The sequence below is a fragment of the Phyllostomus hastatus genome, unplaced genomic scaffold (assembly GCF_019186645.2).
Source record: "Phyllostomus hastatus isolate PE091 unplaced genomic scaffold, TTU_PhHast_1.1 phas_contig_150, whole genome shotgun sequence".
In the NCBI taxonomy this organism is placed as follows: Eukaryota; Metazoa; Chordata; class Mammalia; order Chiroptera; family Phyllostomidae; genus Phyllostomus; species Phyllostomus hastatus.
The window spans coordinates 26549669-27013128 of record NW_025333611.1 but is presented as its reverse complement, the minus strand read 5'-3'; the positions used below and the strand labels follow the sequence as shown (position 1 = coordinate 27013128).

The 463460-nt window shown below is 48.2% G+C and overlaps 10 protein-coding genes and 3 pseudogenes across 40 annotated transcripts; 7 read left to right on the top strand and 6 right to left on the bottom strand.

The window, feature by feature from the left end:
* The first annotated feature begins 8157 nt into the window (after window positions 1-8157).
* LOC123807960 (protocadherin gamma-C4) lies at window positions 8158-159726 on the top strand. Of its 23 annotated transcripts, none has more exons than XM_045822226.1 (5): window positions 69446-69687; window positions 71764-71903; window positions 146667-146725; window positions 153144-153232; window positions 157748-159726. In XM_045822226.1, exons 1-5 carry the CDS (start codon window positions 69480-69482, stop codon window positions 157972-157974), a joined length of 723 nt encoding a protein of 240 aa, XP_045678182.1. In that variant the 5' UTR covers window positions 69446-69479; the 3' UTR covers window positions 157975-159726. The 23 variants fall into 23 exon arrangements, with proteins under 23 accessions (XP_045678098.1, XP_045678154.1, XP_045678084.1 ...); XM_045822218.1 differs by lacking the exons at window positions 69446-69687; window positions 71764-71903 and adding exons at window positions 84143-84347; window positions 85092-86720; XM_045822142.1 differs by lacking the exons at window positions 69446-69687; window positions 71764-71903 and adding an exon at window positions 8158-10726.
* Window positions 16644-16962, top strand: LOC123807608 (annotated as a pseudogene).
* On the top strand, window positions 30242-32677 carry LOC123808029 (protocadherin gamma-B1-like). The gene has a single exon (XM_045822255.1). It carries the CDS (start codon window positions 30242-30244, stop codon window positions 32675-32677), a length of 2436 nt encoding a protein of 811 aa, XP_045678211.1.
* Window positions 60236-62749, top strand: LOC123807601 (protocadherin gamma-A7-like). Its single transcript, XM_045821575.1, is given in 2 exon segments — window positions 60236-61908; window positions 61910-62749. Coding segments are annotated over 2 exon segments (2469 nt in total). The 5' UTR covers window positions 60236-60279.
* LOC123808034 (protocadherin gamma-B4-like) lies at window positions 64798-67365 on the top strand. The gene has a single exon (XM_045822267.1). The coding sequence runs from the start codon at window positions 64951-64953 to the stop codon at window positions 67363-67365; it is 2415 nt and encodes an 804-aa protein (XP_045678223.1). The 5' UTR covers window positions 64798-64950.
* LOC123808041 (protocadherin gamma-B7-like) lies at window positions 93640-98915 on the top strand. The gene is made up of 2 exons (XM_045822280.1): window positions 93640-95608; window positions 98781-98915. Exons 1-2 carry the CDS (start codon window positions 93677-93679, stop codon window positions 98799-98801), a joined length of 1953 nt encoding a protein of 650 aa, XP_045678236.1. The 5' UTR covers window positions 93640-93676; the 3' UTR covers window positions 98802-98915.
* A 2045-nt stretch (window positions 159727-161771) lies between the features above and the next one.
* DIAPH1 (diaphanous related formin 1) lies at window positions 161772-248013 on the bottom strand. Of its 5 annotated transcripts, none has more exons than XM_045827434.1 (29): window positions 247753-248013; window positions 222377-222403; window positions 221239-221391; window positions 218733-218834; window positions 218252-218382; window positions 217982-218068; window positions 217076-217139; window positions 215831-215970; window positions 214361-214469; window positions 213792-213902; window positions 213500-213618; window positions 212806-212922; window positions 212095-212210; window positions 211510-211574; window positions 210788-210967; window positions 209132-209833; window positions 208200-208314; window positions 207684-207692; window positions 180227-180325; window positions 175286-175380; window positions 174879-174980; window positions 174416-174655; window positions 174170-174299; window positions 173270-173394; window positions 172478-172642; window positions 172193-172328; window positions 170251-170337; window positions 165802-165864; window positions 161772-163750 (listed from the first exon to the last, which is right to left on the bottom strand). In XM_045827434.1, the coding sequence occupies exons 1-29, from the start codon at window positions 247867-247869 to the stop codon at window positions 163593-163595; spliced, it is 3864 nt and encodes a 1287-aa protein (XP_045683390.1). In that variant the 5' UTR covers window positions 247870-248013; the 3' UTR covers window positions 161772-163592. The 5 variants fall into 5 exon arrangements, with proteins under 5 accessions (XP_045683390.1, XP_045683379.1, XP_045683400.1 ...); XM_045827423.1 differs by having other exon boundaries at window positions 165809-165864; window positions 247753-248000; XM_045827444.1 differs by lacking the exon at window positions 165802-165864 and having other exon boundaries at window positions 247753-248012.
* On the bottom strand, window positions 193402-194190 carry LOC123811401 (annotated as a pseudogene).
* Window positions 248014-251428: 3415 nt separating the features above from the next.
* Window positions 251429-264433, bottom strand: HDAC3 (histone deacetylase 3). The gene is made up of 15 exons (XM_045827458.1): window positions 264314-264433; window positions 264124-264206; window positions 262653-262795; window positions 259151-259232; window positions 258965-259021; window positions 258788-258843; window positions 258267-258400; window positions 257659-257739; window positions 257189-257262; window positions 256968-257032; window positions 255666-255755; window positions 255495-255553; window positions 255158-255237; window positions 254707-254864; window positions 251429-252083 (listed from the first exon to the last, which is right to left on the bottom strand). The coding sequence occupies exons 1-15, from the start codon at window positions 264366-264368 to the stop codon at window positions 252014-252016; spliced, it is 1287 nt and encodes a 428-aa protein (XP_045683414.1). The 5' UTR covers window positions 264369-264433; the 3' UTR covers window positions 251429-252013.
* A 116-nt stretch (window positions 264434-264549) lies between these two features.
* RELL2 (RELT like 2) lies at window positions 264550-268467 on the top strand. Of its 2 annotated transcripts, XM_045828133.1 has the most exons (8): window positions 264550-265332; window positions 265766-266005; window positions 266391-266456; window positions 266528-266594; window positions 267027-267212; window positions 267484-267847; window positions 267969-268002; window positions 268334-268467. In XM_045828133.1, exons 2-7 carry the CDS (start codon window positions 265822-265824, stop codon window positions 267999-268001), a joined length of 900 nt encoding a protein of 299 aa, XP_045684089.1. In that variant the 5' UTR covers window positions 264550-265332; window positions 265766-265821; the 3' UTR covers window position 268002; window positions 268334-268467. The 2 variants fall into 2 exon arrangements, with proteins under 2 accessions (XP_045684089.1, XP_045684099.1); XM_045828143.1 differs by having other exon boundaries at window positions 267484-268467.
* Window positions 268468-268609: 142 nt separating this feature from the next.
* FCHSD1 (FCH and double SH3 domains 1) lies at window positions 268610-278193 on the bottom strand. The gene is made up of 20 exons (XM_045828118.1): window positions 278110-278193; window positions 277781-277878; window positions 277129-277174; window positions 276660-276727; window positions 276204-276339; window positions 275983-276119; window positions 275814-275877; window positions 274839-274967; window positions 274262-274384; window positions 273995-274090; window positions 273448-273561; window positions 272937-273041; window positions 272603-272764; window positions 271865-271993; window positions 271701-271784; window positions 271438-271555; window positions 271082-271302; window positions 270210-270297; window positions 269307-269362; window positions 268610-269170 (listed from the first exon to the last, which is right to left on the bottom strand). Exons 1-20 carry the CDS (start codon window positions 278128-278130, stop codon window positions 269105-269107), a joined length of 2061 nt encoding a protein of 686 aa, XP_045684074.1. The 5' UTR covers window positions 278131-278193; the 3' UTR covers window positions 268610-269104.
* Window positions 278194-280663: 2470 nt separating this feature from the next.
* ARAP3 (ArfGAP with RhoGAP domain, ankyrin repeat and PH domain 3) lies at window positions 280664-304305 on the bottom strand. 4 transcript variants are annotated; one of them, XM_045825272.1, is made up of 33 exons: window positions 303481-304305; window positions 301347-301890; window positions 301170-301231; window positions 300956-301067; window positions 297673-297876; window positions 297467-297536; window positions 297116-297236; window positions 296844-297028; window positions 296658-296764; window positions 296210-296409; window positions 296027-296112; window positions 295711-295893; window positions 295424-295559; window positions 294680-294796; window positions 294101-294248; window positions 293892-293994; window positions 291643-291862; window positions 290663-290726; window positions 290250-290413; window positions 288173-288385; window positions 287812-287917; window positions 286778-286925; window positions 286411-286479; window positions 285671-285745; window positions 285458-285572; window positions 283617-283745; window positions 283397-283530; window positions 283099-283181; window positions 282979-283014; window positions 282780-282843; window positions 282542-282679; window positions 282302-282340; window positions 280664-281561 (listed from the first exon to the last, which is right to left on the bottom strand). In XM_045825272.1, the coding sequence occupies exons 2-33, from the start codon at window positions 301871-301873 to the stop codon at window positions 281079-281081; spliced, it is 4641 nt and encodes a 1546-aa protein (XP_045681228.1). In that variant the 5' UTR covers window positions 301874-301890; window positions 303481-304305; the 3' UTR covers window positions 280664-281078. The 4 variants fall into 4 exon arrangements, with proteins under 4 accessions (XP_045681228.1, XP_045681258.1, XP_045681247.1 ...); XM_045825302.1 differs by having other exon boundaries at window positions 301347-301435; window positions 303481-304304; XM_045825291.1 differs by having other exon boundaries at window positions 301347-301858; window positions 303481-303599.
* Window positions 304306-366541: 62236 nt separating this feature from the next.
* Window positions 366542-366919, bottom strand: LOC123811590 (annotated as a pseudogene).
* Window positions 366920-463460: the final 96541 nt, after the last annotated feature.

Genomic DNA, 463460 nt, shown 5'->3' with positions numbered 1-463460 from the left:
CTAGTCCAGGACAGTGCTAATAGTTATGAGCAGAAAGGTTTGCTATGTGAATGTGCTCTCCTTGGTTTTGGTAGACTGTGTATCATAGAAGGAAATTAAAATGGCCTGGCGCCATTTTTTTTTAATGTTAAGTTTGAAGTTGAAATTATGCTCTTTGAGGCAACTGTACATTAGTTCTCTGTGTTCTATAATGTGTTGAAGAGAGCTGATTTATCTATAATTTCCCAGATGATCTAGTTCCTCTTTTGTTTTTCAAGACATTATTTTTATGTTTTCACTTCCCATTTCTATTCTTATTTTTACTTTTTTATTTACTCTTTATTGTATTTTTCATTACCATTTATATTTCTTCTTTTCAAAGAAAAAGTTATTATTGTGCCTCCTCCTTAATATCTGATTTTACTTATTTTATATATATAAGAGTTTTAACATACTACCCTTTGCAGAATGCTTTATTTAATTATATAAGATGTGAGGCTATACTTACACATGAAAATAATCCAAATATTGCTTTGCATTTTACTGGCCTATGAGTTTTATGATGCTCCAATATCCTTGTCACAGAAAATAACCTGAGATAAATTCTATGCCCTTCCTATTTGCCAAAATTATAATGTATTTTAGTTAGTAAACCTTTAAATGGGAGCTTTAAATGGAATAAGAGATCATTAAAAGGATTAACTGAAGTTCTCCTAAAGTATTTACCTCCTTCAATCTTGAAACATATTGTCTGCTTTTCAGTTTAACAAATAGTAGTCTTTTATATCAAGTATGATGTTTTCTACAGAAAAAAAGACCAACCTAATTTACATGGGGTTAAACAATAAGAAAATTAATTATCTCAAAAACCAGGTAGTCTAGAGCAGCTCTATACAATAAAAATGTAATGTGAACCTCTGATGAAAGTCACATATAGCATATTAATTTACTAGTAGTCACATTGAAATGGCAAAAAGAAACAAGTGAAATGCATTTCAATACCATTTTATTTAACCTAAACATCAAAAACAGTATTTCAGCCCTGGCTGGTGTGGCTCAGTGGATTGAGTGCTGGCCTGTGAACCAAAGGGTTGCTGGTTCAATTCCCAGTCAGGGCACATACCTGGGTTGCAGCCCAGGTGCTTGATAGGGAGTGCATGAGAAGCAACCACACGCTGATATTTCTCTCCTCTTTCTTCTTCCCATTCCCTCTCTCTAAAAATGAATAAATAAAATCTTTAAAAAAAATAACATGTCAACATATAATTAATGTAGAGTTATTAATAATATATTTTACTTTCTTATACAAATTTTTCAAAATTTGGTGTGCATTTTATACTTACAATACATCTCAGTTTGGACTAGCCACATTTAAACTGTTCAGTGGCCACATGTGACTGGTAGTTACTGTATTGGACAGTGTAGTTCTAGAAGTATGGTTGCCTCTAAGTATGATAGAACCATGGCCTGGCAAAAATTGTTTCCTCATAAGTTTGAAGAATGACCCCTTATTTATACTTTTTCTATTTGTTTCCAGCTTTCCCTCATCTCTTTGTAAACTTTCAACATTTGTGGTCACAAGAAACCTGCCAGCAGTAACCAGGGAACTTCTTTCCTTGTCCATGGTAAGTTTAGAGAGTGGTTACCCCCAACCAAAGTGTGTCTTTCAATCAGATTGGACTAACTTAGGTCATGTACCTATCTATCCCTGGCTCAATAAGAGTCACCATTTTGATGGTGGGGAAGAGGTGATATTTGGTAATGTCTGAAGACAGTTTTCATTGTTACAACTGTGGGGGTGGTATCTACTGGCATCTAGTGGTTAGAGGCCAGGGATTCTGCTATATACACGTGTCCTATAATACACAGTGTACTGCCCCCACCCAAACACAACAGGAGTTATCTGGCCCAGTAGTATCAGGGCTGAGAAACCTTGCCTTAGCTTATTGTTTAAGCCTATATTTCTAACTAAATACTGACAAGTGGATAGAGCTTACCGTTATTTGGTTTATCTCTCTCAGAACCTACTACAGCTATGAATAGGTTCAACTTTGCCTTAGGTATGCAGAGAGGTGGGCCCCTAAATTAAAAATAAAGTATTAGAAGAAAGGAAAGTGTATAGGCAACTGTCTTAGTCCATTTGGGCTACTGCAACAAAATACCATAAACCAAATGGCTTGTAAACAACAGAAATTTATTTCCCAGTTCTGGAATCCGACAAGTCCAAGGTAAAGACGCTGGCAGATCTTGTATCTGGTGAGGGCAGGCTTCCATATTAATAGACAGTAGTTTTTTTAAGATTTATTTATTTATTTATTTTTAGAGAGGGAAGTCGGGGGAGAGAGAGAGAGAGAAACATCAATGTGCGGTTGCTGGGGGCCATGGCCTGCAACCCAGGCATGTGCCCTGGCTGGGAATCGAACCTGCGATGCTTTGGTTTGCAGCCCGAGCTCACTCCACTGAGCTACGCCAGCCAGGGCTGTTTTTGTTTTTTTACTGTGACCTTACATGGTGGAAGTTGTGTGGGGGCTCTTTGCCACCTCTTTTGCAAATACATTCATACTATTCATGAGGACTCCACTCTCATGACCTAATCACCTCCCAAAAGCTATACCTCCAAATATCATCATATTGGGTATTAGGTTTCAACATAATGAATTTGAAGGGGATACAAATATTAAGTCTATAGATAAAACCAATAGTGTCCATGAAAGAGCTAATTATTTGGAGGATTATAATAGTATATATGTAATTCCATAAATACACAAATGACTGGTAAGCATATGAAAAAAATGATCTTCAACATTGCTAATCATTGGGAAAATGCAAATCATAACAACAATGAAATACCACTTCACACTCACTAGGACGATTACTATTGAAAACCCTGCAGAAAATAACAAATGTTGGCAAGGATGTGGAGTAATTGAAACCCTTGTGTCCCCTATTGGTGGGAATATAAAACCGTACAGCCACTGTGGGAAACAGTATGGTGGTTCCTCAAAGACTTACAAATAGAATTACCTGATGATTCAGTGATTCCACATCTGGGTTTATATCCAAAAGAGTTGAAGTCAGAGTCTTGAAGAGATATTTGTACACCCATGTTCATAGCAGCATTATTCACAATAGCTAAAAGTTTTAAGCAATCCAAATGTTCATCAACAGATGAATGGATAAGCAAAATGTGGTGTATACATACAATGGAATATTGTTTGGTCTTAAAAAGGAAGAAGTCTGACATATGCTCCAACATAGAACCTTGAGGATACTATGCTATGTAAAATCCCAATCACAAAAAGACAAATACTGTATGATTCTACTTATATAAGCTATGTAGAGTGGTCAAAATCATAGACACAGAAAGTAGAATGATGTTTGCCAGGGGTTGGAGAGAAGGGAGAATGAGGAATTATCATTTAATGGATACAGGTTTCAGGTTTACAAGATGAAAAGAATTATGGAAATGGATGATAGAGATGGTCACACATTATGGATATATTTAATACAACTGAAATATACACTTAAAAATGGTTAGATGGTAAATTTTAAGTCAAATATATTTTGCCATAATAAAAAAGAAAAAAGTTTATATGTATTTAAAACTATGGATGGGCATAGAATATAAATTCTTTAAATCAGTAATTATATAATGCAATTTCTAGTGATTTAAAATTTTTATCTATATTTTCTACCTTATAGTGAAAATTTTTCTATATTGTAGAATTTACAGTGAGAATTTTTTTGTAATGTAAAGTTCTTTTTACAATGGACTTTGCTTAGTAAGAAGGTTTTATAAGAAAATGAAGCTTCAATAGTATATCATCTTTTTCAAAAAGAAATGTCAAGAGGGAAAATTCTGTGAGAATTTCGATATGCATTTTAGTCAATTTAAAATGTTTTATTTAAATTTTGTGGGAATACCATTTTGTTGATACTTTGTCAACAAGAAATAATGACTTGCAGGCTGTGTACTAAACCAACTGGTATTCTAAAATAAGTCCTGGAAATAAAGCAAATGCAGCCTCCTGTGAGGACTTTCAGAAATGAGAATAGACATCGGTCTGGGCCTCTGGGTGCCGCTGTCGGCCAATCCGTGGGTGGAGTGAAGCACAGTAATCCACTGGCTGCTGACGCAGCGATTCCCGATTCCCGCAGACTTTGGAGAAAGACCTGCGGAGAGGACTCTGCGTGCCATCTTCCACGCAATGTTTCAAATGAATGTGTAATCATCCAGAGTGAGGCGCTGCCTTTTCTTTCCAGCACAGCTTTGTAATCTGGGATCAACCGTAGGAGGCGTATTCGGATCGGAGAAGCAACATTGAGAAGCGATAGGAAGGAGCCCCCCCGCAGGGAACGCGCGCAGAGTGCAGAAGCACAGTTTGCCTTCTTGCTGTCTTTGTTCAGCCTAGTGACGCACCAGATCCACTTGGAGACCCGGAAGCAATGGCTAACGGTTTAAAAATGGGAAATCTCGTCAAAGATCTTCATCTCAGTGACCAGAACCATGGGTGAGTGCTGAGAAGTCTTCCTTTACTGCCAGCGAGGAGAGCAGGGACAAAATCAGGAATGAGGATAGATACAGTGGATATGCCAAAGGAAGTCCTAAGCCCCTTGAATATCAAACCTTCACTGGAAATCCTAGAAATGCTTTTCATAGAAACGTATTCATCCTGAATATAAATAACATAGGGTTTAGGGCAGACATTTTGTTTTGAAAATTCTAGAAACATATCTTAATAGAAGCAAAGTTTACTCCTAAACCACAGTAAATTTGGATGCTTCAAGTAATTCTCCATGAATGTATTAGATCAATTTCAATAACTATCTCCTCCATCCCAGAAGTAAAAGAGAACATTGGCGCAGGAAATACTCTGGTTACTATTGGAGAATCTCGGACCAGAAGAGCAGAGCTAAGTACCACTTAGTGGTGGGGAGGGGACAGAACAGCTCAGGGCAAAATGCAGGCTTTGAATGCCAAAGCTATTCCTCGCATACTGAGCCACAAGGAATGCAGCAGAGCTTGCCTGCAGGAGAACTGCCCTCCACCTCCCTTCAGCATTTTTTGGGTGATCCCCACTGACCTATATGACACCCTTAGATAGAGTTCTCCTACACGTTCCACACAGTCGCACAGGGCATGCAGAAATATCTGGTGTTCAATAATGACAGCACCATCTTGACTTGAAAGAGTGACATTAAATCATGGTATAGAAGAGACGAGTGGAGGCAGTTTAAGGAAAATTTTAGAATCCTGGCTGAGATAGAGGTTTAGAACTATAATGCAGTGCAGATGACTTTCAGCTGGGTATCTAGTTCTATTAGAGGCAAGAAATGTGGTTGCCCTAACCAAAACAACAGGACTCAGAGACTTTGCTTAATTGGAGAAGTGAAAGATATTTAATTTGGCATTTAAAAAAATCAACATGAAGGGTTGGTTACCTCTCATACACACCCATCCAGGGACCGAACCCACAACCCAGGCATGTGCTCTGACCCAGAATCGAACTGGCAACCTTTTGCTTTGCAGGATGACACTCTACCAACTGAGCCACACTGGTCAGGGTGAGAAGTAAAAGATACTGTGGAGAGTAATAAACACACAGCCAAACAATTAACCTCTAAAAATTACTGTGTAATTTTTTGTAAGCTACTGGCAGAAGAAATTCTAAACCGAGAGCAGACTCCAAAGTACAATGTCACCATCAGAGTCATGGATGAAGACAGGCTATCCTTCTGCTTCAACAACATACCACTCTGCATATAACCTACCTCAACCAAACCTCTCTGGTTTTCCAACAGGCTTCCTATATAGTTCAGGAGACTGGGAACAACTATCCAGAACCTCCATCACACACATTAGTGCTTCCAGTCCACATTGAGGGTCCTGAACATCTCCTTTTTCTTCCTTATGGGTCATCCATCTGCAGTGCTGCTGGCACTGTTGTCTGACATGCGGGCGAACACAGAGCACAATGGTGTTCACTGCAGCCTACCTCTGAGTTGACTCTCTGAGCTCATGACCAGGGTTCGAATGAGCTCAGTGTCATCCTGAGAATATCTGTACTGGTGAACCATCATGGCGAAAATGCACAGAGAACACTATGCCAGGAGATTCAGCTGGAAGTCACAGCCCTCTTCAGTGCAATACCATTCACTGTGGGGCCTGGCTACCTGATCACCAAGGTGTACACTGACTTAGTGCAGTGCTTGGCTGTCTTATTCCATGTTTCAGACCACCAACTCTAACTCTTCAACCTAGGGATGCACAAGAGGGGGGTGTGCACTATGAGTCTATGGGTGCAGAATTCTGCTCTCCAGGTTGCTGTGGGCAATGGTGACAGACATCATGCTGCACCTGGTCTTTACCTACAGTTTGCAGGAGTTGCTGCCAGACCTCAACAACAGCTGGGCACCTGCCTCCAGGCAGGCAGAGCTACAGTTTTACCTGGCTTTGGCTTGATCTCAGTGTCCTCACTCCTCCAGTGACTGGTCATCATCCTGTGCCTACAGTGCTCCTTGAGCCCTGCTTTTGTCCTGGTTCTGATCCAAGCTTGCATTTGGAGTTGGTCCCACTTCAGCAAGAGAGATTTGTCCTATTCCTGTAATCTGCATGTGGCTTTGGATATTGCAAAATCTTAATTTGAAGTTAACTCAAGAAACATGCATCAACTGTATATTTTCTGAACTGCCAACATTGAAGTCTTAAATATTACATTGGATTCAAATATATACATGTGAGTTTTAATGCTTTTATTTCATAAATATCCTGTTATAAATCAATTTTGTTGTTTTTTCTCTTTTTGGTGGGGAAAGAGCTCTACAAGTTTACCTGCTAGTTTTTATGTCTATTTTGATTTGTCTCATTAACCTGGACAATTCATTTAGGGAAAGATTTGTGCCTATAAAGATATGTTCTCAAAAATTCTGTTTCCTACTAAAGAGTTCTTCCCTTTCAACATTGAAGAAGATTCACTGCATCTTTAAGTTTCTGCCCTTGAGTTCCATATACTTGCCTTTGAGAAGCTGAGAAACTATAGATTTTGTTATACAGGACAGAAATTCTTCTTCCAAGAATTATTATTGTGGCTTTTAATTGTTTCCTTTGTTTCCACATTTTCCAAACTCTTCTCAGTCATGGTGTCCAAGGGTGGGCTGCCAACATGTGGCCCAACAACATTCTTCCCTAACTTTTAGTTAAAGATAAATAAATCACTCTAAGCCTGAGATATTTTACTTAGTGATCTTTTACTAATTTTGCAATAAGTAAAAGAAGGAAGACAATCTACTCTAAAATTCCTGCTATTTAAGGAAACCAGCTTCTCTTGGAGAAAGTGAGTGTGTTTATAGGGGAGTATATATTATTTTAATAGCTTGTCTAAAAATAAAGATGCGGCCTTCTTTTCAGTTTTGAAGAATATTACTACCTTTTGTGTTTCTTAAATTTGAAGTTTACATTAGACATTTGTGTGACATTTTCCAGTGAAATTCCAAGAGCCCAGTGTTGTTTTATCCAAAATATATTACCTTTGAGTGAACTAAAGGTCTTTTAAAAACTGATACCCACATAATAAACAGATACTTCAGAAAAAGATGAAAAAATGAGGATGTAGTAAAACATATTCTCCAAAAATGCCAAGGTTTCTGATACATATTCAAAGCACAATGGAGAGTAAATGGGATAGTCCAATCTTTTTTAAAGCCTGACTTACGTTCAGAAGTTTATTTTTCCTTTGATTTTTCTCATCCCCACAGGCAGTTGCTATTCTCTGTTGCCTGAGAAATTATCAAGTGGTCAACATATACAACACAGTGGAGGGATGATTTTTGTCCACTTGGTGATATTCCCTGAGTAGAAAACAGTGATAGCAGGTTTCTACTCCATATTGAAATTTAGCAACATTTAGACATGATTAATTAAGTGAACATAGTAGTTTTTCCTTTTCATATGTACATTGTACAATGCTTAATTATTTGCTTTACGAATAAACTAAGAATTAAGGGAATATAGATTAGGCTAATGAGAAGATAGTTCGTTATATGAGAGTGTAGTAACTGGTTGTGACTCTAGGCGCCGCTGTTCACCAGTCTAGAAGATAACTGGCTTCACGAGCGCGCTACAAACTCCTCCCCGCCATCCCCCCGAAATAAAAGCCTCTTAGAACCTCACCGCCAGATTGAAAACAGTCTCCCTGAGGCTGCCCAGACCTGGACCACTTTCCGATCTGCATTCTCCTGAAAATTCAGTTAATGTAGGCTCAGAAGAGCAGACAAACAATACCCTTGGTACCGGAGTGTGAGAAAACTGTGAAACGAGAAAGCAATGGCGATTTGGGTGAAGCTGTCCGGCTATAGCAGGCAGGTCCTGCTGTTCCTTTTTCTAGAGCTGTTGTTGGAAGTTCAGGCCGGGAAGATCCGCTACTCCGTGCCAGAAGAGGCAGACGAAGGTTTCTTCGTGGGCAACATTGCCAAAGACCTGGGGCTACAACCCCAGGAGCTGGCAGAGAGAGGAGTCCGCATCGTCTCCAGAGGTAGGACGCAGTTTTTTGCTCTGAATACGCAAAGTAGCGGCAGTTTGGTCACAGTGGGTAGGATAGACCGGGAGGAGCTCTGCGCTCAGAGCGAGCAGTGTCTGGTGAATTTTAACATCTTGGTAGAGGATAAAATGAAGCTTTTCCCTGTTGAAGTGGAAATAATTGATGTTAATGATAACGCTCCCCAATTCCAGTTAGAAGAAGTGGAATTTAAAATGAATGAGCTAACCCCTCCAGGTACCAGGATCCCTCTGCCTTTTGGGCAAGACCTTGATGTGGGAATTAATTCACTCCAGAACTACCAGCTCAGCTCCAACTCTCATTTCTCCCTGGACGTGCAACAGGGAGCTGATGGATCCCAACACCCGGGGATGGTGCTGCAGAGTCCACTGGATAGGGAAGAAGAAGCTGTCCACCATCTCCTCCTCACTGCTTCTGATGGGGGTAACCCAGTCCATTCAGGAACCCTTCGTATTCATGTACAGGTAGTGGATGCAAATGACAATCCTCCAGCATTTACTCAAGAACAGTACCACGTAAGTGTCTCGGAGAACGTGCCACTGGGCACTCGGCTGCTCATAGTAAAAGCTACTGACCCAGATGAAGGAGCCAATGGGGAAGTAACATACTCCTTTCATAATATAGACCAAAAAGTAGCCCAAGTATTTCAGTTGGATTCTTACACAGGAGAAATAACAAATAAAGAACCCTTGGATTTTGAGGAATACAAAGTTTATCCAATGGAAATTCAGGCTCAGGATGGTGCAGGCCTTATGTCTCGAGCTAAGGTGCTGATCAAAGTTCTAGACATAAATGATAATGCCCCAGAAGTGACCATCACCTCTGTCACTACTGCAGTCCCAGAAAACTTTCCTCCTGCAACCGTAATTGCTCTTATCAGTGTGCATGACCAGGACTCCGGAGACAATGGTCACACTACATGTTCCATTCCTGGAGATTTACCCTTTAAATTAGAAAAGTTGGTTGATAATTATTACCGTTTAGTGACAGAAAGAGCACTGGACAGAGAACTTACCTCCAGGTACAACATCACAGTAATGGCAGCAGATCAGGGAACTCCGACTCTATCTACTGAAATGCACATTTCATTGCAAGTGACAGATATCAACGACAACCCCCCTGCCTTTACCCAGGACTCCTACTCCACCTACATACTGGAAAACAACCCCAGAGGAGCCTCCATCTTCTCTGTGACAGCCCATGACCCTGACAGCGATGAGAATGCACGAGTCACTTACTCCCTGGTTGAAGACACCATCCAGGGGGCACCTCTGTCCTCCTACATTTCCATCAATTCAGATACTGGCATCTTGTATGCACTCAGATCTTTTGACTATGAGCAGTTTCAGGACCTGCAACTGAGAGTGACTGCACATGACAGCGGGGACCCACCACTCAGCAGTAATGTGTCGCTGAGCATATTCCTGCTGGACCAGAATGACAATGCACCAGAGATCCTGTACCCCATGCTCCCCACTGACGGTTCCACTGGTGTGGAGCTGGCACCTCGCTCTGCAGAACCTGGCTACCTGGTCACTAAGGTCGTGGCAGTGGACAGAGACTCAGGCCAGAATGCCTGGCTGTCCTACCGCCTGCTCAGGGCCAGTGAGCCAGGGCTCTTTGTGGTGGGGCTGCACACAGGTGAGGTGCGTACCGCAAGGGCCCTGCTGGACAGAGATGCACTCAAGCAGAGCCTGGTGGTGGCTGTTCAGGACCACGGCCAGCCCCCTCTCTCAGCCACTGTCACGCTCACGGTGGCTGTAGCTGACAGCATCCCAGATGTTCTAGAAGAGCTGGGCAATCTGGAGCCCTCCACCAATCCTGATGACTCCAGCCTCACACTGTACCTGGTGGTGGCAGTGACCACAGTCTCCTGCATCTTCCTCGCCTTTGTCATTGTGCTGCTGGCACTCAGGCTGAGGCGCTGGCACATGTCACGTCTGCTCCAGGCTTCAGGAAGGGGAGTTTCGGGCATACCTGCCTCACACTTTGTGGGTGTGGAAGGGGTGCAGGCATTCCTGCAGACCTATTCCCACGAGGTCTCCCTCACTGCAGACTCACGGAAGAGTCACCTGATCTTTCCACAGCCCAACTATGCTGACACGCTCATCAGCCAGGAGAGCTGTGAGAAAAATGATCTTCTATCAGCACCTCAGTCTTTACTTGAAGGCAAAAAGGAAATGTTTTCTCAGGTAAACTTTTTGTGGTAAATTTACCTAGTTAAAAATAATCCCTGAATTTACTTACTTGCTTTCTTTCACTCTTTACTACTAACACTTCTATTTCCCAATTATCTTTGTAGATTTCTATTTACAAATCCTGGGAAATCATTATTAAGTATTTATATCGAGTATATTAATAATTGTTCTTTTATTGAAGAGGCAACACTGTAGGAGGTTGGGATGGAGAGTGTGGGTAAGGTGCCACCTCAGTGGTAAAAAGAGCACTTGCTGCCTCAGAAACAAGGAGATCTGGCTTCTAACATTGTTTTGCTTGCCTCTGGCTGAAGAGTGTTATATTTGAGAGGTTTATCTGGCAAGGATAGGGATTGACTAGAAAAGACCCACTGATATTTATGTTACTAATAGTGTTTTAAAATTTATTTTCAGTTACATACACCTCCTAATTTATCCTTAAATGTAATGTAGATGTCATCTATCAGGTGTCAGGGTGCTATTTTATCTGAGGACATTTAAAGAGGTAAAGATTGTCTAATATAATATTTTAGTTGTGTTAGTATAAAATTATGAAAATTTGTGTAAGTTGCAAATTTAAGTTAGTGTTGAACATCTTAGTCCTTTGTTTAATCTTTTATTTTGAGATATTTTATGCAGGCTGAAGAATACATCATATGTTTGTTACCTATAAAATAATGAAATGAATGATAGAAAATTGACCATGCAATTTGAGACTTAATATTGAAGCCTACTGACTTGTAACATTGTTCTTCTAATGGAAGCAACTAACAAAAATCAAGTATGTATCCCATTTTAATGTGTGTGTTAACTCTTCACAAGAAATGCATCATAGGGGAGTAAGTCCATGCTTCAATTTACTTACTCTGCTCCAATAAATTACAGAGTTATATAAAATATAAAAAGAGGAAAGCAAAAGCATAGTAAGGCACAAATAAAAGATAAATATCTAAATGGATGAAAGTAAAAAATAAAGTGGTGAGCCAGGCTAAAGCTGTGGGAGTCCTAGTCTTGGACTTAGATGAAGGCAGTGAAGGTCGGGAGATTGTTCCAGCAGTGTAATAGATACAAAAGTGCTTCAGGCTAAACAAGGGACCTGAGCCAGGCTTGCTACTTAAATGCAAAATAAGCAGTTAGGTCCCTCAGCTAGTTAACAAGGGGAAATCACATAAAAATGGTGCCTACCAATTCCCATGGTCATACCTTGTTGCAAGCCTAAGATCAAGGGAGAGTGGTGGGCACAGATGGTGGGTTTCAGGAAGTAAACTGAAAATATCTGTTGTGAGCTGTAATGTTCAAATCATGGAACCCAGGAGTGAGTAAGAAAGGAAGAGGAAGGTGGGGGGCTCTTCCACTTAAAATAAATGTACAAACCAAAATGTTGAAACACATTGTCTTCTGGAATTTATTGTTGCTAATGAGAAATTTTCTGTCAACAAATTGTCACTAAGTTTTAGGTAATGTCTGTTTTCTCTCTGGTGGCTTTTAAATCTTTCTCTCATTCCTGCACAATGTCTAAGTGTGGAGTTTTAGTTTTCTTTTGTTTGGTACCAAGAACACACTCTCAATTAATAACATAACTTGTTAAAATTTAAACTTTTCTCAGTTCTTAAAATATTCCATATGTATATATATTAACTAAGTTTACCTATTAAAACAAAGAGATTATCAAGTTGGATGATTTTTAAAATCCATCTGTATTCTGTTGACAAGAAACATGCATAAAACAAAGATTTACAGCACACATCTTTATTTTTAATATCTCAGTGTAATTCACACATACAAAACAAGGCAGTTATGTCAATATTAATATAACAACAAAGTAGTGTTTAGGCAACATTAGTAGTGATTGTTTAAAAATAAACTGATCATTCTTATTAAAAGAACAGACAAAAGGATATAAAAATTATGAGCTCCCATCCTGGCTGGTGTGGCTCAGTGGATTGAGTGCTGGCCTGTGAATCAAGGGTTTGCCAGTTCAATTCTTAGTCAGGGTACATGCCTGGATTGTGGGCCAGGTCCCCAGTTGGTGGTGTGCAGCAGGCAACCATACATCAATGTTTTTCTCCCTCTCTTCCTCCCTCCTTTCCCTTCTCTCTAAAAATAACTTAATAAAGTCTTTTTAAAAGATGAGATTTCATCTCTGAACAATATGGCTTCAGAAGCAATACCAGGAGATTTTAACCTAATTCCATAAGAAACGATAGATCCCACAGACAGAAAATTACTAAGCATACAGAAAATGTGAATAACAGAATCTGTAAGAGTGATCTAATAGATCTATATAGAATGCTAACAAACATAAAATAGTCATTCTTTACATGAGCATATGGAAAATGTACAACAGTTTTCTATGTAAATAGCCACCACAAAGAAAGGAACAACAAATTTCCAAGTACCAATAATATGCATGCCTTTATAAATGTGTTTAAACCAGAAAGCTGGGGATGGGAAAAATAGGGAGAGGCTGGTAAAAAGTAAGGTATAAACTTTCAGTTATAAGATGAATAAAGTCTGAGCTCTGATGTATAACATGATAGAGACTATAGTTGATGACACTATTGTATAATTTAAATTTGCTAAGAGAGTAAAATTTAAATTGTCTCATAAAAAAGTAGATATGTAAGGTTATGGATGTGTTAATTAACTTGGGAGGAATCTTTTCACAATATATACATATATCAAATCATTATGCATACTTTAAATATCTTACTATTTTATTTGACAATTGTACCTCAATAAAGCTGGAAAAAGTCAGGAGTCAAACATTTAAAAATAGTAAAAGAAAACAAAAAAGTGTAGATATTTAAATCTACACTAAATTACTCTTGGACTTAAAAAATTACAATGGATTCTCACTGGCGTGGCTCAGAGGATTGAGCACGGGCGGGCCTGTGAACAGAAAGGTCATTGGATCAAAGGACATCCCTGGGCTGTGAGCCAGGTCCCCAGTTGGGGATGTGCGAAATGCGAGAGACAACCGATCTATGTATCTCTTGCGCATTGATGTTTCTCTCCCTCTATTTCTCCCTCCATTCCCCTCTCTCTAAAAGTAAATAAATAAAATCTTTAAAAAATAATAAAATTAAAAATCACAATGAACTGAAAATTATTTAGAAATAAACAATAATTAAAATATTATTTTTTTAAAATTGTGGAATGCATCTAAAATAGTATTTAGTGGTAAATTTGTAGAAAAATCCAATACTTTTTAAAAAACAAATGATTTAAGATAAATAAGTTTAGCTTACCACTTAAGAAACAAAGCAAAAAACATAGCAGCATGAACTGAAAGAAAATAGTAGGAAAAGTAACAAAGATAGAAGTATTAGTTATTGAAATGCAAACAAGGGAGAATTTTGATGATGAAACAATAGAAGCAGACAATAAAGTTCATACAAGTGGGAAGAAAATGAAAATTCTGTCAAGTCCAAGTTGGGACTAACATAATCTAGACAGATGCCATGACTAAAATTCTTTTTAAACATCCTAAAGAAAAATCCAGTATTTTTATCAAAAACAAAGACCTGGAGAAGGAGAAAGAAAAGGAAAAGCAAGGGAGACTGGGAAAAAATTACTTGATATGAATCATGAAGCATGAATTGGGAATTAATATTATACTGAGTAAAACCATATTATTGTCAAAGACAAAGGAAAAAAGAAAGAAATCTAAAAAATTGCATTGATGAATGTTGAGCAGTTATTTAATGAGACTGTAAAGCATTAAAACAATGTTGATGAAAAGGTTTTTACAAATGAACTAGAGGCTCTACCAGGAAGTGTGGTGAGTTGATATCAATTGTTCCCAATAAATACTTCATTCGTGTTCTTGGAGGACTGGGAAAGTGAAAATGAAAAAAGTTCAACAGGGAAGAATCCAAAAGGCAAACAGACTGAAATGAGACTAAAATGGGCAGTCTCACTTAAAAATGTTGATTTGAAATCTCAATTATTATCAAATACTATTTGCTAAATATTTTAAATAATATTTGTAGCTATTTATGATTAAAATACTATTTATAGCTTATAACTTATAGTTATTTGAGGGATGCAAGGATACTTTAATAATATTTGTTGATCTAATAATGTAAAACTCCATATTAAGAGATTAAAGATAAAAAGCCATATATTCACTTCAATATAGGTATAATAAAGTTCTTGAGAACATTCAATACATAATTAAAATCTTTTAGTAAACTGGAAATTGAAGAAAACATTTTAACCTGATAAACAGTATCTATTAAAAACTTATAGACTACACAAAGCAATCTACAGATTCACTTCAATCCCTTTCAAAATCCCAATGCTTTTTTTGCAGAAATATAAAAATATCCATCCTAAAATTCATATGGAGTATCAAGGGACCTTAGATAGCCAAAGAAATCTTGTAAAAGAAGAACAAAGTTGGAGATCTCACTCTTCCTGATTTCAAAACTTACTTTAAAGGTACAATAATCAGAACGATAAGGTATTAGCATAAAGACAAACATATAGACCAGTGGAATAGAAGACAGACAAAAAATAAACTGTTACATGTATGATCAAATGATTTTCAACAATGGTGCCAAAACTGTTCAATGAGGAAAGGACAATTTTTTCAACAAATTATTTTGAGAAAACTGGATGTCTGCATGCAAAAAAAAAATATTTGGAGCCCTTACCTTACACCATATACAAAAATATACTGAAGGGGGAGTCAAAGACCTGCACACAAGAGCTAAAATTATAAAAATCATAGAAGAAAAATAGTGGAAAATCTTCATGACATTGGATTTGGCAATGATTTCTTAGATGTGACACCAAAACACAAGTAACAAAAGAAAAATAGACAAATTGGACTTTATCAAAATTAAAAACAATATCTACAGAGTGAAAAGCCAGCTCACAAAAATGGAAGAAAATATTTGCAAGTCATATCTCTGATAAGGACTGACATCTGGAACATATAAAGGTCCCCTATAATTTGCAACTAAAAACAAACAACTGGATTTTAAAATAGACAATGGACTTGTATAGACATTTCTCCAAATAAGATATACAAATTGCCAATAAGCACATAACATGATGCTCTACATCACTAAACATTAGGGAAATACATATCAAAATCATAATGAGATACTTCAAACCCATTAGGGATGGCTATTATTTAAGAAATATTTAAAATAGAAAACAACAAGTGCTGGTGATATATGAAGTACTGGAATATTTGTGAAATGCTGGTGGGAATATAAAATGATGATGCCACTGCTATGGAAATGGTATGGTGATTCCTCAAAAGAAGTAAACAGAATTATATGATTTAGTAATTCTACTTCTGGATATATGCCAGAAGAAACAAAAGCAGGTAGGTACTTGGGTAGATACTTATATACCCACATTCAAAGCAGCATTATTCACACTAGCCAAAAAGTAGAAGCAAGCCAAGTCCACTCACAGACAAATAGATAAACTATGACTACATAGATATATATTCAGCCTTAAAAAAAGAAAGGACTTTGACACACATTGTAAGATGGATGAACCTTGAAGATAGTATGCTAAGTGAAACAAGCCAGCCAAAAAAGGACAAATACTGTATGATTCCTTTTATCATGAAGTTCTTAGAGTAATTGAATTTATAAAGATCGAAAGGAGAATGGTGGTCGCCAGGGGGAGAAGGGAATCAGGAATGGGGAGTTAATGTTCAATGAGTATAGGGTTTCACTTGGGAAGATGAAAAGTTCTGGAGATCAATTGTGGTGATGGTTGCACAACAATGTGCATACACTTAATGCTACAGAACTGCTCACTTGAAATGGTTAAAATAGTCAATTTTATATTGTGTATATTTTACCACAGTTAAAAAAAAAAAGCCCAGTTACTCTGCTGTTAAGATCATGAGAAAACTTTCCATGCCAATAGCCCCCTCAGAAACATGGTGAATGTTCCTAAAACCTGCTGAACTTTCTGGAAGAAATGTGGCAAACATCAACTCCACAAAGTAACACGGTACAGGAAGGGCAAGGGTTTTCTGTATGCACAGGGAAAGTGGCCTTATGACAGGAAGCCAAGTGGCTGTGTTGGGCAGACTAAGCTGATTTTCCACAAAAAGGCTAAAACTACAAAGACTGTGCTGAGGCTTGAATGAATTGAGCCTAACTGCAGATCTAAGAGAATGCTTGGCTATTAAGAGATGCAAGCATTTTTAACTGGGAGGATATTAGAAGAGAAAGGGCCAAGTGATCCAGTCCTAAGCTTCATATTTTGTGTTACTATGTGATAATAATATCTTGAGGATATGTTCAAAAAAGATCATGAGGGAAAAACAGAAATGGAAAAGCCGTATGAGAAGAGAGAGGCCATGCAACTACCTATAAAGAGTCGCCCAGATGTCTCAGCACACCAACTGAGCCCAGTTCCCAGATGATGTTGCATGGATAACTACCAGCAAGGCCAGCAGAAGAACTGAAATAGATGATCCCAACTCAGATAGAAAATTCTGAACAAATGAAACCATGTCATTTTAAGACACTGGTTTTGGGGTGGTCTGTTATACTCCATGATTACCCAGGTAATATGCACACAGTTTTACCCAGAAATCCCATTTTCAGCTTAATATCCTCATCCTAGTGAGATGTGTATATGAGGAGATATGTCCAGTAAGGTTCATTGCCTCATTATCTGCAATAGTAAAGAAGGAAGGGGAGGGAAACAGAGAGGGATGGAGGTGAGTAGAGGAAAATGGGAGAGAGAGGAAGGAAGAGAAAGAAGCATAAGGAAAAAGTAACCTAATATCCTCCTACAGATAATAGGAAAATAGGTTTTAATATTTTTCACAAAATGCGATAGTATACAACAGTTAAAATGAACATTATCAACATAAATAAATATCAAAGGTGGAATGCTGAGGAAAGTGCATTGCAGAATAAGCATAGCATACTACCATTTGTATGAATTTGAAATAGGCAAAAGTATTTATGGATGCACCCATATGCAGTTACAAAAACATGCATGGGAATAATAACTGCTATATTCTAGATGGTGATTACTTCTACGGAAGGAGGAACAGGACTGTTTGTAAGGCAGGATACTGAAGGGATTTGAATCTTTCTGTGGATTTGTTTTTTAAAAGTCGATCTCCAACAGCCATGGTAATAATTTTTTCAGGCAAGAATAGTCAATGGTGAAAGTTCATTTAGAAACACATGTACATAGTATTAAAGCATCACCTTACAAGATAGTAATTAAAACAAAGGGAGAACAGCGATTTTACTAGAGATATTATTAATAGAAAAAACCCCTGGCTGGCGTAGCTCAGTGGATTGAGCATGGGCTGGGAACCAAAGTGTCCCAGGTTCGATTCCCAGCCAGGGTACATTCCTGGGTTGCAGGCCATAACCCCCAGCAACCACACATTGATGTTTCTCTCTCTCTCTCCCTCCCTTCCCTCTCTAAAAATAAATAAATAAAATCTTAAAAAAAGAAAAAGAAAAACCTAGAAGTCACCATCTTAACCAATGATCAATGTTAACATTAGCAGTAATGGAACAAAGATACCATGTGTCCCATGATAAGATGCACAGAGAAGACTGTGACATCATTTCTGTAGCATTCCTGCCCAAAACACCAAAATCTGAAAGGGAGAAAAAAAATGAATGGATATTCTACTGACTGACTGGCTACTATTGAAGAGTAAAGTCATGAAATATAAATAAAAGGCTGGGGAACTGTCTCAAATTAAATGGAATTAAAGAGAAATTATTAAAATGTAATGTGTACTCCTTGATTAGAGCCTAGACCATACTTTTTTTTTCTTTTTGCTATAAAAAGGTATTGTTGTGGCAACTGGAAAAATTTGACTAACATTTGTAGATAAACTATTACATCAGTGCTAAGTTGCTGACTTTTATCATATTTTGGTAATGAGGGAATGTTACTGCTCTGAAGTACTTAAGAGGTAAAGGAGCATCAAGTCTGCAACATACTCCAATATAGTTCAGAAAGATTAAGAGAGACAGAGACAAAGCATGAAATAAAAATGTTACCCTTTGGGATGATATGGATGACAAGTCTATGGAAATGCCTTTGTACTATATTTGTAACCTTTTTATAACTTTGAAATTGTTCAAAGTGTTTAAAAACTGATCTCAAATATGGCAAAATATTAAGATTTGATTAATATTAAATGGTATGTACACAGACTTTCATTATTTTCTATACTTGTGTATATATTTGAAATGTTTCTGAGTTAATTTTTGAAATAACAAATGCAATATTTATAAGTACATAAAAATGAAACAGGAGTAAAAAGACATCCACTGCATTGTATTTTATATGCCAAAAAACACTAAACATCAAAAAGAGGACTTGGAAAACTGTAAGAACTTTGAGTGCCTTATTCTTCATATGGCAAAATCCCTTCCTTGTTTCTTTGATGTATCATGCTGCCTCTCGCCTCCAAGAATTTGTACTGAGGTTCTAGAACACTATTACTGCCTCTTTCTTGATTCAATCCTACCCTTTAGGATTCAGCTTCAATCATGTCCTGGATAAGGACCCCCAAATCAAGGCTGGATTCTCTTCCTATGTATTCCCCCATTGCCCAGTGTTTCACACCATGACGCCAGTTATATTCTGTTATAATATTCTGTTTACATTCCTCTGCCCTCCCCTATCCTTAAGCTTCCTGAGGGCAGAGACTGTTAATCAAGGTCACCATTTCTATCTCCAGCATCAGTCAGACAGTGTCAGGGACACCACAGTCACCCAGTTAAATTTCTGATAGTTCAGTATTTTAAATACAGGTCTTGAAGTTAAGTGCTAAGCCATCTAACACAGAAATTCAAAAAATATTACCTTAGAAGGTAATGTAGCTAGTGTTTTAAAACTGATCTTATTGTCTCTGCATATAAAATAAGAGGTTGAAGATGTTTGGAGCAAGGGCAGCAGCAACCTTGATGAATGCCTTGAACTTCAGTAATCCTTTCCTAGTAACTACTGTCAAGGTCACATTCGTTTACACCATTCTTACTTATTCTAAGAGAAAGGCTCCTGACTTGAAAGAGCTACTTCTAAGCTATCTTAGAACTGTAAGATTCTTCAAAGAAACTTGAAGTCACAAAGCTAACCTAAACAAATTACCGGAACTTGGATTTGCCTGATAGGGTGCAGATATTACTTAGGCCTCTGAGCGTCGCTGTTGACCACCCAAGACGTAAAAGCCTGCGAGACATCCAATCCTACACTACCGCTGCCACAACACAAAGGGCTGGGCATTTCACCGCAAGCTTCCGGGTAGCTAGGAAATTCAGTCCAGCAGCCCACTAGTTCTCTCAACGGTGAGTTGGGCCCGTGAATGCTGGTCACCCCAGACCCTGAGGAATAAAGATCCCGCACTGGATGCTGGAAGTTGCCTCGGGGAAAAGACTGTGACAGAAAGAATGGCGGTTCTGCAAAAGTTGCCACAGCACAGAAAACTGGTCCTGCTGTATCTCCTTTCGGCGGCTCTGTGGGAGGCTGGAGTTGGGCAGATGCGTTACTCTGTGTCAGAAGAGATCGACAAAGGCTCCTTCGTGGGCAACATTGCCAAGGACTTGGGTTTGGAGCCCCTGGTACTGGCGGAACGCGGAGTCCGCATCGTCTCCAGAGGTAGGACGCAGCTCTTTGCTCTCAATCCGCAAAGCGGCAGCTTGGTCACGGCGGGCAGGATAGATCGGGAGGAGCTCTGCGCTCAGAGTGCACCGTGTCTGGTGAATTTTAACATTCTTTTGGAAGATAAATTGACTATATATTCAGTAGAGGTGGAGATAACAGATATTAATGATAATGCCCCTCGGTTTGGAGTAGAGGAACTGGAGCTGAAAATCAGTGAAACAACTACGCCGGGATTCCGGATTCCTTTGAAGAGTGCTCATGATGCGGACGTAGGAGAGAACACTCTCCAGAAGTACGAACTTAACCCAAATGACCACTTCTTCCTGGATGTGCGAAGCGGAGCGGATGGGAACAAATACCCAGAGCTGGTGCTGGAGCGCTCCCTGGACCGAGAGGAAGAGGCTGTTCACCACCTCGTTCTCATCGCTTTGGACGGGGGTAACCCAACCCGATCTGGCACCTCCCGCATCCGCGTAATGGTCCTGGATGCGAACGACAACGCGCCTGTTTTTACACAGCCTGAGTACCATGTAAGCGTTCCAGAGAATGTACCCGTAGGCACCCGGATACTCACAGTGACCGCCACTGATGCAGATGAGGGATACAATGCTCAAGTGGCGTATTTTCAAGAGAAAACCCCTGCAAAACCCTCAGAGGCATTTGAGCTCAAGTCAGCATCTGGAGATATAACAATCATAAAAAATTTAGATTATGAGGATGCCAAATTCCATGAAATTGATATTGAAGCTCAGGATGGTCCAGGCCTTCTGACAAGAACAAAGGTTATTGTCACAGTTCTGGATGTGAATGACAATGCCCCAGAATTTTACATGACCACTGCTACCAGCTCGATCTCTGAAGACTCTCCTCCAGGAACCATAATTGCACTTTTCAATGTACATGATAGAGACTCTGGGCAGAATGCATTTATCACATGTTCACTTCCAGAGGACATTCCTTTCAAGTTAGAAAGGTCAGTGGACAATTACCACCGATTGGTTACAACCAGAGCCCTTGACAGGGAAGAGTTTTCCTCTTACAACATCACTGTGACCGCTAAAGATGGAGGGAGCCCATCTCTCTCCACAGACGCTCACATTTTGCTGCAGGTGGCAGATATCAATGACAACCCACCCACATTCCTTCACTCTTCCTACTCTGCCTACATTCCTGAAAACAACCCCAGAGGAGCCTCCATCATCTCTGTGAAGGCCCATGACCCTGACAGCGACCACAATGCCCATGTAACTTACTCCTTGACTGAGTACACCTTTCAGGGGGCACCCCTGTCATCCTATATCTCCATCAACTCTGACACCGGTGTCCTATATGCACTACGCTCCTTTGACTATGAGCAATTCCGTGAACTTCAATTGTGGGTGACAGCACAGGACAGCGGGAGCCCACCTCTCAGTAGCAACGTGTCTCTGAGCCTGTTTGTTCTGGACCAGAATGACAACACACCAGAGATCCTGTACCCCATGCTCCCCACTGATGGTTCCACTGGTGTGGAGCTGGCACCTCGCTCTGCAGAACCTGGCTACCTGGTTACCAAGGTCGTGGCAGTGGACAGAGACTCAGGCCAGAATGCCTGGCTATCCTACCGCCTGCTCAAAGCCAGTGAGCCAGGGCTCTTTGTGGTGGGGCTGCACACAGGTGAGGTACGCACTGCACGTGCCCTGCTGGACAGAGATGCGCTCAAGCAGAGTCTGGTGGTGGCTGTTCAGGACCACGGCCAGCCCCCTCTCTCAGCCACTGTCACACTCACAGTGGCCGTGGCTGACAGCATCCCAGACGTTCTGGAAGAGCTGGGCAGCCTGGAGCCCTCCACCAATCCTGATGACTCCAGCCTCACACTGTACCTAGTGGTGGCAGTGACCACAGTCTCCTGCATCTTCCTCGCCTTTGTCATTGTGCTGCTGGCACTCAGGCTGAGGCGCTGGCACATGTCACGTCTGCTCCAGGCTTCAGGAGGGGGGTTGGCAGGCATGCCCACCTCGCACTTTGTGGGCGTGGAAGGGGTGCGGGCGTTCCTGCAGACCTATTCCCATGAGGTCTCCCTCACTGCGGACTCACGGAAGAGTCACCTGATCTTTCCACAGCCCAACTATGCTGACACGCTCATCAGCCAGGAGAGCTGTGAGAAAAATGATCTTCTATCAGCACCCCAGTCTTTACTTGAAGATAAAGGAGAAGAAACAATTCCTCAGGTAAACTCTCTTCACAATATACATATAAGCTATCACTAAAATAAATAAAATTACCTATTTACTTAGCTTTCTCCACTATTTACCATCTCTCTTCTATTTCCCATATTTCCTTGAGAATATGTTCAATTTTTAGGAAATGAGTCCTGGTGAATTATTTCTCACTACTTCTAAGTATTTGCACATTGTAAGGAGGAAGAGGGACCAGAATCCTTGTGTCATAAGTGTAAATCGGGAGTTACTAGGTGAAGATGGTATTTAAGAATTCAAAAGAGCATTGGGAATTGGGATATCTTGCTTCTTATACTTTGTTTCCCATGCTTGTGTGAATCGCCTCATCTACCTGGATCAATAATTCCTTCTCTCTTAAAAATACAAAAGTTGTTTTCTCAAGTGCTTTAAAATTTAAGATTTTTATATTTTATATTTGGTTTTGTACATGAGTAATGAAACATTTGATTTGGTTACTTTCTTCTCACTCAATCTTATTTTTCCTTCAGCTTGGAAGTGAGGTTCTTCATCTTACTTGACTTGTATGGCCTTTCTCATTTAAAAGATGCAAATTTAGAAATACACATGCTTCACCATGTTTCAGGAAGATATGCCGTGGTATCTCTGCTTAGTTAAAAAACCTTATTTACCTCTACTAGTAGCTTTGTGGTTCTTGAAGAAGTTATTGAATTATTGTTTGCTCTATAATAAATTGGTAATATAATAGTGAACATGTTTCTCTTTGATGTTATTTTTCTGGTATCTGATAACTATATTGCCTTCTAGCTTTGGAAATAATATATATTCTCAAGGGATTTAGAGACGATGTCAATAATTGCCCCTAAAGCCTTCTTTATACATGTCTCTGTCTTTTAAAATGTTACTTATTTGTTTTTAGAGAGGGGAAGGGTGGGAGAAAGAGAGGGAGAGAAACATCAATGTGTGGTTGTCTCTTACATGTCCCCTGCTGGGGACTGGACCACAACCAAGGTATGTGTCCTGACCAGGAATTGAACCAACCAGCAACCTTTTAGTTTGCAGTCTGACACTCAATCCACTGAGTCACACCAACCAGGGATGTACATTTCTCATTTCAAATCTTCCTTCTCATACCATTTGAGGTTGAGGATGGTCCCAACCTCAAATAACCCCTCTTCACTTGGAGTCTGTATTTGGGGCCCAGGTAAGACACAGAGGAGGATTCAGTAAATAAAAAGCCCAATAAAAAACCCAAAACATTTCTAATCCCTCACCTAACCTCAGTTCTCACAAACACAGCTTTCCTTCCCCACTCATATTTCCATATTGGCTTTTAGTATGTTAGCCATATACTTAATAACAGAGAACAAAGATATGCTAATATTCTATATAACCGGGATTATTTTTATTTTTATTTAGAAGTAATCATGTACTGAGTCTTGTATTTAATGGTATCATCTTTCACTGTGCTGTGATTATAATATTTAAAGGCATCTCAGGCAAAATTGATCTGAGACAATGTATTCCATTATGTTTATTACTATTATATAATACTCTATAAGATAAGTTGGAGCTCACTGTGGAATAATACCCTACAGCATCTTGGAAGTAATTAATAAATTGTGAATTGAGTAAAATTAAAGACAGTTTCTTTTAATGTGTATAGTAACAAGAATAAATACCTTATGTGTGGGTATATGATGCCTCATAATTTAGGTGACCACTGTATTGCTGTATTCCTCTTTTGTGCTTGGAGAGGAAAACAAATACAAATAAAAGTTTCTGGGACATAAAACAAATGTTTATCTCTACTAGTTTGTTTGGGTCTTAAAAACCCTCCTCGCACTCCAGATTTAAGCAAGGTGAACTACATTCAGTACCCTGAAGTTCTGTGACTTCTTGCTCACACCCAGGCATTGCCATTCTGTTCTCTCACTTCCAGGCCTTTCCCCCAATCCACTCCTCTCAAAGCCTTTGCTAAACTCCAAGGCAGAAATGATAATGCACTGTCATTCCTTGTTTGCATTTATATCTTCTTAATCTCTGTGAGGGTAGTGGCTTGTCCATATTGTTCATCTGAAATCCCCAGATATTGTCTGACATCCAATTACATGTTTGTTTAATGAATTGGTTAAATAAAAATATTAAAACTAAGATGTAAGGCTCTCGGGAACAAACATCAAGAGGGATAATGCATAAATATGGCTGATGTTTCTATGTGGTTCTTAAACTTTGAGTATTTCAAGAGTAACTCCAGCATTTTTTAAGCAATATTGGTGGCATTGAGGTTAGTGCATGGCTTCTCGAGGAAATAACTTGAAGTCACATCTTTTCATATAAAGCATTTCAATTATGTGAAGTAAACACCAATCCCGTTAACTATGATAAAAAGGATTTTGGGTGTTGGGTAACTTTAAAAATACAAACTTGAGTTTGTCTGAAAGGGTGCAGTGAACGGTTAGTCCTCTGAGCGTCGCTGTTGACCACTCAAGGAGAAAAAGGCGACTGGAGAGCTAGTCCACCATTTCCTTGTTCCTAAAAAGCAAGGAGTTAGCAAATCAGACTCAGAAGATCCCGGGCTGCTACACTCACCCTGTCGGTCAACCAGCACTGTGACCTATGAAACTGGCCCAAAAAGGGCTTAGCTCGTTGAGAAAATAAGAGTGGATTCCGTTGTGGGAGATTGGAACCGGGTAAAGAAAAAATAATTCACCGAAAAGGAAATGACGAATTATCTGATCAGAAACGGCGGAGGACTGGCCCTGCTGTGCATGCTCCTGGGGACGCTGTGCAAGACTGGATCCGGGCAGATCCACTACTCAGTGCTGGAGGAGCTGGACAAAGGCTCCTTCGTGGGCAACATCTCCAAGGACCTGGCGCTGAAGCCTCCGGAGCTGACAGAGCGCGGAGTCCGCATCGTCTCCAGAGGTAGGACGCAGCTCTTTGCTCTGAACTTGCGAAGTGGCAGCTTGGTCACCGCGGGCAGGATAGACCGGGAGGAGCTCTGTGCTCAAAGCACACGGTGTCTAGTAAAATTTAACATCCTGGTTGAAGACAAATTGAAAATTTTTGAAGTAGAAATAGAAATTAAAGATATTAATGACAATGCTCCTGATTTTCTAACGGAGGAATTGGAAATAAAAATCGGTGAACTAACGGCTCCTGGAACTCGATTTCCACTTAAGACTGCATTTGACCCAGATGTAGGCATGAACTCGCTGCAGAAGTACCAGCTCACCCCCAATGACTACTTCTCCTTGGCTGTGAAGATTGTGTCTGATGGGGCCAAGTACCCAGAGCTGGTGCTAGAGCGGGCTCTGGACCGTGAGGAAAAGAAAGTTCATCAGCTTGTCCTCACTGCTTCTGATGGTGGGGACCCTGTTCACTCTGGCAACTTGTGCATCCAAGTAATAGTTCTGGATGCGAATGACAACCCACCAGTATTTACTCAGCCTGAGTACCGAGTAAGTGTTCAGGAGAACTTGCCAGTGGGTACCCGGCTGCTCACTGTGAATGCCACTGACCCTGATGAAGGATTCAATGCTCAAGTGTCCTATATGCTAGACAAAATGCCTGGAAAAATTGCTCATATTTTTAATCTCAACTCAGTCACTGGAGACATAACCATATTAAAAAATCTAGATTATGAGGATGCTATATTCCATGAAATTAAAATTGAAGCACAAGATGGACCAGGTCTCCTCTCAAAAGCTAAGGTTCTCGTGACAGTTCTGGATGTGAATGACAATGCTCCAGAAATTACAATCACTTCTTTCACAGGATCAGTCTCAGAAGAGGCAACCACTGGAAAAGAAGTTGCCCTTGTCAATGTCCATGACCGGGATTCTGGGCAAAATGGGCAAGTCACAGTTGTTGTCCTGGGCAATATGCCATTTAATTTGGAAAAATCGATAGACCAATATTACCGATTAGTGACAGCCAGATCCCTGGACAGGGAACAGACTTCTCAATATAACATCACTCTGAGAGCAACAGATGAGGGAAGTCCACCACTGTCTACAGACATTCACATCACGCTGCATGTGGAAGACATCAATGACAACCCACCTGCCTTCACTCACGCCTCCTATTCTGCCTACATTCCAGAAAACAACCCCAGGGGTGCTTCCATCTTCTCTGTTACTGCCCAGGACCCTGACAGCATCGAGAACGCCCATATCACTTACGCACTTACTGAAGATACTGTCCAGGGGGCACCTCTCTCCACTTATATCTCCATCAACTCTGATACAGGAGTCCTCTATGCTCTTCGATCTTTTGACTATGAGCAGGTTAGAGACCTGAAGCTACTGGTGACAGCCAGTGACAGTGGGGACCCTCCTCTCAGCAGCAATGTGTCTCTAAGCTTGTTTGTGTTGGACCAAAACGACAATGCACCTGAAATCCTCTACCCCACCCTCCCCACAGATGGTTCTACTGGTGTGGAGCTGGCACCCCGCTCTGCAGAACCCGGCTACCTGGTGACTAAAGTGGTGGCAGTAGACAGAGACTCAGGCCAGAATGCCTGGCTGTCCTACCGCCTGCTCAAGGCCAGTGAACCAGGGCTCTTTGTGGTGGGGCTGCACACAGGTGAGGTGCGCACTGCACGTGCCCTGCTGGACAGAGATGCACTCAAGCAGAGTCTGGTGGTGGCCGTCCAGGATCATGGACAGCCTCCTCTCTCAGCAACTGTCACACTCACTGTGGCTGTGGCTGACAGCATCCCAGACTTGTTGGCTGATATAGGCAGTCTTGAGATCCCTTCAACCCCAGAGGCCTCGGACCTCACATTGTACCTGGTGGTGGCAGTGGCTGCAGTCTCTTGTCTCTTCCTTGCCTTTGTCATTGTGCTGCTGGCACTCAGGCTGCGGCGCTGGCATAAGTCACGTCTGCTCCAGGCTTCAGGAGGGGGGTTGGCGGGTGTGCCCGCCTCGCACTTTGTGGGCATGGACGGGGTGCAGGCTTTCCTGCAGACCTATTCTCATGAGGTCTCCCTCACTGCGGACTCCCGGAAGAGTCACCTGATCTTCCCCCAGCCCAACTATGCTGACACACTCATCAGCCAGGAGAGCTGTGAGAAAAGTGAGCCTCTCCTGGCAGCTCAAGATTTACTGGAAGCAAAAGGAGACTCCAAGCTACTTCAGGTGAGTTTATTTCATTTTTTGAATATTATAAGACACAATTATGCCAGCATGGTTATTATAAAGCTTAGTCCTGTTGTTTAAATATTTGTTCCTCTCTCCTTTTGGGCCTGTGGTAGGGCTGCACTTCCTGGTCTGGGTAGCTGAGTGGACATAGGTAACTAGGTCTGCCAAGATATTGTAAATGGAAGTAGGTGTGTCTCTTTTTGGAGGAAGCTCCAGGTTCCTTTGTGAGAATTTCCAGATCTCTGATACTCTTTGAAATTGTGGCTGCTCCTCTATCTGAGTCCTTGAAATGCTACGATGAAAAAATAATCCTGTGGTTTACCCAGTATGACCTATATCTGTGACAGATAGACCATGTTAAATCCGTGTGGCTTGAAGTTTGTCACTCCAGCCTACCTAACCTATCCTGTTACAAACAAGTGTATGCATGTGTGTGTATATATGTGTGTGCACCATATATATGTATGTATGTATGTATATGTATAGTTAGTTAGTTATTTTAGGCTCCCATAAAATTATTCTTAACTTCTTCCAAGCCAGGCCACAACCTTCATCTCAAAGACATAACAATTGTGTGGTAAAAAAATGTAGATGGTCAAATCGTTTTCACTTGGCCTGTAGTCCCTATTATGTATAACTAAAATGTGCGTGTATGTGTGTGTTCATGTTGATTTAAGCTGTTTGCCTGAAAGTGAAATCAATCGCCTAAACTGTTAGTAGTCTTGGAGTGGTATGTCTTGTCCTTTGAAAAGAAAAAATATCTAAGGAGATATGTCTAAGGCTTTGTGAGAGATTTCCAGACCATATGCTGCAATACTGAAACAGGAGTCTTCAATTTTCTTGGGCCAGAAATACTTGGTTCATTTTGAAATTTATAAAATTACTTCTACCCATAAAGTCATCTTGGAGAGTCATCCAAAGTTAGACCAAAATATATTTCATTAGATCTCAAACTAAGGAGCAAATGTCTTCCTCAATATGTTAGAAAGAGGCACATTGAAAAGTGTGTGACAACAGGGCCTGAACAAAATAACTGGAAACAGAGAAGGGTGTGTTCTTACTCAAGCATGCAAATGGAAAATGGGAGAAATGGCACATAACCTTTGGAATATCTTTTTAGGAAAAATCTTTATAATATTAACATCACTTTTTTGTAAGGAGAAAAAATTGTTAAATGGCTAGTGCCAGGAGAACTTTGGATGTTCAAAGAGAAATAATTTCTAAGAATCCCATACAAAACATCACCTACATATATGTTGTAAAGATGCAAATAGAAGGAAAGCTCTCAGACATCCTGTTTTCACTACAGAAAGAATTCATTACCAGAGGATGGGAGAAGGGATTCTAATAAAAGGAAGAGAAAATATAAAGGTGTGAAGTAGGGAAAACAAGGGAAAGGATGTCTTAGGAAAACAGGTAGTAGTCTGTTTTGCCTGGAGTGTACGATGCATATGGGTCAGCACTGCCAAATCATAGAACAAATTGTTGAGTTGGTATCTATTTGATGGTGCATTGGTTTGTTTTAGTTACTCAAGACCAGTTCAAGGATTGCAGGTAAGTTCTAAACTGGAGTGTCTAAGGACTCTCAATGCCTCTCTAAGGTTAAAACTAGTAATCAAGTCAAACTCATTTCACTTATCAATGATATACATTGACTGGAGATGAAAATTGGCATTATGGAGCACTACATATACATTCTAATAAGAAAGAAGCACTGGTTTCCTAAAATTAAATATGACTTACACAAGATTCAGCCTCATAGATGCATGTATGTGTGCCCAAATGCTAAATAGGTCCCTTTAACAAAATATCGGTTTCTACTGTACATAACAGGAAGATTATGTTTTAAGACGGTGAGCAATGTGTTAAAAATAAGCCTACAGCATTCTTTGAAAAATATTACTGAATTGATGAAGTGTACATGAGGAGAGTTAAAATACAAAATAGGGGAAGTTATGGATTTACAAAAATGCAAAGATCATAGTTGATCAAAATGTGGATAAAAAGCCAATAACTTATTTCATTATATTCATACTAGTCAAACCAACTTTATAAATACAGTGAAATCATGGAAGATCTTTTTGCCACCCCCTCCCCCACTGAAAAAAAATGCCTATGCTTCATGAAATGTTTTAATAAAAAATAATAACGTACGATGGTGGCAACTCTTATGAGATGGCAAAAAAACCTAGAAAATTTCACATTTAAAGGGAAAATTTAAATGCTTAGTTCTTTCCAACAAATAAAAGGACAATGCGTAAATTCAACAGCTTACACTTTGAGGATAAATAGCTAGGCAAGATGCAGTTTTCCCAGACAACCTCTGGGCGCCGCTGTAGACCAAAGGGAAGAAAGGGATTCTCTGTTCTGCGGAGTTTCCGGCAGAGTGCTTTCCAGCTTTGTCCTGCGCACAGCAGAACACCACCTACTCTGCTCCTGTGCATCCGCAAGCGCCTAGCAAGTCTTAACATCAAGTCCCAAACATCCAGGGTATGTCACTGATTTTTTAAACATCCCAGAGACATCTTGAAAAGAAGCTTCTTCACGTACAAGAAATGCAAAGGAGCTCCAGACAAGCTGAAATGATGAAAAGGCAGGTACTGTTTCTCTTCTTGCTGTCTTTGTTGTGCGGGGCCATCTCCCAGCAGACACAGTACATGATTCCAGAGGAGCTGGCCAAGGGATCCAGGGTGGGAAACCTCGCCAAGGATCTGAGACTCAGTGTCCAGGAGTTGCCAGCCCGAAAGCTGCGGGTTAGTGCAGAAGAATTTTTCAATGTGAATATGGAGAGTGGGGACTTGTTAGTGAGCGGTAGGATAGATAGAGAGAAGATTTGTGGGAGAAAATCTAAGTGTGCACTAGAATTTGAAGTTGTCGCTGAAAACCCAATGAATGTGTTCCATGTGATTGTTGCAATCCAAGATATTAATGACAATGTGCCACATTTCATTGCAAAAGGCATTGACTTAGAAATCTGTGAGTCAGCATTACCAGGAGTAAAATTCCCACTGGATTCTGCACAGGATGCAGATGTAGAAAGTAACTCATTGAAAGTTTACGCCATCAACCCCAATGACTACTTCTCTCTGTCAACAAAAGAAAGTCCCGATGGAAGTAAATACCCAGAATTACTGCTGGAAAAACCTCTGGACAGAGAACAGCAGAGTTTCCACCGCTTAACCCTGACTGCCGTGGATGGCGGGGAGCCCCCTCTCAGTGGTACCACCCAGATCCAGATCCGGGTCATGGATGCCAATGATAATGCTCCAGTGTTCAGCCAGGACACATACAGAGTTAGACTCCAAGAAAACGTGCCCTGGGGAACCTCTGTGCTGTGTGTGAAGGCCACTGACCAGGATGAGGGTGTTAATGCACAGATCACCTATGCCTTCCTCAATGCCCCAACAAGTACCAACTTCCTCTTTAATCTCAATCCAAACACTGGTGATATCACAACCAATGGTACATTGGACTTTGAAGAGACAAGTATATATATGTTGGCTATAGAAGCCAAGGATGGAGGAGTACACACAGCTCACTGCAATGTTCATATTGAAATTGTCGATGAGAATGACAATGCACCGGAGGTGACATTTATGTCCTTTTCTAACAAGATTCCCGAAAACTCAGACCTTGGAACTGTAATAGCCCTCATTAAAGTGCATGACCAAGATTCTGGGCAAAATGGTCTGGTGACATGCTATATTCAGGAAGAAGTTCCCTTCAAATTAGAATCCACCTCCAAGAATTATTACAAGCTGATGATTGAAAGTGCTTTAGACCGGGAGCAGATAGCAGAGTACAATATCACCATCACAGCTGCTGACAAGGGCAAGCCATCCCTCTCCTCCAGCACCACCATCACAGTACACATCGGTGACGTCAATGACAACGCCCCGGTTTTCCAACAGTCCGCCTACCTGGTTCACGTAGCTGAGAACAACACACCTGGAGCCTCCATCGCCCAAGTCAGCGCCTCTGATCCCGACCTGGGACCCAACGGTCAAGTATCCTACTCCATCGTGGCCAGCGATCTGGAGCCTCGGGCGCTGTCATCCTTTGTGTCCGTGAACCCACAGAGCGGCGTGGTGTTCGCTCAGCGCTCCTTCGACCACGAGCAGCTGCGCGCCTTCCAGCTGACGCTGCAGGCTCGCGACCAGGGCTCACCCGTGCTCAGCGCCAATGTCAGCCTGCGGGTGTTGGTGGCCGACCACAACGACAACGCGCCAAGGGTGCTTTACCCGGCGCTGGGGCCCGACGGCTCTGCGCTCTTCGACACAGTGCCGCGCGCCGCGCAGCCGGGCTATCTGGTCACCAAGGTGGTGGCGGTGGACGCCGACTCGGGACACAATGCCTGGCTGTCCTACCACGTGCTGCAGGCCAGCGAACCTGGACTGTTCAGCCTGGGGCTGCGCACGGGTGAGGTGCGCACAGCGCGTGCTTTTGGTGAAAGGGACGCTGTCCGTCAGCGCCTGCTGGTCGCTGTGCGAGACGGGGGACAGCCGCCTCTCTCAGCAACTGCCACGCTGCTCCTAGTCTTCGCTGACAGCCTACAAGAGGCCTTGCCGGACCTCAGCGAACGTCCCACACCCTCTGACCCCCAGGCTGAGTTGCAATTTTATCTGGTGGTGGCCTTGGCCTTGATCTCCGTGCTCTTCCTCCTGGCGGTGATTCTGGCGGTGGCCCTGCGCCTGCGACGCTCCTCCAGTGCTGCTGCTTGGGGCTGCTTTCAGCCTGGTCTCAGTTCCAAGTCTGCACCTGGGGTTCTTCCCAATTACAGTGAGGGGACTTTGCCCTATTCCTACAACCTGTGCGTTGCTTCCCAGTCAGCTAAGACAGAGTTTAATATTCTCAACGTGACCCCGGCAGTGGCTCCCTCTCAGGATCTCCTGTTTGAAGATCCTGTGGATGTATGTGCCAGTAATGAAGACCCCCAAGTGGCATATGACTCCTCTCTTTCCTCACACGTGAGTTTCTGCAAACCTACTTAAATTTAATATCTTGTACTTTATTCTCAGAGTGCATAATTAGCTTTGGTCATTGTTCACTGTTCTAGTAGTGGTAGTAGGAGAGGAAGTGTATTGGGTGGGTGGAGCTGGGCCCCGTGACTGCTCAGTACTCTTGGCAATTACCTAATTACTACTTCTCTGTCTGTATGATTGGCATTTCTGTGTGGTCAGCATATCTTGCTAACGAGAGCTTTTCTTGATTGTCACTGCTTCTAGTAATAGCACAACCATTTCTTAGTTGATGTGTGATACTTTTTTTCCAAGCTTTACTCTTTATAAATGTGCTGGCAGTTCTTTCTGCCTACATTAAATATCAAATACATCTTAGTTGTTATTTTTCATTGCAATGTGTATTTTTAATATAACTTTTGAATTGATAAGTGTCTTAGCACTTTTTGACCTTACCGCATGTAGCAAGACTGTCAGATTTATACATTTGAATCACTACCTTTGGGTCAATTTATTCCCACTTCATAATCTCATTTAAGAGTAATTTTCTTAATCTTCCTTTAATAATTTATTTTCATACCCATTCTATGTTGTCATTATTTTAATAATAAATGTAATGAATATTTTTTTCCTCCCCATCCCTGGCAATTTGTGGATCTTTTGAGAATTGTTAAACCTGCCTTTAATCTACTCTACAAAGTCTGAAGATTTAAAAGCTCTGAATAGTCAATGGACTTTTGCATTTGGTTAAAATTTATGAGTAATTTGTAGAGGTTAATTATTATGTGGGGAATAATCTAAAGAACTGGGTACTTGCTCATTTATCTCAAGTTTTCCCAGGTTAGTAAATTACTCTAAGTTTTCTTGAATAATAAAACTGAGAAACATGCAAAGACAATATATATATAACTATTAAAATGTTTCCTTTTACTCGTTATGTCTGAAATCAAAGCTAAAGTAAACTTAGAAATAATGGTAAAATAGTACCTTCTGGATGTGTCCTTATGTTGAAAAAAGGTGAGTGAAGTACTGTCTGCTCTTAAAGTTCTTCACTCTAACCTTTCTGTCTTTTTTTTTAATTTTTAAGATCAGAGTTATTTATCCATTGTTTTAGGCTTTGCAGTTGCTTTAGTGACTCATTCATTAAACATTGAAAAACTATTTGCATGAGTACTCTATGAAGGGTGGTGTTCTAAAGTCTGAGGATACATTGTGAACCTGATAGTCACAGACATAGCCCTTGGCCTAGAATCTTTTGTATAGAAAATTAATGAGCAAATTCTCTTCCCAAACCAATTACTATATTTGCCAATCCCATTGGCACAGGGATAAAACTAGCTCTTGAACCATTGATATTGTCTTTCTGGAGAACTAAAACGTCACCCTAGATTCTAAAAGATCCATTCCTGTGAAGAAACATGTTTCTGCATAGGTTGGGACTAGAGTCCAGATTTCCAACTTCCCAGACACTGGTGTTTCATGTATTTTTCTGTTCTTCAAGTCCATCCTCATTCCTGGCTGGGACAAATGTGTCTCTCACACAATACACTGTCCTGAAAATAGACTATGAAAATAAATGATGCAAAAACTAAAATTTTCTTAGCAAAAAAAATCACCAGATTTTCTCTGAAAAATTAATTACTTTATAAGGATTATTGCACAGGAAGAATTTGATTGTTTCTGTTTTTATTGCAAATAAAAACAGGAGTTTGACTTTTATTCTTTAGGGAGAGATAGGATACGGAAAAGAAATAGGGTACTCAGGTGAAGTTTTACCAAGAACAGCTTGCAATAACAGGTTAGGACTCTGGGTGTCGCTGCTCACCAATCAGGGAAACAGCAACTGGGAATTTCACGTGAGCCACAAGATTTCTGCATCACAAAGCACTGACCCTGGGGCTTCACTAAAGCTCCAAACTGAACCCCCGAGATCCAGCCGGCGGTGAAAGTACGTTATCTTGGAATACTACGATCCTGAGGCTCCTCAGGCCTCCACCGAGAGGAAACCCAAGCGCAAGCTTCTCTGCGGTGGGGTTACAATGGCGGCTCCTCCTTATCGTCCAGTCTGCAGCAAGCTGAACAGGCTGGTTGGGATTTGCCTTCTCCTGGGGACCCTGTGGGAAATCCGGGCCCAACAGATCCGCTACTCTGTGCCTGAGGAGCTAGAGAAAGGTTCCTTCGTGGGCAACATCGCCAAGGACCTGGAGCTGGAGCCCCGGGAGCTGACGGAGCGCGGAGTCCGCATCGTCTCCAGAGGTAGGACCCCGCTCTTTGCTCTGAACCCAAGAAGCGGCAGCTTGGTCACCGCGGGCAGGATAGACCGGGAGGAGCTCTGTGATAGATCTCCAAAGTGTGTAGTAAGCCTGGAGGTTCTCCTAGAGGACAAAGTGAAGATTGTTGGAGTAGATGTGGAAATAATCGATGTTAATGATAACGCACCCAACTTTGGGACAGAGCAAAGAGAAATAAAAGTCGCTGAACATGAAAGTCCTGGGACAAGATTCCCTCTTCCTGAAGCTTTTGATCCGGATGTAGGGATAAACTCCCTGCAGGGTTACCAGCTCAGCTCCAATGCTCACTTCTCCCTGGACGTGCAGAACGGAGCTGATGGCATAAAGTACCCTGAGCTGGTGTTGGAGCGCGCTCTGGACCGCGAGGAAGAGGCGGTTCACCACCTGGTTCTCACTGCCTTCGATGGAGGCGACCTGGTTCACTCTGTCACTACCCGGATTCGTATAACACTTATGGATACCAATGACAATGCCCCCCTATTCACTCAGCCCGAGTACCACGTGAGCGTTCGGGAGAATGTGCCGGTGGGCTCCCGCATCGTCACCGTAAAAGCCACTGATCCAGATGAAGGAGCCAATGGAGAAGTGACGTATTCTTTCCGGAAAGTAAGAGATAAAATATCACAGCTATTCCAGTTGGATTCTATGACTGGGGATATAACAATACTGGGGGATCTAGATTATGAGGACTCTGGATTCTATGATATAGATATAGAAGCTCATGATGGTCCTGGTCTCCGAGCCAGGAGTAAGGTACTGGTGACAGTCCTGGATGTAAATGACAATGCTCCAGAAGTCATGGTTACATCTCTCACCGGCTCTATCCAAGAAACTTCTTCTCCAGGCACAGTAATTGCACTTTTCAATGTGCATGACAGTGATTCAGGAGAGAATGGCCTTGTCACCTGTTCTATTCCAAATAATCTGCCATTCACACTTGAAAAGGCCTATGGAAATTATTATCGATTGTTGACACACAGAACTCTGGATAGGGAAGAAGTCTCAGAATATAACATCACAGTAACTGCCACTGACCATGGAACTCCACAACTGTCTACAGAAACTCACATTTCACTGAAGCTGACAGACATCAATGACAACCCTCCTGCCTTTTCTCATGCTTCTTACTCTGCCTACATTCCTGAAAACAACCCCAGAGGAGCCTCCATTTTATCCATGACTGCCCAGGACCCTGACAGCATTGAGAATGCCAGAGTCACTTACTCCCTGGCTGAAGGCACGCTCGAAGGGGAGCCTCTCTCCTCCTATGTCTCTATCAACTCTAACACAGGGGTCCTCTATGCGCTGCACTCCTTTGACTATGAGCAGGTTAGAGACCTTCAACTACTGGTGACAGCCAGTGACAACGGGGATCCTCCACTCAGCAGCAATGTGTCTCTAAGCCTATTTGTTCTGGATCAGAATGACAATGCACCAGAGATCTTGTACCCCTCTGTCCCCACAGACGGTTCTACTGGTGTGGAGCTGGCACCTCGCTCTGCAGAACCCGGATACCTGGTGACTAAGGTGGTGGCAGTAGACAGAGACTCAGGCCAGAATGCCTGGCTGTCCTACCGCCTGCTCAAGGCCAGTGAACCAGGGCTCTTTGTGGTGGGGTTGCACACAGGTGAGGTGCGCACTGCACGTGCCCTGCTGGACAGAGATGCACTCAAGCAGAGTCTGGTGGTGGCCGTCCAGGATCATGGACAGCCTCCTCTCTCAGCAACTGTCACACTCACTGTGGCTGTGGCTGACAGCATCCCAGACTTGTTGGCTGATATAGGCAGTCTTGAGATCCCTTCAACCCCAGAGGCCTCAGACCTCACATTGTACCTGGTGGTGGCAGTGGCTGCAGTCTCCTGCCTCTTCCTTGCCTTTGTCATTGTGCTGCTGGCACTCAGACTGCGGCGCTGGCATAAGTCACGTCTGCTCCAGGCTTCAGGAGGGGGATTGGCTAGCTTGCCCACCTCACACTTTGTGGGCATGGACGGGGTGCAGGCTTTCCTGCAGACCTATTCTCATGAGGTCTCCCTCACTGCGGACTCTCGGAAGAGTCACTTGATCTTCCCACAGCCCAACTATGCTGACACACTCATCAGCCAGGGGAGTTGTGAGAAAAGCGAGCCTCTTTTGATAACTCAGGATTTACTTGAAACAAAAGGAGACGCCAGTCTTCAGCAGGTAAGTCAATGTTGCCACACTGAGACATGGGCTGGCAGCAGTGTCTTTAATTGTATAAGCTCCAATTGTACGAGATGTGTACCAAATCACAGAAAGGACTTCTTTTCAGTATTCTATTGCTCTAAAGGGGAGGGGTAGATGACCCTTCAATAGTGATCAAGGAATCTTCAGCATCTAAAAGGTATTTGTTTTTAACTCATTCGTTGTAGTCTTCATCCAGTAATGGTTTCAGCAACAGTTTCTTTAAAAAATTTTTAATCCTCACCTGAGGACATTTTCCAATAGCATTTAGAGAGAAAGGAAGGTAGGGGGAGAAAGAGAAGGGAAAAGGGAGAGGGGAAAGGAGAGGAGGTGAGGGGAGGGGAGAGAGATTTGTTGCTTCCCTTATGTGCCCTGACTGTGAATCAAACCCGCCACCCTTCATTTATGGAACAATGCTTCCCAGGGCTTAGCCACAATTTTTAAATTTTATATCTCTAGCCATATCACTTCTTTAAATGCCATTATCCTTTAAGTGTCACGGAAAGTATCAAAGTGTAAATAGAAGGCAATTGTGAAAATTCATGTTAAAGCATTCTCTGTTATGAAGCTATTGTTGAATCTGGACTGAGTAATTTTTAAATTTCATCTTTTTAAAAATTTCCTCTTTTTATACCCAACATATTGTGCTTGAAGTTTTTTTTTTACTTGAAGGGGTATTTTCCATTATAAATAAACAATGGCAGTTTATAAATACTGGGGGAAATACTTCACATTTAGGTACAACTTTAACAGTGACAGTCTCTCAGTTGAACTGGTATATTGTAAATACTTTGCTGTTGCAGCTTGTGCAATGCACCAGCAATGACTATGCACACATAGTCATTGGTGCCCTTCTTTGGTGCCCTTCTATGGCCATCAGCAATACTGCCCATTTTATTTCACTCATTTCATTAGGTTGTAGGAGTAATTTTAATAGTATCTAAGTTTCCTATTATGGTATCACTATAAGACACTCCTCTATTTCTTAAAAAAACAAAATTTTGAAAAATCTTTCCTTTTTCATCATGAGAACCTCTTATAAAGGTTGGGTAACTTGAATTCTGAACTTATATAATTTGTGCTACTTAGTAAGTAGGCCTTATCCCTGTTCCTGAAAATTGCTCTCAGGTGTCCCTGTGACTGTGTGACTCTGCAATGATCTGATATAGGCAGAAATACTTTGTGTGCAAGGGATATGCAACTTTCATTCCTTATGCCTTCATTTAGTTCTGCTAATTTGGAATTCATGAATGTCTAGGGCTACACACATTAGTGATATTTGGATACCTGGAAATTGTAGCAATAGCTTGAGGGCTATCCCTGAATTCAACTTAGGAAGGAAGGTTTCAGTTTCTAGATGCTTTTGTCTTCACGGGAGGTCATGGAGTCGTGGCACAGTACACAGGGTAAATAAGAATGTGATATGATATGACCAGCTGGCATGGAGAGAAGAGGAAGTAACAAATGAATATTGGGAAAGAAATCACATCTAGGAGAGAGTATATACAATACTGAAGCTTTAAAATATAATTTGGAAATATCCATTGGCCTCAAACTGTGTCAAACATATTTGGATGGTGTACTAGGAATACATTCCAGAATCAGAAAGATACATATTTTAAATGACTAGGAGAGCAATATATGCAATAATAGCACATGGAAAATATAATTTTGTTTGAATGGGTAATGGGTTGCTTTTAGGAAATATTATTCCCAGTTAAATAAATTATTGTACAACCATATGGTGGGCTACTACACAACTAAAAAATAAATGGAAACCCTCTTTATGTACTGACATGAAACGATCTTCAAGATGTAAAGAATGAACAAAGAAGGCTGAAGAGCATGGTGTACATATATATACTTCTATATATGTATAAAAGTAGGGGTGAACATTTATAAAATTCTACTTCACTATACAAAACCTCTCTCTGAAATAGTACACACAAAAAAGGGAAAAGAATTTCTTCTGGGATAAATGTGTTACTGAAAGCGGAGAGGAAAAGTATAGGATATGCTGAACTATGTGAATGTATACCTATTTAAAAACAAATAAATACAACTCCAAAAGAGAGAAAAACGTTCTTTGCAAAACATCTGCAAGCTATTGGAGCAATTTCACGGGAAAACCTCTGGGCGTCGCTGCAGGTCAAAAGAAGAACGAGAGACTGAGACGCATTTGGGAGCCTTTCAGAGGGTAACTTCCTGCTCAAGCCAACCGCTCGGGAGAGGCCGATACAGATTTGGTTACAGAAAACAAAAGCAGAAAAACTACCCCTACCCTGGATTTTGCCACCCACGCAGCGGAGCAGTAGCAGAGGGAGACAGAAGATGAGGCTGAGCGCAGGGAGAAGCAGCCCAGCGCGGTGGCGGCAGGTATTGTTGCCCTTTCTGCTGTCTTTGTTCCGCGGAGCCCTCCTGGACCAAATCCGCTATTCAGTTCCCGAGGAGCTGGCCAAGAACTCGGTGGTAGGTAACCTCGCCAAGGATCTGGGGCTCAGTGTCCGGGACTTGCCCGTCCGGAAGCTGCGGGTTAGCGCGGAGAAGAAATATTTCACTGTAGACCCTGACAGCGGGGACTTACTTGTGAGCGACAGAATAGACCGAGAACAGATTTGCGGGAAGAAGCCTGTGTGTATTCTGGATTTGGATGCTGTCGCTGAAAAACCGCTAAATATTTTCCAAGTAGCAGTAGTCGTGCAGGATATAAATGACAACATTCCATTATTCAAACAGAGGAAAATTGATTTAAAAATTGTGGAATCCACTAAGCCAGGTAAGAGTTTTCCACTAGACCCAGCCCTGGATTCTGATGCTGGTCCTAATTCACTGCAAAGATACCACCTTAACGACAATGAGTACTTTGATCTTGTGGAGAAACAGACTCCGGATGGACATAAATATCCTGAGTTGATTCTGAAACATTCCCTGGACAGAGAGGAGCAGAATTTTCATCAACTGATCCTAACAGCTGTGGACGGTGGAGACCCACCCCAAAGTGGCACCACCCAGATCCAAATTCAAGTCACCGATGCCAACGATAACCCCCCGGTGTTCAGTCAGGACGTGTATAGGGTCAGCCTGCAGGAGGGCGTGCCCCCAGGCTTCTCCGTGCTTACAGTGACAGCCACAGACCAGGACGAGGGCATTAATTCGGAGGTCACCTACTCCTTTCATAATGTGGATGAACAAGTGGAACGATTTTTTAACTTAGATAAAAGAACAGGAGAAATCACGACAAAGGATAATTTTGATTTCGAAATTGCTAATAGTTACACTCTCGGTATAGAAGCAAAAGATCCCGGAGATCTAGCAGCCCACTGCAGTGTCCAAGTGGAAATTCTCGATGAGAACGATTGTGAACCTGAAGTGATTGTGACCTCAGTTTTTACTCCACTTCCAGAGGATTCACCACCAGGAACAGTGATTGCCTTGGTAAAAATAAGAGATAGAGACTCTGGAGAAAATGGAGAAGTTTACTGCAGAATATTGGGAAAGACAGAGTTTACATTGAAATCTTACTCAAAGAACTATTACAAACTGGTGGCGGATGGGGCTCTAGACCGAGAGCGGACTCCAGAATACAACGTCACCATCACAGCCACAGACAGAGGAAAGCCGCCCCTCTCCTCCAGCACCACCATCACTCTGCACATCTCCGACGTTAACGACAACGCCCCGGTTTTCACACAGTCCGCCTACCTGGTCCACGTGCCAGAAAACAACCCGCCAGGGGCCTCCATTGCTCAGGTCAGCGCCTCCGACCCCGACCTGGGACCCAATGGCCTCATCTCCTACTCCATCGTGGCCAGTGATCTAGAGCCACAGGCGCTGTCATCCTACGTGTCCGTGAACCCACAGAGCGGCGTGGTGTTCGCTCAGCGCTCCTTCGACCACGAGCAGCTGCGCGCCTTCCAGCTGACGCTGCAGGCCCGTGACCAGGGCTCGCCAGCGCTCAGCACCAATGTCAGCCTGCGGGTGTTGGTGACCGACCGCAACGACAACGCGCCAAGGGTGCTTTACCCAGCGCTGGGGCCTGACGGCTCTGCGCTCTTCGACACAGTGCCGCGCGCCGCTCAGCCCGGCTACCTGGTCACCAAGGTGGTGGCGGTGGACGCGGACTCGGGACACAATGCCTGGCTATCCTACCACGTGCTGCAGGCCAGCGAGCCTGGACTGTTCAGCCTGGGGCTGCGCACGGGTGAGGTGCGCACAGCGCGTGCTTTGGGCGACAGGGACTCGGCCCGCCAGCGCCTGCTGGTCGCTGTGCGAGACGGGGGACAGCCGCCTCTCTCAGCAACTGCCACGCTGCTCCTGGTCTTCGCTGACAGCCTACAAGAGGCCTTGCCGGACCTCAGCGAACGTCCCACACCCTCTGACCCCCAGGCTGAGTTGCAATTTTATCTGGTGGTGGCCTTGGCCTTGATCTCCGTGCTCTTCCTCCTGGCGGTGATTCTGGCGGTGGCCCTGCGCCTGCGACGCTCCTCCAGTGCTGCTGCTTGGGGGCTGCTTTCAGCCTGGTCTCAGTTCCAAGTCTGCACCTGGGGTTCTTCCCAATTACAGTGAGGGGACTTTGCCCTATTCCTACAACCTGTGCGTTGCTTCCCAGTCAGCTAAGACGGAGTTTAATATTCTCAACCTGACCCCAGAAGTGGCTCCCCTTCAGGATCTCCTCTGTGAAGATGCCTCTTGGGTACCAAATACAAATCATGGAGATGGTGAGGGCCTATTTGACTCAGATACGGGTTTAAAGGTAAGTTTAATTAACTTTTTTTCATTTGGGTTTCAGTGTTTCTTAATAGATCACTTATCTGGAGTAGGAGTCTCCATTTCATATTTGTCTTGTGGGTTGAATTGAGGGAGTCTTCTGCCCTAATTATCTTAATCTTATCTAATCAAATCTTGATGCAGTTTTCTGCCTAATGTGTGAGATTTATGTGTTTATAATTACAAGGCTTTACTACCTGAGATACTTCTTTCCTCATCTTTACAATCCTTCCCTCTGAAGGTTTATGTGTATCACATTCAGGGATTTTATTTCTCAAATTTTTGTTTTACTGACTCTTTAAATCGTAGTACTTCAGAATAAAGAGAACTTCCCATCTTACTAGTTTGGGGAAACTGGGAAGGAAACAAAGAAAGGAAGAATTTTCTCCAATGTCATGGTTGTTGACAGCAGAGCATGAGTAGGACTGACTTGAACACCAGACTTCTAAGTGTCTTTACAAGCTAAGTGCCTTTCTAGATCTATTTTAAAAGGATGGGCAAAGTTTGAGGTCTGCAGTGTCAGCTATTAAGAATGTATTTAATAATGTGAGAAATCTTTCTCTCTCATGCATAGTAGCAAATTACTCTTGTGAAAATTGTACATTGAGAAAAATTTTGAAACCCATGCTCACATTCTGTACTTAACACTTTATTTTTGAAATTTTCTATTTATAGATATAGAATATCTTCATTTTCTTCAATGCCCTATGAGCATATCATTAAGTAAAATTATTTCCTCTCACTTAATGCACTCTCTGAAATGTTCTTTTTTTGGTAGTCATGAGGTTGTTCTTTTTCTGCTACCATCTAAAGGTGATAATATTAAGTATCTGCCTCAATGTAGAAAGTCCACTGGCTGTTCACTGTTAAGTTATGGATATGTTTTTCTGCGTGGGTGATGAACTAAAGCCCTTTCCTCTGCAGTCACTATATGGATTCCCCCCCAAGAGTCTGTCACTGTATAATGTCTAACTCCAATTTAGACATGTTAATAAGAAAATAAAAATAATGTATAGCTAACCCAACTCAAGCGCTCAGTCTAATATAGTATAGCTGCAATATTTCTAGTGTGAAAAACTTTTTCAAAGACCTCACAACTAACAAAGTGGGCCCTTAATTCTTTCTGCATATGACAACTAATGCAATTTAAATGAATTAGTAGGCCTTTTTTGCAAAGGTGCATTGAGAGCTAGACTTCTCTTATTTCCTTGGCATTCTTACGTACAAATGGGCATGTTGTCATAAATATATCCTAATACAAAAATGAAATCTTAAACCTACAAAAGTAAGAATTACAAGGTTCTAATTTAATGGACTCAGCATAGGTAAGAAGCAAATAAGGGACAAAGGCTCAATGGCATATTAAATAAAACTTTTCTAAAGAAGTCAAAAGAATCTAATAATTGATCTCAGGGGTTTGTGGAAGTCTTGCTATTTCAGAATTAAATCTTAATTAAATGTAAACAATGCCACACAGTAATACATGAAGGTTATGGCTAAATTATTAGAAAGAAAATATAATTAAACACTTAGGAAATAAAAACAGAATTGGTGTAGTAACTGGATAGGACTCTGAGCGTCGCTGTTCACCAAAGTGGGGAAGACGCTGCTGATGCAACCCGCCTCTGCTCCTTCCGCACTAAACACAGCACAGACCAGACAAGTTCCAGGGAGAAGCCTTCTACCCGCGTTCCTCTCCCGTGTCCAACAAGGAATATGTACCCTTTAACTTTAAAGAAATAAGGAAACAGCAGGCTGGAACCAGGACTTAGAGAAAGCTGGTCAGAGAGAAGGCAATGGCGGATCCATTGAGGGGCTGGGGCCGCAGGGAGCTGCTCCTGCTCTTTCTGTTCTTGGGGATGCAGCCGGGAGCCAGGGCCGGGCAGATCCGCTACTCAGTGAGGGAGGAACTGGACAAAGGCTCCTTCGTGGGCACCATCGCCAAGGATCTCGGGCTGGAGCCCCAGGAACTGGCGGAGCGCGGAGTCCGGATCATCTCGAGAGGTAGGACGCAGCTTTTTGCTCTAAACCCGGGAAGTGGCACCTTGGTCACTGCGGGCAGGATAGACCGGGAGGAGCTCTGCTCTCAGACGGCGCGGTGTTTGGTGAGTTTTAAGATCTTGGTTGAGAATAAAATGAAAATCTATGGAGTGGAAGTAGAAATCATCGATATTAATGATAACTTCCCACGTTTTCGGGATGAGGAAGTAAAAGTAAAAGTTAATGAAAATGCAGCTACAGGGACACGGTTAGGGCTTCCCTTCGCTAGAGATGCGGATGTCGGTGTGAACTCCCTCCAGAGTTACCAGCTCAGCTCCAATATACACTTCTCTCTGGGCGAGAAAAGTGGAAGCGATGGACAGAAATATCCAGAGCTGGTCCTGGAACAGCCCTTGGATCGAGAGAAAGTGGCTGTTCACAACCTCCTCCTCACAGCTCTAGATGGCGGAGACCCCGTACTCTCTAGCACTACGCACATCTGTGTGATGGTCCTCGATGCAAACGATAACGCACCCCAATTCACTCGATCAGAGTACAGAGTGAGTGTTCTGGAGAACGTACCTGTGGGCACTTGGCTGCTCACAATAACCGCCACGGATCCAGATGAGGGAATAAATGGAAAATTGACCTACTCTTTTCACAATGAAGAAGACAAAATTTCACAGACTTTCCATCTTGATTCTAGCCTGGGTGAAATTTCAACAGTGCAATCACTGGATTATGAGGAATCCAGATTCTACCTCATGGAGGTGGTAGCTCAGGATGGAGGTGCTCTTCTTGCCAGTGCTAAGGTGGTGGTCACAGTACAGGATGTGAATGACAATGTCCCGGAAATGATCCTCACTTCTCTCACCAGTTCAGTCTCTGAAGATTGTCTTCCTGGAACTGTAATTGCGCTGTTTAGTGTACATGATGGTGATTCTGGAGAGAATGGAGAGATTGCATGTTCTGTCTCCAGGAACTTGCCCTTTAAATTGGAAAAGTCAGTAGATAATTACTATCACTTATTGACGACGAGAGCTCTGGACAGAGAAGAGATCTCAGATTATAACATCACAATAACTGTCATTGACCGAGGAAATCCACCCCTGTCTACAGAAAACCACATCTCCCTGAAAGTGGCAGACATCAATGACAATCCTCCAATCTTCCTTCATACCTCATATTCTGCCTACATCCCAGAAAACAATCCCAGAGGCATCTCAATCTTCTCTGTGAATGCCCATGACCCTGACAGTGGCCACAATGCCCAGGTCACTTATTCTCTGGCAAAGGACATGTTTCAGGGAACACCTCTTTCCTCCTATGTCTCCATAAACTCTGACACTGGAGTTCTGTATGCACTGGGCTCTTTTGACTATGAGCAAGTTAGAGACCTGCAGCTGTGGGTGACAGCCAGAGACAGTGGAGATCCTCCACTTAGCAGTAATGTGTCACTGAGCCTGTTCATCTTGGACCAGAATGACAATACTCCTGAAATCCTGTACCCCACACTACCCACTGATGGTTCCACTGGTGTAGAACTGGCACCCCGCTCTGCAGAAACTGGATATTTGGTGACCAAGGTCGTGGCAGTGGACAGAGACTCAGGCCAGAATGCCTGGCTGTCCTACCGCCTGCTCAGGGCCAGTGAGCCAGGGCTCTTTGTGGTGGGGCTGCACACAGGTGAGGTGCGTACCGCAAGGGCCCTGCTGGACAGAGATGCACTCAAGCAGAGCCTGGTGGTGGCTGTTCAGGACCACGGCCAGCCCCCTCTCTCGGCCACTGTCACGCTCACGGTGGCCGTAGCTGACAGCATCCCAGACGTTCTGGAAGAGCTGGGCAACCTGGAGCCCTCCACCAATCCTGATGACTCCAGCCTCACACTGTACCTAGTGGTGGCAGTGACCGTAGTCTCCTGCGTCTTCCTTGCCTTTGTCATTGTGCTGCTGGCACTCAGGCTGAGGCGCTGGCATAAGTCACATCTGCTCCAGGCTTCTGGAGGGGGGTTGGTGGGTGTTCCCGCCTCTCACTTTGTGGGTGTGGATGGGGTGCAGGCTTTCCTGCAGACCTATTCCCATGAGGTCTCCCTCACTGCAGACTCGCGGAAGAGTCACCTGATCTTCCCGCAGCCCAACTATGCTGACACGCTCATCAGCCAGGAGAGCTGTGAGAAAAGCGAGCCTCTTTTGATATCTGAGAAGAAAAATGCAAACGAAGAACTAGACGTTGTTCAGGTGAGTTTCTTTTTTCAATAGGAATGCTTTGAGCATTGTGCTTATTTGTTTTCTTAATTATTTTTCTTTCATGTTCAAATTTAATTATATAAATTGTGAATCATTATTTGCTTCATTTAGAGGCTAGTTTAATTTGAGAACTCATATGTTCTCCATTTATTTTCTAATTATATTTTGGATATAGTGTCTTATTATTTCAATATGTGGAGATTTTAGAAAATCTAGCTGATGTCCATAGACTTAAATGAAATAAGTACTTTATTATTTTTAAACAAGAACTTTAAAAGTGGTAAAGCATAATCACTTTGCCCAAAGACTTTCTTACACTCAAAACAATTATTATCTTAATATTTGAGTTGTTCGATTATTCTAAATTGTTAGATATAATATTTTATTTTGAATATTTGCCTAAACATGAACACCAGATATGTTTTAGGAAGTATATCTGCTGCTTGCATAAGGAAATAATTTACATACTTAGATAAATCACTGGAAGAATACAAAAAAGTTTTGCATGAAGAATATCAGAAAAATAGATTAAATTTATATTGATGATAATGTCTGTGACATTCTGATATCTGGAAAGTTTGGATTAAGCCTTAAAATTATTAGAATGTGTATTAGTTGAGAGAAGAAATCAGTGAGGAGCCTTAGAATTGTGCTTTATTCTGTAGTGCAGTTTAAAACCTCAGAAAATTTAGATACTGCTGCACTCATTGAATTCAAATATGCCACACACCTGGCACCTTCTGGTTACAGGTAACCCTTTCACTTTTCAGAATCAACAGATACCTGAATGTTTGTATACAATTCTGCTGTATTTAAAAAGTCTAAGATTTGTGTTTGGAAAATTACTTAAACTTTAAAATGGTTTCAAATTTTAGTCCTGGCTGGTGTGGTTCAGTGAGTTGAGTGCTGGCCTTCAAACCAAAGGGTCACTGGTTTATTCTTAGGGCACATGCCTAGGTTGCAGGCCAGGTGCTCAGCTGGGGGCACACAAGAGGCAACCACACATTGGTGTTTCTCTCCCTTTCTCCCACCCTTCCCCTCTCTCTAAAAATAAGAAATATATATATTCTTAATTGTAAAAGAATAAAATGGTTTCAAATTTTAAAACTCATTTCTCAGGGGCTGTGCTTATCTTAAATTAATAGATATTTCTTAACAAAATTGTTCATCTATGGGTCTTAAACTTCTTGAGTATATGCTGTGTATACTTTACACAATAAAATGCTTGACTCACATACTGAGTGTATATATTGTATTATATATACTCTATTCTCTTTTAAATGTTTGAATCTTTAGTTGCATACATGTTCTGAAAAGATAGCTTTCCTGTACTAATTTAAATGTTCATAGTGTTGGAAAGGCACTTGTCAGTCATGTTTTAGAACAAAGTCATGCATCATTAGTGTTTTTAATGTTGGAATAGAAATACCAATGAGTTTCTGTCTAGAGTCCTGAATACAATAAGCAGTTTAAGGTGCTCTAATAATGATAGTGAACTATATGAATGAATGAATGAACTATATGAGTTCAATATCACTACACTCCTGTCAAACTTTAGGATGACAATATATTATGTAAGTTTAAAACACAATTTGGTATAAACAAAGTTAAAAATAAATAAAACAATTGCTTTGTGAAGATTTCTAGGGTGGAAATGGAATAGAAACTGTAAGACATCTATCAGAAATGTGGAAATTCGCATGCCTGTTGATGAGGAAAGAGTGTCAATAACAAAGCATTAGACTGATCAGATTATGACCTGTGGACCAAGGAAAGCTGGGTGGCATAGATTACCCTCTTTGGGATATATAATCATAAGGACTTATACTTGATCCCCATAATCCAAATAATTCACCACTGTTAAGCTACTTGAGAAGAAACAATGCAATTAAAAATGATTGCAATGTATTGTGGAAAAATAAAATGAGTAGAATAACTTTTAAGTGATAGTCACTTAATTAAAAGTAGACACTTGGAAACTAAGGAAAATGAGTATCACCCCGGCTGGCGTAGCTCAGTGCATTGAGCATGGGCTGCGAACCAAAGTGTCGCAGGTTCGATTCCCAGTCAGGGTACATGCCTGGGTTGCAAGCCATGACCCCCAGCAATCGCACATTGATGTTTCTCTCTCTCTCTATCTCCCTCCCTTCCCTCTCTAAAAATAAATAAATAAAATCTAAAAAAAGAAAAAATCTAAAAAAAAAAAGGAAAATTAGTATCTTGCTTCCTACCACACTTCTATTTTGTAAGGACAAACAACTTCCTTTATGCCTATCAATTATTTGGAGAAGAGTATGATAAATATAAGATAGAAGAAAGTGAAGCATAGGATAAAACTAAAACCTATGAGATTTATTACTTTTATGCATTAAAATAGAGTGGAATAACAATACGCATCAAATTTTTTAAGAATTTACATATTACACCTTCTGTCACCACCAAAACTTTCATTTGTATTATTTTCTATATATTATTTTATTTGGTACTCAATTCTACTAAGGCAAGCAGGGAAGATGTTATTACGATCATTTTATGGCAATGGAAACTAAAAGCACAACTATGCCAATCAATATCTTCAGCAAGGTATCCCTGCTCTTTGACGAGTAAAACTCACTTGATTTGAGTGAGTAAAGTTCACATTCAAAGAAATGACAGCCAGAAATAAGATGTAGTAAATATTTTAAATGTTATATCCTTGTAAAATGGATACAAAAAGTATCTGTATCAGACACAGTGGAATTGTCTTGTAGGAGGCTTCGTATTTGGAGCATATTTAGTAATCACTACTGCAGTTCTGCAGTCGAGACGCAGGGTGTCGCTGTCGGCTAGTACTAAGGGAAGTGCCAGCTGCTTCTGACGCAAAGGAATCGCCATCAAACTGCAGAACCGGGAGAACCGCGCACTTTCTCTCCGGCTCTCTGCAGAAGAGAGATCTATCAAAGGACCTGCTTGCCAAGACAAATCAAGGAATCGCTATTGCTCAGAGAATTCTTCGGATCGTTTACGATCGCTGTTCTTCGGAATCAGTAAGGCAAAGATTCAGAAAAGGGAATGGGAAACCTCTGCGGACCTCAAGGCCGGGCAGGGTGGAGGAGAATGCCTTTTTTCCTGCTGCTGCCTTTGTTCTGCCCGGCGCTTTCCGAGCCGATCCGCTACACTATTCCGGAGGAGCTGGCTAGGGGCTCCCTAGTGGGGAACCTCGCCAAGGATCTGGGGCTTGGCATTCGAGATTTGCCTACTCGGAACCTGCGGGTTAGTGCTGAGAAGAAATTCTTTACAGTGAGCAGGGAGAATGGGGACTTACTTGTGAGCGATCGTATAGACCGTGAGCAGATTTGTGGCAAAAAGTCGACGTGTGTTTTGGAATTTGAAATGGTTGCTGAAAAGCCTTTGAACTTTTTTCATTTAATTGTGGTAATTCAGGATGTCAACGACAACTCACCAACCTTCAGCCAAAATATCACTGAACTGGAAATTAGTGAGCTGGCCCTAACTGGAGCCACCTTTGTCTTAGAATCTGCACAAGACTCAGATGTAGGAGTCAATTCTCTGCAGCAGTACTACCTCAGCCCTGACCCACACTTCTCTTTGAACCAGAAAGAGAACCCTGATGGCAGTAGGTACCCAGAACTGGTGGTGAAGGCTCCCCTCGACAGAGAAGAGAAGTCCTGCCACTACCTGGTCCTCACCGCTGTGGATGGGGGTGAGCCTGCCAGGAGCTGCACTACCCAGATCAGGGTGGTTGTGGTGGATGCAAACGATAACCCCCCAGTGTTCACCCAGGACATGTACAGGGTCAGCATTCCAGAGAACCTGCCAGTGGGCTCCTCTGTGCTAAGAGTGACAGCCACTGACTTGGATGAGGGCATCAATGCTGAGACCACCTATGCTTTCATCAACATTGGTAAAGCAGTGAGACAACTGTTCAAGTTGAACAGTAAAACAGGAGAACTCTTCATTGGCGGAGAACTGGACTTTGAAGAGAGACAGCAGTACATAATCGGGGTAGAAGCAAAGGATGGTGGACATCACACAGCACATTGTAAAATACAAATAGATATTTTGGATGAAAATGACAATGCTCCTGAGATAACCCTGGATTCTGAGTCTACACTTATACAAGAAGATGTAGAGCTAGGGACTGTGGTTGCCCTGATCAAAACACATGACCTGGATTCTGGATTTAATGGGGAAACTCTGTGCCAACTAAGTCAAAGTTTCCCGTTTAAAATAGTTCAAGAAACAAAAAATACATACAAGCTGGTAACAGATGGAGCCCTAGATCGAGAGCAGACTCCAGAATACAACATTACCATCACAGCCACCGACAAAGGCAAACCTCCCCTCTCCTCCAACAGAAATGTCACCTTGAAGGTAGCTGATGTCAATGACAATGCTCCAGTTTTCCAACAGTCCGCCTACCTAGTTCATGTGGCAGAAAACAACCCGCCTGGTGCCTCCATTGCTCAGGTCAGCGCCTCCGACCCTGACCTGGGACGGAACGGCCAAGTCTCCTACTCCATCATGGCCAGTGACCTGGAGCCACGGGCGCTGTCGACCTACGTGTCCCTGAACCCACAGAGCGGCGTGGTGTTCGCTCAGCGCTCCTTCGACCACGAGCAGCTGCGCGCCTTGCAGTTGACGCTGCAGGCTCGCGACCAGGGCTCGCCCGCGCTCAGCACCAATGTCAGCCTGCGCGTGTTGGTGACCGACCGCAACGACAACCCGCCAAGGGTGCTTTACCCCGTGCTGGGGCCCGACGGCTCTGCGCTCTTTGACACAGTGCCGCGCGCCGCTCAGCCCGGCTACCTGGTCACCAAGGTGGTGGCGGTGGACGCGGACTCGGGACACAATGCCTGGCTATCCTACCACGTGCTGCAGGCCAGCGAGCCTGGACTGTTCAGCCTGGGGCTGCGCACGGGGGAGGTGCGCACAGCGCGGGCTTTGGGTGAAAGGGACGCTGTCCGTCAGCGTCTGCTGGTCTCTGTGCGCGATGGGGGACAGCCGCCCCTCTCGGCCACTGCTACGCTGCACCTGGTCTTCGCTGACAACTTGCAGGATGTACTGCCAGACCTCAGCGAACGTCCTGCACCTTCTGACCCCCAGGCTGAGCTGCAGTTTTATCTGGTGGTGGCCTTGGCCTTGATCTCGGTGCTCTTCCTCCTGGCGGTGATTCTGGCGGTGGCGCTGAGCCTGCGACGCTCCTCTGGCCCCGCTGCTTGGAGTTGCTTTCGAACTGGTGGTGTCTGCTCCAAGACTGGACCTGGGATTTCCCCCAACTACTGCGAATGGACTTTGCCCTATTCCTACAATCTGTGTGCTGCCTCACACTCCTCAAAAACTGAGTTTAAATTTCTCGATATAAACCCTGATAATGCTCCACCACAAGACCTTCTATGTAATGAAGCCTCTTGGTTTGAAAGTACCAGCGATGACAATCCCAAAATGACTTCTGATTCAGTCCATTTGCAACAGGTGAGTTACTTCAAAATCCTTTCCTCCCATGAGCATGATTAGGTTTCTGTTCATTATTTTAGAGGTAAAATGTATATGGGCTAAATATATCCTGATTTTGTGTTTCATTGATTTGGGGAGGGCATGCAATGGGCGTGTTAGAAATTCTTTGTTCACTTATCTGTGTTGCAGTTGATCTTTTATGCAAAGTCATCTTGTGATGGTCTTGAAATTTTTTATTAATCCTAGGGTAATATATCCTGAAACATTTTAACACTTTGGTACCTCATACTCTCATTGTGAGACACGTTATCTATATATAAAATTAAAAGTAAATCTAGACAATTAAGTGGTTTTCTTAATTTCAATGCTGTCAACCCTAAATTTTGTTCTATATACGATACAAATATATTTGCATTGTAGCTCATATATTTAACTACACATGCTTGTTTTAAAAAGAACAAACAGATACTGGCTAAATTAGGGAAGTTCTAATCTATGTGTTAATGAAAATTGATAAGGAAATGTAAAAATGACAATACTTAACTGACACTAAGTGGTTCAAATATGTTTGTGATGGTGCCCTTATTGAAAGTGGGATACCTGGCTGGCATAGCTCAGTGGATTGAGCGCGGGCTGCAAACCAAAGTGTTGCAGGTTCGATTCCCAGTCAGGGCACATGCCTGGGTTGCAGGCCATGGCCCCCAGCAACCACACATTGATCTCTCTCTCTCTCTCTCTCTCTCTCTCTCTCTCTCTCTCTTTCTTTCTCCCTCTCTTCCCTCTCTAAAAATAAATAAATAAAATATTTAAAAAAAGAAAGTGGGATAAACTAAGGCATGGTGGGGTGTGATAATTCAAGATTTACAGAAAAGTGTAATATTTCTGTTCTTCAAGGCTGTAAGAGATAGTGCCACAAAAAAGAACAGTGAAGTTTAGAGAACAGATACAATTATTTAAAAATAAGCTCTTTTATTTTTCCAAATGCTTCTCATTCTTGGGGAGAGGAATTTTATGAGTGTTATCTCTGCAGAGTTGGCAGAATTAAAATCCTCTGTGTGATTTCACAAAACGTTGTAGTACTAAGTTAGGACTCTAAGCGTCGCTGTTCACTAACCTGGGTAAGCAAAGCAAAGAGTACTGGAGTCATACCCTCCAAGCACAGAGCAGGTCAGACACAAAAGCTCTGCAGCTGCGTAAAAATTCTGACCTAAAACGCTTCGCATCTGATTTCTGCTTGTTTATGGACTTTAAACTTTAATTCTGAGAAGCCGGAGAGCGATGTGGCCCCCTACTCATAATACTTCCCGCAGAGAAGTCCGTAAGGAGCCAGTAATGGCTCTGCAAAGGCGCCGGTGCCACAGTGGATTAGTCCTGCTTTTTATGCTGCAGGGGACGCTGTGGGGGGTCCGGGCGCAGGCCGGGCCAATCCACTACTCTATTCCTGAGGAACTTGACAGAGGCTCCTTTGTGGGCAACATCACCAACGATCTCAGGCTGAAGCCTCAGGAACTGGTGGAGCACGGAGTTCGCATCGTCTTCAGAGGTAGGACGCCCCTCTTTGCTCTGAATCCCCAAAGCGGCAGCTTGGTCACTGCGGGCAGAATAGACAGGGAAGAGCTCTGCGATCAAAGCCCACAGTGTGTGGTGAGTTTTAATATCCTTGTTGAGGACAAACTGAATCTTTATCCTGTAGAAGTGGAAATAGTGGACATTAATGATAATGCACCCCGATTCTTAAGGGAAGAAATGGAAGTGAAAATTCTCGAGAATGCAGCCCCATCCTCTCGTTTTCCACTAATGGAGGTCTCTGACCCGGATGTGGGAATGAACTCTCTTCAGGGCTTCAAGCTCAGCGGGGACAGTCACTTCTCAGTGGATGTACCAAGTGAAGCCCCTGGGCCCAAATACCCAGAGCTGGTGCTGGAGCATGCTCTGGACCGGGAGAGAGAGTCCATTCACCATTTGGTTCTTACTGCAATGGATGGCGGTGACCCTGTCCGCTCAGGTGTGGCACGAATTGTGGTAACTGTCCTAGATGCCAATGACAATGCTCCCATGTTTACTCAGCCTGTCTATCTTGTGAGTGTTCCTGAAAATCTGCTGGTAGGTACGCCAGTGTTGTCAGTAAATGCCACCGACCAGGATGAAGGAGTCCACGCTGAAATAACATACTCCTTTGTAAGGATAACAGAAAAGATCTCAAAACTTTTCTCTTTGAATGTGTTCACTGGAGAAATATCAACTTCTGCAAATCTAGACTATGAGGACTCCAGTTTTTATGAGCTAGATGTTCAAGCCCAGGATCGGGCAGGCCTACAAGACAGAGCAAAAGTCTTAATAACAATCTTGGATGTGAATGATAATGTACCAGAAGTAGTAGTCACATTTGGAAGCAAGTCAATTGCTGAGAGTATGCCTCCAGGAACAGTAATTGCTCTTTTTCAAGTATATGATCATGACTCTGGAATGAATGGCCAGGTAACATGTTCCATCTCAAGAAGCCTGCCGTTTGAGCTGGAAAAATTAGTTGACAATTATTATAGATTAGTGACCAATACAGTTCTAGATCGAGAACAGGTATCCGTGTACAACATCACCGTGACAGCCGCAGACAAAGGAGTGCCACCTCTTTCTACAGAAACATTCATTTCCCTAAATGTAGCAGACACCAATGACAACCCACCTTCCTTTCCCCACTCCTCCTACTCTGTCTATGTCCCTGAGAACAACCCCAGAGGGGCCTCCATATTCTCTGTGAATGCTCACGACCCTGACAGCAATGAGAATGCCCACGTCACCTACTCCCTGGAGGAAGACACTATCCATGGTGCACCTCTGTCCTCCTATGTCTCCATCAACTCTGACACTGGTGTCCTGTATGCATTGCACTCCTTCGACTATGAGCACTTCCATGACTTGCAGTTGAGAGTGACTGCACATGACAGTGGGGACCCACCACTCAGCAGCAACGTGTCACTGAGTCTGTTCGTGCTGGACCAGAATGACAATGCTCCAGAGATCCTGTACCCTGCCATCCCCACAGATGGTTCCACGGGCGTGGAGCTGGCTCCTCGCTCTGCAGAACCTGGTTACCTGGTGACCAAAGTGGTGGCAGTAGACCGAGACTCAGGCCAGAATGCCTGGCTGTCCTACCGCCTGCTCAAGGCCAGTGAGCCAGGGCTCTTTGTGGTGGGGGCTGCACACGGGTGAGGTGCGCACTGCACGTGCCCTGCTGGACAGAGATGCACTCAAGCAGAGCCTGGTGGTGGCTGTTCAGGACCATGGCCAGCCCCCTCTCTCGGCCACTGTCACGCTCACAGTGGCCGTGGCTGACAGCATCCCAGACGTTCTGGAAGAGCTGGGCAGCCTGGAGGTCCCACACAACTCTGATACCTCAGGCCTCACGCTGTACCTGGTGGTGGCGGTGGCCGCTGTCTCTTGCATCTTTCTTGCCTTTGTCATCATGCTGCTGGTGCTCAGACTGTGGCGCTGGCAAAAGTCACGCCTGCTCCAGGCTTCTGAAGGAGGGTTAATGGACGTGCCTGCCTCTCACTTTGTGGGTGTGGACGGGGTGCAGGCTTTCCTGCAGACCTATTCCCATGAGGTCTCTCTCACTGCGGACTCTGGGAAGAGTCACTTGATCTTCCCGCAGCCCAACTATGCTGACACCCTCATCAGCCAGGAGAGCTGTGAGAAAAGTGAACCTCTTTTGATTCAGGAAGATTCAGGGTTTTGTAAAGAGGAAGACTCCTTTACTCAGGTGAGATTATTGTTTTTATTGGTTTTATTTGAATAAGAAATTTAAAAATTCTCTTTGATTAGTGCTTAGTTTTCTCAGTGTTTTGCAGTGAATCATAATTTTGAGAAGATTTTTGACAATAAAGTTATATTAAATCTTGGTTTTCTCAAATTTTACCAAAATAATCTTACATATATCTTAGATTTTATGTATTTATTTACTTATTTATTTTTACTTTTCTACTCTTGGCAAGCTCTTTATGCCTGTGGTTACATACATCTCATTTCTTAGGGGTATTTTTCCCATTATGTGACATTTCCGAGATTTTTGTCTTTAATCCTCACTAGAGGACATGCTTAGAAAGGGGGAAGGAGGGAAAGAAACATGGATTGGTTCCTTCTCTTGTGTGCCCTCACCCTGATGGGAGGGGTGCTGGGGGTACCCATCACCTAGTCCTGTGCCCTGACAAAAGTTGAACCAAGACCTTTCAGTTTACTGGACAATGCTCCAACCAACTGAGCTACACCAGCCAGGGGTCTGAGATTATTTTTCTAACATGAAAAAAAACTGAATTACAGTCTCAAAGATCAATATCTTGGTTACCCCCCTCTGTCTCTTTTACTTAATAGCAAGCATTTTTTAAAATTATGGAGATCTGTGAGAGATATTTTCTCTTTCACTACTTCTGAATCAAACATTATTTATATAAAAGATTGAAGTAATTAGGAAGACATAATCACTGGTGTTTGAAAACCTGAGTAATATCCCTGGAACTGTCTGTTACTCATCTTGGGCTGGTCACAACATCTATAGCTCTTAAACTAAAATAAATTTAAAAAGACTTGTCTTATTTACCTCACAGAAATTATGGGGAAATAAAATATAAAAAGTTGCCTAAAGTTTATCAAACTATAAATCAGTATAGTGAACAAATATTTGTTGACCTCACCATTGTTATAACTACTCAATTGCTAACAAATAAATATATGTGTCTGATGCTGTATGCCTACTACAATGCCTTCTTCAATCTTCTGCTGCCTTTTGACACTATTTAAAAATTAAAATTAAACTTTAAAATATGCTCATTAGTGTCTACTTATAGGATGTATCTCTAAAAATAGAGAAGTGACTAGCGAGTGCAAGAATGAAGACTTACTAGTGTCCAAGTAAGGATTTAAACAATTAGCATACTTAACCCAGATAAAATAAGGCTCTGTCACGTAGAAACTCTATTCAAATATTTAAGGAAAGGAGGGTTGTCATTTGAAAAGAATAACTAGTCTAATATATTGTGGCCCAAAGGTGTCATTGAAACTATGGCTTGATGAATAGGCAAATAAAAAAGCAAAGATTTGAGATGTCAAATTTGTTTTATCAGAAAATGGATTGCTAAGGAGGTAAGAGATTCTATTATTGGTGCTCTTCAAAGGTAAGTTGATGCCCATGGAATTAATAGACTACTAGGATAATATAATTTGTTAAGTTGTTGAACTACATGATAGTCAAGTTCTGTTCCAGTTATGAGCTGGAGTATTCTATGATCTGATATATAATCAATTGGTCACTTGTGCATCTAAAATAAACAATTTCACATGTGAAGTAAACAATTGAGAAGATACTTTGAAAATTAGTGAGAACCTCTTCTGTAACCTGAAATTGTCAGTCTTCATACAGACTGATTTAGTTAATGTCCTTAAATTATCTTCTAAGGGTAATATATGTTTTTTCAAATCAATATTGTGGTCATTACATTTCAGCAGTTATAGAATTATTTATCTCAAGAATTCAAATATATATGACTAGCCAAGAGACTCTAGCTATACACATTGTCTAATCTGATTTGCTTAGACATTTTTTATATAATTCTTTGATGATTTTAATCAGAATTTAATAGTAAATGATAATTTTAGAGAACTTGAATCTTGGGTTTTGGTCAAGGGAATCAAATGTTCTTTCATACAAATATTATTATTTATTTTATACATTCTGAAAGTGTAAATGCTATTTGATTATATCACCAGTTCTGGATGATTTAAAGTACCATATTTTGCCATGTATAATGCACTTTTTTGCCTAAATTTTTTAGGGAAAATAAGGATATGCATTATACATGGGTATGATGATTACATGCCATGGGTATAATAATTCTGTGTATAATGTGCAGAAAACATGACATTGTTTTTTGCACATATAAAAAACATGCACATGTAAAGGTGCACATTACCTACAGCAAAATATGGTACATCCTGAACCATCATGTTATAAGCAATGCTCACAAACTAGTTCCATGGATAATATAGTGGTTTATTTTTTTCTCTGCACACTAACTGGGACAGTAGGCTGGTTTCTTTTATTCTCTTACCTGAGTCAGCTGTGACCATTTTGTTTAAACAAAATATTTCACTGACAGAAAAACTACCAGATTCTACTCTCACAATGGGAAATCACTCATGTGGACTGACTAAGTGTTAAATCCTGGCAACCATGTAATTTGCTAAGTTCTAACTAAATGAAGCTCTTTGACCTATGTACATTACAGGTTATATGAATAAGATAGGCAGTCTGAGATTTTGAGCATATACTAAATTTTGAAGCATCAGGGAAAAATATACCAAATAATTGGGCTATTTTATCATCTGTGAAAAGCACCAGTTTCTGATCAAACTTCTGTTGAATTGCCAATTATTAGAGAGGAAGGAGTAAAATCTCAGAGGCAATCATTGGAAAATACATATATCTGCCTGAGAATGACAACTTAAACATAAGTCAAAACAAGTGGTTCTTCAATTTTAAAAAAGTTCTATAAAGAAAGGGGAGAAGATAACTTAATGCCTGGGAAGTCAAATAAATCTTCCATGTAATTTTTTAATGCAAGGAAACAAATGAAGGTCAAAATTCTGCCCCAAAACTTCAATAATAACATACTCCCTTTAAAACTATAAAATTCTAAAAGTAAAACTATAAAATATTTTAACTAGATAGTAGGCTTATATGTAAGCATATTGTGGTGCTCTAGTAGAGATACTTAATATTTAATTTTAGGTTGTAAAATAACTTAGAAAACTTGATACTAGAGATAGTGCAGCCATTTACTCCCTGAAATATGCTTTATGTTCAGAGTACATCTATAATCTCATTTGTCTATATATTATTTATTTATTTAACTCCAAGAAAGGTGCCCAAAGTAATGTTAATTGAGACTTTTAAGAAATAATAGAACAAGAGACAAATATATGATGACACTATGAGTTTTGAAGTATCAGATAGAAAGAGATCATGGCATTGGGAGCCATAGTATCCAGACATGAAAGTTTTGTTTGCAAATGTCTGCAAGTACTCGTGATCTTTGATGACCATATATTTTGCTTACATGAGCAAGAATTTCAAAATTGCTACTAAACAAACAATGTATAACTCTTGTTTATGGAATTAATCTGTAATACTCATATTGGTCCCCTTAATCAAAAAGTTCTTTCATCTACTTGATGAAAACAAACATGACTATTAGTTATTTTAACAGAATGAAACAGCATTTCATTCAAAGTATTCCCTATATTTTGGAGCAATGCCATCAGAGAACACCAACTAGGCTAATCATTTTCAATGTTACCTCTGGTCCCTTCTTCTGGCGCTGCTGGCTGCTCTCCTGGGGCAAACACAATTTACAAACCAGGGCTGTCTTGCTACATCTTCATTCCAAAACACCTTTTTCTTCCTGCAACTATGTGGAAGGAAGATTTATTTAATTCCTGCCAGATAAAAGTAGCCTCAGGTCAATCAACAATTGAGTTTCACTTAATTAACATCAGTGTAGAAATGAGTACTTTTAAGGATCCTCTCAGGGCAGTCCTGCTTGTATGCTCAAAGGCTGTCTGTCTAGAGACACATTTTTCTTCAATTATTCTAGAATAGGGTAGGATGATTATTTGAATTGCATAATGAAAAAAAAGCAGTCAAACCCACTGTCTTATGAATCAACAACCAGTAGAAGCTCTGCTTATTTTGGCCTTTTGCACAAAATGTGTTGCTTCTATAGCTGATTGTTGCCACTTGGATTCTCATCTCTAACAGTACTTTTTGAGCATAAAACAGCAACTAAGGCCAACAGTGATTCCTCTTTTTTCTCAAAAGACTGGGAGTGAAGATACCCATATTCTAACATTGGTTCTACTATTACATAGTCCAGGACAAGGCAATTCCCTCTCATTTTTAAAAATCATAAAAATGAATGTGTTGGACTAAACCATCTCCAAAGTTCCATCCAATCTAAACTTTCTTGAATTATCTCTTCACATTTTAAAGAAAGTTTTTGACTCTCTGAGTTTTATGTGGTGGTGTCTACAGCACAGTGATATTCAATAGCATTGAATTAATTTATTTTACTTCGATGTAAACATTTTCTATGTAACATTTATCTTACATATACACACACCATTTAATAAATCATGCTTTTTAAACCCATAATGGCTGCGTGTAATGAAATGTGAAGCAGTGCCCAAGAGTCATTTCAAAGTTGCAATGCAAGCCAAAGAATTTTGAAAAAACAAAAGGATTAATAAACACAAGTGAACATTGTTACATCAATTCACAGTTTCTTAAAATTGATTTTTAAATGATGGAGCAGATATATGGGTTAAAGAAATATAAACGGAAGAATTTTGAAGAATGAAACAACTTTTCTGAAAAATCAGTTACTGGTATTTTGCTTCAATATGGTGCAGTAACATAGTAAGGACTCTGAGCGCCGCTGTTCACCAACCGGGAGAAAAAGATACGCCGCCGGAACTACCGAGTTTTACAACACAAAGAAACACCAGGCTGAGAAAAACTCTTCCAAGAGGCACCAAACGCAGACCTCTATTCTACTGGATTTGGGGTTCCTTTTCCGAATACAGAGGCTCCACATCGACACACCAGCACCCAGAAACACAGCAGGAGGTAGTCCAGCGTCTAATGATCTGCAGGACAGCAATGGCAGCTCCAAAGAGGGGCGGGGATTATAGAGGATTCATCCTGCTCTCCATCCTCCTGGGGACCCAGAGCAAAGCGTGGGCAGGACACATTCTCTATTCTGTGCTGGAGGAGACAGACACAGGGTCTTTTGTGGGTAATATCGCCAAGAGTCTGGGGCTGGAGGCCCAGGAGCTGGCGGAACGCGGAGTCCGAATCGTCTCCAGAGGTAGGACGCAGCTTTTCTCTCTGAATAAGCGGAGCGGCAGCTTGGTCACCGCGGGCAGGATAGACCGGGAGGAGCTCTGCGCTCAGAGTGCGCGGTGTCTGGTGAGCTTTAATATCCTGATGGAAGATAAAATGAATCTTTACCCTATAGAAGTGGAAATAATGGATATTAATGACAATGCTCCTAGGTTCTTGACTGAAGAAATGAATGTTAAAATAATGGAGAATACAGCTCCTGGGGTGCGGTTTCCGTTAAAAGAGGCTAGGGATCCGGATGTGGGTACAAACTCCCTCCAGAGCTATCAGCTCAACCCCAATCGCCACTTCTCCCTGGCTGTGCAAACTGGAGATGACGGAACTAAGTATCCGGAATTAGTGCTGGAGCAAGTGCTGGACCGGGAGGAAGAGGCAGTTCACCACCTTCTCCTCACAGCCTCTGACGGTGGTGACCCACCCTTATCTGGCACAGCCCGCATCCAAGTAGTGGTGGTGGATGTGAATGACCATGCACCAGTCTTCTCTTTGCCCCTGTACCAAGTAACTGTCCCAGAGAACGTGCCAGTGGGCACAAGACTGCTCACAGTAAGTGCTGTTGACCTAGATGAGGGAATCAATGGGGAAGTGACTTACTCTTTTTGGAAAATTATTCCAAAAATTCTACAGATATTCCAGCTGAACTCCCATACAGGAGAATTATCAACTTTAGAAGGCCTAGATTATGAAGAATCCAGCTACTATGAAATGGAAGTTCAGGCTCAGGATGGTCCTGGTAGTATGACAAGGGCTAAAGTACTGATCACCATTTTAGATATGAATGACAATGCCCCAGAAGTGACTATAACATCTGTAAGCAGCTCAATCCCTGAAAACACGCCTCCTGGAACAGTAATTGCTCTTTTCTACCTTCAAGACCGAGACTCTGGGAAGAATGGTGAGGTGACCTGCACTATTTCAGAAAATCTGCCTTTTAAGTTAGAAAGATCAATAGACAACTATTATAGATTGGTGACAGAAAAAAACCTAGACCGAGAAATACTCTCTGAATACAACATCACATTGAAAACCACAGACAGTGGAACCCCACCCTTGTCCACAGAAACTCACATCTCACTAAGGGTGGCAGACACCAATGACAACCCACCTTCCTTTCCCCACTCCTCCTACTCTGTCTATGTCCCTGAGAACAACCCCAGAGGGGCCTCCATATTCTCTGTGAATGCTCACGACCCTGACAGCAATGAGAATGCCCACGTCACCTACTCCCTGGAGGAAGACACTATCCACGGTGCACCTCTGTCCTCCTATGTCTCCATCAACTCTGACACTGGTGTCCTGTATGCATTGCACTCCTTCGACTATGAGCACTTCCATGACTTGCAGTTGAGAGTGACTGCACATGACAGTGGGGGACCCACCACTCAGCAGCAACGTGTCACTGAGTCTGTTCGTGCTGGACCAGAATGACAATGCTCCAGAGATCCTGTACCCTGCCATCCCCACAGATGGTTCCACGGGCGTGGAGCTGGCTCCTCGCTCTGCAGAACCTGGTTACCTGGTGACCAAAGTGGTGGCAGTAGACCGAGACTCAGGCCAGAATGCCTGGCTGTCCTACCGCCTGCTCAAGGCCAGTGAGCCAGGGCTCTTTGTGGTGGGGCTGCACACGGGTGAGGTGCGCACTGCACGTGCCCTGCTGGACAGAGATGCACTCAAGCAGAGCCTGGTGGTGGCTGTTCAGGACCATGGCCAGCCCCCTCTCTCGGCCACTGTCACGCTCACGGTGGCCGTGGCTGACAGCATCCCAGACGTTCTGGAAGAGCTGGGCAGCCTGGAGGTCCCACACAACTCTGATACTTCAGGCCTCACGCTGTACCTGGTGGTGGTGGTGGCCGCTGTCTCTTGCATCTTTCTTGCCTTTGTCATGGTGCTGCTGGCACTCAGACTGCGGCGCTGGTCCGCCTCGCGCCTGCTCCAGGCTTCTGAAGGCGGGTTAATGGGCGTGCCTGCCTCTCACTTTGTGGGTGTGGACGGGGTGCAGGCTTTCCTGCAGACCTATTCCCACGAGGTCTCCCTCACTGCGGACTCCCGGAAGAGTCACCTGATCTTCCCGCAGCCCAACTATGCTGACACCCTCATCAGTCAAGAGAGCTGTGAGAAAATAGATCCCATGTCAACACCCATAGATTTTCATGAATGTAATCATGAAGCCCAAAGCATTCAGGTGAGTTCAGTCATTCATTTAACTTGATATCCTCGAAAAATGATATTTTGTGTAAATGTCTCCATTGTTTGTGAAGCCAGTGTTTTGAAGATAGCATGGAAAAAAACTTTAAAAAACAAAAGCATGTTAAATGGTTTATTTCAGTAGTGATACTTTAACATGGAACACTTATAAATATAGGATTTGGTGTCATTTCCATAGTGAATGCCTATGGACAAGATTGTGAATAAGTGGACTACTACATTTTTATACCTTCCACCTATTTTCCTCTTAATGTTCTTAATTCATGTAGTTTATAAATGAGAATGAATTATGTCTTTCTCATTGTACCAAGTTAGCAAAAGACTTCTCAGAATTCTCTGTAGATCAGATCTATAAAAGGCTGTTGCTAGTTGTCAGAAGTTTTTTTCTGTCTGGATTCTGCCTCCATGTTCCTCAACTTGATGACCTTGAAATATCTCACTTCATTTCTAACCTATTTAAAGCATAATTGTCTATTAAAGTTGGGTGCTGGTGGAAGATCGGTAAATGTCTGACAAAAAAATGTGTGTCAAGCTTCACTAAGATCTATATCAATGACCAATATGGAGTCTAATGCAACACTGCAGGCCATTGTTCAAAACCAATAAAATATGACAGGAAATGAAATGTCTTTACAACTATTATAAGTGGCATTTGTGAAATAGGCAGTTACATGTTTTACCACAAAATGTCTATGTCTGGTTTTAGCGGTGCAGCCATGTGAGGTGTGGCTCTCCAAGTAGGATAGTGGGGTTCCTGGCTTTATGAAGCAAATATCTCACATGCTCAAGTCCTAGGCCAGTAGTTGGAATTTACTCATTTGGTGTGCTGAGAAATTCAATCCCAGTCAGGGACTAACCTAATCTGGAACTAATGACTACTTCCATATTCTAAGTATAATATTTCAGTATAGCTCATCATACCAGTTGGTTAGCATCTTGTTTGCTGGGACCTTTTGAGTGTTAATTCCAACATTTTTTCTAGTATAGTGTTGTGTTTTCTGGTATTTTACATGTAAATAAAATATGCAATTATGTGAGTATACTTCATGTGTTCTACTATATTCAGATATACCATCACTAGGGGAGCAGACAATGTTACTGACACTTTGTGAGGCAGAAATGTAGTTATTGAGTACTTTTAAAGTATATTTTGTTGATTATGCTACTACAGTTGTTCCAACTTTTTTGAAAAAGAGTATTTCCCTATCCAACTTATTAGACGCTTCAAAAACATTTTTAAACAATCAGAAGAGTCACTAAATTCAGTGAGCTACTGGAAATAAACTTCCTAGGAACTATTTTCTTCATTTCAAGTCATCAGAGGAGGTTATATAAGTACAGGAATGGGAACCATGCCTCAGTGCATAGGCCACAGTGACTTTGTGTTGCAAGGCGAAATATTCTCCTGGTAACTTTGAGGATTGATGTTACATTTGGTAACTAGGAAAATATCGTACAATGGGAAGGAAAAGAAAAGGCTAACTCTTTCCTGGTTATATTATTTCTTTGAGTGAGGAAGAAGAAAGGTATTGGATGGTAATATCCATTGTGCCCTTTTTAAGACAGTGTCAGCATTACTGATACTCTCTGAAAAAATTGAAATGAATCATTATTGAGGTACCCAAAAAGTAAAGGAAAACAAAGAAAGAAGCACAAAACTTTAGTCAGTGTGTTTCTAATTAATAAGAATTCAAAATTACTGTACCATAAGATCGTTCAGACGAAGTCTATGTTACAGTCATCTTTCTATTACTAGTGCGGAATAATTATGTTGACAATTTATGTGCCGAATATATGTGATTTCCCTAAAACCTGGGATAATGAAGTTTCTGGTGGTGCAAATTAAGTATTATTAAATACATAGACATAAAAAATGTTCCAGTCAAGCACAGGATTGTATTCGAAATGCCTGTAGCTGGTTAGACTGAAGAGGCAGAGGCTGCAGTTTCCTACCGCGGGCTCCGGGCGCCGCTGTTGGCCCGAGTGCAGAGCTTGGAGGGCGACCGCCTCGCGCAGCCGCAGCTCACTTTCCTCATCTCAGACTCGCTAGAGCCTGCCTTTCCACCGCTTCCTCCTCTGGAAAAGAAGAACCCTGACCCCCACGCAGGAGGTAAAGCCTGTTCGGAGCTCCGGACATCTGCAACCCGGAGATTACTGGTCATCGGCGTCTTCGGGCCGGTGAGCAAGCCGAGGGGAGCTAGAGGGATGGGGAGCGGCGCTGGGCTCAGGGGCTGGGCTGAGCGGCGGCCGGTGCTCTTTCCCTGGCTGCTGCTGTCTTTGTTGTGCCCGGTGCTGTCGGAGCCGATCCGCTACACGATTCCCGAGGAAATGCCCGAGGGCTCGGTGGTGGGGAACCTCGCCAAGGACCTGGGACTCAGTGTCCGCGAGTTACCGACTCGAAAACTGCGCGTCGGTTCTGAGAAGCCTTACTTCACTGTGAGCGCAGAGCGCGGGGAGTTACTTGTGAGCAGCAGGCTGGACCGGGAGCAGATGTGCGGGAAGAAGCCAGTTTGTGCTTTGGAATTTGAGGCGGTTGCTGAAAATCCGTTGAACTTTTACCACGTGAGCGTGGAGATCGAAGATATTAATGACCACACCCCCAAATTCTTGCAAAGTTCCTTTGAGTTGCAAATTAGTGAGTCCACAAAGCCTGAGGCACGATTTATCTTAGGATCTGCCCAAGATGCAGATATTGGTACCAACTCACTACAGAATTACCAGCTAAGTCCCAATGATCATTTCTTACTCGTGAATAAGGAAAAATTAGATGGTAGTAAATACCCTGAGCTAGTACTGAAGATGCCTTTAGACCGGGAGGAGCAGAAGTCCTACCACTTGACCTTGACTGCCCTGGACTGCGGGGATCCACCCCTAAGCAGCACTGCACAGATACAAGTCCTAGTGACTGATGCCAATGATAACCCTCCAGTGTTCAGCCAAGAGCTCTACAGGGTGAGCCTACTGGAAAACGTGTTCCCAGGCACCACTGTGATTCGAGTGATGGCCACTGACCAGGACGAGGGTGTCAATGCTGAGATCACCTTCTCTTTCACTGAAGCAGGCCAGATCACTCAGTTTGACCTGAATTCTACTACTGGGGAAATTATTACTCGACATATGTTAGATTTTGAGGAAGTCAAAGAGTATTCCATAGTTTTGGAAGCTAGGGATGGTGGTGGAATGATTGCCCAATGTACTGTGGAGATAGAAGTCCTAGACGTAAATGATAATATCCCAGAAGTGTTATTCCAGTCTCTACCAGATCTTATCATGGAGGACACCAGGCTCGGAACATATATTGCTTTACTTAAAATCCATGACAAGGATTCTGGAGATAACGGAGAAGTAACTTGTAAATTAGAAAGTGATGTTCCGTTTAAATTGCTAACTTCTTCAAGAAACACGTATAAATTAGTGACAGATGAAGTTCTAGACCGGGAGCAGATCCCTGAATACAATGTTACCATCACAGCCACCGACAAAGGCAAGCCACCCCTCTCCTCCAGGACCACCATCACAGTACACATTGGAGATGTCAATGACAACGCCCCGGTTTTCCAACAGTCCGCCTACCTGGTTCACGTGCCAGAAAACAACCCTCCAGGGGCCTCCATAGCACAGGTCAGCGCCTCCGACCCCGACCTGGGACCCAACAGCCAGGTCTCCTACTCCATCGTGGCCAGCGACCTGGAGACACAGGCGCTGTCGTCCTACGTGTCCGTGAACCCACAGAGCGGCGTGGTGTTCGCGCAGCGCGCCTTCGACCACGAGCAGCTGCGCACCTTTCAGTTGACCCTGCAGGCTCGCGACCAGGGCTCGCCCGCGCTCAGCGCCAATGTCAGCCTGCGCGTGTTGGTGACCGACCGCAACGACAACCCGCCAAGAGTGCTTTACCCGGCGCTGGGGCCCGACGGCTCTGCGCTCTTCGACACAGTGCCGCGCGCCGCTCAGCCCGGCTACCTGGTCACCAAGGTGGTGGCGGTGGACGCGGACTCGGGACACAATGCCTGGCTATCCTACCACGTGCTGCAGGCCAGCGAGCCTGGACTGTTCAGCCTGGGGCTGCGCACGGGGGAGGTGCGCACAGCGCGGGCTTTGGGTGAAAGGGACGCGGTGCGTCAGCGCCTGCTGGTCGCTGTGCGAGACGGGGGACAGCCGCCTCTCTCGGCCACTGCCACGCTGCTCCTGGTCTTCGCCGACAGTCCTCAAGAGGTACTGCCAGACCTCAGTGATCGCCTCACACCCTCTGACCCCCAGGCTGAGCTACAGTTTTATCTGGTGGTGGCCTTGGCCTTGATCTCGGTGCTCTTCCTCTTGGCGGTGATTCTGGCGGTTGCCCTGCGCCTTCGACGCTCCTCCAGCCCCACCACCTGGAGTTGCTTTCAGCCGAGTCTCTGTACTAAGACTGGACCTGTGGTTCCTCCCAACTACAGCCAGGGAACATTGCCCTATTCCTACAATCTGTGCGTTGCCCAAGCTGGAAAGACAGAGTTTAATTTTCTAAAATGTAAGGAACAGTTGAGTTCAGAACAAGATATACTTTGTGGTGATTCATCTGGGGCCTTATTTCCACTTTGTAATTCCAATGAGTCGACTTCCCATCAGGTGAGTTTCCTTTAAGCATAACCTGCTTCTTATGGTCTACCCAGTTCTCCATACTCACAGGGAAACATACAATTTTCAAATCTAAAAGTTGTCTTAAGAAAGCTGTAGCAAGTCAAAAAGCTGTCATATCATTGTTCAAGGGATATTGAAATCAGAGCAATAATGTGTCTTTCAGGGATGTCTTATCAGGCTCAGAAAGGAAGAAGCAAGCGTGTGATTTTGTCTACAAAGGAAAATATTAGGCAATGGGATAGGCTCTCTCATAAAAGCTTATGAGATTTTTCCCTAAATTTTCCTTCCTATCACTTAGTAGGTGGTTTTTTTTAAGCTTGGACATATTGTAAACGTAAAAGTAGGCAGTCATTTAAATAAGTCTTTAGAGCAAAAGTAAGCTAAAATTCTACATTTTCTTAACTGATTTAACTTGTGGTTTCCATACTAATCTGATGTTTTCTCTCATATTTACCTCCCTTTTATTTCTAAAGCATCTAGAACACTATATCTTACCCTGGATTTTTATGTAGATGAGCCCATTGTAACTCTATGCAATGTATTGTGTGTGTAAAATCCTTTGGTTTAGAAGTTATGTCCATTGTGTTCACCAGAAGACAAAAAGCATGTTCTCCCTACTTGCAGCATAGGTTTTTTTTTTAGCTTAATTTGTATTGAAGTTCATTCTGTAGACTCTTTCATCAAACAAAAAAGTGTTTTGAACTGTGTTTTTTTTCTTTTGCAACCTTAAACTAATATAGCTAGATGTCTTCTAGTTATTATATTATCTCTAGGAGAAAAAGATTTGAATTCCTCAAATTCTACACAAAATGGCTAATCTGATGTGTAAACAAGTATATACACATGATAATACATCTTTTCAGCCTTTTGCTAGATTTCCCTTAGCTTCCCCTTTACATACTTCTGAAGACACGTTTGTTTGTATCAGCACTTTTTAAATTTACTTTATTTTATTGTTGTTCAAGTACAGTTTTCTGCCTTTTCCCAGCTCCTTCCCTCCACCCCAGCCATCCCCACCTCCCTCCCCTGATTCCACACCACCCCTTGGTTTTGTCCATGTGTCCTTTATAGTTGTTCCTATGTTTGGCACTTTCTGACTCCTTGGTGATAATTATGTGGTCCTCATTTTTTTCTGGTCCTTTTGATCAAAGTACTCATAAAGGTACAAGTAACTTTAGACATATGTCTCCCTTAAGAATTTAATTAAGTCTCTCACTGGTGGAAGAATGGATTGGAGACTTCATTTTAAATACCTTTCAAGTGTCTTGAAATAGAAAAAGTATAAATAATAAAACAGGAAAACCATACAATCTCTGATAAAACTAGAAAGTACAATAACTTAACCTGTTGAGATTTTATAATATTAATTTGAAATATTACCAATGTGACATTTTAAATGAAAATTAAAAAGCAAAAAAACTATAGATATCTTACTATAATGATTAATTAGTTCAAACCAAATAAAACAACTTCTGAATCAATCATCTTTAATTCATCTATTTTAGTCTAAGAGTGAATTACCTGCCAGTGAAGACTGGAGTTTTTACTTATATGAAGACATTTACAATAAAGCTTAGAGCATAATAAATAAAATTTGATAATATGTTTTTAAAAGAGTAAATGTCTTCCAGAAATGTGAGTAATTTAATGTAATGCTAACCCATATATCTAATCATTTTATAATACTTTGTAAAACTTTAACTCTACTTCATCCATCCCATACTTCTTGGCACTTACTTTTAAAGTATGAACTCAGGGGCAAATCACATAAATACAAAGCAAACTGTAAAAAAGCGAGTCGTATTTTTTTCTCTGTAATCTAGCAAAAAGTATTACAAATTTAAGTCGGTGCAGTAACTGTTTAGGGCTCTAAGCGCCGCTGTTCACCTAGCTTGGAGATAAATGTAACCAAATGCCATCCGGATATTGAGGGTTCCCACCTCACAAAACCCTGCAGATCCCACAAATCACCTGCAGGGCTGCAGCGAGCTCCAAACTCCATCCTAATTTGGGACATTCCAGCCTTCCATTGGGTGGTCTCCATAGCTGCAGCATAAAGATAAACAAGACACATCTGCTCAATGAAGATTCTGAGTGGATTCCATAATGAAAGAGCAATGGCCGCTCCAAACAATTACGGAGGACGCGGTGAGCTGGTCTTGCTGTGCGCGCTCCTGGGCACGCTGTGGGAGATGGGGAGGGGACAGCTTCACTATTCTGTGCCAGAAGAGAGCGACAAAGGATCCTTTGTGGGAAACATCTCCAAGGACCTGGGGCTGGAGTCACAAGAACTGGCAAAGCACGGAGTCCGCATCGTCTCCAGAGGTAGGACGCAGCTTTTTGCTCTGAACCAGCGAGGTGGCAGCTTGGTCACCGCGGGCAGGATAGACCGGGAGGAGCTCTGTGCTCAGAGCACTCGGTGTCTTGTAAATATCAACATCCTGGTTGAGGATAGAGGAAAACTTTTTGGGATAGAAATAGAAATCACTGATATCAATGATAATAACCCTAAATTCCAGGCCGAAAATCTAGAAATAAAAATTAACGAAATCGCTGTGCCTGGCACACACTATCCACTCCCAGAGGCTGTTGACCCAGATGTGGGCTTGAATTCCCTGCAGAGCTACCAGCTCAGCCCCAATCACCACTTCTCCCTGGACGTGCAAACTGGGGAGGATGGGACTATAAACCCTGAGTTGGTGCTAGAGCATGCCCTGGACCGTGAGAAAGAGGCTGTTCACAACTTGGTGCTCATCGCCTCAGATGGAGGGGAACCTCGTCGCTCCAGCACAGCGCACATCAAAGTGATAGTGTTGGATGTGAATGACAATGCCCCAGTGTTTGCTCAACCGATTTACAGAGTGACAGTCCCAGAGAACGTGCCCCCTGGCACCCTACTGCTTACTGTAAGAGCTAGTGACCTGGATGAGGGAGCCAATGGAGAAGTGGCATATAAATTCTGGAAAATTAGTGAAAAACAATCTCCATTATTCCAGCTTAATGAAAACACTGGAGAAATATCAACAGCAAAGAGTCTAGATTATGAAGAATGCGTGTTTTATGAAATGGAAATACATGCTGAAGATGTGGGGGCTCTTATGGGGAAGACCAAGGTGCTCATTTCAGTGGAAGATATAAATGACAATAGACCTGAAGTGACTGTTACATCTTTATTTAGCCCAGTCTTGGAAAATACTCTTCCTGGAACAGTAATTGCCTTCTTAAATGTGCATGACCGAGACTCTGGGAAGAATGGGCAAGTTGTCTGTTACATACATGACAATTTGCCTTTTCAATTAGAAAAGTCAATAGATAACTATTATAAATTAGTGACATGGAAATATTTGGACCGAGAAAAGATCTCCATGTACAATATCACAGTGATGGCCTCAGACTTAGGAACCCCACCTTTATCTACTGAAACTCATATCATTCTGCAAGTGGCAGACACCAATGACAATCCACCCACTTTCTCTCATGCCTCCTACTCAGCCTATATCCCGGAGAACAACCCTAGAGGAGCTTCCATCTTCTCTGTGACTGCCCACGATCCTGACAGTGGCCACTATGCCCAGATCACTTATGCCCTGATGGAGGACACTACCATGGGGGCACCTCTCTCCTCTTACATCTCCATCAACTCTGACACTGGTGTGCTGTATGCACTGTGTTCCTTCGACTATGAGCAGATCAGAGACTTACAGCTACTGGTGATTGCCAGGGACCATGGAGACCCTCCACTCAGTGCCAATGTGTCACTGAGTCTGTTCATTCTGGACCAGAATGACAACATGCCTGAAATTCTGTATCCCTCGATCCCCACCGATGGTTCCACGGGTGTGGAGCTGGCACCCCGCTCTGCAGAACCTGGCTACCTGGTGACCAAGGTGGTGGCTGTGGACAGAGACTCAGGCCAGAATGCCTGGCTGTCCTATCGCCTGCTCAAAGCCAGCGAGCCAGGGCTCTTTGTGGTGGGGCTGCACACAGGTGAGGTGCGCACTGCAAGGGCCCTGCTGGACAGAGATGCGCTCAAGCAGAGCCTGGTGATAGCAGTCCAGGACCATGGCCAGCCTCCTCTCTCAGCCACTGTCACACTCACTGTAGCCGTGGCAGACAGCATCCCAGATGTCTTAGCTGACCTGGGCAACATCAAGAACCCCACCAACTCTGATGATTCAGACCTCACGTTGTACCTGGTAGTGGCTGTGGCCATTGTCTCCTGTGTCTTCCTTGCATTTGTGGTTGTGCTGCTGGTGCTCAGACTATGGAGATGGCACAAGTCTAGTCTCCTTCAGCCTTCAGGCAGAGGGTTAGTGGGCCTGCCAGCCTCAAGTTTTGTGGGTGTGGAAGGAGTACAGACGTTCCTGCAGACCTATTCACATGAGGTCTCTCTCACTGCAGACTCAGGGAAGAGTCATCTGATATTCCCACAGCCCAATTATGCCGACACACTCATAAGCCAAGAGAGCTGTGAGAAAAATAATTCTTTATTAACATCCATAGATTTTCATGAAGGTAAGGATGAGGCTGCCTCTGTACAGGTGAGTTCAGTTTTTCTTTACATTTATTTCTGATGAATTTTAAAAAATAAATTTATGTGTTTTGAAACATATTGTGAAGAAAGTTTAAAATATTTTAAGTTATACCACAAAATTTTAGGGGTTATTTTAGTAGTGGTATTATAAAATTGAGCTCTAATTGTCATAGTTTGCTTAATTTGCTTCCCAAAAGATTGGACACAACTGTTTAAATGTGAACTCCCAACCTTTTAAAGGCTTCTGTATTTTACTGTAATTATGACTTATCATTCCTTCACTTAAGAAGGAGTTGCCCAACCACAGAAGGTAAGTTTGTTTTATATATAGGAATATGTATGTTCCTAAATTAGAGCTGAGGGGAAATTTTTGAGATTCCTAAATCCTTGGATAAGTTTAATAGAAATAAAATACATCAGAATTTTTAGCATTGTGTTCAAGGTTTGAACCTAAAACTAAGCTCTGAAAGATTCCTTCATTTTAAACTGCTTTTCTGAACACTGTGTATGCATTAGTGCCCTTTGAAACTTTAATGCTTCTTATATTCCCAAATGTAAACATATTTTCAATGGTGGATCCTGGTGGTATGTTTGACTGGTCTCTAAACGTTGAGTTTGTGTGTCAGTGGTCACCCAGCCTCATACAAATAGAGACATGGAATCTAAAGTCTGAAAGAGCCATTGCTCTTTCCCCAAAAACAAACCAACAAAATCGGATTTGAAGTAAAATGTATTTTAAACTGTTGAAAGAGACTTTTGTAAAATACAGAAGACCATGTTTCAGTAGAATTCCAATGAGTTGTTTTGATGGCGCAGCCACGTGAAACGTGCTATGTTCTGTGGTAAGAGAGTTTGAGAATGTCAGATCAAAGAACAGAAATTGCATGTACACAAATTCTAAACAAGCTAATCAATTCAATTAAATGTTATTCTGTCTGAACTCTGTATATGTCTTCTGTATTCCTTGTTATAGCATTTTTAAAGATTTTATTTATCTTTAGAGAGAGGGGAAGGGAGAGAGAAAGAGAGGGAGAGAAACATCAATGTGTGGTTGCCTCTCACATGACCCCAACTGGGGCCCTGGCCTGCAACCCAGGCATGTGCCCTGACGGGATTGAACCCTCTACCCTGTGGTTCACAGGCCAGCACTCAATCCACTGACCTGCACCATCCAAGGCCCTTGTTATAGCATTTTAATGAATGCCAATCCCTGATTTTCACCATCAGGTGAAAGTAGGAAATAATTCATTTGTTAGTAATAAAAAAGGCATTTCCCAAGGATGGTGCAGTGTTTCCTCCTATTTTGCATATACAGTTGATGGGAGTTTCTAATTTTCTGTAATGTTTCTGTAACTTTCCATTTTCTGTAATGTTTGGGTGCACAGTCATTTAAGGCGACAGCTATATTATTGATACTCTGCAATTTTAAAAAGTATGTGGAAAGTTGCCTTGATAAAAAATAAAATTCTTATCCTTAGTCAAAACATTCACTAATTTTGAAAAAATAAAATTATAAAAGTAAAATAAAAGTAAAGTAATTAGAACAAAATATCTCTATATTCAGTAAATTTATTTAAATATACTTATCATGAGCTCAATTCCTCCAATTCCAAAGTCATTACTTCAGTATAACATAGGTACATAAATAAGAAAGTAATGCAGCCTATTGGAATATCCCTTTGTGACTTTATATTGAAGAATGGACAAACACTTCCCCAGTAACTTTTAAGAGTGAACTTACACGTTGGGTATGACATAAGCCAAGTAATTTTGAGATATGAAGAAGAGGGTATAGCCATGCCTTGGCTATATCATAAGGATGGTTTTTACTGAACAAATACTTCCTGAGGAGTCAGAAGAGTAAAAAGAAATTATTTTAATAAAGATAGTACTGATATTAACAAAAGGAGGAGATGTTTGAGGACTGGCACAAAGTCACATAACTTTACCAGTAATTTTAACAGTACTGATGTTATGTTAACATCAATGTGATATGAAATAGCATTAATTATGTAGAAATGTTGGGGCAAAACATAGGGATCAGTAAAAGAAAGTCGTAATTTATTTCACATGTCATAGCTAATAAAGATATGAATTTGTGAGATCAGTAGATGCTAAACTCTACTGATTGAGGGCAATATCTGTGTCTTACCCATTGTTATATTGCCATGAATAAGGGCAGAACTTAGTGCAAGGCAAGAGTTCAATATAGGGGCCTGGCTGGGGGTGCCTGGCTTGTGTAGCTCAGTGGATTGAGCTTGGGCTGCAGACCAAAGGATCACTGGTTTGCTTCCCAGTCAGGGCACATGCCTGGGTTGCAGGCCATGGCCCCAATGGGGGCGCGTGAGAAGCAACCACACGTTGATGTTTCTCTCCCTCTTTCTCCTTCCCTTCTCCTCTCTCTAAAAAAATAGAGAGTTCACTGTAGGTTTGTAGAATGGTGAAATGAATGCACCAATACAAGGTGAGGAAAAGTAGGTTTACAGTTGTGAGCAAGTTTGTTCTTGTATTACTATTTATTAAGTATTGCATATTTTCCATAGAAAAAACTGTAAGCCTACTTTTGCTCCACACTATATATGTAGGTTTGTATAAAAACCCAACATGATATGTCTAATAATTTGAAAACTACAGTAAAGGTACCTGAGAGAAGACCTTATAATGTAAGATATAGATATAATAACTGAACAGGGCTTGTTCAGTCAAGCACAGGATTGTATTCGAAATGCCTGTAGCTGGTTAGACTGAAGAGGCAGAGGCTGCAGTTTCCTACCGCGGGCTCCGGGCGCCGCTGTTGGCCCGAGTGCAGAGCTTGGAGGGCGTCCGCCTCGCGCAGCCGCAGCTCACTTTCCTCATCTCAGACTCGCTAGAGCCTGCCTTTCCACCGCTTCCTCCTCTGGAAAAGAAGAACCCTGACCCCCACGCAGGAGGTAAAGCCTGTTCGGAGCTCCGGACATCTGCAACCCGGAGATTACTGGTCATCGGCGTCTTCGGGCCGGTGAGCAAGCCGAGGGGAGCTAGAGGGATGGGGAGCGGCGCTGGGCTCAGGGGCTGGGCTGAGCGGCGGCCGGTGCTCTTTCCCTGGCTGCTGCTGTCTTTGTTGTGCCCGGTGCTGTCGGAGCCGATCCGTTACACGATTCCCGAGGAAATGCCCGAGGGCTCGGTGGTGGGGAACCTCGCCAAGGACCTGGGACTCAGTGTCCGTGAGTTACCGACTCGAAAACTGCGCGTCGGTTCTGAGAAGCCTTACTTCACTGTGAGCGCAGAGCGCGGGGAGTTACTTGTGAGCAGCAGGCTGGACCGGGAGCAGATGTGCGGGAAGAAGCCAGTTTGTGCTCTGGAATTTGAGGCGGTTGCTGAAAATCCGTTGAACTTTTACCACGTGAGCGTGGAGATCGAAGATATTAATGACCATACCCCCAAATTCTTGCAAAGTTCCTTTGAGTTGCAAATTAGCGAGTCCACACTGCCAGGCACAAGATTTATATTAGAAGTAGCGGAAGATGGAGACATTGGCCTAAACTCTTTGCAGAATTATAAACTCTCTCTCAGCCCTAGTTTCTCATTGATAAATAAGGAGAAACAAGATGGTAGTAAATACCCAGAACTGAAATTGGAGAAACCCTTAGACCGGGAACAACAGAGTTATCATCGTTTAGTTCTTACTGCTTTGGACGGCGGAGATCCACCCCTAAGCGGCACTACAGAGCTCAGGATCCAGGTCACTGATGCCAATGATAACCCTCCTGTATTCAGCCAGGACATATACAGAGTCAGTCTACCAGAAAACGTGCCCCCAGGCACCTCTGTGCTGCAAGTGTCAGCTACGGACCTGGACGAGGGTGCCAACTCAGAAATAACTTATTCCTTCTACAGGACTGGGCAAGTTTTCCGTCTGAATTCAAAGAGTGGGGAAATTACCACTTTGAGGACACTGGATTTTGAAGAAATCAAAGAATATTCTATAGTAGTGGAAGGAAGGGATGGTGGAGGATTAGCTGCACAATGTACAGTTGAAATTAACATTCAAGATGAAAATGACAACATTCCAGAAATTACATTCCATTCTCTGGTAGAAATGATTTTGGAAAATGCAGTGCCGGGAATGTTAATTGCATTGATCAAAATACATGACCAAGATTCTGGGGAAAATGGGGAGGTTAATTGTAGATTAGAGGATGAAGTCCCTTTTCAGATAATCTCTTTGTCCAAAAGTTCATATAAATTGGTAACAGCCAGAGCCCTCGACCGGGAGCAGATCCCTCAATACAACGTCACCATCACAGCCACCGACAAGGGCAAGCCACCCCTCTCCTCCAGCACCACCATCACAGTACACATTGGAGATGTCAATGACAACGCCCCGGTTTTCCAACAGTCCGCCTACCTGGTTCACGTGCCAGAAAACAACACACCTGGGGCCTCCATTGCTCAGGTCAGCGCCTCCGACCCCGACCTGGGACCCAACGGCCACGTCTCCTACTCCATCGTGGCCAGCGACCTGGAGACACAGGCGCTGTCGTCCTACGTGTCCGTGAACCCGCAGAGCGGCGTGGTGTTCGCGCAGCGCGCCTTCGACCACGAGCAGCTGCGCACCTTTCAGTTGACGCTGCAGGCTCGCGACCAGGGCTCGCCCGCGCTCAGCGCCAATGTCAGCCTGCGCGTGTTGGTGACCGACCGCAACGACAACCCGCCAAGAGTGCTTTACCCAGCGCTGGGGCCCGATGGCTCTGCACTCTTCGACACAGTGCCGCGCGCCGCTCAGCCCGGGTACCTGGTCACCAAGGTGGTGGCGGTGGACGCGGACTCGGGACACAATGCCTGGCTATCCTACCACGTGCTGCAGGCCAGCGAGCCTGGACTGTTCAGCCTGGGGCTGCGCACGGGGGAGGTGCGCACAGCGCGGGCTTTGGGTGAAAGGGACGCGGTGCGTCAGCGCCTGCTGGTCGCTGTGCGAGACGGGGGACAGCCGCCTCTCTCGGCCACTGCCACGCTGCTCCTGGTCTTCGCCGACAGTCCTCAAGAGGTACTGCCAGACCTCAGTGATCGCCTCACACCCTCTGACCCCCAGGCTGAGCTGCAGTTTTATCTGGTGTTGGCCTTGGCCTTGATCTCGGTGCTCTTCCTCCTGGCGGTGATTCTGGCGGTTGCCCTGCGCCTTCGACGCTCCTCTAGCTCCACCACCTGGAGTTGCTTTAAGCCGGGTCTCTGTACTGAGACTGGACCTGTTGTTCCCCCCATCTACAGTGAAGGGACTTTACCTTATTCCTACAATCTGTGTGTTGCCCAAGCTGGAAAGACAGAGTTTAATTTTCTAAAATGTAAGGAACAGTTGAGCTCAGGACAAGATATACTTTGTGGTGATTCATCTGGGGCCTTATTTCCACTTTGTAATTCCAATGAGTCGACTTCCCATCCTGAAACACTAACGGTGAGTTTTGTTTAAGTGTCTAGTCCTTTTCATCATCTACCCAATTGTTCACATCTATATGAAAACATACTCCCAATTCTAGTGAGTTGTCTTAGCCTGACAGAAAGCTGTACTTCCATGCTTTGAGGGAAGTGGTGAATTGAAGGAAGTTATGTTCGGCAAAATAGAGTTACCTTACCAAAGTTTGGATTTACAAAATAGTGAGAGTGTGGTCTTCTTTCATAGCAAAAGTATTGTACCAAAATTTTTTTAATCCTCACCTGAGGATTTGTTTCTTGATTGTAGAGAAAGTGAGAGAGAGGGAGGGAAGAGAGAGAGAGAAACACCAATGTGAGAGAAACACAATTGGTTGCCTCTCTCCTATGTGCTGAGACGGGGGTGAGGGTGAGGGTGGATGGAAGCAACATAGGTATGCGATGTGCACTGACCAGGGATGGAACCTGCAACCTTTTGATGTATGGATGAGGCTCCAATCAGCTGAGCATCCAGCCAGGGCAATTTTTTACTAATTTCTTACTTCTTTTTCAGAGCCATTGAAAAGTACTCACTAGTTTTCTTATTCCTTATTTAACATGTTAAAAATTTTATTATAAGTAAGCATTAAAGTAGGCAATCATTTAAACCATCCTTGAGTAAAGAAAATACTACCAGGTATTTTTCTTCACTGATTTCACTGGTACTGTTTCTGTCCCCTTTTTAATGTTAATTCATCATGTCTAATTCTTTATATCTACCTATTTATGAGTCTTTGAATGCTTTAAAATTGTAAGAAAAATAACCTGCATGTGTTGTGTGTGTGTGTGTGTGTGTGAGAATGAGACTCAATGAACTCATTAGAAAAATCCAAATCAGTATCTAAGTTCCTTCAAGTTTTCTTGAATGTAAAATCTTCCTCTTCCTCTTCATAGTTATCAGAAGGAGAAACTTGATAAAAGAAAAGGAAATGCTGTTGCTTCTATCACGTACTCTCATCCCAGACCTATATATTTTTAAAAAAGATAAAGGGGGAAAGGCACTAGATCTGTCTTATTATTCAGAGCTTTAAACATCAGTGACTAGAACTTTTCTCATCATCATTGTATCTCTAGAAGGCAAGGAGGATGCTAAATTTTCCATTTTAAAGGCAAAAAGTTCCAATTTCATGCATACACAAATTTACCATTCAATGAGTACCAGTCTTTTGCTTGGTTTCCCCTAGGAACTGCCTTAGTAAATGGTGTCTTTACAAACTGCTGAAAGAAATGTCTTATAATGGCACTTATTTTTTTACTTGCTAGAGGTAATAATTTGTCTATATCTTGTGTTCTTTTTTAAAATTTTTAAAAAGATTTTATTTTTATTTATTTATATTTAGAGAGAGGGGAAAGGAGGGAGAATGAGAGGGAGAGAAATATCAATGTGTGGTTGCCTCTCACATGGCCCCCACTAAAGACCTGGCCCACAACCCAGGCATGTGCCCTGACTGGGAATCACACCGGTGACATTTTGGTTCACAGCCTGTGCTCAATCCACTGAGCTACACCAGCCAGGGCTGTCTTGTGTTCTTTTCCCCAAATTATTACATAAGTTTCAGTAACTCTGAGAATAAGAAGTTTAAGACTACTTTAAAACTGTGTGATTTCTTGATGAAAGGATTGAAATGAAAACCTGCTTTTCAGTGTATGTTTATCTGAATGTTCCAAATGCACTGGGTATTCATATAGAACACTTTTTAAAAATGAAGTAGCATAAATTTTACAATTGCAAATATGTATAATTTAAAAACCAATGCTTTTTAAATTTAGCAATGTTAGGTGAGAAAGTCTATCACTATTGCCTAATTTAAGTTATTTTTGTAAATAAAAATTTAAGGAAACCGTACTCAGGAAATTTTACTATCAAAATAATTCACTTTATAAAATAACTTGAAAATGAAAAATCTATCCATATATATTCATTCAGTATAAGTTATGTACAATACATGCATGTCTAAAATTAAAAATAGCCAATTTTACCCAGAACTAGAGTAAGTTAATTTGATATTAAGAAAAATAGCAATTTAATAATATATTTAATAGAAATTCCATTCCACTTCACTTTCATCTAAGATATCCACAAAGATGATTTCTTTTGAAATATGAATATAAGAAACAGAAATCTAAAAATCATAATTAGACGAGAGTAGTGTTGTCTTTCAGTCATCTCTGATAAATACTGAATTGCGTATCTCAGCGAGTGTAGTAATGGCTTAGGACTCTGAGCGTCGCTGTTCACCAACTCTAAGAAAAGCTCAAACGGCTGCATCCGGATATTATAATTTGCAACTACACAAAGCCTGGTGGATCCCTCAGAACGACTCTGGGACTGCAACAAAACTAAGAGTCTTAATCCGAGCACTCCGGGTTTCTCCTGAAGAAAGACATCACCACAATTTGCAGGAGGAAAAAAGAACCTACGGAGTTAGCATACACAGGAAGCAGTCTGAAAAAATCCGGAGTGAAGCAACAATGGCGGCTCCAATAAATAGCCGGAACCACAGAGGACTGGTCCTGCTGTGCCTTTTCCTGGGGAGATTGTGGGAGATCCGGGCCAGTCAGATCCACTACTCCGTGCCTGAAGAGACAGTAAAAGGCTATATTGTGGGCAACATCTCCAAGGACTTAGGACTGGAGCCCTGGGAGCTGGCGGAGCGCGGAGTCCGCATCGTCTCCAGAGGTAGGACGCAGCTTTTTGCTCTGAACCCGCGAGGTGGCGTCTTGGTCACCGCGGGCAGGATAGACAGGGAGGAGCTCTGTGCCCAGAGCGCACGATGTGTGTTTAACTTTAAAGTCCTGGTTGAAGACAGAGTGCAACTTTATGGAATAGAAATAGAAGTCACTGATGTGAACGACAATGCTCCAAAATTCCAGGCCGAAAATCTGGAAATAAAAATTAATGAAATCACTGTGCCTGGCACACGTTATCCACTCCCAGAGGCTGTTGACCCAGATGTGGGCTTGAATTCCCTGCAGAGCTACCAGCTCAGCCCCAATCACCACTTCTCCCTGGACGTGAAAACTGGGGAGGACGGAACTATGAACCCAGGGCTGGTGCTAGAGCATGCCCTGGACCGAGAGGAAGAGGCTGCTCACCACCTGGTGCTCATCGCCTCAGATGGAGGGGAACCTCGTCGCTCCAGCACAGCGCACATCAAAGTGATAGTGTTGGATGTGAATGACAATGCCCCAGTGTTTGCTCAACCGATTTACAGAGTGACAGTCCCAGAGAACGTGCCCCCTGGCACCCTACTGCTTACTGTAAGAGCTAGTGACCTGGATGAGGGAGCCAATGGAGAAGTGGCATATAAATTCTGGAAAATTAGTGAAAAACAATCCCCGTTATTCCAGCTTAACGAAAACACTGGGGAAATATCAACAGCAAAGACTCTAGATTATGAGGATTGTGCATTTTATGAAATGGAAATACAAGCTGAAGATGGTGGGGGGTTGAAGGCATGGACAAAAGTGCTCATTTCGGTGGAAGATGTAAATGACAATAGACCAGAAGTGATCGTTACGTCTCTGTTTAGTCCAGTCAGGGAGGATGCTCCTCAAGGAACTGTAATCGTTCTTTTCAATGCTCATGACCGAGACTCTGGGAAGAATGGTCAAGTTGTTTGTTCCATCCAGGAGATCCTACCTTTTCAGCTAGAAAAGTCAATGGAAGACTACTACAAATTGTTGACATCCCAACTTCTTGATCGAGAAAAAACCTCTGAATATAACATCACAGTGACTGCAACAGACAGAGGAACACCACCTCTGTCCACAGAAATTCACATCACTGTGCATGTGGTCGACATCAATGACAATTCACCTTCCTTCTCTCAAACCTCCTACTCAGTCTGTCTCCCTGAGAACAACCTTAGAGGCACCTCCATCTTCTCTGTGACAGCCCATGACCCTGACAGCAATGAGAATGCCCGAGTTATTTATTCCTTGGCTGAAGACACCATCCAAGGGGAACCTCTCTCTTCCTATGTCTCCATCAACTCAGACACTGGTGTGCTTTACGCGCTTTGCTCCTTCGACTATGAGCAGTTTCGGGATCTACAGATGCAGGTGATTGCCACTGATAGTGGGGACCCACCACTCAGCAGCAATGTGTCTCTAAGCCTGTTTGTTCTGGACCAGAATGACAATGCTCCAGAGATTCTATACCCCTCGCTCCCTACTGATGGTTCCACTGGGGTGGAGCTGGCACCCCGCTCTGCAGAACCTGGCTACCTGGTGACCAAGGTCGTGGCAGTGGACAGAGACTCAGGCCAGAATGCTTGGCTGTCCTACCGCCTGCTCAAGGCCAGTGAACCAGGGCTCTTTGTGGTGGGGCTGCACACAGGTGAGGTGCACACTGCTCGGGCCCTGCAGGACAGAGACTCATTCAAGCAGAGCCTGGTGGTGGCTGTTCAGGACCATGGACAGCCTCCTCTCTCAGCAACTGTCACACTCACTGTGGCCATGGCTGACAGCATCCCAGAAGTCCTGGCTGATCTGAGCAGTCTTGAGCCCTCTGCCAACCCCGATGACTCCAGCCTCACACTCTACCTGGTGGTGGCAGTGGCTGCTGTCTCTTGCGTCTTTCTCGCCTTTGTTATCATGCTGCTGGCGCTCAGGCTGAGGCGCTGGCACATGTCACATCTGCTCCAGGCTTCTGGAGGGGGTTTGGCAGGTGTGCCTGCCTCAAACTTTGTGGGCGTGGACGGAGTGCGGGCTTTCCTGCAGACCTATTCCCATGAGGTCTCCCTCACTTCAGACTCGCGGAAGAGTCACCTGATCTTCCCTCAGCCCAACTATGCTGACACGCTCATCAGCCAGGAGAGCTGTGAGAAAAAGGATCCTTTGTGCCTTTCAGATGATTCCAGGTTTCCTATAGAAGACACTCCTTTGGTTCCAGTGAGTTCAATTTTTTTCTTTACTTTTGATTACAATTGGTTTTCTCTGCAAGTGTTTGCACTCTCAAGGGAGGATACATTGATATTTATGTTTCTCAACATTTAAATTTTTACTGGGCCCAATTTTTGTTCTGACAACTCTAGAAGGCATTTATTAGTTACATCACTGACATAATTTTCATTTTCTCATAATAGTTAACTGGGCCAATGAAACCTTTGGGGGCTGCTCATGAGCTAGCATTAACATGAGCTTTTTGGATGGGGTTCCTTGATTAGTTATCCTGGGTCACTATTAATTTTAGGACTGGTTTTCCCTTCCTGAAACTTATTGTTATCTCCAATGGCCACATTGTGGAATTCTTACTTGAAAAAGATTACTACAGAGTATACTATTTTTGTAAGGGTAAATCAATGAGAAGGCAAATGCATTATTCTCAGATAAACAATTGATGGCCTAGGTTTACTGCTTCATCATCCATTTCCAAGCCTTATTAAAGCATGTTTTATTCTTTTAATGGTGAAAATTTAACACTCTTGTTTTCATGCCCTCAAGGTTTAATTTCCTAATGCTAGCAAGTCAAATCATTGATAGCTTGAAACTCTTATTTCCTATACTTTATGCCACTCAAGAGGTATTTCTGAGACTGAACACTCTGAGTGGACAAAACAAGGAAAATAAAAATCATTCTCCAACTATGTTATCTATGGCTCAATTCATCAACCTTTGAGGCTTGAAATAAATCTAGATATGGGAGATGATTTAGGAAAATACCCTCAGGAATTGCTAGGGAGGTTCTAAGAATACTTTACTGACTTTTAGCTATCAAGGAAAGAATTATGTATTGTTTAATTTGATTTTATATATACTGTCATTTCAAGTAATAAATGATACTCTAGATAATTTCATAATGATCTAGAAGACTTTCATAATAAGCTTTGAAGCTGACTCAAAATGCTATTCTAAACATGCTGAGTATAAGGGCTAATATGTGAATCCATTATGACATATAGACAGTATAATTATTTCAAATACTTTCTATTCCTGAGCTACTACAGAAAAAGTAAATCATCATTCATGGTCACATGTTTAACTGTTTAACTATACAGTAAAGACATCTTTCAGTTAAAGTTTCTGCCCTGGGGGATAATCTTTAGTACTCAGCATTCATAAATATTAAAAGTGTGTATAATTTGAAAAAGCTTAATAACAAGTATTGATGAACACTTTTATATCATGGTAGGTAACTACTATTCTCTACTATAAAAATGTCACTGCCTGTAAAAAGAGATCACAAGGCTCACTGGATGGGTAATTGGGCACAGTGTGGAAAACGGTAAATTGTAGTTTTCTTAAGATAAGTAGGGCTTTGCATTGGTAAGAGATTATATAACATAGCTTATATAGCTATATATATAGCTATATATAACATAGATTATATAACATAGCTTATATAGAAGATAAAATTCCTGCTCACTTTAATATCTCATCTTTTGAAAAGCTAATTAAAATACGTTGGATTTGCTTCAAAATAATGAGGGTAACATATATTAAACAAGATGGTCTTGTGTTGATCATTTTTGCATTTGGGTGTTGGGTATATAAAGATTCAGTAATAATGATCCCTACTTTTGTATAAGTTTGAAGCCTTTTATAGTGAATTTTAGGAGCATATAGGCATCCTATGAAAATAAAATTCGGGGCTATTATACAAATGTATTTTTGAAGAGAGAAATATATATTGTGGAATATAAATTGAATTCAACACTAAAAAGTCAGACTGCAGTTCCACACGGGGACTCTGGGCGCCGCTGTCGGCCAGTGCAGGGCAAGCGCTGACGCCTAGGATTCCACAGCCTCTAGCCTAGGATTTCCTGCGCAGCCTCCAACACAGAGGGAAACCCGCTGACCCTAGGGCTCCCGGCTGCGCAGACTCGCCCAGCACTAGCGGAATCCCAGCCCCAAGACTGGGGGCTCCGCGTGTCCTGGGCTGAACGCTCTTCCAGTGCGATAGTAAGCACTTTCTCCAACTGGAAAGACTGAGACTCAGCGGCAACTGGAGCGCAAGATGGGAGGGAGCTGCGCGCAGAGACGTGGAGCTGGCCGGCTGCAGGTACTGTTTCCCCTCCTGCTGCCTTTGTTCCACCGCGCGCTCTGCGAGCCGATCCGCTACTCGATTCCCGAGGAGCTGGCCAAGGGCTCGGTGGTGGGGAAACTCGCGAAAGATCTAGAGCTCAGTGTTCTGGATGTATCCGCTCGGAAGCTGCGAGTTAGCGCGGAGAAGCTGCTTTTCAGTGTAGACGCGGAGAGCGGGGACTTACTGGTGAAGGACCGGATAGACCGTGAGCAGATTTGCAAAGAGAGAAGAAGATGTGAGTTGCAGTTGGAAGCCGTGGTGGAAAATCCCTTAAATATTTTCCATATCATTGTGGATGTCGAGGATATTAATGACCATGCTCCTCAATTTGATAAAAAAGAAATATATTTAGAAATTATTGAATCTGCATCCGCAGGTGCACGAATATCCCTTGACCCTGCCATTGACCCTGATATAAACGTGAACTCCATTAAAGATTATCAGATAAATCCTAACCCTTATTTCTCATTAATGGTTAGAGTTAATTCCGACGGTGGCAAATACCCAGAGTTGTCCTTGGAGAAACCCCTAGACCGGGAAGAGCAGCAGGCTCACCGCTTGGTATTGACTGCCTTGGACGGAGGGGACCCGCCGCGAAGTGCCACAGTGCGAGTAGAAATTCTTGTCAGGGACACCAATGACAACCCCCCAGTGTTCAGCAAAGATGAATATAGAGTCAGTATAAGTGAAAATCTGCCCCCTGGGTCCTCCATATTGCAGGTGACAGCCACTGATCAGGACGAGGGGATCAATGCCGAAATAAATTACTACTTCAGGAGCACTGATCAGCGAACGAGGCACATGTTCTCACTGGATGAGAAAACAGGCATGATTAAGAATAACCAGTCATTGGATTTCGAGGACATGGAAAGATATACTATGGAAGTGGAAGCAAAGGATGGAGGTGGTCTCTCTGCCCAGTGCAAAGTAATCATAGAAATCTTAGATGAAAACGACAACAGCCCAGAGATAATCATCACTTCTCTCTCTGATGAGATTTTGGAGAATTCCCTCCCAGGAACGGTTGTGGCCCTCTTCAAGACAAGGGACCGCGATTATGGAGGAAATGGAGAAGTCATATGTAATATAGGAAGATATGTTCCTTTCAAGATTTACTCCTCTTCTAATAATTACTACAAGCTGGTGACCGATGGGGCTCTAGACCGAGAGCGGACTCCAGAATACAACGTCACCATCACAGCCACAGACAGAGGAAAGACGCCCCTCTCCTCCAGCACCACCATCACTCTGCATATCTCCGACGTTAACGACAATCCTCCAGTTTTCCAACAGTCCGCCTACCTGGTTCACGTGCCAGAAAACAACCCACCTGGGGCCTCCATAGCACAGGTCAGCGCCTCCGACCCCGACCTGGGACCCAACGGCCACATCTCCTACTCCATCGTGGCCAGTGACCTGGAGCCACGGGCGCTGTCGTCCTATGTGTCAGTGAACCCGCAGAGTGGCGTGGTGTTCGCGCAGCGCGCCTTCGACCACGAGCAGCTGCGCGCCTTCCAGCTGACGCTGCAGGCTCGCGACCAGGGCTCGCCGGTGCTCAGCACCAATGTCAGCCTTCGAGTGTTGGTGACCGACCGCAACGACAACCCGCCAAGGGTGCTTTACCCAGCGCTGGGGCCCGACGGCTCTGCGCTCTTCGACACAGTGCCGCGCGCCGCTCAGCCCGGCTACCTGGTCACCAAGGTGGTGGCGGTGGACGCGGACTCGGGACACAATGCCTGGCTATCCTACCACGTGCTGCAGGCCAGCGAGCCTGGACTGTTCAGCCTGGGGCTGCGCACGGGCGAGGTGCGCACAGCGCGTGCTTTGGGCGACAGAGATTCGGCCCGCCAGCGCCTGCTGGTCGCTGTGCGTGACGGGGGACAACCGCCTCTCTCGGCCACTGCCACGCTGCTGCTTGTCTTTGCTGACAGCCTACAAGAGGCGCTTCCGGATCTTAGCGACCTCCCCATGCCATCTGACCCCCAGGCTGAGCTGCAGTTTTATCTGGTGCTGGCCTTGGCCTTGATCTCCGTGCTCTTCCTCCTGGCGGTGATTTTGGCGGTTGCCCTGCACCTTCGACGCTCCTCCAGCCCATTTGCTTGGGGCTGCTTTCAGCCTGGTTCCTGCTCCAAGTCTGGACCTGTGGTCCCTCCCAACTACAGCGAGGGAACGTTGCCCTATTCCTACAATCTGTGCGTTGCCCAAGCTGGAAAGTCAGAGTTTAATTTCCTACAATGTAGTGAGCCCTTGCATTCCACTCAAGACATAGTTTGTGGTGATTCTCCTGGGGCCTTAATTTCACTTCAGGGTGAAAAAGATTTGACTTCACATCCTGAAACCCTCACACCGGTGAGTTTCTTTGTCATGTCTTTTGTAATATTCTACTGGTTTCTCATAGTTCATTTTTAGATCTAGAATCATTTTTAGAAAATCCATAACTAATTACTATCTTGTCGTCTCAGTGTTCACTTTTGGCTGGTTATATTTTTCAAGATTTACTTAATTCATAAGTTTCAGAAAGAATGTTACTAAATTGGAGATATCTTGTCAAGTTCAAATTAGCAAATGGAGGCTTGGCTTCTTGCCAAATAAATAAATAATAACCTATTAGTGTAAATCCTCTAAGATTTAAAATAAATTTTCTATATCCTTCTATGTTTTTAAAGTTTAATGACATTGTTACTCATTGGATAGCAAAGCACGTGCTCCTTTGAAAGACACATTTATTGCACACAATCTTGTACGTGCATTTATGTATCTTTCTTCATTATTTTAATAAGTTTTAAGACTGTAAATGTTTGAGGGGTTGATGAATAGATCCATGAAGTCCTGAAATTTTTGCAAGGTTATAGATGTATACATTTTTCTTGGGAGAGGAGTCAAAATTTTGTTTCCATTGCTGAGGTTTCCATGGTCCCCAAAACGTTATACTAATTACCTTAGAGGAAATTTTCTCTTCAATGTTTGGTCCTTGTAGCTTTCTTCTTTTATTTACTTATCTTTTATTGGAGCTCAATCTGTACTCTTTCCCAATCTTCTTTCCTCTACATTGTAAGATCAAGAATTTCCAAGAAAGCAAATGAATGTTCTTGCCTTTACATTCAGTGTCTGTCTTGGATTGTCTGATATAAAATCTCTGAAGACAAAAGATAAAAGATAAAATCCTTGAAAAGTTCCATACTTGGGGTATAGTACATAAATACTTCTGAACAACCTTTTCTCTGTGTGAAAGGAGTGAACCTCTAAACCCTTCACGTTTGAGGTAAGAATTGCTGCTGGATCTGATGAGCACATATGGCTGAAGATGTGTGTACCACTTTACTTTGGGCTTCCAGACAAAATGCTAAGAGAAGAGGTTATTTAAATTGGCATCAGTGCCCGTGATGAAAACAGGTCATTTGATGTAAGCACTTATTTCTTCAAAACCCACATCACTATTTCTAACTTCATTTTTGAAAATTGTAGCACTGGAAATTCATGAACATGTATCTCTTCCAATTACAACACAAGCATGTCCCTCTTAGATTATTACCTGCTTGATTCATTTAAATAGATCAAACCAACTTTCAATATTATGTGCCTAAAATTAAAAATACATTTTAAAAGATACATTGAAGTTCAATAAAAGTACTTTAGAAAATAATATTTTGAAAATCCTTTATACAGTCTTAACGCTAAACACATTTAATTAGTTAATTAATTAAGTCTAAAATAAAAAGATTCTAAGTGAATTGTTGGGGTATATCTCATAGTTTTTATATGAATGTCTAAATATAATTGAACCGTTTAAATCTAAATCTCATATAAAATTGTGAGACTTCAGAATATATCTATAAGCTCATAGGAAATAAAATAATTACCTCTTAAAGTGAATATATTTCTGTTGGAAAAATAAGTGTTGAAATATATATCTAACCAACTATTTTCATTTAATATTTTATAGTACTTTCATTTCACTTTATCCCACCCAGTAAGAAACGTCCTAATAGTAGTTGATTTAATAATATTAGCCGAGCAACCAAAGAAGTAATGTAAAATAAAATCAAAGGTGAGTTGCCTTTGTTTTCTGTGGCGTACATACACAGTGGGTGCAGTAACTTCTGAGGACTCTGAGCGCCGCTGTTCACCTACTAGGAGAGAATCGCAGCCAGCGCTCGGTTTGGATTCTCTAGCTACACAAAGCTCCACATTCCCACACGCCGGCTCCGCGGTTGGAGGGACACTTACTCCAGAATTTAAGGCGCTCAGGCTACAGAGACTCCCTGCAGTCAGAGAAAGAAAAAGGAAGAGATCAAAACGCACAACGTGTCCAGTGAGGACACTGCCAGAATTCCGTGACCACTCAACAATGGCCGCTCAAAGGAATCGCTCCCAGCGCGGCGCGCTGGTTCTGCTCTGCCTTTTCTTCGGTGTGCCATGGGAGGCTGATGCCCGGCAGATCCGCTACTCAGTGCCTGAGGAGCTGGACAAAGGCTCCTTCGTGGGCAACATCTCCAAGGACTTGGGGCTGGAGCCCCAGGAGCTGGCGGGGCGCGGAGTCCGCATCGTCTCCAGAGGTAGGACGCAGCTTTTCGCTCTGAACCCGCGGAGCGGCAGCTTGGTCACCGCGGGCAGGATAGACCGGGAGGAGCTCTGCGCGCAGAGCGCGCGGTGTCTGGTGAATTTTAACCTTCTCGTGGAAGATAGGGTGAAACTTTTCGGGATAGAAGTAGAAGTGACTGATATCAATGATAATGCCCCCAAATTCCAAGCGGAAACTCTAGACGTAAAGATTAATGAAAACGTCGCCCCAGGAATGCGTTTTCCTCTCCCGGAAGCTGTGGATCCGGATGTGGGCGTGAACTCCCTACAGAGCTACCAGCTCAGCCCCAATAGGCACTTCTCCCTAGCAGTTCAGAGCCGTGCCAATGGTGCCAAGTACCCGGAGCTGGTGCTGGAGCGCGCCCTGGACCGGGAGGAAGAGGCACAACACCACCTGGTCCTCACAGCCTCCGACGGGGGTGACCCTCTCCGGTCTGGCACGGTCCTCATCAGTGTCACGGTCTTCGATACAAATGACAACGCACCGGTCTTCACCTTACCTGAATACCGAGTGACTGTTCCCGAGAACTTGCCCGTGGGTACACAGCTGCTCACAGTCACGGCCACAGACAGGGATGAAGGAGCCAATGGAGAAGTGACATATTCATTCCGAAAATTACGTGACACGCAGTTGTTGAAATTCCAACTAAACAAAAATACTGGAGAAATAAAAATATCGGAAAATCTAGACTATGAAGAAACGGGTTTCTATGAAATAGAAATACAAGCAGAAGATGGTGGAGCATATCTTGCCACTGCAAAAGTGTTGATTACAGTAGAAGATGTAAATGACAACAGTCCAGAGGTGACCATCACATCTCTGTTTAGTCCCCTGAAGGAAGATTCACCTATGGGGACTGTGGTAGCTCTTTTAAACGTGCATGATCTAGACTCTGGGCAGAATGGACAGGTCACCTGTTCCATATCAGAGAATCTGCCATTTAAGCTAGAGAAGTCCATTGACAGTTACTATAGATTGGTGACACACAGGGCTCTGGACAGGGAGCAGGTGTCCTCCTATGACATCACTGTAACAGCCACAGATGGAGGAAGTCCACCCCTATCAACAGAAACTCACCTCACCCTGCAAGTGGCAGATATCAATGACAACCCGCCCACCTTCTCTCGCATGTCCTACTTTACTTATGTCCCAGAGAACAACCCCAGAGGAGCCTCCATCCTCTCAGTGACTGCACTAGACCCAGACAGCAAAGAGAACGCTCAGGTTATTTACTCCCTGGCTGAAGGCACTACCCACGGGGCTCCTCTATCCTCCTACGTCTCCATCAACTCTGACACAGGAGTACTGTATGCACTTCGGTCTTTTGACTATGAGCAGTTTCGGGATCTACAGATACAGGTGATTGCCACTGATAGTGGGGACCCACCACTCAGCAGCAACGTGTCACTGAGTCTATTTGTGCTGGACCAGAATGACAACACGCCAGAGATTCTGTACCCCTCACTTCCCACTGATGGTTCCACTGGGGTGGAGCTGGCACCCCGCTCTGCAGAACCTGGCTACCTGGTGACCAAGGTCGTGGCAGTGGACAGAGACTCAGGCCAGAATGCCTGGCTGTCCTACCGCCTGCTCAAGGCCAGTGAGCCAGGGCTGTTTGTGGTGGGGCTGCACACGGGCGAGGTGCGCACGGCGCGCACCCTGCTGGACAGAGATGCACTCAAGCAGAGCCTAGTGGTGGCTGTTCAGGACCATGGCCAGCCTCCTCTCTCCGCAACTGTCACATTCACTGTGGCTTTGGCCAACAGCATCCCAGAAGTCCTGGCTGATCTGAGCAGTCTTGAGCCCTCTGCCAACCCTGATGACTCCAGCCTCACACTCTACCTGGTGGTGGCAGTGGCTGCTGTCTCTTGCGTCTTTCTCGCCTTTGTCATCGTGCTGCTGGCGCTCAGGCTGAGGCGCTGGCACATGTCACATCTGCTCCAGGCTTCTGGAGGGGGTTTGGCAGGTGTGCCTGCCTCAAACTTTGTGGGCGTGGACGGAGTGCGGGCTTTCCTGCAGACCTATTCCCATGAGGTCTCCCTCACTTCAGACTCGGGGAAGAGTCACCTGATCTTCCCACAGCCCAACTATGCTGACACCCTCATCAGCCAGGAAAGCTGTGAGAAAAAGGATCCTTTGTCTTTGTTAGATGATTCAAAGTTTCCTATAGAAGATACTCCTTTGATGCCAGTGAGTTCAATTTTTACTCCTTTCCTTTCACTTAAAAAATTATGATTGGATTTGCTTTTAGGTTTGCAGCATGGTGATGGGAATTTTTAATCTTCATTATTTCACTTTTCCTTAGTTTCAATTTGCTTCTTGCTAAAATGCTCCAGAGTAGAGCTTGCCTGTTATTAACACTATAATTTACTCTCTGGTAAATGTGTGCATAATGACAATGAAGGTCTTCTGTCTTAAGATCGTAACAATTAGCTTTGCAGAGCCTTATATTTTATAGTTTTGTGTGCTTTGTTGTTGGCCACGTGCTGAAACCCTATCTCTGGTTTTGAAGGTAGGTCTGGTAAAAATAGGTAAATGTCAGAAACAAATGCGTAAGCATCACTGGAAACATGACTCAACACAAAGCCACTCAATGCTGTTCTTCCTAAAGAGAAGGGACCTTTTCCAAATGTACCTTGTGATGACAGTTACAGGTGAATATACTTCCTAGAGATTTAAAATTTTCAAAAATAGTCTATAAGAAACCATAAGAATGTGTGCTTAAATTTTTCCAAGTGATATCATGCCTGGTAACACTGCAGCATCCTTTTTGCCTGTGATTCTAGTTTCATACTGTTATGTGCTCAACTGGGTTCCTGGGAGACATAGATAAGGTTAAATTAAGCAAATGTTGTATTATGCCCTCTTTGTATTTTTTGTTAGGTTCTCCAACCTCTGAGGCTGAAAATGTATGTATATTGATTAGGGAGACAGATAGATTTGTTCATGTTCCCAAGAACAAGAGCAAGGGATGTGTACCAAGAGTATTTCTGTGTCTCCTTAATGTAGTGGAAGAAAGATCCACCTGAATCTCTGAAATTGAGTCAAAATAAACTTAAAGTCAAGAAAGAGATATTATATCTGTGGGAGATCTGATCAAAATATAAGCAGAGAAGTACACAAAATAATTCTAATCAAACTATCAGTGGAATTACTGCTGAACCTATCTGGGTTATTGTGGATGGTGATGTATTGATTTGATCTCTTACTTTTAATTTATTGCTAATATTCTTCTAAATTAATATGGTGGCATAAAGGCAAAGAGTGTCCCAATGTGAGAACATTACTTTTTTAATGTTATTCAATGTTTGTTCAATGATAGTTCTGCAGAACACACATCCTTTAGGGTCATAGTTATTAACTTTTCAATCATTGAACTGTCACTTAAAATTTCTGTCCATGAGAGTCAAAATTATTATGCATCCACCTCAAATAATTATTTTATTTTGCAAAATACAGTATTTTAAAAACTACTCTGACATGTTAAGCAAATGTTTTTTTGATATAGTTACTTAAAAGCAACACAGGACACTTTGAATTATTGCAATCAATATGGCAATGGTTACATTCTACTTTCTAACATTCTAGCCAAATATAAGATCAAAGATCAAAAAAAAGTTTTTTGCTTATCTTCAGTACTTCCCTTTGTGGATAATAATTCTTAAAAAAAACAATGATCACCTCTGGATGGAAGAACTGGGGAGCAGTGGGCCATGGAATAGAGACCTACTTTTCACTTTATAGTCTTTCATGCCTTATTTGACTTTAAAAAATACTTTTATCTATTCAAATTTATATAAAGTTTTAAAATATAAAAATATATAGTTTTGGTCATGTGAAAAATGTGCTTCGTGGTAAAAATGGAATCATGAGGGGATAGGATTCAAATATTTTAGCTGTTATCTTACATTCAAAGAAAAAGATTGCCTGAAAGAGAAAATCTAGCCTGCAGTTCCACACGGGGACTCTGGGCGCCGCTGTCGGCCAGTGCAGGGCAAGCGCTGATGCCCAGGATTCCTCAGCCTCTAGCCTAGGATTTCCTGCGCAGCCTCCAACACAGAGGGAAACCCGCTGACCCTAGGGCTCCCGGCTGCGCAGACTCGCCCAGCACTAGCGGAATCCCAGCCCCAAGACTGGGGGCTCCGCGTGTCCTGGGCTGAACGCTCTTCCAGTGCGATAGTAAGCACTTTCTCCAACTGGAAAGACTGAGACTCAGCGGCAACTGGAGCGCAAGATGGGAGGGAGCTGCGCGCAGAGACGCGGAGCCGGCCGGCTGCAGGTACTGTTTCCCCTCCTGCTGCCTTTGTTCCACCGCGCGCTCTGCGAGCCGATCCGCTACTCGATTCCCGAGGAGCTGGCCAAGGGCTCGGTGGTGGGGAAACTCGCGAAAGATCTAGAGCTCAGTGTTCTGGATGTATCCGCTCGGAAGCTGCGAGTTAGCGCGGAGAAGCTGCTTTTCAGTGTAGACGCGGAGAGCGGGGACTTACTGGTGAAGGACCGGATAGACCGTGAGCAGATTTGCAAAGAGAGAAGAAGATGTGAGTTGCAGTTGGAAGCCGTGGTGGAAAATCCCTTAAATATTTTCCATATCATTGTGAATGTCGAGGATATTAATGACCATGCCCCTCAATTCCATAAAGATGAAATAAACTTAGAAATCAGTGAATCTGTCAGCCCAGGAATGGGAACAATTCTTGACTCTGCAAAAGATCCTGATATAAGTATGAATTCACTGAGCAAATACCAACTAAGTCCTAATGAATATTTCTCTTTGGTGGTAAAAGACAATCCCGATGGTGGCAAATATCCAGAATTAATACTAAAGAAGAACCTGGACAGAGAAACGCAGAGCGCCCACCACTTAGTACTAACAGCCTTAGATGGTGGGGATCCACCACGAAGTGGCACTGCTCGGATCCGCATCCTGGTGGTGGATGCCAATGATAACCCCCCTGTGTTCAGCCAAGATGTGTATAGGGTCAGCATTCCAGAAAGCGTGCCCCCGGGGACCTCTGTGCTGAGAGTGAGCGCCACAGACCAGGATGAAGGCTTCAACGCAGAGGTCACCTATTCCTTCTTTGGTGTGGCTGATAAAGCCCAGCACGTGTTCTCTTTGGATTCTGCTACAGGAAACATTATAACTCATCAACCCTTGGATTTTGAAGAAGTGGACAGATATATAATGGATGTAGAAGCAAAGGACCGAGGATCTCTCTCTACACGATGTAAAGTAATTATAGAGGTTCTAGACAAAAACGACAACAGCCCAGAAATAATCATTACTTCTCTCTCTGATCAGATTTTGGAGAATTCCCTTCCAGGAATGGTTGTGGCCCTCTTCAAGACAAGGGACTTGGATTCCAGAGAAAATGGAGAAGTTACATGTAATTTAAGTAGAAATATTCCATTTAAGATTCATTCTTCTTCTAATAATTACTACAAGCTGGTGACCGATGGGGCTCTAGACCGAGAGCGGACTCCAGAATACAACGTCACCATCACAGCCACAGACAGAGGAAAGCCGCCCCTCTCCTCCAGCACCACCATCACTCTGCACATCTCCGACGTTAACGACAATGCCCCGGTTTTCCAACAGTCCGCCTACTTGGTCCACGTGCCAGAAAACAACCCTCCTGGGGCCTCCATCGCCCAAGTCAGCGCCTCTGATCCCGACCTGGGACCCAACGGTCAAGTATCCTACTCCATCGTGGCCAGCGATCTGGAGCCTCGGGCGCTGTCATCCTTTGTGTCCGTGAACCCGCAGAGTGGCGTGGTGTTCGCGCAGCGCGCCTTCGACCACGAGCAGCTGCGCGCCTTCCAGTTGACCCTGCAGGCTCGCGACCAGGGCTCGCCCGCGCTCAGCGCCAACGTCAGCCTGCGCGTGTTGGTGACCGACCGCAACGACAACCCGCCAAGGGTGCTTTACCCAGCGCTGGGGCCCGACGGCTCTGCGCTCTTCGACACAGTGCCGCGCGCCGCTCAGCCCGGCTACCTGGTCACCAAGGTGGTGGCGGTGGACGCCGACTCGGGACACAATGCCTGGCTATCCTACCACGTGCTGCAGGCCAGCGAGCCTGGACTGTTCAGCCTGGGGCTGCGCACGGGGGAGGTGCGCACAGCGCGTGCTTTGGGCGACAGAGATTCGGCCCGCCAGCGCCTGCTGGTCGCTGTGCGCGACGGGGGACAACCGCCTCTCTCGGCCACTGTCACGCTGCTGCTTGTCTTTGCTGACAGCCTACAAGAGGCGCTTCCGGATCTTAGCGACCTCCCCATGCCATCTGACCCCCAGGCTGAGCTGCAGTTTTATCTGGTGTTGGCCTTGGCCTTGATCTCGGTGCTCTTCCTATTGGCTGTGATTCTGGCCGTTGCCCTGCACCTGCGACGCTCCTCCAGCCCCGCCGCTGGCGCCTGCTTTGGGTCTGTTCTTTGCTCCAAATCTGGACTGGAGATTCCCCCCAACTACAGTGAGGGTACTTTGCCCTATGCCTATAATTTGTGTGTGCCTGGGGATCAAACTAATGCAGCATTTAATTTTCTCACGTCTGCTGATCATTGTCCAGCCAAGGAGGATACTCTCAACAAAGACAGCTCTTCAGCACTATTGGCTAGCATTCTAACTCCTAGTGTTGAAGCAGATAGGAAGACTTTAAAACAGGTAAGTAGTTAAAATAGTGCTTCTTACATTCCAAAGTGCTAATATATACCAACATGTAGATCCTGTGTTCAATCTCTTGATAGAGTTCCTAAAATAAATCTTGGTCAGATCTATCGATATCAATGTTAAGACTAAAGTTTACAATGCTGCGATCCTTCTAATATTCAAATGCATCTTAAAGGAAATATATAGAGAGATCTCAGGTGAAATTTTCATGAAATAAACAGCTTTTAATTAAGGATGTGGTATACAGGTACTTGTATATTGTGGTATTTTAAAATAACCCTAATACCATCCAAATTTTCTCAAACTGGGACCGTGCTGGTTCCACATGCAAAAATGCTGTGCTCTTCAGTTGGCAAAAATTAACAGGAACCAAACGTAACCAGCAAGTTTTTAGTTCCAGTAATAGTTGAAAACTTTTTAAATAATTAAGTACTGCCTTTTAATAATTACTCCTTCCAAAAGTGCTGTTGGTAAACTTTTACCATCATATTATGTAACTCTTTGTTGTTCTGCAATTTAAGCTTTACCTACTCTGTATGAATGATTTTCCAAGAGGTGAGTGTTATTTATTAACTTCTAGAACGGGCACATTAGTTGGGGTTTTTTTACTCGTTGCAATAATAAAATTGGACTCCAGGCGCCGCTGTTCACCAACCAAGGAATGGGAAGCAGAGCGCTAGAGTCCCTTCCTCCCCCACCTCTATAACACAAAGCAGAGTGAGATGAATACTCACGGATCCTGATGCTGGAAACTTAAAGTACGGACTTCTCTTCGCTCTTTAATATATTTTGGATGCAGTTGGCGCGGGACTTCGTAGATGCGTAAGCTGGATCACAACAAGCCGGCACAAGAAACCGCAGAATACCGGCTCAGCCATCGCCATGGGGAATCAGCTACCACGCCTGGACCGCAGCGGGCTGGTCCTACTGTGCATTTTCCTGGGGACACTGCGGGAGTCTGGGGCCGGGCAGATCCGATATTCGGTGCCCGAAGAGACAGACAAAGGCTTCTTCGTGGGCAATATTTCCAAGGACCTCGGGCTGGAGCCATGGGAGCTGGCGGAGCACCGCGTCCGCATCGTCTCCAGAGGAAAGACGCAGCTTTTCGCTCTGCATCCGCGAAGTGGCAGCTTGATCACTGCAGGTAGGATAGACCGGGAGGAGCTCTGTGAGACAATGTCCTCCTGTTTTTTAAATATGGAGGTACTTGTGGAAGATACCCTGAAGATTTACGGAGTGGAAGTGGAAATAATGGATATTAATGATAACGCCCCCAGCTTCCGGGAGGAGGAAATAGAAATAAAAGTCAGTGAGCACGCAACACCGGGATCGCGATTTCCCCTTCCTAACGCTAGGGATCCAGACGTAGGAATGAATGCCCTACGGCGCTACCAGCTCAATCCTAATAGTTACTTTTCCTTGCAAGTGCGAGGCGGAACCGATGGGGCCAAGAATCCCGAGCTAGTGCTGGAGGGGAGCCTGGACCGAGAGAAAGAGGCTGCTCACCTCCTCCTGCTCACAGCCTTAGATGGAGGAGATCCCATTCGCCAGGGCACTGTTCCCATTCGTGTGGTAGTCCTCGACGTCAATGACCATATCCCAAAGTTTACACAGTCTGTATATCAAGTGAGTGTCCCGGAGAACCTCAGCTCTGGAACTCGGGTGCTCACGGTAAACGCGACTGATCCAGATGAGGGAGTCAATGGGGAGGTGGTGTATTCATTTCGGAATGTAGAAAGCAAAGCTTCTGAAATATTCCACTTGGATTCCAGAACTGGAGAAGTCTCAATACAGGGGCCTCTGGATTTTGAGAAATATAGGTTCTATGAGATGGAAATTCAAGGCCAGGATGGTGGAGGTCTCTCAACCACTGCTAAGATGTTGATCACAATTGTGGATGTGAATGATAATGCCCCAGAAATAACTATCACATCTTCTACCAACTCAGTGCTGGAAAACTCTCCTCCAGGTACAGTAATTGCTCTTCTAAATGTGCAAGATCAAGACTCCGGAGAAAATGGTCAAGTTTCTTGTTTCATTCCTAAACATCTGCCTTTTAATTTAGAAAAGACCTATGGAAATTACTATAAGTTGATAACAAACAGAGCACTGGACAGAGAGCAGATCCAAAGCTACAATATAACATTGACAGCTACAGATCAGGGAAGTCCACCCTTGTCTACAAAAACTCACATCTCACTGAATGTAGCGGATGACAACGATAACCCACCCATTTTTGATCACTCCTCTTACTCCGCCTATATTCCTGAAAACAACCCCAGAGGAGCCTCCTTTTTCTCAGTGACAGCACTTGATTGGGATAGCAAAGAAAATGCCAGGGTCACCTACTCCCTGGTTGAGGACACCATTCAAGGAGTTCCCCTGTCCTCTTATATTTCCATCAACTCAGACACTGGTGTCCTGTATGCACTGTGCTCCTTTGACTATGAACAGCTCCGAGACCTGCAGCTACAGGTGATGGCGCAGGATAGTGGGGATCCTCCACTCAGCAGCAATGTGTCCCTGAGCATATTTGTCCTGGACCAGAACGACAATGCACCAGAGATCCTGTATCCTGCGCTCCCCACTGATGGCTCCACTGGGGTGGAGCTGGCGCCCCGCTCTGCAGAGCCCGGCTACCTGGTAACCAAAGTGGTGGCAGTGGACAGAGACTCAGGCCAGAATGCCTGGCTGTCCTACCGCCTGCTCAAGGCCAGTGAGCCAGGGCTCTTTGTGGTGGGGCTGCACACAGGCGAGGTGCGCACTGTGCGCACCCTGCTGGACAGAGATGCACTCAAGCAGAGCCTGGTGGTAGTGGTCCAAGACCATGGCCATCCCCCACTCTCAGCCACCGTCACCCTCACTGTGGCTGTAGCTGACAGCATCCCAGAGGTCCTGGCAGACCTGGGCAGCCTGGAGTCTCCCACCAACCCCGATGATTCAGGCCTTACATTGTACCTGGTGATGGCGGTGGCTGCAGTCTCCTGCGTCTTTCTCGCTTTTGTAGTCATACTTCTGGCACTCAGACTGCGGCGCTGGCACACATCACGGCTGCTCCCGGCTTCAGGAGCTGGGTTGGCAGGTGTGCCTGCCTCTCACTTTGCGGGCGTCGATGGGGTGCGGGCATTCCTGCAGACCTATTCCCACGAGGTCTCCCTCACTGCAGACTCTAGGAAGAGTCACCTGATCTTCCCACAGCCCAACTACGCTGACACACTCATCAGCCAGGAGAGCTGTGAGAAAAGCGAGCCTCTCTTGATAGTTGAAGATTCAGTTACCGGTTTAGGCAAATGTGATCCTACAACTAATCAGGTGAGATTTTTTTTCCCTGCCTCACAATTATTAGTGTCTCTACAGAAGTCCATTAAATTGCTTTTTTTCTTTTTTTGATGAGTCTCTTTTTAAAAGTGTTGGGGGGCATATTCAGTTCATACAGACTTAGAGCAATACATGTGAGTTTGTGTATTTTACCTGTAATCAAATCACCATTTTTCAGAAAGGTCTTGTGAAAGTCATTTTTTTTTAGTCTTGGTTTTCTTTTAAATCCAGAGGTCTCATTTTGCTATCATGGCCTGTTCTATAGTAAGTTGAATTTAGTAATACTTTTCTATCATCAGTGTCTGTGGCTATCAGTGTAAACTGGTTGTGACTCTCCAACATTTATTTATTTCCCTATTTAAACTTTGCATCACCTCCATGATTATAATTATATTTTACCATTATTTGCTTTACTTCTGATGCTCAGATTTGACCCTGTTGATTCAATAGCGTACTCTCTCTAGCTCTTTTTCTTATCTATCTACATACACATAGTCACACATATGTCTACATTTATGCATGTAAGCTTTTTTTTAGCACAAAACAATTATATTTTCACTTTTGATGGCTGCTAATGTGTTTAGAACCTGTTGATCATTTCAACATTGTCTCACTTATTTATCCCACCAAAACAGACATGTTGACTGCCTTTTAATTACTAGACTCCCTTGTGAGAAGAAATGTAGAACACACATTTCCCCTTATGTTCTAGACATCTTTTCTATTTCTACAGTGAAGTCATTAGGTAGTTTGAAGAGATAATTGAGTTGTTGAGCTGGTGTTATTTCCTTTTATTCTTTTACTTATACTTTAGTGTATGTGTTGAAGGTTTTTTTTTAATGTAAAGTCACAGAAATAATTAATTTTAATCCAGTGCTTCTCAAAAAATTATTTTCAAATCTGTTAAGCATGTTTACATTTTTCATATTTATTCATAGGGAATAGTTTGTGAATATAAGAGATGGAGTGGGTTTTTGGACTTAATAATAGACTGATTTAGATGGTATTCCTTTGGATATTTTTGTTTGTCTTCAATATGCCCATGAGTTGTAGATTCCCTGTTTCTGTCCTTCGTAAATTCATTTTGTATCATGTCTACGTGTACTCAGTTCTTATATTCAGAGCCAACCTGTTATTGAAGCCCTAAGAGTTACCTACTAACACACACATTACCTGAAGCAAGGTGTAGGAAAGTCAAGTGTGGCGAGGAAACCAGTTAGGGTACTCGATCACAGGAGTCATCTCCATAATCAGTCCAGCTCCTCACTCTCACACCGCTTCTAGATATTTGGTGCAAATTATTTGTATACTCGTGTTCCCTTTTAGGAATTTGCCTTAATGTAATTAACTGTACATAGCATATTTAATAATTGGGCAAAAAAGAGGTTCAACTGTAGGAAAGGGAAGTCTTGTAACAGATGCCTAAATTTGTCTTGAATCAAGAAAATGTTCTTGTGTTCAGAGCATCTCGGGATAGAATTATGTTTATAGAATTCCAAACTGGGACAAAGATTGGACACATTTCGTTTGAACTGAAATTAGATGAATAAAAAGGATACGAGGTATTTTTCTGGAAGAGGGAAGTGTTCTGTGTCTTTTAAAATGTAGTCTATCAAGATCTTGGAAAATAAAAAGGAAAGGATGGTTTTGAAACTTAAGCTTAAGAAGGTTATTTTGACCCAAAGGTAGTAAAGTTCTGGTCAGGAGCAACATGTGGTCCAATAAATACATGGGCAGAGCCCTGACCAGTATGGGTGTGGCTCAGTTGGTTGGTCATTTCCCACAAAGCAAAAGGTGGCCAGTGGGATTCCAGGTCAGGGCACATGCCTAGGTCCCTGGTTGATGCATACAAGAGGCAACCTATCTATATTTCTCTCACACATTCACTGTTTTTCTCCCTCTCTTTCTCCCTCCCTTCCCCTCTCTCTAAAAATAAATAAAATCTATAAATAAATAAATAAATAAATAAATAGAAAGAAAATACCTTCACATTTCCTGTCATTAAATTCCTATGGTGACCTACTAGGGTATACTTTTATAAGTAACAACAAAGACCTGGTGGCAGTGGCCGTCCTCACCCTGAGTGCACACTATATAGCTTTGAGATCTCCTCCAGTTTCCTCTGGTAAATGAAGAAGGGAAATTTATCTGCACATACGATTGAATCTAATACTGGGTGTCATTGCATGGCTGTCAAAATTTCTCCATACCACTTGGTGGGGCTATTTTCTCACGTGGTCTTTGTTCGAAGTCTGGAGAGAAGACTGCTTTGTTCTTCCAGTATCTTCACTGCCTCCGATTAGAAAAACACAAACTTATCTCATTCGTGGGTTAGTGGCTCTCCTACAGGATCCCATCTCTAAGGAACTTGGGTAGTAAACACTGGAAAACAGATCCATCCAAAACTCACAAATTGACTCCTTTCCTATGCAACAGTCCAACATAGCTGTTGGAATAGTAAATCCCAATTGTCTGCAAGGCTCTGGCTGCAGTTTTCAAAACAGACTCCGAGCGCCGCTGTTGGCCAATGTGCTGCAAGAGCTGGAGTCCAGGATCCACCCCAGCGATTTTCTGCGCAGCCACAAAAGCAAGTGCAAAAGGAGAGGGAGCCGGACGCCGCTGCTCCGCAAACCTGATTTCGGAATACCGATTGGAATACCTTCAAACTGGGAGCCTTGAGTTTTCGACGCGGTGGAAGTAGGTATTTTAAACGCAATTTGTAAAGAAAACGTCTCAACGCCAGAGGCTGCGGCAGGACGGAGAAGGATGGGAAACCGGGCGAAGCAGAGGAGCAGTACCCGGCGGCGGCGGCAAGTACTCTTTCCCTTCCTGCTGCCTTTGTTCTGCGGGGCGCTCTCCGAGCAGATCAGCTACTCCATTCCGGAAGAAATGGCCAGCGGCTCTGTAGTGGGGAACCTCGCTAAGGACCTGGGGCTGCGTGTACGGGATTTATTGACCCGCAACCTCAGAGTTAGTGCAGAGAAACAGTACTTGACCATAAACACGGAGAATGGGAACTTACTTGTGAGTGGTAGAATAGACCGGGAGTCGCTGTGCCCTCAAAACCCCGTATGTGTCCTGCCCTTAGAGATTGTCGCAGAGAACCCTCTAAATGTTTTTCACATAAATGTGATGATAGAAGATATAAATGACAATCCACCTCATTTTCCCCAAAATAGCATTGTTTTACAAATCAATGAATTTGCAATTCCAGGATCTCGGTTTGGTCTGGAATCCGCTATAGATGCAGATGTAGGGCCCAACTCTCTCCAGAGTTACCAACTCAGCCATAATGAGCACTTCTCTCTGATGAAAAAGAGTAAGACAGAAGGCAAGAACGCCCCAGAACTGCTGTTGGAGAAGCCCCTGGACCGAGAACGACAGAGCTCCCACCTCCTGGTCCTGACAGCAGTGGACGGGGGTGACCCAGTCCGAACTGGCACCACTCAAATCAGGATCGAAGTCACTGATGCCAACGATAACCCCCCAGTGTTCAGTCAGGATGTGTACAAAGTTAGCCTGCGTGAGAACTTGCCCCCAGGCACCTCTGTGCTAACAGTGACAGCCACTGACCAAGATGAGGGCATCAATGCAGAGATCACCTACTCCTTCAAAATAGTAGGAGATGTTGGAAATATGTTCACACTAGATCATCAAAGTGGAGAAATTAAATCCAAAGACCCTATAGACTTCGAAAACAGTAGCAGTTATACCATAACCATAGAAGCCAAGGACGGTGGAGGCATGGCCACCGAATGCAAAATTATACTAGAAATTCTAGATGAGAATGACAACGCCCCAGAGGTGGTTTTCACGTCGGTGTCTAGTTCCATAATGGAGGACACAGAGCCTGGGACAGTAATTGCTTTGTTCAAAACATATGATAAAGATTCGGGAGAAAACGGGCAGGTCTCATGCCTCATAAAAGAGAAAGTTCCTTTTAGAATTCAGTCTTCCGCCAATAATTACTACAAGCTTGTAACAGATGGGACCCTGGATCGGGAACAAACCCCGGAGTACAATGTCACCATCACAGCCACTGACAAAGGCAAGCCGCCCCTCTCCTCCAACAGAAGAGTCACCCTACACATCGGGGACGTCAATGACAACCCTCCAGTTTTCCAACAGTCCGCCTACCTGGTTCACGTGCCAGAAAACAACCCGCCTGGGGCCTCCATTGCGCAGGTCAGCGCCTCCGACCCCGACCTGGGACCCAACGGCCAAGTCTCCTACTCCATCCTGGCCAGTGACCTGGAGCCACAGGCGCTGTCGTCCTACGTGTCCGTGAACCCGCAGAGCGGCGTGGTGTTCGCGCAGCGCGCCTTCGACCACGAGCAGCTGCGCGCCTTCCAGTTGACCCTGCAGGCTCGCGACCAGGGCTCGCCCGCGCTCAGCGCCAATGTCAGTCTGCGCGTGTTGGTGACCGACCGCAACGACAACCCGCCAAGAGTGCTTTACCCAGCGCTGGGGCCCGACGGCTCCGCGCTCTTCGACACAGTGCCGCGCGCCGCTCAGCCCGGCTACCTGGTCACCAAGGTGGTGGCGGTGGACGCCGACTCGGGACACAATGCCTGGCTATCCTACCACGTGCTGCAGGCCAGCGAGCCTGGACTGTTCAGCCTGGGGCTGCGCACGGGGGAGGTGCGCACAGCGCGGGCTTTGGGTGAAAGGGACGCGGTGCGTCAGCGCCTGCTGGTCGCTGTGCGCGACGGGGGACAACCGCCTCTCTCCGCCACCGCTACACTGCACCTGGTCTTTGCGGACAGCCTACAAGAGATACTGCCAGACCTCAGCGACCATCACACACCCTCTGACCCCCAGGCTGAGCTGCAGTTTTACCTGGTGATGGCTTTGGCCTTAATCTCGGTACTCTTCCTCCTGGGGGTGATTCTGGCCATTGCCATGCGCTTGCGACGACGCTCCTCCAGCCTGGCTACCTGGCGCTGCTTTGAGCCTGGTCTCTGTACTAAGACTGGACCAGGGGTTTCTCCCAACTACAACGAAGGAACTTTGCCTTATTCCTACAATCTGTACGTTGCCTCCAATTCTCAGGAAACGCGGTTTAATTTTCTCTCTAGGACGCCAGAAACTGCCCCTCCACAAGATCTTTCTCATGAAGCATCTTTGGTAGTAAGTGTCACTGAGAAGAATAACAAGTTAAGCTTTAACTCTGTTACTTTTACTCACGTGAGTTTCAATGAATGCCTTTTATCTAGAAATGGTTTGGTTTATTTATTTTTTTACTCTATTAAATACAAAGAGATGAGAATGCATGAGAAAGGGCTTTTTAAAAAAGATTTTGTTTATTTCTAGAGAGGGGAAGGGGGGAGAAAGAGCGAGTGAAACATCAATGTGTGGTTGCCTCTCGGGCGCCCCCAACTGGGGACCAGGACGGCAACCCAGGCATGTGCCCTGACCAGAATGGAAACAGGGACCCTTTGGTTGGTAGGCCTGCACTCCATCCACTGAGCCACATCAGCCAGGGCACCTTTGTAAAGGACATAGTAATGCTTTTATAATATTCAGGTACATTTGCTAGGGATTCTTTGAATACCACTGGGTAGGTCAATTTTATGCCCTGTCTTTTTTCATAGCCACTTGTAGATTTCTTCCCAATTTAAAAAATATTTTATGGTATGCCTACCAAATGTACTGAGACTCGGAATAGAAATATTTACATTCATAAAACTACAGCACTGAGAATTTTTCCTTATATTTTGATGGGCTTCCAAATATATTGCCAGTAATTCTCAGTAATTGGAACTAGGTTTGTTAAACAGATTAAGGTAAGTTTATAATATTCTTTGGATTACTAATTTTCTTGCAGTCTTTTGGAATATAATGTGTTAGTAGATTATAGAGTACTACCCTTATTTCAAGTATATGCACGTTGGAATGCTTCTATTTGTTCTTAAAATGTGTCTTTTATTAACTTCTGGCTATTCTCATAATGTGTACAATCACATTTCTTATTTTTAGGTTTCCATATTATTATGAAAACTTGGTTTTTAACCTTAAGTGTTAGCAACCTGTTAAAATAATCCTTTCACTTAGGTAAATTTAAGAACCTATGAAAAATGCCCCAAATTGAAGCTGAGTGAGAAGTTTTAAATTATTCTAATATTTGATTTTGCAACATGGAAAACTCCTAGGGGGATGTCTCATAATAAGGATGTTGGGGGGTATTGGCAATATTAAAGCAGGTGCACTAAAAGTAAGGATAATAATTACTGTGTATAGAAATTTCAAGTTCATTTAAAAGCCTATTAGGAAAATCAGAATGTTCCCACAGCTACAGAAAATAATCTCAAGAAAGTAGCTCTGTGTGAAACATTTCAGGGAAATACAAAGAAGCTCCCTAAAGTTTCAATGAAAAGAAATGCTGTAGTTTTAGTCGTCTTTACTTCCAGCCCTATTTGAAGAACAGTAGGTGGAGCCGTTTGAGGTCTAAAAACCAACAATCCTTTCCCGGAGTTAAGATTGTGCAGTAATTGGTTAGGACTCTGAGCGCCGCTGTTCACCAATCAGAGAAAAGCAGAGAGATCCTGCTTGCGGTGCACGCGCCAGAAGCACAAAGCACGGAGAGAAACTAACCATCGCCTCTCGGACTGGGAGGAGACTGAACGGAGGAGCCCTGGTCCGCCAGCTGACGGATAAGGACGAAAGTGTTGATCCTGACTTAGGTGATCGAAGGAAGAACTGGAAATAATCCTCCAGGAAAGTGACAATGACTCCTGCGCGACTGCACCAGGACTGCAAAGGGATGGCCTTGCTGGGAGTTCTCCTGGGGATTCTTTGGGAAACGGGATGCACTCAAATCCACTACTCAGTTCCTGAGGAGCTGGAGAAAGGCTCTAGGGTGGGCGACATCGCTAAGGATCTGGGGCTGGAGGCCGGGGAACTGGAGGAGCGAGGAGTCCGCATCGTCTCCGCAGGTAGGACGCAACTTTTCGCCCTGAATCCGCGAAGCGGCAGCTTAGTCACCGCGGGCAGAATAGACCGGGAGGAGCTCTGTATGGGGGCCATAAAGTGTCAACTAAATCTGGAGATCCTGATGGAGGATAAAGTGAAAATTTACGGGGTGGTGGTAGAAGTGAGGGACATTAATGATAATGCCCCCTACTTCCAGGAAGGTGAATTAGAAATAAAAATGAGTGAACACGCAGCCACTGGGATGCGGTTCCCCCTTCCCCACGCTTGGGATCCGGATATCGGGACGAACTCTCTCCAAAGCTACGAGCTCAGCAGTAACAGTCACTTCTCGCTGGAGGTGCGGAGCGGAGCGGATGGTAACAAGTACCCGGAACTGGTGCTGGAGCGCGCCCTGGACCGCGAGGAAGAGGCGGCTCACCACCTGGTTCTCTCCGCCTCGGACGGAGGCGACCCAGTGCGCACGGGCACCGCGCGCATCCGCGTGACGGTCCTGGACGCGAACGACAACGCACCGGCGTTTGCGCAGTCCGAGTACCGGGCGAGCGTCCCGGAGAACGTGCCGGTGGGCACTACGCTGCTCCAGGTGAACGCCACCGACCCAGACGAGGGAGCCAACGCGGAAGTGACGTATTCCTTCCGGTATGTGGACCACAAGGCGGCTCAACTTTTCGAGCTAAATTGTAATTTAGGAACAGTTTCAACAATAGGGGAGCTGAACCACGAAGAATCAGGCTTCTATGAGATGGAAGTGCAAGCAACGGACAACGCAGGGTATTCTGCAAGAGCCAAAGTCCTCATCACAGTTTTGGATGTGAACGACAATGCCCCCGAAGTACTAGTCACCTCTCTCTCCAGTTCCATTCTGGAAAACTCTCCCAGAGGGACATTAATTGCCCTTTTACATGTAAATGACCAAGACTCTGGGGAAAACGGACAAGTGATCTGTTTCATCCAAGGGCATCTGCCCTTTAAATTAGAAAAGTCATATGGAAATTACTATAGTTTAGTGACAGACTCACTCCTCGACCGAGAACTGGTTCCTAGCTACAACATCACGGTGACCGCCAATGACCAAGGAAGTCCACCCCTGTCCACAAAAACCCACATCTCACTGAATGTTGCAGACACCAATGACAACCCGCCTGCCTTCTCTCGTTCCTCCTACACCGCCTATATCCCAGAGAACAACCCCAGAGGAGCCTCCATAGTATCTGTGACCGCCTATGACCCTGACTATGGAGAGAACGCCCAGGTCACTTACTCCCTGGTTGAGGACACCTTCCAGGGAGTTCCCCTGTCCTCTTACATTTCCATCAACTCAGACACAGGGGTCTTGTATGCTCTGTGCTCCTTCGACTATGAGCAGTTCCGAGACCTGCAGGTACAAGTGATGGCGCAGGACAGTGGAGACCCTCCGCTCAGCAGCAATGTGTCCCTGAGCCTGTTCGTGCTGGACCAGAATGACAATGCCCCAGAGATCCTCTACCCTGCCCTCCCCACAGACGGTTCTACTGGTGTGGAGCTGGCTCCCCGCTCTGCAGAGCCCGGCTACCTGGTGACTAAGGTGGTGGCAGTGGACAGAGACTCAGGCCAGAATGCCTGGCTGTCCTACCGTCTGCTCAAGGCCAGCGAGCCAGGGCTGTTTGTGGTGGGGCTTCACACGGGCGAGGTGCACACTGGGCGGGTTCTGCTGGACAGAGATGCACTCAAGCAGAGCCTGGTGGTGGCGGTCCAGGACCATGGCCAGCCCCCTCTGTCGGCCACCGTCACGCTCACCATAGCCGTGGCAGACAGCATCCCAGAAGTCCTGGCTGATCTGAGCAGTCTTGAGTCCCGTGCCAACCCCGATGACTCCAGCCTCACACTCTACCTGGTTGTGGCGGTGGCCGCTGTCTCTTGCATCTTTCTTGCCTTTGTCATCGTGCTGCTGGCGCTCAGGCTGAGGCACTGGCATAAGTCACATCTGCTCCAGCCTTCAGGAGCTGGGTTGGCAGGCATGCCCGCCTCAAACTTTGTGGGCGTGGACGGAGTGCGGGCTTTCCTGCAGACGTATTCCCACGAGGTCTCCCTCACTGCGGACTCGAGGAAGAGTCACCTGATCTTCCCCCAGCCCAACTACGCTGACACGCTCATCAGCCAGGAGAGCTGTGAGAAAAGCGAGCCTCTCTTGCTGTCAGGTGACTCAGTGTTTTCTAAAGATAACCATGCATTAATTCAGGTGAGTCCATATCACATACTCTTCTCTGAGCTTTGAGCAAAATATCACTTATTATATGCAATGAGTATATATTCGAAGTTTAAAAAGCAGACACCAACAAAGTTATGTGTATGCAGCAGACACCAATGACAACCTGGCTGTTTTCCCTCAGGCCTTACCTCACGCCTTATTGATAACAAATTGTTATATATTTGTATATGTTACATATAAAATATGTATTAATTCATAAAGTTCTTGTTGATACTATCTAGTTTTTCTAATTTAATTTGCGAACTATAAAATTCTTCCTGCTTTTAGTTGGTCTTATTTTCCACTGGCCTTGCAACAGTTTTATGCTGAACATCTGATGCCAGTTTATGTGCTAAGACCACAAATTCTTCCAAAGGGTATAAATCTAAGTTGATGAAGTTGATAAATATTTTAAATCAACTTTTATAAATAGTGACTTCCACTATATGTTAAACGGCTAACAAATTCATAAAGTGCTTTCAGTTTCTTCTAAGTGCAGTGATTCCTTCTGGTCATTAGGGACGCACACAGTATACTTTCTCAGGGTCCTTAATCATTTCATGTTTGAAGTCATTCTTGAACTTCCAAACACGGCAAATTGATTTCTTATACACGTGGAACTTTCTCACAGTATAAGTATTCTCATGAGGAAAAACTGAAAAGGTGGTTTTTTTTCACCCCCTTTATAGATTTCAGGAATAAATGTCTATATGTGTTTCCAAGTTAGATATTGTTTTTGCCCATTTTATCCACACTGATGATTTTAATGATGACTTTGTGGAACACTCAGAATTAACAAATTGTGTTTTGAGCACATTTTTGGTACTTTGTTAGATTTGCAGTAATTCTCTTCTTATGTTAAATTTCCCACAACTTTCACACACATGGAAAATTTTACAGACAGTTCACAGATTCTAGGTGTTTCCTGAGAACTTTATGCTTATTGTAGAATGTTGAACAGAAATTGAATGCTAAAGTGCATTATTCATGAGAAAGCATTGCAGAGACATGAGAAACCTGGTTTCTTTTGGTGAAATGTGTTATAAGGTAGAGAACCATCCTATCCTAGTTATTTCCTTTATTTCTTGCCTATCTACTTTCAAAAATACAATAGTTAATTAAAACTTAGACTTATAAAAGAGATTGGAAACCATTTAGAGGGTGGCCCCAAAATAAGACAGTTACTGCTCCTGGGATTCACATGCCACTTTATGCTTCTTGACAACTTATATAATTGAAAATTGTATATATGTGTGTGATCTTTTTAAAAGGAAATTTTGAGCATACCTAAATATACAATCTGTGTTGACATTAAGTTCCAAATGTAATTTAATAAGTAGAGCTTTCTTAATAATATCGAGGAGAATAGAGGGCAATGTCACTACTGTTGTTTTGTAAAAGCTAATCAAAATGTTTATCACAAGGCCAGTTTTCATATGGTGGTCAATTCCAAATGAAAGATGGAACACACAACAAATTACTTGGGAGGCTAACCTAGTATTGCCCAAATATGCTGACTTCTGTTTATTTAACCCAATTTAGTGATAATTGTTAAGAGCTAGCGCAATGAATAATCATGACCCATAGGCTATATCCTGAATATCAGTAATCTTAACAATGCTTCCAGTTTGAGCTAAATAGTCTTCATTAAATGGTTGTTGAGTGAATGAATGAACAATTGTCTGTGCTCTGGGGATTACCTGATATCAGTATTCTAAAATGTAGTATGATAGAAAAATACCTTTGCAATGAGGTAACTTCTAACTGTGTGACCTTTGACAAGTTATTTAATCTCTTTCAGCTTTAGCAAAATAGGGATAACAATATATAATTTGAAAAGCCATGGCAAGGACTAGTGATAACATTTCACTGGTTCATACCATGCTTCATACATAATATATACTGAATTAGCAGTAGCCGTGTTTTACGTTGTTGATAGAAAAAAAGAGGAGTCATGCTTTCCTTGTCAGCACACTTAACATTTCTGTTGGGAAAAGTAATAACGGTTCGCATGCCTCTGCAGATGGTGCAATGGGGCGACCTGTGGGTGGAAGTAAAACTGTTCTAAACTTGTTATGAAAACAAGTTTAAAAATCCTATAAATGCCTAGAAACATTTTTGATTGAGCAGCCCCTATTTGTGGTCATAAAAGATGGGGAAAGGTTTTTTTGCAAGAGATAATTGCATGAGTGTTAATTTTTCTCTGTCTGAACCATAGCGTAATCTAAACAAGGATCCTACTCTTCCAATAGGATTGCTAGGATGATTTAACTGGAAAATGGATCACCAAAACCTGAAAGTTGGAGTTAATTTTGTTTGGACTGTGTGAGTTTAAGCTAATGGCTTTGCAAAATATTATTCTTAGCTTTAGGACATTTGTTGATAATTTAGGATTGATAATTAGTATATTTGTTGATTGATATTTTTATTGGTTTGAAAGTTTACATTTCTTATGGTTCCAGAAATGAAATTATGTCAAGGACTTTTCTTATTTTCCTATGCTTCACTCAAAGTAAAGAAAGTAGAGACTTACTTGTGAGTAACAGAATGGACCCGGCGCAGATGTGCCTATGTACTATAGTTTGTACCATATGTTTAGAAACAGTAGTTGAAAATTCTTTAATTTTCATATTAATATAAATATTTAATGTATAAATTATAACATCCCCTGGTTCAGCAAGAGTGTTATTGAGTTAAATATATGTGTTGACCCAGCCTGGAGCAAGATTTGCAATAGAATCTACAGAAGGTCCTGATGTTAGAAGCAATTCCTTTACAAAATCACCACCCCAGCAGCAACTCTACATTTGTCTTCGAAGTAAAAGAAAATGAGAGTAGAAACAAACATTTTGAACTTGTGTTAGAGAAGCTACTAGACCTGGAAAAGCAAAGCCCACATCACTTACTCCTGACAGCTCTGGATGGTGAGGACCACTTGGAAACAATGCGATACAACACTTCCACCCCTTATTTTGGCCAGAATGTATATGGGGCCAACCTTTGAGAAGCCATGCCCTGGTACCTCCATGGTGAAGATGACAGCCACTGACCCGGATGAGGGCCTCAAAGTGGAAATCAAGTATGGCTTTGCAGCCCAGAGTACCCATATCCAACTTGGCCTTAATCACCAGAGGGGAGAAAAAAAACTTTAAGTACATTGGACTACCAAGAGATTAAAAGATATTCTACAGTTTAGGAAGCAAGGAACCAGGGGGTTGACTGGTTGTCCAGTATAGTTGAGATGAAAATTCTACACCTCCATCTTGGCCGGAGCCAAAATTCTAGATGATAATAACAAAGTCCCAGAGGTGATATTTACTTCTGTTTCCACAATGTTTCCTGGAGATTCTGCATGTTGGCCAGTAGTCTGTTTAAGACACAGGATCCAGATTTGGGAGAAAATAGGGAAGTACAAGAAAATGTATCTTTCAGAATTTAATCTTCCATGAATAATTGCCACAAGCTTGTAACAGATGGGGCCCTGGACCTGGAATAAACCCTGGAGTACAATGTTACCTGTGTGACCACTGACAGAAGCAAGCTACCTCTCTCCTCCAGCATAAGCATCACCCGACATCTTAGAGACATCAACAATAATGTGCCATTTCTCCACTAGGCCTCTTATGTGGTTCACATGGTCAAGAACAAACCTTTTGGTGCCTCCATTGCCTAAGTCTGCACCTCGTATCCAATGGGACCTACCAGCTATTTGTCCTACTCCACTGTGGCTAATTCAAATACTGTAAGTGAATTTGAACTAGCACAGAATGCTGGATAGTTACTGTTCCTTGTAATCAAATGTTTGTACAAATGAATCCAAATAATGTTAGCATGGCTTTTCATTGAACGTACAGTTTACAAACACTTCAAAAATTATAGAATGATATTTGCATATAAAATTCCCCATTATATATCACTGTCAGTGATTTAGAAGCTTGAAATCTAAAATATAACAAAAATAAAAAGGAAACAGTTACTTTCAGAAATTAGGTAAAACAGTGAAATTAGGTAAAGTGGATAACATAGAAACTGAAAAAAGTGAAGGGAGAATTATTGGTAAGTCAAAAGAAAGAGAATATTAGCAGTGAGATGCTTAAGATCAGTAAGTCATGGTAGGGTTTCTTTTGGTGTGGATTCTGTTTTCCACCTAAGCTATGTTAGTTTTATTATAAATGCTACCTGGATGTTAGTCTGTAAAAAGAATTCAGCAAATCAGATAACTTGGCATCTTCAACCTGGATTGCTACATCTTGGAAACCAAGAATAGACAAGCATCTCCACAGATATGTGTCACTTGCATGGTTTGGCTTTATCTTATGTGATACTTGACCTAGCAGTATGTTAGGAGAGGCAGTGAATATTTTCTCATGAGGAACTGAATATTCCTGGTGAGAAAAAGGCACTTATCTGACACTTATTGACTCTTCTATTTACCTTATTGAAAATTGACCTTTACATGTGGTATGGGGTAGCAATTCAATGAGGTAATGGTCAAGGTTCTGTTTTCCCATATGGATGTCCAGTTTTTGCAGCACCAGTTTTTGAAAAGATTTTTTCCTTTTCCTATTGAATAGCTTTGGCACACTCGTTGAAAATCATTTGATGCTATATTTGGGTCTATTTCTAGATTGTCATGTGCCATTGATCTATTTGTCTATCTGTTTGTCTTGATTATTGTAGTTTTATAGTAAGTCTTGAAGTCAGGTAGGTAGTCTACCAACTTTCTTCTTTTTTAAACATTGTTTTGACTATTCTTGGTTCTTTGTCTTTCCAAATAAATTGAAATCATCTTGCCACTTTCCAAAGGGGAAAAGCCTGCAGTGGTTTTGAATGGAATTGCTTTGAACCTATACATCCATTGGGGGAGGGAGTTATCTCAACAATATTGAGACTTCCAATCCATGAGAATGGTATATATTTCCATTTACTGAGGTCTTCTTTAACATCTCTCAGCAATGTTTTGTACTTTTCAGTGTAGGGGTCTTGAATATCTTTCATTAAATTATTCAAACATACTTGATAGTTTTAGATGTTACCATAAATTGTGTTAATTTTATTTACTGATTGCTTATTGCTAGCTTACAGAAAAATTAATTCTTTTTGTATATCCCATGTGCTTTTGAAAAACAAGAGGTGCAGGGTGCTCTGTTCTTATACCGTGTGAAAATATCATGTGAGAGGATATAGCATAAGCTTAAACCACCTTTTCATAAGTTCAGGCTTCAATTCTCTGTAGTGTATAGGTTTGAAGAGCCCACCCAGAGACAAGAGCCTGCCTCAAGTCAAGTATTGGGTGGTTCATTCATGCATGTATATAGCAAACATTAACTGTCTGCTTTATGCAAGGCAGTTTCTTAGGTGCCAAAGGTTCATTAATGAACAAGGCAGACATGATTCCCTCCTTAATGGGTCCCCATTCTAAGATATGGTCTTTCACAAGTCTGCTAAATGCCACCAAGAAAAACAAGGATGTTAAGAGAGTTTGTAATAGAGAGTCTTACCACAATCCAAAGGGTCTAGGAAGACTTCTTTCAGGAAGTGATATTTAGAGTGAGATCTGAAAGATAAGTAGAAGTCAGCTAGGTAATGAGAGGATTAAAAAAGAAAAAGGCAGGGGAAATTGGATGTGTAAAGGTTCTAAAAAAGAAAAGGTGAGCAACTGAAAAGGGCTAGGGAGGCTAGAAATGGAAAATAAGTAGAGCCTTGAAAACCATATTAAATATTGTGGATTGCATCCTAAGTAGGAGCTATTGGAAGGTTTTAAACAAGAGAGTGTCAAGTTATGATTTGAATTTTTAAAAGATTACTCTGGCTGCTGTGTGGTGACTTGATATAGGAGGGTTATAAATGGAATAGGGAGAACAGATGGGAGACTGTGGTAATGTTCCTGTTAAGAAACAGAGCTCAAATGTATTAAAAGGAAGACAGTAGATGTGGAAATAAATGGAAGGACTGGAGATATATAATTTTTTAAGCTCTTTTTTTCAGAATTTCTTATTCATTCATTTATTTAATGATTCTTTTTATATTTTTTAAAGATTCTATTTATTTATTTTTTAGAGAAGGAAGGAAGGGAGAAAGAGAGAGAGAGAGAAACATCAATGTGTGGTTGCTGGGGGTCATGGCCTACAACCCAGGCATGTACCCTGACTGGGAATTGAACCTGGGACACTTTGGTTCGCAGCCTGTGCTCAATCCACTGAGCTACACCAGCCAGAGCCTTGGAGATATATTTAAGAAATAGATTCAGCAAGACAATGATGGAAAGGCTGAAATGTAAACTCCATGAGGACAGTGACTTTTTTGTTTAATATATTCCTCAGTGTCATTTATTATATTCCTCAAGATCATTGCCTGGCGAATAGTAGATCCTCAATAAAATATCACTGACTGAACAAATACAATGGATAAAAGAGAGGTGGGATTGAGCCATTTCTAGGTTTCTGAATTGAGAAACTAGATGGCCCAAGGTACTATTTTGTAGGATATAGAAGACTATCGAAGGATAAATTTCAGAGAAATCAAGGGTTGAATTGTGAACATGTTAAGTTTGAGATTCTTTGAAACATCCAAGTGCAGATATTGAGAATGTGGTTGGTCATGTGGTCAGCATTCTTTTCCTTTGATCTCTTCCACTGTGATAATCTATTCAGATGGGTAGAACCTTACCAGGCTGATTATGATTAGCTTCCTGATGACTCTACACTGGTATGTTTTGGGGCTCATGGCAGAGCTACCTGTGTTTTATTTTTCTTCCTGATCTCTTTTTCAATATTAGAAACACGGAGAACCTCACTGTATCTAATTCATACTCAGCCCACTCTTCAGACTGGTCCTGGTGCCCAGTTCTTTTTATGCCTCTGGAATTTTGTTTGAATTAAAGTTTATCAAGCTGCTTTAATTTGTTGCTATTTAATTTTATTTTATTTTATTGCATGTTTTTCATGGAAAAATGTAAGCTCTGTTTTTCTTCACCATCTGTTTTTGGCTTCCAAACAGTAAAATTTTAGATAAGGAATGTTTAGGATAAAAGATACACAACAACAATAATAAAATTTTTGGAAGATTGTATGAAGGGGGGCCCCAAAATCCCAGAAATAATTTATAAAAAAACTGTGTATTTATTCTTACATGTTTAAACTTCAGTCACCTTCAAAGTACTCTTAATTCAGTATACCCATTGAGACTTTTTCCACTGCTCAAAACAGTTTTATTTATTGTTTGTTTCTATGTATTAGGAAGAGCTACTGTGTCTCTCAGGCTTGATAGACTGGGTTAATGTAGTAGGTATCATGTAGAGTCCAATGACACAGTCTCCCCTAGTACCCCAGCTGTGTACTCAAGGTGCGCCCATGTGTGGGCTACTACACCCTCATCTTGTAGTTGAGCCTTGATTGCTGTTGACACATCCAAGATCAGCCACTGCCTGTGTTCTCTCTGGGGTCACGCGGCATGAGCTACAAAGCGATGTGCAGTTGACTGCTACTTATGCTGGGCTTGGAGGTGCCCAGAAGAGGCCAAGCTGTGAACCAAGGGTGGCTTCTGCTAGTGCCGGGCCTGGAACTACTTAGCTAGGGGGACAGGGCTTGCTGAAGCCTGATGCTGCTTGTTTGAGAGAATTTAGGAAAATATGAAGCATGTGCCAAGAAAGGCCCTTTGTATGGAAAAGTCACTGGAAACAGCTTAGGTGGACCTAAAAGTTGGGTGTGGCAGGGCCTTACCAGGGTAGGGCAAATACTGTAAGCCAGGTTGATGGAATCTCAGATATGGCCCCCACCTGCTGTCTCTGTGGGTTGGGGGAGAGCTCAGAAAGGGAATAATGGCCTCTGCCAGCACTTCTGTCTGGGAAAAAGATGCCCTGAAACTCTTGCTCTGATGCCAGATAATTCAATTCCTCCCTCTATGTCTCTGATGCCTTTCAATCTCCTTCTCTGGTGCCGAAGTTCAGAGGGAGTGAGTCCAACTAAGTTTGTGTGCAGACCCTTTAAGAGGAATTGCCTAGGGTTCCAGAAATTTCTGTCTTCCAGAGTCTCAATCTCCCCTGTGTTGTACAGCCAGAAGATATGGAGACTTATCTTCCTGGCACTGGAACCCTAGGATGGGGGGGCCTGGTGTGGGCTTGGGACCCCTCACTCCTGAAATAGCTCTCCTGATTTTTATCTGATTCACCACATATGCATATAGGACTGGCTCTTTCTGCATGTCCACCCCTCCTACCAGTCTCCTACCAGTGTGGTTTCTACTTTAATTCTGTAGTTGTAGGACTTCCATTCAACTCATTTTCTGATGGGTCTGAATGATGGTTGTTCTATAGTTTAGTTGTAATTCTGATGAGGCTGTGCAAGGAGGTGAGCTATGTTTACCTATACCACCATCTTAAATTCTTTAACTCTCAGTAGTTCTGATATTTCGGATTACAATGTACTAAGTAAATATTATTTTATTTTTTACTTCACTGTGAGAGTTTCTTATTTTCATAAAAATTTTAAAGGTCATGACACAATCATAATTTCTTCCATTGATTACTAAGATCACTTTACAGTCTCAGCTTGCACGGTCATTTTTACAGCCCTGCATTACCATGCAAAGAGAGGAATGCCTGTATGTACTCCTTTGCAGTCTGCTTTTTTAAAAATTTTAATCAGTTTTATTGCAGTATGATTTATATGTAATAAAATATATAAAACTATACAACTCAATGAATTTTGGCAAATGTTTGTACTTGTGTAACCACCACTACAATCGAAATACAGAACATTACTATAACCTTCAAAAGTTCCCTCATGCCCTTCCCAATCAATTTTCCACATCCCTCCAGGCAACTGCTGACCTGCTTCCTGTCACTGTAAGTTAGTTTTGACTTTTCCAGAATTTCATCTAAATGGAATCCTACAATGTGTGCTGTTTTGTGTTTGCCTTCTTTTGCTCAATATATTTTTGAAATTCACTCACATTGTTGCATTTATTAGTAGCTTATTTCTTTCTATTGCTGAGTGGTATTGCTTTGTATCAATATATCACAATTCCTTTAGCCATTTACCTTTTGCTGGATATTTGGGGTGTTTGCAGTTTGGTGTTGTTCTGAATTAAGGTGATATGAACATTTATGTAGAAGTTTTGTTGTGGGCATAGATTTTTAGTTCTTGGTTAAACACCTAAAAGCACAATTGCTGTCATATAAAATGAGAAGTATATATTTAGCTTTATAAGAAGCTGCAAAACATTTTTAAAGTGTAATATCACTTAACATTTCCATCAGCAGTGCATGAGAAATTTCATTTGATCCACACCCTCCCCAAATGCTTCTTGTTGCTAAACTTTAAGTTTTAATCATTCTAAGGGTGTGTAGTTACTGTCTCATTGGGGTTTTAATTTGTGTTTTCTTGTTGACTAAAGATATCGAATACCTATCTTTTCATGTGCTTATTTGCTATGCGTATATCTTCTTCTTGAAGTCTATTCAGATCTTTTGTTCATCTTTGAGTTATTTGTCTAATAAATTGATTTATGACAGTTTTAAAAATACATTGTAGATGTGAATGTTTGTTACATATATGTCTTGTGGATATTAGGACTTAAAGACTGGCTTGGCTTTTTTCTTAGTAGGGTCTTTTGAAGAGCAGAAGTTATAAGTTTGATAAAGCCCGATTTATTCATTTCTCCTTTTACAGTTTTTATTTCTTATGTCCTATTTCATAAAGCAAATATTTTCTCTTTTTTTCCTAGAATTTTTATAATTTTACCATTTATAATTTGGTATATGATCCATTTTGAGTTGATGCTTTGTGTATGATGTGAAGGTTTATATTTTTCCAAAGGGATATCAAGTTGTGCCTTTGGAAAAATTTGCTGAGATGATTATCCTTCCCCATTAAGTAACCTTGGCACCTTCCTCAAAAAAATCATTTGACCATAAATATGTGTCTTTTTAATGGGATCTCTGTTCTAATGCATATATATCTGTAGTATTGTAATAAAGTCTTGAAATCAGGTAGTGTTAGTTCTCTTATCTTTGTTTTCCTTTTCCAAAGTTATTTTTGTTATTCTAGATCCTTTGATTTTCATATAAATTTTGGTATCATGCTGTCACTTTCTTTAAGAACAAAAAAGACTTCTGGATATTGATTAGGGTTACACTGAATATATAACTTCAATTTAGGAAAAATTAATGATATTACTGAATTTTTCAATCCATGAACATGACATATCTCTTTATTTAAGTACTTTTTAATTTCTCTAAGCAATGTTTTGTGGTTTTCAGTGTGCATATTTTATATATGTTTTGTTAAATTCACTGCTTATTATTTAATGTTCTCTACTATTCTAAATAGCATTTAAAATTTTTATTTTCAAATTGATCTTTGCAAGTATATAAAAATACAATTGATTTTTTATTGAACTTATTGAGGTGACATTGATCTTCTATTCTAGGCCCTTAGTAAATTGACTTATGAGTACCACTAGGGTTATTTTTTTAGAATTCTCTACATACACAAATATTTTCTGCAAAAAAAAAAGACTTTATTTCTTCATTTCCAATCTGTATTTCTTTTATTTCTTTTTTTAAAGTTTTATTTATTTTATTTTAAGAGAGGTTGTACGGGAGGGAGAAAGAAAGGGAGGGAAACATCAGTATGTGATTGCCTCTCATGTACTCCCTACTGGGGACCTGGCCCACAATCCAGGTATGTGCCCTAACTGGGAATCAAACCAGTGACCCTTTGGTTTGTAGGCCAGCACTCAACCCACTGAGCCACACCAGCCAGGGCTCTTTTATTTCTTTTACTTGCCCTATTGCATTGGTTAGAACTTCCAGAGCAAAATCAAATAGAAATGGTGAGAGTGGACTTTCCATTTGTAAGCAGTCTTTTCTGAGGGAAAGTATTTAGTCTCCCACCATTAAGTTTCCATAGATACAAATTGAGGAAGTTCCCTTTATTTCTAGTTTGTTGAGAGTTTTTTAAAAAATCATGAACGAGTGTTAAATTTTGTCAGATGCTTTTTTGCACCTCCTGAAATGACCATATAACCTTTCAATTTTACTTGTTAATATGGTAAATTATGGAGATTAGGTTTTAAATGTTTGATTGTTTGCTGTCTTTGTACGGACAAATGTTTTTATTTCTCTCGGGTATATATGTAAGAGCTCCATTTTATTGGTTTCTGAACTTGCATTTATTGTTTCTTTGTTTCTGCTTGCTTTGTGTTTATTTTGCTCTTCTTTTTCAAGTTTCTTGAGGAAGATCATAATTTATTCATCTGAGACCTTTTCTCTTATCATTAGTGCTATACACTTACCTCTCAGGACTGCTTTAACTGAATTCCATAAATTCTGATATGTTGTATTTCTACTGTCATTCAGTTCAATGTATTTTTAAATTTTCTTTGAGCCATAGATCATTTAGAACTGTGGTGTTTTATTTTCAAGAGTTTAGAGACTTTTCTGTTATCTTTCTGATTTTTATTTTAATTCTAAGATTGTCAAAGCATATATTCTGTGTGATTTCCATTCTTTTAAATTGGTTGAGCTTTGTTTTCTGACCTGGGTGTGATCAGAATATGTACCTTTGGGGTAGTGTGCTCTATGTGTCGATTAGGTCCTGTTAGTTAACGGTGTTCATTTCTATATTCTCGTTAGTATTCCTATCAATTCTTTAAAAATTTTTATCAATTACTATTCACTTCTGTACACTTATTAGTAGTTCTCTCAGTTGTCAGATTGTTGAAGATGGCAGCTATAATGGTGGGTTTGTCTATTTTACTTTTCAGTTATGTCAGTTTTTGTTTCATGTATTTTTAAGTTTTGTTGTTTGGTATATACATATTTAAGATGGCTATGTCTTCCTGGTGGATCAACCCTTTTGTCATTGCATAATGTCCCTCTTTGTCCCTGGTAATTTTCTTTGGATAAATAAGCACTTAAGATTGTTAAGTCTTCTTGATACTTGATAAATTGACCTTTTGTCATTTTGAAATGTCTCTTTTTCTCTGTAATATATCTTATCCCAAGGTCTATTTTCTTCTGATATTAATGTAGCACTAAGCTTTCTTATAATTAACATTACATGACATATCTTTTACGTGTGTGTGTGTATTTTATATATAATGCATTTTCTGTAGACAGGATAAAATTGGGTCTTGCTTTTTATTCACCTCTTACTTTGAGTTGGAATGTTCAGACCACTTACATTTAATGTAATATTGATATGATTATGTCTACCATCTTGCTCTTTGTGTCTCCTTATCCCATCAGCTTTTTATTTCTTTCATCTTTTCCTACTTACTTTATTTTAGATTAAGTATTGTTTAATATTCCATTTGTCTCTGATAATAGTTTATTAGATATCTTCTTTTTTATCTACTTAATTTTTTAAATAGTTGTTCTAGGGTTCACTATGTATTTACCTTATCCTTTCACTTATCACCATAAACATAATTCACAGAGGTATAGCACTTCATATATAATGAAGTATCCTTTACCAATATACTTCTATTTCTTTTTTTTAAATCCTCACCTGAGGATATATATTTTTATTGAGTTTAGAGAGAGAGGAAGGGGGAGAGAGCAAGAGAGAGAGAGAAAGAAACATTGATGTGAGAAACATCAATCAATTGTCTTCCACATGGTCCTTTACTGAGGATCAAACTCACACCCTAGGTATGCGCCCTTACCAGGGATGGAACCTGCAACCTTTTGGTGTATAGGACAACGCTCCAACCAGCTTAACCACCCAGCCAGGGCAACAATATTCTTCTTTTTTAAATTACATTTTATTGATTATGTTATTAAAATTGTCCCAGTTGTTCCTCTTCTGTTCCCCTCCACCCACCCCACCACTCCCACAGGCAATCCCCAAACTATATACTTCTATTTCCCATCTTAGTTTTTTGTGCTATTGTTATAACACATTTTACTTCTGCATACATTTTAAGCCCCACAATATGTTATTTTTGCTTTAACTAATCAATTTTCTTTTAAATAAATTAAAAGGTGAGAAGAAAGATCTTTAATATGTAACCTACATTTTTATCATTTCTGTCACTAATTTCCATGCATAGATCCAGATTTCCATCTGGTGTCATTTTCCTTCAGACTAAAGAACTTCCTTTACTGTTTCTTACGATAGCAATCTGCTTGTCACTTATTTTCTTTGTTTTTGTTTGTCTTTAAAACATCTTTATTTCACCTTTATTTTTTTGAGAGATACTTTGGCTGGATATAAAATTTTAGACTGACAATTTTATTATTTCAGCATTTTAAAGATGTTTCTCTCTTCTGCCTTGCATTGCTTCTGATTAGAAGTCTATAACCTTGCAACTGCTTCCAAAATTTTCTCTTTATTAGTGGCTTTCAGAGATTTGATTGATGGGCCTTGGTGTGTTTTTCTTTATGTTTATTCTACTTGGAGTTCATTGAACTTCTTGATTCTGCATGTCTATGATTTTAAGTTTAGGAAGTTTGGGACTGTATTCAAATGTTATTTATCACACTCATACAATTATGGAACTTCAATTTCAGTTATTTTAGTGTACTTGATATTTCCCACAGGTTGCTAAATCTTTTTTCATTTTAAAAATATATTTCAGTTTGGATAGTCTCCAATGCTATGTCTGAAAGTTGGGTGATCTTGTCTTTATCAGCATCTAGTCTATGGCTAATTCCATCTAGTGAAGTTTTTATTTCACAAATTGTTCACTTCTAGAAGATCAGTTTCATTCTTTCATTTCACTGCATTTCTCTCATTATCTTCATTTTTTCCTTTAAATTCTTGAGAATATTTACAATAGCTCTTTTAAAGTTCTTGTCTGCTAATGTCATTGCCTCTTCCATTTCTAGGGTTGATTTTCTTCCTGGTTTTAGGTCACAATTTTCTGCTTATTTGCATATCTAGTAATGTTTTTATTGGATGGCAGACATTGTAAATGTTACATTATTGAATGCTTGGGTTTTGTGGTGTTTCTGTAAGTATTGAAGGTTTGTAAGTTTTCTGCAGATCAGGTTGGCCTTTTCAAGGCTTGTTTTCAAACTTTGCTAAGGACAGGTCTGTAGAAGCATTTATTTGCCTTGAGCTAGTTAAGACCTGCTGCTAAGTTGTGCCTTTTTTTTTTAAATTTCTCTGAGTGTTCAGCAGGGTCTCTGTATTCTGACTGAATGGAATTCAAATATTTCCCATCCTTGTGTGAGCTCCAGGAATTCTTCAGCGAATAGCTCCCTTGACAGTTGTTTTTTGCCCAGCTTTAAAAGAATGTCAGTCTGTGTATGCTCGGATTGTCATTCTGCCAAAGACCCAAGGGAATCCTTATCCAGATTTCTGGAGTTCTGTGTGCAGCCCCATTCTCTTTGGTGTTCTGCCCCACACTCTCTGGCTGCCTTAGTCTCCCAGATTCTAATTTATACTCCTCAACTCAGTAAGGACACCGTGTTATTCTTGGGTTTCTCCTTTTCTGCAACATTTTCTGAAAATTGCCTCCAATAAAAAAACCAGAGATCCTAGAACTCATCAGTGTTGCACTCCTTTTGGGCCCATGTCTAAAAGCACTTTTCACATATTTTCATCAATCTTCTAGTCATTTACAGTGGCATGGCTAGTTCCAAATGGTCAAAATAAAAAATTTCCACTTTGTTTTTTTACACTAACAATATATCCTAGAAATCTTCTATATCAATTTATAGAGCTCTTCATTGATTTTTAAAATATGTAGTCTCATGAAACCCCATTGTATATATATGTACATAGTCTATTCAACCAATCTGTAGTTTGTCATTTAGGTAGTTTCTAATCTTTTTGCAATTACAAATAATTCCATAATGAATAACCTGGCACATATGTGTTTTCATAATTTTTATGATGTATATTTAAGGCAGATTCCTAAAACTGTAATTGTTAGGTCATAGGCTAAATGCATATGTAGTTTTGTCAACTATAGCTATTTCCTTCCATGTAGGTAGTACCATTTTGTATTTCTACCAATAGATGAGAATACTAATTTGCCAAAATCCTCATCTATGAAATATGTTATCAAGATTTTACATTTTTGTGCCCTGGCTGACGTAGCTCAGTGGATTGAGTGTGGGCTGGGAACTAAAGTGTCCCAGGTTCGATTCCCAGCCAGGGTACATTCCTGGGTTGCAGGCCATAACCCCCAGCAACCGCACATTGATGTCTGTCTGTCTGTTTCTCTCTCTCTCTCTCTCCCTCCCTCCCTTCCCTCTCTAAAAATAAATAAATAAAATCTTTAAAAAAAAAGAAACACTAAAATCTCTTTATTTAAAAAAAAAGATTTTACATTTTTGTTAGTCTTATCAATAAAAAACTCAAAGTAGTTTTAATTCAAATATCTCTCATTATGATTGAAGTTAAACACTTTTTCATATGTTTGAGTCAGTTTATCTCTTTTTAAAAATTGTTCATGTCTCATGTTCATATCTCCATTAGATTTTTGTGTTCCATCCTAAAATTTAAAAATTTATTTATATGTTTAGAGATACCAGCTCTTGTCCAAGATACAAGTTGTGAATATTTTTTTTTGGGATTTCCTTTGCCTTTCATATTTGTGGTATTTTTTGCAATGCAATCCATTTTTCCCTTTATTTTTATATAATCAAATGAATCAGTCTCTTCTTGTATTGAATTTAGGTTTGGAGTCATAGTTAGAAAGCTTTGTTGTACACTCAGGTTATAGAAATATTCATCAGCTTTCTTCTAGGATTTATATGGTTTTTAGATTTTTCCTTTTAGATCCCTAATCTATATGTCCTTTATTCTTGTGTGTGTTGAGGTATAAAACTAATTTTATCTTTTTTCCTAAGTGGCTATCCAACTGTCCCAACCCCATTTACTTAAAACTTCATCTTTGCCCCAGTAATTTGAAATAGCATCTCTATTACCTACCAAACTTCTATATTGCCAGAAGAGTTTAGTAATCAGAAAGCCACACTTATTTCTCACTAAAAATTATCATTATATGTTGAAGTACTTAATAGAAAACAAATAGACAACTGGTGAAACCTAATAATAATTTAGATAATATGATAACAACATGCTTGGGAAAAATTGAACAAATTCTCTCTAAGGATAATTTTAGGTCTCTTGGGAGTTTTGCATGTGGACAAATTTAGTAGCATTTTGCAGGTAATTTCCTGGCATATCTAAGTTTGTGATAAATAAGCAAAAAGAGAGTACTATGCAACACTAGAAGGGAATAGCACTTAGATAAGAGAAGAGCCAAATGCCTTTTATTTTTCTTAAGCTTTAGATGTCCAAAATCAGTGACTGTAGTTCCAAAATATTTTAATGAGATCATTTCTTCTTCTTCTAAAGGTAGATAGAATGAAGGTCTTAAAAAACTTATTCTGAAGATTCATAGATCATCATTTAAAATCCAAGAATGCAAAACATTTTTGCACAAATAACATTCATATAAATATTAAGGCTAAGCCATTCTGCTTCTTCACCAAATCCCTGTGTCTCTCACCTGTTTAAATTGTGATATATACTTGATTGATCTGTTGGTTATCTCTTTTTATGACATTTCTCATCAAATGATCCCTTAATTTGACCTTAGGATGTTTCTCAAATAGGCAAATTATGTTGAATTGAGGGATTATTAGCTGATACTTAGGATTTTAAGGGGATAATACATATATTTTCCCTTGAGTGTAGTAATTTAATAGTATCATGAGTAGACTTTTTTTACATTACTGGCCCCCTGGGAATAAATATTGGGTAATCACCTAATATTCAAAATAATATTAGCCCTGGGTGGTGTGGCTCAGTGGATTTAGTGCCAGCCTACAAACCAAAGGGTCACTGGTTCGATTCCCAGTCAGGGCACGTGCCTGGGTTGTGGGCCAGGTCCTCAGTAAGGGGCACTTGAGAGGCAACCACACATTGATGTTTCTCTCCTTCTCTTTCTCCCTCCCTTCCCCTCTCTAAAAATAAATAAATAAATAAATAAATAAATATTTGCAAAAGACAGATCTGATAAAAAGATTATTATCCATTCCAATAAATTAAAAATAATAATAATAATAGGAATATTTATGGAGAGCTTCCTCTATGCGAAGCAAGGCCAGTGTCATGAATTCACAATGGCCCCCTTTTTCAGAAGGGCCCTGCATTTGGGTTAATGTTCTGCTGTTGCCATATTGAAATTCTTAGTAATTTTTAGTCTCCTATTTTTGTTTTGCATTAATCCCACAAATTATGTAGCCAATCCTGGTGGCAAGCACTATGTTTATGAAAGAGTGTATATCATTTAATTTATACTTTTGAAAGCTCTCTCAGGTTTCTGCATGTGAAATAGAGTTTAGGGAAAACAAAAGAAGAAATAAGATGAGAGAGGAAGCTATGACAGTATTTAAGGTGGTTTTGATTCAGGTAGTGGCTGCAGAAAGGGAGAGTAATTGATAGATTCAAATACATTTTGGAGGCAATAAGCATTGGCATGAACCTGTAATGAGTGGAATGTGGGGATTCAGAAAAAAGATATTAAGAATGATTTAGGAAATTTTTACTGGAAGTGGCCCCTATTAGACAAAAAGTGTTGGAGAAAGAACAGGTTTGAGGGTGTAGTTAACAGTTGTGTTGAACTTTATGCTAAGTGAAAAAAGCCAGCTACAAAAGACTATGTATTTTATAATTAACTTATATGAAATTTCTAGGAAAGACAAAACTATATAGAAAGTAGGTAAGTGGTTGCCTGAAGCTGGGGGTAAAAGCAAACATTGGCTGCAGACAGGCATGAGGGAATTGGAGGAAGATGATGGGAGTATTCTAAAACTGGATTGTGGTGTTGGTTGCGTAACTGTATACGTTTATTAAAAATCATTGATTATCTAGGTAAACTCTCTGATAAGTATAAAGTTATTAAAAGATTAAAATAAGAGATTAAGATGCTTGTGGTTATGTCATGGAGTACTATTACAATTCCCATGTAATAGATCAAGAAAATTAAAGAAGCTAAAAATAAAAGTTTCATGGTTACATAGCTACTAAGTGTAATTAATATCCAGTATTGGAACTTGAGTCTTTTGGATGCTAAGGCCTTACTCTTGACCACTATAATACATTTACTTTCTATTTAAAAATTATGTTTGTACATCTGATTAATCATAAGTTCTCTTAAAGTCATAAAACAGAGGGAGAAGAAGATGGGGATTGGAAAATTGTGTTAGTCCTGTACACAGTGCTTCTCTTTCTCCTGCATATAAGTGGCACAGCAAGTGACACCATCTTTGTTTTTCTCCAGTGAGTTGTATTAGCACACCTACTTGGTTCTTTGGCAAACTGTATTTTCTCTTTCAAATTATTATGTTAAGAAATAGTTTCATTAGGCCCCCTGGTAGCTTGAAAGAGTGACTATATCTTCCAAAAATGCTTATGGATACACGTAAATGAACATATATATATATATATATATCCTTAGTACCTTTTATGATTACTATGCATTTGCATGGCGATTTGTATATTAATAAGCATTAAGTATAGGAAAATGTTGGTGAAAGAGTGCAAGCTTTCAGTTATAAGGTGAAAAATTCTGGAAATCTAATGTACAGCATGGTAACTATAGTTAACAGTACTGTAGTATATACTCGAAATTTGCTAAGAGAATAGATCTTATAAAAAGTTCTTCACACATGCACACAAAACAGTAACTAGGTAAGGTGATGAGTGTGTTAGCTATGTTGTAATCCTTTCATTATATATGTATGTTAAATCACCATGTTGTATACTTTAAATTTATATAATTTTACTTGTCAGTTATAACTCAATAAAGCTGGGAAGGGGGAAGCATAAGTGCTTACTGTACTAGATGCCAGGGATACAAGTGATCATTAAAATACGCACAGTGTCTGCCCTCCTGTAGCTTTTTTTATTTTTAGTGAATGAGGCAGATATTATGCTAAAACAAAAAATAATTACAAAATTTTTTAATTGGGCTAGGTTCAACAAAGGAAAAGGTAAGGTATTCTGTGAGAGCATGACAAAGATTCCTGATTTTAAATGGAGCCTAAAGGGAAACCTCTGTTAGGAAATAACATTTAAACTGAGACCTGACAGATTCCTAGAAATTAGCAAAGCAAAGGGAGGAAAGGGCAAGAATCTTTCCTAGGAGAGGAACAGAGGGTGTGAAGGCCCCGGGGCACCAGAGAGCTGGACTGCTCACCACACTGGAAGCCTGAGAAGATAAGAGAACTTGGACACTATGCACAGTGGTGACATGCTACTGACAATTTTTGAGCTGGAAATTCATGATCCAATTAAAATGTGAAGATCCTTCTGGCTACCGGGAAGAATAGATCCAAGAGGGTTCTGCTGGCTTATGATGAGGTTTTTAGGAAAACTATGGGTCTTATGAATGGCAAAACTGTTTCAACCTTTAAAAGCTAGTTTTGAAAAGACATTTGTCAATTAAGTGATAGTGAATGGAGAACATGATTGACAAATCAGCACTGACTGGTGTGGCTCAGTTGGTTGGACACTGATCTGCAAAGCAAAAGATCACCAGTTTGATTCCCAGTCAGAACACATGCCTGGTTTGCAAGTTCTGTCCCTGTCCAAGGTTGGGTGGGTGCATATGAGGGGCACCCAACTGATGTTTCTCTCCCTCCCTTCCCCTCTCTCTAAAAATAAATATATAAAATCTTTTTAAAATGACTGATAAATCAGTTTACCCCTGATTAACTCACTAGATCAGTACTTCTCAAGCTTCAATATACATTCACATCACCCAGGCATTTTTGTCAAATGCAGATTCTGGTTCTGTAGGTCTGAAGTGGGGCACTTCTGCATTTCTAACAAACTCCCAGGTGATACCTATGCCATCAGTCCTTGGCTCACACTTTGAGTAGCAAATGACTGGGCTATATCCCAAATTCTAAATATATTTAATAGAATATATTCTATCTTTTAGTGCCTCTCAATCTTCTTGTGGTCTAGCCAGTTGTCAAAGTTGAGTATTTAAAACTGGAGGTCTCAAGAAATGAATTAAAGTATTGAGGACATGGCCCTGGCTGGTGCGACTCAGTGGATGGAGTGCTGACCTGCTAACAGAGGGGTTGCTGGTTTGATTCCCAGTCAGGCCACATGCTTGGATTGTGGGCCAGGTCCCCAGTAGGGAGTGCATGAGAGACAACCACACATTGATGTTTTTCTTCCTCTCTTTCTCCCTCCCTTCCCCTCTCTCTATAAATAAATAAAATCTTTTTTAAAAAGTGCTGAGGACATGGAGAAACAGGTCAAATAAGGCTTTTCATCTTTTCAATAAATATCCTATATATACTTATTTTTTATCTACCTATCTAACCTGTCTGCCCACATCCCTGCCTCAAGGCTTAGTTACACTTCAGAAAGAACTATACACAATCAAAGTAATGCCCAGGACAGTTATACAGAAGTAGTGTGTGGGGCTCTAAAACTTCACCTCTAATGGAATGGTTTGCATCATTAATGGAGGCTTACTCCGTGCCAGGCATTTTACCCTGCCTTATTCATTTATTAGATAGGAACCCAGGAACCCTCAGAGAATAGTTTCTTGCCAAGGATGTACAACTCAGCTCTGATATTTCATACATGACTCCCTTATTCATTATCCTAATCATTGCTATTTTGTTTGTTTTGCAACTACAGTCTCAAATACAGAAAACTCAAAGCTGTATTCTGTGGGTAAAGGCTTTGTATTTCTCTAAAGGCTTTGTGGCACTTTGCAGCCATATTTCAATCATTTTATAAACATCTCAAGTGGTAAATAAGTCTGGCTCCCTGCCCCCACCCCCACTTTTGGGGAGAGGGGTACTGTCCTTTATTAGCAATGCAACTTCTCTTCCTCAAACATGAACCCCAGATCTTGGGAAATGCATTGATCAAGTAAAGGGAAACGTTTGAGGTTAAGGTCTATGATAGAAATGATGGTCGTTGGGAAAGACAGTAGGAAATTTCACATTGTTCCCTGGTTCTTAGGAAATGAAAGCTAAACAATATCCAGTTTTAAAAGGAAATCTGCATTGAATTTTTAAATTTCTTAAAACAGAGTTAAACCAAACAGAGCAGGTCCTGTTGATTTGCTTCACTGAGGAAGCGACAGGGCATTCTACAGTGTCATGTGGTAAGAGATAAAGCAGCAATGTTAACATCTCCACAGAAATGTTAAATTATTCCTTACAAGAAGGGTCCAGCTAAATAGGTTTTACCCAGTTCTCCAACGAACCAAAATTGTTGGTGTTTTTTCGGGACAGCGTTGTATCCTCTTCGGTTTGTTTTGATCCCCCGTCTTGCGATTAAAGAGAGCCATTAAAACATTTACTTGGACGACAGGATAGGGATTGGCTGTGGGAGAGGGGGCGACGGGTGGGAACGGGGACGGGGTAGTGGAGCAGCGGGGGGAAACAGGGAAAACTGTAATAAGACAGTAAAATAAAATGTAAAAAAAACATTTAATAGGCCTTGGTTTGGCTAGAAGACTTGTAGAACGGTCAGCTTCATCCCCCTGCAATTGGCTTTCCGGGCTAAGGTAGGTTTCCGATGTACCGACACTGCCAAGGCGCTTTGGCCGTGAACTCTGGAAGGAAGCCAAAGGAAAGTGAAGTTCCTGGCGCTAAGCTCTCGTCCCGCTCGGAGAGCCGGGCGCTAGCGCGCTCTCCGTGCAGTTATTGGCTGGGACTCTGCGTGCCGCTGTCGGCCAATGAAGACGCTGGAGATCTGGCCCCGGCCCGTCCCCTCTCGGCGCCCCGGGATGAGGCAGAGACTGAACAGCCGGCGAGCAAATCAACGGCATCCAGAAAGCCATGTCCGACTCGGCGCCCAGCGCCCAAGCGCTAACCCGCTGAAAGTTTCTCAGCGAAAACGCCGGGACGACCTGGACCCCGCGAAGAGGAACTGCCTTTGAGTGAGATGGTCCCAGAGGCCTGGAGGAGCGGACTGGTAAGCACCGGGAGAGTGGTGGGAGTTTTGCTTCTGCTTGGCGCCTTGCATAAGGCTTCCGCCGTCATTCGCTATGAGATCCTGGAGGAAAGAGAGAAGGGTTTCGCGGTGGGCAACGTGGTCACGGACCTTGGCTTGGATCTCGGCAGCCTGTCAGCCCGCAGGCTCCGGGTGGTGTCCGGAGCTAGCCGAAGATTCTTTGAGGTGAACCGAGAGACCGGAGAGATGTTCGTGAACGACCGCCTGGATCGAGAGGAGCTTTGTGGGACACTGCCCTCCTGCACCATAACTCTGGAGTTGGTGGTGGAGAGACCACTTGAGCTGTTCAGTGCGGAAGTGGTGATTCAGGATATCAACGACAACAATCCCGCTTTCCCAACCCGGGAAATGAAATTGGAGATTAGTGAGGCCGTGGCGCCGGGCGCGCGCTTTCCGCTGGAGAGCGCGCAAGATCCCGATGTGGGAAGTAACTCTTTACAAACCTACGAGCTGAGCCGAAATGAGTACTTTGCGCTTCGGGTGCAGACGCGGGAGGACAGCACCAAGTACGCGGAGCTGGTGCTGGAGCGCGCCCTGGACCGGGAGCGAGAGCCGAGTCTCCAGTTGGTGCTGACGGCATTGGACGGAGGAACCCCGGCTCGCTCCGCCAGCCTTCCGATTCGCATCACCGTGCTGGACGCGAATGACAACGCACCCGCCTTCAACCAGTCTTTGTATCGGGCGCGCGTTCTGGAGGATGCAGCCCCCGGCACTCGCGTGGTGCAAGTCCGTGCAACCGATCTGGATGAAGGCCCCAACGGTGAAATCATTTATTCCTTCGGCAGCCACAATCGCGCCGGCGTGCGGGAACTGTTCTCCCTAGACCTCGTAACCGGGGTGCTGACAATCAAGGGTCGATTGGACTTCGAAGACACAAAACTCCACGAGATTTACATACAGGCCAAAGACAAGGGCGCCAATCCCGAAGGAGCGCACTGCAAAGTTTTGGTAGAGGTTGTGGACGTGAATGACAATGCTCCGGAGATCACGGTCACTTCCGTGTACAGCCCGGTCCCCGAGGATGCCCCTCTGGGAACTGTCATCGCTTTGCTCAGTGTGACTGACCTGGATGCTGGGGAGAACGGGCTGGTGACTTGCGAGATTCCACCGGGGCTCCCCTTCAGCCTTACTTCTTCCCTCAAGAATTACTTTACTTTGAAAACCAGCGCAGCCCTGGATCGGGAGACTGTGCCAGAATACAACCTCAGCATCACTGCTCGAGATGCCGGAGCCCCTTCCCTGTCAGCCCTTACGACGGTGAGGGTACAAGTGTCCGACATCAACGACAACCCTCCACAGTCTTCCCAATCTTCCTATGACGTTTACGTGGAGGAAAATAACCTCCCCGGGGTTCCAATACTAAATCTAAGTGTCTGGGACCCCGACGCCCCGCAGAACGCTCGCCTTTCCTTCTTTCTCCTGGAGCAAGGAGCTGAAGCCGGGCTGGTGGGTCGCTATTTCACGATAAATCGCGACAGTGGCGTCGTGTCATCCTTAGTGCCCCTGGACTATGAGGATCGGCGGGAGTTCGAATTAACGGCTCATATCAGCGACGGGGGCACCCCCGTCCTGACCACCAACATCAGCGTGAACGTATTTGTCACCGACCGAAACGACAACGCCCCCCAGGTGCTCTACCCCCGGCCCGGCCGGAGCTCAGTGGAGCTGCTGCCCCGAGGTACCGCGGCCGGCCACGTGGTCACGCGGGTGGTCGGCTGGGACCCGGACGCAGGACACAACGCCTGGCTCTCCTACAGCCTCTTGGGAGCCCCCAACCAGAGCCTTTTTGCCGTGGGGCTTCACACGGGTCAGGTCAGTACTGCCCGCCCTGTCCAGGACACAGATTCGCCCAGGCAAACGCTCACGGTCTTGATCCAAGACAATGGGGAGCCGTCACTGTCCACCACCGCCACCCTGACTGTGTCAGTAACCGAGGAATCTCCAGAGGCCCGGGCTGAGTTCCCCTCGGGCTCTGCCCCTGGGGAGCCGAATAAAAACCTCACCTTTTATCTACTCCTCTCTCTAATCCTGGTCTCCGTGGGGTTCGCGGTCACAGTATTGGGAGTGATCATATTCAAAGTTTACAAGTGGAAACAGTCCAGGGACTTATACCGAGCGCCTGTGAGCTCCCTGTACCGAACGCCAGGGCCCTCTCTGCACGCGGACGCCGTCCGCGGAGGCCTGGTGCCGCCGCACCTGTACCATCAGGTGTACCTCACCACTGACTCGCGCCGCAGCGACCTGCTGCCGAAGAAACCTGGGGCCGCCAGCCCCCTGGCCAGCCACCAGAACACGCTGCGGAGCTGCGATCCCGTGTTCTATAGGCAGGTGTTGGGTGCGGAGAGCTCCCCTCCTGGACAGGTAAGGGTTAGCAAGTCATTCTGGACTGAGATGAAGGCTTTTTGAGGAACATGTAGAGCCGTTTTGTTGTTGTTGTTGTTTTGTTTTAGTGATGAAGACGTTTTCCTAGTGATGCATCCATATTTCTACCTGGCTCTTCCTAGATGTTGTCTCTTTGCACAGGGGATGGCCTAGCCAGAGTGTGGTTTGTGGTCACTCAGTATGGAGTTAATTGACTCATCTGTGGGCCCAATTCACACCCTCAGCGCTCACTGGCTTGCCATCAAAACTAACCAGTCTTGCTAAGGGGCAGCTAAACTATAACCCAAGATCTCAGCACTTGGGTTATAGTTGGGTGTCATTTGCACTGTTTACCTCTAACCAGTGGCCGCTGCTAGGGATACAAAAACTACCTCATTCACCCATTTTCCAAGTGATTGCACATAGGCATTAAAACTAATGGTTTGATGGTAGATTTCCTTTGCCTGCACAGATCCTGTACTTCAATCTTTGATGATTTTCTGTGAAAGAAATAAAATTCTAGGTATCTTTTAAATTTTATTTTAAGCACACTGGTGGGAATGATGTGCGCGTTACTTATAAACTATTTTTATCTTATAATACTGATCCATGTGCAATATAGAAAATTTGGAAAATAGAGAAATTTACAAAGAAAAAATGTAACTAACTGTGATCCCCAAATCCAAGGATAACCACCATTAATTATAAAAGTAAAAAAAAAAGTAATCAGTTTAAAATAAATCCAGACTGTCCAAAACAACATAAAGTACAAAATGAAAGTTTTTTATACCCCCCATGTAATTCCTTATCTTTCCAGCATTATTTTTCTTAGATAGACACACAATGTGAAAGGTAGGTAAAGACACACAATGTGAAAGGTAGGTAAAGTCACATTCTGAGAAAAGTAAAGCTTTCATTTATTCAGGACGATGTGTAGACCGCAAGTCCTCTGTCCTGGAATGAAAGTTATATACACTCTCAATGGTGAGATAGCCAGAGTTTCCGGTGCTAGTAAGTGTATAATTGCTGTCAGCCTTGGACTTGGCAGTTAGACAAATGGGGCTCCACCACGTACCAATCAGGAGTCCTTGGCCAGGTCAGTCCTTCTAAGCCTGTCTCCCATGTGAAAGAGGAAGTGGCAAGGGTCTTGTAAGATCAGTGCACAAGATCATGGATGCACACTGCCTGCTGCATCATAAATGTTAAAAAATTCTTATCTATTACTATTATTATTATTTATTATTATTTTTATTAGCTCTTTACCCACCCCAAATCTTAAACACACCTTAGAAATGAGCCAATTTGGAGATGGTCAAAGAAGACAATAAATAGTTGCTAAACGACAATATCAATAGTTCACCGAAGTACAGGCATGTATGGAAAGGCTGTGGAAGGATGAAAGCCAGAGAGAAGCAGCTGCTACTCTTCTGGTCATGCCGCCAGAAAACAACTGACACTTTCCCTAGCTCAACATTCTCAAATTTGGTTGCACACACTAGGGACCTTTTAAAAATTCTGAAGCCCAGGCCACATCCCAGACCAATCAAAGCACAACCTCTGGGGGTGGAACTCAGGGACCAGTAATTTTTAAAGATCCCTAAGTAATTTCAATGTGCAAAGAAGTTAGAAAATAATTGCCCTAGAACCTGCCAGTCTATCAAGTAGCATATTTATGAAACAAAGTGTTATTCTGGTGTTTACAGAACCAAGAGCCAGCCTTACTGAACCAGGCCAAATTTTTTTTAAATTCTGTGATATTATTTCCTATGCTTAAAATATTACATGGAATATCTCCAGAAGAGCATTGTAGGGAAGACAGAAGGTGATATTTCAGTCATCTAAAGGGACAAACAGTCTCCCTAAACTTCTAGCTATCAGGCGACTGTTCTTTAAAAATCTAGAGCTGGGCAGTGGGTATGGGGTCTCTCTTGGGACTGGCAAAAGGGTTCTGCAGTTAGAATGTGGTAATGGTTGCATTGCTTTAGTATATGTGAATATAAGGATTAAGGCTTTATGATGCTTTAATTCTAGTAATACAGACTGTATGCCTGTTTGTTTGGGTGTGAACTTGCAAAGATAAGAGGTTGAGACCTATAAGAAGCCTAATTCTTGGGTATTAAAAGCATCCATAAAGGTCCAGTTCATGGTTATAGAGATGACAAACTGGTAGAAAAATCATTTAAGATGTTCTAGAATGAGGTTTCCTTTCTTCCAGACAGACCCCAGAGTTCAGAGTGGGGCAGATTCTAGTTCTGCACATACTAGTTGTTTAGCTTTAGACAAGTCTCTTAACCTCTCCGAACTCCAGTGTCCTTGTCTGTAAAATAAAGATAAGACCCCCTTTACAAATTGTTGAGAGTGAAAAGTAATGCATATAAAGTGTCTGTACTTAACATAAAGTCATCATATAAAGCACAAATACTCAATAAGTAGTTGCTAAATGATAATATCAATAATTCACCATTCGTTGAGCACCCCTTCATGCCAGACCCTGTAAAAGGTGAAAGACACGGTCCTCCCATTGTGGCACACAGAGTACCATAGGACACAGACATGCCAAAAATTTATAATACAAGAAACAATGGGAGCAAAGAGAAAGGGACACCTAAGCCAGCCTGGGGAAATCAGGGAGACCTCATAGAGGCTGCAGTGCTTCAGCTTAGAAGTAAAGATTGAGCAGTAATTTGTTAACTAGTAAAGGGGGAAGTGGGGGCGGAGAAGGGATCTTGCAGGAAATTCCATGCTGGGGAATACTGATATTACATCACTGGTGAACTTTAAAGGATGTTTGTAAAACAGTTTTTGCAGGAGATAAATTGAAGCAAGAAAGCAGAAGTCAGATCTTGAATCACCTTTAGTCCAGGCCAAAGGGGTTTTACTGTGTTCTGTATCGACAATGTCATTGCAGAATCCTGAACTGACATCTGTATGATGTCATCTGAGGTTTTTTGCTTGCTTGTTTGCTTTAGAAAGATTATGCTTGCAGTCATGAATGAGATGGATTGGGGCTACTGAGACTGGAGACAAGGTGAACCGTTAGAAGGCTATTACGCTGTTTGAGGAGAAAACTGATAAATGCTTGAACCACCACAATGGCAGCATAGATGGAGGGAGATGACCATTGTGAAATCATCAGGACTTGTTGATTGCCCTGATGTAGGTAGTCAGGGAGAGGAATGAGTCAAGGATGATCCTCCCTTCCCCTCCCTCATTTGGATTGAGGCAGCTGGGTGGATGGCAGTGTCTTCCCCAAAGTGAGTCCCAGCATAAACACCTAGTCGGTCAGACCAATGTACAGCTCCATCATTCCCCTGGGAGGAGGTTTAGGTGCCTCTGTAAAAGAACACAGAAAGCAGACCCCTTCCTTTGAGGCCAGAATGTTGGTTGCTGGCCTCACCATACCCCAGGGATATTCCTGAAGCTATGAGGGTTTGGGAAGAACGTGTAGGGAGGATAAGAAACCCAGCTTTTGCTACTGGTTTTGGCATCCAGTGGTAACCTAAGTGAGGATTTGAGTGAGTTCAGAAATATGTATGTCCAAATCAGGCTGATTTTTTCTTTGTGTTCAGGTGTTTTTGTCACTCAGATTACAGTTTGCAGGTAACTACAGTGTGAAATGAGCTGTGTGTTTCCGAGTTGGTGCAAGGTGGTGGCCAGGCTCCTGGGAGGGCCTGGATCTGGGTGGGGGTGGGGTGAGATGAAGTCTGCAGCTCCAAGAAGCCCCCTGGGGCTAAGTGAAAAGCTTGCTCTTTTGAAACAGTCTCTGCTGGTAATTAGCAACATATCAAGCATACCAGGGTGTCAAATAAAGGGGATTTGTAGGCACAGTGCTGTTGGTTGCTTGATCCCAATCATTCATGGGAGCTATTAAACCTGTGAACATTAGCATTCTGCCAGGTAATGAGATCTAGTCCTTAGCACCTCCCAGACACAACTGATTCTTTACTGATTTGGAACATCTCCCTCCTGGCTCCCTCCACTCTGCTGCTTCTCCTTCCACACTGCCCTTGAAATCAATGAATGGTAATTTAGTATGTCACTAACACGCCTCTGAATTAAAAGAGGCTTGGTTTCCGCTGCGCCTCCTGTTACAACAAAAATGTGTACTGCATACATTTAATTGGTTACATTTATGTGTAAGCCTTTTCTGCAAAGAGGTGGATACGTTTCTGAATAGTCTGAGAGAGGCAGAGTTTTGTGTTTATGGCAGTGCTTCTATTTAGCTGTTGCTTGAATACAATTGGACTGAGGCACAAGCTACTCATTTAGAGTATTGGTGGATGACAACACTGGGTTGAACAAAGTGACCAGTCTCAAATGGCTACTCCTCCCTGGGCTGCAGGTTGCTAAGGCTCTGGCTGTAGCTGTTTTCCCCGCGGAAAAGGGGCGGGGGAGTTGGTGTGTTCGAGAGAGAGAAAAAAAACCCACAACACATATATGTTGTCTTCCACTCCATAGAGGTAATAATAACCCGTGGAAAGAAATGCTGTTGAGCGTGAGGAAGGCGAAAAGAAAGGTGTTTTTTTTTGTTTTGGGGTTTTTTTTTTTCTCTCCAATGCTGCGACGCATTAACCCTGCTGCTATTGGGATATTCTCTGCTCAGCCTATTGGCTGAGCCCAGGAGCTGCTGTCTGCCAATCGGGTGGTGGAAGGCAGACAAATCTACCCCGCCACCAGCAAAAAAACAGCGCGTAACCCTTGCGGCGCCGGCCCAGCCGCGCCAGAACTGGCGCGGGCAAAGAGAGATAGGTGTCTCCAGCTGCTGTGGCCGTTTGGGGCGGGTCAGCTTCTTCTGCTTCTCAAGACCAGGTAGAGAACTAGCGGGCGACAGCAATGCTCCGCAAGGTGAGAGACTGGGTAGAAATCTGCCCGGGGGCTACCCTTTTGTTCCTCTTTTGCTACCTGGGTTACGTTTGTGGGCAGATCCGCTACCCGGTCCCAGAGGAGTCACAGGAGGGGACTTTTGTAGGGAATGTCGCCCAAGATTTCCTGCTGGATACAGAGAGTCTGTCAGCTCGCAGGCTGCAGGTCGCTGGAGAGGTGAACCAAAGACACTTCCGTGTGGATTTGGACAGCGGAGCTCTGCTCATCAAGAATCCAATCGATCGAGAGGCACTGTGTGGGCTCAGTGCCAACTGCATCGTGCCCCTGGAGTTTGTAACCGAAGGGCCTTTGGAGATGTACCGGGCGGAGGTAGAGATTGTGGATGTGAATGATCACGCCCCCCGATTTCCTCGGCAGCAGCTGGACTTGGAAATTGGGGAGGCAGCTCCTCCAGGACAGCGTTTCCCCTTGGAAAAGGCTCAGGATGCAGATGTGGGGACTAACTCCATCAGTAGCTATAGACTAAGCTCCAATGAACACTTTGCACTGGATGTCAAGAAACGCAGCGACGGCAGCCTGGTCCCAGAGCTGCTCCTGGAGAAGCCTTTGGATCGGGAGAAGCAATCAGACTACCGCCTGGTGCTGACGGCTGTGGACGGAGGTAACCCTCCAAGATCTGGCACCGCGGAGCTCCGGGTGTCAGTGCTGGACGTGAACGACAACGCCCCAGCCTTCCAGCAATCCAGCTACAGGATCAGCGTGCTGGAGAGTGCACCAGCCGGCATGCTGCTCATCCAGCTCAATGCCTCTGACCCGGACCTGGGTCCCAGTGGTAACGTCACCTTTTCTTTCAGTGGTCACACCCCTGACCGTGTGAGAAACCTCTTCAGCCTGCACCCCACTACTGGAAAGCTTACCCTTCAGGGGCCCCTAGACTTTGAGAACGAGAATTACTATGAATTTGATGTTCGGGCTCGTGATGGGGGTTCTCCAGCCATGGAGCAACATTGCAGCCTCCGAGTGGATCTCCTGGATGTCAATGACAATGCCCCCCACATCACAGTGACCTCAGAGCTTGGGACTCTCCCAGAGAGCGCAGAACCTGGCACTGTGGTGGCGCTCATCAGTGTGCAGGACCCCGACTCGGGGTCCAATGGAGATGTGAGCCTCCGCATTCCTGACCACTTGCCATTCGCCCTCAAGTCTGCCTTCAGGAACCAGTTCTCCCTGGTGACTGCTGGGCCCTTGGACAGAGAGGCCAAATCCAGCTATGACATCATGGTCACTGCTTCTGATGCTGGGAACCCTCCTCTGAGTACCCAAAGGACTATTTTCCTCAATATTTCAGACGTGAATGATAACCCACCTTCTTTCTTCCAGAGGTCACATGAGGTGTTTGTTCCCGAGAACAATCGCCCAGGGGACCTGCTTTGCTCCCTTGCAGCCTCTGATCCAGACTCTGGCTTGAATGCGCTCATCTCTTACTCTCTCCTAGAGCCCAGAAATCGAGATGTGTCAGCTTCCTCCTTCATCTCTCTGAACCCCCAGACGGGAGCTGTTCATGCAACTCGATCCTTTGACTATGAACAAACACAGACCCTGCAGTTTGAGGTGCAGGCCCGGGACCGGGGCAACCCCCCGCTCAGTAGCACCGTGACAGTTCGCCTGTTCGTGCTGGACCTCAATGACAACGCCCCAGCTGTGCTCCGCCCGAGGGCCCGGCCTGGTTCCTTATGTCCCCAAGCACTGCCCCCATCAGTTGGTGCTGGTCACCTAGTCACAAAAGTGACCGCTGTGGACTTGGATTCAGGTTACAATGCTTGGGTTTCTTATCAGCTCCTGGAAGCACCAGATCCCAGCCTGTTTGCAGTCTCCCGCTATGCCGGGGAGGTGCGGACAGCCGTTCCCATTCCAGCTGATCTCCCACCACAGAAGCTGGTCATCGTGGTAAAGGACAGTGGTACCCCACCACTCTCCACTTCCGTTACTCTCCTAGTGTCCTTGGAGGAAGACACTCATCCAGTTGTCCCTGATCTTCGAGAATCTTCAGCTCCAAGGGAAGGAGAATCCCGCCTGACTCTCTACTTGGCTGTATCACTAGTGGCAATTTGCTTTGTCTCCTTTGGCTCATTCGTGGCACTGCTCTCTAAGTGTCTGCGAGGGGCTGCCTGTGGAGTGACCTGCTTTCCTGCTGGCACCTGTGCCTGTCTCACTCGCTCTCGAAGGAGGGAGGGGCTTCCTCCTTCCAATGGGATCCTCCGAATCCAGCTAGGGTCAGATGATCCTATCAAGTTTGTTGATGTGGGCGGCCACTCTCATGGCTGTACACCCTTGGCTTCTGCGCCCACTCGGAGTGATAGCTTCATGATGGTGAAGTCGCCCAGTGCACCTATGGCAGGGGAGCCTGTTCGCCCAAGCTGCCCACCCTCTGATCTTCTCTATGGGCTAGAGGTGAGATCTTCACAGGCTCAGCCAATGCTTGAGGGTTATTCTAATCCAGGCATGTGGCTGGGCCTTGTCCCAGAGAGTACTGGCCTCTCGGTGAGAGCCTGTAGTGAGGTCACTGTTTTTGTGAGTGGTTACTCTGTGATAGATGCTGTGCTTTCGAAGTGTTTTGTGAATTAGCCAGGGAGTTGTCACAGGTTAGGACTTGGGTTTGGGTCGTGCCCCCACCTGAGAGTAAGAAATGAAAGTCAGTGGTCAAGAGCTAGGGTCTATGGAAGGATGCTGCCAGAGTGCGGGAGCACAGAAGGACGTGGCACACTCAGGTAGGGTGCACCGGACAGTCACCGGAACCCGGGTGGCTGCCTTCTCTACTCTTCCTGAGTGAGGGGCCAGACTCTGGACTACCTCACCTCTAGATTACAGTCTCCCAAAGGCCTGAGGGAAACTAGTATCTTTGCCTTGCAGTGTGGAGTACTCCCTAACCCACTGCAAAGGGGACTCTCTGCTGGAAACAGACGAGAGCACGAGGAGGAAAGACTCTAAGGAGCAGAGGCATCAAGGTGGAAGGAGAGACCTGCCAGACAATATCTTCGGGACTCCCAATCAAGTCCCCTTTGGGATTAGAGCTAGACGCAGTAGGTTGAGGCCAGGGGAGCATTACCTCTTAGGGAAAAAAGCAGTAAATGAAATCGCTTAATGTCAGAAATCTGGTTTACAGATGAGGAATTCATAGAGATAGCTACACGGAGCTGGGGGTGGTCTCTAAGTAGAGTTCTTCTGAATTGGTGGAACCATAAAGCCTAGAGGCCATGCCTAGGTTCTAGTTGCCTTCCTGGGCAACCCGGACCAGTCCTGGAAATGTTTCCCCTCCCGGAGCTGTGATGCCCACTCCACAGCCCAGGTCTGGGGTCTCAGGAAAGCTGAGTCCTATAGTCATCAGCTGCCACTGGGATCCCTTAAAGCATTGCTGGAGAGTCAGAGCGAGATTCTACATAACCCTAACAAATCTCTTTTCTCATTTTAGCAGCATTGGCAGGATGGGGGTGGGAGGGGGAACACGTGGGCTTTGCTTCCCCTGGAAGGACAAACTTTTGTTGGTTCAAGCGAAGTAGTGGAAGTGTCTGAAGTCATGCAGAAAGTTACTGGGACAGAGCGCTGAGAAGTTTTGTACCACTTTGTCTTCCCTGTTGAGCACCATCTGAGCTGTCAAATTTTGCTGCCAAGGGGGCTGAATCAACCTGCAGCACAAAATAAGTGGGGAAGTAGGAGGCTTCTGTGACACAGATTTGCAGCCCGTTCCTAAGGTTTCCGGGAGTGAGGACACTTTCTAATTGGTTGAGAGCAGACAGACTTTTTGGCCAATCAGACTCAGAGCTGAGGTGGGGGATCTGCTCTTCCTGCCCGCCTCTCCTCCCCCAGCTCCCCAGCTCCACTCAGATTCAATTCCCCTTCCCCCCACCCACCCCCGCCATTTGGTGACTAAGAAGAGCTGCTGCAGGCAGACAAACCTCGGAGCAGTTTTTAAGAGGCTGGAAGGAGACACAAGAGATCTCAGCCGCTACATTCCAAGCCCTGGGTCTGCCTTGGATACAGGACAGCACAGAGTCAGTGTCCAGGAAGGGACTCCTGGGTCATGGGGCCCAAGACACCCTCACAGCTCGCTGGGAAATGGCAAGTGCTGTGCATGCTGTCCTTGTGCTGCTGGGGCCGGGCGTCTGGGCAGCTTCGTTACTCAGTGGTGGAGGAGTCTGAGCCGGGGACGCTGGTGGGGAATGTTGCTCAGGACCTAGGCTTAAAGGTGACAGATCTGTTGAGCCGCCGACTGCAGTTGGGATCTGAGGAGAATGGGCACTATTTTTCCCTGAGTTTGATGACTGGTGCTCTGGCAGTAAATCAAAAGATTGACCGGGAGAGCCTGTGTGGAGCCAGCACCAGCTGCCTGTTGCCAGTGCAGGTGGTGACCGAACACCCACTGGAGCTAACCCGGGTAGAGGTAGAGATCCTGGATCTCAATGACAACTCTCCCAGCTTTGCCATCCCTGAGCGAGAGATACGCATCTCAGAATCAGCTGCATTTGGGGCACGATTCCCTCTGGATAGCGCCCAGGACCCAGATGTGGGCACCAATGCTGTGAGCTTCTACACTCTGAGCCCCAACAACCACTTCTCACTGAATGTGAAGACCCTAAAAGATGGGAAGCTATTCCCAGAGCTGGTGCTAGAGCAGCAGCTGGACCGTGAAGCCCAGGCAAAACATCAGTTGGTGCTCACTGCTGTGGATGGGGGCATCCCAGCCCGCTCAGGGACCACTCTCATCTCTGTTATTGTGCTGGACATCAATGATAATGCTCCAACCTTCCAGTCCTCAGTTCTTCGTGTGGGGCTCGCAGAGAATGCACCCGTGGGCACACTGCTGCTCCGCCTCAATGCCACTGATCCAGACGAGGGCACCAATGGCCAACTAGACTACTTTTTTGGAGACCATACATCTGAGGCAGTGCAGAATCTCTTTGGCCTAGACCCTAGCACTGGAGCAATCCGTGTGTTGGGTCCCATAGACTTTGAGGAGTCAAGTTTCTATGAAATTCATGCAAGAGCCCGTGACCAGGGACAGCCAGCTATGGAAGGCCACTGTGTGATTCAAGTGGATGTGGGGGATGTCAACGACAATGCCCCAGAGGTACTACTGGCCTCTTTGGTCAACCCTGTCCTAGAGAGCACGCCAGTGGGCACAGTGGTGGGATTGTTCAATGTGCGGGACCGAGACTCAGGGAGGAATGGTGAAGTGAGCCTTGATATCTCTCCAGAACTGCCATTTCAGATTAAGCCCTCTGAGAACCACTACTCACTGCTGACCAGCCAGCCCTTGGACCGGGAGGCCACGTCCCACTACATCATTGAGCTGCTGGCCAGGGATGCTGGCTCACCTCCCCTGCACGCACATCTCACCATCAGGCTCAACATTTCAGATGTTAACGACAACGCCCCCAGCTTCACCCAGAAGCTCTATACTGCTTACATCCCAGAAAATCGGCCTCCAGGCTCCCTTCTCTGCACTGTGGCTGCCTCCGATCCAGACACTGGGGATAACGCCCGTCTCACCTACTCCATTGTAGGGGATCAGGTTCAGGGAGCCCCAGCCTCCTCCTTTGTGTACGTCAACCCTGACGACGGGCGCGTCTTTGCCCAGCGCACCTTTGACTACGAATTGCTGCAGATGATGCACATTGTGGTGGGCGTTCGAGACTCTGGCTCCCCCCCATTGCATGCCAACACATCTCTGCATGTGTTCGTTCTGGATCAGAATGATAACGCCCCAGCTGTGCTGCACCCAAGACCCAGCTGGGAACTCTCCGTCCCCCAGCGTCTCCCTCGCTCTGCGCCTCCTGGCTCCTTGGTCACCAAGGTGACAGCCGTGGATGCTGATGCAGGCCATAATGCATGGCTCTCCTATTCACTGTTGCCGCAGTCCACAGCCCCAGGACTGTTCCTGGTGTCCGCACACACTGGAGAGGTGCGCACGGCCCGGGCCCTACTGGAGGATGACTCTGACACCCAGCAGGTGGTGGTCCTGGTGAGGGACAATGGCGACCCTTCACTCTCCTCTACAGCCACAGTGCTGCTGGTTCTGGAGGATGAGGACCCCGAGGAAATGCCCAAATCCAGCGACTTCCTCACACACCCTCCCGAGCGGTCAGACCTTACCCTTTACCTCATTGTGGCTCTTGCAGCCATCAGTCTGTTATCCTTAGTCACCTTCACCTTTCTGTCGGCTAAGTGCCTGCGGGGACACGCGGATGGGGGTGGGGGTGGGGGCCGGTGTTGCGGGCGCCAGGACTCACCCTCCCGGGACTACTATAAGCAGTCCAGTCCCAACCTACAGGTGAGCTCCGACGGCACGCTCAAGTACATGGAGGTGACACTGCGGCCGGCGGACTCGCACAGCCACTGCTACAGGACGTGCTTCTCACCAGCCTCGGATGGCAGTGACTTCACTTTTCTAAGGCCCCTCAGCGTCCAGCAGTCCTCGGCTCTGGCGCTGGAGCCTGACGCCTTCCGGTCCCGCTCTAACACGCTGCGGGAGCCGAGCCAGGTGAGGGGCTTGGCGCGACCCCTGGGCGCGGCGATGAAGCCGCCCATCCACTTAGGGGCTTTGAACTTGCATCTACTCCTCTCGTGCGGGCTCGGCTGCCTGCTGCGCGCCACCCGATTCGGACAGACTGCGCGGGACCAGAGGTGTGGCCAAACCAGGGGTGGGGCTCTGAGCCCCGGGAGGTGGTGGTTATCGTGTCCGAGGGGGCTGGAACCGACCCCAGCTCCGCCCCTCAAACTCAGAAAAGGCTGGGGCTCGGCGATCTTGCCAGTGATTTCCAACGGGTCCCGGGGTCCCGGGTGGAGGCAGTCACAGATCCACGCCCACAGCCAGCCCCCTGGGCTCTGGCGCCCGCACGCTCCGCCGCTCTTTAGGTTTCCTAAGTTTCTTCCCACTCCCTGGACCTGGGACTTCGCTGTTCCTCTCAGCCCTCCTTATTCCCAAATCAAACAAGTGCATCTGTAGACAGGACAGAGGTGCGCGCCGGGCTCCAGGGTGTCCTCCCTGCAAGAGCCACACACCCAGGAGCGACAGCGCCACGCCCGGCGCGCCTCACCTGTACACACGCCCTCGCACTCCGGCTCGCACGCACGCTGCCCCCGCACCTCCTCACAGCCTCAGAGGTACTCAATCGCCGACCTCGCGCCTTGGCGATACTCACCGCGACCTCGCGCCTTGGCGACAGTCTCGGGTCGGGGCCGTCCCGGGCCCGAGAGGACTCGGGAGGTTCTTTTCACCCCTGCCCCGGGCCGGACCGGGTCATCTGGGGGTGAGCCTGAGGCCAGCTGAGGCACCTAGAGCCAGGCAGCGAATGTGGGCGTGGGTGGGCGTGACTCTTTGACGCTCGAGTAGGCCGGTGGGGCTGGGCAGGGACGGCAGCGGCGCCTCCAGCACAGAGGCCCCGGACAAGTGGGCGGAGCTGCCTTGGGACCCCAAAGGGGCGGCGGGGTTGGCCTTCGCGGGTGAGCAGGCCACTACAGGACCCGCAGCCTGGGACCTCAGTGCCACCCGCGGCCCCTTCCCCTTGCGGGAAGTGGGAGCCTGCCACAACCGTCTCTGGACTCGCAGAGAGGTTTTTGGCTCCGTCGTGACCACAAAGCGTCCAGCGATCTAGGATCTAGGCTTTCAGGGGTGACCAAAGCACCTGAGACTTTGGCACATCCTTCCTTCTCTGGCTAAACAGTAAAAAGCACAAGTTGCCACAATCCCAGGAGCTTTTATTCAAAGCCTATCTGTGCCCCACCCACCCTGCCCCCACTGAATGAGAATTGTATTTTGAAACAACACCCCATGTGACTCTGACAGCTGACAATCTTACTACACCCCCCCCCCCCCCCAAAGAATCGCATCTCCTCTGCTCTTCCCAGCACTTTGCTGGGTAGGTTGGAGCACCCCCATCACATAACTGAGTTTCGCAGAAGTCAAGTGACGTGTTCAAGTTCTCATAGTAAGCGATAGAGAAAGACCTACCCCAGGTCTGCCTACCATCAGGAGAACGAGGCAGTCGGAAAGCTGGAGGACAGCAGGGCGGGCCTGCATCTGCTGGGCTGGGGCAGGGGTGGCTCTGACAAGTGGAGAAAAGTCTTCAGGGGCTCCTCATCCCTGAGCAGCCCTCGCTGAATAAACCTGGACCCGGCGTCCTTTTTCGGGCTGTCCATGTGGCCCAGCTCCTCCCCTCCCATCTGTCAGGGTACCCGCGTCTCTGTGTGCAGTGGCTGAGGGTCGGACATCCCTGTGCCCTTCCGCACCGCGGGCCAGCGTGGCGCTGGTGACACCTGTTGCACCTGGGATGCTACGGCCCTGCTCACAGCACTGCCACCTGTGAGCCTGAGAATGAGTCATTTGGCAGCCGTGGGTCTTCCTTCTCCCCAGTGGAATCAGAGGTGCTCACACCTCCTTCTCTGCTCCTGGGAGTGAGCATGAGAATTAATTACTGGCACACCCCAGAACTGGCGAGGAGATGGCTCGAGGAGTGCTGCATGAGGAGTGTGTGGTGGGCTAACACACCCTGGGGAAAGGCTCGGAGGGCTCAGGAGGGAAGTGGCTGGCCAGGGTCCCACACCTGCATCCAGATGGGGGTGGCCGCCGACCAGCCCCTTGGGAGCCCTGGAGACTTGGTTGGCTCTGGCTGGAGGCTGTGGGAGCTTGATCTCTGCTGGGCTGCATCCAGCAGTTTTCTGTCCCAGACAGAGCAGCCTTGTTCTCTCCTCCTTAGACACAGTCATTGTCTGGCACGGAGCTCTGGGGGTGAGAGGTGTCCCGGGGCTTGGATGCCCTGCAAAGGCCCAGTCTGGCATGACTCCTAAATTAATAATGTATTTAGCTGTGGGAAGGGATCCTTGGTTGCCAAGGGCCTGGAGGAGGTGTCCCCCTGAATGCATCACAGCACAGCCTGGCTCGGAAAGGGTTACCGGGAGCCGCAGCCATCTTGCTGCGGAGGATGCTTTGTTCCCAGCTGAGAAGCTGAATAAATTCTTTCTAGGGCTGGTGGAATTCTCATCTAAAAGCCTCATCTGCCACTTTTGGGGGGCCTTTTCTGCACCCCTCCCCCAGCTTCTGCAGAAGACACTTTTAGCCCTTGAATCTCAGTGGAGAAGTTCTGAGTCGGGGGCAAGAGGCAGAGGCTGTTTCTTTAGCAAAAGAAGCTGGGTTTGCTCACTGTGGTCAGATAAACGTTATTTCATCTCGTTGTCTCCTGTATGTACCTCAGGCCTCTGAGACCTGAGGTATATTTTGTCTTTGAAGATGAGTCTGCCCCTCCCCCATCTCGCACCCATTTCTTCTTCCCTGTGCCCACACCCCCCTGCCCCCTGGGTCCATCCCCAGGGGTCCGGTGACCGTCTGACTTCTCCAGGGTACTCAGCCCCTTTCCCTCTGTTTTCTCCACAGCAAGCCCCACCCAACACGGACTGGCGTTTCTCTCAGGCCCAGAGACCCGGCACCAGCGGGTAGGTGACTGCCTCTCCAGCCCACCCTCTTCTCTGCGGCATTTTCTCAGCGATGACGTGGGAGGGGAGGGGGGAGGGCTTAGCATTCGCTACAAATGGCTTCTTCCCTCAGTTCCAGATTTCAAGGAGGTTTTGGTGTATTGGGGGCTGTCACACAGATTCCAGAAGGAAGAGGCTATTTTGGAAGCTCAGTTCACACGCTCATCCCCTCCCTCCTCCCACCATGGGAACCTGTCCAACCTCCTGGGGCTCTGTGGGACCACAAGATGGTTTTAAGGTGGTCTCTGGGTGGAGAGGAAGCGTATTATACCCATCTACTGCCCACACCCCCCCCCCCACTCTGGGCTGAGCTGAGCTCCATCCTGACCTGGGGTCCAGGCAGAGAAACCTGGGGCAGGAGGGGCAGAGGAGGAGCCTGCTGGAAAGAGCGGAGCTAGAGGAGGGCGGTCAGGCAGTGGTGGGGGAAGTGGGCACCGCACAGCTGGGGCTGAGGGGGAGCCTTCCTAGGGCGGCCTCCCTGGTCCTGCCCCTCCTCCGGCCCCCTGGGCCGCTCTGGCCTGGCCCTCTCAGCCTGTAGGCCTGTTGTCTCTGCCACTCTCTTATTCCTGCACCTTCTCTCTCTGTCCGTTTGCGTTCTCTGACTTTCCCTTGGTCTCTGTCTCAGTTTCTGTCCTTATTGCTGCCTCTCTGTCCCGCTGTGTGTGTCCACTTCTGCTGGTCTGTGCCTCACACTGAGCCTGCCGTGGCTAGGTGCTCAATAAATGTGGAATCGAATAAATGTGACTTCCTAGTCTCATTCTGTTTCTCTTTTCTCTGTTTCTGCCTCCCTGTCTCCATCCTTTTTCTCTTTCTTGTCTCTTCTTTCATCCTTTGCTAGTGTCCTTGTGTTCCTCCTCTGTCTCCTGTCTCTCTCTCTCAAGCTCTCTGAGTCTGTTGCCTGTCCCTTTCTGCCTCTCAGAGTCCCTCTCTCCATTTCTCTTTCTTCATCACTCTCTGTCTCTCTTTTATCCTGTTTGTTACTCGGTGACCCTGCCTGTCTCTCATTTCTTTGTACTTGTGGGCGAGCCAGCACACACATGTGCTCCCACCCCCTCCCTCCCCGTGCCCCTCGCACACAGAGCCTTTGATCTGCGCTTTCCACGCACACCCTCCCATCCAGGCTACCCCAGCTGCTCACTTCAGTCTGGTATGAATTCCTGCTGGGACAGGAACCCCCTGCGGGCGGAGGAGGAGGGAAACTTCAGCGGAAAGACCTTCAGTTGGTCTGAGGGAAGTGGGATGGGCCCTGGGCCAGGCCTCCCTGTTAGAAGTCGGAGCCAGTAGGAGTCCAGGGATCCCTGGAGAGAGGGGGGACAGAGTTGGCTGCCTCGCCGCCCCTCCCGGATGCTACAGATGCTGAGCCCTCGCAGCCACAAGAACCCAGGAGCCCGTGGTGGAGGGAGGGTGGAGGCTCCAGCTCCTGGGCAGGTGCAGTCCGTCCCTGGTATCGGGATCTGAAGGTGCTTCCTAGGAGGGCAAGAAAGCAGAGGAGCTGGACTGCCCTGGCCCTGCCCTGCACCCAGCGGTCTCCTTTCTCCCCACTGGCCTTGCCAGCCTTCCCATAAGTTATCCACTAGATCATTCACATATTCATTCATATATTCATTCAAAAATATGTATGGAGCATCTACTGTGAGCCAGCCCCCATGCTAACCACTGGCCTATAGGAATGAACAAGAAGACATGATCCTTGAACTCATAGACTTTCATGCCACCAGGGAGGCTGGAAATTGACAACAAATCACACACGAAAAGCACAGCAAGTTCTGAGAAGAGGGTAGTGAGAGTGTGGTGGTGGAAGGGGACAGGGAGGGCCTCCAGAAGGAAGTGACATTTGAGCTGAGGTGATGAGTGCCCCTTTCCCCACCCCCACCCCAGGCCATATACTAGCCCTGAAGCCGGATTCGGATTCATCGCTGAGCCTGGGAGCCTCACCAGTTGCTTCTGGTGTGCCCCCTGGGTTGAGCACCTCACCCCCGCCTCCCGCTCCTTTCCACCGAAGGAGAGACTGGGTGGCCTGAATACACACAGGGGCTCTTGGGGAGGCGGAGAAGGCTCGGGGGCTCTCCCATCCTTAACTCAAGCACGATGGGTCAGACGTTTCTGAGTCGGCTCTGAAGTGGCCCAGATGAGATGAGCATGAAGGGCCCGGTCCAGCAACTGCAACCTCCCTTCTCCATTCAATGAGGAGCAAGACCTACGATAGACCAGGTAGTATTCTAGATGGAGGGTATAAAAGGACAAACTCTCTGTCCTCGGGACTTTACAGTGTTGAGGGAGACAAGTATTAACCAGTTAATCACCAAAAAAACAAAAATAAGCATGATTGCAGCTGCCACAAGTGCTATGAACAGTCCCGATAGCGAGAGCCGAGAACGGGCACTGGACGGGATCAGGGAGCAGGAGGACATCCAGGAGGAAGTGAGGCTGTGCTGGGATCTGAATGAATAGGAATTACCCAACCAGGGGAGAGCGCGAAGAGCATTCCAGGGACAGGGAAGAGCATGCGCCAAGGCCCCTGGGGAGGCATCTCAGGACAGAGGATGACAGGGAGCTCTTTCTGGGCCGCCGTTCTGACGAGGACATTGGAGTCTGACTGTGGTTCCAGTCTGACTGTGCTTCCTCCATTGCTTTTCTGCCCCACTCCTTCCCCACCGTCTTGGCTACTGGCACAACAGGTTCAAAGCAGGGCTAGCCCTTCAGTAGACCTTGTTCAAGTTCAAGCCAGCCCTCAGTCACATTGCCTAGACAAAAGGGGAACAGACTAGCGCTCTGAATGAAGTTCTTGCTTGCCAGGTGCTCCTCATCCCCACCACTGCCCTCCTCAGATCCTCCGTCCAGTTCCTGACCCCGGCAGCCGTTGTCTCAGCCTCTCCTGGTCCCCACTCAGTCCTTGAGATGGTTTCACCCCAGCCTCCGCCTCCCCTCCACCCAGCCACCCCTCCAGACGCTGCCTCCGCTGTCCCTCAGTGTGGGCGGTCATTCAGCAAGCAAGAGGCCGCTCACTTCTTTTCTGCTTGTAAAATAATACATGCTAATTATAGAATCATCATGAGAGAGAGAGAGCGCGCAATTTTTTTAAAGTACTCATAATTTCACAACCCAGGGAAACCACCACTGACAATTTTTTTTAATATGGAAAATTTCAAATCTATACAAAAGTAGAATACCAAAACGAACCTCCAGGAGCCCACTGTTCAGCTCGACTAATTCCTGGTCTTGCTTTCCTTCTCTTCACCCCGCCCTCTCCTGGTTTACTCTGAATGCGCTCAGCCGTTATGTGACTTTATCTCAGTCTTCACTATCTTTAACAATTTTTTAAACGTGTAAGCACTAAATATATTAACAAAATAAAAATTAATATATTAGTAATAAATAATATTAATGAGCTAATATCACATTTTCCCAATTATATTTCTCTTTTCATTAACTTATTTACATGCTTATCCAAATTGAGGTCTCCAATTTGTCTGTGTTTGGTTGAGTATCTCGATTCTCTCAAGCTCTTTTAATACTTTCACGTGTGTCTTTCTAAACCCTTTGTGCGGTCAAGCCACATGCACAGGCTTCCTCTTTTTAAAAAAATATAATTTACTTAAATAAACTGTTTATGAATTTGTTCACAGAATACTGAGAACTTTCATTCCCAGTAAGCTGGTATATTTCTCACCATGTTTTTTCTTTGCAGTAATTGAGGTCACACTCTTCATTATATTGTAGCTTTTTTTTGTCTTTGCAATATATAACAAAAATTCCACAAAAATTTCCTGAAGTCATTTAACTATCAGAGAGTAGCCCCATGTATAGGGTGGGGCAACAGCAGGTTTGCAGTTGTGACTACGTGAGACGGAGTTTATTCCTGCATTATGTGTGACTTATCAGTGATGGTAGTATTTCCCATAAGTTCACGGACAACGGTAAACTTACTTTTGTCCAGCCCTGTATATGTGTATTTTTAAATGCTAATAGGCTTTTACAGCATTGAAAGTGTATCCGTGCACTTACATTTTATCAGTTACTCCAGGCTGTTATCAGGGGCGACTTCCCCAGATTTCTTCTTTTTTTTTTTTTGAGCCTGACTGTACCAGAGCCCACCTCTGGGATGCTCCCAGCACATGCCCAGTACCGGGGTGCAAGCTCCTTGGGGCGAGGGCGGTATCTGTCATCTCGTGAGTCCTCGGGCCTGTCACGGGCCCTGCCCCGGAGTGGGCGCTGGGAAAGTGGTCGGTTAGATGTAGTCTCTCTCCTCCACTCTCACGTTTTCATTGCTTCCCAAATCCTGGAAGAGTCCCCTGTGCTTGCTTCTGGGGGTCCAGCCCCTCCCTGCCGAAGCCCAGTGTGTTGTTGTGTGTGAGATCGTCAGCTTTAGGGTCCCTTCAGGCCCGTTTCAGGGTGTAGGTCCGCCCGTTACCGGCTATGTGACTTTGGGGGAAGTTCGTCAACCTCTCAGAGCCCTGGTTGCCTCTGCTGGAAAATAGGGCTAATCACAACACACATGGTTCTGAGATTAAAATACACCACACACACACACACACACACACACACACACACACACGTGCCAGTCATCCACTCATCTCCTGCCCAGCTTCAAAGAGCTGGCAGCCTGCCCACGTGCTTGGCCTCCAACCTTCAACTGTTTGCCTAGAATCCTCCTTACAGCCCAGCCCTCTCCCTTCCTCCTACCTTTACTCCCTCAACACCACCGCCCGCCTCCACAGGGCGTCCTCCTAACCTGGCATCTGACCCCGTTGTCCACCTCACAGCCCCGGAGTTCTTCTCCTGGTTGCCCGCCCCCAACCTGCTCCCCGAGTGTCCGCATTAGGCCCTATGCTGAGGGCTGAGCCCCCCTGTCTGCACCCTGCACCCTAGGCAGGCCCAGGGAGCTCAGCCAGGCTGCCAAGCAGGACTTCTGGGTTTTCATGGAGACTGGGCCCTGGGTCACCTCTCACAGGAGCAAGAGTGATCCATAAATACTTACCCTAAAGCCGGTCATGACAACTCCCCCAAACACCTCATGGAGTCCCAGGGCTCTTAGCAGGAGACCAAAATCTTCCATGTGGCTCTGCAGCCACAGCCCCCGAAGACACCTCCCCTCTTGCCCTTAGTCCTTTGAACTGGCCCAGCCTCCCCCAGCCTCAGGGCACGCAGCTGTCTCCCACACCACCACCCACACCTTCTCCTAGAAAACGTAATCTTTTTTACTTTAGAATGTTTCAAACCTATGGAAAAGTTGAAAGAATGGCGTGACGAACATCTGCATAGTTTTTTTTTTTACCTAGATGCATCATTTGTTAATATTTTGCGCACTTGTTTTATCTCTCTCTGTACTGACACACTAACAGACTCACACACCCACACACACTCATACACAGACTCACACACTCATGCTTTCAAGGCCTGGTGCCAAATCCTCATCGTGACCTAACCCGTGCCACAGGCTTTTTCCCGTTTGTCTGGCTCAGGCAACACAGGTTTATTGAGGAACTTCGGGTGCCAGCCGGTGCCAAGAGTCGCCTGATAGACGGTGTGTGTGTGTCAGGGTGCTTCCCTCTTTCCTCAAAAACGGAAACGATTTGGTCCTTGATAACTCCGAAAGAGCGTGGAAATAGCCGCCCTGGGAAAAACCCAAGTTGGGTTGGAATTCTTTTGGGCTCTTTTCCCGGCTAGCGTTCCTCACAGTCACTCCGTGCTCTTCCCAACGCTCAGAGCGTCCAAAGGTCTGGCTCGGGGCTGCAGTAGGGAGCAGGCCGACACCCGGGGCAGATCTGGGGGGCTGGGGGCCCTCTGACAAACTGTGTTGGTTTTACTGAGGTGGAGGGGGCCGGAACTGGCATTCCAGAGAACAGGAACAGGCCGGAACTGGCATTCCATCTGCCCGGGCTTTGCTGTAAGGGAGAGCTTGAGGAATTAGGGAAGGGAATCTGAAAAAGTTTGGTGGTGGGTGTTTGGGAGGGGCCTGGGGTGTTCTTGTAAAGCCGAGGGGCGGGTTCTCGCCTGCCCTGCGTTCTATCCCGAGGGCTTCACGCCTCTCTGCCCCAGGGTCCCCGGCCTCTCCCTCTAGGCTCTCACACCTTTCTCTGGCTCCGACACACTCTTCCATCTCCCACCTTCCCTGCCCGGAGAGGCCGACCCCCTCACCGTGACAGTGAGCGCTGCTCTGTCACAGACAAGTCACAGCCTACGCGGCTGTGTGTGTCCACGGCCGCAGTGTCTGCGGCGGGTCTGAGACGGTGAGGCTCGGGTGCAGGGGCCTGGTTCCTGAGGGGTTGTACAAACTACCCCCACCTTGCTGACAGGGGGTGTGAGGTGGGGAGAGGGTGCAGGGGGGCGGGGGCTAGGCTGGCCTGGGGCGCTGTGCTCACCATCCCACTCTCTCCAGCTCCCAAAATGGCGATGAAACCGGCACCTGGCCCAACAACCAGTTCGACACGGAGATGCTGCAAGCGATGATCCTGGCCTCCGCTAGCGGTGAGTGGTGCAGGGCAGTGTATGCGGGTGGGGGGTGAGATGTGGAGTGGGAGGTGGGAGGCCTGGGGTTCTGGGGCGCCCCACAGCCGCCACACCCAGAGGCTGTCTGTCCACCTGCACGGTTTCTGTGGATCTCTCTGCTGTTTGAGAGGACCTGTAACTGTAGGACATAAAGGGGGGCTGAGGGCCAGCCGAGGGAGGGGTGGGAGGCTGGGGTGCCCAGAGGGGAGCGAACAAGGAAAGGCCCACTGAGGACATGTGCGGAGGAGTGGTTGAGGATCTGGCTCTGGGAGGGGACAGCGTCAGTCCAGTCCCAGCTCTGCCACTTAGGGTCTCTGTGACTTCCATGAGTTTGCTTAATCTCTCTACACCTCAGTTTCCTGGGCCCAGAAAACAGGGGCAGCCACTAAAGGGCTGTTGTGAGGCCCAGAGGGGAGGGCGCCACAGAGCAGGAAGTCACGCCAGCCCTCGGTCCACGGGTGGGGGTGGGGGGTGTTCCCAGCAAAGCGAACAGGCTTGGGTGCTTGAGACCTTCTCTCTGGTTTGCTGACCCCACCTGCAGAGAAGGATTTGGTCTTCTCACGCAGCTAACAAAGAACGTCACATGCAATGGGGACGCAGAGGGTGGCTGTTGTCCCAGAAGAGTCACGAGGGTCCCGAACAGGGAAGCAGGGTCATCTCACCAGCACTTAGGCACGCAGGCAGGCCTGGAGACAGCCCAGCATGGACTCCGGTCCTGGCGCCGCCGCCTTACCTGAGAGTCCTCGGGCACGTTCCCAAGCCCCTCCGGGCCTCACAGGCGCTGACTCTGAAATGGGCGCAGTAATAACAGGTCTCGTGTGGGGTCGAGAGGGCCGGTATCAGGCCTCGGCACAGAGTTGGCAGAGAGGAAGGGCACAATATGTAGTGGCCAAAACTGATTAGTTACGATCTTTATTGATCCATACATAGGAGTAGAAGGAAGACAGAATTAGAATACTGCCTGTTCGTAAGGACTGGCTCCTGGAGCAGCAAATCCCGGGCTCACACAGAGGCCGGTGGGGGAATGTACAGTGGCTGAGAGCCCTGCCCTCCTGCGTGGAGGGCTGGGGGGTGGACAGCGAGGTAGAATCAAACACAGTCACCACACCCACGCCTGCGTACCATCCCAGGCGCGTGTTAGACACCCTTCATGGGCCTCATGCCGACCAGCCCCTCAGCCGCTCTGCAGGGCACGTCTGAGTACTTCCACTTGACCGGAGAACTGAGTAGTCACTTCTCCAAGGCAGCAGACTGGCCACTCTAAACTGGCCCGACTCCCAGGTTCATGTCCTCTCTGCTCCAATGACCATGTCTGCTTTGAGATCCAGCCTCAGTGTCCCCTTCAGCTAAACAGTTCTAGAGGCTGAACTCTCACTGCCCTGCCTTATTCCCCCAGGTGAGGGTGGCCAGATAGAACACAAGATGGTCAGTTAAACTTTAACTCCAGACAGACAACAACTAATACCCAGCGTAAGTGGGCCCGCACGCTCGCTCGCAGCAGGACAGACAGCGCTGAAACCTTGCTCGTCGTCATCGACCTGAAGTTCATATTTAACTGAGCGCCCTGTATTTTTGCCGCTAAATCTGGCCAGCGTCCCCCAGCTGTCTGCGGGGCTGGGCAAGGCCAGGACTGCGGCTGGGAAGGGTCGGAAGTGGCCCGAGAGGCCAGATGCTGAGTGTGAACAGCGGCGGCGCCGGCTCTGGGGAGACGCCAAGTCGGGATCTTGAGGGAAGTAAACAGACAGTCAGGTATATTTAGCTCTTGTGGTGCTGAGCCCTAAGGCCAGGAAGCAGGCTTTCTAGCCTAAATCCAGACTTTAAAAACAGAAATGGAGTATTTATGGCCCCAAACCCTCCTAGAAGTTCCCCTGGGTCATTGCAGGCTGCCTCCCTCTCAGGACTCCGGCCTCCGGCCCACGCAGGGCCTGACCTGAGTGTAAGCCGGGCCCTGGGGACAGCCCCTGAGGGCCGAGGGGTCGGAGGGGTCGGGTCAGGCCCCACTCTCACTTTCACACCCAGTGCCTTGCCCTGGAGCCAGAGAGGTTCCTGGAGCCCAGCCCAGCCGGTCTGTGGGGCTGCTGAGGGGGAGTGAGTATGAGGGAGAGAGTAAGGACACTTGGGAGGCTTCTTAAATAAACATTTCAGGGAGGAGGTGTGCTCTCAAGGAGCCTGTGGTTTGCAGGTCATCTGGCTGAGGTCTAGCTTGACCAGACCTCGCTGGGCTGGGCTGGGCTGCTCTGGAGTGCTGCCTTAGTCCCCGGGAGGCGAGGCGGGACCTGCGGGAGGTTGCAGGTTACTGGGCCTGGAGCCGGTTTCCCAGGTGAGGCTGGCGCAGGAGAGGAGGCCAGCACCGCTTCCACCTCCTCCAGAGCAGAGGGCACTCAGGTTCTTTCTTGCTGCTCCTCAAAGTCGGTTTCTCTCAGGACCGAGGGAAGGTCCTGGCCCCAGCCCGGTGTAGGGTAGAAGGAGGGGCTGTTGGAGAACCGCTTCTAAGGAAGGCCAGAGCCTGCAATCCAACGTCTCCCCCTCACATTTGTAGACAGGGAAACTGAGGCCCCAGTCATGCAGGGCCTGGGTCAAGGTCACACAGCCCAACTCCACTGCACCGTGTAAGGCCCGGCTGGTGTCAGGGCTGGCTCTGCCGGTCTCGCTCACAGCGGGGCTCCTCAGGGGTCTTGGGTGCATGGGGGACGTGGGTGGGCCTAGCTTCCAGCTACCAGTCAAGCCCATCCTTCCTTCCTGTTTCTGCCTCCCTCCTCCCTGTTTCTCTCTGGCTCTTCTCTACATCACTCTGCAGTCCTGGCTCCTGAGGCCAGAGCTGGCCCCCTCCCCCAGCCCCTCCATTCCCAGGCGGGAAGAGGGAAGGTGGGAGGGGAGGGGGCCAGCAGTCGAGGTCCCAGCTCCCTCCTGGAGTCAATTAGGGAAACAGAGAAATGTCCATGGGGCCAAGGGGCTGGGGGAGGGAGGAAAAGAGAAGGAAATGGGCAGCTGCTCCCTCCCCACCCCCAAGGTCCTCTGATCGGGGATTGGGGATTTGAAATGGAGCCAATAGAAACCTGAGCCGCTGGAGTGAGAAGGCGGAAAGACGAGGCTCATCCGTCCTTGCCTTCTCTCACGCCCCTCCCCCCTCATGCCATTCTTTGAAAATACTTCCTGTCTCTCTCAATCCCTGGTCGGTGTCCCAGGATTACTCAGCTTCTCCAGGCTTTAGTCACCCTCTCTACTCACCCCCAGGGTTGGGGCGGGGGCAGAGGGAGGCCAGGGGAAAGCTCCTTTGCCGGCCTGGGGCCTTAACCCTCCCACGGCCGGCAGGAGGGCTCCGTGGCCCGCGAGCTCAGGCGAAGCCATCCAGCTCCCAGTTCCTTCCCCCTAACGCACACGCGCGCGGCGCAACGACGCGCCGGGTGGGGATGACGACCGCAGCAGCGAGCACGCAGTGCCTGGGCCCTGGGCGAAGCGCTGCCTCATTGACGCCTCACGAAAGCCCGCTTCTGAGCGTCTCTCCCTGGGACGTGCACACAGACCGCCCGGAGAGCTGTTCGAAGGCCGACTCCGGGAGTCCGGCTTTCTGACACGCTCCCGGGTGAGGCTGAGCCGAGGCCAGGGTGTGTGCTGCCCTGGACCCCTGTGTCTTCTGGGGCAGGCCACTGTCTTTGATGTCATCTGGCTCTGACACTGTGAGCCTGAGATGATGTCCCGAGATCGTCACCTGCTCAGCCCCGTAGAAGGCTGCGCGCTCTGTCTCCTCTCCTCTCCTTTACCCAGAGAGGAGTTTTGGGGGCCATGCTGCTGCTGCTGCTGCTGCTGGTGCGTGCCCTCCCTGCACTCACACACACTCAGGCCTCACCCCTGTTCGGCCCTGTGCTGGCTGGTTTGGTCACGGGCTAGTCTTACCTTCTCGGAGCCTTGCTTCCCTGATCTGTGAAGTGCGGGCCTCACCGCATGCCTGGCTGGGCTGTCGAGCTGAGGTGAGAAGCGTCTTGCACGTGCACCATCTAGCAAAGGGCTTGGCGCAGAGCAGGCTGCAGTTGCGGTTCTGAAGTGAATGCCTGGAAGAGCGCCTGCTCCTGGTCAGTAACAGAACTGCAAAGTACCCGCTGTGTGCCGGGTGCTGGCTGGAAAAGGGGGAGAGGAAGATGGACAAGCCATGGCGGAAGGGCCCCAGAGGCCCACAGCCCCGTGTGGAAACCCGAGCGGCTCCCTTGAGAAGGGCCGGGGCGAGGGTTTGAGAGCCAGTGCCTCAGCCCAGAGAGAAGGAACAGCTAGCATCTTTTTAGCCCCTGCCTCGGGTGAATAGGTAAAAGAACTAGGGATCAAATCTAGGCTGTTAGTCCAGAAACCCTTACCTCTGCCCCCTGTGATGGAGCTGGTCTTCCCTGGGCTCAGGGGGGTCCGGGCTTCGTGATTGGCTGGCATTCATTAACTGCTTGTCCTCCAGGAGAGTGACAGTGGGGGACCCAGAGGTTAGCCCCTGACTTTCTTCTGTCTCTGCAGAAGCTGCTGACGGGAGCTCCACCCTGGGAGGGGGCGCCGGCACCATGGGCTTGAGCGCCCGCTATGGGCCCCAGTTCACCCTGCAGCACGTGCCCGACTACCGCCAGAACGTCTACATCCCCGGCAGCAACGCCACGCTGACCAACGCGGCGGGCAAGCGGGACGGCAAGGCCCCGGCAGGCGGAAACGGCAACAAGAAGAAGTCAGGCAAGAAGGAGAAGAAGTAAAGCGGAGGCCGGCCTGGAGCCACAGGGCCCGCTCCCCCCAGCCCGCCCCGCCTCTCCCACCTGGACCCAGGACCGGGGTCTCCAGGGCTCACCCCCAGGATCCTGGCGGCCCGGGACACGCTCCCCTTGGGAAACAGAAACAAGTGCCCAGTCAACACCCCTCTCTGCCCCCAGGGGATCGAATATGCAAAGGGAGTTCCGCAGGGAACCCCCGTCCAATCAACGGCTGTGCCGCGGGCCGCGGGGCAGTGCGCGCAGCACTGGTCGCGCTGCTGCAGTCACAGCTGAACTCCTCCACCTCCAAACCCAGTCAGGCCCCAGCAGGACCACCGCCCGCCCCCTCCCGCCCATGCCACCCCCTCCTTCAGCAGCTCCTCTTTCTTCAGTAAGGCGGTTGGGGTGTTGAGGTACCTGGTGACCTAAAAAGGTTCCTAGTTCTGAAGAGTTGAAAGGGCATCGTGACCTCTTGGCCTATCCTTCAATTCTCAAACTTCCCCCAAAGCGTGGTTTGGTGCCAGGCCTTCGCCTCCTTCCTCAGCCTGAGACCCAGCTCATGTTTTGGGAGACACGGTCACCATTCCATGGTACTGATGCTTGCTGGATTCAGGGAGGGCATTTTGCTGCCATGCCTCTTCCCGATGCCCTAGGGACCAGTTGTTTCGTTTTGTTTTGTTTTTCATTGTTTGATGTTCCCACTGCATGCTGTGGCTGCCCCTCCCTAAACCAGAGACTTCACTGCATGTTCCAAGACGGTGTGGGGTGGTCGGACAAAGAAGGAAAGAGTATGTATGTGGCGGGGAGAGGGTGGATACACCTTGACCCATCAGTTAACAGTTATCAGGAGGCTCTGTATGTCCCCAGGGTACTGACCAGAGCTTTCCAGCCATAAACCAAGAACCGGGCTGGACCCTCATCTCCCACAGGCTCGGGGCTGAGCGGCCAGCACCAATGATCTCAACTGGCGTTACAGTCCGAGGAAGGTCTGAGCAGGTTCGCGACCAGGTCCCCTGGAGAGATCAGAGGGGCCTCTGTGGGTGCTGGGTACTCCGGAGGTGCCAATAGTGGAAGGATCAGTATGCCCCCCCCACCCCCAGGCCAGCTAGGCCGTTCATGGTTCCTGGGCTGGGGAGGCAGAGGGGCTAGAGCAGGGATTAAGTGGACAGAACGTCTCAGCCGCAGGATCAGTCTTCTCCACGGGGCCCCTGCATTCCCCAAGGCTCGGTCCTTCACCTTGCCAGGTGCCATTTCTTCTCTGTTAAGGCCACTGCCCAGGCCCCCGGTGTGCCCCCTAGTGGCCAGGGCCTGGTTCAAGTCCCTAGTGCCTCCTTGTGCATAAACCTAACTCTGCCCACCCACTTCTACCCCCGAGTCCCGTTCACGCACCGGGGCTGAGTGAGAACCCCACCCTAGTCCTTACAGTAGTGTAGAGACCCCTCCCTCCCTCCCTCCTTTGGCTGGTGTAGAATAGCCAATAGTGTAGTGCGGTGTGCTTCCCTGTGATGGCGAGGTGGCAGCGGGCAGCGGGCCCCGCGCAGCCGTCTGTCCTCGAATTTGCCTGCGGCGGCCCGTGCTGTGTTTTGTGCTGTGTCCACGCGCTGCGGCGACCCCCTCCCCAATACTGACTCCTATAAGCGCTTCTCCTGGCATAGTCACGTAGCTCCCCACCCCTTTCCTGTGTTTCACGCAAGTTTTATACTCTAATATTTATATGGCTTTTTTCTTTGAAAAAAAATAAAAAGGTTTCTTCTGAAAGTTTGAACGTTTCTGTTTAAATATGGAAGCTCCTGAGTCGTCTGGATGAAGTAACGAGCTGAGGGGTGCATGCTGGGCGGAGAGCGGGATCGGGAGGCAATTATGGCGTTTGCGTGTTGGTCTGGTGTGGTCGCCGTGAGTCTGCGTTTGACTATCAAACGTGACTGTGTATGCTCGCAAGACCCTCTTGCATATGTAATAGCATGCGACTGACTCAGTGTGCGGGCGGATCTGGATACCGCGTGTGTCATCGGCTCGCGGGCCCGTTGTGGGGGAGGGACGTCAGCGCGGCGTGTCGGTGTGCAGTTGAGTGCGCAGTGGGATGCGCGGCTGTCTCCGTGCCAGGGCTAACAGAGCGCCAGTCTCCAGGCAGAAGAGGAGACCCGAGCGCGGGGGCGGACGCGGGTTGGCGCCCAGCAAACCGCGCTGCAGAGGGGGCGGGGAATGTCTCCTTAGTGCCAGCCCCTTCGCAGCCGCGCCGACTACCTCCGAGCGCCTTAGCGGGCTTGGCGGAGGGGGCGGGGGAACTTTCTTTGCCCGTCTCCCTCCGCCCCCGCTGCCTCGGCGATTTGGGAACACCGCCAGAGAGGCAGGGGATGCCCGAGGCGATTCTTCGAAGTCCGCGTCCGCGTCCGTAGCGTGGGCCTCAGTTTCCCCGCTTGGAATTCACCTTCCCGCGCGTCTCTCAGCAGCGGAGCCAAGGAAATTGGAGGGCTCGCCTTCTTGTGCGGGGGTGGTCTAGGGGACTGAAAGGACTGGAAATGAGATAGCCCACTTCAGGTCGCCCTCCCACCTTCCCCTCTCTTCGTGCTTTTCCATTCACTGGTCCGCTCGCCCGTCTCTCTGCCTGCTCAGCCCGTCTCCTCGAAGCACAGTGGGATTCCTAGGTGGCCGCAGCCTGAGAAGCCGCAAGAGGCACAGAGGGAGGGAAGGCCGGGAGGGGCAGAAGGAGAGAAAGGCAGACCCACTGGGGTGAACGGGCGGGCCAGTGAGGGTGTGCCCTAGCACCGGGAGGGAGGAGGCCGTTTCTGGGCCGCCTCGGCGCGGAGCCTCTCAGAGCTGGGTCCTTCAGTCTGTTGTCATGGAAACCAAGCCTTCCAACTAAGCATCCGGGGGTGACTTTCCTGCGTGGGAGAGAGGGTGGTGTGCGCAGCTGCTGAGATGGAAGCAGGGTTTTGCGTCTGAGAGCCAGGCTGCAGAGGGTGGGGAGCCGGGCGCCTGGGTTCTATTCTAGGCACGGCGGTAGACTGGCAGAGCGTGAGCAGCTGTGGCCGGTCCCCTAATTGGTATGTGTGCCTATGAAGCTTTGAGCCAGAAACGCGTGGCCTCTGGGGTGGAGGGAAAGAGGAAGCAGGCAGCCCACCCCACATCTCCAGCCTGACTAGGGAGGCAGCTGCCCAGGCTCCAGGGCTATTTAAAAGGCTCTTATTTCCAGTTCCAGAGCCTGCCCAAATGGGTTTGTGGTCCCCTCCAGGCCCCTCCCTGCCTATTCTGGGCCTGCGCATAGATTGTAAGGTTTCTTTGTGCAGGTCAGCACGTGCTCAGACATGTATGACTCTGGAGCAGCAAGTCATCCGGAGCATGACCTCTGGCGTCTGACCTCCGCTGGGCAGGCTCAGGCTTCCACCCGTGTCAGCCCCTCCAGTCTGGATCTTGGTGTGTGGCCATCAACGGGGGTGGGGGGAGGGGAGAGGAGAATAGGAGTCAGATGTTTCCCTCAGGGAGAGGCACAGGTATTGCCAGGAAACTATGACACCTGGGAGCAAGGGAGCTGGGCAGAATTTAAGGGTTCCAGGCAATTCCAAGCCAGGAGGCAGCAATGACGAGGGGCGTTGGACTGAACGGGGCCCCACTCCTTTATGCAAACCGCAGGCAGAAGCCACCACATGTTAACCATCAACGCCAGCCAGCGTCTGGCACAGGAAGGGCACCTGGGACTTCTTGACAATGATCTGTCAGGCTAACCAGGGATTTGAGGCAGGACAAGACGGAAGAGCCTGGATAAGAGCAAGAACAGCTCCGACATTCACACAGGAGGCGGTAAAGCAGTAGTTTCAATGCTTTATTAACAGTTGGAGACAAACCCAACAAACTGGAGGTGATGACATCCCAGAAGCCCAAGAGGTGAGGGAAACAGGTTTGCATTTTGTCCCTTATTTACTTATTTTTTTATGAAATGCATCTTAGCAAAAGTAGATTAAAAAAGAAAGGGTCAAAGCCCCAGATGTCAGCAGGCAGAAGGAGGGGACCTAGGGAACAGCAGGCCCCTCATGCCAGGCTTCCCGGGAACAGCTCCGAGCAGCTGCCGCTGCCCCCACACAGGCCGGGCAACCGGAGCCCTTCTTCCCAGCCACTGGGCTTCCTGCAAGTGCCCTCCGTCTCCCTAAGGACTCCGGCATGCTGGAGCCACGGTTCTGGGCCTAGTCCTAGCAGTGCTTTCCTCTCTCCCTGCCTGGCGGTGGGCAGATGAAAGCAGCACAGGGAGGGCACAGCGCCACCTGAGCCAGAGTCTGAGCTTCCCGAGGCCGGGGCCACGGAACAGTGTGGCCTACCCACTGTTTCAGAAGGGCGCAGGGCTGCAAAGTGTGGGGGCACTCCTGTGCCCACTCCCCCAGAGTGTCCAGTTAGCATCTGCACATTTGGCTTGATAAATATATTAAATTTATAAAAACTCTGTGGTCTCAGAGCTCCCACTACCCTCAGGCCTGGTTCAACTCAACCAGAGAGGAGCTTCCTCCTGTGCACACCCGACGCTGGCGGAGCAGCTGCACCGCCCCGAGGGCCCAGAGGCATGGCAGCTGAGGCGCAGGTCCCAGGGCCTGGCCAGGACTGAGGCCCGAGGAGAGTAGCCCCAAAGACTCTGGAACCTGCCATCAAGCCTCTTATATTATGGAGGAAAAGGGGGAAAGGAAGATTTATTTTTCTTAAAAAAAAAAAATCTCATACAAAAATAGATCCATTTGCAAAACAATTTCTCAGCCAGGAGGCTCCACCTCCCATTTTCTTGGAGACAGAGGGTGAGGTGCTGGGACGGTCATAATGCAGCCCACACTCCAGATGCAACGCACCAGAGCTCCGGGGAGGGCACGGGGTGAGACCACGGCTCGGTAGCCGGGGGCTGGTGCAGAGGGTCCAGAGAGGCAAGGGCCCAAAGCAGGGCAGCAGGCTGGGGCAGACCCCATGGGGTCTCTGTGTCCTTCCTGCCGGCCCACACGCTCTGGCCAAGGCCACAGTGGAACGGATAAAAGTGGTCCTCTTTGCTGTGGGAGGCCTTTCTCAGGAAGGTGGAGTAAGAGTGGGATGTGCCCCCCACTTCCTTAGAAGCAGCTCCCCATGCCACACCGCTAGCAATAAATAACTGCCAGGAGAAGAAAGGGTGGAAAGGCGGAGAGGTGACAGCAATGAAAGGCGGGGTAAAGCCCAAAAGTTCACAAGCCCCATGCTGTTCTCAGGGCCAGAAAAACCACAAAAGAAAAGCACAAACTCAGCAAAATTGACCTACAGGAAGCCCACTGGAAAGCCAGGGGCTGAGAGAGCAGGCAGGCCTTGTCTGAGACAGGCCTCCAAGTAACAGAGGGGAGACACTTGGGGTTAAGGCAGCAGCAAACACGGAGCCTGCTTTGGTAATGCAACAGCCAGGGCCGGCTGGGTTGGGCTCAGGCCTCCCCTACACTGCCCCTTCCTTCTGGCCTCCAGGCAGTTGAAGCCGAATGTCATGTACAGAGAGCAGCAGGCCAGAGAGGAAGACAGGGTCGGGTGATGGGAGCGGCCACCCCATGGGGAATCTCCACGATCCTTCAGGCACAGGCTGCAGGGCAGGACGGTCTGCGCCTCACCGAGGAGCTGCCACGGCCACAGGACCCAGATTAGCTGGCACGGCCAACCAGCTCCATGGCTTCCTCCAGGATCGTGGGGACTCCGTCACTGCCCTTGGGCACCTTGGCAGGGACAGCAGTCATGGCATCATCCTTGGTCAGCTCCGAGGCCAGCAGAGAGGTGACAGCACACCCAGCCTTCCTGTTGGCTGCAAGAGAAGACACGAGAGATTTTGTTCACAGAAAGCCCAGCCTCTGACCCGCTCTGAACTCTAGGGCAGACGTTTATAGCCAGATGCCACACAAACGTGGCTGCCCTGTCCAGTTCTCAGAGGGTCCTACTTTGAAGGAGGAGCAGAGACCTAGGAAGATGTGGAATACACCCCTGGGTCAGGGTGCAGCAAATATTAAGAGAGTATGGCGCAGGCAGGAGCGCAAGCCACGCTCTTGCTTTCCGTGTGAAAACAGGACAAAGGTGAGGGTTCGATGCTGGTCAGGGCACGTATAAGAATCAACCGATAAATGAGCGAATAAGTGGAACAACAAGTCAATGTTTCTCCTTCTTTCTCTGAAATCAATCAATAAAATATTTTTAAAAACAGCATAACCCCAGCCAGTGTGGCTCAGTTGGTTGAGTGAAGTCCCACAAACCAAAAGGCCAGGGGTTCCATTCCCGTCGGGGCACAGGCCTCGGCGGCCGGTTTGGTCCCCGACTGCGGCACCTTCGGAAGGCAGCCAAGTCGATGTTCCCCTCTCACATCGATGTGTCTCTTACTTTCTCTCTCCCTTTCCCTCTCTCTAAAATTGAAGCTTTTTTAAAAACTAAAAAAACAACACAAGGGTTTGAAGACAGTGAGACAGAACAAGGCCCAAGCGCTAACTATGTCACTCAAAGAGAGAGAAAGCCCCCAAAGTCAGTTTTCTCCTCGCAATGCTGTTGGAATTAAACAGCCTCGAGCCTAGCAAACAGTGTTCCTCTTGTTCTGTGGGCACTTCCCAGGAAGCTCCGAGGCTGAGGGCAAAACCCCAGGGGGGCTTCTGCAAAGAGGAGCGGCAGCCCATGCTGACATCACATGCCTGTCACACTGCCGCGCATGCCCCCAACCCTCCCGCCCTCCCCCCAGATGCGCACACACCTAGCTCACCCCCCCACCCCGCAAGGACAGCAATGCCAAGGGCCCTACTGCGTGTCTGGGGGGTGGGGATGGGGAACGGGGTGATGAAGCGAAGTTGGGGAAAACAGAGCTAGGGTCAGGGATGGCCGGAAGTGGCCTCTACAAAGAGACACCAGGCCAGTGGGCTACGGGACTGTGAGGAACCAATCAATCCACGAGCTGCTGTTCTAGCTGCTGGAAGCTGTTCCCGGGACCCTCACATTCATTCGGGGAATCCAAATTTACAGCCCGTTCCCTGAACACAAAGGCAGTCCCCTGGCACTGTGCTGCCTGCCTCTCCCCACGGCCGGGGAGCCGCATGGACAGACCGCAGGCACACCCACAGCTGCCTGCCCGGGGAGAAGGCAGGACACGCAAGAGGCCACGAATGCTGATTCCATTTCTGCCAAGTGTCTGCAATGGGCAAAGCCATAGAGACAGGGAAGTAGATTAGTGGTCGCCAGGGGCTGGGGGAAGGGACAATGAGGAGCGACTGCTAATGGGTGTGGACTTTCCTTCTGGGGTGATGAGAATATTCTGGAATTAGATAGTGGTGATGGGTGCACGGCCTTATGAATATACTGAAAAACACTGAATTGTATTCTTTAAAAGGGTGTATTTAGGCATGTGGTCTGTATCCCAATTTAAAAAACAAACACTTGCCGGGTCATGGGAAAGCTGAGTGGAGAAAGCAGCATGTAAATCCGAAAGGAGCAGGGAGAGAGGAAGCCTGGTTCTCCTAACCGCAGGCTCCACCCCTACACGCAGGCTCCACCCCTAAACACAGGCTCCACCCCTACACGCAGGCTCCACCCTACACGCAGCTCCAACCCTACACGCAGGCTCCACCCCCCACACGCAGGCTTCACTCCTAACATGCAGGCAGCTGCGCCCCGCTTGAGGGAAGGGGTCCAGAGGAGCCAGTGAACAAAGCATCCAGAACACCTGTGCCTTCTTCAGACCAGCAAAAAGCTTTAGAGAGGGCAGAAGCCAAAAGGGTTAGAGGGCCCAAGTCATCACCAGGGCTGTTAGCTTCTCTGCAGAACCACTGTGTTCACACGGCAAAGGCGACCGACAGGGCAGCAGGGAACGCATAGCATGCCCACCGGTTACCAGTTTGCGGGTGTCCTCCTCCTCCTCCTCCTCCTCCCAGGGGCACAGGGGGCTGTCTAACAAGAGGAGAAAGGAGAGTGAAGGCCCTGACCGACAGACAGACACGAGGCCACCTGGTTGCAGGTGGGGGGTGTGACTCCGGGGCTGTCACGGGAACCACTCCTTGGACCACACACATAAAATACTGCCTCGGGCCAGGAGGAACAGCGCCCCGCAATGCGACCAACATGGTCTGCAGCACACGCTTCTCCCGTCTTCCTTCTCAGTCTCTCCAGCAACTTCTTCCTCAGACCCCCTAGTTTCCACTCTCTTCTGAAAGCCTGCCCTCTCCGGTCCTGCTCCTCACGTCTGGGAAAGCAGTAGTACCACTCCATTGCTCCTTTGAATTTAGTCTCCAGAGGCTCAGAAAATCTGCAACTATCTGTGTGTGAGAGTGTGTGACGGGGGAAGTATGTGCACGCGTGGAAGTGACTTCTGACTCCAACCCCAGGCCTCCGTCCGGGACACCCGTCCTCGGCCATGAGGGGGACGTCAGAGTCCACGCGGGGCGGGTCTCAGCCTCCTCTCTCTGGCTTCTTCCTCCCGACCAAGGCGACACCAGTTGTACCTGATCGAACAATGCTTCCAGATTTTAACAGAATCGAAAAGCTTCTGATGCGTGAGAGTTCACACAAACCAGAAGTGGATGGTCAGCGGGGAGCCAAAGGCCAGCATTGGCCACGAGAGCTCTCATCAGAACCGGGAACAGAACCAAGGACACCGCTCCCACTGTGTCTTCAGGGCCCCGGTGAAGCTGGGCAGCTCGGACAGTCTGGAAAAACTGACCCTCCCCTCACTTCCCCAACTGGAGCACTGCTGGGACGACTGAACAGCAGCCGCGGAGGCGGACACCCCTTCTGCCCACCCGAGACCAGGGAGCGCTTCTAAGTCACAAGGGAACGAGCCGCCCCGCAGACGGGGGCGAAAGGGAACAGTCTCGAGACCTCGGTCGAAGCTGAGGCCAGATTCCCAGAAGTTGGGGGTGAAACACCAGCAAAATCAACCATACAACACTATGTAGATGAATCAGAAAAAGGTTAGTGGCCTGGAAAAAGACATTTATAAAAACACAGGCTAGGAACTACTACTGAAGAGGAAGTGCTCTTGTTAATAAGCTTCCTTAGGGAAGAGGAAAGTAGGACAGATGGGGCGATCATTACCCTCCTAAAGAACTCATTACTGCTCAGTCTCCTAATTACAATTCCTGTCCCACTTTCACGGAAGTGGAGGAAGAGTGAGTAGTGGTACACGAAACACTCTTCACCTGCTATGGACAGTGGTCGTCGGAACACTGTCTGAAGCAGTTCCACCACGCCCAGGGCTCTCCCTGCTGGGAGGCACGGAAGGGTATTTGTGGCCTACCCCGAAGGTCACTGCCACCTGCTGTCCAGCGGTGCAGGCTTAGTGCAAGTAGCCCTGGGCGCGGCTGCGCAGAGGCGGGCCAGCTCTGCAGCCCTGGGCTAGGCCGTATCTGAGTCTTAATTCCTTTTGGGTCTGAGGAGGTGAGGTGCTAATCGCTAGCGGGTTTTAGAGTCCTTCCCAAGTCTAAGGTTCTGTTCGTGCAGGCAGTCTTCAGGGGAGCAGGGAAGTAGGAGAGGGAAGGGAAGGGAGGGATGAATGTCTTTCTTCCCTTGACTTTCTCCCAGTGAGCAGATGGCCTGTATAGAAGAGACTGCAATTCAGACATGGACATAAAGTTGAGTCATTAAACCACAAGCAGACTCAATCATGAGCCTGAAATAGGAGCAGTAACATAATCACATGGATTCTTCCCCTGGACACTCGAACCATTGTCCCCCCACACCCTGCGGTCACCGCAGTGTGCGTGTCACTCTGAATGTGCCGGCCCCGATAGTGGCCCTCCTCTTCCGACTGCTCAATGTGGGCTTTGTGTGCTGGTCCCTCCCTCAGGTCTCCAGAGACAGAAGATTTTTTTTTTTTTAACATTCCTTTAAATCCTAGGGAGAAGGTTAGTGTCTTCCTCTGAATAGGACAGCTGCCTCTGCAGGACCCAGGAGGGCCGCAAGGCAGGTCTGCTTGGCAGCGCTTGCTTCTTGGCTCAGAGCAACTGGCCCGGAGCGGCAGTCAGAGACAGCCAATCCATCCCGAGTCCCAAGGCCACTGCGAGAACCTGGGGCCACCAGAGCCTTTACAGTTTGAGAGTGGGGCCCCTGGGTCCAGCCTTTTTTTATCCTCTTAACCCTACTGTCACTACACTAACAGCTATTAGAGCTGGAAAGGGCCCCAAGGCCATTTCCGTCCAACCCTCCCCTCTACACATGAGATAGAGCCGGTCCCGCAAACTTGTTGTGCAAGGTCGCCAGGACGGCACCAGTTAGACTTGACTCAGGGTCTTTTGATCCTAGTCCTGTGTTTTCTGCACCCACTTCAGTGCCTTGTCTGGTATTACACTCAGTCCAGGGCCTCACCGCTCTGCACGAGATGAGCGCACCAAGGTCTAAAGAGCTTACGGGAGTGACTACAGACGCCCCCCTGAGCGATGCTCCCCGATGTGTTCAGCCATATTCCGTGAGCCCAGGGCCCAGAAAGATACGGTTATAGGGTGCAGCCAATTTAAAAAGTATGTAGTTCTCATTTTCACCTTCTTTTTGCATCAGTATCTCCTATCATAAGCCTCGTCCTACTCCTTCTTACACTGGGTAACGGTACTTTGACTAATTCGGGTCCTCTGTGGAAAAGTTAGGTTCTGACAAAGTCGCTGCTTCCTCCACCCGGGAGCCCTGGCTTCCCCTCGGGAAGAGTGGGGAATGCACGCCCCGCCCCCCCCGCGCCCCCCCCGCTGAGGGAAGCCACCGATGTCTGGCTGCCTGTGGACGGGAAGCATCTGGGATTCCAGCACACTTCCACAGGAAGAGGCTTGAAAGGGAATTCCCCACCAAATCTGATGCAGGTCGGCACTTAGCTGAGAGGACAGAGGAAATCCATGAGGTGCAATGTGCTTTCGTTTGGCTGGAAATGCTTAATGTACGGCCACGTCGCCTTATATGGCGGGTGGGAAACCACGGGGCAGAACCTCTAAAGACTAAACACAAAAGAAACACTACCAGCTGCATTTTCTACCCAAACACTGATCTATAGACTAAACGCCCCGTCCCATCTAATCCCCCGCTCTTCCCCTCCAGAGGCGGTACTCAGAGGATGTCAGACGAGGGTAACAGTCATAATGCGGAGAAGATTCTGAGGTGCCACAGAAGAGCCCTCTGAGGGGAATCTGCCCCTGGTATTCCCAGTATGGGTAGAGACAGGCAGTCGGTCAAAACAGGCAAAACTCACAGTGACCCATGACGTCTGCGCCAGGACTCTGAGTGCCTGCGAGCTCTCGTGCTCCGTCTGGGCCCTCGGCCCCCTTTCCAGGCTGTGCCAGGCACCGTAGGCGCTGCAGATACCACTGCGTTAATAGCCAAGCAGTGGCCAAAGCAAACTGCACCACTCCTCCTCTTTACATAACCTTCAAGCACAGTCCATGCCCATCAGGCCTACATGTGTGCCCGAGCCAGGGCCTCGGGAACACAGCTCAAATGCCCTCAGAAGTGGAAACCCTCAATAAGGCCTTTTCTGTATTCCCCACCCTTCGGCCTGGAAAGAAGCCATCACTCCTAGTCCCCAAGGGGCTTTGCTGACATGACGGTCAACACCACATGAGGGGCACCTTGGATAAATCTTTTTGTGGACTAGTCTGCAGGCCACTGCACACTTCCTTCAGAGAAAACTCACTGCTGACCCTTCCTCCCACTAATGCCTGAATCGCTTGTCCTCCCAGCCCCATAATTCTTCTTGGAGGCCCTGGCTCAGCACAATCCATGTACATCCTCTGGAGGCCAGGCTGGGAGAGGAGACTGCATGGGCGTAAGTGGGGAAGGCACGTGCCGTGGGTGCGCACTGCGCCCAAGGAAAAGGAAGCCCTGCAACACAGCCCAATCCTGTTGGCAAGACGCTCCTCTGTATGGAGATATCGATGCCCAACCTTCTCTCTATAGGATTTATACTTTTTATTCTCTCTCTCTCTTCTGCTTGTGAAGTTGACAGTAAGGACTCCTGACGTTTTTTCTTTGCACTTCGGTCAATTTTGTTTATACACTCAAACGCCCACCCAAATCTCTGTGTCCTGCACCATGGTTGGCTCGCTCCAGGTCACTGCTTCAAGGATGGGGAGAGATGCGAGAACCAGCCGTAACTGACCTGCGGGCAGTCCCTCAAGCCCGGTTCTCCAGCTCGGCGCTCTCTAGCACGAGGGAACTACACGAACCACTGCACAGGCAAGGACTAGTGTGGGGAAGTTCCTAACCTCTCAGAGAATCGTTCCCGGCTCTTCAGCCCAAGACAAGATGGTCGTGGGATAGAGAGGCCCCTTTCCCAGGGGGAGGCTCCACTTGCTTACTTACCCTGACGGGGTCCTCTCTTCCTCCGGAATGCTGCGCCTGACTGCAGGGCTTCTAGAAGACTGTCCATCACACCTGTTTCGTCACCTTCTGTCATGAACAAAGATGGAGAAGCAAGCTCTTCAGCGCGAGCAGTGTGCGTGTGCTGAGCCCCACACAACCCGCATGGTGTCTACCTGGCTCCCCCCTTGTCTGTGCTGGCTGGGGACTCAAAGCAGACGGGAGGCTCAACCCCCAGCCGCAGCCCAGGTTCAATGTTTGTGAATGGCTCCAACACAAGGTTTCACCATCTACTAGCCACTGCAAACGCTGGGACCTTCTCCTGCAGCGCCCTCTTCTTCCCATCCCAGTCAGGACAAACATGGAGAACTGCCCAACTCCAGGACCAGGATCAGGACAGAGCCTGGGACTATGGAATTAATGAGTAGCTATACCTCACTTTCTTTATCCTAAAGTATCTTAATAAAATTTACATAAACCTTCCATGTAGCGCCTGGTTCCTGTTTCAGAGCAGGGCTGAGGAAAAGGTAAGAGAGAACCACTCCAGTGCATTTCACTGAAGTGTTACCCCACCGGGCTGCATCTTCCCAGGGGCAGCTGGGTATGTTAAGAGGAGCATCCCGGCCAGAATACAAAGAGTTAATGTAGAATCCTTGTTCCAGCCTGGCTCTGTTTCCATGGCAACAGCTCAGGGTGGTGAAATCTGAAACTGTGAAATCCCAAGGAGCCTGAAGGCTGCCAGCTACATGGCAGGGCTCACTGCTCCGAGCGCCACCTGCTGGCTAACATCACCAATGCTACTGACCTACATTCCAACCTCATTTGCTTGCCCTGGGCATCCAAGAGCCAGGACAAGGCCGGCTGTGTCACCTGATGATTGGTACAGCCCTCAACCCACACACCAGCTGGACTCTATCTTTACCCACTGTGTCCTAGACAGTACCTGGGGGCAAATCCTAGGAGCCTGGGGAGAACAGGGGAAGGAAAGGAATATTTGCTGTGGGCTTAAATAGCATTGCTAGAATAGTTTGTGGCTCCTATACAACTGGGTAAGAGTAGGGAATTTCTCCCCAGAAGAGTATAAAGAAAAGATGAATATTACAACAGGGGATTCCAAAGAAAGGCCCCTGGAGCAGGAGGTGTTGGAGCAGCCCTCGCCTCTCGTGCTCAGCACAGCACTCTCATTCTCACCAAGCCCGGCAGCCCTGAAACCCCTCGCTTAGGTGGCTCATAGCCTCTCGGTTCCAGAAGGGCGGCATGAGCCCAGTGCCGTGCACAGTGTGTGCTGCATTTCCACTGGAGCAGCCAGAGGGGGCAGGGATCAGCAGCAGGAAAGAAGCAGAGACAGGAAACAGAGGGCCAGTAATTGAGGCCATATGTTTCAACAAAGACATGCTTCTGGTGGTAAAACAGAGATTCTGCTGAAGGAAGAAGAGGGTGGTCAGCTCCCCTGCCCCCTTCCGGAAGTTCAATCCATTCACAATCTGAAAGGTGCGTGTGACAGTGCTGAGGTACTGAGGACACAGTACTTAGAGAAATAAGCAGAAAGGGAGGGCCAGCCACCACGAAAAGACAGCAGTGCCAGGAAAACACTGTGGGGAAAAGAATAAAAGCCTTAGCTGAGGGTGTGAAAAGAGGCCAGCGGCACTCCGGACAGGCATAAGGAAAGAGCAGTATTACAGCAATCCTGAAGTCACTGGGGAGATGAGACAGAATGCAGGAACCAGCGAAGGAGAGAAGAGGGTTTGAGCACAGAGAATTGGCCTGTGCATGTAACTGAGGTGGGCTCAAAGTCCAGCAGCAGGATCTTGGAGAGACAAGGCTGCCAACAGTCACTTGCCAGGAGCTGAGCTCAGACAGGAGCTGTTCTCTCTGGCCTCCAGATTCTAGACAGAGAAACCGTCCAGATGCTTCTGTCTCAGCCCACCCAGCCTCCACTTCTTACCTGCATTCATGTCTATGAGCTGCTCTCTCTTCTGCTGCTTCTCCAGCCGCTCCTTCTCTGCCTTCTCCTTGGCTAGTTTTGCCCGCCGCATCTTTTCCTCTGTCTCCCGCCGCTTCTGGTTCTCCTTGACCGCTTGCTGGGGAGAAAAAAAAAGAACACATGGGTGTGTTTGCACTCACACATACGCTCACCCACCACCAATATAAACCCACCCACCACCAATATAAACCCACTGGAAAGTGAAGAATGTGCTCAAGAGTCAGTCAGCAGGTGTTCCTCACTCACCACAAACATATTCTTAAAGTTGTTCAGATCCATGAAGAATTCTTCCACAGTCACCTTCTTGGGGTCAAAGAGGAAGTACTCGCCCAGCTCCTTATAGAGGGTCTCCATGTTAGAATGCATCATCCGCAGCTTGTTGTACTGCTCCTGTGCATCCTTCACGAAGCTGTGCAGCTGCCGAGTCAAGGACCCGTGCCAAGAAGCAGACCCACTTCTCCGCCCAGAGGGAGACTCAAAGATGTGCACTGGCGTGCACGAGGATGTTCAATACCGCACTGTTCATCTTGAAGCAAAAGCCAGAAGCAGCCTCTCTATCTAACATAAGGGCATGGCAAACACCAGTCGTGGCACGCCTAGGAGGTGGCGGTTATAGGAGAAGCTATTCTGCACACAGCTGCAGAGACAGCTAAGATACAGTACGGGCAAAAAGCGGTACAATGAGTACAGTGCAATTTCTGTATAAAAGAGATTCATGACGTGCAAACCAGAAAGAAGTCCAGCGGCAGTGGGCACCTTGGGAAGGGGAGTGTGGAGGGAGCGCCCAGGCGCACACAGGCATGGCAGATGGGCAGGGGCAGGGCAGATGGGCAGGGGGACTTCCAGCTCATCTACATGGTTTGCTTTCCCTGCCGTAACAATGAAAATACCTTCAGGAACTATGTACTTAGTGAAAAAAATATTTTAAGGGAAAAAAATTGTAGTGCCAGATCTATCCTGTTGGCCACCCTCTCCAATCCTCCCCCCACAAGATCTGCCCCTTCCTAGGGGCAACTCCCTCCTTTCAAGAAAGGATATGGTCATTTTTTCAACAAACTTGTCTTTCTCATCTGTGGCTGCTGGGAAATTCTGAACATCGCGTTCCACATCGGAAACCTGTTTCTTCATCTGATCTAGATTCTTTTGCAAGTTTTCAGCAGAAACTTAAGGAAACACAGAAACAGACAAGAAGAGCTTACTAAATCCTGTCCCCAGACCCTCAGCCTCCACCCTTCGGAGCACCCAATCTACACACACAGCTGGCACTCCAGCGCCCCCACGCACTCTCTCGTCCTCCTCCCGTCTTCCCAGTGGGGCCTCCAGCCTCCCTCGGCAAGCTGTACGGGATCGAGCAGAGACGAGAGGCTTCATTTAACACATTGGTTGCGGGTAGTTTTTATCGCGCGCTCTACTACCAGTCAACGTAAAACGTATAAATACGTTTTCCGCATACAATGTATTAATTCAACAAAAATCTATGAAATCCCCTGGGATCTTGGTTTCCACTTATTTTCAAAAACAGGGTTTGGAGGCAGAAGACCCACAAAAACATAGAGGCAGGAAAGAAATCTGTTCCCTGAAAGCTGCTTTTTGTTCACCTAATTCCAGGATGGTGAGGCCTGGTTTTTGTTAGTCCCGTCTATGTTTTCTGAATGAGAACAACCATTGCTCTGGACTAAAAACACCCACTGTTCTTCCAGTTGTGCTTTATGGCTCCCTGGGAAGGGAAAGAGTACCTCCCACTGCTATACATGCAGACCCTTTTCTGCCTGATACTCCTCCCTCATGGCTTAGACATCAAGCCTGCACCTTCTCTAATTCCCACTTAACACAGTCTGAACTGAAAATGATCTAAAATCTAAACTGTCTTATTTCCCTCCCCGTGCAGAGACGAGTGGGGCTTAGAAGCGCCTTCCAGCTTCGCCCCAGCCTGCCCACCTCGGCTGGCTTTCTCCACGTGGGCAAGCTCATCTGGAAACTTGAGGATGTCGGGATACTCGGTCTCACACAACTCCGCCAAGAAGTGCAGCAACGTCATCTTCTGGTCTGCGGACTTGGTGTCCCGAAGCTTGGGGAAGAGAATCGTTCGCGCGAGGTCACCTCAGGCCGACAGTCTTCGCCACCCTGTGCTCACAGAGGCCAGTGACCTCCCCTCTGTGGTTCTGCTCTAACCCTCGGGCTCACCTTACAGAGGAAGCTGATGTTGAAGCCAAAAGCCCCCGCATTCCTGGAACCAGCATTCATATAGTTGCCGACAAGCAAGGTGATCTCCAAAAGGCTAGAGAAGCTCTCGCTCTTCCGCAGCTCCTCACACGCGGCAGTCACGGCAACAATCTCAGGCTTGATGTTCTCCACCTGCTCACTGAACTGCAGCTTGAAGAGGATGGCGTTGAGGCGCGGCCGCAGGCGGGGTACAGTGCCCATCTAGGGGGAGACAAGCAGTGCCATTACGACCAGCGAAGACAAAAGTGAGAAGCTCCGGGCTTGAGTCACCTCTGGGAGGCTCTGAGTTCCAGGGCAGGAAGGAGAGAGAGAGAGAAAGGTAGGTTCAAAACAGACAAGAGGCAAGCAGCAAGTGCCCCGGTCGCTCCCGGGAGGAGGGGGCATGGGGGTCCCAGAAGAGACTATGGCCAGAGGCCTCACTCACCACCACGCCGAACTGCTCTGACTCTGCTAGGTCATCATATTCGTCCTTCAGTTCGGAAAGCATTTTTAACTGCTCTGGCTCTGGCATCTGCTTAATGAGGTTCTGAAAGACAGAAGGGACTGTCTCAGTTTGAGGGGACGAGATGACAGCTTGAGCCTCCGTCATGCCCTCGCTCTGCCCAAGGACCACCACTAAGAAGGAAACGTGGACATGGTGGGGGGTGGGGGGGAAGCAGCCAGTGAGATGGCAGGATAGCACCTGAACACCAAAGATGGACGCTTACCCAAAGCTGGCATTCTTCAAGTCAGCAAGGCCAGAGGAGGATCCCTGCCCTCCAAGCAGAGGGGGTGAGGCCAGTGCATAGGGACGCACAGAGCCGGCTCCAGCACGTCTGCCTCGCTCCTTACCTGGATCATGGACTCGGTCAGAACAGCCTCGTTCACCTCCAGGATGACATTCTTAATCTCTTGATAGGGCATGCGGAAGGAACCCAGAAAAATTGCTGCCGGAAAATGAAATATAAAGACATGTTCTCAGTTTCTTCCTCCTTCCAGCCCATCTTCCAGCCCTTTGCTGGACAATTTTCCTAACAGGACTCTAAAAGAGTCACTACCAGAATCCCCCACCAGCCCCACGCTGCCCACTCAGTTAAAATCCAAGCTCCCGGTCCAGTCCCGCGTTTGGGTTCCCCACCTCCCAGCTTTCCCGCTCATTGGCCCCTGCACTGACGTCCCACGCCAGCAGCACCAATCCAAGCTCCTCACTCTGCGAACACTGTGACTCCTCCCTTGCCTGTCTTCCCAGAAGTCTTGGGTCTTCTCTGTCTACGTATATTGAAGACGTTCATCCCACTCTCTTTTAGTCAGTTCACCACTCTCATGACTCCATCCCCAACGCAAGCCCTGCCTAGAAACGCTCGGGTTCTTCACTGTCGCGTCCCACTTCCTAATAAACACTGCCTGTCCTTCCAGCTCTCCCACTCCCCAATCTCTGAATGGGAGTGTGCTCGCGCTCTCTCTCTGAAGAGAGCTAATCACTCCATTTTCCGTGAATGCATCAGTTCTACTTTGTCTTCTCTATTTAACCAAGACTCTATACAGTCTACCACTTCATTCTCTACTGCTACTCCCATTTCTATTACCCTTATTTCTGTTTTCTGGCTTCCTCCTCCCTCCAGCCCCTGGTTAGTCCAGATGTCTGACTTCTCTGCTCTTACCCCGGGGTCGGTGCACATGCTCGCAAACACCGCAGATCAGAGTCTATGAATCCTTGATGGCACCAAAGGCAGCTGGGGCTTCAGCGCCGCCTGGTAGCCTTCCAGTGTCCCTCCCCACGCACTCTCTCTGGGCTGTCTTTGCAGCTCCACCAAAATGTCCCCATTCTCCCAACTGTCCCACCGCTTTTGCATTTGTTCTAAGATCTTGCTTCTCGTAACTGAAAAAAACCTGAAGCCACTGGTGAGCTGCTTGCTCAGCTTTCTCTCACACCACTTACACATTGAGCACTAGGGGCCCTCGGACAGAGCTGGACAAGAAAAGATTTGGGTAAGGACTACTTTGGAATTGTCTAGAAGAAAACTTGTAAGCTTATCAGCAACTACACCCATGGACCCATCCTTTCCTCACGTTTCAACGGAGCAGGTGGCCCTAAGGACCTTTTCCTCCAGCACAAATGCATACTCCAGTCTCTCCTCCCTCAAAAAACCCTCTGACTTAATATTCCTCTCTGATGACCAACTTCCTCCTTTCTATAATTTAAAAAAATATAAATTTATTGTCTCTCACTTCCAAAACTCTTATTTATTATTTATTCTTTATTCTCCACAAAGATAATGGAAAGATGACAATCATTTATTGAGGGTCCACTCCGTGTGAGCAAGAGTCCCTTAAACACAGTCTGCATGCCCCGTCTCACCTACCCCATTCGCGACAGCCCTGTAAGGCTGCATTCTTGGCCTCACTGGACAGAAAAGGAAACTAGTACTTCAAGAAGCTAAGCTACCCACCCAACGTGCCACTGCTCCTAAGAGGTGAAGCCAAGATGTAAATACAAAGAAATTCCAGGGCCTCTGTTCTTAACTCCCATGCTGTACTGAAATAATTCTTGCTTTGGCTACCGACTTTCCTAATGCCAGCTCCAAGAGATGCTTATTCTGTCCTGATTTTAATGCTCCCACTTCTGAGGACATTTCATACCATTTTTCTTGCGGTTCCTTTCCAGCCCTTTTCCTTTGAGGCCTCCCCCTTTTATTCTTTGGCCCTTAAATATTAATAGCCATCAAAGCAAACTCATGGCGTCAGTGATGACTCATGTAATGTCTCCTAAACTCCTACCTCCAGCCAGAACTCCCTTCTGCTTTCTATGCCCAAATGCCTAGTGGACCCATCCTTTTGGAGGAGTCCCACAGGCACCTTAAATTCTACCCTAAAATTAAGGTAACCTGCCCTGGCTGGTGTGGCTCAGTGGATTGAGTGCCAGCCTGTAAACCAAAGGGTCACCAGTTCGATTCCCAGTCAGAGCACACGCCTGGGTTGTGGGCCAGGTCCCCAGTCGGGGGGCATGCAAGAGGCAACCACACAGATGTTTCTCTCCCTCCCTCCCTCTCTCTAAAAATAAATAAATAAAACCTTAAAAAAATTAAGGTAACCATTTCTACCAACCACCTGCTCCCTCTCACCATGTCCACTACCTACCACTTCTCCTACAAAAGACAGAGAACTGCTCCTGCTGGGTTTCCCCGTTTCAGTAAATCAGGAAATGGCTGCATCCTCCCAGGGATGTCCAACCCACAGCCCAGAGTGTCTAAGAGTGGGGCCCAACACAAAATCGTAAATTTACTTAAAACCTCTTTTTTGCTTATCAGTTTTTCATTAGTGTTTGTGTATTTAATGTGTGGCTCAAGATAACTCTTCTTTCTCCAGTGTGGCCCAGAGACACCAAAAGGTTGGACACCGCTGCCTGGAAAACATCTCCTTTATCCTCTCAGTTAGTCACTAAGGTCTGCTAATTCTATCTTCTTACCTTCTACCTTCCCATTCATTTTCACTGCTTTAGCTCCCTGTCCTGAGCACCTCTGGGGTAGTTTAAAGCAATAACATAACTCATCTCTGTGCCGACAGTCTTCCTCCACCCTAGCACTGCAGCCTCACAATCAGTGCTGAAGTAGCCTTCCCCAGAATCACATAGGCTTGTCCCATTCACTTTTTTCTTTTTTTTTTTTTCAAAAAAAATTTTTTAAAGATTTTATTTATTTATTTTTAGAGAGGGAAGAGAGGGAGAGAGAAAGAGAGAGAGAGACAGACAGAAACATCAATGTGTGGTTGCTGGGGGTTATGGCCTGCAACCCGGGAATGTACCCTAGCTGGGAATTGAACCTGGGACACTTTGGTTCCCAGCCCGTGCTCAATCCACTGAGCTACGCCAGCCAGGGCCCATTCACTTTTCTGACTGAAATCCCTTCAGTAACTCCCATAGCTTTCAGGATAAAATACATACTTCTTAGCCTAAGCCTACCAGAATTTTTATGATCTAGCCTCTACCTATTCCTTGAGAGCTTCTTTACCCTCCACTCCCCCAGCTATACTTAAGAACCTGTAGATTCTGAGATGCACAATATTATCTCATGCCTCTGTGCCTTCACACACTCTGATCCCTCTGTCCAAACAACCCAGCCCTTACCCTTGAGAGAGAGAGAGAGAGAGAGAGAGAGAGAGAGAGAGAGAGAGAGAAACACCAATTTGTTGTTCCACTTATTTATGCATCCATTGGTTGATTCTTCCACATGTCCTGACTAGGGATTGAACCTGCAACCATGACATACTGGGGCAATGCTCTAACCAACTAGCTACCCGGCCACGGCTCACCATTAATAGTTCGACTCAGTTTAAGCAGTACATCCTTTATAACAATCTCTAGGATGTGTTCCCTCCAATACTGCCCCCTTTGACTCAGATGCCCCCCTTCCCTAGTGCTCTCAAAGTACCCTAGTACCCTCCACCACAGCACTTACCACACTGTGCTACTACTACTGTTATTTACTTTTATGCCTTCACCCAAAGCACAGTTCATGAGGAGAGGGGCTATGTCTCACTCAGCTCTGTATCCCCAGCACGTAAAAGGCACTTAATAATTTCTGAGTCACTAAACTGCATCTCCTAGACCATCCTATCCTAAACTAACCTCAATTCTCTCCCTGAATTCTGTCTTCCATATCGCTATCAGGAAATAACACTGCACTGCCCCATCATCTTGCATCATCTTCTGAAATAACAATTACCCATGTTTTACATTCCCAAAGATAAATCCTGAGAAGAGGAATTTCTTCGCATTACTTCAGTCCCCACAGAAGGACTTACCCACAGATCCTATTTAGTAATATTTGTTCACAATGATGCAAGATTATGTAGCCAAGAATAATGTAAAGGCTTAATATTGTCACTGTATTATTGACTTTACTTAACGGGGGTATGTACTCATTACTTGTGTGGCCTTGGCCAAGTCCCAACAGCCGAACTTTAGTTTTCTCACCTGAAAAATGGGGACAGGAGCTACAGCACAAGATTGTGAGCGGGGTGTACAGACTACACACCCTTTTACATCCGAAGCGCACTCCTGGCATGTGCCAAACAGAGCCCGCGACACGGCAGGCCCTCAGATATTTGTGGAGAAAATATTTAAATCTATATTGTCAGGGAGATCAACAGTTGAAAGGAACAGAAAATGAATGTATATGCTGACCATCAACTAGGTAGAACCTATATCAACTTTGCAGGAGTTTCTGGTCTGAAATTCTGCCACCAACCAGAACTGTAAGTAGCAAGTTCAGAACAGAACTCACTGGAATTTTTGTTCCCACAAAAATCCCACTCTGAGAAGTCCAGAATTTACATTATTTATCCTAAACCACAAAGTTATTTTAGATTTAATTGAAGTCAAGCCAGCGCCTGCATTTAAAAGGAAATACTTAAAAGAAAGTAAGAAAGAAGGAAATGTACAGCAGCTAGAACATTTGTGACAGGTTTTCTGTGGATGCAGCGGAAACACTTAATGGCTTTGAAATAAGAAAATCCAAGGTTCAAAGCTCAGACCTGTCTTCTACTAACTACGTGACTAGGCAAATTTATCAAAGTCTTAGCCTCTATTTCCTTGCCATAAAACTGTATACCAACAATCTCGCAGTGCTAATAAGGGAATTAAACAAGATTGAAAATTCACTGTACAATGCCTGGCATACAGCGGGAACTCAGCACAGGAATTTTCACATATCAAGGGACCCTGGATTCACCAAAATTAAGCTCTTAGAAGAAATCCTTCACATTTCAGGTAGTTCAGATCACAGAATTACTTACAGAGATTCTGCGCTGTCTTTGAATCCAACACCTTTAACTCTTTTACTTTTTTCTTTTGCACAGATTTCTTTTCTTCTCCACCTTCCTGATCCTTCTTGGCTAGGATGGAAAAGATTAGAAAAGCATGATTAAGAACAAGCCACATCTGTACCTTACTGAACGACTGTCCCACCCTGAAAAGGCCCCTTGCTTCCTCTCTAATAATAATGGTCTCCCTATTATATTCCTTCAAGGCAAACTTTCTCTTTACCCACCCTTTTATTACTGACTTCCCCCTCCAACTATTAAAAATCTCACCTTCAACTTCCAGTCAAGGAGGCATGGGTAGACACACTTTACCTCCTCACACAACTACAGAGAGAATTACAACTAAACCTCAAAATAAATGACACCCAGAACTGTCAGAAAATCAAACTGTACAGACGCCTGCCAACCAAGGATTTAAAGAAGCCACATTATCCAGATGGGTGGGAAGGGTGGAGACTTGGAGGTGGGAGGAGAGGTGAGAAGACGCAGTGTGATGTGGAGAGATGGCGGCAGCATAGGTGCTCACACGTTTACGTGTAGTGGATAAAAATCAGGAGGGATACCTTGGGAGCAAGAGATCCCAGCCCAAGGCCAGACCGCACAGCCCCAAGTTCCAGTGCCAGGAAGATAAATCCCTATAACTTTTGTCTATAAAAACCAGTGAGGGTTGGGGTGGAAGAAGAAACTTACAGCTTTTCAGGAGATACCACTTAAAAGGACCCACATGGTCTTAGAACATATGCAAACCCATCCACTCTGGGATTTAGCACCAGGGCAACAACTGGAAAGGTGCCAGTTGCATACAGGGAGTATGTGAAGTGACTAGAAATGGGGCGAGTGCTGGGCAAACCTCCAGAGGCTAGGCAGCATTACAGTCCCTCTTCCAAGCCCTAGCCCCATACAGAGCCACAAAGTGGTGAAGCGGGTTGCCCTGCCCTGCAGATTACCTATGGCTCCACCCCACGCAATTTACAGATGCCTTTTCTACAACAGGTCACACTACTAAGACAGGGAGTCAAAGCAGGTCTACCTAATACACAGAAACAAACACAGGGAGGCTGTCAAATTGAGGAAACAAAGAAACATGGCTCAAATGAAAGAACAGAACAAAACTCCAGAAAAAGAACTAAACAAAACAGAGATACTCAACTAAACAAAACACTGATACTCAACCTATCAGAAACAGAGTTCAAAACACTGGTGATCAGGATGCTCAAAGAATGCATTGAGTACAGCAATAACATAAAGGAAGAAATGAAGGTTACACTAAGTGAAATAAAGAAAAACCAACAGGGAACCAACAGTGAAGGGAAAGAATCCAGGATTCAAATTAATGCTTTGGAACATAAGGAAGAAATAAGTGTTCAACCAGAACAGCAAGAAGAAAGAAGAACTCAAGAGAATGAGGGTATTATAAGACAACTCTGGGACATCTCCAAATGTACCAACATCTGAATCATAGGGATGCCCAAGGGAGAAGAGCAAGAGCAAGAAATTGAAAACTTATTTGAACAAATAATGAAAGAAAACTTCCCTAATTTACTGAAGGAAATAGACATACAAGTCCAGGAAGCACAGAGAGTCCCAAAACATGTTGGACCCAGACAGGACCACACCAAGACACATCATAATTAAAATGCCAAAGGTGAAAGTTAAAGAGAGAATCTTAAAGCAACAAGAGAAAAGCAGAGAGTTACCTACAAAGAAGTACCCGTAAGACTATCAGCTGACTTCTCAAAAGAAACTTTGCAGGCTACAAGGGACTGGCAAGAAGTATTCAAAGTGATGAAAAGCAAGGACCTACAACCTAGATTACTCTATCCAGCAAAGCTATCATTTAGAATGAAAGGGCAGATAAAGTGCTTCCCAGACAAAGTGAAGCTAAAAGAGTTCACCATCACCAAGCCATTATTACATGAAATGTTTAAGGGACTTATTTAAGAAAGATCAAAATTTTGAATATTAAAATGACAACATATTCACAACTATCAACAACTGAATCTAAAAAAATAAACTAAGCACAAAACCAGAACAGGAACAGAATCACAGATATGGAGATCATTTGGAGGGTTATCAGCTGGGTGGGGGGGAGAAGAATGGGGGCAAAGGTATAGGGATTAAGAAGCATAATCGGTAGGTCCAAAATAGACAGGGAGATGTTAAGAATAGTTTAGGAAATGGAGAAGCCAAAGAATGTATATGTACAACCCATGGACACAAACTAAGGGGCAGGGGGGATTGCTTCAGGGAAGGGGGTTACTGGGTAGAGGGGGGCAAAGGAGGGAAAATTAGAACAACTGTAATTGCATAATCAATAAAATATATTACAAAAATAAAGTTAAACTAGGTTGGAAAAAATCTCATTTTCCTATCTTTAATAGTTTACAATGCTTTCCCACCTATATCTTATCTACCTGCAGAGAGCGGCCAACTTTCTGTAAATGACCAGTTGGTAAATTTAGGCTTTGTAGACCACATGGTCTGTCTTAGCTCTGCCACACAGCATGAGAGTGCTCACATACAATACATACACAACATGGCTGGGTTCCAATAAAACTTTATTTTTAAAGCAGGTGGTCAGCCTGAGGGGCTATTGTTTGCCATTCCCTATACTAGGGTCTTCCACTGTGTTATCCTTTTGTGCCTATTAAACATCCTATGTATCTTTCAAGCTCCATCTTGAACAGGAGTTCCCCGTAACATTTTTCTGGATTTTCCCAAGTGCCTATGATCTTTCTCTATCTGAGCCCCTGTTGATTTTGCTACTTCTTTATATCGAGTGCTCTCACCGACTTTGTCATAAATCTATAGCATGTCTCCTCAACTAGATAAGGACATTGTTATTTCTCTTTGCAAATCTCATGGCATAAAAATATATTTCTCACTGAATCTTACTGCTTAATCATCATGGTGCATACATGCACAGAAAGTACAATACATACTTTCTACACTCTTTTCAAACTGTTCAAAAACCAGTATTTTCTTCCTTTTCTGTGAAGATTTCTCTGATAAATGTACTCATTCTCTCCTTTGCCGAACTAATTTTCATGGTATTTGCTATCTATACCTCATATGACAATTATTCAATGTTAATTATTCAATGTTTTGTGGTATTTTGTATGCATCATCTTGATCTTTTAAAACCTGTGTTACTTTATAATTGTGGATACTTTCCCTACCTAGGCTTTGACCTTCAAGAACATGAACAAAGTAATATTTTCATTATCATTCTCTCAGCAGCTGGTATGACAGCAATATGCACTAAAAAATAGGTTATACTGGCTAAAGAGGAAGGCCGAGTAGTAGATAGAAATGGAAATACAAACTGTTCTGGACGACATTAATTGTAAAGCATTCTGTCCTCTAGTGTAGCTTGGTATCAACTTTTTAGAAAGCCATACAGGATATCTCTGCACAGAGTGTCAAGAAGCTAAGGAAGCTCAGTGCTTGTGAGGAGAGGCATGGGTACCTGAATATGAAAGTGGAAGGAAGCCCTGGCTGGCATAGCTCAGTGGATTGAGTGCGGGCTGGGAACCAAAGTGTCCTAGGTTCGATTCCCAGCCAGGGTACATTACTGGGTTGCAGGCCATAACCCCGAGCAACCGCACATTGATGTTTCTCTCTCTCTCTCTCTCTCTCTCTCTCTCTCTCTTCCCTCTCTAAAAATAAATAAATAAAATCTTTAAAAATAATAATAAAAAAAAGAAAGTGGAAGGAAAACTGTTCAACATAAACACATTTATACTACACAAGAGTATACCAGAGTATTTAAACGTTAAACCACACAAACACTATTAGTCAGTACAAATAAGTAAGAAATAGAGCAAACCAAAAAGAAAGTTATATGGCAAAAGTTACACAGAACTACAAAAAAAATTTCATCCTTTGGCTTGATAGTGCCAACTTGAAGAAGAAAAATGCTAAATACATAAATACTCATTGCTTAAATAAATACTGATTGAGTATCTGTATGTGCCAGGCTCTGTTCTGGGTAATGCGAATAAAACAGTGAACAAAATGGAAAAATTCCTGTCTTCATGGAACTTGTGTTCCAATAAAGAGAAACAGATAATGAACCAATTCACAGATAAAATAGTGTAACAGATGGTCAGGGAAGGTCTTAGTGAGAATGTGACATCTGAGTGAAGACCTTTTACAAAATGAGGGATCATGCCACGTGAACAACTGGGGTCCAGGGCGGGGGGCACACTTTAGACAGAAAGAATACAAGTGCAAAGGCCTGAGAAAGAAGCGCACCTGGTATGGGACTAGATGGAGTAAGGGGGAAGATCAGCAGATAAAATCAGAAAGCAGGAAAAAAATACCACATAAAAAAAGAAAATTATGGGTATTCAGATAAGAATGCAGACTTAAAACATCTAAAATGTATCACAATTTTGGCAGGGAAGGAGAAAAGTAAAAGTATTGTATCTCAAAACTGAGGAGAGAAAGGGCCCTGAAAATAAAGTTTCTACACTTCATTCAAATCAGCAAATCACCGATGTTATTAGACAAGGGTCAATTAGGTGTGTATAGTGTTACACCTAGAGCAATCCACCTCAGCAAACTGTACAAAGCAGTATACTCAAGCATTATAAATAAATAAAAATAGAACCTTGAAAAAACATTCAAAGAAACCACAGATTAGTTGGGGGAGAAACAGAAAACAATACAATGGCCCACTTAAGCCCTAACATCCATTAATATAATGGTCTAAATACAAAAATCAACAAAGACTTGCTCTAGTGCAGGTGATTGGCAATTAGCTTTTCTGACTGCAATGTAAGTGCCTGACACTAAGCATTTGATTGCTGAGGCATCCACTTCAAAGCCATCCATTTGAATAAACCTATTGCCAGCTACACAACTACACAAAGAGCCAGGCCGCCCACCCATGAAGTTCCCCTTTCAGAAAGTCTTGGGCTACCTACATAACTAACCATTTCACTGACCCTACTTTTCCATTCTCATCCTTTAATTTCCGCTTTTATATTTTAAATTCACCAATAAAGAGGGAACCTCTTTATTGAAACCCTAGGCATCCCACCTTAACCCCAGTAAAGGCAGAACCCCAGGGCTGTCCTCTCATAGAGACAGGTATGAAATGCCTAAACAAAATACTAGCAAGCTAAGTTAAACTATATGAAATAAGAAGAAAGTAGATCATGCCCAAGTTGGACTTATTTTAGGAATGCAAGACTGGTATAACAGAAGCCAGTTAATATAATTTACAATTACAGTACAAAAAGCATCTGAACAAACTCAATATTCTTTCATGAGAGGAGAGACTTCCCGCCAAGATGGAGGCATGGGTAGATACACTTTGCCTCCTCCCACAACCAAAGGAAGGACAACAACAAATTTAAGAACAGAAGACAACCAGAACTGCCAGGAAATTGAACTGTATGGAAGTCTGTCAACCAAGAAATCATCCAGATTGGTAGGAGGGGTGGGGATGGGCAGTCAGGGAGGAGAGGACACACAGCAAGAAAGTGGTGAGTGGTGGTCCCACATTTGTGTGTGTATAAACCAGGAGGAACAACTGGAGAGCAAGACAGACCACATAACCCAGGGTTGCAGTGCAGGGATTTAAAGCCTCAAAACCTCTGGCTTAAAAATCTGTGGGGGTTGAGGCAGCAGGAGATATACCCAGCCTCACAGAAAAGTTCATTGGAGACACTGACAGGGTCCTAGAATGTACAGAAACCCACCAACCCATGAGTCAGCACCAGAAGGGCCCAAATTGCTTGTGGATAGCAGGGGAAGTGATTGAAAGCCAGTGGAGAGCCATGCAAGTGGCATAGTTCACTCTTCGACCCCTCCCCCACATACAGCATCATAACCCAGCCACGTGGGTTGCACCCACCCCCAACTCGAATACCTAATGCTCTGCCCCTTACAACATAACAGGCCACCGAGAGAATGAAATATGGCCCAAATGAAAGAACAGATCAAAGCTCCAAAAATGGAACTAAGCATTGAAGAGACAGCCAACCTATCAGATGCAGAGTTCAAAACACTGGTAATCGGGATGTTCACAGAAATGGTTGAGTACGGTCACCAAATAGAGGAAAAACTGAAGGCTATGCAAAGTGAAATTAAGAAAAATATACAGGGAACTCACAGTGACGGGAAGGAAACCAGTACACAAATCAATGATTTGGAGCAGAAGGAAGAAATAAACATTCAACCAGAACAGAATGACAAAACAAGAATTCAAAAAAAAACGAGGAACCTCCAGGACAACTTTAAACGTTCCAATATCTGAATCATAGGGATGCCAGAAGGAAAAAAGAAAGAACAAGAAATTGAAAACTTATTTGAAAAAATAATGGAGAACTTCACCAATCTGTCAAAGGAAAAAGACTTCCAGGAAGTCCAGGCAACTCAGAGAGTCCCAAAGAAACCCAAGGGAGCATATACCAAGGCACAACATAATTACATTATCCAAGATTAAAAACAAAGAAAGAATCTTAAAAGCAACAAGAGTGAAGGAGACAATTACCTACAAAGGAGTGCCCATAAGACTATCGGCTGATTTCTCAAAAGAAACCTCATAGGCAAGAAGGGGCTGGAAAGAAGGATTCAATGTCATGAAAGGCAAGGACCTACACCCAAGATTACTCTATCCAGCAAAGCTATCATTTAGACTGGAAGGGCAGACAAAGTGTTTCCCAGATAAGGTAAAGTTAAAGGAGTTCATCACCAAGCTCTTATTATATGAAATGTTAAAGGGACTAAAAAAAAAAATGATAAAAACTATGAACAGTAAAATGACAACGAACAATTATCAACTACTGAACCTAAAAACAAACAAAACAAAAAACAAAAACAAACTAAGCAAACAACTAGAATAGGAACAGAATCACAGAAATGGAGATCACTTGAAGGGTTATCAGCAGGGAGGGTGAGGGGGGAGAAGAAGGGAAAAGGAACTGGGAATAAGAAGCATAAGTAGGTACAGAATAGACAAGGGGAGGTTAAGAATAGTATAGGGAATGGAGAAGCCAAGAGACTTTTATGTACGATCCATGGACATGAACTAAGGGAGGAGGGGAATCCTGGTGGGAGGGGGGTGCAGGGCAGCGGGGTATAAAAATGAAAAAAAAAAATGAGACAACTGTAATAGCATAATCAATAAAATATACTTTAAAAAATACTCTTTCATGCAAACTAGGAATAGAAGAGAACTTCCTTAATTAGACAAAGGGTATCTACCAAAAGCTGAAGGCAAAAAAAACCATACTTAGAGGTAAAATGTCAAAAACTCCCTTTGAGGTGAGGAGTAAGAAAAGAATATTCATTATCACCACTTCATTTAACAGCACTGGCTGGAGGTCTGAGCCATTGTAATAAGGCAAGAAAAAGAAACAAAAATTCTAAGAATTAGAAAGGGATAACACTCTTATTTGAAGATCATGATGGTCAATATAAGAAATCCAAAAGCCCTGGCTGGTGTAGATCAGTGGACTGAGCGTGGTCTTGTGAACCAAGGGGTTGCAGTTTGATTCCCAGTTGGGGCAAATGCCTGGGTTGTGGGCCAGGTCCCCAGTGGGGGACACGTGAGAGGCAATCACACATTGATGTTTCTCTCCCTCTCTTTCTCCCTCCCTTCCCCTCTCTCTAAAAATAAATAAATAAAATCTTAAAAAAAGAAATCCAAAAGAATCTATCAATAAATTATAAGCAAACAAATAAAAAACACAAAAAAATTATCCCTAAAGTAAGCATTTGAATAAATATTACTTAGACAAAAAAATGATACAAAATATCATATAAATATGAAGTATCTAGAACTTCCAGCCAGGATGGAGGTGCAGGTAGACACACTTTGCCTCCTCGCACAACCAAAAGAAGGACACAACAATTTAAAAACAAAAACAACCAGAACTGACAGAAAATCGAACTGTATGGAAGTCCAACAACCAAAGAGTTAAAGTAGACACATTTCTCTGGACAAGCAGGAGGAGTGGAGATGGGCAGCCAGGCGGAGAGGACTCGTGGCAAGGCGGTGGCTGGTGGACCCAGCGAAGAGGTAGATTGTGGAGAAGGCAGTTCCACATTGATGTGTAGATAAACCGGGAGGAACAGCTGGGGAGCGAGACAGACCTCGCAACCTGGGATCCCAGCACCCGAGAATAAAGCTCAAACCTCTGAGTGAAAACACCTGTGGAGGTTGAGGCTCAGGGAGAGACTCCCAGCCTCACAGGAGAGTTCATTGGAGAAACCCACAAGGTCGTAGAATGTACACAAACCCACCCACCTGGGAATCAGCACCAGAAGGGCCCAATTTGCTTGTGGGAAGTGGGGGAAGTGACTGAAAGCCATCAGAGTGGAGCAAACACCACTCTTCCCTCTTGGACCCTTCCCCCACATACAGCATCACAACCCAGTGACGGGTTGTGGGTTGCACCACCCTGGTGAACACCTAAGTCTCCACCCCTTTATTGTAACAGGTGTGTTAAGACAAAAAAAAAAAAGGCCTAAATGAAAAAACAGATCAAAGGACCAGAAAAAAAAATACAACTAAGCGATTAAGTGATGAAGAGATAGCCAACTTATCAGATGCACAGTTCAAAACACTGGTAATCAGGATGCTCACAGAATTGGTTGAATTTGCTCACAAATTTGATGAAAAAATGAAGGCTATGCTAAGTGAAATAAAGGAAAATGTACAGGGAACCAATAGTGATGGGAAGGAAACTGGGACTCAAATTAATGGTGTGGATCAGAAACATCCAACCAGAACAGAATGAAGAAACAAGAATTCAAAAAAATGAGAAGAGGCTTAGAAACCTCCAGGATATCTTTAAACATTCCAACATCCAAATTATAGGGGTACCAGAAGGAGAAGAGAAAGAGCAACAAACTAAAAACTTATTTGAACGAATAATGAAGAAAAACTTCCCCAATTTGGCAAAGGAAATAGACTTCCAGGAAGTCCAGGAAGCTCAGAGAGTCCCAAAGAAGTTGGACCCAAGGAGGAACACACCAAGGCACATTATCATTACATTACCCAAGATTAAAGAGAAGGAGAGAATCTTTAAAGCAGCAAGAGAAAAGGAGACATTTACCTACAAAGGAGTTCCTATAACACTATCAGCTGATTTCTCCAAAGAAACCTTACAGGCAGAATGGGCTGGAAAGAAGTATTCCAAGTCATGAAAGGCAAGGACCTACATCCAAGATTACTCTATTCAGCCAAGCTATCATTTAGAATGGAAGGGAAGATAAAGTGCTTCTCAGATAAGGTCACGTTAAAGGAGTTCATCATCACCAAGCCCTTATTACATGAGATGTTAAAGGGATTTATCTAAGAAAAAGTTAAAAAAATATGAACATTAAAATGACAGCAAAGTCCTCAAAAATAACAATTATTAACAACTACACCTAAAACAAAAACAAAAGCAAACTAAGCAAACAACCAGAACAGAAAAAGAACTACAGAAATGGAGATCACATGGAGGGTTATCAACAGGGGAGTGGGAGGAGGAGAGAGTGAAAAGATACAGAGAATAAGTAGCATAGATGGTAGGTAGAAAATAGACAGGGGGAGGGTAAGAATAGTATGGGAAATGCAGAAGCCAAAGAAGTTATATGTATGACACATGAACATGAACTAAAGGGGGGGATGTGGGTGGGAGGGGGTTTGCAGGGTGGAGGGGAATGAAGGGGAAAATGGGACAACTATAATAGCACAATCAATAAAATATATTTAAAAATATGAAGTATCTAGAAATAAACTTAATAAAAGTTTTACAAGACCCCTACCTATAGAGGAATATAACTTTATCAAAAAGCATTAAAAATGCTAAGTGAATCTAGATGAACAGATTAAAAGACTCAATAATGTTAAGACGTCAGTTCTTCCCAGACTGATTTACATAGTCAGTAGAATAAAAATTCCAACAAGTTTCTTTTTTTAAGTTGGCAAGCTGATTCTAAAGTTTATATGGAAATACAAAGGGCCAAAAAGAGCTAGGATACATGAGAAAGCAGCAAAAAATAGGAGATAATGTATATTCTAAAATCATGATAATCAAGATCATGTGCTATAGGCATGTCAATAAACAAGATGACCGCGAGAAGACTGAAATGCAGAAAACAGATCCATGATGAAGGCCCTTGATATAACAGACTGAGCATGTCAAAAGGCAGGGAAAAGAACATACTTCCCAATAAATGGAACCGGAACTAAGTATCATTCATTCATATATATATATATATATATATATATATATATATATATATATATATATATAGAGAGAGAGAGAGAGAGAGAGAGAGAGAGAGAGAGAGAGAGAGAGAGAGAGAAATTGTATCCTTATGCAAATGAATCAATTACAGGTCAATCAAAAACCTAACTGTGAAAGGCAAAACTATAGGATTAATTATCTTGGTGACTAAAAGATATCTTAAACAAGACACAATACATATGAACCACAAAGGAAAAGACTGCTAAAGCTAATAAGCATTTTTTAATAAACAATTGTTGTTCATCAAGACACTATTTAAACAAAGTGAAAAGACAAGCCACAGAATCAGAGAAAATGTCTGTGATACACTTAAGTGATAATTAATATCTAGAATATATAAAGAATTTCTTTTGTGTGGAACATCACCATTTTGCAACCCTAATGAGCTAAAAGACGTATGCAATGAAAATCAGCACTGCGAGCACCACAGAAGTGACACCATGACGTGCCTCTACAGAGGACCTGAATACTGTGTTATGCTGAAAGTCTTGGCGGAAAGACAAATGGAGCCTGATTCTGATTGAACCTCTAGATCCAATTACCAATTTACAGTAAATACAGGAGACAGAAACGATGCTACAGGAATACAATTACAAAATCCATGTTATGGGAAACTCCCCAGGACAAATGAATTTCAAGGAAAAGAGAAAGAGAAGCTATAGATTAGGAGAGACAAAGAACACAATTCAAACACAGGCAAAACCAAACTACGATGTTCAGGAATATAAATTCGGGTGGCAAAACAAAAAACAAATACAGTGACTGCCACACCAGTGGGGACAGTGACTTCTTTTACCAGGTAAGGGGCACACAGAGGCTCCTGGGGGCCTCTGGACAGCTTCCATCCCCTGACAGGTGGCGTTTACAAGGATATTCGCCGTATAATGATTCACTACTTGTACATGTTTTATAGAGCTTTCTAAACATTTTTTTTTGCATTTAATAACTGAAAGTTTAAACATGAATAGATGACCTAAAAATTAGATAATGATAATTTGGAGAAGTGGAAAGGGGAAAGGCAATATAAGTATCAATATCCTCACTTTCCTAGCAGGAAGGCCATAGATAAAACCTTCAATTTGTAAATCAAGAAAAACAGGCAAAACCTTATTATTTTTTTTAAATATTACTATACAACAGAGAATGGCTGCCACCGAGACTGATAAAAACTAAAAAAAAAAAAAAAAGGTTTAGCATTCCAGGTAAGAGATGAAAGCATGGCCTGAGGTTATAGCAGAGCTGGAGAGAGAAAGAAATAGATGGATTTGAGAATATCTGATGAAAAGAATCAAACAGGCTTGGTGGAAACAAATACTGAGCTCTAATTGAGCATATCTGTTTCAAAGTGGGGCGAGTTGGCACCACTGAAAGTGCTCACGGACTGCAAGAGTGAGCAAACGAGCACGTGCGAGTGGACAGCCAGAGCAGAGGGAAAGAGCGCGTAGTGTTAGAGCTCAGGTCAGTGGTTGCTCTGGGTCAGGGGTGGGAGGGGTAAGTCGTCAGTTTTAACTGGAAGGGGATACAAGGAGTTTCCAGTTCTTAATAATATTCTGTTTTTTGATCTGGGTGTTGATTACATGGATGTAAATTTCATTTTTAATTTTGTGAAACTTCACTGACTCTTACACACATGATCTGTATACTTCAACTTGAAATAAAAAGTACCCACTTCTGATTATAAGGTTAATGTTATATACAGAGTATAAGTAAAGATTATAAGGGAACATGGGCAAATTAAAATAATTTGATTTGTCACTGTGGTGAGATAGTATAATAATTACGTGCACATTTTCTAAGCTGTCGCCTTCCAGGGAACTGAGAAGGGGAGACAGGCGTGGTCTGGACACCACCTACAACAGTTTCAGACCCTCAGACAGCTGGCTCTGGTTCTACTTTTACACTGGATTGAGAGAGGGAGGGACCCCACAAACTACCAGCAATAGAAAGTCAAATGTAGAACTCACAGAATACTCCCATTAGCAGCTCACCCAGCCTTGTAATAGAAATGGTGCATTAACTCAGCATACAATTATTGTAACATTTAACATATAACCTTATCAATGCTTGGGTCCCAGCTCCCCATTTTTTCCAGAGCAAGGATGCAGAAGTGGGTACACACAGAACCTCAGCACAGAGGGAAGAAGGAAAATCTTATTTGCAAATGACTGTGACTCTGCTGACAATAGCGGAAAAGAGACCCTTATTACTCAGCTGACTCTGGTGAAAAAAAAGCCAGTCAATGCCAGGGTCCACGTTTCTAGCTGCTGTAACTCTTGACCTCCTCAGTAGATTCTAAGCACTTTTGCTAATGAGAAATACAGCTTCCAAACTGGCACACGACCAACCTAACCTCCAAGGACCAGACTTTACCATTGCCCTGCCCGCCTTGCCAAGAAGTCAGACCCTGCAATTTCCCTTCTGTAACCTGTGCCCTCCCCAGGAGCAAGGGCACCGGCTGCCTGCTGAAGGTCAGAGTCACTGACCCATTATGGAAGGGGGAGAATGAGCATCAAGCAGGAGCTTTCATTTCATCACCTGCATTTAACTCAGTCTCAGGCTTAATATCTAAAAGGTCATGGGTTAAGAGTTGGACGTTAAAATGCTGAAGCTATGAAAGAACTTTTGAATGTGCCCATCCCCAACATTATATCTTTTTTTCCCGTGACACAAGTCTATGAAGTGCTGTTAACTCATTAGGTCTGACCAGGGAGAAAGCTACCAGTGAAGTAAAAAGAAAGTTGTGGGAGGATCACACAGAGGGTCTGGAATAGCCCTAGGGATGCAGCTATCATCCAGCAGGTAAATCCAGTGTCCCAAGGCTTAAAAGCTCTCCTTTATTTTAATTATTTATTTTAACAGATTGGTTATTTAGTTAGGTTCTTCGTAAGAAATTCAGAACATCAGTGTGTGAGGATAAGGGCCATCTGCGAGAGCAAACAGAGAGTGGAGGTCGCCCTGGAGCTGAGGAACAGCCTTGATTTTTGGCAGAATTTGCAAGTCTATGGCTTTCTGATCAACCTTGTGCTGCTCCATAATCTTGTATTTCTCTTTCTCTGTCAGAGATCTCACCACCCCCCTGGCATCTGCGTTTGTCCAGTTTCACCTTCTTGAAGTAAGCCTCAGTGAGATGTTTGGGGATTTTTACACCACTGACATCAACTTCAGTGACGGTGGCGATGACAAATTTCTGGTCTATTCTATGCAGAGGCACTTGATTGAGGGACAGAGGTCTAGTCAGCAGCATGCCACTGCTCAGCTGCTCCAGGAAAACCACCCTCTTGCACTGTGGCTCCCAGTGAGGAAGATCAGAATGGTCCCAAGAGTGATGCTGGCCCAGTTTTCTCACGTGCTCAACAGCTTTCAAGGCACATCTTCAGCAGGACCACATCTAGACATTCTGCTAAGTTTAACCACTCGGGTATGACGACTCCTGTCACCACCAACTGCTTTTGTGACAGTAGCAAGAACCTCCTCCTTTTTGTTTTCAATCCTGCATTGAGCTGATGAATACTTTCTCTTGTGCACACACCTGCCAATTCCTCTGACCAGGACAGGGTTTCGGCTGCAGTGGGGCTCCCCTTTCTTAGGCGACTTGGCCTTGAGGTGACCCTTCCGACTCGTGCCACCATCACTAGCCTTCCTGGCTTCATGTTTCATCTCCTCAGTATCCAGCTTCTCAGTTTTTTTTCACCTGCCATTTTGTTAGGGAAAGGGCTTAAAAGCTCTGCTTTAATTTCCAGGAGAGAACACAGTCCACTTCAGCCATGTTTTCTGTTGAGAGCAGCCTTGAACTTTTCTAAAGACTTTGGATGACAGGCTGTGTCAGGAGGAACAAGCCACTGTCCCAGTAAGACACTGCAGCCTCTTCTCCCTCTGAAGGCTGCAGATTGTTGCCCCTTCGCTTCCTCTGCGGCCACCTCTGGGGAAGCCCTGACGACGGGACGCTCCACCCCTCGAAGAGGAGAAGCCCGGCCCTGGAGCTTGTGTCCTGACCTGACAGACGCTCCCCATGCCCATAAGAAACCACGTCTATAAATGAATTGCAAGATAAAAAAATGAGAGAGGAAAACATAGCTGGAGAGGAAAACACAGACACACCAACCAACTGCAGTATCTCTGACACAGATGAACTATTAAAAACATTGCTACTATAAGATAATTTGAGAAATTTAAACACTTTAATATCTAATGATATTTTCTTTTAAAAAAAAGCCCATATTTTTTGATACACATTCTAAACTACTTAAGAATTAAATGATATATTCTCTTCAGATAAACATAAATATGGAGGCATATATGTATTAATGTATTATGTGCGTGTTTTTGCATTTCAAACATGAAAGCTTTTTTTAAAGTTAGATGGTTCCCCTGGAGTTACCAAGGTATCTAACTCTTCTCTGATAACTGAGTGAAAGGCCTTTTCTTCTCTTCTTAACTGATCCCATACCTGAAAACACCACCCTGCACATCTCTGTAACCCAAACCACCTAACCCCAGGCTCAGACTCTCGGTGAGACAAGGGGACACCCTGGCTGCTGCCTCAGAAACTGGTCCCCCGTCACTGTCAGCAGGTGCCGGGAGCCAGTCACCGCCCGGCTCCCTGCTCAGCTCACAGGGACTTGCAGCATCTGCTGCTCAGGATGCAGGCAGCAGCCTGCAGCGAGGTGAGCCTGGGAACGGTGCTGAGTAAGGGAGCCGGGCTAGGCCTCCCTGCCCGTCAGGCTCCTCCCTCGCCACACTCTTTTTCTCCTGCGTCACACACACAAAATGGAGTTAGCTGGGAACAAAACAATTTGTCTAAAATGGCTGAATGCAGCAGGGAGTGCCCGGGAACCAAGCGAAGGGAGAGGGCACCCCCTGCTGTCCAACAAAGGGACCCCGCTTTTCTTCATTATTTTTGAGTATGTCTAAAGAATCAATCCTGCAGAGGCCGAGCTAATTGTCATGAATCTTGATACCTGTGTAGAATACTAAAATCAAAGAACAGAAACTGAGGCACAAGAAGGAAAAATAACGATCAGTCTCTAAAGACAGAGAATAGTTAAGGTACAAAGCCCCAGTTATTGCTTGCTTGTGATTAGTAACAGTTTCTAAGAGCCCACAGAACGGAAGGGAGGTCCTTCTCTGCACAGTATTCCCCAACTCCTATACCGAGCTGCCGGCCCCCACGGCTACAGCCAGCACTTCCCCAGGAATTCCTGCCGCGGGCTCCCCGTAAGGGCCGCAGACAGGAAGTGCAGGCCCGGGGAGTTAGTTGTCTGACATCCTGGAAACTGAGTTCTTAAGAACTGCAGGTGGGAATGAGTAAGGCAGGCAGGGAAAAGGACTTGGGGATCTGAGCCAGTCACACAGGCAGGGCTGACAGACTCAGGCTGACTTACAAAGCAACTCCACCTAACCTTAATTCTCCCTCACTGACTCAGCGCCACATGCTACTCGCTCTGCCCAGGATCAAGCCTGCGGCATTTGTCCCCATCCGGCAGGGAACATAATTTTATGCTACATCTCCCTTGAGCAAGCCAAGTACCTTATGACTAAAAGAGAACACATGAGAAAGGTGGAAAAAGCAGAAACACGTTTAAAATTCTGTGGGTCCAAGTCACCAATGGTTTCCGCTCCTTAAATGAGGTAGCACAAAGTGCAGACAGTGAGATAACTGCAGGACATGTAACATATACGAGCACAGAATCAACGTGGGAAGTTTAAAAACTGGGCCCCAGCCAGGTTGCTCAGCTGGTTAGACAGTCATCATGATACATAGAGGCTGAAGGTTTGATCCCCAGTCAGGGCACATGTAAGAATGAATCAGTGAATGCATAAATAAGTAGGACAACAAATTAATGTTTCTTTCTCTCCCTCTTCCTCTGTCTCTACAATCAATGAATTTTAAAAAAAAGGGGGGACTCTGGTACCACTTCAGCTTTCTTCAAAGAAACAGGGTCATACGGTCTTTGTGGAAAAGTCCTAGATCTCCCAGCATACCGAAATATTAGAACACTTAGTAAGATCCTCAGGAAATAACAACAAACTTTCTGTGGGGGTTAACAGAGCTCTGGAATCATGGAGGCCGCTCAGCATACAGTAAGCCATGGCTATCAAGCTCTACACAAGTTCTCTGATTCTAGGAAGAGGACAGAAGAAGAGGGTCCCATCATGTGACAATGTAAGAAGCTGCCCACGTGGAGGATTTCTACTTTACATTCCTTCAAAGCTGTAATAGACATGATAGAAAAATTCAGCACCACAAAGCCATTCGCAGGTACACACCATAAGAGGGAAAAAGAGATAAGTAGCATGCCAACTGATCAGCTGTCATTCCTGCCCAAAGATAACTAGATTCCTGCTGCTGGCCTCTTGGCCAAAACAAAACCGATTTGCTAAATCCCACAGAACTACATCATCATGGATATGCAAGCTGTAAGGAGGGATGGGGCAAACTGGCAGAAATGGGTAAATCTGAAGGACAGGAACAAAGCCAGACAGAGTTCCAAGTGACAAGAACCAAGTGCTGAGAGTTAGGAAGAAGGGGGCACACATGGGAATCCGAAATGGGAGCCGCCAAACAGTATTAGAAAGCCGGGCACTTCACAGAGCATGGCTCATTCGGACAACACAGTCACTGCGTTTCTAGAACACAGACACTTTCCCAGCACACCCAGGAAGGTGACTCAATAAGGCAGTGCTAAGAAAGAGATTAGCTGCAGAGATCTGGCCAGGTGTGGACTGGAAGGACAGGCGGTGCCCTGAGCAAGTCAGCAAAAGGGTAGGACCGGTTTATGCAAGAGAACAGTTGGCTAGAAGGCAGGGAAAAAAAGGATCAGAATAGGGTACCAGGAATAAAACCTTTTCCTTTCTTAAAAAATGGATCAGGTTCTAAATACTGCAACTGACTGACATATTTAAAAATTCTCTTTTAACCTCTATATTCCCCTTGATCTCATTTTTGAACCTTGAGATCTATTTTTTGAAGAAATCAGGACACTGATTTCTGGTGAAAAGCAAAGTGTCACAGAACAGCGCTGTGACAGTCCCCAGGCGCAGGCATCTCAGGTGCCTCTGAACTTTCCTGCCTTGTCATCCCCTTTCACTAAATGCTGGACTCTGAGGCCAGCAGATCTGGGGGCCAATGCTGGTGTGGTGTTTATTTGCTATGAGATCTTAATAAGCAAAGGACATATGAATTCTGTACTGATATTTCTGTTATAAAATGAAGGTAATACTTATCAGGCTGTACAGTTTAATAATTAGAAATAGTAGGTGATAAGCCCCTATCACACACAGTCACTGACAGTGGATAGGTATTCTTGAATAAGACAGAATGAGAAGGCAAAATACATCTTATTCTGGGTGCTTGAAGCATTTTTAACCTGCACCATCTCTTCTGCACCCACCTAAATACTGAATAAACTGCCGAGTTCTAAGCCATTCTCTGTAACAAAGGATCGTAGAAACACCCTCCATCTCATTCATGGGGCTGGGAGGGGAAGTCCAAGCATACAAAGGGAACAGATGGAGTAAACACCCAGCCCCAGCCTGCGTCTGCAGATGCAGCTGCCGGTTTTCGTCATACTGCTGTTTTTTTCCCTTCTTTGTTCCTAAGGTAGAAGCCAGGAAAGGGTGGGGAAAGAGGGGGGGAGCCAGGGTGGGGATAAGGGCAGGACCATCGTCACAGTTACTGAAAGTCACCTGATGTCCTCCTCCAATCCCCAGTCTCTGACCTCACAAGCTGGAACCTGAGCCAAAATAGCTCAACTGCGCACACCCCGTGGCTGAAAAGAAAAACGCAAGCAGAACAGAAATGCAAGCAGAAGAGGGGCATTCTTCTTGGAAGGACTTTAGCAGTTCTTCTTGCCAAGGGGAAACTTAAACACACACACACACACGAGTATCTCATCTCCCAATCTAATAGATACAAAAGAAAAAACATCACTGGCTCTTAGAACAGAGATACCGTAGATACCGTAGTATCAGGAGGGAAGGATGACAGCTCTCCTTTTGCACACATGGGGTACCAATGCCCTTCTGCTGTACAAAAGGGGCTCCCTTCCCCGAGGGAGCTGTGAGTAGAACAGCTTTTTCCACTGAACTGTGACTTTTCAACAGGGGGTCACTGTGAAAAGTGCAATAAAAGACACTGCACCTGCCTGGTAAGACTGCCCTCTGCTCTGCACACAATAACTTATTAGGTCCAAGTGCTTCCAGAAATCCCCCTTCCAAGCATCCTGGACCAGGCAAATTTCCTTCTTCATTCTTTTGTCCTTCCCATCATAAAAATAAGATGACCACATCATAGAAAAATTGAAGGAAAAAACTTAGCACCCTAGGAAAAACTCTGTTATAGTTTTCTGGTAACATAGCCTTCCAATCTTTTGCTTCTGCATTTTTTTCTGTAAAAACACAATTGCAGTAAAGCTTATACATAATTGTTTCCTGCTTCTCCCACATAGCACTGTATCATGAACATTCTATGTTGCTCCCAAGGGTTATGACACGAGCCAGGGTTATAACATGGGCCAGTTAAACAGTACTAAGTTCTAGAGCAATTACCTTCAGAACAAAAACTGAGAAGTACCCACCCTGGCCGGGTAGCTCGGTTGGTTAGAGCGTCACCCTGATACACCAAGGCTGTAGCTTCCATTCCCAAATCAATGCTTCTGTCTCCCCACCCACCTCGCCCTTCCCCTCTCTCTCAAAATCAATCAATCAATAAAAAACTGAGAAGCAAGAAAAAATTAGGTAGGTCACCCCTTTCCTATAAAGACTACACCTCTTTATGAAGAGGTGTCCTTATGCTAGTGATACAAAGCTCTGATCTACAGTATAATGTTCCAGTGAACTAACTAGAGGCCTGGGAGTCCCTTAGCCTTACTTTTCAAGTCTCTCTTCCTCATACCACAATGGCTAAAAGGCTCTAGAATGAGCTGCTGTATTTTTATAAAATTGGTATGGGTCACTAACTGTTCAGTCATGACATGAGAGAGACTGCAGGAAAAACAGAAAAAAAAAGATATATACACGCTAAGATGCAGTCAGATCAAATGGCTTATTGCAGTACTGTTAAAAAAGGACCGATTATTTCCCTATTATATTTTTATCATAGTTTTCATTATAAAAGTAATACATACTTTGGAATTTTTTTAATGATGAAAAATCTCTAGGTACTGATATAAAAATTCTCCAGGATATAGATGGTATGAAACAGCATAGATAATATGCTACCTTCTGATAAAGGGAGGGAGGATAAGAATCTATATTAGCATTTGCTTATAAATGCATTTTTAAAAGACACCGAAAGGAGAATCAAGAATTTAATAAAACTGGTAGACTCTGGGGCAGGGGGATGGGATGGGTGAATATAAGGATGGGAAAGAGACTTTTTAATAATCATCTTGACTTCTGAACTCCCTATATTACCTATGCAGGAAAACAGTAATAGAGAAGCTGAAAGAAAAGTCCCAAAGAAGAAAATCTGGTGGAAATACCCTTACTACTCCCTGAAAACTAGTCTCGCTACTCCCTTATGTTTGGAGGGAGATTTGTTCCCTATAAGAGGACAAGTAAGTTCAGATCCAACAACTCCCAAAGTGTCAGGGATCCTTGTGGTAACAATGGTTTTTCCTTGAGGCAGCAGTATGCAGCCCAAGAGCCCTGGATCACTCTTCCGCTTCTCTCAGAGCCTACCTCTGCTCTGAAATTTCCTGGAGATCTCATTCCTCCTCCTAATTGCATCTCCAATTCCTACCAACTCCCGGTCTCCACAGTGAGAAAATAACCCAGCTTGAACGAGAGTTATGTCTGCACAGCCACAGTACTCTTCGTCAGGACCTGGACTTCCTCCACCTTCTCATCTTTGTTGCACAAGCCCGAGGCCTCTCATCATCTGTCCTCCATCCATCCTCTCCAGCCCAATCAATCCCTCGGTGGGTCCCAGCTACTTCACTGACTCCAGAGAACCTCTTTAAAATATCCTTCAAACATGCCTGCTGAGACCTGGCTGGGGAAATGGCAAGGGAGGAATTTTGCAGAAATAAGTGCCTTCGGAGTAGAGGCTCCAGAATGTTAGCACTCGGTAGACAATGTCGAATTGTTTCAAAAGTGATCTCGTGTGACCTTTAGAAAAACAAAGATAATACTTGTACAATACCTACTCTGACAAAGACATAAAAATGTTATCACGAGAAAAAGTAGAGAGCAACTTAAAGCTACAGCGGAGAAAGAGAGCAAGCAGAAAATGGAAACATAGAGACTGAAGCAATGAGTCAAGGCGAGTTAATATATCTATGACGAAATTACACAAGATACTTGTTAAAAATACACCCTTCTACGGTCCTTGTAACTTGAACTCTCTGACCCTTTAACAAGCTCCTCATGTAATCTTATGCACACTAGCAGTTGGGAATTACTGGTGGAAACAGACATATAAGTGCAGGAATGACTCCATGAAGATGACAGGGAGTTAGGCAAAACAGATCCCTATGAGACAATATACAAAGGACATTTGTCAGAAGTCAGGACTCAAGACAAAGGACTTGACATGAGAAAGGACATTTGTCAGATGTCAGATTTAGAATCCGCAGGTTACGGTGGACGGTGTCTTGGGTTTGAAAAACACAGCATCAGTCTGCACGTCTAAATAGTAATACAGGCACACACCAGTTTGAATAGCTAGAAAGAGGCTCTAAAACTGAGATTATCTTGGGATAAACACAAGCCAAGGAGTCACAGAAAGGTGGACTGTGAAAACCTTTCTGTACCAGTGAATTCTACCCAAGGTAGGCCAAGGAATTCCCTGAAGGAAATAAATCCAGTAGGGTATCTCTGGGCAGTTATCAGTATATAATCAGTGGATAGTTCTATTATGGGCTTGAAGTTGCTATTTGGTAGAAACTGAGACAGAGATGGAATTATGAATGTGTATATAATAGGGTTACAAGAATATTTATAATGAACTACCAAGCTGGGAAAATGCAATCCTCTATTAAGTACTCTGAAAGGAAGGCTATGCTTTCCTGAAGCTGTCAGACTAAAACAAAAACATTCTTCAGACTCTGGGCCCCCAAAAGAACACTACATTGCTCCTATTAAAACCACCAGCTGCAATAGGACAAGATCCTTTTGTGAAAGGGCAAATACAGCTTCCTGTCTTCATTTTACGGATCAGTCCTCCAAGTAAATTTCCTTACTGATAGAGGGCAGCATACGAAGCAGGCTGTATCTGAAAACAACAGGGGCTGCCTCTCTCTAACGTGACTGCGTCACTAACAGACGTAACAATGACACATCTAAAATAGAAGAGATCCATGTGCCATCTGGTGGCGAAAAGGAGAAAGAGCACACTGCAGATATATCAAATTCCTCCAGTTTAGAAAGAATTAAAGTTTAATTCTCTTTATCTGATGACTCTCCCTTAAATCTCCACTAGTACATGGAAAAAGAAAAATGAAACTCAGATCAGCACAAACAAAACACAAGAACCTTTTAGAAAGCTGTCTAAAGAAGAATTTGAGATGAGATGACAGATAACACCAAAGACAGTTTATGCAAGGAAAAAAAATATATATGTACATATGAGTATATATACATATATTTTTTTTCCAAGAAGATTCAAAAAGAATCTTACCCATTCCTTTAGTAGATATGATAACCACAGTAACTGTGGGGGGAGAGGGAAATTTTTTACTTTATATTTCAGTGTACGCCATACATTTGTTGAAAATGAGGGTATCTACCACATTAGTCTAGGACCCATTGTAACAGAGAAGAAGGCCCCAAAAAGGGGGTGAAAGCAATAGTGGAAGTGTATGGAAGTTCCTCCTCTGTTTCAATTTTCTCAGTGAAGAAGAAGGAAAACAAGATGACGGAGGTGTTGGGTCTTTGAGGAGAGAAAAGGTGTCAATCGTTTAGGAAAGTAGGAAAGAAAAGTTTAATACCTGACTGCCTGGCGGCATCAAAAGCAAAGCAACACTGCACAGGGAGCAGAGGAGAGCCTGAAGGAAAAACAGACCATGAAGTAGGAGAAAGAGTAAGAACATCTGCTGTCGTGAAAGCCAAGTGAAGCCGGTGTGTCAAGGTGGGGGACGTGATACGTTTTCCTCCACTCACGTTCACATGCAAGGCTGCCAGTACAGGGTGGATGGAGAGAGGAAATTAACCAGGACTGTGGTCTTACCAGTCAGGTATGCTGAAATGAGAGATAATGGAAGAAAAAAACGAAACAAAACCAATGCGGTGATCACGGTTAAGCACGGAATTTCAGCTGAGGAGGTGACACGTAGTGAATGGTGGTGGGAGAAGTGAAGTGGAAGTCACAGTGCAGCTGGAGGACTGTTGGGGTCAGGGTGCGAGAGCGAGGCAAAAAGATGGAACGTAGGTGGTACGAGACTGAGACTGCAGAAGGGCTGCGGTTGCCGGGGCCTGACCACCGGGTAAGGCAGGGTAGAGGACAAGATCACTGGGAAAGGATCATTCAAGGGATTGCGAAGCAAGAAAACTGGTAGGATCACAATCCGTTTGTATCAGAACTGTTAAGAAAAAAGACAAGCAGGTTGGGGTACTGCAGAGAGTGGCCAGGAGCTACACTAACTGAGAGACAAGGAGGAGTGGGTCAGGGTGTTCATAGATAAGAGCACAAAGAGAGAAGGTGGGCGATATAATTTCATGTCATGAGATTTGAGATGATGGGTTTCTAGGAAAAAGGAGGAATGATCTGGAAGCAGCAGTAAAGAAGAAGAGGACATCTATCCCATCTCCAGACCCACTGATGTGAGGGTTACCACAGAAACTCCTGTGGCAGGCCCCCCGCCCCCCCCACCAGAGAGAGAGGCAAGAGGGAAAGTGGTGTCGAGGGAAAAAGCCAGGTCTCTGTTAGAGCAATGAGGTGAAGTAGATGACAGCAGACTTTGCCAGTGACAGACCCTGAATTCCAGAGGGCACAGTGGACAGGTTTCAAGAGTTCCGGTGGGATGGCAGGAAACAAGACAGCAGTTCCACAGAACTTAAGGGAGGCGAGGGTGACCTGTGAGCCTGGGCAGCTTCCTGTGGTGAGTGACATAAATGGCACAATATTAGATCCAGTGGATCCGAGGCAAACAGTGATGGTAAAGGAGTCGTTTAGGTCCTTTTTTTACACCACTGAGGACAGGGAGATCATGACCCGGGGGACATGTGGTAGTCATGCCCTGTGCAGGACTCCTGGTAACCCCAAGTGACAGTGGTAGATTTATGTACATAAATTACAAGGAGTGCTATATAATATTTTGGAATCTCCCAACTACTCTGTACTAACAGTCTGACCCTACTCAAAATCCAAGATAAGTCAGTAAATAAAAGGATCCCAACAACTGTCCTAATTTCATGTACTCAAGAGGCGAAAGGAACTGACCAGACATCTGTCTGCCACAAGACTCACCGAATAAGGTGGAGCACACTGAGCTCCTATGGAATCTGATTTCTAGAGGCCACAGGTGCAGAGGCTGTAAAGATTCAGCAGGGCATTTCCTGATGAAGACCCAACTGGGTGGGTGCCACAGACTGGACAGAAGAGGATCACAGGGAAAAGAAGACCCCTTTGCAAAAGAGGGGACTGCTTCCCCACCATGGGCTCCCGCTAAGGCCTGAACCCTGAAAGCCCCGGGAGAGCAGCAGACAGGTAAACTATCCATGGCTGCCGACAGCTCTGACTTGTGGGCAATGGATCTGGACCCGCACAATTCGAACCTGACTAGGAAACTGTTACTGTTTATGGAATGCTCAGCTCTTGGTCAAGATCTTGCTTTTCAGCCAGAGTTCCTTCTAAATTACTGTTATTAACCACTTGGGCTGTTCTGAGGCTCACAGCTCCCATAAAGCACTTTGTATTTTAACATGGAAGAGACCATCTAATGCTATACATTGTCCTCTACACACTGACCAAGGGGCATTAACTTGTGAATCTTAAGAACCCAAAAGATTTCTTAAAAGGATTAAACCTAAAAAGAGTATCGCTTATCACTTACCACGCTGTTTTCAAATGTAACCATTTTAATGGGATCATGTCATCCATGAAGAGAGTAAGCATTGGAAGCAAGGCGTATAAAAAACCACCTTGTGCACGAGACAATGACCCGAGGCCACCACAGTGACCCGGAAGACCCCTCGGGGAGGATGGGAAAATCACCTACTGAGCCTGTTTCCAAGGAATTAAAGAAGCAGAATCAACAAAGAGACCATGATGATAAAAGACTCCTTACTGATCACCAAAAGGGAAGTGAGAAAGTACTAGAAGTTTTATAGCACTGCCTATCAAATCGCAACTCAAAATATTCTCCTGGCAACATATCTATAGGAAGTCAAGAGTTTAGGAACAAGAGAGTAACCTTTGAGAGAGAAAAATGTGCATGAGGACAGGTAGTATAAATCTGAGGACCATTCCTTTCTCTTAGCTCTTCTCTTAGAACAAGGTACATGCCTCCTTGAACCTTAATGAAGCAGTGGCTGACGACCTTTGACTATAGAAGGCAGATGAAAAGAGGTGGATGTTTTCTTTAATGTCCATTCCTGGAGAAGCCAATAGGTATATGGGAGTTTTTAGGTAGAAATAAAATGTAAGGGAGATACAGCTATGTTTAACAAATACCAGTTGTGTTTAGCAAGCAAGAGAGGAAATAATGCAATATTATGAAAACCTAGTGTCCAAATAACTTCCTCATCGAGACTGGCAGCTACTGAGCAGAAATCATCTATGCAGAACTTCTACTAGGACCAGATAAGCGTGTCTTACTTCTCTAACTGAATTAGTTGTGCTACAGTTGAATGCATGGTAATCAGAATATGGCTCCTCCTCTTCAACCCTAAATATCCACTATCTCACTTTTCCTAATCTAATGTTATTCCTTTTTGTACTCCTAAGAGTCACACAACAATGACATCAGTAAAACACTAAAAATCCCAAGAAGAAATGATTTGTTGAAGGGAGAAGCGTTTGCTCCTTGGGGGGAAATGAATGAAAACATAGATGTGGTGTGGCTGGGAGCTCTGTTGCATCCAAGTGTTACAGATAACTGTTTGAGTTTATCTTTTGATAACTGTTTATAGATTACTTAGTCAGATTACTTATGACTATAGTTGATGAGAAAAAAATCTAGGAGTTTCTTAAAATGACTACGATTTAGGTGTCTGGAAAATTGCTTATGATTTCATAATTTTCTAGAACACCTTCTTAGTGCTTCCTAATGAAAAGATGGGAAATTAAGACACTGTTCCAATTTAGCATCTGAAAGTCCTACCTAAAAGTAAAGCTATTTACAGACTAAAATAAAGACTAATCCTGGCTGGTGCAGCTCAGTAGATTGAGTGCTGGCTGTGAACCAAAGGGTCGCCAGTTCAATTCCCAGCCGGGGCACATGTCTGGGTTGTAGGCCAGGTTCCTAGTGGGGGCCACGTGAGAAGCAATCACACATTGATGTTTTTCTCCCTCTTTCTCCCTCCCTTCTCCTCTCTCTAAAAATAAATAAATAAAATCTTAAAAAAAAAGACTAGTTACAAATTTCCTTCATCAAAACAGAAGCAATCTAGTGATGATTATTACTACATGAAAATCCACACTGCCAATAAACTATATGGACAAATTCATACTTATTCTCTTCAGATTAAGATACAGAGATTTCTGCACCAGCGGGTAACTCAGTTGGTGAAAAAATCATTCCAAAACACCAAGGTTGTGGGTATGATCCCCAGTCAAGGTATAGGTTTCCCTCTCCACTTGCCTCTCTCTAGAATCAGTCAATAAATAAACCTTAGGAAAAAAAGATACAGATTTCTAAGAATAATTTAAGGGAAAAAAAAGCCAAAGTTGTTAGGAAGTAAGAACCTTCAATGAATAGAAAGTGGTTTCCAGGGCCAAAGTTGAAAGCTAAAGGAGCATTAATAAGTCTGGTTACACTGTTGAAAATAACAAGAAAATAAGATAAGGTCTTAGGGATATAACGCCAAGGAAAACCACCACACCGCAGCAAACCCCACTACAATCAGTGGGAATGCAAACATACAGGACAAAAGGAGGGTGGGGAGGAGAGGCATGTGCCCAGGAAGTACACATCTGCAGTGGCACTTAGAGCCCCGCCACAAGAAAGGGATTTACCCCAGAGGCTAATACAGGGACAGATTCCGAGGTTCTGATGTTCACTGTCAACTAGTCTTTGTGGATGTACTACAGCAGTATAAGTGATCATTATCACAGCATTTTAAACTTAGAGAGCAAAAGTAATTCCCTGAGCTGGACTTGAGTTGGGAAGGTGACAGCTCTCAGAAGAAAAGGCACTCTGCCCTGGAAGCTAGGGCAACAAGGCAGGCCTGGGCACTGTGATCCTATGCTCCTATACCCCCACGTAACTACGGGTCGCCAAAGGCACCCAGGAATCTGTCAGCCTCCTTACTAGAACAAAGTGTAGCCTGGTCCCATTAGATCACTTCAGGAAAAACAATAATCCCCTTTAAAATACTTATGTACTGGGCGGGGGGTAGGGAATGCTCCTGAGCTGGAGTGTTTATAATAAATAATAAACCTCTAAATAAACAAAAAAGCTAGAAGAAGATGGAAACATAGAATTATCATAAGGCATATTAAAGGAGCACAAAACCCAGGAACTAGGAAGTGAAAGAAGAGGGCAAGAAAGATCAGCAATACTAAAATAAAGGTGAAGAAATGAAGGTGAAAAAGAATGTATATAAAAAAAAATGGACCAGAATTATATAAAAGAACGGACCAAAAGTCAAGACTCCTAGATCTGGTTATATAACCTTGGGCAAGCTACCTAACTATTCAGCTCATATATTCTACAGAGTGGAGATAATACACATCCTGCCTGTCTCATAAGGCTTCTTTGCGGGCCAAAGAGGTCAACTTATGTTAAAACACTGAAAATTATAAAACACAACACAAATGTAAGATAATAGTATTATCACTGAATTTGTCCTTCACCTTCCAAAGAAAAAATAAGTATATAATAGCTTAATTTTTCCTGTCAGTTAACATCCCAGCTACTGTTCCTCCTGTACTCTTAAAAACAAAACCAAAAAACGACCAAAAGAGAAGTCAAGCCCCATTGCTAGTCTCAACTGTCTGAAGAGAAATTCCTTTGCATTGGTTTTCTCTAATATTCAAGAGACCCAACTAAAAGGCTCTCCCATATTCTTACCTTTTGATGCTGCAGGAGCGAAGGTCCAGGAAGGAGAAAATATCAGATATTGGAAAGAAATAGAAGAAAGAAAATGAATCACATATGGTTTGTTGTTACTGTAGATAGTCGCCCAACCCCCTGACCTATTAAAGACTCTGCCCAACCCTTATCAATTATGGATGTAGGTCTGGGGATAGCACCTTCAAGTCGGTGCCAGAATCGGTTCAAGAGCATCATCAGAATGGGCCCAGACTAAGCTGTCACCTTAATCTCATATCAAGTTATAATGACATAAAATACCTACCTGAAAAAAAACTGGGGTGCAGGTAGGGGAAAAGACCAACCTACACGCAACAGCTCTCTTTCCCAAACCCAGCATCCCCCAAATATAAAAATACTGTATTTTCTTCCAAACTGAAACCCCATCTCTCATCAACCCTCACCCAGGGAAGGGAAAGGAATGGGAAACCCACTTAAAGAACATTCTAAGTCCTACGCTGACCCTTTCTTTGCATGAAAGAGAAAGGGACTCACTCTTGGTCTGGGCAGAGAAGGCATGGGTAAGTTTGGCAAAAAGTTCATTGTTCTCAAAGCGGTCCTCCTTCACCTTTGTCCAGAAGCAGTTCTGGGAAAGGTCCTCAGCGACAAACTGTGGATACAGGCAGGGTGTTAAGTTACTAAAGTGAGCCCGTACTTTCCACTCTAGAAAACTGATGAAGATGCAAGCGGTGTCTGGCCGGTTGTTAGCACTGTCACACCAGAGCGAGAATGACCTGAGGTACAGACAACAGCTGTGCTCTTCCTGATGAAATCAGGAGATGGCGCTTCCATTTTGTTTGTTGATGATTATTCAAGTTATGCTGCAGATCCACCTTAAATCCACTAGTTTTAGAAGTATTAACACTTATTTCACATCTTGTTCTATATTACATATTTTCCCATCAATTTAGCTAACTGTACCAAATTCATTCGTTTTCTAATCCCTAACTTGGTTTCTGGAAGCAAAAGGCTGGTGCAGAAACACAGGGGTCTCCAACACATAGTGGGAGCAATACTGTGTCATGGAAACATATCCTGTGTGCAGCTTATTTACCAAAGGGTGAAGGTAGGGGGCTGTACCCATAACCCATGACTTGAAATCAGCAAAATTATCAGTACTTTGCAGATTGGTGAAATGACTATTATCAAACTGTGTTACCCTGGCACTCATATCCTCAAAGGCCAAAACCACTACTAACTTAAGTTTAGGTTCTGTAGCAGTTTGGACTCAAAGAACTCTCTAAAGTGATGTCTAGCATATAGGAGATGCCTAGTATCTGCTGAATATACATATGCATGAGTGGCACTGAGACAGACAGATGCGAGCCTCTCTCTCGAGGGAAGCCCAACCATGCACAAAGTACAAAGTAGGAAAGTGAAGTGGTTTCTGAATAGGTACTGATGAACACATAGACAGAAACTCTCACCTTGGACCAGTTTGGCCTCCGGAGCTGCACTTCTGGCTTATAAAGCTTCTTTGGGGTTAATCCATATGGCAGAACTGGGGCTGCAGGAACTCCAAATCCAAAAGGGGGAGGTGGAGGCATACCCATTCCTGGCGGAGGTGGAGGAATGCCAGGGCCTCCAGGAAATGGAGGGGGTGGGGGGATTCCAGGACCACCAGGAAGAGGGGGAGGGGGAGGCGGCATTCCTGGTCCTCCAGGCAAGGGAGGAGGGGGTGGGGGGATGCCAGCGCCCCCAGGCAAGGGAGGAGGGGGTGGGGGAATGGCAGCACACCCAGGTAAAGGGGGAGGTGGTGGGATGGCAGCACACCCAGGTAAAGGGGGAGGTGGTGGGATGGCAGCACTCCCAGGTAAAGGGGGAGGTGGTGGGATGGCAGCACTCCCAGGTAAAGGGGGAGGTGGTGGGATGGCAACACTCCCAGGCAAAGGAGGGGTTGGGGAGGTGGCAACACCCCCAGGCAAAGGAGGGGGAGGTGGTGGAGGAGGAGGAATGGTGCCACCCTCAGGAGGAGGAGATGAGGGTGAAATAACAGTGCCAGAGTCACTAGGTAAGGGTGGGGCAGGGGGAACAGTAGCACTGCTGGGCGGGGCTACAGCAGTAGCTGCAGCAGAGAGCAAAGCCATTTCTTTCTTGGCATCTTCCAGCTCCTTAGACAGCTTGGCAACCTAGAAATGCAACATCAATGAGAGCACACTTCTCACTGCACCTTGGGAACAACTGGGGTTTGAGGGGACCTACACAACGACCTAATTCCAACTTCTCATTTTATACGTAAAGGCCACGAAAGGAGACATGAAATGACTGGCTTAAAGTCAAACAGCCATTTAGTGACAAGACGAAATTAAATGTAGGTCTTTGTGTTCTTAGTTCAGCACATTTTTATTAAAAAGGCAACTGCAACATTCCTGTTAAACTCTCTCTTTGATTAGAAAATGCAAAACTGAAGTAAATCAAATATTCCAGTTATATAAATAACACATGTGCTGCCATATAAGTAATTATATAGCCACATACCGTATTTTGCCATGTGTAATGCGTATATTTTTGCCCAATTTTTTTTTAGGAAAAATAAGGATGCATGTTATACATGGGTATATACCCATGGTATATAATCATGGGTATAAAAATCCTGTGCATAATGTGCACAAAACCATGGGTGCACATTATATGTGACAAAATATGGTATGTGGTCAAATGATCAGATCACAGATCACCAAACATTTATGACTGCAGAGAGAATGTGTAAGGATAAATCTGTCCAGAGATGACAAATAGCAGAAAATAAGCAAATATGAGAACAATTTCTTTAGTTTCTACTCCTAAATTCATCGGAAGAGTATCATCTTTATTTCTGAGTAGAACTATGACTTATTTTATTCTTTATGTTGTTCTGTATTTTTAAAATTTTCTATCTTACATATTACTTATCCCTAACACAACACAAAACAAAACAGTAAAAGATTTTTAAAACACACACAAGGTAACTAGATGACCAATTAGTAGCTGACCCTCCCCTCCCCCGGGGAGCAAGGTGACTCCTGCTACAAGACAGGCTTGCCCTGAGGCTGCTGGTGGCAGCCACAGGTCACTCTGCCTCCTCTGCTCAGACCAGACCTCACCTCTCCTGTGAGCTGAGACACCTCTGCTTCCAGGCTCTGCTTCTCTGTGGTAATGTGCTGCTTTTCAGAATCCAGTACATCCTTTTCTCCTTGAAGATCCTGGAGCTTCTGCTCGAAGTCACTTTCCATCTTTTTCATTTCCACCTGTAGCTCATGTCGGGCTGTTAACTCTAAGTCCAGCTAAAGGAGAGAGGAATCAGGCTCCCAGTAAGCTATCTGGGAAAGGAGGACAGCATCATTCCCCATGATTTACTGCTTTTTGCCAGTCTTGGATCTATAGAGATCATTGGCCCAGGGAACGCCTTGGAAAAAAGAACACCATGATTTTGATCTGAAAAATCATGGATAAAGGAGGAGTAAACTAAGGACCATTTCCATAGTTTATCTATTTTTAGAGTAATATTATTTTTTTTAATAAGATTTTAAAGACATTTAACCAGGACAGCCATGGCATGTAATCCGAACCATAAAAGGAGTCTTTAACAATCAGAGAGAAGAAGAGAATTCAGACATACTACCACTCCTACTGTTCCAGGCAGAAGAGGCCTGAGATGCCAGGAGAGCCTGAGAGTGCTTTCAGCACCACAGGAGTGTCATCTAAGAACTGCTATTGTGTGCTGAGTGCTTTAAAAATATCTCAGGTATGCTTCACATGTCAGAAAAATAATAATCCTCAGACAAAGAAAGATACACCCTGATTTTTTTTTATTTCTTGCACGCACCTTTTTTTCCAGCTCTGTAGCTTTGGCTTCAGATTTCTCTACCTTTGTTTTATCAATCATTTGATCTGAAAAGAAGAAGAGTCAGAAAGTTAAGTTCCCAATCTCTTATTTTCCTCTCTTACTACCTAAGCCCTTCAATATAACCACAGGGCAGGGAGGTCTTTGGCCCTTTTGCTTATTTTTATTGCCCTTCTTAACATTCTGCACCAGATAAAGAAATGGAACCATCAGTTTAATTCAACATAATATTTCTGAGTGTCTATTAAGACCACCATGCTGGGTGGCATGAAGAATGCCTACAAGTCATACTTACAAATCTTAGAGACCAGCAAGAGTCCTAGCTTATTGTTGAAGTCCCTTCAAAAGGTGGGGTAGTGTATGAGAAGGAGTTAAATTTTTAGAAAATTGTGTAGAATTAAACTAAAGGTTTATATATTCTTAACACAGATGCTGGTTAACAACTAAGAAAGGGCCAAAATACAAATACCTGGGGACCAGAAAGAGACCTCTGAAATTTTCACTGAAAGATTAAAAATGAAAGGTAGAGGCAATATTTTAAGGAAGCACATAGAAAAGTACACTTACCAATCAGTCCCTCAATATCAACCTCGAGGTGCCGGCACTTGAAGTCAGGATCAGCCCCATTCTTGCGCAGAACTATCTGAGAAATACATTCTTCAATCAGCCTATAGTACTGCGGTCTACAACAGAAACAAATCAAGATTATTAAAGAAAAACCACAATCTAGTTTTCGGAAGTACAGGATCAAGAAAAGGTAACTGCTCTGACAACACAGGGACCCGAGGATACGTGTTCTGAAAGGACCTTTCCGTACCATGAACAGAAGCACTGCTGCCACGCTAAGGACCTTCTTCCACGTCAGCTACCCCAGCTCCTTCAGATGATCGACACGTCTTGGCATCTACCTCCTAGTGCCAATCCCTTCCCATCTAAAACCCCAGGCTGACCCTCTGTGTCATGGATGGCTAAATCTCTACTTTCAGGCAACCTGAAAGACCTTTCAATTTATCTCCCTTTGCTGCCCTCCTCACTCTACACTACCAGATCCCTCCGAAAGAGAACAGGCACTTCGCCTTACACACTCTGTGACCTCTTCCCCAGGGGTGCCTTTCAGTTGGATAAGAGAGACCAATGACGACTCCCTTTATACCCATGACTAAAAATGAAACCTAATCCTCACCCTTTTTTTCCTTTACAGACAATCTTTGAACTTAAGGGCTTTGCTCTTTCCGCTCAGGCTGAAGTTCAAAACCTCCCACAGGTATGCCATCTCACCTGGCTTCATAGTCATTTCGGACCAAGAGTAGGTGCTGCAGGATGGACAGGAAGTATGGCTCTGCCTTCGAATCCTTCACTGTGTTTAAGAGAATCTGGAAGACTTCACTGAAATCAGTGGAAAACAGGAAGAAGCTAAGGAAAGTATATATTTAGATACTATGACAGGTGGCTTGCCCAAGTCTCAGGAAAAGTAGCAAGATGCTCTTCTATTCTAACAGCTGTTCTTCCTGTAAATATTGCTCGAAACTTGAAGCTCTATAAACTTCCTCTAGCAAGGAGACCAGTGAAATGGCTTGAAGATCAATTAGAAACTCAAAGATAGATGCCTCAAAGTCACTTGTGGCAGTATGAATGGGTAAGCAAATTACTCCCTCTGCCAGTCTCTGGAATATATACCAGAAAGCAAAAGATAACCCCACTCCCTGACTTATGTGTGTTCTCTAAAAACCGATTCTACATCTTAGTAAGCTAAGCTACTGTGTTCCAGGAGGTCTGAACTAATTTTGAGGGCTGCTTCCATGCTGAACCACCCTCGGATCACTTTTCCTAACTTCGCTGGTCCATGCTTTACCAGGTCAATAACTTTACCAGCAATTAGAAGACACCTGCCTTATCTACTGAGAAGACACACGGGCCGATGTCAACTGAATATCTCCTGCCTAGATTGAACCCAGTCACAGCAAAAGGATATTCCATCTCCATTCGAATGTCATCCAGCCGTGCCTTCAGGTCGTAGGAGTCTTCCTCCGCATGCTCATCAAACACATTGAGCTGTACTCTCATGTCTTCGTTTTCAATCTTCCGAAGGGCCTGTCCACGACAAAACCGGGAGTCAGGGAGCCCAGCAATGTCCTGTGCTGGCCAGAAACCCAAGCCTTTCGGCTTGGTTTTCCAACTGAAAACCAAAGTTACCCCCGGGATGACTGGGCTGTAAGAGCAGGAAGGAATCAGCACAGCCTTTCTAACAAAGGGCTGAGTCTTACCTGCAACACCTGGTGCAGCCCCAGCCGCATCAGCTCACTCCGGATGTGAACTCGGAAGTCAAGTTCTTCAGCTGGGGTGATGAGAGCATTGATCAGCTGTAGGCATCCCACCTAAAATTTTTAAATTCAGCAGCTATGTCAGTGTTAACACCTAGATACCAAGATTCCATTCTCTTTACGTGTATTTTGAGGACCCCAGGTGCAATCTAGAAAATACAGCACAGGACTACAAGAACGAATTTGTGCCAGAGCAGTAAGGCCCAGTTTGAGCAGATCTGGAGAGGACAGAGGTCTAACAACCTCAAGAATTTGATGGTATACTTTGTTCTAGGCCTTGGTTTTACTAACTTGTAAATAAATACCATTCCTTTTTCCTGCTTCGTAATGAGGAACAGTTCTTTCTCTACCTTCTTGGAGAGAAGGATAACCATTTTCCCTTCCTAACAAATTCTGAAATGTAAAACATATTGTTGGAGACTATACCATGTGCTCTATTAAAGGGTCAAACGAACATAAGTCTTTCCATGTTGAATTCTACTCTTAGGCCCGGGTTCTGGGGAGGTACATGCCTTGAGTGCAATGGAGGTCCCACTTTTTAGTCCATCCAGCAGTGGCTGAAAACGTTCCACCTCATCCATCTCAGCTTTCTCTGTCATTGCCTCCAAAACCCGTACATTCCTGCCCAGGAGAAAAGAAGAGAGCTGAGCAGGCGCTCTGACACAGATAGGCACAGCAGATTACACAGGGACACCGATGAAACAGGAAACAGAACATGGTCAATGCTCCAGATTTCTCACGGTGCTCTTCTGGCCCCCAGAACAGGGGCTAGAATCCACTGGAAGCTAAGAATTGTCTCTTCAGAAAAAATGTGCCTTAAAACTCATCCCGAGACTCCTGTCTATGGGTACCAAAGTAAGACCCCTCCTCAATAAAGTATAAATTGGTACAGCTTCTGGAGGGCATTTAATAATAGCAATTTTGAATGCAAATAATATTTGGCCTACTTCTAGAAATCTACCAAACATAAATGCATAAATGTGAAAGAATATATGTTCAAGCACGTTCATTACAGCATCATATGTAAAAGTTAAAATTCTATTACCTAAAGCAAGAGCCACATATGCTTTTTAAAAAGTCTACTTAAAAGTCTAGCAATGAGAGAACCGTTAAATAAATTATGGGATATACCATATTTTTTTTTAACTATAGGACACACTTTTCCCCCAAATTTGGGAGGAAAGAGGTGTGTGTCTTATAGTCTGAATGTAGCTTGCCTGGCTCGCTGGGTGGGGGGCGGGGCGGGGGGCTGGTGGGGGTGGAGTGGGGTCACAGGTTATTAAATATTTTATCACATTTTTTTGCTTCAAAAACTTTTCCCTATTTTCCTCTAAAACCTAGGTGCATCTTAAGGTCTGATGCGTCTTATAGTTCTAAAAATATGGTACATACTATAGAATGCTAAATAGCCACTAAAGATACCTATAAATGTTGACATAAAAGGATGCCCAAGATCTACTGTTAAATAAAAAGAAACAAACTGAAAAACATAAATGGTATGATTTAACTTTTGTTAGACCCCTCTACAAAAATAAAAATCTATCCTGTGATTGGTTGCATATACATAAGCCATCTTTCCTTAGTTCTGGAATACCACATATTAAAATGTAGGAAATGCAATATATTTGTCTGTGCTAGAAAAAGATCTCTGAGACAGTACCAAGCCATTAACAGTAATTATCTCTGTAGAACAGGATTTGCCAGAGGCACAAGGCTGTTAAATTTTACTTTATATACTTCTGTATTATTTGCATTTTAAAAACAATGTTGTGCTGCTCTAAATTTTTTTTTTAATGGAAAGATTGTTAGCTCCCATCACCTAAAAATTTTTCTTAAATGTAAGATTCAGTGTTCACATCTGGGAAAGAATAGTCTTACCTAGTATTTAAGACCAAGTGGCCACCCAAGCAACTCAGTTTTCCTCCAGACTAGGGAAGACAGTAAAGGGAGAATGGAGGGGGGGAATAAGCCCAGTCACGTACATGTCCTCTGGCTGTGGCAGGATACAAAGAGCAGAAAGCAGCTTGGCTGCATCGATCATCATGTTGGGAACCGCAGGGTCCATGGCCCTGACCAGCAGCAGGATTCCTTCCTCTGTATCTAACATGGTCTTGATTCCAAACTGATAGGACAAGAACAGAGAAAGCAGGCTTAAGGACGACAGCATCAAACCCCAGGCAAGGCTAGGAGTCATTATGGGTTAAACGGTATTTCCCCCCCAAATTCATCTGTTGAAGTTTTAACTCCCAGCACCTCAGAATGTGATCTTATTTGGACATAGGATCATTGGCAAGTGTAATTAGTTGTTACAAGGTCACACTGGAGTAGGGTGAGTCCTTAATCCAATGACTGCTGTCCTTATGAAAAAGGGAAACGTGGACACAGACATGTACACAGAAGAATGCCACGTGAGGACGCAGGCAAAGGTCGGGGTGATGCATCCACAAGTCAAGGAAAGCCTAAGAGTGCCAGCAGGCCACCAGAAGCTAGAGAGAGGCATGGGGCATATTCTCCCTCAGACTCAGAAGGAACCAACCCTACCAACCCTGCTAGCACTCGATCTTGGACTTACAGCCTCCAAAAATGTGAGACAATACATTTCTGTTGTTGAAGATGCCCAAGTTATAGTACTCTATTATTGCAGCCCTAGCAAACTAACATACGGTAAAATACTTTTCCCAAAAGAGCGAAACAGAAGTAAGCATAGGAAAAGAATTTGCTCGTAGATAACAGAACAGAATTCTATGTCTCCCAAGAGTTAAAAATCTTGGATTTTTATGCTTCTTTTTAATGCCCCCCCAACCCAATGGAATAAGTTAATTATAATAAAATTAGACAGTGAGGAAGATAAATTTGCATCCAGGAACAAATAATCATGGGCTCCCTGGGTTTAAATACTGGAAAAAAAAATTTCTATATATGACTGAAAAAAAAACCTTCAGACATAAACTTTTCAAAAACAGTAACTGAAAGTCAGGAAATTCAAGAATTAGCATTAGAAACTATAAAAAGAGAAAGAAAATTGAGCCTACCCTCTGAAACAGACATTACAACTGGAGGGAAGGGATCTAGAGAAGCATGTATGTGTGGCAATCAAAAAATTACAATACTAAAAGGGAAAGCTAAAAGTCTTGAACCTCATACTCCTAAGTCCTGTTTGGAGTTTGCCAATAGAAGAGAAAGAAAGGTCACAATGGGGGTTGGCATGAAAACAGGAAAAGTCTTACCTTGTTATTCATAAAAGCTTTCAAGCAGCGAATGATCTCGTGCTGGTTACGGCTATCATAGCTCCTGCATGCAAAAGACACAATCACTGAAGTCCCTTTATTCTATAACCCTCTCCCCGATCTGACTTTTCAGTCGTGCAAACAAGGGTCTCAGGAATATCCCCAAACAGCAGCTGAGTAAATTCTAGCCCGCAGCACTTTGTCCTGAAGCACTGGCAAAAACAGGTAGCTGAAGAGGGACTGCCACCATCAAAGACCTTGGTTAATCCTCTCAAAATCCAAGATTTAGTATTACATTAAAATCTTCCCACTCATTCCCTCTAGGCTCTTAAGTGCTAAACTGCCAGGATAACATTGCATCTATGACTGCCTTCATTACTTCAAAGGTTTGAAGTTTATACACTCAGGAGGTACAGGCCCTATGCTTTATTTTGGAAAAATTACAGGAAGTAAAGAAGTTGCTTTGGGTCAGCCTGGCTTTGAGGTAAGCTAAGACAGTCCAACGTAACACCAAGAATTATTCTAACTCTGATGACCGTCATAAAGCTACTTCCAAAATGATGAAGTATACTATAAGACTTCCACATGAGATCTGCCCCAGATCAGACAACAGGACAGCGCTGAACTAAATCAGACCCTATTTCCAGGTTTGATAAGGACCTATGCTGAGAGATTCATAACCTTATGTGGTATATATAGCCTGTGTTATTCACCATGAAATTGAAGTTCCTCCTCCCTTTCCCGTATCTAGAATCATCACTCATCCTCTAGTCACCTGCACAATAAACTCCGTTTTTGGCTAACAGCATATTCCCCCAGTCTATAACTTTACCTTTAACTGCTATTTTCTCCTTTAGAGCAAATGGCCAAGTCCCCTACAAGATGTCAAAATGTGAAAGTCCTTACCCAGGAGTTTCCTCCTTCTCATCGTGGAGTCGTTTAAGGATGTCCAACAAGGAGGCCAGGCCCTCCGCACCAAACGTTTGCACCCAGCTGCAAGGAAAAGACACAGACAATGCAATATTAAATCAAATCAATGAATTCATCTGCAAGAAAACAAAGTTCATCCTGGCAACTCCTTACTCCCTATCCAGAACATTCTCCTTTGATCTCCAATCCCCACTGCTAAACTCCAACCCTGGGCTTTCACTCCTGACACCACCTGAGAAGCCTCACCTGACAGGGTTGTTGTTGAGGGAGACACGAAGGGACTCCAGGCAGTTGAGCAGAGCCATGTCCCGCAAGCCTGACCTCAGCTCCTGAATGTACACCATGGCAGACCGAGAGCTCTCCTTTTGGCTCATGCCCTAGACAGAAGCATATAGAGAGATTAGTAAATCCTGCACCCAGTCATAAATTGGACTAGTATTAGCCAATACAGTTTAAATAACATTAAGGCAGATACCCATCACACACACCACCCAACTATGTGGGACTCAGAATCTCCCATCTCATTCCCATACATACTTCATTAAAACTGAATCAAACAGAAAGTACGCGAAAATGCTAGCAAGTGAAAAGTATGAAATGAGTAGGCTCATATAGCAGAATGAAACAGAACTGATGTAGACATTAAACGTTCTGGGAAATTGATAAAACAAACAGGTCCAAGATCAGGGTGGCCTCCCATGTCACGGCTGCCCGCTCCTGAACTCACAGCCTTGGACGTGTGCAAGTACTGGGACACCATCTCCCTCTTGATGATAATGTCCTTCTCCCTCAGAGGCTGCTGTTTCTCCTCATTCAGGTTCATATCCACCTAGTAGAGGGAGGAAAAAAGGGAAAAATAAAATTGCCTTGATTTCTTCACAAGCTTTCAGTGTTTAAATATTTTGTATACCTAGTGAAGAGCTGAACACATAAATCTAATTGAATAAATGTCCCTGATCCCAAGAGATTTAAGCTATTAGATGATACAGATTGCTCAGGGACAAATGTGGTGAACATTTTAGTATAAACCCTTGTAGACATCTTTATATACATACAATTAACTTTTTTCCTAACAAAAATGGACTCAATATAGATGAAAACTGCATTTTGTATTATTAAAAGAAAATCACACATGATGATTTCTGCACTTAGGATGGACCTTAATAATCTCTTCAGACTGAAGTACTGAATAACTGACATCATCCTAACACCAGCAAAATCTACAGCAACTAGGGCCTAAACACCCATTTCCCTAGTTTAACTCAGTCCCTGTACAAACTCCTCTCCTATGAAGAGAGAACTGGAAACTGTGCTGAAGTCCCTCAACAGACACAGCCTGGAGTGTGTTATGGGGAGGGGTCTACTCGAGCCTATTACATGTATAACCATGTGTCTGAGCCCAGCGTCTCAGTGAGCACGAGTTTAACCCTAAAAAGTTCAGAAGAGTATTTGAAATGAGGAAAGTATAGGAGGAAAATGAGTATAATCTATTTCTTCTTGGTGTGTTGCGTGTGTGTGTGTCTGTGCGCGCGCGCACATGCATGCAGTGTGTAGGAATCACTGCCCCCAAATAGCAATTTTAATTTGACATTTTTCTGACTCAATACCTGGTGCTCTTCCCCTCATTTTACAGGTGAATTGAACAAGAAATTGCAAACTGCTGGACCCTCTGGTTGGATCACCCAAAAAGAAAGTGTGTTTTGCTTGGCTATTCAACATTTTAAATTTGGGAGACTTCAAATAAAAATGTGGATTTCTGGCGTGAAGGGATGTAATCATCCAATTTCAGATTGTGGGAAGCTCTACAAATCAAAATGTTTCTATAGGAAAACCTATAGATTAAATGAAACTTAAGAGACTATTAGGTACAATGAATCTTATATGCAATTGTGATAGGAATAAAAAATTATTTTTTTATAAATGACCTAATTGAGGAAATCTGAATGTTGGCTATGATATTTGATACTATTAAAGAATTATTGGTTTTTTTTAATTACAGATTTTTTACTTCTTTTGAAAAATAGAAATATCTGGCACTACTGGGCCAGTGTTCCCAAATGGAATGTTACAAAACCTATTGAAACTAACAAAAATGCCAAGAGTCTTTCTTCAATTTAGCACAGTCCCCATTTTTATCATTGTCTATCTAGTCTGTTTAATTTATTTACGCTACCTCCATGGCCCTAAAGACATCTAAATTTGTAATCAAATGCCAAGGGATTATCTTGATAGAGCATACTCTTAGACTCTTAATACACTTGGATTACTGAGAGACAAATTAAAAGCTTCAGTGAAAAATAATAAAAGTATTACTTGTTGACTGCTACTGTGTACCAGGTCCTGTCTTAAGGATTTTAAACCCATGCTTTTAATTAAGTTAGGCTTGCACTAGCCCCTATTTGAATCTGCAATCATATATCTAGGCAATATACAGGTCTCATGAAACCTTGTGAGCATGTACTCAAAAGTTTCCAAGACTTACACTCATGGACATTCACTGAGTGTCCTCCTCACTAAGAACAGCAAAGTAAGCCACATCCATGTATACATCATGACTCAACTGACTTTAGCCACAATCTTTAAAGGTCTTGTAGTAGTTACAGACAGCATCAGAAGACCTTGGGCAAATGATGCTTTTCCATTCCTCAGCCTCTTCTTCGTGACTGTTTTAATACTTTATCTACTCTGGCTAACCCAAAGTCTCTACACTACCACAGGAGCTGATCCACTCACCCTATGTGTTTGTGGCTAAAATGTTGCTGGGTGGAAGGACATTAACAAGGTGGTCAGTGATCAGGCATTTCCAAGCCTAACTCATAGAGTTCAATCTTATGTGCTGGTGCTTGTGCATTTAGTCTCTTTGTTAATGGGACTGCTATTAGAAGTTCCCTGTTAAGCCTGGAATTCTTTGTACTTACGGACTAGTTATGGAGACTGTGCACAAAAAAGGTCCCACCATGACCATAAATGCATAATCAGAAAGTAACATGCCCTGGCTGGTGTGGCTCAGTGGATTGAGCACCCGTCTACAAACCAGAGAGTTGCTGGTTTGATTCCCAGTCAGGGCATGTGCCTGGGCTGTGGGCCAGGTCCCCAGTAGGGAGTGCGTGAGAGGCAGCACACTGATGTTTCTCTCCTTCTCTTTTTCCCTCCCTTCTCCTTTCTCTAAAAATAAATAAATAAAATCTTTTTAAAAAAAGGAAACAAATAACATTTTAGGGTGGGAAACTTACCAGCATCTGTTCAAAGAGTACTAAAACTTGCTCATCTGAAATATCTTGCAATGAATGTGCTGTGGGATCATCCCCATACAAGGCAGAATTTCTGTGAGCAGAACTGGACTTCTCCTTCTCCTTCTTAATTCTCATGCTGGTAAATCTCTCCAGCTGAGAAAGAGAAAACAGTATTAGCAGCGATCCATCTTCCCACACACAACAAACCACCCATCAAATAGCCAACCCTCTAACCTCATACATGCATGACTCCTCAGGTTTGTGGGCAGTCCAAGACTCTTCTGACATGAAAAGAAGAAACCAGTCTTCTTCATATCTAATTTAGTATCCTGACCCTTTACTCTCATCTTTATCCAAAAATAAAAAGACTGGAGTATTAAGATTTGGACCTCTCTATAAAGAGAAAACTTTGTTCTTGAACTTCCCTGCCACTTCTAGGAGCGCAGAACTGAAAGCATCTCATGTGCTGAGCCATCCCAATAAAATGCCCTTTGTTTCCCCTAGATATCCAGTAAGAAATCTGGCCAGGCCCTCGGAGGATCCCGCCCTTCAAGAGGTAAATATGACCACAGGCTGTAATAGATATAAATCATGGAGAGTAAATGTATAAATTCCTTTTCTTCTGTACATGCCATAGCACTTGTGTTATGTAGGCAGCAAGCATTCAATACATAGTCTTCAAAATCCCCTTTGCAAAGACTACAATGTTCTTCAGGGGTACATATGCCATCTCCGCCAACAAAATGCCCATGAACCACTCCTCAAACCTCAAGTAGAGATGTTCAAATCAAAAAGAGCCACTGGTAAGCTGCTGCTTACCAGCTCTGCCTGTTTGAAAATAATAGTAAATATCTGCAAGGACCATAGAGCTCCAAGTGATACGAGTAGCATCCAGACTGCAGGTCAGCTTGGAGTTTAAAGAAAGTGCCTAACCTTGAAAGCCAATGACTATGCCAGGGAAATGCATGCAATGAGCCAAACGCAGAGCAAAGAGTTAGGAAAAAGCTTTGAGATGATCCAAGAACAGAATCTATACCACCATTACAAGTTATATAAAAATCAGAGTTATAGGAAATAGTAACCATCATGGTGTAGAAAAGGAGCTAGAACATGCGCATGCTGAACAATATGTCCTTACCTCATCTGCCATGAGCCGCTTCAGAGTCTAGGAAACAGGAAAAAGGAGGGAGAAGGAAGAAATGAGAGATCAGCGAAATGCCAGGAAACCTCCCAAACACCAGATGGGTTGGGGAAAAAAGAAGGGAAAATGAGCTGAAAAGATCTAAGTTACTTCCCACAAGCTAAAAGATTTCTGCCAAACTATTCCTTAGCACACTTCTTAAGTCAGGGGCAGGAAAAGTTTTAAGGTCACTAACACATAGCTCTTTGAAGGGGAAAAAAAAGATCTGAAAGGACTCTGAATCCAATGACCAATAAACCTATGAAATATGCTCAGCTTTATCGGTAAACAAGGAAATGCAAACTAAAACCACAGTGAGATATCGTTTCGCACTCACCAATACTGGCAACAGTTTTCACGTCTGTCTAGTCGCAGAGCGGCAGTAGCTCCCACACAGTGTTGGTGGTAATGCAAATTGCTATGGCCACTTTGGAAACTTTATCTAGTAAAGTTAACATATCACACCTCAACAGATTGATTTTCATATATCTATCCTGCAGAAACTTGCACATATGTAGTGGGATGGGTATAATTAGAATGCTTATAGCAGCACTATAGTATCTGAAACAGAACCATTCAAATAGCCATCAAGAGCAGAACGGATAAACTGGTGCATTGGTACAGTGGAAATAGATTAATTACACAAAGAAAGTGAATGAACTTACCACTACTCAAACATAAAAATGAATGTATTACTTAATCTACATTGAGTTTAACAACATGTAAAACTAAATTATATTATTTAGGATATAAAATTATAAAAGAAATGATTACCACAAATGCCAAAACCATGGTTGCTTGGGATGGGTGAAAAGCTGTGACCATGAAAAGAAACGAGAGGGCTTCCGGGATGCTTACAATACTCTATTTCTTGACATGGATGGTGGTTACATGGGTGTTTGGTTTATAATTATTCTCTGTGTTTTATGTTCTCTTCTGTATACATGCTATACTTTACCAAGAAAGAAAAGTCTGAATGAGCAGCTATAAGAAAGCAGGAATTCTTTTTCACCCTAATTTTGAAGCCACATTCTTCTCGCTAATGTCCTGAGAAGACAGTGAATACCCCTTAACTAACCTTCCTCCACTTCTGACCCTGACACAAAGCTGTTTTACTAACCTTTTTATGAACAAGAAAAATCTGTATCATTATGTTCTTGCTCCTCATGTCAAAGTTCAGTTAAATCTAGTTAAAATGTGAATCTTAACTTTGCCCTCCATGGTCCAGAGGAGGTCAAGCTTCTGCCGACTGAGTGCTAATCACCTGAAACCGTAAGATCAGAAACCATAAGAAATTCCACGGTTCAGCAGCAATGGGATGTCAAGTCACTTGGTGTGCGCCGCTTACTGGGAGTGAAGGCAGAAGGGTGATGAGGGAGGGAGGGACGGCAACATTCAAGGAGACCAACAGTCCCTTTTATCACCACCCTGCATCACCCGGCACAGAGAAGTGACACAAGCCACAAAAAGGATGAGTTGAATGTGTACAGTTTAGGTTGCCATTGCCAAGGTCAGAGTTATTTGCACCTGTACTCCAAACACAAATTGTTCCCAGAGAACCAAGCAAAACCTACACAATTCTTGGATGCCTGTAACACAGGGGACAGAACCTACATGTAATGAATCAGTGTTAGCCAGATTGTTCACAGCTGCAAGGAAACCAGTAACCTGTTCTTTCTGCCTACAGACTCTTATTTCTCTTCCATCCTTCCCCACTACTACTACCCAAGTTCACGCCATTATTATCTCCTGCTTGATTTAATGCAATGGCCTACTACCTGAATTCTCTGCCTTCAGTCCCACCTGCACCACACCAAATCCATTCTCCATACTACAGATCCAAGAGTAATCTTTCGAAAATGTCAACTCTCCATGTTATTTCCCCATTTAAAACTCTTCAATAGCTCCCCGTGGCCCTCAGGTCAAAATCCAAATTCCTTAGCATGGCACATAACACTTCTGGTTTCTTTCCCTGATTCATCTCTCAACAGGCCCTCCACTGGGCAACTCCTCTGGGTAACTTGAACTAGCTGCAGTTCACAAACAGGTCATGCTGTCTCACCACCCCAGACTTTCCACAGGCTGCTGCTTCCCTCAGCCTAGATTATGCAGTCAAGGTCAACTCCAAGATGCCCTGCAGGATGACACCTCTTCTCATTAAATATGTACTGCTCCTGGTGTTTCCACAGTAATAGGTGATTGCCTGTCTCATAGCACTAGAAGTGAATAACAATTGTCTTTTGATTGTCTGCCTCCTCTATCCCTTTCCAGACTCAATTCCTTCAAGGCAGAGCCTGAAACTTAGTCATTCCCTCTCCTGTGAACAAATACCATAATCTGGGGCCGCTTTCCTAAAATGACAGTCCCTGGAGAAGCCCTTAAAATCTATTCCTCCTCTTCACTGTGTCAGTGAAGAGACTGAAGCTCAGACAGGTGGAGTAAATCATCGAGGTCACATGATTAGAAGCAAGGTGGGTATGGAACTCATCTCCATATTCCAAAGGCCTAAATCTTTGCATTCCCCAAATTCTTGTCTTGTCTTGTTCCCACTTAATGCCTATTAACGCTTGCCTTCAGATACAAAAGTAAACATGGTTTTATAAGAAGGAAGAAAACAGTTTCCCATGGTGCATCATTAAAAGCATTTAATTCTTCTAAAAATTATCCACGTTTTAGGGCTAAATTTGAGTAAGGACAGCAAAAAAACAATCCATGCAGGACCGAAGCTGCATTTCCTCAACTAATCCAAGAGAGGGCAGCCAACTACCGGCAAAGAGAATCACAGGACAGGCAAAATTGTTTCAGAACCAGATAGAACACCAGAACAGCAAGCCCAATTCAATTATTGAAATGGAACCTGTTGCTATAGTACCTTGAGGGTGTAACATTTATTTATTTACTACTGTGTGTTTTCCTTACAGATCCTATGTATAATGTGTTCCCAAACAGTGTTTAAAAATCGTATTATTAGTTGTTTTGTGGTTTCTCTGAAATACAGAATAAGAGGCTCCTAGAGTATGAAAAGCAAAAAAGAACTAAAAATAGCGGAGTCCAGGAAGACAAATGCTTCTGGAACTATATTGATGCCTTATGCTTCAGATTTCCAAGCTTTTTAATGAGGACTCGAGTCATTCCAAACTACCTCTGTGTATCTCCACTCTCACCACTGACCTGTTCTCCATCAGCTCTCTTCTGCCCGCAAACCAGCCCCTTATTCTCCTAGCCTCTCTGCATTAAATACTTCATTTTCCTGTCCCTCCGATGCAGTTTTCCACTAAAACTATCACTAAAACCTTTAACTACACATATAGATACCAAAGGAAATACAAACACTGAATAAAACTTTTTAATAGCAAACTCTGCTCACAAGTACAGATAAACAGAAGCTTCCAGGTAAAAGATGGTAGGCTGAATCAAAACATCTAATTGCTCCCCTTCTTGAAACCCTTCTAAATGTATAGAAAAGGAATTTTTAGAAAGAAAACAACAATGGCAGGATGGAGACCACAAGATTGGGAAGAATAAGAAAAGTGCAACCAAATTTTGAAGTTGGGAAATAAAGGGAAGGACTAGTGGTAAACTCAGCAGACGTAAGAAGCTGAGTCCTAAACCAGAAGTAGGAAAAGCCAATAACCAATCCAAAGTATACTTAAGGATCCTCAAAAGGCTCATAAATTAGCAGTACCAGGTATCTATGGAAACAGGGGTTGGAGGGGGTAGGTGAAAAATAAGATTGGTTGAAAGCTGTTTAAGAAGGAGACCTGTAGATTTTCCTGCCCCTAACCCTACACGCCACTGGGAGATTGTCCTCTCTTACTCCAGCTGAAGTCTCTGGAAGGCTATTCTTAGAAGAGGGTAAAACAGAGGGTCTCTAGATTGGGTGATATCAGGCACAGTTGTAGGTAGGGATCCTATACAATAAAGAAAGACTAAGTTAGTCTATGCATACTACATGCTGAGACACCCAGCACCTTCTCCCTTCTAGTTTCTCAAAATCCCGGCTGTCTGGCCCTTACACCCTGGAGGCAGAAGGTTGGAAAAGTCTCCTCTGGAGAACTGAAAAATGACCTAACACTACTGACACAGTCTCAGCAGATCACCCTAGAGCTCTGCGGTCCAGCTTACCGAGCACTTCTCATGTGTCTAGTGCAACCGAGGAAGGAATTTCTAATTTTATTTAATTTTAACAAAATTTAAATTTAAAAACTAATAATTTATTATTACTGTTAAACAGGTATATTTGGAACACCCTTGGTACATGAACCTACTTTTCACTTGTAAATTTTATGAAGTCTAAATACACATCAAGTTTTTAATGAAAATTTAGCATCCGAGTTGAGGTGTGCTATAAATGTAAGATGAACATTGGAGTATAACTTAATATAAAAACAGAATGTAAAATATCACAGTAATTTTTATATTTCCTACATATTGAAGTATCTATTTTAGATATTTTTAATTAAAGAAACTGTAGTATTAAAATTAATCTCACGTTTCTTTTCTGCCTTTCTCTGTAGCTACTGGAAGATACATAAGCACATATGTGATTCACTTTACACTCTAAGGGCCCGGACGTCCTGCAGTAAAGCACACCGCCACCAAGCCACAGCCACCCAGAGCTTCCCATCAAACTTTTAGTCCCTCATTCTTAAACACTAGCAGATAAAACTCAGGGCTATCAGATATTTGAGAAAAGCTACTAATATAAGAGGAAAAAGAAAAAGCAACTTAAATAGATACATGCAAGAAGAAGATTAAAAAAAAAAGCATTAATATCCACAAGAGAAAACATACCATTTTAAAAACAAACATTCAGAGGAAAAAGAACTCTTAGAAGATGAAAATATGAGAACAGAAACTCAAGAAAAAGCTCGATAGAAGGACATGAAGAACGAACTGAGGAATCTCCTAAAAAGTAGAGCAAAAACACAGAGATGGAAAAATAAGAGAAAAGACAATTAATTGGAAGATCAGTTTGGGAGGTACAATACCCAAATAATAGGAGAAAACAGAGGACAAATTATCAAAGAAATAATTCAAGAATATTTCCTAGTACTGAAGGATGAGTGTCTAGTGCAAAGGACAAAAACAGATCACACAAAGGCATATCATGCGACATTTCAAAGCCCTGGGAGTACAAAGAAAATTTACAAGATTCAACAGACAAGAGGAAAAATGGTCATATATAAAGAAATCAAGCAAGCTTTGGATTTTTTTACACAATATATACTAAAAGCTAGATGACAATGGAACAAAGCGTTTAAAATTTAAAGAAAAATAATTCCCAACCTAGAATTCTATGTACCCAACCAAAATATCCATCAAATGTGAGTTCAGAATAGACATTTTTGAACAGTCAAGCTTTCAAAAAATTTATCTCCCTGTACTTCAGGAAGCTATTTTAAGTACATGGTCCACCAAAATGAGGGAGCAACCCAAGAAAGTGGAAGACCTGTGGTACAGGAAACAGGGGAACACACACGTGGAAGAGGGAACACAAATCCCTAGGACGAAGATTCCAGACGACTGCTCTACGCCAGAGAGCACACTGGGATGAAACCGTGCAACTTAGCCAGACCCTCAAAGATTGTCACCGCTATCAATCACTTTTGTTCTGGCTTTTTAAACTGACAGTACCTGCTGAGCATGACCCAGATTCTTGGCTTGTCTGAACATATATTAATATCGGGTTGGCCAAAAAGTTCCTTTGGTTTTTTACGTAAGATGGCTCTAGTAGTGCTTAGTTGTCCTCAACTTCATTCGAAACAATTTTGTTAGATTGCATTGTGACAGCTGTGCATTTTTGGTGTGCATATCAATGTGCATTTTTTAAAAAGTCCAAATTGGTGAATTTTTGCATAGCTGTTTTAATATCAAAGATGGAAAAAAATAAGCAACATGTTCGGCATATTATGCTTTATTACTTTAAGAAAGGTAAAAATGTAACTGAAACACACAAAAAAAGATTTGTCCAATGTACGAGAAGGTACTGTGACTGATCAAACATGTCAAAAGTGGTTTGCAAAGTTTCATGCTGGAGATGTCTCGCTGGACGATGCTCCACAGCTGGGTTGGCCAGTTGAAGTTGATAGCAATCAAATCGAGACATTGAGAACTATCGACATTATACCACATGGGAGATAGCCAACATACTCAAAATATCCAAATCAATAGTTATTGGTGAAAATGAAAAATGTGTCTTTTATTTTATGGAAAAAACTTAGCGGACTTTTTGGCCAACCCAATAGTCTCTTCCCATCCTAGCTCTACAGCCTGCACTGTCGAGTACACTCAATCCACCCCACAGAATTTTTCTACTCGGACTTATTCAGGAGCGCTGAAGGCTGGCCAAGGTAAGCTAAGGAGCGGAAAATGCAGAGCCACGTATTCCCCTGGCCATATTCCTGTTGGACGTCCATTACACGGCTCTCACAGCAGCCTTGTCAGATGCTCAGCTGTGGTGAGCACTACGTTCCCAAATCCCTGTGACCCGCTGATATCCTCAGAAGGGACCCTTGTGAATACTTCGAGAATCTGAAGTCCGAGTGTGACTCCAAGACAGTATTCAGTGTATCTTCTCGGGGTGCCTCCATCTAAGAGTGGCAATGCTGTCGGTTACACACAAAGTATAGGTGTTTCCTTGCTACTCAGCTTTTATAATAGTTTTTCATTTATATGCAAACAATTATTGGTAGAAGCATATATTATTTTTAAAAGGGGTAGAACAACATTTATTCCATAGGAATTTTTTATTCAATAGAATTAAATGAGTAAATAAATTTCTAAAGGTCATTAGTTGCATGCAAGAAAAGACCTTAACAAAATTGCATTTATTAGAATGAGCTTTATCTTCTCCAAAAGATTCTCAGTATTTTCAAATCATATGTTTATCAAATTACTCAAAGGTACACTGTATCAAAAATAAATATGCTTGGCTTGGTATGCTCTGCAAAAAGACCATCAATCAACATTAAAATAAAAAGCTGTTCCCTCAACTCAGCTTCCAAAGAGTAATTCAAAGCTCTAATTCAGTCACCACATCCTAATGTAATATGTGGTGAGATATATCTTTTGCTTACCATCTACAGGAAATAAGAAACCTCCTAGGTACTTTACAGTTTGGTTTCTATAAGAAAACAAAAACAAAAAGTCAAAAGATCCCAAACTACTCCCTGTGAGGTCTAACAAATTAAAGTAAAATGATTGAATGAGTTTGAAACATACCCTGATCGATTATTATCTTATTAAATGCAAATGAACTGTAAAACTTCCTTTCCACAGCTGGATTTGTTGCAGTGGTGATGGTGGTGTATCTATTAATACCTCAACTTTTAAAAACTGGGCCAATGGGACTAAACTTGGCAGTCTTTTGAACAGAGGTTCCCTCTGCCTAATAAAAGAACTGGACCTATTATAAACTCAAGGATATTAGAAAATTCATCCAAGGGGCTAATTCACCCATATCCAATTCCCTGAATCTTTAACTTTTCCCTCCAGTCAGAAAAAAAAGCACAACATTATCAGACAATTAAGGACGATCTCTCGGCACAGGATACTTACATAGCCAAACAAAAGGTAATTAGGTAGTGTCCTCAGCAGCAGAGAGGTTAGAAGGGATTTAATAAGGGAATATGATTAAATAGTATTCTGAATATGGAACACATCACATAGCAAAAAGAGTTTCTAACTCCTACTACTATGCTTCATAAGAACAGTTAATTAGGGACAAAATCCCATAAGCCATGTGGCTAGCACATGGGTAACAGAAGCCTACAACTGCAAGCCTGTATCTCAGTATTTTCTAAGATTCTGTTCAGGCTAACTTATACAGGACAACTACAATGACACCTGAGCTCTTGGCTAAGTGACTACCACCAGAATACCACGAATGAATGCTACCTGGCCCCTGCTCTGTGATGGTTCTGGAAGGCCCAGAATCCCGGCACCTTATAATACCTATAATCAAAATGCAATTCACTCACTGCCTCAGAACACTCAATCCCATCCTCTTCCCCTGCTGACACCCACCCTGGCTAATGGGCTAGCAGGGCGAGGGAAATGCTCAATGTGGTAGGCAGACTTCTAAGACATCTCCCAAGATTCCCAGCCTGATGTACACACCCTGTATAATTACCAGGATTGAAAATACGACAGGGTATCACTTCTGTGATTAGTTATTTGGCACAACTGACTTTTAAGAAAGGGAAAATTATCGTGTGCACTTGACCCAATCACATGAGAGACACCAGGAACCAGCAGTGTGCCAATGCTGGTTAGAACATGAAGGAGGCCAAATGTCAAAGACTGCAGGCAGCCTGTAGGAGCAGAGAGGCGGTACAGAGGCCGGGACCTCAGCCCTATAACTGCGAGGAACTGCATTCTGCCAGCACCCTGAATGATCTGGAAGCCGATCTCCCCCCAGAGCCTGCACATGAGAAGGGCTCTGTGATGCTGTGAACCCAGCCATGCTGTTCATGCTGCACTTCTGATCAATGGAACTGCAAACCAATAAATGGGTTTTGTTTTAAGCTGCTGAGTTTGTCACATAATAGTAGGAAATGAATACATTAAGCAAATTGACAAAAATCTAAAATTTATCTAGAAGTCTGGCTAAAAAGACTATGACTCCTCTTTTTTCCCTTAATTTCTGGCATCTTAAAAAACTGCATGTATGATTTTGAGCAAATCACTTTATGTATGTATGCATATATTTTAGAGAGAGGGTAAAGGAGGGAGAAAAAAAGGGAGAGAAACAATGATGTGAGAGAGAAACGATGATCAGCTGCCTCTCACACATGCCCCAACCGGGGACCCGAACCTACAACCTAGGCACGTGCCCTGACCAGGAATCAAACCAGTGACCTTTCACTTGGGGGGACAATTCCCAACCAACTGAGCCACACAGGTCAGGGCTTGAGCAATCATTTTAATTATTCATATTTCAGTTTCCCTATTAAAAAACAAAACAAAACCAGGCATATCTCTTAAGATCATAAAATGAAGTGGTTAAAGTTCATTCTGTAAAAGCAACTGTGCTGTTATTACTACAGAAAGACTTCCTACCAAATAAATACACACCTGGCGACTTAACTAGGTGACTGACGCTGCACTCCAAAAACATGGAAGAAGGAAAAGGCTACTCCGCATCTATAAATTATACACTGAGCCATAGTCAATCATATGGCAAAATGAACTAGAGGACCTACCTGAGCTAGGCTCTGAGTATTTTATGTGAGACCCTTCTTTACACCATTTATCGTAACTGTTTCTGTGGACCAGATTGTAAGTTGTTCAAGGGCAAAAACCCATGTCTTGTGCATTTGATATACCCAATGTTTAATAAATATTTTTAAAATTAGCATTACTATAGATTTAGGAGCACCATCCTAAGCACTGTATATTCACGCACTCATTACCTCATTCAAATTGGGCGAACTGAGGAAAAAAGGGTCCAGTCGAGGTTTATGACAGTGCAGTGTGATTGCCACAGACAGCTCAGGAAGCTTCAGACCAAACCTTCCAGTCATGCCTTTCCCTGAGAATGAGAGCAGGGGGCCCCAACTGGTGCTTCAGCCCACATGGATATTGTCCTTGAGGAAAATACCCAATTAGGGGACACATGTCACCTGGGGAGTCTTTTAACTCCTTTGAAAAGCGACAGACCCCAAGTAAAGATGCAGGCTATTTATGGTTAAAACGGAAAGTGTTACCACAGCCCACAACAATTTTCTTCCAAATCCTAACCTACCTACCCAAGAAGCACAGGTAAGGTACCTGTCATCCAGAATCATAGGGAATAGAGAGCAGGGTCGGGCTCTATTCATTTACGTATTCTATCACAAAACTGACACTCAGTTCCTTAGGGCAGTGAGGCAACATAGGGTCATAACACGGACTTAAATTCAATTTCTAATGCATCCTATTTCAGCTTTGCCACAAAATATGCTACCATGCTACTAAAGGACAGCAAGAGCAGGGTAAGCTTTTCTTTACCTACTACAGTTTCAGTCTTCTTGTCTTCAGGACCATGTTGTCTCATAGGACTAGTGTAAACAGGACTAGAGAATAAATAATAAAATGGCTGTAAAGTACTTTGTTTTGCAAAGTGCTTTGTAAAAGATAAATAATATATGAGGATGAAACCAATGAAACTTGCTGGTCTCCCTGCAATTCCCTTATGCAGAAGTCAGTTACAACTACAGAGAAGGATGTAATGGATACTTTCAAATGTAGAGAACATTCCCTTCCATTTTCAAAGAATGGCCCAAGGATTACATGGAATGAGTCAACAGCTCATCTACCATTTACAGAGAAACAAAATAGATCCTGACATCACTACTTACTGTTGCCAACAGCCTAAACAGGAGTTGTATACAACTGAAGCAGCCACTTCAGAAAAGAAAATAAAAGAAAACGAGTATGTCAAGGAAAGGAAGTGTAAGAGAGAAACACAAAATGACTGATGACTGAAGGAAAACTGAAGATTGTCCAGCAGTCCCCAGGAAGGGGGATAGCACACTCATGTTCTCCGTGATCAGAAGCAAAAAGTGCTAATAGAATAAGAGTCCGGCAGCTCATCCATTGAGTTCCATGCCACCTCGGCAGCCGCATAGCTAAACTCAGTATTGGCTCGTTAAATTCGCTAGAATTCACACAGGAGACAACAAAGAGAACACATTAGGGTCTAAAACCTCCATTCCTAATTAAAAGAGTTCTTTCAATCAGCCCCTGTCTTCCAGAATCAGTATCTTTTTCCTGTACCACTAAGCAGCCCTGAAAAATTGCTTGTCAAACACAAGTGAGAAATGCCACATTAAGAGCATTAGGTAACTAATCCATTTCCTGTTTCAATAATTCACTGATAATATGAAACAACTTCCTTATAAATTAAAGGCAACAAACTCAATTTCCTCACAACTGTCTAAAACTGTTTGTGAGAGTGTTTTCCAATAAACCATATTTCCCAACTGTAATTAAAATGAGGGAAAAACTACATGAATATTAAGATTCAATCCTCTAACAAAGAGGCCCAAAATATGTTTTAATAATCTTCTAGTAGTCTAAGAAGACAAGTCCCATGGGGGAACTTTCTGCCCACAGCTTAGCTCATCTTGAGGCCCTGGCACTGGCATGGCCTGCATCACAGATAGCTGATAGTGCAGAGAGAAAAAGGAAAGTCCACTCAGGTTTCACTATTCCAGCTCAGCAGAACAGGTGGAAAGCAGGCTGAGAACACTTCATTCTCACTACAAGTCCCTCCAAACAAACTGCCAGCCCCTTGTACTATGAAGCACTCGTGCACTGGGGAAAACAAGCTGTCAGTAGACAAAGTGCTCAGATTCTGGAAGTCCTAGTTTCATCAAGTGTCACAGGTGTGGCTGACACACCCATCTCCTTTGCTGTCAGGAAGAAGATGCACATATATTCTGTCATCTGTTGAAAGAACAGTAAGCAAAGCCTCCTTACTTTTAAACATCCTAAGGTTCTGATAAAACCTTAGAATACCTATATAGAAAACTAGCCAATATTAACCTATTTTTCCAAAGTTTCAACATATTTCTCAAGCCACAAATACTGATACTTGTTCTTTACTTTCTTACTAGTGCTCTCTCTTTACTGCCTGAGTTTAGAGATGGTGATTGCTCCTTTAAAAACGGGTGTTGTCCATTCATTTGGAAACAGTGACTCAGGAATGCTGTTTCACAATCTCTATAGCAACTGTCTTCTCCCCTGTTTGTTGTGATGTCAGTAGCAGGACATCTACTCTTCCTCAAGGGTGGACATGAATCTGACACACCCAAAGCCTGGTAGACAGGAAGTTCCTGCAGCTGATGCAGCTTCTACATACAGGCACCAAGTAGGCAGCTACCTTGGTTTAAATCCCAGTCTCCAACCCTTCATTTCTAAATGATGATTACATCTTTTTTTTCTCTCCTCACATCATTCCTGAACACCCAGAAATAATCACAGCCTACTGATAATAGCTTCACTGATCCAAAAATTACATTACTACTCAAAAAGCCAGACTTGATTTTATGAAACCACAGTAAGAATTTTCTGACCGTTTACAAATCTGGAATAAGATTTTATTTTGAGAAAATCTTGGGCTGTGAGGAAAGCATGGGGTGAAATCATTACTCCTCCATCAGTACCAGAAAGATAACCCAGAGTTAAAATAAGATCTTTCTGACACTTCTAGCAATCAGACTTGTATGGAACTATGTCTAACACAAACGTATAGAACTGCATACCAAAGTACTTAGTTTCCAAAGAGACTACCATGTATCATGCATTTTTCTCTTTGGTTCTAACTATTTAAAAATTATAATTTCTGGAAAACAAGATAAGGGATTGGTTTACTATATTTTTATACATATTTATAGTTTCTTAGAAAAATGTGATCACTTTTGTAATAAAAATACATTTCTGTTTCAAACAGAAGTAACTATTTTTAAAGATTAGAAAGCTGAAAAATGTTTGGCATACTACTTTAACAGCAGAAAGTGTGTAAACTATGACTTTAATATTGTAAAAGTATCTGTGCATAAAGATAATGACAGGAATATTCAAATACTAAGTGAAATGAATATGAAAAACAGAAATTTGAAATCCTTAGATATTCTTATTTTGAAAATCTGTGTATATATGTCTCTTTTTAAAAAAAAGCATAAAAAAATCATTAACACGGCATCTAAAAGCAAAGCAACATCATCCAATTCCCATATTCAAAATGCCCACCAATTTACTTTTCTCCAGCAGTACTTTGTTTAAGAAAACATTCTGGCAGGGCACAGTTACAAAATTTAGGGGTGACAATGCAACGTGAGAAAGAATAATGAATAGTTAGTAGAGTCTAAAAGCTAGTTCACCTAATTACACGATCTTGAGCAATGGAATACCTCTAGGCCTCAGAGTCCTCCTCATTTTAAGATGAGGAGCTGGGTTACATCATTTCTAGGGTCTCTTCAAAGGTCCTAAAAGACTGGGCTTGGTGACTGCTGCCCTTTTTGAGGGCAGCCCAATGCCTGCTGCTTGCCCGATAGTGCATATCCTACAGCGGCTCCCCACCACTTCTTCTTGTGGTTTCAATCACAGGAAACAGACGTCACCCATGGGCCTAGAAGCAACGAACGAGCCCTGGCGGATACGAAGAGCTGCCAACTAAGGCCAACTCCCATCTCTTTAAAATACAAGAATTAAAAAGTCACTAGAAACCTCTATGCCTAGGAGCCTTCATAAAAACTCTCAAAACTAAAACTATCTCTGGAGACCCCATGCAAGCATGATGAAATAGTTTTAGAACAGTCCAAAACTACTTTGCTTCTATGGCCAAATGAAGGAACTAAAGCAACTCCATAGCTATGGATAGGTGTATATGAGTTTAAGAAAAAAAAAATAGGGCGCTCCCATTGCCACCAGCATTTTTTGGTCCTGAGGACGTGAAGACTCAGCCTTGTCTTCTGTGTTTAACACTCTATATAAACCTTCCTGTAACCATGGAACACTGTGATACTAATAGAGTCATATAATATGGAGACAGCAATCATTCACTTTAAATGTATGTTAACAACCCCTAGAGCACCGAGTCAAATACTGCTCTCATTTATAATGATAAAAGTTGGCAGCCCTGTACTCCGAAAATTAAGGTAGCAATTTCTAACCCTATAAATATGTTCCTTCATTAAATACAGACAAAAACTATAAGATACTATCTCTAGAGAAAAACAGTAATCTTTTCTCAAAAGAGTTCTTCTGGTCGGGTATGGTTACATTAGTGGTTCTCTTTGCCTCATAGTTACCTTGGTGAGAGGACTAATGTTTTCAAAACTGTCAATCTCCTACATTAGACTGTAGAAACAGAGAGCCTTGAAAATAATCTCAAGATTCCCAAGACTAACATTAAAACTAAAATACATAAAAGAATATTGCTACCACAAGCTAAATATCATCCTGCTCTTAAACACCTTGCAAGCTAGGTAAGACCCACCTCCCCAAAAAAGATTGATTCATTTTTGCTCTCTTCCCCTCCCTCCCTCTGTATAATTTATTTTGCATTCACCAAAGACTAAGGACACTTCAAACAAACATGCTCTCAAAACCTGTACTGCACTGTACCAGAAGATTTTCAGAACAAATAACAGGACCCAAAGATAAGTCTCAGATTGTTCCCACAGTGGAATTTCCCAACTGAGCCCAGTTTGGCTAGGTGAAGAGTCACATCTTCTCAAACCTAATCTCTGACAGTCTGAAGAGAGGGATGTATTAAAATGAATAAGGGCTGGAAATTAAACAAACTTAACTCTCTAAACTCCATCTAGGTAGGAGAAATGACCTGCCGGAACCTTAACACTAATCTATTCTTGGATATGCTGATTTACTAACTGTCACCATGACATGGTCACATGGCCAAAAATTGCATTAACGTTCATCATGACTTGCTACAAAACGCCAATAACCAGCCTGCTTTTCTGCAGGTTTCTACAAAAGAGAACCTAACATCCCTTCCTAGGACTAAAATAATCTCTACAAAGTGGCTTCACCTTCCTTAAATGACTTATCTCCCACTCATCCTCTTGACTGCTGTATCTGGGTCATTTCTCTTCACTACTACCACACACTCAAACCCCTAGCCTCTGTCCACACTGCTCCCCACCCCATAAAATCCCTCTCCTCTTCTCTACCAATCTTCTCAATTATTTATTTATTTGTTTTAGAGACTGTGGAAGAGAGGAAGAGAAACATCTATCAACTGCCTCTCATACATGCCCCAACAAGGGACTGACCGGAGACCAAACTCACAACCCAGGCATGTGCCCTGACGGGAATCAACCAGTGACCTTTCACTCTGTGGGAAGATGCCCAACCCACTGAGCCTCTACCAATCTTTTGATATCCTTCCAGGACCTGTCATATTCCCCATCTTCAATGAAGCTAATGAGCATTGCCCACAATGCTCTAACTTTACAGAAAAAGACCAAGAAAAGTGGAGTGTTTTACCCAGAGTTTACATGGTTAATTAGCAGCAAAATCAGACTAAGCACAATACAAGGGAGGACCCTAAAAAATGGAATTATCTTCTGGGAGGTGGGTCCCTTGTAGTACAGGCTTCCCCTGCTAGGTGAGTATTCTAGTATTCTAGAGACTCCTTTGTAGTCAATGTACCAGCTGGCATTGTTGTGAGAGGATGAGTTTGGCTTCAGTGAATTTGTTTTGAAGACTCTTAATGCATTTGCCTGTTTCACCATGGGTAATTTGCAAACTCACTTGTTCACACTGTGCTGGATGTTGAGCAGTTTTTGACCAAACAGCATGACCTCCATGCCCCACCCTCCCTATTTACCTGATCTTGCCCCCAGCAACTGTTTTTGTTTCCTGGGATAAAAGAAGTCCTCAAAGGAAAATGGTGTGCTGCTGTGGAAGAGGTGAAACAAAAAAATGGCAGAAGCACTAAAAGGAATCAAAATTGACGAGTTCAAAAACTGTTCTGAGCAGTGGAAAAAGAAAGTCATGATAGGTATATTACAACAAGTGGTAAGTACTCTGAAGGTAACTGAAGTTTAAACATGTAAAAATAAATACACAATTTTTTATATATATATTCCATTTTTTTTACGGAATCCACCCTTGTATGTGGAAAGAATATTGCAGTGGAGTGGGAGGTAAGGGTTCTAGTCCTAGGTCAAACTGTAAACTTGGACAGATCACTTCTCTAGGCCCATATTTCCTAATCTATAAAATAAAGGGTATGGACCTGGCTGGTGTGGCTCAGTGAATTGAGCACTGGCCTGCAAACCAAAGGGTCACTGGTTCAATTCCCAGTCAGGGCACATGCCCGGGGTGCGGGACAGGTCCCCAGTAGCAGGAGCACAAGAGGCAACCACACATTACTGTTTCTCTCCATCTCTTTCTCCCTTCCTTCGCCTCACCCTAAAAAAATAAAAAACCTTAAAATAAAATAAAATGTTTGAATTAAATCATTTTTAGCACCCTTCTCACCTCCAGCAGTCTAAGATTCTGAAACCTAGGTCTTCTAGATTCTCAGTCCAGTAATTTTTCCACTTAATTCCTTCACTTCCCTTAATTTCTACAGCTTTTAAAATCTATGCTCAGGGCCTTAGAGCTTTTCCTACCCATTCTACAACCCTGGCTGAGATTTACAATCTTTTAAAAAGCAAGGGCTGAACCTGATAGGACAACTGTGTGACTTCTTGATCTTCAGCCTTTTGGATCTAGGGTAAATTTATGTAAATTCAGACAAACAAGAGAAACTATTCTCTGCTCTTTCCTACCTGGATCTCTGGTAATGTTAATAATTGACCATAGGCAAATAACTGCCAGATCTACAGAGCAAACTTCTGCAGTCCCCAAACTCAGAAGAGACTCTTCCAGAGTTAGCCATTTGTAATCCTTACAGGCACGTGTCAGGGCCACCAAGAGAGGTCTTCAAGAATGCCACATGCCAACTCTAAAATAGAGAAAAGACAACTATAGAGATAGTCGAACAACAACTTCCTCCTCCTCCCACTGCTTTGCCAACACTACTTGCTGCCCTCAGCAATTTAAACAACTAAAATTCCTGACAGGTAATGTTAGAACTGCTCTACTTACAAAGGAGATAAGGTTACCTTTCAAAAAATAATAATTTAGACAACTTCTTAGTAACTCATGAGTCAGGGAAAAGATAGGCTTTTGATGTACTGTAACAGCTGCTCTCTCATGCCTAAGATAAGAAAGGTTTAATGAAGGTTCTTGCAATGGTTTCAAAGTCTAAATTACTAAAGCAAAAAGCAGTTAGGCATTTAGCCACTGCACTTTGTACATCCAGACCAGGGGTGTCAAACTCATTTCCACGGGGGGCCACATCAGCCTTGGCGTTGCCTCAAAGGGCGGAATGTAACTTTAGGACTGTATAAGTATAACTGCTCCTTAACAGTTAAGTGAGAGCCCTGCGCTGCTGCCCACGGGTAGAAACACGGTGCCAGACCAGATGAAACAAGGTAGAGGGCCAGATTCGGCCCTCGGGCCTTGTGTTTGCCACCTGTGATCTAGACCCAATCTTTCTTTCCCACCAAGTGAACTGAAAGAGAGTTTAGTTTTTTTTTAATGGACTGAAATTGTCAAAGGCCTCCGAAGAAAATACCATCAAAATTGTCTAAGAAATTCCTAGCAGAGAACACTCTTTTCTACAGGAAGTGCAAAAAGTGGAAACCTGTAAACTGTCAGTACAACATGGTGAATAAGACCACGGGAGTTTTTTTTTAATCAGCTAGATCTAGGTTTGAATCCTATTCTATGACCTAAAGCAAGTTGCTTGATCTCAATGAGTTTCTACTTAATTACATATAAAATGGGAGTAACACCAGTGCCCTATTTTCTAAGGCTGATGTAGAGAGTAATAAGATGAATCTAAAGCTCTTTAGCACAGTGCCAGGTCCATAGCAATATGCAATGGTTGTTATCATTACTGTTACTGTTATTACCATTATTACTCCCTGTCCTTCTAGTCTAGAATTAGTTGATTTTCCTATATGAAAAGCTAAACATTCATTAATATTTACAGATAGAGAAAGACTGGCATTATACAACCTGTAGCACACCAAGTACAGAAAAACGAAAGTCTTCCAACGCCACGTAAGAGGAAAATGCTTCCAGGATAAATGGAATCTGAAAGGTCCTTCTCCCTCCCCTCTGTTCCATGTATCCATGAAATGGGCAAAAATTTGGAACAGAGACTTCAGGGACGATATACAGATAGCCAATACACACACAAACAATGGCTCAACATCATTAGGGAAATGCAAATTAGAGTCATACTGAGAGACCACTATTTACCCACTAGGATGGCTAAAATTTAAGACTGTTCACACCAATAGTATTCAAGAAACTGTAACTCATATATTGCTTCCGAGAATGTACAATGTTACAACCACTTTGGAAAACAGGCAATTTCTTTAAAAAGTTAAAAATAGCCCTGCCATATAACCTAGTCATTCCACTCCTAGGTATTTATTTACAAAAGAAAAATGGAGGCCTATGTCCAGACAAAAACTGGTGCCTGAGTGTGCACAGCAAAAATAAAAGAAAAAAATCTGGAAACAACCCAAATGCCTACCAACAGGTAAATAAACAAATTATGATAAATCCATACAATGTAACACTATTCAGCAACAAAAAAGGATAAGCTATTAACAAATGTAACAACATACATTATGCTGAAAGAAGCCAGAAAAAAAGGGGTCATATTGTATGATTCCACTTATATAAACTTCTAAAAAATACAAACCAACCTATAGTTATAGAAAGCAAATCAGTGGTTACCTAGGGATGGGAAAACAGGGAAAGGGGAGGAGAGATTACAAAAAGGCAGAGGAAAACTTTTGTTTTAATCCTCACCTGAGGATACGTTTTTATTGATTTTAGAGAGAGAGGAAATGAGGGACAGAAATAGAGAAAGTGAAACAACTGATCAACTGCCTCCCGCATGCACCCCAACCAGTGATGGAACCTGCCACCTAGGTATATGCGCTGACCAGATATCGGACCCACAACCTTTTGATGTAGGGGACAATGCTCCAATTAACTGAGTCACCCAGCCAGGAGAGGAGGAAACCTTTGAGGGTACTGGATATATTCATTATCTTTACTGCGGTAATGGTTTCACAAATTGTGCACTAAACACATGCAGTTTATTTATGTTCATTATACATCACTAAAGCTGCAGAATAAAATGGGGGGGAGGGTGTGATATCCAAAGAATCTATGGCACAAAAAAAAGTAAAGACCCCTGAATAAAGTGTGAGCTACTGGGGGTGGGGGAAGGGAAAGAAATGAAGATTATCTCTCTTTTTGATCCTCAAGTTCTTAAAAAACAAAAAAAAGAAAGAAAAAGGCAGGCTCCTTGTTTTTCTGTGACCTTTAGGATAAAAGGTTTATAAATCACCCTCTGTTGGGTCCATCAAATATGTTAAATCTTAAAAGAAAATGCAAATCCTATTCCTAAAACAGGAAGTAAGTCATATAATCAGAAATCCAGAAAATAATTCAGGACATCATAAATTCTACCTGTATCTGCTACTTACCTGCTACCCTAACAAAATGCCCAAGTACCTCTGGCCAGGTAGCTCAGTTGGTTAAAGCATTATCCTGATATGCCAAAGTTGCAAGTTCCATCCCTAGTCAGGGCACATACAAGAATCAACCAATGAATGCATATTTAGTATCTCTCTCTCTCCCCACCCCCCTTCCCCTACCTTCTCAAATCAGTAAGGAAAAAAAAATGTTCTTAATGCCAAAGTAGCTACTGCCTACGGACCACTTATAATCACCACCAAGGATGGAATTTCCCATCTTCCATGTAAGAATGCTTTCACATAGAGAACCAGTTTTTTCAATTTTTCTTCCTCTCAGTTTCATAGCTTCTAGAGTATCTGTCCCTCTTATATCCTTTCTACTACTCTAGCTATTCCAAGATCCTGAAATTTACTAAAGGAAATGTAGAATCCAAAATTTATGCTTCTCTTCCTCCATTCATTTATCCAATTTCCACCCCTCAGCCCCTTGATGTTTCCAACCTACGACTGTAAGGATTGCTGCACTGAGTGGGTGTTTGGGCTTGATGACATTTAAAGTCCCTTCCAACTCTAAAATTTAAGACTGCCATTCATATCAAGGTTTAATAATGAATGGAAGTAAGACTCGGAGTTGGAAGAACAGTGATTCACCCAGTTATCCTGTGACTGGTGGTGAAAATCATTAAAATACTGGTCTCAATAATTCTCTTTTCCTTCAGTAATTCTTTTACTTCCTTAAAAACGGTTCCTTGATTCTAAAAACTTTGTTTAAGGAAAAAAAGAGGTTAAAAAAGGTAGAATATATTCATAGTGATTAAAATACTCTTTACTTCTCAATTTCAGCTTCCAGGTTTTCAGAAATTTTAGTATCAACGGCTTTTATGCTCCTGATTCCTCAAAAGCCTGGCTTTTTCCTGAAACTAGAACCAGACCCCACAGGAGCAGGGAGGGAACAAGACAAAGAGGGAGGGGATTACAGGCAGTCGGGGAGAACACTGGCTGTGTCTCACCTAACTCCAAAGAGGAGCAAACACCCATTTTGCTGGTTAGCAAGAGGTAAATTTTTTCCTACTGCTTTCAAATAAAAGTGACTGGGAACAGGCGGCTCAAGATAATACATAAAAACACTTAGTAAATGACACAAAGTTTGTCTCAAACTTCAGGTGCTTTTTGTAGCTTGAATGATTTCAGCTACCAAACATAAAATTGGAGAAAACCCACCTGCGTACACAAACCTTGTATAATATCTAGTATTTCTTGCTAATAAACATGATTTTAACCTGTCCTCCTAAATCATATGTGGCATAACCTTATCTTTTAAGCCTCTATTACATTCCACTGAAAATATAACACTCTCCAAGAATAACTTGGCATTCCACTTATAAAATGCACCAAGGGCCCCAGGGAATAACAAAAGGTTATGCGCACAGGAAATAAGATGAGTCTTTTCTGACCCACATGCCCATCAACAAAGTGAAACCACTTTTGGCTTATTACTATTCTCCTAGTTTTTATAATAAACATAATGTATAGGTAATAACATTTTCAACTCTTTTTATAAAAGCATCCCAACATTTACCAACTCTCCCAAGGCAGAGACTTTAATTCGGAGGCATTCCCTGAGGGAGGATTTCCTTTGAGACAAGTACATGTAACATCCTCAAGTAAATCCTTGTCTCTAAAGACAAGGAAGAAGGGCAGAAATTTTTAAGGTATTACCATGTCATCTCAAGCATCTCAATAACATTCCTGTAGGCTCCTCTCCCTTTTTTCTAAACTAAGTAATAATCCCTGTGTTTATCATCTTTCAAAAAAGAAAACACATAACTTGTATAAAGCTTTCTGTGACCTTTTGTATCAAAGATCTCCTTTAAGAGAAGAGAAGCAGAAATCTTCATGAACAACTCCACTTCTTTTACATTCTCTACCTTCCTAGTATCTGCTTTAAATCCTGCCTGGCATCCTGTACCTATGGCTGCTGTCATTTGGGACAGGGATCCACAACTGAACATTTATACTTTCACTATCGCTTTCCTTTTAGAAGGGCATCAAACTGCAACCTGGTAACAATTCAACAGAGGCATCGAGAATTAAACAAGATTTTAAAAACTATCTTCTATTTTCTCTACTCCCACTCTGAAATTCATGTTTTACAAAGTTATGCTCCTAGCTGAATCAGGGAACAATATTCTTTCTTAGAATGTATCAATTTTCTTGATTGGTTGAGAAGACATGGAGTCTATAAGATACAAGAATAATGCTCTGCAGTCCCCTAACACCATTATACTTACTCCCCTTACATATTTCAGAAATCACCTGGCTGGTGCGGCTCAGTGGATTGAGTGTGGGCCTGTGAACCAAAGGGTTGCGAGTTCGACTCCCAATCTAGGGCACATGCTTGGGCTGCAGGCCAGGTCCCCAGTAGGGGGCACGCAAGAGGCAACCCCATCAAGAAACACTGATGTTGTTCTCCCTCTCTTTCTCCTTCCCATCCCTCCTCTCTAAAAATGAATAAAATCTTTAAAAAAATAAAAATCAAAAAAAAATCAGTCTATGTGGGGGAGCTTTGCCCACAGAGAGCCCCACCTCTCTCCCCCTGTTGATGACAATAAGTCTACCAAGACACAGTCTGCTTGGGGAGGAAAGGTAGCCGATCTCTCAAGGAAGGATCAGGAGCCTGTTCCTTAATGGGCTTTTATTGGATTAATTTGCATAGGAATACAGGGTGTATATGTAAGCCTCATCAATCATTGTCAGGAAGTAACGATCAAACAATAGGTAACATTCAAAGAACTCTGAAGGCCTATTCTGAGTCAGGGTCAGATAGCTAAAGGACCATAAAACTTTGGGGAACAAACTCACTTCATGGTTGGACTCTTTATCATTTAAACTGAGGGTATTAGCAAAGTGAGTTTCATAGGATTTTATGCATTCTTTTTTAGGCCTGATCACCCCAGGGAACCTGCTCTTTCCAGCACAGGGCCTACCCACCCCTGGCATTGTTTCAGGCTTAAGTCAGGTAGGGGGAGTAAGGCAGCCAAGTGATTAGGAGACTTCTCCTAGACAGAATGAAGACTCAGGCTATGTCAAAGCCAACGGGTGAGGGTCCATCACCCCCTTTTTCTGTAGCTTCCCCCCACCCCCACCGTGTCCTTCCCTGAGGTCCCCTTTCCAACCGTGACTGTCTTAGGTCGTTCCTCCTTTGAGGAATCTTACCCATCATTGGCTAACCAGTCATCCACTTGGGCCAAGCAGGGTAAAGTAAAAGGGGGCAGAGGCAGTGCCCCTGCCAGGGAGATAAAGCTTCATCTCCTTAGTGGCTTATGGTCCCAAAGTCTCTCACTCAGCCTTAGCCATGAGGGGTTACAATTTCTGAAACCAGGCAGGGCAGTTCCCAACAAGTCTATTTGGCATCCACATTCACCACTGCCGAAAAGTCAGAAAACATAGTTCATTTGGAATTTTTATCTTCCTTTATCTTACGGACTTCTGAAAGTAACCAGAATAAGGCTGGAGAAGGGGTATGTTCCTGGCCCAGGAGAAGACTGACTCATGAAGAACCAAGGAGGAATACCAGCAGCCCAGCTACAGCCACACATCAGCATCCCTCACAACCACATTTTTAAAGGATGCCCAACCACTGCTCAACTTACACCCCATCTCCTTGCCACACAAGATGCCTCAGAGAGTAGAAGAGATGCCTCAGAGAGCAGATCTTAGGCACTCTGTGAGTTCCATGTTATCATCAGTTGATCTGTACTATACTTAGAACCTGCAGAAGCCTGGAAAGGGAGGTAGCAACTAAAGGGATTAGTAACCCCTCAGATGCAAACAAATAACCTTTGGGCACACTAAGAACAAACCTGTACAGCTTTGTAAAGTACATTCTTAATGGAGCTCCAGAGGACACACTCAAGAAAATACTGAGGAGGCGAAACAGTTTGAGTTCACTTTCAGCCAGTAGCTCAAGAAAGCGAAGCCAGGGGTAACAAAAGCACACCAGCAATCTCACCCACTCCCCCCACCCACGTATACATACACTGACACAAAGAGAACCGAACTGCAATGCTCCTCTGGTCTCTCACCTCCAGGGTTTTCATGAAAAGATCAATGAGGAAGACAGAATATCCTAATGCCTTGGGGTATGTTAGGGTTGGCAATAAAGGGGTTAAGCAGCATCTCTTTCCTGGAAAAATGCAGTTTTCCTTCCTCCCTGTGTAGCATTTTTTTTAATTCAGCAAGTTAAGGGTTAAGACCAACACCTCAGAAAGAAAAAGAGAACTTGGTTCAGCTCCACCCTCTCTGAAGCAAATGCCAGCAACTCTGAGCCAAACCACTCAGCACATACAAGACTTCAGGGGCATTCCAAAAAACAGGTGAAACGAAGTCAAAGTGGTTTCCTCAGGTATCTCACCTTTTAGCACCACTCGCACTTAATAGATTTCACACATTTGTGAAACACACAAGTGTTACATCAAACAAAAGCACATACAGAATTCTATAAAGGACTTGAAAAATATTTACAAGTCACAGAGGTCACTATAAATCAGCAGGAATAGCTGGAATTGGGTGAGGAAGGTCAAACAGTACCCTTGGTAACAAAACCAAAACAAACAGATACAGGAACAGAAGGAGACTGAAGGCCCTAGACCTTATGGACTTCTCTGCCTGGAAGATCAATTCTTAACCTAAAGAAACACAGGGCAATGCCGCTTTAGTTACCATAGAGATGGGTCATCACTACCATCAACCCTACATTTCTGGGGACAAAGATGTACTGCCAGATCAAAACCGTTTCTGACAGCCTGTAAGTCACTGGAAAGGCCAGTCCAGAAGCACCTGCCTTGCTAGAAATCTGTAGGAAGAGACGAGTCGCTATTTTAATTCTGTTTAGTACTCTTCACATCTCAATCCTCTAGGTCCCAAAGCAACATTTTCTTCCTCATTCTATCACTTTATCAATTTTCTTCCCAAACTCGTGGAGTTGGGTCAGAATGCTAAGGGATGGGGGTATGAGAAAAGAGGAAGAGGAAAGAGAACCCATTTGGTTAGCAGAAAGAGATACTGAGGTGGGGGGCAGAACTACCTGGGAGAGGACTAAATAACCACAGTTACAACAAGCAAGTGATGATCAAGATGCCAAGACCCTTTCCCTCTCTTGGACAGTGTCCCATAACTTTCAAAGCTTTACAATAAAAAGCAAACAAATAGCTCCCTGGAGAGTGGAATAAAAAAGATTCAGTGTGAGCAAAGGTAATGAAATATGAGACAGTTACATGAGTATCAATATTCCTTCAGATTCCTATTGTAAGTAATGGGCACCTAAAGAAGCGACACTGGTCTACAGGTAGGAAGAGGGATGCCAGGAGGTGGGCACAGGTGGTGACAGAAGAGTTGAGATGGTTATCGTGGGAAATGTAAAGAATGCAATTCATTTACTCACAAACTTCTTGGACTTGCAGTCTAACCTCCTCCCCATGGGGGGAGGTTTATCATCATCCTACGTCAAGAAGGGCATAATCATGAGCAGTTTTAACTCCCTGAAAAGTGATAAGCAACAGGGTAAAGTGACGGGTTCTCTGGATTGAGAAATACTGGGAGGAAAAGTAACGTCATGCCAGTGACCATAGGACCTCGGCATGAACCCAGTCCGGCAAGGGCAAGGACAAACGTCCAAGGGAGGAGGGAAGGTAGGGCCCCAGCCAGGTAACATTCCTGAGAGGAAGGATTATTAGGTGACACCGGGCTGAGGGCCCAGAAAGAGGGTTGGGCAGTAGGAAAGTTAGCAGGTGAAAGCGATCAATCTTGGAGAAGGAAATGACCTTTAGGAGAAGCAAATAAAATACCAAAAAGCGAGGTAAGGGTAACAGGAGAAAATGGACTCAGAAAAGCACAGAGGACCGAGAGAGAGGAGGCGTGTTCGGGTAAGAGAGGAAGAAGAAAGGAAGTGGGGCTGAGAGGAAAGAGATGGGGTTGAGACCCGCCCGGGCTATGGGGGCGAAGGGCAGGGCGCGCGGGCTGGGGGTTGAAGAAAGCTCCGAGGTTGCTGGGACAGGCGCCGGGTGGGACGCCGGGCTCCCCCAGGTCCTGGAGGGGTAGGAGGTCGCGCTGTGGAGCCCAAGACCCAACAAAACGAGGGAGGGAGGCGCGGGGGAGGCTCCCTAGAGACAGGCGTGCATCTCTGGGGCCGACTGCGGGGATCTCCGGGGTCCAGAGAACGGTAACCGGGCCGGGCTGAGGGAACCGGGTGGAAAGGACACTCACAAATTTCTTGGATTTGCCGCCGTCGCCGCCCGCCGGCGGCAGCTCGTCCGGGCTCCGGCCCTTCTTCTTGTCCCGGGCCCCGCGGCCGGGTCCCAGACCCCCACCCGGCGGCTCCATGTGTGGCTTCGCGCAGACTGGTGACCCCGCGCCTACACTGCTCCCGCCCGGCTGATCCCAGCCCGCAGCCGCTGCCGCCGCCGCCGCCGCCACCCAGCAGCTACTTAGCCCGCCGCCGCGCCCCGCCTCATTAGCATGCCGGGCTGCGCGCGCCTCATGAATATACAACGGTGACGCCTTGCTCCCGCCCTCTTGCCCCACTTCCGCCCGGATCTGCAGCCCCTACCAATGAATGAAAGGAGGGGGGTGGAGGGAAGCCGCGGAAGCGCGCTACCTGCCCTTCGGACCTAACCATTCAGACTCACGTGGGGGGCGGAGAGTGACGAGTAGGCGGTGCAGCCTCTGCTTGGCCTCAACCACGAAAAGCGCCCCCTGGCAGTGAAAGCCGCGCAGGCCTCCCCACTCCCAGGCAGTGCCCACGTGGCCATAAAGCCTGGACTCTTGTACCCTAGACCAGATGGTATCTGAACCAAAAATTGCAAGAGAGAATTATCTTGGCAAAAAATGTACTACTGCTGGGCGTTCAAAGATAATACAGTTTTCATGTGTGCAGTATCCATGGAGCATGTGGAAAGAACAAAAAAAGTGACAGCTATCCTTTATTAAAAGCTGTGTGCCAAGAACAGAGCTTGGTAGAGCAAGTACTATGTGGAACTTGACAATCTCTGGAGTTAAGATTACCTAGCTTTATTTTGTCTTTTTGTGCATCCATCTTTGTAGAGTTTTTTTATTCAGATACAAATCAAATATAATGTCTCCCCTTTCTTACACAAAGGGTATTGGTGTTCTGCAGCGCTCATACCTGGACAACTTTCTGCATAAGCATTTCTTTCATACCTTCTTGCAGCCGGATGTCCAGCTGTCCTGGTCCCTGACTGTGGCATTTTGGGCAACACCTGCACCTGCCTGGGTCAAGCTTCAGCAGGGACGTGGGGCTTTGAGTCCATAACACTCTCTGGAAGGGCCTTTTTACTGCTGCCAGACTTCCCAGACTTCTTTTCTGCTTGGCAGCCTCCTTCCCTGCTCCTGACCCCTAGATAGCACCACACAGCACAGTGTTTGGTAGAAGTGGCCAAGGGGCTTTCAACTGAGTCCTGGGAGCGTCCAGGAAAAGAGAAAGGCCAGACACACTGAGGGGAAGGAACTGCTACTGGCCATATGAGGTCCCCCCAAATTCACCTGTTCAAGTTCCATCACCTTTAAATGTACAAAAGGAGTTTAAAGAGATGATTGGATTAAAATGAGGTCAAAAGGATGAACCCTAGTCCAATCTATCTGGTGTCCTTATAAAAAGAGGAAGAATCACCCTGGCTGCTGTAGCTCAGTGGATTGAGCGCCAGCCTGTGAACTGGAAGGCTGCCAGTTTGATTCCTTGTCAGGGCACATAGCTGGGTTGCAGGCCAGATGCTTGGTTGGGGGCATGTGAAAGGCAACCAATGTATCTCTGGTACATTGATGTTTCTCTCCCTCTCTTTCTCCCTTCGCTACCCTCTCTCTAAAAGTAAATAAAACCTTTTAAAAAAAGAAGAGGAAGAGTCATCAGGGGTGTGTATGAACAGAGAGGAATGACTACTGAGAACACACTGAGAAGGCTGCCAACTACAACTCAAGGAGCGAGGTCTTAGAAGTAATCAATGCTGCCAACACCTTGACCTTGGTCTTCCAGCCTCTAGGACAGTGAGAAAAAATTTTACTGTTGTTTAAGCCATGCAGCCTGTGGTATTTTGTTACAGCAGTCCTAGCAATAAATATGGAAACCACCTTGAAGAATGTCCCCAGAGCAACAATAAATGGCCAGGCAACACAGAGATGCCACCTGGCACAGTTAGGTGCTCCTAGCAGTATATCAGTGGCCCACTGATGCCCACCGGGTGGGACTAGCTGCATCTGAACACAGGCACTTCACCACCTGGGAAAGTGGAGACCAAAGATCAGACTTCAACAGTGGGTTCTGGCGCGACCACAAACACATCAAGAAGGGTGAGCAGTCTCCCATCCACAGGACCTGCACAGGGTACCAGACACCAGTGAGGTCAGCCACACCACAGCAGGGTCCATGGGATCCTGCAGTGAGGAGCCCCACCCTCTGCCACAAAGCTACCTGAGCATCCTCTGCCCCCAGATAGATTACCTACTTTTGAATCCCAGGTCTGCTACTTCCTAGTTGTGTTTCTAACACAGGAAAACTAGTTCCTGCCAATGTGTGCCTAAACAGTAATAAGTCACCATTTACAACACACTTGCACTACGCCAGGGACTATATAAAACATTCTACGTGTATTTCCTCGCTGAATCCTCACAATGCCATGTCAGTTTCCAGGAAATTTGGACTTTGAGAGTTGAAGTGATTTGCCCAAGGACACATAATTGATAAAAAATTTAAAACCAAGTTAATCTAACTGCCAAGTCCCGTGTTTCACCAGGATTCCGTACTGACATAAACCAAACCTGAGTGAAAAGAATAGGTGTTATCCAAGATTATGTTCTTTGCTCTACTGGTTTGATTTCTCTCTCAGTACTTTAATTCTCCCAGCTACAACTGTTCCTTGAGGGAAAAGTATGTGGCACCCAGTGGGCCGTCAAGGTATGGACTGAATCACCTAGCCCGGAGCTGGCAACTTATGTTCCTGGAGGGAAGATTCAGTGACTCACTCCCTCTGTAGCCCCTACTGTGCTCAGTCTAGGGCTTGGGAAGATTACAGGAATGCTGCCAACCTGTCTGGCTCCTAAATCCAGCCTTCATCTCTGAGCTCCACTTTCTAATTGGCTGAAGGAAAGTTGCATAGAGCTGTCCAGTGCACACTTTAAACTCAAATTTGTCCAAAATGGTTTGAAAGCTGCATGCTTTATAAGCTAATGAATCAGGGTCAAAACACAGAAAAGTGATCTATTCGTTACTCTTCTTTTCTTGTACCACCATCTACACCTGCTATAGCATTTACCTCGCCCCTTACTGCATTATAACCCGCTTCAGGGAAGGGCCTGTGTTTGCAGCTGCTGGCATCGTTCTACACGTAGACAGTTAAGATAATGGGAAACAACTTATGTCAGGCACTGTCCTAAGTAAGCACTTGACATGTTTTCTCCCATGCATCTTCACCAACTTGCATCACCATTCCAAACACACAGGTTAAAAAATCTGAAGTTGTCTTCTATTCCCTCTCTTAAACTAATAATCTGTCCAGGGTTGTCTAGCTCAGGGATCCCCAGCCCCCAGGCCACAGATCGGTACCAGTCCCTGGCCAGTCAGGAACTGGGTGGCAGTGAAGCTGGCCTGAGCACCCCCTCTTCCTCCCCCAACCTGGCCCTGTGGGAAAAATGGTCCCTGGTGCCTAAAAGGTTGGAGACTGCTGGTCTAACTCTTAACCAGAATGCTCTATTAACTGCCTATAATATGAGCAAGATAATCCATGTACGGTACATACCTAGGGCCTAACATATGGTAAGTGCTAAGTGAATATCAACTGTGATTTTCATTACATACATCATCACTCCCATTCCCTCTCCCTTTACACATACGTAGCTAGCAAAAATTAAGACTGCCCAGAAAGGCAAAAGGTACAAAAAATACCAACTTGGTTTATTGGATAAAAACAGTGGTAAAATGGACATAAACCCAAAAGTCAGAACAGGACATTTTCACATCCTCCCCCAACTCAAAAAACGTTCTTCCTGTCATTTGGGGCTAAGGTATTTGGGAACCAAAGCCCCCTAAAATCCCTCACTTTTCATTTGCACTGGAAGCAAGGCCTATGTAGGAGAGCCCAGGAGAGACAGAAGTCAGAGGTGATCTCAGTCCTGATTACTCATTCACCCCTAAAACTCTCAGGGTTGGAGGGAAGTCGGTAAGGAGTAAGGGGCCAGAGGAGCAGGGACTGCCATCTAGGGCCCACTGCCCAAGATGTTCTAGAGATAGCTATCTTTGTCCCCATCCAATCTCAAGTAGGTACCATTGTCAGGCCTTGGGAGGGAGAAGAAAGAGGATACTTGGTTTAAGAATAAGATGTGACCTCCAAATAGTCCCCCAGTATTGGTAAAACCAGTGAAGGTAACCACTTCAGAGCTGGGGGACCCACACCTTTTCCCTCCCACCCAATCAAGAGGTAAAAAGCAATTCCTTGGCGCACAGCAAGCCCAGCTGCTCTTAAATCTCCACATCGCTTTCCTTGTCGTTGTCATGGTCTCCATCATAGAACTCATTGGGTGCCTCTGGCCTGCAAAGCAAGGGGAGAGAGGTGAGGGCCCACACTCCGAGCTCCAATACTTTCCCACAAAGACATCGTCTCTGGAGCCACTTGGCAGGCCCCTTTGTCAGGGAACCACCCCTCCCCTTGTGTTGGTACAGAATGACTGCTAGTCATTCCTCCACTCACGCAGAGTCAGTGAACATTTATTGAGACTGCTCTGTGCTAGACACTGTCACAAGCCTCAGCAATACAGTAGGGAATGAGCCAGACAAAATTTCTGACAGTCCTCAAAAACTTACCTAATAAATGAAAGTGACAATAACTGACAAAGCAAATAAACAAATATGATAACTTCAGATGATGGAGAGTGCTAGGAATATTTTAAAAAGAAAGAAAGGGAGGTGTGACTGAGAGTGATGGAGGAAAAAGATAAAATTTCAGACAGGATTATTAGAAAAGGCTGTTCTAAGAAAGTAAGACTTGAAGTCTGACAAGGAACTAGCCAGCCAAAGACCTCAAGAAGACCTTTCGGAGCTGTAAAACAAACACACAAACAAAAAACCAAGTACCAAAGTGGTAAGGTAGAAGGAGACTGATGTGTTTCAGCAAGAGCAAGCAGACCAAGATGGCTGGGAGGAGTGTGCATGGAGGACAATTAGTTAAAAGATGAGACCAGGGACGTGGGTAAGGGCCAGCATGCAGGACCATTTAAAATCATGGTCAGAAATCTGGGTTTTCTTCTGAGTGCAATGGACAGGAGAGTTTTAAGCAGAAGAGTGGCATGGTATTATAAACCTGTAGTGAGAGAAGGGATGTGAAAGCAACATAGGCCCAGTAAATACTCAATAGTAGTTTATTTCTTTTTGAAAATTATTCTCTAGGAGAATAGGAATAACTGATAACTGAATTATCTTGCTCACAGCTGGTAATTAAGAAGAGAGAAAGTCACCAAAGAGGAGTTGGAGAACTAAGTCAGGAAAACTCTTATTATCACTATCCTGCAAATGATATGCAAGCTGAAGACAGAGGCATCAAAGAACAGGCACTCCACAGGCAGCCTGAGGAAGGGCCTAGGACAGGAAGAGGCCTGAGGCTTCTGCTGGCTGTTGAGGGCAGGGGATACTGAGCAGAGACTAGGCCCAGGCACCAGATTGGAACTATAGATGAAAAAGCCACACTTTGCCAAAAGGAAGAACTTAAACAGAGGTTTTTTACCTTTTTTTTAAAGACAAAGAAAATCAATTTCCAGAATTTAAGCCTCAGATACCTAGAGAAGTTGAGAAGGACATGATGGGTCAAAAAGGAATTCCTGAGGCCAGAACTTCAGATACTTCCTCAACCAGGAGTAGGAATAAGGGGGTATTCATGGATGAGGAAGCTTGGAGTAGTTCCAAGGGTGCAAGCAGTAAAGCCGAGGTCCAGAGGATGGATCTGGAAGCTTAAACTCTATGAGAAGTAGCTTCTGGAAGGGATTGAGAAGCCCATCAGACTGCAGCAGGGCCAGCTCAAAGCTCCAGCCCTGCTTGGGAGCAGGGCCGATGTCCTGCAGGCGTGCAGCTGCAGCCTTCCTTCAGTCACATCAGGAAATCTGTTCTCCATTAAGTGTGTCTGTTTCTGCACTTCTGGATCCTATTCTTTCCCCTTCATTTTTCAGAAACGCCTATTTTGAGATTAAAAAAAAATTCTATCCTAGTCTTTTTTCCCCTAATTCATTGCATCTGTAAATATTTTAGTATCTAACTCAGAAAGATATAAAGACTTTTTTAAAAAACACCACAATATAATGATCATACCTGAAAAAATTAAGAGGAAAGAAATCAAAGGGCCTTAGAGAGCAGTGTATGGGCAGTGACCTGTCCAGCTCAGAACCTGGGAGTAAGACGCTCGCAAGAACAAAAACCGTTAGACTTTCTGGAAGCCAATTTGGCAGCAGATATTAAACACATAGTGCACACAGCCTTTGACCTGGCAGCGATAATTCCAGGAATCTAACCTACTCAAACAAGCATGCAGAGTCATATATGTAAAGGGGTCCACTGCCACATTCTTTGTAATAATGAAAAAATGGGAAATATGTAAATGTCCATCAATGGTTAAATGAGGCTATATCCATACGATGGAATATTATACAGCTGATAAAACAAGAGGTCTATATATACTGACATGGGAAGACACACATTACTTTGTAAGGAAAAAAAAAAAAGAACCAGTTGTAAGAGTTGTAAGTTGCAGAGCAATTTGTATAGAATGTTCCGACTCATACTTAAAAAACTACGCACACTCTGAGAATGAATGTGTATGTCATTTGTGTTTACCTGTGCACGTCGAACAGTATACTTAATAATCTATAGGGGAAAAAATCTATCTGAAAAGATACCAAACTAACAGTAGTTACATTGTGGAATGGGTCGGGGATTGTGTAAATGCAAACTTAACATATTTTAGTGCTGTTTAAAAATTTTACAATAAATATATGTTATTTATGTCATTAAAAACAGGGCAAAAAAAGTGTGAAAAAGCAGCACACCAGAGTAAAGACAGAAAAGGACATAAGCCAGAGACACTTCAGCTAGTGCCTCAGCTTACCTGTCCCCTCTTCACCTCCCTGACAAGCCTGCTAGCACCCCCGCTCTCCACTCCTGCCCCAGACCTGCTGTAGTTCTCCTCGGGACCCCGCTCTTCTGCATCCGCCTCATCAGTTCTGTCATAGGTCAGGAGGTCTGCAGGCACGTCGTGAATCTGGACACTAGGCGCGTGGTTTAGCATCTTCAGGTTTTCAAAGATGGTCTGGCGGATCTGGTCCAGATACTGGTTGGGGATGAGGAATAGAGTGAGCAGCCCCCAGAGATTCAGGGCATCCACCATTCTAGCTGCTTTTTGCACCCACTGTCCTAGTTTTAATCCCATTTTGAATCTTAGTTTGAGTCCCCCCACTGAGAAGTGTCCCTCTTCCCATCCCAGATTGCCTCTGGGCTGCCTCCTCGCTGCCAACAATGCAAGTAATGACTGAGAACTTTCTTCTCTGATTTCTCAGATTTCCCACATCCTGGACCTCCCCAGGGCTCCCCGACTCTCATTCTCAGCTTTTCCGAACTGCTGACCTGGCGTGAGTTCTGATTCTCAATGCGGGTACTGACATCTGGATGGAGCGTGAAGTCTGGGGCAAAGTACTCGAAGTATTCTTAGGAGGGAAAAGAAGATTAGAAGGAGAGGGTATGCCTTGGACAGAGAGGTAGGTCCCAAGATTTCCCAATCTCTTTCCTTCCCATCCAAAATTCCTACATAATAGTTGCCTAATCTTTTCACTGATCTGAGCTCAGAGGTTTAGTCTGCAGAGCTCCAAGAATATCAATTTCCTCTCTGCCTTCAAAACAAGCTATTGTGGGGTCTTGTAAGAATGGCTTTCCTGGGGTCGGGGGATCATGGGGTGGTCCTTACCACTATAGGGAAGCTCCTCACTAATGGCCTCTTCTACCAGCAGCGATGTTTCATACGTCCTGAAACCAACCAGCAGAGGGGAACAGGCTGAGCAAGTGGGCTTGGCCATCTCTCAGGAGCCCCCAGCTCACACGGGACAAGGTGGAGGAGGACGATCGCAGGCGTGCTTACCAGCAGCGGGCAACATTTCGGACAGTATAGCCACCACCACCTAGCACCAGTAGAGGGATATTGAAGCTCTTCACGTATTCGACACATTCCCTGTTAAAAGAAACCAAAGGAATGGATAAAGGTGGTTATCAAAAGCCAAAGTATACACCTCTCGGTATTGTCTGGAAAGGGGCACAAGGAAACCAGAAAGGCTCTGAATCTTGATCTAGGCCGTGACATTCACTGAGTGATATCCTTGAGATACGTGCACTTTATTATGTTTCTGTTGTGTCTCAATTTTATAAATAAAGTGCACTCCCATTTCTGTCCTGCTCTACACCCACCCAGGCACCCTACATGTTAATCCACTATTTTCATCTTTGCACCAGCAAGAGGTATCAGTTCTAATGTCAAAACAGAACTCAAATCATCTACTTCTCTCCATCACCACTGCCGCCACCTTGGCCCGGGCACCGCATGCTCCGCCCAGACAACACTAGTGCTTCCTAACCGGCCGCCCGCCTCGCTCCTGTCTCCCTAACCCAACCTTCCTCCAACTGGCAGTCGGAGAAATCACTTTAAAACATGAGTGGGATCATGGCACTTCCCTGCTTAATATCTTTCAACGGTTTCCTACCACATTTGAAATATGATCTAGACTCCTCACCAGGGTCTAAAGGGCTCTGGTCAGCCTCGCCACTGCCGACCTCTCAGACCTCACCTTACCCTGCTGCCATCTTGCTCCCCACGTTCCTGCCTCACACCCCAGCTCTTCCCTGCATCAGAGCCTCCACAAGGCCCACCCGCCGCTTGGGACAGACTGTTCTCTGCTCTTCTTATGGCTTGCTCCTTTCAGCCTCCAGGTCTCAGTCCAAACTTCAGCTCCTCAGAAAACCCTTTCCAAATTGGGCCATCTAAAGTAGGTTCCCCACTGTTATCCTGAATCTCAGCTTCCTATCCTCTCCCTTCATAGGATTTATAACAATCTGCTTGGCTCGCTTACTCGTGTTTCGTCTGTTTCTTACACTAAACTGTAGAGTCCACAGGAGTTTCCCCAATGCATCCCCACCTCCTTGTATAATGCCTGAAACATAATTGCTTCATTTTAAGCAATTGTAACTAGGTGCTTAATAAAAATCTATTGAGAATGAATGACCAGCTGGGGAACCCTGTTCAAGGTGACCTTTCTGGTTCCAGTACAATTTGTAGCTATTTTTGATTTCCAAGAAGAGGTGAGGCTCATTCTCCATCTATGCCCTCTCCCTGTACTAAGGTCCAACGCCACTTGGAAACCTGGGAGAGTCTAAAGAGAGCAAGTCTCACCCATGTCCTCGAATGCTGAGGTTGAAGCAGCCCAATCGATCACAGCCTAGAGAGTCAGCTCCACACTGCAAAAAGCAAAAGCCCAGGCCACTGCAGTAAGGTAACTGATCAGAATGCCCAGACATCCTTCCCTTCCCCACCAACCTAGAGGTTCTCTTCTTCCCTCTTCTCTTCCCCCAGGCCTAGGCAGAGCCCTCCTGACAAGGCACTGGAAGTATTACCTGGAGAACAATGCATGTGGGTTGGTAGAAGTCCACCACTTGGTTGATAACCGGCTGGAAAAGGTGCTTGTAACCTGGGAGAGGGCCAAAGATGGGTACCTGGCACCCCAAGGGAATGGGGAGACAGGGAACAAAAGGAAAAAGGGGGTTGAGAGAGCATATAGCCCAGGAAAGGGGCAACCCAAGGAACCAAATCATTGGTTCTGAAGTTCTAGAGGGGGTCCCAGACCACTTGGAGTTACAGATGAAAGCTAATGACCCCTTTCCCACAAAAATGCACATACACAAAAAATGTGCTGCACACAATTTCCTGCGGGGGGCGGGGGAGGTGGGGTTCATGGTCTCTCTGAAGGCCATTCATCCTTAAGGACAATACAGGGCAGACAAGAGTAGACAATACAGGGCAAAAGAGGTTAATTCAGGGAAAGGAACAAGGGCCCAGTGAACAGGGAGAAGACTTCAGTACTTACTTTGGTCATCAATGCCATCCCGCAGGGGCACATTAAGACAGTAGTAGCGGCCACTCTCTGCTCCAACTTCATACATGTCACCTACAGGGAAGTGGGATGTGGGAGGTGGCAGCCAGGGATGGGGAGGCGTCCACAACACAGCTGCTTCAACCCCACCCAACACTGAAGGCCTCTCACTCCATCTACGTACCTGCACCATGCACCCTCTAGAGCCACTAAGTCTCCTGCAGCTTGCATTCATTCAACAAACACTTTCTGAGGGCCTACTGTGAGCCAAGCTGTGTGCTAGGCATGGGGGATACAGCGATAAAGGGAACTAATGAAATGAAGGAGATCCCGCTAAGCTTTTACTTTGGGGGGTGAGCACAACAAGGAGGAAGGCAGTAAATAAAACACCGCAATAAATACAAATAGCAGTGTGTGCCCTGTGAGAAATAAGCACAGTGATGTGAGAGAGTAATGGGGAAGGAGGCAACCACTTTAACTTGGTGGCTAGGGTGGGGCTTCTCCGAGAAGGGGCATCCGAGCTGAGACCTGAAGGCTGAGGAGGACGCAGTCACGGCAAAGAGATGAGGGCTGCGAGGGGGTGGACATTTCTATTCCCATACCTGTGCCAGGGAAGAAGTAGTTTCCGTACTTGTGGAAGGACACTGTCATGACCCGGTCAGTGAGGTAGAAGGCTTCCTGAACCCCGTCGCCATGGTGGATGTCGATATCAATGTAGAGCACCCGAGGGTGGTACCTGGGATGAGGGCAAAGCCAGGGCCTGAGGCAGGGGTGAGCCCCAGAGAAAAACAGACATTCCTCACAAACACAAGGTCTGGGTCTGCTTCCACCCAATTCCATCCAAGTCACTCAAAACCTAACACCACCAGTCCCCTAAAGGCAAGCTGGGGCTCCAGCCTGGAGGCAGGGACAGGAGAGAGAGGTGTAGAGAAAGTTGAAATATAAGCAGGCAACAGGGAATCTGTAGCAAAGTGCAGGAAGTAGCCAGAGTAAAGCATGGAGAACTTGGGAGAAGCTGGTATGGAGGTGGAGGTCAGGGTCAGGGTCAGGGCCAGGGCCAAGGCAGTCTGAGATCTCAGCTAAGAGTCTCATAAGCCCCTGCATCTCCTCCCAGGCTACTTACTTGAGCAGCTCCAGGATGCCAATCACAATGTCATTGACATAGCAGAAGCCAGAGGCCTATGGCAAGACAGTGGTCTTACAAAGAAAGGAACAATTCTCCCACCCAGCTGCCCTCCACTGTCATCCAGAACACCAACCCTTGGGTTGCCATTGTCTCCCCCATCACCTCCTCACTGACCTCAAACTTCTTGGCATGGTGCAGACCACCAGCCCAGTTAATGGCAATATCACAGATCTGAAAAACAAACACCCAGCTCACAATCCTCCTCCTGCCCACCCCCAAAGCACAGAGCTCATGGTCAGGGTCAAGGCCTTGAGTCCAGTGACCTACAGAAGGGGAAAGGGGACTCGGGGCTGTGGTCACCTTGTTGTTCAGCTGGGTTGCTCCTTGCAGAGATGCGCCTGTGTAACGGGAACAGAACTCAAAGAGCCCGGGGAACACTGGGCTGCAGGGAAGAGGAGCAAGTTGAAGCCCTTTACATCTGTCCAGGCCTTCCTCCACCTCTCCCTCCACCCAAGCCCCACCAGTTTCCATTCTTCAATAACCTGCTCCCCCTCCTGCACGTCCAAGTTATCTGCAAATTTATTCAACAAATATTTTGGACCAAACCATGTACCAAGTCCTGTATGAGGCACTGATGGAAAGTAAAGCATTTAACTCTGTCAGGAAGTTTGTACCCTCGCTAGAGAGAGAAGCAGGCAGCTTCTAGGTATTTGAGCGTACATGCGAAAAGAATATAAGCTGAAGGAGAACATGAGTTCTATAGTTCTTAAAAGCTTCTTCTAGGGTCGCCAGTTCAATCCCCAGTGAGGGCACATGCCTGGGTTATGTGTTCGGTTCCCGGTCGGGGTGCATGTGAGAGGCAACTGATTGATGTTTCTCTCACATCGTTTCTCTTTCTCTCTTTCCCTCCCTTCCCCTCTCTCAAAAAATAAATAAATAAAATCTTTAAAATAAGATTCTTCTATGGGTCCCACATTTTTATATAATGTTCAATAATATTCTTTCTAGTTACACATTTTAAAGTTCTATCCCTATAACAAACACAGAATAGTGATAATGGTGAGATAACCCACAGAAAGCCTTTATCACAGTGGGTGGAAACTAGTAAGCCTTTAATAAGCGTTAGCCATCATCATTACCATCTTTATTCTTTATAAAAAAGAGAGGCTTGAAACAGAGAGACTTGAAGCCAGACACAAAAGGTTACACACTATAGGGCTCCATTTAAATGACACTCCAGAAAAGGCAAAATATTGGGGCAGACGTCGGATCAGCAGTTGCCTAGAGTTGAGGTGGAAAGAAGAGATGGACTCCAAATGGGCATGAGGGACCTTTGTGGGAAAGCTGATCTCTCTACCAAAACTCTCAGAACTGTATATCTAAAAAAGGAGAATTTTAATGTACTCAAATTATACCTTCATAAACTTGACCTTCGGAAAAGGAAATGCTTCAAAATTCCCTCATTTTAGGTCACCAAGAAAACAGTGCAGCTGACACATTTGACTATGTGAAAAAAAAATTGTAGGGAGTTTAAGAGTTTCTCAAAGACTCTGGGAAGGACTCATTATTGACATATAGACAAGTAAGCAAATGAATAAACAATACAATTATCAGCTCCAGGAAAAACAAAAAGTTGTACCAGAAACAGATTAAATCACAGCATACTATTGGGCTCAATGGTAAAGAATTTTCAGAGTTATAACAATATAAGCATAGAGTATTTATTTGCAGTGCAAAGGGCCCAGAGATAGGATGTCCTAAGTCAGGGGTGTCAAACTCATTTTCACCAGGGGCCACATCAGCCTCGTGGTTGCCTTCAAAGGGCCGAATGTAATTTTAGGAGTGTATAAATGTAACTACTCTGTAACAGTTAAGTGAGACCTCAGTGCTGCCACTGGGTAGGACGTGGTACAGGGCCGGATGAAACAAGGTGGAGGGCCGGAGTCGGCACTCGGGCCTTGTGTTCGCTGCCTGTGCCCTAAGTGCTCAAATAGCTCTCAGAGGGCCCCAGTTGTGGCCTGAGGGCTGATTCTGCATTCACAGACCTGGAAAGTGAACTCAGAAATAGCAGCAGCAGCAGCAATAACAAAAAACAAAGTAACTTCCCAAGGCAGCGTGTGACTGAACATCAAGTGACAGCCCAGTGTGTGCGGGACAGACCTCTGAAGCTGGCGTGGTCAAGGCTTTGTGGTGTGAAACTTCCTGGTGGTGTGAAGGCTGGTAGGGCCTTGGAGAGGAAAAGGGGAAACATAAGGCATTCCAGGGGGGACCTATGCAGCAGGGGCGTGGGGATAAGGCTAGAGGGTACTCAATGCCAGCCTGCAGAGTTGGCATCTGTTTCTCCAGCCCAGGCTACTTCTATTGGTAGGATACTTTAGGGAAACAGATTAATGTAGTATTTAAAAACCTAGGCCCCAGATCTGAATTCTGCCACCTCCACTGACCTCAAACTAAATTACCAAAATCTCCTCTAAGTTCAGTTCACCCAACACCAGGAAAAGGACGATTACATCTTGGGGTTGGTGTGAGAATTAAGTGGATGTAGCAGCAATCCTCAGCACAGCAGAGTAAGCATTCAGTAAATTGTAGCTGTTGTAGGAAACTCTACAGGCTGATCTCTTCAAGAAATCAAATCAAGGGAAAGATACATTACAGATTAAAAGTCTTAAAAGATAAATTAACCAAACACAATGTGTGAATCTTGTCTAGATCCTAGTTTAAAAAATCAACTGCAAAATAGAAAAATTATAAGAAAATTGGAGAAATTTGAATACTGATTGCATATCTGATGATATTGAGGAATTACTGCTCATCTTTTAGGTGTGATAATGATATCGTGCATTTTTAAAGAGTGTCATTTGGAGACACAACAAGTATTCACAGATAAAAGAATGTGACATCTGGGAGTTGTTTGAAAACTGTCTAACATGAGGGGAGACAGATGAAGACTGGCCACCTGCTCATCAGAGTTGCAGCTGCATGACAGATACACGTATGGGGTTTGCTGTACTGTTCTTTCAGAAATGTTTGAAATTTTCCCCTAATAAAAAGTTGAAAAATAAATTGCGTGAATAGTAGCTCTTCTGGTCGATATATTTTCATGAATGGATACTAGAAGATAAGCAAGGATCATGGCTTACCTTTCTAGTCCACTCCCTTCCCCACAGGATCGAACTCCGAGTCTTCCTGGTGTGGTACAAGCCCAACCATGTAAACCTATCATATCTACTCACTCTTCCTCTTTAAAACCTTGAATACTTCCCTCTACTCTAGGGGTGAACACTACAATTCATCACAGGGCTGTCTACTTTTGAAAGGCCCTGCCCATCACTTCAGTCTCAAATCAGATCACTCTTCTCTTCATCTGCTGCGGTCGGCCATTTTTCTGTTCCTCAAATGAGTCATCTTCTATCCTACCACAGACCCCAGGACATGTCGTCTGTCCCTACTGACCATGACGTTCTTCCTCTCACACCTTCTCCTCCCAACCATCTGTTACCTAATTACCTCCTACTCTTTCTTCAAATCTCAGCCCAATCTTCACTGCTTCTTCTAGGACGCGTCCACTGACCAGAAAGAGCTGGGTAACTTTCCCCCATATACATGCTCAGACACGGGCACGTGCCTCTCTTTCACAGGACTTAGTGTAGCTATAATATTAAAATTGTGCTGTTGGTGTTGATCATGGCAGCATTTGGCACATGGCCTGGCCCAGAGCAAATGACCGATAAATATTTGTTGAATAAACCAATGAGTAAATGATGACTCCTTGACTCATCATCTCCCCACTTACTGCCTGCAAGACCTCACTCAAGCATTCTCCTTGAAATGCCTGGCACCGAAAGTCCTAGTCCTCTCTCACCAGTCATCGCCCACATTGAAGGCGTTAAGGCTCTTGGTGAAGCCTTGCATATTGGTGGGGCTGACTCTCTGCAGGAAGTCAATGTAGTCTTCAGAGTGGAAGCGGCACATGTCATGCTGCGAGGCCTGGTACGGCTTGAAGACCTCAGGACAGAAACACAAGGTGAACCCGGGCAGGGTTGGTCCCAGGCATGGGCTGAGACTCCCCACACTGTACCAGCCCTGGGGACTGTCCAAAACCACACCCAGCAGTCCCTTTACCCCCAATCCTTGTTACATTATGAGGCAAAGGTCAATGAAGAAAAGCAGCTCTGATAAGCAAGATAGTTTAGGATGATCAAGCCCACTTGATCATCCACTGGGCTTACTTTTTCCTTCCCACCTCTATCCTAGCCTTCCTACCCTCTCAACCATGTGCCCAGATCCACCTGCCCTGTTTCCTGGATCTCCTATTCCTGATTCTCTCCATACTCATCTCCTCCCCTGGGCTCTGATTCTGCCCTTTCTGTGTCTGAGTTTTTAATTTTGGAATCAAATAATATGGAATGTATGTCAATCTTCTAATTAAAACCCCAAGTACCCACGTGCTAAGCCAGACTTCTCTTTTGAGGGGGTTCACACATGTGTTAGAAATTGACTAAGACCAAAAAGCTTTCTCTCCCCAGAAAATGTACACAGTACACACCAGCAAAAGGTTTCAAGGAATTCATAGATTTATGTACTAATGTCCCCTCAATCTTTTCTATGACCAATTCACTTGTCTGTGCCTCAGCACAAGCAGTGGACTCTCATTCATACTGTTGACTAATTCCCCTTGCAACACATGAGGACTGAGCTTAAGTGTTACAACTGCATATCACAGTTACAAATTCCAAGCTGAGAACAGACGGCATGTGTGTATCCGGGAGATAAAGAGCTGAGTAGTGATTATCTGTGTACAGGTATTCTAGGTTGAAAAGGGAATACCCAGGACATCTGCTCTCCTCCACACACACATACACATTTACACACAGGGCCATGGTCCTCCCTGGAGCTCCAGCTCCTGTTGGTGTAGAAGCGTAGCAGAAAAGGGATGGAAGCTGAGGGTAAACCTCACATCCAGTTAGATACAGTAATCCAGCTCCCTCTCCCTTCCCTGAGGCCACAGCACTGCCCACATCCTAAAATGCTAGCGGGAAAAACACCTGTGTTCAAGCCAGCCCCACTCCGCCCTACCTCTAGGCCAAGTGTTAGTCCACCTGAGGTCAAAGGGCGCCTGACCTTACTAAGATGAAAGAGTAACTCTCCTTCAGTCGGTGGATGCACTCACCAACACTCTGCATAGGGGCGGGGGGCTGCTCTTGGTTCCTTCTACCCAGCCTCCCCCCCATTCTAGGGGTGGGTCTCACTAGGTACTTTCAGTGTGGCCTACCTAGCTCTAGGGCCGCAGCTCGCCCCCACCCTCAATCCCCGGTAGAGGCGGCGGAACTCACGATCATCTTCTTATAGAGACCGTAGTGCAGGACCAGACTATGGGTCAGTGCCAAGCGATGGGGCTTCATAGGGTGCCCAGCCCCTGAGGGAAGGAGAAGAGAGTTCGTCAGTTCTCATCCCTGGAGTTGTAGCCCAAGCCTCGGAACCTCCGCGTCCCTAAACTCCTCGCGTACCACCTTGGCCCCTCACCATAGTGGAAGTTGCCCACGTCGGGGTCGTAGAAATAGGCCACAGTTTTGGCCATGGTGCCCGAGGGACCAGGCCCCGCGCCTCGGCCGCCCGCCTCCTGTCTGCCCCACCTCTCGTCATACGTGCTGCGTAAGCACGCAGCCTGCCACTGCGGAACCGGTAGCCCAGGCCCCGCCTCCCTAGACTACGCCCAGACCACGCCCCCTGCGGAGTTCGGCCCCTGGCCTCGCTTTCAGGTTCTGGGGCGGAAGCGTCTGGGCTTGGGTAGTGGACAGGTAGCATCCGTCCTAGGATGCGAGGGCCATTTCCTTCCGGGCGGGGGTCAAATCCTCTAGAAGCTGAGCCATCCCGTCCAGACACCTGCCCCAAATGGAGTGCAGGCCGTGGTCACCACTCTAGGAAGCTCCAGAGAACCGGCCACAGAGCCACTCTCGGATGCGGAGAGCCGTCTTTCCCGTGCCCACTGGGAAGATTCCTAGCTATCCACCCGGCCGGGGCATCTGAGGACAGGAGCCGCGCCAGGCGAGCCGGATAGACTAGAGGAGAGCACACTCGCCTGACTGCCTAACCATCCCACCCGGACCCGGACTCGGCGCTGCACACTCCCTCGGGGCGGGGGGGCCCGGCGCAGTCACGCGCGCACCACCCTTGCGCTCTCTGCCCCACACACCTGCGCTCCGTCCCCTGATCCCGGGGCGGCGACGGGCGAAGGCATTTGGGAACCCAAGGTGGCTGCGGCGGCGCCCCCCATCTCTTCCCCTTTCCCAGAGCAGGAGTTGTGCGGAGCTTGCCTTCGTTCCCAACCAGCCTGCATCCCTCTCTGTCCTTCCCTGCCCCCCGCCTGCCGCGGCACCGGTATCTGCAGTCGCAGCCCGGAGCCGGTGAGGCAGCGAAGGGGGGAAGGGAAGGAAGCAAGGGATGAGAGCCGGGAGGGCGTCGGGGGCCCTGAGCCGGACTAGGACGCCCCTGGAGCCGGAGCCCGAGCAGGAGCCGAAGCCGGAGCCAGAACCGAACCACCGGTACTGGGTGGGCCAGGTGGTCAGGATGGGAGGAACCGAAAATGGGGGAGGGCTCTGGAGTACAGGCAGGTGAGGGGCTGCAGAGGCCTGGTTCAGACCGGCTCAGAGGAGATGCAGACGCTTACTCAGGCGCGATTCTTGCTCTGACCTCCTGAGAATCCCGTCCCATCTCACTCTGCAGTGTCCTTGAGAGGGACGGAAGCGCAGGACAAACTGGAAAGGGAAAAAGCTGTGGGCGTCGGGGAAGCGGGACCGCGGTAGTGGAAGAGGGACCGCGGTAGTGGAAGAGGGCTTGCGCAGCCGCGGTTTGGCACCCCTGGCCTGGACCAGCACCCCAGGCCCGGACAGCTCCCTGGTGGGTGGGGCCGGACCTTAGAGGCTTGCCTGTTTCAGATCCTGAGGACTGCATTCCTATCCCTCCCCCTATCCCTAGCTGCAGCCCCCTAAACCCAGGAGGCGCCCTGGCCCGCGCTCGTCCCCCAGGGCCTCATGTCGGAACCACAGCCTGACCTGGAGCCACCCCAACATGGGCTGTACATGCTCTTCCTGCTTGTGCTGGTGTTCTTCCTTATGGGCCTCGTAGGCTTCATGATCTGCCACGTGCTCAAGAAGAAAGGCTACCGCTGCCGCACATCCAGGGGCTCGGAGCCTGATGACACCCAGCTCCAGCCCCGTGAGTGAGAAGCCTAGAACCTGGCTCAGTCACCTTTCTTCCTTACCCCTATCCCCACACCTCTGTCTGCCTTCCTGGCCAATGGACCCAGGCCAAGCCTTCAGGCCTAGTGATGCTTTCTTGAGTCAGCAAGTGGGATGACACCATCCTGAAAGCAAAGCTAGAGAAGGCACCATGGGTGGGTAGGGCCCACTCACTGATGGTACTCTTGGGCTTTCATTGACTTCCTTAGCTTTTCTGCCCTGGTCCCTGAAATGCTAATGCCCAGCACAATGACAAATAGGCACAAGGTATATCTTGAGCAATTAGCTACAGAAGACACCTGGTAATGTCCCCCAAAGCTGACTCATTTCCCAATTCCTTGCCAACCTCTTCCATCCTTCAGCTGAGGACGATGACATGAATGAGGACACGGTAGAGAGGATTGTTCGCTGCATCATCCAAAATGAAGGTGGGTGTAGGCTCCCCCCACAACTTTCTCTTGCCCTGACCTCCACTGACTCCCTCTTTTCCTTCTCTCAGCCAATGCTGAGGCCTTGAAGGAGATGCTGGGGGATAGTGAAGGAGAGGGGACAGTGCAGCTGTCCAGGTGAGCTGGAAACAAGGGCCAGCATGACTTAGCTTGCCTTGGAGAGTACCCTCTCCTCCAGCACACTCCCCTCCCAGTCTCCTTGCATGTCTGGGGTGGGGGGAGGGCAAGGCTGGGTAACCTATAGGAGGAAAGTTTTGTAGAAACCCCAGGTCCTTCAAACCATACTCCCATCCAGACATCATCAAGGCTACATTCACCCTTTGTGCCACTCCTTTGGGTTAAGCATCACCCTCTTTTTAGGAAACAGCCCTGAGAGGGAGAACATGTGATCACTACCATCTTAATACTGAGTTTATTAGATAAAGACAAGAAAAGAATGCTGGGCCTGGGGAAAGTGGGCATCTGGAGGTTGAAGGAGCATGCTGGAAGAACAGGAACAAAACAGGATGTTGTAATGTCACCCCTGCTCCCTTCCTCCTTGCTGTCCAGTGTGGATGCCACTTCCAGCCTGCAGGATGGAGCCCCCTCCCACCATCACACAGTGCACCTGGGCTCTGCAGCACCTTGCATCCACTGCAGCCGCAACAAGAGGCCCCCACTTGTCCGTCAGGGACGCTCCAAGGAAGGAAAGAGCCGTTCCCGGCCTGGGGAGACCACCGTGTTCTCTGTGGGCAGGTGGGGATAGAGTGCCCCAGAGCAAGGGAGGTTAAGGAGGAGAACCCAGTGATCAGCCCCTGACTCCAAAAGTGGGCCCCAGCTCTTTTCTCCTGGACTCTGACCTACCGCAGGAGTCCAGTTACATAATGTGCCCCACAACACGAGAAGGTCTCCCCTGCCCTAGGCCGGAAGGAAGTGGCCATCTAACCCAGGATGTCCCTGGTTGGAGGGAAGGGCCAAGCAGCCTCTGAGCTGTGATCCTAAGCCCCAGTGTTCCGTTCCCTCCCAGGTTCCGAGTGACGCACATTGAGAGGCGCTATGGGCTGCACGAGCACCGTGATGGCTCCCCTACGGACAGGAGCTGGGGGTCCGGTGGGGGGCAGGACCCAGGGGGTGGTCAGGGGCTTGGAGGAGGGCCGCCCAGGGCAGGGATGCCAGCCATGGAGAGCCTGCCCCCTGAGAGGCCACAGTCCCCGGCCCTGGCGCAGAATGGAGGACTCAGGGACAGTAGCCTAGTCCCTTGTGTACTTGGGGGGAACCCTGGAGCCTCTGCAGAGCCTGCACTGGGGGCTGGAGGGAGGGGCCCAAGCCCAGGGCTGGCCAGTCAAGAGGCAAATGGACAGTCAAGCAAACCGGACACCTCAGATCACCAGGTATGAAGACGTGGCTAGGGATGTGGTGGGCTGAACTCGTACTGCCCCTGCTCTGGGAATGAGGGTGCACTGATATGACCTATATCCTGTTCTCCCATTGTTGACCCCTCCTCTCACTCAGGTGTCTCCAGCACGGGGAGCAAGGGGTGTGTGAGGTGAGTCTGCCTGGACTCCAAGTCAGAAAATCTCATCCTCCCACCCCTACTTACACTACTTAAGCCCATTAGTTGGCTCCCTGTACCCCCAGGGTAACTACAGGCTTAGTCTTTGCTACATATTTTTGGTTTGTTGGTGGGGAGCAGGAATGTGCTACAGGGGGTAGGGAAGGTCCTGCAGCCCTCAGGAAAAGCTGGAGTACAGCTTGAATAGGAGGCAACACTATTACCCTTCCTCTCCTCCAAGCCTCCTTCTTCATTGCTGCAGAACTACCAGCTGGCAGGGACAGGGGGTGGGTGGCCATGCAGCACCTCCTCTCCACTTGGACAGGACTGCCCCCGCAGCTGAGGGACCAGCCCTACTTCCACCTGGAGTTGCATGGTCTAAGGCTGGGGGACCTCAGGAGAAGTGCCCCACCCCCACCCCTGGGCCTCAGTCTTCCCCTTCCCCTGCCTGCCAACAGGATGCCTGACCCGCCCTCCCCATCACCTTGCTCCATATGCTAGAGCGTGGCAGCTGGGAGCAGGCCCCTGCCCTTGGTGGGCCCCTAAAGCAATAGCACCTTAGGCCCCCTGCCCTCTTGGCACAAGATGCCCAGGCCCTGGCTTGGGCTTCGTGCCCTTTATTCACTGTCAATAAATCCGCTCAGACCATTACAGTTGTTTCACATACTGGCTCCAGCTCCTTCTCACAGGTCTGTCCCATCCCAGGCCCCAGCCCCAGTGGCCCTGGCCTTTGGAGTGGGGTGGGTCACAGAGCCAAAGAAGAGACAAGGATGGGCCAGAGCCACACAAAACTCTGCGGGATGGGGTCCAGCCCCAGAGATTTCAGGGTATTTCACCACCCCAGAGCTGGAGTGGTGGCAGAAAAGAAAGGGTAGTTCCAGCCCCAGAGATGGCAAGAGGACGGACAGTGGGGAGAAAAGAAGGAGTTCCAGCCCCAAAAGTGGGGAGAGGAGAAGTTTCTACCCCTAGAGGTGAGAGTAGAAATGGGGGAGATTCCAGCTTTTGGCTGCATCACTCCAGATCACTGAAGGGTGGTCTCTGACAGCATGGACACAGGGCAGCAGCAACATCCCGGGGGGCAGTGATCCCCCTGGCATCAGGTGAGGGGATCTGGGTGGCCAGGATCTGGGGCTTTAGCTGGTGGGGGAGGCGGTGGCCGCACCTGTAGGGAACACACAGTCAGCGCTCCAGAGGCCTCTTGGGGATATCACTGTTCATTCCTGCAGCACTACAGACAAAACAGGACAAGATGGAATGACCCCTCTCTGCACAGTCTCCTCCAAGGGAGAGGCCCTTACCGGCCTGAGTCGAGGCGCCATCGTGTCCAGGGGTCCAGGGCAGTCCAGATCTTGGTCTGGAAACAAAAACCACAAGTCAGTCTTCAGACTTTGTTTTGTTCACCACTCCATCTCCAGCACTTAAGACAATGGCACTCTGTAAATACCTGTTGAATTAACAAATAGTCACATCCTGGGCCATGAACCTCAACATTTACGGGGGACCTGCAGTATAATCAGCCTTGTTGAAGGTATCAGAGAAGGGGAGCTGGGATCCATAGCACCCCCACCCCCAGTGGCTGTCAAGAACCCACTAATGAAACACAGGCACCATGAATGACTCAGTGCTAAGTCATTCCAGGTGAAATAAGGTGCTAGTGAAGAGAATTCAGATAATGCCCACAGGAGTCTCCAGGGTCACACAGGAAGGCTCTGTGAAGAAAGTGCAAGCACTAGGAGGCTTTAGAAAAAGTGAACACTCTAAGGAGGAAGATTATGACACAAGGTGTTTGTGGGATTCAAAAACACTTATAAGCACAGGATATGTACTAGCAAAACTCTGTGGAAGAAGCTGGCTGATTTTAAGAATAATAATGAGAACACAGCTACTGCTTGCATGCTATGTGCCAGGCACAATGCTGGGCCCTCTACGGACATCTTTTTAACTCACAGCAGCTCCACACTGTTAAGACCCAGACAGGGAAAACATCCCATCCCAAGTCACTCCCTAGGAAGTCAGAGAGTGGAGTTTGAACACAGCCGGGCTCTGCAGGCTGCCCAAGCTCTTCTGGGTCACACTTCAGTGAGCCTGACTGCAGAGGTCCCCAAGGGCAGGCAGAGAAGCCAAGTGTGACTCAGGAGTCCCAAGGTTCCTTCCTCTACCCGCCTCTTTCCCTTCCAGGGCCCCCAGTTCCTTCCACTCACCCACAGGCAGGACAGGTGCAGGGGGCCCATCCAAGGCAGAAGTGGGTGCAGGAGGGGAGAAGCTGGGAGGAGAAGGGGATGGCAGCATCTGAAAATAAGGGGGCACAGTTATTTCCGGCATGTGGGACCGTTTCACCAGCTTGTCCTCTCACCCCATCTTCAGTTCCTATCCCATCACTCGCCAATACCAAGAGTGGCCAACTGCTTGTATGTGGGTGGGAGCTGTAGCTGTCAACACATTTCAACAGCCAATATGTACTGGCACTATTACCCAGGCATTCGCTAACACTCCACGTGCACCCGTTCATTCATGCCTCACCACCACTCCACGAGGTAGGGATTCACGATTCCTATGTCAAGGGCAAGGCTCAGGTTAAGCCATCTATTCAAAATCACAGAACCAGCTAGTGGCAGAGTCCTAGCTATAGCCAGGGTCTCCTGACTCCCATTGCTATGCTCTGCCCGCTGCATTATAACAACAGGTACCATATTTTAAAGGACCTCCTGTGGGCCTCTGTGCTAAGGGCTTTACCTCCATTATCCCTGCTCAGGATAGTTTTCCTGCTGAAGAAGGTATTTTTCTCTTTTTACATGTTAAGAAAGAAGCTCAAGAGGTGCAATCACTGCCCAAAGTAATGCAATGGGAATCTGAGTTGAGATCAGTCCAGCACTAAAGTAGCACCATCAAACTCGTAGAAAGCCTGCCCTTGGGTTCCCTTTTCTCCACCCAGCCAAAGGACATGGGGAGGCCCGAGCCATTACAGGAGGTAAACCTGGAGAGGGGAGGGAGCATTAAGATAAATATGGGGCCTCAGTGGGGTGGGAGGGTCAATCTAGAGGTGCCTGGGGAACCAGGGAGAAGGAAGCCTCACCTGTTCAGGGTCTGAGAACTCAAGTGGCCCAGGGGGACCTAGTAGCTCCTCCACCAGCAATGAGGGGAAGACCCCAACATGGCCCCCAAACTCTCCCCTCCAGAAGCCATCATCCACTCCATCCTGGGCCCGGGGCAGCAGGCGGATGAGTGCCCCCTCGGGGAAGCTCAGCTCCTCTGCACTCTGTCCCGTGTAGCTGTACAGGGCACGGGCCAGGAATGCTGCAGAAACCCGGTAGAGATGGTGAGGGGAGGGAGGAACAGTGCCGTCCCAGAACCATGACACCTTAGGGTCACAACCACTCAGTCACTCTTCCCCATACCAGCGTCCCCCGACCTGGGATCTTCCTTTCTTACTTGTGGGCTCTGCCCCTGAGGGATTGTTGCTGCCGTGGCCAGTCTCAGGGAAGGAGAGGTCCGGGAAGTTGAGATACCGCTCAGGAACAAAGCCTACCTCGCCATGCTGGTTCCGAGCCTGCTCACCCAAAATGAAAACAGATAACGTCAGTGGCCCTGGCCCTCCTCCACTCAGACTTCTAGCTTTGCCTGGCTCAGTCCTTGGGAGAAGTCCCTCCCATTGCCCCCACCCGGCAAGGTCAGAGCCCAGGGTACATACCCACCTTGACCCATTCTTCGGCATCTCCCTCCTCTATGACCTCCAGCCACTCGCCTTCTGTGATAGTCAGCTCGTCCTCACGCCCTGCCTGGGCCCCACAAGGAAGGAGTCAGGACTCCTGGCTATCTCCCATCCCCATGAGTCTGAGGTCCCTACCCCCATTCACACCTGATAGCCAAACACCACGTGTGCAGAGCAGGGAAGAGTTCTGGTGGCCAGGGCTGCGGGGACAGGCTCCTCGAAGAGCTCTCCAGCCTCCTCACATTCCTCAAAGTCGGAGAACTCAGCATCCTCAGCCTGGCGGTGCAGGGGACAGAGAATGGATATCATTGTCACTCTCAAGTACCCACTGTATCTCCCACTCCCCCATCCTACCCTTAAAGATCTCGTGGCTCCTCCTTCAAGGTAGTACCACTCCTCCATTCACCAAGTACCACAAGAAAACCACCACAGCGCAGGATACCACTGACGGCAACCACAGAGCTGCAGTCCTGGCCACTTACTGTGTGCCAGGCACAGTACTAAGTGTCTTATGTATATGCTCTCGTTTAATCTTCCTCATAACACAGTGTTATTTTGTGTAACTATTAACCTCCTTTTACTTATGAAAAAACTGAGGTTCAGAAAGGTTAAATCACTTTCCAAGATGACACAGCTAATAAGTGACTGGCTGGTACTCAAGCCACTTACGAGCCCCCATGACCTTAGTTCATAACCACTACCTTACACCCATAAAACAAACTTGTTGAGGACTCAATATGCTATAAACTAGGCAAAGAATTATACTTAATATGATTTCATTTAAGCTTCAGAACAATCCTTTGATTTAGGTCTATTGTGGCCTGCCCTCCACTGGGGAGTTTTACCCTCCTGGAGGCATATGGGCAGGGAGCAGAAGGAGCTCACCGTGGGAGAGAGGTCCCTCTGGGACAGCCGGGCCTCGCTGAGCCGTTGCTCCTGCTCCACCTCGTCCTGTGCCTGGGTCATGGCTGGCTTCAGCCACAGCTGTACATCCAGGCCAGCCCCCTGCAGCAGGGCCAGCCGGGCAGCTCCCTTCACCTGGCTCACCTGGCATGGGGAAGATGGATAAAGTCTATGGCTTGGCTTGCTTTGGGGAGGTAAGTAGAGCCTCCCCAAACGTGTCCCCCCTCTATCTCCTACCTCTCCCTCCCCCGCCATCAGACGGAGATGTGGAAGAGATGTTGGCTCAGTGAACCTAACCCCCAGGGCCGTGTCTCACCTGCGCCCGCAGGATGCTCTGCCTCACTTCCTGCAGCCGCTGCTCTAGGCCCGGAGCCTCCCGCTCTGAAGCCTGCTGCCGCCTCTGCTCCAGCCGCTGCAGCACCTGGATGGGAAATGGAGGACAGGAGTGGATAAAGACACAATGGGTCACAACTTACTATGGACCTGGTGCTTTGCTAGAGGCTTCACATGCAATTATATCATTTGATCTTCCCTATGAAATGGGGGCTATTATTGGCCCTGCTTCAGTGATGAGGAAACTGAGGTCCAAAGAGGTAGAGTCCCTTCCTTACTCAGGGTTACATCACTAGGAAGCAAAAGAGCAGAATTTGAACCCAGTGGATCTAGCTCCTAAAGCTCTGCTCTTAACTACTTTGCCACACCAACAGTGTGGCAAAATACCTGTCTCTCTCCTCCTGCCGGCCACCCTGGGACATCCCTAGTAACTCCAGGATCCCCATCTCTCAGACATTCTTGCCTAACCACGACACCCGGAACCCCCATCTCACCCGAAGCCCATGGTTCTGGATCTTGTAGTCTCGGGCAGCTCGACTCGTCCAGCGCTGAACCTCTTTCTCCAGGTCACTCTCTGCTGCCACCCCCTCCAGCTCCAGGGCACACACCTGAATGAAGGTGGCTGCTGTGAGGAGGACGTGATGCTGCTCCTTCTCTACTCCCCTTCCCTCCAGTTCCCTCCCTTTTTCTTCCCTCCGTCCTGACCTCCAGGGACAGGGACAAAGAGGTGGGGGTACACACCTATGTCCATGGACACAGGTGTGCATTCGTGTGAACACACAGACACAGAGAGTCCCGGAAATGGGATCCAGGTTGAGAGACAGAGGCAGAATGATGCGGATAGTGCAGTGATGAGATAGAAAGCTGGAATGAGGTGTGTTAATTTGCATCCTGGTGGGAGGGAGGTAAACTAGAGTCTGAAACCCCATCTCCATGATTTAATAGCCACTAAGTAAATAACATCAGAAGAACAATGGGGAGGGGCCTAAATGACAGTCCCCTTTACATGTGGCCTGGTTCCAACAAGCAGGGAGGTCTCACCTGATCATTCCCCGCTGGCTGGAACTTCTGAGGGGGTATGGGGGAAAACACCCCGGGGTCTTGAAGAAAGAGCCTCAGATCCTGCTCCCAGCTTACCTGGGGGTTGGAAGAAGTCAAAGTCAGTCACCCGCTGGCTCTCTGTCCATGCCTGTCCGCTCTTGGAAGAAAGGTAAGAAGAAAAGGGGCAGACAGGCAGTGGGGTGGTCGGTATCAGGAGAGAAGGGTGAAGAGGATCTCCGGGGAGTTCTCACACGGCTCAGCCCTTACCTGGGAGGTGGCCTGTGCCCCGCGGCGGGCATGCTCCAGGGCTATCTCTGCTGCTTCCAGCTCAGTGCGGCTCAGTAAAGTCAGGGGTTCCCGCAAATGTTCCAACAGCTCGCTGACCAGGGCCTGGAAAGAACCCCAAGAAACTATGACCACCCTTCCGCCAGGCCTCTAGCACAGAGTGGGCTCTCTGTCCAGGTTTGGATGGGTATGAGGTAGGGGAAAAAGGAAAGGAATGAGACATTACTATTGCTTCTAATAATAGGTCCTCATGTGTGCACAGTACTTAACCAATTTAAAAGCATTTTCACTTCATTCTTTCCCTTGAGCTCCACTAATCTTAAAAGGAGGCAGAATAGGAGTTATTCCTGATGAAGAAACTGGGATTCGGAAGGATTGACTTTTCCGCACAATGTTGTGCAACCAGTTAGAAGCAGAACTGGAACCCAAGTATGAGTTTTCTACCCACTCTAAGCAGGTTGGGTCCCCAACACCACCCAACCTGCTGGTGGTGGGAAGCAGGGAGAGGCCCTCCCCTCCTTTCCCGCTGAGAGGCAGGGGGATCTAGGCTGGGACTGGCCTTGAGCAGGGCTGGCAGTTCTTCCTGGTAGTAATGGTCAAGGTGGGCGTTGGTGGACACCAAGTTGAGCAGATACTCATTGCGGGCAGCTTTCAGCTGTTGGGAGTAGTGGGCCGACTGTGTGGACAGCTAGGAGGGGAAAACAGGGTGTCAACAGGGAACCCTGGGCCCTTGAGGTCCTTTCAAGGCCAACCCAACTCCAGAATGGATTCTAACATTATTAAGACTCCTGACACCATACTAAAAATTTTACATAATGTCTCCTGCTTAAAATCCTCTAGTGCCATCTACATACATTTAAAATAAAGTCCCAGTTGTTCTTTACTGAGGTCTACCAGGTCCAGTGATAGCTGGCCCCTGCAGCCTCTCTGATCTCGCTCACAGTGTCTGTCCCCTTGCTCACAGTGCTCTGGCCACACTGGCCTTCTCTGAGTTCCTAGAACCTACAAAGTTATTCCTGCATCAGGGCCTTTGCACCCCACCTCCTCTCTCTGGCACATTCCTCCCCTAGGTCTTTGCGTGGCTGGCTCCTTCTTGACACTCAGGCCACCTGTTCAGAGAGGCTGTCCCTCTAAATTACACCCCTTGTTAGCCTTTATCATAGCACTTTGTTTTCCTTTCGTGTAATTTGTTTGCTTGTTTGTTTTTATTTACTCTCTCTCTCCTCACCAGGCTGTGAGGGTAGGAACTCCACTGGTAGTGCTCTCCACTGAATCCTAGTGTTCAGAACAGTGCTTAATACACAGAAATCCTCAATAAATGCATATCAAAGGAATGAAAATGAAAGGCACTATTTTCATTTTATAGATGAAGAAAATGAGGCTCAGAGAAATCAAGTTAACCAAGGTCACTCACCAGGGAAGCAGGGAAGCCTGGATTCATCCCAGCCTCTCTGACTTATGCCCCTGGGCTTCAAACCACTAGACTACTCTGCCCACCCCCTGCCTGTCCCCAGTTGTGCCTGCATCCCCAAACCTTGGTGCTGAGTTTCTGGAGACTGGTCCGAGTGTGGAAGAGCCCATGGTCACTTCGGTTCAGCCTGTGCAGGCAAGGGAGACGAGTCAAGGTTAGGCCCTGCTGAGATGCCTTGGCTCTGTCCTCCCCAACCCCCCACCCCAGACTTACTAACTCCCTGTGACCCCACCTGGCCTGAACATCAGCCGCCTTCTCCTGTGCCAAGGCCCACACACGTTCCCGCTGCCCATACAGCTTCTGACTTCGGCTCAGCTCCCGGACAGACTGCAGCACCTCGGCCTGTGCCCTCTGGAAGTTCTCTGCTCCCTAGGGGCGTGGTCACAGAGTCCTGACCCAGACCACCTCCAGCCCTGAGCCAGCCCTTCCTTCACCCCATCGACTGAGCCATACCTTCCTAAGCACCTGCTCCTTGGCACTCCTTCCCGTGCCTCCTGCCAGGTCACGGTATCGGTCAGACACTTGGAGCCGGGCTTGGCCCCCAGCCACAGTGGCATCCAGCAGGCAGCGCCAGGCCCCAAACACCATCCTGCCTCTCCCCAGAGAAAGTCTGTGTTGAAGAGGGGAGCACTCCAAAGACCCCCTCCCCCTCAGCACCACTGAAGACAGAGTGCTTTCCCATCCCCCTCGTCTGGAAGCCCTCAATCGATCAGCCCATTAGCTCAGCCACAAGGAGCGCTCATGCCCTCCACCCCCACCCACAGTGTCCTTGCTGGGTCAGCGGCCTCTCCCACTGCTGTATCAGCTAACATGCCTTCCCCCCTCACTGGGCCCTCATCCCCACAGGTTCTTAGGACTGAGCTCCTCATCCCTTCTTGGTGCCTTGGCCTCCCCCTCCAGGGGACGCACCTGCTGTCCATCTCCCCGCTCCTGTGACCTTCCCTCTTCAGGAACGGCCCGGCCAGTTTCTGGAGTGCCTGACGGAAAAGTCATCACAGACCTAGTCCCCTTTCAAAGACTCCCCCCAGCTGGGAGAATACAGAATCAGAGTATAATAATGCCATTCCCTGGGTGTGTATTATGTGTCACTAACTTTGTATCTACATGCACCAACTTATTCTAGCCTTACAGCAACCCTACATGAAGGTACAATTACTGTTATTCCCATTTTACAGAGAAAGAAATTAAGGCCAAGAAAGGTTAAGTAACTTGTCCAAGGTCACACATCTAATATGTAGCACAGCAAGAATTTGATGCCAACTTGACTGACTGGAGGCATTTGCTCTTGACTAGAATAGGGGTATGTGTGGAAGGTCATTACTGAAGGTGTAAAGGAGGCTAGAACAAAAGGGGAGGTCTACAGAAAGAAGTCCCATACCTGCCCATACTCCCGTTCAATGGCTGCCCTCTGCTTGCTGTAGGATCTGTGGAGATTGGGGGTGGGGGGTGGGGGGAGTGTTACTGTTTGGTCCTTTTCTTCTACTCCCAATCTTTTTCTCAGCCAGGGCAGAGGAAGAGGGGAGCCAGGCCTAGAATGTGACTACACCAGGAGGGAGTAAAACTATGGAGAGTGCTTGAAATCACTGCAGGCAGCGGCAACAAAGGTCAACCTCACCTTATTGCTCAGAGCCTCAGCAGGATCCTCCCCACCCCTGGAGAACCATCTGTGGGCTTGGAGGTGAGGCCTGATGGGGGCCTGGGTACAGTGTCCACCAGCCTTCCAACAGGTCTGGAAGAGGGAGGGGGATTCTACCCTAAGAATGATTGTGGGGGCTGCTGGGGTGGGAGTGTGGGGGGAGTGATGCGAAGTCAAGGGGTTGAAGGAGGGTTCCTGTGTGTGTGTGCTGGGGTGGGAGGAAATATCATTTCTAACCGGGATCTGGGGAGGCAGGCCTACGGTGAGGACTGTGAATGGGCAGTTTAGCGAGTTCTTCACCCTTGCTTTCCGCCCCTCACTCCATGTACTTCGGGGAGAGGCGGAGCGCGACCGCGACCGCAAAGACAGGAGTATGTGAAAGGTGCAAGGCTACCTGATGTCCTCCAGCAGATCCGCCTCCCTCTGCTGCCGGGTCTGAAGGATGCTCAGCTGCTCCAGGAAGCGAAGCTTCACCTCCTGGGCCGGCTTCATCTTAAGGAGTAAGAGAAGGATTAAGACCCCTGGACCAGAGACCTGAAAAACACTCCGCGCAGGCAGTGGTGAGGAGGCGGGGCCCGGGAGCGGTTGAGCTATTTCCTCGGTTACTTTGGCGTTGGGCCCTAACCCCTTCCTATCATTCGTCCCCTACCGCGAGTCCGGTGCCCCCTCGATCCCCATCACTCCCCCAGCCCACCGGGAGTACCCATCCCAGGCCAAGCTCACTTTTCGGGAAGGCGGCTGCATCTCCAGTCCGGCGGGGTCAGCGACTGGACTCCGGAACTCCAGGAAGCCCCGCCCATGCCAAAGCCCCACCCATGCCTAAAACTCCGCCCTGGACTTAGCTCGCTCCTCCCTCGCCCCGCCCACGTCTGGTCTGGCAACAAGTAGGGTCGTGAGGCTCTACAGGGCCGTGGAGGAACTAAACCTCAGTTACAGCTTCCAGTACCCCAGAAAAGGCCTGGATCGCGGATGGGGTGGACGCCGCGTCCGCTGGGCAGTAGGGGGAACACCAGGTTTCTGAGTCAAGACGCCTAGGTTCTATTTCTAGTGGAGCCGCTGACTCAGCCCGCAATTACTTCTAATTATTCATTTACATATGCAGATCTTCAGTCCCCCAAGCTCTCCAAGGGTAGAGAATAACGAGGAACTGTGTGTGACCCGGGAAACTGAGTCACTGGATGCCTAAGTGAAGATGGATCTGACAAAGGAAACAGGACTGGTCTCAGATATTTTCCCACTTCCCACTGAACTGGAAAAGCCAGAGTGAGCTCAGGTGAGAAAGATGCCTGGAGCCAGAAGGGAACCAGTCTCAGAAGAAGACAGGCACATCCCAGGCCAAGGGAAACTGAAAGACACCACTGAGTGGGTGTGAGCTGGGAGATTAGTGTGGGGCCTTCGGTCCCTGAATGCTCCAGTCACCTTCAATGTCTGCCCTTCAGCCCCTGCACAGCTCTCTGAGGATCCACACGCCGTTTCCCACCCCCATCACCTATTCTTGGCCCACATCCATCACCACACTCCAGACTTGGAAAAGTTGCCCCAAACTCCAGAAGCACATCCCCAGCAGCCGAATGACATCTCCACTTGTATACCTAACAGGTGCGTCAAACTTTTTTAAAAAAGATTTTACTTATTTATTTTTAGAAAGGGAAGGGAGGGAAAAAGAGAGAGAGAGAAACATCAATGTGCGGTTGCTGGGGGCCATGGCCTGCAATCCAGGCACGTGCCCTGACTGGGAATCGAACCTGTAATGCTTTGGTTCGCAGCCCGAGCTCAATCCACTGAGCTACGCCAGCCAGGGCCAAACATTTTTTTTTTTAAGATTTTATTTATTTTTAGAGAGGAGAAAGGAGGGAGAAAGAGGAAACATCAGTGTGTGGTTGCCACTCACATGCCCCTGCTGGGGGCCTGGCCTGCAACCCAGGCATGTGCCCTGACTGAGAATTCAACCTGTCAACCTTTTGGTTCACAGGCCAGCACTCAATCCACTGAGCCACACCAGGCAGGGCAGTACCTCAAACTTTGAAAACAGATTCTTCAACCTGATTTTTTCCCCAGTCACCTCCCCCAAGTAACATACTAAATGATACCACTCTCCAACCATTTGGGAAAGTCAGAATCCCAGGGTCGGTGTGTCCTTTCTCCTACCACTACCTTCCAGCGAATCCTATAGGTTGTTTCTTAAAAAATATCTCCTGCCCTGGCTGGTGTGGCTCAGTGGATTGAGCGCCGGCCTGTGAACCAAAGGGTCGCCAGTTGGATCCCAGTCAGGGCACGTGCCTTGGGTATAGGCCAGGTCCCCAGTGGGGGCCACTTGAGAAGCAACCACAAGTTGATGTTTCTCTCCCTGTCTCCCTCCGTCCTCTCTCCGAAAATAAATAAATAACATCTTTAAAAATAATTTTTAAAAGTCTCCTCTTGATCCAGCTCTCTTGGTTTCTGAAACCACCAACCTAGTCCAAGCCCTCATTGTCAGTCTCCTCGTCTAATGTCTGGTCTCCTTGCCTCCAATCTCTCCCCATCCCCACCACAACCCATTGTTTATAAACAGCCAGAATGGCTGCTTTTTTATTAAAAAAAAAAAAAAAGAAAGAAAAGGAATTAAGATCTCATCACTGTCTTAAAACTCCTCTGTTGCTTCAGAGTAAAATCCAAATGCCCTAGCACGGCCTACAAGGCTGTGCATGCATCCTCCCCGCTGGGGCCCATCCTCTTCTCCCACTCCCCACGCACTGTGCTCTGCCTTCCTTGCTGTTCCCCCAAGCCAAGTCCCTTCCCACTGGCAGGCCAAGAGTCTTCATGCCTGCTGCTTCCCCTCTCCTTCTGGAGTACTCCTCCCAGCTCTCCACATGTCCTGCTTCTTACCCTTGTGTTTCAATGTTTCATCTCCTCACGGAGGCCTTCCCCATCCACCAGCCTAAAGGCTTCCTCCACAGACATATCACTTTGGTTTGGTGTCTTCAAAGCACTGAGTGTATGTGTGTGTTTTCTATTTTGTTGTTGTTTCCTCTCTACAGTGGAGGCTCTATAAAAAGCAGGGACCCCATCTGTTTTGTTCATACCAATTCCTGGCAACAACTGGGTACTCAATATATATTTGTTGAGTGAATGCATGAACAAAAGAATGAATACAAGAACGGTAACCTTTGGGTTCCAAGGTTTATCAACAGTGTCCCATCCTTTCTGGCTCCTCTTTTCCCCAGCTCCCAACTCTAATCAACTTCCCTACTGTTGGGCTTCAAGGTAGTCCCCAAATGTAGGAAACGGAGTAGGACAGACTTGGAGATCATTCAGATCCCTGGCCTCCAAACTTTTTTATTTAATGCAATAAAACCATTGTTTTCAAACCCAAATTTCCCACAGAACCCCAAAATATTAAATATATGAGGCAGGAGTTGCCCTTGTTGAGGAAAAATATGTGGGGTTTACAGCTCTGAGGAGCAGTGACATCCACTGCTCTCCTTATTTCAGTTGCTTTGTGGTGCAGACAAGTGAGCAGAGGCCCAGAGAGGGGCTGTGACCTGTCCTTCCCTGGGCAGCACACAGCCTCTGGAGCCCTCAGTTCCTGCGCTACTTCCACAGCATCACACTGGATTCTCGAGTCTTTCCAGCCAGGACAGAGGAAGTTCCCAATGGTGTCTGCCAAGTTGAGAGCTTGGGCCTTCTGGTTACCTTCTCTCTCAGAGTGCTGGTCATGTGAGGGGCTGGCTGGAGGGTAGACTGGAAGTGCAGGGAGGTGGGGTGGGGAAGCCAGGTGTCTGTGTTGGGTGGCTGTTGGGGCTCGGGGGCTGAGGAGTGGAGGGCTGGGAGGGGCTGCCCAGGCCTATGGTGGTTTCTCCCTTCCTCAGGATGAGGCTGCTGAGCTCCTGGAGCAGCTGTTCCTCCAAGGACGAATGTGTCTGGGAGCTGTTCTTTGAAGGGGGACCTGGAGGGGGCTCTGGTGGCCTCTCCTCCCGGCCTGCCGTGGAGGGAAGGGGTTGATCAGAGGACCTCTGGCTGGTGAACCTCCGGGGGGTCTCTGGCTTGGCCGTCTGCTCCCTCGTGGTGGAGAAGGAAGTGGAGGTGTCCTCTGTCAGCTCCGAGAAGTCCCCCACTTCCTCGTACACTGGCTCCTCATACACAGACCCCTCCAGTTCCTCTTGCTCCTCCACAGACCCCTGGGATGACTTCATCGGCTGCATGGGAATGGGTTGGCAGGGGGCAGAGTTAGAGCTCCCAGATTCTCTATCACTATCATTTCCTGAGCTCCTGCTCTCAGCCAGATGCTACAGAATAGTTTGCACACATGGTATCAAAACAATTCTGTATGATGGGATACACTGAAGATGAGTGAACTGAAGCACAGGGAGGTTAAATAAGTTGCCAAATGTTGAAGCTGGGGCTTGAACCCAAGTCTGTCTGACTCTAAAATGTATTCATTTGCCCTGACTGGTGTGGCTCAGTGGATTGAGCACAGGCCTGTGAAACAAGGGGTCACTGGTTTGATTCCCAGTCAGGGCACATGCCTGAGTTGCGGGCCAGTTTCCCTATTCCCAGTAGGGGGCACTCGAGAGGCAACCACACATTGATGTTTCTTTCCCTCTCTTTCTCCCTCCCTTCCCCTCTCTCTAAAAAAATAAAATCTTAAAAAAATATATTAAAAAAATAAAATGCATTCATCTAACCGATTTCTTTCTGTTTCTCAGATATTGTAACCACTTCCCCCTTTCCTCACCACACCTCACCATCCCTCATTTTCTTCACTTTTTCTGGCCACAACACCTTGTCACTTTTTGTCTCTCCCTCTCTCTCACACACACACACACACACACACACAAACACACACACTGACAACCTGCATCAGAACACATACAGAGAGCACACTAGCTGAGGCAGCAGCACAGAAAAACACAGCTGGAGCGGGCACAGTACTCACAAAGAACATGGACAGGGTCCTCCGATTGTGAAGTCGCCTCTGGGCACAGGTGGGGTGGGGATTTGGGGAGAGAAAGACACAGAGACACAGTGAGGCCTGGCAACAAAAGGTGGAGAGTGGGGACACAGAGAAGACAGAGGGAGGACACCGAGCTGGCAAGTGCGCCACTCCCTCCTGCAGTCCGGCGAGGGCACAGGCGGGGTGGGGTCAGGAAGGGGCTGAGGTGGGCTGGGATCTCACCAGGGTCTGATTGGCAGAGAGGAGGGTGGCCCCGCTGTCATCCCCACGGATGGGTAGCAAAGGCATGGTGCCAAACTTCTGACGGGCAAGGTCAGAGGAGGAACGGCGTCGCAAGACCACTGGCTGCTGGTCATCGTACTGGAGGGAGAAGGGAGGTTGGCACAGGTGGGCATGGGAGGTGCCAAGGGGCAGAGCTGGGACCACAGACCTAGCCCTCTGCTCTTCTCCTTCTGCTCACCTGGGCTTTGAGGATGCTGGTGGTCCAGTCCCACATCTCATCCTCGTCAGCACAGGATAGGTAGCTGGGAGTGATAAGAGGGGAATTTAGGGACAGGAAAGAGGTCACAGCTACAGGGATGGAGAATAGAAAAATGGAGGAAATGGAGCACAAGGAGCAGGTTTGGGCCAGAGGAGAAGCCAAACTGGGAGGTACTCACAGATGCATCTTCTCCAGTATCAACGTGAAGCCCCACCTGGGAGGTAAAGGAAAACGGTTGATGGGGTGACCAGAAAGACCAGAGGGGCCCTAGAAGTGTGGGCTAGGGAAGGAAACTCACGGTGTTGGAGGCTTTAACTTCTTGCGGATCCCCAAGTAGACCTTGGCACCTTCCAAAGGCCACTCCCGTTCTGGTTTAGAGCTCTGAGAACACAGACGGAGTCAGTGAGGTTGCGAGGTGAGAGAGGGATCTCGGTTCGTGAGCTTGAGAAATCATGGAAGCACTGGGGTTATGTGATCACAGGGCCAAGGGAGCAGTGAGGCTGATGAGGTTATGGGCTGTGGAGTGAGGGTCACAGTAGCCATGACGCCCTCCCCACAGCCACCCAGCATCCCTCCCAAGAGCCCCAGGGCCCCACCTTCTTCTCCTTGAGCAGCAGCAGGCAGCGACCACGAAGCAGAAAGAACCTCTCCTGGAAGCGGTTTCCCAGCAAGCGAGGTGGTTCCTCTCGACACCGCAAGAGCCCCACCTTCGGGCTCTCCCGCCGGACACCTGGGTACAAATGGGCAGTACTAAGGTGGGGGGGAGCAGTCCTGAGGGAGAGGCCTGGGGGTGCTGGGCTGAAGAAGGAGGCTCACCTGTAAAGAGGCAGCTGGCCAGGGCCAGGGAGACTTTTCTCAAGAGCAAGGAGGCTGAGCAGGGCTCTGGGAGCTGACACCACTGTAAGGCCTGCTCCAGGACCCTTTCCTTGGGGTGCAGGGGCCGCTCTAAGGGACAAGGTGGGGGTGGGTATCAACCAGAATATCCATCCACAGCCTGGAACTCCTTTCCTCCCAGTCACTCATTCATTCGTCCATTCCACCATCCAGCCACAGACACTTGTCTTAGCACTGACTCTCTGCCAGGCCCAGTGCTGGCCCTGGGGATGCAGCGGTGAGCACAAAACATGTGACATGCTTTCACAAAGCCCACAGCCTAGCAAGGGAGCAGACGGTAAATAGGCAAGTAAACAAAACAATGAAAGACAAGTAATTATTTGGAAAGAAACAAAAGAGCTGAGAAAGAGACTGATGCGGCAGGTACTGAGAGACCGTGATCACGCAAGGCCTTTCAGAGGGAGCGTTTGTAGACAAGACCCAGAGGCCTGAAGAACTAGGAAGAAGAAGTCATGCTAAGATCAGGGGGAAGAAGACTTCAGGCAAGACAACACGCAAGAACAAAGGCCCCGAGTCAGGAAAAAATGCGTTTGAGGAACTGAATAGCCGGGGTGGCTGCAGCAAAGAGAAAAGGATAAATTATGTGAGGTCTGAGAAATAAGCAAGGGCCGGATGCTCACTCAGGCTCTTGTGGACCACAATAAGGAACTTGAATTTTAAGTCCAACAGAATTCTATTTTAAGTTCAATGGGAAGCCATTGGAAGGTTTTAACCATGAGAAGGGCGCAATTAGATTGATTCGTGCTTGAGATGCCCATCTGGCTGCTGTAGAGAAAATGGTTTGCCGGGAGGCAAGAATGGAATAGTGGCCAGCTATTTCCTTTCTGGGGCTGTAGATATTCGTGGTTAATGTTGGGGAGCAGAAAAATAATGGTGACTTTGATCAGGGTGGTGACGGTGGAGATGGAGAGAGTGATAGATCTGAATGGAATCTGCAGAACTGGTTGGTTGGGTTGGGTAAGAAGGCAAAGGAAAGGGAGGCGTTCTAGAGGACTCTCAAGTGCCTGGCCTCTATGTGAATGGTGTTGCCAATGACTGAGTTAGGGAAATGGCCTGTGTTTTTTGCTAGGGGAGGGGCTGGGAGTTGAGTGTGGTCTTAGACATTTGACATTTGAGAGGCTTATGAGACGTACAAGCAGAAGTGCCAAGGAGACAGTTGGACATGTGAGTCTGGAGCTCAGAGGAGAGGTCTGGTATGGAGATAAATATTGGGGGTGGAGGCAGCTTATTAATGGCATTTAAAGTCACGGAGATGGATGAGCTCATCCAAGGAGAAATGTAGACAGAGAAAGGAAAAGGGTCCAGGATCGGAGGCTGGGTCCAACATTTGGAATCTGGGCAAAGGGGGCACAAAAGCCTCCTTCAAGATGGAAGAAAAACCAAGGTTTTTGCCCTGGCTGGTGTGGCTCAGTGGATTGAGTGCCAGCCTGTGAACCACAGGGTCACTGGTTCGATTCCCAGTCAGGGCACATGCCCAAGTGTCGGGCCAGGTCCCCAGTAGGGGGCACTCGAGGGGCAACCACACACTGATGTTTCTCTCCCTCTCTATCTTCCTCCCTTACCCTCTCTAAAAATAAATAAATGAAATCTTTAAAAAAAAAGGTTTTGGGGGACCACAAAAACCAAGAGAGGAGAGTACGGAGAATGAAGAGTGGCCAACTGTGTAGACTGACCCTCACATGCATGAGGAAGTGTCTACTGTAACCAGACCATATAGAAATCACTGATAACTGTGGCCCTCCACCACAGAGGGTCATACTCACCAAGCTCCCCATGCTCGACGATCTCAAACGTCACCCACAAGTCAGTCCCAGCTGCTGCTCCCCGCATCTCCAGTACCTGGTTAGTCAGCTCCTCAGCAGTCAGTGTTGGGGATACCTGGGGTCAGGGCAAAAGCAGAGGACCCTTGCTGGTCAGGCCATTGCCCCTGTCCCACATCATTCTTTCATCTCCCCTCCTGTTGCCTCAGGACTGACCTTGAGGGTGACACAGTTGTCTGGGAGCTGCTGCTCTATGTAAACCTCCATGATGAGGTCTCCAGCCTGGGACAACTGAGGGAAGGGGCCAGAAGTCAGAAGGGCACGAAGGATGTAAAGAAGCAAGGCCAGAGGACTCTTCACGTTGCCTCATAAATATTCCTCACCACCCCAAAGAAGTCTCTTCCCAACCCTCACCCCCAACATGACTCAGGCCCTTAACAGGGAGAGCCCCAGGAGTGGTGGGACCACATCTTCAGGCTGCTTAGGTGCTTCCCAATACAGCGCTCAGGAGGACAGGTTTGGAGTCAGACTGTCTGGGTTCCAGCTCTGCCACTCACTATAGTGTGACCTTGAATAAGTGACCCCCTCAGCCTCAGTTTCTTTATCTGCAAACTGGGACTACCTACTTCATGGAGTTGTGTGATACTAATGTGAGATTACAGGTGCCTGGAATAGTCCTCAGCTATTTACTATGGTATTTATTATTCCTCTTCTAACTCTGTCTAATTTAGCTAACTCTTCCATGGATCTCTTACACATGAAACTCAAGTGCTTCTGCCACTATTTCATCATGGAGAATCATCATGGAGGAACGAATAGATCAAATCTTAAACGAAACCCCTCTCTCCAAACTACTCCCCTCTTTGGGTTTCCCCTATGTCCAGAAACAGAAGGTTAGTTTCCTATCTTGATGTCCCCTCCTGACCTACTCAGAAGCCAAGGTCAGGACAAGTTACCTGCACATCCTTCCAGGTGGTGATAAGACTGACCTCCAAGTCAATCTGAGCTACCTGGTCAGAGTCGATCTGTGGAAGAGCCAGAGAGAGTGTGTTGGGGGGTGGGGGGCGAGGTTTGGATACTGGGAAAGGAGGGGAGCAGGGAGAGATGTGATGACCAGAGAACCTGTAGGCGAGGGTTAGAGGCTAGAAGAGCTAAGAACTAATTGGGCAAGGATGTTAGGAGCGAGGTTATGGGTGAAAGGGGCCCAGGACTCTGGGAGGGGTTCCTGATGCTGAGGCTTTCAGAGGGCCGGAGGCTTGCTGGGGTGAGCAGGCTCCAGCGCTCGGGAAGAGGGACTGTGGACCAGGGGTTGAGAGAGCTTACCTCAAAGACAGAGACATAGCCGTCAATGAGTTCCTGCAGGACCCGCACCTCATGCTCCCCACGCCCGTCTGTTTGGAACACGCTGGGTGCAAACAGCAGGGCCAGGTTCCTTGTGCACATCTGGTTTAGAGCAGCACACTTCTGCACCCTGCAGAGGGGCACAGGGGCGTGAGGAACACCGTGGGTGCTCACCCGTTTGTCAACGCATCTATTCATCCAGCAAACACTTATCGAGTCCCTGCTGTACACAGGCCCTGGGCTGAACGCTTGGGATGCAACAGTGAGTGGGACACAATACCGGCCTCAAGGAGCAAAGATGTCTGTCTAGGGGAGGGACAGACGGGGACTGGGTGATTATAAAGACAGTAGGGTCAGCAAACTTTTCGTGTCAAGGAACAGACAGGAAATATTGTAAGCCATACAGTCTCGGTCACAGCTCCTCAAGTCTGACGCTGAAGTGTGAAGGCAGCCATCAGAATGAACGGGCATGGCTTTACACTTTCTACACAAAGCTTGATTTACAAGACAGGCTGTGTGTGGGCTGATTTGGCCCATAGGTCGTAACTGGCCAGTGCCTGTGATACAGTGTAGTTAGTATATAATATAGCAGGGGTTAACCCTCAAATCATTTAAAGACCTGTCACCCCAACACAGACTGGGAAAGATAGATCTGCCTCTTAATCTTTTTTTGTCTCCTACAACTACTCCTTTGCTTGGCACAGAATAACAAAACCAAATAATACTGACTTCTCACCATTTCTGAAGGCTTACTGCACACGTGCCAGGTGCTGTAGTTAAGAACTCCACAAGCATTATCTCACTTAACTCTCATATCACCAGTGAGGCGATACTCATTACATCATTACATCATTACATCGTCTTTACAAATGAGGAAACTGAGGCTTAGGTCTGCCTGACTCCAAAACCCACATGGACACTTGCTGCTTGTGGGATGGATGAATTAATGAAAGCGAGGGGGCTGGGCAGAAGTGACGACGGGCCAGGGGGGGCGGGGAGGGGTCTGCCAGGCTGACCGATAGAGATGCCCGATGAGGGTGGCCAGTGTGCGGCGGTTGACCCTCGGCAGGCAGCCAATCACTTCTTTGTACTTCTCCAGGCGCTGATTCTTCTGGGGCAGCTCTGAGATGGAACGGAGAAGGGTTAGAGACGATCGGGGAAGGGAGAGTGGAGGGATTTTTAGAGAAACAAACCCAGAATGGATGTGTTTCTGCCCCCTTCCCACCTTGCCCTGAGCCGAGTCCCTGGGTGATCCTCCAGTGGGGGCAATGCTAGGGAGAGGGGCTGTCCGATCCCACAAGAAAGCCTCAGGGATTCTGGTGGGGTGGGTGGAGTTCCTGGTTGCCCGTGAGGAGTTCTTAGGGGTCTTGGGAGTACCGGCAGCCTCCCTCCAGCGCGGCAGCAACCGTGCAGAGGTCACGGGGTCATCGAGCTCTCGAAAGAATCGTTTGAGTGTGTCAGTGACATCCTCCACAAAGTGCTCCCCTGGTCGGAGCTTCACGGACCGGGCATCCCGCCGGAACTCAGCCAGGAGCCGTAGGCTGCGGGCCCGGGCACCCCCTTTCCGGTATACACCCTCCAGCCGGAGTCCTGTGAACAGCCAGCATCTCAGCTTACAACCTCCCGAAGACCCACCAGCACCCACCCAGCATCCCATCTGTGACCCCCCTACATGGCATGTTGCTGTTGGGGGGGTCACAGGGGAGGAAATCTGCCTCCACGGTCTTGCTTTTCAGGGCCCTGCTCAGCCTGCATCCTCAGACAGTCCTTACCTAACCACGCGATCACCTACAGTGGCCCCCATCACTCTGTCTCCTCATCACGTTTATTTTTAAACAGCACTCTCCGAAATCACATTACAGGTCCTAGTTATTTGAAGGTTCCACATTTGCAAATTCAGCTACTTGCTAAAATATATTTGTAACCCCCAAATCAATACCGGCGGCACTTTTTCAGTCGGTTGTGAACAGGCACAGGGTGGAGAAAACTCGGGGCTGCCTGTCGGCTACACTCCCGGCTAAGGTCTCACACAGCAAACGAGCATCTTTTTCATGACATATTCAGAGCCATGTTTTTTGTCTTCATGTGCTTTTTTTTGTGGGTGACTTTGCTGTTTAAAATGGCCCCCAACTGTAGTGCTAATGTGCCGCCCACTGTTTCTAAGGGCCGGGAGGCTATGATGTGCCTTCTGGAGAAAACACGTGGGTCACGTAAGTTTCCATTGGGCAGAGGATGCAGTGCTTGTTGGCAATGAGTTCAACAGTAACAAATCAACAATACATAGTAAATAAAGGGTCTTTAAACAGAGACACATAAAATACGGTCATGTATTGATCGGCTGATAAAAACATGACCAGAGGGTCTCAGGAACCTACCCCTGTATTTCCACTGGGACAACATTCGGTATGCATGCCCTCAGTGTTTGCGGCAACTTTATGGACAATAACTACCTTGAATGATGAGAACTGACTGTATTTGTTTTCTTAGTCATTACCCGTCTCTCACCAGTCTCGGAGCTTCACAGGACCTCCCCTATTCACTGTCTTAACCCCGTGTGGCACGTGGGAGCAGCTCAACAAGCATCTGTTGAATAAACAGTGGCGGTGCGGGAACCGTGGAGGAGGGGCCTTGAACACCCACTCTCTCTCTCCAGGGCTTTTTCATTGGCCCTCTGACTTCATTCCTCCTTTGAACACAAGGGAGGCTGAGAAGAGGGCAGGGGTCTAGTGAGTGGGGGAGGTCACTGCATGAGGCTACCGCCAACGCATGGAGCATGTCATTAAGCCACTGACTATCCTCTGTCCTTGTAAGCACAACTATTTGTAGGTTCATGGATGTTCTTTCTGCCCTCCCTAGTTTTCTGTGAATATTGCTTCTCAAGAGTTCAGCCTTCTAACGGGGGTTCACCCAGGATTCTACTTGGTCCTCACTTGGGATGGAGAGTAAAGCAGAGGCCTGAAGCTTACAAAGAATTCTGGGAACCACTTGCATAGCTGCTCTTTTATGCCTGGAAAACCTCCCACACAGAATAATTGTGTTTCAGCCTTCAAGGATTTGGCTGCACAGCTCGGCTCTGGCCCTGTGGCTGCCCCCTTTTGTCTCCATGGGTCTACATCTGTAGCCACACTCCAGAGCCACTCTATCTCCATGCCCATGCCCCAGAGGCAGCTACCCTGCAACACTTACTACCTGCCAGGTCCCACGCTAAATGCTTTATAGGCGTTACCTTACTATCACAACTCTCCTAGAAAATAAGGACTGTTTGTAACCCCATTTTACAGATAAAGAACGGAGCCTCAGAAAGGCAAAGCAGCTTGCCAAGGGTCACTCAGCAGAGGCTGTCAGTCTGCAGGCTCTGCAGGCAAAGCCTGTAGGCAGGTCACCATCTCCCCACCCTGGCTGCCCCTTTGTCCCCCCTCCCCCACTGGCTCAGTATTGGCCAGCACCCACTCACCGTGCTGGGTGACAAAACTGATGCAGGCATCCACGATGATGGGGATGTCACCTCGGCTCATCTGCTGCTCCTGCAGCCCTGTGCCGCCCCCACCGGCGGCTCCCCCAATGGCTGAGTTCCATGCTGAGAAGTCCAGCCGGCCCTCTCCCTGCAGATACAGGGTCCTGAGACCCAAGAGGCCCGGGTCAGTGCCATCGCCGGGGGATCCGCTAAGAGGCCCAGAAGCACAAGGACCAGATTTCCCAGAGTCACCAGCAGGGGACAGCACCACCCAACCTGTGCAGGGCCTCTGAACTAGGGAAGGAACTTTGAGGAAGTGGGCAGTGGTCCAGCAAGCCAGGGTGAAAGGGTGTGTGTGGGCTGAGCTCTACAAAGGGGGGAGGCCTGGAGTCAAGGGTAGGGGCAACACTTACCTTCCTGTCTCTACCAGGACCAAATGCTCCTTCTTGTCTGGGGTGTCAGCTGCCGAGACTACACCTGGGAGGAGAATCGTGGAGATTATCATTGTCTTTAGTATCATGACTGATATTTATGAAACATTTGAGATATGTAGGTGCCGGCTAGGAGCCTTACAAACAGGGCTGCATTAAATCCTGTGAGTTACATACTATTATCCCCATTTCACAGATGGCACATAAAGCTCAGAGGGGTTGAATAACTTGCCTCTGATTATTTGTCATGAAATGGCAAAGCCCAGCTTGCACTCAGGTCTCTTGCCTCCAAAGCCCTAAAACATTACCCTACACTGTTCCTCTTTCAAGAGAAAGTGAGAGTACGCAATACCTTCTCCCAGTCCCCAACCAGCAAGTGACTCTAAATAATGATGACAACCTGGCTGGCATAGCTCAGTGGATTGAGCGCAGGCTGCGAACCAAAGTATCACAGGTTCGATTCCCAGTCAGGGCACATGCCTGGGTTGCAGGCCACAGCCCCCAGCAACCACACATTGATGTTTCTCTCTCTCTCTCTCTTTCTCCCTCCCTTCCCTCTCTAAAAATAAATAAATAAAATCTTTTTTAAAAGTTTAAAAAAGAGAAAAAATAATGATGACAATAAGATTTATAGCATACAACATTTATGGAACACTAAGAGATGCTCGGACCCTGTGATAAGTGTTTTACATGCATTGCCTATTTAAAACTCACTACAACCCTGTTATTGTACCTGCTATAAATAGAAGGAAACTGAGGCACAGAGTAGTTAAGTAATTTCTCCAAGATCACATAGCGAGGAAGTGATGGAGTGTGGAGGTTCTAAATCTGAAAGTCTACTCCAGAGCTTGTGTCTAAATCCACTATGTTCTGCTCTTTCCCACAGGATCCCCCAGACCGACGGTGGTCCGTTCCTCCCTGCTCCACGGCTGCCCTTCCTCCCTGCCCCCATCCCTGCTCACTGATCTCCTGTAGCCGCCGAAGATGCACCATGTCCTCAGGGACTGTGGGGCCAGGGCCCGGTGCTGGACACAGGAAGAGGTGGTCACCACGAAGAAGTCCAAAGCCTGACAGCCAGACGCCAGGAGCCAGGGCTGTATAGGAGGGGGACCGCAGCCACAGGCGGCCCAGCCGCAGCAGCCCAGGGCCCAACAGCTGGTGACAGCTCAGCGGGGAGAACCACTGTGAGGCAGGAGGAGGACACAGGGAGAAAGGAAGATGGGGAAAGACACAAGAGGTGGTGGGGAGAGAGTGGGAGGGCCAGGGGAAGGCAGAGAAAGACATGAAGAGAAAGCAGAAGAAAGAGGAATGAAAAGGGGTAGGGAAGCAGTGAAGGAAGGACCCAAGGAGAAGACAGAGATGGATGGAGAACGACAGGAAAGAAATTCAGTTCAATTCAATTTACTCCAACCAACACGGAGAGGCTCCCTGCGTGACAGCCTTAAGTCCTTAACGGGGATGGAGGGGTAAGAAAGAACAGGCCTGCAACCAAAGAGTCAGGGTGCCCCGGGGAGTTCCACCATGCCAAGGGGTTGGGGACAGGCTCTGTGGAGAAAGGACTATTTGAGGTGGTCCTCAAAGCACTACTTCTCAAACCACCGATGAAGAAGGACAGGGAGTTTTTTCTTTTCTTTTTTAATTTCTTAACTGTGACCAATCAATACTTTAATAAAAATAATAAAAATGAACTACTAGAGCCCTGGCTGGTGTGGCTCAGTGAATTGAGCGCCAGCCTGAGAACCAAGGAGTCACTGGTTCAATTCCCAGTCAGGGCACATGCCTGGGTTGCAGGCCAGGTCCCCAGCTGGAGGCATGCAAGAGGCAACCGATAGATGTATCTCTCGCACATTGATGTTTCTTTCCCTCACTTTCTCCCTCCCTTCCTCTCTCTCTAAAAATAAATAAATAAAATCTTTATAAAAACAATGCTTAAAATGAATTACTAGAAAAGTGAAATGAGAAAAGACATACACACAAAATATAAGCCACCAATTTTTATAACAAGAGTGCACACATAAGTCACTCTGTCCAACTGTTAGGAAGATTCTAAAGGCTGACTCTCGAGTTCTGTACTTGGCCGTAACAAAGAGTGCATGGGCCAGGACAGTGGAACAGTCTGCAGCCCACACGTTGGGCAACACCACCCACCCGTGGGCTGCAGGATGGGCTAGATTTTTTGGAAAGTGTGGATAATCATAAGAGGAGACTTGGACCCAGTGGGAAGGGCCTCAACAGAGCCATTAAAGGTTGCAGAGAACAATTTCTCAGCATGAGAAGTTATGGGGGAATTAGGAGACTGGGGTCAGAGGCTGCAGAGATGACCTGGGGAGGCCAGAAGGAAGCCTTTGGGCCTTGGCAATGGGAAGTCACTGGCCACCCACAGGGTAGCAGAAGAGTATGGCAGGGGAAGGCAGCTGCAAGGGGTTATAAGGAGGAACTACAGGCTGCCAGGGCAGAGGACTTTCAGAGAAGTTGTCGGAAGGGCACCAGGGTGATGAGCTAAGGGTGGAGTAGGGCTGTGAGAGAAGCTGTTTAAGGACGGGAGTGATTATGATGTTTACCACTGCTGTTTCCGCACCCACAGATGTGGGGGCTTGCTGGGTGCCAGGCAGTGTGGGCCTCACGTGTCTCTAATTCTTAGCCTTAGGGAGTGAGTCTTTTATGCCCACTGTACCCCTACAGAAGAGCTCACACGACTGAGAGGTGGAGGGCTCAGGTCCCAGGATGCCTGACTCCAGCATCTGAACTTTAACTCCAGGGGAAGGGTGCAGGATGGAGAGAGATGGGCTTGTCTGGCTGTGGGGAATCTGGGACAGATGAAGGCAGTTTTGCCTCTGGAGACAGGGGCAGCGTCTCTATGGGATGAGGCCCAGCACTCTCAGGTTTAGGCCATGAGCTTTGGGGACAGAGGTCTGATTTTGATCCTGTGCTCTGCTGCCTTTTAGCCCTGTGACCTTGACCAAGTGCCTTCATAACCTCTGCGACTCAGTTTCTTTATGTGCAAAGCACGAACAGCCCCTACCTCTGAAGGTTGTTGTGAGAATTAAAGGAGATATTGAGTGGGCAGTGCTTACCACAGGCCCTGGCACAGAGTAAGTGCTCAGTCCACCTTAGCTGGTGATGGAAGGGGTAGGAGTGGCTATAGGAAGAGAGAGGACAAGTGGGCACGGGAGAACCATGAGCTGTCGGGGAGGGGTCTCTGCCATCTTACCTTGGCCACCGCGCTGACCCAGGCCTCCAGGCTGTCAGCTCCATCCGTGGCAAAATACTGGATCCTTCCCCCGGTGAGGATGAGCTCAAAGGAAAAGGGGAACCTGGAGAGACGGTGACGTCAGGGAAGAGAACAGAGGCCGAGGAGGGGGCTCCAGTCTCGGGGTCAGAAAGGGAGAAGGGGAGCTCAGTGAGACGGAGGGCTGTTACCTCTCAAGGTCACCTGGGTCAGTAGGTGGAGGGCTCACACCCAAACACACCACATCCTGGGGCTGGATGAGGCTGAGGGGCTCGGGGCTGCTTTCCGACGCAAACATTTCCAGAGCGGCTCCCAGCACGCACCACAGTCGGGAAGGAGCTGAGGGGAAGACTGGCAGTCAGTGGGCAGAAGACCCCCGTCTCCACTGTCAGAATTCCCACCGACCAGATCTTCACTCTGTGCGAAGCCCCTGGACTATGTATGATCTAGTGTAATCTTCACAACAACCCTATGAGGTGGGTATTATATTCACTCCTGTTTTACGGATGGGGAAACTGAGGCTCAGCGTTTGAGTAGCTCGCCCAAGTCTCATGATAGGAAGGAGCGGAGCTAGGATTTGACCCTGACAGTCTGACTTCAAAACACAGTGCTGCCACTGGGCGTAGCTCCTCACTTGGCCCTTGCACCCAGCCCACTGGTGGGCATGACCCCACTTTCCCATGCCAGCCCGCCCTTCCCTGTCCCTCTATGGTCCATCTGCACCCACCCTAGTTTCACTGTCTCCTCCCCTCCCTTGGCTTCCCCCTTACCATCCCGGCCCTTGCGAGGGGGTGGGGGCCCAGCTTTGTTGCTGATGGGACCACAGTACAGGAAGCTGCTGTAGGTGGCAGGTACCACCACCTCATTGTACACGCCAAGGGAGGAGTCTGTAAGGGGAAGGAGTAGTGATCAGGTCAGGCCAGTACCATGCGGTGGTCTGAGCTCCTTAGGGGACTGAATCGAGAAAGACAATGGGACCGAACTCCACCGGCAGCATAGCTCTATAGAGCCCAGTTGGGCTGGCCCACTCACTGCTCAGATCAGGAAAGAGGGTGGGATGAGGCCTCTAAGCTAGGCGTTGCCCCTGCCTGTCCCCGCTAGCCAGCCTACTAGGCAGTGAGTCCTGGGAGGAGGCCTCAGAGCATGGGTCATCTGTAAGGGTCTCAGCCCCTCCAGCCTGACCACTGGAGACCCACATCTTTAGATGACCATTTCTATGATCAGACTGCACCCAGGGAGATGAGACCTGGCCTATGGACTAACCCAGTCAGAGGGAGACCGGCACTGACACTTCGAACATCGAGATCAGTGCTCCAAGGCAGTGGCCAATGTCAAGTCATTTCATAACATCAGCAAATTGGCCCTGGAGGATCTGGAGGTTTAGGAAACCGCCCAGGCTGTGCTGAGGCTGTGACGGACTTGGTCGGGGGTTAATTGCAGCTCCATGGAAGAACCAAGGCACAGGCTGGGGCTGAGAATTGAGGGAAGAGAGAGGAGGCACTTGAGGGGCTCACCTGGGGACAGGAGGCTAGGGAAGCTGCCATCGATGGCTGAGGGAGACCAGGGCTCCTCGCCCTCAGAGGCTTCGACACAGAGAAGCTGGGTCATGTTCTTCAGCAGGTTGGGCCCTGCCACAGCGGCACACAGTGCCTGCAGGGAGAGCAAGGATGCCCTTGGCCCCACCACTCAACCTGAGAGGCCTGGGGACAGTCCGCTGGTCATCAAAAACAGCCCCTTTCCCCCCAGGTCAATTCAGACACTGCTTTTCCCCTCCCCATCAGCCCCAACTGGTCCCTCCTACCTGGAGGAGCTGGCTGTGATCTGGATACTGAGGGTGGGGCTTCCGGAAGAGACCCAGCCGGTACTTCCGGGAGATAAACTCTCCCCGTGGGCCAGGGGTTGCATCGGGATGCAGCCTCTCACCTGGGGGTAGGGCCCCTGCCCAGAAGCGGTTGGCTCGATCATTTCCCAAGACGATGAACAACTGCAGGAGGACAAGGGGCAGAGGTGGGTGACAGAAAACTCAAGTCTCCACACATTCCAATCCTGTGTCCCTAAAGGCCTTTTTTGGATGTTCTCCTTCCAGTCCTCATTTTCTCCCTCTTCTGACTCCTTACCTGCACGATCTCATTACTCCAGACACTCGTGTCCAGCTTCAGACTCTGCACCTTGGAGATACCAGAACCCAGAGCCCGGTGCTGACCTGTCAGGGCACGAGGGGCATGTGACACAGGTGCCCCGAGCCCTCCTGCGCCAGTCCCCCTCTTCTCCCCGTTCCGGCCAAAGGCCCCGGCCCTCACCCGCACACTGCTTGCAGATGACCACTCCCAGGTTGACGGCAGCCCAGTCTGGGCGAGAGGCCCCGCAGTCCGCACAGTGCAGGTTTGCCCGATTGGACCAGATCTTCTCAGCCACCTCGTAGTCAGACAGGGTCTCGGTTACTGCTTCCTGCAGAGCGGCCGCCCAGCTCTGCCGAGCCCCCCCAGACTCGGCTGTGAAGCTGAGGGGTGGACAGCCAGTCTGTGGGCATGGACACCCCACTCCCACTTGCCCCATCCCACTGGCCATTCCTGTAGGAACCACCGCAGGCCGGCCCAGACCCTGCTTGACAGCCTTGACCTCGCTCCGTGGCCTCCCACCAGTGCGCACCCACTGACACCCTACGGAGGAGGTCTCCGGGCCTCTGCACCCCTGTGCCTCCCTCCAAAGTCTCTCCCCAGCCCTGCCTCCTGCCAGTCTGGGCCCCACCTGAAGCAGCGATGGGGCGTGAGCAGGTCGAAGCTGCGACTCTTGGTCTCCCGGACACTGCACCCTTGCAGCTCAATGAAGCAGATCCCAATGCCCAGGGAGAAGGCCTGGTGGGGTCAGGGGAGGCACGGTGAGGTGCCAGATTGGGCTAGGCCAGGCCCATCGGCCCCGGCCGGCCCTCCTCACCTGCTCGCTCTTGTACAGTGCCAACTCTCCAGGGCTCAAGGTGGCAAACACCTTGGCCTTCTGTCCACGCAGCTCCAACATGCCTGTGCGGAGGGGTCGGGGCAGCTGCGGGGCCCGGGGGTGACCCTGGAGACGCTGCTCCTTCAGGCAGGATTGCAGTGTGGAGCACCAAGTATCCCGCTGAGCTGGTGGCAGCAAGGAGGCAGGTCAGTGGGCTGTGTGCTCATGTGGCCTCCCCACCCCCACCCCGACCCAGGGGGCCCAGCCCTCACCCTCGCTTTCTGTGCGGAACACAAACACCCTCTGGCTGGTGATGACCTGGAATTTGTTGTCCTTGCTGCTGCGGGTCATCTCGATGGCGGACAAAGGGATCACACCCTTGGGGAAGGGGTCCTGAGGAGAGCCCAGTGACCCACAGGGGACACGAGGGGCCAGCACCAACTTTTAATGAGATCAGCACTCATCGCACAAGCAGCGGGGTACAGCTGCTACCCTGGCTACTTTCGATGCTGACACCGGTCATGCAGTGGCTGCATCCCCACCATGGGCTTCCGCCTTCCAATCCTGAGTCTCTCAGCCCTCCCGTCTCCCCAGGCCCCATGTAGCATCTTCTGGACTCCCACCTTGTCACTGCCAAAGTACATCAGACTCCTCCCATTGAACTGCACAAAGCGCCTCTGGAAGACGTAGTTTCTAGGGAAGGGAGGGGCCAAGGTCAGTGAATAGTGGAGGTCGCATCCTGTGGGCGCTCCTAGGGTCTGGGACACTTGGGACATGACCTCCATCCCAAGGCCCAGCCTCTCCCCCCTTCCCTTCCCGGAAGCCCCACCCCTGAGGGGAGAGCTTGTCTAGCCATCCACTGAGCAGGGGCGTGGGGCGGTCTGCCTTGGAGGAAAAGCTGGCATAGGGTGAAATGAGGTCATCACTGGTCTCCTCTGTGTCCAGGGTGGGCAGCGAGAGGGTGGAATCCCCAGGCAGCTCAAGGCTGGCATAGCCCGCATCCTCCCGTGTCTCCGCATCCTGCCTGCTGAGCCTTGTGGGGACCAAGACAGAGACACACACGTTAGACCCAGTTCCCTGGACATCCCCACCACAGCACCTAGTAGAAGGCCTGGCAGGTACTGGATCCGCTGTGCCAGTGGGAGACTAGGGAGGCTGGGAACCCAAGAGATCAGCATGGACCTTCTTCCATGAGCACACTTGGACTTTTTATTGGGAAAATTTCTGTCCCTCTCCTCTGCCATTCGTATTACTAGGTAGAAGAGTTGGGGAAGGGCTGTGTAGATGGCTCCCTGTCATGGCTGCTTATATCTAATCAATACGTTTTATTGGTTCTTTCTCCAAAAAGTTCTTGACTTTGTCTCCCTGGACCAAGTTCCCATCAGTTCTCACCAGGGTGATGTAATTGCTTAACTGGTCACCTGCTTCCACTCTGGCCCTCCCTTTCTCATTCACTTTCCCATCCACACCAAACTGTACTTTTAAAAAAGAAATGAGATCACCTTGCTCCCCTGCAGGAAACCCTGTAATAACTTCCCATGTGCACTGAGGTTAAACCCCAATTCTTTACCATGGGCTGTAAGACCTCAGACAGTGAGACCCATGGCTACTCCCCTGACCTCCATGCTGGTGTCACCCTCACCTTTGCTCACTACAGATCAGCCCCAATCCCCTCCCCGTCTCAGGGCCTTTGCACATGCTGTTTCCTCAGCTCAGAACATGCTTCCTTGGGCTGCCTCTTCTCAGCCTCAGGTCATTACTTATGCCATCTTCTGAGAAAGTCTTCTATTATTTTCTATCACCTTCTAGTGGTTCTTAACCTCAGCAGCACAAAATCACTTGGGAAACTTAGAAATACTAGAATATGGGCCCCATACTAGACACTTACATTGGAACTCCTGAGATTGGGGCCCGTCATCTGTAGTTTAAAAAGTTGAGAACCATCCCTCTGCCTATTGATTTCTTACTTCCCAGAGAAGCTAAAGTACTTAGACAAGAACCCCGACTGATTCCCAGCACCTTATCTACCCAATTTCACACATACTCTGCTGTCCTCCTGTTACTGTAATTAACAGCCCTGTCTAAAGCCAGCCCCTCCTCTGTGCTCTAAATCCTGTTCCTCTCACCTACACAAGGACATCGCTCCAGACTTTCTCCCCTCGCTCCTCCTACATCAGCTAACGCTCCCCCTACATCAGCTAACGTTCCCTCTCTGCCAGCTCATGCATATTCACCTGCAAACACACGTAACATTTCAGTCTATAAAAATCCCTTTCGACTCCACTCGACAACCGCTCCAACTCTCTGCTTTCCTTTGCAGAAAAACTCCTAAAGAATGTTGTCTATTCATTTCCAACTCCTTCCATTCTTTCTTAAGCCCACTCTGATCAGCCTCCATGTTGCCAACTCCAGCGGTCAGCTCTCAGTCCTCATCTTACTGGGCTCCCAGCAGCACTGGACATGGCTGACCTCCCGCTCCTCCTTATACAAATGTCCTGCGCTTGGCCCCTACGACGTCACTTTCTCCTCTTTTCCCTTCTCCTTCACTAGCCGTTTCTTTTCAGTCTGTCTGGCTGATCCTCCCTCTTGTCCCAGACCTCTATATGGAAGTGTGCCAGGGTGCTGAGTTTGGTTCTCCGCTCTGCTGACCTTCACTCGCAGCTGCCACACACCCATCTCACTGCTGACAGCTCACAAAGATCATTTGATCTCCAGCCTAGGCCTCTCTCCCGAACTTCGCACTTGCATATTCCATGGCCTGTCTGTCAGCTCCTCTTGGGTGTATGATATACACCCCGGATTCTGCACGTCCAAACCTGAGCCCTCAGTCCCTGTGTCTCAGACCTCGGCCACTCCAGGGGCTTTCAGCTGCTCAGCCCGGGGCTGTCCACAGAAGTCAATATGAAAGCCACATAGTAGGTCATTTTAAACTTTCTAGTAGCCACATTAAAAAAATAAAGAGAAACAAGTGAAATTAATTTTAATAATATATTTTATTTAACCCAACATGTCTAAAACATTAACATTTTACTATGCAACCAGTATAAAAATTATTATGATACTTTATACCTATGTCTATGATATTCATCTACTATTTTTTTTGTACTAAGTCTTTAAAATTTGGTAGTTGTTTCGCTGTTGTAGCCTATCCCACTCCAGACTCGCTGCATCTGGCCAGCAGTCATATGTGGCTAGTGGCTACCACACTGGACAGAGCGGGCCCAGACCGGAAACCCCTCATGTCATCCTTCTCTGGTCTTTTTCTTACACACCCCAATTTACTAGGACAGTTTACCTTCAAGATAGAACAAAACCCAACCACTGCTCACCATCTCCCCTGCCCAGTCTCCAACCCAGCAACCTGCGGGGATCCCTAAACTGTAAGTCCAGCCCTTCCAGTGGCTTCCCACTTCACTCAGAGCAAAATCAAAAGTCCCTACAAGGTCCTGCCCCTTGCACCTCTCTGACATAACCCCCTCCCACTCCTCCCGCCCTGGCGCACTCTGCCCCAGCTGGTCCTGGCCACATGGCCTCCTGGAAGCTTCTCTTCTGGCCTCCTCCCCCTGCCTGGGACGCTTGTCTCCCAGATATTGTTGTGACGGACTCTCTCACCCCCTGCCTGTTTTTGCTAAAATGTCATCTTAACATTCTGGTAATTTTTAATGAAAAATTGCAGTCCACGCTCCCCCTCACTGCAGCCTAGCCCTCCTACCCTGCTCTGCTTTCTCCCCTGCTGCTAAACACTTTTTAACCTATAGTGCAACTTACTTATTGTATCCACTGTTAATTGCCCATCTCCCCACCAGGGCAGGGATTTCTGATCCGAGTTGTTAAATGAAAGAATGAAGAGCACTGCTCCTTATTTTAAATGATATGTCCATTTGTCAACTTGTTTTTATTGCTTCTGTGCCCCGCTGAGTCACAGGCTGCCTGAGGCAGGGACGAGGTCTGTTATGCTCATTCTGTATTCGAGATGCAGATGCAGATACAGACCCAGGGGCTGGTGGGCAGTGGACATTTGATGCACGTTTCATGAATAACTAGGTACCTGGCCACCACCCACTCCTCAAGCTTCCCCACTTCCTGCCATCGCCACCCTACTGACCACTCACCTGTGCTCAGCCCTGTCCTGACACACGCCTCTGCCGTCTCTTCTGTTGGACGCCCCTACGACCCCCACAGGCTGGACACCATAGTACAGGCAACCGGGGTCCATGATGTGCACTGTCCAGGGAGGACAGGGGAGATGGGAAGAGGAGGTCAGGTGCCTGAGGCCCTGAAGGGCACTGTCCCTCCCCCTCCCATGGCCCATGATAACACACCTACCTGTGCCTGTAGTGGGCCTGAGGGCAGGGGTTGGGGCAGCGGTCTGGGAGCTGTCTGGGGCCCTGAGAGGAAAGGTCTAGTGGTCATTCAGGGAGAAAGAAGGAAGAACAAGCCCTCATGCCCTGTTTCTCTCTGCCCCCACCCAGCACTGGATGCCCAGGGACGCAACCCACTCACGTGTCCTGAGCTGTCTGTGCCCCTCCTCTTAAGTCTAGGCCGAAGTAGATGGCATTGGGCATCATCTCCACAGGATTCAAGGCTGGAGGCTGCTCAGAGGTGGAGGTGGGGAGAGGAGGGGAACTCGGGCTGGACTCTGGGCTCCTGGGCACTTCTGGTCTCAAGAAAGCTGGGCTCAACCCAGGCCTCTGAGTTGTACTGGGGCCACTGAGACCACCAAATACTGTCCTGGGCTTAGGCACAGGCTTGGGAGGCTGGGCTTGGGGGGCAGGGCTTGGGGATGGCTCCATGGGACTCTCCAGTTGGGGATCCAGGGTGCCCTCTGCGGTGCCCACTTGCAGCAGCAGGCGCAAGATGCGTTTCCGGTGCCCTGTGGCGCTGATGCCCAACTGCTTCAGCTCCTCATGGCCCAGGCCCCGGACTGCACCCGCTGTAGCCAGGCCGTGCTTCCGGAATGTGTCTGCATACTGCTCCAGGTGCACCGTGGCCAGCCACACAGTGATGTCCAGGTCCTGAGGGGCAGCCATGGGGGCTCAAGCCATTGCTGGGGGGAGGGGCAGGGTGAAGGGAGGGCTCAGGCAGAGGTTCCCCTTCCCTGTCTCAAAGTCTGAGGCTTGGACGGGGTACCAGACTCCAGTCTTCCTCCAAAGAAAAAGGACCAGAGGCCTGTGATCTGGAGGTAAAGCCATCCCAGGACATCAGAAAGGGCTTTCTTATTCCAGGAGAATCCCTTCATTTGCAGATGAGGAAACTGAGGCCCGGAGATGGGAGGAGACTTGCCCCAGGCTCACAAGCCTTGAGTGTTGGCCCTCAAGCTCCTGTCCACCCTGGGTCTAGGTCCAAGCTCTGCCCCTGCACGGCTGCACAGTCAGCTAAGTCAGAACAGGACGAGATGCCGGAACCCTGCAGGGCTGAGGTGGGTGGGTTGGTGGGGAGGAGGGGCCCATGATGTGGCCTGACGCTGCTGTGGCATAAGGTGGGGACCGGAGCAGCTGTGGCATTAGGAGGAGGTGCAGATCCCACTCCCACTGGTTTCCAGAGCTGAGGTACAGGCTCAGCCATCCTAATCCTGGTCATTCCCAGTTCCTCCTCCCCTTCCACCTATTGTCTCAGCTCAGACTTCCTTCCTGTCCCTCCTGCCCTGGCCTCCCACACATCCTGCCTGCCTTGGCCAGGCTGCCAAGAGAGCCTTAACTCATCCCATCATGTGGGATCCTGGCCCTGGGCAGAGTGGGGTGGAGAGATGAGGGACCAGAGTCTAGGGCCACTCCAGGGTCTTCCTCCACTCCCCCGCAGTAAGTTCACACATGTGTGTATGCGCACAAGTCAGCACCTCCCCACCCCCACCCCCTGCAGGGGGTTCAGCGGTGTGAAAAGACATCCCCCTTACCTCTGCTTTCTCCAAACCTTCCTTTTCCTTGCCCATGCCCTCAGGCTCAGGACTGAGGTTTGGTCCCATTCGCCCAACTTCACCTTGACCCTGGTCTATTTCCTGGACCTACCTCTGATTCTGTCCCCCTGAGTTTTATCTCTGCCCTGCCCTTGTCTCTAACCCAGCCCCTTCCCATCTCTACCTCCAAATCCATCTCGACCCCTCTCCGTGTTTTGCTCTCTAAGCCTCTCCTTGCTTCAGTCTCTAACTTTAACTAGATCTTTAGTTGCATCTGTGTCTCTGGCCACCTCCGACTCTAGGTTTCTGTCTTCCCCCGTTTCCCTCGGGTGGAGTCCTAACCAGGACTGCCCTCTCGCCCCAGCATCAGTTCTGGCCGCTCTCCGCCTCTCAGAGGCTGAGCCCCATCCCCTGGCTAGGGCCAGAGTGTGTCTCCGGCCCTGACTCAAAGTCCAGTTTCCCGGTGACTCAGGCCCGGCCAGGGCACGGGACTGGGGACCAGGAGGTGCGCGGGGCAGGAGTGCGGGGGCGGGCCGGACAGCTCGGGGCCGCGCGGGCTGCAACAAGGGAGGGGGCAAGGAGGGAGGGGGCAGAGGCTGGGCGCCCGCAGGGAGGGGCGGGTCGCGGCAGGGAGCGGTGGGGGAGGGCCGCGGGTGTGGAGGGGGCTTGGAATTCCCGCGAAGGCCCTCGAGGTGATGGGGAGGAGTCTGGGCAGCGGGGGCCCGGGGGCGCGGGGGTCCTTACCTCTCTGCGCGGCCGTGGTCCGCTGCCCGGTGCCCGCCGGGCTGTCCGAAGCTCCGGGTCCAGCCGCTCCGGCCCCGCCTCCCTCAGCCCTTCCCCCGACGGGGCCCGGTCCCGCCCCACCGGCCGTTCCCCCCGCGGGGCCCCGGCCACTCCTTGTGCAAGCGTCTGCCTTCAAAAGCTTTGGTCTCCTCACCCAACCGCAGCGCTTATCTTGGGACTGGCCCGCTCAGCCCTCTTGGGGGCCGAGAAAGGGACCGGAACAGGGCCAGAGGCCAGGACAAAGAGGCAGAGACCAGAGCAGAGAGAGGCTCAGGGAGAGACCTGCGAGGAAAGGAGAGCGTGGCTCCGGATGGCCGTGCATCCCCTCGTCCTGCAGACAGGGGAGGGGAAGAGGGTCGGACCCCAAGCTCCCAGGGCACTTCGCCCAGCGGGGTGGCTGGACCCTGGCACCCCGTGAATGCAGGGCCGAAAGCTGGCCTCCAGGAGGCAGGGATGGCCGCAGCCTCCCTGCTGGGGGCCCTGCAGCAGCCCAGCGATCTGAGCTGGGGGAGCAGGGAGAGAGGAGCGGCACAGGAGACCCCATCTGCTGCTCCCTCCCCAGGGGCCTGGCCTAGGTTTCTTCCCAGGCATGAAGGTCGGCAAGGCCCCCTTTTTTTTCCCCAACCAGGGTGAGAATGACGCGGTCATCATGCCGCACAGTCAGTCACCCAGCAAATAGCCTTTTCATCCTTGGGGGAAGCCCCCTCTCCTCATTCTTCTGCAAATTTGTGTGTGTTGGTTGGGGGGAGTACCTGAGGAGAAATGGCTCCTTCCCCTCCCCCATCCATTCTGGAGCCCCAGCCTTGAAACCTGCCCCCCAGAGCCTAAGGCACTTCCCTCTCAGAGCCCGGCTGGTCTTCAGTTTTGTGTGGTGTTGGGGGGGTGGAGGGGGTGGAGGGGGTGGCTGCCGGCCGGCTGTGTTTTCCTGTTTGTACGAGAGGAAGTTGGCTGTGAGTCAGCAGACACAGGAACTGTCAGTAGCTAGGGAAGACCCCTGCCTCCGGGGAACGTGGAGGGAGTGTGGGGAAGTGGTCCCCACCTGGCCAGAGAAACTCTCCTCTGCAGCTCCTGGAGCCCTTCCCTCTGAGAAAGAGAATGATAATAATAATCTCAATCATTAAAATGGCTACCAGTTATTGGGAACTGACTGTTATCCCAGGCCCTGTGCAAACATTGATTTGCAAACTTCGGTTAATCCTCACAACCACCCTTAAGATAGGGAATTTTGTCCCCTCCACTTTGCAGATGAAGGAGACATGTTTCTAGATGGGCAGCTGTGTGTGGGGTCAGGAGGGGGCGCCTCCCAGACCTGCAGCTTCAGGAGTGAAAACCCACCAAGGGCCTCAGCTGCCTCTCTCTGAACTCCTTCAGCTCCTGCTCTCAGGCCGCCTCCCGCTGGGCTGCTGCTCCCAGCCCATGGCAAGCTCAGCAGAGATCCTAAGGTGGGCCACTCCTGGGAGACAGGAGACTTCTGAGGACCTTGGCTCAAGAATTCCACCGGCCATTCGAACTTTCCTTCTACCAAGTGGTGGTGTAGCCCACTTTCTCCCCACCTTGCTTCCCTCTCTCCCTCACAGCTCCCCCAGCCCCGGCTCCCTTCCTCTCTCACAGACAGTGCCTGAATCAAACCCTTGCCCACCTCGTCCTGCCTTGGCAGCTTCTTCTTGGAGGACTCGGAGTAACCTGGCAAGAGAGGGGGGTTGGGAAAAGTAGTACAGGGCCCAGGGAGCTTGCTGGGGTGGGTGCCAGGGGTGCGGGGGTGGGGGCAGAGGGTTCTGGTCAGGGGTCAGGTGCAGGAATTCTGAACCTTTTTGTCAAGTTCCCCTTTGGCAATCTGATAAAACCTACCGCCCTGGTCTCAAATAATGTTTTAAAATGCATAAAATGAAATATGTGGGGTTACAAAGGAAACCAATTATATTGCAATACAGTTACAAAACTATTTTAATGTGTTATATAGTAATATATGTGCTTCTTGATAAGTGCTTTAAATAAGGTCTAGCAGGAGGTTGATAACTCACATAATTTTGAAGCAGTGATGAACATAAATGCTCTTTTAAAATATCTGCAATAACATAAGATGATACAAAAATACATGTGATTTCTTCTGGTGATAAACCCATAGTTATGGCTAATGTGACTGGCCTATTGCTATTGTCATAACTGAAGGAAGTGCTAAATTTATAGCTAGAGATTAGTGAAAATAATGTAATTTTTCCTCCCATCCAAGTTCAATGACTCCAAGTTGAGGACACCTGAGCCAGAGAGCCAGGACGAAGCTGCAAAGAGGGACCCAGCCCCATTCCTCAGGTGACACTGCTCTCTCCGACTGAACCTTAGGGGGGCGGGGCGGGGCCTCCAGCAGGCCCTTCCGTGGCATCTTTCACCTCTCTCCCTGCTTCTCTTTTTCATTTCTCTTATTTCTGTCTCTGTCCCTGGCTCTCTCTATCCCTCACCCACCAATATCTGTTTCTCTTTCTGTTTTGGTCTTTTCTTTGTCTTTCTGTTTTTCTCTGAATGTGTTTCTGTCTTTACTGAATCTTTGTGAGCTTTTCTCTGTGTGTCTATCTCTCTTTGTACCTCTCTTTCTCTGTACCTCTGTCTGCGTCTGCGTCTCTCTCTGTGTCCCTCTAATCTGTCAGTGAGGAGACAGGACAGACTTGGGATACCAGTATCCTGTGTACAGTGGAGCAAAAATAACTCGTCAATTCTAGGGTCATTGGGAGCTAGAAGGAGTGTCCCTGGGCCTCAGGCTCTGGTCTTTCTTTCTTCACTTCCTCTTCCATTCTCAGCTTTCTTTTCTTTTTAAAAGATTTTTATTTATTTTTAGAGAGGGAAAGGGAGGAAGAAAGAGAGGGAGAGAAACATCAATGTGTGGTTGCCCCTCATGCGCCTCCTTGGTTCATGCGCAGATCCAAGCGATGAAGAGTGTGCAAGGGAATTTTCCAACACCCCCTTCCATATCTCTCTTTACCGCTGTCCCTCCCCATCCAAACCAGAGACTACTACAGCCACAGCCACTTAGGAGGCCACTCTGTTGACCTAAGTAATTAAGAGTCTCTAAAGTCAAATCCTGACTCCACCTCTACCAGCTATGGGACCTGAGACAAGTTACTTAATCTCTCTGTGTCTCAGTTTCCTTTTCTGCAAAATGGAGATGATAATAGTGTCTACTGCACAGAGTTTTGATAAAGATGAATCCATGGAAATGTATGGATACGTGGAAAAAGGCTTAATGCACCATAGTGCTCGATAAACAGATCTCATTCCTTGTTACTCTTGTTGCCAGTCACTTCCACAGTGACTCTGGACTAAAATCAGCTTGCCTGTTACGTCCCATCCTGGCACATCCCATGATCGTGTGTTAACCAATCATCCCATGGCATGCTGTTCTCAAATTAGACCACATTATACTCATTGTAGCTCTACCATCTCCCAAGTCCCCCAGTTCTCATCCTGTGAATTCCATCACTTGTCATTCTTCATGCAATTTCCTGTCTCCCAGGCAACTCCTGATCACCTCCATTGTCTCTGGGCCTCCAGGTCTCACTCCTTCCTCTGCCTTCTCTCCTGGGGTGGTAGGGGGCACAGCTATCACCCACACTTGGTTCTGATGATGCAGACCAGTTGGGGTAGGGGTAGGCCCTAAGGGGCACGTTTCTTGCAGGAAAATACACTTTCATTCAATCATGGGAATATTTTTATTGAGCATCTCTTCTGGACCAATCACTGCTCAAGGATTTAGAGATATGACAAGGAGCAGAAGCAGACTGTGCAGACCATGATCTGCTAGAGGAGGGAGACATTTACCAAAGAACCCCAAACAGAATTACAAATCAAGATGAGTGTTCTGAAAGGAAGTTCTATCAGAACACAACACAGAAGCAGCTGACCTGGCCAGGGACAGGCTCAGGGTATTTGGGAAGGCTTCTGAGGAAGCTGTGCTTAAGCTGAGATCATAAAGATGGATAGGAGTTCACTGGGGTGGGAGGGAGAGTGTTCTCGGCCGAGTGCCTACGTCCTGAGTGCAAAGGTCCTGAGGGGAGTAAAAGACAGCAAAGAGAGGGGAAGTTTGGGGCCAGCTGAGATTAAGGGACCTCAGGGCCAGGCCATGCAGACACTTGTAGTTCTTGGTTGGGATTTGGCCTTCAGTCCCAGAAGAGTTTAAGACTTGGATTTCAGAAAGGTGGGTGCATGGAGACTGGTTAGGATCAGCACAGCCTTCCCCACCCCCAATTTCTTAGGCCAGAGGACTGTGCCACCTCCCCTCCCCACACCCCTCCCCACACACACCCAGCTTCCCTCCATGCAGCCTCTCCCCAATGCCCTTCACACGTTTTGTGTGTGTGTGTGTGTGTGTGTGTGTGTGTGTGAAGATGAGGTCATCTTGGGGGAGGGAAGGGAGTTGGAGGCCTGTAAGCCTCCTTTATCCTGGAGGGTGGGTGGCCCTGGGGTGAAGGAGCAGAGGAACAAACACAGAATGCCTCCCTGCCCCCATCCCCTCCCCCACAACTAGAGCCCTGTCTCCTTCCATCCTAGGCTGCTGTGAGCTGTGTCTGTAAGAAGAAAGTTTTATGCAACTTTACTGCAAGACGTTTATGAAGGACATCTAATCCTGCTGCTGCTACTGATTCCCCCTGGGCCTTGGGCAGGTTAGTCCTGTAGGCCTCAGTTTCCCTGTGCCTGAAGGTATGGGCCAGGCCTAATTCCAGCACTGTGACTGTAGTTAATGATGCTGCATTGTACACCTGAAGTTTTCTAAGAGCATAGATCTTAAATGGTTTCACCCCATACACAAAAAATGGTAGGCTACGTGAGGTGATGGGTGTGTTAACTAATTTCATTGTGGTTATTATTGCACTATATATATGTATATCAAATCATCATCTAGTATACTTTATTTACATTTATTTTAATAGATTTTATTTATTTTTAGGGAGAGAGGAGGGGAGGGAGAAAGAGAGGAAAATATCAATGTGCCAGAGTAACATTCATCAGTTGCCTCTTGAACACTCCCAAATGGGGACCTGGCCCACAACCCAGGCATGGGCCCTTACCAGGAATCGAACCAGCAATGCTTTAGTTTGCAGGCCGGCACTCAGTCCCCTGAGCCACACCAGTCAGGGCCACATGGTGTACTTTAAATTCATACAATTGTATTTGTCAATTATACCTCAATAAAGCTGGGGGAAATTTTAACCTTAATGGGAAGCGCTGTCCAATAGAACTTCCTGCGATGGCAGACAGGTTCTGTATCTGCGCTGCCCAACACATGGCTGTGAGACATCGCAATGTGGCTGGCTAGCCAGAGGAGCTGAATAGCTTTGTGTTGTTTTATTGTCATTCACTTAAAAAGCCACATGTAGCTAGTGACTCCCACACTAACAGCACAGGCAGATCTTAAACTTTCATGGGAATCTGATGACCAATATGGATGCCTCCTTAGAAAAATATGCACACGCTCTGTCACAGGTGGTCCCCTGCAGTCCCACTGATGTACCCCAGGCAAGTGGGGCCCACTGTCTGGGGTACATCAAGGGGAACCCATTTATTCTGCCTCTCTCTGCCTTGAAAATTTTAGGAAAAGTGAGGCCTTGCCTGGAAGTAGAAGACTGGCCGGGATGACCCCAGGAACTAGCAAACCACAGTTTTAAGCTGGGACTTTTGCCCCAGCCTGGCATCCCCACACATCTAAAGAAAGGAAGGGTGGTGAAAGGCAGAGTGGGCGCAGGGGTGACCTTAAGGACATTTGGTCTCAGTCTCTGGCTGAACTTCCTCCTGCCCTGCCTCTCTGCAAACCACCAAATTGCCACCCAGCCTGTCCCTTTTGGGGCACACATCTCCGCTGCAGTGTAAGGCTGTGCTCTGGGAACGGGCCTGAGCCCTGGGCCTGGGCCCTGGGCCTGGGCCCTGGGCCTGCGGCGTTCGTGAGTTGGGCTTGAGGAGGAGCAGCCAGAGGGGCCTCTTTGCCCTGGAAAAGGGAGCAGCCACTGCTGCTACTCTGGACCTTCTGCTTGGGGCCACCGCCTACTGCCCCAGCACCTCCCACTCACTCTTGATATTTTCGCTGTCCCCTTCTGGAGTCAGACCCCCAGGAATTCGAACATCTGAGGGGGCTCAAAAGAACTCACTCCTGGTCCTTCACTGACGCATGTCCCCTCAAGTCAGGGAGGCAATATTGTCCTCCCTTCTGACCTGCAGGATCCAGCCATTCTTTTCCAGAAAATTCTCTGTATAGACCCATTAACAGGGGATGACTTTCACTGAGACTTAACGTTCTATGTTCTGTACTCCTCTCCCTTTCTGCCCTTTGTCTGCCCTCTCATCCTTCATCTCTCAGTGAAAGACATCTCTTCACGTCCACCCTCTTGGATCAGTGAAAGACATCTCTTCACGTCTACCCTCCCCCATCTGGAAAATATTTGGTTGGTTCCTTTCCCCCTACCCCACCCCCCAGGTCTCTACTCCTTTGGCTTCAGCAGCAGTGCTGGCAGTGCTGGCATGGTCCGACTCAGGCTCCAGCCGTGACCATGGTGTGGGACACACGGGGGAGGCAGCTCTCAGACACCCCCGGTCTTAGGTCCTCTAGAAGCCATGTCCTCATTAGGTCCTCTTGTGGCCAGGGTTCAGGGTGAGGAAAGGGAAATATAGGCAGGGAAGATGCAAGACAAGGTGGAGCAATGCCTCACTGTCCTGACCACACTTCCAACAGGCCAGAGAAAGAGAGAGACACTGCGCGGTGTGCGGCCAAAGTGTGGGCTCACGTGGTGGGACTTCTCTGGAAGACTGCAAGGAGGAAGCACACCTGCAGCAGCCCTCAGCTCCCACCCACTACCTACCCCCAAGGGTCAAGTTTCACCCCAAGGTCCTAGGTGTTGTCATCCGGCCCTGGCTGGCAACCAGAAACCAGATTCCACATTGCACAGTGTGTCACCTTTCATCTACATCTGAGAGTGGAGGGTCAACATTAAAGAGAGCCAGGAAGTACTGAAGGCATTTGAGAAGAAAGGCCTGTGTCTCAGTATGGTCCGCTCCTCACGAAACTCACACCCTCCCATTATGTCTGACTTCTGTACCACAACGCAGGGCCTCTGTGGTTTTGTTTGTTTGCTTGTTTTTAGGAGAAGAAAGCTGTCATCACTTTTTCTCTCAAAAAGGGAGGGACAGTCCACTGTAAACAAGTCTCTTTCCAGAAAGCGCCAGATGTCATCTTGAGGAAGATAAAGGCTTCAGGAAGCAAGACACAGCCCCCACCGCTGCAGTGAGTCCTGGGTCCATATTTGATAGTATCTCCTTCCTTCCCTTGCACCCCACCCCACTAGCCCTTTGCAGATCTGGGCTATTCGCCTGATGGGATCATACAGACTTTTATCCCAGGAGGTCGCCTACCCTTTGGGTATTGTCATTGTTGAGGTTGTCTACTGTCAATGACCCCTGGGTGGGAGGTTCTAAGAGACACCCAGTGACTTCCTGGCTGGGTCCAGATGCCCCCGTCCCTAACTTCATTGTATCTACACGCATCTTCCAGCCCTGGTTCCTTGTGGCAATCAAAATGAATGACCTTGACCAGGACAGCTGTGCCCTTTGTGGCTGTTGGTCTACTGGCACGAGGAGGGGGCTAGGTGGCAGCATGGCTTCCAGTTTAGTGGAAACTTCACTGTGTGCTCTGGTGTAAGTTCTCTCTTCCTGGGACCTAGGACCTCTAGGTGACAGAGCCTAAAGATTTGGGGACAGGAAGCAAAAAGGGTACAAATCTGACAGTGAGGTGGGCCACTTCCACATTAATTCCTGTGAGTTTTAGGTATAGGGGACACAGTGCTAATTCAAAACAAATACCATGTCAAGGAGTTCAGGGTCTAAACCCACAGGTGTCGTGCTCTTGCAGGCATCTTCTGGGCGCCCACGACTCTGCCAACACTTCTGGGTGATGTGGTGCAACTGAGCACAACCAAGGAATCTGTTGATTGCCATCCCATTATTACCTCATGCCATATGCAAAAATTAAGTCAAAATAGACCAAAGACCTAAATGTAAGAGCTGGAAGTAAAAGTCTGGGATGACCTCATTATTGTCTTTGTGGAGACAGAGTGGACGAGGAAGACAAGCCTAAATCCCAAGCACTCACTGTCCCCTCCAGGGTGGAAGGAAGAGGCTCAGTACAACCCACCTGCCACAGAGGCTTGGCTGATCTTCTGAGGAAGAGAGCTGCACGGAGGGTTTGGCACAGGCATCACTGCCGGCAGGTTGGACTCTCAGGGTAGCACCTAGCTCAGCCTTGATGGGGGCGGAGGGCATGCTGTTGGGCCTTTGCAGCCTCTCCATTTTTGGCACCATAACCATAGCCACTCTTGGTTCAAGGGTGATTGTGCCGGCATTTGCGGTGGGGGTGGACAGGGAAAGATTTGCTCCCCCAATGAATCATTCTATTTGCCTCTGGTTGAGAGCTTTCTGGCAGCGGATGTTCTGCAGTGTTTACCTGAGCCCAGGAAGTCTGCACTCGGTGGTGCCCACTCCCGGCAGTCAGTCCACCTGTCTCTCCCTGGCCGTCTTTGTTCCTTCCAGACTCCTGACCGACCAGCCACGCCAGTCACTGCTTCCCAGGAACAGGGAAGATCCACACCTCAGGCCACCTCTACTTCTAGACAACGCCAATGACCAAGTGTACTGTTCAAAGCTTTGCACACTGGATGGGACTCCCCTTCACCACTGTCCTTTAGGGTCACCCCAAGAACGCTGTAATGTGGCAGCAGTCCACCTCGACACCATATCCCACTGACCATCTGTGAACCAGCCTGAGTCCCCTCCTTATCTATCAGCTGGTCACAGGGAATCTGAGGTGCCACAGAAGGCTTGTGACCCAGTATCCCCCTCCACTGCTATCTGCCTGTGACTTCCTCTGTATTCCTGACTCCTTGTGAAGTGTCCCCTCACCCCTCTGGCCTTCGGTCTCCTTTCACACCCTTGCCAGAGCAGGCCACGTGGTAGCGAGGGTACTGCTTCCTTCTGGGCCTTGGGGGTAGGGTGCCACCTTGCCAAGGCCTCAGCATTGTCACAGCAGCGAAAACTCGATAACATCAGCCGTGCTCCTCGTGTGTCAGGCTGTGTGCTGGTAAGCAGGGCCAGGACTAGGGTGAAAGGAACGAGGAGCTAGGCACAAGTTTTAAGGCAGTCTCAGTGCCATGCAAGTAAAAAAATCCTTAAATTTTGCAACCCAGGCAACTCACTTGCTTTACTCTAGTCCAGACCCTATTAGTAAGCTCTTACCATATTATCTCCTTTCTTCCTCACAAGTAAATATTATTGCCCCCATTTTACAAATGAGGAAACTGGTTCAGGAGTTAACTTGCCAAAGTGACACTCTCAGTAACTGGCCCAGCCATGTTTTTGTGACTTTACAGCCTAAGTAAACATTGCTTGGCTGTTTCAGCCCATCTTAGCTTGGCCCGAGCCACGCGGAAAGCGCCCTGCCGTTGATCCTCCTGAAAATCTCAATTCGCAGGCTCGCTCAGATCGGGGGCTGCAGGACCAGGTTCCACCATGTGCTTCTCTGCAGAGTCCGGGTAGACACCGGTTTCGCGCAGCCAGCCAAAGGAAGGGGCTGCGCCACAGTAGGCAGGAAGGAGGCGCTTTCCCGAGTATTTCCACTAGATGACGCCCCAACACCGAGCCACTGAGCTCCGGAGGCCAAGTAAGGGGGCCCCCCAGCGGGGAGACGCAGTACAAGATCCCCTCTTCTCTAGCCAGCCTTCCCAGGACTCCGGGCTGGGGGCAACCGAACCGGGCCTGGGCTTTCCTTTCGAATGCTGCCCACTGACCCAGGGCCCAAGCCCTCCTGGGCTCTCCCAATTCCTGAATACCCAGCTCCCTTTCCTGCTGCCCTCAGGGGACGAGTACATGGAGGAAAATTTTCCTGCTTTCTCCAGGAAACTGCCTTAGTAGTGCCCAGCGCCTCGCAGTACCTCCGCAGCACTGCTCCCCTTCGTTCCCTTTCTGAATTCCCCAGGCCCTTCCTGTCACTCCCACCCTCTTCAGCTTCTTCCAGTCTTCAAAGGCAGGGACCATTAAGGCCAATTCCACAGATCTGGTGATGCAAATACATGTAAATATATGCAAATCGCCATGCAAAGGAGGCTTGCCACTGTGGTTCTAAGTGGCTGTCACAGCTTCTCTGACACCTGTTCTGAAAGACAACTGCCCTGCCCCCTTCTGCTCAGGCATCTATCTGCTATTTGCCCCCTACCTCCCACCCCCAAACTCTGGCTTCTAGCCCCCTTTCTTTCAGGGACGCTGGCTGGTTTCTGGTTCCAAAGAGCCCTTGGGGTCTTCTCTCCAGACTCCCTAGAGGAGACAAGGAGGGAGGCACATCTTAATGGGCACGGACTTTGACGTCTGAAAATTACACCATTTCCTATCTGTGTGGCCTTGGAAAGCAGTTTAATTTCTCTGAGCCTCGGTTTCATCATTAGTAGAATAGGAATAATGGTAGTGCTCATCTCATAAGGCTCACTTTGTAAAGATTCCACACGACACTCCATGCAAAGTGCTTAGCACAGTGCCTTTGAACACAGGAAGCACACTGGCCATTTACAGTAGGACTGCCATTGACCCTGTCGGTCGTCACACTCCAAGGGCTTGGGCTGGGAGACAGGTGTGCAGGTGATCACAGCTCGGGCGTGTGCACATGTGGACGTGCCGCTGTGCAGGCATGTGTGCACATGCGTGCATAGCTGACAGCCTCCCGTGGTGGTGGGGCGCATGCTCAGGCACACACACATTCAGAAACACGCACAGGAGGAGGTGGTGGGAGGTGGAATCTGAGTCATCGAGACCAGAGCTGTGGGTGGTGCTTTTGTCCTGATTTCCGGGGCTCCATGCTCCATCTCGAACAAGGAAATGTAGGGGGGTTGGCACACTCAAGCCTCTAACTAAAGGGCCAGTGTGTGGGCCCCTTTCTCGAATCAGCCCCCTCCCCAGGCCTGTGGTCATCCTGGTCCTGACCCAGCTCTGTGTCATTCGGGCTTCTCCTTCCTCTGACCTCGCCCTTGGCTCCACTAAATCCCTGCAGGTGGGGCAGGGCAGGCCCACTGGGGCCTGGCCCTCACAGTGCAGGACCTCGATGACATCATAGAGCTAGTGGTGCCTGCTCCCTGGAGGACACCCTGGGAGTGTGGTGAGTGCAGTGGAGAAGGAGGTTGAAGGAAGGTGACATAGTGGTAGTTAAGAGGCTTTAGTTGGGAAGGAGGTAGATCCAAGTTCAAGTACAGCTGGCTCTGTGTGACCTTTTGTAGTGTCCTTAACCTCTTTGGGTTTCAATTTCTTTCTTTTTAAAAAACATTTTATTTATTTGCCCTGGCTGGTGTGGCTCAGTGGATTGAACACCGGCCTGCAAACCAAAAAGTCACTGGTTTGATTCCCAGTCAGGGCATATGCCTGGGTTCTGGGTCAGGTCCCCGGTTGGAGGTGCGTGAGAGGCAACTGTTTCTCTCTTGTTTCTCTCTCTCTGTCTCTTTCCCTTCCCCTCTCTCTAAAAATAAATAAATATGAGGAGAGAAACATGGACATGAGAGAGAAGCATCTATCAGTTGCCTCTGGCACAGGCCCCAGCCAGGGACCAGGCCCTGCAACCTGGGCATGTGTCCTGACAGGGAGTCAAACCAGAGACCATTCACTTTGTGGGATGATGCCCAATCAACTGAGCCACACCAGTCCAGGCTGGGTTTCCACTTCTGTACAATAGAATGGACCCAGTCATACCTAACTCTGAGGGGGTTTGTGACTTGTCATTGAGATAACGCACATAAACATGTACTTCACTCACTGCTGCGTGGACTGGAGTTTCATGGGTGGTCATTGTTTGGGGTGACGCTCATTAAAAGTGGGAGCAGATCTTCTGGGCAGCTCCACCCCTTGCAGTTTGGTCTCATTCCTGGGAGCCACCCCTCCCCTCCCACCACTCAGGCCATGGGCGAAGAAGAGAGGCAGAGCTGCCTGGTACGTGGGGTCACAGAGGGCCACCTCCTAGGTCAGTGTGGGCTGGGAGGTCACCGGTGCTTGCATGGGTCTCGGGAGACAGGTTCAGCCAGCTCTTCTGATTGGGAAATGATTGGCCAAGATGGGACAGAGTCTTGAAAGTCCTTTCCTTAAGAGGAAAGGTTGCCATTCACTGTGCACCTACTGTGTTTGAGGCGCATGCTAGGTGCTGCTCCACACAAGCTCTTTTTACTCCCACAGCAACCTTGTGAAGTAGGTGCTAGCCTACCCGATGCACAAGCCGAGAAGAAAGTGAGTGACTTGCCCAAGGACACGCAGTGGGTAAGTAGAGCAACTGGCTCTCTACCTAACCACACACATCAATGGTTTTGACTAATTTGCGTGGACCCCACGGGCATGGCATTGGGGAGTTCCAGTTCCCTGGGTGTGCAGGGGGAGGGTCTCTATGTCTCAGGTCAGTCCCTTGAGGTCAATGGCAGAGCTGTTATGAGTTAATCCACTGAAAGTGTCCCCAGGTGCTGTGCAGTTGGCTCCCAGCCTTCGGTCACGTGATATAAGGGAAGGGACACAGGTGCATGGGACACAGGTGCATAGAGGTCGAGTGTGGGGGAGGCAGCCTAGACACCTGCTGAAGCCTCAGTCCTGTGCTGGTGGGTGGGTGGGTGGGGAGGGGGAAGCAGCAGATGGACGGGCTGGGGTGGGGGCAGGGATGCTGAGTTGGCTCTGAAGCCCAAGGTGACTGGAGAATCTGCCAGGAAGAGGCAAGTATGAAGGAAAAGAAAGGAAAGGATGGGAGGAAAGCGGTAGTGGAGGGGAAACTGAGGTGGCCCCGGACCATGGAGGTGGAGTGGTTTACGGAGAAGGGTTAGGTGTGCAGGCTCTGGGGTCAGATGACACAGGCTTTTAGCCCAACTTCAATGTCAAGAACTGTCTTTTAGTTTCCTCAGCTGCAAACCAGGGTACAAATAACGCCGACCCTGAGAGGTCCTAGTCCTCCACCATTAGAATCTAAACTCCATTCTGGCCTGGCTGCCACGTTACCAGCTGCAGGGACCTCATTCACTGTGGGGCCCAGGAGGACTCCAAAGACCGACTTCCCGCCCCAGTCGAAGCTATGATCACCTTTTCCCCTGGCTCCAGGTCTATGGGCCTGCATAGTAGGAGTTCCAGGAATACTCACTGAAAAAAAATGAAATAAACAATACGTATCAAGTGGCTGGTACATTGTTCAATAATTGCACTTTAGCTGATTTAATGTCAGCAAATACTTCTGGAGTATCCACCCCGCTCTTAGCAAATAAGACCGGGTCCCTTCCCTCATGATCTCATAAATCAGTGGGTGAAGAGTTTAAGGTGGCAATGAGTGTTAGGGGGGTGACCTCAGGGACCTTCCCAAACCACGGCCGAGAGGAAAAGGTGGCTAATGCTTGGAGGAAAAGAATGTGTGTGGTTAGGCTGGCCTGGGGAGGCAGCCCCTGGAGCCCTCAGAAGCAGGCCCTTCCCGGCCCCAGCAGTGATTAAAGTCCTCGTGGCTGGTTACTCGGCAGCCGGGCCGGAAGAGAAAGCCCGTAATTAACAAGCTGGCACTCACACAACCACATGTCAGCACGCCCAAGTGCCGGGATAGCTGTCTGTCAGTCGTAGCTGCTGGTGGAATTTTTTAGACAGCTGGGCTCAAGCCGGGAAATGAATATAAGTTACATTTCTATGCATCGTTGTACGTGGTGGTAAAAAAAATTAATCAGTGACATAGCTGTGACACATACTCATTTAAGAGTCCACAGAGAAATGTTCATTTGTCAGAGGCAGCAAAGAAGAGATTATGTGTCAGCTGGGGAGGGGTGAAATATTTATACAATGGCTAATAAACACCGGTGTGTAAGGGGGTCAATTGATTGTGTCAGTGGCCACATGACAAATGCACCATTGAGCAGCCGTGGGCACTACCCCTGTGCCCGGGGGCTCCATTCTGATGACAAATACACAACGTGTTACTGTTAGCGCTCCCCGCCAAGCACCCGCTCGGCCCTCTTTGCCGGCTGGGCAACTGCAGATTGCTAGGAAGCAGAACTCCCATGGAAGCTGCCTACCTCCAACTTCATTAAGTTGAACTCAAAGTTGGTAAATGACTCCCCAAATGCCAAAACAGCTGCAAAAAGCATTTCCTTGTGTGTGTGCTGATTTTTAAAATTTCACATTTCTGAATTTCAGAAGGCCTAGAAGAGGACCGGCCTGCTTCCTGCCACCACCAAAATCGCACAACCAGCACTCCTGGTGCAGACCTCGGCCTGCCCCTAGCTTCACACCCCCACGCGCTGGGCAGGGGGGCCTTGTCCAGCCGCCCTACGGCAGATTTGAGTTTCTTCCCTGTTCTCAGCTGAGACCAAGGCTCAGCTTGTTCCCGTGTTGCAGTAAGAGGTTCTTGCACCCTCGTGGTCACAGTGGTCTTTCTGTGTCTGGACCCCTACCATTACCTAGAAGGACAGTAGTCTGGTCAATGGGACACGTGTCATCCTCAAGTCCCTGCCTCTCGCACCTCTCCATGGGTCGCCCACCTGGAGCTGTCAGATTGGTCATCAAATTCCTCAGAAGGGGAAGCGTCCTGGTATTGACAATGACCATGACTTGTTTCTGAGCCCTGATCATGTGTCAGGCTCCGTGCCATGCATTCTACTTGCATTATTTCTTCGCATCTTGACACAAGTTCTGGGGTGGGTCTAATGATCAGTGCAAGGAAACTAAACCCAGAGAAATGGCTTGTCTGAGGCCGACAGTTGTGTGGACAGGGTTGGGGGAGGGGCAGGATTCCAACCAAGCAGGAGTCTGCCTGGAGCATAGCCCTCTCCGCCGGGTTAGTGTGTCTCACTGTTGGAGCTGCATGTCTTGTGATTAACACCTGACAATGTCCCTCCCCAGGCTTAAACAATTCAGATTCAAAGAGGTCAATTTGTAACTAAAAGGTTGTAAACTTCCAGGGGCAAGAACTGTGTTCCAGATCCTGCTCACAATGTTGGCTCCAGAAGAACTTGCCTGATTCTAACACTCATCTTAACTGGGGCAGGTAGAGCCGCTCCCAGTCCCCAAAGTGTCCCCCACCATCCCAGCTCAGGGGGCATGTCACCCCTCTAGGAACTGAGAGAGGCCCCCTCCCCTCCTCTGCACCCGCCCCCAGCCTCGAGTCCGCTGTCAGTTCCTCTAATGCTCCAATATCCAACAACGAACAAACGAAGGGCACTTGATTCAGGTTGGGATGACACCCTGAGACAGCAGCTGCGGATGAAATTTCACAGGTATCTATGAATGTGGAGATTGCAGATAAGCACACGCTGCAACTTGTTTTTACTTTTTAAAATGAGATTCCTTACCCCCACAAAAAATAAAATAAAATGAGATCCCTGCCTTGAGAAGTAGTGCTCCACTTTTTTATCTCCCATTAATGACAATGTTAATGCTCGTGATGATAATATAGGTTGTCTTTATTGAGTATTTGAAATATCCTGAGTGTATTATATTATCCTCACAACAACACCATTTTACAGATGAGAAAACTGAGAACCAGAAAAACTAAGTAATTTGCCCAAAGACACATAGCTAGTAGGAACTGGGATTTGAACCTAGGTGGCCATTTGCAGAGCCCATGGGCACTCACCCATTAAGGCCTGAGTTCACTCCTACTGCACACTAGTGGCTTCACCCAGCCCAGACCCTGGCTTCAGCCATATTTAACTCTAGCTCCACAGCTGGTCTTGCTCTCTTTTGCCTCTGTGCCTTCGCAGATGCTGTTCCCCATTGTCTAGGATGCTCTTCCTTCTGCCTGCTTTCAGATGCGTACCTCATGGAGGACCACTAAGAGGAAGCTTAGGCTTTCATATTTTACCCCATTCACAAACTGCTCCCCATCCGTAACCCCCAACCTCCAAAGTCTCCCCCAAGTTCAGCCAAGAGTGCCCTGGAAGGTGGTCCTCTCACATCCCCACATCCTGCAGGGCTGGCTCCAAGGGTCTAGAACAAGAAGTGACTAAGAAAGATCTTATACTAGAGTGGACAGAGTTCCCATTACAGATCCCACCCTCCACACAGCCTCCACAGCACCCTTAACACAGACCTTTCAGGTCACTACCCTGCCACATACCCCTCTCCAACACAGCACAAGCCTCACCTCTCCTCTCTCCTCCAGTCAAACTGGGTCACTTTTGGGGTGCCTGAACAGGTGCTGCCTTCTCTGGCTCTTTGTGCTTGGAACCTTTTCTCTTATTCTTTCTCTGCTATCTGCCCCTCATTCATTTTCAAGATATATCTTAGGTGTGCCTTCCTCCAGGAAGCCCTCCTAGGTTTCCCCAGCCTGGGATAGCTACTTTAGAGCAGGAGATTGGCCCACTGTTACTTGTGCTATTCCTCACGCCAGGCATGAAAGAAGGCCTCGGTGAATGTTTGTCGAATAAATGTGTGAATGAATAAATGACTTGGGAGTACAGTTAGCCACAGACAAGAGAGAATCTCTAATAATACTAGGCTCCAAGGAAGAGGATTGGGTCTTGAGAAGGAGGGTCAGTTAAGCAAGGCAGAGGCTAGGGATGGAGTTAAAGTCAGATTGTTCAAACACATTAGCATTTGTCGTGGATCTGAATAGCCTGTGTGACCCCAAGCAAGTCACTTAACATCTCTGAGCCTTGGTTACCTCATCTGTAACATGGGGACTAATAATAAGTTTTGCCAATATCATAGGGCTGTGTTGGGAGCTGAATGAGATAACGTAATTCAAGTTGTTTATATATGCTCCACAACTGCTTATTGTGCTGTATGGAGTGCTCCAGGATCCTGGGCACAGGGATAATTAAGAGCTGTGTACTGTTAGGAACCTGTGTCTGGGGCTCCTTTTTGGCCACCACAAGCTGTGTGGCCTCAGACAAGATTCTTCCCTCTCTGAGTCTTGGTTTTCTCCTCTGCAAAACAAGGACATTAATTTCCTTCCCAGCAACTACCCAATAGGATTATTGTGGGAGATCATATGAGATAATATGTGTGAAAAAGCTTTGAAATATGTTCAGGGCTATATAAATGCAAGGGATTATGCTTATCTACAGGCAGTTTGTAGAGGCTTAATTATTAGTCAGCATTCACAGGCACCAAGCTTTGGTGCAGCTCTGCAAATATTCCCTTGGTAGCTCCTTTAATAAGAAGGGCCCTGTGGGGAAACTGAGGCTGGGTTGCCGGCCTGTATCCAGAGGCCCTTGGCAGTGGAGGGAGTCCGGGGAGGCGGCACCGACATGGGACAGCATTGGTAGTCCCCACCGGCCTATACCCAGTTCCAGGGCCTCCATATGCCCTTGCAGAGGTGGGAGCCTGCAGAAAGGGAGCAGATACTTTTCGATTTCAGTTGTGAGTGCTTCAGATGCTGCCAGGGGCGGTTCTGCTGGGTTTGCTCCTGGCAGCTCCTCAGGCTGGAGGAGCTGGAGACAGGCGGCCGCAGCCGGCAATGACTCGGCATTTGCTGGGCCAGGCTGCCTGGCGAAGGGAGGAAGGTGTCTGCCCTCACTGTGTCTGCAGACCCAGAGCTGTGCTCTTTGGAAGGTGGAAAGGAGGTGGACCCAGGATGCCCAGGGCCAGGCCTGCCCCCCGGAACTCAGAGCAAGCCCTGCTTCCCACCAGGGAGGGGCAATCCAGGCTGAGAGGGCCCAGACAGGGGGTGTTCCCAGGAGCCAGGGTGTGGCCTGGGAATGGATGGTTCTGGAGGAAGGAGATAGAAGGAAGAGGGGCTGGAGAGCAAAGACCCTGTGGGGGAAGCCAGAAGTCATTCCTCTACAGGTGGGGATGAGGGTCAGTGGGAGGGACTAAAACAGAAGCATGGAGTCCTAGTGTCATCCTTCCTTTCATTCACTTGCTCACAGCATTTCTTGAGCACCGACTACCTGTTGGGTAACTGAAGACAGAGCAGTAAACAAGGAAGAGCTGTCCCTGGCCCATGGAGTTTTGTCTGGCAAAGGAGACAGACACCAAACATGTCCATTTCCCGGGGGAGTGCAGAAGGCTTCAGGAGGTGAAACTAGAGGCTCCCCCCAGCCTCCACAGTGGGGCCGGGTGGCGGGGGTGGGGGCGGGGGCAGGAGGTGCTTTTCCTGAGAACTGAGGTTTGAGTTGAGGCTGCAACTAGTCAGCTGGGATGAAGGTGGCTTTATTTAATTCAATTCAACAAATATTTACTGATCATCCCCTTTAGATGAACCAGTAGACCAAGTCTGTCCCCAAGGAGTTAGAGTTTGAAGGGAAAACTGTCCCAGGAACTGCATGTGCTAAGGCAGAGACAGGAGGGCCCAGTACTCCATAGGAGTCACTGGGAGTTCCAAGTACAAGGGGCAGTAGATGTGGGTGACAGTGTGGAAACAGAAGACACACCCAGGCCATGGAGGGCATTTGGGGCACCAGGGAAGATGAAAAGTCACATGCAGGCGCTTCTGTCCCACATTCCTTACTATTAGGCCAGGTGCACAGGTAGGGGAGGGTGTATCTAGGCTGCATGTGTAAACAGCTGTCACACTGTGTCGCTGACCCAGCGCAAAAGTGACTGAATGTGATGTCTGCCTCACGCCTCCTCACACCTAGATTAGCATGGGAGAGCTGGCCGGGGATCCTCACTGGGCCTGGTGCCTCTGCCCCTTGGGTTTCACAAGAGCTCTGTCCAGGAAGCAGAGCCAGCCCTACTCCTCCCGTATGCAGATAACAACATTAATAACAAGAGCTGACACTGAGTACTCACTGTGTGGACAGGTGCACACACCACCTCATTAAATATCCTCAGTAACCACCTCCATTGTATGGAAGAAGAGAGATGAAGTAATTGCCCAAGGGCACACAGCTTGTAAACAGCAGAGCTGGGACCAGAACCTTGTTCTGCTGGCCTCCTGGCCTGACCTCTGTCCCCTATCCCAAGCCACGTCAGCCTCCCCTGCCTCCTTTCATCTCTCCTCTTGGAGCTGCAAAACTGCCTGAGCAGAGAGCAACCTGGTGCTGCTGGAACAGCCCTATCTTCTGAGCTCAAGTGGTAGGCTTTGCCCCTTTGTAGCCCCACTCCTACGCCCGGGTTGCACCCACACCTTTCAGGGCAGTGGCCCTGAAATCCTGAGCATCTGATGCCTAAATACTGCAGACCCCTGCCTGCAGCCAGCGCTGGTGCTATCCTAAATCTTTCCAGACCACTCCCGCCTCTGTCTCAGAGCCTCACTTGGTCAAAACAGCCAGGAGAGGCAGGATCGATGTGCAGAGAACTCAGTAATAATCCCTGCGCAGGCAGCCAGGCTTCTGTATAAAGACAGATTAAAAACTCATCCGGTTGAGATGAGGAAATAATTCAGCTGGTTGGCCACAGTGGGAAAGCCGGGGGCTGCAGGTGCTCGTGGAGGATACATGTGAGGGCACCAGGGTGGGGAGCGGCTCCTGGCCTTGGGAATCTGCACCCCACACACACACACCTTAGTTTCGCCTCCAGATCCACCTTTCTTTGCTGCCTGCCTTGAAGCCAAGGCTGACAAACCCCAGTCCCCAGGGAGAAGTGTGGGGGAGGCAGGCTGGGGGAGCCGAGAGCACAGTTGCTGCCTAGCTCCACACTCTGGTTTATTTCCTCCACAGCACTGAGATGATTTTGCTCATTTATTTGTTTACTTGTGTGCTGTCTCTTCACCTATACTACAAGACCCGAGAGGCCAGATACCTGTTGGTGTTGTGTAGAACAGCATTCCCAGCACACAGTAGGGACTTCTCGATAATTGCTGAGTGAATGAATGCATGGGTTGGAATCCCGGCTCTCACTACGCACGTTGAGCTGTATAATCTCGCTGGATCTCCGTATCCTTTGCTGAAGAACGGACACAGTATCGTCCTCCAAAAGAGACTCAGCCCAGGGTCTGGCTCCTAGGAAGCACTCCATCAAGGATTTTGTTAAACTGACTGGAGAAAAAAATGGAAACCGTGGACGACTCGTGAGGTGCCATCAGGGGGCGCTATTGTGCAAGGCGCTCAGCGTGCTGCATCCTCCGCAGGCTCCGGGGTGAGCCTCCAAGGCCACCCCCACTCCCCGGCGCCCTACCTTTGGGGTCTTACCTCCTCCCTTCTAAGACCTGCTCACGCGCTCACCCCCAATCAGCGCGCGTCCCTGCTCCCGGGAATGTCTCAGCAGCCCTGCGTCCCCTCCCCCACGCCCGGCCCGGACTCCTTCCACCCACGGGGCCCCATATGCTGGGAAGAGCCTCCCACTACCCATCTGTCGAGCCACTTCCTTGTCCCCATTCCCGGTTCCGTCGCAGTCCTCTCCTCCGGGAAGCCGGTCGTGATTGAGGCGATGAGGAGGGCGGACTTCCCCGACAACCGCCTTCCATCCCCCCCCATTCCTCCAACCACCGGGCTTTGGGGAAATGCCCACTGCCCTGTGCAGACGACCCTCGGGGCCAAGCTCAGCCTAGAGTCAGGATGTGCGAACAAATGCGAGCTAGAACTCTGTGCGCCCCAGCCCGTGGGCCAGCTGGCTCAGGCGGGGGTTGGTGGGGGTTGGCGGGGCTGGAAGGACCCCCTCGCGGCTGGCTAGCTGGAGGCGGCGGGGGTGGGGGGGGGTTAGGGGTGGGGGGGGGCGGACTGCTCCGCAGACCCGGCTGCACGCCAGTGACAGATCCCCGGGTCACAGCTTCAGGGCAGTCAGCGAAGGGATGCGGCCGGCACGCAGGAACCTGGGTAACAGAGCTCCTGTCACCAGGGGGCGGACACAGGGCCGGGGAAGCGCGGTGCGGAGGAACACAGCCTGCGTTTCTCGCTTGAAGGACCGTTTTCATTTCGCAGATTGATTATTGCTGTGTGTGTGTGTGTGTGTGTGTGTGTGTGTGTGTGTGTGTGTGTGTGTGTGTGTGTGTGTGTGTGTGTGTCTTTGGGCGTTGTTAGTGTTGTTGTTTTTTTTTTAAATGTACCTTGCTTGTCTAATGAATGTTTGATTGCACCTACATCCGGAGGCTGTTTTAATGAAAGGTGACGGCTCCGAGGGAGAAATAAATAAATAAAGGATCGTTTCGTCCCTCGGCACACCACCCCCCTTCTCCCCGACAACAACTCTCCATCCACAGCTGTCTTCTGAAGCCTATGCCCTCGCGGAAGAATTCTGTTCCTGTTTGAATGTTCCCATGTAAATGCTGCTGCTCTCCCGAGGAAATCACACCCTTCCATCGGTCACTCTCAAGGCTTTTATTAGGGGTTTGAAGGGGGAGATGGGAGAGGAGGGAGGCCTTCCTTTCCAGCTGAAAGCTGGGCCGCGGACCTGCTCACTGGTTGAGCCAGTGCCCACTCCGTGCTGGGCCCTGTGCTGAGAGCCATGGACACAGAGAAGGCAGGCACAGGTTAGTGACAATGTCATCAGTTCCATTCAGCAACTATTTGTGTAGCATTGTGACCCTGGGGAACTTGACCTCCGAGAGCCAGTTTCCTCACCTGTAAGACGGAGGTAATAAGCATGTTTATCTCATACATGCATTGGGGGGGATTAAATGGAATAGTGCATGTACAGTGCTTAGTACTGTGCCCGGCACAAAGTAAGCACTCAGTAAATGCTAGCTATTATTATTATTATCTATGAAGGTGGCAGTGGAGGGGCTGTGAGAAGGCAAAGCGGTGGGCACAGGCCTAGGCATTCATGGAGAGTGGATTCAAGGATACGAGCACGTCCTTCTTAGAGGTAGAAGATAAGTTTGAGCTCAGTACCACTCATCTAGCAACAGATAATCACTGAGGGCCTAGGTGCCTGGCACTGTCTTCTGCTTTGTGGATACAGCTGGGAGACAGATAGACCTGAAGCCTGTGCACAGAGAGCTCGTGTCTAGTAGGGAAGAGCAGGTCCCTAAGCAGGCCCTTAGGTGGCAGGGTGGGCAGAAAGAGCAGGCACAAACAGCTGTGACTGCTCAGGCAGGGTACCACACCCTAACTGGCTTCTCAGAGGAAGGTCATCTAGCCAGAAAAAGCGTGGAGGGTGGCAGGGAGGCGTGTGTGAAGGATAGAAGGCACAGAGGTTAAAAGCATGAGCTCATGGAGGGATGGAACTGAAATTTTAACCTCTCATGGTGGTTAAAGAAACAGCTTTGACATCTAGAATGTCTGGATTCAAATCCTTGGTCTGCTGCTTACCAGCTGTGTGCCCTTGATCAAGTTATTAAATCTGTGCCTCAGTTTTCTCTTCTATGAAATGGGTGTCTTTAGAAGGAGGGGTTAATAATAGTGAATTATTATTTCATTGAATTGTTGTGAAGAATGAATGAGATGACTTCTGTATAGGGCTTGGCCCAGGCCTGGCAGGAGGTTGACATTCTATAGCTGTTAAACAGTAGTAGCAGCCACGGTTGCTAGGGAGGTGAGCAGGGGGTCAGATCATGAAAGACCTTATAATACATGTTAAGGGGTTTGGACAAATGTAAGAGCAACGGGGAACTAGTGGAGTGACGAGATCAAATCTGCAGTCATCCTTGGCGCCATTCCTGACTTCTCTCTTTCACACTCCTCATCCAATTCATTAGCAAATATCGTCAGCTCTACCTTCATAAATCACCCAGCGCCTGACCACTCTTCACCACTTCCACGGCCACCACCTGGCCCAAGCCGTCAGCATTGCTGCAGTGGCTCCCTAACTGGTCTCCCTGATTCTACCCTGTCCTCTGACAATCTACTCTCCACGAAGCAGCTAGCGAGGTCCTGTTAGGATGTAAATCAAATCGTGTCACTCTTGTGCTCAAAGCTTCCAATGACCCCCCCACCCCCGTCTTGCTGAGAGGCAAAGCCAAAGTCTCTAAAATGGCCTGCAAACCCTGCAAGGCAAGGCCTCCTGCCAAATCTCTTCTTCTCCTCCTATTCTTCCAGCCTTGCTCCTATTCCTCTGTGCACTTCCTCAGACGTGAACCTTTCAAGCACAATCCCATCTGAGGATTTTGCACTCGCTGTTCCATCTGCCTGGAACTGCCCCAGGGTATCAGCGAGGCTCACTCCCCCACTTCCTTCAGAGGTCTGCTCAGAGAGTGCTTCCCTCCCTGCCTTGTAAATACAAGCCTCTCTCCTCCTGAGCACTCCTTGTTTCCCTTCTCTGCTTTTTTTTTTTCTTACCATGACAGTGATCACTCTCTAGATACTATATATTTATTTGGTATTTCCTACTGGTTCTCCACCTCCCATTGGAATATAAGCTCCATGAGGCCAAGGGCTTTATTTTGTTGATTGCTATACCCCCAGCATCTAGAACAACACATGGCACATAGTAGGCTCTCAATGACTATTTGTTGAATGAGTGAATGAACTGGCATCAGAGAAAGTCAGCTCTGATGCAGTACCAAATCTGGCACATATCTGGTACAGAGCAAACGGAGTCGGGAAAGAGCCATGGAGAACCGTGGAGATGGGGAGTGCGGATTCTGCAGTCCCGCGGAGGGCTGATGGCCAGTCACCTAGGCTAAGATGAAAGAGCTGGAGAGTAGTGAGTGGTCTGGAGAGAGACTTAGGTGTCATCTGGAGAGTGTGGGGATGTCTGGCTGTGAGAGGAAGGATGAGGTAAAGGATGGTGATGTTGTCCCCATTTCTGGCTTGGCATCTAGCACAGTGGTGCTAATGGCTGAACTGGAGAACGAGGAGTGAGTTGGGGAGAAGAGTTTGTGCCGTGAACCTATCTGAGCATGGCTGACTTATTGGTAGAATAGGGAGGATTCTATATCCCCGCTTTCTGCTTTCTGGGGTATTGCGGAGACAGAGAGAGAAAAGAAACAAAAGCCCTTTGTATGAGAGTCCAGTGGGTCCCCAGATGTGAGGGAACATTATTATTATTATTATTGTTAAAGTCGATCTGCGGAGATCTGACAGGCAAGCGAGAGGCGAACCTGTGCCAGAACCTAATCAAATGCCAGCCTAGGTGGAAGCAAATGCCAGAAAGCACGATTCAGTTGATAGATGCAGTGGGTGGTCGGGAAGGGGAGAGAACACTGCGGCCAGAGCTCTCGGAGGCGGTTTGGAGGGGGCACCTGGCTGAATTCTGGAGTGAGGAGGGGCAGGAACAGCAAAGATTGGGGTTTGTCAGAGAGCCATGAGCAGAGAGGCTGCAAAGAAACTTCGAGATCTGGGGATATACAGGGGCCCACGGGCATGGGTTGGCCACCACTGGACTTCCTCCTCCCCACCTCCACCTACCAAATGAGAGAACAGTGGGAATTCTCGGGTGAGGGAAGAAGAAGGCGAATCCTAGGTCATCGGGCAGAAACACTGTGCCAGTTGGGGTCTGCCTCTGCTATGCCTGCCATCTGACCAGTTTCGTTCATGGACACACTGGGTACCATATGCAGTCGGAAACACAGAAATTCATTCACTCTCTAATTTAGCAGGCAGCTACTAGGTGCTGAGGAATCAGATGTGAACTTGTGGATCTCGTCCCTGCCCTCCAGGCATTCAGGGTCCAGTAGGAGACAAGCATTCAGAAGGTATATCTCACAACCTCATGGGGTGAGTAGTCATCCATGCTCATTTTGCAGATGAGAAGTTCACAGATGTTAAGGTCACCTAATAGGTAAGCGGGAGACCAGGATTTGCATGCAGGCAGTTTGGCTCCAGAGCCCTGGTTTGTGACCACTGACCACACTGCCTGCGGTCAGAGTCCGCAACCGGGCGCTTATGAGTGGTGAGGGACAGGCATGCACAATTCTGTCCTCAGGTTCCCTGTGATCTTGGACCCCTGGAAGGATTACCAGAGAGAACTTGAGGAACTGGAGGAACAGAAAGAGCCCCTTAGAGCAAAAAGAGGATTTTAGAGAGAGGCGCACTGGTGGACACAGCTTCCTTCACTCTTTCTTTCACTCATTCATTCTATACACATTTATTCCAGGCCCTGTGTGAACTAGCAGTAGCTAGGAAATGTATTAATTATTTTGCTGAACATCCAACTATTGAACACTTGCTGTGTGCCACATGCTGTGCTAAGCTGTGGAGATACAATGGGAACATATCAGACAAAACTCCCTGCCTTCCTAGAGCTTATAGTCTAGTGGGCAGACAGCAAATACACAAGGCAAGTAGGTTTAATGTGTATAATGACAGGTAGTGATAAATGGGAAGGAAACATGTATGAAGAGCTCTGTGAAGTTGAGATGCCAGACCAGGTAGCCAGGGAAGACCTCAGTGGCATGAGGTGAGCAAGCAGGCGGTGGTCAGGGCATGCGTGCAAGGCCTGGTTGGTCTTATAAATACTATGGGAGGCCAGTGGAATTTTTGTTTTGGTGTTTGCTTTATAGTGGTTTGCATGCATGGAGAATAGATGGGGGGGGCAGGTTGAGGGGGGAAACAGGCTTAAAGGCTGAGGCAGCAGGGAGGGCAGACAGGACCCCGTGCAGCAGGGAACAGAGCTCTCTGTGCAGCTCAGTTGGGCTGCAGGCCCATGCACCTCCCGCTCCCAGCAGAATAGCTAACAAGTCACCTTGCAATCTGACTGATATCCCGAGGTCATTCTGCGTCTGGAGCCACCAAGGTAGTGGTGGTAGGGGGAGGGCACTTCAGTTCCAAGAAGGCAAAGTGAGCTGTATGTACATGAGGCTCGAATTCCTTTAGAGTCATGAGTCCCAGCTCTGTGGACACCCTTTCCTAGCTTCTGTATTTCCCCCTTTTCTTTCTATTGTATTCTTCCCTCTGTTTGCTACATGACTTTCCTTAAAAGTTATTATTTCTTACCTTACCTTAGTTGAACTGAGAGGAAAGGAGATGTGTCTGCACTGGTGCAGGCTGGCTGGCGGGCCACCCCCACTCCTGCCCTCCACCCCGACCCTGAGCCCAGAGTGCCGGTGTCAGGAGCCCATCCCAGCCGAGAGGAAGAACAGGTCCTGGGAAAGGTTGGGGCAGCTGAGCCTCCTGCCTGGAGTGGAAGGAGTTTGAGGAATGGGGGCTGGAGGTTTCCTTGGACAGCCATTGGCAGGATGAGGGGCTTGATCTGGTTTTCGGTTTCTGCTCAGGTTGGGGGGTGCTGGCCCCAGCCTGTGGGAGGGCTGGTGGACTGGGACACCCTGGCAGCTGTTTCTCACCCTCACCAAACCGAGGAGCCAGCTGCATGTCCCACCCTGCCACACCCACCGTAGTCAAAGCAAAGTCAAAGCTCTGGCAGGGCAGGCCAGACCCCTCCAGGGTGGCAGCCCAGCTGCAGGATGTCCGGTTCCTGGCTGGCTTGTGAGTTGTGAGCACTGGTTCTTCCCTTTTCCAGGAACTTTTCCCCCAGGTCATACATAGCTGGCATATTTGCCTACGTCAAATTTATCAGTTCAAATCTAGGACCTGCCCTGGCCACCTTTCTCAGAGAGTCCTTCCTCCCTCTTATGTCGTCACTTGGTTTCCTAAAAAGCACATGTCACCATGTACTTTACTGAAATGATACCTTTTACTGGTTCATTGCTGTTTCCTCGTGTGCTTCCTCGAACTGGGCTGTAAACTCCAGGAGACTGTGACGCTCGCCTGTCTCATTCGTCTCTGTCTCTGTAATTCCCAGAACACCACCTGGCACAGAGCATGCGGACACTCTGTAAAGGACTTGTAAAATGAAGAAGTGAAGTGAATGAAGGAACGCCTTCCCCTACCACTAACCCCCAAACAGGACCAGGAGAAAATCACACATGTGTAAGAATATATATATACGGCCATGCAGGGACAGTGTTCTAACGAGGTTGGACACAACCCCAAGATCGCAGGCCCATGAGCCCAGAGTGTGTGGGTGTGTGTGGGTGTTGTTGAGAAGAGAGAAAACTGCCAGTTGCAAGCTGAGGTTCCGGCTTCATGAAATGCAGAGACTCCCAGAGCCCTGGTCAAAGGCCACCTTCTTTCAGGGAACAGGAAAGAAGGGGGAAGGGATTTTGAAAGTGGCCCTGTAGGTACACGGCCCTGGCAAGGCCTCAGGCTGCCCAATTGGGGGCACCCAACCAAGTATGACCATATCGTACCACAACTTCCAGAGCACCCGAAACCCAGCCGCCCCTCCTGCTGGAGAGATGTCAGTGTAAAGAGGGAGAATTTGCTCCATCAAGTGTGACCAGGGTTGGTGATGAATACCAGCGATGGTAGGATCAGCTAGAATAACATGTCACACGGTGGGCTGCGTTCAGGAATGCCGGATTGGGTAACCGGCAAATTGAAAGCCTGCTTCATACTATAATGGTTAAAGAAAAAGGGAATTATCTCATGCCTTTCTTTTCGTCTATCAAGGTGTCAGCATATGCTAATTACCTGGCAGAGGCTTCAACGGGAAGAGGAAGAACAACTATTATATTTCTGAGTGAAGATTTATCTTGTGTTATTGGCGCCAGGTGGAGGAGGTGGTGGAGGTGGTAGGGGGTCAGAGAGGCAAAGTGGGAACTGTTCCTTGACTGGAAATGGAATTGGAATGCCTTTGAACGGAGGCAGATTAGAAATAATAAGCCTTGTTGAGAGAGGCTTTGCTCTGAGCCTGTGTGGCCAGGGGAGGGGCAGGATGGGCAGAAGACTCCAGTGTCCTAGGAGGTTGTGGGAGGGGTCAGATCAGGGGCAGCTGACTGCAGAGGGCGTTGATTGATGGACTATTCATCAACTGACTACAGTAAGGAGGAGTCTAGGGTGGGATGGGGGGGTTGGTTAGGAATACACCCCAGGAGCCAGACAGCCCTGGTTTCGAATCCCGGCTCCACACCTCCTAGCTGTGGTCCACTTCATCTTTCACAGCCTCTGTTTCCTCACCTGAGAGGATACTAATGCCCTCTTTATATGTCCTTGTCACAGCTGAACGGGGTCATGTGAGTGAAGCGTTCAGCGTGGCTCAGTCAGAGCAGCTGTGGATATGATTATTCACCAAACACTTTCCGAGCGCCCACTGCGGTTCAAGGCACTGGGAAAACAGGGTGAACGGATGCTCAGGGCTCTGCCCTCAAGCAGCTGAGTGCAGAATGGTGGACCTATACCTCCTGTGGCTGCTGCTCTGTCAGAGGTCCCAGAAAGTGGGAAAAGGGGTCAGGGTACAGGGAATGGACCTCAAGCCTTACACAAGGCTGTGCTCACATCAACAATAATAATAACGATAACAGTAACAATAACAGTTAACTTGAATTGAATGGTGGACATGTATGAACTCAAAGGGAGCTGGTAGGTGGGTAGCAGAGGCCAAAGGACGTATCCAGGATCTGAAAAGACAGGTGAGGGGGCCCCTGGTGTCAGAGGAGCTGACTTCTCACCTGTTGACCTCTTGCCTGTGTCGAAGCCCAGCCACCCCCAGGCCACCCCCTCCTTTCAGAATCAGCGGGCCGTGGAGCAAGTGAGCAGGAGAGGGGCAGCCTGGTGCAGCAGCAAGTGCGTGCAGGCTGTGGGGGCCGAGAGCTGGGTTCAAATTCTACCTCTGCCACTTATCAACTGGATGGACTTGGGCCAGTTTCTCGTCCTTACTGTGCCTCAGTTAAATAGAGATAATACACCCTAACACCTAGGGTGTTAGGCAGATTAATAAGGCACTCAAAGCACCTGGCACACAATAGGTATTGCCAAATGGTAGAGGTGATTACTAAAATTGGCCACCTTGCTGCTGTGTCTGACTCTGTGCCAGTCTCGGCCCCTGTGGTCCAGAAAGGTATTTAGTGCTCTGGGGACGGCAGAGAAAGGAATGGGGGGTACCACCAGGTGGCTTGTGTGGCAAGCAGAGACTTTGAGCCGGTAATGGCTGTCGGGGACCAGCAAATCACAGGTGTCTCAGAAACAACAGGAGTTACACTCAGACACCAAAGAACAAACATGCAGCACAAGACGTTTTGCCAAAGCAAAGCTGTTTTGATCGTTCCCGGATGTGACATGTATCGCAAGAGGAAAGAGAGCCTCTTGCACTGAGGCTGCCTAATTGACAGCCAGTGGCTCCACGCAGAATGACACTGGGGCAGGATGGGGGAGCGGGGCAGAGCAGCCCACTCCCATTGGGCCCTGCCCCTACTCCCCCACACCCCCAGGCCAGCCTTCATCAGCCAGGGCACTCTCACAAGCTATTTGTGAGGGAAGGGGGGCTCATTATTCCCAGGGCCTCCAGATCCAGCCCCTGCCCCCACCTCTCCAGCCCCATCCTGCATCACTCCCGGGACCCAGGCTATGTGCCAGTCTAATTGAACTTCTAGACTTTGCCAAGTGCACCAGGCTCTCTTTGGCCTCCAGGCCTTTGCATATGCTATTGTCTCTGCCTTGGATTCCTTTCCTCCTCACCCCTCCCGTCCACCTGGCGAGTATTGGCAAACAGAAATAATAGCAGCTTACATTTATCGAGCACTCACTCTGTGCTAAGTGCCTCCCAAATGTCATCTTATTCAATCTTCACAACAACCAACAAGGTAAAAATAATCATAGCTGACGTGTAAGTAGATGCTCGCCATTTGCCAGGCACCGATTCACACAACCCTTACAACCCCAGCCGGGATACATTACTGTGATTATCCCAATTTTACACACAAGGCAACAGGGGCACAGAGCAGTCGAGTGACTTGCTCAGGGTCACCAGCTAGAAGGAGCAGAGCCCAGGTTCCAGTGCATCCCCCTGGATGTTCAGGAGTTCATCCCCCCTATACCATCTGCCTCCTGTCCATCCTTCAGGACTAAATACAGCTGCCCCCACCCCCCAGAGGCTTCCTTGCTCCTTGACTGGGTCAGGAGCGTCCTGAGGGCTTCCATGGCTCCTTGTACTTAACAACATCCTTCTCCCATCCCTAGGACTGCCCACCACCCTGTGAAATTTGCTTGCCAGTCTCCTGCTGGATTGGAAACTCTGGACAAAGGGGAGTCTTTGCCCGGCCCACCGCTGTGTCCTCCCGGTGCCTGGCACACTGTGGGGGACGTGGAGATGTCTCCCGAGTGCCTGCATGGCTCCTACTCTGGCACGTTCCCGCTCTGGCTCCCCTCGGTAATCACAGGAGCTGTACATGAATGCATTTAATATACATCAAGTAGAGTCCCCCAAATTCCATCACATAAAATCTGGGTTCTCATTTTTATAGAGTTAGTGAAAAAGAATATTTTTCATCCTTCTGAATGGGCACAAAAAGTAAAGATGGTAAGACTAATGCAGTTCACACCTGACTCTGTGCTGCACGGAGGAAGTCCTAGATAGTCACTTTCTGACACACCCATTCACTTCTTTAAAAAAAGATTTTATTTATTTTTAGAGAGGGGGAAGGGAGGGAGAAAGAGAGGGAGAGGAATATCGATGCATGCATGAGAAATACATCAACAGGTTGCCTCTGGCACACCCCATACTGGGGACCTGGCCAGCAACCCAGGCTTGTGCCCTGACTGGGACTCGTACCAGTGACCTTACAATTCTCAGGCCAGCACTCAGTCCACTGATCCACACCAGCCAGGTCACTGTTCACTTTTGAGAACCAGGACTGGGCGTAGGGCAGGAGCCCCACCCAGCCCTCCATCATGTTATATCTTATATCTGAATTTCATCACTCATGGGGGTGTCACCCCACCCACTTTGTGCCCAACCTTGGCCACATGCTCTGATGGTCAAGGAGCTGACAGAGGAGCTGGGAAGCCAGAGGGGCCCGGAGGAGGAGAGGGGCACTGGTGTCATTCCACACGTACTTTCTGGCCTTTCAGCCGTGGCAAACTGCCAGTGCTCCAGCAAAGAGGTACCTGTGTTTACTTTTCCATAGCCAAGGGTAACTAGTTGTTGGCTAATACCTTAGTGATGATGCAGAAACGACAAGCTCTGCCCTGCTTTGGGAGGGGCTGCCGAAGAAATGGAAGAGATGGAGAGCTCAGGAAAGAGTGAGATTTCTGAGGTGGGCAGGTCCAGGCTTTTGCTGTGACCTCTGCCCGCTCCTGGCCTCTCCCCTGTGATTATAAAAGCCCAGCAATGTCAGGTGGGCCTCAGCGTAGACTTACCCTTTGAGCCAGTGACAATCGGGGAGGGGTTACGCCAACCTTCAGGAGATGAGGAGAAAGTCCTTATGGTAGAACTACTGTCCATACTGCCCTGCCTGCCCCCCTCAAACTCCCAGGTACGCAGCCTGCCCAGGCCAAGCTGGGAGGTGTGGGAACCTCACTTTCCTCACCAATAAAATGTAAGTAATGATAATACCTTCTTCCCAGGCCTGTGGTGAAGATCAAATGAGAGAATGCAGGGGAAAGCGACTTATATGCTATAAAAGACTCTGACAAATGCTTATTATTTCTTCCCGTTTTTCTGCAATTTATCAAACACTTTATGGGCCCCGGAGGTATTTTTGCCTCCATTCTGTGTGGCTTCCTCTGGCCCACAAGTCTCCTCTCCTCTCCTGCCGTACATTAGGGAAGACAGGGCAGCACAGTGGTTAAGGAGGAATTGGAGCAGGCCGGTCCAGATTTGAATCCTGGTCCCACCTCTTTGTAGAGACATGATCCAGAGCAAGTCACACAGGCTCTGGCGCTCTTCAGCTTCTCCTGTGGACAATGGGTATAATCACTGAACTAATTCATAAGGTTGATGTGAGGACTAAAGATAATTTGTGCTAAGGTCTTCAGACTGTGCCTGCTAAGTGTCTAAGAAATGTCTGCAGTGTTGTGGCTGATTTTCTCTGGTCGGTGGGACTACCCCTCAGCTCTCTGAGTGGTAGGACCAATGGAAAGAGACCCCAGGCCCAGTTGTCATAGACTTCCTAGCTCCATACCCAGGAAAGGGGTAGGTCAAGCAGCAGATCAGGGGTTCATTTATCCAGCAAGCAGTGTCTGAGGACCTATTCTGTGCCAGGCACTCCTGGAGGGACAGGGTGACTGAGTTACAGTCCCCACTAACGGAGAGCTCACACTGCAGTGAGGAAGATATTTACTCATTCACTTATTCATTTGTTAATTCAGTTGGTCACTCCTCACCCATTTTCCAGGGTCTCCTGGTGCAGGATCTGTGCTGGGTTCTGGGGCACAGGGCTGGGGCAAGACAGGCAGAGGTCTGGCTAGGGTCCCTCGAGGCCTCTGCGTCTCCCAGGTATGTCTCCCAACCTCTTGTCATTTGGCCTCAGTCTCCCGATCCAGACATCAAGGGGTTGCTCGAGTTGGTCCCCAAGCACCTGGCCCATACCAACACTCCAGATTTCCGAGCCAGGATGGATAAATGCTGAGTGACACCCCCATCCCTGCTCCCAGCCCCCACGTTCACTCGGGGCTCCAGCATCGCCCGGCTTGGAGCTCATTAGCTGCTGCACAGCCATTGCCGCATGTCACAGGCTCTTAAAGTCTCCATTACCAAGGGCTCCTGCTCCTTTGTATTTTTAGCCTGCATCTGGAGGAGACGACCGGTGTCTCCTGCAGTTACACATGTCAGGTTCAGTGGTTCTGACAATTCCTCAGACCTCTGGGCACCTGGAGATGGGGGCCCCCAGATCTGCTCCTGGAAAAGAAGCTGCTGCGAAATGTGACGATCAGGGCTGGGGCCAGGGGCCCTTCCTTCCCCTCCCATCCCCCAGTTCTAGGATACTGCCTCCCAGGTATGACAGATTAGAGGGGCCCCCACACATCCAGGCTGCTCTGGGACCTAGGGAACAAACAATTCTTTAGATGACACTGGAGTGAGGGTGGTGATGCCAACTTAGGAACAAAAACCACGTCAGTGGGACATCCCCAAGGGCCAGCCACCAGCTCTGGCTGCAGAGAGGTAAAGCAAAGCGCAGAGAAGTCGCCCAGAAGTAGGTTGTCACCCGGTGTGATCCGAGCAGGTTTCTACTGGCCAGTGGGAAGCAGAGCAAGCACCAGAAGTCGGCCCAGCCTGGGGCAGTCTCAGTCCCTCTCCCTCAGCATTGGGTAAGAGCTGCATTCCACAGACCCTGGAATGCTGGAGGGAGAGCTCTGAGACTAGCGTCCCTTGGTGAAGTCATCAGAAAGGAGAGGCAGGCCACAGCTTGCTTGGGAGGAGTAGGAGGTGCAGTGTGTGGAAGGGGGGGCAGTGGGCATGCCCAAGTCGGAAGCACCAGACCTTGGACTTCCGGGAAGAACAACAGCCTCTGTCAAGGATCCAGTTTAAAGCCTCCCTCTCCCTGCAGTCATATACCCTAAGACTTGCTAATAAAATAAAATAATAATGAACAGTTACCACTCTGGTACTCTGAGCCAAAGAGTATACTAAGTGCTCTCCTTGCATTTCCTGATTATCTTTTTGATTCTTCACATTAAGGCAGGAACCATTCTGATTACTCCCATCTTTCACATGAGGAAAGTGAAGCTCTCAGAGGCTAAGCAACTCACCCAAGTTCATGTGACTGGCAAGGGCCAAACAGACACAGAATTTCAGTGCAGGGTCCAGCCTCACCTCCAGTCTACACGTAGCCTGCAGATGCCGAGGACAGAAGCGAGGTAAATTCCCATTCAACAGTCACGTTTTACTGGCTGTGCAGTGGGAAGAATATTAATGTGAGGCATCAGAGGTTCTGGTTCTGCTGCCAGATTGTGGTTCGGACAAACCCCCATGCTCCCCTGGGCCTCAGTGAGGGGCCGGATTGAGGTGCGGATGGATTGATGCCACGTTGCACATTGGTTCTGAGCTCCCATCTGACTCTGAGAAGATGATTAACAACAACAGCAGCAATAGTATCAGCAAGTGTTCATGGAGCACTTACTCTGCGGCAGGCATACGACATGTGCTGTTTCATTTAATCATCATACGTTCCCTGTGAGGTATTATCCTTAAACAGTGGAAGGAGTGGAGCTCAGAAAGGCTGAGCAACCTGCCTAGAGGCAAACAGCTAATGAGAGGCGGGTTGAAATTTGACACATGGTCTGCTCTTAACCACTCCTCTATCCTGCCTTCTGTGGGTTCAGTGCAGGGATGCCTGAATGGTTTGAGAAGGAGAGGCTTCCAGTGCCCTCCAGCAGAATTGGAGGGAGCTGAGGGTGGGGCCTCCATTATGCCCAGGAAGCTCTCAGTGTGTCCAGTCATCAAGGTGAGAGCGGCAGCCTCCTTCCTTTCAGGCGGCCTCCCCCTCCCACTCCACTCCACCATCCAGTTCCCTCCAGGTGCTCTTTGAGCTTCCCAGACGCATAAAACCTCCCAGCAGAGGAGGAAGGCCCTCCAGAGGGACGTAGAGCAGCAACAGGGGATGGTAGGCCCAGGGACCTGCTACCATCTGTAAATTCAGCAAATATTTACTGTGTGCTTAGTCGATGATGGGCACATGCCATGGCAGGGTTGCTATACACAATTGTGCCATACCCAACCCTCAGAGGGCACTGTTCATACTTTGGGCACATTTACCTGACACTTTGACTGGGTGCTGGGTGCTGGAGATGTCATGGTGAGCTAGACTGGCCTGGTGCTGAACCTCATGGAAGATGATGTTGCCAAAGACACCAGTCCGATGAACCAGGAGTTACCTCACAGCATGACCAGTCTGGTGATAGGGGAGGAGCCTGGGCTGTGAGAGCTTTCAGGAGAAGCCCCAAGACTACACTTGGTAAGCAAAGACTGCTTCCTGGAAGAAGTGACTTCTAAACAAAGACCTGAATGATAAATGAGAATGGCCTACTTGTAGGGGAAAGAGTGTTCCAGGCAGAAGGAAGAGCACAAGAGACCAATTATAATACAAGGTCATTGCAGTCTATAATATTAATATGAACAAAGAACATTGGGAGTCTTCATTCATTCAATCAATCATTGACTCATTAAAGCAAACATCCGTTGGGGAGATGAAGAGTTATGCCTGGGAGTTAGAAAAGTTTCATCCGGGAGGTGATCCCTGACCTGAACCTGGAAGGATGAGTAAGGGTTTTCTTGAGGGGAGAAGAGGAAGAGAAGCGTCCAAAGGGAGAAAGCCTTGTGAGCAAAGGCACACTGGTGGAGATTTTGCAGAATGTTGCCTGTGCAAAGTGAAGGTTTAGGATACCTTTCCCAGGCTCCCCCAGGGTAGCTTTTTGCCTCTCAAACCTAACCTTGATATTTATAATTCATTTTTCACCTGACCTCATCAGAGGTTAGTTGGGATGCTGGATAGATGCTCATGAGTGCAGGAGTAAATGGCTGGGTGAAAGAATTACCATATTTTGCCATATATAATGCACAATTTTTTGCCCAGATTTTTGAGGGGAAAATAAGGATGCACATTATACATGGGTATAGCGATCACATACCATGGGTGTAACAATCCCATGTATAATGCGCACAAAACGTGGGTGCGCGTTATACATGGCAAAATACGGTAATGCATGCATGAATGAAAGAATATAAGAAAGAATGAATCATACCAGAGAACATAACAGTGCTTTCCATGCACCAGGCATTGTTCTCAGTGCTTTATTAAATCATTAAATCCTCACACAATCCTAGGAGGTAGGTATTGTTATTATATGCATTTCGCAAATGAGAAAAGTAAGGCAGGCAAGATTAAGTAATGTACCCAAGGCCACACAGCTAGGAAGAGGGGGAGCAGGGTTTGAACTGAGGTGCCAGAGGATGCTACAAGCTGGGTCCCTGGAGCAAACACTAGGAATTAGGCATTTCCTCATTCATGCAGACATTTATCTCCTTTCTCACTCCATGGTGATTTCTTGGCTAAGCCTCCTCCAGGAACAAACAGGCTGTTTCCTTTCCTTGGAGCAGACCTGGGTCCTGGTGGCCAGAGGCAGTCTGGGCACTGACCTGGCTGTGACAGGCAGTACCTGCGGGCCCTGAGTGGCAGCTGCAAAGCGTTAAGGATGGGTGGCCCCTCCCTGGCAGGAGGGGCGAGGGGCAAGGATGCCGGCATCTGGCCTCTTTAGTGGAGAACGTCCCAGCGCTGGGAGCCTCACTGATCACTGCGCAGGAAGCTCGAAGTTTGCCTTGCAGGTTGATTGTATTAGCATTTCGAAAGAGTCTCCCTTCTGGGGAAGTGCATTAAGGATTCACTCCGGCTGGTCTCTCACCTGGGCAGGCTCCTCGTGAAGTGCTTCAGATTTCCCAGGAATCCTCAGAGACGTTTTGACATTCTGGTTGTCACTGCCAACGTGGGCTGCGAAGGAATTAATTGACATGGATGAAACCCTCAATTTCCAAGGGCTGTGTAGTAAAATAAAGGTTATTGTATTATTACAGATTCAACCACTAATGAAAAAGGGCTGAAGACCATAATCACAATACGGTAGGCTTAGTGGGGACTTACCTTGATTTCCACAGGCAACTACCTTGAACTTCAGGGAATGGCAATTCTAACAGTTGCTATTTGTTGAGAACTTATAATATGCTAAACACTTTACTAAATGAGCTCTATATGTTATGCATTCCAGCAACAAGCCTATGAAGGAGATGCTCTTTTCATCTCCGTTTTAGAGTGAGGAAACTAAGGCATGGAGAGGTGGCGTGAATGCGGCTGTTGAGTTGCACAGTAGCAACTGACAGCCTTGTAGGCAACACATTCTATTTTCTTGGGGGTGAGGGAGAATTAAAATACTTGGGCAGGTGGGGTTAAGATTGGCCAAGTGCCATCTAGGGACTTCTGGGTGGCAGAGTATTAGAGGTGTCTGTGCCCCCTTTCCAGACTCTGAGAGAACGCCGCTGCCTTTTCCCTCAGACCACATGAATTCCACCCATCCATCTACCCATCCACCCACACAAAAGAGGCCCAGCCAGCCATTCATCTATTCATCATCCACGTACCCAGGCACCCTTTTATCTGTCCATCAACTTACTCATCCATTTATCCAGCATTCATCCATCAATTCATTTAGTCATATCTTCGTGCATCCAGCGATTTATTCAAATCAGGAGTGTCTCCGATTGCCCTTCCCCAGCTCCTGTCGTGGGGGAGGCTCTCTCCTGCTATGACTAACATAGCAGGTAGGGGAGAAGCAGGGCGAGGAGCCAGGCGATACAGAACAAGCCCCATCATTTGTAAAGCCTCTCCAACCCTCTCATTCCCAGTCTCCCTTTATGTATGTAAAGTGATGATACTCGCAGTCTATTGTGAACTTAAAGCAAGCGAGTCTGTGGCACGCTTTAGAAACATAAACATGCTGCACAATCCCTGTCACCATCATCGTTATCCTCACGAGTGCAGCCTGTGCGCGAAACCTCAAACAGCCTGGAGTTGGAGAAGTCAGCATTTCTGAAATGACCCATTTCTGATTTTGTTTTCCAGAAATTCTGTAAAATTTACAAATATGAAATCACTGAAAGTGTGCAGTTACTCCGTTTCATAATATTCAGGTCTACTGCACGTCCTCCGGGCCACAGGAAGTACCGGGGAGCAGAGATTGGTCAGGGGTACTTGGCCCCGAAACGTTGGCCTGTCCTTTCTGGCTGAATGGATACGGCTGTCCGGAGTTGTCATATTTCAGGGTGATTGTTCAAGGCCTACCCCCGTTAGCTATGAGGAGAGGTTATACTGTAAGGAAACGTGTGCCTGGAAACCCAGGAAAAGGGGAACAATCGAACTGCAGGTTCAGCAGGAACCACAGTAAATACAGGTCTTACAGACACCGTGTCAGGGGACTCAAGTTCCACTCCGGTAAGAAACAATCCCCAAGTCTCGGGAGCCCACAACAAACGCTTATTCCTCCCTTATGTCCCACGTCTGCTGTGGGTCAGATGAAGATTTATTTGCTCCAAGTTTTCTTTTCTCTGGAGCCCAGGCTGACAGAAGAGCATGCTGTGCCTTAAACCTTCTCCTCACATTTTATTGACCAAAGCAAATCACATGACCAAGCCTGGCATCTGTGGGAGGGACTTGTATTCCTCCTTCAGAAAAGGCACCCGAGGGCGGGACAGCCCCTATTTTGACCAGTAATTCAACTTCCCATAAATGAACGAGAATGTAATTTGAACCTCAAATTAGCTTGGCGGCAAGGAGCTCCGCAGGAGGAGGTGGTAGCTCAAGCAGCTTTAGCTTCCCTGCGAGCTCACCTCTTCCCCTCCCATGGCCCACAACTCTCTGCACTTCTCCTACGTCTCATGGCTTCAGCTTTGCTGTCTTGAGGTTCCTGTTTCCTTATGACTTTGGCTCCCCCTTCATAGTCCCTTTGCCCTCTTTGTTCCTTATGAACTTTCACCTTCTGATCTTGCCATTAGTCAGCCAGAACTCTTGAGGTGCAGGTGCCAGAAACCTAAATCAAAGTAGCTTTATTTATTTTAATTTTTTTAATCCTCACCCAAGAATATGTTTATTGATTTTATAGAAAGAGAAAAGAAGAGAGAGAGAGAAACATCAGTCAGTTGCCTCCCACATGTGCCCTGCCCAGGAATCAAACCCACAACCCAGGTAGGTGCCCTGACCGGGAATCAAACCCAAAACCCTTTCGTGTATGAGATAACACGCCAAACACACCACCCAACTGAACTGCCTGGGCAGGGCTCAAAGTAGTTTTAAAAGGAGGAAGGAAGGAAAGAAGGAAGGAAGGAAGGAAGGAAGGAAGGAAGGAAGGAAGGAAGGAAGGAAGGAAGGAAGGAAGGAAAGGAGGGAGGGAGGGAGGGAGGGAGGAAGGAGGGAAGGAAGGAAACAGAAACAAGAAAGGAATTTATTGGCTCACATAACTGAAAAATCAGAAGTAGAAGTGGCTTTCAGCATGGCTGGATCTGTGGCCCCCCATAAGGTTCTTGCACCCCTCTTCTCTTCCTTCCTCTGAGTTAATTCCATCTTTGAACAGACTCCCATCATGGTGCAGAGGCCTCTGATTGTCTCGAAATAGCCATTCTCTCCTTCCAATGTGGTAGAAGTTTTTAGCTGGCCATATGGCCTCCCTTGCAACTAGACATTCTTTGGGACTAAATTCTGGTTAATGGGATGTAAGCAAAAGTGATGTGTACGACTTTGGAGCTGTTCCCTTAGAAAGAAAGGTCATGCTGCCCCTTCCTTTTTCCTGCCTCCTGGCTGGCTGGACAGTAGTCCTGGTGTGAGGAGGCGAGCCCCCAGGAGCCTGGGCTCCTGAGGACTTGCATGGAGCACAGCTACTGCGTCCACTTGGGCTTTCCCATGAGAAAAAAGCGAACCTGTATCTTGTTTACACCATTGCTCTGTGGGTCTTTTGTTACAGTAGCCAGACCAATACCTTCATTAATTCACTTTCCCCTCCCGAACCATTGCTGTGGTCAAGGGATAAAATCTGCTGGCTGGCCAGACCTGGGGCTCTATCCCCGAATCTGAGGCTGGAACCACTTCCCTAAACTCCAGGGACTGAAAGAGGTAGAGGACTTGCTCCGCAAGGAACACGGAGGTGCTGTCACCAGAAAAGCATGACATGAGTGCAGTACAGGCGAATGACAGTCCTTACACTTGACTACTTTGGTGCCCTGGAGAGAAAGTCTGGTGGACTCAACTCACCTCTTTCCTCCCACCAAGCCCAGCAGAGGTTCCTGGGCTGTGGATCATCTCCCAGGTTCCTGGTAAAGGCCCAATCACCTGTGGCTACAGAGATGGGTCCCTTATGGCCACCCCTGTGGTAGCTTTGCTAGAGTGAGTAGCGTAATTCCCATGTCTTTAGAGCCCTTTGTCTGCTTGCTGCAGTAGGTGGGGTTCATGAGGAGGCCTGCAGGGAACTTGTGAAGCGGACTGGGCACGGGTAGGGAGCAGCTATGGTCTCTGTGCTTACACTCTCTGCCCCAGCATCCAACAGCCTGCCTCTGCAAAATGGCACGAGGAGCCCAGCTGGGCTGTCTCCACTGTGCCAAAGGCAAGACAAGGCCTTTACGCTTACTGCAAAAGCTCAATGGGGATGGGCCAGAGTGTTTGTTAACTCCAGATGCCAATATGTTTTGATAAATAATGCTATTAAAAATGTATCGTTGCTCTGATGCTTTGTTACAGCATCTTTCCTCTTATTTTCCCCCATGTAACATTTACTATAAAAGGCCCCAGCCAAAAGCCAGCAACAATGAAACTGCACCTAGCCTCCAAGAATCTCTTCGTTTATGAAACTCTCAAAGACTCAGCACTCAGGGGAAAAGCCACTGAGACATTCCACTGTTTTGTAAACTTTGTAAGAATCTGTAGTTCTTGTGACTGAGGCCTAACTGCATGTTAAATTTGAAATTTCGAAACTTCAATTGCTTAAAAATATTGTAACTGCCTCTCAAACCAGAAAATTGCATTTAGATTTCCCTCTGTGTTTAACCTCAGACTGGCAAAAGATAGTCTTCAAATTTTCCCAGCAAATGAAAATCACTTTAAGATTGAGATTGCATATGGATAGTTCCTACCTCAAGACAAAGGGAATCTTCAGCAACAAATACAGTCATACATTTCTGTGCTGGGCCCATAACGTGGAGAAATAAATGATCATTTTGTTCTATAATCCATAGCATGAAGGATTTAGGACAGAGACAAGGAAGACATTCTTGAATATGAGGTTCAGTCACATCTGAACAGTTACTAAGGGAAATTGCAGCATCCTGCACTCAATTTTCTTACGGCCAGCCTCCTACAAAATTGTATGATCCCTTTGGCACCTTCCACATCAAAATTTCCTTCCTCCCCGCTGAGGCTCTACAGCTTTCAAACCACCTCTTTTTATCAGTCAATCTCATAACTCATTTAAACTCAAGTGTGATTGTTTGCGACTTAATGGGGACCAATGGGAAGAGGGTGTGCTTTACTCCAAGGAATAAATCAACATTGGCAAAATTCTAGGCAGACAGTCTTTTAGATGGAGCAGTGAATGGGGGTCTTTATTGTCTACTCATAAAACTGGTTTTACCTGAGATAAATGCACCTGCTTTCCTTTTTCCTTCTCTCTTGCCCTGCCTTCCTTCCATCTGTTCAAAAACCTTCTCTGGGGTGCCTGCTCTGTGCCATTCTCTATGCTCTGCTCAGGGTTGAAGTCCTGAAGCAGGAACTTCCTACAACAAAGGGCACAGGCTCCAGGAAAGAAGAGTCATAATCACACCAGCGCAGTGGCCATTTATTGAGTGTGTGTTGACTGCATGCTGGGGACTCTGCTGGAGCCTCTCCTGGGTAGCATTTCATCTTCGCGCCAACCCGGTGAGGTGGGCTGTGTGGTTCCCTTCTCATAGACAAGGAAACAGAGGTGCCATCTTTTCTTTGTTTTGGTCCCAGGTCACACATATTAAGTGTGGTGCTGGAATGTCCACGCAGGTGGTCTGGCTGCAGAGTTTTCTGGTCCAGGTGAGATCAGATTAAAATGAGCACATAGGGTGGGTGGTGGGCTTCGAGGGGACAAAGTCCCTAGGGTGAGCCGTGCTGCTTGAAGACTTGTCTTGAGAGACTGCAAGAAGGGACGGCCTCTTGCAGAGTGTTTGTGAGCCGGAGAGAGAGTCCCAGTGAGAGGCCCTCCCTGCTTCCCCTCCCCCCACCAGCAGACACCAGAAGCTGGCTGTGCCCCAGGCATGGCTCTGGTCAGGAAGAGAGGATCTTTTGTGAGCTGCTGGCCTGGTTTCTGTTAATGCCAATTAGCGTTCCTGCCTCCTTGGAACTGTGGGGTCAGCAGGCTTCTGTGATCTTGGTGGCTAGAGGTTCTGGCCTAGAAATGCTCAGGATGTGGGACGGAAGTCAGAGAGAATCTGAGGCAGGGACTGGGTCACTGAATGCAGAGTAAACAGGGATTCACAGAGGCTCGTGGGGCCCAAGGGCAGGACATTCTGGGGCCAGACAAAGAGGAAGAGGGGAGAAGGCGACATCTAGGACTGCTTCCTCCCTACCCCCAGATCTCGCTGTGTCCTGGTTGTGATTTGGGAAACTGGTTCTTGAGACAGGAGAAGGCATGACAGAGTGGGCTCTGACATCCCTGGGCTTGCCGGGGACTGCAGAGAGTTCTTCCAGGAGCCCCTCTATCCAGGGTTGTCTGGGGAGTAGAGTGGAGCACCCTCTTCCACCGTAAAGTGAGCCCAGAAAATTGGCCTCGGACTCCCTGGTTGTTGGTGATCAGGGGCCAGTGGTAGGATAAACTTGAGTAAATGCTGCCAGGTTAGCAGACTGAATCCTGGGAAGGGCTGCGGAAGGGGCTGTCAAGAAAGACCTCCTTGTCCCTTAGTGAGGCCGTCACTGGGCTCCCAGACTGGCATGGCTGTAGGGCCGCCAAGTCCCTGGAGCATTAGAGATGGCTCCGCGTCAGCTCGCCCCAGCTTTCTCCTGTTTGCCTGTCCTCCTGAACTCCCCTCCCTTGCCCTCTGGCCCTCTTTGTCTTGCACCCTCCATCCCCCATTCACATTTGTCCAATTGTGGGCATCCTCTTGCCCTCCCCTCCCCACCGAGCCTGCATGGTAGGCCAGCCCTCCTACAGGAGTGATCACCTATTCTCCCACCTGTCCTGCAGTCACTTGGGCTAGACCACCTGCTATGCTCTTGGTTCCTGCAGGAGGGCTGCCTCCAAAGTCACTGTGGAGGGAGCAGCTGCAGACGATATCCAGGAGCCGGTGACTGTTCACTGGTCCCTGGCCTCAGTCTCCGGCTCCACCTGCCTGCCCAGCTGCTCTTCAGTGACTCACCCGGGTGCCCCAGGGGACTGTTTTTCCAAAACCCTATCACTGTACCTTCACAAAAACCGCTTAACCTTCCAAACACAGAGCTGGTCCTGCTCTTGCCTGCTCCCCACTGGGGCCTTTCTGAGCAGCACGACAGGGCAGGGGTGGGGCGTCTGCAGGGAGAAGGTGCTTAGGCCAGATTTCTCATGCTTGGACCCTAGTCCCTCTCCTCTTCCTGGTAGTCCCCACTCTCTTCTTAGTGGCTTCTCCAGGCTCCAGGGACAACCACTGCTTCCTGGCCAACACCCCTAGGAAACAGACCATTTCCAGGTTAGAGAGGAGGCCTTTAGGGTGATGGAGGCCTTGTATTTGCTTTTCGAGCTCCAGACTCAGCCCTTCTCTGTCCTTGCTGGTTGAGAGAACAAATTGTCATGTTGTGCAGCACCAACATACAGAGCTCACCACCTGCCCACCCTCCCCGGCGGGGACAGGCCCTACTGCCCCCTCTCTCTTGCTGAGCCTTTCCTCACTACTGTGTGGCCAATTCCTTAGGGGACCTTTGGTGTCAGGGCTGGGGGCTGGGAAGGAGCTTTGAGAGGCTTCCTGTCTACCTATTGGTCACCCACCCCAACCCTGTCCTTGGTCTGACAGGGGCTACCTTGCCAACTTAGGTGTACAGAAGCTTTCTGCTAGCTTGTTACTTACCTCTGCCAGGGAAGGAGTGGATGAAGGGCCCACTTGTTGCACTTGACCCTGCCCTTCCAGCAGGTGTTGCTGCTACCCACACCTTCCCAGCTTCTGAGGGAGGAGAAGAGATTTGCTGGGGCAGCCCCCATGTTAACACAGCTGCCTACTCCCCAGCCCCCTGAAGTCTGGGTCACAAGACTCTGCAGAAAGAGACTGGACTGCCTGAATCTGGAGATCCTCAGCCTGGCATTGCAGGCTTCCCAGCATGTAGATCTCCCCTCCGCACTACAACTACTCTCATGGGTTCCTACCCTCAGACTGGTCCCTGAACAGGCCCCTGGGCCTTTACACCTGCTGTCTTGTCTCGTCTCCTCTCTGTCTGTCTAAATCCTGCTCACACAGGAGGGCCAAGTTCAACTTTCACCTCCCCCAGGGAGCCTCCCTTAACTACTTCAGCTCATAAGAAAAGCTCCTTCCCCTAAGCCCTTAGCTCACAAGACAGAACTGAATTCTATTGTATCTTTCATCATATATTAGTCTTGTTTTTCCAATTAGCCTGTCAGTCCCTTGAGGACAAGAGGCCATAGGTGACCCCTTTTTGCCCCTCCCGGTGGACTTAGGAAAGAGTTGGACTGTTTTGGCACTCTGTCATCACGGGTTGACTAATTGGAACCTGTTGGACTCTGTTCAGGGCCTGGTATTTGTGTGTCTACATACACTCATGTGTCTGCCTGATTTACATGTTTGTGCACACACATAAAATGTATGTGTTCATGCATGTGAATATGACTCACATATTTGTACCATGTGTAAAAGTGGTTTAATTTATTTAACAAGGATTTATTGAGACTCTGTCGCAGCCGGGCACTGTGCCAAGTGCTGGGGATACAATGACGAGTAAAGAAGTAGACCGCTCCAGCCCCCAAGAGCTGGGAAGATGGGCCACTTACGAGGCAATAACCATAATGTGAGCTAAGTGTCAGGACGGAGCGGCACGTGGCCAGAGTGCCTACTTTGCCCAGACTAGGGAGACAGGCCAGGGTGCTTTGCTGTCAGTGCCTGTGTGTGGCTGACCTGTGTACTGAACCCACAGAGAAAGGAAACGTTTGACTTAGAGTCTGCTAAAGGTAGAATTGTGTCCCCCATCCCCCCAAAATATGTTCAAGTCCTAACTCCCAGTTCCAGTGAATGTGACCTCCTTTGGAAATAGAGTCTTTGTTGATGTTAGCAAATTAAGATGAGGATTAGGGTCGGCCCCAATCCAATGACTGGTGTCTTTATCAGAAGAGGGAAATTTGGGCACAATGTAGGATGAAGGTCAAATGACTTTAGAGGCAGAGACTGGAGTGATGCATCTGCAAGTCAAGGATGGCACCACCAGGAGCTAAGAGAGAACTATGGAACAGATTCTCTCCCTCAGCCCCCAAGAAGGAGACAGCCCTGCTGACACCTTGATCTGGGGCACCTGGCCTCCAGAACTATTAAGAGAATAAATTTCTATTGTTTTAAGCCACTCAGTTTGTGGCACTTTGTTATGGCAGCCCTAGGAAAGCCCTAATTCAGAGGCTTACTGGGCTAATTAGGTATTTGCCAGGTGAGGAAAAGGAAGGGAGAGTGACTCCATCACAGGGAACTCACTATGCAAAGGCAAGGAGGAGTGAGCAAAGCAGAGAGAAATAGGAATGTTCCCTAGGAGGTGGAAATGGGAAGTTACATGTTAGAGTGTGTGTATGTACATAAGGTTTGCATGATCATGACTGTGTGTATGTGAATAGTTTGTGTGTTCATGCATGCACTTTTTGGCATTTGTCATGTTTCATGCTGTTTTGTGTGCCTCCATGTGCTCTCACATGTTTTGTGTGTGTCCTAATCTCTGTGCACTTTGCTGTCAGTGCATGTGCGTTAATGATCTGCAGGGTGTGCACTGAACCCAAAGCGGTGGGTTTGTGCTTAGTCACAGGAAGTTGTGAAGCCAGGCAGAGCCCAGAACCTGCATGAAACTCCCCTTTGGTACACACCGTGGATGGTGAAAACCTGGTCAGACTGTGTCATGAGTTACCAGGAGCTCAGAGTTCACCTTCCCTGGTTTAGGAAGCCCACAGCTGGGAGGATGGTGCCTGCACTGCATTGGTTAGCACGAGGTATGCGCGTGACAGAACTGCTGAGTCCTCAAGTTTGAGAGCTGAAGGTGGCCTTAGAGATGGTTCAGAGACCTCTTGCCCCTTAGCCTAGCCCCAGGGCACTGATATCGAGGGTCCCCAAATTCTGTCCATGAAAGGGCTCCCTGTGGTTTGGCCAAATTCTCACTTGCCTGGAACACACCTTCTTAGGGGACAAGGGTTGCTGCTGAGGACAGGAATCGGGGAAGGGTCAACCCTATCCCAGGTCTTCTTAATAAAACATGCAAAGGATTATGTGCATTTTTCTGGGGAGAAGGTGCTTGGTTTTCATCATGGCCAGAGGTATGTGATTCGGGAGATCTAAGGACCATTTCTCTAGTCTAGGCTGACATTGAGGGTGTGAGTGTGTGGCACAATACGCGCAGGTGTGTGCAAGCATGCGGAACTCCCAACCTGCTTCCTTTCCGAGAATATGGTTGGATCAGGATGTCAAGTGCAGCCCCGGGCCCTGCCAGCTGCTGCCATGGTCAGATTGCAGGGGGCTGTCCTTGACGGGGCTGGTAGAACAGATGGAATCAGTGTTAAGGACAGGAAGGGAGGGGTGGAGCCTGCTGCTCTCAGGAGGAGGCTTGTAACCTAGAGGAGCTCCTTGAGATCAGCTACCTGACTACCCAGCCCTCGCCTGGTTCACATTTAAACCTTGGAGGTGCAGCCGGGTGTATGTGTGGGTGGAGATGGGAGAAGTGTGCTCAGGGAGAATTGTGAAGGTAGAAGGAATTGGAGATGTTCAGCACCTTGGTCAGTACCCTCTGGTTCTGACGACACTCACTTCCTTCGCCTGCCTGCTGTTAAAAACTCAGGGTTTGGTGGAGATGCTGAATACAGTAAACCTACAAGTAAAGTTCAGATTATAGCTGGTGGTCTCGTTGGGGCTACTTCCTTCTCAGGAACCCCTTCTCTGAAATTTCTGAGAAGCTGGATGGACTTAGGAGGGTCACTCATGGGTAACTAAGTACACACTGATCCCCAAAAGAATGAGAGACAAAGATTTCCAAGGACTAAGGGCTGGCAGTGGGTTGCAAGCATGGTGGGGGAGCCACTGGCTTCAGACTCAGTCAGTGGAAGGAGGGGGAGGAAGAGCATGTGGCTGGGGTTGTTTCTCCTTTCCCCCTTGCCTCAGGCTCTGGGCTGAGCCAACCTGGGCCTTGCCACCCCTGCCCAACCAACACTTTCCCTCCTCTGGGCTCCCCAAACCCTCCAGGGTTGGGGGATTCCCTGAGGCTGTGCCCTGAAGCCCCTTCCACGTCCCTTTCCTCTGTTTCTCCACTCTCTTGCTGTGCCTGCCTGCTGCCACCACAGCCCCACACCCTGCCCTCTGCACCCCTGTTTTAGCCCACGGGACTTCACCGCTAGCACTGTGTTGGAACCCTCTGGACTCCAGACTTGATGGCTCTCTTGCTCCTTCTCTTCTTTCCAAAGAACTTTCTACAAGTAACTAATTAACCTCATCACCTCCTTTCTGTGAAGCCCAGTGCAGGGAGGGAGGAAGGAGCAGTGCCTTGTCCCTTAAGGACAGTCAAGTGGACATGTGGCTGTTCAGGAAGCTGCCAGGGGTAGGGGAGAGATTCCCTGTCGGAGCTGCCACCCCCTCCCCACTTTGGAGCTGGCTGCAGTGTAAGTACTGCTCCAGGAAGAAGCGAGAGTCACCCTGTCTGCTCTCAGCCCTGGCTTAGTTTCCACATGGTCTGACAGAGGCCTTTGTCATTTGCTCCCTCCAGTTGCTTCCACTCTTTTCCCTAATCCTCCCCAGGCAACTCCTAGGGTTGAAGATCAGGTACAAAGGACTTGGGGAGGAATGCAGATGAACAAAGAGGAGCACAGCCTTGGGTGGCAATGATAACCTTTTCCCCTGGATGCTGTGTCTGCCCTGTTAGTGCAGCAAAGGACATGCAAATGCATGGAAATACAGAGTGTCTGGCTGCAAATGTGCCCAGGCATCCAGGTCACTCCAGGAACAGCATGCAGCCCCTGGGGAGTCCCCTCATAGTCTGATCTCTTGCCTCCCAGGAGGTCATGCTCACAAATGCTGGGGCACTGGCTGAAGGGAACACTGGGCCCACCTCAGCTAGTCCTGATGCCAGTGGACAAGGCCCATCCCCCTGCTCTAGGAGCCCAGTGAGGCCCTGGATGCACTCAGTGTGTGACAGGTGGGGAGATTGGGCCTAGGCTGGGGCTCAAAGGGAAGTGGAAGTGGGAGAGACACAGTATGGAACATTAATTGTGCAACTGCTGACACCAAGCCCTGAACTAGACACACTGTGCATGTTAACTCATGTCATCCCTCTGACTCCCCAAGAAGTTCTTAAGGAAACTGAGGTTTGGTTTATTAATGCAAAAAGGAACTTGGCCCAAGATCACACAGTGAGTAAGTTGTAAAGTCAGAGCTAGACCAAGACTTTTATTATCTGAGCAAAATTTAAAAATGCAAATCAGAGAGTGCCATCCCCTGCCTGAATCACTGCCACGGCTTCCCAGTGTCTTCAGCATGAAATCCTTTTCCTTTCTGTGGCTGCCAAGACCCTGCACCTCTAACCTTGTCCCCTCCGCCCCTCATCACTCACTCTACCCACCCCCTGTGCACCTCCTCGGCCAGCCATCTTTCACTGCCTCTAGCAGGCACACTCTCTCATTCTCTTTACAAGGCTCTCGCACTTGCTGTTGCCCCAGTTTGGAACACTTTCCCTCCAGATCTTCATAGGGCAGGTCCTTCAGGTCAAATACCACCTCCCCTGAGAGGCCTTCTTCCGTGGTGTCCCAGGCCACGGTGGCCTTCCTCCATCCCTCTCTATACTGTCACCCCAGTTGTCTTTCTTCTCAGTACTTAGCAGCATCTGAAGTTTTTTATTTGTTAACTTGTTTATTGTGTTTCATCCACTAGAACTCAAGCTCCTCCCAGGTTTGCACGGTTGTGTTCCCAGGGCCCAGCACTCAGTAAGTGTTCAATAAATGTGCCATGGATGAATGACCTCAGAAAAGCTTCCCTGGGCAGAACTTTGCTGGTGGGTTGCAAACCAAACTGAAGCCTGATCACTGAGGCTTTGAGATTCATAGAAGAGAATCTATCTGTCTGTCTGTGAGCTGGCCTGAGTTCCCTTTCTGCTCAGGGAGTATGGTGGACACGTTTCTTAAGACTTTGCATGAAGCCAGGTGTGAAGGACAAGGTTGCCTGACATCCCTGGACCAGGGGTTGGTGTTCTCGGGTGCCCTGCCTGTTCTGTGTTTCCCCATCTTGGGAGAGGTTCAGGGCTGCTGAGGAGCCCACCCTGCCTGCCCCCAGGAGTGTGGCAGACATCTCTGGTGAGGAGGGAGAGACAGACGCTGCTCAAGGAACCTGATCTTTTGCATTCACTGACATTCTTGGATTTGGCATTTACAACCTCAGGGTTCTATTCCGAGGAGGCCTTTTGCATTTGATGTAAATATTATGGTGATGAGAGGTGACATGGAGAATACTCTGTAGGAAATGTAATTCCACCCCCACCAGGCTGGAAGCTTTGGGTTGTTATCCCAGGGATTGATTCCTCCCAGTTCTTGGGTTAACCCAGAGCAGCCCCCTCCACTGCTAGGCAGCAGGGTCTTGGAGCAGCACATTCGTTATTTTTCCAATTTGCAGAGGCACACTCATCCATCAACGTGGGAAGCAATAGGGGTGAGTTTTGAGCTTCTTGATGTTGCAGCCATTCTTTGCGGGGAGGCGTCCCCTCCCGGAGGACACTTGAGCCATCCTCCACTCTAGAGGGGTGGGATTGGGGGATCCAAGCCAGTGGTGGGCACTGTAGTTCCCAGAAATCAGCTGTGCTCCCAAGTGCTACCTCAATGACTACTGGTTCCCACCTATCTCCCAGCATGATTTTAACCCTTGGTTTATGTGCCTCTTTACTCTGCTTAGTGTTGGGGACCATCTCCAGCTGCCTTGTGACCCTTGGTGCCATATTCCTATTCTTTTCCCAAACTTCCAAGGAAATGATGTCCATAATCCCCACATGTGGTCCAGGTGGGGAGCTAGGACTGGAGCAGCTGTCCCCGGATGGTCTACAGGATGGAGGAGGGAGGTAGCACCTTTACAATGATATCTCTTTGATATACTGTGTGGCCAGGGACAAGTGACTGAATCTCTCTGAGCTTTGGTTTCTGCATCCCTCAAACGGGGAAAATAATATTTATGTCATAGGGTTATGTGACGATACTGAGGAAGAGTGTATATAGGGCCCCAGCACAGCACTTGACATGACGTGTGTGCTCAGGAAATGCGGGCAGTTGTCTCAGGTACAGAGAGCTTGTGAGGCACAGCGTGAACTAAGGGCCAGATCCTGGCCTGGAAGCACAGAATTTACAACTTCTCTTCCCAGCTGTGCTACGGACCTTATAACCACAGTGACCAGTCATTCAACCAATCAACATTGATTATTTGGGTGTGTAATGAGTGTTTTATATTATCATCAGAAAGCCAGCATAACCTAGAGCTCAGATTCCGGAGTCAGAGAAACAGGTCAAATGCTGGCTTGGCCACTAGACACTGGACTTTTCAGTTTCTGTTTCTCCATCTGTAAGAAGGAAATGGTCATGGAACCCACGTCAGGTGTGCTGAAGATTAAATGGGATAGTGCTTGGCATGTAGCAAGCCCTTCATAGATGTTACTGCAAAAGTTATGTGTGGTATAGACAATGGAAAAGACTCCAGATCTGAGATCAAAAGACCAGGGTTTGATCTACTTTTTTAAAGATTTTATTTATTTATTTTTAGAGAGGGAAGGGAGGGAGAAAGAGAGAGAGAGAAACATCAATGTGCAGTTGCTGGGGGCCATGGCCTGCAACCCAGACATGTGCCCTGACTGGAAATCGAACCTGTGACACGTTGGTTCTCAGCCCACGCTCAATCCACTGAGCTACACCAGCCAGGGTTTGATCTACTTTTATCTCTTATTTACTGCATTATCTGGAGCAAATCGCTTTACCATGAAGTCTCTATGTCCTAATCTATAGAAAGGGAATAATGTCATCTGGTTCTAGATGGCCAGGAAGAAAGCTTAACACTTAGCCTAAGAAGGAGGCTCAATATTTATATGATGACTGAATAAATGAATGAATGAATGAATAATGTGAAAAAAATTAGGATTTGGATTCAGAGGACTTTGATTGGTGTCCCAGGTTTGTTACTTTCTGTGTGTCATTTGAGGCAAGTGACTTCACCTTTCTGAACCTTGGGTCCTCCCAGTGTAAAATAACATAACACCTGTCCCCAGCTTTATTGCAGAATAGACTGTAAACATTAAAAACCCCCCATATACCATAGAGCACTGTGCTCCAGTCCCTCTGGGTGAGGGACCGTGAGGGCTCCAAAGACATGCCAAGTCCTTGGTCCTAGCCCTAGAGGCCGTGATAGATTTTGGGAGAGAAGGCACAAAGCAGGGGCAGAACAACACAGAGTTCCACCCACTCACTGACTGAACAAATATTTATGAAACACTGGGCATATTTTCATATGTCTATGGGATATTTATAGGTTCAATCTGATGGAGGGACCTTGAAGGTCAAGGTAAGGCCCCTGGAGTGACTGTGCTATGGCTACAGGTCTCAAATGCTTGTATGCTATCTATGCTCCTGAGTTACCTTGTGGGGTGTGTGGGCCTCTGGCTCGCTGAGTCACTTTTCTCAGACATTCTCTGAGAGAGGAATGTGCACCGTCCATTGTAGAGAGAGCATTTGAATCAGCCATTCAGTGAGTGGTCCGTCCCCAAGGTCAGTGGCCTATCTGGCCACTGCAGCTGGCGGCCACAAAAGACCTGCTGAAAATCCAATCTAATGGGGCAGCTAAGGCTCTAGCTGCTCTTCCTGGGAGAAGGAGGGTGAGTTGCAAGGTGATTTCGCTGCTGTCGCAATCTCCCTTTAGACCCAGGCTGTCCTCGAGGGCAAAAATAGCAGCTTCAGAGGCAGGAGAGTGTTGTGACATCATCCCCAGGGTCAGCCAACAAACACCTCTCCAGCCAGCTGATCCCACTTGCCCCTTGGAGACTTGGGCCAAGGTCCTAGGAGATGGCTTTAGTGGCCTCAGGCCCCTTTCCAGGCCCCTGGCTCCTGTCTGAGCTCTATGAACAGGAATTTCCCCCCTACTCTCATGTTTACCCACCAGGCAAAAAGGTGATTGGGCCAGGACCCACCTCCACTTCCCCAGGGCTGAGCTCTGCAGGCTTGCAGGGCCTGCAGACTTTCTGGGCCAGGAGCACATAGGCTGGGCTGGAGATGCTGAGGATGGCAGCAGGCCGAGGGGAAGATATCCTGCAATCCTTGGGAAGTGGGAGGGAAGGCTGGCAGGGGGAAGGCGGGGTGGGGGGCAGGGAGAATAGAGGAGTTTGTGCACAGCTGTGTGTGCATGTGCACCCGTTTGTGTGTGTGTGTGTCCTGCAGCAGAAGATGGCAGGAATGGGGACTCTACAGCCGCTACTGATTAGAAGGGTTTTGAAATTGATAAATTACTTTGTATTGGGGCAAAATGATTTGACCAGATTTCAAATGTCTCAGAGAAGGGAAGCTTCTCTTGGGCCAAGTATTGATTGCATTTAATAGAGCTGGGACTTTCTCACTTAAAAACAACAAAATAAACATCTAGGAGAAGGCACTAACTCTCTTCTCTCTCCCTCTCTCTCCCTCCTCCTCCGTCTCTCTTCTCTCTAAGAACAGCAAGGGGTCCAGAGACCCACCCCAGGCTGGGGTGAGGAGGGATGGTGGGGGCAGTGCTGGTGTCAGAGCCCTGGGGTTCCTTTGGGGCAAATTGGTGGTGGGGGCTCAGGAGAACAGGGGGCCCTGGGTTGCTCCCATTCTTCACCAATCGATTTTTGCCAAACAGGGGCTGTCGGAGCCTTTGATAAATCACCAACCCAAGTGATGAATGCCCTGAGGCTGGTGGGGGTGGGGGAAAGGATGCTAATCTGGGTGGCGTCCCAGGGAAGGAAAGGGGTGAGGATGGAGGGCTGGTGGGCACAGGGGGCCAGCTGAGTTGAAGCTGAGTTCTGGAAATTCTATGAGATACCTCCAGATAGCTAATCCTAGCCTTTTCTTTCAACAGGATTTGAACACAGTCATTAACTGAACATTACTTCAGAATTCATTTTTGGTCTATCTTTTGTCTGTCTCTTTCTGTCTGTCTCACTGTCTGCCATTTTATCTGGTTTCCAAATGGACTCTGATGGTTTCCTCCCATGAGAGGTTTCCTTTGGGCCTCCTGACATATGGGAAGGCATGGGGGGAAGGCTAGTAGCAAGCAGGACCTTGGCAGTGGGAATTGGGAGGAGAGGAGTAAAAGGGTCTCTTGAAATGTGTGGAGGTGAGGAGCCTGCAGAGCAGGGAGGGAGGGACTGGGGATGCAGATATGAGTGTGTAGGGCAGCCATGGCCTGAGAGAAGCCAGTTTCCAGGATGGCCTATTTCTCCTGGAGGGTAAGATCACGTCATGGGGTTCTTTCATGCTTCCTCCCAAAGCAGTTTGAGCAGAGACCTGGGGAACAGCAAGAAGTGCAGAGAGGGGCAGAGACCAACCCAGAGCCACAGACTGATCTGTCACCACGGCCAGAGCCTGCCTTGGAGACAGCCCAGCTCATAGACCACAAGTCTGAACCAGCTATGGGTGACCTTGGACATGTGACTTAGCCTCATTCACCTTCTGGCTTCTCATCTGTAAAATGGTGTGATATAATAGGGTTGCATGAGGTTTATATTAATTGAGAACATGTGTGTAAAGTGCTTAGCACAAGGCCTGGCCCATTCAAGCACTCAGTAAATGTTAGCTGAGAACATTATTGTTCTCCCTGGTAGCAGCATGGCAGACTCTGAAGTCATGAAAACCCAAAATGGGTCAGCCATTCTGGAGTCAAGAGAAGGGACTCCTGGCTCTGCCTGAGTTGGATAATTCTACCCAAATTACGGCTCTACTGGCCAGGCTGTGTTCTACGCTCTGTCCCCACTCTCAGTGCTGATGCGCCATGGGCCAGGGCTCCACGATCTCCTGCAAAGGCAGCTGGAACCTAGCCCTGAAGATGCCTGCCAGGCATCTGCCTAAGCGAGCTGGGCTTGCCTCCTCCTTACTCCGTGGTCCAAGCCACCGCTTGCAGGCTCCCCGCCCTAGCCCTGTCCATGGTGCTACTCCGCATCCCAGCCCAAGACTTGCCCACAGGGCAGAACTTCTCACTCCAAACATCCCCATCCCCCAACTTTAACATCTCTGATGATCTCCCCAGTCACCAGGAACGAATTCTGAGCTCACGTTCTGGACCGCTGCCAGGAAGAAGGAAGCGGCCTTAGTATAAAGAATCACACAAAAGGCCGCAGGTAATTATGTCTCTTTTAAGCTGCTAACAGGATTGGCCATTTGATAAATGGACGGATTTGAGGCTGTTTTGTCACTGACAAGCTGTTGTAAGATCATATTGGAAGCTGAAGACAGTTTATCTTCATGTGTGTGGTGGAGAGAGGGGAATTCTCCATGGATTTTACACCCTCTTCAAATTAATGTCATTTCCTAGGCCTGTCCTATGCATGGGAGTGAGTGATCTTTATGACTCACCCCCTGATTAGATTACCTGGCTCAGCAGCCACCTTCAGCCCCCTGAGTGCTCTCTCCTTCCCCAGGCCCCTCCCTGCTTCCATCTCTCCAGCTCCCCTCTGACCTCCATGCTTCCCTCCTCTAGCCCTGCTCTCAGGTCTAGCTGCTGAGCAAGCCCACGGCTCAATTACTGCTGGCTAGCCCAAGAGGCAAAGGGATCTGGTTTCTTCCATTTCTCTGGAGGGAGCAGAAGAGATGGGGGTGGGGCGGGAAGAAGAGGGAGGCAATGGGAGAGGGAGGGGGAAAACAGAGGAGGAGAGAACAAACGAGACAAAGAGAAACAGAGAGCCAAGCCTAGGTAAAGAGAAGGAAGAAAGAAGAGAGACAAAAGCAGTAGAAAAGGGAGAGGAAGGGTTTTTTTTTTTTTTTGTCTTCATTTCCAGAGCCTTGCTCTCCACAAACACCAAGGTAGCCTCCTTACCTGAACCCCTGAATTACGCAGGCCCCCTTGGGTATTTTTTCAGATAACCCCATTTTATTGTCTTCATAGCACTCACAATTATTGTCTTGTTTGTTCATGTATTTGCGTCTATAGTTTGTCCTCACCCCTAAATTAGAAGACCAATGAGGGCAGGAGTTATGGCTGCCATGTTCTCCCCCGGACTTCAGCACCTAGCACCTAGTAGGGCCTTGGTAAATGCTTATTGACCAACTGATGCAGCAGGGCTGAAGGGGCAGGGCTGGCCTGCCCTCCTGCAGAGTCTGGTGGTGAGGGGGAGGGTGGCAAGTCTGGAGCTGGCTGGCCCGTGATAACATCCCTGGCTGGATTTGGAGAGACATTTCCAGGGAAGGGAATACTTTAGTCATTTTTTGGACAGAACTAGGTGTCCTCCAGGACAAAGCTTTTCAAAATGTGGTCCACAAACCACTGCATCAGAGTCCCCTAGCAGCCTGCATTCTCATAAGCACTCTATGTGATTCTGAGGGAGTGGGTCTGAAGTCCACACTTTGATAAACACTATTCTGGGAAATGGGAGATCTCAACAGAACCAGGATCTGGGCTGCTTGTCGTGTGTGCGTGTGTGTGTGTGTGTGTGTGTGTGTGTGTGTGTGTGTGTGTGTGTCGGGAGGGTAGCATTTGGAATACTTGCAGTAGAACGAGAAAGCTAAAATCCATTCTTTTCAGCCAGGTGCCACCTCAGTCTACACATACACTGGGAGGTATTTGTAGGAGAGCCCCTATGTTCAAAGGAAGGGCTCAGACTGCTAGGGACAGTTCCCCCACCCAACCCAGAACCCTAGAGGAAGAGGAGCCCGGCAACAGATGTGAGGAGAAGGAGCCCTCCCTGCCTCATGCCCAGGGGCCTCCCCTCCCCTACCCACTGCAGTCTCTGCAGCTGGTAAGTCACGCCTCATTTCCCAGGCAAGCTGTGTACCCACCCCCAAGCCCCAGGCCAGGCTCCCTGCCTCTTCAGGGGACCTCCCCCAGACTTGTCGGCAACGTGTGCTCCAGGATTTATTGACTGCTCTCCCAGCCTGTGCCTCCACCCTGCATACACTCACACACCCCAAATGTCACAGCCTCATCATGCCAGACAGGCAGCGCCATACAGGACACCTGAAATAGATCCAGTGGGTGCTCAGAAGTGAAGGACGGTGCGCCTGAGCAATGGGACAGCCTGGGTTACTCATGCTCGACCTCCACCCAGGCCTGAGATCAGGAGGAAGTATGGAAGACTTGGGCCCACCAGTTTAAAAGGATAGCCCCCCGCCATGCCACTTTCCCTGAGTAAAATCAAAGCACGTAGAAAGAGCTAACACCATATTCCATCCACTCTATGCTCCAGCAACTCTGTCCTTACTTTATGCCTCGAACACTCCGTGCTCTCTTTGGCCTCAGCAGCTCCCTCACTCATGCTGTTCCCTCTGCCCGCAATGCTCTTTTACACCCTTCTCTCCCTTTCGTCTGATAGCTCCTACCTCCCTCAGTGGTTCTTTCCAGATCCCCCAGCTCCGTGCTCATGACTCTACGTCCTTTACTGTTTATAATACTCCGCACCCTTGTCATTATGTATTCACTGTCCATCTTCCCCACTTGACTGTGAGCTCCACAGCAGGAGGGACTACACTTCTGTGTCTTGTCCACTGCCCTATCCCAGGCCCCACCACTCACAGTACTTGGCGCAAGGTGGGCACTCAGCCAGGAAGACTGAAGCTTGGACGGAGTCATTTGTTTTTGTAAGTGGTTCCTGAGCCTCTGCTGTGAGTCAGGCATGGTGCTAGACCCTGAGATGCAGCAGCAGACAAAAAGGCACCCACTTTCCTTCCCTTTCTTCTTCCAGCCTCCCAGAGCCTGCAATCTGTCAAGTAACCATACAAATCACTGTACATTTGCAACTCTGAGAGGTGCTTATAGAGGTTCATGAGCACATAAAAGAGAGGGGTTCGGTGAAGTTGAGGGGGTTTGGTGAAGTTGAGGAGGTCTGGGAAGGTTCCTGAGAGAATGCTATTTCCCTGAGATTGAGGAGGTTGTGTAGAGTAACTGTGGAGCAAAGAATGTTCTAGAGAGAGAGAGAGAGAGAGAACAGCGTGCAAAAAGGCCCTGTGGCAGAAGGAAAGCGTGGCTTCTACAAGGAACTGAAAGCCCTTAGGTTCTAGAGCATGGGTGGTAAATGGGAGGCTGGAATGCCGGCAGGAGCCAGACCACGCAGGACCTTATCAAGCAAGGTAAGGAATTTACTTCTTTATCTAAGAGCAAAGGGTTTAAACACTGAAGAGTTTACACAGCCGGGGTGGGGGTAGAGTGGGGAAGGCAAGAGGCAACATAATCAGAATTGCATTTCGAGAAGGTCACGCAGGCTTCGGTATGAAGAAGGAAGGGAGAGGCTCCCTTGGAGACAAAGAGACCAGTAGGTGGGGTGTTGGGGCCATCTGGGATCAGGCCATGAATGCTGGTGGAGATCGAGAATACTGCCCAGTTTTGAGAGGAAGTTTTCAAGCAACACCACAGGTTGGTGGCAAAATCAGGACTAGTAAACATCTCTGGCCTTTGCTTTGTACCTTCCTGTAGCTGTTGGCCTCCTGCTTAGATGTCCAATGGGCCTCCCCCAGAAGTATCCCTACTCTCTGCACCCCCCTGCCCCCGCCCAGATTCCCACAGTCTGTACTATGTTCCTCTGGGGGTGCCCATACATGTCTTCTTCCAAGTTAGAAGGCTCTGGCTGGACACTCAAGGAGATGAGTTTCCCTCAGGGCCCTGAGTGCTCTGCATTCTGGGAACTGTAGTTCCAGAGCAGGAAAGCTGGATCCGCCTCTGACTGTAGATTTGGCAGGCAGCCTGGTTGCCATGGCAGCAGCTGGGTTGGAGCCACCGAACCATTTCATCCACAGCTCTGCTAGCTCTGAGAGCCTCACAGCAAGAAAGCTTGGACTCTGGGGAGGAGGAGGAGGAAGGAGGAGAGTGAGAAAAGGGAAAGGAGGGAGGAAGACCTCATGGGCCTTCCCCAGAGGCCTGGGCTCAGCCTCCTCTGGCTCCGGGACTTCTGAGCTCAGTAGAAGAGAAGTTACCAGCTCATCCTCAGAGCAGGACACCCCAGCACTGGGATCCAGTTTTGCTGCTCTGTTCTTGTCAATCAATCAGACCCTGTAATTCAGCTCAGTGAATGCAGAAGGCTGCACCCGACACAGAGGGAGGAGAGGGCAGCCCTCCATCCCCAGGGAATCTTGGGTCCTGGGTAGAAAAATAAGAAGGTCCAAAATAATGACTCAGGAAGGAAAGAGTTCTGCCCATTTTCCCTCCAAAATGTCCCCAGAATCCATTCCCTTCTCTCTGCCCCTTGGCCACAGTCCTGGCCCATTCTATGTCCCCCAGAGGAGGCTTTCTAAAACACAAATCTGGTCCTGTCACGCCCCTGCTTAACATTCTTCAATGGCTCCCCTTTGCCCACGACTGGATCAAATCCAAACTCTCTAGTAGGACCATTCATGGCCTTGCAAATTCCGGCCCAAGGCTCCCTGTCCAGTTTCTCCTTCTGCCTCCCCTCTGCTCCAGCTCTGCAGAAGCTGGCTGGTTGCTCTTTCATACCTCTGCCTCTGCACACGCTCACTTCCGCCTGAAATGCCCTTCCCTCCCTCTTCCAACTGCGAGCTGACCAAACCCCGCTGAAACACCTCCTTCTCAGTGAAGTCTTCCAAAGTCCTTTCCCACCACGGGGAGAATTAATGGCCCGGTGCTCCGAGCTCCCAGAGCACTTTGTACATCCCTCCAAACACTTATCACCCGTGTTGTGCTTATTGTCTCTGTAGCTGCCTCTCCCTCTCTCTCCTGCATCTGAGCTGTCCTGGGGTCCCCAGTGCCCCACACAGCCTTTGGCATAAGGTAGGCACTTGACAAATGGTGAATGTGATTGAATTCCCGAAAGGAAGGCTATTGGCCTTCACCATTTTCCTGCTCCCCCCACTCTCCTCTCCTGCCCACTTCCCCGGGCCCCTTTCCCACCCACCCCCTGCCCCATCCACCTCCTCCCTTGGGGCTGCACATGGTGAACACAGCAGCAGAGTGGCGGGCCCTATCGAGCAGTGCCTTCTGTTCTGGGCAAGGGTGGCACGGGCCCCTGCATGTGAAGGTTGAAAGCCTCCCCACGTCATTGGGAAATGACACCTTGATCCCCAGAGAGGAGGCACCTGTGTTTTAAACAGAGCCATGATTTATGGACCCAGCTCCAGGAACTCAAAAAAACAATTAGGCTTTCCTGCTTCTTCACCTGGAGGCAGGACAATTCCAGGGAAGTCCTCCCCGCTGGGCAGAGGCTCCAGCTACGTGCCCTCCACCCTGAGGCTTCCCCATCCAACCTCCCATCCCACCCTGTCACCTACTCCTTGGTCAGTGGTCCAAGCCCCCTGGGCCAGCTTTCCCTGTGTTAAAATTCCACCTCTACCACTAAATACCTGGAACATCTTTTCCAGGTTTTCATCCTCTTTGAGTCTCCTTTTCTCATTATAATAAGGAGATAAAATTGGCCTGCCGTAAATCACTCATGCATTTATGTGTCCGTATATCCATCCACACATTCCCTTCTATGAAGGTTTCAAATGTGGGCCAGGTCCCAGGTTAATCACTAAGGACGTAGAAGTGAATCAGAAAGACGTGATACCTGCCCTCCGACAGCTTACAGTCCATGGGGAAGACCAGCCTTGATGCGTCTCAAGGCAGAAGTGCAGACTATTCAATATAGACCAGGACTGATCTCAAGATTTATTTCCTCAGCGACTGTTGACCGGGCACCTGTGACGTGGCAGGCAGGGAGGATGAGCACGCGGCCAGGCAGGCCCGCCCCTTGCTCAGTCCCCGCTCTCGGTGCAGCAGAGACAGACAGAGTGCAGAGAGAGGAGAGTATAACTGTGAGAGGGCTGAGAGAGAGAAGGATACAGACTCTGCCCATGAAAACAAGGCGCCCAGACTCCCCAGGGCCCCAGAGATGGGAGGTCCTTTGCACCCAGCTGAGGTAAAAAATGAATGGACACAAGAAGTGGCCTCCCCTGGTTCGGGTATGGGAGTGCTGGAGAGGGGCTCCCACAGAGCGCATATGAGGGCGGGCAGGAGGGCCAGCCACACAGGGCCCGGGGAGGGTGGCAGCTTCCCAGAGCCCATGCAGGCTACTGTGTTGCTGCCACAGCCCACGATCTGCCACTCAACGGGACCTTCATTTTCTTTCTTTGGAGGTGTCAGGAAGAGCCTGGTCCAGGTATCAGTCCAGTGAAGGGGTAGGGAGGGCAGAGGCCGTATGGAGGCGCTGACTCAAGCTGTTCTTGCCTCTCGTGCTGGGCCCACAGCCCCCAACCTCTCCCTCCCTCTGTTCCCTTGGCTGCTGGAAATCAGTGTCTGGATTCAAGAGGATGCAGGCTCTAGGGCCTGGAGGAAGAAAGAACGTAAGAGGGAGTGAGAGGTAGGGAGCGCCATCACTACTCCTCAGGGTTTCCAAGGAGAAATCACCAGCTTGCTCTGTGAGCCTGGGTCTCAGTTCCCGCACCTGTGAAATGGTGGGCTCGGACTAGCTCTAAGGGCCCTCTGGCTTCTGCTCGGACTAGCTCTAAGGGCCCTCTGGCTTCTGCTCCTTCTGTTGTCTGGAACGGGGAGATGGCGGAGATAGGCTCTGCAGAGAACAGCTGGCTCCACCCTCCGCCAGGGGACCCAAATCAGCATTTGTTGACATTTCCCAGGATGTCCTCCATGCTGGTGACATTTCAGAGACAGGGCTGGAGGATACATGGCTGACCCCGCTCCAGGCCCAGACTGGCTCAGGCCACAGGCCCCACCCAGGGATGAGCCTCACATTCCAAGCAGCAGCAAAGCATGGTCCTCTGGGGTTGTCCCTGAACTGGCACAGCAACCGAGGTCCCTCGGAGAAAATGCTGGCTGGGGAAGAGTGAGGCGGCTCTGGGCCCAGAGCTCTCCTCACCGTCAAGCCCGATGTCTGCATCTGAGAAATGGAGCCCCAAACACCCGCCGCCTCCAAAGAACAGCTGTGGGGCCCCAACGACCTGACTGTGTGGGGGGAAAGTTCTTAATATATATGGGCCATTGTCCGAGTGTGAGGGCTCTGACGGACATGATGCCCTAAGGTAAAGAGGTGGAGGTGGGGTGGGGAGGATGGAGCTTGGAGGGAGAGGAACCAGATCATATCCTGGCTATTTCACAGACTGGAAAAAGCTATTTGGAGGGTGGAGGCTGGCAGAGGAGACCCAGGGAAGCCTCTGAGGCCCCAGGTGATGCTGACAGATCCAGTAGCAGGACCAGCCCACACGGAGGAGACCCAAAGCCTCTCTCTCGATAGTTTTACTGTGCAGTCCCAGGACTGGGAGGCAGTCCAGCTTGAGAGTCCAGGTCCGGTGGTGGTAAAGAATTGGAAGTCAGGAGAACCAATCCTGGCTCTGCTGAGAACTAGCTGTGCGGCCTTGGGCAAGTGCTTTACCTCTCCGAGCCTCATTTTCTTTGTCTATAAAATGCAGGGGGGGGGGCTAGTAATAATGCAGACCTTGCAGGTTTGTTGGGAGGATCAAAGAAGCTAACTAGGTAAAGCACTTAGCACAGCTGTCACAGAGCAGGTGCTGAGCCATTATTGGTGGCATCAGCACTCAACCCAGGAGGCAGGCTGGGCCTCTCCAAGAACCTCTTCCACCTCCGGAGAGCCTAGTCTGTAAGGAGGAGAAAGCCCCTCCCCACAGATTTTCACACATTTAAATGTGTACCAGGCACCTACTGTACACCCACCCCAGTATGGCAGGAAAGAGAAAGAAAACTCGACTTCTGGTCAGAGTCCTAAGAGAGCTTGAGTGGCACTGTCCTCCAATCCCAGGCTCCAGTTTCCTTCTGTTTCAAGATCAATAATCAGACAACGATTACGAGTTAGCATGAAACACTTTAGGGAAGTGGTTGGTGGGGAAACCAACATCAGTTCTGTGCCAGGGTAACCAACAAACATCAGTTTCTAGAAGCAAGGTGGGGAGAAAATCGTACCTGTCACTGGCTGAGCATTTCTCATGGTGGGTGAACCAAACGTTACGTGTCTTCTGATGCAGAGCAAAGTGAGGCATATGCCATCACCGCGCATGCATTCGGGCCAAAAACATTTCATGTGAACCATTCAAGCCTTTGGATCTCACTTTGAGTTTACAGGAGGCAAACTAGCCCAAGGAAGTAACCGGGCATCTGGAAGGAGGCATGTTCTGTAGGAAAACTGGGTATTTCATGGGTCAGCGGCCAACAAAGTGGGGGAATGCGCCATCTTAAGCAATTTAATGCACACGGTGATGGTGTGCCACGTGTGGCCCTGTGCTGGGGTTTGACAAACCAACTGTAAAGGCGCTTTCGAGGGTCAATTGATCTGGGCATTAAAAGGGATGAAAATGTACTGAAATGGAAAGGTCAAGAGTGTTGACTGACTGAAAGGAGATCATGAAGCCGTGTGTATAATGTGATCACATTTTGGCAAAAAGATTCTTATATATAAGAAAAATAGCTGGAGGGATATACATAAGGTGTTAATGATGGTAGGAATGTGATGTTTTTATTTTTTATATTTCCCTTTCTATCTTTTTAAATTTTGTACAATGCACATGTATTGCTTCTATAATAATGAAATGTTATTTAATAAATAAAGTGGGAACAATAACAGTGTGTACCTTGTAGGGCTGTAATGATGCAGTGAGACGATGCTGTTCAGCATGGAGCTTGGCATAAATACATGCTCAATAGTTAGGTGCTGCTCAGATGTTCCACCCTCATGCACTCCATTCAGACAGACCTGCCTTATTGGAGATGCTCTCCCTGTCCCCAGCTCCTGGCACAGAGCAGGGCTCTGCTGATGTTTGCTGAACAAATCATGCCCCTTGGTCCAGCTTTTCTTGGATGTGGAAGGAAGTGTGATGTGCTCTTATAGGTAGAGGTCCCTCGGGGCCTCCCCCCACTTCTCTCCATGAACCCCTAGCCTTTACCACAATCAGAAGGGAATCCTCTGCCAATGGAGTAAAGCTGCAGTGGTCTCAGCCAAAGGGAACAACCATTTGCATCCCATACTCCCAACCCCAGCCCTACTGGCCATATTCCCTCAACCAACAAAGCTTATTTAAAAGCTTTCACCTCCTTCACTGCCCTAAACCCCGGGGGCTGGGCTCAGGGCTGGGCTCAGGGCTGGAGGCTGCGTCTGAGTCTGTTCCACAAACACAGACTGGGATTAAGGTTAACCCTAGCCAGTGCAGGAGCTGGGTCTTGCCACCGGCCTGAGGCTAGCTCCCCAGGGACAGCCTCAGGGCTGGGACGAGGCTGCAGCTGTCTCCATTTCCAGGGCTAAGGGTTAAGTCCGGTCTGAGGCTGGCCCCTGTCCGGAGCTGGGTTTAAGACTTGGCCTGTACCTAGGTCCGAAACTTGATGTTGACTGAAAGATGAAGCTGAAGCTAAAGCTTTTTTTTTCAGTTTTAAGATTTTAAAAATTATTTTTAGAGAGAAAGGAAGGGAGGGAGGAAGAGAGGGAGAAAAAAATCAATGTGTGAGAGCTACATCTATAGGTTGCCTATTGCAGGCCCCCAGCTAGGGACCTGACCCAGAACCCAGGCATGTGCCCTGACTAGGAATGGAACTGGTGACCTTTTGGTTCACAGGCCAGCACTCAATCCACTGAGCCACACTAGCCAGGGCTAAATCTTTTCTTCTCTTTTTTTTTGACAGTTTTATAACTTTATTCGACAATCAGCAGTTAGTTCTCATCCACATTAGCTGTTTGTAGGTTTTTAAAAGTGATGACAGGTACATAGGTGACCAACGTATAGAGTTTGCTTGGTGAATCTTCATCCTCATTACGTTTTCTGGACAACCGCACTCAGATACGGCATGGGACATTCCTCATTCCTTTGGCCCAGACGGCTTTGTTGAGCCTAGTGTCAATGCGCACATCTGGAGTTCCCATCTCCTTCATGGCAAATTTCCGGATCTCTGTAAGTGCCCGAGGGGCACGTTTCCTGAAGCCCACTCCGTGGGTGCGCTTGTGGATGGTGGTGGCGTACTTTCTGGTCACTACTTCTCTGATGGCAGAACAGCCCTTCTTCTTCTTGCTACCCTTCTTTGTGGGAGCCATTATGATGGGCCAGGTAGAAAAGAAAGGCCATTTTTAAAAAATATTTTGTTTATTGCCCTGACCTGGTGTAGCTCAGTGGGTTGGATGTCATTCTGCAAAGCTAAAGGTCGCCTATTGGATTCCCAATCATGGATTGTGAGCAAGGTCTCTCTCTTTCCCCCTCCCTTATAAAAATAAATATTTATTTATTTTTAGAGAGAGGGGAAGGAAGGAAAAGAGGGAGAGAAACACCCATCGATTACCTCTCACACGCCCCCAACCAGCCACCTAGCCTGCAACCCAGGCATGTGCCCTGACTGGGAATTGAACTAGCAACCTTTCAGTCTGCAAGATGACACTCAACCTACTGGGCCCGTACCAGTCAGTGTCTGAAGCTAAATCTTGTCCTTGATGACCACTAAGGTGACTGGCCCCTGACTGAGGGATAAGAGCTGAGCTAGTCCTCTACCTGGTCAAGGCTGGGAGCTGTAGTTGGAGGAGAAGCTGGCAGGTGGATAGTCCGATGTGGGGCTCACCAGACCCGGTGTGGGAGGAGAGCTCTCCATGGATAAGGAGTGATGCTTTTGAGGCTCCAGTTCTGGCTTTGTGTCCAGAGAACCCAAATTGGGAAGAGATAGAAATTTCCCCAGCTGGGGATGGGTCAAGGGCCTGATGCTGGGGGCCCTCTGGCATGGGCATAGCCATAGTGCCAATGGAGAGGGACGCTGGTGCAGGGGAAGGACATGCTGCCAAGGACTTAGAGCTGGAGGGGTCCCCAGTGGCTGGAGAGGGAGCCCTGCATGCCTGAACAGTGCCCCATTACCCTCAGCTTGCTGGCTGGGCTCCTTGCTCGTTAGGCCAACAGCTCCTCCTTAATAAAAAAGTACATGAATAAATAAATAATAACAGCCATAACCAAGCAGGAAACCGCTTTCCTCTCTTTTCTGTTTTTCCAGCTCTTTCCTTCCAGGCGCTGTCCCAGGGTCTCCCACACTGGGTCTGTCTGTAAGTGCCCTCCGTCCCTCCCCCCAGCTGCAGGCATCCCTCCAACCCGAGGCGGCTGGAGGTGGGGAGGCCTTTGCGCTGCCTCCCCCCATCTGCTCTTGGAGAAGCTTGAGACAGGAAAAGCCTGGAGAGGGGTCTCCTGTCTCTGCTTTCAGGAAGGAGGCAGCAATAGCTGAGCCTTTAGGGCCAGGGCTGGAAGTGGTTCCCAACACAGTGGTGCACTGAGTCAGGAATGGGAAAGAAACCGAGGGTGAAGGGGGGAACTGGGAAGTGGAGTAGCTAACAGGTTCAGAGGCAAAGAGGAGCTGCCTTTTGCAGAAGGTGGGGAAGGAGGCCCTGGCCTACCTGCACCGAAGTACCCATGAGGAAGATTACGTTTCTTAGAAAGAAAAACCCCCCAAATCACCTTTCTTCCTCCTGGCAGTCTCATGTTGGTACCTTTCTCTCTGTCCCTTTGTATCCCACATTCTTTGTCTCTGTGGTTCCTCTACTGCCTTCTCTTCCACGGTTACCTGCCTTACCTGGGTCAGCATGCCTTGGAGATGTTGGCCAGGGATGACCCATTCCTCAAGGTTAAGAAGTATTGAATGGGTGGGGGGGGTGTGCAGGGCAAAGGGGAACAATGGGGGAGGGGGGAATGGGATGACTGTAATAGCATAATCAATAAAATATATTTTTTAAAAAAGTAAAAGACAAACAGCCATTTATTTGTTCAATACAGCTGTGAGCAGAGTAGGTCTCAGCACCAAGTTTTTAAATGTGCCAGTTTCTGTTAGATGTTTGGGACCACAGTTTAGCTTTTATGTACTGTATATAGGGGAAAGCATGGGGGAAGGGGAAGAAGTTTTGAACAATTCTGCTCTGGAGCCAGTGTTCAGGACCATGGAGAGCATCCTGAGAGGTGGAGGCCCTCTCCCAAAACAATAAAAGAGCTCGAATGGCTTGTGGTGGGTGCAGAGAGCTGGCTGGAGTGGAAGTAGGAAAGAGGTGATGTAGGAAGTGAAGAATGTAGGGAAAGATCATTCCCAGCTGGGCCCTCCTAGGCTGGGTGACTCTGAACTCGGACTCAGAAGTTTGGCTTCCCTACATCAAAGGACCCCACTACTGCCCCCAGGGAGAGTGGGAGGCACAAAAGCAGCCCGTGCTCTGCGTGTGCAGCTCTGGAGTACAGCTCTTGCTAGGAAGCCCTGGGAACCTTTGTGTATAGAATGCAAAACTAAACACATGAGCAGATAATGGTTTGAATTTTGCTCTTTTGTTTATTATGGTAAAGTACACGCAACATAAAATTTACCATCTTAATTATTTTTCAGTGTACAGTTCAGTGATATTAAATTCAGGTTAGGCTTTTTCTTAAGAGAGTGGAGTGACCCTTGGGCAGCTGCTGGGGAGGCTGTGTGAGGTGTGTTAGGTGTGGTGCCCACGGGCAGGGGAAGCGAGAGAGAAGGACAAGGGTCCTACTAGGCTGGTTCTTCTGGCAGCTGCAGGCGGGGAGAGAAAATCAGGTAGAGACTCACCAGGCCCCAGCTCAGGTCTAACTGGATTCAGGAGTCTTCCCTTCCCTCCAGCAGCTCCCTCTGGATGGAGCCTGAAGCCAGATTTCAGGAGCAGTCCAGATGTTCAGGGGAGAGGCAGGGAAGTGGAGCAGATGGGGCCTGGGATTCCTGTGGGGGCTGGAGGGAGGACAGCAGCTGGAGGATGCGCTGGGGCATATGCTAGAGCCAGGGTTGGCTCCACCGTGCTGGGGCATGTGCCACAGAATGTGCCTGGGATCGGGGCAGAGAGCAGGGTAGGTCAGCTGGCCCTTGGTGCTTTCCCTGTCCTGGCTACTAAGATCTGTTCTGAGCTGCCTCTCGCTGTTGGCAGGGCAGTGTACCCTCTGCCACATGCTGTGCCAGGATACTGAAGTGAGCAAGACAGACCCGTCCGTGGGGAGCTCAGCCTTGCCCTAGTGCAGAGCTTTGGCTTGGGCTCAGGGAACTCACCCTTGTGTCCCGAGGCCAGAGTGGCCAGTCCCTCTGGCCTGGAGGAGGGAGGCCTTGCTTGGAGGCCTGAGTGAAGTGACCCAACCTGTCTGCTCACTTTCTACCCCAGAACCCCACTCCTCATCTTCCTACCCAGAGTCTCAGGTTCTCCACACACACACCTCACCCCCGCCTCCCCACTCCCGCTCATGCCAGCAAATCCTGTGGTTCTTGGGAAGGTGTGGAACAGGGCAAAGGGCCAGAGTCGAGAACAGGCGTGTGCTCCTGCCTGCCCGTGGACTGGGGGTACGCCCCCTTTGCTGCCTCTGGCTGTGGTCGACCCGCCTTCCTCAGACTTCCCGGGGACTGTGGTCATGAGCCCAATTTTGTAGATGAACAGAGGTGCAGAGCAGGAAATCACTCGTGGAAGGCACACTCCTTCACCAGAGCCTGGATTTGAACCCAAGTTCGAGTTTTCTGCAATTCCTCCTCCAGGCAGTGTGGTCATGATGGCTCTGCACCCCGGCCAGCTGTGCAGCTCTGGACAAGGACGCACTTTTTCCTGGCTGGACCTCCATTTCCCCAGTTAAAAAGTAAAAGTCCTAAATAGGCTTATCTCGAGAAGAGCATGTCCCTTTCTGCTGTCCTGTAAGGATGTCACAACATCCTCAGCACTGGGGAAGGGGCAGTGGGCACGGACTGTACTCTAGATGGAACTCTGATTGAGGGTGAGGCAGTGACCAGTGCCCCACAACTGAGGCCCTCAGGGCTTCCCAGGGTGTCCAGGTGCTCCTCGGGGGTGGGCTCCTCTGTAGGCTGCAGTGGTGGGGCTGCCATGGGCCAGGGGAGGCCAGGCCCTGAGCCTGCGCTCTGCCTGCTGGGGAGGGAGAGTGGAGGGAGGTCTGGGCCAGAGAGCGGAGCTGTCTGGGTTGGCCAGCGCCAGGCGGCCAGCGCCAGGCAGGCAGAGCAGAGCGAGGCTCAAAGCTCCAGGGCTTTACAAATGGATTTTGCTGAAATGGAAATTTCCACCCATCCCTGAAATGAGCCTGGCAGTGAGGCCAGGTCTGGTGGGGCTGCGGCAGCTGGGGACGTGGGCAGGGACTAACGCCACACTGTGGAAGCCCCTCAGATCTATGCACCCCTCCCCACACCACCCCCACCCCTCGCCTCCTCCACGCCTCTCCCCTGCTCAGGGCCTCTGGATCCCAAGGGATCTTCACAGTCCTCTCACCTTTTCAGACTTCTCACTTTCTGCCTCAACTACTTGGTTCCTCTTACACCCCTACCCACCTGACACTCCCCCCACCTCCCACTTGTCCTCACTCTGCCTTTTTGCCCTTTACACTCGCCTGCCTCCCACACCCCACCTCACACACCCACGCACACCTGGCACTCTCCCCACCTCCTGCCGTGTCCTCACACTGCCCTTTCACCCCTCACCTCCTCACCTCCCTCACACCTCCGGTCCTGCCCCTCCCCCCTCCCATCTACCCTCTCACATTCCTGATACTCAGCAGCCCTCCTCTTTCACCCCTCTCACCTCACCCCTCCCTGGCTCACCTCCTTCACCCCTCACACACTCCACCCCCCCACCCCCCCGCTGCTTCTCACCCCCAGATTTACACTGCACACGCTCTGCTCACATCAGTTTCCTGAGCCCTCTCCTGCTGCTGATACTCCCTCCCCTCCCGCGTCACTCCTCGTTGCACCTACAGGAGCTACCTCCCTCCCTCCCTCGTCCCTGACCCCCTTCTAACCCACTTCTAGCCCTCCACCAGCGGACCGTGGGAGCCCAGCATTTCCTGGTGAGAGCTGGGCTCTGGAGTCAGGCTCCTAACTCGCCCCCTCCTGGCTGCAAGAGCCAGGAAATTACCTAATTTCTCTGGGATTCTGTTTACTCATCTGTAAAATGGGGTTGACTACTTGCCCTACCTCTGGGGGAGGCTGTGAGGCCCGAGCAGGCCAAGGCTTGCAAAGCCCTGCCCAGCACAGAGGATGCGCGATGCACTCCAAGGGAGCATTGACCTGGTTTGTGGCCGCTATGTGGCGAACTGGTCCTTTGGGCCAGGCCCTTGCTGGACAGTGCGTGTGTGGGCAGAGTGTGTGTTAAATCAAAAGAGCAGGTGAAAGTATCACAAATAGTCGGGGGTGCCGGGGGGAACCAGGGGTGAACCCAATCAAGCAGGTCCACAGGTGAGGATAAGAATAATGGGGTAAACTCTAACTAGGCACCCGGGAAGCCTGGGCAGCTCCCAGCCTTAAAGAGGTGCCCATAAACGCCTGGCAGTGGCGTGGGCTTCTGCCTCCCCAGCTCCCACCCCAGACAGACTGGACCTGACACACTCCAAGGAGCCCAGATACCCTCTCCTCCCCGGGCCACGGCCACCACAGCCGCTGGGGGTCAACATGATCCACCCGTGGACAATGGGGGGTGGGGGGTGGGGGAGGGGTGCTGCCTTCTTGTCACCCCCCAGGAACTGGAGAGGCAGAAGACAGGGGGCTAGATGGGTTGGGGAGAGTCGCTGGAGTGGCATCACTGGCTGCCTGCGGGGCAGGTGGGGAGCAAGGGGGGCAATGCCAACGGAGGGGGACAAAATGTAGAAGCCAAATGGGGGAGGCAGGAGAGGTGTGGGGCTTGACTTGCCACGCGTTCCTTTGGGAGGCTTCCTGCTCCAAGTACTCAAGGCCCGGCCGGGGGTGGGGGGCCAGCCTGAGCCCTCAGGAAGTTGTGACGCTGGGAGAGTGTAGGACCCCCACATGCAGGGAGATGACAGCCTTCTGGAAACTAGGACAAGATCCCCCAGCAGGACTGAGTGGGGATGGTCCTGAGAGCTGAAGAAATGGGGACTCCCTGTCAGGGAGCTGGGGACAGGACCCTGGGTGGGCCTGGGAGGGCAGGAAAGGGCGGAACCTGGCAGGAGGGGTGCATCTGGAGGCGTGTGGGAAGGAGCTCCAGCCTGCTCCCCAAGGGCAGATCCCATGGAGCACAGCCACGTGCCTGCATCCTCTAATTACATGTTGACTTATTACTCATTACTAATTAAACAGGAACTTCCTCCTGCCCCAGCCCCAAGTGCTGGGCACCGGGCTCAGAGCCTGGGCTGAGTCAGGCCACCTGGCGGAGAGAAGAAGGTGTGGGGGTGGGGTGGAGGTGGCAGGTGAAAGGAGACACACAGGAGCAGTCACTGGGTGTCCACTCTGATGAGAAGTGACCATAGGTCTGGGGATTGGGAGTAGGGAAACGGACAGTCAGGGACATAGAATTTCCCCAGGGTTGGGTAAGGGACAGGGACTAGGAGCCTGGACATGAGGAGCTGGAGGAAGGGTGGAAGCTGCCGAGGCCAGAGGAGGTACGAGAGGCGGGGACCGCCAGGGTTCCTGTGAGCCAGGGGCATGCTTGCCCCAGCCCTGCCCCTGCGGGCTGGCTCCTCTGAAACCTCTGAAACGGGCCTGTGTCGTCCGGAACCCCCAGCGCTGCCGGGGAGGGGAGCAATCACAGGGGATTGAACTACCTTTCAAGTCTAAAGCCTGGATTCTTGCAGGCCGCCAGGTGGGTGTGCACACTCTCCCCATAGCATTGTGGGATGTGAGCTGTCACTAGGGAGCCACAGAGGCTGGTGCCAGCTCCTTCAGTTCCAGTTTCCTTTCTACAGGCAAAGAGGAGCCTGTGGCTGTGGGGGTGGGCAGAGTCAGGGGAGGGGATGACAGCTGACCCAGCGCCAGCCTGCAGCCCCCCAGACAGGACTGGGGGGCCTTGGTTAGAGCCCTGACTCTGCCATGTCCTAGCCACACGTGACACCTCCTTGGTCCCCTCATCTAAAAAGGAGAAAATAATACTGACAGCAGCAGCATGAGCTAGCCTGACTTTATTTCTTTATATCGTCACACACCCCTATGTGGCAAGTACTGTCAATCTCCCCATTGTACAGATGAAGAAAGAGGCTCAGAGAGGTTAGGTGATTTTTCTACAGCCACACAGCTGGTAAGTGACAAAGTTGGGACTCTGACCCCAGAGCATTACCCTGAGTGATGTATGGTACCCACGTCTCAGGGTCCCTGTGAGGGGTAAAGGAGTATGCACACAACAAAGGATTTAGCCCAGTGTCTGGCACAAAGTGAGTGCTCAAGAAATAGTAACTGTTAATGTTGTTACTATTTATTCATCTCTGCAGGTGCTCAGAGTTCGCATTTATGCCGCTTAGGTACCAGGGGGCTGAGGAGTGGATGGAGAAGCTGGTCATGGGGGTGGGGGCTGGAAAGGCAGCTGCAGGGAGTGTGGGTGCAGGGGCAGGTGTGCTGAGGTGGGAAGGGGGTGCTGGATGCGGAAAGCAGGGGAGGGTGTGGCAAGCTGAGTAGAGGATGCAGAAGTGAATGTGTATTTACATAAAGATTTTTGCTGGCCTTATTGGCGAGACATCTGGTTTTCCCTGGGCACCCTCTGGGACCTGGGAGTCAATGTGACTTCAGAGTCTCTAGTGCCACCACCCCGGCTCGCCTGCACCCATGGGGCTCAGGACACTACCCTGCAGAATGGGGCAGAGGGTGGGGGTCTGCCCTGGAGCTCACTGGGAAGGAGTGGGAGTCCCTTCTAGCTGCCGGTCTGTCTCCTCTCACCTGCTCAAAGCTACAAAGAATGGGGTTTGATTCCTCCATGCAGTCCACCTCCGTATGCTGATCTTCCCTCACAGGGAAGAGGGCGGGAGAGTATGAGGAGCTGCAGAGGGTGCTGAGCAGACCCCCTCCTTGCTGCCCCTTTCCATGGTCACCCAGAGAAGCCCTCTGATGGAAGGCAGCTCACGAGGACCACCCGGAGGCTGCCTGGGGCACCCATCTCCGAGGAGCACTAAAGCTTCAGTGGTCACTTAACGAGTTGGAGAAAAGAGTATTTACCAGGGACAAGCCTCAGGGTGGGATGGGGGTTGGCAGGAACACTTCCATAAGCTGCTGGGCACAGAGGTGGGATCCCCAAGGGGCACTCAGGCTCCAGCGATTGTTCATTAAGCTCCTTTCAGAGGAGGGAGACCTGGAGAACCAAAAGGCTTTGGTGTAACTTAGTGGAACTAATGGTGAGGTTAGGGCCAGAGCTGAATTGTTCGGGCTGATGGAGGACAGGCTGAAGGCTGCAGCTGAGGAGCACCCCCTCGCCCCAATCCTGCCCAGTCCCTGTGCAGCCTCTCCTCCGAATAAATATGGAACACATAGTAGTTTGAAGAGGACCTGAGTTATTAGCCTGCCCCTGGCTGTCTCGTTTTTCAGCCCAGCCCTGTTGCAAAAACGCCACGATGATGGCTTTGCTGATTCCCTTTCTGTCTTGGGTCATGACCACCTTCTGTTCCCTCATCTATTCATTCTTTCATTCACTCGCTCGACAGATATTGCTAAGCGCCTACTAGGTTCCAGGCACGGGGGATGCAACAGCAAACTGCTTGCTCTCTCCCACTGCTCAGCACCCATGTTCTATGGAACCAGCAGAGATCTAGGGCCTTTTGTGTACCCAGATGGGATGGGGGTGGGGGTGGGGGATTGGAATGGGACTCAGGCTCGGACTCTGACCTCAGGTGAAAACCATCTCCTTGGATCATGCAGAACCAAGGTAAAGGTGTCTTTTTGGTGCCTGTCCGCAGCCCAGCACCAGCTCCTCATGCCCTCAGGACCTGGTGTGTGCTTATATATTCACGCTCTGTCCAGGCAAGTGTGTGTGTGCGTGCATGTTCATGTGTGTGTTTCTCCCCATCCAGAGCTCATACCGGGCAGCTGGGCTGGGGTGTGCGTGGCAGAGGGAAACGGCAGGACGTGCCAGGCTCCTCCCTCAACCCTACTGGAGAGCCCTCCCCAGCCTCTCTACTGGAGGGGTGTGTGTAAGGGGTGCTGCCTACCGGAGCCAGGCACCCAAACAGGAATCTAAGTCAGCCATGGTTTCTCTCAATCGCCTGAGAAGGAGACCTGCAGGAAGGCCAAGAGTCAAGGGGGACCCTGAGGCTTGAAAGTCATCCTGAGAACAGTAGGAAAGACACTCAGGGAGCACAAGTTCCCCTCCCTCGCCACTACCTCCGAGACAGCTCGGCTGAGCTGCCTGGGCTTCTGGGCAGTATTCCAGCACAGAGAGGTATGACGGCGCCCCAGTCCTGACAGCCCTGCCCCTCCCTTACACGGCTTGAGGGAAGAGGGGGAGGGGAACCCTGAAGTCGGTCTTCCACTCCTCCAGACAGTAGCCCTGCCCTGAAAGGGCTACTGACCCTCCTGAAAGTCGGAGACCAATGAGAACGTTCACTGAGACTTTGGGGGAAAGGAGCAAATGCCCCCCCCTCTCCTGACCCACCCCCGCCCCATGCTGCATCATAGGCCAATGACAGCCACAGCAGAGGAAGGATGTGGGACTCTGCTGTGGCTGGCAGGGGTGTATATGGGGAAAACTGGGGGCTGGGTCGCACGTGCCGAGAAGGGGGGGCTATGTCTGCACAGGCATCCCCCCACACTGTCTGACAGAACGAGCTGCATCTTTGCTGTGTATATTTTTAGTCAGAACTGGATGGAAAGGAAGTTTGGGGGCCATGTTCCCAGCCCCAGCTCCCACTGCCAGCACCCATGCTGCGTGGTGCGGGGGTGCAGAGGAGCCCTGAGGCCCGGCTCCCTGGGAAGGTGGGACGGTACTCCCGCCCACTGCCAGCACAGGTGCTGGGCCTGATGGCGGTGATGAGGGGATGGCCTCTGAGTTGAGGGCAGGGGCGACGGGCAGGGGCTGCCGCCTCCTTTCCTGCCCGAACACGCGGCTCTGCACTGGATCTCTCTCTGGCAATGAAGGAAAAGGTGGAAAAGAAGAAAGACCCAGTTTAGTCTCCTGAAAATAGAACTTTGGGAGCTCTGAGGCACTGTCTTTTGTGGCTCTTTGAGTGGCACCCCCTGCTTCCCCCTTCAAGGTTTAGACGCCCTGCCCTCTATCACCAGGTGATGGGGGCTGGCTCTTCCTCAGGGGGAGACTTGCATGAGGCATGAGCCCCTAGACCCTCCTCTACCCAACCCTAACCCCAGAGCTGGGGGCAGAGAGGGAGGGCCTTTTCAGGGTCCCCGCCTCCCCAGCAGTAGAAAGGCTCCCTGGCTAAAACCCCACTGCTGCTGCTCTTCTTTCTGGGGGTCAAAGGAAGGCAGTTCAGGTGGCCGGAGGGCGTAGTCGTTAGAGCTGGAGCTCTGTATTCAGACAGACCTGCGCTCAAATCCTGACTCTTCTACTTGCTAGCTGTGCGGCATTGAAGAAGTGGCTAGCCTGCTCCACATCTGTCTTCTCATCTGCAAAATGAGAATAATTATAGTATATGCCCCATAGGATTGCAGAGGATTAAATGAGATAATGTGAGAAAATGCACATAGTAACCATTCAACTGTTAGTTGATGACATTTAAAGAGCGGATTCGGCCCTAACCTGGGCCTGAACCCGACTGTAGCTGATCTCAGGCCCCCGTCGCAGAGATTTCCTCTGGGATCCGACTGACTGCTCACCCCGTCACTGCCCCCAGCGTCCCAAGCAAAAGGCAAATATGTAGGCCACCTTGTACCTTCAGAGCTGAAAACATTGTTCCCTTCAGCCATCAAGGGCAGGGCGGGGGAGAGGAGGCTGAGGGGCCACTCAGGTGAGACTGTCACAGGGGAGAGCCGGGGATGAAAGTGGGAGACTCACTGCCACAGTGCATTTTGCAAGAGTTTTGGGGGGTGGTAACAACTTTGGAGGAACAGCTGGGTGGGGTGCACAGGCAAACTTCAGGGGGCCCCAGGAGCCTCCAGAATGTGTATTTCGACAGAGGGCAGCTGTGAGCAGATTCTCCGAGGGATCTAAGACCCCACGTTGGTTAAGAACTACTTTGGCCCCGTCTGGACGTCAGGAGGTCCGGGAGTTAGATTTCAGCTGCCTCTCGCTCTTCGGGCAGCAAGTTTCCTCCTTAGTTTCCCCACCTGCTCCATGAGAGGTGAGACCAGCTGAGGTCCGTGGTCCAGGCAGGGCATCCCCGGGCTCTCTGGCGTCTATGAGAAGTAATGGGGAGGAGCCGGGAGGCAGGTTCCCAGGAAGTGGGAGGGGGACCTCTCCCACCCCTTCCCAGGAGCCGACTTGGTCCGTCAGCCAACATGTCAGCCAGCCAGCCGACAGAAACTGAGCTGCATCCCTCCGCCAACCCGGGAGGCTGTTGCCATGGCAACTTCATATTTATCCACTTTAGCTCCTAATTAAGGGGAAAAGCATATAACATATTGGATGTCAAGGAGGCTTTGTGAGCCTCAATTTAGTGGCCGTGCCTGGATGTCAAACTCAAGCGTGATTGCTGTTAATCACCTTCCAAATTACCAAGACAGGTCACAAAGGGAAAGGTCCCTCAGCCACGGGGGCAGCTGGGCCCAGGGGAGATGATGTGGGGGTGGGGGGCAAGAAAAAAGATCTGTTCTGCATCATGACCTGGGGGGCTGGCCGGTAAATGCTGACTCCGTGGGTGTCCGATTAGAAGGTCTGTGGGGACAGTGGATGGATCTGTTCCCACTGACCCTGAGTCAGGGATCGCCACCCCGGGGACTCACAAGTCAAGGTCCTTGGTCTACAGAGAGGGGCTGACCGATGGATGAACTGAGAAGCATGTAAGGACCATCTGGTGGCCTATGATGTCAGAAAGGAGACTGACAGATGACCAGGGCTGGTAACTGCAGCTGAACTGATGGCCGGATGTGTGGATGACTGCCACATGGTGGGTGGACAACCCGAGGGGGCTGCTTAGGAGGGACTGGCAGGGTGGCTGGACTCACCAGAGCATCTGTGATCTCTCCAGGGAGCGCCTGGCCTCTCACCACAACTCTGGGCCCAGAGCGTTCTCAGGTGCCAGTTAGAGCAAGCCTTGCTGCAGGCAAGCCATCTTGCCTGCCATTGGAGCTGTGCCCAGGGCCACGTCCCTGGGAGAGGCTTCAGCAGGTCCCTGAGGGTGCGGGAGGTGAGGAGTGCAGACTAAGAGAGTGGGGTTGTGGGTGGGGGTACCGGAGGGAAGATGTCAGCAGAGTGGCTGAAAGCAATAGTGATGGGGTCGGGCAAACCTAGGCTGGAGGTTCACCTTGGCCAGTTACAGCTGTGCGACTTTGATCAAGTCACCTAACCTCTCCGTGCTTAGGTTTTCTCGTCTGTCAGGCTGGGATGATGATAACTCATGCTTCCTAGGGCTTTGTGAGGATGGAACAAAATGGTAAATGTAAGAAGCTTAGCACGGTGCCTGGCACAGGGTAAGCCCCCAGTAGCTACTTAGACATTATTATCAAAAGAGGCAGGCCTGGGAAGGAGGGGCAAGGACGTGGTGGCTGAGGGCCGGGCCTGGGGCGGGGAGCATTTTCCCTGCTAACCCCCAGAGAAGGAACCCGAGTAAGGGAACGCTGATGAAGGCTGGGAGCTGAGCGTGGGCAGGGGAACAATCGGAACCTGCTGGGCCTGCGTGGGTTGGTGCTCAGTCCCAGAGGGGGCGGTGGGGACGGAGGCCTTTGTACTCAAAGTCTTGATGTCACCTCAGGGCCAGAAAGGACCAGAGTAGAGCCTGAACCTGGAAGGTTATTAGAACTACCTGGGATGAGTTCACAAGGTCTACTGTCTGGGCTCACCCCAGACCTGGGTAAGTGCCTCGGCGGTGGGGCCCAGGAAATGGGCAGTAAAACACTCCCAGGAGTGTTGTGTTTTACTACTGGGACTCGCCTGGTCAAAACCAGAGGCCACTGAGAGCCAGAGCAGGGAGGAGCAGGAAAAACCCTCCGGGTCCAGTGGTGGACAAACCCTCCGCCACCACTTCACCTATTTTTAAATCCTCACACAGGGATATGTTTATTGATTTTAGAGGGGGGTGAGGGAGAAAGAGAGAGAGAGAGAGAAACATTGATGTGAGAGAGAAACATGGAACAGTTGTCTCCTGTATGTGCCCCGATGGGAGGGTTGAACTGGTAACGTAGGTTTGTGCCCTGACCAGGAATCGAACCGGCAGGTGTACGGGATGATGCTCCAGCCAGTTGAGCCACCTGGCCAGGCTCATGTCACCTTTTACACATAGCATCAGGGTTCTGATTGAAAACTGTGTCTAAAAAGAGAAAAGAATTCTATAGCTAAAAAGTTTGGGGAAATGTCTATTATGGTAATAGCAATAATTACAGCTAATATTTATTGATTGTCTATTGTGAGCTTGGCACTATGCTAAGTGCTTCCCATGGATTGTCTCTTAATTCTCTCTCTTGGTGCTGAGATAGGCCAACCCATTTAGAAAGCTGAGTAAACTGAGGTGCCAAAGGGTATGTCAAAGGCCACACAATTCGTTAGTGGAGGATCCAGGATTCACACCCAGGCAATCTGAATCCATGGCTGGGCCACCTTCTCATTCTCCAGTTGGGGAAACAGAAGGCCCAGAGAAGTGAAGTGACTTTCCCAACAGCACACAGCAAATTGGAGGCAATTTAGAACCCAGGAGCTCTTCTCTTCTGCCTGCTCTCCATCCCCACCTTTCAGACGGTTTTGCAGAGAAAGTGGCCTGAGGGGGAGGCCCCGCTCTGCTCCCCCTCTATAGGCAGGGTCCTGGAAACTGCGGGTGGAGGGGAAGGAGATTGGAAGATTCCCGACTTAGAGGGAGAAGGGGAAGCTTGGACGGAAGGGGGAACTCAGGACATGGTGACCACGGCCGGCCGTGGCAGTCTTGCCGGCCTGGTAGGAGGAGTTGCCATGGCCTGGTTTCCGCAGATGTGGGCTGCAGCCATCCTGCTGAATGGGAGGCTATTAAGGGAAAATGCTTTGCAAGGAGCTGAGCAGCTGGGAGTGGAGATTGTCAGAGGACTTCAATGGGTGGCTTTGTTTCTTCAACGGACTGGTAGGCACTTGCTCCAGGGGTCTGTGTCTGGGACATTCGCTGGTCAAGAGGCCAAGGGGAGTGACCCCCAGGAAGGCTCCATTTTCTCCCCTGCCTTCCTGTCCCTGGCTCACTCCCCCAGCATGGTCCTGCATCCAGGGCAGCCTGGTAGTGAAGCACATCAGCCCCGGGGACTGACACCGGGCCCCATTCTGTAGTGTGAACCTGTGGGCATGTTACCGAGAATCTCAGTGCCTGAGTTTCCGTATTTGTAAAACGGAACCAGGAAGAGTTCCCTCTGGTCGTGTTAGGGAGACTGAGCAAGGAGATGCAGCCGATGCTTTGGTCTCACTGGCTCTTCGTCCGGGTCTCTGTCCTCCCAGGCCCTCCCAGGGTGTGAACCCCTCGCCCTGGCCTCACTGCCCCACCGCAACCAGGCAGGGGCTCGGGGCAGGATGGGCCTCCTTGTTGGGGCAGAGGCTGTGTGCGGAGAGAGGGGGAAACATCAGGCCAGGTCCAACCTCCAAAGGAAGAGCTCTGAGGACGGAGTGCAAACCCCAGCCAGTGTTCCGCGATCGCCTACGGCTCCACGCCCACGCTGAACACCCTCGAGGCCCTGAATCTGTGTGTTCTCTCCCACCCAGGCCTTTGCCTGGGCCGTTTCTTCTGCCTACAATGCTCTTTCGTCTCTTCCCATGGCTACTTCCTGTCCATCCTCCAGAAGTTAGCTTGGACCAGCGCCCTTTCAGGAAGCCTGTTCCTTAGGCCACAGGTCCCTCCCGTGCGGGCCCCCACGCCAGAGCTGACAAGTGTCCGGCCCCTTCCCCTCTAGGCTATGAGCTCCGTGAGGGGAGGGACCAGGACCTGTTCACTTATCTCCTAGCCTGAACCAGAGCAGCCAATCTGTCAACATTTATTAGATGAAGCTGGGAATGAGTGAATGAATGAATAATTGGATTCCCTGGCCCCAGCTGTTGAGGGGGAAAGGGTATGTCTGGTGGGATGAGGAGAAAGGGGAGTGGGTACATCAGATAGGACTGTAAACATATCAAGTTGGGGGTCTCCCCCAGGAGGATGCAAGCTGACCTCTTGGAGTCCTCCTCTCTTGGGACTCTGCCTAGAAGTTAGGTCACCAGGGTCTATAGCCATATCTTAGCGTAGCTAGTGTTCACTGCAGAACTACTGTGTGTTGGCTACTATTCTCAACACTTCATACACACACACTTACTATGTACAGTGTACCTTCATGGAATTCTCAAAGCAACTCTGTGAGACAGGTACCATAATTATCTTCATTTACAAAATAGAAAAGTGAGGTTCAGAGACGTGAAGACGCGTTGCCTGAGGGCACACAGCTAGCAAATGCTGGGGCTGGAAGTGCTGTTAGTTCCCAGGCATGTCTGTCTGGCCCTAGAGCGGGAGCTCTTAACCACCGGGCCATCCCTGCAGGATGGAGCGGAAGTCACCATCCTGTCTCCCAGGAAGTGGAAGTTGCTGGGAAACGAAGCTGGAGAGAGTTCAGACAAACCATCAGTGTTTGGTGAGCAACCACAGCACACTGGGCCCGGCAGGAAATGCAGAACTGGCGGCCAGCCCAGCCAGCCAGCCAGCTCCCCGTCTGAGCAGACAGACAGACGGACCCTAGGAAGAGGGGTGGGTGATGACAGCAGGTTGGGGGCGGGGGGTGGGGTGCCAGACCATGCGGTGGCAACGGCTGGTGCTCATCACCAGGTGGCTGGAGGGTGGACAGTGGTGGGCCCTGGAACAGGGTGCGGGTACACAGAGTTGCCCTTGGGGGGGGTGCTGCTTGGAAGGCTTTGCACATTGGAGGCTTAATCACTAGGCATTTTCTGAGCTCAGATGGTGGCTCCTTGGCACTCCAGCCCCTCACAGGGATGACTTTTATGCCAATCCCCAGAGAGGAAGTTTTCCTGCTTCTCAGGGCTCAGCAGAGCATTCTTACTTGTTGGTTCTCTCCCAGTGGCTGCAGGATTCCTAGCTTTCAATGTAAATGTCATCCTTTGAGCGGAGCTCAGCGACCCTCAGTCTATGGGAGACCCTGGGGGCTGCTCTCTTTGATTATCCCCTCGGCTGGAAACTGGCAGCCATTCGTCTCAGCCCTGGGCCGTGCAGAAATTACCCAGGGAGAGGTGAGGGGTGGCCTGGTGGGGCTGCTCTGCAGTGCACTAATTTCTGCCACTCCTCTAAAGAAGCATGGCTCCTTAGCCGGGGACCTGTCACACCCCTGCCTGTGTCCTGGTGTCATCGGGCTGGATGCAGGGAGCTGAACGCAGCAGGAAAGGCCAAGACTTCTGTGCTCAGAGTGGGAGGCACCAGCCCAAAGCTCCCATGACTTGGTGCTTTGGCTCAAGGTGGCAGCCCCCAAGGTGGAAAGCCCCCTGCATTCGGCCTAGTCCAGGTGCTGTGAGGCCCATCCAGGAGCCTGACATAGTGTCAGGGTGGGGGACTGGCATCAGCGGCAGTTAGGGGGTCACCTGGGCTGGAGAAAGGGCTGGGTCCGGTGAGAAGTAAGGACTGGAAAGGAAGTTGGGGGTGGATTCCCATCTGAGATGGGTATTAAAGTAAAGAGGGAGTCAGGGATAGGTTGAGATGAGAGGCAGGTGGGGTTGGAGTTGGAAATGGGATTAGGAGTACTACTGCTGTCAGGGCGAGGACTCGGGTGGACTTCAGCTTGATTTGGGCATCAGGGACGGGGCTGGGAGCGAAGTCAAGCTGGGATGAGATGAGGGTCAGTAGGATTGCGGCTGGACCGTAGCTTCAGTGTTGGCGTGAGGGTTGGAGTCAGAATGAGATGACATTTGGCTCCAAATTAGACCAAGAATTGATTGGGAAATAATAAGAAGCCAGTTTTCTTTTCACCGATGTGAAACTTTCTGAGTGTGCACTCTCTGAGCAGGTGGAAAGCCCAAAGAGGACTCCTGGGGCTGTCACGGGAGTTCCCTGCCATCCACCACCTGTCTCATTCACTCGCCTCCTCCTGCCCATGCTTAGCCCCATCTCCTTCTCCTTCCATCTCTTCCTCTGGGCAAGGCTCACATGCGATCTCCTGTCTGATCACAGCAGATGGGACTGAGGCCTGTGCTGTGTCCTCTTACTGCAGAGTCCTCTGGGCTAAAGAACCACACTGGACCCAAGGCATTCTGGGTAAGGCTTCATCAGCTGGACCCTCATCCTAGGGCTGAGTGCGGACATGCAACGCCCACCCCCCCACTCCTTCCTGGCCCTTGCCATGGCCCTGGCCTCTCTCCTCATTCCTGCAGAGGCCCCAGCCCCTGCAGGCCCCCCTCACTTCTCAGTATGACAACCTGACATCCTCCGGCACTCAGCTCTGGGGTCAGGCTTTTAAAGCTGTCACTGGGGAGGCCGTGGCCCCTCTCTCACTTGTTCCCTTGCCCCAGTGTCCCTTCATGCAGAAACACGCATCAGGGCATAAAGAGCTGTGATGCCTTTTAAATGCAGGCAATTAGTGGCCAAATAAAATATAGAACAAGCATCTCCGCCTGCTTCTGGCAGGGGCTTACTAAAGACTGTAAGGGACCCTGGGAACAGGTTAGGGGAACAGAAGATGGTGGTCCCAGTGCCCTAAACTCTTGCTGGGATAGGGTTGCAGAGAAGAGGAGCTCGTGGACTGCGAATTCACTCTCCAGCTTTGTTAGAGGGCTGGCCATGCAGGGCAGCTGTGGGGGCCTCGAGGGAGCGGAGGGAAAGTCCTGAAGCACAGTGAGACGCAGAGCATGGTGGCTTCGGGACGTGACAACCCTGGATGTGCACCCTGGCTCTGCCACTTCCCTGCTGTGTGACTTGGGCGGGATGTTTACCCTTTCTGAGCCTCAGTTGCCCTGGCTATAAAATGGGGATGATAATAGTTATACCAACCACTTAGCCACGTTGCTAGATTTATTTTTATTTTACTAATATTTTACATATTTATTTCTAAAGAGAGAGAAAGGGAGGAAGAGAAACATCAGTGTATGGTTGCTTCTCGTGCACCCTCCACCTGGGACCTGGCCCACAACCCAGGCATGTGCCCCGACTGGGAATCAAACCAGCGACCCTTGGGTTCACAGGCTAGTACTCAATCCACTGAGCCACACCAGCTGGGGCCACATTGCTAGATTTAAATGAGGTAATAAATGGTCCACACTGCTCAAAAAAGAGGCCTCCCAGAAGGCAGTGAGCCTGAAGCCTGAAGGGGCAGGGATGTTGCAAGAGGTGCTGCGTGCATGGGGCCCAGGGCCCGGCAGGGAGTTGGGGGCCCAGGGGAAGCCACGCAGTCCCCCTCCTGGGTGGGGGCTCTTCTTCACTGGTGCCCCTCTCAGGGGTTCCAGAGAGAAGCAGGTGGCTAGACTCTGACCATTAGAGGATGAAGGAGGAAGAACTTAGACTTAGTGATTCTGGGAGTAAGTTCCCCATTCAATCCTCCTCCCCCTACCCACCTACTGGGAAGCCACACACAGACAACCACCTAGGATGACTGACTGAATGTCCTGGAGCCTCAGTTTCCCTGGCATGTTCCTTGACGGCAGAGAGCCCTCAACAGACACAGATCCTCGCAGACATCTGGCGCCTAAAGTCTTTCCTTCATCCATCGGTCTCTCGCACACTGCTCCATGCTGAGCACCCCTCAGAGGTGCTTCTCAGGGGAGAGGGCAGCGGTCAGGAAGCAACTCGGCAGATAGCAGTTGTGGGGGTGGGCAGAGAGGGTGGCCCAGGAGCCGGGGCCGCCAGTCCCTTGCCTCCTGCTCCCATGTGGACTCCCGTCCTGAAGCTCTAGCTCAGCCCTTTTCTTTAAATAAAAGGGATGACGTAATCCTCATGCTCAGCCGCTGAGCCAGAGGGAGGTGATCTGAGATACTGTGGAGGGGAAAGCAAGAAATGCTGGGGCTGAGGGCGGGGATGCCAAGGCCAGATGAAGGACAAATACCAAGCCCCCTGGGAACACCTGTGTGTGTGTGTGTGTGTGTGTGTGTGTGTGTGTGTGTGTGTGTTTCTGTCTCACAGGGCTCAGCCATGAGTATGTGCTGGGGAACTGCAGGATCACACAGTGTTAGAGCAGAGATGGAACTTCTGGTACTGCTAGGAAAGAAGGGACTCATAGCTAACACAGTGGCGTTAGGTCTAGACAAGGCCTTTTATGTTCCTGCATCTCAGTTTCCTCATCTGGAAAATGGGGTGACCATGGTGTTGGCCTTGCAGGCATGTTGTGTGGAAGGACTGGAAGAGATCATGAATGTAAGGGCTTGGCGCACATCAGGTGCACCATTAAATGGTGGGGGTTGGGGGGCTACTGTGAATGTGATTGGGCAGGAGCAAGTCCGGCAGCAGAGAGCACTGGCTAGCATCAGTAGGCCTCTGCTGCGATCCACCCAACCCTTCCTAGCCAGAGCCTGGACCTGGGCTCCGCCAGGTTGGGGCTACATGGCCCTCCCCAGCAATTTGGGCTCACCTTCCAGAAGTTCCCTTCTGGTCCTGGGGGGCCTGCTCCCTTGCAGGGGGGCAGCCCTGAGTTACCCCAGGGGGGGCAGCTTCTGCTTCTGCAGAAGCCCTGGGTTCCCTTTTCCCTGAGCAGCTCTGAGGCCTCCCCCACCTATTCCCCCATCCCTCCCCCCACCCCCTACCCCGCACCCCAAGTTTGCTCAGGCTTCTGACAGCTTCTTCACACCTGAGCTCTGGCCCCTGGGCTGCAGCTCCTGTTCCCTCTCAATGTCCCTTTCATTCTCCCTCCCCCGCTGTCACAAGTGCCTCACGTTCCTTTGCTCATCTCGGCTTCCCTTCCTCTGTGTTCCCTCCTCAGTCCCTCTCCCTTTCTCTCTGCCTCTTCCTGTCTCTGTTCAGTCTCTGTTCAGTCTCTATCCCTGCCTCTCTGTCCCAGTTGTCCCGTCTCAATATGAACCCCATGGCTGCCTCTGCCTACCAGTCTCTCTGTTGCTCTCCATCCCATATGGCATTTTTTCCTGCTCTATAAAAGGTGGTCCCCAGCCTTGGAAAGGCACACGGGGCTGGGGCCAGGCTGGTCACCCAGAAGGGGAAGGCTCCCCCAGCTTCTCGCCTCGCCAAGTGGGGCGCAGCCCTGGCTCTCTGTGCTTCCTGCGCACGGGTGCGTGTGGGCTGAGGGCAGAAGGCCCATCTTGCCTGTCATCTGGAGAGACGTGTGTGCAAAATGTTAGCTCTGCGGCTCCGATTCAGCTCCTGGCGGCTGGCTTCAGAACACAATGACAGAATGGGGTGATGGGGACCCAGAAAAGGGAGCTGGGCTGGAGAGGGAGTCCCGGGACTTTGGCAGAGGAGCTGGGGCTGCCTGGAGACGACTCTGGGCGGGAGAGTAGAGGGGTTGGGCGGGGGTCGTAACACCACTGGAAGCAACGGTGCAGACTGGAGGGGGTGAAAGTGAAGGGGTTCAGGGAGGGGCTGGAGTGGGAGAAGGGGGCATTGGGTGAGATGAAGAGGACCCTGGGTGGGTGGAGGAGACCTAAGATACAGCGATGGGACATTGGGTGAGGGTCCAAGGGATGGTGAATGGGGGAAAGAGGGTATGGAATGGGTAGAAGGAGGCATTACAGGAAGCATGGGTGCTGTGAAAGGCTATGAAAAGGAGTTCCTAGGGACCTCCCCGACCCATGGCTTGCCCTTCACCTGTATCCCCACTCACACCTCGTGCTAGGACCCCCTGTTCCCATTTCTCATCGTGTTGCTTCCGGCCCTCACTCTTGGGCTCTGGGCTTCCCCATCTCTCCCCCCCGCCCCGCCCCTGCACAGTGTTGAGTTGCCAACAGCCCTTCCCCTTTAGAGGCCTGCATGTGACCGGCCATTTCAGGGATGACCCTGCAGAGATCTGTTTATCTGCCCGTCTATCTGCCTGTTTATCCATGTGGTCCCAAAAGAAGAGCCCGGGTTCTCACCAGCCCTGGTCTGGTGGAATCAGCAGTTCTCACCTGAAAAGAAGCAGGTGAGAGCTCCCGAGCCTGGGTCGGCGAGCCGGAGGCTTTGCGGGGGGAGGATCAGAGCAGGAAGGGGGTTGCCAGCACATTCCGGCCAGCACTGCTGGAATCCAGTGTGTGCCCAGCGCCTGCGTGTGTCCGGGCCACAGACAGTAGCTCAAGGCCAAGTCTTCCTGCTGCTTCTCCTCCCAGGACCTTCAGCCCATGTCTGCATCCACGGGGGCCTGAAGAGGGACACTATAGCCTCTGGTTTGGAGAAGAGGAAACCAATTTCAAAATATATCCTGGTAACAATAGTAATATTGGCAAAGCTGCCACACATGGGGAACTTCCTCAGTGTGAGGCTATGGGGAAGCTCGGTACATTAATTGAAATAACATCTTCACAGCTAACTGTGAGGTGGATGTTATTTTTAGCCCCATTTCCCAGAGAAAGAAAATGAGGCTGAGCCAGTTTGTCACCTGTCTGGATTCTTACCTGGGCCCATTTGCCTCCACAGCCTGTGCTTTGAACCCCTGCAGACTCTGTGAAGCGTCCCCCCCCTGCCCCGCCCCCCCCCCCCCTCCAACTTCAGGACCCTGGGAGGTGTGAGTGAGTGGGTCCCGAACTGTCTGAGGCTGCAGCTGTGGGAGGGGCCGCAGCTGTGGGAGGGGCCGCAGCTGTGGGAGGGGCCGCGTCCTGCAGGCTCCTCCACCAGGCCTGGGGCAGCCTTCTAGACCCTCATGGGCCTGACGATCCTCCTGCCTCCACCAACAGTCTCTGAAAACATTAACTGGTTACACTTGTAGCCAATGGGGAGGAGACCCCAGTTTAGGCCCCCTCCCTGGGCTGTGGATGGGAACAAGGGGGCAGAGGGAGAGGCTGTCCAGGGTCCACTCCTGCCTCAGCTGCCCTGCCCTACAGGCCGCAGGACCCCCTGCCAGGCTGTGGGGGTGCATGGAGACCCTCCTCCACATCTCCGTGTGGGCGTACTGGACTGCTGTGTTCCCGTGGTGCCGGTGGGTGCGTGACGATGGCAGCTCCCACCCGGCAGAGCAGTGAACAGAAGGGGCGAGCTGCCGGCAGCTTTAAATAGCTTCTCGCTGTATCTCACTTGCCAGAAGCCCCACCCCCACCCCCAAGTCTGGCTGCCCCAGGGAGGGGCTGCGTGAGCCCCAGAAATGAGGCCAAGACAGAGGGGCTTAGCTCCCCCAGCTCGGAAACAGCCTCCAGTCACAGAAATGCCTGCCAAACACACCTGTTCATCACTATGTGTAAGAAGCTCGGCCTGCTTTTTTCTTGGATACCGGGTGTCCAGGAAATCGCTTAAGGGACTGTGAGCTGTCAGGGGACAGGCTCTGCCTGGGCCTGTGTCTTGGCTGCAAGGTTGCAGCAGGCAGGTTTTCATCCCACCCTCCCTTAAGGGTGTGCACGGGCCCAGGTGTGGCCTGGCCTCTCTGGCTCTAAGAAGCAGCCCACCAGGCCCTGCTGCTGCGAGCAGTCAGCGGGGACCCTCGGGTATCAGTTTGCCCCCCCTGGGCCGACATCTGTCTACAGACCTCCTTGAAGATCTGCCCCTGCCACCGATCCCCCGTCACTCTCTTCACTCCCCCATCTCATGTTAGTCAGGAGACCTGCCTTCAGCTCCCCGAATCTGCCCAGCTCGTTCCCATCTCAGGACCTTTGCACTTGCTGTCCTCTCTGCTAGGAATTCTCCTCTGTGGCTTTCCCCATAGTTGGAGCCAGGTTCACACTAGGATTTTCATAGGCCCTAAGCACCTCTTTTGTGGGTTCTTTCATCCATAGAAAGATATGTTATATTTTTTACAGATCATACTTTGTGGTTGCATTGGTAGAACCATGGATATATTAATGTATATTAAAATATTTTCTTTAACCTAAATGTTCATATTTTTTTATATTTTTGAAAGATTTTATTTATTTATTTTTAGAGAAGGAAGGGAGGGAGATAGAGAGAGAGAGAGAAACATCAATGTGCAGTTGCTGGGGGTCATGGCCTGCAACCGAGGCATATACCCTGACTGGGAATCGAACCTGCGACACTTTGGTTCGCAGCCCGCGCTCAATCCACTGAGCTACGCCAGCCACAGCTCATTTTTTTTTATTTTTAAAGAAATTGAAACATCTTCATGGGCTCTAGGTACTGTGCTACTGTCCCTGATGGAATGGGTGGTCCCAGTTGGAACCTCCTCATAATTTCGGCCACATCTCAAACGTCACTTCCTCTGAAAGGCCTTCCTTGAACACTCCCTTTGAAATACTCACTATAGCCATGCACTGGCTCATTACCTTGATGTCTTTCCTTCGCAGCATTTACAATGATCTGACGATGTCTAGTTCATAGTTTAGTTGTTGTCTGTTCTCCTATATCAGAATGAAAGCTCTATGAAGGCAGGGACTTGGCCTTTTCACTGCTGAATAATCAGTGCCTCCTGTCATGGGTCTGTAGAATGGGTCGATGAACAGGCTTGAGTCACCTGACCCAACGTAGACTCCCTCCTCTCAGCCACCTTGACGTTGATGTTCTCCCTTATATGCCCCTCAGACTCTTCTGAGGTTCGAAGAAAGAAGGAGATTCGTACACAGGCCTCACACACAACTCACTTCTCCTCTCAGAGCCTCGGTTTCTTTATCTGGAAAGTGAGAAGAATATTGAGGATCTGTTCTGAGAAGGAAATGAGATGGAGTATGTCAAAGCAACGTACCAACCCTAAGAAGGTGTTCAATAAGTTCAAGTTTCTTCTGCCCCTTCTCCCTGGCCACCCCAGAGCTTGTTCTTGTCCACAACAAAGGAAGCTCACGGCCCCGAGGCCTACCGACTTCTAAACACAGTAGGTGCTCAGTAAACAGTTGTTGGTCACTGGTTGACCATGTCTTCTCTCCCTCCTCCAGCAAAACCTTAAACAGAAACCCAGTGGAAAGTCAGAATATCTTTCCTTCTTGCTCTCTTTCTACAAATATTTACTGAGCCCCCTACTATGTAACAAGCACTGTGCTTGGCTTTAGGGATTGATGATAAGGTAAAAAAGAACAAAAAAGAAAGCCTGGTCTCTGCCTTCCTGGAGCTGATGGTCTGGTGGGCTGGACAGGGGTTAACCAAACACTCAGTCACACATAACCACACTGGTGCCGACAACTCCAGAGGAGAGCCTCAGTGGGTGGTGAGGACACGTGATAGGGAACTTGGCCAGGTCAAGGAAGTCAGGGACAGCTTCCCTGAGGAGACGGTGACTAACCTAAAATCTGAGGAAGGAGCTGGAGTTTACTAGGCAATAAGCAACACCAGTGGTAGGAGTGAGTATGCTAGACAGTGGGGACAGCATGTGCAAATGTCCTGTGGTCAAAAGGATGCTGCTAGCCGATGAGGAATCAAAGGGAGAGAGAGGTGGTTATGTGATATGAAACAAGGCTGGAGAAGTGGCCAGTGGCCACACTGTGTAGGACCTTATAGGCTGCATATGGCACTTTGTCTTTTATCTGGAGGTCCTCAAAGGGTTTTAAGTGACATGATCAGGTTGGCATTTTGAAGAGATGACTTTAGCTGCACATGAAATACAGAAGGTGGATGGCAAATACGTGTCCTACTTGTCACAATCCCCATTTCTTACCCCTATAGCTGACAGTGCTCAGCAGTGACAGCAGGGGTTCTCAAAGTTTGGTCCTCAGGCCGGCAACATGAACATCCCCTGGGAATCTGTTACAAATGCAAAAAAATCAGACCTCACACTGGACCCTGTGAATGGGAAAGTTGGGAGTGAAAGCCAGCAATCAATGCTTCGACCTCCAGGTGATTCTGCCTAGGCTGAAATTTGAGAACCACTGAACTATAACACTTCCTACTAAGCCTAACGTAGCATCAAAAACATCCTCCCCACACACTCCAAGCAGTTACTATGGATCCGTTCCAGCACCTCTGTGAGGCCAGTTGCTCAGAGCACTGGGTTGTGGGCTGCTCACCAGGGGCTGCACAAATGTGGCTCTGGACCTCAAGAAGCTGAGACCCCCACAAAGTCCTAAAGGCAGCCAAGCAGCCAAGTGTGTGAGGCAAAGGAGCACTGGACACAGGGTCTGGAGATCCAACCTCAAGTTTCTACTCAGCCTCTGCCAGCTGGCGGCACAACCGTAAGAGCCTGTTTTCCCTCCTGGGCCTCAGTTTCCGCGTGTGCATTGAAGAAAGTGGCTCTGAGCGGTGGCCTCCTTTCCTGCAGCTTTGGAGCCAGAGTGAAGCTGAATGCATGCACGTCCCCAGGGAAACCCCCCATCAATCAGCCTCCCCCAGGAGTAGGGCGCAGCACATGACTCAGCCCCAGGAAGGAGGCATCCATCACCCTGGGCAGCCGGTGAGGGCAGAGAACCAGGGGAGAACAGCTTGGGAGGGAGGGAAGGAGTGGGGAGAGCTCTTGCCCCTCTGCCGCTCCACCCCTTCCTCAGGCTTTGGACCCATTAACACCCAAGGGGGACTCTAAGCCCAGAGGAGGGTGAAACCCAAGATGGAGAGTGCAAAGAAGGCTGGAGGTCAAATTCTATGAAACATGCAGGATAGAGCCAATTCGGCCCTGAACTGCTTATAAATCCTGAGATTAATTGCCAAAATCCTGCCCAGATCCATTTATCTGGCTGCTTCTCAGAGCAAGTATCACTTTAGTAGAGAGGCCTCCCCAGACCAGCCATCTGTCCCCCACCCTCCCATCACCTCTGTGCTGTCCTCACGCTTCCGCTCTTTCCTCGGAACCCCTGTGCTGACCTGTTTCCTGACCTGCGGTCATCTGCCCACACCCTCCTGGCGCGTCCGCTCCCTGAGGGCAGCAGCCTCCGCGTCTGCTGCCAGCTCTCCCCAGAGTCACGACTTATTCCATGATGCTGGGAACTGTTTTCGGTGATCTACATACATTATTTCATCGTGCCCCAGTCTTTGAAAGAGGCAACATAATTATTTCTCATTCTTCGGATGGAAATACTAAGGACAGAAAGATTAGTGACTTGCTCAAAGGTCACACAGCGAGGAAGTGATAGAAGCCCTACTTGGACCCAAGGCTGTCTGACCCCAAAATTCAAAATATTTGGAATGTGAAAGCCAAGGAACTGTTAGAGCGCTGGGGGTGGGGGAGAGTATTGATCCAAATGTCCCCAGTTACTGATAAGGATGCATTAGCCCAGAGCAAGGAGGTCCTTTCTGAAGCTGGAGTTACTTAATTTAGGATTTCTAAAGGGAAGTTCTGCTTTACACAGCTGCTGTCCAACTTCTAGAATTTGTCACCCCCAAGGGGGTCTTCACAAGCTGAAAATAGAAGGGAGTTCAGAACGGGTTGCACAGAATTAATGGCTGCCGGTCCCCAGCAGTAATTAAAGGAAGTGAGAGACGCTGGGGCTGGGGCTGAGACCGTCGAGGTCAGCATCAGGCTGGGGACCGCCACCGCCTCCCCCAAACGGGCCTGGGATGCTCCCGCAGAGAAGCTCAGGGAAGAGCGTGATCTCGACTTCCCAGCCCCCACCCCCACCCCTATCCCCGCCCACACCTCTACCCCCGCCCCTTGCAGGATTTGGCTGAGGGCCAGCCCCTCCCCCTTGCCCCCACCCTCACCATCTTCACTGCCCGCTCCATCCCCCAGGCCCAGCAGGACTGTGAGGGGCTGGGCTTGCTGACTCATGCACCTGCCCAAGATAGGCAATTTCCATGTATTTTTGTTTTCTGAGTATTTTCTTTGCTTTCAGTTTTTAAAGAAAAAGCTATTTTTGCAAGATCTTCATTACTTCCTAATTAATCACATTTCTTCCATTTTTTGTCTTGTTAAATATCAAACTTAACAAGCAGCTCATTCTCATTTGTTTCAGGTTCATAGTGAATTTGGTGCCCACATCCTTTCCTTCAGGTGAGCCGGGGGCTACAGAGCCCCACCTCCGTGGGGCATCCCCACTCTCCAGCAGCTTCCCTTTGGGGAATGCCACTCTCATTAGCCTGCCCTCTTGACCTCCCCGCCTCTTCTCCCTCCCACCTCCACGCCTCCATGCAGAGTGAGTGTCTGCCTTTTCCGCTCTTCTGCCTTCTCCTCCCCTCTACCTTCCTCCCTTACTCCTCTCGGTCTGCCACCTCCCACAGCTTCCTGCTCTCTGCTGCACCCATCTTCCTTCTCCCCAGCCCCATCTTTAACCTCCTCTTCCCCTTCCCCCTCCCCTTCCCCTTCCCCTCCCTCTCCCGCTGCAATACCCTCACACCCCAGAGCCACCCTCAGAGCCTCCAGGGCCTTCTCAGCCCACTCCACCGCCCACACCCCCTTCTCCAAACATCACCCACGGGCCCAAGTTGTGGCTACTCCTGCAGGTGGGTGTTCAGGCTCTTGTCTCTCAGCTGCTAATTCATCCCACTCCCCATCCCCAGCCCTGCATAGTCCTCCTGAAATTGCTTAATCCCTGAAAGATCACTTCCACAAAGCCCAGCTGCAGTGGTTCTTGGAGGGGAGGGGCACGGCAGACAGGACAGGTCCCTAGGACTCCAGGGTATGGCCCCTCTTTGAGCTGTGCTGGGATGTCAGGGCTGAGGCCAGCAACTCTCACCAGATCCTGCCCCACTTTATGGAGACCCTGGTAGGGATGCTGGCCCCTCTCACCTACCTCAGGCTCCCCAGGCACAGGGTCCTGTGGTCACCCAAGGGCAGTGGGTAGCTAAAGCTGAAACCCTCTGCACAAGCAGCAGCCTGGGCCCACTGCTGGGGCCTGGTTTCTGTGGGGGCATTTTCTGGCCTCTGGCTGGAGACAGTGGTCTGAATGTTCCCACAGGCATCCTCCATGCGCGTGCCCGCAGCCATGCCCACACAGCACGTGCATCCATCTCACGCAGCTCTACGTACTCTACACGCCAGAGCCAGGCATCTCACGTGGGGTGCAGCAGAATTACCTAGAAGGCTTATTAGAGTGCTAGTCTCCACCTCCATCCAGGTTTCTGATTTGGTGGATCTGGGGTGGGACCTGAGAATGTGCATTTTAAGCAAACGCCCAGGAATGGCTGATGCCGCTGGTCTGGGTACCACTCCTTGAAAACCACTGACTAGAGAGGTCCGCATGTGCACACTCAGGAGGGTGCGCATCCATGCGTGGGAGGTTTTGTAAAACAGCAAGAGCAAGGCAGCTGAGGAGGACTGGAAGCTCTGAGCTGCGTGTGGGCAGCTCACCCAGCCCAGGAACGCCGACTGCTGTAGCATTCCCTCAGTGTCTCCGGCTCTTGCTGTTTCTTCACCAGTCTCCAGGTTTCTATGCACCTCTTTCCCAGTTTCCCCACCATCCCTGCAGCCTCCAGGTGGCTTCCCAGCCACTCTGCACACGTGAGCTCATCCATCTCTATCGCCCCGTGAGTGAGTGGCAGGCAGGTGAGAGAAGAAGATTACAGAAGAACAGGCTCAGCTCCCTGCGAACAGGGAGCTCGCTCACAGCGAGAGCGCAGCCAATTATTTCCCCTGTTCTGGGGAATAATCATTAATGCCACAGGAAGTTCTAAACAAGCAATTAAATCATTCCTGGGGAAGGCGCAGCGAGCCTGTGCCACCGTCAAGCCTGCCTTGTACCGCTGGTCTGGGGAAGGCTCTCCTGGGAGGGGGGAGGACAGGGGAGATGGGCGCTGCCCCACCCAGCAGCCAGTCCAGCGGGGTCAGCCCTAAACCACCCTCTGTGCTTGGAGCTGGACACCCAGCCATGGTCCCCAGGGTCCCTCCTGACCCACCTGCGGTGGAGGCTGTGTTCTGGCAGCTCTTCATGATCTCACGCCTTCTAAAACCTTGCCCAGCTGATGAATCTATTAATTTGTCACCTACTTTGCACCAGGCACTATTCCAGGGCCTGGGCAGATACGGGTCCAGGACAAGACAGATGAGCTCCCTGTCCTCGGGGAGCTCACTGTCTAGACAGGGACCTCATCTATCCTGTTCTGGATCGGTATCTGCCCCGGCCCCAGAATAAGTAACTAAGACAATAATCATAAATGTGGCAAGTGCTGAGGAGGAGGTAAACAGGGCATGCAGTGTTCTGGGTGGAGCATCTTCCTGGGCGGCCCTGCACACCTTGAGAGGCAGGCCTCCTGCGTTGGCCGGCAGTCCGTGCCCATCTCCTGGGCCCGCAGACCCAGGAGGTGCTGCTCCTCTGAACACCTGCAGCATCGGAGCAGTCCTCTTCCTACCCTGCGTCCCCGCCATGCTATCTTTAGAAAGATAATGAGTATCTATAACAGTTACTGTTTTTTAACACTTACTATGTGCCAGGCATTGCACTGAGCAATTTATGGTCATTACATCATTTCATCCAGAGAACAATAATAACGTTATGAAGTAGGTGTTTTTAATCCCCATTTTACAGACAAGGAAATGGAGCCCTGGAATGTTTGGGCCATTTGGCCAAGTCACACAGTAAGTAACTGGGGGCTCGAACTGAGTTCTGTCTGAGTCCTGAGCAGAGGCATTTAACCAACGCCCCCCCTCGCCCCGCCCCGCCAACCTACCTCCCTCCAGCATTGATTTCAGGGCTGAGAGACCGTGTAAACTGGGGTCCCTGTGGAGATGGGCTATATCAGCTTGTACTAGTTACTAAAATATCACAAGAAGGGGCTCTCCTCCCCTCCAAGTCTCTGACGTGCAGCCCACACAGGGGAAACTGAGCTGGCCGGCTGCAGGACCCTCTCCCTCAGGAGCTCTAGGACAGTCGGGCGCCTCTGGCATCCTCAGCCCGTGGGTCTCTGTAGAACCCAGGGAGACCACAAACCCACCCCCGGCCCCGCTGCCCCCCAGGCCTCTGCAGCCTGGACGGGGGTGGGGTGGGGGGAAGCGGGGGCCTCCAAGTGTTCCCACATGACCTCTACCTCCTGCACCTGCGGCCAGGACACACTCCCCAGGGCCAATGGGGCAGCCAGAGGCAGAGAGGACCGGAGCCTGGGTCTGCGGTGACTAATCGGCTGGTGCATGGGAGGCCATGGTGAATTATTCACACGGATTCTGTGAATTATTCAAGTTGTTATTATTTATTTTTCAGATATGCCTGCAGCAGAGCCTCCAGGCCCATGTTCAAAGGGTGACATAACTCCAGCTCTCAACCGCCTCCGTCTGTGGAGGAAGAGCCAGGCCTGTCTCCGGCCTCGCCCAGGAGGCCCAGAGAGCAGGCTGAGGGCAAGCAGCTGCTGCCTTAGGGGCAGACGCCTGCAGATCCCCAACCCTAAGCCCAGTTACAGAAATAATGTCACTGCGTACTGAGTCCTCGTTGCGCCCCAGCACTGTGCTTTCCACGTATGGGCGCAAGTGAACGGCACAGCAACCCTATGAAGAACGTTATCAACCCCATTTTACAGATGACGGGACTGAGGCTCGGAGATGTGATATCAGTTGTCCAGGGCCACCAGTTCCCATAACTGGGATTCAGGCCCAGGTCTGTGGACGCTACAGCCAGTGGTCACCACGTTCCATGTTTCTGTGGGTGTTACGCCTGACAAAGTCCCAGCAAACACCTTTGCTGCCCAGCTGTGCCCCCACCCCCACCATTGGCTTCAAACCAGGCTGAGGGCAGGCCTGTGCCTCCAGAGCTCTCAGGAGGCTTCTGTGTTTCCATGGCAACAGGACCATGAGCAGCCAAAGCTGAGCTTGTCTGCTCCTGTGGAGCGAAGTGGCCTTTTCCCAAAGAGTCTCCAGGTGCCCAGGCTCAGAGCAAGTGTGACTCGGGGCTTCCCCAACCTCACCAAGCCCCCGCCTGTCCCAAACACAGACGGAGCACGCCTCCTTCCCAGAGCTCTGGTAGAAGAAGCCATGCCAGCCTCCCTGCCTCCTTCACGCCAACTCCCCTGCTGTCTAACTCCACCCCTCTGGCTGCAGCTCCGGTCCCTGTCCCTGTGGAATCTGCTCCCCCTCCTGCCTAGCTGACATGTGGAGGAGGCAAAGAGCACACGCTCAGGGGAGGCCCAAGGGCCCCTTCTCAAGGTGACTATAACTTTACAGAAACACTCTCCTGTCCTGGAAGGGCACCTGTGTCTTCCTGCTACTCCATTCATTCATTCAGTCAGTCATTCAGTCCTTCAGTGAACACTTGTCAAGTGCCCACTATCTGCCAGGCACTGTTCCAGGTGCTAGGGGAGTGGCCAAGAGCAATAGGCCTCCTGGTCAGGGTCCCTCCCCTCCCCTCCCACAGTAACCTAGGCCCCTGTCCCAGGACCTGTCTCTCCTGACACCAAGGACACAAAATCACAGGCAAACTGAATTCAAGCCAGACTCGACCAGGCCCCGACTCTGGGTGACCTCGGCCAGCAGCTCCCCTCTCTGCCTTTCCCCCTTTAAAATAAGGGAGTGGGGCCAGAATCTGCTTTCTAAGTTCTTGCCAACCCCGCTTCTTTCTCTCTGGTGTCAGTAGCTCAATCACCACGTCCATCCCACAGGTGAGAAAGTCAGGGCGGTGCACCTGCCTCACCTCACATGGACTTAGTGCCTGCCTCTCCCCCCTGACTCCTGCATTTTAAAGGGGGTCTGGGGTGGCTCTGCTGCAATGGTGGATTTTTCCAGAGAGGCTTGGGGGCTGGCAAGAAAGGAAACAAACATTTGTGGGATGCCTGTTCTTTCCTTGCCAGTATTCTTTTTTTTTTCCCGAAGATTTTATTTATTTATTTTTAGAGAGAGGGAAAGGAAGGAGAAAGAGAGGGAGAGAAATATCAAAATGTAGCTGCTTCTTGTGTGTCCCCTACTGGGGACCTGGCCCACAACCCAGACATGTGCCCTGACTGGGAATCAAACTGGTGACCCTTTGGTTTGAAGGCCGGCATTCAATCCACTGAGCCACACCAGCCAAGGCTCCTTGCTAATGTTCTTTATCAACCTTGGGGGCGGGGGGGGGGGGGGGAGCGGGGAGAGATGATTATCGCCATTCTACAGACTGGGACCCAGGCGACACAGCCAGTAAGTTGCAGGACTGGGATCTGAACCCAGGCCCATGGCTGCCCATACTCACCAGGCTCTGCCTCCCCTCAGCTGGGCCCTGGGGACGAGCAGAGTGGCTTCCTCTTCCAAAGCCTGTGTTGGAGCTGGGGACGACAGCTCTTCACTGAAGCCAGGGGGTTGGGTGCCTCTGGTTTCTACCTTCTCCACCAAAAAAGGAGAGGAAAACCTTGGGCCCAGCTGTGCTGAGTCATCCAGGGCCCAGGAAACCCAGGTTTATATTTACCCCAAAGCAGCCGCCTCAGCAGGTTTGGGGCTGTGCCCTCAAAGCACCTGGACTCGTTCCCTGTCTGGGCAGGCAGGTGAGATGGGACCACAGAGCAGGAACGCGCTGGCCGGAGCTGGGCCATCCCCAGCCCTTGGGGTACCACTTCTGGCCCAGTCAGTGACCTTGGGGGCTGGACCCCGGTCTCCACCTCAGCCTGGCCTGAGGTCAGTCAGGTCCTGTCCCCAGTGGTCCCCAGACCACCACAGTCTGAACCCCTGGGCGTGTTAACACTGCCAGACCGCCAGCACAGGGGAGAGGAGACTCCACAGGCGTGTGTGCGACACGGGTTGGTGCCACGCCTCCCCTGAAGCTCAGAACTGCTGGGCCGACCCTTCAAAGCCACGGGGTTGTTGTGAGGGTGACACCAGGTGACATGGACAAGTGCTCAGGAAAGGCCAGCTAGGAGGAGCACGGCACCCACCCTTAGCCCTCCTCTCCCTCCCTTTCCGCCCCGACCCCTGGGAGCGGAGGCTGGGCCTGGGGCTGCAGCTCTGCGAGGACTGAGCTTGTCCAGCAGGTTCTCAGCACTGCACAGCTGCAGTGTGTCTGGTGGCAGTTTCTGAATGGCGCCCACTCTCCAGGCCCCAGGCTCTGCTGGCCCCTCTCAAAGCTCCAGCAGGAAGCCAGCTCTGCAGGCCTCTGTCTTGGACAGGCTGGGGTGGCAGGTCCCCTGCCGGAGCCCCTGAGGTCAGAAAGTGCTGCCTTGTGGTCTGGGACAGAAGATTTAGGGCTCAGGGGGTAGCCCCACTCCATCTGGGGAGCCACCGTTTAGGGAGGACCTGCGTCCGAGGCAGCTTATGTCCCCTACTGCCCTTCCTCCCACCCATGGCCGAGGTTCAGTAGTGCTCTCAGTTCTGCTTACAGAAGACAGACCCGGGGCTCAGTCTTTGCCCAAAGTCAGGGAGCAGCAAGTGGAGGAGCTGGGCTTGAACCAGGGCCCCGTGACTGCAGTTTGTGTGTATGCCACTGTGTGATCCCGCCTCCCTAAGTCTTCCCCAGCATGGGGGCCCTTGGTAAGTAGGCTGGTGCCTCGCCCTACATGCTTTTCCTCACTTAACTTTCACAACAGCCCTCTGAGAGGCAGTCCGTTATTATTACTCCTGTCTTATAAGGAAGGAAACCCACTCAGAAAGCTGGGAAGCTAGGCTCACTTAGCTTGACTCTTTCACTGTTACATCTGGGGTTCTGGAAAAATGCTGCACCCCATTCATCTCCCACGATTGTGCTTCAACTCCTAGGTGCCCCTCTGGCTCACTACCCACCCAAGTCTCTACCTCCCTTCTGTTTGGGGGTTTCCTTACCACACCTGTGCCCTCACTGTGGCCCCTCTGACCCTGAGCCAGGACAGACAGAGGTGGGACCCCACCCCCAGCTCCAAACAACTAGCTGCCCTTCCCACTGCCTCTGGGCCCACTGGGAATTCGCCCCTAATTGCATCTCAGGCTGGGAGGCTATTAGCCTGTGATTGCATCCCCAGCGCCCGCCTTGCCCCCTGGGCACCCACTCACAGCTTCCACGGGGGTTTGAGATGATGTAAATCCCCAACCCAAGAGCCTGGTGCAGCTTGGCTCCCCGGCACCTCCATCACCCGGTCCCGGCCCAGGTCATCCCCAGGGAACTGAGTCCCCTCACTGAGGGGCAGCAGCGGGGGGTCCCAGTCAGTCAAGGGCAGCACACGGCTGGGCACTCACCACCAGGGCTGCTGCAGGAGCCTCAGACTGCCCCCTCCCCACCATGTGCCCCCTCCCCCAGCTGCCTCCACTTCCTCCCTGGTCCCTCCACAAAGGCAAGACCCCGGGAGTTTGGACTTCGGAGTCCTCTTACTGTCTCAGTCATTCTCTCCCTGTGACCTTGGACAAGTCCTTTCCACTCTCTGGGCCTCAGAAACAGAAGGTTCATCTTGGTGACCTCTAACCAGCTTCTAGTCTGAGAGATAAAACCATTTTGGTAATTCCTGGGGTGCTCCTTCCAGTACTATCTAGTGAAGGCTAGGCATGGTTCCCGGCATTCAGGACTCTAGAAAGGCGAGTTCCTGCCCTCGCGGAGCTCTCGGGCTCCAGAGGGAAAAGGCCAGGTGGGAGTGACCCCGAGTGCTCAGAGTTGGGCGGGGCCCAGGCCACAGCGGGGATGGTGGAGGCTACTGGGGCACCCAAAGGAGGAACTCTTTCTAGCTTGGCGGTGGCATGAGAAATTTCCTTAGGGTTTCTGAGACCTAAGAATGAGGAAGAAGGGTAGGGTGTGGGGCTGGACCAGCAAAGGAAACAGCAGAGGGAAGAGCCTGGAGGCTTTGGGGGAGCGGTATTAGTTAGTATGGAGGCTGGAGGGTGGGCAGAGGCCCTGGTGGCCTTGGGGGAGAGTTTGAACTGTCCTCTGAGGGCACTGAGGGGCTATAGAAAGATGTGGGGCAGGAGGGTATGTGGCTGCCATATGGAGGAAGGACTAGGAGATGAAGGGGTGAGGGCAGGAGACCTTCCAGGAGGGCCCTAACTGTCTGTCCTACCTCCACCATGCGTGACAGCAGCCCCCTCCTGCCATAATGGAAAAGGGAGGTGGGACCTTCCTTCTTCCTCTCCTCTTTCCCCAGACACTGCTGTCTGCCAGCTCCCAAAGCACACACACACGCACACACACAGAGCCAGACGTGCTGCAGGCCACCTGGGGATGTATAGGGGTTGGGAGGTGACGCAGAGGCCTGTGTCCTAGGAAAGAGCTGGAAGGGAAGGGGGTCTGGAGGTCTGGTACCCAGCTGCTGCTCTGGGAGGAAGAGCTCCTGGCCACTCGGAGCACAGTAGCACCCCTTCCTGTCCCCTGAGGGGGGACCCTCTGCCTGAGCCCCAGACACTAGAGCTGAGAGTAACTGTCATTCACTGCCTCCCCTTCCCTCACTTCTCCTTCCTCCTCCAGCCTCTCAAGCTCCCATCCCTGCCTGCCCTCCGAGGCTGGAACTCACTCAGACTCTATGTGTGTGTGTGTGTGTGTGTGTGTGTGTGTGTGTGTGTGTGTGTAGGGTGGGGTGTGAGAGCATGAAGCCCCCGGGAGGGGCCACAGGACCACCATAGGAAAGTGAGCCCCAGGGACACTTAAAGGCTCAAAAGGGATTTCAGGAGGTTTCAGAGACTAGAGAATCGAACTTCCTACCGCTGCCCCTGAGCCTGGAATCTTTGGGACCCCGCTGCATGGAGCGCTGAGCTGGGCTGGGCCACGGTGGTAGTGGACACCTGGGCTCCTGCTCCTCGCCCTGTCTCCAGCAACCCCTAGGCACCTTCTCAGAGGAGACCTGGGTCCGAAGCAGCCCCCGCCTCAGTGCCCACACATGCGGGCTGCCCTTCCCTGCTCACTGCTGGTGCCCCATCTGGGCACCCCAGGGGGTTGGGTGCTCAGGCCAGCCTCCAGCCAGCGCCCACCCTCCCACATTGCCTCTGCAATGCCCATTTCTGCTTTTCTCTGTCCTCTTAGCCTTCGCCAGCCCAGGCCCCTCTACCTCCTCCTCACGCAGGCCCCCACGTCCACCCTTGCCTCTCTCCCATCTGTCCCCCACACTGCAGTCACACAGATGTGTCTCTGAGAAAACTCGGGTCACTGCTCTCCTCAGGGTCCCTCAAGGGCTCTACTCTACATCCCCTCCGGCCAAAAGCCAAACTCCCGCTGTGGCTTACAGGCCGGGTTTACAAGGTTTACTGCTCCAGCCTGGCTCTGGACCGGCCCACTCACCACCTCCCCAGAAGGACTCTCCTCTCCGGCAGCTTGGACTTCTGGCCTCCAGGCCTTTGCACTGGCAATTTCCACCCACCTGGCTCCTCCTCTCCAGGCAAATTCCTCCTCATTCCTCAGGTCTCAGCACAGAAGTCAGCTCCTGCCACAGCCTCTGGACACCGCTTGGACACTCCCTTTGGGTTCCCAGGGCCCCAGACCTCCGCCTGTCATGGCTCTGCCCACGCTGACCGTCAACGCCTGTGAACAGGTTCACTCATCTCCCACACGTCACTGTAACAGTAAAAGCCCAGTGTATTCCCAGTGGACAAAGGAAGGAATGAGGAGAGAGAAAGGGTGGTGAATACCATGTTGTAGGATTCAAGTGCCGAAGATACCGTAACTACTACTGCACTTGTAACAATAGCAGCGCTATTACTTATTGTGTGCCACTCCCTACCAGTCACTGTGCTGAGCATGATCTCATTTCATTCCCTCAGTGCCTGGGGGGGAGGGGGGCATTATTGCCTGTATCCCCATTTTACAGCTGAGAAAACTGAGGCTCAGAAGATCCATTTATCCAAGGTCACGGTGCCAGGAGGTGGTACAGGCTAGATCCTCCCAAGTGCTGGGGAAGGGCGTTTTTCTGAGGTAGGCCCTGGCTCTGTGTAAAATGCAAATGAAATTGGAAAAGGCCACTAATCCGCTCTGGAACCCTTGGCAGCCCCTACACAAGAGAGCACCAGAGCACCCCTCCCCCCACCATACCAGGAGAAGGTCCAATTCTATGGCCCTGGGGTACAGGGATCCTGAGTCTCTAGGATGAAAGCGTGTCACCCACCCTGGAACCTGCCAGGAGGTGTAAGGGAATTAAGCCCCTCGTGATGCAATTATCACCACTCATGTCTCTTTTAGAAGCAGGAGACGTCCAGGAAGTCCGAGTACCTCCCCTTATCCTCCCCTCGTCAGGAGGGCAGAAGGTAAGGTGCTGAATTGAACAGCAAAGCCAATCTGGCTGGAGAGAAAATGAGATTTTTTTTTTGGTCAAGGTGAGTGTGTCTGTGCACATGGGGAGTGGGGCGGAGTGGGGGGGGCGGGGGCACTTGAGGGGGCCGCAAAAGGGGGAATGCGGATCTGGAATTATTAGAATGTTGATTATGTCCTCTTGATTGTTAATGAAATTCTTCACCTTGGATTTCTGGACAGGGGGAAAGCTCGCGGAGCTCATTTTCCCGCTGATGAGAGCAAGAGAAAGGGCAGGAGGGGGCAGAAGACTCTCAGCTTGGGGAGAAATGAAATTCCGCCTAAACAAATGGGGCTGAACGGGCCCAGCCACTGCCATTTGGAGACAGAGCCCTGGGCTGACCCGAGGTTCCTGTGGAAATGGGATGGAGACCCCGGGGTGCAGAGCGCCCCAGACTGGCCCGGGCAGCAGAGCGCAGCTCCAAGAATAATTCAGTAATTTTAGGATGTGCATGTGTTTTCCTGTTGAAGCCTGCTGACCGCCCTTGGAGGCAGGGACTATGATCACGCCCATTTCGTAGATGGGGACGACGAGGCACAGAGGGGACAGACACTTGCCCAAGGTCCTGTAGATGGTAAGTGGAGGCACCTGTCTGTCCTTTGAGATATGAAGGTGCCCGGATCTACCACTCACCTTCACTCCCTGCCCGAGCCTCAGCGTCCCCATCGACAACACGGGGCCAAAACAGTTGCGACCGTGAAGGGCTGTTGTTAGGACTCAGGGAAGTTTAAAACAACAACTGAAAACAACTCAGAGCTAAAACAGTATTCCCTTTGGAGCCTTGCCGCCTGCGTCCCAAAGCGGGGAGGTGTCCCCGTCCCTTCTGGGCAGACTGGGCACCCGTGGCGTGAGGCGCTCTTCTAGGCCCAGGGGCCATAACAGTGAACAAAACGGGAGAAAATCCCCGCCCTTACATCACTGAGGGGGCCGACCACGAACGAGATAAATGAATACATTACAATGTATGTCCAAAACAAGAAGGGCACTCGCACAAAACCAAGCAGCCAAGGAAGAGAGGGCTGCAGATGAGAGGCCTGCAGTCAGAACAGGGTGGACAGAGTGGGTCTCACAGAGACAACACTGGGAGGAAGAAGAGGCAGCAAGCACATGCCTGGGGCACAAGCATTCCAGGGAGAGGGAATAGCAAGTGCAACGTGTAAAGGCCCCGAGGTGGGGGCATTCCTGGCACGTTCTAGGAAGAGCGGGCTGAGCAGAGTCGCTGCGTGAGCAAAGGTGGAATTGGAGTCTCGGAGTGATGAGGCAGTACAGACCGTCTGGGGCCTCGTTGGCCTTTGTAAGGACTCGCTCTTATCTGAACGAGACAGGAATTCACCAGGGGCTTTTGGCTTGATCTGATTTATGTTTTGAAGGTATCACTTTGATTGTGGTGTTGAGAATAGACTACAGGGGTCAAGGACCGAAGCAGAGAGAAGTGTTAGGAGCCTGTTGCAATAGTCCAGGTGAGGATACATGGTGGCTTAGTTTGGGGAGCGGGGATGGAGACAGTGAGAAGAGATCTGATTCTGCATGTATTATAGAGGTAGAGCCAACGAGATGAGCTGATGGATCAAATGTGGGAAGTGTAAGAGAAAGCAGTGAATCACAGATGATTCCGAGGGTTTTGCCTTCTTTGTCTGTCAATTCCCTGAAAACCCATTCCCTCCTTTTAAGATCCAGCTCCATCCTCCTTGACCTCCTCCCACATCCCCTGAGACACCCTCCAGTCACAGGGCCTTATTTAAGATCTGCTTCCCCCAACTCCCACGTCCCACCTCCATACCTCACTCCTGCCTTTCACTGCCAGGGCTTTGCCATGCAGGGTTGAGGACCCTCAGTGCATAAAGCTTGACCCGGGGTATATATCTGTCTCAGAGCCTTCTGCTCCCTGGGTCCTTACCTGGCTCAGGAGCTCCCTTCAGGTCTGCTGTGCACCTTGGCAGCCCCTGGAGGTCCCTGGCTCCGCCCAACTTGGATGCTCCCTTCTCTTGCTCTCTGCAGATGGCCCTGCCTTCCCTCTCATCCAGCTGTTCCCCATGCTTCCCTTAGATTTCAGTTGGAGCATCACCACCACCACCAGGAAGCCTTCCCTGACCTGCCATTCTAGATGAAGCCCCTCATCCCAGCCCTGAGCCTCTATGACAGGGACAAGTTCATCTTGACTTGCATGATTATTTGATGAAAACCTGTCTCCCCACCTGACTGTAACCTCCGCAAGGGCAGGGGCCCACCTGTTTCCCCAGAAGCAGGCAATTCACCCAAAGAGACATTCAGTGGATTTGACAAGAAGCCTTAGGCTTTTGGTAAATTAACTTTCATTGACCTAAAGCCTCCAGCTGCTAAGGAAATGCCTGGCACATAGCAGGTGCTTGACACTTATTTACTGAAGGAATGAATCAGTCGTTGAATCAGAGTTCTATAAGATCTCGGACATGTAGCAAATTTTCTGAGCCTCAATTTCCCCATATGTGAGGACGGGACTGAGAATACCTGTCGCATGAATGAGGATGGAAAACACGAGGCGTGAGTAATGACTAACACCAGTAGATGCTCAATAATTGTTCTTTCAATGCATGTTCAGACAATTACCACCTTACAATTCCCCCATGGCTCCCCACCCCTCCTCCACCCCATCCCTCAGTCCCTTCTCCGGCCTCCTCCCCTCTCCTAAAGACTCCCAGCCGTGGAATCACCACGGCCTCCTCACACGCCCCTTCTCCCCCAGGATCCCCCAGTTCACCACTGGTTACATATTGATCCTGTTTAACTTTCCCAATGGATGATAAACACGAAATTAAAATGACTTCCTGGAATATTAATGTAGTAAATGGCCCTATTAAAAGAAAGAAAATACAGCTGAGAAAATTTGCTTTGATGTAGCGTTTCTGCAGAAGGCTCATTTATCTGCAGCTCAGACTCTCAGAATGAGATTCTGAAGGTTTCTCTGATGTCTCTTATTTTTCCCTCACCCAGAATTTAAACAGAAAATAGAATCACAAGCTGGTGTCATAAAAACGTGGGCTTTTTCCCTTCTCAACCAAAAAATAAATGTAAACAGGGCTGGGTAGAGGTCAGTTTCTGCAGACGCGGGCCCCTGCCCTGCCCATTTCTGGCCGCATCTCGGCCTGGTCCAGGCTGCCAGGCTAGCCTCTGCGGGTCGGAGGCAGGTGCTCACAGGCCTGTCCTGCCGCTGTGACTGTTGCTGACACTAGGTAAGGTGACTCGGGACCACAGGAGGCTTGTCTTGGAACTCAGATTTTGGTGAACTTGAAATCTTGGCTCTGTCACCCATTAGTGATCGGTTCCTGGACAAAGAACTTCCCCTGTCTCAGCTTCAGTTTCCTCATCTGTAAAACGGGGGTTCCTGTACCTAACTCACAGGGTAGTTATAAAAAATAAATGGGGTGCTATAACTAGCATGCAGTAGGTTGCTCAGTATCACTATTAGTTGTTACTCATTACAAACAATAGTTCGTGTTATATTCAGGCTGAAATGTCACCTCCTTCAAAAGCTTTCCCTCGAGCTTCCCTGGGCTGGGTCACACGCCTCCTCTAATGGCCACAGCTTCCCCCTTCCCAGCACTGGCTACTCCCCCGCCCCTTCCAGCAGCCTGCCGCTCCAGGAGGAATAGCCTGGGTCTTGCTCTTGGTTACATCCCAAGGTACTGGTGACGGATGTCCCTGTGCCCACCTGGCCTGGTCTGCAGATCTGTGTCATGGCACGGGGTCCTTCCACACAATCACAAGCGCTCGGAGTACCCCTCTTGGAAATGGGCTGTTCATTCACTGGCTCCAGGCCGGGGTTCCCTTGTCAGCACCTTGCCTGGGGCACACCTGGACTTTCTCGAGCCCACGCCCCCCTCCTGGCCTCAGGCAGGTGCGCAGACCAAGGTCCTCTGGGATTAACTCTCTCCCCCATTTACCCTTTTCTCATCTGTCTCCCTGCTTCCCCTCTCCTTCACAACTTCCGCTGAGATCCTGGCAGGTGGGGGACTACCTCCTTCTGCCTAGGCTGAGCCTCCCTGGGTGCCCTTGGATAAGCCTAGGGCGGGTCCAGGACTTCCCTAGCTGGGCAAAGCCATGGCCCTGCCCATGCAATTCAGGCTCTTCTGGCCCTTCCCCACTGCCAGAGGTGCTCAGGACCCCTGTGCTGGGACGCGGAGCAGCCCCACCCTGTCACAGTGCTCTGAACCATTCATGCTGTAGCCAAAGCACCCCCCCAAACACACATACACATGCATGCACGCACAAACACACACAGCCACACAACCGACGCTAACAGATACCCAGTCACACAATCCCCACTGTGGACAGCCTTGGAAAGCAGAGGAGCCCCTGTGCTCGAGGGGTGGGGGCGGGGTCTGTGAAAGATCAGCCTTCCTGTTGAGGACACTGTCTTCCCAGGACCCTCCCCGGTCAGCCCACAGCCCTCTAGTGGGAAAATGAGAAGCCGGAGCAGAGGTGTTAAATCTGGGAGAAAGCAGCAGCTGCTTGAAACAGCGAGGGCAGGCCTCAGGGCAAGAGCTGCTCCTGCTGAGATAATGATTGTGAGGGATGGTGGGGTGGGGGCCACATATACAGCCCCACCTCCAGCACACCCCCCTCAAACACCCTCATGCTCAGGCGAGCTGTCTGTCTGGGCACGCACACACACACATACACACACACACACACACAGAAGCATCATAGCCATCTGTGCATAAGACACAGTCCCTTACACCCAATTACACAGGCACCACAGTTACTCCCTATGTCTGAGTGTAAACCTCCAAACCCATTCAGAGACAGGAGCTGCAGGCTGCCCTGGCCCGGAAAGGCCCATCACACACACACACACACACACACACACACGTGCACACGCTCCACCTTTCCAGCCTGTGTGCCAGGGTCTGACAGCGTGCCAAGGTGACCCCATCACTGCCCAAGGACACAGGATGCCTCCCTGTGAGAATGAGCAGAGTTGGGGGCCAGGGAGGGGAGGGCTGGGCATGGCTGCCGGAGCTCAGGGACTGGCCAGGGTTGTCCCTGCACTTCCCTGGTTCTTCTCACTCCGGGAGGCCACACCTCCCGTGATATCAAATGCAATAAAACACAGCCAGATCTCATTACACTCGATTTGTATAGAACCATATGAGTTGAGCAGTTTTGCAGTTGGCACAATGGTACATTTTGTAGACATATAATTAAGCTTGCCTTACTTATGATTTCTTCTTGTGAGTTCTCTTCATATGTGAGGACATTGGTATTTTTTCAGCAGAATCCTCAAAAGCATTTAGGCCTTGGGTCTTGGGCCTAAGGTGCATGATGGGAAACGGCCCTGGTGAGCGAGGTGCAGGGCCTGGGGTAGGGAGCATGCCAGCGCCAGGCCTAGCCCCTCCTTGGAGACAGCCTGCATAGACAGACCAGGGACTCATGGGCAGGAGGTCCTCTGAGTCCAGGCGCCGACTCTATCGTCACCGGTTACCGTCTCTTGAAGCCAGAGCCTCTACTCTGAGACTCAGACCCTGCAACACAACACCTCACTGACCCGCAGACATGTGCCACAGGCGGGTCTGGACAGCCACCTGCAGGCACCAACGCCAACACTGAGAGATGCAGGTCCAGCGCACATGCTGGCTGATGCACACCCTCACCACCTGGACACCCCCCCCCCCAACGCATAAGCATTACCCCCACACCTAGGCTCACACCTGGACAGACACACACTCCCCCAGAGACTGGTCCACAAACTTGGACCCCAGCAGATCTGCCCCAACACACAGAGGCCTACCTGGAGTGGAACAGAAGTACTCCCTGGCAGTCCGAGGACAGCCCGGTCTGGCACCTGGGTCTCCACGTCATGACAGACGCCCGCCTTTGACTGTCATCCCTCTCCCTCCCTCTCCCACTCAGCCACTTATGCCCCCTGTCCTGTCATGGGGAGACAGAGCATCCCAGTCCCACAGAGCCCAAGGGGCCTGATTAACAGGAAATTCTACGAATGTCAATTAGAGCAAAGTTTACTGAACAAATTGTTTGCAGTTGTGCCCCGGAACCATCATGAATTTTAATCTCGCATTGATTTGCGCTGATGGGAGGTTCGCGGATGCCAGGGCCTTTTGTGCCTCCTGCTCCTCACCGCCCCACCCCCCAGGGAGGAGTCCTCACCCAGCCTCAGACTCCGGAGCCCTGGGAGCTGCCATTAGCCTCTGCTGGTCCAGAGATACCAGCCTGGGGCCAGCACACCCAGCCCTGCCTGGAGAGACCCAAGATGCCCAGAAAGTGGGCAAGACTTTGGGAAATGCACAGGGTATGCACATGTGATACAGCTTTTAAGGACCCCAGTAATCTGGGTAGAGGCAGGGGCCCTGGAGCTTCTGACGCTGGACACAAAGGCAGGGACCCAGATACGAATACAGATGTGGACAGAGACGTGGCAGAGACACAGGCGCAGGTGCCGATGCTGTCAGTTCTGTGACTGCCTCCACTCACTTAACATCCAGCGGTGTGTAACCTCAGTCCAAACGACCCCTTCCAAAGTGAACTTAATCGTGCCCTCCTCTTCCCTCCACCAAACCGTCTTCCTAAACCCTTCCACAGTTTCCCATTGCTTTAAAAAAAATCCTTGCCTGGTCTGCACCCTGACCTCATCTCAAACTTGTCCCTCTGTTATCTGGCCACGGTCAACCCCCTTGTAGAAGCCAGGGTCCCTTCCAGCCTTAGGGCCTTTGCACATTCTGTTTGTCTACAGAGGTTTACCTGGTTAACTGTCCATCCTCAGGGTTTCAGTTCAAGTGTCACTTCCTCCAGAAAGCTGCTTTGACCTTCTGCCCAGATCAGCCCTCCCTGCCTCTCTGCCATTAAATGCTCTCATGGCCCTTTCATCATTAGAAGTAGAAGCTCCATGAGGACAAGGGCCGTTTCTGTTTTTGCTCACCACTGTGCTTAGCACAGGACCTGCCACAAAGTCTGTATCAGTCAGCTTTCATCATAATAATGCTGCATAACAGCCACTCCAAAAATCGGGTCATACAACAGCAAGTATTTCCTGCAGGCTGACTGGGTTTTGGTTGGTCTGGACTGGGCTCGGCTGCTCTTGGTTCTGAGCTGTGGACTGGGTGCAGATCTGCTCCACGTGCCTCTCACCCTTGTTGGACCAGCTGCTCCCTGAGGCGTGTTCTGCAAAAGGCAGGAACACAGGAGAGCTTGCCTAATCATGCAAGCACCCGGTTGGCCAAAGCAAGTCCTGTGGCCGTGGCAAGGGTTCAGGTATGGTAGGGGGAGTGAAGAACTGGGACCAGATGCAACTCCCACTTGCTCCATACATGCTGTGGTGTGGACTTGAGTACTTGCTCTGTGTTAGGCATTGTGCTGAGCACATTACTTGTATTACATACATTCATTTAATCCTGAATCAACCCCAATAATGTAAGTATTATTAACCCCATTAAAATTTTTTGTCCCAGGCCTGTGTGGCTCAGTTAGTTGGAGCATCATCCTGTAACCAAAAGGTTACAGGTTCAACCCCTGGTTAGGGCACATATCTAGGTTGCAGTTTCAATCCCCAGTCCAGGCACATACAAGAGGCAATTGATTGATGTTTCTCTCCCTTCCTCTCTCTCTAAAAGCAGTGAAAAAAATTTATTTTAACTGAAGAAAATAAAACCTGCATAAAGTAAAGAATTTAAATACAGTTGACCCTTGAATAGCATGGGGGTTAGGGAGGCTGATCTCTGTGCAGCTGAAAATCCACATATAACAACTGAGCCTCCAACTTCACTACAGATAGCCTACCGCTCGCTTCTATCGTACTAGCAGCTATGGTAGCTTCTGTTGACCGGACGTGTTACTGATAACCTAACAGTTGACTAACATAGTATTCTGTATGGTGTATGTGTGATATATGTATTCTTCCAATAAAGTAAACCAGAGAAAGGAAAAGACCATATGATTAAGAAAATCGTAAGGAAGAGAAAATACATGGACAGAACTGTACTGTATTTATCAGTGCCACAAGCTCACTTGGTCTGTGCACAAGATGAAAAAATGCTGCGTGTAACCGCACCGAAGTGAACCTCCGTGGAACTGTGCTGCTCAAGCCCGTGTTGTTCAGGGTCAACTGCGGTACCAACTGTCTTCAGGGACAGCTGCCTCTTCCTCCTCCCTCAGCCCCAGGCCTGCCCCTCGGAGAGGAGACGCTGTTTTCACTGTTCTGTGGGCTTTCAGATGGAACCTGCGCATACACACGCACCAGTGTGCATCGAAATGTCTATTTTATTTAAAAGTTCAGTTTGGTGCATACTGTATTAAAACTGTTTGGCATGTTTGTTTTTAACAAATAATATTCTCTGAGTTCCTTCCCTATCCATTGACTGGATGTACATTATTATTTTTTTTTTACTTATCTCCACTTTACAGATGAGAAAACTGAGGCTTAGAGCAGTTACGGAGCTTGTCCAAGGCATTAACAGCTCAGAAGAGGCAGGGTTGGGACCGACCGCCGGGCTTCAGAGCCTGTGTTCCTGGCGGCTCTGTTCCACTGACAAGGTGGGGGGCGGGGGCGGCGAGGGACTCCCCAGCATGGGCAGGGCGGACCCAGAAAAACCCTAGGGCACCAGCTGGGGGTCTTCCTGGTGCTGGGTTTACCAAGAGTCAGCCAGAGGACCACCAACAGTGGTTCTGTGGGGTCAGGCCCTTGGCCCCAGTCACCCACCCTCAGATCACCCCCCACTTTTGCCACCCCAGCACTAGCCCTAGGCAGCTACCAACCATGAGTCACACCTCAGCTTGATCTCCATTCCCCGGAGGAAGAAGAAAATGCCTTCAGCGGGGAGATGAGGAACCTGGGGCCATTCCTGGCTCTGTCTCCAACTTACTTGCTGCCTTTGGGCAGCCACCTCCCCATCTGTGAAAGGGGAGAATTGCTCCCACTGCCTGCTTTCAGAGGGAAGCAGGGAAGCCTACTGAAACCAGGACGTTAACGCAGCACTGTGACGGGAGTGTGGGGTGTGGGTGCTGACTCTCAGGCTTGGTTGGGGGCTCTGAGCCCTGTGCCTGGGCTGGGTTCCGCCGGGGCACCCCCAGAACAGCTCAGGGCCTCTGTGCTGTGGGAAATGGATCAGGTCAGTGGCTCAAATCCTGCCTCTGCCACTTATTGACTCCGGGGCCTTGGGCTCTGCTAACAGTAGGTGTAATATATCAAACTCCTAATATGTTCTGGATGTGGGAAAACCCACCTCTTTGAACTCCCCTGGCAATTCTATGAAGTAAGTACAATTTACTTCTTAGTAAAATCTTTTACTTCTCTGAGTCTCAATTTCCTCTTCTGTCAAGTGGGTGCAGTAATACCCATCTCTCATGGTTGTGGTGGATTAAAGGAACTAATGTAAGCCGATGAAACTGGTGTAGCCACAGACACATAGTAGATGCTCAGTAAATATGAATTCCCTGCCCCACCCTCTTGGCCACGGAGGCCTCGCAGGAAAGGTAAGTATGTTGGAATCACCTGGGAAGTTTTGAAAAAGACTGGCGCTGGTTCCTACCCTCAGAGACTCAGATTTAAGTCTCTGGGGTGCAGCCTGGGCACCAGGGTTCCTATACCTCCCCATGTGATTCTACTATTCAGCCAATGTCCAGAACCACTGTATGCTAGACCCTGGGAGGGGGGAAGGGGACATTGTGGGAGGCCCCCCGCTACCCTGCAGCTCCTGCTCACTGGTCTTGCTACTGCCTCTCTCATCCTCTTTCCCAATGCATCTGCACTCAAGTGGTAGAAAGATCACTAAAAACTGACATTGGATCACCCTCTTTCAACAACTTCCCATTGCACTGAAGCATAAGAAAACATTCCACCTCCTTCCATGGCCTTGCCAGGGCCAGCCCCGCTGACCCGCTGGGCTCCTGGTAGCCCTCTCTGCCCAGTCTGCCCCTGGTTACCTCCTGCTCCGCCTGTAAATCCTCTCTGAACCAATGTGTCCAGCAAGAGGCTTGCTCTGTGGCCATTTAGAGTTGGCCTCCTTGGTTTTGCCCTCCCAGGTAGTGTTGATGCCTGATGGAATGAACAAGTCACCCTTAAGATTGCTTCTCTACCTGTGTGTTCCCTCACTTGAGTCTAAGCTCTGTGACGGAAGGTCTGTGTCTGTTTTTGTTTCTCTTGCGCCCCAGTGCCTTGCTGAATCAACGCTTGGTAGAACTGGGCTGCAAACAAAGCTCACCTAAGCTCTGCCTCTTGTCCACCCCCCCACCCCCACCCGTGTTTTTCCTTGAAACCAGTCTGTGGTTCCACAAAGGTTGGAGACTACTGTCTTAGAGGGCAGAGTGTTTGTGAATTTTTTAATTACTTAAAACAGATGTATACATTTGACCTTTGAACAATGCAGGGGTTAGGGCACTGACCCACTACACAGTTGAAAATCTGTGTATAACTTTTGACTCTCCAAAAACTTAGCCAGAGTTGTTCCTCTGCATCCATGGAGGGTTGGTTCTAGGACCTCCGCACATACCAAAACCCATGAATGTTCAGGTCCCTTATGTATGTGTGAATACTGACGCCCATGTGTTGACTGCCTACTAGGCCTCATTTCAGTAGGAGGGCTATGGAGAAAACTACAGGGCTTCCTCCTCTTACATTTTCCTCCTTATCCTTATGAGCTTCTCTGCCCTCTCTCCAATTCACCATCTTGAATCACACTGGCCTTCCTTCCCTAATAGCCTTCCAGACTCTGGGCAGCACCACCTCCTAATGTCCTCCTTTGCGTTTCTCAGGGGTCTCCACACCAGTCAAAGCAGAGGGGACCCTGCCCTCCTCCAGAAGCCCCTGAGGGAACAGAGAGAGGTGCCAGGTCGGGCAGCAGCAGGGGTGCAGCCAGCCAGCACCTCCAGCATCCGTTAGGGCTGCAGGGGAGGCTAAAGGCAGTGGGGAGAGAACAGTGGAGGGGATTAGAACGCGAGCCGTGGTCTGGTGGGCCTGGGGTGAGGACAGGGTGACGAGCAGATGCCTCAGCGACATCCTGCTGGGTCTCTAGACCCCTTGCCACCCAAAGCCCCAGCCTGCCAACCGCCCCTGAGTCTTGTCCAAGCTGTCCCAGCCCTTGAGGGAGGACAGGCCTTTAGAAGAAGGTCTAGAGAATAAGGGTTCTGGTCACCCAGTTCCAGCATGGAGAGGGGGTTTCCTCACACCAACAGTTCTCAGACGCAGCTGCGTGTCCCACAATTCATCTCGATGCTGACACCACCTGCCCAGAGATAGCCCTGGATTTCACAGGTTACAGGCTCCATCCTACACTCCATCCTAGGATGGCCCTACCCCACCCCACCCTACTCCCGCAACCCCACCACCTCAGTCCACAGCATGTCCAGGTTGTCACCCGTGCTCCTGAACACCAGCTGTGGATTGGAGTTTTCAACCAGCCCCTGCTTAGGCTCAGTTAATTTGCTGGAGAGGTTCACAGAGCTCAGAGAAACACTTCACATACTAGATTACTGGTTTATTGTAAAAGGATATAATTCAGGAGCAGGCGGATGGAAGTCATGTGCAGGGCAAGGTGTAAGGAAGAGGGGGAGGGGCTCCCTGCCCTGGCCTGGTGTCCAGGTGGCCACCAACCTGGAAGATCTCCAATTCTGTCCTTTTAGGTTTTTATGGAGGCTTTTCCACATGGGTGTGATTGATTAAATCATTGACCACTGGTGACTGAAATCAATCTCCAGCCCCTCTTTCCTCCCCAAAGCTGGGGGAAGGAGCAGGGGCACGGGGACCGAAAGTTCCACCCCTCTAATCACGTGGCTGGTTCCCCTGACAGCCAGGCCCCATCCTTAGGTAACTTGGGGGTTTTCTAAAAGTCATCTCATTAACAACAACAACAACAACAAATAAAAACACCTTAATGGCTCTAATCGCTTAGGAGATTCCAAGGGTGTTAGGAGCTCTGTGCCAAAAATGGACAAAGACCGAATACTTGTTTCTTACTCCAAATCGAAACAGCACGCCATGTCGTCAGCATCTGTATCCCTCCTCAGCTTCACCGTTTTCCTGACTGACTGTGCCAGGCACTTCACACACCCCCTCAAGCATCCACAGAAGATAGTCACTATCCTCTCCCCCAACAGATGAGGAAGCCGAGGTGTAGAGTGGTTAGTCATTTGCCGAGGTCACCACAGTGTCCAATGTCAGAGCCCAGCTCTGGACCGCAATACCCCTGCTGGCCTTGGCAAGGCCTAGAGCCATCACAAATCTCTGCTCCCAGAAGGGCAGCCTCGAATAAGGCCGATCTTCACGCCTTCTTCTCAAGGTAATGATGGCAATACAGTTAAGCCCTCCCGTCATTTCAATAGTAGCTTTCCCTTCACATTTAGTAAAGGTGCTGTAATTACTGTGGCCACCTCTGGCAAGAGAAAATTTAAAGGAAGACAGAATCACAGGATGTCAGGCTGGCAGAGACCTAACGCCACCCCTCTCAGCTCACAGGTGGAAAAAGAGAGAGGTGTGCAGAGGCCTCCCACACCCACTGGAAAGCAGCCATGTGAACTGGCAGTGTGGGCTCTCTTGATTTCCCTGCCCATGTTCTCACGTCGGGGCCTTTGCAGCCGGCCTAGTTGCCGCTTTGGTAGATTTCCATTTTCAATTTCGGCTCGCTTACCCGCAAGCCCCTGGGAGTCTCCTGCTTCCTCTCATTTCTTGTGTCTTTAAAGAAAACTCTTCTTGCCTGAGTTTCCTCCCATTGGATTTTGTCCTTTGGAACTGGGTCCTCCTCTCTCCCTCCTCCTACCCAGATATGTTCCTCTTCCTTCTTTTGCAGGGGCAGCAGGACCCCCTGAGACCTCCAGCCCCAAGTGCCCCCCACCCTGCCTGGTCATGTGGGCGAGGAGTGTGGGGGTTCTCTGGCTGCACTGCAGTGCCTCGAGCTGCAGCTTCTCCCCCTCTCTCAGGGTTGCTGGAAGATTATTAGATAATTTTCAAATTTGTAAAGCGCCTTAAGCTCCTCAGAGGAAAGGTGGTATATGAGTGTAATAACAATAACAATCCTATCTGTCAGAGCCATTGAGAAAATGAATCTTGTTATCCTCAGGAACCAGCAGTAGGAACCTCAGCAAGAAACATGAAAATAAAGCAAGGAGCGTGGTCTCCTGACCAATCAGAGGAGGGGAAAATGCTACCCGGGGGCCAGGGTAGCATTTGCGGTGTCCCCCTCCCACTTCCCTAGCTCAGCGCTGGCGAGAAGGGGCTCTCAGAAAGTTACTCAAATTGCCTCTGATGCTTCACCAATTAAAATGACTTTAGGACAAGTTGAAATCAACTTAGGGAGCAAAGCATTCGAATTTCTGAAACTCTCTGAAGGCAGCGGGGAAGGCGAGTGTCTGAGCAGGTTGTCACTCACTCAGGAGTAATGATGGGAAAATCCATCACAGTAGCGTGATTGAGTTTGCTGAATTAGTAAGGATGTTTACGCTGTGCGCTGGAAGCCCGAGTGGGGCTGGCGGGGCGGCCGGGGGCTTTGACATGTGTGGCAGCTTCACTCCTAATGAGGTTCTCAGTCTCGCCACTCGCCCCGGCTGGACTCACTGCCGCTGGCTGCAAGTCAGGCTGTCTCACTCTTCACACGAGTGGCTAAAGGCAGGGGCGGGCTCTGGCGTTAGACAGGACTGGCTTCTGGCTCTGTTACCACCAGCTCTGTGGCCCGGGGCAGAGCACTGGGCTCCTCTAAGCCTCAGTTTTCCCACGTGTAAAATCTGCAGGATGGTAGCTCTCCACGTATAATGCTCTTGTAAGGAGAAAGTGAAATGAGCTATTATTTTTATTCTTTATTCGCCTCCCTAAGCCCAGCATGGTCATGGAGAGGAAAGAAAGTCAAGTTTATGTCCTCCCACAGGGAGCATTCATTCCCTAAGAACCAAGAGTTGACAAGGAAGATAGAGTCCCGTAGGAAAACACGACATTGCACTTAAGTGCTGACACCACATCTTCGTGGCTGTGTGATCTCAAGCAAATCACTTAACCTCCCTGACTGAGCCTTGGTTTCCTCGTCTGTAAAATGATAATAAAACTTCTCTGTGGGTTTCTGAAGAGAATTTTTAAAAGTTCTGCGCAGACATCTGTCAGCGTGCAGGGGGACATAAACTCCAGGGGAAGGAGGCTGAGAACAGGTTGCCCCTGGGTCACCATGGCTACCCGGTGGGAAAAAGGGACTCAAAGACCAACAGGGGAGATGGTGACACCTGGGGAGAGGAGGCAAGGATGGGAATGGCCCCTGGAATTCATGGACCAGGCTGGCTGGGAACTCACCAGAGGAAATCACATAGGGCTACAGCATGAACCACTCAAGTCAGACTGGAAACAGACTTCCAGACAATCAAGCAACAAATAACAACAAGCTGCTCTTTCCTGAGTCTTTGGCTATGCCTTAGCAAAATCTCCCCAGGAGAGGCTCGGCTTGGCTATGCTGGCAGGAGTGCCGAAGGATGGACAGGGTGGCCCTGGAGATGCCTCCGCAGGGCCAGTGGCTGACGTCACAATGGTGCGGCGGGCCCTTCCTCAGCTTCTCTTTGAGCAGAATCCTCTGAGACCTTGTCAGTACCTACTGTGACCTTGAAGGGAAGTCGCTGGGCCTATTCTGGAGCAGGGGCCAAGCCCTTGCAGGCATGCCCCGGTCAGTGCCAGGCCACAACTCTATTATTTAAGGGTTTCACAAAAGCGCAAACCTCCTGGCCTGGAAGAATGGCCAGGATCCTGACTCTTCCTGCACAGGAAATACAGCAGCTGTGCCCGAGGCCTGGCCTGACCTGCGGAAGACTCACGGCCCCTGCAGAAGGTCCCCGGCCTGAGAGGCCCCGCTGGGGCGGAGATGGCAACACCTGGACCCAGACTGGGTTCCTCCCCTGCAGACTGTGCTGAGACCCACCCTCAGACGGACTGCTTGTGGACCCTGCAGTGATTTTATTGTCATTTCCTCGTTGTCGCAGTTAATAGTATTAGTTTGTTAATTACTGTATATTTTAAAAGTAAGAGGAAAGGAAATTCCCACTGGAGACTGGTTCTTGGCTGAGACAATGTGATGCGAGGGAAGGGAGAGTGTGCATGGAGTAATGAGCTAGCTCTGCTGGTTTCTGCTTCTCTCCACAGGGCCTGGGGCCAGAGAGGGGGACGTCTTGAGAGGCAGGGCCCCCGGCAGAGTCAAGCTCCTCCCTTCTCTGCAGCACCGCTCCTCAGCCCCCAAACTTCTGCCTTAGTCCCCCACTCCCCAGCCCTGCACTGTTATCGCAATGAGGCATTGAGCCTCAGTGTGCGTCTCTGTGTGGGGGGAGGGGTGGGAGCCCTGGGAAGCGCCCTGGGGCTCTGGGAAGCCGACCAGAGTGAAATAAGACACTGGGGAAACCGGCCTGTGACAAGGGGCGATTGATTGAGAAGGATAGGGTTTTTCATTAGGAAACAGCTGAAATTTGGGGAGAGGCTCTTATATGTAAATTCAGCAGGAGAGTACAGTCCTAGAGAGAATGGGAGAGCGGAGAGCACAGGTCTAGGAGAGGCTGGGTGGAGACCTACCTACCTGGCTGCGGGAGCAGGCAGGGCCTGACACTCAGCACCCACCGAGCTGCTGGACAAGCCTGGGGTCTGGTGGGACCACATCAGGTCAAAGGAAGGATGCCTCCAGGTAATTCATCCACCTGCAGGGTCCAAGTGCTGCCAGCAGGGTTCTGGATGTTCAGGCTCCCCCGTTCTTCCTGCCAGGGCCAAAGAGGGACAGAGGGACGAAAGCTGGGACTGGGCCAAGGGATTCCGGAGGAGTTGGGGACAGGGAGGGAGGGAGGGAGGGAGAGGTAAAGACAAAGAAAGATGGAGGGCTGAGAAGGAAGTTCATACCATCTAGAGGACTTGATTAAAATCCTGGAAGAAAATGTGATGGAAAGACTTTCTATTCTCCTATTGAGACATTTAACCTAAAAGAAATGAGTTAAATAATTTATACAGAGAACGAGTGAAATTTGCTTTGATCAAATTAAAAAATATGAGTCTGGAAATAAAGTGTCCACCGTGTCCTTTCCAGGCGGCAGAAAGAGCTGCCGAGAAACAAAATGACAAAGACATAAAAATAACTAACCCTAATCCGGCGAATATTAGCACCATATTTTTTGGGAGATTACACGGCATCACTGTGGGCTACGCAGAGAAACCCTCTCCAAGCACCAACAGGAGAGGTTCTGCTCATTGAGGAAGCCCTATAACAGCGAGCAAATGGATAAAATTTTCCTTTGCAAAAGCCATCTGACTTCACTCAGGGCTGGCCCAGAAACCACAAGGGATCAAGTTAAATTTCCCATTTGTGCCTTTCAAAAAAAGAAGAAAGCTGTTCACCTCTTCTCTTCAGTTCTGTGTTTCTCGAAGCCCACCCCTGTTTCTCTCCCATTTCCTCTCTACACACACACATACACACACACACACACACACACACACACTATCCTAAAGAAGCATCACAGTCAAGCTCCAATACATTTATTTAATCCTCACCCGAGGATACATTTTTATTGATTTTAGAGAGAGAAGACACAGAGAGAGAGAGAGAAACATCAATCCATTTTCACCCACACATGCCCCCACCAGGGACCAAACCGGCAACGTAGGTATGTACCCTGACCGGACATGAAACTCACAACCGTTTGGTGTATGGGACGATGCTCCAACCAACTGAGCAACCCAGCCAGGGCAAGCTCCAAGACTCTGGAGCAGGGGGTAAGCATGGATACCATTGACTTGACCTCTCTGAGCCTCAGTTTGCCACTGTTGAAGATGGACTTAAACAGCCCTTGCACAGAGGTATGGTGAGGATGAAAGGCAGTGACAGAGCCTGGCAGGCAGGGTCTCCTCCCCTCGATCTGAAGAAATGTGCGACAAATGCAGGTGGTGCCGCCAGAGACCCCCCTGACCTCCACCTCTGCCTGGAAAGCCCATGGTGGGACAGTCAGGCCCATCCTGGAGAGTGAGTTTAGCTTCAGGGACACTAGCCCCTCTGACTTTGGGGACCCAGTGGACCAAGAAGACACCTTTAGTTCCAAATAGTTGGAGAGAACATCTGACATTAGCCCTCTAGGGCTGCAGTCTCCTGCCGAATTTAAATGCTTCAGAGTCAGACAGTATCAGGTTCAAGTTCTGGCTTTACCATTTAGCTACGGGACCATGGCCAAGTTAACTTAATTTCTGCAACTTTGTTAACCTGCAAAAGGGATAACAGTACTAGAAGGGATCTTGTCGGATTGAGTAAGATAAGGTATATAAGGGATATAAGTGGTGCGCTTAGCACGTATTAAGAGTTCTATAAATGATGGCAGATATTCTTTGCAATGACCTTGGGAGAGACATTCAAGGTCAGAGTGAATTTTCCCCCCAAGCCTTCAGCTATGGTTTCTGATCTCCAGAAGGGAGGAGGGCCCAGCCGACTTCTGCTCTGGCTGCACCACAGGAAGACCTGTGGTTAATTTGGGGGCCACCTTTCATAGTTCTCTGACACCCTGGTGGCCCAGAGCAGCAGAACCAGGATGAAGAGGAAACTCAACTCACTGACACGCGAGGCCTGGAGGAATGTCAGCGTGAAACCAGAGGCATCGGGATTAGAATGGCAGCCTTCAAATCCCAGAAGGCCTGTCACTTGCTGGAGGAGGCCTGAGACTGAATGTGGCCTCCTACTGAAGAGTTCTTAGATAAGAGGAGCTTTGCAGCAATAGAAGGAGCTGCCTCCTGAGGTAGTGAGTTCCCTGTCCCTGGGGAGTATGTAAATGGAGGCTGGTGATAATGCAGAGGGGCACCAAACATCCCTCTGAGGCCCTCGCTGGATGTCCCCAGCTCTCACAGTAGGTCAAGAGGGCTCAAGGTGAGAGCACACCCAGCCTGCACAGTCCTGGGGTTTTCTGGACACCTCTTCCTTCTCTCAGGAGTTCTTTTCCCTTCTCCCACGCCACTCCTCAGAGGCCCCTGAGAGAGCAAGGACCGTCTGGGGGTAGGGTCTGCGCATTGCGGGTCTGTTTGGTTGAATGGTGTGAAGGTAAAGAAGGGAGAGGCAGGTGCATACCTGTGTGTGTGGTGGGGGAGAAGATAAAGGAAAAAGAGAAGACGATGAAAACAAAGAGAGAGAAGTATACAAAGAGAGAGGAAGAAACAAATAAAAAGAAAAAGAGAAAAATGTTGAAAGGGAGAAACCAAAACGAGATAGAGGAGATTCAGAGAGAGGAAGCAAGACAGAGAGCAGGGACGGCCCCACACCTGCGCTGCTGTCTCCTGCACTGACGCCACTCGGTGGGCGGGACCGGGCACACGCGTGTGCGCTCACAGGCCCGGCCGCTGAGCTACCGTGTCAGTGCAAGCGTGTCAGCCCTGGGATGGGGCTGAGCCGGCTTTTATCTCCTCCGGCTGTGCAGGATTTACAAGCTTCTGAAACGCAGGATTAATAAGAAGAGGCCGGCGTTTTAATCTATAATGGAACAGAAAGTATCATTATTGTTAAATAATGCACAGCCTGTCGTTTATTAAGAATTAATGGTTTATCGAGTGCTCAGGTTGCTGCAGCTGCCTCTGCCCTCCCCAGCCTGGGCTCCTAGCTGCTGGCCTGGCTGCCCTGCGGTGCCCCCCAAAGCCTGACTGGCACTGGCCACCAGCAGGCTGGAGGGGCAGCAGCCAGTCCAACGGGGCCTGGAAGGTTCTGTGCTCTTGTCTCCAGACTTGGCCTCCATCAGTGGCCTCTTCTATCTGGGCTGGGGATGGAAGCAAGGCTGTTGAGTGGAGGGAGATATGGTGGGGCAGAATTCCCTCTCATGCCTTCAGCCTGGACCCGCCTACCCCTTTCTGAGGGGACAAAATGTGTCCACAGCGCCTGGGGCTTACCCGTCCCACCTCTTTTTCTAGACCTATAAAATTCAGTTTCCACCTCTTACACTGAGTCCTCCGGAAGTGGTGACAATATAGACACTAGGGAGGCAGGGGGTCCTTTCTCCCTGGTTTTCCCCTGCGGGACCCAGAGGAGAAAGTGGCACTTCTGTGGGAGTAACTGGTCCCTGGAGCAGGGAGGCAGCACTTACTGAGAACTTCCTGTGCCAAGCATTTCCCAGCTGTCACCCCTTTGCAGCCTGCATCACCATACTAGAAGGTGTTGTTTACTCCACTTTATACATGGGGAAACTGAGGCTGGAGAAAGTTAAGTAGTCTGCCCAAGGCCACACTAGAGATGGCAGAGCCAAGTGATTCTATTTTATTCCAAAGCCCTTTTCACTCCAGGCCTTGAGCACAGGCTCTGCGCCCCCCACCACCATCCCAAAACGGGCAGACTCGGGCACAGCACTGAGAGAGGGGCTAGAAGGGCTCTGTATCTGTCACTGGTCAGGGGGCAGGCTGGGAGCTGTGAGTATAGTGATGCCCCAAGCAGCAGTGAACCCCACATCTTCCCCAGCTGGGAAAAGAGGTTCATGGGGCCAGTGAGTGGCCCAGGCAGGGATGGCAACCCGGCAGCCTGGCACTCAGCTCAGCATCACGGCCAGACTCCATCCCAGAGCCCCTGGGACACAGCACTCCCTGTCTCCCCTGCTGCCAGTCTGTGGTGGGGATCTCTGGCTGGAAACACCATGTCTAGGCACAGAAGCTGACCATGTGTCCACCATCTCTCTCTGAGGCAGGGATCAGAGCTGTGTGTGGGCAAGTTACCCAAGCTCTCTGAACCTCTATCAAATTGTAATAGTACTTGCCCCAAAGGCTTTTGAAAGTGCTGAATGAGAAGCACTCAGTGTTGATACTTGGGGGTGAGAGTGGGTTGATGTTGCTGCGGTCACCGATTCTAGCACCAGCATGCTCCCAGCATCCACAGCCCCCCAGCCCCCTGCCCATTCATTCATTCCACAAACACATTTTGAACACCAACCAGATAACAAGCACACACTTCCTGAGCACCGACTCTGGCCAGGCTGTGTGCTGGGGATAGTGGTGAGCAGGCCAAAGGCCGTGCATATCCCCAGATGCTTACCAGCTCACCCTTCCCTGCCCACTCCATCTCCGTCCCCACCTCAGCTTCTGTCTCAATCTCTTAACCCCACCTGCTACTTGGTACCCTTCTCCAGCTGGTACCCTTCACCAGCACCCCTTCCACCTCATCTCAGCCTCACCTCTATCCCCAGCATCTACCCTACTCCACCCTCTGCCTCATCCAACTCATTCCTTCCTCCCCAAGCCTCATCCCCAGCTCCTTGCTCATCGCCACCTTTTTCTCCACCCCCAACCTCCTCTCTGTCTTACCTCATCCCCACCTCACCCCAGCCTCCCTCCTGATTCCCATTCTGATCTCTTGCTGTCATATCTCCCTCTCTCTCTCTCTCTCTCTCTCTCTCTCTCTCTCTCTCTCTCTCTCTCTCTCTGCCCCCTTTCTCATTCTCAGACCCAGCACTCGATTTCCAGTTAGGGGACGCAGTGGCCCTGATAGGGGCGATAGGGGCGATAGGGGCGGGGGGGGGGCGGGGGGGGCGGGGGGCGGCGGCGGGCACTGCCCCCAGAGGCCACTGCAGGAAGGTTCACTTCAGGGACCGAACTCCGACTCCCCCAGGGCCAGTGCAGCCCCAGAAGTTGCCGTGGGTAGAGTCCCCCCCTGTTGGCTGGAGCAGGGAGGGCGCTGACTGGGCGGCGAGCCAGAGCCTCACTCCCCACCCCCACCCTTCCCTCTCTCCTCTGGGCGGGCCACCACGCTGGGACCTCGGCCCACGGCCCGGTTCCTCACACGGCTCCTGTTTTATTAACCTGCCTGTCGTTGCTCTCGCCACTGAATAGGGCCTGTGGAGGGAGGGGGGCTGGCAAGGGGGGCCTTGGGCTTTGCTGGGGATCACCATGGAAACAGCAGCCTGGCCAATCAGTGGGCCGGCAGCACCGAGTGCAGCAGGCAGCTCTGTCTCCGAAGCCTCGTGCAGCCGCAGGCTGACTCCTGCCTGACAGGCTCTCGCAGCCCCTGCTGAGGGAAAGGATAAAGAAGGGGGCGGGGGGCACGACCCTGGGGGAAAGGGCACAGGCCAGGGGAGTGGTGGGCATGAGGCCAGAGGATGCTGAGGGTCTGACTAGAAGGGACTAGAGGACCAGAGCGTGTGAGGGGAAGCAGAGCCCCGTGGGGTGGGGATTGGAAGGTTTCACATCTGGAGCCTGGGGAAGAGGGCCGAGCTTCCGGCCAGCTTCAGCACTTGGTCTAAGGCAGGTTCCTCAGCACTATGGACATTTGAGACCCAGTAATTCTTTGCTGTGGGGCCTGTCCTTTGCCCTGCTGGAGGTTTAGTAGCACCCCTAGCCTGTACCCACTAGAAGCTAATAGCATTTCCCCCAACACACCCAGTCATGACAACTACAAACGTCTCAGACATTGCCAAATGCCGGTAGCTGAGCTAAGCCCTCACAAGGCAGCAGGTCGTCATTTGTGCAACTCGCTATCTCTGAGCTGGCTTCCCTGAGCGGGGGAAGAGGGAAGTAGTGGGGGTGAGAGAGAAAGGAAGAAGAGGAGGGGCAGGAGGAGGGAGCTCAGGGCAGGGTTCCTGATGAGCAGAAGAGCCTCTGGAAATTGGGATGTAGGAGAGAGTCACCCCAAGGGAGATTCGAGCTGCCAATTTGTACTGCAAGGATTAAATAAATAAAGCAAAAGCTCTAAATGTTCTTCCTCATTAACTTCCTTCTACCTGCTTCACCCTTCCTGGTCTTCCCCAGCTACAGAAATCCTATTCTGCCTCAAGCTCACAATAGACACCATATCCAAGAAGCCTTCCCTGATTGATCTTTCTTTTCCCCATGCTAGTACTTCTTGTGGTTCACCCTAATCACAATAGCTACCTTCATTAAGGGCTTTCTACCTGTCAGATGCTACCCCAAAGGCTTTAAGCATGCTTTCTCATTTAATTCTCCCCACATCTCCATGAGCAAGGTACAGATGAGGAAACTGAGGCTGAAGATCAGAAATTTGTCTGAAGTCGCCCAAATAGAAATGGCAAAGCGAGAACTGAAATGCAGGTTTCCATGACTCCTGAGCAGCATTTCCACCCCCCCACCCCCCACCCCCCACCCTCCATGTGCACTGGGTCAGCATCCGTCTCCCCCATCACATCCAACTCTCTCGCCATGCCCAGCACAGTGCGGGGAGCAGTAGGCGCTTGAGAGCTCTTTGGAATTGGCTGGTGCTTCTAGAAAGGTCTGAGTGGGCGGCTGGACATCAAGTGGGAGAAGGCTGGGACTAAATTAGCACCCGCAGCATGCTGGGTGCTACCTAAAGGCCTTTGGGTTTCCCTGGGGCCTGAATTAGCTGGGCCAACCCTATGAAAAGCAAATGCCGCTGAGGCCACATCTCAGCCACAGTGCATCACCTGACCACCTTGGGTCTCAGAACTGGCCTGTGCCTCAATTTCCCATGGATGTCGGGCATCCCTCTCTAGTGACCGGAGGGCCAAGGAGGGGGTGGTGGTAGTGAGCATGCAGTTAGGGAGACACACAGCCCACTGGGCTTCTGTTTGAGCCCTATTCACAGGCTTCAAGGCCCTCCTTGGGGGGTTGGAGCCAGAAGCCTCAGGTAGCAGTGTTATTGTGGAGCTTGGCCCCTCACCCAGGCCTAGAAGACAAAGCAGAGCCCCCCTGTTCCCCACCTTACCCCCTTCTGCCTTATTTGAAGGGGCTAAGTATTGGCAGAGGACTCCCATCACAGCCTCCTCTACAGTGTAGATTCTACCCCCACCCCCGCCTAACACTCAGCAAGAGAGGGTTGGAGGCTGAGGGGTGTCTGCCAGGAAGCTTCGCTTGCTGCTGTTTCCCTCTCAGGTTAGGGTTTTGATCTGGAATCCAGGAGCTGGAGTCCCAGGGGGCTCACATCACAAATGCTCCCCTACCCCAGACACACATACGCCATCTGCCTCCCTCAGGAGCCTGCAACACTCACGCACCTCAGCTTTGAAGGCAGGGCTCCTGACAGGCTGCTGTTCCCATGGCAACCCCATCCCAGGCTGCCCTGCCCAGTGCTTCCCACCACCTGCTTTCCTCCACCCTGAGCCCATTATCACCTTCATTCATAGAACAAGAACCAACGGCTTAAGCGGACACGGCTCCCCCTAGCTCTCTCTCTCCCCAATTCCCCTCTTTATCTCTCCTCTCATTCAATCGAGATTTGTGAAACAGAAATGGCTGAAAGAATAGAAGCGCAGGTGGGAACAGGGTTGGACCAGGGTAGATGGAGGATAGGATAGAATGGGGAGGAGTCATGGCTCAGTACCCCCCAACTTGTGGTACCCCAAGACTTGGGCCTCTGCCTTTCCTATTCCCAGTTCTGTCTCAGTTCATGGACCTGTGTGTCTTCCAGCTCTAGCTCTGAAGATCCAGGGCCCAGACTGGCTCCTTGATAGGCCCAAGCCCTCAGAGCACAACAGAGCCAGGTCTCTGCCTCCGACTCAGGTTTTCTCTCCAGGATCAGCCAAACCGTAGCTCAGCCCTGGAACTCAGCCCTGGAACTCAGCCCAGGAACACCAAGGCTGCTCCTGACCTTGACCCTGACACCCCTCCTGCCTTACAGAAGCTATTGGTAGGTAGTGGTAGTGGTAGTGGTGGTAGTAGGGTACTCCAGTTTACGGTGGGATTATGGGAAGGACTGGAGGGGAGTCTTCAATCCCAGCCCTGGTTAAACAACACGACTCCCCGGGTTGGCAGAAGGAAATCTGGCTTTCTGGCGTTGGCAGGTGCTGTTGGAAAGTCAGGAGAGGCCTGCTCAGAGCAGCTATCAGTCCTGTCTCTGCAGGAGGCCCTGAGCAAGTCAGCAACTCAGCTTCAGAATCAGCCAGCCTGGGTTTGAATTATAATGCCCTAATTTATTCACTGTGTGATGCTTACCTTCTCTGAGCTTTGATTTCCTTACCTAAACAGCAGATGGTAATTCTATACAGGTCTATGGCTAACATCCATGAGCCCCGCATACCTTCCAGACACACTGCTTTGGATGCATTATCTCTTTCAATTCTCATAACAGCCTAGTGAAGTAGATGGATGCCATTATCATTATGTCTCTTCTGCAGAGGGGAAACTGAGGATCCGAGACAGTAGGTGAGTCAGCTAGTGTGAGAGCAGGGCTTTTAATCCAGGCAGCATGAGCTACTGTATGCAGTAAATTGGGACATTCTCATTAGTTAGGTTCGATGACTGAATCTCTTACTTCCTTCATTCTGAGGATGCCCAGTCTCCCCCAGACTGTGCACTGCTGGGCAAGAATCAGGGGCTTGGGGAAGCCCCTGGCTTCATGAGGGCAGGGATGTGGTGGGTATAGGAGGGGAAACTAGCTTTGGTCCAAGGAATGTCTGAACTGGTGGTAGGATTGTGACTTCATCTCCAGGCCAACCCAACTGTGGAAACAGAGCAGGAAGATAAGGCCTCAAGGAGGAAGTGACTTGTACATGGTCACTCGGTAAATGGACAGCTCTTTCCTCTTCCCCATCACATGCAGCCTTTGGACAACAGGTCAAGGTCAGAGGAGGCTTGGAATCCCCTGGAAGTGTAGGGAGGGGTGGGGAGCAATTTTTTCTATTTGGAAGGCTGCCCTGGAACTCAAATTCACCCAGCCAGAGGGGCAGTTTCACCGTCTCCCTGTGGCCCACCCCAGCTCCCCAGCTTCCATCCTTCTGTGAAAGGGCCCCACATTCCCCAGTAGCCCTCCCCTACAAGAACTTCCAAACACTGGAGCCCAACCATCCCCCCTACCCCCTACCTTGAGTGAATATGCTGAACAAACAGCATTGTTCCCTATACAATGGACACAAAGAACTTGGGGATTCACAGAATGGTCCTGAATTTCAGCTTCCTTCCCCTCCAAGCCCTGGAGAGATCCATTGTCTGTAAACTGTACTTAAAATATTCACCATCGCTCCAGCTGGGGAGCCAGTTAAGAAAGACGGAAGAGCCTCCCCCCACCCACCCTCAGTCCCTCCTTCCCCCTCCTTTCAGAGCAAGGCAGGGAGGAGGAGAAAGAGCAGCCACCGAGAACGAAGCTGAAAACAACCCTGCCCCACACCCCCCCCTTGGTGCCTGGGGCCCCCATTTCACAGTGGAAAGAACCGACTAGCAGTGGGGTTGAGGGATCTGATATGCTGGTACTCCTATTCCCAGTACCTTAGCACTGAAATGACTTCAGGACCCCAATCTCTCTTCTGTCTATTTACAGACCTCCAAGGACCTGTCCTTCTAAGGCACCTTTTTCACTCCAGAAAGTTATCACTATTATAAAAACCTTCCAGCCCTGGCCACATGGCTCAGTTGATAGGAGCTTTGTTTGGTGCACTAAAGGTTGCTGGTTGGATTCTAGGTCAGGGCACATGCCTAGGTTTCAGAATCAATCCCCAGTTGGGGCATGAATTGGAGGCAACCAATCTCTCTCTCTCTCTCTCTCTCTGAAATTAATGGAAACATGTCCTTGGGTGAGGATAAAAAATAAAAAAAACACTCTTCCTTACAAGGATCTCCACTACCTCCCCATAACAGCCCAGCCCTTCACTTTCTGTCTCCCACATTGACTTGGTCTTCCGCTGGCATGAGGCAGGCCTCCTGGAATTTGAAGGCTTCCATCATAGTTCCCCTGAGGCTTTTTTCTCCAGGGCTAAACAACCCTGCCCCCTTTCCCCAGATCCCATTAGTCTGTGGTTTTGAGTCCTGAAGGAACTTGGTAACATGAAAGCATCTGACTAGAGAAAGAGGGTAGGGAACAGCATTCAAGGTGATAGGAACAGACTGTGCAAAGGCCCTGTGGCAAAAGGGAGCTTCAAGGAAATGAAGAAGCCAGTGGGGTGTAGGAATGGGGTTATAGTGCTCAGTGAAGAGTTAAACTTGATTCTAAGAGTAATGCAAAGGTACAAAGGCAGATATGCAAGAAGAGCTGATTGAAATTTGCTTCGAAAGGACAGACGCCAAGAGTGACCGCCTCCCAGTAGTCCTTGTGAGCTTTTGTACTTGCTGGACCCTCTGCCCAGGGTGCTGTGTTCCCAGGGGTTTTTTAGGCTGAATTGTTCTCATCATTCATGGCTTTGCCCAACCCACTACATGCCCTATCACTCTCTACCCCTTTATTTTTTTATAATACTTTCACAATCTGAAATTATTTATTTCTTTGCATATTTACTCTGCTCTCCGCCCTGAGTAAGAAAAGAAGCTCCATATGGACAGGAATTTTTGCTTGTCTTAGTGACTACTGCATCATAGCATTGACATGTGCTGGCACATAGTAGGTCCTCGATAAATAATAAATGGACAAAGGAATAAATTACTGAATATACTCCAAGACAAAAGAATATGCGTTTACCCACGAATACACACACATAAATGGATAGATATTGATGAGCAAGTGCATATGTTCCCCAAATCACACAGAGACACCTCTAATCTACACAGACTACCTCTCAAGGGGCCTCTTAGACAATCTATAGGCATGGCCTGTACAGTTCATTGCACCAGTTCAGCTAATCAATACCCACCCCTCCTGCTGGACGAGGACTTGTACAGGAAGGCAGGTCAGCTGTTGATTAATCAAAGATGAGGGTGGAATTTTAAGTGCCCTGGGAGGGACAATAGAAAGATTGGTCCATGTGGCCTCAAAGAAGTAGAGGCTCTCACAGGCTCCATCTCTCCCACCCCCACCCCACCTCCAACCCCCACCTTTCTACACAGCCCCCCTCTCATTGTTCCCCCTGTCCTATTCTTCTAGGAGTGGCTGAACAAGGCATTGTGTGGGAGCTAGAACAGTGAGATTAGAATGCAGTGGTATCTATAGGATTTGAGAATTTGACATTTGGGCAACTTTTAAACAAATATTTACTGGCTTAGAACCTACTAAGTACAAGGCATGGCTGGGGCCTGCCACACTCACTCATAGTAGCTGCTTCAGGGCAGACTGTGAAATGTGACTTAGGTGGAAACCTTAGGAGTAGAAGCTTTGTGTGGGGGCACAGTTATTCCCAGTTGGGGAGCACTGGGATAGCTTGTTGCAGTATTATTTAAAATAAAGACCACACCTGTGGTTTTGGTCCGTTGTCTCTGAAAAGCAGCTCAGTATCTTCTTAGAAACAAGACATTTAGAGCTGGTTCTGCAGTTGCAGCTGTGCAGTGGGAAGGTGGATGTCACAGTGAAAGGCCCAGGGCTGGACAGCCACACCCACCTGGGAGGCCTGGCCTCACCATTACCCTCTGTGTGACCTTTTGCCTTTGGTTTCTGGCCATTCTTCTGTTTCTAGGCCTTAGGGTTCCGATATTCCTATAAATGAGGGCTCATCGTACCAACTTTAGGGTCTCTTTGAGGACCACAGGAGATACGTCTGCACAGAATGAAAATAAAAAAGCTGAGATTTCCAGTCAAGGTGGTAGCATAGGTAACCATGGCTCACCTCTTCACACAACCACATCAAAATTACAACTAAAATACAAACAACCATCACTCAGAACCATCAGAAGAGTCCCAGCCCCATACCAGGTCTCCAGCCTAGGGTTCTAGTGCCAGGAAGATAAGTCCCCACAGCTTCTGGCTGTAAAACCCAGTGGGGATTGAGTTGGTGGAAGAAACTGCTAAAGCCCCAAGCAGTTCCTCTTAAGAACCCACACACGGACTCACCTACTCAGACTCCCTCTGAGCTCCAGCAATGGTGTAGCAACTTGAAAGTCACCAGCGGAATACAGGGAGAAACTAAAATTCTGGCATCAAGGTGAGTAGAGGCCATTGTCCGTTTTATAAACCCTTCCCCCACAGAGCCACAGAGCAGGCAAACTGGCGCCATAATCTGAGACTGTCAACCAGGCTATCACTGTTTGACCTGCCTGAGAGATCCCCAGAGATTCTGCCTTACCCAACTAACCAGCCCACCCAAGCTGCTTTTCCATATGAATGGCTGGTCCTGGCTCATGCTTCACAACTTCCTAAATACTATCAAACAAGCAACAGCTGGCTTCAGTGAGACCCAGGACTGGTACTAGCAGCAGCCAGCCTAGATTCACAGCTTGACTTTGCCTGGAAATCTCCAAGCCCAGCACAAGTAGCAGCCATCTTGGATTGCTTTATAGCTCAGACAGGATGCCACAGGCAAAACACAGGTGGGTGGCTGAACTTGGCCTGCACCAACGAGGACACCCCAGGGCCAGGGCACCAAGTGGACAGCTACAGACCACATCAGACCACCACCACACTACCCTTCCACAGCTGATCCTCCATGGAGGGTGGAGGTTGGTGATCAGCAGTCAGTGGTCACAGCCAATCATTGCAGCTGGCTGGCCTGGAATAATCTCTCCCATTGATCTGCCAACAGTAACCAAGGCTCAACTACAAGAGGAGGGTGTATTCAGCCCACACAAAGGGTGCACCTCCAGTACCCCACTTGGGTGATAGGGTAGGTTGTGCCACTGGACCCTATTGGACACCTACTACATTAGTCCACACTACCAAGACATGGAGTCAAAACAGCTCTGCCTAATACAAGGAAACAAACGCAGGGAGGCTGCGATAACAATAAGACAAGGAAACATGGCCCAGAGGAAAGAACAGATAAAAATTCCAGAAAAAGAGCTAAGCAAAATGGAGATAGGTAATCCATCAGCTGCAGAGCTCAAAACACTGGTTATAAGGATGCTCAAGGAACTTAGTGAGGACCTCAGCAGCATAAAAAAGATCTAGTCAGAAATGAAGGATACACTAATTGAAATAAAGAATAATTTACAGGGAAACAACAGTAGAGTGAATGAAACCGAGAATTGAATCATTGATTTGGAACATAAGGAAGCAAAAAACAACCAATCAGAACAAGAAGAAAAAAGAATCCAGAAAATGAAGATAGTATAAGCAGCCCCTGGGACAACTTCAAGAGGTCCAACATTCTCATCATAGGTATGCCAGAAGGAGGAGAGAAAGAGCAAGTAATGGAAAACTTATTTAAAAAGCAGTGAAAGAAAAGTTCCCTAATTTGGTGAAGGAAATAGACGTGCAAGTCCAAGAAGCACAGAGAGTCCCAAACAAGATGGATGCAAAGACCACCCCTCCAAGACACATCATAATTAAAATGCCAAAGGTTAGCCTTGGCTGGTGTAGCTCAGTGAACTGAGCATGGGCTGCAGACCAAAGGGCTGCCAGTTCAATTCCCAGTCGGGGCACATGCCTGGGTTGCAGGCCAGGTCCACAGAGGGGGCCATGTGAGAAGGCAACCACACATTGATGTTTCTCTCCCTCTCTTTCTCCCTCCCTTCTCCTCTCTCTAAAAATAAAAAAATAAAAAATATTTTTAAAAATGCCAAAAGTTAAAGGTAAAGAGAGAATTTTAAAAGCAGCAAGAGAAAAGCAGTTAGTTACCTACAGGAGAGTTCCCATAAGATTGTCAGCTAATTTCTCAAAAGAAATTTTACAGGCTAGAGGAGATTGACAAGAAATATTCAAAGTGATGAAAAGCAGGGACCTACACCCAGGATTGCTCTACCCAGCAAAGCTATCATTTAGAATTAAAGGGCAGATAAAGAGCTTCTCAGACAAGAAAAATCTAAAGGAGTTCATTATCACCAAACCAGTACTATGTGAAATGTTAAAGGGACTTATTTAAGAAAAAGAAGATCAAAACTATGAACAGTAAAATGGCAAAAAAATACATATATATCAATAATTGAATCTTAAAAACAAACTAAGCAAACAAGAAGAATAGAGACAGAATCATGGATATTGAGAATGTTTTGATGGTTGCCAAATGGGAGGTGGGGAGTGTGGAGGAACAGGTGAAGAGGTGAGGGGATTAAGAAGTACAAATAGGTAGTTACAGAATAGCCATGGGGATGTAAAGTACAGTATGGGAGATGGAGTAGCCAAAGAACTTATACACATGACCCATGGACATGAGTGATGGTGGTGAGGTTGCCTGAGGGAGTGGGGAGGGTTTGGTGGAGGGGGGCAAAAGGGGAAAAGTCAAGACAACTATAATAGCATACTTAATAAAATATAATTAAAAAAATTAAAAACCTGGAAAATAAAATAAAATAAAGACCACATCGATTGTGTACTTACTATGTTAGGCCCTTTTCACATATACTTTCTCGCTTAATCTTCACTATAAGCATATGTGTATGTGACTGCTATTATTAGCCGATCTACATACAAGAAAACTAAGGCTCAGGGGGATTAAGCAACTTGCCTTAATTTTCCATCTCTATTAAGTGACAGAGTGGATTTTCAAGCTCAAAAGGAAGGTCTAGACCCCAGCTCTTAACCAGAATGGTGGTCATAGCTATGTCTGAAGCAAAGGTAGGACTTGGGTGGGCAGATAGAAGTCCATTCTAAGAGGAGGCCACAGCTTACGCAAAAGCTGGTAGGCAATGCTGCCGGGTCTGCCTGTTTTTTGGTAGTCTGACATGATGAAATAACCACTTGAGCTAAAGCTGACCCAGGTCTGCCTGTTTTTTAAATCTCTGGCAGCCTGAGATCCTGGGAAATCAAAAAAAGAAAGAAAACCCAGCTATTGCAGACTTTTACCTCTCTCTGGCCTTTATCAAAGTAGCCTCAGGATGGATTCCTACCCTAGGTATGCCTTTCTTTAGTGCCCCCCAACAGAATTTTATGCAAGAGTGGACATGGAGGTTGGGGACCTGGTACTTCAGATGAATTGGTCTTCTGCCTACCCTGGCTGGGGATGAAGGCCACTTGGGGACACTCTGGGCCAAGCTGGTCCTCTGCCCATCTGCATCCCGGCCTCCTGACTCATTTCATTCCAACCAATAGATTTGTAGTATGCAAATTTGATGAACAGGCGAAGAAGTGATTGGCTCATTTTTCCCTGATGTAATAATGCCACTATTCAAGTAACTCCTATGCACCCTACCCCCACACCAGTTCAGGGCTTTTGATCACATTTCTGGCAAGAAACTCCAAATCCTCTACTTCCTCTTTTCCCATTCTGAGTTAGCAAGTCACTTAAAGATGCCCAACTTACCTCCCAAGAGATGGGATGTGTGGAGGACCAGGAAACCAGCACCCTTAGATTCAAACTACCGCAGTCCTGCTTGGAGGCCCCACATGCCTCTGCTAGCTCTGAGTAGCATCAAATCCAGGATTACAGAACCCATTTACTAAGAGATTTTGCAAGAATCCATGTCCAAAGGCTTCCTGAAACCAAACCCCAGCATATCGGCTGTTCCTTTCAGCCCCTAATTTAGTAATTCTATTGAGGAAAAGAGATTGTGGGTTTTTTTATTTGGTGTGATTTATTCTTTATCATATAAATAATAATAATTTACACAAAGCTCTTCCCCAAACAGAAGAGAATCTGTACATAAAAATAAACAAAAATTAAACTGAGCTGGGCCTGGTGCCCAGAAAACCAGCTAATTCCAAACACAACCAGGGGGAAAATTCTTCCAGGTCCTGGGAGCTCCAGGGCCTTGACTGGAATTCTGGGTGGAGGCTCTGGTCTGGGAAGCCATTGCCTCCTCTTATCTCGATCCTGTGTAGGACGACGGCACCCCCTGGCAGCTGGCACTCATGGAAAGCCAACCAGCAGGCTGGAGGTGGGTAGAATTTGGACCCAAAGGAATAATCAATTTTTTAAACTCCTGGGCAGTGTTGCTTGCTGCTGTTTTCCAGGGACTGTGAGAGCTACTGTGGCTGGGAAGATGGGGGATTGGCCAACACCCAAAGTGGGTGGAAGCTGCCTATAATTCCATCTTTCCCCTCTGGCTCATCAGAGGCACAGGTTGGGCAGAATATCCTCTGGTCCTTTTTCTCCTCAAGCTTCAACCCCCTCCCCAGAGGCTTGTTATTTCTATAGATATTGAAAGATGACAAGCAATCTCCTTGGTCATTGATTAATTTCCCTCAACAGACATTCTTAGCTGTTTGCAATGTCTTTCCCCACCACCCCTCTTATTTCCAGGAAAGTCTCCAAGAGAGAGTCTACCTTTCCACATTTTGGCTTTGTATGTTTACTTGAGGGGGAGTATATAGCTGGAGGTGACCAAGAGCCCTCTCATCCAGCCCAAGGCAGGAGTTATATCTGCATTGGTCCCTAGGTTCACAGTCATCTGCACTTGTGGATTTCGTAGATGGTGAAGGTGATGCTGACAGAGGGCTTGATAATGCTGAAGATGATGATGGCAGAGATGACAGGGAAGATCAAGAGGAAAGAGAGTATGCTGGCACTTCAGAGCATGCCCTATGTCTGGGGCAATTATCTGGCTTAGACTGAAATGAAAAAAGAGAAAATGATGGATTTCGAAGATGACAATGAGAGCAACATGATGGTAAAAGTAAGGAACCAAAGAGGGGAGAGGGAAGGTAAACATTCATGGGTGAGGCTTTGGGTGCAGAGCGGCAGTAGAGAGGGGTGAGAGCCAAGATTCTGGGCCAGACATTCCGGTTTCAAATTCTAGCTCTGCCATGTATAGCTTTGGTTAGTTTTTTAACCTCTCTGAGCCTCAGCTGCCCCACCTGTAAAATGGGGAAGGGATAGTACCTGCCTCACAGGGTTGCTGGGAAGGCACGAAAAGTGCCGGCTCACAGGAGACGCTGCTTAAGGTTGTGTGATGTCAGGTGCGTGTGGGAGGAGGGGGTGACAGGTGCATCCAGAGTCAGGGCACAAAGCACAGCAGGCTGCGTTGGAAGGTTCAGGAGATCTTAATCATTCACTTCATGTGACTCCCCCTGTCTAGGCCTCTGTTGCCTTCCAAGTGAAACAACTGGAGGGAAAGATGTTAGGACCTCTCAAGTCCCCTTGAGCCATACAGCACTGCATGTGTGACTAATCCATGGCACTGTGGGAACATCCAGGCCCAGACAAGACCCTACAGGTCCAGAGGTCCAGGTGTTGATTCAGCAGGCATGCCTGGACCAAGGGTTAAATAGAGGAGATGCTGAGCAGGTTGTGCCAGCCTCCTCCAAGGGGCAATGGAGAGGTGAGAGGTGAGCTCCTGCCTGGGGGAAGGGGCTGCAGCTGCTCCTCACTCCAAGGCAGCTGCCAGACCCCAAAGTGCGGCCCTGATGGGGCCACGCTGCAGCTCTCAGTTACACTGTGACTGCAGCCATGTTGGCATCTGCTCCCAAGCTGGGCCCACTCGGGGTTTCACTAACAGAACCAGCCTTTCCCAGTTGTGACCCTTGTTTATATTCTACACTACTCTCTTCCTTCCCCCTAGGGCTGGAGGACAGAAATGAGAAGCAAAGGTCACATGTGCAGGTGCCTAATTAACCTTTATGGACTCCTCTTGTTTGGGCCTTGCCTAAGGTCAGAGCCTTCTAATACCTCCAGAATCAACAGGCGACTCTCTGAGGCCGCAGGCGAGGAATCGACCACAGGCAGTTCTCCGTCATTCCTGCTCCAGAGGGAGCCCATGCTTGGGGCTCACTGGCCCCTGAAAGTGAAAGGTGAGGGTGAGCTTGGCCTTCAGTGTCTAGAACCCTTCGTGTTTCCTTCCCCTTCCCTCGTGACGAGGTAGTGTGAGCTCCGCAGCATCAGCCACTCGCCCTCCCAAAGGAGGAAGAAGAGCCCCACCATGCCCTGGGTTCCAGCCGTGGGACTGTCACTCACATCTGCTCTATGGCTGTGGTATTATTTTTATTCAGGAGCGGAGGCCTGCCTGGCAGTATCTGCCCTCCGGCCGCCCCCCCACCCTTGGCTCAGGTCCCAATCTAGCTGGGCTCAGTAGGCCACAGACAGTGCCTGTGTACATTTGCATTCGGCTGGTGCTTAGAAAACGCAATACAAATATTGATAATCTACTTATTTGAGCTCTTACTATGTGCCAGTCTTTACACTAGATGTTCTATGTGCATCATCTCACTGAATCCTCATTTACAGATGAGGAAACAGGGTCAGAGAGGTTAGGTCCCTTGTTCAAGGTTATACAGTTAGAAAGCATCAGAGTCTAGATTTACAGACCTCCTCGTGCCAAGGCTGTGCTTTTACTGCATAAGCTATGCACCTCCCACCTGCATGGGCACGAGGTCCACTTCCTAACACTCAGTAAACAAGGCATGTTATGGACTACATCAAAAGCCAAGGAGTGGCCACTCTTGGGCCTCAGATCTACCTGTCTGTCCACCTTGATGTCTGTCCTGTCTACCTGAGATGGTCCAGGGAGCCTTCTGGGAAAGGGGGAGCTGAGCCTGCTGCTACCCAGACAGCTCGAGGAGATGGCAAAGTCTCTGCTGAGTCAGCAAACTCCCATCTTCAGACCCCACCATGAGCTCACTATGAGAACTCCCCCCAATATCGTTTAGCCCTTGCCCCCTCCATCAAAGTGACGCTCCAACCCCTCCCTTCCCTGTTGCCTCTCCTACCTCCAGAATGTTCTCTGCAGCACCCCCAGGCTTTCTTCCTCCAGCAGCCCCAGACCTCTATGATTAGACTGGTCCAGCCTGCAAATCTCCCAGTTGGGCTTCTCTTTGGGGTCCCAGCTTCAGACACATGTCTGCATCTTGCCTGTGTTCTATAAATCAAACGAAGGCCTAAGTCTCCTCCTCGTGGCTCCTCTGAACCCCCCTCCCTCCTGCACCTTCTCCCCGCTCACCAGCTGCACAATGCAGTTAGGGAAAGGGGGTGGACCAGCAGAAACCAGCTTGTTTCTGAGGCTGGAAAACAGAACTGTAGGAAATTAACAGGCTGAGAAATGTCTGCTCTGCTCTGTGTTTGTTTTGTGCCCTCAGTCTTCCCCTCTGCAGCTCCCTCCTCCTGCCCCTGCCACCTCTGTGGGCTCTATCACCCCCACCACTCAGCGTGGGCGTCTGGGGCTGGGGATTAGGTTGGGGGCGGGGTACTTTGCAGGAAGGTGCATCCTATTGTGTGTGCGTGCTCCGTGTGTGTGTGTTTCTGCGTGTATGTGTTTCTGTGTGTGTGTGTGTGTGTGTGTGTGTGTGTGTGTGTGTGTGTGTTTAGGGATGGCAGACCTACCCCTCCTTCCAAGGCAGCTTAGCCAGAAACGCCAGCGGCAGAGACAATTGTGCGGGTAGGGATGCTGAGCGCAGAGCTGGGGGAGCCCGCGGGCAGGCAGAGAAGCACCACACAAGAAATTGATTCCATTAAAAAGTAATCTTAAATTTAATAAAAGTTATGATTTGATTATAGCCACAGAACCTACAGGCAAGAGGGGAAGAGGGTGGATTCTAGTGATGGATAAACAGAAAGGGGAAAAACAGGAGGGGAGGGGCAGGAGAGAGATGCTTAGGTTTGGATGGATGAGAGGATGGCAAGACCTGGGGGTGGGGAATGAGACCATTTTCTTTCCCTCAGATGGAGGAAAAGAGCCTGTGGCTGGTTTCCAAAGAGGAAGCAGAGTGAGGAGTGAGTGCGGATTCAAGGAGCTCTCAGGAGACAGAGCAGCTGGGGAAGGCTAGGGCCTGGAAGCAAGGCCTGGGAGAGGTGGCAGTGCAGGAGGGGTGACCTTGACTCCTGGGAAGGTGGGTGAGGAACACCCAACCCCAAGTTAGCAGCCAGACAGGCCATCCTGGGCTTAGATTCTACATCAGCCTCTTCCTAGTATCATGACTTCACCGTTTAGACCCTCGGTTTTGTCTTCTGCTGAGTGGAGCCATGAAGAAAGCCCCTGCCACACACAAGGTGGCCTCGAGGATGAACGACATCACGCAGGCGCAGTATCTGGCATCTCCTAGACGCCCAATAAAGGACAGTTCCCTTCCCATTTCTCCCCTGCCAGGGGTCATTGCCCCCACCCTGTGCTCTCTCGTTTATTTGCAAGCACTGGTAAATCCCACTCCTTTCTTTTATTCTTTTTGCAATGATGGGACCGAGTGGCCTTCATCTCCCACCTCAACATGGAGAGTTGGTTCTCCCGGGTAGCGTCTCACATTTCGTCTTTGCCTTTCCCTCTACAGCATGAGTAGGACATGGGCAAAGCAGGGAAGCCGCTTTGCCTAGGACCGCTCCATTATGAGCTAAGGGACTATCTGGAGAACACATTTCCCTGCTTCTCCCCACCCCCCAGCCCCCAATGCCTCTTCCTTCCCCACATGCAGAGAGCTAAAACTCTCCTGACCCCGAGAAGTATCCCTGGAGTGAGACTTCTCAGGCCGAGCCTTCACCACCATAATCAGCTCCTGTTATGCACAGCATTTGGCTCTCATGCAAGCCTCCTGTTTGTGCCTTCCAACAAGCCTGGGCCCTGCCTCCAGGCCCTGTGGAGGGAGCCAGGGGCCTGCAGGTTCAGCACCAGCACTGGTGAGTGGGGCCTGGGCAGGAAGCCAGGACATCACTGTGAGATGCTAAGTGAGGCAAGAGCCAGAGATCTCAGTGAGCCCAGAGCACAGCACTTGGGAACCAGGAAGCACGGTCACGGTAACGGGAGTCTCCAGGGGACACAAGACATCATTCTGAGGGTGCTGGGGCCGGTTCTGTGCAGTCATCTCCCCTTCCAGGTTGTTTTGAGCCAAGTATCTCCACCTGAATGCATTCCCACCCTCTCACATATTACAGACACCTGCTGGTTGGAGACATTGAAGACGCTAGTGGTATTAGTGTCTCCATTTTACTGATGAAGAAATTGAGGTCAGAAAGGGTAAGCTATTTCCGCAGACCACACAGCTTGTAATAAATGGATCTGGGATTGAAAACCAAGCACTCAGTCTCCAGTTAGAGAGCTTGTTCTTCTTCTTACCAGGCCCCCAGGGCCTCCCCAACCAAGCCATCACTCATCGGGACTACTTCCCCTGGGGCCTTTGACCCCTCTCTGTCACCATGCTGCTCGGCTCCACCTCTTTTGCCAAAATCACCACCCTGGGCTCACACGCTGCTCCTCTTCCAGGAGGCACAGCCCAGCCCTGTGTTCTCAGGCCCCACGTAGTCTCCACAAGGATGCCCTGACAGCCCTGAAGGTTGGGGGGGGCACCTCGAGATCAGAGTGTGGTGGGACCTGACTAGGGGGCGCCACGACCTGTTGGGGATCCAACTGGGACTATGGGCACAATCTGCTCATTATTCCCAAAGGATGGCACCCCTGCCAGCTTTCCAGACCCTTCATGGAACTACCCTTCCCCTGACTGAGAGGAACAGGCCACCTCCCCGGCCAGGGTCGCCAGCAGGGCATCCTGCAGCTTTCCGCACGCATGCGCATGTTGGCTCTCTAGGACAGATCCCACTGTGCTGCCCAACCTCAGTCCTGCCTGCTCTAAGTGTTCTTCTGTTCTTTGTGCAGAGAGCTGTCCAGCCACCATCCTATGATAAAATCCAGGCACTCCACTCTTTTTCTTCAGGAGGATTCCCTTCCTCCATTCTGCAAAGACTGAGCACATGGAGGACAGTGGCTGGGGTGAAGGGATTATTTTGTGAAAGGCCCCCCCAGTGGCTGTGTTCTCAAAAGCAAGTCCTTATGCTTTGCTTGAAGTAGTCCTTCACTCCAAGAAGGGCCTGGGTGACCTTTAGAAGGAGCCACCATGGAATCCTAACTTCTGCATGGCATTCAGTAATAAATCACCTTTCCTGGCCTCTCCCCAGAGCTGCTCTCCCATGATGAGTGCAGAAGTGGGTCCAGGCAGGGAAAGGGCACTAACATTGGCCAAGAGTCTCCTGTGTACCAACCAGGCTGGTGCTAGAGGCTTGACCCAGAGGATGCCATTTGATCCTTGCAACAGCCTTGTCAGACAGCTCTTACAATCCCACACTTTGCAGTTAAGGAAACAAAAGCTCAGACAAGTTAAGTGACTTATCCAAGATCACACAGAAAAAAAGATGGCAGAGCCAGGACTTGAACCTGAACATGTAGACTTTGATTTGAACTTGAAAAGCCCATGTCCTTCCCACCCTGGAATGCCTTTTATCTCTGGTTCAACCCAGGGAGGGATCCTTCACAGGAAAAAGGTCTCCACTCCAACTTGGCAGTATCTTTCAAAATGAAAAATTCATACACATTTTGAGCCAGCAGTCTCTCTTCTAGGAATGAATCCTCAAGAACGGCTCTTACATCTGCATAAGGTGTATTAGGAGTTCACTGAACAAAACATGGTAAATGTTCTTATTTGCAACCACAATAAAAGAAACAACCTAGGCCTGGCTGGTGTGGCTCTGTGGATTGAGTATCCGCCTATGAAACAAAGGGTCGCCAGTTCGATTCCCACTTAGGGCACATGCCTGGGGTGTCAGCCAGATTCCCAGTAGGGGGCATGTGAGAGGTAACCACACATTGATGTTTCTCTCTCTCTCTTTCTCTCTCCTTTCTCCTCTATCTAAAAATAAATAAAATATTTTAAAAAGAAAAAGAGGAAAGGAAAAAAAGAAACAACCTAAATGTCCATCAAGAAGAGAGTGGATAAATAAACAATTACCATGTAGCTGTAAGAAAGGACAAAGCACGTCTTAATTGGACTGGCATGGAAAGCGCTCTAAAACAGAGTTAAGAGGCCCTGACTGGTGTGGTTGGTTGGTTGTTGTCCTGCAAAGTGAAAGAAGGTCACCAGTTTGATTCCTGATCAGGACACATGCCTGGGTTGCAGGTTCAGTCCCTGGTCAGGGCGGCTGAATGATGTTTTTCTCTCACATCTATGTTTCTCTCCCTCTCTTTCTCCCTCAGTGCCCCCTCTCTAAAAATAAATAAATAAAATCTTTAAAAAATAAAAATAAAATGGAGTTAAGGGGAAGGGAATGACAGTACTTAAATGTTGTACATATTTATACATATTACATTTTATATGTATATATGTATTTTGTTTATGAGGTTTCATTTTTTAAAGATTTTATTTATTTATTTATTTTTAGAGAGAGGGAGGGAGGGAGAAAGAAAACATCAATGTGTGGTTACCTCTCACATGCCCCCTACTGGGGACCTGGGCTACAACCCAGGCATATGCCCTGACTGGGAATCAAACCAACGACCCTTTGGTTCACAGGCTGGAACTCAATCCATTGAGCCACACTAGCTGGGGCTATGTGGTTTCATTTTAAGCCATCAGTTGTTTTCCAGAGGGGAAGTGGGAAAAGGTGAGGAAGGATAAAGAGGGAAATAACTCCTCAGTCCCAGGAACCAGCCCTCACCACTCCCTGTCTTTAGGGCTGCATCTTCTTCTCACCCCTGAGGGATGTCAGTGCAGACACCAATGGTCCTGGGAGGAGGGAAGGAAGTTTTTTATCAATGCTAGACATGACTTTCTACTGCCATCCCCATCCCTACCTGGTGCTGCCTGTAAGCAGCCCAGACGAGGCCCAAGGTTGGTAAGGTCATCTCGTCCTCTCTGGGCTGCATCTTGTGATGTGTCAGAGCTTGGACCACACATGAGTCAGACTTGTGACTTAGTTCTTCCTTCTGTCTCTTGTTTATCACTAAGTTTAGTATCCTGTAAATCAGATAAAATCTGGGGACATTGGATGAGGAAGGGATTGGGGGTATGTGGAGTGCATATAGATAACCAGGGATTGGTTTCATGTTTTCACTTGTCTTGAAAGATCTGTCTTGGGCCCTGACTAGTGTGGCTCAGTTGGTTGGGCGTTGTCCCACAAATCCAAAGGTCACTAGGGTGATTCATAGTTGGGGCACATACACTTGGGTTTTGTGCCAGGTCCCTTGTCGGGGCATACAAGAGGCAACCAATCATTTCTTTCCCTCTCTCTATCTCCCTCCCTTCACCTCTCTCTAAAATTAAATAAATAAAATCTTAAAATAAAAAAGAAAGTAAGAAAGATCTGTCTTGGGATGCGGTTTACATCCTAAGAGCTGTTAGTAGGAACTTCCATTGCAATGGGGTGCTGACTGTCAAGATAAACTCCAACCAACTGTCTTCTTCCTCACCCCCTGTAGAGATACACCCTCCACAGACTATGGGCTCAGAAAAATTTCTATCATTATGTAGATAGATAGCCTCTGTAGCAGGAGCAAAGCTTTCACCCAACCTCAGACTGGCCTGGAGAATCATCTTTGGTTGTGTGTTCTCTCCCATAAACTGGTATTCCTGTTCCACTGGTTCAGTTATCCTAATGCACCAGCCCTCTCCCTCCTATACACACACCTACTTTCCCATTAGACTCAATCCTCATCCGTGCAGTCCTCTCTCTCTCTCTCTTTCTCCCTCTTTCTCTCCCCCTCTCCTCTTTCTCTCCTGTCTCTCTAAGTTGACTTAGAGTCTCTTGGATGCAAATTCAACTCAAACTGGCTTAAGCTTTTTGCTCACCTAACTAAAAAACCTAGGAATAGATTTCAGGCATAGCTGGACCCAGGCACTCAGATGATGTCATCTGGCATCTTTCTCTCTCCAGCTCTTGTCTCTGCTGCTTTTTGTGTTAGCTTTAGTCTCTGGTAGCCACTCCCCAAGTGATTCAAGCAGGCCCAAGCTTAAGCTTACCAACATGGCAAACCCAATGGAAGAAAGCACTTCTTTTCCAATAGTTTAGCAAAATAGCCAGTGCTGATCTTACTGGATCAACTTTTTGGAATTGTGTAGACCAGGGATGGAAGGCACAGATGGTCCAGCTCCAGTCCTGCGCCCAGCCTGAGATCTGGGGTCAGGCCAGGTAAAGCCAGGCCTTTCCAAAACACATGGGCAGAGACAGGGAAGGGATGGCTCCCTAGGGAAAATCTGGGAGTGCTCAGCAGCAGAAGGAAGACGGGTGAGTGGGATGGCAGATCAACACGATGCTGATCAAAGGAGGTCTTCCCTTCTCTGGGTCTTAGTTTTCTCTCTGGGCGTGGTGATCAGGGCTGATTCTCTGCTCTTGGACACTCCTGCAGCCTGGTTTCTTTTCATAGCCACGGACAAGTTAAAGCGGCTCCCAGATCTTCCTGCATCACCAGTGTCCTCACCACTCCTTTCCCCATTTCTGCTCCCAGTGGAGACGCTGTAGCAGAGAGGGGGACAGGGAGGGAGAAAAGAGAAAGGAAGAGATGGGAAAGGCAACAGAGACAGAGGAAAGGAGCGAGGCAGAAGCTCGCAAGCAAATTGCCAAGGCGGTGCTGGTGCTGGGTGCTTCAGCCCACCTCCTCTCCCTGCCCACATCCTCCAGCCTGTGAGTGGTGCGTCATGGCTCAGCTGTGCCAGCACCCTGGCCTGGCTGGGCTCCAAGCCCCCAAGGTTTTGTCAGGGTATCATTATCCCCATTCAGTGGCTCTCATCACCTGCAGGTTCTTTCTTCTGCTCTGGCCCACACCCCAAACCTGCACACAGGTGCTTCTGTGCTCTCCTCCTGCCCAACGCTCGGTTCCTCCTAATTGCCACCTTCTCCAGAGCCCTCTCCACTGATGCACAGTCGTGCATTTGCCCCTCTCAGTGCCAGCTCTGCCCCAAGCCCACTTCCCCCTCCTCTTGTCTCTCTTTGTCTGGGTTCTCCAGTCTTGGTATAGAGACAGCCAAGGCCTCTGCTCCAGGGAGCCTCCTTGTCCTCCCTGGAAGGACAAATGTGGAACTGGCCAGAGGCAGCACAACCAGGGTGGTGGGCACATCCATGGCCCAGTGGGAACTGAGCACTCACCCACTGTCTGGTCTGCAACGCGTGCAGTCTCCACAGCCTTGGGTTGGCGGCTCCTCAACTGCTTCTCCCATCCTCAGGTCTCTACTGGTTGTCCCATAGCAGGAGCCACTTTCCTTGGGTCCCATGTCTTTGTGTCATTGTACAGCTTTCACCTGGGTTTTAGGAGACAGCAAAGGCCCTGAGATCTGCCTCCAATTCTCTGTGTAAACGTTGGACAAGTTTCTTCCCCTCTGGGCTCCTCAGCTGCGCCACAATAAAGAGGTTGAAACTAGATCAGGGATGTAAATTCTGGCGCAGATGCCATCATTTCTAATCCAGCGCCCGTGGCAGACATTGCCAATCAATAACAGCACTCTCTTCTCAAGACATACTCCCGGCATCTGCTACTCATCATTCAGCTTTTAGCTCGTGACTTGAAACATCTTTCCTGTTCCTGGACTGCTTGATCTCTAAGGGCCCTTCCAACCTGACAGTCAAGGATCCTTCTGGCCTGGCTGAATCAATATCGTTTTCCCTGTTCCCCATTTCTCCCTCCAGCTCATCTTTTGATCATCCCCATCCCTCCCTCTCCTCCAATCTTGCCTTATTTCTAAGTTCCCGCTGCTGAGTCCATGTAAACGACAGATGATGTCCGGGCCTCTAAGGTTCAGTTTGCCGTCATTCAACTTCAGGCTCCTTGAAAGTTACATTATCTAGGTAGCCACACTTACACATGTTGGGTGAGTCCGTGGCATTGACTCGGGGGAAAGGGGAGGAGGCTGTAATAGAGACACCAGAGATGGTCAGAGGAGAAGCAGGCCTGATGTGACCAGGGAAATATTAAAAGGGAGAGATAACAGGGTGGACAGACAGAGGGGTTAGAGTTAAATTTATGTATCAAGGCCATTCTGGGAGGAATGGGGAGGGAGAGTGTGAATGGAATTTATCCTGGACCCTCAAGGTCACAATGGGAGGGAGGACCAGGTAGGACTTAAAAGCAGAGGATAAAGGGAACATATAAATTAGTAGCTCAGCTGTCAGGCATGAAAGGGGCAGAGGGATTCTTCGGTGGGGAGGAGCTATCAAGGACCGTGATAATGAGCCCTGGCTGGTGTGGCACAGTGGATTGAGCGTGGGCCTGCGAACCAAAGGTCTGCTAGTTTGGATTCCCAGCCAGGACACATGCCCCGGTTGCAGACCAGGTTCCCAGTGAGGGGTGCGCAAGAGGCAACCATACACTGATGTTTCCCTCCCTCTCTTTCTCCTTCCCTTCCCCTCTCTCTAAAAATAAATAAATAAAGTCTTTAATAAAAAAAAGAACAGCGATAATGAGATGGACTTAGGGTGGGGGCTTCATTGGGGGGCTTTAAGAGCATAAAAGCATCCAGTAGTAATTGATCAGGAGAGTTTGGTATAGAACGGTCAGTGCTGGCCAGAAGCCAATTAGAGGCTTAAAGCAAACCCTGACGCAGGTAGCAGGACAGGTCTGTCTCATCAGCGCTGCCTGGAGCAGTTTTAGAACGTCAGGAATTCCCGTCGTTTTCTGTGGTGCACGTACACCTGTGAGACATGCCCAAGGGTGCATCAGCCAGAAGCAGAGTGACCACAAGAAAGTCACTTATCTGCAGGCCTGCGTTCAAATCCCAGCTTATCTACTTACTAATTCTGAGATTTGGCCTCAGTGTTCTCCTCTGTACAGTGAGGATAAGCACGGAACTCATAAGGTCACTGTGATTATTAAATAAGAATGTATATAAAGTGCTCAGTGCAGTGTCAGGCTTCTGGTCGACAATAAGCAGTAGCTAGCAGGCTGGTGACGTTAGCACAGTTATCATCATGGGTGATGCATTGAAGGGGTCCCCTGAGTCACCCCGTAATTCACTCACTGTATATATGCCAGGTGCTGGCCTAAACATTTACCTGTGTTACAAACTAATGGTAGGATTCTGCCAGCCAAACCATCTAATAATTCCCATGGGATAGATAAATTTAGTCTAAACCAAAAAGGCTACAATTCAAAATGCCTCCTCTTGGGTGGGGCCTGTGTGTGGCATAGGAAGAGCTGGACGGCTCCCCTGGACCCTGAGAGGAAGGGCTCGTTCTCCCCTAGGATGCGAAAGCCAGGTGTGGGGAACGGCATTAGGGCCCAGGGACAGGCTGGGAAAGGGCCCCACGATGCTGACAGCGACAGGGCAACTTCCCGAATCTGTCTGTGTCTCCCTCACATTCGTGCTGTGGACAGCCTCGCACAGGCTGCCAGCCCCAACCAGGCCCCTGACCCACCCAAGGAAATGGGAAGACAAACACAGAGCTTCTGCTGCTGGTGGTGAGGCTGCCTGAAACCGGTTAGCAAGGGTCAGCCAGGCCTGTGGGCCGCAATCGGTTTGCCTGTCAGCTGGCAACAAGGAGGCCGATGGGGCAGCTTCCCAGATGCCCTGAAGCCGGCCTCTGTGCTGCTTTCCTGAGGCTTGAACTGTAAGTGGCCACGAGTGGAAGGAGCCCGGGATCCTCTGTCCCCGATGTGCTGTGCTCGCGCCTGTGCCATGCCACTCAGAGAGGAAGCCCAGACCGGCTCCAGAAGCAAGCCCAGCCTCCCAACAGGCGTCTGGTGCCCACATGAGCCTTGAGACCACAGTCACTTCCTTCCTTTCTCTTTTTTTAAATTTGTATTTATTGATTTTAGAAGGAAGGAAGAGAATGAAAGGAACATGGATTTGTTGTTCCATTTATTTACACATTCATGTGTTACTTCTTGTATGTGCCCTGACCGGGGATTGAACTTGCAATCTTGATGTTCTAACTAACTGAGCTACTCGGCCAGGGCGAGACCCTTGAGCCCTGACTGGTGTGGTTCAAGTTGGTTGGCCATTGTACCACAAAGCAAAGGTTTGCTGGTTTGATTCCCAGTCAGGACATATGCCCTAGGTTGAAGGTTCCAGTTGAGTTGCACATGGCTGTTCCTCTCCCTTTTTCTCCCTCCCTTCTCCCTTCCCCTATCTGTCTTAAAGAAAAAAAAAAGGTGCCCCTCAAGTAAGGCATCATACTCCTGGGCCATAGTACAGAGGCCAAGAGGAAAAGACTGTAGAATCATGTAGACATGAGTTCAAGTCCCAGCTTTGCCATTAACCAATATGACTTAGGGTTAGGGACAGCTTTGTGAGAATCTGTGCCTCAGTCTCCTCACCTATAAGTTAAAGATGATAAAAATGGGCTCCTGACAGGATGAAGTAAGAATAATACATGTGCAGTATTTAGCCCAGGTCTAGCACATAGTAAGTGCTTGAAAAATGTTAGCTATTATTCTCCTAATTAATGATTACTATTGTTCAAATTCCAGCCAGGAAGTCCATAAGGGCCTGTGTGGGAGTGAATCTTACCAAAGTCCAGTGTGATTTGGTTCTGGTCCTCCCATCGCCCTGAGGAAGTGGCCCAGGCCAACAGCGGAGGGCCACTGCAGAGCCTCTTTCCCCATGGTTACCTGAGTGATCGCACAGCTGGGAAAGACAAAAAGACCTCAGCTGACACTCCTCCTGGCCCCAGTTGGCCTCTGTCCTGGCAAGGGCCCAGGAGGAGGCCGAGGGATGGGGAATAGGTGTCTCTGAACAGCGCTGTCCAGAGCGGGCAACAGGGGACAGGGATCAAACCCGCTGGAACTTCCTGGTTTCCAGTCCTGACCAGATATCAAGGCTGGTCATAGGGGAGGCGGCCCATCACTTCTCCAAGCCATTGCTGAGAAAATAGGAGGGGAGTGATCATTCATGATGACAGGCAGGGATGGCCACGAGGGGACCCCAGACCCTCTTTGTTAGGGACCTTAGCTCAAGAGCCCCATCCAGCAGAGGGTTGTCCCCTCTCCCCTGCCCATCCTCCACTGGTTGCCTTCTTTCTTTTCAGGAACAGACTGGGTTCCGGTGTTTACCTGGGAGGGTGGGGGGCTGCTGTGTCTGGGTATTTTTCTGTACACTGGTCCTTCCTTGCCCCCACCCAGCGGATGCCTGGGCTGGATTGTATATTTCCGGAGTTGCCTACTTGAATCACAGCCTTTTATTTTTAGAAGATTACAAATGCCGGGGCTGGAAGGAGAGGCCTGGGGGCCCAGGGTTGGGCGGGGGAAGAAGCTCAAGGGTCTGACTCTGGTGACTGCGGGATGGGAGTGGAGTTAGACACTAAGGGGAATAAGCGAGACAGTGGGAAAAAAAGCCCAAGGTGAGGAAGTAGGAGGAATCCCACTCTTCCAGCGCCTAGAGCAGGGATCAGAGTCTTTACCAGCTGGCCTGGGGAGGGCTGGCATGTGGAGGGGGATGGGTCAAGGGTCACCTTTCTGGCATGTAGCTGCATCCCCAGGGAGGCTGAGGAGCCTGGGAAAGAGACTGAGAAAGTCACTCCCCTCCCCTTTCCCCCAGGCCTTTGGGACTGGAAGAGCAGCTTCCTGCACCGACATCTCCTCAGTCCCCCGGGCTGGGGACGCCTTAACCCCTCTGGTGCTGGTATCAGGGAAGACAGAGCAACTCAAATGTGCACACTCGTTCTCGTGGGTGTGGCCCAAGTGCTGTGTCCCGCACGGTGGGGCCTTCCACTTGCCTTGCCGCCTTGCTCAATACACTCACCCTGGAGACCTGACCTCGAAGCCCCAGACTGCCTGAGCCTCATGAACTCCACTGGTTCATGGACAGAAGGAAATGGGGTGCTCCCCTTAGGGAGGGTTGGCACAGCATCTGCGCCTTCACTAGTAGGTGAAGACATCAGGCTTCACGCTTACAGGGTTGGAAGTCCTCCTCCTGTGATGAATGGGAGGCCGCTGGGCTGAGAGAAATTTGCCGTAACGTTCCGGGGGCCTGGTTTGCCTGCCTGTCTGTGTGACCCCGGGAACTTACATCACTCTGGGCTTCAGATGTAGCCCCTGAAAAACAGGAAGAAATCAGATCAGAGATGGGCTGGTGCACTGAGGGCAGACCCTTCTTCCCTTGGCCCTTCACTCCCTGGAGCCAGGCAGCCCTAAGTGCACTGCGGGGACAGGTTGCAGTCTGCCTGCTCCATCCCTGCCCCGCCCTCAAGGCGCACACACTCTTACAAGCGCTTGTGCCGCTTGTGCCGAACAAGTAAATAGATGGACTAGCCAACCTTGACTTAGGGATGGGATGTCTTTGTTTTCCTTTTCCATCGTCTCCTAAAGAGCTTTAGACAAGGAGTCAGAAGAGATCTGGCCTGCCCATGCATCCTCTGACTCACCAGCTGGGGGCTTCTGGCAAGCCACACTGCCCCTCCAAGACTCCGTTTCATTTATTTGTAAAGTAGGGATTGGAAATGAAACATCTACCATATTAACTTGTCAGGGTAAATCCACCAAAGAGGCTGTGTAAACTCTAAAGTAATATGCAAAAGCAGGAAGTATTGCTATCAGTAAGATTGTTAATCCTAGACCTAGTTCAGGGGCAGTACGGAGTGTGGTGGTCTTGAGCCAGAGGCGTCTTGATATTTGTGGGAACTTGGGCAAGTTTCTTAACCTCTCTATGCCTCACTTTTCTCATCTGCAAAATGGGGGCTTTAATAGTGCCTATAGCGAAGAGTCATTGTGAGTGTAAATGAGTATACATTAAGTCCTCACTTAATGCCAGTGACAGGACGATAGGCTGCGACTTAAGGCAAAACAACCTATTCGAAAGCCACTTTTACCACAGACTAATTGATATAAACAAGAGTTAAGTTCCTAGGGTATCTCAATGTCATAACCAAATGATGTTAGAGGAAATGACGTTATTTGAGGACTTGCTATATATATATAAATAGTTTGCACAGTGCCTGGCACATGGTAAACCCCACGAATAGTGGTGACTGTTATTTTTACCTCCCCCATTAATTCTACCCTTCCACCTGGAGGAGATGGTTGCTTCTCCCAGATCTTCGTTGCATGATGACAGGTATTTCCAGGCTCATTTGGATGAAAGTGTATCTCACAGAAGCTGCCTTTCCCCCAGCTCTCAGAGGAGGTAGAGCAGGAGTGAGTGTTGCTGGGGTGGGGGGTGGAGGGGCAGAGACAGAGGATGAGGGCGCTGTGAAGGGCTGTGTGGCCACTAGAAGGGACGGCTGGGGGTCAGAGGCTGTCCCAGCACCCTCCACCCGCCACCGCCAGGATTGAGGCCACTCCGCCTGCCAGGCTGGCCTCATCGATGTTGGGAGCTGCTTATCAGGTTAGAGCGGAGTCGCTGTCTCTGGCTGTCTCTGCATATTACCCGACCCATCCGTCCAGCTCTCCTGTGCGCGCTGCCTGCCCCCAGCTCTGCCTGCGCTAACTAGTTAATTGGATCTTGGCTAACCTGGTTATGGGCCGAGTCAGCCCAGCTCCTCCTGCCTCTAGAAGCCTGGCTGGGGGCAGGGCAGAGTGGTGGTGCATGTGTGTGAGTGTCTTTGAGTCCTTGTTCCAAGACTCCCACAATCTGCCCAGCCCATGGGGCCTGGATCTTCGTGCCTGCGGTGAGCTCGGAGCACGTCAATCTGCTGTGATGGCTGAGGGCACGGACTCTGAGTTCCAGCGCCCTATTCCAAAGCTCAGCTCTGCCATTAACCTAATCTGTATGACTTCGTGGGGCGGGGGTAGGGCTGAGTCTCAGCTTCTTCCTCTGTAAATTGTATTATAAAATAATAAAGTGTCCCACCTGGGATGGTTGTGAAGATTAAGAGAACAGAATATCCACTTCAGTGCCTGGCACTTAGTAGGCACTCTGTGATAATTATAACTGTGGTCACTGTCGTCATCATCATTAGGCAAAGTTGGGTTCCTGCCCCTTCCCCCCCATCCTGGAGCGGGGTTGGGAGGGATTTCAGAGTGGGGGGCGGGAGAGGCTTTCATTCACTGTTCCTTGCAGGTGTTTCCTCTGAGGCACGACTCCAATCTCCTCAATTGTTCCTTATGCAAATGATATGCTAATGATCACAGCCCCACACCCCTGTGCCCAGCTCTGGGAAGGTGGAGGGTGAGCTGATTTCCCAGGTTTCTCTTCAGTCCAGTCATCCCCTTCCTCCCTCAAAGAGAAGCAAATGCAGGTCGTCTGACAATACCCATCCTCAGGGCAGAGGGAGAGGGAGAGAGACCCCGATGGAGAGAGGAACAAAGGAGGCCCCAGTCTTGGTACAAGATGGACAGCTTCATCATCGCCATAATCATCAACATCCAAAAGGCCTTTAGAAACGTCAGATTCTTCCCCGCCCTGTGCTGGCTACTCTGCAATTACAGAGGCCCAGCGCCGGGCCCTGGGGAGCTGGAGCTGGAGCTGGGGCTGGGGTGGGGGTGGGGAGGAGGAGTCAGGGGAAGGAGAGGGGGAGAGCTAAGGTTTGCTAAAAAACAAGTGGCCATTCTCTGGTTGTCCTTGAGGGCAGAAGCTACGCTAAGTCCTCCCCCAGCGCCCCACCTCCTGGCAGACAGCGGGTTCATGATAAAGTGGGAAGACCTATTAAGAAAGTAACCGCTGAGTCTTTGACAGACAACACTTCTTGTCCTGCTTTGCTTTCACTTTCCAGCTGTGTGACTTCATCTCTTTGTCTCGTTTCCTCAACTATAAAATGGCCACAAAAATTCCTGCTTCTCCAGATTCCTGTGGGAATTAAATGAAACACTGGAGGCTTCAGTGACCGACGGACCTAACTGGCAAATAGGGAGGTAGCCAAGACCCATCCCCCAGCAGTGGCTCACATCTGGGTGGTCAGACATAACTGGTCCCACTTTGTATCTGGCAACGTGATATGTGATCAGTTTTCTGAACCAAGGCAAATAGTAAAATCAAACAGTGTGCCCTCCCAAACTAGGTGGGTTTGAGATTAGGGTCTCCACTGAACATTTAGCCTTGTCCTCTGGGTTAATATTGGATAAGATTTACAGTTGAACCTGAATTGTCTGCGCCTGTCCTCTGGATGGTATAAAAATAGAGGTGGGAGGCCTGACCAGTGTAGTTCAGTTGGTTGGGCGTCGCCCCACAAAGCAAGAGGTCAGTGGTATGATTCCCTGTCAGGACACATGCCTGGGTTCAGGCCGGACCCCGGTTGGGGTGCGTGCAAGGGGCAACCAATCAATGTTGCTCTTCCTTCTTCCCCTCTCTTTAAAAATAAATAAAATCTTAAAAAACGGAATAGATGTAGGAGAGGTGCAAAGATGACAGTGTAGGCAGAGTACAGTACGAGGTGAGGGTGCTGTCAAGGCCAGTGCGGATCCAGCCTCTTCCCTCTGTGAACACCGCCTTGTTCTGCTGAGATGTCCAGACCTGCAGGCAGCTCTCCCATGACCCCTCCAGTCCTTGCAGGGAGGAGCTCCAGCACTTGGAGCGAACTCCAGAGCAGACCAAGCCCTCGGGACATAGCAGGTGCTCAATAAACACAAATCGGTTGGACTGCGGAGACAGCCACGAGGGCACTGCCGAATAAATAGCAAGCTGTGAGAGCAACAGGGCGCTGTAATTAAACCAAGGAGGACAGTCACTCAGACACTCGGCAAGGTTAACAACCATTGAGGGTGGCTGTAATGCGGAGTCACCTCCTGAGCCGTCAGGGCCTTCCCGACAGTGAGAGTCCTCTGAAGAGCGCCGGATAGCACCAAGTGCCCACCTGCCTTAGATCCACTTGCCTTCATGGTACCCCAAATGGTCTCTGTCTTGGTGCCCCATAATGGGGGCCCTGGCCTCTCCCATGCCTGCCTTCCTCCTAAAACCCCCTCAGCCTTTTATCTGCACTGCCACTGAGAAGCCTATCTGCATGGAGCCCAGTTAGAGCTCTTCATACCCAAGCCTATCTCCTCCGCCGGATCCTCAGCTCCCCGGGGCAGAATTTATCAAGTGTCGCTGCTGTGTCCCCAGGGGTAGAAGCCAGCCCCTGTCCTGTAACGGATGCTTAATAAATGTGTGAAATGGAAAATTAGGGTGAGAAGGAGAAGGGGAATTCGAAAGCAGGGAGAGGAAGATGTGAAAAAGAACAGGCTAGTTCAAAGAAGCGAGAGAGTGGACAAGGAAGAAGAAGGAAGGGAGAGGGGAGGGAAGGAGGGGATCGGCAGCCTTGTCTGTTCTCCAGATCAGGGGACACCTACCTAGCCCTGTCTTTGGTGCTTAGAGTCCACTTGGAAAGAGAAGGGGGCCACACAGAGCCCTGGCTGCTGTCTTCCTGCCCTGTCCCTGGCTGTGTGGCCCTGGCCTGGACCTGCTCTCTGCATTACCACTCCCCTGCACCCCTTGGCAACCCACCAATGAGGGAGTGCCCTGGGTGCCATCCAGGGGACGGGGGCCTAGCAGGAACCACGCCAAGCCAGGGAGCATGGCTAGGAAGGAGTCGGCAAGGCAGATGCCGCCCCTCTCCTGCTGCCTTGATTAGAGAAATTGAGATGTTAATAATATTCCGAGATGCAAGGTGCTAATTAAAGTTAATTAATGTTTCCTTGTGAAGTAACCTCTCCTCGTGTTTACCGGGAGCAGGGCTGCCAGCCGCTCCCCTGGCTTGTGCCAATCTGGATGCCCGTCACTCTGTCCTCATGTGCTCACAGGTGCCCTCAGCTCCCCCAGCCTAGCCCAGCTCAGGCACGCACCTCAATCTGAGGTACCTGCCTCCTGGAGTGGTACTGGACCAACCCTGTCGAGAAGCATGGGGACACATGGGCATGAGTAGCCCATGGGGCCTGGGGACAGGACTAGTGGCCTCAGGGGCTGGCACCCCTGTCCCCTGCCTCCTCCCCTCACGCAGAGTCTTGCTCTGTCTCTTTCCAGTGCCTGCCTGGACCTGGAGCAAATAAATAAATCTCTTAGAATCTCAGTTTTCTTATCTGTAAATGGGGCTAATAATTCCTGCCTTGTACGGTTGTCGTGAAGATCAAAAAAGACACTGACTGTAAAATGCTCACCACAATCACATAGCTGGGATTTAATAAGCTCCCAATTAAGGTTAACTGTGATTATTGTTGTCTTTGTTAATAATCGTCTCCCTCCCAAATCTCTCGCCTGTGTGGTCTGACTGCAGGGCTGGGGGTGGGTCCGTTGAGTACACACATCCTCTGCACACCCCGAGACAGCACCCCAGGCACACTACGCACATAATGCTGCACCCACACACAAGAGAAATGCACCCCCATTGTGGCGGGCTTCCACGCCCAGCCCCCTGACCCACCCTCTTCTCATGGCCCTGGTCCCAGGGAGATAGGGAGATGAGAGAGGAAGCTGATAGCACTCTCAGGAATAATTCTGCAAAGCCCAGAGAGAGTGTGTGTGTGCACGCGAGCGAGCATGTGTGTCTCCACTTTTGTGTTTCAGGCTTCATAGGGTTTTGGGGGAGAGGCCATCCTCTTGGGAGCCAAGTCACGTTGCCATGACAACTATTGCAGGTGCACACCTCCAGTCTCTTTTCTGGCCCCCCACCACAGCCACTCTGGCCAGACACCCACCATCTCTCTGATGGGGGTCTCCCCATTGTCACCACAGGCTACTTCCCTGTCCCTTGCTTGCCATCTCAGGAAGCTCTCGGACCCAGGAAATGGTCAAGGGACAAGGCAGAGCCTGCAAAAGGATTCCTTCTTCAACCCAAGCTCCTCTGGGGGCTTAGTGCTAATGCGTTAATATTGCTGTCACCTTTGATTTGGGAGAACATAGGCTTATGAAGGGGCCTTCTTGGGTAGAATATGGGCAATCAAAGCATCCGAACCTCCTGCTGGCTCTGTGCACCTCCCCTGCCTTGGGAGGATCCCTGGCTCTTTCTCAGAGGGTATTAGCACTGACCAGCCCAGCCTGGGGCATTTCCTGTTTATGGGCTTAGAAACGCAAGGGGAGGGGACATGAGGCTGGGCATCCAGCCCAGATCTGGGATGAGGGTAGGTTGGAGGGTCATTGATGGCACCAGCCGGCCCTAGAAAACCCCCATGGCTCAGCTGTTCCTGGTGGCTTTTGTACTCCACCCAATCTGGCCCCAAACCCAAATTCCCAGCATAGCCTTGCTGAGGGCCGACCCTATCCTTGGCTCCCTATTCTAACTTTGACCTCCTCCCGCCTAAAGCCCCTCTAGCCTCTCTGGGGGCCTGAATGCCTTCCCCAAAATCCATGACTGCTGGCTCTTGCTCCATCCCAGCTCCCTCCTCACACCTACCCCTCTCCCAGTCTCCCTCATCCTTATCCCACCCGTTCCCCCATCTCCTTCCCCTCCTCCCCCTTCTCCACTGCAGTCCTTCTCACCTACCTCCCTGCACCTCTGCCCACCCTCCCTCCATCTGCCCCCCTTTTCTTGCTCTGGCTGCAGAATCCTGAAGCAGATTTCTTCTCCCTCCCTTCCTCCCTTCCTCCTTTCCTTCCTTCCTTCCTTCTTTCTTTCTTTCTTTCTTTCTTTCTTTCTTTCTTTCTTTCTTTCTTTCTCTTTCTTTCTTTCTTTCTTTCATGCATTCACTCAGCAAACATTTTTGAGTGTTGGGAAATAAGTTAAATGAGATTCTTGCCTCCTGAAGCTTTTATTCTAATGAAAAGAGACAGAAATTAAACAAGTAAACCAATAAATGAAATAATGATAGATTGGAATAAGGTCAAGGAAAGGACAACAGGGGAGCTGTGACAGAAATTACAGAGGCACCTGCTAATCCCCTACTGGGACATGGAGGAAGAGAGTCACGGAGTGCAGAGGCCAGGGTGCCTGGAGGCAGAGGTCTGGCAGAGGCCGCACTCCCCACACCCTCATCTGTAAGCAGTGGACATGGAAGCCACCGGGTCCTGCTGCTGTCAGCCCACTCTCCCCGCCCTCCCCCCATCAACCGCTGCTCTGATGGATACCTCCCTCCTCAGCAACCATGACAGAGACAAAAAAAACTCGGGGAGACCTCCTCCTGCTACCCCCACCCATGCCCTTGCTCCCAGCCCATCAGCTCTTTTCAACTACTTGGCTCTCCCGACAATACTGAGGAGATGAGGGGCGAGGTTCCAGTCTTGGAGGACCTCGAGGGGGAAACTGAATACGTGAACAAGAAAAACACGGCCATCGCAAAACACAGCCTCAGACCTGAACCCACTACTACAGCTGTCAGGAATAAAATATGCACGTGCTGAGAGACCTTTGAAGGGACCATGGCCAGGAAAGGGTTCGTCAGGGCAGGTTTCTGCGGGTGCGGCACTCTGAGGGTTGGAGTGCATGCAGAGGGCACGGGGCACGTGGAAGAGTGCCAGGCCACGTGGAGTTATGAGCACATTCACAAACAGTGTGGGGACTTTGCCCTTCCCAGTGCTGCAGCCCCATGAAATATTTAGGCTTCTGGATGCTGCTCATCCCTCATTGTCCCCCTCAGCAAGTACTCTTCCCTACGTCACTGTGGCTGCCCCGCTTTCCTCAGCTTGGAAGACACAGAGAAGGGAAAATCAGACCCCAGGCTGGAGGAGGGTCTGTCCCTGCCCTGTGGGCCAGGGAGTGGGATCCAGGCCCAACTCCCCACATAATACTCCCTGCACGTGGGGACAATACCTTTCCCGATGTGTAGCCTTTGGAACAGGCAAAGGGACTGCGTCTGGGAACTGAGTGGTAACTTTTGGCTCAAAAGAATGGGGAAGCAGAATAGGGGGAGGGTGTGGAAGCGGCAGATGTCCGAGGACAGGAAAGAAGCCTGGGAGTGGTGCTAAAACTCGCCTTTGGCTGAGCACTTACAATTCACTATGCGAAGCGGTTTGCATCCCCACCTTCAATCCACACTATACACATAGGGTTTATGACTCCCATTTCAGAGTGAGAGAAACTGATGCTCAGAGAGGCTGAGAAATTAGTCCAAGGCAATCCAGACAGTCCAGCTCCAGAGGTCAAGCTCCACATATTGTGTCCTTTGCAACAAACTCGTTGAGTGACAAGGCTTAGTTAGGGGTGAGAATAGAGTGTGTGTGTGTGTGTGTGTGTGTGTGTGTGTGTAGCAGGGGGGTTATGCCTGGGCAGGGTCTGCCCCATTCCCTCTTACTCCCCATAGATGAGGCTGTTCTCAGTATAGTCCCCCCCACAGCTCCTCCTCCCCTCCCCAGGGGATCAACCCCAACCCCAACCGCTAACCGCTTCACCTGTTGATCAAACGAACATTGTAGGCCAGAGGTTGAGAGACCATGAGGAAGGGGGCACAGGGAGGTGAGGAGATGGAGCAGGAGAGAGAGTGAGTGAGAGCTGGAGTAAGAGAGAAACAGAGAGAGCAGGCGGGAGCAGAAAGCAGGTGAGCGTGAGAGCCCCAGAGACAGCTGGATGGGGGAGCTAGAGCGACCCACAGCCACTGGCTGGCAATAGGATGGACGGAAGGTGATAGAACTCCCATCCCCACCCCCACCCGGCTTCACCCACCCTTCCCCCTTCACACCCCAGCTTCTCCTTCCGCTCCCCCACTGTCCTCTCCCGGAACAACTCTAATTAGACTAAGTGACTAAGAGGTGGTTTCAGCCTGAACAGCCGATTAGGCCTGGAAGAAGGGAAAGTAGCTCCCCCAAGTCCCCTACTCCTACCCATCCCCCTCACCTGCCTTTTGCCCAGACCAAGTATCATAGCCCGAGACTCCAGACTATCACTGAAGTTCCGCTGATGCTGCCCACAGAGCCCCATTACCTGAGTCCAGACAGCCACCAGCCACTGTTTTGTTCCCACCTTAAGCACCTCCATCCTTGGCCCCGAATCCATTCAAATCTTCCTGGTAGGGGGCACAAGGAAAGAGTGGGGGCCTCCTTGGGAGGCTGTCTTTCTGAGTATCTTTATGTCTACTGTTTCTCCTCTCTGTCTCTCCCCTGCCCACCCCCCTTCCTCCTCTGGCACTTATTTCTAACATCCATGGACCAGGCCTACTGGTTGCCATGGAGACGCAGTGTGCAGCTGGATGGTGAGTGTGTGAGAAGGGCTGTGTGCGCTCTGTATCGCGGGTGGCTGTGTGTGAAACATACCCATGTGCAAGGAAGCATTCTTCGAGATCTCTCTGAAGTGACACCCAGGCCGAGGCCACAGTGACCCTAAACCCCTCGGCCATATTCATCTGGGACACATTCTGTCCTCACCCCCTGTGGGGCCGGTGCTAAATTCTGCTCAGTCCAGGCTCTGGACTGGCAGGTTCTGGAGGGGCCCCAACTGCCCCTCCTGTCTAAGGAGAGGATGGGGAACCCCAGGAAAGGAGTTGAAGTGAGCAAAGTCCTTTCCCACAGGGAGCAGCTGGGGTGAGGAGTAAGCTGTGCCAGTGAGCCGACTGGTAAGAGGCCAGCAGCCACCCCAGCATCACTGTGGGGTGGGGGTAGAGGCTGGGCCAGCAAGCCGGAAATTCCACTTGTGTTTATTTATCCACTATTTATCCAGAAGTTTGGAGAAGTGAGAAACCCAGATTCCTGCCCTCAGGAAGCTTAGCATCTTAGAGGAATCAGGCTAACTTCCTCATGGGCTCCCAGCTAAGAGCCTCGGCAGCTGCAGCTTCCTGTTCCTGGAACGCCCTGTTCTGAGCTCTAAATCTTCAGGTTTCCTCGGAGAAGCTTGCTGGGCCACACTGAGCAAAGCAGCCCCTTCCTCTCCCCCACCTCCAGTCATCCTCCTTCATGTCCCACTGTTTGTTTCCTTCACAGCACTTTAACACAGTCTCTAATTATCTCATTTGTTTGTTTATTGTCTATTGTCTCCACTGGAATGTAAGTCCCAGAGACAGTAGAGACCACGCAGGTCTTCAGTGCTGTAAAGCCAGAACCTGGCGCAGGTCCTGCCCCGTGGGAGGTGTCAAACATGGGCTCGACAAAAGAGTGGGCAGATTGTTTCATTGGAGCCCCAGTCACCTGTCCAAGGTCATACCACATGGCACTGGTGCAGCCAGACTTCTAATGTAGGTCTCTGGCTCCAGGTGTGATGGGAGGAGGTGGGGGCCGTCTTTCCTAATCTACATACACTGCAGCAGATTCCTCCTGCTGCCTGTCTCTGAGTGTGTCTCCACTCCCAAACCAGGCATCGCCAGAGAAACCTGGGGAGAGGAGGGAAGAGGACAATTAAAACCTGTGAAGTGTAAATCTGGCCTTTTCTTTAAGAGGCTTAGGATCCGAAATGGCCCCCTTCTCCCCTCCTTGGATTTACCAGCAGGACCTTCTAGTTCTGGTCCCCACCTTCTCCTCCAGTTTCCCCTGCCTTCCTGAACTACGTCACCTTCTCCTCCTCCACCCCAGGCCTTAGCACACACCACTCCCTCAGCCCATAACGATGACCCCATCCTCAGTGGTCTGTTTCCCATCTACCCTTTTAAAGTCAGCTCTGGCAACCACCTTTTCCAGGAAGCCTTCTGGATTCCTTGGAGGAAGCACCTAACCTAACTTTGGCTCTCCAGCCTGAATTTACAGCTCAGGGCAGGGCTGAACACGTGATGTGGTCATTGTTTACCTGTCTGCCTTTCCCATAGAGACTGTGTCATTCTTGGGGCATTGCAGTTCCCTATGCTAGGCTGGCACAAGGGAGGGGCTCAGGAAATGTTTGTGGAACAAGTAAACCAACCAGGTGCAGGATTCTACTACCCAAGTCCTTGACCTCTGATATCGTTTCCAGAACAGGCCTTAACATAAGTTCCTTATGCCCTACTGTCTGGCCAAGTCACAGGTGGCAACGATGTGGGAACCTTCGGGTTGATTCAGTGCCTCCTCTGATCCGGAGGTGAGGCCTGGAGGTCTGGGTGACCCTAGCCACTGGTAGAGGGAGGGTTGATGATTCTGTGTAACTGGAAGATTAGTAGTGGGCACCAGCTTGCATACTGAGCCAGGGGGCTGACCTGACCTTGTGGATTCAGAGACTGCCAGAGGGGCCTTTGCCCTTCTTTCTCCACCTCTTACCCCCAAAGCCAGTCTTGAGAGTGCCTACCCAGGCCTGATCTTGGCAGTGTCATCTTCATTCCCACCACCTCACCAGCCTGTCCCCACAGCAGATCCAACCTCGTGCCTCTGAATGTGGGAGGCGGGGTGGGGGGAGGTGGGGTATCTGGACTGGGCGCCAGGCCCTGGGTATGGGAATGCATGAAGGGGCACCTGTGACCCCCTGCCGTGCCTGCGGTCGATCCGGGTTTACAAGGAGGCTCATCCAGGATTAGTCCCTGCGGTGGCTAATCCCTGCCGCTGAACCGACCCAGTGTCCTGGAGCCAGGCCCATGCTGCGCCACAGGGTGGGGGAGAAGCACACCGCGAAGCAGAAGCGCTGGGGACTGGGGCGGGTAGCCCCAAGGGGCGGGGCCAGGAAACCGGCTGATCCGGTCTCGGTTCTCCGACCTCTCTGGATCGGGGTGTTTACCGATTAGGCGGGGAAGCTCGGGCGAAAGCTGCGGGGAGGGGATCGCAGTCGGAGAAGGGGACTGAGACCTTTTCGGGTCCCCAAATCGACTTCCAACCCTCGTGCCTGAGCGTGGGAGGGAGCGACAGACGGACAGATGTCTCCCGCCCCTTCTCCCATTCAGCGCCGAAATTCCTACTCGTTGCCAAATGAGGGGGGAGCGGAAATGGCTACATGCGCCTTAGAAGGCAGCGCGGCGTAACTCCCCAGCTCTGCAGCCCACCTCCATATCTAACCTGCCCTTGGTGGGGATGGGATACCTGGACCGGGCTGGGCCCAGCAGACCGGCTGGGAGGCACTTTTAAGTGCACGAATGAAATAAATGTCTGTCTTCAGTCTGCGCCCTCTTGTCCCCATCCCTGCTGAGCACCGATTGATCCAGAGTGGGTCTGGGTCCCTCTTCTCCCGAGCGCGCCCTTGGCCCCCTCCAAGGCCTCTGCCCCAGACTTAGCCCCCAGTCTCTCCGGGTCGCAGGACTGAGGGCTTGGAAGAAGCGAAGTGGGGTCCGGTTTTCACACTTTTATTGTAAAGCTCGGGAATAATTACACGGGTCTTTCATTGACAGCTCAGCAAACAAACCGGAAACGAACCGAACCGGAGGGGGTAGGGGCGGTGCCTGCGCATGCTCGCGGCGGGGGTGGGAGGGTAGGTCAGAGAAAGATAAAAGACAGAAAGAGACAGAAATCATTACAAATCAACGGGATTGTGCTCGCAGCGCCAGGGACGGGGGTGGAGTGGGGGCGGGGCGGGGGCCCTTCCCGGGAGGAGCGAGGCGGTGGGAAGTGGCACTAACCGAGAGAAACACGACCCCAGTGTGGGCACCTGACGCGCGCCCAAAACCCCCCTCCCGACCCCACCCCCCAACACACGAGAGAGACACGGCCCCCCTCCCCACTCAGAAAACCGGAGGAGACACAGTCTCCTCCTCCCCACGGGCAGACACACCCGCCTGGGAACCCCATGGGCGAGAAACAGTCCCCCATCCCAGAGAAGTCCCGCGTAGAGACGCCCCTGAAGAGACTTTCTCATGGCCAAGCAAGCCCTCCCACCACCAGGAGACAGCCCCCACCCAGGGAAGAAATGGCTCCAGAGGCCGGGGGAAGGGGTGTCCTCAGGAGAAAGAGGTACCCCAGAGCCCCTAGGAGAAAAGACAACTCAGAGCTGTCCGGTCTCTTCCCAAAGTGCTGCAGGTCAGAGACCCCCAGAGCTGAGATGCAGGGAGGGCCAGGAACGTCCCTTCCCAGACATGCTTCAGAGATCACCCTCTTCCCTGGGAAGAGAGATGGCCCAAGACTGACATGCCTTAAGTACTCCCAGGAACCCTGGGAGGAAAACAGGCTCCCCAGAGAGCCTGGGTAGGGGGGAGACATGCTCCCATGGTCCCCAGCGGGAATACATGGTCCCCCCAGAGACTCCCAAGGGGAGAGACATAGGGGCTAGGGAGCCCCCCGAGGTGAGGGATGCTCCAGAGACCCTCCCAGGGGATGTGAGATACACTTCAGGGACCCTAGGAGAGAAATATGTCCCCATATACCCTCCCCCTACCAAGAGAGATGCTCTGAAGTAAGGGGGTGGGGGCCGACTAGGTCCCCTCTAGGAAGACACTGACTGGGTCAGGCTGGGTTTGAGGGGGGTCTCCTCTGGCCAAATGTCGCCTATTTGTACATAAAACTGTACGCGACATAAGGCATTGGGGAAGGGCTTAACAGACCTAGGACCAACAGGAGCGGTCCCCAATGCTGTCACCCATCCCCTGCCCACCTTTGGTTTCACCTCTCTGGTGCCCAGGTGGTGACAGACTCAGCGCGCCCAACCCCAACCCGGGGGCTAGGGGTCCTGCCTTCGCCTGTGGAAGGGCTCCTCCGCTGTGCTTCTCAGCCCTCCCAGCCACCTGGGCCACCCCTTCCTTCTGGCTTCTCCATTGTGCAAATTGCTTCTCCGCCCTTCCACCCAGTGCTCAGGGGTCTCCAAGACCAGAGCAGGATGCCCAGGCCACCAGGGGCATCTGGGGGAAGTCCCCTGACCCCAGGAATGCCTCCTGTCTAGATATCCCTCTCCACCAAGCAAATGGGCCTCAATACAATCTTCTTGCCAGAATCCTGACCCCCAGGACCCAGGACAGCCCTGGAGGCCACTGCCCCACCAACCGGGCACCTCATGTTACCAACTCCACCACTATTGCACCTGCCCCGTTTGTGCAGGGGGAAG

Excerpts from the sequence above, each read along its gene's own strand:
- LOC123808029 (XM_045822255.1), top strand. The coding sequence starts at position 30,242 with ATGCAAAGGAGCTCCAGACAAGCTGAAATGATGAAAAGGCAGGTACTG.
- LOC123808034 (XM_045822267.1), top strand. The coding sequence starts at position 64,951 with ATGGGGAGCGGCGCTGGGCTCAGGGGCTGGGCTGAGCGGCGGCCGGTG.
- LOC123807960 (XM_045822053.1), top strand. The coding sequence starts at position 69,444 with ATGAAGATTCTGAGTGGATTCCATAATGAAAGAGCAATGGCCGCTCCA. Across the intron at positions 71,904-146,666 it reads ATGAGGCTGCCTCTGTACAG|CAAGCCCCACCCAACACGGA; the intron begins GTGAGTTCAGTT and ends TTTTCTCCACAG. Across the intron at positions 146,726-153,143 it reads CAGAGACCCGGCACCAGCGG|CTCCCAAAATGGCGATGAAA; the intron begins GTAGGTGACTGC and ends CACTCTCTCCAG.
- LOC123808041 (XM_045822280.1), top strand. The coding sequence starts at position 93,677 with ATGAATTCACTGAGCAAATACCAACTAAGTCCTAATGAATATTTCTCT. Across the intron at positions 95,609-98,780 it reads ATAGGAAGACTTTAAAACAG|ACTCTAGGAAGAGTCACCTG; the intron begins GTAAGTAGTTAA and ends CCCTCACTGCAG.
- DIAPH1 (XM_045827434.1), bottom strand. The coding sequence starts at position 247,869 with ATGGAGCCGCCGGGTGGGGGTCTGGGACCCGGCCGCGGGGCCCGGGAC. Across the intron at positions 217,140-217,981 it reads GAGAAGGAGGAAACTCCTGG|GAGCTATGATAGCCGTAACC; the intron begins GTAAGGACTTTC and ends TTTTGCATGCAG. Across the intron at positions 212,923-213,499 it reads GACATTCGAATGGAGATGGA|TGATTTCAGTGAAGTCTTCC; the intron begins ATATCCTTTTGC and ends CCTGTTTTCCAC.
- HDAC3 (XM_045827458.1), bottom strand. The coding sequence starts at position 264,368 with ATGGCCAAAACTGTGGCCTATTTCTACGACCCCGACGTGGGCAACTTC. Across the intron at positions 257,740-258,266 it reads CTACTTCTTCCCTGGCACAG|GTGACATGTATGAAGTTGGA; the intron begins GTATGGGAATAG and ends ACTTCCCTGTAG. Across the intron at positions 255,554-255,665 it reads CGAAATGTTGCCCGCTGCTG|GACGTATGAAACATCGCTGC; the intron begins GTAAGCACGCCT and ends GGTTGGTTTCAG.
- RELL2 (XM_045828133.1), top strand. The coding sequence starts at position 265,822 with ATGTCGGAACCACAGCCTGACCTGGAGCCACCCCAACATGGGCTGTAC. Across the intron at positions 266,595-267,026 it reads GGGACAGTGCAGCTGTCCAG|TGTGGATGCCACTTCCAGCC; the intron begins GTGAGCTGGAAA and ends CTTGCTGTCCAG. Across the intron at positions 267,848-267,968 it reads CGGACACCTCAGATCACCAG|GTGTCTCCAGCACGGGGAGC; the intron begins GTATGAAGACGT and ends CCTCTCACTCAG.
- FCHSD1 (XM_045828118.1), bottom strand. The coding sequence starts at position 278,130 with ATGCAGCCGCCTTCCCGAAAA. Across the intron at positions 272,765-272,936 it reads AGAGCATCCTGCGGGCGCAG|GTGAGCCAGGTGAAGGGAGC; the intron begins GTGAGACACGGC and ends TCCCCATGCCAG. Across the intron at positions 271,556-271,700 it reads ATGCCGAAGAATGGGTCAAG|GCTCGGAACCAGCATGGCGA; the intron begins GTGGGTATGTAC and ends TTGGGTGAGCAG.
- ARAP3 (XM_045825272.1), bottom strand. The coding sequence starts at position 301,873 with ATGGCTGCCCCTCAGGACCTGGACATCACTGTGTGGCTGGCCACGGTG. Across the intron at positions 288,386-290,249 it reads CAGTTTTGTCACCCAGCACG|GACTCCGGCTGGAGGGTGTA; the intron begins GTGAGTGGGTGC and ends GGCTGTTCACAG. Across the intron at positions 287,918-288,172 it reads GCGCTGGAGGGAGGCTGCCG|AGCTGCCCCAGAAGAATCAG; the intron begins GTACTCCCAAGA and ends GTTCCATCTCAG.